Source organism: Bemisia tabaci, chromosome 10 (genome assembly GCF_918797505.1).
Source record: "Bemisia tabaci chromosome 10, PGI_BMITA_v3".
Taxonomy (NCBI): domain Eukaryota; kingdom Metazoa; phylum Arthropoda; class Insecta; order Hemiptera; family Aleyrodidae; genus Bemisia; species Bemisia tabaci.
Genome location: NC_092802.1, coordinates 36,201,348 through 36,773,350, shown reverse-complemented (window position 1 = coordinate 36,773,350; position 572,003 = coordinate 36,201,348). Strand labels below are relative to the sequence as shown.

General features: G+C 38.5%; 20 protein-coding genes and 1 pseudogene across 38 annotated transcripts; 7 read left to right on the top strand and 14 right to left on the bottom strand.

Annotated features, from left to right (window-relative positions):
- Window positions 1-22,517: 22,517 nt before the first annotated feature.
- LOC140225596 (uncharacterized) lies at window positions 22,518-29,407 on the bottom strand. Its single transcript, XM_072305009.1, has 2 exons — window positions 29,268-29,407; window positions 22,518-28,064 (listed from the first exon to the last, which is right to left on the bottom strand). Exon 2 carries the CDS (start codon window positions 28,012-28,014, stop codon window positions 26,722-26,724), a length of 1,293 nt encoding a protein of 430 aa, XP_072161110.1. The 5' UTR covers window positions 28,015-28,064; window positions 29,268-29,407; the 3' UTR covers window positions 22,518-26,721.
- A 15,070-nt stretch (window positions 29,408-44,477) lies between these two features.
- PAN3 (Poly(A) specific ribonuclease subunit PAN3) lies at window positions 44,478-63,687 on the bottom strand. 6 transcript variants are annotated; one of them, XM_072305627.1, is made up of 14 exons: window positions 63,366-63,687; window positions 62,915-63,125; window positions 61,881-61,975; window positions 61,001-61,111; window positions 59,908-60,063; window positions 58,861-59,125; window positions 57,056-57,208; window positions 56,518-56,634; window positions 55,402-55,567; window positions 54,779-54,995; window positions 53,897-54,036; window positions 53,171-53,359; window positions 51,331-51,493; window positions 44,478-50,543 (listed from the first exon to the last, which is right to left on the bottom strand). In XM_072305627.1, exons 3-14 carry the CDS (start codon window positions 61,971-61,973, stop codon window positions 50,415-50,417), a joined length of 1,899 nt encoding a protein of 632 aa, XP_072161728.1. In that variant the 5' UTR covers window positions 61,974-61,975; window positions 62,915-63,125; window positions 63,366-63,687; the 3' UTR covers window positions 44,478-50,414. The 6 variants fall into 6 exon arrangements, with proteins under 6 accessions (XP_072161728.1, XP_018909963.1, XP_018909964.1 ...); XM_019054418.2 differs by having other exon boundaries at window positions 62,915-62,994; XM_019054419.2 differs by having other exon boundaries at window positions 62,915-62,991.
- A 1,773-nt stretch (window positions 63,688-65,460) lies between these two features.
- On the bottom strand, window positions 65,461-71,129 carry Mvk (Mevalonate kinase). Its single transcript, XM_019054413.2, has 4 exons — window positions 70,500-71,129; window positions 69,609-69,801; window positions 68,227-68,423; window positions 65,461-67,518 (listed from the first exon to the last, which is right to left on the bottom strand). The coding sequence occupies exons 1-4, from the start codon at window positions 71,127-71,129 to the stop codon at window positions 67,252-67,254; spliced, it is 1,287 nt and encodes a 428-aa protein (XP_018909958.1). The 3' UTR covers window positions 65,461-67,251.
- Window positions 71,130-71,211: 82 nt separating this feature from the next.
- Window positions 71,212-80,902, bottom strand: LOC109039077 (uncharacterized). Its single transcript, XM_019054412.2, has 3 exons — window positions 80,692-80,902; window positions 72,767-72,861; window positions 71,212-71,457 (listed from the first exon to the last, which is right to left on the bottom strand). Exons 1-3 carry the CDS (start codon window positions 80,752-80,754, stop codon window positions 71,361-71,363), a joined length of 255 nt encoding a protein of 84 aa, XP_018909957.2. The 5' UTR covers window positions 80,755-80,902; the 3' UTR covers window positions 71,212-71,360.
- On the bottom strand, window positions 75,001-87,754 carry gny (ALG6 alpha-1,3-glucosyltransferase garnysstan). 3 transcript variants are annotated; one of them, XM_072305616.1, is made up of 2 exons: window positions 87,616-87,754; window positions 75,001-78,790 (listed from the first exon to the last, which is right to left on the bottom strand). In XM_072305616.1, exon 2 carries the CDS (start codon window positions 78,722-78,724, stop codon window positions 77,204-77,206), a length of 1,521 nt encoding a protein of 506 aa, XP_072161717.1. In that variant the 5' UTR covers window positions 78,725-78,790; window positions 87,616-87,754; the 3' UTR covers window positions 75,001-77,203. The 3 variants fall into 3 exon arrangements, with proteins under 3 accessions (XP_072161717.1, XP_018909956.2, XP_018909955.2); XM_019054411.2 differs by lacking the exon at window positions 87,616-87,754 and adding an exon at window positions 80,834-81,065; XM_019054410.2 differs by lacking the exon at window positions 87,616-87,754 and adding an exon at window positions 80,692-80,832.
- A 2,398-nt stretch (window positions 87,755-90,152) lies between these two features.
- LOC109039080 (uncharacterized) lies at window positions 90,153-110,894 on the bottom strand. 7 transcript variants are annotated; one of them, XM_072305620.1, is made up of 7 exons: window positions 99,311-99,669; window positions 98,442-98,550; window positions 97,113-97,223; window positions 95,218-95,361; window positions 92,527-92,702; window positions 91,469-91,558; window positions 90,153-90,313 (listed from the first exon to the last, which is right to left on the bottom strand). In XM_072305620.1, the coding sequence occupies exons 4-6, from the start codon at window positions 95,341-95,343 to the stop codon at window positions 91,504-91,506; spliced, it is 357 nt and encodes a 118-aa protein (XP_072161721.1). In that variant the 5' UTR covers window positions 95,344-95,361; window positions 97,113-97,223; window positions 98,442-98,550; window positions 99,311-99,669; the 3' UTR covers window positions 90,153-90,313; window positions 91,469-91,503. The 7 variants fall into 7 exon arrangements, with proteins under 7 accessions (XP_072161721.1, XP_072161722.1, XP_072161725.1 ...); XM_072305621.1 differs by having other exon boundaries at window positions 98,442-98,547; XM_072305624.1 differs by lacking the exons at window positions 97,113-97,223; window positions 98,442-98,550; window positions 99,311-99,669 and adding an exon at window positions 110,763-110,894.
- Window positions 106,212-134,323, top strand: LOC109033217 (cytoplasmic FMR1-interacting protein-like; annotated as a pseudogene).
- A 5,356-nt stretch (window positions 134,324-139,679) lies between these two features.
- LOC109033225 (protein C1orf43 homolog) lies at window positions 139,680-146,784 on the top strand. Its single transcript, XM_019045749.2, has 4 exons — window positions 139,680-140,142; window positions 141,502-141,664; window positions 143,299-143,518; window positions 144,477-146,784. Exons 1-4 carry the CDS (start codon window positions 139,966-139,968, stop codon window positions 144,658-144,660), a joined length of 744 nt encoding a protein of 247 aa, XP_018901294.1. The 5' UTR covers window positions 139,680-139,965; the 3' UTR covers window positions 144,661-146,784.
- A 1,072-nt stretch (window positions 146,785-147,856) lies between these two features.
- Window positions 147,857-165,177, bottom strand: LOC109033223 (tRNA pseudouridine(38/39) synthase). Of its 2 annotated transcripts, XM_019045747.2 has the most exons (10): window positions 164,780-165,174; window positions 163,982-164,118; window positions 162,691-162,892; window positions 161,444-161,650; window positions 160,653-160,806; window positions 159,491-159,638; window positions 158,594-158,737; window positions 156,586-156,725; window positions 155,946-156,123; window positions 147,857-148,075 (listed from the first exon to the last, which is right to left on the bottom strand). In XM_019045747.2, the coding sequence occupies exons 1-9, from the start codon at window positions 164,867-164,869 to the stop codon at window positions 155,993-155,995; spliced, it is 1,353 nt and encodes a 450-aa protein (XP_018901292.2). In that variant the 5' UTR covers window positions 164,870-165,174; the 3' UTR covers window positions 147,857-148,075; window positions 155,946-155,992. The 2 variants fall into 2 exon arrangements, with proteins under 2 accessions (XP_018901292.2, XP_072161718.1); XM_072305617.1 differs by lacking the exon at window positions 158,594-158,737 and having other exon boundaries at window positions 164,780-165,177.
- Window positions 149,180-155,092, top strand: Alg3 (Alg3, alpha-1,3- mannosyltransferase). The gene has a single exon (XM_019045748.2). The coding sequence runs from the start codon at window positions 149,628-149,630 to the stop codon at window positions 150,936-150,938; it is 1,311 nt and encodes a 436-aa protein (XP_018901293.2). The 5' UTR covers window positions 149,180-149,627; the 3' UTR covers window positions 150,939-155,092.
- Window positions 165,178-166,304: 1,127 nt separating the features above from the next.
- On the bottom strand, window positions 166,305-166,981 carry LOC109033228 (histone H1-like). Its single transcript, XM_019045750.2, has one exon. The coding sequence runs from the start codon at window positions 166,882-166,884 to the stop codon at window positions 166,345-166,347; it is 540 nt and encodes a 179-aa protein (XP_018901295.2). The 5' UTR covers window positions 166,885-166,981; the 3' UTR covers window positions 166,305-166,344.
- Window positions 166,982-167,763: 782 nt separating this feature from the next.
- Window positions 167,764-180,798, bottom strand: LOC109033218 (protein yellow-like). The gene is made up of 5 exons (XM_019045741.2): window positions 180,527-180,798; window positions 178,474-178,861; window positions 175,422-175,530; window positions 171,188-171,435; window positions 167,764-169,485 (listed from the first exon to the last, which is right to left on the bottom strand). The coding sequence occupies exons 1-5, from the start codon at window positions 180,666-180,668 to the stop codon at window positions 169,263-169,265; spliced, it is 1,110 nt and encodes a 369-aa protein (XP_018901286.2). The 5' UTR covers window positions 180,669-180,798; the 3' UTR covers window positions 167,764-169,262.
- Window positions 180,799-184,744: 3,946 nt separating this feature from the next.
- Window positions 184,745-410,042, top strand: Tk (Tachykinin). 2 transcript variants are annotated; one of them, XM_019045752.2, is made up of 7 exons: window positions 184,745-184,901; window positions 205,499-205,546; window positions 379,598-379,724; window positions 404,033-404,420; window positions 406,305-406,530; window positions 408,280-408,384; window positions 409,676-410,042. In XM_019045752.2, exons 4-6 carry the CDS (start codon window positions 404,034-404,036, stop codon window positions 408,300-408,302), a joined length of 636 nt encoding a protein of 211 aa, XP_018901297.2. In that variant the 5' UTR covers window positions 184,745-184,901; window positions 205,499-205,546; window positions 379,598-379,724; window position 404,033; the 3' UTR covers window positions 408,303-408,384; window positions 409,676-410,042. The 2 variants fall into 2 exon arrangements, with proteins under 2 accessions (XP_018901297.2, XP_018901298.2); XM_019045753.2 differs by lacking the exon at window positions 205,499-205,546 and having other exon boundaries at window positions 184,782-184,901.
- Window positions 199,590-199,979, top strand: LOC109033219 (uncharacterized). Its single transcript, XM_019045742.2, has one exon. The coding sequence runs from the start codon at window positions 199,590-199,592 to the stop codon at window positions 199,977-199,979; it is 390 nt and encodes a 129-aa protein (XP_018901287.2).
- On the bottom strand, window positions 228,173-244,856 carry LOC109033220 (uncharacterized). Of its 2 annotated transcripts, XM_072305298.1 has the most exons (8): window positions 244,700-244,856; window positions 239,547-239,856; window positions 236,416-236,659; window positions 234,036-234,290; window positions 232,503-232,602; window positions 230,861-230,962; window positions 229,409-229,558; window positions 228,173-228,374 (listed from the first exon to the last, which is right to left on the bottom strand). In XM_072305298.1, exons 1-8 carry the CDS (start codon window positions 244,775-244,777, stop codon window positions 228,324-228,326), a joined length of 1,290 nt encoding a protein of 429 aa, XP_072161399.1. In that variant the 5' UTR covers window positions 244,778-244,856; the 3' UTR covers window positions 228,173-228,323. The 2 variants fall into 2 exon arrangements, with proteins under 2 accessions (XP_072161399.1, XP_072161398.1); XM_072305297.1 differs by lacking the exon at window positions 228,173-228,374 and having other exon boundaries at window positions 228,628-229,558.
- LOC109033221 (histone H2B-like) lies at window positions 353,404-353,799 on the bottom strand. The gene has a single exon (XM_019045745.2). It carries the CDS (start codon window positions 353,797-353,799, stop codon window positions 353,404-353,406), a length of 396 nt encoding a protein of 131 aa, XP_018901290.2.
- A 544-nt stretch (window positions 410,043-410,586) lies between the features above and the next one.
- Window positions 410,587-446,606, bottom strand: GlcT (ceramide glucosyltransferase). Its single transcript, XM_019045751.2, has 8 exons — window positions 446,308-446,606; window positions 425,278-425,419; window positions 423,136-423,238; window positions 421,581-421,682; window positions 420,894-421,006; window positions 419,508-419,773; window positions 418,389-418,578; window positions 410,587-417,185 (listed from the first exon to the last, which is right to left on the bottom strand). The coding sequence occupies exons 1-8, from the start codon at window positions 446,394-446,396 to the stop codon at window positions 417,003-417,005; spliced, it is 1,188 nt and encodes a 395-aa protein (XP_018901296.1). The 5' UTR covers window positions 446,397-446,606; the 3' UTR covers window positions 410,587-417,002.
- Window positions 446,607-450,565: 3,959 nt separating this feature from the next.
- Window positions 450,566-463,656, bottom strand: EDTP (Egg-derived tyrosine phosphatase). Its single transcript, XM_019045776.2, has 11 exons — window positions 463,393-463,656; window positions 462,534-462,590; window positions 461,742-461,977; window positions 460,719-460,964; window positions 460,027-460,249; window positions 459,100-459,428; window positions 458,077-458,262; window positions 456,194-456,814; window positions 455,256-455,354; window positions 454,209-454,289; window positions 450,566-453,386 (listed from the first exon to the last, which is right to left on the bottom strand). The coding sequence occupies exons 1-11, from the start codon at window positions 463,477-463,479 to the stop codon at window positions 453,218-453,220; spliced, it is 2,334 nt and encodes a 777-aa protein (XP_018901321.2). The 5' UTR covers window positions 463,480-463,656; the 3' UTR covers window positions 450,566-453,217.
- A 1,987-nt stretch (window positions 463,657-465,643) lies between these two features.
- On the bottom strand, window positions 465,644-480,341 carry Patr-1 (Protein associated with topo II related - 1). The gene is made up of 9 exons (XM_019045774.2): window positions 479,998-480,341; window positions 478,121-478,208; window positions 477,357-477,439; window positions 476,536-476,674; window positions 475,858-475,946; window positions 474,241-474,366; window positions 473,186-473,669; window positions 471,486-472,432; window positions 465,644-470,473 (listed from the first exon to the last, which is right to left on the bottom strand). Exons 1-9 carry the CDS (start codon window positions 480,025-480,027, stop codon window positions 470,237-470,239), a joined length of 2,223 nt encoding a protein of 740 aa, XP_018901319.2. The 5' UTR covers window positions 480,028-480,341; the 3' UTR covers window positions 465,644-470,236.
- Window positions 480,342-480,494: 153 nt separating this feature from the next.
- Window positions 480,495-509,952, top strand: LOC109033245 (membrane-associated progesterone receptor component 1). Its single transcript, XM_019045773.2, has 3 exons — window positions 480,495-481,185; window positions 501,337-501,483; window positions 502,324-509,952. The coding sequence occupies exons 1-3, from the start codon at window positions 480,903-480,905 to the stop codon at window positions 502,428-502,430; spliced, it is 537 nt and encodes a 178-aa protein (XP_018901318.1). The 5' UTR covers window positions 480,495-480,902; the 3' UTR covers window positions 502,431-509,952.
- Window positions 509,953-512,151: 2,199 nt separating this feature from the next.
- nej (CREB binding protein nejire) lies at window positions 512,152-560,847 on the top strand. 3 transcript variants are annotated; one of them, XM_072305629.1, is made up of 28 exons: window positions 512,152-512,691; window positions 515,289-515,512; window positions 517,991-518,054; window positions 523,564-523,692; window positions 524,657-524,817; window positions 525,484-525,622; window positions 528,117-528,346; window positions 528,896-529,091; window positions 530,309-530,572; window positions 531,915-532,084; window positions 533,055-533,209; window positions 534,740-534,857; window positions 535,563-535,854; window positions 536,624-536,778; window positions 538,894-539,223; window positions 541,611-541,827; window positions 542,739-542,861; window positions 543,280-543,569; window positions 544,549-544,706; window positions 545,252-545,374; window positions 546,235-546,369; window positions 546,769-547,379; window positions 547,814-548,259; window positions 548,722-548,952; window positions 549,771-549,890; window positions 550,886-551,092; window positions 551,697-552,002; window positions 552,934-560,847. In XM_072305629.1, the coding sequence occupies exons 1-28, from the start codon at window positions 512,610-512,612 to the stop codon at window positions 554,128-554,130; spliced, it is 6,873 nt and encodes a 2,290-aa protein (XP_072161730.1). In that variant the 5' UTR covers window positions 512,152-512,609; the 3' UTR covers window positions 554,131-560,847. The 3 variants fall into 3 exon arrangements, with proteins under 3 accessions (XP_072161730.1, XP_018901302.2, XP_018901305.2); XM_019045757.2 differs by having other exon boundaries at window positions 530,306-530,572; XM_019045760.2 differs by lacking the exons at window positions 512,152-512,691; window positions 515,289-515,512; window positions 517,991-518,054 and adding an exon at window positions 518,061-518,210 and having other exon boundaries at window positions 530,306-530,572.
- The last annotated feature ends 11,156 nt before the right edge of the window (window positions 560,848-572,003 follow it).

Below are 572,003 nucleotides of genomic sequence, written 5' to 3'. Positions count from 1 at the left end.
TTCGTATGTTGCATGTGAATGAATAGTTGCGTCAAACGATATTGAAGGCGCTTGCTGAGTGTCGATGAACGATAGTGAAATTGCGTCGGAAGAAATTGAAGGCGTTTCATTTCGAGTCATCAAACCCGTGTCCCTTACTCTACTCTCGTACCAATTTTTCAATTAACTTTTTACAAGTTCAGGTCATATATACTGAGAGAGCCGGCCCGCCACAAGGAGGGGGGGGGGATACTGGGTCCCTGGTACTGGGGCCCGTGTTACCCGTGAAAAACCCCAACGAATTCACATGCAACCCTTGTTTCGTAAGAAAAAGTGAAAAATTTACCCTAAAAATGTCGCAAAAGGTGAATAGATTATCAGAAACACGCTGGGGCACAGTAGAATTCTTCTTAAATTTTCAAAGAAGTATACTTCTTGGAAAATTTCTATCTATTTTCAAGATTTTCAGTACAGAGGGATATTTTTAGTAACTGCGTTTCATTTTCTTCCGTCGTCAGATGCTAAGAGTCTCCAGTCTGGGCATCCTCGACTTCAATGGCTCATGGCTCAACTCCCTTGCCATAGACAAACGAAGGGGGAGTCCAGGGGGGCCTGGCCCTCATAGAACTGAAAATAGTATCATATGCCCCCCCCCCCAAATAAAAAAATAAAAATTTTCCAGATGTTTTGAATGCAACAATTCGCAAGTATTTTGTGCTGAAAGTATAAAAAAAAACATAATTATTCCGCAGAAATTGATGGAAAAATTCTTTATGGAAGCTTCAAAATGCGTCCGATTAGTCGTATAAATTCTAAAATTTCTCGGGGGATGCCCCTCGGACCCCCCCCCCTCCGTGCTTGGGGCCCGGACCTTAAAACTGGTACCAGGGCCCGAGATGGGATGTGGCGAGCCTGCATGAAGGCTATTTCCATTTAAATCTTCCGTCACATTCATACGGCGCAATGATACAACTATTTGAACTCTCCGGAATGCGTGAGGTATCACGCCGCATTTGAAGGCGTTTTCAAATCAGCCAAGTTCCGATACCCGGATTATCGTTTTGCATAGTTCATATTATTTTGTTTCCATTTCTAACCACTTGTTTATTCTTAATCCTCGTAGAAAAACCACCCATTTGTAAATACAATTACCGTGGAATCTGGAACTCGAAGCGCATCTGAAAATAGACGCCTTGTCTCTCAAGAATAATGTGAAAATAAGAAATTCACTATTTTTCTTATACGTTTGAGCACTGCGTAAGTTTTGGTTAGGAGCCGAGTCGATAAGTCTGAGACGATCAGTGGTGAACTGTGGGGGGGGGGGGGGGGGTTCTAGAGGGCTTTAGCCCCTCTTCTCAAAACTTTTCAGAGGGAAAATTCACGTTTTCCGTCAACCCGATTTTTAGGAATATTTTAACTTTCGACCCTTTCAAATGAGGAATATTTGGACTACATTTTGCAATTTGAAACTATAAATTCTGGCCCGGTTTAAAAACAACGTATGTGCCACTCGTTTTCCTATGCACATAAGTGTTTTTTCAGATGAGCCAGAATTTACAGTTCCGAATTGCAAAATGCAGTCCATTTGTCCGTTACCTCCCCCCTCCTATAAAACATCTCTAGCTGCACCACTGGAGACAATCTCGGTTCGAGTTTTACTTATTTTCTGTTGACGACTTGCCAACACTGCGATACCCTTTTCACTTTCCATTTGCAACTTTATTCACTGGCAAGGTCAGAAGATAATAGAGATTATCCCGGTGGCGTGGCGTGAATTGCGATATATCGATTGTTATGGCATTTACACCTATAGAAAAGGATCGATAGACAGATCGTTCGCAGTGAACGTCTTAATAATCGATTTTTGACCATAGGTTTAAATGGCATTACAATGGCTACATCGCAATTCACGTTTCGCCACTGGATTATCCGTGCGCCGAGCGGTCATTCGAAATTAACCTCTGGTTTAAAATACATTCTGATAGAAACTTTTTCCAACTCGACCAGTGAAGTCCACCTGATTTTTCGTGTGAGCTTGACGAATTGCGAACTCATCATGCTTTTCCGGAGTAATCTTTTCTTTCTCTTCTTGGCCGCTTTGATCGTGACAGCGGTAAGTGGTGTTCACATGTTCAGTCTTATTTAAATCTATATTCAGGTATTCTATTCAATTTTAGGATTTATTGGATCTCCATTACATGCACTGGAAAAAAAACACATTGGATCTAGAGTCCAGACTCTTGAAAACATTGACAAGAAAAAATACTCTTGATTCAATCGGATATATGCTTGAATCAAAAAGAAAATCCGCTTGAATTAAGAGGCTTGGTTCTTGATTTAAGCTAGATTCTGATGGAATCAAGAGTACTTTTTCTTGTCGATGTTTTTAAGAGTCTGGACTCTAGATCCAATGTGTTTTTTTTTTCCAGTTGGGTTGAATTGACGATTCAGCATTTCATTGATGATATTCCCATCCCTCCGGTTGACCTTTGCCGCATTTTGCAGACAAAAAGAAAAACTGCTGTTAATAACAGAATATTCTGTCTGCAGCGCTCTCCATCTTCCTTTGTCATTCTTACTGAAGTGGTTCTCTTGTGAGAGTGGAACTTTATTTTGTGAACTCAAAATATTCTGTGGGTACTTAAAACGGAAAAAATCTTTGACTGTGGTAATGAAACCTTGGGAGTCCTATAGCCCAAATAGCATAGATATACGTGGGTAATGGAAATACACTGCATTGGAGAGTTGTGTAAGTTGCCTGTCTACGAATTGAAGGGGCTCCTCCTGTTTGAATAGAGAATTTGAAGGTGTTTGAAATTTGATAAATTTCGTGTTTAAGTGGAAACCACGGGGTGAACTGAACACGAGGATAACTTTGGTTCATGATTTGAACAATTATTGGTGAAGATATGACAAAATGATCTAATCTGCTAAAATACGTGTGTTTAAATGGAAAATGCCGCCAGATGACGTCACTAGGCGGTGCATTTTCTCACTTTTAAATCTATTTTTATACTATTAACCATATTAGAAAAAAAAGTTTAAAAAATAATGTGAAATCAGCTCTTTAAGCACTTTCACATGAGGCAGTAAAAGATTTGTCTGCAAATTCTCCATTAATTGCAATGAAATTGGAATAAGTTGCGATTTTTCGTTTGAATTAAAAATGATCATTGTGATCATTTTAAATTGGCATTTATTCATCAAATCAGGTTTAAAAATATTCTTGGCAATCTGATTGGTAGAGAAAACTTAGGGCGCACGTTAGCTAATGGGCAACTTCGCAAAAAAAATGAGAGCCTTTCGGACTTTAACAGAAGTATTCATTTTCTTTTCCCTTTAATTCTAATCAAATCTGACCTATTTCGTTTTCTTTTTGGCATATTTTTTCATTTCATTAATTTTTTTAAGTTGCCAAGGCTCGATCATTATTCACTTCGTGATATAAAAGGAGATAGACCTTGGCAAGGGCTATTTTGGCCCAACCCATTGTGACTGACCGATGATTATTTTTCACCATTACTTATCCAAGTAGGATTGTGCAATGAAAATAATAAAATTAAATTGCAATTTAATGCACAAAAATTGCAATTTATATATCATGAAATTGCAATATTTTCAAATCATTCGATCAATGAATGCCGATTTTAAACACTCTACAAAATGAGTACCTAGCCTATTCCAAATGACAGTCAATACACAACGCAATGAAAAATTGAAACTTATTTCAATTGTATATCACACGCACACTTCCTTTCATACTCTTTTTTTTAACCGAAGAATTCGCCTTCTCCTGCGTCTGCGGCAATTGTTGTTACGAGTATGCGGTGCGTGCTGGTTTCAGGTAGTTACATACTCGACTCTTTGAAGGCGTTTTGTGTGCGAGAGCAATTCGCCAGTTCTCCAACAGGGTACGCCACTTGCGCACATAAAACGCCTTCAGAGATTCGAGTATGTAATGACCTGAAACCAGCACGCACAACATATTCGTAACAACAATTGCTGCAGACGCAGCTGAAGGCGAATTGCTCTCGCACATAAAACGCCTTCAGAGATTCGTGTATGTAATGACCTGAAACCAGCACGCACAACATATTCGTAACAACAATTGCCGCAGACGCAGCTGAAGACGAATTTTTCAGTTAAAAAAAAAGGGTATGAAAGGAAGTGTGCGTGTAACGAGAGGGTATGTATGATCGACATGAATCGAACGAAAAATGAAAACGTTAACCGATCAACACCGATTCAATGTACAAATAAATAAAAAATCGGATCAAAATCAGTGAAAAAGTTGCATTTACTATGAGAATCTCAAATCGCGTATTTCGAAAAGGGGATCAGTCAAGATTTTGATTTTTCGCAATTTTACGTGTACACGTACCATAGACTCGCCCCCTGCAAACCATTTTTGGATACATTTTTGTCGCTTTTTTTTTTATCTTTTAGATACAAAATCTCGGCAGATTTTGAATTTTCAGCAAAAAAAGGACGATAGCCCCTGCGCATGAGTCTAAAGAATCATTCTAAACCCAAAAATCGGCAAAATTAAGAGAAATGAAAGCAGAATAGTGTTTGGAAAAAAACCTCACATTCGATACAGAAATCGATCAAGGGTCAATTCCAAGCGAGCTTACTTGGTTCCGACCCTATCGGCGAAATTTCCATTTTGACCCGAAAAATTTAGTCCATGTTATCCGTGTCGATTTTTCTCGATTTGATAACATATTTCAATGAGAAGAGCTCCTTCAATCAGTGGACAGGCAACACACGCAACACTTCGATGAGGTGGCGATAATTTTACCATGTAATTACAATCTATTGAGCCCTGTGCTCCTTAAGTAATTGTTTTTCAACTTTTTTATGTTGATATCTTATGAATATTTTGCTTCACCAACGATTTATGGATTTGTATAGAGCCCTAGTAAGTTGATAAGGAGAGACCCAATATTAAATGGATTCTATTTTGTAATAAGGAACTACAATATCTGACTCGGATCAGGAACGACGTATGGACCAGTACTTTAATCATTCAGAAAAGTGTTTTAACGTATGAGCTAGAAATTGTAGTTCTCAATTGAATCGGAACGTGCGAAAACCGCTAGTGTCCATTTCTCCAGTCTTAAGTTTTTTGAGTTCATGATACTTTTAAAGAGTTGATACAACCATAAAAGTGATGAGAGGACTTGTTTTGGGGTCAAGAAAACCCGAAGACAAGTTTTAACGCATTTTTTGTGGTTGCAACCAACTCCGAAAAGTATTGTGTTGAACTCAAAAAAACTTAAGACTTGAAAAATGGACAATAGCGGTCTCGCACGTACCGATGCAATTGCAGAATGAAATCCAAAAAGCAACTTTAAGTCATTTTGTAACATATTTTTTCCTTTTGAAATTTTCAGGTGGTAGCGGATGCTAACTCCTCTGAAGAAAAGGATGATAGTTTAGAGAAGGATGGCAGGGAACTGATCAAAGAGATGACGGAATTGGAGACGAAACTCAAAAAAATCGATTATAAAACTATGAGTCCTGAGTTTCGATCGAAGATGGCTAGTCTCTCAGAAACTCTGAAAGAGAAAGCAAACGCCATTCATGAACTGACCAAAGAAACTAAGGAAAGCCAGTGATAAATTACGGACAGCATTAGCCGTCCAAAAACATATATGATTATCCCAAGTAGCAAAATAATTTTATGAAGGAAAAAAAAAAATTTATGAAGAGAAAATTAATGGAAAAAATTTAGAAAATAAAGAAAAAGTAGCTAATATTATGGTAAGTAGACAGAAAATTTGAAGTGGGTGTCACTATTCACCAAAGAAAATATAGGTCTATTTTCTGTCTAAAAAATGGATCCATTTTCCGTCTAGAAAATTGATAGGGCTATGTCCGTAAGAAAAAATATTCAAAAACCTGATGGAAAATAGAGAAAAATTGGATATTTTCTTTATCTATTTCTTAGAAATTTAAAATTCAGAAAACAGATAGAAAAAACACAGAATGTAGACAACAAAATTGTCCGTTTTTCTTGTATTTGGTGCCCGGAACATAGACAGAAAATAGAAGTTTTTAAATAATTTCTTACTTCTATTTGATACATCTATTTTCTTTCCATTTTCTTCCTATTTTATTTTTCTGTCTAGGAAATAGACAATTTCAAAATTAGTGCTAAACAGAAAATAGAACCCCATGCTACTTGGGAAAGTCAATATTGAATATACCATGCATGATCAATTCAACTTTTTCAATACAAAGGGTTCACTTTTTTAAATTCTGTGTTTCTCGCAGAAAGCTGAGTATGAAAAGAGTTAAAAGGGATTCACATGTTCTGAAAATAGGAAATTTTGAAAGTGAAGAACCATCAATTGCATTTTTGGAAATTAATATTTCGAAATCCATCAATTTAGTAGGATTAAGGTCATGAGTTGAGTAAACCTTCAATTAGAGTATACTTATCTAAATCGAAAAAGAAAATTAGAAAATTAATCCCACATCTTCTCAGTTTCATGCGTATAAAACCAATCAAATAAAATATTGTTCGTGAAAAACATTCATTGAAATCATTTTATTGAAATTCCTTCTTCTCGTCATTATCCATTACTCTCATTGTGAGATAAATTCAACTAACTTCATACAGGGTGTCCCAAAAGTACGGTGCACCCCCTCAAAAATTTTACCCAACTCATATTTTGATACCTAACTTTAGGGATGTTCATGGATCCATGTAAGCTACATTTTGGGGAGCCCTAAAAGTAGCTCACACTGATCCACGAAACCTCCCTTTCCTGAACAAAATACGGATTAGGGAGAATTGTGAAGAGGGTGGACCGGACTTTTGGGACACCCTGTATTAGAAGTCAATTATTTCTAGTCCACCCCACGATTCCCGCGAAATAAATTACACAGGTATAAATACAGAGCATTAAATGTTCATTGGTTCAACAAAAATTTTATTTTTCTACATAATTTCGTACTACGCCCTGAATATCAATTTCTCGAGGTTATAAACTGACTTGTCTAGCGCCGGTCTCAGCTTTGATCATGTAAAAAATAACTGGCCAAAGAGATATTTTTTCATACAGTTTCCTTCGTTTTGTCTTAATCCAGCATCGACTTCACTATATTGTGATGATACAATTCAGAGTGCCGAAAAAGTTTTTCAACGAGTAGACCTTTTCTTCTTCCATTGGTTCCTACCAGAGACAATATATTTCAGAGACCTATCACAAACAATTTGAGCTATGTAATCGCGTGGAACAAAACTAAGTTCAAAGGTCACCACTTTTTTGCCCTTAGTAATGGTTTAATGAGCTATGCATTAAACTATTTTAATTTTTTTTTTTGAAAACACTCACTTGCGCAGATTTTAATTAACTAGCAGACGCGTTTAGGGCATGCGATCCACCATCGGAGCGACTAATGTCCTGGCATGCTAAGGAAGAACGCCGTATGAACATTCGAGAGTTGCGAAATTTTCTCGGATAAAACATGTATTTTTGATGAAAGTCATGCGTATTTTCCCTCGAAATTTTCAGATATTCAAGATTCAATTGCGGACAAAATTGCCAGGAACAATTTTGAAGAAAAATATTCACAATGTTTCCAATACATTCGTTTTGTATCGGAGGAAATGTGGCAACGCCTGAAGGCTCATACGGCGTGCTTCTTAGCCGGCGTTTGATCTCTCTTAGTTGCGGAAAAGCTATTCACGAATTTTCGACTAGGGTACACCTCGACCAGTTACATATCTAGCTCCGATTGAAAAAAAAGCCGGAGTTTTTTTAACGAAACGCTGGAAACTTCATGAAAATGCCGGAGATTCGACAGAAAAAATTTGGCCGGAGATTTTTCGGAAATGGAGTTTCGAATAAGCCGGAGATGGCCGGAGATTTTTCGAAAATGCCGGAGATCTGGGAACACTGCCAAGTATGGAGATGTTGCATGTGTGAGGAATTTGCGATTTGACTGTTGATTCGTATGTAAAAGTTCGCGAGAAACACGATGGTGCTACTGGTTTTCTCCGAAATCATCTCCCAAGCTCAAAAAAAGCTCTCAAGTTGAGGGTGAAATGGAGGGGATATCCCATTCTATCCTGAGAGTCCACTTCAACACCAAAACAAACTCTCCAGGCAAAGATAGGGAGCAAATACATTAGCAGTGATGCCGTGTTTTCAGTTTTAGAGTCCCCAAATAAAGTGGCAGCCCTGTCGATGTATTCGCTCCCTATCTTTGCATGGAGAGTTTATTTTGATGTAGAAATGGACTGTCAGGATAGCGTGCGTTATCCCCTCCATTTTGGCCTCAACTTGAGAGCTTTTTTCGAGCTTGGGAGTTGATTTCAGAGAAAACCAGTGGCACCATCGTGTTTCTCGCCAACTTTTACATAAGAATCAACAGTCAAATCGCAAATTCCTCACACATGCAACATCTCCATTGTCCGCTCTACACCGGTAGACATGGCCGGATTTACCTTCTTGCCGCCCATGGGCCGCCTGTATTTTGCCGCCCGCTTCTCATTCATTTTGAAACATCAATAAAAACCATCAAGTGAACGTGGCGGAGGGAGAAGGGTGCATAAGACGCGTTCACTCGTGTTGGACACATTTTTTACGTAAGCCCTGTCAACACTATGAGTAAAAGTTCAAGGAACTTCAGTTCGAGTTCAGTTCCGTAAACCTATCTCTGTGGGGACAAGGCCTTTCATTTGTAAGAAATGAACTAAAAAATTAAGAAAGAACAAACATAAATGTGGTTTAATAATTTTAACTTCCGCCGCCGTGCCGCGCTGACCACACTGTGTTTGGCGCAATGCGTGAAGTATTCATGCAGTCTTGTAGGCACTGTGCGTTTCACGCCGCGCCGACCGCTGTTGACCGTACTGTGTTTGACGCAATGCGTGAAGTATTCATGCAGTCTCGTAGGCGCTAATAGGTGTTACATGCCGACCGCCGCGTCGAGGGCTTCTCCTTTTCATCTCAAGTCCTCGTCATCATATCTCTTTGCGCCGCGCCGCTCCAGGCCAAATTACGTGTTTGGTTTCTCTCTTAACTCGACTAATTAAAGGTGCGCAGTCTTTTGTATCACCGAAATACGACAAAATTATAAATTGATGAACTCTCAGGAAATTAGAGATTTTGTCACCTCTTCTTGTTTGTAATTTTTTTCTGAATCTGATTTTTTGTGTACCTGCATTTAAAAAAATTGCAAAATTTGCCGGCCCCTAATTTTGCCGCCATGGGCCGCGGCCCATGTGGCCACCCCCTTAATCCGGCCTTGCCGGTAGATCCCATCGGAGCTACATTATCTCCGGTCCCTCCCCGCTAAACACCACCTACAAACACCCTCTCGAGCGGCAGGTTTCCTACGCGGACTCCGACTCTTTAAAAAATAACTCTCCACTTTGCAGCGACAAAAAGGGCATTTGAGAAGTCCTTCCAATGCCTCGTCTCTCATCGCCCGTTGGCATGTCATGCAGGTCTTGTCGCCGCACTGCATCCTCGTGTTCTCCTCCCGTTCGTAACACAAGCAACAAGCTGCAAACAAACCAACCAGTGGGCCGATTATTGAAATTGATAGACAAAGCTATAGACAAAGGAAAAAAAGAGATATGGAGAGATCCTATTGGTGAAAGCGGGTGGTTGCAATGGACAAAGGAGGTAGTTAATAGACTAACTATAACAGCAACCCACCAGAGACCCGATAGTTAGTCCATCATTTTCTCCCTCAATCTATAGGAACCACCCATTTCAACCAATAGAATCGCTCCATACTCCCTATGTCTTCTTTGTCTATAGCTTTGTCTATGAATTTCAATAATCAGTCCGCAGATCACGCATTAGCGATATTTGAACGTTCGGTAATGTAACATCGCGTCCATGATATTGGACTCCATGCTCGGCTATATAATGTTTGGTTGCTCATCACGTCCAAGATCTTGGACTCCATGCTCATTTTAGTTAGGGATAATTTTTTCGAAAAATCGAAGTGAGCATAGCGTCCAAAATTGTGGGATGCAGGTATTCTGTGACAATACACGAGCATAGGGTCTAAAAATTTATTAAGACAATTTTTGTGAAATAAAGACGAAAATACAGGGTGTCTCACAAAAAACGAGCCACCTTGAATATCTGCCGAACGCGTCGGAATTTCGAAAAACGGTAAAAGACGTGTTCGTTTATATCGAGGGGGACACCTTTTGGCGTATTCGACATTTTCCCAAACCGCGGGAGGGGCGCGGGGCGGGGGGTGTCCCACCCGTAAGTCGAACTTTTCAAATGGCACCCCTACTTTTTTATTTCAGAAATCAATTCTACGCAAAAAAACAAGCCACTTTGTCCAAACCGAATGTAAATCGGACAATTTTTCAGTGATTGACAGAGTTTGAAACATTTGTTTTCATGCTCTTTTCAAAAATTTCCCACGCCCAATGGAATTGCTGTATCAAACCAAACTCTCCGCCAAAAAAAATCTTAAACATGGCACTTTCGATAAAAAAATCAAAAAAATCTGCTGCACTCGAAATCTGGAGCACGCGGAGCCCTTCTTTGCGACATTAAAATTCGTTATACCGAACGTTTCCGGGGGGCGCTCATCGGGAGGGAGTAGTAAGTTTTAGACAAGAATTATTAATCTTTTTTCTGAAGCATAAGAAACCGTGTCCATGAAGAAGCAGTTAAGTAGAAAAACAACGTACCGCGGAAAAAATAGCGTCCTCAGAAGTATCAAGATCCGGCTCAAGTCATTGACCCCCCCCCCCCCCCCCCCATGAAAACAAATGTTTCAAACTCTGTCAATCACTGAAAAATTGTCCGATTTACATTCGGTTTGGACAAAGTGGCTTGTTTTTTTTGCGTAGAATTGATTTCTGAAATAAAAAAGTAGGGGTGCCATTTGAAAGTTCGACTTACGGGTGGGACACCCCCCGCCCCGCGCCCCTCCCGCGGTTTTGGGAAAATGTCGAATACGCCAAAAGGTGTCCCCCTCGATATAAACGAACACGTCTTTTACCGTTTTTCGAAATTCCGACGCGTTCGGCAGATATTCAAGGTGGCTCGTTTTTCGTGAGACACCCTGTATGTGTTCTCGTAAAAAAAATAGTGCATTGGTTAGGTTAGGTTAGGTTAGGTTAGTTAGTTAAGTTAAGTTAAGTTAAGGTAGTTCAAGTTAGATTAGATAAGCGAAGTATACGATTTCCTATCATGATGAACTTTAAAAGTAAGGGAGGTCTACTTGCTATTGGACTCCATGCTCCAGCAAAGAAGTGAGAAGTTTAGCGATGAGCATGGAGTCCAAGATCTTGGACGAGATGAGCAGGCAAGTATATCAAGAGTGAGCATGAAGTCCAATATCTTGGACGCGATGCTACATAATCGAACGTTACATTACCAAAATATCATTCCATTTGCGAAAATATCAATGCCATTTGCGAAAATATCAATCTGAAAACGAAGAAAAAAGAATTTAAAAGAAATATCGTGACGTGCGATTCATACTGGCCGTGCTGAGGAAAAACATTAGCGAGTTGCCAAACTTCCTCCGATAAAATGTTTATTTTTACGGAGAGTTATGAATATATTTCATCGACGTTTCCAGAAACTTCCGGTGAAATTTCCAACAGAATTATCAGAACTATTGGAAGAAACATTTTCATAAGTTTACCGAGAAATTTGTGTTTTATCGCAGGCAATTTGGCAACGCCTAAAGGTTCATGTGGCGTTTACCCTTAGCACGGCAGTTTACGGCTGTGCTGCACGCAAATTGCCTTTCTACTTCCAAGAACCAAGGAAAAAAACCGAGAAACGTGGCCCGAACTGTACATAACGAGGTGGTAAAATTCTGCTGGGTCTGCATCATTTAACGTGGAAAACAGGGCCAAAAAGCTCAAAAATCTCAATCGGAGTCAAACAGTTTGAGCTCCAATCAGTATAAATAGAACACATTATGCTAAAATGAACTATAAGCAGAGGGTTTGCATGTGAGTGGTTTCTCGATAACTGGAATAGTTTTTTCGCCGTAACAGACAACACATTTTTTCGGTCATATTTTTAGTATTAATGTATTTTTTCGCATTAATCTTCAAAGGGTTACGTATTATAACGCTTTCTAATGACTTATTGCTCTACTTCTCAATTAATATTATGTAAATTCCGAAATGTGCTGTCTGTTGCGCGGTAAAACGTCAGCATAACAGACAGCACATTCCTGGTCGATTATATATTAAAATTGAAAAGAGATGGAGCTGGAACACCAGAGTAATCTCTGCTTCGATGTGCTTTGTTTTCAAGTTGCACTTGTTCGTTTATTTTGGTTGCACTATCAGTCTCACAATAACAACGGTGAGGCTCATAGTGTCTTTTCTTTTAATTTTTAGTTTTTGCCGGTTGAAAATGCAGGTGTGATCCCTGCGAAACGTCCCGGGTTTCTTATTTTATTTTATGCGTTTCTTTTTATTATTTGCGGCCTTAGTTCCGTTTTAAGTTGTTTCTCTAAAATTGAAAAGTAGAGCGGTAAATCGTTGAAAAGCGTTACAACGCGTAACCCTGTGTAGATGAATGCAAAAAAATTCGAGTGATTATCATTACTACAACTAAAAATATGACCAAAAAATGTATTGTCTGTTACGGCCACTAAACTGTTCCAGTTATCGTAAAACCACCCATGTAACAGTTCCTTTTGGTATAGATTCGTCCAATGCAAGATTGAGGGGTGAGAATGTTTAGGTACCTCAGGCACATGCATCGGAACAGTAGGCTGTGGTTTTGCGGGATGCTAAGCTGACTCATTGACGAATGTGGTGTACTATGAGGCTTAAGGAGACTTAAAACGTCATGGATCTCTTGGTGTGACCTCAGTTTAGTATTCCAATGCTCCTGCCTGAGCTGAGTACTATTCCCCTCGATGAACCTTAGCCTGAGCTGAGGAAAAACGCAGTATAAACCTTCAGGCGTCGCCAAATTTCCTTTCATAAAATCCGAATCTCCTAGTAAAATTTTGACTATTTTCCTCCCAATTTTTCAGATAATATCGTTCGCAATCTCACCTAAAGATTCTGAAAATTTAAAGAAAAATTATTCATAACTTTCCTCAAAAATAAGCATTTTATCGAGGTAAATTAGGCAACTCTCGAATGTTAATAAGGCGTTCTTCCTTAGCGCGGCAGTATAGTTCTTGCGTAAAATCGCTTAAGATGTCAGTGGCCAAGGTGCGAAACCACTTATCTCCGATTCAGGGCCGGATTTTCCTACTTGCCGCCCCCCTCTCATTCGTTTTGAAACATTAATAAAAACCATCAAGTGAACGTGCCAGCGGGGGAGGGGTGCATAAGACGCGTTTACTCGTGTTGAACACATTTTTTGGGAAAGCCCTGTCAACACTACTAGCAAAAGGTCACGGAACTTTGCGCGAAAGTCAAGTTTCGTAAACCTATCTCTAATGGACAAGGCCTTCCATTCATAAGAAATGAACGAAAAAATTATGAAAGAACAAACACAAAATTTGGTTTAATGATTTTAACTTCCGCCGCCGCGCCGCGCCGACCGCATCGTGTTTGGCGCAATGCGTGAAGTATTCACGCAGTCTTGTAGGCGCTATGCGTTCCACGCTGACCGCACTGTGTTTGGCGCAATGCTTGAGGTATTCATGCATTCTTGTAGGCGCTATCCGTTTCACGCTGACCACAATAACCGCACTGTGTTTGATGCAATGCGTGAAGTATTCGTGCAGTCTTGTAGGCGCTAATATGTGTTACATGCCGATTGCCGCGCCGAGGGCTTCTCCTTTTCATCTCAAGTCCTCGTCATCATTTCTCCCTAAGTCGCGCCGTTCCAGGCCAAATTGTGTGTTTGGTTTCTCTCTTAACTCGACTAAGTAAAGGTGCTGTCTCTTGTATCACTGAAAGACGACACAATTAGAAATTACTATACTCTCAGGAAATGAGAGATTTTGTAGCCTTTTCTCGTTTGTTAATTTTTTATTTCTAAATCCGATTTTTTTTATACCTACATTCAAAAAAATTGCAAAATTTTCCGCCTCCTAGATTTGCCGCCATGGGCCGCGGCCCATGTGGCCACCCCCTTAATCCGGCCCTGCTCCGATTGCGTGTTTAAAAATTTCCGTTCCAGAGATAAGTCAATTTCATGGCTTAAAATTTATACAGGATATTCTGCTAGTAAAGAGGAAAATTCAAGGGAGTTTTCAAGAAATTACGCTGGCTAGTTTTCCCAAGAAAAAATCAAATGTGACGGGAAGTCTGCAGCGGCGCGAACGGACATACGAGCGTTTCGCATTTTGGCCGTCAATTTGATGAATTTGAAATTTGAATACATGTTGATTACGAATGTTGTAACTTATCATAACGCCATTTTGCGACACTTCCGAACTTATATCGACATAGTTTTTATCGAAAATTTTACCCTCTTGTTATTTCTGATCTCCTAGTTGTTGTACTAGTTTGATTAAAACGCCCTCTAATGGACCACTAGACAAGGTATGAATTTAAGCAATCTGATACATGTTTCTTAACCAGAATTTCACGTAGAACACGATTAGCGCAACGAATATTACTGAAACTAACTCCTAACGAAGATTTCAACGTTTTTATTTCACATTGGTTACGAGGAATATGAACTGCCCGCTCACAAGAAACTCAAAGCTCTACTCGAGTCAAATCGCGCGCTACAACGGTTTCAGCAAGCTTCTCCATCGAGCAATGTTCATTTCCCATTATATGTTGCTCAAACCACAAGAAATTTGCTATAGCTGAGCCAAACCGTCAAGATTGAGGTTTCCAGATTTTTATATTGCAGAGACTATCATGATGAACGTTTAGCGCGCGATGTGAATCACGTGGAGCATTGAGTTTTCATGAGCGGGTGGTTTGAATTCACGTATCATGAATCATTGAATATCTTCGTGAGGAGTTGATTTCGGTAACTTTTGCTATGCGCATCGCATTTTACGTAAAATTTTGGTTCAGAAACATGTATCAGAATGCTGAAATTCGAACCTAGTCTAGTGGTCCATTTTGAGATTTACAGTACGAACGAACTCATTTTGAAACCATCCGTGAGGTATAACACAGCCGCCCCCCCCTTCCCCTCTCCAAAATGCATCATCATGGCTGATGGGCAACTTGCTCGGACGTCCGACTCAAAGGATGATTTTAAATCAGTCTCAGTCATTCTCACTTTTCTGTAGAAAAAGATTTCTTAAACACAACTTCATGAGACACGTAATCGACTTATCGTTCGGAGAAAATGTACCAAGGACAAAGAACTTACCCTGTGAGCCATCGGGCTTATCGGGATTATCGGAATTATCGGAATTAACCTCTTTATCGTTTGGATTTACCTTGCTTTCAGGATGTATGCAAGAGAGGTAACCTATGCCTGCTAGCTCTGCAAAAATAATGTAAAGGTCGTTTAACAAGATCATGGTATAATTTATTGTGCCCTCAAGCCATGTTTCAAGGGAGGGTGTGGATTCGATCGAAAAATAAAAACTTGAATCGATCGACAAATTATTAGAAAAAAACGGTGGCGATTTGATCGACATGAATCGAACGAATAATACAAACTTGAATCGATCGACGTGATTCGATCGTCAACGATTCGATCGACAAATCTGTGAATCGATTGATAACTTCGTGAATCGATCGACAAACCCGTATGAGTCTGTCGACAAATCCGCGAATCGATCGTTAAACCCGTGACGAATCGATCGAATCGGTGTCGATCGAATCCATTCCCTCCTGCGGGCTGATTATTGAGATTGATAGACAAAGCGATAGACAAAGAAGGCATAAGGAGTTTGGAGCTATCCTATCGGTTAAAATAGGTGAAATTTATAGACTACGGGAGAAAATGATGGACTAACTATCGGTTCCCTCGTGGGTTGCCGTTAGTTAGTCTATTGCCTACCTCCTTTGTCCATTGCAACCGCCCGCTTCCACCAATAGGATCGTTCCAAATCTCTTTTTGTCTTCTTTGTTTGTAGCTTTGTCAATCAATTTCAATAATCGGCCCGCTGTTTGTCAAGTAGACTGAATTTATATGTTAGGAACGCCCGCAGTAATATTTTTGGACACTTAGGCGTTCCTTTTCCAAAAATCATTTGACATTGAAGTATTGATTAATTTACCTACTAAACGGTTTCTTCTGAAAAACAAGACGGCAACCGCTCATGACGATCAGTCGTGTAGCGTACTTTGCGATTTATCGATTGGTTTCCCATTTAAACCTATGGGAAAGGATCTATAAACAGGGTGTTCATAACGAGCGAACCTTAATAATCGCGAGTCTTTATCATAGCCACAAATGGGGAAATGTCGATAATCGACCATTCTCGCCTCAGTGGAAAAAAAACACATTGGATCTAGAGTCCAGGCTCTTGAAAACATTGACAAGAAAAAATACTCTTGATTCAATCAGATTTAAGCTTAAATCAAAAGGAAATCAGCTCAAATTAAGAGGCTCGGTTCTTGATTTAAGCAAAAATCCGATTGAATCAAGAGTATTTTTTCTTGTCGATGTTTTTAAGAGTCTGGACACTAGATCCAATGTGTTTTTTTCCAGTGTTCGCTACTGGTGAATATCAGTCAGTGCAGAATTTACACACGTTTCAAATGGGCCTTGAAAATAAGTTTAGGCGGCCAAAAATGTATTACAAGCCTGATTTATTTTGCTTATTATTTTGCAAAAGCTCCTGCGACACTTTCAGAAACTATGTAAAGCGCTGAGCACACACGGAACCCACAAAGGCGCAAGCAATAGTGTGAACAAACATTCCGTTAGACGCGTGCAAAATTTCAATAAATCGTAGAATGCAACTATTCAAGCTGAACGAGTGCTCGTGCTGCATAGCAAAAAATTGAAGGCGCACTGGGTTCAATCACTCAAATCTTGCCCGTATCTGCAAGATTCGCCGTCCTGCCTTTGCGCCGTGTCAAATTGCCATCAAAGAATTAAGGATACCACTATTCGTGCTCGGCGCTTGCCCTAATTGCATACGCAAATAATTGAAGGCGCTTTTTTTCCTTTACGTCAATCTGTATGTGACCTAGCGGGCACGGCGAGTCCCTTCCACTGCGGACTGAAAGATGAAATGCGCAGACAAATCTAAATACAAGGAAGACGACGGGAAAATGGAGCGATCCTATTGGGTGAAGCGGATGGTTGCCACAGACAATGGGGCAAAATGATGGACTAAGTATTGGGTCCCACAAGGTTTAAGGTTATGCTCTATTGTTTTGAACACACAAGGTTTAAGGTTATGCTCTATTGTTTTGAACAAAACGATTCATCGAACCACTATCGAATACGGTCTACTGCCACCAGTGTACTAAAATTCTAGAGGGAGGTTAAGGTGATTCGTCAAGCTCAAGTGACGTGATCGAACCAGCAGCATGCGAAATATCGCATCGATTAGGTCAAAAATCGCGACAGATTTTGATTTTTAGCAAAAAAAGGGACGATAGCCTCAGCTACGCATGAGCCTAAGGAATCATTCTGAACCCAAAAATCGGCAAAATTCTGAGAAATAAAAGCAGGATAGTGTTTGGAAAAAAACCTCGCATTCGATTCAGATATCGATTTCTGTTTCGAATGCGAGATTTTTTTCCAAACACAATTCTGCTTTCATTACTCCGAATTTGTCGATTTTCGGGTTTAGAATGATTCTTCAGCCTCACGTGCAGGGGCCATCGTCCTTTTTTTTCCTAAAAAATCAAAATCTGCCGAGATTTTTGACCTAATCAATGCGAGTTATCACATGCCAGTTCGACCACGTCTCTTAAGCTTGACGAATCACCTTAAAATGAAACATCGTTCCCTATCGGCTGAGCGCGCTTAAAATAGTTGGTAGGATTTATAACTTACCGGGTCGTCTTTTTTCATTTAGCTTTTTATATACGTAATATCGTCTCCACCGTGCAAATTTAGACTCTGGCTTGAATGAAACACCCACTTGAACCCATACCATCGTCCGAGTTACTACACCTGCGCAGGGAAAAAAATATTTAAAATCTACTTGGAGTCCATAAACATTTTTTGGCCGGATATTATTCATGTATCCTCATGAAGATTTCCCAGCAAGATTCACTCGTAGCATTCTTAGAAGTACTTCCATGATTGTCGGGGTTCTATTGTTTAGAGGACCACGGGACAAGTCAAGGATTGGCCTGTTGCAAACTTCAGCCAGGGCAAAAAGAAGAGTTATTCCTGATAGAAAATGGCTCAAAAATCACCTTGAGCTCATCGGGAAAGTCTGAAATACACTCCTAACTTCACAATCTGCGTGGGAAATATGCGGTATTTTTAATCTTCTCGCTTTAAAAACGACACTACGACATAGATGAACACATTTCCTAGGTAGAGTCGTTCCACTCAACCTTTCCGCACTAGGATGTTACACAATATTCAACACTAGGGGGTTACGCCCCCTGGCCGTTAAGCGGCCCAACCCTCTGAAGGCGCTCCGCGCCATCAATGGGCCGCTTCGCAGCCCTATTTTTGCCCTCCTATCAATGTTGCTTTTATTTTCCCCTAAAAAATTATGATATGAGGTACACTTTAGTAAACACACTGAGTAAGCGTGAATTTCACGCCGGGATTTTGAACAGTGTACCCCCTGAAAATCACAAAATATTGCACAGCCTCGTGAAGTTTCATGAAATATTACACTGAAATTTCCAATCTTTCATCTCTGTCTTTACGTTTGCCACCGTGCCCTTGGTGCTGCAAGTTTAGTCCCAATATTTAAACACGGTGATCTCACCTGTATCTCGATTAACTTGAACATTTCGTTCTGTGGCACGGAATTCGGTTGTCCCCCGTTGATCATCATGACGATAAAATCCAATGAGGTTTGCGTGGGATTGATTTCCGTTGTCAAGATCCTTTCTTCCGTCTTCGTCTTTAACAAAAGTCACTTCCGTTCTGTACTTTTCCGGATTCCGCGCCGGACTCACTTCCGGATTCCGTGCCGGAGTTCCGTCTCCCGTTTTCTTTCCCACCACGCTAGCCAATTGTTGACGTGATAGTGGCATCCTCGATGGCCACCGTAGTAGCCTTCTCGATCTCCGTTCTTGAAAAATGTACGAGGGGAATCGTTAGGCGGTGTTTCTTAAAAGCGCTTTTAAGAATTTAGTGCGCGATTTGACTCACGCATACCATCGAGTTTTCATGAGCGGGAGGTTTGAATTCACGCGTCAAGAAACATGAAATGTCTTTGTTAGGTGTCAATTTCAGTAATTTTCGCTGCGCAAATCGTGCTCTACGTGAAATTTTAATTAGGTAACCTGTATCAGAATGTTTCACTTTGTACTTTTTCTAATGATCCAATATTGCTATTGCATTCTGGTTTTTCAAGAATGGGACACCGGGGCATCCTGCCGTGGTAAAAATTGGCGATAAGAGCTGCGTTTCAAAATACCATAGGAGTTCTTATAGCCGACTGAGGAAGGCGATAGAAAATCATATAGCTGGCTGTAGAAAGTGGAAAAACTTGTACGGCCGGGCTACACGAAGCGATAAAAAATTATACAGCCGGGCTATAGTCCCTATCGGCGGGCTTTACACTTTATCGCCTGGCTGTTGCTTTTTCGCCATCGATTATAAAAGGCTATAAGAAATTGTGTAGAAATTCGTGTGCTTTTTAAATCGTTAAGTTTGTACGGAATCACCTTAATATTAACAAAACGCACATTATATTTTCCTTTACTACATATATTTTTTTTCATCAATTAAAATGAGAATAATCCATACGGAGTGTGCAAACATTCCAAAGTCGTGAGTTGAAAAACGCTGACTCCACGAGAAAAAATATTAGAGCCTAACACAAAGCGGAGCGGCGGCACACTGGCGCCTACAAACCTAACAGGGATACTTCACGCATTGCGCAATGCGTGAAGTATCCCTGTTAGGTTTGAAGGCGCCAATGCGCGTTTCGCGCTGGCTACCCGCCCGCCGCGCGGCGCCGCAGCGTACCACGGCGCTTGAAGCAACTATTTCACACCAGAGGTATTGCACAGTATCATACGAAATTGCAGGCGCTCCAACATGTTAGGAATGGCAGGCATCCTTCAAAAGTACGGAGCTTTCCTCGCAGAATAAACCAAGATACTACTGCCCAAAAAGAGAGCGGTAGTCCAAAAACTCACTAAGTCCTAGCATCCGTAATTGGTAACATTTAGTATACACTTTATCGCCTGGCTGTTGCTTAGTCGCCATCGGCTATGAAAGGCTATAAGAAATTGTGTATCCGGCTATAGAAGCTATTGGAAATCTTTCAGCCGGCTGTAGGTCTATGGTGTTTTGGAACACAGATTCTACTGCCAATTTTTACAAGGGTCGTTAGGCGGTGTTTCTTAAAAGCACTTTTAAGAATTTAGTGCGCGATTTGGCTCACGCATTCCATCGAGTTCTCATAAGCGGGAGGTTTGAATTCACGCCTCAAGAAACATGAAATATCTTTGTTAGGTGTTAAGTTCAGTAATGTTTGCTGCGCAAATCGTGCTCTACGTGAAATTTCAATAAGGTAACATGTATCAGAATGCTTCACTTTGTACTTTATCTAGTGGTCAAATGTTGTTATTGCATTCTGGTTTTTCAAGAATGGGACACTGGGGCATCCTGTGCTATGGAACGCCGTTTGTACGAAAACCTATTTTCAGGGGGAGAAGTGATTTTTCTTGGGGAAGAGCAATTTTCGTCGGGAGAGAAACACTTTTTCAGGGTGGAGAAACTTTTTTAGGGGTGGAGACACTTTTTCTAGGGTGGAGAAGGAATTTCAAGGAGGCGTGAGAATTCTGTGCTCCACTCTCCCGATGAAAATCTTTCCGTCCCTGATCGTGAATATATCGAATATCTGGAGGAGAAATGAAAAAAATAAAAAATTCTTCCCTCCGCCGTGCGTTCGATATCGCGACTCCTCGGTGCGGAGAAGGATCTTGCTGCGCCGCGACTGCTTTCGATATATCGATTGAGCGCGGCGGAGAAAACGTTTCTACGCGTGGATCCACTTTTTTTCGCGGCGATCCACTTTTTCGCGGGAGGAGCCGATCGCGACTGCTCGGCGCACAATGGTCCACAGACTGGATTTAACGGATCTTTATTCGAAAATGCAATGCACCGTTTTGAAAGTTGAAGGAGCTAATCATTTTAGGGTCGCGGATTTTATTGTACATCTTAGTGAGTGAAACAAAATATTACTTAACATCCTGACCGAGAAACTTGACTTTAATTGTGATTTCTGACCCTTCTAAGACTCAAGAATTTTTTCTCCTATTACGACAATAAAGAACATGTATAAACAATTGTTTTTTTAAAAAAAAGTCTCCCGGTCGTGATCAGGTGATTTGAATGAATTTTTAGGCGCTGAATTCGAATATGACCTCCGTTTTTGTGCATCGCCCTTCAATCTTGGGCAGAAAATGGGCATTTTGGTGTTTTTGTGACTGCTGACCCCTGCAGCATGTAGGTAAAATTTTTCTCATGTACGAAATTATACTACTCTGATATGTTTTGAGCAGCTGAGTCCGAAAATGACCTTCGTTTTTCCTTTCATCTTTCACTTTTCCGAAATAGCGACTTTTGCCCGGGAAAATTAGGAAATTTGACGTCTTCTTGTGATGCCTGCAATTCATTTGGTACATTTTTCCTGGACCCACGTAGAGTTGTTCTTATGTATTTTGAAGCTGCTAAATCCGAATATGACCTCGGTTTTTTTTTTCACTCTCCACGCACTCCGATAACGCTAAATTTTCCGAGCCTCCCTTGTAAAACCCTTTGCGACCCCAAAGTCTATTAAAATATATTGTAAAAAATGTTTTCGATGTGTGATACATCGGATTCTTATGTATTTTGACTTGATGACCTTTGATTTCCACCATCACACCTGTTTTCCCGGCAAAGTCGATTTTCCTCGGAGAACCAGCTTTTTTAGTACTGTTGCGACGATTTTCCTGTTCTGAGGAGTTTTAGACATTTTCCGAGATCCTCTTTAGGTCTGCTCTGATGTCTTTAGAGCCATCGAACCCGAGATTGACCTCTACTTGCCTCTGACAAAGCCTCGCTATCCTTGGACCTTTATTCCTAAAAGGGTCAGAAATCACAAATAAAGTCAAGTTTCTCGGTCAGGATGTTAAGTAAATATTTTGTTTCACTCACTAAGATGTACAATAAAATCCGCGACCCTAAAATGATTAGCTCCTTCAACTTTCAAAACGGTGCATTGCATTTTCGAATAAAGATCCGTTAAATCCAGTCTGTGGACCATTGTGCGCCGAGCAGTCGCGATCGCTCCTCCCCGCGAAAAAGTGGATCGCCGCGAAAAAAAGTGGATCCACGCGTAGAAACGTTTTCTTCCGCCGCGCTCAATCGATATATCGAAAGCAGTCGCGGCGCAGCAAGATCCTTCTCCGCACCGAGGAGTTGCGATATCGAACGCACGGCGGAGGGAAGAATTTTTTATTTTTTTCATTTCTCCTCCAGATATTTCGATATATTCACGATCAGGGACGGTGTTACGCATTTCTCACAAAAAATAGAGGTTAGGCAAGACAAGAATAAAGGAAAAGTGAAGGAAACGAACCTTAGGAAGGAAGAATTTGGAAACCCAAATTAAGCTAAAAGAAGCATTTAATGAAACAAGAAGGCACACACTTTCTTACCTTATAATAAGGAGTAATTGTAATAAATAACAAGAATAACTAGGTTTTTACCAAAAAGAAGACAGATCATACAAACATAGATCAAGTTGTAAGACAATAAGAAAAAACATGGTAACCATGGATATATATATGGAACATACCGCGCCCCTTGAACCCTGCAAGGGATTCAACAGATTCTTTCAGGGACTAAATAAGGGAGCAAGTTTACAAATTGGTCTGGTTAAGTAACCGTTACTAGTGAAAAGTTCAGCAACTCTGGTATGTCCATCCTTGCCGTAAAATAATTTATTTACACGTCCAAAACTCCAGCTGGCCGGTAAAAAATTAGAACTAGAATTTTGAATTAACACAAGTGTACCTGGTTTTAAATCAGCTTGAGGAGACTTCCATTTGGAGCGTCGTTGCAATTCAACTAAATATTCCGATTTCCATCTAATCCAAAACTGCTTAACTCTATTTTGTAATAATACCCAACGATCATTTAATTTAACAGACTCAATGTTGGACTTCGAAGAGTGGAATGGAAGTGCGGTCAATTCTTGTCCGATTAAAAAATGAGCTGGAGTAAGAGGTGTTAAATCATTTGGATTATCACTCATAGCTGTTAGGGGACGAGAATTCAAACAAGCTTCTACTTGTGCAAGCAACGTTTGGAATTCTTCACAAGTGAAAACAAAATTTCCTGCAACTCTTTTTAGGTGGAATTTTAGTGATTTAATTGCAGCCTCGTATAATCCCCCGAAATGAGGAGCTCTAGGTGGAATAAAATGCCAATATATAGAGTTACTAGATAAAACATGCTGAAATTTTTCATTATTAGAAAGCGAGTACAACATATCGTGCAATTCCTTATTAGTGCGAATAAAGGTTTTGGAATTATCTGAGTAGATATCTGAGGGGAATCCTCTTCTGGAAATAAACCTTCTCAAAGCGGCAATAAAATCATTTGCAGATAAATTACTTACTAATTCACAATGAATTGCCTTCGTTGCAAAGCAAACGAATAATGAAACATATGATTTCACCCTTATTTTACTCTTACAGTATGGTTTTAAAAAAATAGGACCACAAAAATCGACTCCGCAAATTTTGAAAGGTCGTAGCTCAGTTACTCGGTGAGATGGCAATGGTGCCATTATTTGGGTTAGAAGTTTGGGGCGAGCAACTCTACAACCGAAACAATTGCGTACGGTGAAATAAGCTTCAGATCTTCCTTTTAAAGGCCAGAACCGTTGACGTATTGAAGCCAGCAAGGCTTGAGGGCCTGGATGAAATAGTCGAACAGAATGTTCGTGTCTAAAAATTAAGTTCGTCAATTTATGTCTATTTGGTAATATTATAGGAAATTTTTGTGCGTAAGGAATTCTTGCATTACGTAAACGACCATTGACCCTTAAAACTCCAGTTTCATCAAGGAAGGGATTTAATGCTAAAAGTTTGCTTTTTTTGTGTAAAGCACCGGAAGACAGATCTGAAATATCACGCGAAAGTGCTTCCGATTGGGCAATTTTAATCAATTTATTTAAAGAACTGTCGCATTCAGCTGCTGTTAATTCTCCAATCTTTCTACATGGCTTGTTTTTAGACTTAGAATTGAAAATAAACCGTTGAACATATGCAAAAACTCTTATCAGTTTAGAAAGGGAAGAGTATTTCTCAAATAAGTCAAAGGGCTTAATTGAAATTACGTGAGAAGTACAAGAAGACTGCATTTCAGTAGACAAATCATTATCAAACCTAATGTCTTGATGACAATGTTGGAAAATACCCGGGTTATGTAACATTTCTGGTCCATGCCACCATAAACTTGAGTTTATTAAAGTCGAAGACTGAACCCCACGAGAAATTAAATCAGCAGGATTTTGATCTGATGATACATGACACCAGTGAGCATTTTTAGTATTCAACTGAATTTCAGCCACTCTATTCGCTACAAAGGTTTTCCAACGATTTGGAGGTTCACGAATCCAGTCAAGAGTAATCGTCGAATCAGTCCACAAGAAAATCGCCGAAAAGGGCATCCGCATAGCATTTAAAACTTGAGACAATAATCGTGATAAAAGTAATGCCCCACATAGTTCTAATCTTGGTAAACTAGTAGAATGCAACGGAGCCACGCGGGATTTTGAAATTAATAATTGACAGTGAGAGGTTTCGTCTTTATCAATCGAACGAACGTAAATGCAAGCACCGTAAGCTCGGATAGACGCATCAGAAAAACCATGCAACTCTACATTAACAGCATAAGGAGAAACAACGTGTCTAGGAATTTCTAATTTTGAGATTAACAACATATCTGAACAAAAATTTGTCCATAGAGTAAAAATAGACTGAGGCACCGATTCATCCCAGAGAATCTTTAGCTTCCAAATGTCTTGCATTATCAGCTTGGCCCGTATTACTAACGGACTTAAGAAAGATAATGGGTCAAAAATCTTAGAAGTATCAGAGAGAATGCTACGTTTAGTAATTTTTGAATTTTTAGTGTGCTCAAATATCGATAAATTAGATATCAAAAAACAATCTTTAAAAGTATTATAAACAAGGCCAAGAGTTTTTACTATATCATTTGGCGCAATGAGGATGGAGGAATCATCACCTACATCTTTATTAGATTCTTTAATATATTTCAATATTTTGGGATCATTAGATGACATTTTTACTAATTTAAAACCTCCTTTCTTGAACATTTTACTCAATTGATCACATAATACAATGATAATCTGGAAATCATCATTTCCGGTTAAGAGATCATCGACATAAAAATCTGTAATTGTAATCTCCGAAGCGAGTGGAAACTCTGGATTTTCATCTAACGCAAGTTGATGTATAGATCGAATCGCTTGAAATGCAGAGGGTTTTAATCCAAAGGTAACTCGAGTCAAGCGGTAAGTCAAAATCTCCCCAGTTTGGCGGTCACGCCAAAGAATCCTCAACATATCCCGATCATTAGGATCTATTGAAACTTGTCGATACATTTTTTCAATATCTGCAATTAGTACGTATTTATGTTTTCGGAAACGTAGTAAAATTGAAATTAGATCTTCTTGGATTGTTGGACCTGACATTAGAACATCATTTAATGATACCCCTGAAGTAGTGGTAGCTGAGCCATCAAAAACTACACGCAATTTAGAAGTCAATTTTGACTCATTTATGACAGCATGATGGGGTAAATAAAATACACGTGAATTGTTTAACTCACTTTCGGGAACCAATTCTAAATGCCCCAATGACAAATATTCATTTATAACATCAGAGTATCTTACAAATAACTCTGGAGTGAGCCGCTTCTCAAGAGATAATAAACGACGTAGCGCTTGAGATCTAGACTCTCCCAAAAATGGCAGTTTATCATTAAAAGGTAACTTTAGTTCATACCTTCCGCAAGGTAGACGTTTATAGGTATTTAAAAAATGTTTCTCGCATTCAACTTCTTCGATAGATTTACCTTTAAATTTAGGGGTATAGGCTGAACTCTCTTCTAATTCCCAAAATTTGCCTAAATTATCAAATAATTCCGAAGTAGCCATGAGTGAATAAGCATGATTTGAACGTAATGAAAATAATCCAGAAATTAACCATCCAAATTGTGATTTCTGCATAATTGCATCGAAAGATGGACCTTTAATTGGAATTTGTCCAACACAGAGAATTCTGAAAAAGTTGTTGGCTCCAATTAACAAATCGATCGGTGAACACATATTAAAATCAGGGTCTGCTAATTTTATATTATCAGGAATTTCCCTCCGATCAAAATTTACCGGATAAAGTGGTAAATCTTCACTTATTTTGTTTGTAACTACACAAACGATGCTCATTTGAAAATTTTGGAACCGAGACTGAATTTTGAGTTTCACAACATGATTGGAGCGCGATGAAATGCCTTGGATTCCTAAAATATGTTGATTGGATCTTTTCAAGGGTAATTTTAATTTTTCATTCAACTTCATGCTTATAAAATTCGGCTGGCTAGCAGAATCTAACAAGGCTCGGCAAGGAATTATCTGTCCTTTATTAGTGATAACGTTAACCAATGCAGTAGCAAGAATAACATTAGAAAAATCACACTCAACGTCATTTAGTCATGCCTTTGCAGAAGTATCACTTGACTTATGGTAATCTGCCTGATGGAGAATTGAATTATGATTTTTATTACATGTTTTACATTTTTCTCGTGTACAGTTTTGCTTTTCATGATTTTTGTTGAAGCAAATTTCACAAACCTTTAATCCCTTAACCACCTTAATACGGTCAGGAACAGAGAGTTTTAAAAATTTGTAGCATTTGTAGACTGGATGAGAATCATTACAATAATGACACTTCAAGGATGATGTAACACCGTTGGATTTTTGAGCTTTAGATTGAAAGTTAGCCTTAACAGCAGCACTAACGAAAGATTGAGCCTTCCCATAACGCTTAGAAATTCTACCTTCTTGAACTCCTTTAAATTGTACTCTATCCTTATCAGTCTCTTTAGGACGTGTATGGAAATGATGATCTACCGACTGACTTAACTGACTTTGTGTGACAAGATACTTTAATAGATCGTTCCATTTCGGAGGAGCACGCGAATTATATTTTTTCTCCCAAGTCCGCAGTAACGGCTCATCAAATTTAGACAATATAAGATAAGATAAAAATGGATCCTTTTCAATAGGAGTTAAATCTTCTGACTTAAGTACATTAATCGCCTGTGAAAATTGGAATGAAAGATTTTGAATGGATTTTGAGTCCTTGAAAGAAACCTTGGGTAGTTCAAACAATGCTCGAACAATTTGATGAACACTCAGTTTTTCATTTTGGTAATGAGACTTAAGTGCCTCTAAAGCAATTGAATAATTTTCAGCTTTAAAACGAATAGTATCAACCAAAGTAGCTGCTTCTCCCGACAACGAGGAGCGTAAGTAATGAAATTTTTGAATAGAGGTTAATGAATCATTTGAATCAATCAAAGCTTCAAACATATCAATATAAGCCTTAAATTTATCAAATTTTCCATTGAAGATTGGCAAATCCGCAGGTTTCAGATTTAAAATTGATAGGAAGGGAGAAATTTGAGAACCGATGGAAACTGCAGCTGAGTTATTCTGAGTGCATGCCGCATCTTGAAGCATTTTTGTCTTCGCTAGCGCCTGAAAATACTGATTCTCGAAAGCTTGTAGATTAGGAGCTCTGGAAGGATCAATTTTTTTCCATTCATGAATCACCCGAGATTGCCTATCCAGAAGGGGTAAGACGCTCTTATACCTGACTTCCAGTTCATTTGGAGAGATATTACCGGATGCCAAATACGCGGTAAAGGAATCCAGCTGACTTTGGATCGATTCACTGGTTACCTCCAGAGCCAATGGTCTCACATCGGCATCAGAGTCCATCGTGCGAGAAGGATAAGGAAGGAGAAGGGAAGAGAAAAGGCCAGGAACAGCTAAAATAAAATGAATACTAACATTAATATTTGAAACACCGCGTTTAAAGTCATTGATTTTAGACTCACCATAGATGATCATATCAAAGATTGAATAGCAGCACAACCATAAAACAGAAAATCGATATTTCATCGAAAATTCTTACTCTGGAACTCAGTGGGTAGTCATACCGATACTCTGCCATATTCTGACTTACTATACTAGTAGTCAAGCTCTGGCCAGAATCACTGAAGTGAAGAAAGACATATCGAGATTCTAACAGAATCAAGCGCTCAGTCAGTGGGTAGTCATACCGATACTCTGCCATATTCTGACTTACTAAACTAGTAGTCAAGCTCTGGCCAGAGTCACTGTACTGAAGATAGCTGCGCAAACTATCAAGAATCGGTCAGATTCTGCGCCCAATCAGTGGGTAGTCATACCGATACTTTGCCATATTCTGACTTACTAAACTAGTAGTCAAGCTCTGGCCAAAGTCACTGTCGATTGATCGATAGTCAACTGAAGAATCTGGCAGATTCGATACTCATATCGAATCGTCTTGTCTAGATGGAGAAGGTACATGTTAGTAAATAAGTTCATCAATACAAAAAGGGCATACAACAACACACAAATGAAAGAGCAAATTCAATGAAGAGTAATTCAAGAAAAATTCATCAATGACATTCCATGATCCTCAAAGGGGAGTAAGGAAAACAATAATCTTCAACATTAGGTTAGTATTTTCTTCTTGACGAAAATAAAAATGAGAACCCATCAGCTGTTATCTAAACAGATATCGAACAACTGAACCGTTGCCAATTTTAACATATAAAATTATAACTCAGAAAGCATCAGCTGTTATCTGAAAGATATCGAAGTAGCAACTGAACTGCGTTGCCAAACTTCATAATAAAATGAAAAACCTTGAAAACGTCAGATTGAAACAATTTGAAAAGATTCCTTCAAACTTTCTGAAATATTGCCAAAACCTCAAAACAAAGACCACCAGAAATCAATACTGTAAATAAATTTCCTGCGTTGTGTATATCCTGGTCACGGCACCAAAAAATGTTACGCATTTTCTCACAAAAAATAGAGGTTAGGCAAGACAAGAATAAAGGAAAAGTGAAGGAAACGAACCTTAGGAAGGAAGAATTTGGAAACCCAAATTAAGCTAAAAGAAGCATTTAATGAAACAAGAAGGCACACAACTTTCTTACCTTATAATAAGGAGTAATTGTAATAAATAACAAGAATAACTAGGTTTTTACCAAAAAGAAGACAGATCATACAAACATAGATCAAGTTGTAAGACAATAAGAAAAAACATGGTAACCATGGATATATATATGGAACAGACGGAAAGATTTTCATCGGGAGAGTGGAGCACAGAATTCTCACGCCTCCTTGAAATTCCTTCTCCACCCATAGAAAAAGTGTCTCCCACCCCTAAAAAAGTTTCTCCACCCCTGAAAAGTGTTTCTCTCCCGACGAAAATTGCTCTTCCCCCAAGAAAAATCACTTCTCCCCCTGAAAATAGGTTTTCGTACAAACGGCGTTCCATCCTGTGCAAATCTAAACAGTTAGAGTCTGAAATACAGTTTTAGACTTTGGCTCACCTGAACTTCTGCCGTCAGCCGGGTTCGTTTGCTGCCCATTGGAACTTATGCTTGTTGCCATGGAGTTCTCCCTGCCTAGCGCAGCACTGACTGATCTCGAATTGTTCCCTCTAAAGCTCCTAGTCAACCTGCTCCTGCCAATTTTATTTTGATATAATTTCGATTCCTCCTCTATTAAGAGTGGAAAAATAGATAAATGGGATTCAGTGGCAATTTCGCAAGTTGGCAACACTGTTTTTCCTCCATTTAAATCCATTAAAAATATCGATTTTAAGTGAGTCAAGCTCAATGACGAGGGGTGAATTATCAAATATCGATAAATCCCCATTTGAAGCTATGGTGAAGAATCGATCATTAAGGTGCTCGTTGCGAACACCCTATCTATCGATCGTTTTCCGTAGGTTTAAATGGCAGATCAATCGATTTATCGCAAAGCACGCCACGCCACTGCACATGCTGCCTCACCAAGAATCGATTGTTTTACATAAATTTAAATGGAGTAATTAATTATTTTTATTAATAAATTTAACAGTGTTGCCAAATCTCAAGAATCACAACCGAGGGGAAGCAGTATGAGTTGTCCCACTGGATGATGCCTTTTAACGGATTCATCAGTGATGATACCTGAATTGCTGATGAAGAACTTCGTATGAGCCTTTAGACGCTACCAAACTTCCTTTAACAAATCTAGAATTTTCGGGAAAAATTACAAATATTTTTCCTCCGAATTTTCAGGGAGTTTTGTTCGTACTTTAATCTAAAGTATCTGAAAATATAAATGAAAAATATTTATAACTTTACTGAGAAAGAAAGTTTTTTCTGAGAACATCAATTTGGCAACATCCGATTGTTCATGCGGCGTTATTTTTTAGCGCGATGGATACGGTAATACATGCCGCCTTGGAAAAATATTATCTCCATGGTGGCATTGATTGTTGTCGACTTTGAAAAAACGAATTCAAAATTGTTGTAATGTGCCGGCTAGGGAACTTTTACTTTCTCCTCTTTTTTAAAAGTAGAATCGATGTAAACTTTATATACGTCAAAATGAGTTATGAAATAAAAAATTGGCACAAAATTTTGTTAATTTACAAAAATCACTCGTAATGATACTGAAACACCCCCTCCCAAATGCAGAATATGCAACATAAAACACTAGAATTTAGTTAAAATGTATGTAACTTAGCTATTAAGATTTGTCAAGACAAACAAGTGATAACAATCATGTAAATGAGGGATAATGACAATTTCCGTAAAAAAAGGTTTCCTTTAATTCGGATATTTTAACAGTTTTTTTTCAAGAGTTTTCTCAGTTACATAAACGCATTTTTTAACCCTTTTCTTAACAGCGGATGCTACTCAGGATGTATGTGGTTAGTAAATTTCTGATTGAGGCATGAAGAAATATCAGAGGCGAAATATTCAGCTAGAAAATGCCCAAGATTCTCCTAATAAAAATGCCATTTGCGGGCAACATTGGCAACAGTGAAATTTAGTTATCTTTTGTGAAGGAAACGACGAATTTTAGCCTTATTTCCAACACAAGAATTGGACGTATTTCTGCCAAACGGAGCTATGTGCATTATGACGTGAGCCCTGTTATGCATATATTCTTATGGGTCTCAGGGCTCATGTCTTAATCCACATAGTTCCGTTTGGCAGAAATACGTCCAATGGTTATTCATAAGCCACTGGATTCCCGTTCAATGAGAGGATGAGAAACAGTTGCACGCAATTTTAGCATAACACCTGATGGCGCCAGGCGCCTGGCCCACCAGGTTTCATAAATGAATCAGTGAGTTCGAAAACACACCTCCTCGGATTTTTTTCGATTTTCACTCAGTTATAGTAACACTTATGGATAGAAGCATCTGCAACCAAGAGGAAATTTCAAAATTGCAATCGGAAGTGCTCGAAACAACGACGGGAAAAGGGAAATTCGAAGTATTTCATTAGAAATACCAATTTTTGGCCATTTCAAGGGAAACGGGTGACCATCCGATCTTGCGGTTTTCTTTTTTCGGTTCAATATGCCTTATCCCAACAAGTTATAGAAATACTCAAGCGTTATTCAGGTCGAAAAATATAAATTTTTCTAGGCAGACTATGAAAAATCAGTATCTGAAAGTCGGTGAGAACGAAAACACACCAACTCGGAAATTTTTAAACGCTTAATTCTCTGTCATCAAACATGGTGTATCGATTTCAACTTGGTGCTTTACAAAGTCTGTAAGTACTTGTCCTTGGGCACCAAAAAGGTTTTTTTTAAACTAATTTCCTCGCCAGCTGCGCAGTTTTAGGTGTTTCCTGAACATTTTTTTTTTTCCGAGTTGGTGTGTTTTCGAACTCACTGATTCAAATCATCTCTTCATCTCAAGAGGGAAAATCTGGAACCATTTAAATTTCGGCATTGGCGTATGAAAAAATAATTACTTGCAACCACTTACAATGCATTCCCCAGACAATTTAGACACGCTCCAGATTGTCCACGTCTGATCTCTGTGCTTGCATTTTGACTAGTCGTCCGCTGAAATGTAAAAATACATTATCAAACCAAACCAAACATACAAAGTACACATACCTAAGTGCGAAACCACGTGTACACCTACCTCCATCGCGATAATTCAAAATTTCCGCTCCTATTTCATTTTTTCAAATAAAAACAAACCAACTTTATATAGCTTGAAATTCCTACGGAATATTCTGCTAATAAAGAGAAAAATCAAGGAAGTTTGTAAGAAATTAAGTCGACTATTTTACCCAAGGAAAAATAACGTGTCACGGGAAGTTTGCAATGTTGCAAGCGGAGATACTTGACTTCGCACTTTGGCCATCGACATGTCGCAGGAAATTAGCAATCGCCGTCAAAATACGATTTATTAGGGCTGATAGACAAATGCAATAAATTCATAAAAGAAAAATTCAATAAGACGTTTTTTCATCTTGAATGCCGAGTGCCAGTTAGTACACTTGCGATTGGTTGTAAGGAGTTCAGTAACCCTAGTTGGGTTCGGTTCGGATAGGCAACTAAACCAACTGTCTGGCAAAGCGTAAAGTATCACCGGATTTGAAGGCGCTCTTAGCCCAGCTCGAGCTTTAGAAGTTATTTACTGATGAAACATTTACTATAAAAATGAGAATTATTGCAATTTGACGCGAATCGACATGCATGCCGCTTTGCAATTTACCAGTGAACCAGTTTCTTTTTTTCATCCAATTTTTCTCCGACTCAGATGAATAAACAATTTTCTTATTTGAATGTAACGCAGTGAAAATGTTCATCCAATAAAGTTGGAAGAAAAGTTGGACAAAAAGTTGAGCGGGCGAATTGGGCTTGAGGGGAGAGAGTAAAGGCTCACCAAGCTGGAGACACTGAAAAGGATGGTCAGACACAGCAAAACCCGAAACCACATCTCACGCGGGCCAACCAACAAATGAACGCAATTATGGGAAGTTTTCACAAGTTTCTTTTTTATTTGTTCGGCTTTTTTCCTGAGTCCATCAATTTTTTTTCTGTCGAATAATTTTTTCCAAATTACCTATAAAACAGTTTTTTTACGTTACTGTTATTTTTTCTGATTTTTTTTTTTTTTACTTTATTGTGAGAAGTTGCCCGAACGTCGCACGGTTGGATCGAGTCAATAGGAGAGGTCGGACAAACTTTGGAAACTTTAAACGCCTATAACTCCGCTTATACAAGACTTCGAGGTTCCAAAAGTGGTTACATTCTTTTCCTCGTGAAATTTTCTTCTAGATACCACCCATTAAAATTTAAAATGTGAGGAAATAAACACCAAAATTCTCAGTTATGTTCAAAAATTTCATGTCAGACCTCTCTAGTTGACACGACTCGCTGTGCGGAGTGCCATGTGCTGTGTCGATGCGTGTCCTACAGTTTTTTTGGCTATTTTTCGGTAACAAAGGGAATCAATGACGCATATCGTGTTAAAGTGCGTGAGATTACCTTTGCAAGTCGCACTCTGAACCCGACACCACTTTGCCACCGCCCACTCTCTACAGGGTGGCCCAGACTTACCGTGCCAGTCCTTTTTTTAGGTTAGGTATGTTAGGTCAGATGACGTCAAGGACCGAGGGGTCAAGTGGGGGAGTGTTGGCACTACTGCCGTGCTAAGCAAGAACGCCGTAAATCTATCAAGATTTTCCCCCGTTTCTTGGAACTTTTAGAACACGGAGAAAAAAACTTCGTGCGTGGGACCCGAAGTTTAGGTCATATAGATCTCTGAAGTTTTCGGATTGAACATCTGAACATTTTAGGTCCAGCTGCTGAGGTTCGGATCACACATCTGAAACTTCAGTTCTTACACCTGAAGTACTTCGGTTCTCACATCCGAAAAACTTCGGTTCTCACATCTGAAGTACTTCAGATGTAAGAACTGAAGTTTCAGATTTGTGATCCGAACCTCGACAGCCAGATCTAAAGTGTTCAGATGCTCAATCCGAAAACTTCAGAGATCCATATGACCTAAACTTCGGGTCCCACGCACGAAGTTTTATTCTCCGTGCACTTCATGAAATAAAAACTGTTTTAACCATACACCTGAAATTTTCAGGTTGAGTTCTTGATAATATTTCCGAAAGAATTCTGTAAAAACATTGTTCCAAGGTACCTACCTACACATGTCTTTCTGCTATGATACCTCCGTTGTTTCCAAAAAATGTAAAATGGCGTTTACGCCGTTTTTGCGTTGCACGGCAAATTAGGGTAGATATCTTCAATGCAAAGGCGTTGTGAACAGTTAAATAAACAACACACACTTTCTGCGACATTAAAAATCCCTGAGGGGCTTTGGGAGGATAGGGGACTTTGGCAGCTGGGTGTCGCAGAGCTCGAAAGAGTGCTACCCTGGTAAAAATTGGCAGTAGAATCTGTGTTCCAAAATACCATAGACCTACAGCCGGCTGTAAGATTTCCAATAGCTTCTATAGCCGGATACACAATTTCTTATAGCCTTTTATAGCCGATGGCGATTAAGCAACAGCCAGGCAATAAAGTGTATGCTAAACGTTACTAATTACGGATGCTAGGACTTAGTGAGTTTTTGGAATACTGCTCTCTTTTTGGGCCGTAGATCTTGATTTATTTTTCGAGGAAAGTTCCGTACTTTTGATGGATGCCCGCACTAATATATTAGGGCGCCTTCAGTTTCGTATGATACTGTGCAATACCTATGGTGTGAAAAAGTTGCTTCAAGCGCCGTGGCAGGCGGGCTGCCAGCGCGAACCACGCATTCGCGCCTACAAACCTAACAGGGATACTTCACGCGTTGCGCAATGCGTGAAGTATCCCTGTTAGGTTTGTAGGCGCCAGTGCGTCGCCGAGCCGCTCCGCTTTGTGTTAGGCTCTAATATTTAATCTGGCGGAGTCAGCGTTATTCAGCTCATGATTTTGAAATGTTTGCACATCCTGTATGGATTATTCTCATTTTAATTGATGAAAAAAAAATATGTATTAAAGGAAAATATAATGTGTGTTTTGTAAATATTAAGGTGGTTCTGTATCAAACTTAATATTTCCAAAGCACAAGAATTTCTACACAATTTCTTATAGCCTTTTATAATTGATGGCGAAAAAGCAACAGCCAGGCGATAAAGTGTAAAGCCCGGCGATAGGAACTATAGCCCGCGGCTGCATAATTTTTTATCGCTTCGTATATCCCGGCCATATGATTTTCTCCGCATTCTACAGCCAGCTATATGATTTTCTGTAGCCTTCTTTAGCCGGCTATAAGAATTCCTATGGTATTTTGAAACGCAGCTCTCATCGCCAATTTTTACCAGGGTATGAAAGCGGCTTATACGTATGAATACAGTAAAATTATGTGAGGCAAGTGCCGATGCACACGAATACGACGCCATTGTACGGGTATAACGAAGCAACTTGACCAAGGGAGGGGAAGCTAAAAATGGGAGGAAGGACCCAAAAAATAGGGTTGCAAGTTTCTGAACCCAAAAATTACATCGGTGCCAACCAAAATACAAACTAATATTAGTTTGTATTTTCTAATATTAGTAATATTATTCGGTTGAAATGATGATATCATTTCAACCGATACTTCCGTTTTGACGAATATTAATGTCTAATTTATCGACTAAAAAATGTCGCACTTCCACTCACCAATAGGAATGGACCCAAAGGAATCCGAATTTCATGGTCCTAGAGCCCTCCTCCCTTCCCCCTTTGAAAATCCGTGCATCAAAAGTCGAGGTATGGCTGTAGGTTCCACATATGGAATATAAGCCAGTAAACCAACAGAAGAAGAAAGTCGAGGTTAACGTCAAAATTTTGGAATTATTTTACCAGAATGAGAAAATACGGAACATTTAAACCTAAACTGACACCAAGAAATCCAAAATCGGCCCGGCCGCGTCCAAAATATTGACCCCTAACAGCGAGGGACAGAGCCCCCCTCCAAAATTGCAAGTATGTTAAATTGAAGCGGAGGCTCGGAAAAAAGATTCGCTCATTGGAAATCGACCCCAAGGAATCCAAATTCGAGGGTCACCTCGTCTCCAGAGGTTTCTCTGATTGGACACAAGGGGGACCCGTACCCTATCAGAGAAGTCTCTGGAGATGACGTGACCTTCAAATTTGAAAGCACAGGGGTCGATTGCCCCTGAAAACACCGCTTTTCGAGCCTCAACGGCAATTTAGCGAACTCACATTTTTTGAGCGAAGGCTTTATCCCCCATTTTTAGGGGTCAGTATTTCGGACACGGATGAGCCGATTTTGGATTTCTTGGTGACGACTTCGATTAAAATTTTCGCGCTGTCTGATTTCGATGAAATAATTTAACAATTTTAACGTGAACTCCGACTTTTGAAGGAAATCCCCCCCCCCCCCTTGTAACATCCCAAGGGTAGCTGAAGGGGGGAGGGGCCTCCAGGACTATGAAATTCGGATTCCCTTTGATTGATTTCCTACTTGACCACGCGGTCCTGGACTTCGTCCGACCTAAAATGACGCGAATAATGGACTGATACGGTGAGTCTGGGCCACCCTGTATAGCTGAAAATCTGCAGAAAATTTGTTCCTCTGTTTCAATTCAGATGCCAATTCCAAAACAAATTGATTCGTGGAACAATTTTTTATAGTCACACAAGCCAGACAGATAGAGTATCATTCCTCGCATGGCCTCTCGTAAAAGGAATAATTTTCCGTTCCGATCATATCATGTTTAATCTCTGCGCCTCATTCTCGAACCACTACGGTCATTGAAAAACTACGAACAACGGCATTTTAACAAGCAAATCGTTCGGACATAAAGACAGAGTATTTTGAAAATGCCGACGGCGGAATCAAGATTGATCCATTTGACTTAAACGCATTGTACTTTTTTTTACATTGTTTCATAGCCTTTGTTTCTTTAGATTCTTTAATTTTTTCGTTTTTGACCGTTGATAATGACCGGGGGACCGGTCGAAACGTCCCATCTCTTGCAAATAATTATTTTTTTTTTCAGCCTCGTCGCCGCATTTTCCAGTCCTATTTTATATCAAAATTCAGAAATGTATAATATTGTTTCTCGTAGGAAATTTTTGATCATTTCGCGTGGAATTGATTATTTTTAAAATATAAGCGAAAAACCGGACGCAGGCGGGTTATTTTGACACCCCCCCCCCGCCCGTTTTTTTCAAGATGGTAGCCTTGGCGGAAAGCTGATTCCGATATACTTTTGATATGTTGTTCTGGTGGCCGATTGCAACATGTATCTTTTTCCGCAAAGAAACCTTCTAAATACATATTAATTTTCCCAGATTGCTTTTTTTTTAGAGCTAATCTGACTGCTTTAGTAGCTCGCTTTAAAATCGAGGTAATAAAACGAATGCATACAGTTGGAGGCATTATCACTTTCCTCTCTCAACTTATATTCGTCTGCAACGATAAACAATGGGACGCGATGGCTACGGCGCCTTGATACAACTATACAACCTCGACGGATGTCCGTATTGCGTTCAAAAAATTGAAGGCGTTTTGACTCCCTGCTCGTACTACCTGTAGTTTATTCCATCGACAGACGCGTTGGTCGGCGGTGACAAGGACTTGATGCAACCATTTAAACTTGATGGAGGTCCGTATCGAACCGACTGAAGTGCAAAACGACGTATCTCCATTGCAGTGTATCAAAATTTCCGTTCTTATTTCATCTCTTCCATGAGAAACAATCCAATTTTACGACTTTAAATTTTGAACCGAATCTCCTGCTATCGAATACGAAAAATCATGGAGAATTTAAGTTTTATGTTGACCAGCTTCTCGAAAGAAAAATAAACTTTCTAAGGAAGTCTGCAACGTCGCAAATGGTGAAACGTTGGCTCTCATTTTGCCCAAAAATAATTAATAGGACATCAAGTCGACGATTTTTTGTCCGCGCACCTGTTTTTCCAGAAGTTTACGTCCACGCGTTTTTTCGGCAGGGGAGTTTTGGGGCGGCGCGGCGCGGCGCGGCGCGGCGCACACTGTGGTATTTGACCGAAAAACCTGGCCAAAACCTCAATTTTAAATTTTTTTTTATCGGAAAACCAATATGATATTCGAAATCTACACTGTTTTTTACCCTGGTAGACATGTATGTACCATTTTTCGAGTGGCTCAATTTCCCGCGAAGAGACCACGAAGTTACCTAATTCTCAGCGATTATTTTGATATGTTTTGGCGCGCTACTCGTCGATCAGTTTACTTCAACTGTGCGGCCATAAAAGGGAACTTCGGCGATATGCAACACATTCTTAGGGGTATATTCTGCACAACTAACCACAGTATTTTCGAAATTTCCTTTTTTAGTGATTTTCACAGGAGGTTGAAAAGTGACGTAAAAGTAAACGTTTTTTTCGAAATTCAAGGTCCGATTTCTTTTTGCGCTCAACTGCGCTCAAGCAGTTTAAGGCGGAATGTTATAGTCCAAAGTGGGTATTTTCAGGATTCAGGGGTGACAGACTGAGGAAAACTGAGGAAATTGAAATTTTTGACCTTAAAGATGGACTTTTGAGCGATTTTCACAAACATGAATGGGAAAAATTATGTCAATACTAACGACTGAAACTGTATTTTTCCAACAACTCTGACCCATTTAGTACCAAATTGGGTGACATTTGGTCACGCAACCTGTTTCTCTGGCCCCTGCACCCTAGAAAGAGGGATAAAAAAAATAATTTGAAAGCGGATGGGAGGGTCACTTTAAAGTCTTTCAAAAGTGTTTAATCCGTTATCTAACAATCTCTTCGTGCATTATCCTTGAGTATAGACATATTTATGCCATGTTTTACTTTGACAGACAAATTTGAGTCCATGCGGCCGCGGGGTGGGGCTTTAAAAGTGGCCCTCTGGCACCATGAAATTACGCTGAGAGGCACATTTGAAGCCTCGTAAAAGTGAGATATGTGGTTTTGTTACGAATTTTGCAGTGAAGTGCCCTCACTTTGAGATGTGGACCATGGGTTAGGAAGGAACCCATCAAAATGAATCATTTTCACAGGTGCATTCTGCCCTTACAATGGTTTTTATTATGATAAAACTCATTTTCATCTTATAATTTAACCTCAAATCATCATAAGGAGGTCCCGGCACTTTCATACTAGCGCTAATTTTGATTCAAAACTGTCAAAAATCTAAAATCTAGAATGATTCATATTAATTTTTTTGAGAAATGTACAATTACTCCTCAATGTGAGAGATCGGCTGTTTCGTCAAAAATGTTGAAGTGACATACGCTGTTTTTTTAAAAAAAAACCATAACTGAGGTAATAGAAAGTCCTTATTTCGAAAAGTAGACCATAGGTGAAGGAGAAACTCGTCTAAATGCACCGCTTTAGTCAGATACTTTGCGTCCTTTTAAAGGCTTTTTGGAGGGCTTCTTGCACCCTCTTTAAACTCTCCGCAAATTGTCATATGATGTGTTAGGTGGTTAATTTGTGCATATTATCACTTAAGAAGAAGTACTGATTGTAAAATATTTTTAAAACTCGGCGATATCTGGTGATAAATAGTTTTGGCCAGCTTTTCAGGTCCAATACCACAGTGTGCGGCGGGCGGCCAGCGCGAGACTCGCATTGGCGCCTTCAAACCTAAGGGGATACTTCAAGCATTGCATAATGCGTGAAGTATCCCTATTAGGTTTGTAGGCGCCAATGCACGTGTCGCGCTAGCAGCACACCGCGTGTCGCTCCGCTCCGTTTGGTTCTAATATTTAAACTCTGTGTGTGTGTTCTCGCGGCGTCAGTGTTCTTCAACTCATGATTTTGAAATGTTCGCACACTCTGCATGAATTATTCTCATTTAAATTTATGGGAAAAAATAGGTATTAGAGGAAAATACAATGCGTGTTTCGTAAATATTAAGGTGGTTCCTTGTCAAATTTAATGATTTCCAAAGCACTTAAATTTTATCTTCTATTTTTTGTGCTTGTACAGTACTGCAGCGTGGTGTGCGTGCAACTAAACAATCAAAATTGGACTATTTGACTCTAAAAGATTGATATACAAATGGGTTAAAACCAAAGATTGCGTGCTTTTTGGTTTTTTTCTTCTCTTATTCATTTTTTTATAGATCCTGTCAACGCAACAACGGCTCATCGAGATTAAAATCGATGTCATCGCTTGAAAAAGGTTTTACAAATATTTACCACGTTTTAAAATTGTTAGCGTTTTTAAAATGAGATAATATTTTTATTGAAAGAAGAGAAAAGGAAAGTATATATAAGGCTTATTTTATAACGAAAATTCTAAGGATAGAAATATAACCAAATATTCACTAATGACATCTTGAAAAGATGAATCAAAAGAGGAACGTGACATTTCATTTCAAAAATGAGTTTCCAGAACAACACCTCCTTCTCTATCAATTTTCTCATTTCGATATTGTCAATATAATTTTACATATGGGAATAAAATATGACGCTTGGACCAAGTCACCGTTGCTTATTTTACGCGTGGACGCAAACTACTGGACAAAACAGGTGCGCGGACAAATAATCGTCGTTGAAATGTCCTGAAACGAAAATCGAGTAGGTAATGAAGTCTCGGTCTGCGCGAGAATCTTACCTATACGTAGAAGAATTCTTTTTATAATTGGATGTATTTCTACCAAACGGAACTATGTGCGTAAAGACATGAGCCCCGAGGCCCATTAGAATATGTGTATCACAGGGCTCACGTCATAATGCACATGTAGCTCCGTTTGACAGACCAATTCGTCCAAACCGAGGGCGTTTCGTAAATTAAAACTGCCCGATTGCCATTTTTCCGCTTTTCCGTTTTCTAGAATTTGGCAATCTCTCTAATAGCAAAGTACAATGTACAAAGTATTTTGTACAAAGTACGAAGTATCAATGACTTCTTAGCGAGGTTGTTTCAAACTTTGTGACTGTGTTGCTTTTAGAGGATTTTTCCATTTTTTGCGCTCGAACTTGAAAATGCTCATGATAAGCGAGTCTAGAATTTTTGAACGGACTTACTCAACAATAGAACATTTTGCTAAATGGACGTATTTATGCTAAATGAACGTATTTTTGCTAAATAGACGTATTTATGCTAAATGGACGTATTTACGCTGAATAGAACAATGTGCAAGTGAAAAGATGGGGTGTGCTCATTAGTTGAGGGCCATAAGAATGAATGGGAATTTTAAAGCGCCAGTGACGTCAGCGACGAGAGAAACGACGATCGAGAAGGCGGCCTTTAACTCATGAGCCCTGTCCACGGCTCAGGAGTTAGCGCTCAGTTCCTTTTGATTTAATTTAAAATCCCGATTTTCCATTTTCTCAAAAGGAACTATATCCACTTTTACATTGTTTCTTATCCAGCTCACCACGAGCACACCCCATCTTTCCACTTGCACATAGTTCCTTTTAGCATAAATACGTCCAAATTAACCTTTCTATCCCAAGTAGCAGAGGTTGCAACAACTTGGAACAAAATCGTTTGATTCTTGCAAGTAATAGATTGATGTGCAGATTGCCTACTCTCTCCCTCGAAGGAGCTATCATTGTTGGAACTAGTTGCAATGGACCACTAGACAAGGCACGAATTCAAGTATTCTGATACATGTCTCGTTACCAGAATTTCACGTAAAACACGATTCGCGCAACGAAAATTACTGAAAACCACTCCTAACGAAGATATTAGCCTTTTTATTTCACATTGGTTCCGCGGATTTTGAACTGCCCGCTCACAAGAAACTCAAAGGTCAACGTGGGTCAGATTTCCCACTACAACAGTTTCAGCAAGCCTCTCAATCGAGCACTGTTCATTTCCCACCATGTGTTGTTCAAATTATAAGCAATTTGCTATAGCTGAGCCAAAGCGTCAAGATTGAGGTTGCCAGATTTTTATATCGCAGAGATTGTCATGATAACATTTAGCGCTCGATGTGAATCACGTAGAGCTTGGAGTTTTCATGAGCGGATGGTTTGAATTCACGCATCAAGAATCATTAAATAGCTTCGTAAGGAGTTGATTTTTATAATTTCCGTTGTGCGCAGCGTGTTCTACGTAAAATTTTGGTTGAGACACATGTACCAGAATGCTGAAATGCGTACCTTGTCTAGTGGTCCATTAAGTTGAAACATGTTTCAACTTCAAAGTATTGCTGGTTGCCTATCTTTAGATTTTAAACAACTTTGGTTCAGCAATTTTGCAATCTCAGCAGGTTGCAACTTTGTCTTCCGATCAGATCGTCGAAAATCGGCACTTATCGACCAAAAGTTGACCGACAGTTGCAACTTTGTTGCAACAAATACCAATATTGTTCCAACTTGTTGCAACTTTTACATTGAAAAATGCTACTTGGGATGGGAGCGTTTCAACATGATACATTCAATTTGTTCAATTAAATAGCGCCTTTGCACCATCTCTGTTGGCTGGTGAAAGGAAAGAGGAGAAAGAAACAGAGGAGAGAGAAACAGAGGACTTTTGATTCGGTAATATACAATAAGACACTGTATTTGTTAAAGAGTTTACATCTTAGACATTACCGAAAATTTTCATGTCACCGACCACAACCAAAAAGATCAGTTGTGGCAGTTCCTTAATTAATCTTACGCTAGTTTTGAGAAAAAGAAACAATAGTTTTAGTCTTTTTTAAACTTTTTATCATGCCTATAATCCTTCATCGGTGAAACTTAAAGCTGAAAAAACTTAAAAATAGGGACAAGGAAGTTTCAATCTGTAGGTTTAATGCTTTTTTCTTTTGCAAATTTGATGTTTTCGACAAACCTACTACAAAATATGGAACCTGAATTTCCGCTCTTCATCGTGAGTAATGCAAAGAAAAAAACGTTGTATCTGAGGAAAATACACTAAATAAGATCATTTTAAAGAGGGAAAGCAATGAGGTAGAGTAGAGAGTATTTTGTGGGATAAAAGGTTCATTTTCCTGTTTTATGTTAGTAAGCAAGAGGCGGATGAAGAATGGATGGTAGGGAAATGCCACAGTATAAAACCTCTTAAATTTTATCATCAACAAAGCAAAACTTATTTCTCTACAGCCCAATATTTTAGTAGTAATTTATTTAAAAGTCTGGATACACGATTAAATTCCGAACCAATTCTGATCAAAGTAGAACTTTTGATGACTGATGGCCACCATGCAACTAAAACCATCTTGGTGCACCTTGGTCAGTCCTCTTTGATCAAAATTGGACGGGCCATCAAATTTTCATCAGAATGGAAAGCCACCATTCACCATTTCCTGCCACAGGAAACATTTCTGCCAAGTTTTCATTTTAAAATTAAGCAAATTAATGATTTTAAGACTGATGACTCCCGACACTTTGATGGTAATTGGTTCCGGAATTTGATCGTGTATTGAGACATTATGGGAGTTCTACCAGCCGGTGGTTCATTCCAAGTTTCTGCAATATTTCCTGATATTTGTGAAAGAACGTAAGGTATTTTAGCAGGGGGAGGATTGAAAGTTGTCGATGTTATGATGTAGTGTTGTTATGTTAAAACTGATTGTGAGCTGACCGAGGGGACTTCATGGGGTGGTATGATCATAAGATCCACTTCATTGGGGAAGATTATTATCAAAAGTATACCAGTAGTTCAACCTGGACCACAGAGATAATTTATTTTTAGATTTGATAAAAGAAATCACTTAAACCAACCAGCGGATGACGACACTCTTTCACTTCAAGGCTACCATACTATTTCTTTAATTGATGACATTTATTCTTGAATATCTACAACTTGAAAAGAAGGCAAAAATTGGAATGTAATGAGGACGTTTATCAAAATTTACAGCCAGGGAATTTAGTTAGAGGCAAACTCAAAACTTGTACTCAGAGCATAAGCATCAAGCAGCCATTACACGAGAAAAAGTAAGGATGTTCAAAGCATGGTGACCCATCGTTTATAGAATTGGGAAAACGAAAACTCGTCAGCAGATGGAGAATAACTATCCACTCACAGAAAAATTGAGTTCATGGAAAACTTGATGAGCGAATAAACAATTCTGTAAGTTCCAAAATTCCATTTTTAAAAAAAGTTGATGACCCTAACATTTCATTGACCACTTCAGGTAAATTTTTACTGAATTATTTGAAGAAGTTGGATGCTTTCTTAAGATAGTTTCACTACGTTACATTATGAGTGAGGACATTTCGACCTTCAAATTAAAAATGTATCACAAGCAAAAAAATAAAAATACTAACAAAATAAAATATAAAATAAAGCTTTGAGAATAACACCTAAATTGGATGAGCAGAATATTCCTGAATCTAAGAGAGAGAGAAAAAAATCAAATTTGCTGACGTGTTTTAAGGGGTGCAACTCATGAACTCACAAGATGGCAGTTCTCTTTTTTTTTCCTTGAATTTGGTTGCCAATTTCAGAGCACATGGGGACAGTTGCAGGCATAAATCTTTCTCATAAAATTAAAATAAAATTTTAAAAATGCATTGATTCTGAAAGAGGAAATAAAAATTGTAAAACAGAAAGCTGAAGGGAAGTAAGGTACCCGTAATTAAAATTCTGACACTTTAACGTTCGCACAATCATACAACCTTGAATAGAATCAACATTTGAGGAATGGCCGACAAAATTGACCTGGTGAAGCTGATGAACCGATGATTTTTAGCTTGATGGATTGATGAATAATACTGAGATAGGCAGAGCTTTATCCGTCGAGGTCATTCAACAAAAAAATTAACAAAAAAAAATGGATTGCATTCTGGGCCAAGTATTGAAGCTGCATTTAGGGAAAGTTAAAACAAATCGCTGAAGCTTCAGTGTTTAAACCTCCAATTGAGAGCACCACTTTTCCCATAAAGTTCTAAAGAAGAATGTAAGAGAGAGTGTTTCTATTTAGGCAGTTTCTGCTGACCCAATCATGACAAACTACTCCACTATTTATTCAATGGAGATTTATGTTAGGCCACTGATCAAGAACGCCTGAAAAAACTTAGGGATCCAAAAGTGCACAAAAAACCTATTTTTCCCGGAAACATTCCTAGTCCTTTCCTCAGCACATACAGTGTTTTCAATCCTGAGATACAGTTACTGATAAAAGCTTAACAGAAATTTATCCTTTCTAACTATTAGAAACTAAAATTGACAAGAAATGAGGAGGCCAGATGATTTAAAAAATTTAAAGGATTGAAAAGATTATTTGATGAAGAGGGTTCTCCTGAATGAAAACAGTAATATCATTCTGACTTAACGTTAATTTTGTACCATAAGTAACATCTTAGACTAGGAGAGCAATGGATTAAGTCTGTCAAATTTTGTCAGGGGCTTTGAACATTGCCAATGTCTTTCAAAATCTTTAATCCTATCAGTTGACTTCTGGAGTGTCAAAGAACGTACAAGTCTGATTGAATCTTGGTATCTCATTTTATTCTTTTCGCTTTGAAGTTTAAAGTATGGTATTTTTCAGTTCCAACTTTAGTTATTTCCTTCCAACAATAAAATCATTACTGGCACCTGACAATTGTCGACTAATACCTCATCTAAACCAAAATGTTGTCATGGTAAAAAAATTTGGCATAATTTTGATTTTGAATTAGTGTATCAAAAACATTTTATGGAGTAATAAAGACAGTTTTTAAGATTTTAGGATGATATAACCCCTATCAGCAGTGAACTGTAGGAACAGGTATCTCGTCTGCCATGTTTAAAAACTCCAATCCGATTTTATTGTATCAGAGGAGAAAAAACCAACAGTACTGCTTGAAATTTTCACAGAACATCCTAAAAACCGAAAGGAAAAATCTGGGACTTTTCAAGAAATACCATTAAAGCTTTTCCCACTTAGAAAATAAAGTTTGACGTCTGCAACATTGCAAAGTATACGTATTCCTACAGTTTCACTGTCAATATGCTTATTGAAAAAATTTGGGAAACTATTGAGGGGCATTTCCACACATCTGCTTGAATTCATTTATGCGAACCCTTCCTCATCAATGAATATAAGTGCCAATTGACTGACCATTGGATTTTGACGATTTGAGAACTGAGTGACCCCAAAAAGTTGAGGGTACAATGATTGACCCAATTTTCGAACAGAGAATAACAGTCATGACAAGAACTAATTGAAAGACTTAACATTACAAAACGTATTAAGAACTTAAATGGGTATGGACTTGCAAAAAAAAAAGGGGGGGGAGGCTTTTTTGTAAAGCTCGATTTAGAGTTTGCGTTTCTAGAATAATCATTAATTAACTTGGAAGCTACTCATTTTTTTGTATCTTCTTCTGCAGTTCAGACAAATCAACACATAGTAGTTATCTTACTATCAAAAAAAAATTTAGCGTATAACGCTGATCGTAAACTATTACTAACATACTTTAATAAAGCTGAAAAAAATATTTTCCTTTGAACTTCCATGATTCTGAAAGAACTACGCCTATTCAGTCCGATACAAGACTCAAATTTTGTCATTATTGGCACTTGATATTGGTGATTTGATAATACTTACTGATCACAAAATCAAACCCAACTAGTGGGCGAATAACAAATTATTAACAAACTTCAACAAGCTATGCACTTTCATAATATTTTTCCTGCACAGTTAGGCTTTCGAAATTGGAGTTTTCGAATTTTTCAGCGATATGCTTCAAAACAAAATATTGAAACACCTGATCTAAAAAATACCAGCGCAGCAATGAAAAACGGCAGGAGAGCAGTAGGAAAGATGAGCAGTGAATCTTCAACTGTGGTTTTAAATTCATCAGTTAAAACAGAACACTCTTTTCGGTTTTTAAATAAATTTAATGTATTCATTATGTTATCTCCAATAAACTATAAGCTACACAATCTTCCTTTATCTGTTTTAGTCAATTTGATGAATAAAATACACACAGCTTTTGATTGAGTTACTGAGCAGTCATTAAAAATAAGGCTCCTTCCTTTCTTTCTCTCTTCCCCCCCCCCCCCCCCCCCCAGATGGAGCTTCTTCACTTTTAGCAACTGTTCCAACCAAGTTCATGGCTTTTCACCAAATCCAAATTTTGGAGAAAGACTGCATCATTTTCCAATGAGATAAATTACTTCACAGCTACTGCTCTCCTGAGAAGAAGATAGATCCTGATGAAAAATTTCAAACCCAAAGAAACATTAATGAGATATGGATTAGTAATTTTTAAACTAAGCAAGCACACACCAAATACTAAAACACATTACTAAAATAGAGTTTGCAATTTTAATTTTTGGCGGAAAACATTTCCACTGCATCTGAATATGCTCTCAATTTTTCAATTCCAAAGAGTTTCTTTCAAAACTTAAAATTGAAACTGTGACTATCCAAAATCGGAATTCAATTTGATTAAAAAAATTGTGGTGCAATATTCCACATCCAGATAATTTCTTCTTCACTTGAGGTTTTTGAAAGAAACTTTTTGGAGATGAACAACCAGAATACATAAACCTACATGCCTTTCAGTGTAATAGATCTGTCTTCTGGCAAAAATTGAATGCAGAACTAAATTTCAGAAAAATGAAATATTGAATTAATGTTTGTAATGCTTTTATCTCTTTTCACGCCCGCAGACAGTGCACTTAAAAATTATTGCCAAAAGATTAAGTTTAATGAGGGACTGCGCATGTGTCAAAATTATTCACAAATGATTTAATGGATAGCTTCTGCTAAATGTAGATGTTTGATGACTCAAATTAAAGAAATGATCCGAAAGATAAAAATCAAACCATCAAATCTTCCTGAAATATGACTGATTAGAGATAAAAATCAATGAATGAAACACCTGCAAAATTCTAAAATAATTGAGACTCAGTTACTGAGAAATGAACACACTTTGTGAAGTTAAAATAAATAACAATTTCCTTCTGGCCTAAAATTTTAATCGCCTCTGTAGGAATTATCACCAAGCGTTCATGCTTTCGATTCTGATTCAAAGACTTAAAAACAGACTTACTTTAACGATCTAAACCAAAAAATAAATTAAAAACTGTCTAAAAATGATTAATGAAAAAGCAACGATGGTTAATCAAAAGCATTCTAATTATGTCCTCTCACACCCATATTGGCAACAAGATTAGGTTCACCGAGTTATCGAATTCAAAAAGACGGAATGAAGTTTAAAAGGAACAGCGATAATGCAAGACAGATGATTGGAAATAAATAGATTTCCTTTTCTCAACAGTTGAGGGCAGAAATACCAAATGCACTCAAAATAAATTGATCCGAGAATCTTTAAAACAATATTCTACGATCTGATAAAAAACAAATGATTGACTGCAATTTACTATTAGGCAACTATTTTTCACAACAAAAAAGAGTAACAACGATGATTAAAAATTAAAATGATTAAATTAAAATCTTGGGAGATTGACTTTTTATTTAAAACTTTAGAATTGGGCCTTATTCCACATATTGCCCTGGTGGAACTTTGACCATTAAATCACCAAAATAGAAAGCTCAACGATATGATTATTTTGAAAAACTGGGGTCTGAAAAATATTTAAAATTTTCCACCAATTTTGGACAATTGCTGAAAAATTCTGCGACCGATCAACACAAACAATAAAGTATAATTCCTTGCCTTCTTATACATACTTACATTGTTGTTGCACAAAAATAGATAGGAAATTGACCCTGAACAGAAGAGGGGGAACAAACAGATCAGGTTTTCTTTCACAACAGGAATTTCATTCTCAAAATTCAAATTAGAAAGTTTATGCATGTTTTTGTCCATTTTTGGTAGCAAATCACTATCATGAAAATAAATACAAATTTAAAAAAAAAGACTCAACTTCAGTAAATTAATAACTTGAGAATAATTGATGCAGAATTATTAAAATGCTCTGGAAATTATCACTTGTTTGGAGGGATGTCTTTTTCTTTTAACACAAGTGTAATACATAGATACAACACTTGACGCCTCTAAATCCTAAACCTGAAAAATCTACATTATGTCAGTTCAGGGTTTTTGGCTAAAGTTAAGTTCTTGTGAGGGAAACGAACAAATTTACGTAAAAATACCTTTGAATTTACTTCATGGTCGAAAAAACGCACATTTGCTTTTTGAAAAGTTATTTTCATTTTCATTTTCAATCGAATGAAAAACAATAGACTGTGAGACGACAACTGGAAGAATTATGATGGATTTTATTAGTTACGGAACTAAGGCTGTACGTCAAAACCGGAGTTAACTTTTAATTTTTATGGAAAAGCTCCTCTTACAAAAACAGCATATCTCTTTGAGAGAAATTTTACTAGCATAAGTTTTTTCCACCATATAGAGAATTTCAGTTTCAAACTGGATTCTAGCAAACACTGGCAAAAAAAAAAAAAAAATAATAACTGTATGAAAATAGATATCCTAAAATGGAAGAACCCAAACATGCAGATTTTGCTGAGGCCTGCGGAAAGACAATGACAGCCAAAAGAATGCTCCAACTTACACACTCTACCTTGCTGTGTGATTCCACACGAGTCTCAAGAACACAATACCTTCTCCTCGGATTTTGAGTTGCGATCAGCAGAGAAATTTAATCCAGATAAGTCCTGACATGATCTATGAATTTTGAGGTTAACTCGAGATGCCTCTACTTGGTTTAAAATAATTTCCTGACTATGGTACCTTTTGCAGGTTTAGTTTCATGCAGTCATGTTAACATAAATATTTATCATCATTAACACAGAGATCTTTCGGCAACTTATCATCGTTCAAAATCAAGTCAATCGTAACGAACAAGCAAGGAAGTTACATTGCAATCTATCAAACTGCATTGAATCTATGGAAATGTAAACTGATTTTTTTCTCTTGTTGATGAGAAATTTTGAAGTTCAATTTTTATGTTAGCAGATTTCCCTAAATTTATATAAATAAAAAAAGATGGCAAATTTTCAGCAAGCGCATTTCTCAGTTCTCAATGCAAAGAATAAAAATAATTTGACCCTGACAGATAATTAGTGGATACTTTGCTTGAAACACAAGTCATCTGAAAAGGAAGTCGCAATAACTTAATTCACATCCTGTCATTCAAACTCAAATGCGTTTGTGCTTGATTTGAAAACTGCTTAGGAACTACCACCCTGAAACAAGCCAGTATTTTATCCTAAACGTCCTGAGAATGATGCTCAAACAATAATAATAATTGGAAAAAGAAAACGATAATTCGAAGGGATCAAAGTTAATCTGGAGATGAGAGCAGCGATGATTGGATACAGTGACCTACGGATTTGAAGAGGGAGTGGATTGAACTCACGGTGACGTAAAGAACTACAGGAATGATATCAAGATTTAAACGGAGTTTGTCATACAGAGGAGCAGTTATTCGGCTTTGGCTGGCACAACTGATGCTGCGTTGACTAGCTCGGAGAAGGATTGCTCTACGCATTGCTTGAGTTCAGCATAGGATACAACTAAAATACTTTGTTCATCACGGGACATTAAACATATCTGAAACAGAGAATAAGATTCTGAAATTTGCAGAAGCAGGTAAAGAGAGAGGAATGGAGTTTTTACATGCGGAGGGGCTTTTCAGTTAACCGTCATTTTGGCGAAAAATTTCGCTAATATTCCACTGATTTTTTCTAAAATAAACCCCTGAGTCAAATTAAGCTCTTAGAGTTGGATCCTGATCAAGGGGAAACCCTGTTCTGCGAAAAAGGGGTCAAAAGGGCCATGGCGAATGGCCAAAGGAGGGCCGGTTAAATCTGTTTTAAGAACTCCATGCATATCAAAACTGTGTACATAAACTTGAAGGAATTGAGGATTCGATTATCAGACTGAAAAATGTTAGAAGATTACACATTTTTGTGAGATGAATTCTTTTTACTAAGTTTTGTTACAGCATTGCTTGACTCTTGGAGGACGTCACTTACATACCTGTAGAAATCGATTTTAGTTTGAGAGAAAAGTGCTGATCTTCTTTTTGGCCACTTTCATATTTCATGTTTTTTTATTTATTTTTTTCAGCCTAACAGTCAGTTTTCACAAAGATGATTGCAGTGAAAAAGCATACTGAATTTTCATACATTCTTCTTCAGAAAAAATTCTGTGAGGAGAGCATTTACAGTGTCATGGGTAAATTAATGATGAGTACAATAGAATTTCTTTGACCCAACAAGGAAATTATACTTTTTTTAAAATAACCAGGGGAAAAACGCGCTTATTGAAAGAAAGACTTAACGCCTCGGACGCATTGATCTGGACTTTAAATATGAATTAAACTGACAGTATTTACCCTTTCTTGAGTTCCAGCATCGAGCTTGTTTAAGCAGTGGACAATGTGAGCCATGTCCAGCCACGGTCTTCCGTCTTCCGTGACCTGGTGGAATAGATAGTCTCGCAACAACTTGACCATGTATCTATCACCTGTTTCGGACCATGCTGGGTCCATGTTCAGTCTGAAATAAATCATTGACGATTTTAAATGAAAATAAATGATAGGGCGGCATCATCCCCACCATCCAATCATCATTGCCTGTTGTTACAGAACACAACTATAAAAATGCTGCACTGTCTCTACGTCGCAGAAAAGATCGCCTATGCTGATGACCTTGCTATCATTATCGAAACCAAAACAAGGCGAGAACTCACAAAAAACACTAATCAAATAACGTCTGAAATCAACGACGAATTGGCAAAAGCTAAACTTGCTCTTGAACCCACCAAGACGGAAGCCCTCGAAATTGTGGGGAAAAAGAAGAAGAAAAAGAGGAAATACAAGCTCAAAGTGGTCAATCACCCTATAACACCGGCTCCGTTCATGAGATATTTAGGTGTATGGCTCGACGAAGACGGATCTCTAAACACGCACTTCAAGAAAATATCGGAGAAAGCCGCCAATGCTATCAAATCCTTCAGCTGCATTCTTCCGAACATAGACGGACCCTCGTTTATGAAGAGGAAGCTTATCGCTTCGGCTATTCTCTCGATCATTTTTTACGCTGTTAATGTCTGGGCCGCAGGAGGAGTGTCAAACAAAAACAAGAAGCTTCTTACAAAAACCATTCGTCCTCTCAAGCTGCGTATATGCATGGCATACAGGACAGCCTCGAACACAGCCATCGATATGATAAGTGGTATCCCTCATATAAACCATTTAATTAAGGAAAGACTCAGCCTCTACCATCGTGAAGCGGACAAACCCACCATCAAAGCTGCGATCAGAGAAGAATGGATCACGGAATGGCAACAGGACCCTTCTAAAGATACCTGGCTAAAGAAACTTATTGTGGACCCGGAAGAATGGCTTACCAGGAAATTTGGCGACTTAAATTTCTTCCTAACGCAGGTTCTAACTGGACATGGCGCTTTCAACAGCTACCTTCACCGTATGAAAATATCGCCATCCCCCTTCTGCCCGTACTGCCCTGATGCTCTCGATACTCCAGAGCACTCTATTTTCTTGTGTAATAAATTTAATTCAGAGAGAGATCTTCTTGAGACAGAAATTAAAAAGACATTCACCACCGTAAATTTTCAAAAATGTTTATTAGATTCCAAGGAAAATTGGTCCAAAATTTGTACATATATTAAAACCGTCCTCACAAACAAAAAAGAAATAATAGATAAACAGATATTTGCTGATGCATGCCAACTGGCGGATTCCGGCGTCGCTAACAATAACCCTTGCTGACTCCAGTACTTTTCATTACCACTTATTTCTTATTCTATTTTATTTATTCAGCAAAACTTTCCCCTTAATTTGTATTACAGTCCAAATCATTATTGTTTTCTTTAATATCTATATATTACGCACTTTTACTGTAAGTGTATTTCATAACTGTGTAATTTATTGCGACAATAAACAATAAAAAAAAAAAAAAAAACTGTCTCTAGGCTTCAGGGTTCCTACTTTATTTTAACTTTCGAATTCCCTCTGTAATAATATGACGTAAAATAAGCTCATTCAAAAATGAATGAATTTGAATTTTTACTTCCCACCTTCGCAACGCAGTAGGATCTTAAAAATCGTCCACAGGAATGACTGGTTAACCTGAGTGAATTTGTAGCGCTTTATACAAAAACATGAAATCAGGACAGCAAGAATTGAAGGAAAACACAAATGATAAACTTACTCTGGTCTTTCATTGATGGTTGATAACTTCACAAGGAGGCGGAACAGTCTTCCATTCTCGATCTCCTTGGCTAGCTCATTTTCAAGATAATCACAATGGATTTGGGTGGCATCCAACTGGGAGTAGAACCGAGCTCCGATCATGGGCATCAGATCAACCACAGTTCGCCTTTGCGATGATAATAAATACCTTCACAGAAAAAATAAACATATATTTTGTTTTTTACTTTGCAAACAAAGTGTTGAATAAAAATATTTTCATAAACTTGGACCAAGAATGAGGACCTGAGGTTGAAGATGTACAGTACGGGTTTATTACTGACTTCTGATAGAAAATAACTACTCCTGATCAGAACAACTTTTCATACGATGAATTGCCTCTCTGGTGTCGCTATATTGCAGTTGACTCCTCTAATAAATTTGTGGGTTTAAATCTAAAATTGAGAGCTCAGTAGGACATGCAACACATAGTCAAGATCACGGTCAGGACAAGAGGGGAAAAGAGGACACTGCACTGGTTTTTCTTTCAGTTAATTATACGAGTTTGAGTCTCTTAATTTCGGATTTCAATCTTTCTTCTTCTTCTTTTTCTTTTACGCGTCCATCTCATTCAGAAAGCACTTAAAAATTACCTTGAACGAATCATTTGCACCCCATGAGGTACTTCATTCCCTCAGTTTTTTTCCAGCAAATGCTCCAAAAATTTTAAAAATGCATATTCACTCACGTAACAAGGTGTCTTAAATCAGCAGAGTATGAGCGGGCCATCAAATCCAAAGAAGTCTGTAAGTTTTCGGCCTGCACGGCAAATAGAGACTTGTGCACCAAAGCCAAAATCAACTTGCCAAGTTGCGTCAAATCTTCTTGCTAAAAATTCAAATCATACAGTTAAGATAAGTCTACAAGATTAAACGACAAATGCTATTTGGTTTTCGATTCTAAAAGATTGATGGGAGTAAGCAACACTGTAAGAAGAGGGTATGCACAAATGCTAACTTGTACCTAGCTTTTTGTAAAAGGACTCTTGTACTTTTTTGATAAATAATAGAAAAACGCTAGGTTAGTTGACTACGATTAATAATTTTTGAATATTTTATGAATTTGGAATTAACAAAGTTAACTCACGTGATCGCTCCAAAACAATAAAGCAACTTATTTTCTATTCTACAAAAAATATTTATCACTAAAATAGAATCGCATTTTACAATTTTAGTCAATACATATGATCGAATGATTCTGTGATCAAAATTCCCTAAGTTAATTGTGTGTAATTTGCATCACCATTAATATAATTTACAGGTTTGCCTCTTCAGTGGTTTCCTGGTATTTTTAAGCGCTTGATGGTCTACCGAGTAGTTTTAACCTGGTATTTTTAAGCATTTGATAGCCTCTTGAGTCTAATCAGAGGCATTTCATTTTATTAGAACCCATCATATAAAAAGTTATTTTAATAAGTTTCACCATAAAAATTCACTTCATAAGATTTCATCATGAATGATGAGATTTCATCGTGAATGTTAAGATTTCATTGTGAAATTTTTTTCTATGAGATTTCATAAAATTTGAAATCTCTGGATAAGATATGAGAGAAAATCTGCTGAATACTTACTTGCAAATGTGGTATTAAAGCTAGAGGGTTGGAGGCATTCGGGTCGAAAGAGAGGACGTCCGTAATCGCACAAAAAGATAAGCGTATCCTAGAGCGACCATTCAAGATAACTTTGGTGGCGTCCAGTGTCCTAAATGCAAGGCCTGCTGAGTGGATGACCCGCAGTGCTCCGGTCAATTGTATCACATAGTTCCAAATTGTGCTCTCAGGAATCATACTGAAAAACGACAAGCAAAAGAGGTGTTAAATAAAATTTGAGCATGATTTTTTTGTTGCATCAAATAACTGATGACGTTTTTTCAGACTTTTGGTCCTTACCGTAGACCCGAACGAACGACAACTTAAATTCAAGAAAAATTTTTTTTAAATGTTCATAACCACTTCTCTCACTGGATCACATTATAATCATGATAAATTTAGAGAATATCGCCTTCAAAAGTTGAGTTCTCTTTGAATTTAGCACTTTTTGTATGGTGGTCTACAGTTCTTCTTCCCTATAGACAGTCACATATTACTCAGTGTAAAAAAGCACAGATACAATAAAAAACAGGAAACGATACGGGATTATATTCAGTTAATACAAAGAAAGAGGGACAGAACATGCTGAGTGGACGGGTATTTACCTCTGTTGCTGACGCAAAAGAGCATTTTTCATGTGGCTGTAGGGCCTAGGTTGGTGCGAATTGGACGAAAATAAATCATTAAACCCGTTCATGGGTTCAGCTTGAGAGAAGTAGCGAGTTTGGAAAGTCTCCGAGTCAGGGTGGTAGTCGTAAACGAACAAAATCGCTGAAATTATAACAGTAGACTCTGATTAAAATACTCGCTTACACTGGCAAAGATTTAAGTCTCCTGAAAATATTTAAGGTAGAAACTTAAAAGACACCTGAGTTTCCTGTAAAAAGATACTGCAAATAGTTTTCTGCCTAGTTTAAGTAGGATTTTAAACATGGCTCAAGAAGTTTTTCCAGCCTGGAAATTCAAAATTTGCCCAGAAATTGGATGAAATGCCTAAAAATCTTTCTTAAATCTGTTAAATCTTGTCATAATTCTTCGAATTTAAAAGAAAAAAGGGGAAAAAAAAGGATTTCTAAGTCTTTCACACCTTTTAAAACAAGACCTACGATTCAAGATACTATATTCTCTCATTTCATGCATTTCTTTTTTCGGTTCCAAAAAAATTTTGTATCAAAGATGCTGAAAAAAAAACCCCTGCTTTGGTGCAAGCCTGTTGGCAAAAAATTATCGAGTCCACGCCAAATAAGTTTACACACTTTTGGACTGCGGCAGAAGATCCACCATCTTGCTTCTTGCATTTACTTTGCATATGAAAACTTACATCGGACAATCTTCTGTCGCAGTTTAGTGCGTCAACTTATACAGCACAGCCTGCACAGGGATGAAATTAAAGTCTTCACTATGTAAACTGTCACAATTAGGTTTTGGCATTCAAGGTGAACTACCAGAACTTGCAAAAGCAAATTTTGCCTCCGGTCTTGCACACAATAATTAGATAAGAAGAAAGGTGTTTTTGCAATGCATATTTGAATGGATACATACTTCATTAAAAGACTGTCACTGTTATTCACCAGCTGAATTTTACAAAATTACCCAGATAAAATCACATTCACATGGAGGGTAATTTGAATAGGTTTCCTTCAACTGTACACAATTTGAAATTCTATCAGACCACAATTCCAATCATTTTCTGTCCAAAGATTTGATAGGTTTATGCTTACAATGATCTCCAAACGCTTTTGTCGTAAACACCTCCTTGAGCTGAACAATATTGGAATGTGATAGTTTCTTCCACATATCAACAAGAATTGTACATTTTGTGCTTGGCAAACGATAATCTGCAAAAAAAGAAAACACAAAGTTTCATCAATCAAACGGCAGGTATAAAAACTATTTTACATGCGCTTTGCAATATTAATACAGGGAGAAAAAATGTCCAATATGTTCTAGGGGAGGATTCCATTGAGTAAAAGAAATTACACTGTAGCAGAGTTAAAAGTTTCCAGCTCGCTCTGGCTTGCAATGAAGTTTTGGATGGTTTTTGTGATCTCGTTTTAGCACACTCCTCCATCTACACTGCAGCCTCGTTTTAAAATACATACGCATCTTCGTTTGATACAAGTTACCATAGCTGCAGCCTCCTTTCAAAATAAATGTGCATTATACATCTTCACTTGACACAAGGTAAGTCATTTTCCAAAATTACCAAAGTACATAGATCACATTTGCGTAAATATGTTCAATCATAAATTAACTTACCATGAATCCTCCTTAAGCAGTACCTAATTCCTGTTTTGATGTGGGTCGCTTTGTAGGAGGTTGCTTGATAACCTAACATTGATTGTTTGTGGAGGGGACGAGGAGGTTCTAGCGGTACCAATTCGTGATAGTTATCAACCTCAGATGGCAGATCTAGAAAAACAAACAAGTTTGTCATCTGACTGGTAGAAACTTGGGATCAAACAATACACAGTTATAAAATGATGAATAAAGAAAATCTACTAAACTTTCTCTTACACTTCACTTGTTCAAGAGCCACCTATTTAGACAGCTGTCACAAAAATCCGTTAAAACCAATTCACGGAGCCTTATTTCTTTAGCAAAAATCTGAGCAGAATTTTGTTTGAAATTTTAGGAAAGCGTTTTTAATAATCTAGAGGAAACACACAGAAAGTTCTAGGCACATTGCTGCTCAGTTTTTGGGTAAAAACTTTTAACAAGGAGAAAACCAAGCAACATGAATTGCAGTTAGACTGTCTTGGCAGTCAAATTAATTTGCTGGTTATTTAAGAACAGTGGATAAAAACGAGCAAATCAACAGAGAATTACGGATCTCTTCCACTGTTGCAAATCTGTAGACTTCCTGTTGTAAATAATTTTTAAACGAAAAAATACTCAATGTCATTTCTTGGAAATTTCCCTGATTTTTTTATGGCTGTGTGAACATCCTGTGAAAATTTTGAGTGATAGTATTGGTTCATTTTCCTTCGATAAAATATCATGGGACTAGAAATTTTGAAACAAGATACGCATTACTGCAGCTGTGCTGTCAAAATATACAATCAATCCTTGTTTCATGCACATTTTTAGTTCACGGATGAGACCAAGCCAAAATAAAAAATCTCTTCTGTTGAAGGAAAATTTTTCAAATCTGTTAATTTGTAGTTTTGAAACTAATATCGTTTCATGCTACACATGAATAATTTAAATCATTGAATTTCCCCAAGAGTTTAAACTCATCAAATTACAAACTGTGGATCTTCCTCCGTTTAAGCGAAAAAAAGCTTCATTGATAAGGATACTTGACACATGCAATAATGCTGAAAAAGTCAATTATTTGGATTTTTATTTCTCAAATGGAGAATTTGCATGTAAATTTTTCATTGCTTTATCTGAAAGTGCTTGAAGAGCTGATTTCACGGTGTTTTTTAATAATTTTTTTCTGATATGGGAAATAGTATAAAAATAGATTTAAAAGTGAGTCTAGTGACGTAATCTGGCGGCATTTCCCATTTAAACAAATGTATTTTAGCAGATTAGGTTATTTTGTCATATTTCCTCCAATAATTGTTCGATTTATGAACCAAGGGTATCCTCGGGTCCAGCTCATTTGGTGGCATCCACTTTGACACGGAATTTATCAAATTTCAGACACCTGCATATTCTCCATTGATGCTATTCCAATTAAAACGGAATTATCCTTCCAGTACCAGGCACATTTTCAGCCTACTCAATTGTCTACCTCCTTCTTCATCTCTTTAATCCTCCATGGTATTAATTAATTTTGGGTCAATGTATTCTAAGGGGCACAAAGCTATGCTGCAACTTTCGTGAGAACAGAGTTCCAAATTTACTCCTTAAAATTTCAAAATTTTGGTGATCATTTGTTAGAAGAAGATCATGCTGTACAGAAATGGTTCATTTTAAAAAACAAAAAAGTGCATTGTCACGAGAAGTAACATTATGCCATTGGGGGTCAAGTGTCAATTGACTGTTGGATGATTACCAAAGCAGTATCCAAATGTCCTTTTAAGAAAAAGGTAATGACTGAAAAAAGCACAAACCGGGGAACTGTTCAGGATCAGCTTGTGCTAGGACGAGTGAATTCTTGTACTGAATTTCCAGGCGAAGACTATTATTAACAAAGTAAGAGGCCGCAGGATCCGTTGGAGGGGGATTGTTCTTATTGCGCAAGTGCGACGGTGTTCCTGGATACACCGTAACTCCACTCGCGTTTGAGCTTGTCGACACTTCATCCACAACAGCGCTCGGAGGTTCTTCACTCGGCACTGTCTGCGGATAGAAATACGTTGTACCTCCAACATTTTCCTGTGAAAAACAAATTATCACCTCATTGAGTCAACATTTCAAACAGTAAAATATAAGGGACAGGTAGAATTAGTATGATTTTAAAAAGTTTGTAAAGCAGTTGACAGCCAAAGTGCGAAACGACGTACCTCCGTTTGCCATGATGTAGACTTCCTGTCATACTTTAATTTTTCTTTGGAGAACTACCAGATGTAATTTAGCGGAAACTTCCTTAATTTTTTGTTCTCTGTTCGCGGAATATTCTGTGAACATTCCAGGTTGTAAAGTTGGCTTGTATTTCTTCAAAAAAAATGAAATGGTAGTAGAAATTTTGAGACATTGGCAACAGAGTTACATGGTTTTACACTTTGGCTATCGAGTTATCAGGCACAGAAGAAGCCTGTTAAAAAAGTGCCCCCTTTTTGGGAACTCAAGGATTTATTTCAAATGCGTCCTAAAGAAACTCTTTTGATGAGACAATCCTCCGATGGAGGTCTAAGCTTGAGTTCAATGGGATGGAGTTCAATTGAGGATGGTAGAATAGTGCTGAGTCTACACTATTCTGCAGAAAATCAGGGCAATAAATTCCAAGATAGAAGGGTGAAAAATATTAGGGTATTAGGGTAAAAAATATGAGCTCCATTCAATTTCAGAGCAAGACTTATTAAATACTTAAATTTAGACCGTCTCTCATTTGCTTACAATGCAGCTTTGATACCTGTGCATCTTTTGGTCAAATTTTGCAACTCAAATTTGATTTTTACGGGTAAAATTAATTAAAAGCCAGGAGCAAAAAATATTACTTGATATGTTTGAAGGTTCTTTTCAAAAGCAGGAGCTTGTGTAACAAGCGAGGTAGGAGAAGGAGTCGAAGCTTGGCGATGCGTCGGTGAGACAGAATTGGAATACGTTGAACTTAAATTCGGCCGTGGAACGAACTCTGCAGACTGGACGCCCATCTGTGATAGCAAAAAGCACAAGTTGTAAATAAAAATATACATTTAATTAACAATGGCAAAAATTCCTCTCTCGGAAGTATAAAATCCAAAGATTTGGCCTCAAGAGCACTAAATGAAAGTTGGTACTGACATTCATTGTACACCTGAAGAATTCTAGAGCTATGGTTCATGTCAATTAGCAGACATCTGACAATGCGTGACTAGACTGGCTTGAATGAGAAGCAAACATCAAATGATTCCTCTTCAAAATCTTACTTACAGAACGATTCAAAAGACGGGAGGTTTGGAAATCAACCCTCGAACAAAATATTGACAAGTATTTTCAACACAGATCAAGTGGAAATCAGATCATACAAATGATGTCATTAATATGTATGCCATTTAACCAATGTTAATTATAAAAACCTACATCTTCTTCAGGAGTTGATTTTCAGACTTCCCATTGTGTGTTTCGTTTTCTGCATGAAATTTTGAATAGGGAACGTAATGCACAGCAGCATAACTCACACCTTGTCTAGTGACCCAATGCACTCTTCAAACCATTGTTTTATAGGTCAGTTTCCATTTTATTTGAAGCGCAGTTCTTGATTATGATCATCAACTGATTCAATCACAGTAAAGATTTTCTACAAAAAAAGTTACTGGTGGTGTTGCAAAATTCTATGATATTTTCATCAATGCTCCAAGATGTTACCTCCAAAAAATGTTTGGCAAAATATATGTTAATGCTGCTCCCTGCGATAAAATAAGTTGGTTTGGCAAAATCCATAGAGGCAAGAAAAGGAACAACTATAAAAATGTGATTCATTTCTAAAGAGGAGTCAGCAAGGAAATCACATACAAATATGGAAAATTCGATTGATGATCGTTTTAAGACGCCTGTAGCCACAAATGACACTCAAGGTGAAACTAAGATGAGTGTTGAGGAGGAGGTTACCTTGCGCAACGAGCTAGAGAGCTGGTCAACACCATTGATTGGGTTTATCCTTTTGGAGACAGGAGAGGTTACGGTGGTCAATTGAGGGACTCTCTCAGGCTGTCTCTGTTTCTGCAAAGTAAATAAGAGAAAATGGGTTGACTTCAGGAAACAAAATCGTCAGGCGAGAGATAAGACAGAAAAAAAAATTATTTGAGCTTTCATTTTGCTTAAAAATGTGTTCAATCTAAAGTTCTGAAGAAAGCCAATTGACTAACTAAAAGAAAAAGGACTCAATATACAACAAAATGAGAGCTTCTAAGTCAAAAATTCCTTGCAGAAAAAAACCAAGCCTGAATTGTATATTAAAATTTATTTCCGTTTTTATTTTTCTATCTCTAAAACCCAATTGAGTATTCAATGAGTTGACTCAGGATATTGAGCAAATGACATCAAAAGTAGACTTAACTGTGGGCTGATTATTGAGATTGATAGACAAAGCAATAGAGTGGGAAGAGAAAGGGAAAACTGGGCAATTCTATTGGCAGAAGTGGGTGGTTGCAATGCTTGATTTAAAAATTAACAGCAACCCTTAAGAGACCCTATAATTATTTCATCATTTTCTCCTTCAATCCATAAAGACTACTCGTTACAACCAATAGAATGGCTTCATTTATCCTTTGTCTATCAATGTTACTTGTTAATCAGCCTGCAGATTTGTACAGCCAAACCAACAGTTGAATCATATTCAACTTTTATCTTCACTTAGCGTCCGAACAGGGACAAATTGTTTTTGATTAATGTTAAGCAGAAAAAAAATTACTTTCCAGTGGAATAGTTAGCTAGCCCTAAACAAATAGCTGCATACATTAAAATTTGCAAAAATGCAGTGAATTCATACCATGTACGTTGCTAGCTTGGATTCCTGAGGAACGCCATTTGGCACAGAAAAAGAAAGGTACATCGGATCAATATCCATGATTGCTGTTTTCATTCCTGGAAAAAGATTTGAAAGTATGAATTAGTTTTGAATTAAACTTTGGTTATAGATACCTCCTCCTGACCTTTGTTAAAAAAAAATTGATAGAAAGCATTGCCTCACCAAAATATCACCCAGCACAATGGATTTTGCTGAGCCTCTATCACATTAGACCGATGACCATGTTTCATCTTTTTCTCTTTCAAGTAGGAAGGTGATCTGGAGTGCAAAATATTGGAAAGAAAAGACTTTTGATGTAGTTTTAAGCTCTAAGAGGTACGCATTAAATGGCCATTGTTCATTAAACAGAAAATCAATAATAATAATAAGTCATAAGAGATTTAGAGGCAAATAGAGAGCTCAAGTCTCCTTGGCTTGTTGAAAATATCTTATCAACCTTGAATACAAAACCTGAAGAAGAAATGGTTATTGTTAAAAGGTGAATTCTCGGTTATGCTAGGCCTGAAACTAAAGTTGTGGTAATGATGTTGGAGATGTAAGCTTTCAAGTAAGTTAAAATAAGAGACATATGGAGTTTCATGTCACAAAACCTTCATACTTCGTTACATTCTTAGCACTGAAACCTCTTCAAGTTCTAGATTGACGTAAAGTCCAGTTTGCATATCTTCCAGAATAAATTCTTGGACCCTTAATCATTGATTGGCAGGAATGATTCCATCAAGAGAGGTGGAAAATTTGCTATTAAATGCAAGGTATGCAATACAGAATAATAACTCTGAGTTACATTGCATTATTCGAGTTATCACATCGAAAGACTGAAAGATACTTGCCACATACTCATATCTATCAACTTGTAAAATTTATCTGTAAAGCGGCTTAATTTACTATGATTTACCTCGGTTTCATGGAAAATAATCAAAAGGTAATATGGAGAACTAAAAATCTTGATATTGGCACTTTGAAGTCCTTCACTTGAAAGCGAAAATAGTAAATACCTGAATTGCGATAAGATTGTTCGAATGTCGCAGACGGTAAACGGCTCCTTCATTCTACATGTGCTGGACAAATAGAACTACTGACAATGAACATTATTTCAGATTAAAAATTGGAACAACTTATTGACACATCAGATGTCACAGAACAGTGGCATATTTTTCAATATTGACAGGTAAGATCAATTCCAGAGCTACAATCGCTGCGAATAAACTAAATGGGAAATGTTATTAAGGATACCAGGAGCAAAATCGGAGATCATGCAAAGACCATCTCGAAATTAGAAAACTAAATCAAGGAAAACACAAGAATTATTCTTAGAAGTAACACTGGCAGAGGACTAGTAGCTGTAGCACTAAAGAGGTTAAGACCTTGAAACACAAAACAAACCTAAACTTTGACGCAATTGATGTGCGTGACGCCTCGGATATTCGAAAATACAGAAAAACTTACATCGAAACGACAGTTCAGGGAAACGATAGTTTTTTGTTCCTCCAAATGACTAAAAATTTCATTTTCAGTGACATGTTCTGAAAAATTATATTCATCCAGTTCTGATTGTAAACAACACTGAGAAGATTAAAATTAACACGAAAATTAGCGGCCAAATACTACGGTGGATAAAACATAAACTAGGAAACTATGTCAATTCGAAATAACACACAAATTCAGGAAAAATACGATGATTTAAAAAAATACATGATCAAAAACACTACCGCCGATAGGCAAGTTTACTTTACTTTCTCTCTCAATTCTCTCTCTTTCCGCTCATTCTCTTCATTTCTCTTCAAATCCTCTTTTCGGCCATTCGCGTCCTCTGAGGGACCTCCCCTCCGCCCCCTCCCGATTCTCTCAAAAACAGGTTTTTTGTCTCTTTTCCCTCGTCAGTGTGTACCTGCTTCAACGATAATTTCCCTAAATTAGCAGGTTCTCGTAAATTTCAAATTTTGATACCACAAAGAAATTTAAGTACAAACGCAATTTAATTTTCTTAGTAGGCAATAAGATTTAACGGCGGTGACAATTTGCGGAAGGATAGATTTAGAGTTTTGATCATCTCAAAGAAAATCTGTTTCCATAGGGAAATAAGTGTTTTGCTCCGTTTGTGCATCACTGATGAGGCGCGCTCAACTTGCTACTTTAAAATTTTAATTTTCAGACAGGGCACAAATAAAATTTTGATTTTCTTCAGAGTGTGCCTAAAAGACAAAAGAGAATTGCATCAATAGGTGTTTATCGTTTTAACTTTTTTGAGTTATCAAAAAAGTTCGAACAAATCATTGGGGGGGGGGGGGGGGGGTCAATTTGAAAATAAGAGTGGGGGGGGGGCATACATTTGTGAAGCAGTTCCACTGGAGTTTCATAATTGGATTGCATTTTGCAAAAAGGAATCACGAGTATTCCAATGTCGCTATGATTTTGCAACTTGTTTCGCCTTGCAAATATAAACTGATCATCTGAATAAGTTTTGTATATCCATTAAACTATAAATTCAATACGAAAATTACCATAGTAGATTTAACTTTTTGCAAGGTTTCAGCAATTTTATTGCAAGGAATGTATGCTGCACAATCTTAGCAACAATGGAATGCTCTTGGTTCCTATTGGCGAAATGCAATCCAATTCACAATGTAAAAACTTCTCTCGATTGCTTACACTTTTCAAACTGCATTTTAATTTCAAACCAGTATCTTAGCCAGAAAAACATTTTCGCCCCATTATTTCTATGATATTTTTTCATTGATGTAATCATGTGCGATGAAATAATAAAGAGAAAAATGCAAAGATATTCCCAAGATTTTCCTGACAGCTTTTCAAAGAAGCCTCGATAGGAATTTTGCATTTTACGTGATGGGTTAAAATTTCAGTTGCTTGGCGAAAAGAAAAGTATGATTACTTAATAAGGTGAAACCATGGAAACAGATACTTCGACTGAAGAGAGAAGGTGTCCAATGATGTGCCTACAGAAGAATTCATTCCTATGAGGAAGCTGTTTAATGAGTAATAGAGAAAATCTTTCAATCATTTTCAAGGGTAAAAGTCCCGCAAAGTTCAAGGAATTGCAGAGATTATCCTGCCTGAAATGATTGGTGGAAAATAGTGTGAATTTTGCAGCATTGCAAATTTAATGTTTTTCCTTTTGTCTCAGTGGAGAAAACTCTGATTGTGGTACCTTCTGGCTTAAAAAACCCTTGACACTTCTGAAAAAAGGAAATCAATACCTCAACTCCTTCTCATACAATACATGAAAATGATTGTGAAGAGGGTAAAAATCTATGCAGCATTGAATTCTATTTTTTTACTAATTGGCATTTTCCTCTAAAATTTTACATATAAGTACATTAATTCAAAAGAGGAGCACTAAATTATATGACTGAAAGAAAAATTAATGGACAATAAAAACCATGCACTGGAGACAGTTTCGTTCAAAAACTTGGATGCATGAAAGTGTAGAATATCCAGACAAAAAATTATGGTTCCACTACAAAATATTGGTTGTTAAAAACAAAAGGAATACTTTGGTGTGAAAAAAAGAACATTGTAGGCATCCTGAGTAGCTTTTTTTATTGAAAAATATTAAAGAAAAGAGAATCCTGAACCAGCATGCATACTTTGAGGAGTACAATTCGATTTTATAAAAAGATACAGGGAAAAGTTTGATTTACAGAGAATAAAAAATATTAGTATTCAACTGAATTTTCTGACCTGAAGTACAAAGGTAAAGGTACAGGTATAGGTATAGGTAAAGTACGAAGGTAAAATACATTTCTCCAAACACTGAAACTCACTTAACCCTCTTCATTTGAACTTACAGGAGGAATACTCTTGAGGCATACATTTGAGAATAAGATATCGGAGGCTAGAGTAGGAAAATGTGTATCTCTGATTGCATCCATGCACGTCACCCCTCATGTTTCATTTTTTTAAAGGGAAACAAAACAATTGTTTTTATTGAAATTATCTGTGAATTTTCTTCAGTTATTCTAAAAAAATTACAAGGAAAAATTTGTACTAGTTATCCTGAGAAGGAAAAAACATAATCAAGGATTATTGAATGCTGCAACTGAGATACATATATTTCGCATTAAGTCATCAAAATAATGGAGAATTCTTGATGATCCTCAATAATTGAGAGAAAACTTCACCAATATTCATCTACCAGTCATGGACAAGCGTATAAAAATGCAACAAAAAGTATTTCCTCGGTCAAAAATTTGTTACTCTGGAGATCTCATCCTGGTTTCACAACATCAGTTCAACGTTAAAATACAACACTAAGAGATAGTTTGAACTTCATGCAAAATATAATTCCACGAGTTTTATGCCTCGTTATTAGCTTTTCAAGGAATTGATTAATGAAGAGACTTTCTAAGAGTAACTTAAAATTAAAAAGGTAATTGACACAATTTATAGGGTTCAATTTCATTTTGATCGTAAGCTCGCTAACAAACGGATTGATTTTGGCCAACATGTAAAGATCTCACTATGAAAAACCTACGCAAAAGATAATCAGGAATGGTTTCAAGTTCTGACGAGATAAAACAAATTCAGACAATTGTAGTGACGCAAAAACTGGACATTTTTTTCTGAGCCTCTCCGGCAAACCAGACTTACTTCAAACTTTCAACGCCTGTATACCCTACATGAGCAACAGTTAATTCCATCTAACAGCAAATATTTTTCACAAAAATTTTTTGCAGAAGATTGCCTGCAGGGTTCAGCAAAATACGAAGATATTTGGTTGGGATGGCGAAAACTTCAGAAGCCAACAGTTTAAATGGACCACTGGACTAAGTGCAAATTTAAGCATTAGAATATACGATCTCTCATCAAAATCCACTTAGAACATGATTTGCACAACAAGAATTGCGGAAAGTAACTCTTGACCAAGATATTAGCGTTTTTCCATACAGAAATTCAAACTTCTTGTTCATAAAAAAACCACAATCTAGTTGAGTTAAATCGCACACTAAACGTTACCGAGACAGTCTTTGCAGTGTAAAAATATAACAACCTCAATCTCGGCACTTCGGCTCAGTTATTGCAAGTTGTTTACACTTTGAACCACACAAGGTGGGAAAAGAATACTGCCCAATTGAGGAGCCTACCAAAACTGTTGTAGTGCGCAATTTGATTGGAGTAGATTCTGATTTTTCATGTAAGCGGGAAATTCAAATTTTTCTTAACCAATGCTACATAAAAACACTCATATGTTGCTTGGGAGTTAATTCCAGCAATTTCAGTTTCCAAAATCGTAGCCTACGTGAAATGGATGAGGGAAAATATATCAGAATGCTTGAATTTGTACCTTGTCTCAGGGTCCATAGCATTCAATTTTCTAGCTCAATTGTTTCACGTTTACACCTTCTCCTCCTAAGTAAATTTGCCTAGTTTGGTAGTTGTTGGCTTCAAGCTGGTTGATGCACTCGGGTAGTACATTTACAGGATAATCCGGTGGGATGAGAGCAATGGCATAACCTCCACCTCCGGCGCCCGTTAGCTTTGTATGAAGACCAAACCCAGCGGTGATGGCTCGAATGTGTTCTAGTTTCTCATGAGAAACTTGTAAAGTTGATAGAAGTCCGTGATTTAGGTCAAACAGCTCCTGAAATATTAAGATAAAATAAAGATCAGTTTTGATTCTGAGTTGGCAGGATAGGTCATCTTGAAAGTTTTCTGCGGAGAAGTTGAAGTACTTTTCGTTCTTGTGATCTAAATGTCACAATTTCCTTTCTGTGGAACTGGAAAAAAACCAATGTCTCCAGATAAAACTATTTCCAGACCTTTTTTCCAGTTTTACAAGATTTTTCTTCATCAGTTTCATATACACTGAAAAATTACAAAATTTCTAGGTTCAAAAGTATGCAAAATTGCTTTTAAGGAAATCTTCTGCAAAAAATAAGAAGAAAAATATTTAAAAAAGGTATTTTCTAATGACTCAAGAAAAAACTGTTGCTCATTGTGTGAACAGGCGCAGAAAGTATGAAACAAGTCTGGTTTGCCTCAGAGGTTCAAAACTTTATGATTTATGAATAGTTTCCGCCGTATTGTGTTTGAAAATGCCATGTTTCAGGGGTGAAAAAGCCGTGTCAGATGACCGGATTAACGGATTATTGAGACATGAATATTCAATGATCTACTGCACATTCACTTCTTTTGAAAAATGCAAGAATTAAAAATGTCTGAACACATTTATTAGACAGACTTTTTTGAGCTCGAACAATAAATAGATTATCAAGAAAACAATCCAAGCGAGACAGAGAGTAAAAATGAGAACATCGATATTCCTTCACTGGAAATTATCTGAATTTACCTCGAGAACTGTGTATAAGCTACGGATGTCTTTATCAGAGGCTTTGGCTTTTTCGAGATCTGATAATTTCTGGAGAGTCAAAACACCCTTCTCCGCGATTCCTTCCATACTGTTTAGAATTAAATTTATCACACCTTCATGCCTTGCCTTCAGAGATCGCACTTTCGAGACCAATGACTTCGTATCCCTTGAAACACCTGGAAACAAATTTTCCAAAAATTCTTTAGGTTGATGTAATGACAGCTCCCACCACTTTAAAAGTTAGTGATAAGCATCTTAAGATACAGGGTGTTTAATGAACTTTCATTTCGGATTTTCTGGATTCTTTGCACAGATAAATTGACACTGGTTTGATTTCACAAACCAACGTGTATAATGAATTTGATTAAATGTTTCAATTTTCATGTGCTACACTGCATTTAGTTGAAAAATCTTTGACTTCGACAGAATTTCCTGATCCTTTAACAATTGAAGCACTGGGTACAAAAAGGGCATTTCTTGGTAGTGCCTCAAGATCTTGGCTAATGTTTCACCCATTATAATTGAAGCAAATGCATAAAATTTGTTGTAACTTTTACTCAAAATATTCTTTGTGATTTTGCAATGCTGAAAATGTGAAATTTCAGAAAATTGACCCAATGGTTTTCTCTCTCAAATAAGAATTAGCACTAGAGATTCTGAAACACCGCAACCAAGAAATGCCCTTTCAACACCCAACGCCTCAATTTTTCTGGTATAATTTCTTCCGATGACAAAGATGGAGCACTGAATTTTGCAGACTCTATAATATACTAATGAGGAATCCTAAAATGTATCAAAATCATATAGTTATGGAGGAGACAAAAATGATTGATCGAAAACAAACAAAAAAAGACTTACTCTGCCTCCTTAAATTTCGAGGCATATTCTCGATGAAACCCTGGGTACAGAAAGGGCATTTCTCAGTTGCATTGTTTCAGAATCTCTGCCGATATTTCATCCATCATGATCAAAGCAAATCTATGCGAATAATTGAAACTTTAACTGAATTTTCTTCATGATTTCACAATGCTTTAAACAAATAATTGAGAAAATCAAACTAATAGTTCCTACTCCAAAACTTAAGGTAGCACTGGAGGTTCTGAAACATCGTGACTAAGAAGTGCCCTTCATCACGTAACGCCTTCATTTTGTTGCAACTGCACAGTGCAGTTAATGAAAACAATTTAATGCTTATTCTGAAAAGGTGCCAACACCGATTTTTTTGAGATTGAGTTTTTGACAGAGAAGTGATGATTTTCTGCTTTCTTCATAGTCTATCTCGTCTCCTATAAATTTTTTTTTTCCAGAGTTAGCACCTTCTCAAGATAAGTTCTCCAATTAGAATCAATACCGATTCTTACCTGAGTTGATAAGAAGCACACTCAGCTTAATATTGAGGTCCATACACTGGAAACCACCCTCATGCTTCAAAAACCCTCGTACGTTCATCTGGAGTATAGCCCCATGAGTGCAGACAGAATTGTCCAGTCCTGATGGCTTTCCGTGATTTATTTTTTCACCATGAAGTGCCCAACAGCTTATAATGATTTTTTCCTGGAAAGAAAATGCAGAGTTGATCAAAAATTACAAACATCAGAATAAGGAGGGAAAAAAACGAAAAATAGGCCACTGGATAGGGTATGAAATAAAGCATCATGTTATGTGTTACCTCCTCAAAACTTTATGTAGAAATCAATTCACGGAATAAGAAATTTGAAAATCAACTCCTAGATAAGATAGTTGACACTTGATACTGATCAAATTGAGCACAGATAATACAAATGACATCATTTGTACATTTGTCATTTGATTAATGTTTGTTATACTTAAATATTTTCATAACTTCCTTCATCCTCTATAGCATGAATTAATTTTGTATCTCAGATTCCAGGGGACACTAATTTATTTTGTAGCTTGCATAAAAAACATAGAGTACCAAATTTCTTTTTCAAAATTTTAAATTTTAGGAATCAGTAATTCAAAGAAGAAAAAACTAATGAAAATTTGCAAAATCATGCCACAGAGGAAAGATTCAATTTTTAAAAATCCCAAAAATACCTTGTTACAAATTCGTAACGCTATTCCATAGAGGGTTAAGAGTTGTACCAAATTTCCAATTGTGTGAATCGTTTCCTCCTTCAAATTTAAAAGTTCTCCATTGAGTAATTTAACATTTTATAGAGTGACCAAACATGGCACTTAAAATGATTTCAACATAAAAATTTCATATAAATTGTACAATGAAAATGTACCTTTTCAGAAAAGCTCTCCAAGCTGCCATCGAATGTAAAATTCCGATATTCATGCTTCGAAACTCTATAACCAGGGGGAGTTCTCTGCTTCAAAAGCTGGATGAAAGCTGCGGCCAAAGTGACGCAAAACGATGCAGAGCTGCCGGTTCCTGCCCCGAGCTCCAACTCCGAGTCAATTTCTAGTGTGCTGGGAGGTACATTTACGAGCGTTGTTCCCAAGATGCCCCGAAATAAAAAGAAAAAGGCATGCAGTGCTTTCCTAATAGCATCAGATTGTTCAACTGAAGCATTGAAATTGACGTCTTTCCCTGAGAGCTCAAGAAGCGCATCAATGTCCACTAGACCTACTGTACCTAGATCGGTTTGCTGCTTGGATATTTTCTTTTTCAAAGGGATATTCTCATCAAGCTTACTTTGCAAATTAGCTAATTCAAAAGTTTCACAGTACCCTAATTTGGGCAGATTAAGAGTGAAAACATCACCCTCGACCTCTTTGAATGTTGCCGTTGTACGATTACTGATACTGGCAGCAACGGCTAGTTTACCATAAACAACGCTGTGTTCACCAAATAGGATTATTTTTCCTGGAGAAGACGTACAGAAATTGATCTTATTGTTAGAGTCTGCCATGATTTTCTACTTATTTTTTGTTCACCCCAATGAAAGACTTCGCTAGTATAGTGATTTAGAAGAAAAAAATTAAGATGAGATATATTTTTGGAATTTTTTTTTACATATATTTTTGAAGAATAAAGTTCATCTGCCTCATAAATTAGAGGGGAAAGAAAATGCTTTGAAAATTAACAGAGAAAAACTAAATGAACTTGAAAATTAATTAAAAATTATAGAACTGGTATGAGATCACTTTTTTTCTTTTTCCCATTCTTCTGGAGTTAAGGTTCGCTGGGAGAAAGCATGAATTTGTTTCATCTCATCAGCAATTATGGTGTATACAAGTCTGAAAAAAAAAAAAAAAAAAAATTCGTTAGGAAAATAAATTAATTTTTCAAAGAGGGAAATAAAATATTGAGTCAGAAACTAATAAATGGACTAAAAATTTGTAATAGCGAATATCTAGCATCTGGCTTAGGTTCCTCTCTGGAAGATGGTTCATCTCCGGTTCTGATTGTCAAATTATATCAATAAATATTGATAAAAATCATGTTAGTTATAATGGCAATTAATTACTGATTAAAACAGATGAGGTGCTAGGGTGACAATCGCCCTTGCTTTATATTAATGTCACAGCATGTACTTAAGTTTAGTTAAACAAACTAACTACACACTGCACTCATTCAGAAAAACTCAAAGCAACCTTTAATTTTCTCTCAAAGAAAAGGGGGGGGGGGGAAAGAAAAACAAAAAGAGCATGAGATCTTTTCGAGGTTTAAAAGAATTATTTTAAAAAAACCAAACAAAAATCAAATGTTCGGAAGAAATTTTCAACTGAGGTTGAATTGGATCGCATGTAGCAGAACGGAACCAATGCGATTAGTGTTGTAAAAATCTTGCAATAAAATTTTTACTTCATAAAAACTCTTGAATAGCACATATTTTCTTTCTGCCAAAAAATTTCTAATCTAATGAAAATTAATGAAATAAATTTTATTACTGTACATGTATTAAGTATTTTTTCAAAGTTAAATAAAAAATGCACCATTTTGGAAACAATCTTTGCATTGGTTCCCTTCTGCTACAAGGATCCAATTGTACTCTGATTACTTGGAGGAGATTAGGTACACAATTGGACTACATTTTGCAATTAGGAACTATAATTTTTGGCTCAGTTTAGAGAGAAGGTATGTGCCGTTAGTTTCCCTATGCACATAAGTGTTTTACGGATGATCCAGAAATTGTAGATTCTGATTGCAAAGTGCGTCCAACTGTGCAACTGAGTTTCATTATTGTAATTTTTATGTTTGCCACCAATGGATCACAAGAGAAAGGAGGGGGAATGATGCTAAGGATTGAAAGTTGGCCAGGAAACCATTGACACGACCACAGTATAATTGCACTTCAGAGTGCCCATTAACTCACGTCAAACAGTCCATTAAATGCTCTGATACCTACTTAAACAAAGTGTAAATCAAGGCAATAAAAATGAGTAGTTGACAAGCTCTGTTTAGATTTTCTTAAAACCGAGATACAGAAGAGGGAACTTGGTGAATGGACTTCTTCTGTCTCCGTTGATTACAGATATCAACTACAGTATATCATCTCAGAAAGTGCTGAAAGACAAATTTCCACGAAGGTATTTTGTCTCTTACCTCTGTCTATCTATTCTGCTTTTCCCTACAAATTTCTCGGAAACAATAACTGCTTGGAATTTGGAACCACATCCGTCAGAGATATCGTTAAGCTCCTGAAAGCAGCAAAACAGAAAAATTAGTCAACCGGAAAAGTAAAGAAAATTGGTTTATAAGTCAATTTTTAGGCAGATTTAACCAGAAACAGCATAACTACATCAGACATTACCTGATGATCTTTGATGTTCTATTTTTTAAACCAAAAACGAAGCAACACTCAAACTTGAAATTTTGTGCATTTTTCATGATCTGAGGTATATTTACAGAACGTTTCAAGGCGTTTAATAGTTGAACAGCTTAAAACTTTCTAAGAATTTACTTTGATGAAGATTTCAAGAAACACAGAATTTCAGTTACAGTGTTTCTTATTTCGGTTACAATTTCTAAAAAGATGACTTACTTTTCCAATTTTGAAATCTGACATGGGTACTGAGGTACACACAAAAATGTTCACTAATTAAGGATTCACAGCTCTTTCTTGTTACCCGAGGGTTCATTTTGCTAATTTCTATTTCAGTTCCAAAAACAGAATTTTATTTTTTTTTTAAAACTTCTAAGCAGTCACCACCAATGTCTGATTTGTACTGCTCACACACAATAAACATACTTATATCAGCCTTAAGCATAAATATTGTGAAACAGCAAAACTACATACGGACAGCGTAAGTCTGCAATCACACACCTATCTCGTTTTCGGTGTCTGAAAATCTCCGCCTCTATGATATTTTTTTTAAAGGGGAACAAATTGACATCATTCCTTGAAGTTTATGCAGAGTTTTCTTCGCACAGAGAAGAAAAATCACGGAAATTTTCAAGAATTGCCGTTGAGTAGTTTTCCGTTTAAAAAATAAAGTATGACAGGGAGTCTGCAACATCGCAAACCGAGTTATGTGATTGTTGACTTATAGCGTCAATACCTCTGTTTGTAACAGCTTTCCTCTGTCACATTTTCCTTTTATGATGAATACTTGGCTGATCATCATGGCAGAATAAAATTTTGTGTGATTTTGTTTTTTTTTTTGTCTTATCGAGAATAATTTCCGAAAATTATAGGCAGTAAGGCAAGTTTATTTTTTTGAAAGAAAATAAAACATGATCATAAATTCTAAAACATGTCAAGAAACGTTATTTCGTTGTTACATCTTTGATACCGATAGAAAAAGAGTTTGAAATCATGATCAACATCAGCATTATCTCAATCATTTCTAAATTTTCACTCTCATATTTTGCTGTAGGACAGACTAGCTTTATTGCATGAAATTTTCTCCATTTTGAGAGGAAAAATTATCAGGAGTTTTCCAGAAATGTAAAAAACCCTGACTTTCTCAGTTAGTTTCCTGTTAAAAAAAATGAATACAGTTTAACTTTGAAAAGCCGCACACTTGTTTTGCCGATTTCACCATTGAAACATAGTTAAGTACCTTTGAGACAGTTCGTAAAGTATGAAAATAACAAATTTGATTGGGGGAACAAGTGAGTCCTTGTAATTAGCATGCCAACTTCTGTGTCCTGAATGTGCAACTTAGCACACTTCTTGATACAAAAGTTGGGACTAAATTACACAAAAAGGAACGACTATTTCTGGCTTATTACGGAAACATCGTACATGCCATTGGTGCAAAGAAAAAAATCTGCTCAGCAAATAGATTATACGAGACTAGACAGATGGGTATTTTTAGGGATCAGCCAGAGAAATCGATGGCTAAAGTTGGAAAAAATGCACGTCAAATTGCGATATTGTAAGTCTCCACTAATGTTACATTTCTACAGGGATAATCAACTGACAGTTTCTATTGAAAGAAGTTTTTCACTCATCCTAAAAAAATCGCACAAAATTCCAAGGAAATACTCTATAGTTTTACTTAATAAAACATAATTAAAGATTTTTTAACGCTACAATTGAGATATAAATTTGTTGCATTTTTGCTTTTTTTGGTTGTGCGTGTGTTTAAAAGCAGAGAGACAATTGTATTATGGACACACAATTTAATTGAAAAAGTAATTGATCCTAAGTCAGAATTGGAAAGTTATTATTTGACCAATCAATGGGAAACTTTAATGAAAGTGATCATGAGTTAATTCATGTGGCTACTTTCGGTGAAATGCAAAAAAAAGGTTCATTGTCATCGACAACTTGACAGGTATTACTGTGGGCTTAGGTCTAGGTAAGTACCGTTCATGGAGAGAAAGACCAGTTCAAAAACAAAATTTATTACCCAACTCAAAATAAATTAATCAACAAAATAATTTCTCACCGTAAAAAGTATTTACACACATACACAGTACAAATGCTATTCCAATTATATAAAGTTCTACTACTAAAGTTCTTATTAATGAAATTAATGTTAATTGGAGGAACTAGCAACTTGAATTAGATTTTAAAAGTTTTAGTAAGAAGACTAGTTTGGAAGTTTTAGTAGTTTTAGTGGTGTAGATCGGCCGGAGTGTCAAGGAAAGTAGTAGTAGTAGTAGTAGTAGTAGTAGTAGTAGTAGTAGTAGTAGTAGTAGTAGTAGTAGTAGTAGTAGTAGTAGTAGTAGTAGTAGTAGTAGTAGTAGTAGTAGTAGTAGTAGTAGTAGTAGTAGTAGTAGTAGTAGTAGTAGTAGTAGTAGTACATGGAGAGAAATTAAATGTTGATTTAGCATTTATACTGTTAAAAAGATGTCCGACAAGTTTCAAATGCTGATTTTACATTTTAACAAATGCTAACGTAACTACGCCCACTGCAAAACGTACAAATTAAAATGTTATGTTAGCATTTTTGTATTGTAAAATCAGCATTTGAAACTTGTCTGACATCTTTTTAACAGTATAAATGCTAAATCAACATTTATTTTTTTTCCGTGTAGTAGTAGTAGTAGTAGTAAGAAGACGATTCAAATTACAGCATTTCAGTCAAAGGTGACTCGTCTCAACTGAAAAGAGAATTTCAAAAGACCACCAATTAATTATCACACAGGGCAAAATAGATAGAAAATGCAGGCATTCCATATTCAATTAGACATCCACGTTTTTTAGCAAAAATACGAGGCTCTACGAGAAATCTTGATTATTGTTTTAATTATTTTAAGAATTGTACTCGTCAAACTATACAAAATGCTTTTAATATTCTTGTTCCAACTTTTGTTTATATTCTGATTGTCTACCTAGCAGCTCTACAACATCTAGTAATATTTTTTTAAAATGTGCAGTCAATAATTGTTAAGGTCAATTTAACAGTCTATTTACAGAGTTAATAACAGTCAATTGTGAATCTCACAGTCAATTAACAGTCAATGTTGCTATTTTTAAGTCGGAAACTTGTACTTGCAAAAATTTTCTTCCTTCAAAGCTAAAAGGACAAAATTGAGGAAAAACGCTGAAGCTGACATTCAGTAAACTAAACAGAGGTAGAAATGGTGTTCAGTTTAAAATTCTTGTGCGAAACTGTTTTACCTTGATTGCGTAGCAATTGGACATTAATACCTAGATGTCAATGAAGACTATTCAATTAAATTAGGATGAACACATAAACATCTGGATGTATAAAATAATCATGTAAAAATTCTATGATTAAGAGATAAAAAAGATCAACGATTACCCTATGCCAAAAATAATAGTGATCAACAAAACATTGAAAAAAAAAATTGACTACCTACCAGAAAGAACAAAATATCTGTCTCTAAGAGCAAACAATCCTTTTCACACTTAAGTTATTCAGTCTTGGACGTAGCATTTTTTCTGCCATGTTGAGCAAAAACTCAGTAAAGGAATTACTGTCTTTCACCTTTTTTTTCTTCACAAAAAAATTCGGGCATTATTCCAGATTATTTTAATCAATATTGTGCCTTGCTCTGTTAACAACTTCCTACTCTTTTCCCGATGAAAAAACCTCCTTAAAAATTGGAATTACCACTGAAAACTGAGTTAGCGCTACTACTTTCTTAATGGTTTAAGCAGCCTCAAGAATACAAAATCAAGACCTTTTTTGTTGTTTCTTTTACACACAGTTCTTTCCTGGTGTTGTGAGTTTGAGTCGGCCATTTCTAATTCTTTATAGAGATGAATCATGATTTCCTCTGTAAATAGGATGTTTTTCAAGATGATCTTCTTGACATCAAATTGTTCGTTTTTTCTTCAAACCAAGTATTTACTACAGGTAATTAGTAAAGTGTATAATTCTACCACTTTTCGAGCACCTTTCAGAAATCAAGCATTTTCAAAATCAAGCGCTTTTCAAGGTCGCATGAACTATGTTCTTGCTCTGAATGGCAGTATTGTGCCCATGAGCATTGATAAATTACTCAAAGTAAAATTTATGCCTTAGAATTTTTGCTCCTTGACATCAAATCATTTTAAAATAATTTAAATTGAGGAAGTATCGAGATTGAAATGAAATCAGATTCAGGAACATAAAAGGATTACTGTTCCTTTTTTGCTTCAGCTGTAGAGAATTGTTGAGAGTAAAAATAAACAAAAAAAGAGGCAAAATGGACGAAAGAATAGACAGCAAGTAATAGCGGGAATATATCCGGATACCTTTGTGGGGGCTCTATTGAGACCAGTCCTACGAACAGGTAAAAGTATCCAACAACTGAGAGAAAAAACAAATGCGTTTTTTTTATAGAGCCCCGCAAAAAACCTGAGCTTTTTGATGAGCTTTTGGATGCTAAATTAATTGATGAAAATTTTCTCATCGACGATAAACTAATAAGTATGAAAAGGCCAGTCAACGCTACAAATGCAATGATTAAATTGTCTTTGACTACCAAATGGGAAAGACTTAGCGTCGAAACTGTCAAAAACCAAAAACAAGGAAACGGGTCTTTCAAAAAGTGTAGAATGACAGGCACTGAAACAAGTAAAATGCTTTTTTCATGGACATGATAGGAGAAGAGGAAAAACCCTAGAGATACAATAATCAGTGATAATTTAAATTTGTGCAGTGTTGGCTTGATGAATAAATTAAAACAAGACGGTAGGACTGCTGCTGCAGTTGTAACTAAGCAGATTTGTGCAATTGTTTCGTTGGAACAATGAGCACGTAGTTTATAGAATACATTGAAAAAGCACCAAAAGTTGGCCACTTTATCTTCGAAGACACCGCGGTAGATAGGGAAAACTCGATGCAAAATTTGAGACACTTGGCTTGCATCAAAGATGAAGGGGAACCAGACAATAAGGAAGGTTGAGAGAACCATGGCTGCAAATGTCATAAAGGACAAAGCCACACCGAAAATGCTTCTAGTTTTTTGATACTTTTTGAAAATCAGTCCGAGAAGATAAAAGAAAAAAGGCAAAGCATGATATAGTTCCATTTGCTTGTAATTCAACGCCAAGGCAAAAAGAACGCACGCAAACTTGTATGACCCTTTAAAGACTGCTGCAACAGCAGCTGTCATTAATCCTAAAGATACGCAGTTGTACTGAAAATGTCCGTAGTCAACGATGATCAACCCTGGAAAAGTAAGTGCTATCAATATACCTAACAGAGACTGGTTATGACCCCGGACATTATTTTTGGATGAATTGATTACAAGAAAATAGTAGTACATTGCCGGGAAGAATATAAGTAAGTCAGAGATCAAAACAGTTGACCTCATGAAGATTTTATGGCCGTAGCTTTCATAGCCGCGAGACGAGAAGAGCTCTACGGACTGGGGATAAAGGATACTAGAGATTACACCACACAGCCACATGTGGTATGCTGTCAGAGGAGGATAGTCCAGCCCCCAGTACAACAAGTCGTTTCGTGTGGTGTTGTGGTACCATTCCCCGACAGGCAAGTTAGTAGTGATTTCCATCCAGTGTCGTTGGGCTTCATAGTCACCAAAAAGAGGTGGTTTATTTTGGCCAGAGTGAGGGTGGAGAGATGTGCACCAGCGTAAAAGTATCCCAATCAATATTATCAAGTACTTGGCGCTACTGATGATGCTTTCCATCTTTTCTCTTTTTAAACTAGGCGTTGTGATCAGACAACTTTGAAAAAATCATTCAAGTCCTCTCGTCTGAAACAGCAACAAACGCACATCATCAGTATTTTTTTCAGATAAATCAATGCATGAAATTATTAATTTGCTTTTAATAGAAGTGACGTGAAAGGGAAGGACCAGCCTCAGCTTCAAATCTCACTTCCCAATGTAAATAATAGAATGTATTTTTATTTGACTTTGCTACGAAGCACGGAATGAATGTGCTGTAAGTTTATTTACAAGAATTTGTCAAAACCAAAAAAAATCATATTAAAATGGAGCATAATCAATGCTTGAGTGAATCATTTTTGGTGATGATAGCATAAATCGACAGTCACAAAGAATAAACGCACACATTGGCTTTTATTTTGACTTATTTTGATTTAGTTTTCATGGTTTTCCAATTTTTATTGGAGTTTCGTGCCATCTCTTCCACCTCTCTTGGGATATTTTGACTGATTAAAAATAAGGCTAATTAACACAATTCTGGTAAAATTCAACTTGAAGATATATAGCCTCTGAAATTAGGAGACACAGCGATAAAATTGTCAAGATGTAGTCAGGTCAGGGTCTAGTCAACTGCAACGGCACATGGATGATGTATACAGTTTTTGTGATCGTCGGTAAGTACGTTAGTATTTCGATTGAAATAATCGCTTGGACAATAGCAGCAAACCTCATGTCCAAGAAATCGACAGACAAAAGCCAAGCTGACTATCAAAATGCACTTCAATAGGAATACCTTGATTGATCGATGGGCTCATTCACACAAAGGAAGTCTATCTGCTATAAATATCAGGGGTGCAGAAGCTTCCCAACCACACGATCAGCCGTTCGCATGAAATGGGAGAACCCATGTGAGGACAAGAAAAATGGGGGAACCCATGTGAGGACGAAAAAATTGGGGGAACCTTGGGAGGGTTTTTTTTTTTTTTTTTAGGATTTAGGGGGAACTTGACTGTTGACCGTGCTGTTTTTAGGGAACCCAACTGTCAAATGCATTACTTTATGTGTCAGGCAAAATTCTGCGAAAACTTAAAATGGGGGAACCTAAATTTATTTTGGGGGAGCCCTTGGAAGTTTCTGCACCCCTGATGAATATTACAGATGTGAAGAGATTTCTTTTGAACAGATGCTTCCAAATTGAAGTGATAGTAAATCTTTGTCCATCGAGATCATTTAATAAAGAGATAATGAAATTTAGATGATGAACCTGCATAAATCAAAGACAACTCGCCTTATCGCTTTACGAGTAAAGGATGCTACATAGCTTGTAATTCGATTTGAGGCTCTTTTTTACCTTGGAGCAAGGAAAGTTTTGTGAATGCAAGATTCCCTTCAGTAGTAAGGTTGAGAAAAGAGAGCTGACCAAACTTCTTAAGAGAGGCTGCAAAATTGCCAGCTGCTTTGGGACCGCATTACTTGGCTTGTAGCCGAAGTCAATTTTAGAGGGCTTTTTCTTTATAGCGGATCGCCGGGAAAACACTGGAATGGAATCCTGAGCAATCCTAAGCATTTAAAGTGATAAAAAAATTCAACCTTGGTGGTTGGTTCGATTTGTTAAGGACAGAAACTTTCTCGGATTAGGTTAGGATCACATTGTAACGCGATCTCAACCCACCTCGTAAGAGCGACCCATCCATTCTATCCTGATCCACTGGAACGTGGCTGAGGAACGGAATGAAAAATACTGATGTTCATCATGATCCACCGTGTTCCGGATAAAAAAAAGCCTCAAGTTAAAGGTGCATCTTCCGCAAAGAAGAAGCCCTAACGTAACCTTAAAATTTTGATGATTGCAGAGCATGCTTACAGATTAATTTAAGGTTTGAAATATAGAGCAGCTATTGACTGCATTCTGTGCAAGAGCTGAAAATGAGAGAAATTAGGAGTCAAGGAGTGATTGAAACAAAACCTTAACAGCACGCAGCACTTACCAGGTAGGTGGGTTGCAGTTCTGCGTTTAGTTTGGTCCTAACTTTCTGTTCTATTTCGGTCATTATTGAGAATGGTCAAAAAGTAAATGCAGGAAAATGTAAGTTCAGTAGGAAAATTTACAAAGTTCAACGAGGTATCTACCTTCGTGGGCAGGAACTAAGCTTCATTTAAGAAAAACACCGGTCTTATCAGCAATGCCATCGGATTATCAGATGAACGGTGTGATCAATCAAACGCGCGATAATTAAAATGTAGCGTTGTTTCTGGGGAAAAAACTAATGAAGCGATTAGTGCCGAGTATAGTAACTGCGATTTACAAGTAATTACTTTGATTAGAGGTAGTAAAATGATTAAAACTTAGCACAAACTTCAAAATTCCAAGTTCCACGTCAGGAAGTGTAAAGAGTAAACAATCGGTTGATTCCGCGCCCCGCGCTCGCGGGGGAAAGCGGAGCCAGCGCTGAATGTGGATGAACTGTGAATTAAAAGCGACGGCAGCGCTGCATTTTGCTGTGATTGGCGCAACAGGTTTCGCGCGAAATAAAACTCATTTTGAATGAGCGCTCCTGTCGGTGCGACAGATAAATCACACACTAGGAAATTTTCAAGGAAGGGCTGTCCGTTAAAAGTAAGTATCGTCCGGCTGAAGTACCTATCACAAGCGCCATGCGACGTTTAAAAATTTCTGCCGCCATTTTATTTTTTTACAGAGACATTTTTCAACGAAGCTGTCCGAAAATCTGACTGAATTTTCTTCGTGCCGTTGATAAAATCCAGTGAAATTTTCCAACAGATTCAACCAATAATTTCTCTGTAAACAAATAAAACAGCGGCGGAAATTTGTAAAAGTCGCATGGCGCTTGTGACACTTTGGCCGGAAGGTGACGATACTGGGAAATTTTCAAGAGAGGGCTGTCCGTTAAAAGTAAGTACCTTCGTGCTTGCTATTAATTTTAGCACGATTCTGAAAACACATTCAGCGAAGGAAATTGCAAATTCATAAATCATTCTGGAAATGATAACTTAATTAACGGTAAATAAAAAGGTAGTAAAACAAGGCTGGGTCCACACTATTTTGCAGGGAGAGCAAGGCCAAAATGTTCACAAATTTCAAATAGAGTTGAAAATTTGAGATCTATTGAGTATCACATTTTCGAACATTTTAGCCTTGCTTTCTCCACAAAATAGTGTGGACCCAGCACTATTTTACCACCTTGTTACGCACAGTTCAAGCCACATCTTTCAGTGTTTTTCTTTTGGTCTCCTTTAGACTCTCTAATGCACGAGGACTCCCATATAGCAAATTAATCAACATCATTTTTGGAGAACCATTACTTTTCTTTTTTTTTCATTAGAATCTCTGGTGATGAGGATGTTCCGTGTCTCCTTGAAAAAGTGAAAAAAGTATGGAAACATTGAGATACTGCCATTGAGCTTTGAGTTGTCCGAGTTTTGCCGACTTACCAATTCTGAACTCTCTTATTTGTTATCACCTCTTCAATGCTTGGAAGCTTGCAAGATCACTTTAGATCAGGAATAATTTTAATTTTACGATCTCTAAAATAAACCAGATAAGCAATGATGAAACTGCAAGAACACACAAGTAAATATTTTGATTTCAGCGTTTAAAATTTCCGATTTTGATCAATTTTTTCCAAAGTATCCGACTGATATTCTTGCATGTAACGTTTTTCTAGAATTTCAGAGTAAGTTCTACCTAATCATTTTTTATTTAACTATTTGAAAGACATAAATTATTTTCTGGGGAGTATTTTTAGGTAAGTAAGAAAAATACAATCCTTTCTTTCACAAGTTAAATATGAGCAGTTCAATTTTTTGCTCTTAAAATAAAATATAGTGTCAGATGTTTACATCTTCACAAACTAAGCTACGTATTTATCTAGTTTCACCATCCAAATATGGCAACACCCATAGTATTACAGTAAAATTTGGCAACGCTGAAACCTCTGCCGGAATTTGGGTGTCTTCGGAGATCCTCCCCCCCCCCCCCCTCGGCTCGTTTTGTCATTCTTCTCCTTCACTGATTGTGAGTTTTGTAAGTTTTAAGTTGGTTTTAATTATCCAAAATTTATTACGGTATCGTTTGGTAGCGCGGTAACTTTATTTCAGTTTGATTTTGGTGTGTCATGGGAAGCCCCCCACTCCAGGAGAAATGCTTGGATCACTGAAGGGCAGAATACCGTGGAAAGCCAAAAAATACTTATGTTTGGTAGAAGAAAATTGTGAAGAGGCTTGGCAACGTTGAAGGAAGAACTCTTGCGCTCCCGAGCGCTGAGCTTTTCTAGAGCAGCCTCTTACAATATGCGGAACGAGAAATTAAGGTCCCTTTTCCCGGACCTATTTCCAAAAAGGGCCCAGTGACTCAAAATCGCCGACTCGGCAATACAGAGTTATAAGAGCAGCAAAGAAAATGATATGCACTTTAGTATGTGCTGCCAAAAAATTAGAGACCAGCTAATCATCTTTCAAAATCGGGGGATTTGGGGGGAGGCATCTTTAAACATTTTCAATATTTTATGGAGAAACGCACTTAATGCTAATTTTCCACCCACATTCTAGCGTATTCGTATTCTCCAAGTGTTTTTCCACTGAAATAAAGGGACTCAAGTTTTTTAAGGATCCTTGGATTCTAGTTATTGATCCTTAGATGTCAGAGTACAAAGAAACAGTTTTTAGTCGTTTGAGAAAAATGAGACTGAATTGCTAAATTTCATGGCACCGAATGGTCGAAATGAATTTTGACCATGAATTATGCAGCTTAAAAATGATGCTTTCATGTTCAACTGTAAAAAGTGTCACACTACGACTAGCTTCATTAGAGCATACAATACGACTATCTTTAAACCCTTTTTTTCTTTTCGTTTATTTATTTATTTTTTTTTTTCAAAATCTGAACTTACACCTAGCTCTCCAAGTATCTCGCATTTCAAAGAAAACAGATTTTAAAATTGTTTTCGTCTTCTCCTTTTCTTGTTTCAATCAAATAGTTACGACCTTTGAAAGTTAGAAGCTTGCAGTAAACCTAAAAACTTCACATACTATAGTTGTACAAAAATTCATTTATTATTAGGAGTACAAAGAAGAGCGTATGATTTAATTAACAGCCAGAAACAGTATCACAAGGCAGATTGCATTTTATGCAGCGAAAATTACAAATATGCAGGTACGAAAATCAAAAAATAAAAATTAACCCTCTCAGATTTAGAAAAAAAGATTTAACACAATAAGGAACTTAAGATAAAATTCACTATACGAAGTTAGTGTTACTGTATAATTGAGTTTCAGTTGTAGATAAAGTCAGAGATTTATAGTTTGAATAAAAAATTTTAGTTTATCATTAAATAACTTTACAAACAATTTTATAATACGCCCTTCCACAGGCTATCTCTTCAAATAATACCCTCAGACAGGAAGGTGAAATAAGTAAAATAATATCAGCCATTTTTAATGAATCAATCACAGGTACATTCGTCACCTTCCGGCCAAAGTATCACAAGCGCCACACGACATTTAAAAATTTTTGCCTCCATTTTATTTTTTTACAGTGAAATTTATGGTTGAATCTGTTTGCAAATTTCGCTGAATTTAATCGGTAGCACCAAGCAAAATTTTTGGACAGCTTCATTGAACAATTTCTCTGTAAGAAAATAAAATGGCAGCGGAAATTTTTAAACGTTGGATGGCGCTTGTGATACTTTCGCCGGAAGGTGACAAAATAAAACATTACAGGTAAGAAAAGATCAAAAGGTATCTATCAAAAAAGCGCTAACAGTTTTATAATACGACTTGCTACGGGCAATCACTTCAAATAATACCTTCCAGCAGAAAGGAGAAATACGTAACCAACCATTTTGAATGAATTGATCTCAGATAACAAATAGTTATGATTATTAAAACAACACAGAAAGGATCAATATATGGATCGCATTTAGCAAAAAAGAACAAGCGCTGTTACAGTGTTTTAAAAACCGTGCAACTCTTCCTTCTCTCTTAAAAATACTTAATGTAAGTACAGTATTGAAAAAGTCAGTGAGAAAAATAATAAAAACTCCGACAAAAGCATCATTTGTAATCAACCAAAATGGATTAAAAAACATAAAACTAATTATAAGCTCTGGAAACACGATCAAATTCGGAACCAATTCCGATCAAAGTAGACATGCTGATGACTGATGGTCACCATCTACCATCAAATTTTGACAGGCCGCACTATTTTGTTCAAAGTAAGGTTTCACCATCCATCGCTGTATTCGCATTTCCAATATGGCGAATTACTAAAACACGTTTCAGAGTATCAGAGTAGTTGTTGTCGCATGCTTTCATTATTAAATCTTATGTAATTAATATAATTTATTCTCCCAATTAAAATGGACCGAGAAGATTGTCCGCGATTAGCCTTTGTTCACAACAGTATTAAAAGTGCACCACCCACAACAGGAAAAGGAAAAGTAGTATTGAATGTTGTCAGGAAAAGTACCCAGCCAAATGCCACTAGTGCACTTATTCAACCCAAGAAAACTACCATTACTAATAAGAGGAACCGTGACGAAGATTCAACTGCTGCCCAAAAAAAGTGGCCTCCTGAACACATCCTAGAACTCATAATCGCCTACAAAGGGCACCCATGTCTGTATGACCTGAAGCACCCTCAATACAGTAACAATGGCAAGCGTATGATGACCCTAGCCGAAATAAGGCAACTTATGGATATTTTCCGCCCCGGCATGACAGGTAAATTATGTGTCACTTTTTTTTCACCATTCAGGTTTATACCTTAAGTGTCTACATCTATTTCTCAGTTCATGCATCACAGAATGTAAAAGTCGGTCATACTTTTCATTTCGCCCAACACATATTGTTGAACCTGTTTTCTTGAAAGAGAACAAATCAACATCATTTCTTGAAGTTTTTTCAGAATGTGTTTCGTATTGAGAAGAATAATCACGGTAGATTTTAGGAATCAAAGCTGAATATGATGTTCGATGGTCTCAGGCAATGGTCACCTGGGGCTGGGGTAATCAGCGTGGGATCAGCCAATAGGCTATTTAAAATTGGTAAAAAAAAAAATAAATAATCCTCCATTTATAAAACCAAGACTGACAGGAAGTCTGCAAAATTGCAATCCGAGGTACAAAGTTTGGGAATTTCACCATCCATTTGCTTTTGCTAGTCAATTTCTCATAAACCCCTGTCTACATCAGGTTTTTTGTGAGTTTTCCTTAGTGCAATGAATCATTGCGCACCAGTGTGAAACACTTGTCAGCTTGAATCTATTTAAATCAAATAATGGCTTTTTAGATAAATGGAATCCACCGGTGAGAGCCAGACAGACTTAATTGCATTGCAATATTACAAAGATTCATTTGACAATTTATTAATTTAATCAGGAATGGATGAAAATTCTTCTCTGAAATGTTCTTTTGAATCTTTGTTGAACCATCTAGGTGTAGTCTAATTTTTTTTTTCTTCTTCAGTTGCCATTTCTGAATAATTTAAAGTTACTGAGTTTTTTTTTCTTCTTCTTCTTATAGAAGAGGATATACTAAGACAATTGAATAGTGTGAGAACACAGTTTTGAACTGAATACGGAAAGATGAATGCAAAGGAGCAATTACCTACTGGCACTCAGGCTCCAGACACACCACCAGAGCCCTACGTACCTAACATGACTCATTTTGACGAATTGCTGTTTCTTGCGGAGCAAATTGGTGGACAGAAGTCCACCTGCAGCTTAGAACTGACTGATGAGAATGGAGGTGGAATTGATGAAGCAATTTTGCAAGATGAGGTTAGTATAACTTATTCTATTCATTAATTTTACGAACTTATGAGTGCAAGAACAACCTATCTCGGGACCAACTTCGAGGAAACTGAAGAAACCGACACAATCCGAGGATTTTAGATGAGCAGAAAACACTTTTGATGTATGTCATCAACTCACGCCTGTATCACATGATCAAAGTAGAGCTGTCAAAGATCGTCGATTGAACAATCTTTCAGGGTCATACGAAGTCCCTCTGGGGGCTCGTACCATGATTGTATGATACTGTCTTTACAAAAGAGACTTACAGCCAAAAGTATTTATGGTTTTGCTTTTTTGCCAGAAAAATTGTAGTAATTCAAAACATCCGAGTGAGTCATGGCGTTTTCCGCACTCATTGACTTTTCAATTAAAAAGTAGATTTTAAAAATTTTAAATGTGAATGATAAATTATTTGCAATAGTACTAGTCAGATATAGGAAGAAATGAAGCTGAAGAGAATCAAATAGAGTGGTGAATAATCAGTGTTCATAGGCAGTTCTACGGGGGTGCCAGTGGGTGCCAGGCACCCCCAAGCAAAAATTAAGTACGGTTATTGGAACCGTGAAAATACTGCTTTTAAAGATTCTGTATTCGCTCACACTGAGAAAAATTCCCAACAATTAATTGAAAATGTTACACAAATGAACAGAATTAAAATTGATAGCCGTGTTTTACAAAGATTCCACTGTTTTTTTATGGTAAGATTGTAGTTTTGAAGGAAAATCTTTGCTAAAAATTTCCTAAATTGAATTTACAAGTATTTAAGTGGAGAGAAAGGAGAGAAAAAGAGAAAGGAGGGTAGGGTAGGAAAGGGATAAAACTTGAGGGCAGAAACTTAGGCCTCCCCTGAGCGACTGTCCCCTTTGGAGCCCGTCTCCGACATTTTCCACCTCTGGGCACCTCCCAGAATGAAGGTCTAGAACCGCCTATGTCAGTGATCCTGATACTCGACATACCCTTTCAATGTCAATGTCCACTACGCCAACTTTATTTGACATTAAAATAGGTGCGTGGAACAGTTTTTAAGCAAGAGGAGATATGTAGATTGTTTTTATAATGATTGATTCGACAGTTCAAGGGATGAAAATGTATTTTGTACCTGTAAAACTTTGTTTGATGATTCTTTCAGGAAACACACACCGATCTTCAGGTTCATAATCTTCTTGAAGGTAACCGCTTTCCGTAATAGGCCAAAATAATCCGGGGAAAAAAGAGGTGGAGTATAATAAAATGAACTAGGTAATCGACCCTAAGGACAAACAATCACGGATTACTTAGGGTAATTTTAATGTGTCTGACTTGAGCGATAAAGTGAGACAATATTTGGAAAAATATTTGGAGCTGAAAGGTGAAAACTCATGAATGTGACTTTCTTAAAATCGCCGAAGTCTTTCAATGAACAGAATAATCTGGGAAAATTACTTTCTTCAAAAAATAAATAAAATGAGCTGGAGAAGAGTAGAAGATTTGTTAACATAGTTTAGGTGTCAATAAAAACATCGATAAACTCTCACAAAATTGTAGATTAAAAATCGAGGCTGAATGATTTTGCGGAAAGGGATCTCATAACTGCTTCATTTGCCTGACTTTTTTGGCTTTTTGCTGACTCCAGAATTTTGTGATTCCCTGTTTTTCCCTGATCTTTGGACAAAACTACATCTTAGATTTTTTCCCTTACAATTACGCTGACTGCTGGTAAATTTTGCATGAAATTTCCACTTAGATTTAAATTTTAGAAAAAGGCACTTGAAAGTTGTCCCTGCTCTCTAAAAATAATGCCGGCTGCAGTTGCTGAGCTGATGCGCTACTTGCCAAAGTCTTAGACTTTTCAGGTTTTCTTGAACGCCGAAAACCCTGAAGATTAATTAAAAAAATGTGTAATAAAAGAAGTATTTGGATGAAGTTTGACAATTTCCTGCAGATTTATCAGAAGATCAACATTTCGAAAACAATGTATCTGCTAAAATTACATTTTGGATTTTCCTGATTTTTTACCTCCCAAGTAGCATGAATTGCAATTTCATTGCAATGGATTGTGAGTTGATTGCAATTTTTGCTTGTTGCCTATACGTTCATTTGAAGGCGCTGAAAAAGTTGCAATTTTATTGGAATGAAGTAATGAACTTGCAGGAAATGTAGGTTATGCTTGTTGCCTAACCTTCTTTTTCAAGGCACTATAAAGACTGCAATTTCGGTGCGATCATGTTGAAACAAATTCACGCCATGTGCCTGGCATCCAATTTTCTAGTTGTTTTAAAGTTTTTTCGACTTAAATGTCTCACCTAACCCATATAGCCCTACATATTTTGAAAATTTTGTCACCTTTATCAAAATATTTTCATGGCAATATTGTAAATAAAATATTTTCAAAATATTTTGAAAATGTTTTTAAAACATTTTAAAGGAATATTTTGAAAATGTTTACAAAAAATATTTTTAAAATAATTCAAAAATATTGCCTGTAAACATGCATGTTAAAAATATTCCTTAAGAAAGTTTTGAAAATATTTTAAAAATATTTTTAAGTTCTCAAGTTAGTATGTGGTGTAATTTACACCGGTGTAAATTTAGTGTAAGTACCCATTACGTGATATCGAAAAAAAAAAATCAGACAAAAAAAATATGAAAAAAAAAATAACACGAAAAAAAATAAATAATAGGCAAAAGAAAGAAACCTGAGAAAAACGGCGTTAATCAAATCTATGATGAAAGTTGAGCCGCGCACTGACGCAATGCATGCTATAACAGCCTTAACAGGCGTGATTTCAACCCAGCTCACCATCAGCTCCCTGTGGCTCCGAAGAGTACTCCGCTATGACATTCGCGGGTCGGGTTCAAGCCCACTCAAGAGCGTTCGGTATTTTATGCTGCTAAACGTCGTAGGACATTAGGTAAGTATGGGTTCGAATTATTCTAATTTCCCCGGAAAATTTAGGGGTTGAAATTTAAAGGTCGTCAATATTGAAATTTCTTTGCAAAAAAAAATTGCAACTTTTTTACAATGAGGGGGTCAGATGTTGTAAAATAATTGCAATTTTCTTGCAAGAAAGTTGAAATCATCTGGAAATTTTATTTTATTTAAATTGCAACTTTTTCGTTGCAAAATGCTACTTGGGGAATGAATCGATAATCGTCTAATTACAAAAACCAACATATGTAATGAACTGAATAAAATGTTTCACTTTTCCATGTGCTAAACTGCAAATAGTTTTTTTTTTTTTTGTTTATTTGTCATTCAACAACGTTACAATAGAATTAAAAGATTTACATCAAAAGAGATAAAAAATAAAAACAGGTAAGAAAGGGGGGTACGAAAGATTGAATTAAATCATTAAATCATTAATCATTGTTGAGTGACTGCTGGAAACACCATCAGGCATAGCATCAGCATCAAGGGTCTTTTTTCTACTTTCTATCACGATCTTCACATAATTACACGTGGCCGTCCAATTGTCTTTTGAGCTTAAGATACTGCAAATAGTTGAAGAATGCTTGACACACTCGGAATTTTCTGATTCATGACCGATTTTCGAAATTTTTCCTGATATTTTTACTAACAGTGGCTGCTCTGAAATAGAAGACACATTTACTATTAATAATACAAGTTGGTATTGTAGGAAAAACAATAGTCTATACCTGAATTCATCCATTTTCCAGACTGCTTCTCCTTCAGAAGTGAAAATATCTCTCGATTTATTAACCACTTTTGGTGTGCAAGGAGGTGGGGAGGACAAGTTTATCTGATTGCTTTGCTAGTTTATCCTCTTTCTTGTCTAGTTTCATATCAATATTTTTATCTGAAAAATAAAACAACAAGGTAAATTGATTAGGATCGGAAGTTCCATATATTGATAGAAAATTTGACATATCGATCGAAAGAAGATTCAACTGATAGATCAAAAGAGGAGTTGAATGGTCCATAGACAAATGATTTGCCTCGTCAATTGAGAGACTTCTAGTCAATGAAACAGATGATCCAACTTATTGATTGACAGAGAATTTGATTGGTTGCTCAAAAAACAATTTGACTGGTTAATCTAACAGGTTAATGAATAGACAGTTTGACTGATGGAATGATAGAGAATTCGATCAGTTAATTGACAGGAAAGGACACTACAAAATTGTTTCCACTCTCTCGAGTGGCACTAACTGAAGTTGCTAAGCAGATGCGCTATTCGCAATATTCCGATACTTTCCAGGGGTTCCCTAAATTCCTGACTTTCCTGGATAACTGTATATTCTTTGACTTTCCAGGTTTTCTAGACTTTCGAAAAACAAGCAAGGGCTAAAAAGAGAGAAAAATAGGGGTCATCACTCCCGCAAGTAGCCCCTCAACCCAAGATTTGCCTTGTTTGTTGCGATTCGCAGATAAGGTATTTTTAACACCCTTACTTTATGTAACCCTGAAGACAGAGGCTAGAATTTGTGATACACCTTTAAATTTTCTTTGTTAGAGATCTTGAGTCAAGGGAGTTTCAAGAAGTATTTCCAAATTTTGGTTAAAGGATTACATGTCCTACAATCTCACACTCACAAGTATTGAGAAAAGGAAGGAGTTGAAAATCTTCAACATTAAATGTTCTCTTTTTCTTCTTCTTAGCTTTTTCTTTGTGCTTCGCACCTTCTTCACCAGATCCAACATCACAATCCTCATTGTCTTCATCATAGTTATTTTTTTTTCGGGTGAAAAGAATAAATATGAGGTTACCAAGTATCCTCGACAAATGTAACAAAAAATGACTTGGAATTATCTAAATTCTCAAAGAAAACCGTGTTTTTAATTTAACCCTTTCAATAGAACCATCGTGTCAACCTATCCACCATTTTGTGCATTGCGATCTCTCTTTAATGCAACAATTTAATGGAATCCATGAACCCTCAAGAGTTGGTGCCAAGTTTCAGACTTCTTGCATAATTTTCTATTAAGATATAAATATGAAACCATGTTATACCTAAAAAAAGCGGGCGTCGGAATTCACTGTTCATCTTAACAAAGCTCATTGATCTCCTTGATGATAGTGTAAATAAGCACATTAAAGTACCTAGTAATAAACATAAATAAGACTGTTGCATATAGGTATCTGTAGGATGGCACCCTCTCCAATTTTTTCCCTACTTTAGAAGATCAATAATATAATTTGACTCTAGTGTCCAATTTGAAAGTTACCAAACACTTAGTTCCTTAGAAAAATCATTGAAAAACTCAACAGTTATCATACGTTGATTCATTAAAAGCACTTTCCCTTTTTTACATTAGATAAGTAGTTAATTTTATGTCTTAAAAATAGTTTTGAGTAAGAACAGGAGATGTGGTCATTTTTTTAAAATCACTGCATCTCAATTGAGGGCTTTGGATGACAAGTGGGCTAAGAGCAGATTTTGCTATTTCAAGAGTAGGTTTTGAAAAGTTCAAAGTAGGATGGAGCCTTGTTGCAGAGAGAAAGTTCTAACTCAGTTTTTGACGCTTAAAAATTGGATTTTGGTAGTGGCTTCTTCGCAGAATATATTCTAGGACTAGTTTTAGTTTAAATCATTAATATCTAAAATTTTTCAAAAGCTGCTCTCAGCCCCCTTGTTTTTCAAGCCCTTCCACGGAATTTGCTTTAAATTTAAATTCCTGGAGCTCATTTTTTAGAAAAAGATTTGCTCTATTGTCTAAAATGATTTTCTTAACGAAACCCTTTTTGCTGTACAGACGCAAAGGTGCACAGCTATGAAAACTTCGAACGTCATTTTCCCAAAGCTTAAAAGCTTAACAACTTGACATCCGCTACCTATGCATATATGGCTTCATATACTTTCTGTTGGTGAAGATATGAACTGCAATTGCATCATATTAATGACAGACGGCGGACACATCTAGGCATGAGAGAGGGCCTTAAAGCGCCTCAGACTGCCATGTTTTGCCAATATATTTTTCCTGACTTGGTTTGTGGGATGTACATGGAGAATCTTCATCTAGCGCCTATTGAAAGAGTTAAGACCCTGAGAAAATACTTTGATCACTTACTTTATGTTAGCAGATAAAGCAAGCCTCATAGCTCTTGCCCAAATTGAGTCGACATTCTTGGCAAAGATAATCAGTGAATTCTGAATCACCATCGCAGCTTCAGCAAAATTAATTTCTTTTACTGCTGAGGAGTTATTGTAGAGATTTCTAATATTCCTCATGTATGCCTCCAGGTACTGAAAAATGTATTTGACAGGTGAGCGAAATAAGTAAGTATATATCATTTTTTCTCAGCTTTGTCATACCTAAATACCTACATTTTGCTTCTCTTGCAGACTTTTAAGGTGCACCTCTTAAGTGCCTTGATAAGCTTTTCCCTGATTCTGTAAAGCTTTTTTTTATCAAATTGTGGAAGACTGCAATAAATTTAAATATTCAGTTACCAACACACCAACCACTTTCTTATGGAACCATGAGGTAGAAAATGGAACACTGGACCACTCTTCTGAGGTGTCTTCAAAAATTAACATTAATAATTGTGCAGCCAGGTTGCAAATTCAAGAGATGGTGAGTTCCAGAAAAAATAAGTCACCATGAAGGCTTTTTCCTGAAATCTGACACCAAATTTTAACTTAATACCTTGAAAAATTTCTCTGCTTCAGTTTGGCAAACATTATAAAGCAAAAATCTGGAGCACAAGACGGACATAAATTCTGCATGAATGAAAGCTGGGCACTTTTTTTTCAACCTCCTTTGGATAATGGACATGAAGTTTGACAACAATGCATTAGAAGAATGTAAATCTTATCATTCAGAACTTAGGTATCAACCTCCAGTTTAAATCTGAATAGTACAAATGGTTGGACTGACAAAGATATGATTATGATTTCTCCTGGTGCAAAATTAGTTTTGAAATGATTTCCTTCATTTTAAATTAAATCCCAATATTCCTTTGAAGAGCATTCATCCACGAGGTTTGATTTTTTTTTTTGAAAAATGTACCAGTCAAATGGAAAATTTAATCTTGAAAATCAGGGTGAATATTTTTATTTTAGCTATTTAACATCAATTGATGATGAAATGTAATTCATATGTTGGAATATGGTGGTGAAAAGTTGTTGTATAAGAACTATGGCAATGACCTAAGAGCAAAACCAGGTATCCCTGTTTGCACGTTGAAGACTTCCTGACATACTGTGTGTTTTCTTCCGAAAATTCCTCATCATAACTTCTGGAGAGTTTTCTTAATTTTTCTTCACTCTTACAATTAGCAGAATACTCTACGCAAGTTTCATAGTCATAAAGTTAGTTGGCTTGCTCCGCTTCAAAAATAGGGGGGGGGGGGGGGGGGGGGAAGGAGCAGAAATTTTGAAACACAGCGATGGAGATACATGATTTCTCACTTTGGTGTACAGCTTCAACATAACTAGTTCAATCTAGAGAATCTCGAAAAAGACACCTATGTACTCATGAATTACTTACTTCAATGGTGCAAAATGAACTTCCTGAATTTTAATGAAGAAAAGACAGTATTTATGCTGATACATACTAGAATTAAATGTAATTGGAACTTCAATATATTCGTGGATGAAAGGCAATTAGAAGAAGTAAACGCACTAAAATATCTTGGACTCTACCTTGATGATAAATTAAACTTTGAAATGCATTGTGACAAAATAAGATCTAAAATAGCTTCGTCAATTTTTGTCCTGAGGATGTTAAGTAAATTCTGCGATAAAAAACTTCTTCTACTAGCCTATCACGCACTAGTCGAGTCTCATATAAATTACTGTATCAATACTTGGTCATGCGCGAGTAATAAACGGATAGAGAAAATCTTTATTCTCCAAAAAAAATCAATCAGAACCATTCTGAAACTGAAGCAAGACGATACATCATGCCGAGAACACTTCATAAAAAATGAGATATTAACATTACCGGCCAAAATAATTATGAGTCACTTAAAATTACTAGCTAAAAGGCTGAGGGGAGATAAGGCAGAGACACATGGGTATGGCACAAGATATCACCAATTTAGCAGTTTATCAAAGAACGACGCATACCTCACAAAGGTATGGAAATTCTTTGATAAATTGCCAAATATTATACAGGAAAGCATATATAGACCAACATTCGGTAAGCTGGCCACAAGGCATTTGATTGCAAAATGCCCGTACTCAATCAATGAATTTTTGAATGTCAATGAATGAATTTAAGACGATTTGTATGTAAATATGTTTATACCTATCAGTACCTTTATTTAGAAAATGACGTTTTTGTGAAGCCAAATGTGCAAAAAGCAAAAGAATAAATAAATAAATAAATAAACTTTGTTCACACTTTTAACTTAATTCTTTGTCCGTAAAAACAAAATGTTCTCATATCAAAGTTGTGCTAAGTAGATTACAGAATGTTGGTGAAAAAACGATGGACTAAAAAGGTAGGGGACATCTTCCCTTTAGGTACGATGCATCACTATGCATAATCTTAGTCATTATTACAAGCTGTAAGCTGTGTTTAAGCTGTAAGTGTTTGTTCAAAAGAACTTGTCAATACAAAATGCAATACTCCGAATTTGAAATTAATTTCTTGAGCCTGCGACATTTTAGGAGAGATCTTTGACAGGTTTTAAACTAAAATATAAGAAAAAAAGAACAGAAAAAATATGAGCTATTTTACCTAAAAAAGTATTCCAGTTCTCATTGAGTAACAAAATGATTTTACTTGATGAAAAATATTTATAACTCATACCTGAGACAAATCTATGGAGGCCAGTTTGGATAAATTGGTTGCTTTGAAGAGCAACTCATGATCAGAAATATCCGTTGCTTTGAAGAGCAACCCATGCTCAGAGATATCCAGTGGCTCTGGTGCCATTTTGATATGTGTTTAAATCTGTAAAAAGAAGGAATTGACATTAGGAAGAAGGCAACAAAATTCTTCGGGCTTCTTTTTTTCAAGTACCTGCAATATGATGAGCAGGTTTTTAATTGTTGCAAAAGCAACCTTCCGAAAATAATACCTCTCACTAAGAGACTAATTGATTTTTTGCTGACTACTTTTACTTGTGTAAACAGTCTATAGCAGATCATTTAGCCAGCCGTACAGTGCGGAGAGTGATACAGTAAGATTACCACTGAAGTTGTTACCTCAAACAGGAGTTTAACTCTTCTCAAATAAAGTTTACAAAGATACAAAGTATATGGCAAAATGCTTTAGTTCTTGTTGAATTAATTTAAGGTCTCTACATACCCACTCCTATCAATTAAAACGGAGAGTACACTGTGAACCAAGAATAAAGATTCATGAGTGTTGCACGAGTCAATACCAGAGAAGGTTGACAGTGGAGAGTAGAAGAAATTGGTCAAATAACTTTATGCCTTCAAGAGGTAGGATAAACTTGTGTAAAACTATCAGAAGTAATACTGCTAACTTGAGGTAGAGGTGTTGTCAGCTAAGTTGGCACTTGAATACACATCGTTTGCAAGCAACTATAATGTAGTCGTCCGACAGGAATCGAGTATGACTGTGCTGCCGTCAATCCCCTATTGATGTTGGACAATAGCGTCGCAATTGCTTGCAAGTGGAATGTAAACAAGTGCCAACTTAGCTGACAACACCTCTAGAGTGCAGAGTAAACAGGTACTTATTTAAGAAAAAATTAGAGTTGAAACAATGGAAACAAGACCAATCCACACAGGTCAGTCATTATGCATCTTCTTAAAAGCCACTTCCCCGCCTGGCCCTAACCCCGCGGAGAGTTGCTGTTGGGATGGATCTACTTATTTAGAGCTGATCTACTAGAACCAAGCATCAAAACATGATTCTGTTACCAACGCAACTGGCTCATTGAATAAAGAAAGAGAAACGATCAGGTGAAACAGTGGCTAACCTATCAATTCGCAGGAAGGTCTAGATGAGCTTTCAAAATGATGAAATTGGCCTCAATCACACCATGACTACATGCAGACAAACTAACTCTTTCCTTCAGAGATTAAACGACGTGAAAGTGAGAGAAAGAGAGAGTTACAGGACATATGGGGAATGAGGAAGTTACAATTCTTGAGGAGGAAATTCAGGCAGGAAATACCTGGCAATTAAGTCCGAACTAGGGTGATCATTAGATGTAGCGTTGTAGCAACAGTATTCACAGTTCTTGCTATTTGCAGGGGATTGGGAAACAAAACCTGTAAAACACTCTTCACTATGCTCAGAGGTTCCTTCTTTAATGTTAGCTTCAGTCTCACGCACAGGAATCGATCGTTGAAATTCTTGTCAGCATGCCCAGGCCAAGGGGATCAAGGTCTTCCAAGCGCAAAGCTCACACATTCCTCATCTTGTCCTGGCGTACCAACAGAGTTTCAAGAACCGGTTTGCATTCATTGATTGACTAGATAAGATAAGAGGAGATAAAGAGATACATCTAATCTTGGTCCATAGTAGAGTCTCAAAGACAAGTCCAGCGACAGACAAAAAGACATGTTCCGTCACTGGAGTCTTGTGACAATTCTGTTGTGTTGTAACATCGTAAGTTATGGGAACATCACTACAATCTCAAAGAGGAATCAGTAGTATAAGCTTCCTCGATTTAGTTGAAATAGAGGCGATTGAAAGCAATACCAGAAAAACGAATCATACACTGATACCTATACTTAAAGATCCACTCAGAATTTCGGTTTCTCCGCACTTCCCATGGCTTCTTCTTGATTTTCGTTGGCCCTCCGGTTCAATCTTCGTCTCGAATTGATGAAATACTTCTAAATGAGCAAAGAAGATGACAGTTTAAACGGCTAATAATTAAATAAATTAAAATTAATTGAGCGAACCGGAATTTGGGCACCGGCCGTGGATGCGCGGGTAAATTCATGCATGGCAGCCATTTTGAATCCCCCACTTCAGCTGGACGAATATCGAATATCGTATCGAATGCGATTGTTCGAGTATCGCACTATCGATTCTTTACCATAGCTTCTTACGGGGACACAGCTATAGTCGATCGTTCACGAAGTTTGGCAAGAAATCGGCCTCAACCACTGGACTCCGTTTTTCTCGCACCGGCTCACTGAGGAGAGAAGCCGCGGCTAGAATTCTTACGATCAGCGACCTTTCTCCTCATTTTACTTTTAAACTTTCAATCTTAGAGGAAAATGTCATAGGACCCGAAATAACGGCAGTAAAATTTCCTATCGGTTCATTACACAAAATTTTCGAAAAAATAATTTTCGGGACCAAAAATAAGGGTTTTAAAAAGGGCGCAGGCAAAAATTCTTATGATCAGCGACCTTTCTCCTCATTTTACTTTTAAACTTTCAATCTTAGAGGAAAATGTCATAGGACCCGAAATAACGGCCGTAAAATTTCCTATCGGTTCATTACACAAAATTTTCGAAAAAATAATTTTCGTGACCAAAAATAAGGGTTTTAAAAAGGGCGCAGGCAAAAATTCTTATGATCAGCGACCTTTCTCCTCATTTTACTTTTAAACTTTCAATCTTAGAGGAAAATGTCATAGGACCCGAAATAACGGCAGTAAAATTTCCTATCGGTTCATTACACAAAATTTTCGAAAAAATAATTTTCGTGACCAAAAATAAGGGTTTTAAAAAGGGCGCAGGCAAAAATTCTTATGATCAGCGACCTTTCTCCTCATTTTACTTTTAAACTTTCAATCTTAGAGGAAAATGTCATAGGACCCGAAATAACGGCCGTAAAATTTCCTATCGGTTCATTACACAAAATTTTCGAAAAAATAATATTCGAGACCAAAAATAAGGGTTTTAAAAAGGGCGCAGGCAAAAAATGTTATGATCAGCGACCTTTCTCCTCAGTTTACTTTTAAACTTTCAATCTTAGAGGAAAATATCATAGGACCCATAATAACGGCCGTACAATTTCCTATCGGTTCTTTACACAAAATTTTCGAAAAAATGGGAGAGGCGATGGAAAGGAATACATACAAGAAAAACGACTCGTACCTGTAAAAATCCACTCTGAATTTCGGTTCCTCCGCACTTCCCATATGGCTTCTTCTTGATTCTCGTTGGCCCTGGGGTTGAAGCTTCGTCTCGAATTGATGAAATACTTCTAAATGAGCAGAGAATATGACAGTTTTAACGGCTAATGATTCAATAAATTAAAATTAATTGAACGATCTGGGGACCGGTCGTGAATGCCTGGCCTGCTCATCGCCTTATACTAACTTGTTGCGTTGCGGCTATTCCACTCGTTTCTGGGGATTTCGTGTTAAAACAAGAAATTCCTGAGTTATTTTGACCGTAGAATTCATTTCTGACCTTACTTTTTTCAATAAAATGACGCAATTACCTACGCAATTTTACGCGTTCTTTCAAACTTTCCGGAGAAACATAAAAATGTATAAGTTACTCAAAGATAAATTTTACTCGTTCTTGTGGGCATTTCGTGTTGAAACTCGGTATCCTAGAGGACTTTTGATCGTAGAATTCATTATTGACCTTACTTTCATTGACACAAACAAAAAAAAAAAAATTGGCTGAGAAGTGAAAAGAAGGCTGTACGAATAAACATGGAAAATTTTCCCTCCAAAACTTTAGCAGTTATTTATGAGAGCCAGACCCAGTGTGCATTGAAGTACCATGTAGACCGTGAATTCATTAAATAACAAATATCTCATTCATTAGCAATGGCCATTTGATTAATAGTTGGAATAATACACAAAAATGGTGAACCGCGGCTCAGAATGAAACTCGGTCATTGCGCCTTTGAATGCTTTCGTTTACCTACTAGTAATCCCTGGTCGTATATGGCAGCATTCAAACTTAAAATTTTGAAGGAAACGATCAAAAATTAAAATTAAAGTACTCACACTTTACAATTAAGATTCCTAATCAGCTATTTCTTGCGTCCATCATTAAGAATTTTATCGATCGATTTAAGCACATGCAGGAACAAAAACACATGAAGACTCAGCGCGCCTCACATTATCAAACATGCAAGTGAACTTCCATCATTTAAAATTTGAAATAGTGACATTACTCAAGAGCTTACGTCCCAAAAAGCACTTTTACAATTAAACTTAAAATTGCTGAAGTAAATGATTACGATCGGAGAGGCATTTATGATAACTGAAGTTGATTTAGTTGAAAAGGCCGTAAACTATTATTACCGGTTACAGCAGCCATGTAGGCGTAGAACCATCTCGTCGGTGGCTCCGGCTCCCGTCCCCGTGGCTGATCCTATGAGCCGCAGGGAGTCCGATCCGCCGATCGCGACTGCTCGGCGCACTATGGTCCGCAGACTGGATTTAACGGAACTTTATTCGTTAATAATGCAATGCACCGTTTTAAAAGCTGATGTAACTATGATTTTTGGGTCGCTGATTTCATTGTACATCTTAGTTTAACAAAATATAAACATCCTGACCGAGACACTTGACTTAAAATGTGATTTCTGACGTTTTCAAGACTCTAGATTTTTCCCCCTATTCTAACGACGAAGAACATGTATAAACATTTTTTTTAAACAAATGTCTCTCGGTGAAACTTTGATATGTTGCTTAGCTAGTCATTCTGATTAAAAGCTCCTACAGCCCAAAGAGATCCCATGTGCGGTTTTCGAGGTATTCGCCGTTTTATATGCGTGAACGGAGGTCCCGCCGGCCGGACCATTGTGCGGCACTACTCGTACCCTTCCCTTCCAGCCCACTCCGGCCCCTCTCCGCTTCCCCGTCACCTCGAGACTCGGACACAACCAACTACGCTCACGTCAATCACGTCACTCATGTATTGGCATCAATGGCACCGGCTCCGGTAGTAGTCTTATGACCATTTCAATTTCATCCAGTTTTACTAGGGTGCTTTCCCATTAGGATGGTGCGGCGTTCTCTTCCTGGACCCACGGTAGAGTTGTTCAATTGTTCATCTGTATTTCAAGCTGCTAAATCCGAATATGACCTCGGTTTTTTTTATCACTCTCCAGTATACTCCGATAATGCCAATTTTTCCGAGCCTCTTGCGTTGAACCTTTTCCGGACTCAAAGTCTGCTAAAAATACATTTTAAAAATGTTTTAGATGTGTGATAAATCGATTCTTATGTATTTTGACTTGATAAACTCGAACATGACCTTTGATTTTCACTATCACCTCTCATTTAGCCGGAAAAATCGGTTTTCCTCGGAGAACGAGTTTTTTTAGTATTTTTGTGACGATTTTCCCATTCTGAGGAGTTTTAGAAATTTTCCGAGATCCTCTATAGGTCTGTTCTGATGTCTTTTAAGATCCATCGAACCCGAGTTTGACCTCTACTTGCCTCTGACAAAGCCTCGCTATCCTTACATTTAGTCCTAAAAGCTTCAGTAACAGTGGCCTGGCGTGACTATGCGGTAAGCGTTCGGTAGGAGTGCTAACTTTGGGGGAGGGGGGTCAGAAGGGTTCACCCTCCCCCCTTCCATCATAGTGTGATCGGGGGGACTCCCCTGGAAAATTTTCTAAAAATGAAGCCGCAAGAATACTATTTTAACCCTTTCTGATGAAAATTGTGCCAATAAATTGACGTTGTATTTTTTTTTTTTTTTTCTTTACTGGTCGTTTTCCTGTAATTTATTTAGTCAAGGGTGTTTTCACGATAATCGCTCACGGGAATAGCTAAAATGTCAAATATCTTAAAAAGAAAAGTGCACCAATTTTAAACAAATTTCATTACCTCATTTTAAAGGTATTAAACTTCCTTTTTCCAGCTTGATCGAATCACAGCTATCAGCTCCTTCTGCGGGACTGGAGGTTCAGGCAAACCAGGCGGCGCTGCCAAATTATGTCGGTTACGTAACCGACACAGCGTAATACCGACACTTGAAAATGCGAGATACAAAATTATACAAAAGATGAAACTTGGCAATTCTTGAGATATATGAGGTGGAATCTTATGTTCCCATAAAGGTTTTCTAAACTTTTAGGATTTCCTGTTAGTTTAATGATACAGATTAAGGATTTTGTGTAGTGTATAATTAGCGCTACCTACCTAAGAATCACTGGTTTACATAAAAATTAAAGTTTTCAGAATAAAAAAAGCCGACTTATTAGTAATGGTTTAATCAAGAGGACTTCATCAGCTTGATCAGCGAACAATTTGATGGCATGCAGTTTTTAAACTCCTGGTTTTCATCTGGCGCGATAAACACTGCACCTAATACAACTGCAAAAATACGTTGCCGAATGTGGCGACATTCTTTCTAGTGACTTTCCTACTTTCCTCGCTTAAAAATAAACATCTCAGTTCAACATGATAATTCTCTTGAACATTAGAGTCTCCTTTCAGCATATATTGCCAAAGAATCCATGATCAACAATGACTTACTAACGCAAATTGCTCTTTAGCTTCAAAGTCGGGGTTGGCGACGCGTAACCGACCGGACTTTTTCGGCCTTTAAAGTCTCGTATTATTATAAATACAATCATAATTTATCATATTGTTTAGCATGGATAATTCAGGGACATAATTCCTATTGATTTATCAGCTTGCTTTTCAACCGTTTGACTTTAAGTCGTTTATAACCCACGGCGACACGACTATTCCTTTTATTAAGAAATCACCCTGAAATGATTGCGTAATTTCGTAATACGCACCTGCAGGGAGAATGCGAAACTGGAAATGAGAGATGCGGCCCGCCCCGCGCGCTGCCGCAGGCGCAGGGGCGCAAGCGGAGGACGAATCGGCATGGCGGGCCGGAAATCCGGTTTGCAGGCACCTGTAGAAACAGCTCTGGACGGATGAGCGGCTCTCCTCTCCCGTTCTCTCCCTGCTTCCTCTTCTCTCTGCTACGTAGGGATGGCGATACTTATCCGATACTTGCAAAGTATCGATACTTTCGATCGATACTTAACGATACTCGGCATCGATACTCCACGATATCGATACCATGCAGTATCGATGCCAAGACCCCAGTATCGACGGTATCGATACTTAATCTGATTTGGCCATGAAGAAGGCCTCTTTTTCTTTTTTAAAAAATTCTCTCCCCACTATTTCACCTTCATGATGCACTGTGACAAACGACGGAGTAATCAAGTTTTAAAGGCTAAAGGTAAAAGCTAAAGGTGGTAAGGAAAGAAATAACACTCGGAGGACGCTTTTAGATCACCTTTATGGGCAAGGTATCATACCGAACTGAAACTGAGAAATGAAAAACTGGAGGAATCAAAACTTTACAAAACAGCTGACGCTTTTCGCCAACACGCCCCCTCAAAATTTAACTTGGGGATTAAATTTTGACATTGAAAAATGAAATGTAAATTTGAAATGTAAATTTGACTTTTTTTTTTTTTTTTTTTTTTTTTTTTTTGGGGGGGGGGGGTTTAAAACGTCAAAAAAATTTTTTTTTTTTTTTTTTTTTTTTTTTTAAAAAATTAACTTTATCTAATATCTGGGAAGAAAAGAAAATAGATTCAACATTTGTTGCAAGGATGAGGGAAACCCAGATGAAAACCTCATCAAATCTCTCACTCGGTACTGGCTGATTGGAGCCCAAATTCAGCTCTGAATTTCAAGAAGGTCGGAGTTGGTAGAGGCTTCGTGAGCAGATCTGCTGGCTGATCACCTGTGGACAAATGATGAAGGATAATAGTATTTTCTTCAACTTGCTCTCGGGAAAAGTGATATTTAATATCGATGTGTTTCGATCTTTTATGACTAGACGGGTTGTTAGCAATGCTAATACAACCGTTATTATCCTCATAGATAGGGATTGGCCGTTGTATTGCCAAATTTACGCTATGCAGTAATGACTTCAACCAGAGAGCTTCCCTAACCCCTTCAAATAGGGCCATGTATTCTGCCTCTGTAGACGAGGCAGCAACAGATTTCTGTTTCTTTGTATTCCAACTAACGGTGCACACACCAAACAGTTTGAAGAAAAACCCAGTGGTACTTTTCCTGTCCGTTGAATCTCCTGCCCAATCAGAATCAACAAATCCACTTAGAATATGCTCATGATCATTATTTCGTTTATACGTAAGTTTCAAAGCACGAGATCCTTTCAAATATCTCAGGACTCGTTTTAAACACTGCCATAGCTCCTTGTTATTTTTACTAGCGAATCGACTCAAAATATTTACTGCAGTGCTTAAATCGGGTCGAGTACTCAGCATTATATACATGAGACATCCAATAAGGCTTTGGCAAGGCGCGTCGCACCTTTCGTCTGAATTGAGAGCTTCGAAGTTTAATTTGCTCGGAAGAGGGTTGCATTTTTTAAGGACTGCGTCAATGTAAGCGCATTGACTCATGGTTATCTCTTCATTACCTCTTTCGAATTTAATTCCCAAGAATAATCGAATGCTGCCTAAATCTACCATGCTAAATTCACTCATTAAATAGCGTTTGAAACTCATCATTGTTTTAAGATCTTTGCAAATTATTACCACGTCATCGACGTAAAGAATAACGTAAATATTTTTGGAAATATCACCCCTATCCAAAAAGTAATAATGCAACGGTCCGCAGGTGAAGTTTTGAAATCTACCTTAAGGAGTTTTATTTCAAAAGTTTCAAACCAGCATCGTGCTCCTTGTTTAAGACCGTATAGTGCCTTATTTAGTTTGCAAACGTGATTTTCTTTACTCTCCATCCCTTCTGGTATTCTCATGTAAATTTCCTCTTTTAGAACTCCATTTAAGAATGCAGTTTTGACGTCCATTTGGTGAATTAACAGGTGCTGGGCCCATAACCTAAAGGCTAAAGGTAAAAGCTAAAGGTGGTAAGGAAAGAAATAACACTCGGAGGACGCTTTTAGATCACCTTTATGGGCAAGGTATCATACCGAACTGAAACTGAGAAATGAAAAACTGGAGGAATCAAAACTTTACAAAACAGCTGACGCTTTTCGCCAACAAGTTTCTCAAGATGATTATACTTCAATAAAAATGGTAAAAGCTCAGTTCGATAACTGTAGTTAAGGGCTCAAAATAGTTGACTAAGGACGCGAACAGGGCTTTTTCGAGAGAGGCGTAAATCTGGCGGAATTTAACGGCCGACAGATCGATACCTCATAAGTATCGAAACTTCAGCTCGATGATCGATACCGGTATCGATGCTTAGAGTCGATACCAGTATCGATACCGAGTATCGATACTTCCCTGAGTATCGACATCCCTACTGCTACGTTTACATCGCGAGCGCGATCCAAACCCCCTCAGCTCTGCCCCCCCTGCGCCGCGCCGGTGCCTCGCCACTCCTCTCTCTCTCTTAACCCTTCCCTTACCCCTTCATCATCGCCTCGCCCCGCCCGTTCCCCTCTCGCTCTCAGGTTTGGTACCCGGTGCGGTCCGCGTCGCAGGATTTTCTCTCTCGCCTCAAAGAAGAAGAAAGAAGAAAGAAGAAGAAGAAAGAAAGTCAATAGAAGTCGGTAGAAGTCAATTTTCTTACTTTTGCTCGTTTGACCGAAATGTATCATTCGTGGAGTTCATGAGTTGATAGACACGCAGTATTACGTAGTATTAACTAATACTACGTGTTCTATCAATACTTTTGAATGAAGTGTTCGTTATATTTGTCCGCCCTTTTGCATTGGTTTATGAGTTACCTTACCCACGAGTCTCCAAAACACTACTTCCTGGGATTGTGCTCCTCTCAGCCGACTCTCATATTGGGTCTAGTAGAATAGGGCTGAAAAAGAGTTGTTCTTGAAAAATGAAAGGCATCTACGGGTGGAAAAGGGTAAGAAGAGATGGTATCAAAATGACTCAAAAGGTGGTGGGAGGGGAAAAAGTGCAGTTTTAAGGGAGTGAGATGGGCTGAATAATCGCGTATTGATGTGAATCAATTAACATAAGTAAGGTCAAAAATGGGATTTTCGATGAACATACCATCAAGTATCAACAATAAAACGTGAATTTTCAACCGGAACTAGTAAAATCTATCTTTGAATAACTTCTTCTCACTCCGATACTAAAAGTTTGAATACCTCCCCCCCCCCCCCCCCGTGGCGTGTGGTGGGTTTAATGACAGGGCAAGCTCTAGCGTTCGTAATCCAGGGGGGGGGGGGTTGTTTAACGTAACCTAGCCCCCATTCCTCCCTCCTCAGGGAGCCTCCCTAGAAAATTGTTAAAATTTAGATCCTCGCGAACCTCAATTTACTCTATTTTTCGGTTGAAATCTGATGAACGTCCTGAAAAACAATGGTTATATTTCATTCTCTCTTACTTATATGATTTCCATTTGCCACTTATTTGGATCGCGTTAAACAGAAAGGAACCAAGCCACATCAGCTATTGCCAAATTTAATTGGGCAATTTAATTTTTTACTTGAAAACGGTTGTGCGGATTTTTGTGCAAATTTCAATGAAAATTCTCCATGAAACGAAACAAATTCCCTTAAAGTTTCCAAGAGATTCGAACAAACGTTCTCTCGTAAAAAATTTAATTGCCCAGTTAAACTTGGCAATAGCTGATGTGGCTTGGTTCCTTTCTGTTAAACTCGGTCCATTTGAGGTACATCACGTCTAGTCGTTACTCCACAGCGTTTAGAATTTTTTGAGTTATTATACTTCTCAAAAAAACAATCTCTCTGAGAATAAACATGCTTGAGAATTGTCTGATTCATCACCAAGTAGATCCAAGTGAGCGGCATATTATTGAAATAGAGGACACAATTGGCTCGGAGGGAGCAATCGCAACCGCGACGGGAAGATGGAAGATGCAACAGGATAGCGGACAGCGCATCGGAGGCAAGAGCAGCGAGGCGCTCGAACTAGGAGCGTACCGCTCTCCCCGCCCCGCCCGCCTTGATTCAGCTGCATTCCGCCGCCGAGCAGTCTGGCGCCCAGATAAGTCGCCTGGCGCTCCGCTCAGCCCTTCGCAAGCGATTCTTTAGAGCATGAGTTGGCCCATGTTCGCTGCGCCATGCGCCACCTCCGTCCGCTCTGCCGCCGCTTTCCTACTTTTGTGGCTGCTGCATACGTAACTCTACCTATCTCTTTCTGTTTTTAATGCAATTTACTTACTAATACATTTTGTACTTTTCCTCTTTCCTCTGAAATATTTGGGCAAGCGCAGTGCTTGCCTTGCTTATCCGGACCGCTTGCCGCCCCCCCCCCCCCCCCCCCAAATTATGTGTCATCATCGTTTGTGTCAACATATATATTGGCATAAGTTTGGTTATAAATGAATTTTTCGATCAATATATACCATTAGTTTGCGAAGTTTCAACACGAAATGTCTACCAGGACGAGTGCAATTTATCGGTGAGTACCTTTTCTTTGTACCCTCGAGATCATGTGTTATGTGTTTGTGTCAACAAATCAACAAAAGTAAGGTCAAGAATGAATTCTACGATCTAAAGTCCTCCAGGAAACCGAGTTTCAACACGAAATGCCCACAAGAACGAGTAAAATTTATCTTTGAGTAACTTCTACTTTTACGTTTCTACGGAAAATTAGTAAGAACGCGTGAAATCTGAAATTGTGTATTTGCGTCATTTCCTCGAGAAAAGTTAGGTCAATAATGAATTCTACGATCAAAATAACCGATGAACCCTTTCGTTTAGCACGAAATCCCCTCGAACGAGTGGAATACTAGCCGCAACAAGTTAGGAAGTAAGGCGATGACCGGGCCGGAGATTCTAAAATAGGATTTCGCTCCACCGTGATATGAGCCGGCAAAACGGAGTCCAGGTGCCGAGGATGGCCGAGGTGGATTTCTTGCCAAATTTCGTGAATGATCGAATATCGCTACGCCCCCGTTAGAAGCTATGGTAATGAATCGATAGTGTGATAATCGAACAATCGCATTCGAAACGAGTATTTCGATATTTTCCTCTAAGATTGAAAGTTTAAAAGTAAAATGAGGAGAATGGTCGCTGATCATAAGAATTTTTGCCTGCGCCCTTTTTAAAACCCTTATTTTTGGTCACGAAAATTATTTTTTCGAAAATTTTGTGTAATGAACCGATAGGAAATTTTACGGCCGTTATTATGAGTCCTATGATATTTTCCTCTAAGATTGAAAGTTTAAAAGTAAACTGAGGAGAAAGGTCGCTGATCATAACATTTTTTGCCTGCGCCCTTTTTAAAACCCTTATTTTTGGTCGCGAAAATTATTTTTTCGAAAATTTTGTGTAATGAACCGATAGGAAATTTTACGGCCGTTATTTCGGGTCCTATGACATTTTCCTCTAAGATTGATAGTTTAAAAGTAAAATGAGGAGAAAGGTCGCTGATCATAAGAATTTTTGCCTGCGCCCTTTTTAAAACCCTTATTTTTGGTCACGAAAATTATTTATTCGAAAATTTTGTGTAATGAACCGATAGGAAATTTTACGGCCGTTATTTCGGGTCCTATGACATTTTCCTCTAAGATTGAAAGTTTAAAAGTAAAATGAGGAGAAAGGTCGCTGATCGTAAGAATTCTAGCCGCGGCCTCTCTCCGCCGTGAGCCGATGCGAGAAAAACGGAGTTCAGTGGTTGAGGCGGATTTCTTGCCACACTTCGGGAACGATCGACTATAGCTGTGTCCCCGTAAGAAGCTATGGTAAAGAATCGATAGTGCGATACTCGAACAATCGCATTCGATACGATATTCGATATTCGTCCAGCTGTTTGAAATTCAACATGGCGGCCATGCCATGCATTTTTCATTTTTCCGCGCAATCTCGGCCGGTCTTCCGATCGCTCAAGCTCAATTAATTTTAACTTCTTTAATTACTAGCCGTTAAAACTGTCATCTTCTCTTCTCATTTAGAAGTATTCCATCAATTCGAGACGAAGATTTAACCCCAGGGTCAACGAAAATCAAGAAGAAGCCATGGGAATTGCGGAGAAACCGAAGTCCTGAGTGGATCTTTACAGAGGTAGGAGTCAGTCGTTTTTCTTGTATTCCTTTCATTTGCCTCTCTTTCAACTTAATCGCGGAAGCTTACAGTATGTAATGATTCTTCTATGAGAACGGAGTGAAGTTGCCATAACTTAAGATGGTACAACAGAATTGTCATCAGACTCCTGTGACGGAACATGTCTTGTCTGTTGCTGGATTTGTCTTGGAGACTGCTGTGGACCAAGATGTACACTCTTTATTTCCTCTTTTCTCATCTAGTCAATCAATGAATGCAGACCGGTTCTTGAAACTCTGTTGGCATGCCAGGACAAGATAAGGAATGTGTGAGCTTTGCGCCTGGAAAACCTTGTTCCCCTACGCCTGGGCATGCTTATAAGGATTTCAACAATCGATTCCTGTGTGTTTCATTCAATTCATTGCGGTAGGTATTGCAAAACATGATACGTCCTACCGCTGTTAATGACACCATAAATCGAGTTTTTCAAGGCGAGATACCTCGGTTAATATTCAACGTAGAAATTTGCTGTTTGGCCAGATCTTATCATTTTTAGTTGATCTGCAAGAATGAAGTATCATAACACAATTATTTTGAGACCAGCACAACTGGCCCATTCTCCCACCTATGTTGTATTTCCATTGTTTCAAGTCTAAATTTTTTGGAATTACCTGTTTACTCTGCTATCTAGAGGTGTCATTAGCTTAGTTGGCACTTGATTACGTTTCTTTTGTGAGCAATTGTGCTGCAATTGTCCAACAGTAATAGGCGATTGATGGCAGCCCGATCGCGAGCTTATTCAATCCTCGATTCCTGTTGGACGACTACACTACAGTTGCTTGCAAACGATACGTATTCAAGTGCCAACTTAGCTGATGACACCTCTACCTCAAGTTAGCAGTATTACTTCTGATAGTTTTATACAAGTTTGTCTTACCTCTTGAAGGCATAAAGTTATTTGAACAATTTTATCTACTCTCCACCGTCAACCTTCTCTGGTATTCAAAGACATTATGTCTTTGCTGGTATTGAATCGTGCAACACTCAAGAATATTTATTTTTGGTTTACAGTGTACTCTCAGTTTTTAAGTAATTAGAGTGGGTACGTTTTCAAAACCCTTCATTTCTCTTAGTTCCATGTACAACAATGCTTGCTTGCCAAGTCACATTTTTATGTCTTTGATGGTTTTTTGCACAAAGGAGGTCAACTTCTCAAAATGGTGGCAGATGAGGTTGAATTAACTGATGCCTTATGCAATGTTGACGCCTTAGATGAGCTTATGTTACATAATTAACAACTGTGTATCAAAGCTTAGCCATGCTCTGTCATTTATCAAGCTAACTTCGATACCAACTTCGAAGACCGAAATGGGTTCATCACTGGCATAGCAGAGCACATTGAAGAAGCCACCGTTCATGCCAGTTTGAGAAGCTTCACATTCCTGCTGCTTGACCACTGTTAATCCGTCTAATTGAATGGATGATGAATAATATTCAATGATTTTCAGAAAAATCTTGCTTTTCCAAGATAATTTTGAGAAAAATGAGAGGAAATCCTAAGTTTTTAGCAGGGAATGAATAATATCGACTACCGATAACATGCTTAAATCGGAAGACTCTTTCACTCTTACCTAAATCATTACAGAACTATGGCAGTATCAGAAACATCGTATTCAAAAAGCTAGTTCCATGCAAGTGTTTTCAACTTAAAGCAGACACTTTGAAAATTGGTAGAGGCATCTATTTTAGAATAAAATCAGAAATTTATGTTCTTTGTTGATGGAAGGTCATTTGAACCTTGATTTAAATTTAAAGATTTCAAACTATCCAAGGAATTCATTGCAGATTGACCTTTAAATGTAAATGTATCCATTTTTGAACCTTTATATTATATGCACTGAAAACAGTCAATAGGTTTTTTCATTGAAATTTAATCGACTCTGGTTTTGGTCGTTTTATAAATTCAGAGCTTTGCCATGTTGTGAATTTAAAGTTGTCAATCTACCAATCCTGTAAAATATCTATTTGTAATGCTCCAGAAGGAACTGTTGGAAGATGGCTTGGAACATACGGTCATGCTGTGCACGTGGCGATGTTGCTCTCGAGCCATCCCGCAACCGAAGTCCAATGAGCAGCCGAACTGGGTGGAAATCTATGAAAAGACTGCTGAAGTATTAGCCATTGAAGTGAAAAAGCTGCTTAATTTCATGTATTTTCTGGTGAGCATTCTAATTTTGTTCGTTTTCGACATTCGGTAGGTAATTGAAGTGGTGTATTTTAGGTGAAAACTTGCATCACGTTCTCTATCAATGTGTCTAAGATGTGTAACTGATCTTGCCGGCCCAGAGAAACATGCAAGAAAAAAGGGATATTTTAATGCTTCAAACCACAATTTCCACTAATTGCCACAATGCTAGAACATAGTTTAGATTACTTCTCTTGTTGACTTTATCGGCCATACTTTAATTATTGAAATTTTTTTGTAAAACTTTTTCTTACCGATTTTTCCTAAGACTTGTCGATTGTACACTACAGCTGTTTCGGGTTTTCACCCATCGTCAGGTGATTTAAAAATATAAAAACTAAAATTTTTCACGGTACGTTTTCGCGATCGCGGGTTGTCGATGTCCGCGTCCGCGTTCGCGTTCGAGGCGAGACTGATAACCCTGGCATTCTTCCTCACTCCCTGTTATCACGTAGTAGTCCATCAAGGTGGGAGGGGTAATCACTGTTGTTATGGTACTTTCTGTCTGAGAATTAAGGATGGCTTTGGTCTTAAATCTATCTATTTCGAGTTGTTCACAAACGTTCATTTTTTTGCCCTTTTTGCATTTTCTCATCACCTTTACTTCACATTTTTCAAGAGGATGTTTTGAATCAATTAGATGGTCAGACAGAGATGAGTAATCGAATCCAATCCAATCCAATCCAAATCGAAACAGCTGTAGTGTACAATCGACAAGTCTTAGGAAAAATCGGTAAGAAAAAGTTTTACAAAAAAATTTCAATAGTTTAGGTTACCCACCTGACACCTGTAGTCTTTAGTTATATAATTTAAAGACAAATAACTAAACGAAAGTATATCAATTACACTGATAAAACGATTAAATTAATTATCTTAGTCTTTAATGTTAAAAATTTTGATAAAAATATTTCCTTAATCAACTAAAATTACTTCCCTCTGCTTTTTAGTTCCGTGCAAAAACTGGTAATGGTGCCTTTATTGCACAACTGTATGATCTTTTATTTATATAGTATGATTTGGTACAATTGAAACAATAAAAATTGTTCTAGTACATGCAAAATGCCGGTCACTGTGCCTGAAATTACCTGGCGCATTTAGCAAGAAAACGTCTTGGCTGTGGACTTGTCAGAGGTCTTAGTCTATTTGATATTCATTCAGTTTTTCAGTCTATTGAACTTCCATCTTATTTTTGCTAATATTCATCGGAAAATGGGTTTTTTTCTAGGATATATATGCCTTAGGTTTAGATCTCAATTGGTTATACAATGATAAATTCTCGCTTGCCAAATGATAATTATTTTTTTGTACTATTGCCCTGAAAAAAGTTTCACGCTTTCAGAGAGGAAACTAGAACTTGAGAGGCGCATTTTTGCTGATTTTAGGAGAAACTTTGCTTCAAATCTCCAGCCACGATTATCTGAGAAAAAAACTGTTATGCTCATTGAAAAGAGCGTAAAATTTACTTCTCGAAAACTTATGTCAATAGTTCCTAAACTTGATTTAATTCTGTGAAACAGCACTTCATTAGCTCCGCCCTTAAATTGTGATTTTGTCAACCATTTCCTTGAAAATCAAGAAAAAAAGAAGATAAAAACCTAAAACCGTGGCTCAAACTGTGTAACAATGTGGTAAAATAGTGCTGGGCCCACACTATTTGGAGGGGGGGGGGGGGGAACCAAAATGTTCAAACATTGTCAATCAGAGCCAACAATTTTGAGCTCTAATGAGGATCAGTGCAAAACTGATGGGGGAGAGTGTTCAGCTCAGGCAGTTTGCATTGGAATATTTAGGTGAGGTCACGTCAAGAAATCTATAATTTTGGGTCTTTTTATACCTCATCAGTAGATCACACTCGTCAGTGAACCCAACTGAAAATCTTGCAAAATCCACGACGGCATCAAAGCACAAGTTCGAGGTACGAGGCTTGTACTGCAAGATGGTAAGATTCGTATTAGTACTCATTAGAGCTCAAAGTTTGGATTCTGATTGAAAATTTTTGAACTTTTGGGCTTTTGATCTCACTGACAAGTGTGATCTACTGATGAGGTATAAAAAGACCTAAAATTATAGATTTCTCGACGTGACCTCACCTAAATATTCCAATGCAAACTGCCTGAGCTGAACACTCTCTCCCATCAGTTTTGCACTGATCCTCATCAGAGCTCAAAATTGTTGGCTCTGATTGAAAATGTTTGAACATTTTGCTCCCCCCCCCCCCCTCCAAATAGTGTGGGCCCAGCACTGTTTTACCACATCGTTACACAGTTTGAGCCACGGTTTTAGGTTTTTTTTCTTCTTTTTTTCTTGATTTTCAAGGAGATGGTTGACAAAATCACAATTTAAGGGCGGAGCTAATGAACTGCTGTTTCACAGAATTAAATCAAGTTTAGGAGCTATTGACATGTGTTTTCTAGAGGTAAATTTTACGCTCTTTTCAATGAGCATAACAGTTTTTTTCTCAGATAATCGTGGCTGGAGATTTGAAGCAAAGTTTCTCCTAAAATCAGCAAAAATGCGCCTTTTTTAAGCTAATTTTTGAAGAAAACGTTAATTTTACAACCCGAAAAGCAAGCTAGAAAAAACAGGGGAGGGTGATTTTGGTAGGAAATTTTCTTTTCTTTCTGCTGATTTTTTTGTTTTCTTTGTGGGATGAACCGTTGAGGAGATATTTGCAAAAATCTAATCGTGGGTTTTCTCAATTTTGAAAAATTCAAAACGGCGGCGTCCTGAGCACCAGACAATTTTTTTGAAGTTTTTATGGGCATTTTCGGACTTCTTTAGCACCTAGGAAATGAAAAAAATTGGTTTGGTTTGAAGGGCAGAACCCATGTTAAGCGGTGTTGTTCCTCAATTTATTTACTTCTATTAAACTGTACATGACATCTAGAAAAGTCTTACTTTCTAATTACAAAATCATGTTTTACGCTCAATCCGCATTTCAGCAGTTTCTGCGGTCACAATCATCAGTTGATTGTCAACGTTGATGGTGGCCAGGAGGGTAGTTATTACAGCGCATACTGATCATGAAAAACGTAGGTGAAAAAGTTTTTAAGTTTGGTGCACATTTTAATCACATAACTTTTACTGTCATGGAATAAATCATTTTAATGAGATCATTAATCTCTAACTCCAATTATTTCTTTTACAGCGGAAAGCTATTGAAAGATTTTGTGCAGAGGTAAAAAGGCTGTGCCACGTGAAAAGAGGAAGGATTTTGTGTCGGAAGCCTACTTGCTCACCCTAGGAAAATTTATCAATATGTTTACGGGGCTAGATAAACTGAAAAACATGAAATCAAGTGTGAAAAATGATTACTCTCCCAATCGCCGGTAAGTTTATGTCTGTAAAGTATTAAAAGATTTCTCTATTTTGAAGTTTTCTCCTGTGTACCTGAATGAAGATTACTTTTAAAAAAATGTGTGAACAGAAGTAATATCGCAAAAGTCTCTATAAGAGCTGTCCGAAAATAAATATTTAAGTCTTTTACGTTTTAATTATAGTCTATTAGGACTGGAGAAAGAAAAGAAGAGACAAAAGTCACATCAGTCTGAGTGTAACAATCATCAGTTGGCCCATTGGTTAGCATGTAAATATCTGTTGAATGGTGCAATTTTTGGATGTGACATTTGTCTCTTCTTTTCTTTCCCTAGTTCTATGTCTTTCAGCCATCTGGCATATCTTCAATTGTCAAAGAATTTTACCCAAATGTGTCAGGAAAATTCCTTTTCTTAACTCTATGGCAACCCTGTGTGGCATTGTGGAGAGTTAAGTCCTTTGTCCTTGACATCGAACAGTTTTCTCCCTTCCCTCTGATTCATATCAAACCTCCGTTGTAGCTCAAAAGTATTGTGACAAGTCTCTACACCATTGCTTCTTTTTTCAGTGCCGCCCAGTTCTTGAAAGTTATGGCAGCTTCACACACCCTGCAGGAGTCGCAGAATTTATCCATATTTCTCGCTACACAGAACAAATTTTGAGACATGGTGAAAGAGAATTTGGAATAAATAATCGGTTACGAAGAGCTTCTGTCCGATCTTGTCAATCTGTGTGTGCACATGTTCGAAACAAAAATGTACCTAACACCCACCGAAAAGCACATGCTGGTCAAAGTGAGTATCATGTCATCCCCAGGGTGTCTGCAGGTCTGGAAAACCGGGAAAAATCAGGGAATTTGATCACTGTCTGGAAAACCGGGAAAAGTCAGGGAATTCGATCGAAAACCGGTGAAAGTCAGGGAATTTTTGCAATTCGAACATTTCGCGGCTATTTTTGCTCGTCACTGCCGAATTGGCCGAGTAGCGCGCTCGCGTGGCTGATAATGTAAACTGCTCTGTTCAACCAGTTTGCAACACGGCCGCTAGGTTCACTAATGTGTGTTCGCTAACTTTAAAGATCGAATCGATCTGCCCTATTTAATTTATCTACTTAATTCATGCCAAATGGCAAGATAGACTAAATAGACTTGAATGAAGTTAACTTGCTAACAGCAGAAAGTTACAGTAAATAATGATAGGAAACTAAGTGCCCCAGTTTTGAGCAGATGGTTAATCAATTTTTTCAATAAGTTAGGAAATTTAATGAAAGTGCTAGAATTTTAGTTTTTCTTTAATTGAGTAAAGAAATATTTAATGTCAACTGCATTTTGCATGAAATTTTTCTGGTTCTTAAATCAACATGTTCACAACTGGTGCATCCATCTTGTAGAAATATTATTGGTGGATTATATTCTAACAAGCCAACGCTTGTTGAGTATAAGACAAATTCAATACCAACAATAGGTTCTGGAATCCATTGAATTAAGTGACCTTAAAAAAAAAAAAAAAAAAAAAAAAAAAAAAATATCGAATTAAGCAAATTTATCTAAAATCGAGAAGAGACTTGTATTTCCCCTTGATTATAGCAAAATCTACCTGAGTTAGGCACATTTACAACTCTTGTTTTATATTTTAAGAAAAAGAGACTTGTATTTTCAGGGCACTAAGTAATATGCCAATATTTATGAAACCACCAGGGTGAACTATAGTTTGAATTTTCAAAAGTATACGGGGCAATATGTCACAAAGAGAGCGTAGTAGAGCTTAAAAATTAAATTTTGAAGGTGAATTTTAGTCTGAGTATACCATTTTGGAATTAGCTTTATTTTGAGTATTTAGGATCTCGTTCCTTTCAAAAGTATTACTCAACTCCTTCCAACGCCATGGTAATTCAGAATATGACTTTACGGGGTCATTCCTAAGGATAGTTTTTTTAATATTTTCTAACTAGTTCATCGTATGGCTAAACTCAAAAAGTCAGGGAATTTTGTCATTTTTTGTCATGGAAAACCTGGAATTGTCAGGGAATTTCATTTTGAAAATCTTGTAGACACCCTGATCCCATCTTCGTGATTCGTTCGACCTTCGAAAGTGATTGGTTTTGACATTTTTTTCTAGGCCTTGAAAGTGCTTGAATTCTTCTCTACTGATAAGAGTCAGCAGTTAATTTAAAGAAATAAAGAAACATTTTTTGATGTTTCGTTGATTGTAGGAAAACATCTTGTTCACAAACGAAATCGCTGTCTTTCTGAAACGAGAATCCAAAATTGCGGACTCAAGCTCTTATCACAAGGAAATTACTGTGTTTTGGAAAAAATTTGGGAAAAAAGTGAACTGTTGTTCCAGTCATAAGCCAGTTAAGACTCTGAAGATCTCAAAATTGAGATTTTAACACTACTCTCAGAAAAGTGTTTTTTAAAAATTCTGCCTGCCACTTAGATTTTAAATTTTCATTCTCTTAGATTTTAAACTAAACTTTTAAATTCAAGAAATGTAACTGAAGTTCAGGCGATTCGTGAACTTTTAATAAGATTTTGTATTTTGGCCATGTGTCTCATTGTCAGTCCTTCTTCGGCGCTGTTCTTGACTTCATAGCAAGACAGTTCTAAGTTACTCAGTATTTTTTTCTCAGGTTTCACAATATTTCGCCTTTGATAAAAAAAAAAAAAAAAAAAAAAAAAAAAAAATTAAGTTTGCGAATCATCCAAGTCTTCATTTGTGATCAGATCTACAAAAGGAACCTTGTCTTCTGGGAGAAAATTTTCCTTAACTTTTTTCTAACGTTTTAACCACGCTTTTCTACAACCCAAGAATTTTTTTATGGAACTTCTGGACTAACATCTCCTTCAATTCTTAAGATTTTAGGGTCAAACTTGCGTCAAAATGTCCAGATTTTCTTCCTCCTTGAATTAGCAAAAAGTTATGGGAAATTTTCTCTGCGGAAAAAAGGTCCCTTCCCACAGATTCGGTCACAATTACATGAAAACACTGTCCGTAAAAACTTTGTTTTGTCTTGGTTTGCAGGTCATGGGCTTCGGTTTGTTTTTGATGGACAATGAGCTCTGCAATATCAACAAACTTGACCAAAAGAAGAAACTAAATCTCAGTAAAGTCTACAGAATTTTCAAGGTAGGTATTATTTGTCAAATTTTATCAGTGTCTCATCTTCCTCCCTGACTTTGTACACTTTTCGACAAAGCAGTCAATAATTCCAAGTTGTTTATTGCTCCAGTGTTTTCCGTATTTCTTCCTCCAACTCCCAGTTCTTCCAGTATAATAGCTTAATCCTGTATGGCATTAATTAATTTTGGATCTTTGGTTCTATTATCTAGTTTTTCCAAAGTTTCTATTTTTGTTTTTTGTAATAATTACGAAAGGACGAATCCTGTGATGATTGTAAAAATGAAATAAATAAATAAAAATAAAAATTCGATAATGCAAGGTGACACCCTGCCATAGTACTGCACAAAAATCTGATAGATTAAAATCCATCAAATTTTAAGGATGTTCTCCATGTCCTCACAGGGATTTGGCAGGGACATGGAAAAAAAATTTGGTGAACTGCTAAAACTGGAAAATCAAGCTTTTACCACACCTACTTGAATTTTCGTTTTTCTATCCGTCAATAACTCCATTCATGGTGAATATTTTTTATCAATCTTTAATATTCTAATCTTTTTTTTTTTTTTAAATCATCATCTGAATCAATTTTCCATGTCTGATGTCTTTCTCCTTTTCCTTTTTCAGAATCTAGAGGTTGTCCCTCTCTTTGGTGACATGCAAATAGCGCCATTCAACTATATCAAGCGCTCGAAGAATTTCGACCCTGGGAAATGGCCCTTATCGAGCTCTACCACGATCAGTCCCCAAGCTGATTTGATGGTACACTTGCCGCAAATACGCAAAGACCACGTCAAGTACATCAGTGAGCTTGCTATCCATAGTAACGAGGTACCTCCTCTCCCTCTTACCAATTCCTCCTCCATTTTCATTGTTACTTTAATTTTTTACAACACTGTTTTAGAAATAACAAGTGTGAATGAACAGTATCCAGCAAATAAAGCGAGAAGTATTGTAATAAGTTTTTAACATGGAGCATTCTCATAAGAAATTGAATTTCCATTGAAATCTAGTGTATCGAGCCTGTTATCTTTTTTCCTTATTTGCCAGTATCAACCATTTATCGTGAAACATGTTTTCATCTGAAAATAACTGTTCAATTTTTTTTTTTCTCGATAATTTTAAGGTCAACATAACATTCAAAGAAATGAGAACGGATAAGGAAAACAAGGAAACAGCCAATTTAGCCTTGCGTGGTTTACAATTGCTGTCCGAATGGAGTAGTGTTGTTACAGAGCTTTACTCGTGGAAGTTGTTGCACCCGACAGATCATCATCAAAGTGAAGAATGCCCACAAGAAGCTGAAGAATATGACAGAGTAAGTACGTCACCATTCTTGAAATGTCCTCTCCAAGTCGTAGCATTTTTTTTAAGTTATACATTTAACTTTCCCCTCACTGAGAAAATTAAGTGAAGGCCTGCGCCTTTGTGCCGAACTTTGACTGTTAAGTGCCAGGTTTTCAGCCTTTAAAGCTAAGAAAAGTGGCACTGTGGATAATGTGTATTTTTCAAAATTCTCGATTCGTACTGTTGTCTCGTTAGTTTAATGTATTTCTTAATGCAGACAGCTCTTTAGATTCTATTTTTATTCAAGCATTTCCTTAAATCTTTGTAAATTTCTCTTCGTTGTTTTTAACCTTGACTTTCCTTTGCCAAGGCAACTTGTTACAACTACACGGAAGAGGACAAATTTGCGCTAATCAAGGTTATTGCTATGATCTAAGGCCTGCAAGTTTTAATGTCTCGATGGAAACCTTCTTTACCGAAGCCATCCGACGCAATATTTATGCGGAACTCCAGGACTTTGTGCAAGTAATTCTCAGAGAGCCTCTCTGAAAAGCCATAAAGAACAAGAGAGACCTAATCAGAAGGTACATTATCTATTCCTTTCTTTCCTTTAAATTTCTTCAATTCTTATCTTTAAAGTATTATTTTTTAGGGTGACGAGCTTTTAAAAAGTCAGGTGCAACGTGGAAATGGCGGAGCATTCTGTTGCAGAACTTTGAAATTCTTTCCGCAGGCCATAACATCTAATTGTTTTCGATTCCAAGAGATTTGACACCAAAAAAAAAAAAAAAAAAAAAAAAAAAAAAGTGAACATTTGAACTCAGAAGCATCAATCTACCTTTAAATGAAGTCCATGGTACTGTTTCTAATTAGTGACAAGATATATTCATTGAAATTGTTTGACAATTGAAAACAGCGATTCCGAGCTTATTTTAAAGCTAGATTCGTAGACTTTTTTCATGAACATTCCTCAAAGATTAGTTGCCTTCCGCATGACACGGACAGGAATGTATCCCGATTGCGTTTTTCAGTATTTTTCATTGACATCTTATTTTTTCACAGGAATACCATTGCAATAATTCGTCTGAAATTTCCAGTGACCTTTCTCACATCAGAGAGGAGACTCTAAAATTTTCAGACACATTTGTGCAAAATTCTCAGTTCATGGAAAACTAAAATGTTTGTAGAAGATACGTTTCCTAGGGCTGTAGATCTTCGATTGATCTAAAGACAACTTTTTGGTTTTGCCAACTTAATACTTGCAATGGCTTAAATTTGAAGTTAAATCTGCAAGGGTAGCAGTCAAAGAACCCTATTTTTTATGTTTGCAAGAACTTCGTAGGAAGTAGGGTCGATTCAAAATTATAATTCATTATTGCTTTGTGAATTAATTTTTGTATCTCTCCTTTTCAGGTATGTCTTATACCTGTCGGATCTCTACAATGACAGTGCTCATTATGCCGCGACTGTCTTTCGCAAACAATTTTCATATGATAAAGTTGAGGCAGAAGTCAATCTGTGCTTCGATCAGTTTGTATATAAACTTAGTGAGCAAATATTTGCTCATTATAAGCAACTCGCAGCAAGGTATTATTTGTTTATTAGCCGGTTTATATATACTTTTTTTTTTTTATTTCCTCGCTTCCGTATTTTACATTTTTCTTTTTCATTTTACTGATTGTTTTTTTTTTCGATAAAGTTTCCTAAGAAACTAATCCTCTGTTGATGCTTGGTAATTAGTTGGCTATGTATTGACAATGCATGGTTAATTTCTTGTTGTGAAACTTTTTTAAGTCAAATTTTCTTCTCCCAGAAAAATTTTAACCTGCTTAAATTAGCGAGTTTTAATTACAGAATATAATCAATTCTTTCTTTCCTTTCAATAATTTTTTTTATTCATCTACTTATCAATTTTTTTTATCACCATCTATTTATCACCATGTAACATCAGGGTGCGGCTTATTTCAGTGATGTAGGAAAATTGACTAGGTCCGGGTGGCAATCGGTTCTATCTATTGATATAATAGGCTGTATAAAATTTTAGCCAATTTGAAGCTTTTTAAATAATGCTCAAAGGGATCAAAACTACGAGCAAAATTACATTGGTTTGAATGGGTGGAAAAACGCCTGATCTGCGGAAATGCGTTTTTTTGGATCTAAAATGCGCTGAAATGAAGTGAACCTGACCAGCTTTTAGAGAGGCATCTAGGGGCCCATTCGAATCAAGAAAATCACACTTTTGACCTAAGGTGAGGGTAGGGGGGATCACTCGAGAGCAAGATGAAAAATATACACCAATTTTGTTCCAGGCTTGAGAAATAGTATGGGAGGCAACATTGTAAAGGGCCAAGTATAGTTCTCAAGGGCTAAAACAACTATTATACATTATTTTTCATCAAGTTGTGAGATACATTTGCCTCTTCAACTTCGGAACACTTATTTTGAGTTCGATCAGAAAGTCTCAAAAGCGATCACTTAACTGCAGGCGCAGCGCCTTAAAACCGGCTACACTGTGACCCCCCTGTCCCAACTCATGGGTCAAAAGTGTGATTTTCTCGTTTCGAATGGGCCTCTAGATGCCTCTCTGAGAGCTGGTCAGATCTTCTTGACTTAAGCGCATTTTAGATCCAAAAAACGCACTTTCAGGCGTTCTTCCGTCTATTCAAACTACTGTAATTTTGCTTTTGTTTGATTCCTTGGAGCATCATCGAAAAAAGCTTCGAATTGGCTAAAATTTTATACAGCCTATTATTTTCATAGATAGAACTGATTGCCATCCGGACCTCGTTGATTTTCCTACGTGATGGAAATAAGCCGCATCCAAATGTAACATTATGCAAGTGGTATTTTTGAAAAACAATTTTTACTGTTGTGAGCGCCAAATCAAGACTTTTTTTATTTATTTATTATTTTTACTCTGAGTGCCTGGCAAATTCTTATCCTAGAAGAAAAGAAAAATAAATTGTAGGTGCGATTGTTTTGTAAAATATAAAAATTTGCGTATACATTTCTTGGATCTTTCTTCTAATGTTGAATATGTGTATCTCCCTTTCAGTATTTTGCCAGATAAACGTATTCGTGTTGAGTGTGTGGCCATGGGAACCTATTTGCTGGCATATCCGAGCGCAAACCGGTACGAAAAACTGTTGAAGCAGCGCCACGTACCATTGTTGGGAAGATCGATCTATCTCAACAAACTAATCACGCAAAGCATCAACCCTGGCATGCAGAAATCTCTTGAGCTTGCCGTTTGTAAATTTGAAGGCGTTGTTGTAAGTGTTCAAAATTTTTAATTCTGTAAAGTGAGGGCGGGAAAAGCAAACCTTTATTAACAGCAGCCGATGTGTGATTATTTGTTTAATGTATTATCTGTCCTGCTCGACAAAATCTCTGCATTTCCAATCAAAGAATCGAGAAATGTGTCCCAGACAGCAGGCAAAAATGTAGTTTTCCAATCTTGAATCGGAATGAATCCATTCATGTTTTTATCAGCCTGTTAATTGAATCAATACATGCTACAGACTCTGAAGTTCAGGAATTCTTGGAAAATATTGAGTTCTTTGAGAAACAATTGGATTGCATTTTGCAAAAAGGAACCACTAGCATTGCAATGTTGCTAAGATTGTGCAACTTCTTTTGTCTTAGAGGAAAAACCCGATTATCCACTAATAGTTTCTATTTTACTCGCTAAAAACTGTAAATTTAAGACAAAAATTACCATCTACATTTCATAGTTTTTCACAATTTCCGCAATTTTATTGCAAAAGATGAAGTTGCACAATCTTAGCATCATCTCAATGCTACTGGTTCCTTTTTGCAAAATGCAATCCAATTGATTCCAGAGATTGTCAGCCTCAGAGGTGTAGCGGTCAAGGCAGTTCGCTGCCAACGCTGAGGTCCCGGGTTCAATCCCCGGAGGTGACCAAATATCAGTCATCGTGACTGTGGATGACTATGCCACTCCAATACCCTGACCCTTCGAGGTAACAGGATGCGGGAGAGACATAGTCACCCAGTATGTAATCTGTCTGCACTGTTCGACTGGGTTGTGAAAAAATCGGTGATCACTTGTAGTGTGCGCAACAGCCAGCGCTACCTAATCGTAGAGATTGCAACAACACAGTCTAACTCGGTGGAGGCATGGCCCTGCTCCGAATATTCGTGCTCTGCAGCGTCTGCCACAGTCTGTGATAAGGCCTATCGTTGTCTATCCGATGGTGTCTGAGCCTTGCGAAAATATAGAGGCTACACAATGCGTCAAGAGTACGAAGTTAAGGAGCACAGTCCAATTTCGGGGTGCTTGACGGCAGTAGCCAGTTGCCTTGGCTCCTTGAGGGCGTCTTGCCGGTAAGCCTGGCCTTACTTACTTACTTACTTACTTCGATTCCAGAGATAAGATTTGGCTTTTCCCCCCAAAGCTAAGATGATTTTAGAATCAGCAGCATAAAATCAATTAATATTTTGGTTTTTGAAGATTAAAAGAATATTAAAACTCAAAAATTAAGTCTTGGCTGGGGATGCCCTCAAAACCTGTACAAAAATTGGACGGTAATTGTTTGATTCTAATTGCTATCCTATTATAATCGTTCACCAGTTCGAAAAATCAGCCCTAATTTTGAATTGTCTTTATCTGACTGTGATTTTTAGTTAATCATGATTGAAAATGTATTTAAAAATTGAAATGTACTCTCTAATTTTTCATATCCGAGCTGAGTTTGAAAAATTGTGTGTTCATTTTGTTTCACATGAAATTTTTGATAGGGGAACAATGTCGCAAGATTTTAAACTTCTAATTGTGTGAAATCATCTTTTTCTGTTTTTTTTTTTTTTTTTTTTTTTTTTTTTTAAAAAAATATTTACCACATCGTTTAATTTACGTCCTTTTTTCTATTGCAGGAATTAGATGGTTTATTAACAAGTGAACAGGCTGTGTTATAAACTTTTGAGCAAGCATTTGAAGCTGGACGAATAAGACACCATGTTCCGAGAGGCTAATCACAGCGTTTTAGCCCCCTTTGGCAGGATTATCTTAAACTTTTTTTGGGAGCTTAATTACGACATTTTACCAAATTACTGTTACAATGCGGCAACTAACAGGTATGTGCTACGTCTGCCATGACAAAGCCTCTGATCTACAGGGTGACAAGTAAGGACAAAAGTCACTGAAAACTTGGAAAAGTCGGGAAATTTTGTGGCAGAACACTTAATCTTTTTCCTTTAACTGAAAAATGTCATTGGTTTCTCCTGCTTTCACATGTACCTTTGACGAAAGTCAGAAATTTTGCCTTTTAGTTCTGAAATTTTAGATTTTAGGGATTGTGATCAATCAAAGCTTTCTGTTGAAAAAAAAAAAAGAAAAAATACAAACAAACACCAGGGAGAAAATTGTCGTCGCCTTACTTCCTTCAGTAAAAAACGACTATACTGGAATAATTGAGAATATTTTTTAGACAATTTTGTTTGCAATTTAATCAAAATATCTTAAAATTTCTAGGAGAATAATGCATAACTTTCCTTCAAAATTTATGTTTTAGATAGGGAAATTTTGCAACTCTCAAATAATCTTATGGCAGAATACTTAATTTTTTTGTATTTTCTAACAACCCAGCTCCATCTTCTGTGTTAAATTTTCATAATATTTTAAAATGTATCTATTAGGTCAGCATTGAATAATTTTATTTTCACGGTGTATTAGGAGGGCCAAAGAGATATAGGGTCATTCCATGTCAAATCAAACCAAAATCTGACCCGACCTCTTCAGAATTTGATGAAAATTGGTACACTCATTCTACTTATCGAGCTGATTCCAAATAGTTGATTTTCTAATTACTTTGTCCATTTGTTGAACTTTTATTGAGCTTTAAAGTTCGAGTAAAATAACTGATGTCATTCCCTTCAATTGCCTGCATTTTTGGATCCGTTTATTCGATCTGAATCGTTCTGATGCCGATTAAAAGCTCCTGAAACGGTTTTTTTTTTTTTTTTTTTTTTTATTCAACTTTAAAAATTTTTCCAATAATTATTTTAAAGTCTAAAATTGAAGTATCTCAAAAAGTATCTCGATCACTCATTCCCAGCGCCTCAACAGATTCTCGGAACGCCGCAGCTCGGAGCAGCTTTCATCACCCGTCGCGCTAGCGCACCGGAAAAAATGCAGCTTTTTCGGCCATATCTTTTATCCAACGAAAACTCTCCCCTCAGTCTCCACTTTAATTTTTAGCAAGCGAGTAGATACAGGTATGACCGACCTCTGGATAAAAAATTTTAAGATTCTATCCACCCCTTTTTGAGATACTTCAATTTTAGACCTTAAAATGTTTATAAAAAAAATTTTGAAGTTCAATTCAAATTTGGTGTACATACATGGAAAAACCGTTTCAAGAGCTTTTAATCGGCATCAGAACGGTTCAGATCGAATAAATTCGGCAATTAAAGAGGATAACATCAGTTATTTTACTCGAACTTTATAGCTCAGTAAAAGTTCAACTAATGGACAAAAAAATAAAAAAATAAACTATTTGGAATCAGCTAAATAAGTAGAGTGAGTGTACCAATTTTATTGATTTATTTATCACATAACGAGCTAAAGCCCAAACAAAATAGAACAATATAAAGATAGCGCAAAAACAAAGCTTAAATGAAGACAAACAAAATAACAACAAGTAAGAAGTAAAGATAAAATAGAAAACAAAGTACCCTACATTTCATACATACATCACATACATTTTCACAGTATTTCAGCACCTCCCCTTTTAAAACATTTTTAAACTGAGAAAATACAAGAGAAGAGTTAGCGAGATGAGATGATAACTTGTACCAGGACCTTTTAATTCTGACCACTACAGAATTGAAGCGATATGACGTCCTGGAAGGATCATCATACAAAGGCCTGGAAACTCTTAAAGAATATTCTAACTCTCTCGAACTGTAAAAACTTAACAAAACAGGGGGCTTAACATAACCATTTAAAATTTTAAACACAAAAATTAAATCATGAAGGTGGTGCTGCTATTCAATTGAAGGAATGTTGAGCTCTACTGACAACCTGCTGTAGTTATGGTCCAGAATGCCCATAGACCTCTTAAGCTTAAAAGACAAAAAACGTTAGAACTGATGTTGGATGGACTCGAGCATCTGCCTCCCTTTCTGGGTAGATGGTGACTAAATGGGAGCTGCATAATTGATAATTGGTAATACGAGTGACTTATATAGATACAATATGGTATCTACGCTAAAGTCCATGGAGATCTTCCGAATAAAACCAAACATTTTTAATCTTTTCAGTGTGATTGACAAGATATGATTATCAAACGAAAAATCAAAAGAAAAAATAACACCAAGATCTCCAACCGAGGACACGCGATTTAAATTTGAGCCATTAATGGAGTGGTCAAAGTGAACAGGTGAATGATGTTTAGAAAAAGAAATGGCATTACATTTGGAGATGTTAAAGGGAAGGTCGTTACTGGTGGACCATTCTGAGAGAAAATCAAGATCCTGCTGAAACAAAATAGATTCGCGGACATCATGGACAATAGCGTGGACTTTGAGGTCATCAGCGAAGAGTAATGCTTTAGCGAATTTCAATTTAGAGACTAGATCATTAATAAAAATCAAAAAGAGAATTGGAGCCAAACGGGATCCCTGGGGTGCGCCTGACAGAACTTCGATAAGTTTGGACATGACCCCTTTGAATCCAACGATCTGAAGTCTACCTGTAAGGTACGATTCAAACCATTTCAGCAGGTGTTTATTGAGGTGGAAATTCTGAAGTTCGTTAATTAGCAGCTTATGGTTAACACTATCAAAAGCCTTGGAAAAGTCTGTATAAACTGCGTCCACCTGACAGGAAGCATCAGGAGCTGTAGAAATAAAATCACAATACACAGCTAAATTGGAGACAGTAGATCGACCTGCTACAAAGCCATGCTGTTCTTGACATATTTTATCCCCAACAGCATTGATAAGCATGTCAGCGATAATCTTATCAAATAATTTGGGAATAGAACTAATGATGGAAATTGGTCTATAGTTCTTAACATCATGCTTATTTCCGGACTTATGGATAGGAGTAATGAAGGAAATCTTCCAGGAGGATGGAAATATCCCTGATGACAAGGATTCGTTAAAGAGGGTAGTTAGAGGTTTTGCTAAAACGCTGCTACAATTTAATAAAAACAGTGGGTGGACACCATCTGGGCCCACACAACCATTCAGCTTAAGCGAGCAAATGGCATTGCGCACAATCTCCTCTGAGATCTCTGGAAAGTCGATTAGTTCCTCAATTTTAAAAAGAAAGTTTAATTTTCATCAAATTCTGAAGAGGTCGGGTCAAATTTTGGTTTGATTTGACATGGAATGACCCTATAAGGTGTTAAATATGGGTGGTGCCGTAAATGTGCAAATGGTACAGATGCCCCCTTCTTGAAAAATATAGAGAAACGCTTTATGATTTCAAATCATATGCAGTAGCTCCAGCTACTGTTGAAAATAGAAACTTATCTTCTGTGGCCCTCTCGTTCTAATTCCGAAAAATGTCTTGTCTTGTTCTTTTTCCGATTTCATTAACTTAAATTTAAATGTCTTTAGGTTTGTGAAATGCTGTGGAATCACGTTTACCAACCCTGTGCATAGAGACAAGCCTCCACAAATGGGTCACGCTTATCTCTGGGGCAGCAATCAACTGAATCTTGCTTACACAACAATTTATAGTCAATATACAGGTAAGGAGACAGTCATCTTTTTCCAAATAACCATCATTAATTCATTTTGGCCCACATTTACAGGTACTTTCAAAGGCCCCATTTGGCCCCAGACCAGTTCTTTTGGTAATAAAAAGAAAAATACTTGGGAGAAAGAACCTCCTTTTTACTATTCTTTAACTTGGCGTCAACTTCACATCAGCGGTGTTAATGTATAATAAGAGCTTCATTAAGTGCCTTTTGTGCTGGAAAATTAAGTCCTGAATTTGTGAAAACTTTGTGCAGTAATGTCTCGTTTACTTAGCTTTTAAAGAGATTTTGGTTGCCCAGCAAAAAGCAACAATATTTTGAAAGCTAATTATATTAATTTTTACAGGGTGGCCACAGTCGAAGAATATGGAGAAATGTCAGGGAATTCTTAAAAGTCCGGAAAATGACAAATGTGTAGGGATAAATGTCGAACCACATTTATTTGCTTTTTACAAAGGATTTGAAGTCTCGAACAACAAATTTTTTGTATTAACTATTTCAAATTAAGTCTATATAACCATTTTGCAGTTCTTCAATTGTTATGAAATGTATCAAGAAAACCAGGAAAATGTCAGGGCAAATAATTTTCTAAATTCTGTAGAAACCCTGTTTGTAGGATGTTTATTTAAAACAAAAGTAACAATAAATGTGTCTTGATCTGTGAGAAGGGACCTTATCTTCTGGGAGAATATTTTCTTTAATTTTTTGCAAACACTTAAACCGTGTTTTTCCTACAACCAAAAATTTTTTGTCTTGGGAATTCAGGACCAATATCTTTCAATTTTTTAGATTTCAGGGTCAAACCTGTGCTGAAATATCCATATTTTCTTCCTCGTGCATTTTTCAAATGTTAAGAAGAATTTGCTCGCGGGAAAGAAGGTCCCTAACTTAACCTCTGTTCGCACAGAGATTTTTCCTCTGTAGTTCTGACTTCTTTCTCTGAAACTGTGAAAAGAATGACGTAGTTAGGTTTGAAGAATCCACAAATAAAAGGGAAGAAAACTCAATCTAACATGTATTACAAATTGACGGAGCAATTCCGCAACCACGTATCTCGTTTGTGGTGTTTGGAAATCTCCCCTTCTATTTTATTCTTTTAAAGGAGAACGAATGGACAACATTCTTGAAGTTTTCGGAGAATTTTCTTGGCACTGAGAAGAAAAATCACGGCAGTTTTAAAGAATTGTCATTGAGTAGTTCCTCATTTAAATAATTAAGTATGTCAGGAAGTCTGCGGCATCGCTAACCGAGATATGTGGTTGCAGACTTTACACTGTCAAAATGTGTAAAATTAAGACCGAAATGTCTTTATCTTACTAGATAAATTCCCTGTTTATAAGCTTTATTTTATGTTTCAATGTCATTATCATCCTTGCACTCAACTCTTATCCGCCTCTGTTGTAGGTTTTGTCGGCCCTTGCCACATGCGCCATATGTGTAGATTATTAGGTTACCAAGGCATCGCAGTAGTGATGGAAGAGCTCCTCAAAATCGTCAAATTACTCATCCAAGGAAACCTCCTTCAGTTCACTAAGACTTTGATGGAAGCAATGCCCAAAACATGCAAGCTTCCACGATATGACTATGGATCTCCAGGTTTGTTCAAGTTATCATCCTATTTTTACTTTCTCGCTCTCCTAGGGTAGAGAGGAAGTATTGTCATCCTCCAAGAAAAAAAAAAGAAAAAAAAGTTGAAATTTTATCATTTCTAGACGTTTTAAGGTCCCAGGAGTCAAAATAACCATACTTGAAAAAATGTGTGTCCGTCCGTCCGACGTCCCCAAATCTGTCTACAGCGATATCTCAGAATCTATCTGTTCGATTTCATTCAAAATTCTCACAGAACACCATATTTATGGTCTCCTTATGCACGTCAAACGATTTTGGGGTACGCTAAAATTTGGGGGGGCTAGGGTCAAATTGGGTTAAAGGTCCATTTTTTTAATCTGCCGATAAATTCTTCTTCTTTTTTTGAATTTGTTTTGTTCCCTATGCAGCTGTGCTGAGGAAAAACGCTGAAATGCACAGAAATGACACTTAGTGAGGATCAGTTTCCTCCAAATTGAACTTAATAGAAGGAAAAAGATAGCAAAATCTGAAGGTAGATGTAACATTTTTGCTTTGCTCGGCAGGAGAAGCTCTAACGTAAAGAACTTAAGTCACATTTTTCTCCTCAAATTTCACTCACTAAATGATGGATGCACTTGCCAGTTTGGAAAGTAAATTCTTGAACCTAAAATGAATGTTCACCAGGAAATGAATCTAAAGATTTTTTTGTTTTTCGTTTGCAAATGTTTGGAAGATCAGTTTCTCTTTGTTTATTTAGTCAATTTAGTGTCGAATAGCGTCATCCGAGTGTCACACATGTACTTTCTTACGAATATGTAGCAGAGCAGAGAATGAAGAGGCAAGAAAAGTAATCTTTCTTAACTACGGCATTCTTTTAAGTGTTAAAAATATTTTTTGTTTATCCTTGAAAAATCCCTAACACTCCATAATTTTACTCATTTAAATTCCTTGAGTAGTCCTTGATTTTGGTTTTAATGAGCTGCCATGAGCTCTGGTCAGTTAATCATGGTCATGTTATGGTGAGTGAAAAGTAATTAATGATCTCTCTTCTAATTTCCAGGGGTCCTAGGTTATTATCGTGCTCAATTAAACGATATCGTGCAATACCCAGCTGCCAGGATGGAACTGTTTCACAACTTCCGTGAGTTCGTCAACACAATCCTATTTTGTCTGCTTATGGAGAATGCACTTTTAATTATGGAATGCACTCTCCCAAGAAGAAACGTGCGATCTAGTCCATGCTGCCGCATTCCAGAACATCTTGCCAAGGCCGTTTTGTAAAGGTAAAGATTCTCTCCATCTGAAGCTTGAAATTTCCGAAAAGTATTCGAAATACGCAACTTTCAACGAATAGTCCAAGATCCCCTCCAAAAAATTTCAAATTTTTAGAGGGGTCCTGAAAAGTTATAGAATTTTGTCCAACTCTGAAAAGCAAGTGGATTTTGCTGAGGAATCTTGACATTTTTTCCTTCAGCTAAGAATTATGTTTTTTTCAATTTCATAAGACTGCGTGCTTAAAATTTTTCTTGAAGAAAAATTTTATCTCTTTTCCCAAAAGAAAGACAAAGTCTTAACTCAGAAAAAATGCGGCATGTTTTCCGTTTAAAATCTTTCGCCGATAACAATTCACTCAATACAAAGTTCCGAAATCAAGTTCTGAATAAGATATGAACAAATATTTTAAATTAAATAAAACTGAAGTCTGATAAAACAAATGACATCACTTGTATTTTTGCCGTTTAACCAATGTTAATTGTAAACACTTCAATCTTGTTCAGGAGTTGATTTCTAGACGTCTCGTTGTGTAATTTGTTTTCCTCGTCAATATCAAAGAGTAAACATGCTGCACAGTACTTAATCTCATAGCCTTTGTAAAGGCTCATTATCGTATTTTGCTCTTGTGTTTGGAAAAGTGATTTTTTAATGGCAATTCTCTAATAATTTGCTTTATTTTTCAGAGGGTGAGAAACCAGAAGTTAAATTGCGGAAGCTAGAGGCCAAATTTAATTCTCTTCATGTGGTCGCGCATGTAGAAAAACTTGGATCTGCCAAGGTGAGTAATTTATAAGTTAGCATCCTATCGAAAAGAAAAAATTATGTTACGGCTTGCCTTTAGATACGATGAAAGTAACTGATATAATGATTCCCGTCGTTCTGTATGAAAATTGGACAACAGCAAATGTATTTAGGCTGGTTCCAATTTTAATCCGTCCAATTAATGTGATAATATCAATTGTATTTATCAAATGAGATCCTCAATACGATACATAGGGTGTCCCAAAAGTACTGCACGTTTTTTTTTTTGGGGGGGGGGGGGCAAACGGTAGCAGATATCAAAATGCGGTTTATGTAGAGTTAATGTTCTAGGAAATACCCATAAAACAAGACCAATCCGAGCTCACTAAGTAAAAAATGACTAAGTTACAGTGTTTTGAAAATGATAAGTCGAACTGACACCTCCAGGATTTTTAGTTTATTGCATTCTTTGATTTTCAAGGGATGGTGTAGCAACATTTTCTCCCTCTTGGGCAGACAATCACTAAGGAGTACTACAGCTCTGTACTAATGACACTATGTGAGCACATTGCCAAGAAGCGGCCAGAGATGAAGGAGACATGGCTCCTGCACCACGACAATGCCCGCCCCCACACGGCCCAGTACACTAAAGAGAATAGATAAACATAGGATTGTCTGTCTTCCGCATCCCCCTACAGCCCGGACCTTGCACCCTGCGACTTTTGGTTATTCCCTATGTTGAAGAAGGGCTTAAGAGGCAAGAGGTTTAACTCCGTCAACGAAATAAAAAGAGCTGTTGAAACTTTCTTGAACAACCTCAGGAAAGAAGATTTCGAAAAAACATGTTTGCTGAAGTGGGAAGAATGGTTGCAGCGCTGTGTGGAAAGTGAAGGAAGGTACTTTGTGAAGAAAACTCGTGTCCAGTCGTCTATTGAAGATGAGCATATGCTAGTAATCTTGGTAAGATTCTGTTAAATTAATTTATTAAAACCACTTGGATCTTTAATTCTTTGTTTATTTTTTTTCAGAAAAAAATGCTATAAATCCTGGAGGGGTTAGTTCGATATGTCATTTTTAAAACACTGTGACTTAATCATTTTTCGACTTAGAGAGCTCGGATTGGTCTTGTTTTATTGGTATTTACTAGAACATTAACTCTACACAAACCGTACTTTGATATCTGCTACGTTCGTCTGGGAAAAAAAAAGTGCAGTACTTTTGGGACACCCTATGTAGGAGCAATTCAGTCTCATCAGGTTGCTATTCAAGCGTGGTTCTGTATAATGTCAAGATCTTTTTCTCTTCGTTTCTCTGTGCTGTTTTTTCTTGTCTTTTGGTTTCGATCAATAATTTCTGCTTTTTGTCTTCTTCAAGCTAACTATGATTGCCAAAGAACGAGACCTTTTGACCCGCGAGAGATTGTGCTGCGGTTTGTCGATATTTGAAATCGTCTTGTCTCGCCTTCGTGGGTTCCTTGATGATCCCATCTGGGTAGGAGCACCACCCACCAACGGAGTCATGAATATCGATGAGCGCACGGAATTTCATAGGCTGTGGTCTGCTCTGCAGTTTGTTTATTCCATTCCTGTTGTAGAGCGATGGAATTCACTGTCGAGTGAGTACTCTTTCTTGATATTGTATTTATAACAGGGGACTGTCCAGCTGAATTCCAAACTACTCCCAACTCTTCCCCCCCCCCCCTTAATGTTACTTACTGCGTCTCTACTTAACTTTGGCCCTTTTCATTTCTTTTAAAGAAAAGTATAACATTGATTTTATTTAAAATATGGTGCAGTACTGATTATGATGTGTAAAAGATTTATAGAAAATGTTGAACGGTTGTGTTCTTTTCAAAACTCGAATCAGAAAGGCGTTGCTGTTGTGTTGTACTGCTCAAATGTGTCCAAATATGGATGTGTTGCAATATTTTTCATTCTTTGTTCCTTTTTTATTTTTCAAGTGTTATTGTTTGCCCTAGTATTTTTCTGCAATAATAACTCCCAATAATCTAGTGCAAGTAGATGCAAGAAAGTCTTCAGGGACTTCCCTCAAAAAATGGGTGTTCTACTTCACTCATCGCCCTTGCAGGATGAGACCCCTTTCCAAAGAGTGTTTAATTCAAGTAGACAATATTTATAAACATATTAATGTGATTTAATCTCTGGATGGTTTATTTTCTCTTTTACTATGATTCTTGTGTCGTCTTCCAGGGAACTTTTCGGTGAAGATCTCAACTGGGCTGGTTGGACGATGATTGTTCTTCTAGGACAGCAATGCAGATTCAAAGCCCTCGACTTCTGTCATCATATTTTAAGAGTCCAGAGGGTTGACGGGAAAGATGAAAACGTCAAAGGCATTGTAAGTCCATTTAATCATTTTTTAAAAAACATTTTTGTCATCGTCCCCCTCCCCCCCCCCCCAATCAGTTTTGAAGTAATAAGCAGTGGCTAAATATAAAAAATACTCGTGTAAAAATGAAGAGATCTTTTGTTTCTTTTCAATATTTGCCTATTCAATAACCCATGTTTATTATTTTTTTTTTTTTTTTTTTTGCCCATTAATTATTCTTCAGTTTTTTCTAAGAGGTTATTGAGTAATCACTAATCCTTTCTTGTATGGGAAGTAACAAGTTGACTTTATAGGGTGTCTCCAGCTCCTGAAAACCAGAAATTTTCAGAAAATTCCATAAGGTCAAGGAAATCTGGAAGAAGTCATGTAATTTTATGGTAGAAATCAGGAATTTGTAAAATCTTGAATGTTGAAATCTGAAAAAATATCACTGGTATCCACGCAATCAAAAAGGAGCTCATCAATTTGGTTAGGAGCTCATCAGTTTGGTTAGGAGCTACGTTTTCGTCATTTGTAGTGAAATTAACCTATGTCAAAAATTTTTCATTTTCAGTTCCATGTGTGAAAACAGTTGACATGGAAAGTCAGAAAATTTTAGTAGGGAAAACCTGCAAAAGTCAGGAAATTTTTTCCTGCTGAGGCTGTAGACACCCTGTTCAGCTCACAGAAATTTTCTTGGATTTTTTTTGAATGAAAACAACCTACAAAAATCGAGTTCAAAGTTGCGTAGTTTGAGCTTCCATTCCGATGGAAATTGCTGAGAAAACTAAGATAACACAGAAAAATATCTGTCCTGTTGCAGATACATTTATGAGGGACCCATTGTGATTCCTCTGCCGAGATTCATGGTCTGAACAGCATTGTTGCTAGATAGTGCTGAAATTCCAGTGCATTTCTACATTTAACTAATTGTCAATATCTTTTCTCACAATCTAACAACCTTGCTGAGCAGACATTCCAATACACAACTGCATGCAGTGGAAGCAATAAAAGAATCAGGATTTGCCCGAATAAAAGACAAATCTTGTCTAAGAAAGATTTATTGATCTGGAGTGAAAACACCTAAAATCCTTAATTATCTAAAGCATCCATCTGTTTTCTGAGTGTTGTTAATTTCTTGTTTCAGAACCTCAAACGGATGGTGGACCAAATCCGCACGTTTTAGGTGCTGAACTCTCAGATATTCCCAACGTTAAACAAGTACCTGAAAGCAAGCGAACATGATAGTGCCTCAGTCGAACATGTCTGCTGCTTCCTGCCACTGATTCACCCCTCCCTTGCAGCGACGCACACTACTATCGACCGGAGAATCTGCAGTCACAAACCGTCCATAACCTCTAAATTCCCATGCCAAAAGGAATTTGTGATTTATCAGATTAATGTAAACAGTAAAGTTTTGTCAATAATAATCTCATATGGAAAGCTGAACTCCTCTTCGGTGACTATATATTCTCCTGCTACAAAAATCACCATGCTGCAAAATGGAAGTACCTATCTTACCTACCTACACAACAACATTTAGACGGCTTAAATCCGCAATCACATATCTTGTTTGTGGTGTCTGAAAATCTCCGCCTCTATGTTATTTTCTTGCAGGAGAACAAATTGACACCATTCCTTGAAGTTTTTGCAGAATTTTCTTCGCACAGAGAAGAAAAATCACTGCAGTTTTAAAGAATTGCTGTTGAGTAGTTTTCCAGTTAAAAAATACAGTATGACAGGAAGTCTGCAACGTCCCAAATCGAGTTATGTGATTGCCGACTTACACGGTCGATTTGCACAATGAGCACTTGCTCTCAGTTAAAATTTTAAGTGTTTGTGCAGCTTTGCTTGCATTCTTCAACATTTTCTCCAAAATGTGGAGAACAAAACATTTAAATAATGCGATGGATCATTGTCATGGTTGTTCGTGCTGCAAAATTTTAGTTTAAATTTGATTCCTTTCTTATCTGATGCCGCAATCACATGCTGAATGTGGCTTGAATGTAGAAGTCTTAGTCCGATGCCTGAATTTTGCGCGTGTCGCGCTAAATTCAGCAACGATTCTCAGCGACCATCGGATAATGTCGGATTTGTCTGAACCACTCGAATAGATTTGATACACATCTGGATGAAAATAACTCGAATTTGCGAAATTTCAGCTGTTGAGCGATGACTGTTGACTTCCATATTCAGCTGCCAAATTCAGCGTGTGATTTTGGCTTATCTCAATTTACTTACACTGATATGCCTGCCTCACATGATGAATTTAGCAGCCAAATATGGGAGTCCACAGTTGACATTTTGTAAATTTGAGTTTTCTTAACAAAGATTTACATGGAATTTAGTCAAATAGTGCAGACAAACTGATTACTGCTGAGCTTGGATCTTCATTGGTACCCATAATTTTGAGCCTCAAATTCAGGCATCCATGACTTCCACATTCAGGAAATTCGGTAGGCGTTATATACAGAGGGATATTTTGAGAGATCACTGTGGTGCCAGACCGAATGTTCCACTACTGAACATTTCAAAAGAAATCGTACATGCCCTCACTAACTTTGAAAATGAGATCTGTCCCAGCAGATCAATTATTGCTATCTAGTGAATTGGATGGAATTAAAGACATAGTTAGTTTGTGCATTAAAAGATAGAACTTATGCTGTAGCATATTATGACTTATTCCCTTTTTCATAGTTTGAACGTTTGAATGGTTAAAGTCACACATGACTTTCAGGATAAATTTGAATGGTCATTGTCTACGGTTCATATGGACATGGAATGATATTCACAGCTGTGGGGAAACAAAACTGAGTGACAAAAGGCAAGATATGAGCAAGTTTTTTGAAGGCTTTAATTGATGAGATTTCATTTTCACTTTACAACACAATCAAATATTACTATGAAGGCAATGGTGACACACTCTTGATAAGTGATGTGACAGAAACTGATCATTAGATAAACAATGTTGAGTATCACTAGAGGTAGAAAAGTTTAACACACAACATTGAAGATTTAAATACACATATCATGATTGCAGGATCATCTACAGTTCGCCAACTATGCAGCTTCTGTGAACACATAAGATACTTTCCTTAGAAAAAAAATCATAGTATTTTCCAAGTGAAGACAGTTCTCTGCCTTCTACAGGCAAACCTTAAAATTACAGGACTGGGCCATTGTGGCAACTAAAAAAGTTGACATACCAATATTAAATGCGCCAAAATGCGTATGTAAAAAGTTAATTAGGATCCTAAAAAATGGGTTTTATTCTGCAAAGGTGTCGCCAACAATTGTAAGGGGAAGGCAGAATGCTGAATGCAGAGGTACATTCCAATAGTTATTTGACACCTGATATGGTGTTTGTTCAAAACTTCTATTGAGTCTTCAATTGACTTAATGAAGAATCATTAGAACTGTCAGTACGTGGAGTAATTAACAATAATTACAGTAACATTTATGAGTTGTTTCCTTGTTAGACTTGTACTTTTTGATCAGGAGAGTATTATGTAATTTTGTTTCTTGCAGTCTAGAAAATAGAGAAAAAGTCTGAGGAAATTAAAGAGGTTTTCTACTTACATGCTATTGAAACGCTGTGCTTGAAAAGATGGAGATATCTTACTGCAGGAACAGACAGATAATTGTGAACGTGGACGATTCAAAAAAATTTTACCATCTGCCGATTGTACAACCTCTGTGAACAAACAAGGAAATTTTTTGGGTAACAATTTTAATATTCTTCACATGAAAAGATTAATTTCATTGGGTATTTTCAGCAGACACCTGAAGTGTTGATTTTCCCCTGAGTCTTTAATTGACTTGATGAAGAATCTTTTAAACATCCAGTAGATAGGTGGAGTAATTGACAAAGATTACAGTAACATTTCGATGGTGCAAGTCGGCACATATCTTGTTTGCGGTGTCTGCAAATCTCCACCTCTATGTTATTTTTTTGAAGGAGAATAAATTGACATCATTCCCTGAAGTTTTTGCAGAATTTTCTTTGCACGGAGAAGAAAAATCACGGCAGTTTTAAAAATTTACCATTGAGTAGTTTTCCGTTTCAGAAATGAAGTATGACAGGAAGTCTGCAAGGTCGCAAACCGAGTTATGTGATTGCCGACTTACACAGACGATTTATGAATTGTTTCCTTGTTGGACTTGGTCTTTTTGAACAGGAGTGTATCCTGTAATTTTGTTTCTTGCAGTTTAGAAAACAAAGAAAAAGTCTGAGGAATGAAAAGAGGTTTTTTACTTACACAATAACGAAATGTAGTCCTGCAGTCCAAAGCTGGAGAGCGTTGGGATCAGAGTGGAAAAACAGCATTTTCCTGCACTAAACCTGAGAAATTTGAGGACCAGAATCGAACACATTTTAACTGTGAATGCGCACTAAAGAGCTGACGTTCAAGATTAGAACTGATACTCCGCATCAATGACATTTCTCCTTTGCATTTCTCACTTATTGCGATCACAAAAAAACTGATACAACTCTATACTACAGACCTAGTTTATTGCAAATCTAAGAATAAAACAGAGCTAATTATTTACGATATAGTGCTCTGTCTCATGCTCAACAATCTAATAGAACATTTTAAACACAAAGAAATCGAGGAAATGTAACCAACGCTGCTTACCCAAAAAGACCGTTGTTATTGACTAACTCGCCCCAACCTCCACCGGCAATATTTTTTCTCATCGCTGGATGGTATTTCATCCTCTGGTAAAATTATTTTCTACGGAGATATTATTTTCGCCATCTAAAATTCATCTCTCTCTCCCTAATTTTTTTCTCTCTATCTGCTATTTTTTCCTCTCCCAGCCCTCTCCTCTCACCCTCTCTCTCCGAAAAAAGTCTTTACTTTTTTTACAAACGGCCCTTTTATGCGAATTTTGAACGAAATCTAGGATGCAAGCAGGAAGGTCGGTAGCGTGCGTTGGTAGTCATCGATCCTCGCCAGTCAACAGTGTGTCAAGAGCGTGTTCTGTAACACAGGCTCAAGTCGGGAACTTATAATCTGTCTTAATGTCGGCGTCAAGCTGAAACGGGTGTTATACCACCGCAGTTATACTTAATTTGCAGGCGATGCAAATGCACAATGCTTCACAGCATTTTGCTGTGATTGGCGCAACAGGCTTCGCGCAAAATAAAACTCATTTTGAATGAGCGCTCCTCTCAGTGCAATAAATAAATCGCATACTAGGAAATTTCCAAGAAAGGGCTGTCCGTTAGAAGTAAGTATGTGCTTTGCTACTAATTTTAACCCGATTCTGAAAACACATTCAGTTAGTGAAATTGCAAATTCATTATTCATTCTTGAAATGATAACTTATTAACGATAAATGAAAAAGTATTAAAATAGGGCTAGGTCCACACTATTTTCCAAGGAGAGCAAGGCCAAAATGTTCACAAATTTCAAGTAGAGTTGAAAATTTGAGATCTATTGAGCATCACATTTTTTAACTTTTCAGCCTTGCTTCCTCCACAAAATAGTGTGGATCCAGTGCTATATTTTACCACCCTGAGATGGAAAATTTCATGAAAAATTAAGCTTTTGAAATTTCACTTGAAATTTCACTTGAAATTTCACTTGAAATTTCACTTGAAATTTCATGAAATTTCAGTGAGACCGTGAAAAATTAAAATCTAAGCTTGATTTTCAGTAATTTTTTGATTCTAGTAATTTTTTCTGCCCAACTGCTTGCCACAACAAGACGAATATGCATGGGGAGTATTAGGGAGTCGTATCTCGTGCCCTCTTGCCGTCACGCAACAAAATGGCGGCTAAAATCGAAATGATTCAACCGTCGTTGTTTGTTTTGTCCGCATTCGTGCCATAGATTTTTGGTACTGTAGATTTTTGCCGGGCAACTGAGACAAAATGATCATAAAATTCCTACCTTTACTTTTCGTTGTTCGTATTCTTTTGGCTCTAAACTTCATGTATTCACTGCGAAGAAAATGATTTTCAGTAAAAAAAAAAAATAAAAAAAATAAAAAAAAAACGGTAGAAAAAACCAAAAAAATAAAAAACAGCAGAAATATGTACTCCAACGTTACATACAATGCACTGAGTACTGGGCTCTTCATCTATAATTCTTGAAATTTATCATTTAAATGCAAATAAAGTTTAGAGCAATAGAAAAGAAAGGTACTTAGGTACATACTATTTATTCTAATCTTAGAGAAGAATTTTACCTACTGAAATGAATAGCACAATCATGACTATTTTTCGAGGGACACAATTGTTTTACGATGCCATATTATTTATAGGAGAGTAACAAGACTAGCTAATCGGAAAGAAAGAAAAAACAGGCGTGAGGAACAACAAGAAAATGTATTATTATTAAATTTAGGAGCATGAGTGAAAAAAAGGAATTAACGGGCAAATAAATCAATTTTTCAAAAAAATTGAAATTTATGAGGCCTTTTGAAATTTCACTGAAATTTCACATGAAATTTCAAGGGCGAACTCAGTTACCACCTAGTTATGCATATGCACAGTTCAAGCGACATCTTTCAGTGGTTGGTTTTTTTTTTCATCACTGAGAGGCGGAATATAATGGAACGCTATAGAAATGCAAAAGTTTGGTACAAGAAAATTTTGGTTTAAGAGACTTGGCAACGCTGGACGACGGATTCTTGCTTGCGCGCGCTATAAGCTTTTCCGGGCTTTTCCAAAGGAACAAGGACCAATAGACGCAGCCGGTTCAGTTTCACCAGTCCGACTGTCCAGTTCGCAGTTTCCTCGACGAACCACAGCAAATCCATGATTCCAACAGTCGAAGCTCTGAAATTGGAATTGAAATCAAAATAAACAAACATGTCGAGAACTAGAACAAAAACGAAAATCTTCTGAAGTTCTGACAGCTTCACGTTCGCGTAATTTGTTCTAAATTTTTTGATTCTGTTGTTCTATTTCTCACTTCTTACGTGTGCGCACGACCCAAGAATTTTTCCGTGAAATGTGAATCTTTATCGGAATGAAGCTGAGAACAACCCTCTTGTTCCTCTCTTAGAATGTGCACCTTTCATCATGATTCTCTCAAATGACTGTAACGGATTCAATTAGATAGTTCATCTTCACATCATGGCAAGTCCAAGCCCAAAGAAACCGGAATTAGAAGGGAAGGAGGTCGTGATTTGCATAGGTGGCGGTGTTCTTACGATTATTTTACTCTTCATCTTCGCCAAACGGCAGATAATGAGATTTGCTCTGCGCTCCAGGAGAGGTCCTCATGTACCCATCGGGCATGACTCCACCAAGGTAAAATCTATCCAAAAATCTGTATCCTCCAAACAGAGTACATATATTGACAATAGAATTATGGGAGCTAAAGCTACCTTAAGGTGATTCAATGGACGCCATATTTTCTGTCAGAACGCCATGCGATATATCGCATCGATTGGTTCCATTTTTTCAGCCACTCGTCTTTTTTCTCAAATTTTGAGATTGCAATTATGTTGCCCGGAGACTAAAAAATTTACTGACGAATTTTCACAAACAAATTCAACGTATTAAGGGCATGGTTTTTTTAGAGGAAAAATATCGCATGTGACACTGATATCGAAACTGCACTCGAATGCGATATTTTTCTTCCGAAAAAACCACGCCTTTGATACGTTGAATTTGGTTGTCAAAATTGATTTGTGAATTCTTTAGCCTCCTTGCAACAGAACTGCAATCTCATGAAATGAGAAAAATGACGATTAGCTGCAAAAATGAGACCAATCGATGCGATATATTGCATGTCGTTCTGACACAAAATGTGGCGTCCATCGAATCCACCTTAATGGCACTGGATCCCCCAGACCAGTACGGCAACATTCAGATGGTTGCACCTCATGAAGCCCGTTTCAGATAACTTTGCCTTTTTGCTGTATGCGCAGGAATGGAATTCTGCACTCGGCGTACTCTACAGAATTCCATTCCTGCGCATACAGAAAAAATGCAAAGTTGTTTAATAAGGGCTTTACCTTGAGCTGCATGACATCAGACCCATTTGAGTTACAAGGCAAAGTTTGTACACTCCCTCCATGCATTAGGAGTCTCTAAAATGGCAAATTAAACATAGATCCAAACACCATCGTGTATGTCTTCACCTGACACCTCTGCGCAGTGCCAAATGCATTCTAGATAAGCACAGTTGAACCTGATAGTTGAAATAGGTAAATCAAGACAAAATTGCAGCACTCTGATTCATATTGTCACACTACGTATGGCTCTATGCCGCAGGTGATTTTCTATATGCTAACTTCGGCTTCCAAATCAAATTTTTTCTCATGCTATACCTCACATCTCTCAATTCTGCAGAACTAACTGTAGTGTGATTTTTATCTAACAGCTATCGAACAAACGGAGAGAAGGCCAAATTTTTCGTAGACAATGGCTTTTAGGTATGTTCTAATTGGAGTCCACACCAAATAAGTTTGTGCACTTTTAGACTGCGATGAAAGATCCACTATCTTGCCTTTTGCATTTACTTTCCACGCAAAAGTGACTTCGGACGATCATCTGTTGCAGTCCAGGAGTGCATAAACTTTTAAGGTATGAAACCAAGTGATCCAGCCAACATGCAATTTAGGGGCTTTGACTTTAATTTTCGTTTTTCTTTGCAATTTTCAGTCTTTCAAGCGAGAAATAGAAAGACGCATTGAAGTAATCCCCAAAATATTGTACGAGCCAAAAATGATTCCTGACGATGATTCCTGTTACATTCTACCTCCGGATTCTCATCTGAAACCTTTTTATTGTAGACTGAAAGCTGTAGATGACATCAAGTTACTTGGTAATTCTTCCACCTGATAAACTCTGTGAACTTATTTAGAACTTATAGAGGCTAAACACAACTGGATATCACAGGAGAGGAATGAAATTCAACACTGCCATCTAAAGAAATCTCACCTCTATTGATTAGATTGTTGCAAAAGACTTCAAATTTTAGGGAAACCAAAAGCATCTAGTATTATTTGCAATATTACATGGACCATCACAAATTCCTACATCAAATCCTATTATTGGCGGAGGATTTGAAATCATTTGTTCAATGCCATCGAATAATTAGAAACGGGTCAGTAGCACTCATTTTCTAAAGGACAGAATAAACTGAGCCAGGCACCCTGCATGAATTTTACAGATTTTTCCTAACCCTAAATAGCAAAGACAATCCGTTTTGAAACTGCCAAAAATGGGACCTGTTTGAAACGAGAGTTAACCATTTAAAATCTATCTATCTATCATGCAGCAAGATTTGGTAATGTAAAGGTTTTTGAGCATTGGTTTGAAAGACCTTATTGTCATCAATTTTTTGGATTGATTCGGGCAGTTTATTATAGAGACTGACTGCTAGCAAACATATGGTTTTGCAAAATCTTAAGCATTTAACCAAAGGACAGTTGCACATCGCTACCACCTACACTTCTTTACGAATGAGAATCTTTCAGAATTTATTTAATTTTTAAATTGATAATACCTTATGCTCGCCATATCCAATTGCAAATTGCCTGGAAATCCTTCCCAATATCCTTACAGTATAGGGATGAACCGAAAAAGAGAAGGTTGACAGTAGCAATTTATTCAATCATAAATTTTAATTTTCATTGTAGAAATGCCCTAAGTCATAATACATTCTTACCATTTTAAAATTCCTGGGAATGCCGGTGCTCTTAAAAAATTCCCCAAGGGAGGGATTTCAAGAAGCTGAATGTATTTTCATCGAATTTTTTTGTTGTTGAATTAATGTATTTTAGTTGCAAAGCTCTATCTTGAGCCGTTTTCAGGTTACAAATTGTGTACAGTTAGTCAGAATCAATGTTTGATCAGCCTTTACTTAATTGATCAACTGCATGTATCAATTTTATTTGCCTCAATTATTAAATAGTAACATACGTGGCTGTTCAGTTTAAGAGGTATTTACTTCACTTGTCATCAAAAGTAGACAATAAAAAGACCAAGATACTTGATTATTCAAATTAAAAAGATTAAGATGAAGTGAGAGACAAAATGTTTTATACTGAAATCTAATGGGTTAATGAAAAATAATTGAAAAAAAGACCAATTTTGTAGATGTGGTATGCGATCAGTGTTCGAAACTCACCTTCGAGTTTCCGGAGCCATTTGGCCCATCAAGCTTCACGTTTAGGGTTTATTGAAGATTTTTTAGGGGCCAAATTGACTTTTTGCGTATATATCAGGGCGTATTTAGTGGAAAGTTAAAATCCGGTGCTGGGTTTCAAAATTTCAAAAAATCACAAAACAGAAAAATTGGGATTTTTTTTTTGGGAGGGGGGCACTTTTTAGGTGCCACATTGGCGCAGAGCCTTCACTTTTTAGACTGATTTCTTAGTCGCATTTGGCGCGTTGGCTCTTGTGAGTTTGGAACACTGATGCCAACTAATATTTGTTTATTTTTCTCTTGCACAGAGGCAGCAATAACAAAGCATGACCCCAGTCTAGTTCGGCATCCTGCTGAAAATCTTAGAGCTTATTTACTGAATACATTAGCTGCGCCCCTGAACGGTGCTGGGCAAAGAATTGTACATCAGTTCTGTGATCTGTACGAACATGCCCGCTACGACCCAGCAGAATTTGCTGATGAGGAATATCAAGCTTACTCTAGACTTCTTTTGAAATTAATTGATGCGTAAGTAGAAACTCTGTACTGCAGTAGTTTATATTCTGATAATTTGTAAGTAATCTGTGGGATTGGTTGCATTTTGACCTTTGTGATAAGACAAGGCTGTGAGAATTGTAAAAATTTAGATTTATTTCACAGGGTTGCCACAATCAAGGAATACCAGGAAATATTGAGTTGTATGTAAACATCGAGCAGGGGATCTTGGGCTTGGATATGCTTGGAGACCAATTTTGTTTTTTCATAAATTAAACCATGTGCAGTGGCCGGCTCCACTCACATATACAAACTTATTGGAGGGGGAATAAAAACACAAAAGGAAGTATACAAAATAATGGTGTAGGTAATCGAACAAGAAAATAACTAAAACATAAAGAAAACAAAATGAACCATAATGAAAACTTGACTGGAGTAGCCGACTCTACATTTTGTACCAAATAATGGAAAACACTCGAGGTTAGTTGACCCTAAAGGGCCAATTTAGATCTTTTGGAATTTACATGGTGACTCCTTGATGTACCGTGTTGTCTGAATGAGGGTCAGACTTTATACATGTACTGACACAAAAATGAATAAATTAAACATCAGGAACGCTCAAAACTCAATCAAGTTTACCGAAAATTGAAATTAACCAAAAATGAAAAGGAAAAAGACCTATCTTAACTATTTGTCTAAAAATTAATATGAAGCAATACCATTAACAGTACGATTTCTGGAGAGTTATAAAGTTTTTCCTAAGCAAATCCAGGGAAGTGAGAGAAAACGTCCATAATTCAGCAGGGAATGAGCTCCTGAAAATCTAGAAAAAATCAGGGAATGAGCCTGGTTGAGGGTTCTAGACACTGTGCGTAAAAAGAACATAGCTCTAAATGCTCCGCTCTGAAGGGAATTTCTAATATCTGCATGGTAAATCTGGCTTTGAGTTTAATGCTTTCCTAACATGTCGCCCCTGCTCTTCTCGTTTTAGGGCCAAGTTGTTGAAGTACAACGGCAGCAACCGCAAGGTCAGCCCGAGTCGAACTCTAATGAAGAAAACTAACCCTGAGAAGATGAGAAATATTTTAGAAGCAAAGTTCAAGGAGACCAAAGTCTGCGATGATGTCAATGCTGCAGATAAACCTTCCCTAGATAATCCTGAAACTCATGTGTGAAAAGGAACCTTTTCAGTCTAAGCCAGCCACTATTTTTGTCATTTTTTTAATCATGTCATTCTTAGAACACACTGCAAGAATATTCCTCTACTTTGCCCAAACTGTGCTTGAAGTTCAAGAAACTAAGAACGACTCTTTTCCAGTGGATAGTTTTGTTCGGAAATGAGGAGAACTCAGTGCGTCTAACACTTAAATTGAATCTCTTGATTGCACTTAATCCAGGCATACGCCTCTTTTACGGTCTTTTGCCAATAATTAAGACATGATGTGAACTAGTACACAAAAAGTTAAGTAATGAACATCATTTCATAGGATATTCATAGGAAGATTCTCTGTGGAAACTTGTGATACTTGTTGGTACTGCCACAGTCAATTTTTTAAACGATTGTAAAACTTTTTGAAAAGATCTCACGTGCCCAATAATTTTTTGTAATTGGACACATTTTGATCTCTTTGAGAACATATTCAGCTGCGACTAAAAGTTTTAATTTTCCATGTGTATCCCCCCCTAGTTCACCATTGTAACTCCAATGTTGTCGAAACTTTCAGTGAGATGGAGTAAAATTTTTGACTCGCCTGTAGTATCGAAGTTTTGGGAAAATATCCGCAGGCAGCTATGAGATTTTTTTCTTCCTTTTTTTCCCCTTCTGATGAATGAATTGAGTCTTGGCTTCCTCGAATGTGTTACATTTATAAGAGAAGTCTGCACTGAACTTAAAACACTGGTTATCAATATCGATTTCAATTTTAATGCAGCCTTTTAAGTTTGTAACTTGGCTAAGCAATCCTCTGCCTTTATTTCCTTTATTTCTATGTTTGTATCAGGCTTAGATTCCTGATCAGGAAAACATTTTGACAGTGGGACTTGCAACATCTTCTAACAGGGTCTCAAAGTGAATCAGTGAGAATGAAGACGCACCAATTCGGAAAAATGAAATTGTCTAAGAGACATAAAAACTGCGCAAAAGGTGAAAAAATTAACATAAGAAATAGTGTTTTGGTGCCAAAAGACATGTACCTAAGGACATTCCTAAGGCCCAAGTTGAAGTAAATACGGTATCTCTAATGACCTCCATGAAAATTGGGTTTTTTGAAGTCACAGAGTCTGTGTGTTTTCATTCTCACTGATTCGAATGTGGTCTGTCCAGAACCACTTCCAGGTCTCAAGTGGTTCATGTGAGATCATCAAATTATAATCCTAAAATTACGAAGAAATGACAACAAACTGACGAAAATTTTCTGTTGTAAGAAGAACTTTCTCGACACTTTTTTCTGTATTCTGTTGTCATGGAATGTTGGATATCGCATTTTTAGCTTTCTAACTGTTGAGCTACGAAATAATACATGTAAAAAATATTACATTTTTTTTTTTGTAGTCTGCAAGCTTTTCCCTCAGCGGGAAAGTGGTCTGCCACAATGTTTAAGAATCACTATTTTAAAAGATAGGTACTGGTATTATCAACTTCATGAAATGAGAAGATAAATGAAAAGAAAAGTTGGCAGGAAGCACCGTTGTATGTTGAGCTGTAGTGGGAAAAAGATCAGACAAAATACTGAAATCCATTTTAATGTGTATGACATTCCGATTAAATCTTCATTTTTGTTTTTATGTGATGGATTGAATTTAGCAGAATGGAATCAACGCAATAACTAAGTCGTTAGAATCTAGCAAAGTTTTTGTTTGCTATTTAAATAATTGAATGCTTGTTCTTTCGATTTATTTCAGAGAAGTTTTTTTTTTTTTTTTTTTTTTTTTTTATATGAGCAGTATTTTGGCAGAAAAACCTTGAGAATTTGAGCAATTACATGGATATTTTTTGACCTTAAGACCAAGTTGCAGGATTTTAGAACACCGTGACTGTATTGTTTCCCTTCTGCTAAACTTTATTCAACTATGTTTGACTTTTATAAAATGGAAGTTTTTTTTATTTTATAATTTGCAATAATCCACGCATAAAACATGTAACTTGCTGTTTTTGTTATCCATGTAAGTGGACTATCATTTTTGATGTATCATCAAATTATTTTGCTACTGTCGTTTTTGTTCTAGTCTAACTAATCATTGTACTACCTATATTTGTTGCTAATTCATAAGTTTCGTAAATACAATTTTTCATTCATGAATCTCGTTTTTATGTTCAAATATTTGATGAAAGGTTCTCCTGTATGCTTAGTAGCCTCTGCCTTTTCAACATCCTATGCGGACTGTGTTAATGCTGAGCAAGAATGATTAACTTACTTGGTAAAGAAAAGATCTACATATTGAAAGTGGTTTGCAAAATTTCATTCAAATGAATAATTTTTTTACTTTTTGTGGAGTAAGGTTCCATATCGATAACCGAAATGCAGCACTACGTATCTCTATTGCAATGTTTCCAAATTTCCTCCCCTAGTTTTTTTTTGCAAGAGGAACAGGCCAAATTTTTGGCTTAAAAATACAGAATTTTCTGCTTACAGCGAAGCAAAATAAAAGAAGTTTTCAAGGATACGTTTTGACTAGTTTTTCAAAGATAAAATATAATATGACAGGACGGCAGCAAGGTAGCAATCAGAGATGCATGGTTTTACTTTTCGGTCATCTCATGGATGGTCAGATAAACTGAATAACAGTGACTCCAACCCACAAAGTAGCGGAATGCCTCATTGAAAGCATTGTTCATTCACTAGTTGACACCGAAACAGCAACTTTGCAACGTTAAGGACCTTGAAGACCTTTGCTCATACTCAAAAAAGTATACGATTATTCATTTTAAAAAAACTCATATGTTCACTGCTATGTTGAGGAAAAACCCCATATGAGCCTTCTGATATCGCCAAATTTCCCTCAATTAAATATGAATTTTCAAGGAAATTCGTGACAATTTTTGTTCAAATTTTTCAGAGAAATGTATTTGTAATCAGATCTAAATTACAGGAAAATGTCATGAGAAAATATTCACAACACTCCTCAAGAATAAACTTTTTATCAGAGAGAATTTGGCAACTCTCAAATGCTTATACGGCGATTTTCCTCAGCACAACAGTATTCTGAAGGGAATTTTGTACGTTGCAAATGTCAAGAAAAGAGAGATAGAAATATTTACATTTATTTACACATCACAGTCTATAATAAATTGACAATTTAAGACTAATCACATTCCCATTCTGACTTTCACTTGAGGGATGGAGACAGATTCTTCTCAAAAACTGAGGAGGGCACAAATTTCTTCTCTTTCAAAGATTCAACATGAACCAAATCTTCTGGGTCCTTTGCTAAGCGTTCGAGTCGTTTCTCTTGGATGCTTTCTTGAAAAGGCGTATACTTGTCCGATATCAATGATTCAATATTGTAACCGATCACACCAATAACTGCTGCAGCTGGGACCGTTATCATGGGGACATATCGAGTGACGAACCTTACAAGCAGCGGTATCATCTATTAACAGAAGTAAGTTACTGATTAGAGCAAAAAACATTAAGAAAAAATAAAGATGCCAAATTGAGCCGTCCTTCAAAGAAACACCGTACCAGCTTTGCTGCGCGTTTCAGATTGTGCAACCTTGTGTAAGCAAATCTTCATGATTAAAAAGAATAGAGCCACATATTGCTGGCCTAGTGTTCAAGAATTTTCGCCCCTGTTCTGTTCTTTCGAAGAGAAACAAGCCGACTTTACAGTTTAAAATTTCCTCAGAATCTTCCGACAGAGAAAAATGTTGCGCAGGGTTCCTGCAAACGGGTCAACACAGTATGCTGATCAAAATTGTATTAAATTTTTTCATTATTTTTGGATGTGTGCCAAAGCCGCATTGTTCCACAAGATTTGAAAATTTGCAAACCCTCTAGGAAAACAGAAGGGAAAAAGCAGCCACCAGAATTGGATTGCGACAGCACGGTCGAGAACAATTTCCACCCCTAAGTGGGCCACTACCGACTATAGTCTGTGCTTGTGCGCACCTGGGTAGAACGTACAATCAGAATTGTAAGTGTGACAGCAGCCCTAAAGTATCGGTATCAAGACTCAGATTTGTACAACTGATAATCAGCATGACCTTACAGCTGATCGTTGAGTGCATTCAGCAGATCAATTCCTATGATGGAATAGGTCGAGTATTTCTCTTTCTTTCTTTTTTAATTTCAAGGGTTATGGGTTAACCCCATTCAATCCCTAGCAGCTTACCATCCCTATTTGTACTCTGATGACTCATTCATTAAAGTCCAAATTCCTTCCACCTATAACATTTGGGGAGCAGTTCTCTGTCTCCCCAATTATTCTCTGTGCAGGATGTAACTCCCTGCTCAGCATGCTTTAAGAAATTGATCCAGATAAATCTCAAACACATGTAACTCATACATGACTGAGTCATTTTGAAGGTAGCGCAACATTACTCAATCATGACATCGCCATCAACACAGGAGCCATGATATTTGACAACTTCCAGTGATGAAAATAAAGTCAAAAGCAGATGCATTATGAGAAGAGAGAAAGCATCCGATCAAACACATACTTTTATTGATAAAGCTGCTGCAAACGATTCTTTACCTTGAAGTGTAGTTGAACAGAGCAATGTCGCTGGTCGCAAAGATGTATTGAGTCAGTGTTGCAAAAGAAGTTTTTTCCACATAATCTTCCTTATCTCTAAATACTTGTAGATTTTAGGGGGAAGTGTTGGTGTAAAAATAAAAGCAACTTGATTTAAAATTAAAGAGATGAAGAAAACACAAATCTTTGACAATCAACACAATCTTACGATGATGGAATCAGTATCAGCAGTATCAGCTGACTTTGTTTATTATTAGAACCGGTAGTTTGAGGTTATGTTCGGTGTTTACGTTGATTTTCCGCGTGGAACCCGCGAGTAAATAGATAACAGAAACAGATAATGATAAGACTGCGTGTTCCATCAGTGAATTGCAGAGTGTTTTAGTGTTGAAAAATCATCCTATATCAAACTAACTGACTCTCAGGCAAAGCATCTGACACAGTGAGGATGAAGCCCAAGAAGAAACCAGCAAGCCAAAATCAATGGCTCAGCAAACTTCCAAATTTTTCACGTAATTACAAAAAATTATTCAGCTACAGATTCTATCTGTCACTCTTGTTTGATACCAAATATCTCATTTTGATGGCACTTGCGCTACTTATCGCCGAGGTGTTCGTCAATATCTTCATCATAAAATGGATCAAGTACACGGAAATAGACTGGATCGCCTACATGCAGGAGGTCGAGGGCGTCATCAACGGTACCATGGACTACTCCCAACTGCGAGGCGACACGGGACCTCTGGTTTATCCTGCTGGATTTGTCTACATCTTCACGCTATTTTATCATTTAACAGACCACGGTAAAGATATCAATTTTGCACAGCATATCTTTGCTGGCTTGTACATTTTGACCCTCATCCTAGTGTTCCAATTGTACGTCAAGAGTAAGAAAGTTCCTCCGTATGTGTTGATCATAACCTGCTGCACATCATACCGCATACACTCGATTTACGTTCTCCGAATGTTCAATGATCCTGTAGCCATGATTTTGCTTTATCTATCCCTCAATCTATTTTTAAATAACCGGTGGAGTTTGGGTAGCTCAATCTATAGTATGGCTGTCAGCATTAAAATGAACATTCTCCTTTTTTCACCCGTCTTGCTTTTAGCATACTGGACTTGTCTTGGTTTTATTGGAACATTAAAGCAATTAGCTATCTGTGCGGGAATACAATTATTCTTAGGAGCCCCTTTCCTTCTAACGAACCCTATCGCATACCTAAAAGGGTCTTTTGATTTGGGGAGAGTATTTTTGTACGAATGGACTGTCAATTGGAGATTCTTGCCTGAAGAGATATTTGTGAGCAAATATTTTCACATTTCTCTACTTGCAGTCCACTTAATATTATTGGCTATCTTTTACTCATCCTGGAAGGTATACTTTACCAGCTACGCGCGTCTTAAATACATGGAAACTCGTATTCAACCTGAATTGAAGAAGCATAAGAAAAGTTTAGATATGAGCACAGCCTCAAATCTCTTTCTCACACCCATGTTTACAGCCAATTTCATAGGCGTAGCCTGCAGCCGTTCATTGCACTACCAATTTTACGTTTGGTACTATCATTCCCTGCCGTATTTATTGTGGTCCACAAAATTTCCTGATAAATACCGTATAATGCTTTTGGGTGTGATCGAGCTTTGCTGGAATACTTTTCCATCTACAATGCTCAGCAGCGCTGCCCTACATGTTTGCCACATTGCAATCCTTTATGGACTGTATCAAAATCGGCATGTGAAGCAAAATGCTGCCTAAAAGAGGGAATGATTACTTAGGATGCATCTAGCAAGAGGAAACCAAGTTTTTGGGAGATGCCTAGGAGACCTGTTCATAATTGACTGATCGAAATCTTCGTAAGAGTCAATTTTAATCCATAAGCATTCGGTTCCTTTCTATGAATTGGTTCTACTTCTTAGCAACCACAAGGGATCTGATAATAGTTTAAGTTTTCCTCAGAATTTCATTTTTTTGCATCAGGAACATAATTTTGTGGCTCAATAAAATTTGAGTGTCAGACATACACATTTTCTTCCTTAGAATATATGCGAAATTCTGACGGCCAATTTCAGAACAATCAATTCAATGAGCAAATCCCTCCTCTCCCGTTAAAGTTCCCTCTTGTTAAACACTGGCAACTTCTGCGTAAAACACATTCTGAAGGTCATAAAGCACTAAACGTTTTTGAGATGCCCTCTTCATCATATTGATGGTTTTCCCCTTTTTTTCTTCCTTTTTTATGTCTTCTTATGTAATTAAGACTAAAATTCAAGGGCTAACAGAAAATACCACCTTACTGACAAAGGAGAATTCGCATGCCAAATTTTTATTGCTTCATCTGAGAGTGCTGAAAGGGCTGATTTCACAGTATTCTTTAAAAGTAGATTTAAAAGTGACAAAATGCCCCGCCTAGTGAGTTATCTGGCAGCATTTCCCATTTAAACACATATATTTTAGCAGATTAGATCATTCTGTCATATCTTCTCCAATAATTGTTCAAGTCATGAACCAAGGGTATCCTCGTGTTCAGTTCACTCAGTAGTTTCCACTCAAACACGAAATCCATCAAATTTCAAACACCTGCAAATTCTCTATTATGGCAAAAATGAGTTGGCGACTTTGCCGCATCTTACAGTATAAAATAAGCAAGCCGATGATTTCAGCTCTTTTCTAACTCTGTAGGGGAGCTCTTCAACGATGCTGTAATGTATGAAACAATTGTAAATCTATCCTTAAATTACGAGAATGGCAAAAATTCTTTCTGTAAAATCGTCAGTTTACAGATAGGCGGTATTGTTCGTTTGGTATCAATTTGTATTATTTTAACACAGAGATATCATTTTAGGACATCAAGATTCCTTCGTGAAAAATGTGGGTCTCCTTATATTAGTTTAGAAGTTGGCGCGGTCAATTCAAATGGTTTACTACGTTTTTGAGGTTGCCCTAAAAGAGAATTGTACCATCTCACATATCAGAGCTGAAAAGTGATTTTATGGCAGTCATTTCACTCTCTTTCCGGAGAAAACTGAGAAGGTACGACAGCGAAATGAAGAACAAATATTTTACAGTTGTTAAATTATTAAAAAGTCACCCACAGCTTTCATCCTGCTGTAGTTTTCAAAAATTATGTGAATTAGTCCATTTCTTTTTTTAAATCATAGACATATGAAAATGTAAAATGATAGAAAAAATTATTTGCGGCATGATGAGTTTGTTGAAATTTTTCTTCAGGCTCGACCGAAAACCGATACCGAAGCTCTCAGAAATTCGCAAAATAAAAAAAAACGCCTGAAGCTTTTCTCCCTAATCCCCAAAAATTCTCAGGTTGAAAAATTAAAACAATTTTGCTGCTGAGGCACTCATTTTTCTTCTAAAATACTTAGTTCCAAATTTCCTTGAGAGAAGGTGGGGTGGTAGTCATTTTGCCTCCAGGTCGTTTCTTTTTTCACTTAGAAGCAAATTCCTCTCGCTTGAAATTCTTTTTACTATGAAATACAAATTTACTGAAATGTCAAATGCAGCATGTTTGACACTGGATATGAAACTGGAAACTGACTGACATGAACAAAACATGAATTTTACATTTTTTATTTTTCAGTTTCAGTAGCAACCCTGCCATACTAAGTCAGTCAGCAGTGATTACAGGATTTTCGACTTACAGAGAAACAGAGTGTGAAAAATTGAGGAATGTAGTATGTATAATAAAAGGAGCCCGAAGGAGAGGTCACAAGTTTATTTCTAATCATTGGCGTGAATGTTTCCATCATGACTTTTACGTAAAGTGTATCTTATTCTTTGAAACAAGCCAAATTATATTTTGCTATTAGTGAAATTCCAGCAAAATATGGATTTACTGCTCTTTGACTTAACATGGCAGAATTGTGGAAGCACAATCATAGTCGAATAGTTAGAAATTATTTTTCTTAGATCTTGTAGAATATCTTCCTTGATTGAGATTATAATTTAAAAAATTGTTTGTAAAAATACAAGTTTCTAGTCATTAGTTTATTCGAATTCAGATTGAGTCATCTAATGTTTCTTGGTTTTCAATTAATGTGGTACTTCACTATCAATGCTTGTGCTTTACCTGTCAACTGATAATGCAAAATGAGGCAGAGTTTTTTCTCTTGTTTTTTTGTCATTCTGATACTTACATTAATAAAAAAGGACAAGTTACACGAAGAAACTATGGTCATTTTGGCGTTATTTTGGCAAGGTGCTAAATTAAATAGAAAAAAGAAGAAAAAAATCAAAACCAAAGCTAAAACTGTGTTTGCAGGTCGCATTACGTTCCAGAATGTTTAAGGTGGCCCAAAAGGAAGCATTTAACTCTGAGTGTATCATGAATAATTGGAGAGGACCTCACAGTATGACTAAAAATTATTATTACTTAAGATTTTTGAAAAGCTTCCTTTAGTTTCATATTTGGAACTTTTGGTTTCGACCCACTATGAAAACCGAAGAGTCAAACAAAACTATCAAAAAATCCAGCAAATTTTCAATTAAGTATTCCTAAGAACTTGCTATCATTTTTTCATAAGGTTGATGGAATACAGATTTCCCTCTCAGAGAAAATCTATGTGCGATTCATGTTGAGATTGTTTTCAATTCTTCATTTAGCGTGTCTAAGAGTTTACATCCCTATTAACCCTCCCTTTTGCCTATGCTTGGTTTTACTGATATGAGCTTATCCAAAAATCATTGCTCATACTTGAATTTTTGTGCACACTTTGAAAAATAATTTTTTGTTCATTTTCATTTTGAATTTTATTTATTGACAAAGCTTTATTGTTTTTAAACGGAATGTTATGATTAGAATAATTTGTTGAGTTAATAAAACATGAAGATGAAAGTATGATTTAAAAAATAATTTTTCTTATTTTAAGGGATTATTTTTTTTTTTTTTTTTTTTTTTTTTTTTTTTTTTTTTTTTTTAGTGATTAGTTGATTAATTGTATTTTATTTCTTTTTTTAAAAGACTTTTTGTGCCATCATTTTGATGGATCTATTTTTAGACCTGGTACCCTTGATGAAATTTTAAATGTCACAAAGTTCTGCTGCGTTAAGGAAAGGTAAGAAGGTATATCGATTATAGTGTTTTAGCTTCATTATGGTGAAGGATTTTTTTTTTTTCAATTTCCACAGAGAATTTGAGTAAATTTCTCGCTAAAAATTGTGGAAGTTTTCCTAGGCAAAAGCATAATATTAATAAGCAAAAACCACACCATAGAAGTATGAACAAAAATTTAAGACTATGATTGGTCTGTTGCTCGCTTCCTTAACACAGCAGTGTTGCTTTTGTATTTTAGATATCATACTTATTGTTAGTCTTAATTCAACCCTATACATATGTGATAGGAAAAGGGACCTCAGTCCAAAAAACATTCAAAATTGACTTATTGATACTAGAGCAAAGAGGAGGGTTCCACAAAAATTTTGTGAAAAAATAGCCCAAAAATATCAAACTCAATCAGATTAGTGGCCTTTAGAGGCTACCAATTCGAACGGTAATTTACAGGACGGCTCTTTAAACTTCAAATCTGCCATGCCCAAGGCACAAAACTGCCGCATTATTATACACTCTCTTTTGCAGAGGCAGATTAAATTTGACTCGGAGCAGTTTATTCTCTGGAAAAATGAACGGAATTTTTCCTATCAAACACTAGAAATTAGATTTTTCGACCTAAGCTGATACATGTCGCTCCATTGGAAATTTTACCGCAGCAGACTGAAGTTCCTTTTCCCATGGACGGTTAAACGTATTCATGTGTAAAACATGAAACTTAAGTATCTACTGATATAGGTTCTAGTTAGCTTGATGTTCATAAGGTTTTAATTTTGTTGTTGTTTTATTTTTAGCCATTCAATATTTTAGAAACTTAGCTAATAAACAAGTGATTGTTTGAGTATAACCTTCAATTTTATTATTTTTTCCAGCAACTAATTTGCTCGTCCTTGAGGTTTCCTTTACGGATAAAAGAGAGAAAAAAAATTGAATACTCTCTCTTCATGATGGGTTAAAAATGAAACAAAATATTTATACTAAACAATTGCGTAATTGGATTTTTTGCGAAATAGGTCAACTGCAATAGTAGAGAGATAGGAATAAAAAAACTAGGAAAGTATTTCAAGAAAATTCCATTTCTTAAGGAAAATGTAGATTCAGATACTCAACAGCCTAAAATTATTTGTTCGATGCTATTAAATTTCAAAATTTCTCAGAATTTTTGCCGTTGAAATAAGAACATGGTTTCACAGATTTAAACGTTTTCACTACCTCAGTAGAACTTGGGAGCCAAGCTTTTTCAAAGTGGCTTATTTTTTTGAGTTTTGAGCTACACCAATCAATTTCACTTTTGTTTATCTGTCAAGAATGACTTTCACAATGAAAACAACATGGAACAGTCGTCGAACTGCATGAAACTTCGAAATAAGATTTATAATTTATATTCGTTCGTAAATTAAATTCTGTGTAACTATAGAGAGATATTCACCCTAAATTATTCAAAACCTGAATGCAACATGAGATATCTTCTTAAGAATATAACCTAAAATCCATTGCGACAAAAAATTAATTAAATTAAACAATCAAATAAAATTATTCTGTTACATGCTGTTGATATGAGAATACCGAATGATACAAATTATGAAAATGGAAATAAATAGTTTTGAAAGAGCAAATCACAAAAGAATTTTAGAGGTAGATGAAGATATTCATCTGAAAATTAATATCTAAAAAATCCGAGCAAATTTCCTGGCACATACCTGAGAGATTTAGCTCGTATGATAGCTTTGGAGGTATGTCAAAAATATTAACTTTCAAAGGAAGTAATTTCTGATATCTGTGCTTCTTCCAATATCTCGCTATGATTTGAAGTTGTCTGTTCTTCCGCTACTATCCGTCGTTTTTTCACAAAATGCTCGATTCTATTCTCGAGACTTGCTAAGGAAAAGGAAAAAAACAGATAATTAAACAGAGTGTCTGCAGGATGGAATTCATCTTGAAAAAAAAGACATGTTGATGATGAAGCTGACAAACCTTGTATCTCAAAAAACCCGATTTTTGGGAAAGTACAAAATCTGCCTACGTTCCTCATTATTGCCAGCCATTTATGTGCTCTACAGTCACCTGGAAACATGTTTAAGGGGCGCGGAGGACAAGGCACATAAGTGCAGTTTTTGAAAAAATTGATATATTAATGAACTCAACTAATACTAGTTTGAAAGTACGATTCTACAAAAAATTCACAACTAAAAACTAACTTTGAAGCATCAAAAAGTGAGTTTAAACTTCTTTTCCGCCATAGGGCCCCATGTAATTTTCATATTTTAAACACGTATTTCTCGGAATAGCAAAAATTAAATTTAAAAAATGGGATGATTTTGGTAAGTAGAAAATCCTTACCACAAGTGGGTCTTGAGAGCAATGGCGTGTACTGCTTAGGAGGTTTTCCCTCGATCAACCAACAACTTTGACTTCTCACCGATTCTCCCTCCGTCTTCAGGGAAAGACATTCTTTGATCATTTCTCCTATCATCGAAGATCTGAATAAAAGAGTGAAGAAATTTTATTAGATCATTTTTGGAAGTCAAGACTCACAGCGTATTCATGTGAAGGCCTTGCACTGCAAATTGAATGAATATTTGAAGAGAAAAAACTTGATTAAATGACTTTATAAACATAATCTAAGCAAAAGAATAAGAAATAAAATAATAAAGAAGATATAAAACAAAATATACTCACTGATGAAACAAAACACAGGAATATGGGAAACCAAGGCATTCCTAGAACGTTTCAGGGGTGGTTTCAACCACCTCCTTGACGAGAAAACAAAAACATAAAAATAAACTTTTTTTAAACATACATTCTTGTTTCCTCGTCGAGGAGGGGGTTGAAATCGTCCCAAAACTTCTCAGACATTCTGTTTGTTTTTAGCCTTGGTTTCCCATTTTCTCACGGTTTGTTTCGTTAAATTATTTAGGCTATTTTTGTGCATCATTCTTATATTCACTGATTCTGCCGCCAAAATTTTCATTTAATTAAATCAAAATTTGTTACAATGAGAAAGAATCAGTATTATGATTTAATTTAAAAAAATGATTTCTGTTATGAGGGAGTGGTCTTAACTTTTCTCCATTATTTTGTGATATTGACAGTAAACCAGAATTTAGCGGATTGGCTTTAATTTTGTTCCGAACCCATAGATGGATCAAAGATAAGTTTCCTGACGCTCGAGTTTTGTTACTTAATGGCAGATTCTTTATCTCTTTAAATGAAAATAAAACTAAAATCCTTGTAAAACAAACATAGCTACAATTGAATGAAAGAGAATGAAAACATACCAACTCCAGAAAATGAAAATGTTCAGGAGATACAAAAAACTGTAGGTGAAAAAATGACTAAAAAAGGAGCTTCCTCTTGTGAAACTTTAAAGGTCTTGTCCTAAGGTACTTGTCCTTTTTGCCACAAAGCTGTACCTCACAGTAACTTCTTCACCTACTTAGAAGTTTTTGTGTCTCCTTAAAATTTTCATTTTTCCGGGTGGATGTGTTTTAATTCTCACTAATTCAATCAAAATCAAACCAAAATTGGCTCAGCTTCGTCAGTTTGAGAGGGATGACTCACAATGGGGCTGTTGCAAACTTTTGCTGGAGCAAAAATAAGAGTTGTTTCCTATAGATAATGCCTCAAAAATCACGATGAGCGCATCGGCAAATTTTGAAATGCACTCATAACTTTACAATCTGCGTAAGAAATTTGCATCTCTTAGAGCTTCCCGCTTCAAAAACGATACTACGGCACAGGTGAACATTTTGTTAGAGGAGTCTCACCATCATCGACACTATTCATCATGGCCGATGCTTCCGCAGTTCTGCACGTAATTCAAGGAGAGTTCAAGTCGATTGATCAAGGTGGGCGAGGAAAATATGAATGTGAACACACGGACAGTTATTTGGTCTTATCCTGGTCGGGTGTTATCTCGTCCCATCACACGTGTTTTGGCGGATTGCCGTCGGCCATGATGAATATTGCCAACAATGGAACGACTCCTCTGACAAAATGTTCACCTAGGCCATGGTATCATTTTTGAAGCGGGAAGCTCAAAAAACCCGAAATTTCTTACGCAGACTGTGAAGTTATGACTTTATTTCAGACTTTGCCGATGCGCTCATCGTGATTTTTGAGGCATTATCTATAAGAAACAACTTTCATTTTTGCTCTGGCAAAAGTTTGCAACCGGCCCATTAGAATATGGCTTTGTTCCTTGATTTATCTGACCCAGCTTGATAAATAATTCCTTCAAAGGCACATTTCCTTTTCTTGTCAGTCTAATAACCATCCGGATTATTCTCCAAAAAAACCGGAGCTGCTGTATATTTTCAGCGTGTGAAAACACAGCACTTATACTTACTTGATACTATAATCACTCCACTTTTCTTGTAGATTCGTTATCACCTCGGCTAGAGAACTTTGATCAACCTGCCAGTTTGAAACGTTGTATTCAGTGAAGAATAAATTCAGTGGAAAATCTCTACCGAGAGAATATTGTGGCTTCCTTTAAGGAAGAAAAGGATTAAGTTAGAGATTCCTTTGATAAAAATTTACCAAAATACCTAAAATAATGCGAAAGACTCTACAAAAATTTATGTCAATAAATATAAAAACATAGTGTCTATAATTCTTGACCATGTTCATGCTCGAATTTTCCCTGATTTTCAAGATTTCATTCTTGGATGAGAATCCGAAGTTTTCTCCTGCTTCCACAAGTATTTTTTTGGGGGAAAACTGGAAAATTCAATGGAGTTTTAGATAAGGATATCGAATTTTTTATATCTTTCAGCCGATTCTTTGGCGCGGATCCAAATTTTTCATTCCAAAAGCATTCCTGATCTGGTCAATGAAAGCTGCTTTATTTGTATGATGATTTGAAGTTTCAAATATGTAATTTAAGAAGTCAATAATGGTGGCTGAGGTGCAATGAACATAAAGTGTAATGGATGGATACTTGAAATTTCTTTAAAATTTGAAAACGAAATGGTCTCTAGGCATTGAAACAAGAGATTCCCAGTTTCTGCAACTTTTTCTCTGATTTTCTCTGAAATTTTTAAAAAATACCCGAAAACCAAAAAGCTAATGAAGCCCAGTTTTCCTGGTCCTAGGAAACACGAATAAAAGTCGAAACAGCTTAGCATTGTTGTTGTATTGGTAAACTTTTTGGAAAGTGAGTGAGTAAGGAAAAAATGGCACTCATTTTAACTATTTTCTTTTGCTTGACTGGTTGGTAAACTGCTAAACTCATTAAACTCACCTTGGTTGCGTCTTAACATCTAAGAGTTGTGTCACAACCTCAGGATTTTCTTTGCCTTCTCCGACCAAGAATAAAATGCCCATAATGCACCTAATTTGATGCCAAAGAAAAGCTTTTGCTTTGATTTCGATTTCGCAGATGTCATAGTCTAAATAAGAAAAATAAATAAATAAACCAATGGTTAGAGAAAATCTTTAAGTTAATTCACAGTCAATACAAGTCAACTTTATGTATAGGGAGCCAGTAGAAAGAGCAGCGTGCGCCATGCTTATTAGTTGCCCTTGAACTACAGTAAAAGCTCGTTAAGATGAAATACGGTTAAGACGAAAATCCGCTTAAAACGAAATTTTTTTCGATCCCTTGACACTTCCATAAGAGTCAATGTAAAAAAAATACGGATAAGACGAAATTTCGAAATTTTGACCTGTAACTAAAGCCGGTTAAGACGAAGAAAAATTTCGGATTTTATCCCCTGAAATTGGGTAAAAACGACAAAAAAGAGCCAATTCTCAGGGAAAATAGACTTAGTTTTACGTACCTTGAAATAAAAAGAGTAGGTTGAGAATAGATCGTGGGTATCCTCTGTTTTTCTGGATGACTGAGATGCAATCGACAGTTGACGATAAACCGATTAGCGTATTTTAAAAAAATTCAAAAATTGGATTTCGTATCGTATAAAATTTAAAAATTTAAAACTGATCGATAATTTAAAATCAGATTTTGAAAGCTGTCGGATATTAAAACTGCTTCCAAATTTTGGAGGCTGTTGAAAACTGTATCGTCCACGTCATTTTGACTGAAGAATGTCCTAAGTTTCAAGCGCAGTTGCCGCTTACGCCGAAAAATTTCGTCTTAAGCGGAGAAAGGTTGAGACGAAAAGCCACTTATGACAAACATTTTTTCGGTCCCTTCATTTTTCGTCTTAACGAGCTTTTATTGTATCTCAAAGACAAAAAAAATTGGACTGAAAATCTGGAAGACTCTTGGAGCTCTCTTCTTACAAGACCTTCGAATCACAAAATTAAAGTTAAATAAGAAAATGCTTCTACTTAATGTAAAAAAAACAATCAATGATGTACATGCAGTTTTAACGAAGACGCATTTACAGACCAATAAGACAAATGAACTTGATTCTTGAAGAATAAATTCTGTGGAGAGATACCTTCGTTTTGGAATTGTGTATCCTTTTTACATATTGAAATTTTCATACTATTGATTGCTCTGACAAATTCTACGACAGCATTACTGACATCCATTTTACAGAAATTTCGAAAATCATGGCAACCGGTGAGGAGATTAGCCGCCTCTTGCATTTTCTAAAAACAAACAACAAATAAATATATGTAAGTAAATTGATGAACGAATAAATTAATAAGATTGAAAACTCTAAAGGAAATTATATGCTCTGGAAAAATGTAGGCGGCTATATTCAGTCTGGTTAGTGCTTACTATGGTGCGAGGTCTCTGCAAAAAAGCAAGAATATTCAGCCTCTTTTACTTGTTCAATATTTTTTGCCTTTGGAAAGACCTGTTTAGGAAAATGACAAGAATTTATAATTTCTCTTTTCCCTCTAAGAAAAATTATCATCTTGAAAAATGAATTTTTTCTTATTGTGGAAGAAAATTTTTTAATGAAAGTAACATTATGTCAGAGGTTTAAATAATGTTGCTTTTTGCCTTGACAGCACACCGTAACATGCTTTTCCATAATATATTTTGACACACCTGCAGGTGGATGTTGCAGTCCAAAAGAAAATATCGAATCCGAAAGTAAATTTTGCTTGGCATTTTAACAACTCTCGAATGGCATGTGTCAGGTTTAGCTCCTAAGATTTTCCGTCTCCAGAACTGAAAAGGTGGTTTTTCCCGTTATTTCCCATCAAGCAGAACGTTTCCTCATGAATGCAAGTTTAAAAATTTCAGCAAGTAACAAGACTTAATTGAAAATTTTACCTCAATATCTAAATTTCCGCGAGGAAACCAATATTTGTACGTCCTGGAGTTGCAGTCAAATCTTGCACTAAAATTTTCTGGGACAGGACACCATGATATAAATCGAATATTGTCAGGCAATAAACGATTCAACATTTTACAATATGGTAATTCAGTGCTTTCATCTCCGTCCTCCGCTTTCTCACTCCTGATTGTTAATGAGATCACCTGAGGACAATAAGATCTTTAAGACATAGGAAAATAATACGCCTCAGTTATGAATTTCTTTACAAAGAGGAGAATGCATCAAGAATATACTGGTTTAAATTGAGTGTCCAGGATAATTCCATGCATTATTTTTAAAGGTGTCACAATACTTTAAATTTTTAATGGTCTAAAATTGCAGATGAAGTATTTTTGAAAAAAGTTCACGTTCATTAACTTTAATGGATATTTGACTTGAGAGTGCATCAGAAAAGAATAATGACTAGATTCTTGGCTACAAATTCTTTTTTTTTTATCTTCAACTCGACTTTTGGCGCTCTCTTATAGAGTTTTCTTCCTTTAGGATTAATTGTAAGCAGCTCTTCCCAAGTTTTCGTTGAATATTTCTTACCCCTCAGAGTGCTGACACAGCGAAGTACGTGCCTCTGTTTGCAACATTGCAGACTTACCATCATACTATATTCATCGATTAGAAAACTAATCAATATAATACTTCAAAAGCTTTTTTAAATTTGCTTCTCTGTTTAAGGAATATTCAGTAAAACTTTCAAGCCTTAAAGGTGTATTTATTCCATTAGAAAAATGAAATAAGGGTGAAAAGTTTTAAACACCGCAGTCAAGATGGTTTTTGATTGACGGTGGTTTTTGACTTTAACCATTAATGGATTTCATGCACATGATGTGCCTAGTGTCAAGACCTGCCATCTCTAGGGCAATGTCTAAAAGTTTGGCAGATGTTTTAAATTTTTTAAAAGGAGTAATCAATAAGACTCCTCGCATTATAAAATATTGTCATAATTTTTACGCAAACATGTACAAAGTTCTTGAGAAAATATGCAAAAAGAAACTCACCTGCTCTATTGATAATAAATAAAAATGATTGCCAAATTTTAGATCCCGCAATGGAGATTGCAAGTTTTGAAACTAGGCATTTATTCCAACATTATTCCGAAGCTGTAAGCCCCTTGAAGACCTTCAGTCACTGGAATGTTTCTTTAAACTAAATGCTCTAATATAAAAGAAGAAGAGAAAACAGTGGAGACCTGACTGAATGAGCTGACACCTTTATCGGTGCGACCACAGCGATGATAGTTACAAGTCTGCCGGCTCTCGATTAGACAACAAGTTTTTAGAGCCTCAAAAACATGGTGCTCGATAGTTTCATTACTGTTTTCTTGTTCTGCAAAACCAAGGTAATCCCATCCAAGGTACAAGAATTTCAATAGTATGTGTCTTTTCTTACATCTGGAAAAACAAAATAAGGCAAAAATTAAGGCTCTTCGTGAGGACAAAAATTCGTTAAAAAATTCAGTTTGAAGAAAAAGATCTTAAAACTCATGTCTTTTGCTGTTTGAAAAATCAGGTTACAGAGAAAAAAGGAGGCATTTATGTGATTCGATGGCCAAGGTGCGAAACAATGTATCGCCGTTTGGAATATTGCAGACTTCCTTTCACGCTTTATTTTTTTTACGGAAAACTGGTCAACGAATTTTCTTGAAAACTTCCTTGATTTATTTTCTTTGTCCGCAGAAAATTCTGATATGAATTTCAAACCGTCAAAGTGAAGTTGGCTTGTTTCTCATCAAAGGAATAAAATAGGAGGTAACATTTTTAAACACTGCAATGGAGATTCTGCAATTTGTCCATCCGTAACAAGTGTTGTCAAAATTGTGAAGGCTTTTAATCTTGTTGCATCCAATAACTGATGTCTGACGCATGAGTAATTGTTCCAGCAAATAGGTCGGAGTAGAGGAAAAATTTGGAAAAAAGAATTTCCTCGTTACACTTCTCTGAAAAGTCTGAGCCTGCAAAATTTTCATCATAAATACTTACCTCCTCTCGCACTAAAATAGGTTGAAAATAAATCAAGGTAAGAGTGAAACTGAACTGTGGTCATCCGCAAGGGAAGGGACCTAATCTAAATAGGCAAAATTTTCTGGAGAGCCATTTTTATTGAGTTTGATTGAGAAATCAGACTTTAAGATTTTAATAGAAAGTTTTTTCAAGTGTTTTAAAGAACAAAGTGCGAGCTGTTCGGTTCATTTATTTCAGTAAGTACAGGTTGTAAAGTTGCACAAACCAGAAATTTCCTGCAACGATCTCAAAAAATTAGATTTTAAAATAGCTTTTTAAAATAGGTCTTTTTTTTCCAGCTGAAAACTTCAAACCATCATTACTTCTGTTCCATTTGACACGTCCAAAAATCCCTCATAACACTATTATAAGCTAAGAGATTAACAACTCAATTTCGAATTTCCATGAACTTACAGCTAAGATCCTTTTACTTGAAGACCCTTACAATTTAAAGATAGTATTTATTGTTCGATAGCTTACTTTGAAAAGTCAAAATTTCTTTTCTCTTTCTTGTTGATGAAAATCTTCTTCTTAGCTTTTCCATCATTCTGCTTGGCGATAATATTCTTAAGCTGGAAAACATGTGCCTCAAGCTGCCTTATCTTAGTGAATAGTTCCTGAAAAATCGAAATGTCTTCCATTATGAAATAGACAACTAACATCTTGGCAGACATAGAAAATATATTTGAAATCAATCATTTAGCAAGGACGATTATTTGAGAAAAATTGATTATAAATTGTACAGCATGCACAATTTACATCATTCATTTTGACACCAGCTTCCTATATGAGAGATCTGCCTCCCCAATCTTGCAACATACCCTTTTGATCATATTATATAAGCAATGTACCTCGTCATACGCGCGTAGAAAATAAAATATTGATTAAGTTATAAGGTTGAGCTTTCACAAAAAAATAAAAGAAGAGAGTAACCACTTTGATTCACTGCTCTGTAAAATAATATGTTAAACTATGACTACTTTTCACTGAAAAAGGTTTCAAAATAATTACAGAATGCAATGTAATTAGTTGTCAGTGAAAAATATAGAGAAACATAAAATACTCGACAAGGTGGTTACGAAAGCAATCACAACATAATTTTAATTCAATGATAACTTGTCAGCACTCAAGCTTAAGTTATTATTAATGTGGTCAATGCATTGATCAGAAAATTCCCTTAAAAATGACCTTATCTTAACCCAAATGAGCGGGCGAGTGCGATCAAAAGACGACTAAAGAATACTGGGAAATGTGATCACCAGGACCGTAAAAACTTACCTCCTTTGAATAATTTTGTAGGTCTTCTTCATCTGTAAGCTTCATCCTCTTACTAAGTTTAAAGTTTAACTTCCTCTCCCCCTCATTCATGACTGGATTTTATTCAAATCGGAGGGTTGAGCCAAAAAGTCAATTGAGAAAGGGACTGCTTGTTTACATTGCAAAGGTTGGGCTAAGAGACCAAAAATGTGGATTTTCTGAGAACATGCAGGGATGAATTTCGACTTTCATGTCATGCTGATCCGTCATGCAGGAAAAGCAAGAGAAATTTAGCACAAATTTGACGAAAAAAATATTGAAAATGACACCAAAATCAACACGATCACGTTCTCGTCAAAAGTCAATTTCTAGGATCTGGAATGATCTGAAAGGAACCTAACCTCAAAGTCGTCGCGCTGCATCATCAACAGTTTCTCTGATGCTGGATGAGAGGATGAGATGCTCACAATCAGTCAAATTGTGCGCGCCCACCCACCTAGTCGCGCTGGCTGCTGGCTGACTCTTTTTGGGGCTTTTTTCACAAAAATTTGGAGAAAAATTGTAAGTAAATTTTTTACGTACATTTGAGTAAATTTTAAGTAAAATTTTCGTATTTTTTTGTTAACTTCCTGCGAGCAAAAACGAGGGAAAAAGTGGTGAACAGAAAAGTATAAATTATAGTTGCAGCCCATAAAAATTGAAAATATAGGTAAGTAGTTTATTGATTTTTACCTAAATTTTACGTTTTCTTTTAATTAAAATAACACCATTTTTCAACTTACAAGAATTCCCCAAAAGGGTTTCCTAAAACGAGTATTTTAAGAGTTGTTTTACTTAAAATTTACGAACTCTTAAAATTTACAAGTTTTTTTACATCTTTCTGGACAACTTTTTTTAGAACTTTTTTAAGAGCCATTGCTACTACAGGGTGAAAATCTCTGCCTCTATGTTATTTCTTAAAGGAGAACAAATTGACATCATTCCTTGAAGTTTATGCAGAATTTTCCTCGCACAGTGAAGAAAAATCACAGCAGTTTTAAAGAATTTCCGTTGAGTATAGTTTTCCGTTTGGAAAATAAAGTATGACAGGTTTCTGCGTCGCAAACCGAGTTATGTGATTGCCGACCTACACCGTCGATTTGCCTTTCATTTAATTTTGCATATAATCTCGAAAATCTTCTTTTCAGTTCTTTCACATTTTTCTGAAATTTCAAGTTATTATTATTCATGAAAAATTGCAACCCATGTTTCTCGTTGCCGTTGCCTACTAGTGGACCAAGGTAATGAAAGCGCCTGCTCAGCAAGCAACTCAACGTACACTCGTGATTGGTGTTGCATTATACGTCAAGGGAACCTAAAAAGAAATCACTACCTAGTCGATTTTTTTTTCGAGAATGAAAACATTTTAACTTCGAAGGGAACAAATTCTCGTGCATTCCGAGGTGATTCTCCAGACATTGCCTATTTCGATAAAAGTACAGGACATAGGTAATGTAGGATCGTGCGGTTGTAGCTCTTGGTTTGGTGGCCCTGAAAAGGGCCGTTTTAAAGGTTGTCGCATGGAGCTGACGAGAGTTGTAAGTAAATTACTTGGCCTTACGTCCAGCTTTCTTCGGAGTTGCCGCTGCAGATTTGCTCTTGGGGGCTTTCGGCTTAGTTGGCGGTTTGGTTGTTTTCTTTGCCTTAGGGGCCTTGGACGGCTTGACAGATTTCTTGGTCGCTGGTTTCTTCGGCTTCGGTGACTTCTTCGCTTGCTTTGAAGCAACTGCGGCTTTGGCTTTCGGGGCAGCTTTTGGCTTCTTCTCCTTCTCTTTAACTGCCAGCTTGAAACGACCATTCAACCCGGTACCAGATACAAGAGTCACAGTCTGGGCTTCGAGCGCGGCCTTGAGTGCTTTGCCGATGAAGTGCGAAGATCTGCCAGTAGCATCGACGTGGTGCGTTCCAGCTATATACTTCTTTATGGCGGCAAGCGAGGTACCCTTGCGATCTTTCAAGGTGCTGAGAGCTTCGTGAACCATTGCAGCTGTAGTCGGATGAGAACGAGTAGGAGCTGAGACCTTCTTCGCCTTGACCTTGTCTGGCGACGATTTCTTGGCTGCAGGAGATGATGTGGCTGGAGACATGATAATGGAGTATCACGGGCGGGATCGAAGAACTGAACGACGGCACAAGGCAGGGTGACAACGTGAAAGCTGCGAAATCAAAATTGAGAACGACATGTACGGTCGCGGAGTGTGTAGAGTATATATAGGAGCGTAGTAAGAGCCAAAAGGAGCAAGACAAGCAGCCTCATTCAGCCTTGCGCTGCCAAAATGATTCTCGCGTTTCATTCAAATCTTTTAATTCGAACTTTAATCATTTCCTCGACGAACTTTTCGTTAATTTTTAAAACTTTCAAAATTAAAGCGGTTCTACTGAGTATTTCATACAAAAGATGCTCCATCACTAAGGTTTTCACGTAGGTATAACGGTCTGCTTCTGCGTTATCTATTGAGCGCTCTCATGGAATCGGCTAAAAAAGTAATTTTAAGTAAGTCAGCGATTCCTATAGAACGTGATATGCTTTGAGACGGTTCTAAGCAGGTTCAGGGATCATCTAAAATCGTGAGATCGATGTTTCATGAATTTTTAGTTACCTAAATAGGTGTTTCAAAACTGCCATCCCTGCGTTTTGTTTCGCCTCCATGACTTCTCCTCGCTTCAACTCTGGATGCTGGATGAAATTAAACTTAAAATACTTAATTTAAGAAGATCTAGGCTAAGATTTAGCATAACAAATGAAGGAGAGAACCTGCCAAAAAAAAATTTTGTTTTAATTTTGGGGGAACTCAAGGATCTCGTTCAAATGTGGGCACAATGAAACCGTCCTATGAAATCGTTGTCAGGAAAAATTCCGTTGTGTGGGCGCCAATTAGGTATTTTTTTTTTTTTTTTTTTTTTTGGGGGGGGGGGGGGATCCGAATCCGATTATTTCAGAAATCTCGCATGAGGGTGATAAGCAGGGTTGGACTGGCTCGCAAGGGCGTAGACCCTTGGCTGGTTAAAGGGGCGTAATGTGATCTTTCCTGGTAGGGCATTCCCTACGTGAAGAGGGGTTTAGAAAATTTTGGCAAATCAGCACAAGTTTACACTATTTTCAGGTTCAAAGTTTATTGATCGCACGGAGTAAAAATTGCAAAATTGAAAGTAAAGCACTGCATTGAAAGCCGACGGTTCGCGTCATCGCGCCTTCTATTTTTCAGATGCAGCACGGACGTCCATCAAGTACGAATAGTTGTATCTCTGCGCCGTCGTAAACACGCATCCTTTCCCTCCCTTTTTTTCCATATTGTGTTTGTTTCCGTTTGTCTTATTCGTAATGGTGCTTCAAGCACTACGTGAGTTATACAGCCGAAGGTAGGAGAGATGTCTTCAGGCCTTTTATTAACTTGTCTTCCGAATCAGAGCGACGCTTCATTGACAGCATAAAGCAGAGCATTGAGAGCTCACGGTTCGCGTCATCGCGCCTTCAATTTTTCAGATGCAGCACGGACGTCCATCAAGTCAAGTACGAATAGTTGTATCTCTGCGCCGTCGTTAACGCGCATCCTTTCCCTCGCTTTATTACCATATTGTGTTTGTTTGCGTTTGTCTTATTTGTAATGTTGCTTCAAACTAGAACAGAGCATTGCGAGTTCATGACTCACGGCATCGCGTCTTACATTTTTCTTTATCTAGAGAATCTACTTAAAAAAGAAAAAAAAGAGAGAGAAAAAAACAGGAACATAATAATCTACAAGTAATAAAATCAGGGATTGAGAGACAAAACTTGATTTTTTATTGGTTTATTTTTCACAAACTAATTGCGGTGGACGCACGGATCGTAAGACAGTATTTTGAAGTTTTTTAGCCAGCATGAGTAAAAAAATCAGCATAAAACTGAAAATCTCAATGCAAAGGGAAAAAGCTCATATGAGCACAATTTTTTCTCAAAGACATATCGACGGTGAAACTACCAAACCACGTATCTCGTTTGCGGTGTTTAAAAATCTACGCTCGCATTTTATTTTTTTGAAGGAAACCAAATCAATATCATTCCTTGAAATTTTCACAGAATTTTCTCCGCACGAAGAGAAAAAATCACAGAAATTTTCAAGACTGGACGTTAATTAGTTTTTCATTTAAAAAATAAAGTATGACAGGAAGTCTGCGACGTCGCAAACCGAGATACGTGGTTTGGTAGTTTCACCGTCGATATGCTGTTTGGTGCAACACTAGTTACGAGTACGACCATTCAGGAAGGGTGCGCTGCACTGAGGATTGGCCCACCAAGGCCGAAATTAACGCGTCTGCAGTTGCCTTCCTGGTCGTAACTAGTGTTGCACCGAACAGCATAATTATCTCTTTGAGGGAAAATTGTGCTCATTTGAGCTTTTTCCCTCTGTATTGAGATTTTCAGCTTTATGCTGAATTTTTAACGCACGTTGGCTGAAAAACTCCGACACACTGGTTTATTTTTATTCTAAATGTCGCAGACAGTATCGGCGATTAGCTCTCTAACTTTTGCTGTGTAAATTTCGTAGGTGGTGACTTCCGGTAGTGTCATGTTGAGAAGTATATCCATGTAGTTGTTATTGAGTAACCAGATGGAGCCCCTCTTGTCAACCCTTACGTCGATCGGGTGTGCAAAATCGTGGACTCTGCCCTTCACTGACCATTGAGTCGAATCGATGAACTCGTCACCCCTGCAAAACAAGAGCCAAGAGAGAAATTTAAGCTTGGAGTTGGAGCTTGGAACGTGCAAGGTGGACATTTTTCATGTAAAAACCCTCGAAGATTCACGCGTAACTTTTCATTGAATAGGGAATTGGCAGCTGTGTCTGAAATTTGATGAATTTTGTGTTTAAGCGGAAACTAGGTAGGTACTGAGTGAACTGAACACGTGAGATACTACAGAACATGATACAACTATTTCAACTCCTGAGTAGGCCTGATTGCATAACCACTGATTTGAAGGATAACTGAGTTTTCTCACTTGGTTCTTTCAATCCAAGAGAATTTGCAGGTGTCTGAAATTTGATGAATTTCGTGTTTAAGTGGAAACCACTAAGTGGACTGAACACGAGGATACCCTTGGTTCATGGGTTGAACAATTATTTGAGAATATATGACAAAATTATCTAATCTGCTAAAATACATGTGTTTAAACGGGAAATGCCGCCAGATGACGTTACCAGGTGGGGCATTTTCTCACTTGTAATTGTACTTTTATGCTATTTCCTAATCAGAAAAAAATTATAAAAAATACTGTGTAATCAGCTCTTTAAGCACTTTCAGGTGAAGCAATAAAAATTTGCATGATTTCTCCATCTCAAAAATCTCAAAGGTATGAAAAATACGACGCCTAGCGACAGCGCAGGATACAACTATTCGCACTCGATGGATGTCCATGCTGCGTTTGCGAAATTGAAGGCGCTAAGGCTCGAGGCGTGAGCTCGTAGTGCTCCGCTCTATTCTGGCATTGAGGTTATAGCTCAGATTCGCGGGAAAATTTAAAAAACGAGGCCGGATTACGTGTCTCCCCTCTTCGGCTATCTCGCTCGCGTAGCCCTAGAGGCACCACTGGAAAAATAGGACGAACGGAACTAACACAACATGAAAATAGAGCAAGGGAAAGGGTGCGCGCTAATAAAGGCGCAGAGATACAACTATTCGTACTTGATGGATGTCCATGTTGCAGGAGCAAAATTGAAGGCGCGTCAAAGTACATCGCGTGAACTCGTAATGCTCTGCTCCATGCGGCTGAGTGCTGATGAGATGTCGGTCAGCGGGCTGATTATTGAAATTTAAACCAGGCCGATAAGACATCGAGTTGCGATATATTGCATGGTTGAGATATAGGGCTATGTCTTGTCGTGTCGGGCTGTCACAGTTTAAATAATCGGACCGCAGGTTCGAGAGTTAGTCCATCATTTTATCCCTTTGTCTGGAGGAACCACCCATTTCAACCAATAGGATCGCTCAATACTCCCTACGTCTTCTTTGTCTATTGCTTTCGCCATTACTTTGTCCATTGCTTTGTCTATCAGTCTCAATGCTGGAGAGGTCCCCTTGCTCAGGGTGGCAAAATTCATGAAAAATAAAATCTTGAAATTTCACGTGAGATATTTCATGAAATTTCAGAAATTTATGAAAGATTCTGAAAAATACCGGTTCCTCTTTATGTTCCGTGAATGTAAAAATTGTGACTTTCTTCTATTTTTGTGTGTTCGAGTGCGGATTGCATACTCTAGCCCCTGAGAAAGATGAAATATTTCATAGCCTCTTGAAATTTCATGAAATATTTCACTAAAATTTCCAATCTTTTATTTCGATCCTACGTTTCATGCCACCCTGCCCTTGCCCCCTCCTAGTTCTGCCCATGTCTATGGAGGAGTATGGACTCACTTTCTGTAGCTCCAGCAACCGAGGGCGTTCCTGGCGGTGAGGGTGTAGAAGAGCACCCCCGTTTCTTCGTCGAAGGTGGAGGCGGTGGTCTGACTGAAGGGCGAGCGGTTGCCCATCATCTTGAACTCGTAGATGGCCTCGCGTTCCACGTCGATCGTCTTGTTGCGGAGGACCCGGGTGCTCACGATGAACTGGACCCGACTCGCGAACGGGCTGAAGAACAGCCGACGGAACTCGTCCCTCTCAACCTGCAACACAGAGGAAACTCTTCTATTTTTGTAAAAAATAGATTCTTCGCGCCGAAAAATCGATTAAAACGGACCGGTTTTACGAGGTCGATCAAAAGTAGGAATCGATTTTTTTAAGCCGGAATCGAATTATTGAGAAAAAAAATCGACGTCTCCGACGTTAATGTGTCACACAAGACCTAGATTCTGTGAAACGGAGAAACCCGAGTTTCATTTCAAGTTCAGTTTTAGTTAATATTCATAAGCATTCAGATAATTATGTACCATCGTGATGGACCCGGGAGCGAAAGCTCCGAACTCGAGCCTCGCCGGGCGCCGGCGAGGCGACACACTGATTACCATTGGCTCCCAGCGGCGTTCCAGCCACAGTTAGCGCACCAATCCTGATCCGCGCTCGCGCGGGAAGTTCAAACTCTCTCTTTCCGCCGCCTGCCACTTTCGAACCAACACAGGAGGCTCTCCCGCCAACATTCGCCGCTCAGCCAATGGCCAATCACGGACGAGCTAGCGTTACCGTTTTTACTTTACACTTGAATGTGCATTTCGTATTCAGAACTCCTTTGGGAGAAACCGATTCATATAAATCTTAAATAAAAATAATAATAAGTATTAATAAATGCAACAGTTAAATTAAACATTTTCGAGACTTCGGAATAGAGAATTACCTGCTTCAGTTTATTCAATGCAGATTTGGCAGAGGTCCGTCGTCGTAAGCACGTGAAGTATGGTCAGCATGTCGTTTCTTTATGGGGGTGATTTCATCGTGTTTCGTAAAATTCGGATATATCCGAAGATATTAGACGATTTGATAGTGCTAGTATTTCATAAATATCGACGATGAAACTCAGCTCACGTATCTCGTTTGCGGTGTTTAAGAATCTCCGCTCCCATTTTATTTTTTTGAACGAGAAGTAATCGATTTCATTCCTTGGAGTTTTCACAGAGTTATCTTCGCACAATGAAGAAGAACCACGGAAGTTTTCGAGAATTGACATTGAGTAACTTTTCATTGAAAAAATAAAGTGAGACAGGAAGTCTACAATGTAGCAAACCGAGATACGTGGTCTGAGTTCCACCATCGATATTCTCTCATGTGGTAAGCATGTGGATTAGAGAAAAGTCAGAGATATTTCATGTCTTAGTAATATATCATGAATGTGGATGTGCCCTTGTTTTGGATTAAAGTAAAGTCAAAGGTATTTTGTGAATACTATCTTTCGCTTTGCACCGAAGAGGAGTGAGCTCATAAATGGTTTGATGGCCCTGAAAAGGGCCGTTTTAAAATGAAGTCGATGAACTGTGATAGATATAGATTACGAACTTCGTTCTCGTTTGACAGAGTTAGGGGAGGAGACTATGATAATCGACGGTAGTTTGATCAGAATGCGTGAGCTACAGTCTTCGAATGCAAATTTCACCTTCCCTCCAATTTGGGTAATGCGTGGTATGGTATTATTAATGCTTTTCACAATTTCTTCTGGAATTTGCGTCATGAGGGTGGCAACCATTTCAGCCGACTTGCATTCCAATTTTTCGCTGGGGGTTAAAACAAAGGTGAAGATGGATTTGGCTTTCGACGTATTTAGTTGTGAATTCAAAGTTGGGCAAGGGGGACTAGGTGAGTAAGTTCTACCCCCGTAGAAAGTGGCTGGCAGCTTGACAACAATAGTTGTTCGATCCGATGTGTAGTTGAGCGTTATGACTCCGCCAGCTTCTTCGATTTTGTCGTGGTATTTCATGACGCATTCTGACAGTTCGGCTGAGAGGCTACTTTTGAGGTTCATGAGCGACACGCCAGAGTGATTCAGCACTTTCGAGACGTTTTGAATATCAACGACCATTCGTCGAAAGCGTGAAGAAAATAGACGATCCAGGTGAGCGGCAGGAATCGGGTTCGTGTAATTGCACAAGGACACAATACGAACCGAATTGGAACTGGATGAAGCGGTGGTCATCTTGAGGTTTACAGGGATGAATCCGGATGATTTCACCTCGCCCATGGATGTAACTCTGACTACTTTCGTTCAATGTCGGGTTAAGGTCTTCTTCGTCACTTTCAAATCAAGTCTGGTCCTGTCCGGTTCAGATTGGGATAAGCAAGAAACACGCGCACGTCCACGCATTGGGGTAGGCCTCCGTAATTTGACACGTATTCGATAAAATTATCAGCTGCATTTATACATAATTCGCTACTGCGTCCAACAAATCAGATCTTACCTTTTTCCCTCCTTAAATTGGTCACAAAGAATCCAAGCGCGCTGAGAACGGGTGTTAGCCAATGAGAGCGGAGAGTCGCGTAAGTAGCGCTTCCTCGCCGCGCATTGCACCTCGAGTGCATCGTTCCGTGCCCGATCACCGAGGTTAAGCAACGTCGGGCCTAGTTAGTACTTAGATAGGAGACCGAATGGGTAATCTTACTTTTTACACGTAATTTTACTGTCTTTCGAATCAAGAAGCAAACCGACACACGTAACAAGCAAAAATAAATGTGAATGGTAATTGTATTACTTATGAATAAAACATTTTCGCTCAAAATTGGTAGAGTGCAATGACATTTTTGCGCTTCTTCATTTTGGCAAGGAAATGCACTGAACCGATCGAAAGTTGTACCCATGCTCACTTCCATCACCTTTGCGTGAGATTCATACTTAGACCGTGTTAGGCAGAAAGAAACTAAGTCCCACCAGTCATTGCCAAATTTGTATTGAATTGTTTAATTTTTTACAGGAGAATATTTTTTCGGATTATGATTTTTTTTTTTAATGTTTCGTAGAATTTGCTTGACGTTACTAGGAAATTCTCTGAAATTTTTTAGAGAAGCACACTACACTACACCGCTTTTCCGTAAAGTAAAATCTATCCGATTAAATTTGATTGGAAAACGTAACTTCAAAATCTATGCTCCTATATTTTATTTGTTCACAAGGAGAACAAAGCAACATCTTGGCCCGAAATCAATTCCCGGAATACGCTTCAGCCAGAGAGAAAAACGCAGAAGTTTAAAAAAAGAAAACAATGTCTGAATGGCAAAAAGGGGCATCTGAATTGTAACCCATAAAAATCATCAATAATTGTGTTTCATTATTTTCAAGAAAACCCAATCAAAATTTTTTATTGCGATTTTGAGTGATTACTATACAATGTAGAAAATAAACTTTAGCCCCTTTTTTCAATGACTAATTTTTTTTTTCGACTTTGAGTTTTTGGAGGGAAAAAATATTCTTCTAGTGGAACTCAAAAACATGCTTAACTCGATTTTTTCGAAAATATGAGTTGGTTCCTTTCTGATAAACTCGGTCCTAAGTTTTTCCTCTGAAATTTTCAGACAGGTACTTCAGTTGAATTGCGCATAAAATTCGTCGAAAAATGGAGGACAGATACTTACAGCAGAACTCAAAAACATTCTTAACTCGACATTTTCGAAAATATGAGTTGGTTCCTTTCTGATAAACTCCGTCCAAATTTTTTCCTCTGAAATTTTCAGACAGGTACTTTAGTTGAATCGCGCATAAAATTCGTCGAAAAATGGAGGAGAAATATATTCGTAAGTTTCCTTGAAAATTCACAGAGTATCAAATCTCGAGGCTCGTCCCAAGTAGCAGCGATCGCGATAAATAGCGATTATAACGGTTAGTTATCGCAATTATATCGGCGGCAATGTATCTAGATATTATCGCATTAAAAATTGCGATATATGGCAATTAAATCGCTACAAATCGCAATTTTTTGTTCGATAAAATCGTGATCAATTTTCGTCGACAAAATGACATTAAATCGCCATTTATCGCGATTTTTATTACGCAAATATCGCGACAAATTGTCGGGCAATAAGAGCGCGATTTTATCGCGATAAGATTGAGGATAATCGCTCATATGTTGATGTCCCTGGCGATTTTATCGCCGATAAAATCGCAATATATAGCGATTTTTCCGTTGAGAAATGCTACTTGGGGTGCGGCGTGCTCCCTAAGCATGGAAGTATTTACCTGAGACAAAGCGAGGCTGTATACGCCGAACCGCGCCTCCCTCGATCGCATTCCATCATCAACGAAGTCGACAAGAGTAGGATCCACGTGAAAAAATGAATGTGAAATCCTGCAAAAAAAGTCCCGTTTAGAAAAAAAAAAAAAAAACACACACAAAAAATGTAAAAAATGTTTCCGAAAATGATCAGTTGATGTTTAACCCTTAAATGTTCAAAAAATCAACGACTGGTTGTACTCATCGTTTTTTTAGATAATTGCTTTTTCCCTCTAACAAGACCTCTTGAGATTGAGTTGGTTTAATGGGGCCTTCGTTAGCTGTCCTGGTAAAAGATATAGGCACGACTCATTTGTCCTGCACCGCGCTGCAATACGCGGTCACCACAGCCAGCTTGAGTGGTAGGCGCTACAAGCAACTATTTTAACGTGACGGAGCGCATATTGCATACCGGAAACATTGAAGGCACTTTCGATGCAGCGCCTGACGCAGTCCCTTCTCAGTGGATCAAATGTCTTTAAACTATACAAGTTTTTCATTACGTGTGAGTTTCGTCTATCTATGTAAGTACCCTAATTGGACCGCGTTCAACAGAAAGGAACTAAGTCACATCAGGTATTGCCAAATTTAACTGGGCAGTTTAATTTTTTACAACAGAGCGTTTGTGCGGATTCCCTTGAAATTTTCAGGAATTTGCTTCGTACTGTAGAGGAAATTCACTGAAATTTGCTCGAAAATCCGCACAATAGTTTTCATGAGAAGCATTAAATTCCTCAATTAAATTTGGCAATAATTCGTCACCTTTCGGCCAAAGTATCACAAGCGCCATGCAACGTTTTAAAATTTCTGCCGCCATTTTACTTTTTTGTAGAGAAATTGTTGGTTGAATCTGTTTGAATATTTCCCTGTATTTTATACAGACAGCCCAAAAAAAATTCAGTGAAATTTTCGGAGAGTTTCTTTGAACAATTTTTCTGTAAAAAAACCAAATGGCGGCAGAAATTTTGAAACGTCGCATAGCGCTTGTGATACTTTGGCCGGAGGGTGACGAGCTGACGTGGCCTGGTTTTTTCCTTTTTCACGCGGTCCAATTTCAACCTTACGTTAAGTCTGGTACATCAAGTTCACCAAGTTTTATCAAACTTCTGCCAGACGGTTTAGTCAAATTCAGAAGCGGTTGGCAACATCGGATTTCCTCCATTTAACCCCATGCAAAATAATCGATTCTCGTCGGAGCACCTGCGGGCTAGAGTCCCTTTATACTGAGAGTCGAGACAATTCGGCTCATGGATGTCACAAACGGGAATAAAGATTACAGAAATTGAACGTTTTTCGTAATCTTTGATCGGCCCATTCTCAAATGCCTTTCTCCGTTCCTCCTCTCATTCCGTTTGTTCCTTGCCGAACCCGTAATTCCCTGGTCCATTCCAGATTATAATCTTTGCAATTGGTGAAAATGTAATCTTTATTCCCGTTTGTGACACTGTTGAGGCCTAAAATACGGGAACCAATCAGAAATGGATTCAAATTGTCTTGACTCTCAGTATAAAGGGACTCTACTGCGGGCTGATTATTTAAATTGATAGACAAAGAAGACAAAAAGTATATGGAAGGATCATATTGGTGGAAGCGAGTGGTTGCAATGAACAAAGGACGTAGGAAAACAGCACCTGGAAAAACGTCACCGAATATAAAATCACACTGGAAAAAAAACACATTGGATCTAGAGTCCAGACTCTTGAAAACATTGACAAGAAAAAATACTCTTGATTCAATCGGATTTTTGCTTGAATCAAAACGAAATCCGCTTAAATTAAGAAGCTTGGTTCTTAATTTAAGCTAGATTCTGATTGAATCAAGAGTACTTTTTCTTGTCGATGTTTTTAGATCCAATGTGTTTTTTTTCCCCCAGTGCAGTTTATTATAGTTTCTTACGCATACCTTGAATAAAATTCTTAACCCAGGTAGTTATTGATGCCATCTTTCAAATAATTAAAGGCATTTTTTTCAAAATTCACAGTCCTTCCAAGAATCGATAATTTTCCATATTTTTGAATGGAGGAAACGCTGCCAAATTGGACGTATTTCTGTCAAACGGAACTATGTGCATCGATACATTAGCTCTGATGCCCATAAGAATGTATGCATAACAGGGCACATTTTATAATGCACATAGTTCCATTTGACAGAAATAAGTCCAACTGCTGGATCCGCCAATGGTTAAATTAAGATGTTGCATGTGCATGTGTGAGGAATTTGCGATTTGACTACTGATCCTTCTGTAAAAGTTCGCGAGAAACACGATGGTGCTACTGGTTTTCTCTGAAATCAACCCCAAAGCTCAAAAAGAGCTCTCAAGTTGAGGCCAAAACGGAGGGGATATCCCACTCTATCCTGAGAGTCCACCTCTACATCAAGACAAACTCTCTATGCAAAGATAGGGAGCAAATGCATTGACAGTGCTGCCATTTTATTTGGGGACTCTAAAACTGAAAACACGGCAACACTGCTAATGTATTTGCTCCCTATCTTTGGCATGGAGAGTTCGTCTTGATGTAGAGGTGGACTCTCAGGGTAGCGTAGGACATCCCCTCCATTTTGGCCTCAACTTGAGAGCTTTTTTTGAGCTTGGGAGGTGATTTCAGAGAAAGCCAGTGGCAGCATCGTGTTTCTCGCAAACTTTTACATAAGAATCAACAGTCAAATCGCAAATTCCTCACACATGCAACATCTCCATTGCTGAATCCGCCAATGGTTAAATCGTCACCTTCCAGGCAAAGTATCACAAGCGCCATGCGACGTTTCAAAATTTCCGCCGCCATTTTATTTTTTCCCAGAGAAATTGTTCAACGAAGCTGTCCGAAAATTTCACTGAATTTTCTTCGTGCTGCCGATAAAATTTAGTGAAATTTCCAAACAGATTCAACCAACAATTTCTCAGTAAAGAAACAAAATGGCGGCGGAGATTTTTAAACGTCGCATGGCGCTTGTGATACTTTGCCTGGAAGGTGACGAAATCGTGAATTGTTTTCGTTGATTTGACATGGGGCGACTGACTTGTGCCAGAAATCGTTGCGCCAGCTGTAGACGAAGAGGAGGCAGTTGCGGTGGTCGGAGACGTAGGCGAAGGCGTTGTTGCAGTCGGCCGTCGTGACGTCCACGACGATCGTCGCGACCTGGGGCTCCTGGAATCCGTCGCCGAGCTCGAAGAACCGCGAGCGGAGGACGCGGTTCGTCTCGACGTCGAAGACGTGGACGCCGGTGGCGCCGCGACGCTCCTGCGCGTCGCCGCCCTTCACCGTCCCGGCGTCGAGCGCCCAGAGCCGGTTGCACCGGTCCAGCCGCACCGAGACCACCGACGTCATCACCCCGGACGTCAGGTTGTGCATCCGCAGGTTCGGGTACGGGATCAGGAGCGGCGACGTCAAGCCCTTCGCCGTCGCACCTGGAAAAAAACCCAAAATCGAATCAGTTCAATAGTTTCCCACGCATACCCTGTATAATATTAATGACCCAGCGGGCCGATTATTGAAACTGATAGACAAAGCTATAGACAAAGGAGACATCGGGAGTATGGAGCGATCCTATTGGTTGAAATGGGGGTTTCTTATAGACTAAGGGGGTAAATGATAGACTAACTATCAGGTTTTTCGTGGGTTGCCGTTTGTCAGTCTATTACCTACGTCCTTTGTCCATTGCAACCACCCGCTTCCACGAATAGGATTCCTCCATATCCTTTTTGTCTTGCATTTTTTCAAAATGCACAGTCCTCCAAAGTAAGCCTTCCGTGTGAATTTGATAAAAATTATGTTTTGACCCTAGCCTCCCCCTCCCCAAATTTTGGCACACCCCAAAATCACTTGGCGTGCATAAGGGGACCATATAGATATGGTCCTCAATGCAAATTTTGAATGAGATTGAACAGATGGATTTTGAGATATGGCAGTACACACATTTAAAGGACGGCGGCCGGACGGACACCCATTTTTTCAAGAATAATTATCTTGACTCCAGGCACCTTAAAACGCCTAGAAATGATGAAATTTCAACCCCCTTGACGATGACAATACTTCCTCTACTAGTTAGGGAAGCGAGAAAGTAAAAATCGTTATTGAGTACAATTATAAGTCGAATGAAAAAAGTCGGTCGATAATCATCGGATTAACCCAAGTCTGACAGACTCAGATCGTAGGACTTGAGGGCACTCGGAACACACGAAAAAAAAAAATCACCGAGCGCGAAGAGGTTATTTTAACGGCATGTAAGTTTGCCTTCAATTTCTAATATAGGCAACACTAGCTCTCAGGTGCTCGAATAGTGGTATCATCCCGCACATAATAGTCCGACGGTCGTTAGCGACGAATCCTTTGTAGGCATGGTACCAGAAGAGGGTGGAAAGAGGGAGGAGATGAAGAGGAAGAAGAGAAGAAGAAAGAAAATAGGAAAGAAGGGAAAAGGAGCCGAAGAAAGATAAGGAAAAAGATGCTTCTTTTTCCTTATCTTCAGAAGAAAGTAAAGGAAAAAGAAGCAGAGGGAAGATAAGGAAAACGCAGCAGGGGAGGAAGATGGAGGAGATGAGCGATGAAGAAGAATTAGGAAAGGCAGAGGAGGAAGGAGAAAAAGAAGAAGAATTAGAACGAGTAGATAAAGAAGAAGGAGAAGAAGAAAAGGAGACGGAAAAAGAGAATAAAGAGAAAGAGAAGAAGAAAAGGAGACGGAAAAAGAGAATAAAGAGAAAGAGAAGAAGAAAGAGAAAAATGAAGAGGAAAAGAAGAATCCCTTTTTCTTCGATTTTTCTACCTTTCTCATTTCCTGTCTTCTGCTTTCTCTTCTAGTTCCCACCGCCTCTACCGATGTCCTCATCTTCCAATGGTGGAGATAAACTCTCCGGTTGAAAATACTCGAGTCTGTCACATTAGGATTGTACATTATTTCCGACCAATGGCGAATTTTCTTCGAATTTTTGCTCAACAAGCTGCTCATCAAACATCATTAGGTGATTAGTAGCGTTAACCTCCGAACAGAACTTTTGCCTTAGCTCTCTTGATCAAGTACTTGCTCAGATAGTATAGTGCAGGGTTTTCTAAAATGTATTGTGTTTGGAACGCACTGGTGATATTGAAGTAGCTGAGGGTCGCCGGGACGCCCTCCATGATCCTGGGCGTGACAACGAACATCCTGTCCTCCCATACCTCGATGCTGAAAGGGATGGCTTGACCCTCGATGTAGTCCCCGCTGGAGGACCACTCCATCTCCCTCTCGGCGAGCCGAAGTCGAACTTGATGCCCTCCCAAGAGAACGCCAGGTCCAACTGCCGTCTATCTCCCGTGCAGATTCCCACCAACACCACCAGCAGCACTTCCAGCGCTCGCTCCGGGACCATAACCTGTTGACAAAATTGCCGAGCTCAGATCTACACTGAAAAAAATTCCCGGCGTTTTTACCAAGGTCCGTTGGTACCTTTACCATCTCACTTTTTTTACCAATTATTGGTAATTTTACCAAGACAGACTGGTAAGCCTACCTAAAAACCGGTGTTTTTACTGTTTTTTTCAGGTAAGAATACCACTTTTATTGGTAATCGATTCCCGGTAACTTTGCCATTTTATCTCGGTATGGACTAGAAGCCATGAGAGGTGCTCGAGGTGTGGTGGCCCTAAGAAGGGCCGTTGGAAAGGGCAAGCCGGCCGGCTGCATGTGCTCCGCTGGGTGTTGTGCGACGTGGTCAAGATCCATCCATATAGGTCAGTCATTGCGCAGATTTCCCCGCTCGGGGTAAGCCCCTTTCCATTGGCTCGTGACGTCAGCATTACTGCCGCGAAAACCAGAAAAGTCGGAAACAATGCTTTTCTTATGGGAGAGAGCAAATTTTTCTTAATGAATCATTTAAATTTCTTACTTTTAAATCCTTTGAAACTTTCTGTGTGTCGAAAAGAACGTTTAGACATTAGCATTCAGGGTTTCGATTTTGCCGAATTTGTGTTCTTTCATTTTTACAGTTTACTCTGCATCAGCCATTTTTACACGCGAATCTATACCACTAGATGGCTTGTTACATCGCTGACTTCAAAAATCATTTAAAAATATAAAAACGCAAATTCAGCTGAATTGAAACCCTTGACGCTAATTTCTAAACGTTCCTTTCGACACTCAGAAAGCTTCAAAGAATTTAAAAGTAAGAAATTTAAATGATTCATTAAGAAAAATTTGTTCTCTCCCATAAGAAAAGCATTGTTTCCGACATTTCTGGTTTTCGCGGCAGTAATGCTGACGTCATGCGCAGAAGATTCTCATTTGGGTTTCGGGAATGACTGACCTATATGAATGGATCTTGGACGTGGTGACCCGTGTTACTGACGGGCGCGGAGTCACAGGTGAGCGGAGCTCGCGGCTAGATGTAGCCGTGAGAGCGTCGAGCTGCAGCCAATGAGCTGCGCTGGTTGGCGGAGTGGTGGCTAGCCGCCACATCGGTAATTCTACCACGGTCGATAAAAAATATTGGCGTTTTTACCGGGGTCCTGTAAAATTACCGAGAAAGTCAATAATTTTACGGAGATTTCTCGGTGAAATTACCAATTCCATAAATGGTAATTTTACCAAGAAAAAACTGGGATCAAATAGAACCCTGAATTCTTTGTAATTTTACCCTTCTCTTAATAAATACACCGAGATTTTTTTTTCAGTGAATCGATGAGATGAACTGAGGAAGAATTTGAGATACAACAAGACGGATAAAGAATAATGGTAGCATTTCGTACCCTCCTGACGTCACACAGTATCGGGTACTCGGGCCGACCGAGGCTGGAGGGGGGGGGGGGGGGGCGTCGGTCTGGCCTCAGATTGCACGGCAAAACCCGTATCCTTCTGACGTCACGTATCTTCAAGATGGTAGCCATAATCGAAATGCGACTATCACTCTTTACCCGTCATGGAGATTCAGTTCATGAATAACTCCAGGGTCGTATTCATCTTGTGCCTCAAACACTCTTTCCCTCGGGGACCGTCCCTGAATTGGACGCATTTATGCTAAAAGGAACTATGTTCCACGCAAACCCTATGCACATAGCTCCTTTTAGCATAAATACGTTCAATTATGTAACGCTCTAGGAGGGAGGGCGGGGTCGAGGTGAGCGTTACATAATTTCGTTTTTATGTGTCAAAGGCTAAGGACCCACGTCAAAAATGCGTTACAAGGGGGGGGGGGGGGGGGTCAAAAATGCCAAATAATGCGTTACGTAATTTAGGCATAGGTCCTTAGAAGGCCCCATATGGTTTACACCGTAATTACGGTAAGTTTAAGGAGGCCATAAGCAATGCATCATACGGACATATTTCTATCAAACGGAACTAAGCGCCATAGGGGGAGGAAGAGAGACGGCGGGAGATTGGCGGGTATTGCGGAACGCGATGCTCGCTCCGTCCCATACTCGCAATGCTTTTCCATGGCGCTTAGTTCCGTTTAACAGAACGTGCTATCCGGGATTCTAAAATCCTCAAAAGGAACTTAAATTGGCGCTTAGTTATAGTTAGTGGCGCAGAAAATTTACTGAGATTTGCATAAATATCCGCACAAGCGTTTTCATGGAAAAAGCTAAATTGCCTTATTTTTGGCAATAGCTTTTGTGGCTTGGTTCCTTTCTGCTTAACGTGGTCCAAATTAAACTGGGCAATTTAACTAATTACGAGAGAAAGTTTTTGCGGATTCTTTTAAAATTTCAAGGAATTTGCTTCGTACAATGCAGAATATCCACTGAAATTTGTATAAAAATCCGCACAAACGTTTTCATGAAAAAAATTTGAATGTCCAGTTAAATTTGGCAGCAGCTGACGTGGCTTGGTTCGTTAATGTTTGACGCGGGTGAAAATTCACCGAGATTTGCATAAATACCCAAACAAGCAGTTTCATGTAAAAAATTAAATTGCCCAATGGACCACTAGACAAGGTACGAATTTAAGCATTCTAATAAATGTTTCTTGACTAGAATTTCACGTAGAACACGATTCGCGCAACGAAAATTACCGTAATCAACTCTTGACAAAGATATTAACGTTTTTATTTCGAGGAATTTGAACTGCCCGCTCACAAGAAACTCAAAGCTCTACGTGAGTCAAATCGTGCACCACAACGGTTTCAGCAAGCTTCTCAATCAAGCAATATTCATTCCCCACCATGTGCTGTTCAAACTATAAACAACTTGCTATAGCTGAGCCAAAGCGCCAAGATTAAGGTTGCCAGATTTTTATATCGCAAAGACTGTCATGATAACGTTTAGCGCGCGATGTGAGTCACGTAGAGCATTGAGTTTTCATGAGCGGGTGTTTTGAATTCACGCATCAAGAATCAATAAATATCTTCATAAGGAGTTGATTTTGGTAATTTTCGTTGTGCGCATCGTGTTCTCCGTGAAATTATGGTTATGAAACGTGTATCAGAATGCTGAAATTCGTGCCTTGTGTACTGGTCCATTAAAGTTGGAAAGCTCATGTGGCTTGGTGTCTTTCTGCTAAACGCGGTCTATATAGTTTATGAAACCCAGAATGCTTTTCTATCCCCCTTTCTGATTAACCGATTGCGGGGGAGGGGGGGTTGACAATTTACCCCCGGGACGACCCTGATCTTTTATTGCCTCTATTCCCGACACCAACTTTTCTCACCGTATCGGATACCCTATCACGGAACCTCTGAAATGTTTCGCCCCCCGAGGTCCCTATCACGTCGCACAGTGGAACGAGTCATTCGGTGAGGTCGCACAAAATTTGTAAACTTTAAACGCTTATAACTCCGTTTATACAAAACTTTGAGGTTCTAAAAGTGGTTGCATTGGTTTCCACATAAAATTTGCATCTAGGAACACCCCTTAAATTTAAAATGTGACGAATTCAACATCAAAATGTACAGTTTGAGTCAAAAATGTTATGTCCGACTCTCTCTACTGCCGTGCTAAGGAAGAAACGCCGTATGAACATTCGAGAGTTGCCAAATTTCCTTCACTAAAATGTCTATTTTTGAGGAAATTTATGAATATTTTTCTATAATATTTTCAGGAACTTTGGGTGAAATTGCGAGAAAAATTATCTGAAAAATTGGATGAAAAATATTCATAAGTTTACCGGGAAAGTCGTGTTTTATCTAAGGATATTTGGCAACGCCTGAAGGTTCATACGGCGTTTTTCCTTAGCACGGCAGTCTAGTTGACTCGATCCACTGTGCGTCGGTGGCGCCAAAACGTGCGAAACGCGGTTCGGCGGCGCGCGATACCGGGCCGCGATTGGTCGGCGAGTGCGGGGGCTGTGTTTCGGGGGTAGGAAGCGTGGGGGAGGGGCGTATGCAATCGGGGGCTGCGGCGCGTCCGAACCATACTCAACCCGCGTCGGCTCAATCCAACTGCCGCTCTCTCGCTACGCTTCCACACCTGTCAGGTGGTTGTCGCGACGCAACCCTCAACGACCGCAGTCTGACGTCATCGACGCTCACCGAGGTCCAGGTACGGAAACATCACTTGTCACCCTTGCGCTCTCAACCTCTTGGGGAGCATCCGTTAATTACGTAACGCACTTTTTCGACAATTTTGAACCTCGCACCTGCCCTCCTCCCCTTGTAACGCAGCTCCAGACCTCCCCCCAATTTATAATTACGTAAACACTCGGAAAAAAAAATCTCTTGAATTTACGTAATGTACTTTTTCGACATTTTTGAGGCCCCCCCCCCCCACCTCCCCTCCGCCCCTTGAAACGCTTCGTAACGCAGCTCCGGACCTCCTCCCCCCCCCCATTTATAATTACGTAAACACTAGAAAAAAAAGTCTCTTCAATTTTCGTAACGCACTTTTTCGACATTTTTGAACTCCCCTTCTCCCCTTGTAACGCTTCGTAAGGCAGCTGCGGCCCTCCCCCCCCCCCCATTTATAATTACGTAAACACCGGGGAAAAAAGTATCTCGGATCTAAAGTCCAGAATCCTAGACAATTTGACGAGGAAAAATACTCTTGATTCAATCGAATTTCCGCTTAAATCAAAAGAAATCCGTTTTAAAATGAAAGACTGAGGCTCGGCCCTCGATTCAAGCATAAATCCGATTAAATCAAGAGTATTTTTTCTTGTCAAATTTTTTCGGAGTATGGGCTCAGAGATCCAGGAGAATTTTTCCAGTGAAAGCTTTAAGGAGCCCCCTCCCCCCTTAAGATCACAAAAAATGTCGGAATTATCGGAAATGTCGAATGTTGAATAATGTGGCACAGTGCGACACCAGTGAACGGAAACATCACTTGTCACCCTTGTGCTCTCAACCCTCTGGGGAGCATTCGCTAATTACGTAACGCACTTTTTCGACAGTTTTGAACCCCGCACCTGCCCTCCTCCCCTTGTAACGCTTCGAAACGCAGCTCCAGACCTCCCCCCCCCCCCCAATTTATAATTACGTAAACACTAGAAAAAAATATCTCTTGAATTTTCGTAACGCACTTTTTCGACATTTTCGAACTCCCCTCCTCCCCTTGTAACGCTTCGTAAGGCAGCTGCGGACCCCCCATTTATAATTACGTAAACACCGGGAAAAAAAGTATCTCGGATCTAAAGTCCAGAATCCTAGAAAATTTGACAAGGAAAAATACTCTCACAATGGAACAGACCATCAGGAAAGTTCGCATATGCAATTTTTGACTAAAAGTGCAAATTTTGACGTTTATTTTGTCACGTTGTAAATTTTCAGTGCTGCTCCTCAGAGTAAATATCAAGAAAAACCCAATGAAACCACTTTTAAACTCCTACACATTAAAAACATGTCGAGTGGGACCTCATTCGTAACATTAATCTTCAATTTCGACGCTTCGCGAGATCGCGTGACGTTAAAAATATGGACGCTGACGAAATCACCAAAGAATAGACAAAGATACGTCGACCGTAGGAGGGAACAACGTCTATCTACCCCTTAAGTGAACGCATTTGCGTGTACTTGGTACATTTTGATTGCATTTTGCAAAAAGGAACCATTAGCATTGCAATGTTGCTAAGATTGTGCAACTTCTTTTGTCTTGAAGGAAAAACTCGATTACCCATTCATAGTTTCTATTTTACTCGCTAAAAACTGTAAATTTAAGACAAAAATTACCATCTAAATTTCATAGTTTTTAACGATTTCCGCAATTTTATTGCAAAATATGAAGTTGCACAATCTTAGCATCATTGCAATGCTAGTGGTTCCTTTTTGCAAAATGCAATCCATACGGCAGCATACAGTTTATTCGGTGTGATAAATCGAGTCTATTTTAGGTGGGCTCCGTTGCATCAAGCAACTAAACCAACTTCGCGGCAATGCGTAGAGTGTCACCAAAATTGAAGGCGTTTTCGATTGGAAAGCGCGCTAACTGTCTCTCACGGCACTTTAATTAAAAATTATCTCGCGCTTTTGAAACTTTTCTCAGTATCAAAGTAGTGTCAACAATTGTAGAGGGATCCCATGGAATTTAGTGCATATGTTTTGGGATATTTAAGCTTTTGAGGTTTTAACACAATGTCAGACGTCATCTACAGACTGACTCTTTCCACCGCGCGTATAAGATAGGATTTAAAGTCGGAACTGCGGGTTGATTGTTGAATTTGAATCGTTATCGAATGATCCTAATCGATAGATCCCTATCTTAGCAATGCTATTTGGACTACATTTTGCAATTTGGAACTATATTCTAGCCCGGTTTAAAAACAACGCATGTTCCATTAGTTTTCCTATGCGCATAAGTGTTTTTCCAGAAGCGCCAGAATTTATGGTTGCAAATTGCAAAATGCAGTCCATTTATCGATCAAAGTCATTCAATATCCATTTAACAATCGACCCGGTTCGATGGCCTGACAGCTTTTTTACCATCAAAGGTGTCTCAAGGTAAAATCGTCAGACCGAGGAAGGATATTCTCTGAGCCAGTGCGAGACGTTTTCTCTTACATGAAATGTTCAAATAAGAAAAAAAACCTTCGATTGAAGCTACTAACCCCCTAATTTTTTTTGAAAACTATCATTTTTCTCATTTATTTTCGTCAACGGTTATGGACCTAAGCTCATAAAAAATGGCAACCTCCCTTAATTTTTAGGCCTTGACTCATCGATGGCTTCAAAATTAAGCACTCTTAAGTTAAAGGAAGATTTCAGCGACTTATTCGGAGCTTCAGGCCCCCTCAATATTTTGAGAAAATAATGGATTTTTTCTGATTTTTGTCGACAGTTATAGACTAAAATTAATAACAAATGGCACTCCCGCACCCGGTTTCAGGACATTTTGTCAACGATTTTTTGTCCGCGCACCTTTTTTGTCCAGTAGTTTACGCCCACACGTAAAATAAGCAACAGTGACTTGGTCCAAGCGTTATATTTTAGTCGGTATGTAAAATTATATTGACAATATGGAAATGAGAAATTGAGAGAGAAGGAGGTGTTGTTATGGTTGCTCATTTTCTAAATGAAATGTTATTACTTTCTCCTTTTGAATCATCTTTTTAAATTGTCATTGGTGAATATTTGGTTTTATTTCTATCCTTAAAATATTCGATGTACAATATACCTTTTATATGTATAGGTACTTTCTTTTTAATTTTTTTATTTTTTCTTTACGAAATTATTACTTCATTTTGAAAACATTTATATTTTTAAAACGTGACAAATATTTGTAAAACCTTTTCCAAGCGACATTAATCTCAATGAGCCGCAGTTGTGCCGACAGAAACTGCAAAAATGAATAAAAGAGGGGAAAAAACCAAGAAGCACACAATCTTTAGTTTTAACCCATTTGTACATCGATCTTTTAGAGTCAAATACGTCAAATTTTGAGCGTTTCGTTGCGCGTACACCTCGCTGCAGCACAATAAAAGCACAAAATGTAAAAGAAAAAGTTAAAGTGCTTTGTAAATCATTAAATTTCACAGGGAACCACCAATATTTAAAAAAACACACATTATATTATTATTCTCCTTTGATAAATTGATACATATTTTTTTCCCATCAATTTAAATGAGAATAATCAATGCAGAGTGTGCAAAAATTTCAAAATCATGAGTTAAAAAACGCTGACTATGCGAGTATAAATACCTATTAAAGCCTAACAGAGCGGAGCAGCGTGCTGCCAGCGCGAGAGGCTCACTGGCGCCTACAAACCTAAGTGGATACTTCACGCATTGCACAAAAACGCGCATTGGCGCCTACAAACCTAAGTGGATACTTCAAGCATTGCGCCAATGCGCGTTTCGCGCCCGTCCCGTCGTGCGGCGGCGCCTGAAGCAACTATTTCACAACAGAGGTGTTGCACAGTATTATACGAAATTGAACGTATTAAGAATGACAGGCATCCTTTAAAAGTACAGATCTTTCCTCGCAAAATAAATCAGGATACTTATCGTACACAGGAAAAATCTAAGAGCCTTTAGCTGAGGCAAATATAGAGGTTCATCCGGTTCAGGTATAACAAGGTGGGAATTTCTTGAAAGATACTTAAGTCCTGTTACACCAAAGAGGCGTAGAGAGTTTTAGTGAATTTTGTCTCATGGAATTGACGTTCCTCCATTTTTACCAAAACTCTCGACTATATATTATTCTCCGTCGGACCAAACAGACAAAACAAAAAACCAAGCAAACCCTCGTTCTTCCAAGACATTATATATTTCCATCCAAAAACGTCGTGAGCAATTGTCGCTTGTATTTACATGTGGGCCAATTAACTTTGGGGTCTCAACTGGCACGTGGACCAAAACTCCCGTGCCGAAAAAACGCGTGGACGTAAAATACTGGAAAAAACAGGTGCGCGGACAAAAAATCGTTGACGGAATGTCCTATAACCCCGCACCCTAAGTTTTACCGCTAAATTCATCCATAAATTCAAAAGTATTGAAATCTCAAGTAAAAGGAGATTGCTGGGGATCTACGGGGGCCAAGTTTTTTAACTTGAAAGCTCCGAGAGCCCCTGAAATTTATCGTTAACGTAGAATTTAGATATTTTCTTGACTATGGATGAATTCAGCTCTGAAAATTATTGATGAGCTTTGGTTCGGTAAATGGACAGCTTTCAACAGAAAGGAACCAAGCCACATCAGCTGTTGCCAAATTTGATTAGGCAATTTAATTTTATACATGAAAACGGCTCTGCGGATTTTTGGGCAAATTTCTGTGAATTTTCTCCATAGCGCGAAACAAATACCTTAACATTTTCAAAGGAATCCGCACAAACGTTCTTCCGTAAAAAATTAAATTGCACAGTCAAATTTGACGATAGCTGATGTGGCTTGGTTCCTTTCTATTGAATGCGGTCCAAATGATGGTGATGAACGATATATCCTGTGAGTATTTTTCGGATGAGCGAAGCAAATTCACGGCAATTGTTTTATTGCGACTGTCCGATTGTATACATTTTAATTAGTAAAAAGTAAATAATTTACTGATATTAGTGACGTGGTGACCGGAGTAACTAATTCTGCAGCAAAGTTGCGCAAACCCAAGCGATTTCGGCGCGGTAAACCTACCAGACCACGTTTCTCGGTTTGCTACGTTGCTAAGTTCCTGTCATTCTTTATTTTTTAAATGGAACCCTACTCAACTTCAATTCTTGAAAACCTCCATGATTTCTCTCATCTGTGAGAAGAAAAATCTGTGAAAATCTTAACGAATGTTATGGATTTGTTCTCCTTCAAAAAAATAAAATTACAGCGGGGATATTTGGACCGCGTTAAGCAGAGAGGAGCCAAGCCACATCAGATGTCGCCAAATTTAACTGCGCATTTTGAATTTTTACTCGGAAACGGTTGTGCGGATTTTTTTGCGAATTTTAATGAATTTTCTGAATAGCGCGAAGCAAATTCCTCAAAATATTCTGGTTCTCTTGTGTCGTTCTCTTGTAAAAACTTTTAAAGTTGGCAATATAGCTGATGTGGCTTGGTTCCTTTCTGTTAAACGCGGTCCATTCAAACATCGCAAACGAGATACGTAATTTGGTAGTTTCACTGTCGATACTTTATCTTGAAAGACTTTCATCACTTTGCAGCACGAAATGAAAACGTTGTCCTTTTTGGAAATTTTTCACTGGGAAATTGCCACAACTACGAAAATTTGAAACCCACGCCGCAAATCGACCCAATTTTTATCGATAGCCTTTCTGCCGTACTAAGGAAGAACGCCGTATGAGCCTTCAGACGTTGCCAAGTTTCCTTCGATACAAACTGAATTTACTGGGAAAATTGTGAATATTTTCCCCCAAAATTTTCAGACAATTTTATACGCAATTCAAGCTATAACATCTGAAAATTTCAAAGAACAATGTGCATGAATGTCGTCAAAAATACACATTTTATCAAAGAAAATTGGCAACTCTCGAATGTTCATACGGCGTTCTTCCTTAGCACGACAGCTTTGGTCCAAGTCGAAAAGAGCTCAACATAATTTATGGATGCGCCCTTGCCGCGTGCCTGTGGCAGTTGTGGCAGCATTCGCCGCACCTCTGACGTAAGGGCGTATCACTAATTCCACATGAGCCCAGGAATGCATAGGATTATACGGAGAATAGGGCTCATGTTGTAATCGAGGTATGTCCTTACGTCAGAGGAGCGACGTACCGTGTAATCGAATCGGCCGCTATTGACCATAGAGTACACGAGAGGCTCGTGAAAGCCGCAGAAATGCATAAGTAAAGACCCAGAATGGTGCCGTGCTAAGGAAAAACGCCGTATAAACATTCGAGAGTTGCCACATTTCCTTCAGTAAAATGTTTATTTTTGAGGAAGGTTATGAATATATTTCCTTGAAATTTTCAGAAACTTTACATAAAATTGTAAACAGCATTAACTGAAAAATTGGAAGGAAAATATTCATAAGTTTACCGGGAAAGTCTTGTTTTATCTAAGGAAATTTGGCAACGCCTGAAGGTTCATACGGCGTTCTTCCTTAGCGCGGCAGCTTAAGTATAACGACGCAGAATGGTGCCGTGCTAAGGAAGAACGCCGTATCAGCATTCAAATGTTGCCAAATTTTCTCCGACAAAATATTTGTTTTTAAGGAAAGTTATGCATATTTTCCCTTGAATTTTTCACGTATATAAGAGTAAATTGTGAGAAAAATTTCCTGAAAAATTGGGAAACAACTATTCAGAATCTCCTCAGTAAGTCTATTTTTTTTCCTGTAGGAAAGAACGCCTGAGGGCCTGTGCGATGTTTTTCCTTAGCGAGGCAGAAATGCTCATTGGTATAACGCTTTTAACTTCCATGCTACGGAAGGACGCCGCACAGTGGATCGAGTCTTTGGGAGAAGGTGGACATGAAACTTTCCACGAAAATTGTAAAATTGTACGTTTATCTCGTCAGGATTTTAATTTTTAGGGGTGGTTTTCATAGAAAATTTTACAAGGAAACCAATGAAATTACTTTTATAACATCAACATTTCATATTAATGAAGATATACGCTTTTAAACTTATTTTTAAATCATGTCCGACCGCTCCCGCTGACTCGACCCACTGTGCGCCGTAATCCATCGTTTCCCGTACGAAGGAACGTAACTCCATTCCAAGGTTGCAAAATTGACTCAAACACTTTAATTGTTTACAAAACACTATGAAAAAAGTCTCCAGAGTCTCTAAAAAATCCAGAGTCCAAATTCTTAAAGAAAATTGACAGGAAATGATATTGAAGATGGATTCGCGATATATTTTCGCGAGTCCGACCTCAACATTTCAGTTGTTGTCAAATCAAAAAGACCATTGGCGGATCTAGCAAATTGGCAACACTGTCGTTTCTCCATTTAAACCTATGGAAATATATCGATCCTTGGAGGGGTCAGGTGCTCCGACAAGACTCGATTATTTAGCGTAGGTTTAAATGGAGGAAATCCGGTGTTGCCAAATTGCTAGATCCGCCACTAAAAAAGACTCCATTAAATAGACGGAAATTTTAAAAGCTCGCGGGAGGTTACTCGACATGAACTTCCGGGAAGTTTTTTCCATCATTGTTTCAAAGTTCCGGAGTTTAAACTCCCGCTCCTCCAATGAGCGCGCCGGAATAATTATATCGGACACCCAGGGTTATTTTTATGGCTCATAAAGTGACTTAGAGGCAAATTAATTTCCCTATCCGGATCGTAAGAGGCAAAAACGCGGATTCTCCGATAAAACTAGTCCGGACTCTCCAAAGGGACTATCAAGCGATACGTCAGATTCCCTTAAGTTTAAGAGTCGTTAGACCCCCGGCTAATGGGTCTCGTTTCAGGAGGCGTTGTGGGGTTTTTTCAGGAGGGGGGGGGGGTTCGGGGGGCGGAACGCCTTTTTGCACTTGATTCGCTTTTTTAAACCTCAACCTTTCAGGTCTCGGCTGACGTAGGTTAAGGATTATTTAACTCGCTGTCACGGAGCTTTTACGCGGAAGAAATGGTCTCTTTTAAGGACCGGACGTGTGGGGTATTGCATCCTCCGAGTGGACGCTGAAAGCAGTGTCTTATTCTATGAAACCAACTGTAAATCTTTTAATTTACATTTTCCACGCTTTAATATTCGATTGGTGGCACGGAAGGCCTACGCTGGCCCCACATAATTCAGTCAACTTTAGAGTACCTTTGCTCGGGATCTACAGGTCATTTTTTCAAAAAAATTGTTGATCACGTTTCATTTAGCCACAGCTCATTTAGTCACATGGCAAAATGCAACAAAAAATGTTGCATCTTGCCACAGATTTTAGGTGCTATGTGACTAAACGAAACAAGAACATAATTAGTGTGGCAAACGTGGCAAAGTGCAACAAATTATGTAGCAGTTAGCCACAAGGCCAAAGGATAAAACCAGGTATCTGCATTGCAGCGTTACTGGACCTAATCGAAACGAACTTGCCCTAACCTAACCTAACCTAACCTAACCTAACCTAACCTAACCTAACCTAATGACCTTATCTAAGGAAGGAGAGCTGGATGCAATAATTCCTTCGGATATTTTCCTATTAGTAGATTTTCATGTATTTCAGCGTAAGGAGGATGGTAAAATTATTTTTAAAAAAAAATTGTTTTCAATACATACGAATGGTTGTTTTTTCTTTTTAATCTATTTCAGATCTTCAATAAAATCACTTACACTGCAGTAAAATAAGAATGGGAGGATAAATAACAATTTTTTTTTTTTCTGAATTCGGTAGGCCATTCCAAAGGTTGTGGCTAACTGCAACAATTTTTGTTGAATTTAGCCACACTAATTTTTCTTGTTTCATTCAGCCACACAGCACCCAGAGTTTGTGGCAATTTACAACAATTTTTGTTGCAGTTCGCCACGTGGCTAAATGAGCCGTGGCTAAATAAACAGATACCAAATTGTTTTGTTATAATTCATGGAGTCTTAAGATCACTTTAATACTAACTTTATGTAAAATTGAAAAAAGTACCTTTTGACATTTTTGTTCAAATTTTCCAGAAAATTTTGATTTTAAATTGAGAATGAAGCGCTGGGTGGAGAAAGGGCATTCCTCGGTCGCGGTGTCCCAGGATCTCCGTTGTACCCTTACAGGGTTGATGTTCATCAATGTTGAGGTTCAGCGGGTTGCCTCTTACGAAATTGAAGGGTTTTTTTTCGATCGCCCACGCGAAGTTTCGCGTCACCTCCCATCCGTCGCGCGTCGCGGCCTCGTGGAGTCCGCGAGCCAACCAGTGGCGTGGCGTGCTTTGCGATATATCGATTGATCTGCCATTTAAACCTATGGAAAAAGATCGATTTACAGGGTGTTCGCAACGAACACCTTGATGATCGATTCTTCAGCATACCTTCAAATGGGAAAATATCGATAATCGATCATTCTCGCCACGCCACTGGAGCCAGTACGCTGATTGCCCAAATGTATTCGTTATAATTAAATGGTGATGTTTTCGAAAAAGTGCTTCCTCTGGAGTTTCAGGCAAAATGTGCCATTCATTGTGTCGAAATGTAATTATTTTTTCTATTCCGATGTTTATATCGACATTACGTCATCTCGGGAGGGAATATTTACTGGAAAAAACTATCATCTTTGACTCAATCAAAAGTTTTTTTTTTCAAGTAACAGTTGACTTTTTCTTTTTTATTTTATTATTATCGAATCATATATATAAGCTCCATAAGACCTCTTGAATTTGCGTATCTGGTAACGCTTAGTTCCAGTGTTCTACCGGGCCGATTTTCATGATTTTTGCGGTTATCGACAGGCAATTGTTTCTAAATGAGCCCGCTTTATTCAGATTTTGAAAATATGACTCAGGTTTTTTTATATTACGTGGTAAAGTTGCAAATTCTCCCATTTAAACAATGTAATTTTTTATTTTTTGTCATAGTTCGTTTGAGCTATCTACTTGACGGATTTCCATGATTTTTGCGGGTATCGACAGGTGACAGTCCCTAAATGAGCCCGCTGTAATTAGAATTTGAAAATAGGACCCAGGTTTTTTTATATTAGAGGAGATCGGAAAGCTTAGAAAGGGGGGCAAAATTTGAAGTTCCTGCCAATGAAAAATGGCGGGAATTTCAAATTTAGCGGAAAATTGAAGTAAGTAAGCGGGAAATATTGAGTCTTGGTCCGTTAGTTGGGTAAGTGAATCAAAGGTATGCTCCTTTGCTACAGAAAATCCAAAAGCGACGAGACACTCCTTCCCGTTTTGTTTCAGTCTTGGCGAGAAATTTGAAATAAATGCCGATTTTTTCATTTGATTTTTATTGGTCCAATCGCCCCTGGCCAGAAGGAGATTGGACAATTGAGAGTCGGGTATGACAATTTTTTCATTTTTTTTTTGTCGTTCTTTTATCGACGCGGGCCTACGAGAGCGCGAAGCGCGCACCCTCGTGGTTGGGCCGCGTAGCGGCCAGGGGACATAGCCCCCTCGTATTTCATAGAAGTAAAGCGAAGATGAGAAGTTACGAACATATTCTAGTCAATAACGGCTCATTATTTTAAATCTATAGTTTTATTTTACTTCATTGTCACTTGGAAAAACTTGTGCCCCAATTGACGTGAAGATTTATTCCCTGCTTAGATTGTGTGGTACCGAAAAAGAAGTCGGAAAAGAATAGGACAAAATCATTTCATCACAACGCATGGACTAAAATTACATCCCATTTTGTATTATTTTCCCTGGTTGAGCTACTTTGTGGCAACGCGTGTCATTGCTCTTCCTTGGTGCGCGCGTAAAATTTTTCAAAAGGGCTTAGCGCGTGAAATCGGTGAGTGATAAATGGAGCTCCTCTATCGATTTTAACTGAAGCTGCGTCTCGCAACGATGTGCAATTCGAAATGTAGACGGTTTTACTCGCGGAGAAGCACATTGGGGTTCGTGTGCATTTCTAGCCTCATCTGGCAACATCGGAGCGCGGTTTCAATACGTGCGGCAAAAGTAGGCGGGATTAAGAAATTAATTAGAATGTCAAGCCTTTTTCTCGCTTCCAGCCAGAACGAGCGAGGAACAGGCAGAAACAAATGTACCTGTAGCTGTAGTTGGGTCCGTAAGGGAAAGAATACTGGTGCTAGGGGGACGTTAGCTTATCGGCTGGGGAGTTCGCAACAAGAAGAAGGAATAGGTTTGAGATGTTTTTCGAGGATTATTGGTGGAGTTGAATCTCGATTATGCATGCAGATTGTTAAAAAATTACCGGTATATTCATTTTATTATTTTTCCTTTTTTGAAAAAAAAACACAGATTTTCCAAAAAGTTTCTCATATTTTAACAATAACCACCGCGACCCACAATGAAAATCGATGGTTGAAAAATTGGAGATTTTTAATTTGAATTAAGTTCTCTCAGGTTATCGGTTTTTTTATTATTATCTTTAAATCAATCAATCAAAGTTAAGTAATTTTTAACTGCCGAAAATATCACCCGAAAACTACACGGTCTATTATACGTACCGTTAAAAATGTGCTGTTTAGCGTGATACCACTATTCGACCCCCTAAATTCGCCGGCAAAAAACGCCTTCAATGAATTGAATAGGCACACCGAGCTCTTAGGAGGTCGAATAGTGGTATCACCCGAAAACTACACGGTCTATTATACGTACCGTTAAAAATGTGCTGTTTGGCGTGATACCACTATTCGACCTCCTAAGAGCTCGGTGTGCCTATTCAATGCATTGAAGGCGTTTTTTTGCCGGCGTCTCATTCTAAATTCCAACGAACTATCAAGGTAACGCGCAGATTCTCATTTAAAACTGTTTTTACTTCAATGACAATGACTATGAGATGTTTAAAATTCTCTGCTAAGGAAAAATGCCCTAAAAGCATTCGAATGTCGCCAAACTTCCTTTCAAAAGATATTTACTTCAGATGAAAGTTTTAACCATTTCCTTAAGATTTTTAGACTTAAACATCTTAAGACTCATCTCAAGACGCTTAAGCTCAAATCCCTCACCCATCTAGTTGTGAAGCTTCCACCATTGCCAAGCTAATGGAAGGACACCATTGACGTGGCGTGAATTTCGATATATCGATTGTTACACCATTTAAATCTATGGTAAAGAATCGATTATTAAGGTGTTCGCTGCGAACACCCTGTTTATCGATCCTTTTCCATTCGTTTAAACGGCATAACAATCGATATATCGCAATTCACGCCACGCCACTGAAGGACACCCTTTGTCAATGGAGAATTTGCATGCAATTTATTTTATTGCTTCATCTGAAAGTGCTTAAGGAGCTGATTTCACAGTGCTTTTTACACTTTTCTTCTGATAAGGGAAATAGTATGAAAATAGATAGATAGGAAGTGAGAAAATGCACCGCCTAGTGACGTCATCTGGCGGCATTTCCCATTTAAACACCTCGTGTTCGACAGGCACGTAGCGAGGGAGGGGGGGCTTGGGGGGCTAAAGCCCCATCCCCCCGAGAGCAAAAAAAAGGAGGAAAAGAGAGAAGAAAAAAGAAGACAGAAGATGAGAAAGTGCGAGAAAAGAAGAAGTTTGAGACCGTCGAAGATACTTATCTCCTTTAATGTAGAGTCTTAAATGTAAACACCCACCACCGTGTTCATTCCTAAAATTTTCGTCAGAAAAGCTTCAAAATGCGCCCAAATGGAGTTGAAATTTCAAAAAATTTCCAGCTTTGTTGAATGTAACAATTTAAAAAGATTTTGTGTAATAGTAAAAAAGCGTACCCTGGTAAAAATTGGCAGTAGAATCTGTGTTCTAAAATACCATGGACCTACGCCCAGCTGTAAGATTTCCAATAGCTTTTACAGCCGACTATACACAATTTCTTATAGCCTTTTATAGCCGATGGCGATTAAGCAACTCACAGCCAGGCGATAAAGTGTATGCTAAACGTCACTAATTACGGATGCTAGGACTTAGTAAGTTTTTGGACCACTGCTCTCTTTCTGGGCCGTAGTATCTTGATTTATTTTTCGAGGAGAGCTCCGTACTTTTGATGGATGCCTGCCATTCCTAATATATTAGAGCGCCTTCAGTTTCGTATGATACTGTGCAATACCTCTGGTGTGAAATAGTTGCTTCAAGCGCCGTGGCAAGCTGCGTTGCGGCAGGCGGGCAGCCAGCACGAAACGCGCATTGGCGCCTACAAACCTAACAGGGATACTTCACGCGTTGCGCAATGCGTGAAGTATCCCTGTTAGGTTTGCAGGCGCCAGTGCGTCGCAGCTCCGGTTTGTAGTAGGCTCTAATATTTAATCTGGCGGAGTCAGCGTTTTTCAACTCATGATTTTGAAATGTTTGCAACGCTCTGTATGGCTTATTCTCATTTTAATTGATTAAAAATAATATGTATTAAAGGAAAATATAATATGTGTGGTTTCTCTATTGGGCTCATATCGTTTGGTGGCCCTGAAAAGGGCCGTTTTAGTTGCTGGCTACGTTGATTCACTTCTGTTGATTTCATTTAATGTTGAGTGGATCTTCAGTGGAGATATTTTCGCTAATAATGGTCGCGCAGTGATCGACACAGTGTTGGAATAGAAGGAAAGTGAGCGTCCGATTAGAAGGAATAGAGAACGTGTCCTTCAGTTCGTCAGTCAATAAGGTGTATGCGACACTTCGGATAACGGCGGGTTTTTTGTGTCGGCCAAACTGCGCGTCCCATTCCGCAAGAAGTTGTACCTGCTCACAAACTCGAGGTATGAGCTGTGGCAAGACTATGTCCCGCATGGCGATTGTGAACAAGCGGAATTGCTGTTGTATGGGGTATTGAATTGGGTATGAATCTTGCGCTTTCTTGACAACGTGATCCCAGGCGTGACTCCGAGAAATTTCGACGGGTGCAGGCATATGTTCGACAAGACCTTTTAGAATAGAGATGTACGCTGGAACCGACGGATTTTCGGAATCAGGAAGATCTTCCAAGCTAGGCAGGTCAAATTCCTTGGTTAAAGCGTTGACGATGGACTGCCTCCCCGTAGGCGGAACTCCTGGGTCTCCAGATTGCGACTTTGAAGAGGAAGACTTATTTGGTGTACCCATGATGAAAGAGGAATTACAAGGCACTCTTGGGAGCGTAGAGAAATGATACTATACTATCTTGATGCTGAAAATGAAACTCGTTGTAATCCGAAGCAATTATGATTAGTCAGGAGGCACGTCAACTAGGGCCACCAAAATTCAAGGGTGTATAAATAGGATTCCCCTCGCTTCAGATAATTTTGAGCGAGCCAATAGCGGCATTTCCCGCCCGAGACTTGTTGCTAACGCGTGCTGATTCGTTGCGAATGTCGTTCATTTCACGGTATGTTGGAGCCTAGCTTTGAATCAGAGATAAGTTGTTGATAAGTTCTACTTACACAGGCAACAAATGTTCTTATAGTTATGAAAATTAACATGGAAGTCAAAGCATCCAGTGTATGAAATTCAAATAAGGCCCGAGAAAAAAAGAAAAGAACCTTAATAGTTCATAGTTGTGAAGGATTGAAGGTTGAAGGTGTTACGTCGCGACAAGCTTTAGTGGCATAGCAGCTAGCAGCACCGCGTCGAGAGCGCGGACCAATAGGATGGCAAGGATCAGTAGCGTCCTTTGTCCCTGGTATCTCGTGCCGCGCGCGGGACGGAGATCCGGAGATATGCGCAGCCCATTGGTCGCATGGTGATCGCGAATCATATAAATAGTGGACTTTGACCGCTGTAACTCAGATACAGTCCTAAACTCGTGCCGTGCGTTCCTTCAGATTCAAACACAGCCAAATCCATCTTCTCTGCTAGCAACATCTTCTATTCCAATGGCCCGTTCCAAGAAAGCAAAGAAGAATCAGCCGACGAAGGAGGAGAAACCAACTAAGGTTGCGGCTAAAGCTCCAAAATTGAACAAGGATGGAAAACGAAGGAAGAAGCCAGTTTACACGCTTAAACGCTCTATTCTGGCGGTGCTAAAACAAGTTCACCCTGATGTACGCATATCGAAAGCTTCCATGGAAATAATGCACAATTTCGTTATGGACATGTTCGAACGTCTTGCCATCGAAGCCGGTAAACTGACTAAAATATCATCAAGAACCTTGTCTTCCCGATGCATTCAAACCGCTGTCCGCCTTATCCTACCTGGCGAACTGGCCAAACATGCAGTGTCTGAAGGTACGAAAGCAGTGACCAAGTATAATAGCGGCAAGTAAACTGCTCATCAGTTATCTTGCCAACATCTATTCTTTTAAAACGGCCCTTTTCAGGGCCACCACATTCTGAGCCAACAGTTTACCAATTCCCTTCTCCATCTGTCTCTTACGCAATCTCAACCAAATAGTTTATATAATATATGATATCATTAGCTGATGTTGTGACCTATGGCAGTTACTACACTTTCTCAAATCTCCGCTATCGCCATACTAAGCGGAGCAGTTCTGCACCCCTCTTGCTTTAGGGAAGGGAGTTATAGGTTATAGGGTGAAAAAGTCTGTCATAAAAAGGTCTCGTGCTCCTAATGGTCGGATATCGAACAATCGAATGAACCGAGGTATTTTGTCTTATTCGTCATTAAGAATGTAGGACACTTTGGTTATGCTTGGCAGTGGTAGTCATCATTTAGATGAGTGTTCACCGAAAAGTAGAGGATCTCTTGGAATAAATATCTGATACATTACCGAATGTGGATATAAGTTGAAAATAACTAAATACGTTGGTTGTGAATTTAGGTCCACCGACTGATATTTCCAATTTTTGAAATTTTGGCTTTTTTGGGGGTTAAATATCAACGGTGAGGTAGGTAGGTAACCTAACCTGGTAACATCCCGTCGCAGGTAGGATTGTCCCCGAACCGATATTTCGCTCGTTGGTTCGTACGAAACGATCGAGCGATCATTTCGTAATCGTTCACTTCGAAAAAATCGTTTCGAAAGCCTGTTTCGATCGAAAATTGCACAAAAAAGCCCCCATGAAATCCGAGTCGTGCTGAACCCAGGGGAGGGAGGGATAGGGTCAAATTGGGGGTATTTTCGGGTTTTTCTTGACTTTAGCGCTTTAAAGTTGGCTTGAGCGCAAAAAAAGATGCGAAGTTTAATGGTCCATTTAATCTAAAAAAGCGAACACTAGAAAACTTTCCTAACTTTTCTCAGAAAAAATATTTTATCGGGAAAAATGAGGCAACGTTGGACTGCGCATGTGGCGTCGAAACACGATATGGGCCTTTTAAGCCCCATTGTTCGATGCCGTGGCCGTGACTATCCTAATGTGAGTTCGAGTAATCGCGCCGAACACGGTGCGGTCGGTTTCAAACTCATATTGGCGCCTGCAAGACTGCAGAAATACTTCACGCATTGCGCCAAACAGTGCGGTCGGCGTCAAACGCATATTAGCGCCTACAAGACTGCATGAATACTTCTCGCATTGCACCAAATGCAATGCGAGCGTTATTTGCGATAACTATTCGACTACCGGCGCCGCTAACTGGATTGAAGGCGCATCACACTATGAAGACGACTCCGACACTCTCGCAGGGTGGCAAATTTCATGTTAAATAAAATCTTGAAGTTCCACGTGAAATATTTCATGAAGTTTCAGAAATATATGGAAGATATTTAAGAATACCGGTTCCTTTTCAAGTTTCGCAAAATGTGTAGATTGTGACTTTTTCCTTTCTTGTGAATTTGAGTGTGGGTTGCATATAAGATCTTGAAGTTTCACGTGAAATATTTCATGAAACTTCAGAAATTTATGAAAGATATTTCAAAATATACCGGTTCCTTTTTAAATTTCGCAAAATGTGTAGATTGTGACTTTCTCCTATTTTTGTGAGTTTGAGTGCGGGTTGCATACGCAAGCCCCTGAAAAATATGAAATATTTCATAGCCTCGCAAAATTTCATGAAATACTTCACGGAAATTTCCAATTTTACTTATTTTTCATTTCACTTGTACAACCGTTGCTTTGCTGCATTGACAACGAACATCCTAGGGAGGAGGGGTGGGTATGGATTGACGTGAACCATTCGACAAAAGATTATAACTACCGATTCGAGCGACATCAATTTGAAAATATAAACATGAACAGATTGAGGAAATCCGAACAATTCACGGGCTTCCCGATCAACTGACTGGGGGTTATCCATTGATTCGCTGAGTTATCAATTGGCTCATGGGTTAACACGGGTTTGATTGTCCATCTATTCACTATCGATCAAATCGTGGTCATGACTCGCGCTTTTATTTTTCGATCTATTCATGTCTGTCGAATCGACACCGGTTTTTTCAATTATTTGTCGATCGATTCTCGTTTTTTTCCCGATCGAATCCATGGCGTCCACTAGAGAGAGCGAATAGTTATTTAATAATCGGAAAACACACCTTCATCTCGCTTCTATTTTCGGTTGAAGTCGAAGTGATTGAACCATTAAACAATGTTGATCACTTACTGACTTTTGGTAGCTGTTCCTGATCTAGAATCAGCCTAGTTGGCTGGTAATAGGTCAGGAGATGTAGATCAGACAGTGCTGCCACATTCATAGCTGATTCTAATTATGTAATTATGCATTATGATGTAGATCGAATTTAGTAAAAAGGAACCAGCGTGATTAATGTGTTGAAAAAATGTAATTTCTTCACAATGATCTAAAAAATCTCAGAGTAGCAATTTGTTATTTCTTCTCATCAGAAAATTGTTAATTTTAGAGGAAAATAATTGTGTGAATTTGAATTAAGTATTTTAAAAGAAAAGAGGAAGATGCACGAGTTTGAAAACACTGTAATCGCCCTGGTTCCTTTTTGCTAAATACAATCCATGTAGAGAACCTGTGAATTATGATGGCGAGGCGTATCGGTCAGGGTGGCAAAATTTCATGAAAAATAAAATCTTGAAATTTCACGTGAGATATTTCATGAAAGTTCAGAAATAAATGAAAGATATTAAAAAATACCGGCTCCTTTTCATGCTCCACAAAGTGTAAAAGTTACGACTTTCTTCCATTTTCGTGTGCTTGAGTACAGGTTGCACACTCTGGCCCTGAAAAATATGAAATATTTCATAGCCGCGTAAAATTTTAAGAAATATTTCACGGAAATTTCCAATCTCTCATTCTCAATCATTCAAATATTCATTCATTATAATAGTATTACAACTGGCTGGTGCGTTAAAACTGGCCCGGTTTGAGAGCGGTGCCACGAGCTCGTTCCTAAATTCGTGATTGGCCAGGCGCCAGGCGGCGAGGAATTGGCGGGAGCACCGTCTTTGCTGATTTGAAAGTGGCGGGAGCCGGGAAGAGTGAATTTGAACTTCCCGCGCAAAAGTGGCTCGGGATTGGTGCGCTGCGTGTGACCGATCGGACGCTGGGAGCCAATGGAAATCAGTGTGTTGTTGGCGAGGTTCGAGTGCGGAGCCTCGCTCCCGTGTTCAATACTCTGCTTGTTTAATGAGAATTATTTTGTAGGTGAAACCGTTTCTGTAGGAAATTAAAATAAGTCCGGAAATTTTAAAACACTGCAAATGAGAAGCGGGGATTGGGAGTTTCACCGTAGATTATGAGCAGAACTGAAGTTTTCTCTTTGCCACTGCAACATTCAAACTTTTTAAGTCGCATGACATGAACTGAACTGCCCCTCTATCGAGCTGAGGAAGAACGCCGTATGAGCCTTTGGACGTTGCCAAACCTCATCAGAAAAATATAGAATTTCCTGGGAAATTTTTCGATAATTTTCCTCCGAATATTCAGAGAATTTCGATTGTGATTTTATTTAAAGTGTTTGAAATTTTCGATGGAAAATATGCATAATTATTCTCAAAATTAAGTATTTTCTCGGAGTAAATTTGGCAACGTGTGTATGTTCATATGGTGTTTTCCCCTAAGACGACAGCCTTTTCCTCGGTAGTGGGAAGCACTTGTACATTTCAGGAGGAAACTTACCTCTCCTCGTAGCCTCATTAACTCCGCAAACAGGCATTATCCGTTCTAGCCGACCATGCACTCTCAGAGAGAGTGACAGATGTGCATAAGTAAATGTTGCATGGCGCCGAAAAAAGGAAAAAAAAAAACAAAGTTGTTGAGTCCTGGACCTCTTCATGCTACGGAATGGAGTATGGGATGCTTCCGGGGTTGCACGGGTGAAATGAAAAATATGAAATATTGAAAATTTCCGGGAAATATTTCATGAAATTTCGCAAAGTTGTGAAAAATATGAAACATATTTTCCGGGGCTGGGCATGCACCACGCACTAGAAAGCACCAAAAGGAAAACCCCGCCCCGTCCCCTTTCATATAATTTTGCATTAAATTTCTAAAAATATTTTTCAATATTTTTCTTATGTTTCTGAAATTAGATTTAATTTTTCATGAAATATTGCAACCCTGAACCACGAGACCCTCAGAATTCTGGCTGCCTCAGCGAAGCTGCTTTGCCTATCGACAGTGAAACTGCAACAACGCTTATCTTGCTTGTGGTGGTTCAGAATCTCCTTTAATAGATAGGTTCCAGTCCAACTTGTTTTTCTTATATTCTTGCCCTTGTGGCCCTATTCATTTTTGAAATCCATGTGGATATTTTTTATGTGAGTAAATTTTCCTTTTAAAAATTATTTTTATCTACCTTTTTTACTTTCCTAGCTCCTTTGTGCATTGAATAAAATTTCGTTTACATCTGCGGCTTAAAGTCAAAAGAATGTTGCTCAATGTAGATATGACCACTGACCAGGGATTATTTATAAGGAAATTTCCATTGCATGTTGCTAGCAGCATCTCTTCAGTGTCGTTTGGCGGAACCTTGCGATCGGCTTCGATTTTGGCTATTGGTCATTGGCTGCTCAAAGAATGCTACACGCAAAAATGCACACCTTACACATGCATTTTCCAAAATGGCAGGCCACTGACTTCATTGGTCGGCGGATTACGCCAATAAACACTTCGGGCGGCATTTGCCAAAATGGCCGGCCACTGACTTCATTGGTCGGCTGATTACGCCAATAAACACTTCGGCCGGCATTTGCCAAAATGGCCGGCCACTGACTTCATTGGTCGGCTGATTACGCCAATAAACACTTCGGCCGATCTAAGCCGTCATTGGCCCAATCGGCCGGCTAAAGTCGTCATTGACCAATCGGCCGGCTTAAGTCGTCACTACTGGCCGAATCAGTCAGCCAATGAAGACTTCGGCCAGCCTAGCTCGTCATTGGCTGAATTTAGAGTAACTTGATATTGCCACATTGGGGCGGGGCCGATTTTGATTGGCTCCTCCGACATCTTGAGTTTCATGGAGCTCTTAAGAATCAAAAATGGCGTACGTTGTGGGGTAATTTCACTAACATTGATGTCGGAAGATCAAACTTCCGGAATTTGTCAATGTCATATCTGTATGATTCTCTCTCAAGTACTTACAGATATTAGTTATCAGAAATTTTCGGGGAAAAAATAGTGGTGACTTTTTAATTGAAAAATAATCGGATTACATTTTTCAAGAAGGAACCACTATCTCTGGCTTTTCCACAAAAAAATATTTTTGCATAGGGAAACCAATATCATAAATGTTGTTTTTAAAATGAGTCGGTAATGGTGGTTCCTTCCTCCGAAAGGCGGTCCAATAATTGTATGAGTGAAATTTTTATTGGAACATTATGCGCCTTAATCGCACTGCTGTCTATTTTACCTGGAATTTCATATCAAAATTACTTTTTTCTTCACAAAAAAAAATGAACATTTTATTTCCTTTGATTACAGGTTCTGCGAAGCTATCAAGAAGATTATCGAATTCGCAAAATTTTCCAGGTAGGATGAAATGCCTTATAGTAATGACTCTCGCCTTAATGTTCTAAAACTAACTTTAACCCTAAGTAGTTATAGGGCTAAATTCGATAATTGACAAGACAAGCACACCACCATATTTCTTCTAAATATTGCTTTTTAGTTATGAAAATAAAAACAGTTCTAAAAACTGCCGCGCTAATAAAGAGAAACGCAGCATACCGAACGAGTCAGTAGTAGAAGTCGGACAAAATCTGGAAATGTTGAAAGCTTATATTTTAAAAAATATTCAACAAAAAACTTTGAAAATGGCTCTAATGGTTCTTTCGTGAAATTTCCTTTCAGAAATACCCATTGGAAATAAATTTGTGACGAAATAAACACAAAATTTTAAACTTTTAGCCAAATATTTTATGTCCAATCTCCCCTATTAGCGATCGTTTCACAATACGCCGCACCGTGAAAAAATTCGAGGGTTGCCAAAGTGTCTCCCATAAAATTCTTATTATTTAGGAAAAATATGAATATTTTCCTTAATGTTTTCAAAAACCTCAGGATAAATCGCGAACAAGATAATGTGAAGAATTGGTAGAAAACCATTCATACCTAAATTTACCAGGAAAGTCGTGTTTTATCAAAGGAAATTTTGCAACGCCTGAAGGCTCATACGGCGTTTTTCCTTAGCGAGGCAGAAAATAAAAAAGGTTTCTCAAACGGTAAAAAAAAAAAAAAAAAAAAAAAAAAAAAAAAAAAAAAAAAAAAAACCTTAATAAAAACACCACCGGGAAAACGTCTTTGTCCTTCTTTTCTTAGGCGACCCTCATTCTCATTTATTTTCCAAACCTCGACGAGAGGCGAAATTTTTAACCTGTCCGATAAAACTCAGGACGCCCGTCATCCATAACACCTTTCATTTCCGGGGCCCTGAAAAAATTGCCGAACCGTCGGGTATCGCGGGTTCGCTAACCAAATTAAAGCAAAAGTCTTCTTTCTTCAGAGGAACGACGCAAGTAGGCGAGAATATTGTACCGGCGCGTAATGCACCATCATTTAGCGAGTATATTGTAATCAGGATTCTCAATGGGGTCATCAGTTCAACCGTTGGTTTTGAGATAAAAACAGCTATGACGTCACCATGGGGCGGAACTATAGCGAAGTAGGGGGAGCCGTCCCCCCACCCTCCCCCACAATTTGAACACCCAATTAAGGCCCTTCGTGAATCAGTTCTACTTGATAACATCCAGTTAGGAAGATTTAACTATAACTTCAGAGGATTATATTTTGGCAACATAACTTTAAAACCTGAAGTACTTAACTATAAGTAACCTTCCTGTGTTGTTTAGAAGTCGATTTTCCAAGAATGTTCAAAAATAACAGCTCAGAATTACTTTCGAGGTATTTAAATTTCAGAATTTTCTGGGACATCCCCCCCTCCCGCCCGTCCAGGGCAGTAAATGTATCTAGGAAAACGATGCGATGTAGGTGAAAGCTGGAAAGATGCTAAGATTGCTCTTTGTGGAGTTCGCTTTCACCTGGCAGTGTAGGCAAAATCCCCTCCTGTGAGCTAAAATAGTGGTATCCAACGTGAAGACAAGTTAGATTTTCATCGATATTTCTTCTTTTACGGCAAAAGTTAGTTTATTTTTTCTTCTTCTTTTTTTGTAATTTAATGTTCATGTGCATCATTTAATTCCTACCTCATATTATGGATGTCCTTAATAAATTACACACACAAATTTTTCAAAACCTCCTAAGGAGGCTTATTTTGTTTCAATGCTTCCTTTTTAGTGTACCTAGAGTTAAGTCCTAAACGTCGGATACACTTTTTTTTTTTTTTTTTTTTTTTTTTTTTTTTTTTTTTTTTTTTTTTTTGTGAAATCCTTTTAACACCCAAAAACCAGGAGTGATATGAATGCGGACTGCGGAGTGGAATCTATACTCCTTACGGAGTGACTTTAAGTAACGTGACTTTTTTCACGTCACTTTGAGTCAAGTCAGATTACGCATTCACTCGCATAATTTAGTCTATGTCGCCTAGAATGTGGTTGTGAATAGAATCTTCAATAAAAATTAAAGGTTGAGAAATTAAAAAAATCCCTGAAGTCCGATTTCTATCGCTGTATGCGTGGTTGTGTGCTGCGTTACTAGTGCGCTCTGTCAGCACGGTGGCAAAGCTAGTTGCTGTTGGAGCGTAGTTTGGTTGCCCGCTACTAGAGTGCGCTATACCGCAAGCATATGAACGACTAATAAATAGCGTGTGCACGACGACTCAGTTCTTGTAAGTTTTCTGAGCGTCAGTTTTTTTATTTTTATTGAAGCTAAGTGTAATACTTTTTCTTACCTATAAATTCAGAAATTACTACGTTAACAATGTAAAAAGACTAATGGGAAAGAGATGTTGTAATTACAAATTTATTTTTCTACAAGTGATGCAAATGAGATTAAAAGCAACTCGCATAAAGGAAATGAAAGGAATTCGATTGGGGTCCAGCCGACACAGGTCTTACTTTTCCACATGCAACCATATCATCTCCCACACTTCTCTGATAATACCGCCTAGTCCCAGAAACCTATCAGAGTCTCTTCATGAGAAGCGAAGATTTTGGGTTCCTCCCCTTCACTCGAAGGATGGCTAGAGCATGGACGTAACGCGGGTGTTATCATATTCTCTATTTTCCCTGCATGTCGGATTTATCTGGGCGTCTCGCGTGTCTAATGGATTGGATTCGAGAATGGATTTATGTATCGTTTGTTTCTAAATAATAGAATACAATCGCGAACCATAATTTTAAGAAATTTGTCAGGAAAGCTGGTAATGAGAAATTTCGGGGCAATTTCACTGTACTTGGCCAATTAGTACTCGTGCGAGTCAAAAATCCTTCACAAAAGACCCGTTCTGTCAGATTACTCAATTGACTTTTGAGGCTTCCGTTTATGTTTTGGACCAATCGATATCAATACAATCTCCCCCGTTTGATGTATCAAATACGATCTATTCCATTTATATGTATCCAGATTTGACCCAGATCAATTCCCCTTCAGACCTTGTACATATCTTCCCGTATTAAAGATGATTTCGTTCTGAAATATAAATAGAAAATTTTATGTTACAATCGACCAGTGGACAAGGTGCGAATTTATCCATTCTGATGCATTAGTCCAGATGGGTATATGGACATTTCGTCAACGATTTTTGTCCGCGCACCTGTTTTTTCCAGTAATTTACGTCCACGCGTTTTTTCGGCACGGGAGTTTTGGTCCACGTGCCAGTTGAGACCCAAAGTTGTAGGCCCACATGTAAATACAAACGACCATTGCTCACGACGTTTTTGGATGGAAATGTATAATGTCTTGGAAGAATGAGGGTTTGCTTGTTTTTTTTTGTTTTGTCTGTTTGGTCCAACGGAGAATAATATAATAGTTGAGAGTTTTGGTAAAAATGGGGGAGCTGAGACAAAATTCACTAAAACTCTCAACACCTCTTTGGTGTAACAGGACTTAATTATCTTTCAAGAAATTCCCACCTTGTTATACCTGAACCGGATAAACCTCTATATTTGCCTCAGCTAAAGGCTCTTAGATTTTTCCTGTGTACGATAAGTATCCTGATTTATTTTGCGAGGAAAGATCTGTACTTTTAAAGGATGCCTGTCATTCTTAATACGTTCAATTTCGTATAATACTGTGCAACACCTCTGTTGTGAAATAGTTGCTTCAGGCGCCGCCGCACGGCGGGCGGGCGGCCAGCGCGGAGCGCGCATTGGCGCCTACAAACCTAAGTGGATACTTCAAGCATTGTGCAATGCGTGAAGTATCCACTTAGGTTTGTAGGCGCCAGTGAGCCTCTCGCGCTGGCAGCACGCCTGCTCCGCTCTGTTAGGCTTTAATGGATTTATACTCGCATAGTCAGCGTTTTTTAACTCATGATTTTGAAATGTTTGCACACTCTGCATTGATTATTCTCATTTAAATTGATGGGGAAAAATATGTATCAATTTATCAAAGGAGAATAATAATATAATGTGTGTTTTTTAAATATTGGTGGTTCCGTGTCAAATTTAATGAGCACGGTCGGTGTCAAACTCATAATGGCGCCTGCAAGACTGTAGGAATACTTCACGCATTGCGCCAAACAGTGCGGTCGACGTCAGGGCATATTAGCGCCTACAAGACTGCATGAATACTTCTCGCATTGCACCAAATGCAATGCGAGCGTTATTTGCGATAACTATTCGACTACCGGTTTATGCACATTGCAGCAAACTGGATTGAAGGCGCATCACATTGTGAAGACGACTCGACACTCGACCGCGCTCCCTTCCCTGGCTTGCGCAACACTGGAAAAAAAAACCCATTGGATCTAGAGTCCAGACTCTTGAAAACATCGAAAAGAAAAAATACTCTTGATTCAATCGGATTTTTGCTTAAATCAAGAACCAAGCCTCCTAATTTGAGCGGTTTTCGTTTTGATTTAAGCAAAAATCTGATTGAATCAAGAGTATTTTTTCTTGTCATGTTTTCAAGAGTCTGGACTCTAGATCCAATGTGTTTTTTTTTCCAGTGAATGCTGAAAATCGCCGGAAATCAGGACCACGCGTCATTTCTTTTGACGTTTCCTGAGAGGAAATTTGGCAACATTCGAATGCTCATAACGCGTTTTTCTAGCATTGACTTCTTGTCATGTTTTCACAGGCTGGATATAGATTGCGCTTTATTTTCCATTGAAGCTATGGAAAGAATCGATTTTAAGTTTCCTGTGACAATGTCTATCGATCTTCATAGGTTTATTGAAATCAATCGTCATCGAACCGCACGCTTTGTCTATAATTTCAATAATCAGCTCGCAAGAGGAAATCCAAGCACGCTCAACATTGGTCTAGGAATATCCTCATCTAGACTCGCAATTGGACCTATTTCTGTCAAACGGAACTATGTGCATTAAGACATGAGCCCTGAGACCCATAAGAATACATACATAATAGAGCTCACGTCAATATGCACATAGTTCCGTTTGACAGAAATGCGCGTCCAATTCTCGCCGAAACGCGCAAGATCGCAAAATAAAGGTACCTGCGGCTGACACTCGGCCAGCCTGCCTTAAGCCGAAGCTTTTGAACGGTGGCTTAAAAGTTTTAACCACTGTCTCGTGGGTGAACAGCTTTCGGGTTGAAGAACTTGGCCCGGTTCTATACTAAGGCGGTCCTGACCTAGTATCACACGCTACGCCGAAATCGAGATTGAGGCACTTGAAACTGAACTTCTTTACACGTTGAGATTGGTTCTTCGACTTCTTATTTGAACGATTTGTCGTCATTTTCATAGTCCTTCCTTAAACAGCTCCTTTCCTTAAGAGACTCTGAATCGTCACTCTCCGGCCAAAGTATCACAAGCGCCATGTGACGTTTGGCCTACCTCACAAAATGAAGGAGAAATATCATTCGACGGCGAAACTGCGAACATGCGCGTATCTCTAATTAAAATGTTAAAAGAAATTATTAACTCACTCGCGATGAATGATGTTGCACCGATGATGAGCGTTGCTCGAAACGCGTCTGCCGCCAAAGAAAAATTCGTCGCAAGTGAGGTATTAATTTGTTTTAAAATTTTAATTACGTGAGTTGTGCGGAAATAGCTCCCTGATTTTATATTTTATATGCGTATCTCTGTTTTTTTTTTGTTTTTTCTAAAGGAAAAATTATGCGTTATTCAACTCATAATCGTCATGAGACGATCAATCCATCATAAAACGCAAATTGGACTTATTTCTATCAAACGGAACTATGTGTATTATGACGTGAGCCCTGTCATGCATATATTCTTATGGGTCTCAGGGCTCATGTCTTAATGCACATAGTTCCTTTGGCAGAAATACGTCCAATTGTCTTGAGAATAATTGAGAACAGAAAGATCACACAGTTTTCACATTAATATCGCGGAAAATTCGCGATTTTTATGGACGACAATGACTTGATTCAGGCTAAAACCTATGATTTTCCTTCAATTTCGCGTGATACCACAAACCTACTCCGGAGTTCGAATAGTTGCTCGCTTGATTTCAGCTTGTGAACAAGTGAGAAGTCTCCGAATGTGTCGCCTATTTTTACTTTTTAAAATGAGACCGAAAAATCATCATGGCTTGAAATTTTCTTACGATTCTCTGCACATAGAGATAAAAATTGCCGAAGTTTTCAAGAAAAAACCGTCAGTAGTTTTCCATGTCACAAAATATGATATGAAATCATACGTGTTACCAATAACACATAACGCATTAGGCGCGAAGCGCTTTTTTTTTGGGGGGGGGGGGGGGGGGGTTTTGGACTGCGAAGCTGGTCAGAGAGTGTAACCCCCCCCCCCCCCCCCTGGGAAATAAAGTGCGGCAGTCTGCAACTCCCCAAAGCAAGATACGCATTCGTGTAATTTCACCATCGTGTTAAAGGTAACCTTCCCTTCGCGTCAGTTCTGAACTTTCCGCACCAAACGCCGTATCGTAAGCTTTGTGTTGTTTGAGCGGCCTCACAACCCCACATGGTGTGTGAGCCACGAGTTTGACACCGATTTGCAAACTATGAAAGAGCGCTACGAAGTTAAATGTGCGTATTTATGTTAAAAGGAACTATGCGCGAAGGATTTTCGTACAACATAGTTCCCCTTAACGTGAAAACGTCCTAACCTTCCGCAACGGGAGCCAAGTCGCTTGGTCGATCGCCACGGGGGTTGCATCCTCGTTTTCGCGGAAAAATGCAGTTTCAATGGCGCAGCGTGCTTGGCGATATATCGATTGATCTGCCATTTAAATCTATTGAAAAGGATCGATAAATAGGGTGTTCGCAGCGAACACCTTAACAATCGATTCTTTACCATAGCTTCAACTGGGGAAATATCGGTAATCGATCATTCACTCCACCACATTTCAAGTGGTGCTCACAATAGATGGACAATTTTACGAGGAAAACAATGGGACTTTCGGAACCTCGCATTTTTGTATAAACGGAGTAAGCGTTTAAAGTTTCGACATTTTGTCCGACCTCACCTATTGATATTCACTGAAAAAAAAATCTCTGTGTATTTATTAAGAAAAGGGTAAAATTACCAAGAATTCAGAGTTCTATTTGATCCCAGTTTTTTCCTGGTAAAATTACCATTTATGGAATTGGTAATTTTACCAAGAGATCTCGGTGAAATTATTGAACTTTCTCGGTAATTTTACTGAGCCTTGGTAAAAACGCCAATATTTTTTATCGACTGTGGTAGAATTACCGAGATAAAATGGCAAAGTTACCGGGAATTGATTACCAATAAAAGTGGTATTCTTACCTGAATAAAACAGTAAAAATACCGGTTTCTAGGTAAGCTTACCAGTCCGTCTTGGTAAAATTACCAATAATTGGAAAAAAATGAGATGGTAAAGGTACCAACGGACCTTGGTAAAAACGCCGAGAATTTTTTTTCAGTGTTGACTCGATCCACAGTGCGCCGCGCCACCGCGCCGATAAACTTATTCCGTTTAAAGGCGTTCAGATATTCCCCCTTTCTTTCACGATGCGATGGCATCCTGCTAATACAGGAATACTTATAGATAAAGCGGTCAATATCTCCGTGGCCTCAAACAATGAGACCCCGCTAGCAATAAGGAGGAATTGATAGTCGCAAACGATTAAAACGGAGACAAACAGGGTCCGGGATTAGAAGTTAAATCGGCAAGCTGCTCTAGAGATAAATAGCCCAACGTGTGCGAACACTCACCCACGCCCCAACCCCTCCTCCCACCCCCCCCCCTCCCCTTCCCTCCCCACCCCCCTTCCGCGGTATGTGAACTTGGACCTCAGCCGTGAATCACTCATTGTAATAAACACCCCAGCCCCCCAACCCCCGTCTCGCGATCGGTAAATCTAACATCCTCCTCTCATCCAGGGTGTGCATTTAAGACAATAAGGGTTGCAAGTTATTTAGGTCTCCGGTTAATCCTTCGCTTCTAGCCGCAGCTCCATCCATTCGGAAATGGTGGGGGGGGGGAGGTGCAGGGATTTTGAATCCTGCGAAAGTTGCGGGTGCAAGTTGCAACGCGCGTGATTGCGCTGTGCTGTTGAAAGCGTTCCTGTTGGATGTTTGAATTTTCCTCGGAAAAAAGAGGTTGAGGTTGTTGGATGACACGGGCATTTGCAACTAACTGTGGACGTATCTCAATTTAATGTGGTAGTAACCCAATAAATTAGGTATCAATGTAAAAGTCGCTTTTACGGCGCTCTGCGACGCTTAACCGCCACAGGAATCTGTAATGGTAGAGAAAAATTGAGGGGCTAGGAGGACAAGGGGCATAAGTGCAGTTTTTGAAAAAATACATTTATATATTTAATTTAGCTCTTTTTAAATTAAACTTAATTTAATTAGTCTTTTTTAATTGGACTTCATTCTGCAATTCGGAACTATAACTTCCAAACCATCTGTAAAAGCGCTTATCTGGATAGAGAAACTAATGGTACATACGATGGTTTTAGACTGAGGCACAATTTATAGTTCCTAATTGCAAAATGTAGTTCAATTATATAAATAAATTTATATTTTATTTATACATTTAATTTAGCTTACTTGTGCAGATTTATTTTAATCTTTGGATAGTAGTCAAGATAGGTATTTTCCATACATTTTGGTGTATTTCAATTTTGGAAAACTTGAGTGAATGAGGTTTTATTATTTTATCTATGTACTTTAATAAAACTAATTCAGTTGATTTAAAAAAAAAAACGGAAACGATCATTCCTAAACTAGAATAATCTGAAAGAAAGCACGCCTTAATTTGAAAATTGAATTTCAAGAACGACTGATAAGGATGACGAATGAATTGACATCTCCTATAGTCGACCCATACAAGTAATGTGCAAGTAATCAATATATGTGCAAGCAAGAAACTGGTCATAATAGGAATCGCACACATTAATGACTCAAAACGAGTCAGTTAGAAGTAAAATATCAAACCGTTGTAGGTATTTCACTCACCGCTTCTGTAATTTCAAGGATCAAAATTCCATAAGTGTGACCTAACTAGTGGCACTGGGCTTCAGAAAGAGTTATACTCGTTTAATGCTGGGAAAATCGCCGTGCTAACCGGAAGGGAAAACACAGAATTACTAATACCTGACTTTCCGTCGTGTTAGGTGAAATAAAAAGCAAACAGTCGACATGCGGTTGCCACATTTCAAGTGGAAGATATTGATTGGTATCCGATGAGATTCAAGAAATTTAAAACTTGTCGATCAATCAGGGACCGGCGCACTTTCTTTACAGTAAAACTAGGGAGATACCTCCCCTAATCGCTTCGCGGTCCAACAGTGGGGTGGCGTGAATTGCGATGTATCGATTGTTATGGCATTTAAACCTATGCTAAAGAATCGATTATTAAGGTGTTCGCTGCGAACACCCTGTTTATCGATCCTTTTCCATAGGTTTAAATGGTATAACAATCGATATATCGCAAAGCACGCCACGACACTGCAGTCCAACCCTCTAAAGCGCCTCACGCCTCAGACGTTATGCGTCAAGCGTTACTCCTATAATTTTATATTATGGAGTATGATGCAGGAGACAGCTATTGACCTCTAATCAGAGCATGGAATCAGATATGTTTCTCTTTCAAAATTCTACGAAATTGAAGCGCTGACTGCAGGAAGGGCATTTCTTGGTTGCAGTATCTCAGAATCTCCCCTAACATTTCATCATTCATAATTAAAGCAAAATCGACGGCGTAAGTCCGCAATCACATATCTCGTTTGCGGTGTCCGAAAATCTCCGCCCCTTCGTTATTTTTTTTAAACGGAGAACAAATTAACAACATCATTCCTTGAAGTTTATGCAGAATTTTCTTCACACGGAGAGGATAAATCACGGCAGTTTTAAAGCGTTGCCGTTTAGTATATAGTTTTCCGTTAACAAAAAAAGTATGACAGGAAGTCTGCGACGTCGCAAACCGAGTTAAGTCATTGCCGACTTACACCGTCGAAGTGTATGGGATTCGTTGAAACTATTACTAAATATTTCTTCATAATTTTACAATGCTGAAAACGAAAAATTTCAGAAAATTCACCGAATAGTTCCTCTCTTGAGTATCAACTAGCGGTGAAGATTTTGAGACACCGCAACCAAGAAATGTCTTTTCTACCCCCAACGCCTCAATCGAAAATGGACACGTTTAAAACTTTCCAAATTCAACTAAGAAGTTGGAAAATATTGGTTTTTGCTTGTCAATTCGCACTTTCTTTCACAAACGGACTGCATTTTGCAATTTGGAACAATAAATTCTAGCCCGGTTTAAAAACAACGTATGTGCCATTAGTTTCCCTACGCACATAAGTGTTTTTTCATATGAGCCAGAATTTATAGTTCCAAATTGCAAAATGCAGTCCAAATGTATTTTGTTTCATACCGCCTTGTATGAACCAATCAACAAAGCGGTATAAACATGCCAATACTGTCCGCGAATGTGTAAATGTTCTAGCAAAAACACGTTTTTCTATCGTATAAAAGTACACGGAAATCTGGCAGCCATGGAAAGTTTTAAGAGCACTATGAGCTCCAGGGAAAAGATCGCAAGGGGGGGAGGGTTGGGATGGGGGATGAGGGGGGAGAGGGAGGAAGGATGAGGGGGCGAGTCAGCTCTTTTTAACGCCGCGAAGTAACGACACTCTCACCTCAAAGGAATCGTTTCACACTGTCTCCAGTTGATGAGTCTGTTTTCGCTGGCGACTGTTTGCTTTTCACTACTCCGTGAGGACGAATGCACTCTGCTCTCGTGTCCGTCGTCTAAAATCGCGTAAGTGCAACGGAAACCCTCATGTAAATACGTTGTTTTTGCTGAGGAAGGTGGAGGGTTGTTAGAGACCCCTTTGGTGACTCGTTAGCAGCGCTTTTCGGATGAGGGGTTGAAACTGGAACAGAAACACGCGAAAAGTCGTTCCGAATGCATCTAGAGCGTTGAGAGGTACGCTAAGGAAGAACGCCATATGGGCCGTCATATGTTGCCAAATTTCTTTCGATGAAATGAGAGTATTCAGGTAAATTTGTAAGTGCGTAATTTTCTCTCTATTTTATAGAGAATTATGTTCGCACTTTATAACTGTGTTCAAAGTCGTTCCTTAAGGTGATTCGATGGACGCCATATTTTGTATCAGAAAGGCCTGCGATATATCGCATCCATTGGTTCCATTTTTTCAGCTACTCGTCATTTTTCTCCAATTTTGAGATCGCATTCCGTTGTCAGGAGACTAAAGCCCTCACTTACCAATTTTAACAAAGAAATTCAACGTAATAAAGGCGTGGTTTTTTTAGAGAGAAAATATCGCATTCGAGTGCAGTTTCGATATCAGTATCGAATGCGATGTTTTCTTTCTAAAAAAATCACGCCTTCAGTACGTTGAATTTCTTTGTTAAAATTGGTAAGTGAGTGCTTTAGTCTTCTGACAACAAAATTGCGATCTCAAAATTGGAGAAAAATGACGAGGATCTGAAAAAATGGAACCAATGGATGCGATATATCGCATACCGTTCTGACACAAAATATAGCGTCCATCGAATCACCTTAAGATGAAGGGAAATTCAAAGAGATACTTATCATGGCATCATGCAAAGGATACATCAAACGAATCTTGAATAAAAGTCAGCAGAGTAACTTTCGGCAGAGAATTATATTCGCTATTTAGGGCGTGAAGTCCCCCCCTCCCAAAAAGAAAAAATCCGAAAATTCCAAGAAGATATTGCAAAAAAATAAGAAAAGACTTACTTCCAAATCGATCCAAACTCCTCACCGCGGGGCAATAGAGCGTGAGACTTACTCTGAAAATAAAACATATATGCTATTCTGTACATCATCTGTTCCCTAAACCCGCCAAGTACAAACGATCACTGTAGCAGAACTGAATTATTGAATACCTCTCTTCCAAACAGATCTCTCAAAAGCCCCTTTTCTCAAGGAGCCCCCTTTTTCAAAAAGCCTCTTTCACTCAAAATGTCAAAAGCTCAACTATACGACCCCTGAATATTTCGTGAAAGCTGTGCAAAGGAGCAATGACTCCATCCTTTCTTGTCGGTCCTCTGACGTCAGGATCTATGTCATTTTCAACATGAGCCCCGCTTTACATATAACTCAATGCCTTTCAGGTCTCACGTGGAGATTGAGATTCACCCCTACGTCAGAGGAGCAACATTTCGAGCGGCAAGCCGATGTGGTAAGAAAAGGAAAGTGAAATCGAGTAACTGAAAGAGAAAGCAACTGCTCGGCTCATATTTCTCGATTTCAACAAACCCGAGCTATTCTCTGCCACAAAGAGAAGCCTTTTCATTGGGTCTCTTGAGGTATCGCCGTGGGGCATTTTCTTCAATTACCCTCGTTGAAATTGCGTTATGTAACGCTGGCGTGTAGTGGGTGGACCCCACTGAAGCCAAAATTCTTGCGAGGTGCTCACGGATTGAAAGTATCGGTTGAGGCTGAAACCGAAACTTGGAATTTTAAAATCGATTTTAATTGTCTTCGGCTTCAAATAATATTTCGCGAGTTTTCCCGTGGGTGTCGGTTTGTCTCCTCCTTCAGTAGGTCAAGTAACAGGCCAGCGCTGCGCTGCCGTGTTATGGAAAAACGCCGTGTGAGCCTTTAGACATTGCCAAATTTAAAAAGTAAAATCGTGTTGAGTGGAAGGGTGCACACTGAAAAAAAATTCTCGGCGTTTTTACCAAGGTTCCTTGACACCTTTATCATCTCACTTTCTTTACCAATCATTGGTAATTTTACCAAGACAGACTGGTAAGATTACCTAAAAACCGGTATTTTTACTGTTTTTTCAGGTAAGAATACCACTTTTATTGGTAATCAATGCCCGGTAACTTTGCCATTTTATCCCGGTAATTCTACCACAGTCGATAAAAAATATTGGCGTTTTTACCGAGGTCCAGTAAAATTACCGAGAAAGTTCAATAATTTTACCGAGATTTCTCGGTAAAATTACCAATTCCATAAATGGTAATTTTACCAAGAAAAAACTGGGATCAAATAGAACCCTGAATTCTTGGTAATTTTACCCTTTTCTTAGTAAATACACCGAGATTTTTTTTTCAGTGTCCTAACGTTGAAGATTCACCTAGCCGATCGCCCGTCCAAATCTCCCCCTCCCCCGGCCGGCATGATTACTTCCCCCTTTTTTAACTCGATTACATGCACGCAACCCCTCCTCATGAACCGGGCGGGGATGTATGTGGGTGGGGGCGGGGGGGGGGATGTTTTTCCGAGATGATTGGACTTATCGCCGGCGGATGTTTGTGGGCTCCTTGAAGATTCTATTTACCTGGGAAACGGCATTCATATTATCTGATGCGGTCTCCGGCGCGCTGTTCGCTGGATCGATCCGGTCGGTGCCTTGATTAAAATGTAAGGCGAGCGTCTTGTCTTGGACCGCACAGAACCACCACCACCGAACGGTCGGCTCATCGGATAGTCGCGTGATATATCTTTCAACCCCCACCCTCGACTTGAAGGGATGGTACACCGCCGGGCCGTGCTGAGGTAGAACGCCGTATGAGCATTCGAGGGTTGCTAAATTTACTCTCCCGGAGAAAAAACTTCGTGCGCGGGACCCGAAGTTGAGGTCATATGGATCCTTGAAGTTTTCGGATTACGTATCTAAAAACTTGAGGTCGAGCTGCCGAAGTTCGGGTCAGACAACTATGGAGTTTTTAGGGCCCGAAAGTAGTGGCGATTCTAACAAGGTTACACCACTGTTAATATATGTACTCCGCATCTATATCCAGTTAATACATCGATTATGAATGAGGCAGGCCGCCTCACCCAAAATTGATTGTTTAACATACATTTTAATTGAGAAGAAAACAGTGCTACCTTTTTGTATGAATCGCCACTACCCTAAAGAGCAGCCAACGCAAATTATCCAATGCAAATTATCCACAGTGATGATTTATTATCAAAATTGTTACGACCACTCGGTTGTAAAGCCCGTATTTGACTTAGTTTTTGCATAAATTTACTCTTTTTTGTCGGGAAACTCTCATTTATGAACATTCTTGACCATCTTGGTTTGATATTGGAATCTGAAGATTGGCTGTAACATTTTTTTGTGCCAGAAGATTGGCTGCCCTTTTGGGCCCCGAGGGTTCCATTTTGCGACATGTTCGTATTCTCTCTTTATGGGCATTTTCATAAAATCATAAGACTGAGTAACGCGTAGCGCATAACGCCTACGACGCGAGGCGCTTCGAAGGGTTGAACCGCGAGGCGGTCAGGGGGGTAGCGGCCACGGTATAATAGCCCCCTAGTTATTAAAATTCCTCCTTAAATTTTTTGGTTACTTAAAATCACATTGCGAAGAAAATTGTCTGAGAAATTGGAGGGAAAAAATTCACATGTTTCCTTTAAATTCGTATTTTATCGAAAGAAATGGCAACGCGCGAAACTTACGTACGGCGTTCTTCCCTAGCGCAGCACTACAGGATGAGGGGGTTAAGGAGAGACAGCTTTTCCGGGAGGGACGCGACTCGCCACTTTTTTGTTCGGCTTCGATATTTCCTTCTCCTCTTCTTTTTCCTGAATCGTTTGTTTCGAAAAAAAGGTCGTCTCGGTGATGATGAAAATTCGGTTTTTTCACAAATTTGGTTTCCAGTACCACGCCCATCTTCAATTTTTTATCCAGTATTTTGATAGCCAGAGCGCTAAACTGCGTACCTCCGTTGCAGACTTCCTGTCGTACTTTATTTTTTCTCTAGGATACTAGTCAATATGATTTCTTGAAAACTTCCTTGATTTTTCTTCTCTTTCAGCGAAATATTCTGTATAAATTCAAGCCATGAAGTTCTTCTAATTGAAGAAATAAAAAACAAGAGGGAAACGTTGAAAAGCCGCAAAGGAGATACGCGGTCTCGTCCATTAGCCATCGATATTCTTAGAAATCAGCTTAAATGGAACTCTGAGATACTTCACAACATGATACAACTATTTCAACTCCTAAGTAGGCCTGATTGCATAACCACTGATTTGAAGGATAACTGAGTTTTCTCACTTGGTTCTTTCAATCCAAGAGAATTTGCAGGTGTCTGAAATTTGATGTGTTTCAAGTGGAAACTACTGAGTGGACTGAACACGAGGATACCCTTGGTTCATGAATTGAACGATTATTGGAAAATATATGACAAAATGATCTAATCTGCTAAAATACGTGTGTTTAAATGGGAAATACCGCCAGATGACGCCACCAGGCTGCGCATTTCCTCACTTTCAAACCTATTTTTATATACTATTTCCAATATCAGAAAAAAATTATAAAAAATACTTTGAAATCAGCTCTTTAAGCATTTTTAGATGAAGTAGTAAAACATTTGCGTGCAAATTCTCCATCGTCGGCTGAATTCATTTTATTTTAGTTTTTTTTTTCATTTTATCGGGGGAAGGCCTGCTGTATATGGACACTTACTGGCATTGAGTGGTAACGCACGATTAAACAATTTCGAGGGGGGGGGGGGAGAGGGGACAGAGAGAACCATCACTAACAATCTAAGCAGTGTAATCGAGTGAGGCAAAAGTTAAGTTTGCGAATCAATGCTACTTTTCGCCCAATGATGATTGATGAGCAAAAAATTAAATAAAATTCGCCTAATGATGATTGATGAAGCTATTGAAAATACCAAGAACTCTCGACAAAATCTGGAGGGCCTTTAGGATTTGAAAGTTTTCCGTTTTTCCAGGTTGAATCCTGGTGAAAAAACTTATTTTCAATTTAATCAATTTTTTATACATTTTATTTTGATTTATTCCCTCCAGTGTCAGAATGATGAAACCACCTTCCTATTCAGGTGTCAACTGTTAAGAATGCAAATTTGTTCTAAAATTCAATGATATTTAGAATAAAGAGGTTGCTGGGTAAAGACACGATCAAAAGTCCTTTATTATTTCGGTACTTTTAATAAGTTGAGTATCGGGATTTTTTGAAATGATATTGTGAAAATCACGCAGAGAGGTCAAGTCATGTGTTCCCCGCAGCTCCAACGACGGCGCACCACGCTGCGGTGTGGGACCATCACGGCCAGTCTGCATGTAAGGCGAAACAAGCAACTATTCTAACGTGACGGAGCGCATATTGCATACCCGACGGAATTGAAGGCGTTTTCGATGCAGCGCTTCAAGGAGTTGCTTGTCAGTAATGTAATTCCCCTGCTGATGACTGATGAACGTGAGTGTTGAGCACATTTGCTAGACGAGTTTTTGCAAATTAAGTAAGGTCATGGTGTCTAGAATTCTGATCTTTTTCCTGATAGAGTTTTGCTCTGATTTTCCCGAATTTTCAGGAGCTCATTTCCTAATGAAAAACCAAGGTTTTCTTCCATTTCCCCGGAGATTTTGGGGGAAAACTGTATGATTCTCCGGAGACCAAGATGTATGAATATCGATTTTTCCCCATCTTTCAGCCGACTCTTCCTCACATCTCGCACATTAAAATGTATGATTTCATGAGCGTTCCTGATTTTTATAGTATATGTGGGCTGATTCTTGAAATTGATAGATAAAGCTATAGAAAAAGAAGACATGGGGAGTATGGAGCAATCCTATCGGTTGAAATGGGTGGTTCTCATAGACTAAGGGGGTAAATGATGGCTACCATGGGGTTTCTCGTGGGTAGCCGTTACTTACTAATAACTACCTCCTTTGTCCATTGGAACCACCCGCTTCCACCTATAGGATCCTGGACCCTCCATATCCCTTTTGTCATATTTTTCTGTAGCTTTGTCCTTCAATTTCAACAATCATCTTGCTAGTCAATGAAAGCCTCTAATTATTCTGATCATTTGAAGATTCAAATGCGTCTTTTAAATTTTTCATTTCCTGAAGGATCCTGGTTATTTCTGGGCCTAGACCCAGACACCATGGTGTTAGGTTCCTAAATCAGCTGCTCAACTACTTGGACCACGTTTAGCAGAAAGGAATCAAGCCACATCAGCTTTTGCCAAAAACTGGACAGTTTAATTACTTTACGAGGGAACGTTTGTGCAGATTTTTTTTAAAATGTTAAGGAATTTGCTCCGTACTATGTAGAAAATTCACTTAAATTTGCATAAAAATCTGGCGGCCGTTTTCATCTAAAAAATTAAATTGCCTGATTAAATTTGGCAAAAATTGATGTGGCTTGGTTCCTTTCTGCTTAACGCGGTCGAGTTTGTGATAATCAGTCAATAGGTGAATCTAACAAGATAAAGCGTTCATTTCCGAAAATAATTTTATAGTGTAGGGAAGATAGCAATCAGTGGTGCGGCGTGAATGATCGATTATCGATATTTTCCCATTTGAAGCTATGGTAAAGAATCTGTTAACAAGGTGTTCGCTGCGAACGCCCTGTTTATCGATCCTTTACCATAGGTTTCAATGAAAGATCAATCGATATATCGCAAAACACGCCACGCCGCCGATAGCAATTACTGAGTCTCTAAAATATATCGAGAGCCAAAGTGCGAAACCACGTATCTCCATTGCGATCTTTCAAAATCTTCGTTCCTATTTTATTTTTTTCGAAGAGAAATAAGCTGACTGTAATTGTAGCTTGAAATTTGCGCAGAATATTTAGCTAACTGAGCTAAGAAAAATCAGGGAAAGTTAAAAAAAAAAATACTTTGGCGAGCTTCCCAAAGAAAAAATGAAGTTTCTATGAAAGAAATTCTGCAACGCTGGAAACGGAGATACGTGATTTTGCTTTTTGGCCATCTATTTTGTCACCGTCGCTACGCTAAGTAAAAAAAGAGCCAGCGCGCCATTACAGTATTCATTACAGTGTTTTTAAATTCATGCAACTTCTTCTTCCCTTTTAAAAATACCCAATATATGCACAGTATCAACACGGAAAAAAAAATTGCTGATTCAACAATTCAATTGCTAAAAACAGTGAGTGCAATGTTTCAACGCAGATTTTACAACAAAAAAATGCTACTTTAACCACATTGTAAACTAATTTAACCACGGGGGTGGTTAAAGTAGCATTTTTAATGCTACTTTAACCACATTGTAAACTAATTTAACCACGGGGGTGGTTAAAGTAGCATTTTTTTGTTGTAAAATCTGCGTTGAAACATTGCACTCACTGTTTTTAGCAATTGAATTGTTGAATCAGCAATTTTTTTCCGTGAAAATTTACACAGTTATTTTTCTTCAAAATTAACAATTTTCTGTCGGAAAGCAAAACTATTTGCTATTCTGAGAAATTTTTTAGATAACCATGCAGAAGCAACATTTCTACAACACCGTAATCGCGCCGGTCCCTTTTTGCTAAATGCGATCCAACTATCATTTGGACTCATTTCTGTCAAACGGAACCATGTGCATTATGACGTGAGCCCTGTTATGCATATATTCTTATGGGTCTCAGGGCTCATGTCTCAATGCACATAGTTCCGTTTGACAGAAATACGTTCATTTTCATTTCCCGTCAAAATAACGTTCCTCGATTAACGTTATACGTGACGACGCGTTGGTATTCATAATCTGGGCATATTTTAAACGATGACCCAGCTTACTGCTTATATTGCTAATGACTGGACGGTTTGTTTGCTCGGCGTTTTACTCATTCACGAACTCACGCCTCATAATTACTTGACCGTTCATTCATGCATCTATTTATTTATTCATTTCCTGGATGTCGCGTTAATGCACACATCAAAAGATCCCAAGGGCCACTTCCAGTAATGTTTATCCCCGTTAACGAGGAACTCACCCGATCTCGATTAGTGACATTCAAACAAAATGATAGAACAAACTGGGATACCAACAATAATGCCGATCAATCCAAAAATGCCTAAATATCTTCAAAGGTTCAACGGGTTTGGATCTAGAGAGAGAAATTTTCCTCCGTCGCACAGTGGATCGAGTCTGTAGGAGAGGTCGGACTAAATTTGGAAACTTTAAAAACTTATAACTCCGTATATACGAAATTTTGAGGTTCTAAAAGTGATGTGATTGGTTTCCTCGTGAGATGTTCTTCCAGAAACACCCCTCAACATTTGGATTGCATTTTGCAAAAAGGAACCAGCAGGTCGATTGTTGAATCGTTATCGAATGATTTTGATCGATAACTCCCTATCTTCACAATGCTATATATCGATCAAGGTCATTCGATAACGATTCAACAATCGACCCGCAGGAGCATTCCAATGTCGCTAGGATTTTATTTAGGATTTATATTATTATTATTAGGATATTACGCTTGGAAATCATCATTTTTTCATCATTTCAGTAACTCTGTTGCAAAGAATGTATGTTGCACAATCTTAGCAACATTGGAATGCTTTAGGTTCCTTTTTGCAAAATGCAATATATCGACGGTGTAAGTCGGCAATCACACAACTCGTTTGCGGTGTCCGAAAATCTCCGCCGCAATGTTATTTTTTTAAGGGAGAACAAATTGATATCATTCCTTGAAGTTTTTGCAGAATTTTCTTCGCGTGGAGAAGGAAAATCAAGGCAGTTTTGAAGAATTTCCGTTGCCGTTATCGGTGTGAAAAATAAAGTATGGCAGGAAGTCTGCGACGTCGCAAACCGAGTTATGTGATTGCCGACTTACACCGTCGATATTTGTTTGGAATGTGTCGAAATAAACATTAAAAATTTGCAGTTTAATCAAAAACTTTATGGGTGATCTCTCTAGTTGATTCAATCCACTGTGTGTCGTTCAGACCACAATAATTAAACGGGTTATTTGAAGATGGGCTTAACCGCCAATTTTTCAGAAATTGCATGTTCTAGAGGGATTACTATTCTTTGAGTGCCGAGCGGTTCAATAAAGATACGTCCGCTACTTTTACCAAAGTCTACCTCGGGCAAAACAAATAAATGTACACCAACATGCCTTTTAAGTTTCCTATGCAAGATTTCAGAACATAATGTTTTTTTTGACATAATGAACATAATGTAACATAATGAATTTTGTTTACATTTGAGCCACCGCCATCTTGGTGCACTCTTTTGTGTCTCCATCAATCTGAATTGGATTCTTTTTTAGGCCACTTCCAGCTCGACTAGAATTGAGATGTGGTAACTCTGGGTATGAAGGGACTCAAGCGCCTATTCTGCCGTGCTAAGGCCAAACGCCGTATGAACATTCGAGAGTTGCCAAATTTCCTTCGATAAGATGTTTATTTTCGAGAAAAGTTGCGAATATTTTCCCGAGAAATTTTCGAGATCTGTAGATAAAATCGCGAACAAAATTTTCTAAAAAATTGGAAGAAAAATGTTTACAAATATTCTCGAAAATTCATGATTTACCAAAAGAAATTTGGCAACGCCCGAAGGTTCATACGGCGTTTTCCCTTGGCACGGCAGTATTGCATCGGCCAGCGAAAACTCGGGAATGCAACCGTCAGGGCGCCCTCGACTCCGAAAGATTATTATTCCAATGAAAATGGTAATTTACAACCCCGAGCAAAATTGGGATCCTCAGAGATGCTAACAGATGCGATGTGCGGATGAATTCCTTCCCCCCTTCCCGCTCCTTTTTCACCCTTTCCACCCCACGCGTCCTTCGGGCTCACCTTAAGCGCTGCACCGGAAGCCCGAGATGGTGAACTTTCATTTTTCCTGTTTTCATTTTTTTAATTAACGCCAAGAAATAACGAAGTTCACCGCAGGAGAGTGGCGGGGGGGGGGGGGTGATTTTGCGCTGCGGTGAACCCGTGCGATTGAGCTTACCAAAGTATCGATAATTTATCGAAGGAAGGGGAACAGGAATTGCGAGTATTCAAGGTGCGTGAAAAATACGAGGAAGTAATGGACCACAAGACCAAGTACGGATTTTGGCGTTCTGCAGCCTAATTGTTGTTTTGTGTTTAAGACAAACCTAAGGAGAATGTAGCCGTGTGATCGGTCGGTTTTGTGAATCATCCTCTTTGTCGTGCCTGCGGGCCGACTATTGAAAATAGACAAGGCGATAGACAAAGAAAACATAGGGAGTATGGAGCTAACAGATTGGTTGGAATGGGTGGTTCTTTTAGGCTAAGGGAGAAAATGATGGACTAACTATCGGGTCCCTCGTGGGTTGCCGTTACTTAGTCTATTACGTACCTCCTTTGTCCATTGCAACTACATGCTTCCACCAATAGGATCCCTCCATATGTCCTTTGTCTTCTTTGTCTATAGCTTTGTCTATCAATTTCAATAATCGGCCCGCAGAGCCGCTCGACTTCATCCTAGGAAAATTATGGTGCAAATAAAGTTTTTTCGAGTAAATTCTGAGTAAATTCGTGTTTTATGAAAGAAAATATGGCAACGCCTGCAGGCTCATACGGCGTTTTTCCTCACCACGGCAGAGTAGAAGTTAGCATGACTTATTTAATCTAATCCTGCATTTGTTTTTGATCACTAAGACAGGAGAGCCGCTCGACTCCAGCCTAGAAAAATTCTGGTAGGAATAAAGTTTTTCTCGAGTGGAGGGGGGCGATAAAGTTGTCATCCGAGCTGGAGTTGGATTCCCCTGGCTCGGCCTCGGGACGCTGCAAGAAGCGAGACAAAACCTTTTAAGGGCGAAGGTTAATCGGTGGCAACATAAATTTCCCCGCGCTTTTACGCGGCTCCTCCTCCGCTTTCCTTTTTTCTTCTCCGCGTTTAACTCCCGGAGTAAAGTCTCGAGTCATAGTTCTCGAATAACATTATTAATCAGCTTGCGTTTCCAGACACTCGAGTCCGACCTTGCGCCTTCATTTCGCGGCGCACTCAACCTTGTATGCATCTATTTCTCCCCGACCGTGACGCCGGCCGTACGGCAGGATTGCTCGCGTTAAATTAAAAATAAGAAAGATTGGAAATTTCCGTGAAATACTTCATGAAATTCCACGAGCCTGTGAGATATCTCATATTTTCCGGGGGCTAGAGTATGCATACATACATATACATTTGCCCGTGGCAATGTAAAATAAAAAGTTAATATCTCAGTTAGGAGTTGATTTCAGTAATTTTCAATGCAAGAATCGTGTTCTAAGTGAAATTTTGGTTGAGAAACGTGCATCAGAATGCTTAAGTTCGTACCTTGACTAGTGGTCCATTGGAGGGAAAATATTCGCAAGTTTCCCGGAAAATCCGTAGTTTATCAAAGTGAATTTGGCAACGTCTGAGGGCTCTCACGGCGCACAGTAGATCGAGTCAACTTGATAGGCTGGACAGTGGACATGACATTTTTAAATAAAACTGCAGATTTTGATGTTTAATTCATCACATTTTAAATTTTAAGGGGTGAAACTTGAAGAAAATTTAACTATAGGAAACCAATGGAGCCATATTTAGAACCTCAAAAATTTGTATGAGCGGAGTTATGAGCTTTTAAAGTTTCCGAATTTTGTCCGGCCTCCCCAATTTACTCGACCCATCGTGCGGCGTTTTTCCCTATAGCACGGCAGCACAGACGGAGCCCATTAACAGCTTCCTTTTGGTGTGAAAGTTTGGTTTCTGGAGATGATAAGCCGATTTAGTAACACGTTGTTATTCGATGGTTGAAAGGCCGCCTTTTTTACCATGGATCATCAATAATTTAGGTACACATTTCTGCTTCAAAACTTTACGTGAAACGCGGTTTGCGCAACGGAATATTACGGAAATTTATTCTTAACGAATTTTTTTTTATTTTGCATTTGCTATGGTGATATAAGTTCTCTTCTTGGTGACTCCTTCATTCATGCACTGAAAAAGCAGTCCCATTCTTAAGGCAACAGAGATGGGTTTTTGACGTGGATCAGCCGGAGTGCCAAGGAAAAATCACGCTCGGAATGAAAGGGTCGATTCTCACTCCTATAACTTTCTCCTGGCTACTGAAAGTATATCCCATGCGATGATCAACATCTGTAGAACATAAGACAAATTAATTCGAGACAGGTAGAACACAGAATACAGGCGTGTACACACATCGACGGTGAAACTACCAAACCACGTATCTCGTTTGCGGTGTTTAAAAATCTACGCTCACATTTTATTTTTTTGAGGCAGACCAAATCAATATCATTCCTTGAAATTTTCACAGAATTTTCTCCGCACGAGGAGGAAAAATCGCAGAAATTTTCAAGACTGGACGTTCAGTAGTTTTTCATTTAAAAAATAAAGCATGACAGGAAGTCTGCGACGTCGCAAACCGAGATACGTGGTTTGGTAGTTTCACCGTCGACATGCGTGTGTGGCTGGGTACATGCGTGTATACACGTGTACGGATAAAGATGCATCCAGTATCTTATAATTTTTGATGAGTAAAAATGACGGATGACTAAGGAAAAAAACTAATATGAGAAAATCACGACAGACATGATATTTGTGCCAAAGTTGTGTCGTTTCTTGATTTTTTTTTTGCCTCTGAAATGATTTTCTCAGTATGTGCTAATTGTTTGGCAACAGTCTAAAGCAAGTAAAATGAATCAAAGGAGCTAGGAGGGTTAGATTTTTTAGATCCGGAATTTTTCTGAGCATACAAGTTTGTTTGACATCTGACGTATACATATAAAAGTGGCGTTGGGCGCGAAAAGGACATTCCTTGGTTGCGGCGTTTGGAAATCTCCACCTCTAATTTACATTTCACAGAGGAAACTATTGGGTGAATTTGTTTCAGCATTGTAAAATCGTAAAGAAGATTCAGTGAATTTCACACATTTGTTTCAATTATAATGGATGAATCGTTGGTGAAGATTCTCGGAAACCGCAACCAAGAAATGCCCTTTCTGCACCCAGCACCTCAACTTTAGTCATTGTTGTCTGTCTATCTGAATTAGAGTTGATGAGATGATTCTCGTGTTTTCATCCATCCTTTTGCGGTTCCACGCATTGTTTGATTTGAAGGCAAGACACTTAAAAAAAAACCGAAAAGAAGAAGACATAAAAATCAGACCAACCCGAAAAAGAACAGGAAAGTCAAAAGAGGCTGTCAAAAAGCTGGGGAATTTTTCATCATATTGTGAACGTTTGATTATGAAAGCGAGGTCTTTGCTCGATATAGATGCGTGAGTCCCGATTGAAAATGCGGCGCAGCCCACCTCCCGACACTAAGTTCATCAAACAAATCAAGAAGAATAAAATTAATCATCGTTACAATAATACAGAATTTGGCAGCAATATTGAATAAGATCTTCTATGGGTCAGTTGCACTGGTCATATAATCGTATTTTGATGTTTGATCCTTGTGGACCAAGTAAAAATAAAAGTCTTCTTCAATATTAACCAAGATATTGCGATTTGAAAAGTTCGTTTAATGACGTCATCCACCGCGATAGTGACACCCTTGATTTTTTCCACCTTGCTTTCATTTGTCAGGAGGACACATATTTTCACTGGTTACTCAACTTGGAATTCGGATGAAAGCAATGTGGAAGAAACCAAGGGTGTCCCACCGCGGTGGATGTCGTCATGAAACAAATTTTTCAAAGTGCAGTAGCGCGGTCATTATTAAACGTAGAGAGTTGCTGTTTGAGCAGATCTTCTTATTTTTCGCTGGCTCACAAGGATCAAGCCTCAAAACACGATTCTGTGACCAGCGCAAGTGACTCATTGAATCCAGTAACACCTTTAGACTTTAGTGTCAAAAATACATGAGATTACCGCTTCAACCACGGAGACATGATTTAAAAGAATAAGAATTGATTGATAACAGATATATGCAAAGCAGACGATAAGAGCCACTGGCTCTTTGATGGAGTGCTTTGAGATCAAATAATATTTACTTGCACCATCATTGGAAGATATCCTCGACACCGAGCAACTATTTTAACTCTTCGGAGATCAAATTGCATAGCCGATGAATTGAAGGAGTTTTTATCAGCAATTATCAACTTAACTATCTTACTGCAAACGCCGCGCAGCCCACATTTCCACAGTTGTCGAAAGTTGACTCCAACACTGAGTAACTATTTTGACTCATCGGAGATCAAATTGCATAACCGATGAATTGAAGGAGTTTTCATTGGCGATGTTCGCGACAAAGCAATTAGATTGTAAGTGGCTTTCCAAGCGCTGTTGCAATGTTGCAGATAGTTTGCTCCAACCTCAAGGATCTATAATTAGCAATTCCCAAGACCAAAAAAAATCGAGCCATACCTTTGATCAAGGAAATATAGATCTGCGTATTTATAATCAAGGCTTCGGGTAGTTTTCAACTGAAATCGATGCTCACAAATGGGCGACACTACATTTCCGCCATTTAAATATATTATTAACAGTCGATTCAACTTTAGGCAGCCCTCCTCAACGCATATCGATTAGTTTGCATACATTTAAATAGATGAAACTGAATGATGCCAAATTTTCACAAATCGTTCTTCATTTGAACATGATAAACTCTTCATACTAACCGCTGCTTTTAGACTTGACAGGTGCCACGTCCAATAACATATTTGCGTTATCCAGTGGAGAGTTAGACTCCCATATACCAAACGACCGTAGACTGCATCTGTCTGAAGAATCCAGAAAAGTTGTTCGTTGTACTAACAGAAAATCCTGTCGAGTATGCCGTTATAGGAATATCTCGTTGAAATAACAGGAAATCGTGTTTAAAATAGTATTCATGCTTCGAAGAGTCGTCTTGTCGCCTCACAGCGAATGCCGATTGATTCAGCGAGAAATCTTGACGCGGCCCAATTCAACAGGAGAATTTTCCTTAAGGTTTTTCGTCAAGCTCAAAAGACGTGGTCGAAGTGGCATGCGATATATCGCATCTCTTAGGTCAAAAACCTCGGCAGATTTTGAATTTTTAGCAAAACAAAGGACGAAAGCCCCTTCGCATGAGCATAAAGAAGCATTCTAAACCCATAAATTGGCAAAATTCAAAGAAATGAAAGTAGATTAGTGTCAGGGAAAAAATATCGCATTCGATTCAGCTATCGATTTCTGTATCGAATGCGAAGATTTTTTCCTAACACTGTTCTGCTTTCATTTCTTTGGATTTTGCCGATTTTTGGGTTTAGAATGATTCTTCAGGCTTATGCGCAGGGGCTATTGTCCATTTTTCGATAAAAATTCGCATTTTGTAAAAACCGCACTTATATGCTCCTTGTCCTCCAAGGCCCCTCAATTGAAGACTGGAACATCTCGTTAGGAAAATATTAAAAAAGAATACAGAGGATTCCATTTTTTCGCCGCACTGAAGGTGTGAATTGGAAGTTTTTCATCGTAAAGTTGACAACAGATGTTCATGTAACAACAAGTTAGCGGTGGAATTATTTACTGTATGCCAATGAGTCTGTTTAGCACCTATTTCGGCATGAAAAACAAATGAACATTCTGTTTATTTCGTGCTCCATTCAGTGGCTTAACTAATAATGGAGATGTTGCATATGTGAGGAATTTGCGATTTGACCATTGATTCTTATGTAAAAGTTCGCGAGAAACACGATAGTGCTACTGGTTTTCTCTGAAATCATCTCCCGAGCTCAAAAAAAGCTCTCACAAAGTAAGGCCAAAATGGAGGGATATCCCACCCTACCCTCAGAGTCCACCTCTACATTAAAACAAACTCTCCATGCAAAGATAGGGAGCAAATACATTAGCAGGGTTGCCACTTTATTTGGGGACTCCAAAACTGAAAACACGGCATCACTGCTAATGTATTTGCTCCCTATCTTTGCATGGAGAGTTTGTCTTAATGTAGAGGTGGACTCTCAGGATAGCGTGGGGTATCCCTTCCATTTTGGCCTCAACTTGAGAGCTTTTTTTGAGCTTGGGAGATAATTTCAGAGAAAACCAGTGGCACCATCGTGTTTCTCGCGAACTTTTACGTATGAATCAATGGTGAAATCGCAAATTCCTCACACATGCAACATCTCCATTCTCCGCGAAATGCAACTCTCACTATGGGCAAAAAATACTCCGTACTCCGTATAATGTGATCAATGGAAGTGAGCAGATGAATTTTTTTTCGAAAGGTCTCAATGTAGACGAAATTTATGTGCAAATATACGTCCAGTTGTAACTGATTAGAGTAGAAAAGATTTTTACCCAGGTTTCAGCTGCGCCGACAAGGATGAAAAAGGCGCAGGAAAAATGAATATTTATAAAAATTTGAGGCCTCATTAGTACCTTAAGTTCCTTCAGAGCACTGTAACAGTAAGGAGTGGATTAAATGGTCATGTTTCAATCAAAACGTATGCAGTCCTGACGTAAGATTCCACAATTGGAGTTTTGAACAACCAAGCTGACAAATTTGAATAATTAAAAGAGTATGCCAAATATGGGCTGTATATTCCTCTAAAAAAATGTGATTCGGGATGTATGGATTTCTTAAGGTGAATCCAAGGTTCGATTAGGGATAATTCAAGATTAGAGATAGCGCCACCAGTCACCTCTGAGAATTTCACTTTCCTTCGACGATTACTGAAATAATATTGTTCATATTACAAAAAGCAGATCCACAAGATATAGATTATATTTTGCTCGATTTTTTGAGCCAAAAATATTGGTAATTAGAATTACAAACGCACGGCTTACGGCTGAAACTTACAGCTCAGCGGCAACGGCCGAGCGCGCAACCGAATCCCTCATGTTCTATCTCTCTCTCTCTCCCATTGCCGCAATGGGAATTACTTTTCGCTGTAGTTACGACTTTATTTTTGGGAATTTTGAGGAGATTTTTTACTGAGTGATCCTCAAGTATGTTGCTATATCCCCTGGATCCCCAAACTTGAATAAGTATCACGGTTTTTATAATTTTGGCAAATATGTACGGCTATTCTGAGCAGCGCGACGTGGTGGCCAAATCGCGAAGTTCCAAGCCTGGATTCACCTTAAAAAAAGAACAAGTTGCAAGGCTATTGCTGAATTATATCAACTCGCGCTAAAACCATGTAACCAATGTCCATTCGTCGTCCTGTGTTTTTTCTGTCTTTTTTTCTTTTATAATGTCATCTCTATTATTAGTGGCTTGGCGTGCTTTGCGATATATCGATTGATCTGCCATTTAAACCTATGGGAAAGGATCGATAAATTGTGCGTTCGTAACGAACACCTTAATAATCGATTCTTTATCGCAGTTACAATAGGGAAATGTCGATAATCGATCATTCACGCCTCGCCACTGCTATCGATATTCTTAACGCTAAATGGGACGCTGAGATACTTCACGACGTGATACAACTATTTCAACTCCTGAGTAGGCTTGGTTGCATAACCACTGAATTGAAGGATAACTGAGTTTTCCCACTTGGTTCTTTCAATCCGAGAGAATTTGCAGGTGTCTGAAATTTCACGTGTTTAAGTGGAAACTACTGAGTGGACTGAACACGAGGATACCCTTGGCTGGGAACCCCTGGGGAAACACTCATGTCCATTGTTCATCGCAACCACCCGCTTTCACCAATAGGATCTCTCCATTTGTCCCTCGTCTTCTTCGTCTATGAAAATCAATAACGAGCCCGCTGTTCTACGCACTTACAGTTAATTGTACTGATAAGTTGAGCCTAATTATTCTTTGCAAACCATTTTTTCTTACAATAGGTACATGAACATTGCTATGCGTAGATGACTCTGACTTACCGAAGGATCATCTGATGGTGCCTAATGCATTTCCTAAAATCGATGCTGTTCGCTGTTCGTTGATCGGGCTCGTTTTGAGCTGTTGCTGTCTTCGATGCTCTCGTCGACATTAGCAATGGGCCGAAAAGGCTGACCATCGGTTGGTAATCGTGACGAGGAACGTGTCGGGACGACCCGGTCGCCAATCGCATCGACTCCACCAAAATTGATAGTTGTCCCTTCAGAAGAGCGCACACACTGGTAAGAAGTCCGAAACTGAGAGAGTAAACCAGTATGTTAGGTGCGAGGGTAAGTGCTTGGATGAACCAAATCCACCTTTATAAAAACAAAGTGGCCGGTCAAGTGTTGCGTAACGAATCCCAATCTTTTGACCCTATCTCCTTCCCCCGAGCGCACCGAAGTTGCTCGCACTGAAAAAATGTTACTGGCTGTACAGACAAACCTCGAGTACCTTTTTAGGAACGCCGCAATCACACGCTGAATTTAGCAGCTGAATGTGGAAGTCAAGTCATCGCCCAACGGCTGAAATTTAGCAAATTCGAGTTATTTTCATCCAGATGTGTATCAAATCTACTCGAATAGTTCAGAAAAATTCAACATTAGTCCGATGGTTGCTGAGAATCGTTGCTGAATTTTGCGCGTGACGCGCAAAATTCAGACATGATGACTTCCTCATTCAAGCCACATTCAGCTCCCACATGCAGCGTGTGAGCAGTGGCGTGGCGTGAATTGCGATGTATCGATTGTTATGCCATTTAAACATATGGAAAAAGATCGATTATCATGGCGTTCGCAGCGAACACCTTAGTAATCGATTCTTTACCATAGCTTCAAATGGCGATATATCGATAATCGATCCTTCACGCCACGCCACTGCGTGTGAGCAGAAGAGTGCGGGCATGTCGAAATATGGAGTTCTTAGGACCTTGAATGGCAGCCAACCTCCAAAAATGTCAGTGCAAATCCTTAGATTCTAATATCAAACCAATTGATGGCCAAGAATGTTCATAAATGAGCGTCCTTCCCAAAAAATGAGTAAAATACAAAAACTAAGTCAAATAAGTGCTCACAAATGACGGGTCGAAAAAAGTGTAACAATAAATCACTCGGGATAATTTGAATTCATAGGTTAGTTTCTTTTTTGGGCGATAAGAGCTCATGATCTAACCTCAAAATTACCGACATGTCCGTACTCTCCATGCGTAGGTACTCTACACATACCGTCGGTTCCGGGCTCAGAGGCCGGTAGCTCCGGGTACTGGGGGCCTATTTTGACTGCTACGGGTCTGGTGGCCGAAGGAACGGGTCCTGCATCCGGAACTCTCGGCCTCTGAGCCCGGAACAGACGGTCTGTCTATATCGACCGTAATATAACTTTTGAGCATGGCAAGATACGGATGCCCGAGGTCAGAGGGTGGCAGGGCGGGGACACTGCCTAGCCCTGCCGTGATAGCGAAGAGAGCCGTAAGTGCAAAACTGAAGTTTTGAGAAAACGGGCTCTGAAGCTTCTGACCGGAAAATTTTATTGAAAGGAGCCTCCGCCCTTCGTCAAATTGCCACTAATCGTCCGAAAGATTCCTAGAAATCGTTTGGATGATTAAAAATCGACCGATTTTATTTCAATTACGTAAAAAGGGTATTTTTCATTTTCATGCTAGGTTATTGTTAGGCAAGACAGCCGTAAGTGCTATCTTCTGTGTGCTTTTGTGGTAGCGCGTTGGACACGCAACAAACCCATTTTCAGGTTAGAAATCCGCAGATGAGGGCGGCATTCCTCTTGAAAGCACTGTTTTCATTGGTTATCATGCACTTACGGCTGTCTTGAAGAAAACTGTGTCATTTTTTGTGCACTTACGGCTTTTTCATACGTCTCGTTTTCATTAAATTAGGATGAATTCTGCTGTTTTAGCAGTCTCAGTAATTTCATCTAAAAGAGTTTAGACGAATTTTGAAGAAAACTCGATTTCAAAAATTTTGCACTTACGGCTCTCTTAGCTATCACAACAGAGCAGCCGGCGCGGCGGGGAAGCGGGCGTTACGGCGCGGGGCAGGGGGTCGGCTGCCGCTGTGAGCGGTTGGTGGGCCCGCGCGGTGGGGTGGCGCGCGGGAGGGAATTTCTGGACTCAAATTTTTGGTGCGCGATCAGCTTTATAATAGAGATCTAATAGAGATACAGCCAATGAAACTGAATGGTTGACGAATGAACCTCTTCCACCATTGCTAAGATACCAATAAAGAGTCTCTCTCTGTCTCCGCTCCGCTCATAGCCGATAGCGCTGCTTTGGAGAGTGCAGACACACAATAATTTCATATACTACTACAGAATGACCTCGACCGCTCGTAATTTTAACTTATTTTCCTAGTAGGTTCCTATTCTTACCAGAAGTGAGTTTTTTTATCCATCCCAAAATATGAATGCGGGAATGGTAGTTCAATCTTTTCATAGTCCACGTTAGGATGAGCTCTGTAGACATCCAAGGCAGGCATCAGGAGGATCCACCACGTACTTATCGCTCCAAAATACAAATGATAGATTATCAACAGGCAATACGATTGTCGCCTACTTCTCTCGTGAATCGGTGCGGAAATTCCAGGCGAATAATAGAAGCCAAACTCGATTGTTTCTAAAAAGACAAAATTTCATCATAGATCTACGAATAAAATGAGAGGGCTCCACCAATAAGTGATAACATTTCGACGGTGTAAGTCGGCAATCGCATAACTCGGTTTGCGACGTCGTAGACTTCCTGGTATACTTTATTATTCAAACGGAACTACTACTCAAAGGCAATTCTTTAAAACTGCCATGATTTTTCTTCTCCGTGCGAAGAAAATTCTGCATAAATTTCAAGGAATGATGTCAATTTGTTCCCCTTTAAAAAAATAACATAGAGGCAGATATTTTCGGACACCGCAAACGAGATATGTAAATGCGGACTTACACCGTCGATTTGCTATGAATGGTCTGTGAAGCAATTGAAGCATCCATACGAATGATTATAGAGACTATTTTTTTTTTTTTTTTTAACAAAGTCATCCTACTGCTGGATTGCTCTCAGTTGACTTGGTCAATTATGTTCAGTGGGCCTGTTGCAAACTTTAGCTAGAACAAAATAACAGTTATTTCTTGAAGAGTATGTCTCAAAAATCACAATGAGCGCATCGAGAAAGTCTGAAATACACTCCTAATTTCACAATCTCCGTAAGAGATGAGAGTTTTTGTCAGCTTCCCCCTTTAAAAAATATACTCCGGCACTGATGAACATTTCGTTGGAGGAGTAGATCCATCCAACTCTTGCACAATAGGATGCTACGCAATATTCAACATGGCCGACGCCAACCCCCTAAAACACCCGTGAAGAAACTGTGTTTTATCAACCGGCGTGTTTGTATTTACATTTTCCTTCCGTTCATAAAATCAATGGTGGTTCCCTACGATTTCCGCGCGGAAGCGTAAGCCACATTGGGGCTCAGGTCGAAATGTGAGGTAGAGCTGCTAAAATCATGAATTCTTAGCTATTTCGCACTTGAGAGTTAGAATAATTCGATTTTGAACTCGGGCCCGAAGGTGAAAAGTGACCATGTCATCGTATGTTACGTCTCTGGGTGTCCCTCACAACACATCCGAAACTCTTGACATGTCACACAGTGGCGTGGCGTGAATTGCGATATATCGATTGTTATGCCATTTAAACCTATGGAAAAGGATCGATAAACAGGGTGTTCGCAGCGAACACCTTAATAATCGATTATTGACCATAGGTTTAAATGGCATAACAATCGATATATCGCAAAGCACGCCATGCCTTTGATGTCACATTGGGGCCCAGAGCAAAATCTGAGGTGGACTCTAGGGCCTTGTCTCCACGAGCCGTTTCGCGAGATTTGTCCCAGGGAAAAATCCCACTTACGAAGTTGGGAAAAATATTGAGTTAATCAATATTTTTCCCAGTACCAAGTATGGTACTTGTACCCCTAGGAAGGACCCATTGAGAGAAGAAGAAGAAGAAGTGAAAACGAATTGTGCGATATTTTATTCATTACTACATTGTTAATGTTTGTTTAGTTAAAATAATGTGTCTAATTGTCAATTGAGTGCAATTATCATTTAAATCCCGGTTAAATACTCGACTTTAACCAATTTATCTTCCCGCGAAAACTAGTCGCAGGACTGTATGAGCCCCGTCCCGTGGAGACGGTAACTGGGAAAAATCCCAGAAGTTTCATTCCTGCGATTCGAACTTGGGACAAATCCCGTGAAAACGTCCCGTGGAGACAAGGCCTAGGCCTGCCACATCCCATCTTGGGTCCTGATACCATTTCTAAGGCCCGGGCCCCATGAATGCACCCCCCACACCCCTTCCCGCTTCCCGCTTCCTTACCACTGGGAAAATAATTGGTAATATCATGGAAATCAATAATGTTAGAATAAAGATACAGTAAATAAAGGAAATGAATGCGGGTTAATTTTAAGGAGAGAAGTTTATTCACATTCAAAAAATAATATATACATTAAATATCTTGAAAATAGATAGAAATCTTCAAAGTAGTGAGAATAATTCTACAATGCTCCAGCGTGTTTTTGAAAATTGATTCATCGACCTTCTGCGAAATGGAGATGTTGCATCTGTGAGGAATTTGCGATTCGACTGTTGATTCTTATGTAAAAGTTCGCGAGAAACACGATGGTGCCACTGGTTTTTTCTGAAATTAACTCCCAAGCTCAAAAAAAGCTCTCAAGTTGAGGCCAAAATGGAGGGGATACCCCACGCTATCCTCAGAGTCCACCTCTACATCAAGACAAACTCTCCATGCAAAGATAGGGAACAAATACATTTACAGGGCTGCCACCGTATTCAGGGACTCTAAAAGTGAAATCACGGCAACTTTGTCAAAGTATTTACTATCTATCTTTGCATGGAGATTTTGTCTTGATGTAGAGGTGGACTCTCAGGATAGCGTGAGATATCCCCTCCATTTTGGCCTCAACTTGAGAGCTGTTTTTAAGCTTAGGAGACAATTTCAGAGAAAACCAGTGGCACCATCGTTTTTCTCGCGAACTTTTACATAAGAATCGACAGTCAAATCGCAAATTCCTCACCCATGCAACATCTCCATTATCAGGATAAATTTTTCACTTTTCCTTACGAGAATAAGGTTATATGTGAATTCGAAGTTGTGTGTCATGGGCCCCGGTACCAGGGACCCAGCATCCCCACCCTTAGGGCGGGCCTGGGTGGAACGGCAATGAAGCACGAATTTTCCGTGATTTTGGGCTCCGGAGGTATGTTTAGGACCCCTGGCCCTTGTTTCGGAGCCGAAATTGAGAATATCGGCAAAACCCAACTAATTCTGTAAAATATGCATCGTCAACTATCGAATATCCAAACATTTCCCGATTCCGTGGGGGGGGGGGGGGGGCGATTTCGGCCCGATCGCAACCCCTCCTCTATCACTGGATCTGATTTTTCTTCAAGGTAGTAATCAAAATTGAATTTAAAACTATCTCACCCTTCAACGTTTCGTTCATTCGGCGTATTTTGTTTGCGTCCATTATCAAAGCAAACATGATGAGTAGCCTCCTCACATCGCTCAGAACTGTGGTAAGCGTGATTAAAAACGTCTCCTGAGACTGAGCGTCACTGCCTTTGGATAAGCCCAAAATACCACCTGACATTACAGCTATCAATAGAGCGAAATTGCAAATCCCATAACAGAGGGTCCCCAGTTTCTTCCAACCATTCCATTCATGGTCCATCATCCATCCTTGATATTTCAATAAGGAGAGGAATAGGTCGATTCCGTTGGTTTGTATTTGACGCTAAAGAAAAAATAAGATGGAAATTGATAATCAAACTAAAAAAAAATTCGTTTTCATCAGACTTGTTTAATTTTTTTTTCATACCTATACTTTATTTAGAGCGTGCATTTCAGTCATTCTTATATAAATTGTTGAGTCATCGCTAGTTTTGAGATTTTAATATACTTGGGGGGGGGGGGGGGTACCCCGAGGTCTCAGGGGTTACGCGTTACTTTCAGTGGCGTGGCGTGCTTTGCGATATATCGGTTGTTATGCCATTTAAACCTATGGAATAGAATCGATAAACAGGGTGTCCGCTGCGAACACCTTAATAATCAATTCTTTACCATGACTTTAAATGGCAGAACAATCGATATATCGCAATTCACGCAACGCCACTGGTTACTTTAATGTATTTGTATTTGAGAGTACCTATGCAAAAATATACGTAGAACACGATTTGTATCACGAGATCACGAGAAATACTTAAAGTAACCCTTTACCAAGAATGGTTTCAGGACATTTTGTCAACGATTTTTTGTCCGCGCACCTTTACTGTCCAGTAGTTTACGCCCACACGTAAAATAAGTAACAGTGACTTCGTCCAAGCGCTATATTTTAGTCGGTATGTAAAATTATATTGACAATATGGAAAAATATGGAAATGAGAAATTGAGAGAGAAGTAGGTGTTGTTATGGTAGCTCATTTTCTAACTGAATTGTTATTACTTTCTCCTTTTGAATCATCTTTTTAAATTGTCATTGGTGAATATTTGGTTTTATTTCTATCCTTAAAATATTCGATGTACAATACACCTTATATGTATAGGTACTTTTTTTCTACTTTTTTTTACGAAATTATTACTTTATTTGAAAACATTTGTATTTTTAAAACGTGGCAAATGTTTTTAAAACCTTTTCCAAGCGACATTAATCTCAATGAGCCGCAGTTGTGCCAACAAAAACTGCAAAAATGAATAAAAGAGGAAAAAAAACCACGAAGCACGCAATCTTTAGTTTTAACCCATCTGTACATCGATATTTTAGAGTCAAATACGTCAAATTTTGAGCGTTTGGTTGCGCGTACACCTCGCTGCACCACAACAATAGCACAAAATGTACAAGAAAAAATTAAAGTGGTTTGGAAATCATTAAATTTGACACGGAACCACTCATATTTAAAAAAAACTCATTATATTATTCTCCTTTGATAAATTGATACATATTTTTCCCCCATCGACTTAAATGAGAATAATCAATGCAGAGAGTGCAAACATTTCAAAATCATGAGTTAAAAAACGCTGACTATGCGAGTATATATAATAAAGCCTAACAGAGCGGAGCGGCGTGCTGCCAGCGCGAAAGGCTCACTGGCGCCCACAAACCTAAGTGGATACTTCACGCAGTGCACAATGCTTGAAGTATCCACTTAGGTTTGTAGGCACCAATGCGCGTTTTGCGCTGGCCGCCCGCCCGCCGTGCGGCGGGGCCTGAAGCAACTATTTCACAACAGAGCAGAGGTGTTTTGCAGTATTATACAAAATTGAACTTATTAAGAATGACAGGCATCCTTTAAAAGTACAGATCTTTCCTCGCAATATAAATCAAGATACTTATCGTGCACAGGAAAAATCTAAGAGCCTTTACCTGAAATATAGAGGTTTATCCGGTTCAGGTATAACAAGGTGGGAATTTCTTGAAAGATAATTAAGTTCGGTTACACCATAGAGGTGTAGAGAGTTTCGGTGAATTTTGCCTCATGGAATTTGTGCGGTGGCGTTTGCGGACGTGGCGTTTGCGGATTCTAAGAATCCGGTGGCGTTTGCGGATTCTCATATTTTGATGGTGGCGATTGCGGAAAGGCGGAACAGGGCCGGTGGAGTTTGCGGACCAGAGAATTTCGGCGGTGGCGATTGCGGACGAAGGGGTAGGCACTTAATTATTCTGCCCCCCCCCCCCACCCCTGCGCTGTATATTAAAGAAAAAAGTTACCAGAGAGGCTCTGGGTTCCTTTCCGTGGATGAAAAAAAATATTAGTATTAAACATTAGTATTGTATTAGTATAAAAACATATGAACATGCAGTAAATTTTTAAAACACGCATATCAGAAATCAAGAACTTATGAATATTTTTCTTCCAATTTTTCTTAGAATTTTGTTCGCACTTCAATACACATTACCTGAAAATTTCGTAGAAAAATATTCATAACTTTTCTCAAAAATAAACATTGTATCGAAGGAAATTTGGCAACTCTCGAATGCTCATACGGCGTTTTTCCTTAGCACGGCAGTTTTTACCTATGTACCTACGTGTTTCCATTTTCCATATGTAATTTTTCTACTTTCAGTAATTTTGGACTAGAATTTACAAGATGTTTTGAATCCTAAAAATGGACTTAAACTGACGATTTTTTAGTTTATTGATTTCTGATATGCCTTATTTAAAATGTTACCGTATGTTCACTGCTCATATGTTTTTATACTAATATAATACTAATATTTAATACTAATATTTTTTTTTCATCCACGGGAAGGAATCCAGAGCCAAGAAAATACAACTTTTCAACGACTTGAGCGCGCACCGTGGTATACGCGCAATGTATGAAATATCCTGCGGACTTGTATGGCGCTATGCTATGTCGTCAGCGCACACCGTGCCGTACGCGCAATGCATGAAGTATCCTGCGGTCTTGTAAGGCGCTACTGTGCGCCGTGCGCGCCGGCCGCACTGTGTTTGATGTGATTATTCAAACTTGCGGCGTCAGCGGTTTTGAACTTATGATTTCGAAGTTGTTGTTGAGTTTGTTATTGTCATTTCAAATGACAAAATATTACATAAAACCCAGCTAATTCGCATCTTTTCAATTATATTTTGATAAATAATTTTGAAGCCTCTCCGGTAATTTTTTTCTTTAATATACAGCGCAGGGGCGGGGGGCAGCATAATTAAGTGCCTACCCCTTCGTCCGCAATCGCCACCGCCGAAATTCTCTGGTCCGCAAACTCCACCGGCCCTGTTCCACCTTTCCGCAATCGCCACCATCAAAATATGAGAATCCGCAAACGCCACCGCATCCATGGAATTGACGCTCCGGTTCGGTAGCCTCATGCGCAAGTGCTATCGACCTTTTTTTTGGCTAAAGATTCAAAATCTGCCAAGATTTATGACCTATCGATGCGATATATCGCATGCTGGGCTACTTCGACCACGTCACCTCAGCTTGACGAATCACCTTAAATCGCACAATTGACGTCACCGAGAACTTCTCTGCAGTAAGCGAATATGCACGCATTCAGCCGTGCTAAGGAAAAACGCCGTATGAACCTTCAGGCGTTGCCAAATTTACTTTGCTGAAACATGACTTTTCCGGTAAACTCATGAGCATTTTCCCTTCCAATTTTTCAGATAATTGTGTTCACAATGTCACCCAAAGTTCTTGAAAATTTTAGGGAAAAATATTTACAAATTTCCTCAAAAATAAACATTTTATTGAAGGAAATGTGGCAACTCTCGAATATTCATACGGCGTTTTTCCTTACCACGGCATCATTCATCTCGATCTCGGCGCTGTGGCTATTGGGAAAATTCACCGGATCCAGCAATTTGGCAACACCGGATTGCCTCTCTTTGAACCTATGCTAAATAATCGATTCTTGTCAGAGCACCTGCGGGCTGATTATTGAGATTGATGGACAAAGCTATGGACAAAGAAGGCATAGGGAGTTTGGAGCTATCCTATTGGTCGAAATGGGTGAGTCCTATAGATTAAGGGAGAAAATGATGGACTAATTATCGTTCTCTCGCGGGTTGCCGTTAGTTAGTCTAAAACCTACCTCCTTTGTCCTTTGCAACCACCCGCTTCCACCAATAATTCACTCCATATCTCTTTTGTCTTCATTGTCCACAGCTTTGTCCATCAATTTCAATAATCGACCCGCAGGCCCTCCCAAGAATCGATACATTTCCATAGGTTTAAACGGAGAAAAGACGATGTTTCCAGCAGCCTGATCGTTGAAATTTTCTGTTTGTCGACCGGTTAAGACAAGATTAAGAAAAATGTAGTCATGTGATTGGTCGGTTTTGTGAATTCTGACGCGCTAAGGAAGAACGCCGTATGAACATTCGAGAGTTGCCAAATTTCCTTCGATAAAATGTTTATTCTTTTGGGGGGAATTTATGAATATTTTTCCTTCAACTTTTCAGAATCTTTAAGTAGAGCTGTGAACTGAATTATATGAAAAATTGGGAGGAAAATATTCGTAAATATACCAGGAAATTCGCATTTTATGAGAGGAAAGTTGGCAACGACTGAGGGTACATACGGCGTTCTTCCTTAGCACGGCAGAATTATCCTCTCGCCGTGCCGATAAAGGACGGATTCCTCCGGAATTTGACGACTAAGTGTCGGCAACTCGAGAGTTGCCTTTAGCTTCTCGATGATTAAATCCTTTACAGGCACGACAAAGAGGATGATTCACAAAACAATGAAAAAAAAAACACATTGGATCTAGAGTCCAGACTCTTAAAAACATCGACAAGAAAAAGTACTCTTGATTCAATCAGGATCTAGCTTAAATCAAGAACCAAGCCTCTTACTTTAAGCGGATTTCGTTTTGATTCAAGCAAAAAACTGATTGAATCAAGAGTATTTTTTCTTGTCAAGAATTTTTTTTTGTTTTTTTTTTTACTATCAAGAGTCTGGACTCTGGATCTAATGTGTTTTTTTTCCAGTGAACCGACCAATCCCACGGCTACATTCTCCTTAATTTAGTCTTGACCGGTCGATAAACACAAAATTTCAACAATCAGGCTGCAGTTTGCTGGATTCGCCAATGTCTGTAATAATTTGCAAACGTTTCTCACCTTTACATTCCTCGGAAAATCATGAGGCCGATTCTCGGTGTATATTCTGCCGGGCAGCTCGTCGAGTTCGTGCTCCATCGTTGACGGTGGGGACGTGAATAGGGCTGCTTTCGGTGCATTGCTGACACCTCCATTCTGCCGCGTTAAGGAAGAACGCCGTATGAGCATTCGAGAGTTGCCAAATTTCCTACGATAAACTGTTTATTTTGGAGGAAAATAATGAATAGTTTTCTTTGAAATTTTCAGACACTTTAAATCAAATTACAAACAAAATTATCTGAGAAATCGGCAGAAAAATATTCAAAAATTTTCCTGGAAATTGATGATTTACCAGAGGAAGTTTGGCAACGCCTGAAGGTTCATACGGCGTTTTTCCTCAGCACGGCAGCATACGAACATATCTTGACCAAAACGAGTACGTAGATATTGACCTCCTTTAAGATTTCATGATGACACCTCACTTTAATTACTGTGAGAGAGGTGTTGACTAAGGAACTGAATATGGGAGGGGGAGGGGGGAGGCGGCTGGCAGTTCGTCGCCCCTCTGACGTAAGGGCGTATCTCGATTTCTACATGAGCCCCAGAACGCATGTATTCATATTCAATACAGGGCTCATGTGGCAATTGAGATGGGCCCTAACGTCAGAGAGGCGACGAGTTGAGAGGTGCCTAGTCTTGTTGAAAGTCTGTATTTTTTGATACGCGTAGTAAAAAACGTGAGTTTAATTATATGCCATATATTTAAGTTTAATCATATGTCATCTTATGTTATAAAAAAATAATAATTTAAGTTTAATCACATGTCATATTATGTTATAATATAGTAATATAAAGTTATATTTAAACAAAAATTGTCCATCCAACTTCGAAAAGTATTATCCACTCAAAAAAACTGAAAACTGGAAATATGGACATTGGCGGTTTTTGCACGTTTCGATTTGATTGCAAAACATAGCCCAAATTTATGTAAAACCAAACGAAAGATAAATCGTACCCCCTAAAAAAAAAACCCACATTCGTGCACTGATACCTCTGTCATCGACCGTGGACGATAACGACTAGCGCATCTCGGAAAAACTAAATATTTTACGATAATCCGGCAACGTTGTCACCCGATCAAACGGTGCTATCAACGAATCAAGGGCATATTCTGTGATTGGTCCAAAGCACGGTTTGATCGTCAGTGGCGTGGCGTGAATTGCGATGTATCGATTGTTATGCCATTTAAACCTATGGTAAAGAATCGATTATTTAGGTGCTCTCTGCGAACACCCTGTTTACCGATCCTTTTCCATGGGTTTAAATGGCATGACAATCGACTTATCGCAACTCACGCCACCCCACTGTTGATCGTGTGTTATTAGCGCAATCCCGACACCGGGAGGTGTTCAAACCAGAGTAATAGCTACTTGTTGAGGGGTGTAACCGACACGATGTTTACTCAAAATGGAGGTTCTCATTGATTCAACGCAGTGGCGTGGCGTGAATGGTCGATTATTATTATCGATATCTGCCCATTTGAGGTTGTGGTAAAGAATCGATTATGAAGGTGCTCGTTGCGAACACCCTGTTTGTCGATCCTTTTCCGTGGGTTCAAATGACAGATCAATCGATATATCGCAAAGTACGTCACGCCACTGCAACGACTTGTGAAGATCATCCATTCCAAAGTTCTCATGTTTTATTATCGTCTTTTGCTGACAATAACTGGACGTATTTCAGACGGAACTATGTGCATTGACCCATGAGCCCTGGGACTCATAAGAATATGTGCATAACATGGGCTCACGTCATAACGCACAAAGATCCGTTTGACAGAAATACGTCCAATTGTATGAACGAAAATTAGTCCTGTTTTGGACCCTCAAGGACGACATTTAAGTATGAATGAATACTTCGTCACCTCTGGCTAAAGTATCACATGCGTCATTGTTGACAAATTGGGAGGGGTTCCTTGACAGGGTATGAATTAGACGTGTTTCTGTCAAACGGAACTATGTGCATTATGACGTGAGCTCTGTTATGCATATATTCTCACGGGTCTCAGCGCTCATGTCTTAATACACATAGTTCCGTTTGTTAGAAATACGTCCAATTAAAGTGATGAGTAACATGTATTCTCTTCAAAATTTCACGAGGCAAACGAATCACACAACTGGAATTTTGGGAATGGACTCCAAAACAAGATATTTGTGTTTACTTTTAATATTGATGCAATGGAAAATAGACATATGACGGAGCGGCGTGCTGCCAGCGCGAGAGGCTCACTGGCGCCTACAAACCTAAGTGGATACTCCACGCATTGCACAATGCTTGAAGTATCCACTTAGGTTTGTAGGCGCCAATGCGCCCGCCGTGCGGCGGCGGCGCCTGAAGCAACTATTTCACAACAGAGGTGTTGCACAGTATTATACGAAATTGAACGTATCAAGAATGACAGGCATCCTTTAAAAGTACAGATCTTTCCTCGCAAAATAAATCAAGATACTTATCGTACACAGGAAAAATCTAAGAGCCTTTAGCGGAGGCAAATATATGTAGAGGTTTATCCGGTTTAGGTATAACAAGGTGGGAATTTCTTGAAAGATAATCAAGTCCTGTTATACCAAAGAGGTGTAGAGAGTTTTAGTGAATTTTGTCTCATGGAATTGACGCTCCCCCATTTTTACAAAAATACATCCATTTGAACTGTGTTAAAAATATTGTCAATTTCTCGAAATCCTTTGAAACTTTCTGAGTGTCGGAAGGAAAGTTTAGACATTAGCATTCAGGGTTTCGATTTTGCCGAATTAGTGTTCTTTCGTCTTTACAGTTACTCTGCATCAGCCATTTTTACGCGCGAATCTATACCTTTGAATGGCTTGTTACATCGCTGACTTCAAAAATCATTTAAAAATATAAAAACGCAATTTCAGCTGAATCAAAACCCTGGACGAAATTCGAATGTCTAAAGGTTCTTTTCGACCCTCAAAAAGTTTCAAACGGTTTAAAAGTAAGGAATTTAAATGATTCATTAATAAAACTTAGCCTTCTTCCAATAAGAATAGCATTGAATCCTAGTTTTATGGCTTTCGCGGCAGTCATATTGACGTCATGAGCAGAAGATTCTCATTTTGGATCTGGGAATGACTGACCTATATGGATAGATCTTGAGTACCACTAAAATAAATGACAAGACGTCTTGTGCGCTGGTTACACGCTCAAGTTTCCATCAATTTCCGATCAAATGGTGACTGGTGCGCACCATCTACCATCAAATTTCTGCGGCCTGCAAAAATTTGATGGTAGATGATGCAGCTGTGGGGCTCATCCTTCATCTGATTTCCACACAACCGTGCTTATTTCGTGTTTATTTCAATCAAAACGCTGTTTTAATTAATTTTACTCATCAATCTAGATAACCATCGACCGCCATCTTGGTCATCATTTTGATCGGAATTTGACGGAAATTTGAACGTGTAACCAGGCCACATGGGACTCAGGAGGCTTCTTTAGTTCATTTTTGTGCCGATTGAGGGAATATAGAGCTGCATTAAAACCCGGCGATGCCGTATCCTGAAGAGCCCTCCACATCCCTTCCCCCGAGCCTCCCTCCCGTGACCCTTTAATTACGGGAACCAAGGTTACAGGGCTTTCCTCCCAGCGGGTGCTCACTCTTGGGCCATCCTCCAAAATTTTAAGCGAGGGCGGCATATGCATATTTAATGCGTATTTATTGAGCGCGCATCGATATATCAACCGGGAGAGGCGCTGCGCTGCGCGGAGAACACTGCCATGCTAGGGAAGAACGCCGTATGGATATTCGAGAGTTGCCAAATCTCCTTTGATAAAACATGTATTTATGACGACATTCATGCACATTTTTCTCTGAGATCTTCAGATATTTTAGATTCACTTGCGTACGAAACTGTCTGAAAAGGGCGATGTGTCCCATCAAGGAGGGTATTTTGGCCTTAACTTTGGTCGAAAATTGAAACAGCTTAGAATAATGTCATGTATGGTCAAATCGACTCTTAATCATCTACCCTGTGAGAACTTGTCCTTATTTGAGGTGTTTTTGAAAGGTTTTTGCCTGATTTACCAGTGCAAAGTAGTAAAGTTTTGCAGTTTTCCCGAGTAATAGCTCATTTTCGGTCCTAAATTAGATTGTTCATGTATGAGCACAAGCGACTACCACTTTCTCCTTTAAATATGTTGTAATGGGTGTACTAAAGATTAACATATTCGAATATGAAAGTGGTAGTCTCTTGTGCTCATACACAGACAATCTAATTTAGGATCGAAAATAAGCAATTATTCGGGAAAACTGCAAAACTTCACTACTTTGCGCTGGTAAATCAGGAAAAAAACCATTCAAATACACCTCAAATAAGGACGAGTTCTCTCAGAGTAGATGATTAAGAGTCGATTTGACCATACATGACATTATTCTAAGCTGTTTCAATTTTCGACCAAAGTTAGGGCCAAAATACACTCCTTAATGGGACACAAATATTCACAATTGGACTACTTTTGCAATTAGGAACTAAAATTTCTGGCTCAGTTTAGAAACAACGTATGCACCGTTAGTTCCCCTATTCAAATCATTGTTTTTACGGATGAAACAGAAATTGTAGTTCCTAATTGCAAAATGAAGTCCAATTTTCCCTGAAAATCCGGTTTTTATCGAAGGAAACTTGGCATCGTCTGAGGGCTTATACGGCGTTCTGACGGCGGAACTTCTGCCCAAGTCGAGACTTTCCGGGGCCGTTTCCGAGGTGTTGCGTCTCCTCCGCAGCGCGCTTCCGGAGAGGAGACGGCCCGAGATTAAATTTTAATTAATTTCATTCAGCTCATAAAGTGAGAAATAACCTCCCAAGTGCAGTCGTTAATTTTTAGGATCTCTATCGCGGATAATGAAAAGTAAACATAACTCCCAGCTCATCGAGGTGTCGGTGCGTCGAGGTGATCGTAAAAATGTTACTATTGCGTAACTGATTGACGTCTGATGGAGAATTTGCAAGTGTCTAAAATCTGCTTAGTTTCGTGTTTATGCGGAAAGTACTGAGTGGAGAGCACCGAGAAAACTGAACACGAAGACATCCTTGGCTCGTAAATTGAACAATATTCAAGCCGTGAAGTTCTTCTGATGGAGATGTTGCATGTGTGAGGAATTTGCGATTTGACGGTTGATTCTTCTGTAAAAGTTCGCAAAAAACACAATGGTGCCACTGGTTTTCTCTGAAATCAACTCCCAAGCTCAAAACAAGCTCTCGAGTTGAGGCCAAAATGGAGGGGATATCCCACCCTACCCTGAGAGTCCACCTCCACATCAAAACAAACTCTCCATGCAAAGATAGGGAGCAAATACATTGACAGGGTTGCCACTTTATTTGGGGACTCCAAAACTGAAATCACGGCATCACTGCTAATGTATTTGCTCCCTATCTTTGCATGGAGAGTTTGTCTTGATGTAGAGGTGGACTCTCAGGGTAGGGTGGGATATCCCCTCCATTTTGGCCTCAACTTGAGACCTTTTTTTGAGCTTGGGAGTTGATTTCAGAGAAAACCAGTGGCACCATCGTGTTTCCCGCGAACTTTTACATTGAAATTAGTAGCCAAATCGCAAATTCCTCACACATGCAACATCTCCATTTTCATGTGTCTAAAATTTGCTGAATTTCGTGTTTATGTGGAAAGAACTGAGTGGAAAGCACCGAGTGAACTGAACACGAAGACATCCTTGGTTCGTGAATTGAACAATATTCAAGCCGCGAAGTTCTTCTAATTGAAGAAATAAAAAACAAGAGGAAAGTGTTGAAAAGCCGCAAAGGAGTTACGCGGTCTCGCCCATTGGCCATCGCTAACGCTAAATGGAACGCTGAGATACTTCACAACGTGATACACCATTTCAACTCCTGAGTAGGCCTGATTGCATAACCACTGATTTGAAGGATAACTGAGTTTTCTCACTTGGTCCTTTCAATCCATTCATTCAGAATAGAGAATTTGCTGGTGTCTGAAATTTTATGAATTTCGTGTTTAAGTGGAAACTTCTGAGTGAATTGAACACGAGGATACCCTTGGTTCATGAAGTGAACAATCATTGGAGAAGATATGACAAAATAATCTAATTTGCTGGAATACGAGTGTTTAAATGGGAAATGCCGCCAGATGACGTCACTAGGCGGTGCATTTTTTCACTTTTAAATCTATTTTCATACTATTTCCCATTTCAGAAGAAAAATTATGAACATACTGTGAAATCAGCTCTTTTAGCACTTTTAGATGAAGCAATAAGTTTGCATCCAAATTCTCCATTATTAGAGAAGATATGACAAAATAATCTAATCTGCTGAAGTACATGTCGATGGCTGAAAAGCGAAACCACGTATCTCTTGCGGTGCTTCAAAATCTCCGCTCCTATTTTATTTTTTATGGGAGTAACAACTCAACCATACTGCTCGAAATTTCTATGGAATATTCTGCTAACACAAAGGAAAAACTAAGAAAGTTTGCAAGACTTATGTTCACTGGTTTTCCAGAGTAAAATAAATTATGACAGGAAGTCTGCGCCGTTGTATACGAAGATACGTGGTTTTGCACTTTGGCCGTCGATATGTTGAGATAGGAAATGCCACCAGATGACGTCACTAGGCAGTGCATTTTCTCACTATCTACTATATTTCTCACATATAAATGCATTTTTATTACATTTCTCATATCAGTAGATTTTACAAAATACTGCGAAAACAGCTCCTAAAGCACTTTCAAATGAAGCACCATGAATTGTGCACAGGAATTTTCAATTGCGATAACTTCTATTACGCATACAACAGGTGATTTTTCATTTTTACCGTGGCAAAGAGACACGTCGACGGTTGTAACGCTGTACGCTGTAGCGCCGTAACGCTGGCATGACCCCCTCCCCCCTTTGTAACGCAGCCTTGAGTCGCGCAACCTTGCACCGTTGTCAAAAGTTCTCCGTGACACCGAGCAACTATTTGAACTCTCCGGAGATCAAATTGCATAGCCGATGAATTGAAGGAGTTTTCATTGGCGATGCTCAACTTAACAATCTTACTGCAAAAGCCTCCGACTGATGCATTTATGAACGCTCCCTGAAGGAACTCTGAGAGAAGATGAACGAAGAAGCATGCGAAATGCTTTCCTCGGGGTGGCAACAGCGGCGCAGTCCGCATGAGAATAGTGATTTGATTTATCGGGGCGGGAGAAAGCTATTATAAAATGGTCGCTCACGGGGATGCGAAGACTTTTGTATCACCCGCGAACGTACAATCCTCGTTTTGGGACTGACTCCCTCTCACCTGCGCGGATTTCTCGCTCCCCGAGCGAATTCTGGGCGCACCGCGCCACGCCACCACACTGACGTGACCATTTATATCGGCGAGAAGAGAAGGAGGCAACTACGATTTACGTTGATCCGTCGCCTAACCCGACATGAGAATAATTCACCCGGCACTCGAGGTGAATCTACCACCGTGAGGAAATTCAGGGGGTGCAGGGGGCGTACACTACACCCCCCCATTTTTTCCAAAAAAAAAGAGAAGGAAAGAAACAAGGTGAGGGAAAGGAAGAAGGTGGAGGAAAGAAAGAAGGTGAAGGAAAGGAAAAAGGTGAAGGACAGAAAGAAGGTGAAGGAAAGAAAGAAGCATGTGAAGGACAGAAAGAGGGTGAAGGACGGAAAGAAGGTGAAGGAAAGAACGAAGGGCGAAGGGGAAGGAAAGATAGAGGGTGAAGGAAAGAAAGAAGATGAAGGAAAGAAAGAAGGTGAAGGAAAGAGAGACAAAGGCGAATCCGGGCACCCTGAACGGTGGGAGCGCAAGAGGGGCCCGGGTCCGGGGGCCTCCCCCAGAAAATTCGTCGTCTCCCGCACGAAGGAACGTAACTCCAATCCAAGGTTGCCAAATTGACTCCAACGATTAATTTATTTTATAAAAATGTAAGTGTGCAATTTATATCCAAATTTGTCTGATTTTTGCATGAAATCGGAAGAAAAATCAGTGAAATTTTCAGTTAGAAATGCCCAATACTTTTCTGCTTAAAATGCAATTTACGAAAGGAAATTTGGCAACATTGAAATGTAGTTACGTTCTTTCGTGCGGAAAACGACGAATTGTCGAATTTTTGAAGCGTCTAATATGTAATTTAAGTCAATATCGACATGATCAATTACCAAACGAAAGCGTCTTTCCTTCTTCTTACCTATGTTCCTTCCTTCTTGTTTTGTTTTCTTCCTCCTTATCACAGGCTAACGGAGGGGGGGGGGGGTTACAATCCGTACCCCCCCCCCCCCCCCCAGTTTTTGAAGAAAGAGAGGAAAGGAGAGGGAAGATTGCTTATATTTGGTAATTATTCATGACAATAAAGACTCAAACTGCATTTTAGATGCTTTGAAATTTCGAAAATTGACTGAAGAAGCTCCGCTACCCGCCACCCCCTTCGGTAAGAAATGCGTGTACCCGCCTCTGTCGAGGGCAGTAAATCATCGAGCTAATTACAGAAATCGGTAGACAAAGAAGACAGAGGGTGAATGGAGCGATCCTCATTCCTCAGTGGCGATTCTTGCAACTTGGCAACACTGCTTGTTCTCCATTTGAACGTATGTTAAATAATCGATGAAGATCGATAAACCGGGTGTTCGCAACGGTAATAATAATTGACCTCAATAATTGATTCTTTACCACAGCTGAACGGGGTAATATCGATAAGCGATCATTCGCACCTCGCCCTTGGAATCAATACATTCAATGGATTTAAATGGAGTATTGACAGTGTTGCCAACTTGCTGGAATCGCCATTGGCAATCCCATAGACTAAAGAGAAAGTGATGGACTGGCTATTATAGGGTCTCTCGTGGGTTGCACTTATTCAACGTATTATTACTTACCTCATTTTTTCACCCGAACCACCCGCAATGAAGAACTGCAGTTTCTGGCTTCTTGTATAAACAGCACATGTAACATAAATCTCCCTAAGCAGGTAGGTGCTTGTATGGGCGATCCTGAAATTGTGGTTCCGAATTGCAAAATGTGGTCCTTTTTTCAACACGCCCTGCCCGGACGCAGTGTACTCGCCCAAACTCGAACGCAATCCCGAAAGATGCTCGAGGTATTAGCGACGTTTCCCGAGGCAACATATTGCATAATTCATAAGCTCCTTCTCGATCTCTTGTAAAAGTTCGATACTTGGATTAAATCCACGCCGGATCGGGCCCTTTACATAGGAATTATGAGCCCTCCCCCTCCCCCTGCCCCACACGCCCCTACCCGTCCCCTCCCCCCTTGGCCCTTCAGTTACGCAGGTAGTTGTAATTAAACCTACGGTTGTTGAAAGGGATCATATCTATTTATGCCAGGGTATCAAAACATAGGAGAAAAAACGAGAAACAGGGCTAAAAAAGTACACATACAAATCCGAGACGCGTTTCGGCTCAAAACTGTGCCATTTTCAGTCGGAAGAATGAAAATAAAATATAAAAAAGTAATGGTAATAAAGTAATGTAATTTTTATATTTTTTATTCGTATTCTTCCGACTGAAAGTGGCTCGGTTTTGAGCCGAAACGTCTGGGATTTTTATGTGTACATTTTAGCCTTGTTTTCCGTTTTTTCTCCTATGTCTTGATATCACCATTGCCACGGGCTGCTGCGTTAGAAATTTTAACCTATTTATGCCAGGACCCCACTGCAAGTAAGAGCACTAAGATTTTAGGGCTCTCTGAAACAACGTATGAGGGGTTTGGAGGACAAGGCGCATAAGTGCAGTTTTTGAAAAAATCGAGGTATTAATGGTTTCAAGTAAAATTAGTCTTAATGCATATTCCGTGAAAAATTTGCCTCCCAAATTCCAATTTTCAAGCATCAAAAATTAAGTTTAAACTTTCTTCCCGCCGCAAGGAACCGTGTAATTTCGAAACTTCTGACACGTATTTCTCGAAATAGCAATAACTACACTTATGTGCCTTATCCTCCAAGCCTCCATATTATAATAACACCATACTTAGAATGTAAGCAAATTGATAGAGTCAAGCCAAAGGTAAATTCGGGAATCAACGGTATTTTTTAACTAATGATGGTTAATGGGCAAATTTTTGCGCAAAAAATAAAATAAAATTCGTGTCATGATGACCGACGAATGTCGGGGATAGCACTTTCCTTGGCGAATTTGTACAAATGGCCTTACTTCTGCCAAACGGAACTATGCGCATTACGTGAGCCCTGCATATATCCTCATGGATCTTAGGGCTCATGTCTTTATGCACACAGTTCCGTTTAGCAGGAATACGTCCAAATGAGGTTAAGTTTATGCTAAAAGGGTCGCTCAAGGAAGAATTTTCAGAGAAAAAGTGTATCGCTTCAAGTGGGGGCACTTAATAAGATGAGTTTTCAGTATGTTTTAAAATTATTTTCTAATATGGGAAATTGTAGAAAATTAAATTTTAAAAGTCAGAAAATTTACCGTCTTGTGTGTGATCAGGCGCCATTTCGCATTTAAATTCATGTACTTGAATAGATTAGGCCCTTTTGCCATATTTGCTGTAATGATCCCTAATGCAGAAACCAACAACTCTGTTCTTTTAGTAGTTACCACCTAAATATGGATTTCACCAAATGAAGCCCTTGCATTTTTGGGGGATTTACGATTTAAGTACTTAACCTTGCGTAAAATTTCGCGAGCAACACGATGCGATGGTGCCACTGGTTTTCTTCCAACGAACTCCAAAGCTGTAAAATAGCTTTTCAAACCCTCCATGCAAAGATAGAGAGCAAATACATCGGCAAGGTTGGTTTCAGTTTTGGAATCCCCAATTAATGTGACAACACTTTTAATGTATTTGTCTCTATCTTTGCATGGAGAATTCGACATGATATAGAGGTGGACTTTCAGGATAGCGTGAGATATCTCCTCTGTTACGGCCTCAACTTTGAGAGCTTTTTCTGAGCTTTGGAGTTTGTTTCAGAGAAAACCAGTGGCACCATCGTGGTTTTCGCAAAATTTTACATATGAATCAGTACTTCAATCGTAAATTCCTGACACATGCACAGCCGTTCTAAGGAAGAACGCCGTATGAACTCTCGGGCGTTGCCAAATTTCCGTTGGTAAATCACGAATTTTCGGGAAAATCTGTAGATATTTTTCTTCCAATTTTTCAGATAATTTTGCTCGCAATTTTACCTGAAGTTCCTGAAAAATTCTCGGAAAAATATTCGTAACTCTCCTCAAATATAAACATTTTATCGAAGGAAATTTGGCAACGCTCGAATGTTCATACGGCGTTCTTACTTAGCATGACAGTGCAAGAGCTCCCTCTGGTCATCAGTCATCACTAAACGAATCTAAGCCAGTGGCGTGGCGTGCTTTGCGATTTATCGATTGATCGGCCATTTAAACCTATAGAAAAGTATCGATAAACAGGGTGTTCGTAGCGAACACCTTAATAATCGATTCTTTACCACAGCTTCAAATGGGGGAATATCGATAGATCGCAAAGCACGCCACGCCACTGATCTGAGCGTTAACCTCCTGAAGTAACTTTTATACCGTAGTGAGGAAATTGGCCTCTTTACGCCTAAGCAAAAGTTTACAGCAGACTTATTCAGAAATTTTCCAGAAAAGTATGTTATCAGCAGAAATTTGACAATATCCGAATGTTCATACGGCAATCTTGGGGTCAGGTGCTTTTCGGCGTAATTCGGTAAGTGTGGATATGAGCGCGCAATAAGACCCAAATCGGCATCACTTTCTCCCAATGTGAATATTTTATGCTTCCCCCGTCGACCCCCCGGTCTCGATTGACCTTTCATTATTCGAGCTCTATAATTCCAAACAGATTTTCGCGGCTCTGGAAATGACTATTCATAGAGCTCGGCGTGCTGAGGAAGAACGCCGTATGAGCCTTTAGACGTTGCCGAGTTTCCTTCGGTAAAAACGGGATTAATTGAGAAAATTGTGAATGTTTTTTTTTAAAAATGCTCGGAAAATTCGTCGTCTCCCGGACGAAAGAACGTAACTCCATTCCAAGGTTGCTAAATTGACTCAGACAATTCAATATTTAACAAGAATAGACCTGTGCTATTTTTGTCGAAAATTTGTATGATTTTTGCATGAAATCAGAAGAAAAATCAGTGCATTTTTCAGTCAGAAATGCCCAAAATTCTCCTGGTAAAAATGCGATCTGCGCAAGGAAATTTGGCAACATTGAAATGCAGTTACGTTCCTTCGTGCGGGAAACGACGAATTTTGTGCGCACTTTAATCTAAAACATCTGAAAATGTCAAAGGAAAATGTGCATGAATGTCGTAAAAAACACATGTTTTATCAAGGGAAATTTGGCAACTCTCGAATGTTCATACGGCATTTTTCCTAAGCACGTCAGAGCTCCTTTTCACCTCTCCTCCTACCACTAAAGGGGATTCCTTTTCCGTGTGAGTTTTCTATGTAGAAGTAGGGTGAGTCTGCTTTAGAAGTAAACAAACATCAAGCTGTCAACATCAAACCAATTTGACGGTTTTTTTCTTCTTTTTTTTCTTTTTTTTTTAACTGGTTTCACTGTAAATTTTGAGCAACAAATGGATCGATTATGGTGAGAGGCACATTCTAGTTGCTTCGTCCCGTAGGATCCATCTCTTAAACTGAAAAATAAAACTGAAAAAGTGCTAATCTACAAATGAGCCGTTTGATTCGACCAACAAATGCAATATTTCGTGTTCGCGTACGATCGGTTTTATTTCAGGGTTTATAAAATAGACTCTTTGGGAAGGAATAATTGGACGTATTTCTACCAAACAGACCTATGTGGAGGTGAGAAATATGGGGTGTGCTCGTTAGTTCTCTTTGCGTAAGAGTGAATGAGACTAATAAAGCGCCAGTGACGTCAGCGGTAACGAACGAGGGTCGGCGCGGTGGCGGGGCGCCGCGCCGCGGCGGGGACATCGTCGTCGGGGCACTTTAACTCATGAGCCCTGTCTACAACGCTCTCTTGCCATGCCCGCGGCTCATGAGTTCCGCATTCAGTTGCCACATAGGTCTGTTTGATAGAATGCAAAATCCCGCTTTTCCAATTCTTCAAAAGGAATCACGCCCACTTTAACATTGCTTCTTATGCAGCTTTCTAGAGCACACCCCATATTTCTCACCTGCACATAGGTCTGTTTGGTAGAAATACGTCCAATTGAAGCGTGCTCTAGGCTCAATCGATCCGTTTTTCACAAAAACCTTTTCATGAGGTAACATAAGTAATGCCGTTCATTATCTTATCCAGGACGAAAAAGAATGAATACGCATTTATTGCTATTATTAATATATCGTATTTATGCTTTTTAGTTTTGTTCATTATTACTGCTGCTCCAACAATGCTCACTTAAATTATATCCTTCCAATGGACCTTTTTGGCACCAATGTTCGGTCAATGAAGGATGGGTGGCATGAAGGAGGAAAGTACCATTTCATTCATAGCGCAAAATATATAACAAGAGGCTCTAAGCCTCAGCATTCAGAAAATACTGCCACAGATGAGCACACGCAGTGAACGTTTGTCACGGCGCTCACATACAACTATTCGTACTCAATGGATGTGCGTGTTGCATAGAAAATGAATTGAAGGCGCTCTGGTTTTCTTTCCTGTATGCGGACCCGTGCGACGCGACATGGCCGTTTTACTCACGGTTATCAAGGAGAATGAAAAGAAGGAGGGAAAAGTAAAAAAATAAGAGAGGAAGAGGAAAGAGATGAGGAAGGAAGAGTGGAAGAGAAAGAGGAAGAGAAATATGAGGAGAAATTAAACTGAAGAAAGGAGAGCAAGCGAAAGAAGAGCGAAAACAGAAGGTGGAAAAGTAGTAGGAATGAATGAGGGAAAGAAAAAGCGGAGGAAGAATAAAGGAAAAATAATGAAGAAGAAGAAAGGAATGCATATGAGGAGGAAGGAAGAAAATATTATGAGGAAGTAGAAGAAGGAGAAGAAAGAAAAAGATGAAATCTAAGATAATCAAGAGGAAGAAGAAGAAGAAGAGGAAGAAGAAAAAGGAGAAGGAGAAGAAGAAGAAGAAGGAGAAGGAGAAGGATAAGAAGGAGGAGGAGAAGAAAAAGAAGAAGAAGGAGCAGGAGAAGAAAGAGCAAATAGGAGGAGGAGGAGGAGGAGGAGGAGGAGGAGGAGGAGGAGGAGGAGAGGAGGAGGAGAGGAGGAGGAGGAAGGAGGAGGAGAGGAGGAGGAGAGAGGAGGAGGAGAGGAGAGGAGGAGAGGAGGAGGAGGAGAGGAGGAGGAGGAATAAGAATATTAGACTAGAATTAAGAGGAAGAGGATAAAGAAAAAAGAAGGAGGTCTGTTAAAACGGCCTTCTCCAAGGGAACACCTTACACACAGCATGTAAAGGCTCGTGTGACTTCATCGCACCGTGCGATGCGAGAAGTGGACTTTCCTTTCGTTATCTGTAATGTATGTCTGTGTTGGACAGTATATTGCGTCTTTACGCTATAAAACTTCGTTTTTGCTCCGGCCGAAATTGACTAGTTACGGGAGAAAGGCTCTATTCGGCCGAGAAAAAATCGCAAGAGCAATCTCTGAAGATCTGCGCATAAACCTGAGACGACGTGTGAAAGACGACACAGTTATATACTGACAAAGTTTCGGACCGCACACATCGCCGTCAGACATCCCTATAATTCAACACAAAAACACGCGAAGCGCGCACATACAGGGTGATCCAAAAGTTCGGCATCATCCATATAACACCTGAGCTCACATCCGTTTTTGAGACAGACTTCATGTACACCTTTCCCTTTCACATGTCTTTTTTTCTCTTTTTTTTCTTTATTTATTTTCATTTAATTTTCTGGTTTGTCTGCGTGAACCATATGAGATAAAACTCTGCTGTATAAAATGGGTGATTTTTCTTGATCTGGCAACTCTGCACTTACACAACTATCAATATTTGTAGAACCCCTAAATTTATGATTTTTGTCTAAAATTAAAAGAAGCTGACAAAGCGTAAAAAAAAAACGCGGGAAAAGAAAAATATAAGTTGATGGCAGTTGAGTGTTGGAGGTAACCTCATTTAATGATGATTGTTGAATGAAAACAGCTGATAAAAAGACAGCAAATAGTAAAGTAAGATGCGTAGCAACAAAACTTTTCCGAAAAACAAAAAAGAAAAACCCCTACTTCCCCTCATCCAATTTATGAGTTTTTAGGGATTTAAAAATCGGGGACAAACCCCAGAAAATAATTTATAATTTTCCCGAGGCATTGAGTACAACACCTTTCAAATGAACCAACGCCCCTCGCAATTAGTACAGAGGTTAATTCACAATGGACCACTAGACAAGGTACGAATTACAGCATTCTGATTCATGTTTCTCAACCAAAATTCCACGTAGAACACGATGCGTACAACGAAAATTACCGAAATCAACTCCTTACGAAGATATTTAATGATTCTTGATGCGTGAATTCAGACCATCCGCTCATGAAAACTCAATGCTCTACGTGATTCACATCGCGCGCTAAATGTTTATCATGACAGTCTCTGCGATATAAAAATCTGGCAACCTCGATCTTGACGCTTTGGCTCAGCTATAGCAAATTACTTATAGTTTGAACAACACATGGTGGGAAATGAACATTGCTCGATTGAGAAGCTTGTTGAAACCGTTGTAGTGCGCGATTTGACTCACGTAGAGCTTTGAGTTTCTTGTGAGCGGGCAGTTCAAATTCCTCGTGACCAATGTGTAATATAAACGTTAATATCTTCGTTAAGAGTAAGTTTTAGTAATTTTTGTTGTGTAAATCGTGTTTTACGTGAAATTCTGGTTAAGAAACATGTATCAGATTGCTTAAATTCGTACCTTGTCTAGTGATCCATTTCATTCTATTTTTCAATTTATATATTAAGATGCCCTTGAAATTTAAAGGGATCCTAAAAGTCGTTCTCTTTGACCTGGGAGCACTCACAAAATGTCAAGTCTCTACTTCACTTTGTTCAACAGTGACAAGGATCATGCCCAATACTGGCGGTGCGGGACTTTTGAATCACCCTGTATATAGAAGAGTCGACAACGGTGTCTTAGAGTATCGATACAGAAGTAATCTTCACAGCTGTTGCACAGCGAGCTAATTATTGCAATGATTGACAAAGCGACAGATAGAAGTGCGAACTTACCTTTTAATTTACCAAACTCGCAATTTATTCTATCAAATAATTATTAGTTTTACCCCAGCACACTGATTGTTGAAATTGATAGACGAAGCGGTAGACAAAGAAGATTTAGGGAGTATACAGCTATACTATTGGTTGAGTTGGTTGGTTCCTACAGAGTAAGGGAGAAAATTTTAAATAGAAGTTCTCACGTTGGTTGCCGTCAGTTAGTCTATTATCTACCTTCTTTGTCCGTCGCAACCGCCCGCTTCCACCGCAATAGGATGTCTCAATATCCCTTTTGTCTTCTTTGTCTATAGCTTTGTCTATCAATGTCAATAATCAGCAGAGGTTTGCGAAAATTGTCCGTTTCTATGACTCTATGTTGAGGATCTCCTCTAGCGGTCCTTAATCACAATGTAAACTATACTGGAATTTCTAAGGACAGGAGGGGTTAAAGAAACAAAGTATGAATACGACCTTAATTCTGATCTTGTCCTTTGGTCCATTTTATAACCCGAGCAACAGACTCATCACACTCTTTTCCGAGCTTTCGTTTCAGGAAGAAAACTTTTCAGCGAGAAGTGGCATGAGAAGTGGGATTTAAGCAAAAAAATCGGACGTTATGGTCCGTTTTTTATACTTCGAATTCCGGAATCGAATTACTTCGAATCGCGCAACAAGCTCATCACACTTAGAGTCCCTTCATACTGAGAGTCAAGACAATTCGGCTCATGGATGTCACAAACGGGAATAAAGATTACAGAAACTGAACGTTTTTCGTAATCTTTGATCGGCCCATTCTCAAATGCCTCTCTCCGTTCCTCCTCTCATTCCGTTTGTTCCTTGCCGAACCCGTAATTCCCTGGTCCATTCCAGATTATAATCTTTGCAATCGGTGAAAATGTAATCTTTATTCCCGTTCGTGACACTGTGGAGGCCTAAAATACGGGAACCAATCAGAAATGGATTCAAATTGTCTTGACTCTCAGTATGAAGGGACTCTAATCACACTCTTTTCCGAGCTTTCGTTTCAAGAAGAAAACTTTTCAACGCGAAGTGGCATCGGCCGACAGCGAGAACCGGCGCCCCTCCCTCCACTTAAAAACTAATTCCAAGTATACAGCTAGGATACACTAAGATCTTCTTACGGCAGCTTACACGGGGAGCAGTGTTGCCACGTTTCGCGGCTGTCCCGTTCAAAAATACGTAAAATATCCGAGTTCTCACACGCAATGGCAGCGTGGTGACTGAGTCGCCTTTAATGGACCCACTTTCGGGCGAGAATTATGAACAGGCCTGAATCACGGCAGTCTCGTCCGCCCCGCGTTTAATTTCCCGAAAAACGCACCCCTTCCGGCGATCTGTTGAATACTTTTCGCTGATTATGGAGGGGCGCTCTGACATAATACCGCTTGTTAAACGCGCTTGCTGTGGTATTGCATAATTTAAGATCGAAGGCGCTGATTTGCATCGTAGAAGTATGAAAAAGGATCATGTGTGCCCGTCTTCATGAGACCTTGAAAACTGTTCAGATCAATGCTTGAACTTGGAATAAATGGACCGCGTTAAACAGAACGGAACCAAGCCACATCAGCTATTGCCTAATTTAACAGGGGAATTTGATTTTTTACGAGAGAACGTTTGTGCGGATTCCTTTGAAAATTTTAAGGAATTTGCTTCGTACCATAGAGAAAATTCATAGAAATTTGCACAAAAATCTGGACAACCCTTTTCATACAAAAAATTAAATTGCCCGATTTTGGCAATAGCTGATGTGGCTTGATTCCTTTCTGTTTAACGCGGTTCAAATACGAGTGGAGTCTTACTATATTAAGGAAAAACGTCATGTGGGCCTTCATACGTTGCCAAGTTATGTTAGGTTTAGGCAGATTTTCAGAGTCAACTGTGAATATTGTTCCTATACTTTTTCGAAACATTTTATACGCAATTTAGTGTGAAGTATCTGGAAACTGCAAGAAAAAAACTCGATTAACTATTCTCCAAAGGTAACATTTTATTGGAAGAAATTTGGCAACTCTTGAATGTTTCTACGGAGTTTTTCCTCCGCATGACAGAATTAGAGCGGATCTCAAAATTTTGTAGCGGACCGTTTTTGGGAATCGTTGATTTTATTGTGTGGATATCTCAGTCAAAAATCTCATCTTGATTTTGAAGATGATTTGAAGCATCTGTCTGAAAGAAGATTTGAGAATGGAGAATTTGAGGAATTGGAATTCTTTGTTTCAGACTTTTACCTCAGACTTGAATACCTACATTTGATCTCTTTTTAATTTTGGCATGATAAATTTCAAACCAAACAGGAATCGTGACCGGTTTGAAGTTTGTAATTTTAAAAAAAAATGGTTTTGAAAATAAACGCTATCTGAAGTTTTAATCCGTCGTGTTGGTCTTCATTATTTTTGGATTAAATTGTAAAAGGATTGTTCTCTGCAGGCATAAGACAACAATAGTCCTCAAAATGGGATTGAGGCCGAGAAAAAAAGAAAAAAAAATTGGGACATGTTTCGTTGCCAATCACGAGTGTATGGTCAGGAAACAAAAAATAAGCGAGATTTTCCCTCATTTTGTCATTTCTTTCCAGTGTTTGTATTTCCTGGTTTAAGTTACACCCGTAATTGGTAGCGAAACTTCCTGGTTCTTTGTTTGGGTCTTTTTGCGGTCTTAGTCCCGTTTAAAGTTTTTTTTGTGTTATATTTTCGAACCGATCAAGTTGTTATTACCATAGGAATAGAAATAACAACGAGTAGCTGAACCATAGGAATAGAAATAACAACGAACAACTAAAAATGTTTATTATCGGATGGTTTGATCGAGCGTTCCAATCCCGATTATTTAATTTTACTGAAGAAAAATCACGACGTAGATAAATTTGTCTCTATGGACGAATGTCCTTCTTTCCGTTCATGTATATGTCAAAAATTGAAGCCTTTTGTCTCGCGAGAAAAAAATTTAATGAAAATCTGATGGTACAAATCAAGTAAGCCAACAATATGACTGAAGCTCGTGGTACAGCTGATGGTACACCTCTGATGGAATTCGGTCCCGTGGGTTCAGAATCTGGTGGATGGGTAGATATTTATCAGATATCAAAGGTCTATTACCTCTGTCTCACGTTTTGGTTGACTCGCCCGCTTCAAGTTCAGAGTAGGGAAACTCCGATTCAGCGTTGTCTGATTTTGCGCCGGGTTCGAATTTCAAAGCGCGCACATTTTAATGCATTTTAACACTGAAAAAAAATATAGGTGTTTTTACTAAGAATTCAGGGTTCTATTTGATCCCAGTTTTTTCTTGGTAAAATTACCATTAATGGAATTGGTGATTTTACCGAGAAATCTCGGTAAAATTATTGAACTTTCTCGGTAATTTTACTGGACCTTGGTAAAAACGCCAATTCTTGTTATCGACTGTGGTAGAATTACCGAGATGAAATGGCAAAGTTATCGGGAATTGATTACCAATAAAAGTGGTATTCTTACCTGAAAAAAACAGTAAAAATACCGGTCTTCAGGTAAGCTTACCTGTCTGTCTTGGTAAAATCACCAATAATTGGTAAAAAAAGTGAGATGATAAAGGTACCAACGGACCTTGGTAAAAACGCCAAGAATTTTTTTCAGTGCGTCGGGTTCGAATTTCAAAGCGCGCACATTCGAATGCATTTTAATAGCTCTCCCCCTTCCTACATCTGTGGTTTTTTAGACTCCACGCAAAATGAGTTTACGCCCTCATAGACCGTGGAAAAAAATATGACGACATTTTAGCAGGAAATGTATACGAAAAACAAGATGGCGGATCTTCTAAAAGTGCGTAAATTTAGTTTGCGCGGACTCTACATTAGTGAGGAAATTTTCCATTAGCCTTTTATTTTATTCTGCAGATTTCTTAAGATGCACACCATGAAAAATTTTGTAGTTATTAGGGAAATTCTTTAACCAAAGAGGGTATGAAAATGAGTAGATTAGTGAAAAATGAGAACTTCGTCTCCATAGTTATGAGCATTAAAAGTATTTATTTCGTAAAAGAAAACAATGAAGCAAAATATAAAAGTATATCTTACTCTATAAAGTCAAATCATAGGAGAAACACGTAGCGTGTAAAAGCTAAGGCGCGAAGAGCTTTGCGGAATTAGACCACAAGACCGTCAGGAATGGGAATCATAGCCCCCTTAGTTGCAAAAATTACTGAAATTCCTATTCAAACATATCTCTAGTCCCGTCACAGAGGTAGTACAAAATGCAAAAAATCAATTGTAAATTCAATTAAACGTGTAATCATATGCAGCCAATACATAACGTGTATCCTTTGAATACATCTGATTCATTGACAAGCAACTCTGTCAGATGCCGCATCGAAAGTGCCTTCAATTTTGCGAGTATGCAAAATGCGCTCCGTGACGTTGAAATAGTTGCTTGTTGCGCCTTCAAGTTGGCTGTAATGGTCCCGCGTCGCGGCGCAGCGTCGGATGTATGATCAGTCCTGTCTCTGCTTGCTTTTCACAATATCATTCTAAAGAGTTCTGGAGACTCGAATTATCAAAACCATCAGAAAAAAATAAATTTTTGGTTAAGTCTTAAGAGGTAAGAAATCTAAGCACGGGTATCTTCCCTTATGTAAACTTTACTTTCAGACGTCAATACTTAGATTCGCCTCATCACGACTGACCAGTGATGATCAAAGAGCAATCCTTACCTAATTTGTAAAAACTCGCCAGCCGAATGTTTATTCCGACATGCATCTGTCATCATTCATTTGATTTTTTGCTCAACAAGTCGCTCATCAATCATCACTGGGCGAAAAGTGACGTCGACCTCCGAATTTAACTTTCGCCTCACCCAATGAAATGGATTACATTTTGCAATAAGGAACCACTATCTCTGGCTCCTCTATAAAAGCACCTTTCTGCATACGGAAACCAATGGCATATATGTTGTTACTAAAATGAGCCAGAAATAGTGGCTCCTTATTGCAAAATGTGGTCCAAATTGCTTAGATTGTTAGTGCTGGGTCTCTAAAATGTATCGATGGCCGAAGTTCGAAACCACGTATCTCCGTTTGCGACATAGCAGACTTTCTGTCATACTTCATTGTTTCTATAGAGAACTAGCCAACGTAATTTCTTGAAACCCTCTTCTATTTTTCTTCTCTGTTAGCAGAACATATTGCATAAATTTCAAGCTATGAAGTTGGCTTGTTTCTCCTCGAGAGAATAGAATCTGAGAGGAAAATTTGGAAAATCGCAATGGAGATACGTGGTTTCGCATTTGGCTGTCGCTATGTCTTAGTCAGTCTCTATTTTAAATCCGAAAACAATGTTGCAAAAAGTGACAACGCGTAGTTTATCCGCCGATCTCATCGCGGTCGAATTGGATTGTTCCGCCGAATCGGTTTCCCTGGCTCCGGCCTTACCGACACCGAACACCGAAGCAAAGTTGCGAGATTGTGTGAAATAACCAGTATATTTCACTCTGCGTCAAATGGGGGAAATCTGCCGTGATAGCGAAGAGAGCAGTAAGTGCAAAAATGAAGCTTTTGAGAATACGGGCGTCTGACCGGGAAATTTTATCGAAAGAAGCCTTCGTTCTTCGTCAAATTGCCCGTAATCATCCGAAAGACTCCTAGAAATCGTTCGGATGATTAAAAATCGACTCATTTTATTTCAATCACATTAAAAGGGTATTTTACATTTTCATGTTTGGCTAGTGTTAGGCAAGACAGTCATAAGCGCAATCTTCTGCATACTTTCATGGTTGCGTTTTGGAAATACAACAAACACATATTCAGGTTGGAAATCGGCAGAGGAGGGCTGCACAAAGCACTGTTTTCATTGGCTCTCTTAAGGAATAATGTCACTTACTGCTGTTTTGTCTGATCCTACGTCATTTTTTGTGCACTTTTGGCTTTCACGTATGTCTCGTTTCGATGAAAATAAGAAATTTTGCTGTTTAAGTTATTTCAGTGATTTTGTCTGACGAGAAATACGACAAATTTTGAAGGTAACTCGATTTCGAAAATTTGACACTTACTCCTGCGTGCTTAGGAAGAACGCCGTATGAATATTCGAGAGTTGCCAAATTTCCCTCAATAAAAAACGTATTTTTGATGACATTCATGCACATTTTTCCTTGAAATTTTCAGATATTGTAGATTAAATTGCGTACAAAATTGTCCGAAAATGTTGAATAAAAATATTCACAATTTTCCCTGTAAATTCGGGTTTTATCGAAGGAAAATTGGGAACGTCTGAAGGCTCATGCGGCGGTTTTTCCTTACGCAAGGAAAATTCGGAACGCCTAAAGGCTTATACGGCGTTTTTCCTTAGCACGGCAGTATTGCTCTCTTGTCTATCACGGCAGAAATGTGGTGAATTTTGAGGACCATATGGCAACAATGAACCGGAGTCATACCCGAGCCCGTTCCAATCGGTGACCCGAACCGGGGAGTTCAATTGTCAGTCGAAATGGGTCACCCCGAATCGTACTTATCGGCCACCGGCTCATCTTTCCACTTTCAATTTCCAGCCCCGAAAAAGGAGGGCTCACTTACCCGCAAGGTCATCGCCGAAACCCTCTTTTAATTACCTACCCGCGTAATTATATTTTACGGCATGCCGGACAGCGGTCTCCGTAGGGCTCGCAAGAAGGCGCGAAACGAAACGAAGGCATGAATGGCTTACTTCGGAAGCTACGTCGTCACCTCCGGCCGAAGTGTCGCAAGCACCATGCGGCGTTTCAAAATTTCCGCCGCCGTTTTATCTGTTATGGAGAAATTGTTGGTTGAATCTGTTTGAAAATTTCACTGAATTTTATCGGCAGAAAATTCAGTGAAATTTTCGGCCAGCTATGTTGGAAAATTTCTCTTTAAAAAAATAAAATGGAGGCAGAAATTTTGAAACATCACATGACGCATGTGATACTTTGGCTGGGAGGTGAAGATACACCCAACTCTGTCGTGACGTTTCAGTTTTTATTTAAAAGTCTTAAATTGTGTAAATAAAATCGGGTTATTTTTTCGAAAGAAACGTTTCATAATTTCAGATTCACGTAAAAAAATTAATTTCATCCCAAAAATTGAGGCATTGGATGCAGAAAGGGTATTTCTTGGTTGCGATGTTTCAGAATCTCCGGTACTAATTTTTATTTTAGAGAGGAAACTATCGGGTGACTTTTCTGAAATGTTACGTTTTCAGCAATGTACAATCGTTAAGAATATTCAGTGAAAGCTACGACAAAAATACATACATTTGCTTCGAATCGTAATGGCTGAAACGTTAGCGAAGATTTTGAGACACTGCAGCCAAGAAGTGCCTTTTCTGCAACTGAAATACCCTTTCAAAAGTTGGTGTGGTATAGAGGAAATGTACAATGCGTAAAATAAATCGTACATTCAATTAAACTTATAATGAACGCATTGCGTGTATCATTCAAAGACATTTGATTCATTGAGAGGCGACTGCGACTCTGTGTGGCGCAGCACCGAAAATGCCTTCAATTTTTCGGGTATGCAATATGCGCTCCGTCGCGTTAAAATAGTTGCTTGTTGCGCCTTTCACACCCGCTAGCTGTGGTGGTCCCTCGGCGCGGGACAAATGATTTGTTGTACCTGTATCTTTACCGGGATCTCTCCGGGATTTGTTGTACCTGTATCTTTACCGGGATCTCTCCGGGATTTGTTGTACCTGTATCTTTACCGGGATCTCTCCGGGATTTGTTGTACCTGTATCTTTACCGGGATCTCTCCGGGATTTGTTGTACCTGTATCTTTACCGGGATCTCTCCGGGATTTGTTGTACCTGTATCTTTACCGGGATCTCTCCGGGATTTGTTGTACCTGTATCTTTATCATCTTTTACCGGGATACTGTTGAGCATTTTCAATTGAAGGTTTTCGTGATATTCTCCTGATAGCATGAATGAATCAGTAAAAATTTGAACTGAAACTGCATCGTTATATTCTTGTTACAACATTGAGCTGCTCAAGTCAATTTTATAACATTGGGATGGAGTCACGTTTGTTCGTCTAGAGACGTCGAATCGGACGTATTTCTGCCACACGGAACTATGCGCACTATGATGTGAGCCCTGTTATGCATATATTCTTATGGGTCTCAGGACTCATGTCTTAGTGCACATAGTGTCGTTTGGCAGTAAATACGTTCAATTAAGATTTTTCGATCCCGTTGGGGGCGACTCTTACAAGTTGACAATACTGTTTTTTCTTCCATCTGAATACATGTGCAACAATGTATTCTTGGTGGGGTAGCTCACCTAAAATCCATATTTTTAAAAAATTTAAATAAAGGAAAAACGTCGTTACAAACTTGCAAAATCAGCACTGGATCCCGTCTTAATCTATTCTTGGTGAGGTAGCTCACCTAAAATCCATATTTTTAATAAATTTAAAGAAAGGAAAAACGGCGTTACAAACTTGAAAAATCAGCACTGGATCCCGTCGTGGGAGATCGAAAAAGTGGAAATTACCGTCAGTGATAATGAGATCGGCAACCCAGCACCTAGGATCGATTGTTACAAGAGGAACATCTTATTTATGCATCGTGAAAAGTTTCATTTCAATTTCATTCAAAGTTTACCAAACTTAAGATGATACGTCGTATATTTCTGAAGAGGCATGGAATTAAATCTCCAACTTCAGGGTATACTGTTTGAAGTTGTAAGTAGAAAGGAAACAAAATTCAAATGAATATTAGACCGGGGCACCTCGTAAATTCATTTCATTCCTACCAGGTCGCGACGGCTAGCCTCTGATGAATCCTGGTTCTTTCAGCGGAATACAAGTTCTTTCATACGGACTGAAACCCACACGTTACAGCACTGAAATTCTGATTTCCAATTTACCTATGTGGGTCGCATCAATACATTTCCTTCACGTTCAGTCATAACTTACAATCAGACAGCGTGGAGATACATGATGCGTAATGAAAAATGGGAGATCCCAAGTTTAGACTAACTTTTTACAGGTCAACAGTGCTCATCTTTACATGTTGCTACATTCAGATCGACATTCATCGAATGAGTCAAATGCAAACTTTTTCGAGACCAAACAAATATTTGTTTCTCCTGGAAAATAGCATAGAATATTACGATAGGCGCATCAGGAATGTCTTTTAAATGCACTCCTAACTTCATAATCTGGGTGAAGTTTTTTTTTTTAATTTTTTTTTTAGCTTCCGAAATCATTAAGTAATGAGTCACCTTGGTTTCATAACTTCATGAGAAGCTATAAATGACGCCGTAGGAGCAGGGTTGAACAAGTAAGATACAAATATGGAAGATCGGAAATTCTTATGAAATATTTCATGAAACTTTACAAAGTTTTAAAAAATATAAAAAATTCGGAACATCTTTTCACGGGTTAGGAACTCAACACGCTCTAAAAACTCCAAAAAGCAAAAAGAGTTTATTTTTCATGAAAAATTGCATCCCTGCGCGAGAAAGTAGTATGACGGTGACGTGGTGTAATTGCAAGAACGTGTACTTCGTTTGCGTTGTTTCAAAATCTCCGCTTCCATTTTACTTTACCATAGCCGAACGAATCAACCCTACTGCTTGAAATTTTCACAGAATGTTCTTCACTTAGAGGGGATTAGAGTCCCTTTATTCTGAGAGTCAAGACAATTTGAATCCATTTCTGATTGGTTCCCGTATTTTAGGCCTCCACAGTGTCACAAACGGGAATAAAGATTACATTTTCACCAATTGCAAAGATTATAATCTGGAATGGACCAGGGAATTACGGGCTCGGCAAGGAACAAACGGAATGAGAGGAGGAACGGAGAAAGGCATTTGAGAATGGGCCGATCAAAGATTACGAAAAACGTTCAATTTCTGTAATCTTTATTCCCGTTTGTGACATCCATGAGCCGAATTGTCTTGACTCTCAGTATAAAGGGACTCTAGAGGGGATGAGTATGGGAAAATTCCTCAGAAATGACGATGAGTATTTTTTCGGTTAGAGAATGAATTACAACAGCGAAGGTCTGGAGCGTCATAGACCGATATACACGTTTCTGCAATTTCACTATCGCACGACAAAAATCCCTCAAAAATGCAAGTCTCAATTTTCCAAAAATGATGTGGTGAACGTTAAGTGGTATATCTGACAACACCAGTTTCAGCGATAATATCGATTTTTTTTCTTTGGAAGGCATCAAGCTGCAAGGGCCTTATCCGATTTCTTACCTCAACGGAGCCCTAAACCCCCTCAAAATGTTCTCCAAAAAAATGTCTGTCCGTCACAAGATAGTAGGTACCGAGAAGAGTAACTACCCAAATTTTCATGAAATTTTAACTATGTTTAATGAAGATATCGATGTTCGTCACTCTGTTCCCTAGTGATCGACGCACTGTGCGTGGGTATTTTTCATTCGCTCTCGATGTTAGAACGAATCAGGATTCTTTTGCATTCTTTCTTTTTAAAAAAAAAATCCAGCAGGTTTATGGAGACTAAACAAATGTCAACCCCCTACAGCTAGACTGCCGTGCTAAGGAAGAACGCCGCATGAACCTTCAGGCGTCGCCAAATTTCCGTTGATAAAACAGAGCTTTCTCCGTAAAAATATGAATGTTTTTCTTCCAATTTTTCAGATAAGTTTTGTTCGCAATTTCACCCAAAGTTCCTGAAAGTTCCAGGCAAAAATATTCATAGATTTCCTCAAAAATGAACATTTTAGTGACGGAAACTTGGCAACTCTCGATTGTTCATACGGCGTTTTCCCTTAGCACGGCAGTAGAGACGCAGAGACAGTTGCTCGTGGGCCTAGAATAAGCTCCTCCAGTGATTCGAGACGTAGGCGTATGGACATATCGTCCAAATCTAGAGGGCACCCCATCAATCGAGTCAAATCGCGAGCCTGGGAACTAACTAGGACTCAGGAGCACGTAACCAGACAGATCCAGATAAGGATCGCAATATCCAGGCGGCGTTGCAGACAGCCGAGGAAAAAACCCTTATACTTGTGCGTAAAAAATTGACTTGTACGGAAATAAATGGTCTATATTTTGCAATTTGGAACTATAAAATCTAGCGCGATTTAAAAACAACTTATATGCCATTAGTTTCCCTATGCACATAAGTGTTTTTCAGATGAGCCAGAATTTATAGTTCCGTATTGCAAAATGCAGTCCAAATAGGATAATCGTCACAGCCAGCGGTTGGTTAAAAATGCGCCAGCTACCGTAAAATAGTTACGATAACTGCCGTGGTAGAGGACATAACTGACTTGGTAGCGAGGTGGAGAAACAGTGCTGGGTCCACACCATTTCGCGGGGGAAACAAAGTCAAAAAGTTCCAAAAATTTCAATTAGAGTCAAAAAAATTTCTTTGAGCTCTAATGAGTACCATAGTGCAAGACTGTGGGAGGGGGGGATTTTTTGACTCCAATTGAAATTTTTTACGAAGACATACGTGTTGAATTTTGGTGATTTCAACAGAAGTTATTCTGTATGGCCTTGTCTCCACGGGACGTTTTCATGGGATTTGTCCCAAGTTCGAATCGCAGGAATGAAACTTCTGGGATTTTTCCCAGTTACCATCTCCACGGGACGGGGCTCATACAGTCCTGCGACTAGTTTTCGCGGGAAGATAAATTGGTTAAAGTCGAGTATTTAACCGGGATTTAAATGATAATTGCACTCAATTGACAATTAGACACATTATTTTAACTAAACAAACATTAACAATGTAGTAATGAATAAAATATCGCACAATTCGTTTTCACTTCTTCTTCTTCTTCTCTCAGTGGGTCCTAGGGGTACAAGTACCATACTTGGTACTGGGAAAAATATTGATTAACTCAATATTTTTCCCAACTTCGTAAGTGGGATTTTTCCCTGGGACAAATCTCGTGAAACGGCTCGTGGAGACAAGGCCTAGCGGTGAGTGACAAAACATAAAAGGAAGGAGAAGGAGGCCGAAAATAAAACTGCGAATTTCCTCGCTCAAGTTGGCAACCTGTTGGGCCTCGGAGGCGGCCCCCCAGATTAATCAACAGCGTTTGTTTAAGGCGGACAACACCCGAACACCAGCGTCTGAAGGGTACTGATGACTCAAACGGCGCGCAGCACTCTTTCCGTAATTTTAAAAAGTTCACGCAAAACGCGAGGCGCGCGAGCGGCCTCACCCCCCGCCCCCTTCCCAAAGGGGAGGCCGAGGGGGGGGGGGGGTGGGGCAGGGTCGTCCTTATCCACTTCCATTTCCCCAGACATTTATTTGTAAAGATGACACTTGACATCGTGTATTTTAATGCCCGATATTTGTCTCGCGAACCCTGCCCCTTCACCCCCTTCACCCCCCCCCCCCGATCGTGGGGCCTCGCGCGTGAAATTTTACCCCGGTTCGGAGTGTTTTGGGCCTTGAAATAAAACACGCACCCGGTCTGAAGCAATGCCCTGGGACCCCTTTAAAATGAAAGTTAAGGGTCATTCATAAAATAGGTTTTTTTTTTAAAATTTTAAAATAAAATAACAAAGGTAAATCACTATTCGTAGGTAGCGTCTCTCCGAAGAGATCACTCACGCGGGAGGTCACACATCTTGCGTTGGTTCCTACGAAAATAAATAACGAAATACTCAACACGAAGTTCAACATCCACCGAGTAGGTTGAGGGTTATTTCCGTGGGGGGGGGGGGGGGGGGAGTGTTATATCGATATACTGAGGGACCGTCTCTCAGTCAATGGTTACATGTTGAACTCAGCATACAGCCTATTGCACAGTGGTTCGTTGGTGTCGCTTTATTTTCCATTTTTAATCTCAGAGACATGATAACCACGCGGGCCATTCCGTCTCTACGTAAATTTTAGAATTATTCCGTCCCTATCCCTTTACGCACATTAAGGGTACCACCGTCAAATCAAGCACGCTGAGAAATGCAACCCTTCCAGCATTCCTACCTCCTGCCGAAATTCTCACTCTATTATTTTTCACCGAGTTTCCTCATACATTATAAACCATCTTCTACGTCTACACGCATTACTTTGCATTATGCACAAACGCAGATGTGGAATTGAAAAAGGAGGAAAAAAAAACTGTCTGGCTCATGCCTTTTTGATCACATTCTGAGGGAGGTTGGGAAATTGTGAACTGCTTCGAACATTGCTTGGAAGCTACATCGTCATAATGTCCTGTGCTAATTTTTAAAGATAGCAGCCGACCAAGATGCCTCGTTTTAGAGGATAACTGTACCCCGTTCAGTAGAAAGGAATTAGGCCACGCCAGCTGTTGAAAAATTTAACTGGGCAATTTAATTTTTTACGAAAGGGCGATTGTGCGGATTCCTTTAAGGAATTTGCTACGTATTATTATGCAGATAGTTCACTGAAATTTGTACAAAAATCCGCACGACCGTTTGTCCGTAAAAAATCAAATTGCCAAATTAAATTTGGCAATAGCTCATGTGGCTTGGCTCCTTTCTGCTTAACGTTGTCCAATTCATCAGAAAATATGCAGTTTTGACTCTGGATGGCGTTTAATAATGGCTGCAACATGCCTACCGAGAAAAGTACTTCAGCGGGTCGTTTCAATATGACACAAAAATATGCCGTGTCAAATTCCGATGGGCCAAGTCAGTTGTCAGCATTCGTTCATCACAATATACCGCGAGTCTAGGTGGTGGTATATATTTTTACTTTAAGAAATTCTATGATAAATTCTCTACCGGCATGTGAATTCCCTGGGAAAAATGGGGAAAGGTGTCGATTTCACGTGAGGCATTTTGGACTGGCGCGGCGCAGCGCCACGCACAGGGACACGGCTCAATCATACACCAGAATATATAAATCCACCCATGCGAGGGGTGTTATGGTGGTTTTAAAACTTATGAACGTTCTTATGATAATGAATTTATTGGCAGATATTGTCTACTTAAGGCTCGCCTTCAATTACGCAGCATAGACAACTATTCGCACTTACTGCATTTGTCGTAACTCACGTAGCCCTCGATGCATCACTACAAATAAGACAGACGGAACCAACACAAGTTGGATACAGGGAACGGGAGAGGATGCGTGTTTGTGACGGCGCAGAGATACAACTATTCGTGCTTGGTGGATGTCCGCGATGCATCTGCAAAATTGAAGGCGTGATGCCGCGCGGCGTGAATTCGTAATGCCTTGTATTATACTGAGAATGTGGTGTCGATCAGAACCGGGAGAAAAGTTGAAAAACCAAGCCTGATTTAGTCTCTTCTATCTTTGTGGTGCCACTCGATCTCTCCGGGTAACACTTGTATTTTTGAGCTAATTATGTCTATATTCCTTGAAATTTTCCGATATTTAGATTAAATTGCGAAGAACAATTTTCTAAAAATGTTGAGGAAAAATATTCGCAATTTTCTCAGTAAACTCGGTTTTTATTGAAGGAATATGGCCAGGCCACGTCTGATGGCTCATATGGCGTTCTTCCTTGGCACGGCAGCCTGAGTACAGGTTGTCGTTTTGAATATTCAACGTTTCAAGAAATTCACACTAATCAATTAATTCTATTCGGTTTGATTCGATTATTCATCGGTTACTGACTTTTCGATCAGCCGAATACTCGATTAATCGATGAAGTAACCGATTGGCAAACTCTAAACTGCCCAATCGCAACTAAATACTCGGTATAAGCGAGGGTGGCGTGTTTTGCGGTATATCGATTGATCTATCATTTAAACCCATGGAAAAAGATCGATAAACAGGGTGTTCTCAACGAGCACCTTAATAATCGATTCTTTACCATAGCTTCAAATGGGAAAATATCGATATTAATCGATCATTCATGCCTCGCCACTAATTACTGAATTTTCGATTAGCCGAATAAGCTATTAATCGATGAAGTAACCGATTGGCAAACTCTGAACTGCACCTTGCGCCAATGCGTGACCGCAATCGCAACGATATACTCGCGACGGCGACGACAAATTCGACTCGGGAGGCCCGGATACTTCGACTCTGGGCGTATTCAAAGAGCGCGGAAATTACACGGGACGCAATAAGCCTGGGAAAGTTTAGTAGTGCCTTTGGATGAAGGAAAAAGTTATTCCTGTGAAAAAAGGAGGAAGGCAGAGGAGACGCCACGCGAGGTAAACGGCGTTACATTTTTATGACGCGCTCGTATGCGCCTCGGTGGTCTCAACCCGCAGTTCCCGGGCTATAATCTAATATTTGAAAAGAGCCCGCCCCCCGCTTCCGCCCTCCCGCCCCGACCAAAGACGTCGCCGTTGCCAATTGTCATCGAAATTGCGTATTTCATTCATATTTTCGAATTAATTATACTAGAGTACCTGTACAGTGGACTCTCGATAATTCGAACCTCGATAATTCGAAAACCGCGTTAGTTCGAATGAAAGTCCGTTTCCCTTGGAAATCTCTCGATAATTCGAAGAAAATCAATGTATTTTTCTCCCCTCGTTATTTCGAAATTTTTAAGCTGGCGCGGCCCTCTATAGTTCGAAATCGCGACGAAAATTCTCTCTGTAATTCGAAGTGTGGGAAGTAAATATGGTCCTCCCTCTATAATTCGAAATAAGACGGTACATTCCCTCTACAATTCGAAGTAAACTGTTTATGTACCTGGGTGTCTGAAAAAGCTGATAGGATTGTCAAAATGTAAACACGTAATTAATAATTTTAAAATTAAATATAAATAATTAATACTAAATAATAACTTAGTGTAATTTTTACCTCCGTAAAGAAATAAACTGATGTTTTTGGTTCCTTTTGACGTAAATCCGTCCATTTGCCTCTCTACATTCGAACCTCTGTAATTCGAAATTTCTCCACATGAATCTCTTTAATTCGAACTCTCTTTATTTCGAAACCTCGCTAATTCGAAGAAAAAGCCGATACCCTTCAATTTCGAATTATCGAGAGTCCACTGTATACGGGAGAATATTGCCATCTCTGTGCCACTCTCTGATTGGTTCATCAGTTTTAGGCTATCATGGAGCTCTAAAGTTGGACTAATGTAAACAAACTCGACCCAGAGAACCACGTATCATCTGCTGAGAAATGGATGATAATCACACTCAAAGCTTAATTGTCAGCAAAAATATTCATCAAAGTTCGATCCGAAGACAAGTCAAAAGTTGGACATGAAAAAATTTCTATCACACCCAAATTCACATCTAGAACTTAGAAGAACTTTTCCGCCATCTTGTTTGTTTACATTGGGCCAAACTAGGAGCGGAGAGGCTGGGGTTTGTTTACCTTGGTCCAACTTTGGGGCTCCATGATAGCCGACCAATCAGAGAGCGGCACACTTTTTTGTAGTAAAATGATTGAGATGGCAATACTCTCCCGTATAGAGATACTCTGAATTACACTAGAGCGCAAGGCATCTTAAACGGTATATAGACCAATCAGGGAGCGGCACACTTTTTCTGTGGTACGAGGTCTGTTAGATTAGAAACCGGATTTTGGTCATAACTAGCCCACAATGCGTCCGAATTAGGTTTTCTTGAACTTTCCTGATAGCTGAAAATATACTTAAGAACGCTACGTTCACAGATTTTGTTTATTTTGATCAGTGTTTATTCTGTGTCATCTTGAATACGAGCAAGTCAGGTGCGTTTTGCGATTTTCATCATGCGATCACTGATAGAGCAAAGATTCAACGTTACATTTTGTTTTAAACTCGGTATACCTTATACCGAAACTATTAGTATATGCTAAGTAAAGTTTACCATGATCATTGTATGAGACGTTCCCACTGTTTTGAATGAGTTAAACGATTCAAAACTGGTCAGGAGTTCGTCAAAGATGAGGAGCATGGGAATCGACCCTCAACGGCAACTGACATTTGTCACGTGGAAGAAGTGCGGGCCAAAGTGGTCGAAAATGGTCGTTTCGAGCTTGTTGAACAGAGTAATATTTCTGAAGGCTCTGTACATACAATTTTAATAGAATATGTAGACACGCATCGAGTTTCAGGTACACTTGCCCCTTGATTGTTGTCCGTTGAACGAAAATCCAACCAAATGTCAATTTCCCGTTAGCTGCTTGAACGTTCTAACAATGATCCTACATTTTTAGATAGGATAATTTTCAGTGACAATACTTTAGTGCACGGGTACGATATGGAGACGAAACTCTAATCTTCCTTGTGGGTTGAACAACGTAGTGCAAGACCGAAAAAAGAGAGACAAGTTCGGTCAAACATAAAAATCGCAAAACACCCTTGAGGTTGCCTTACTTCAAGCCACATACCAACGAAGCTAATTGGGATTTTTCAAATTTGTGAACGTAGCGTTCTTAAATATATTTTCAGCTATCAGAAAAGCTCAAGAAAACGTAATTTGGACGCACTGTGGGCTAGTTATGACCAAAATCCGGTTTCTAATCTAACAGACCTCGTATAATGATTAAGGTGACAATTCTCTCCCTGTATAGGTAATCTTGTGTGCGATGGGTTTGGTGGTAGAACAAGGTGTAACGACTAAAGAATCTGGATAAGAAAGAAATGAGGAATTTGCACGCAAATTGTTTTGGTGTTTACTATTAAAGTGCTCAAAGAGCTGATTTCGCAGTATCTTTCATAATTTTTTCTGAAATGGGAAATTATAAGAATAGATTCGAAGGTGAGAAAATTCACCGCCCAGTGACGTTATCTGGCGGAATTTCCCATTTGAATACATGTATTTCAGCAGATCAAATTATTTTGTAATACCTCCTCTAATAATTGTTCAATTATGAACCAAGGATATCCTCGTCTTCAGTTCACTCAGTAGTTTCCACAGAAACATGAAATTCATCAAATTTCAGACACATGCACATTCTCCATTGAGAAATAGAAAATTACACCTCAGGCATAACGCCATGTACACGTAGAACGCTGTAAGGCCATTCAGACGTTGCCAAAGTTTATCTGATAAAATGCAACTTTTTCAAAAAATTGGCTGATTTTTTGTTATCTAATTAATTTCCAGAGATTTTTTTGTAGTATTCACCATGGCATGTGTGAAACTTTTAAGGAAAAATAGTCATGCATTTTCTCCAAATAAATATTGCATTGAAATAAATTTGACAACATTCGAATGCTCAAACGACATTTTTTGCAGTTGTGTGGCGTGCTTTGCGATATAAGTCGATTCATCTGGCATTTAAACCTATGGATAAGGATCGATAGATAGGGTGTTCGCAACGAACACTTTAATAATCGATTCTTTACCATAGCGTTAAATAGGGAAATATCGGTAGTCGACCATTCTCGCCTCGCCACTGACTTTTTGGCACGGCAGCGGACTGATTATTGAAATTGATGGACAAAGCTATAGACAAAGAAGACATAGGGAGTATGGAGCGATCCTATTGGTTGAAATGGGTGGTTCCTATCGACAAAGGGAGAAAATGATAGACTAACTGTCGGGTTTCTCGTGAGTTGCCGTTAGTTAGTCTATTACCTACCTCCTTTGTCCATTGCAACCACCCGCTTCCACCAATAAGATCTCTCCAAACCTCTTTTGTCTCCTTTGTCTATAGCTTTGTCGATCGATTTCAATAATCGGCCCGCAGGAGCCGTAATGAAATCCATGTCCGTTAAAAAGGAATTTAGTTTTAGTTCTTTAGAAATCAGTCCAATCTGTCGAAACTAAAATTCCCTATTCCAGCCGAAGAAATTCTCCCACCGAAGTTGAGATTGGGGGCTAGAAATACAAGTCGGAACATTTGATTCAAGTTAAAGATGCGATTTCCTATTCCCTGGAAACCCAGCGCCTGTAAAACCTCCAGAAAAAATCAGCACGCCTAGAAAGTAGAAGAAACGTTTCCATGTCAAAATTAGTTTATCTTGAAGCTGGAGAGAGAGTGTGTTGATGCGTCTGGTTATGAGATTACATATTTTTTTCTCATATAAGACTCACCTCACACAAATGCACACCCACACAAAACGTGAACGAACACACATGCACGAGTGACTTTTCCTGGAAAAATAAATTCTGCGTCTGAAGCACCGAAGTTGAGGTTCCTTTTAAACTGCAGACCTGAAGCTACTTTTCCTTGTTATCGATGTGCCAGATTTGCTGAAATCTCCTTTGTAAGGAGCGTCTCTTTTCGAGGATCTTAATTCGAATTTCAGTCAAATGTGACAGATTCAGGAACAATTTACCGTAGTAAATGCCATAAATGAACACTCAAATCGTTCAGTACAGCAAGGAAACTGGCATGTAGAATCGAAAACGTCCATTTTTAGTCTTCAGTGCTAAATAATTTTTAATCCGTATATTTTTGACCTGATAGAAAAAGAACAATTTTTTAAGTTTTTGGGTGCTCATTGCACCAAATAATCTAGAATTAACCCTCTGAATATAAATGATTGTATCTTTCTCCTCCCAACTTCCAGCAAATTTTGCCTGATCCAATTACAAATTACTGTTGTGAGTGTAAGAGGAAAATTTTGGGTCCATTGGGAAAAAAGTCTCTTGGGTGTCAAGTACAGACTCTACAAAAATTGACACAAAAAAAATTATCTTGATGCAGTCGGATTTTTGCTTGAATCAAAAGCAAATACGCTGAAATTAAGAGGTTCGACTCTGGATTCAAGCAAAAACCCGATTGAATCAAGAGTTATTTTTCTCGTCAATTTTTTCAGAGACTTGACTCTGGGCCCAAGAGAATTTTTCTCCAGTGTCATCTTTCCAAAAACTTGGTACAAAAATCAGCTTCGTAGAACGGTCGATCGGACTTTGACTAAAAATGAAAATTCAAGGGTTACGAGAGGTCATAACAGAGGCTGAAACAGCAATTTGGCAACACCGAATTTCCTCCATTCAAACCTATGCTAAATAATTGATTCTTTTCGGAGCACCTAGTCTCTCCAAGAATCGATACATTTCCATAGGTTTAAATGGAGAAAAGAAAATGCTGCCGATTCGCTGGATCCGCCAATGGGTTCTAATAATGACACAGAGTAGAATATTTTGTACATACCCTTCGCTTGTACGCATTGCACCACCCTCTGCATTTTCCCGTTGGCGTTCTGGGGGTGGATTTACGCATGAACTACCCCAACGAAAAAGTCGACGGGACGTGCGAGCGCATGTTATCTATCTCACTTAACGGACGTAATAAGAAAACGAGAGGTCAAGATGAGCGCTTGTGAAGGATGACCACCGGTTATTTTTCACCCGAGGTGGAAACTGTAACGTGACGGCGTTGTAAGATTTTACACCTCATTGTTGTCATGTCTCCGAGAAAACTGACATCGAATAGTACGCCTGAGTTAACGTCTTTTGGTCAGGCTCCATTCAGATTTTTCGAAAACAACATTCAATAATTAGATGACCAGACCTATTTCAGAGGGCAGGTCTGTTTATATTTATCGATAACTTTAGTGCGAAACCACGTATATCCGTTTGCAACGTCGCAATTTCTTGTCATACTTCATGGTTTCCTTCAAAAAACTAGTCAACGTAATTTATCGAAAACTTCCTTGAGGCAGAATATACCGTAAAATTTTAAGCTTTAAACTTGCTTTGTTTCTCTTCCAAAAAAAAAAAAAAAAAAAAAAAAAAAAAAAATTAGAAACGGACGTTTTGAAACACCGCAATGGAGATAAGTGGTTTTGCACTATAGCCATCGATATTTATAAACTCTCTATACTTTCCAAAAGTCAATTTTTTGCGGATTAGCAGGAAGATTTCCTTATGAATTAATAAAGAAAATAATGTTTTCTTAAAGAAGAACAGATGCTTTTATAAAAAGGAAAGTCACTTACATCAAGCAGAAACCCGCTTTTGTTCACCTATTTTATTCTTGATTCAAAATAAAATCTTCTTGACGGCATACTCAAGAATGTTCCTTTATCTCTCTTATCTCGACTTATTTTGCAAGGAAAGCTCCGTACTCTTAAAGGGTGCCTGACATTTTCATTGTTAGATTGTTGGAGTGCCTTCAATTTCGTATAATGTTGTACAAAACCTCTATTGTGAAATAGTGAAGCGCCGCCGTGGCACGTGGCACGCTGCGGCGCGCGCGGCCAGCCAGCCAGCACGGAACGCGCATTGGCGCCTACAAACCTAAGGGATGCCTCAAGCATTGCGCAATGCGTGAAGTATCTGCTTAGGTTTGTAGGCGCCAGTGCGCGTTTCGTGCTGGCAACACGTCGCATCACTCCGCTTTATGCTAGGGCCTATTATTTAAACTCGCGGAGTCAGCGTTTTTCAACTCATGATTTTTATATGTTTGCACACTCTGCATGGATAACTTCAATTTGAAATGATAAAAAAAATATATGTATGAAAGGAAAATTGAATGTGTGTTCTGTAAATATTAAGGTTTTTCCTTGTCGTATTTAATGATTTTCAAAGCACATTAATTTTTAGTGTATTTTCCGAAGGAAATACACTATTGCGTTCTCCCCTGATGTCAGACCTGGACCAAAGACCATGTAATGAGCATCGATCATGGGTCGTAGATTACGAATATGCATGCCGTTTGAATTCATGTTTATATATTTATATATATATATATATATCTGCTTATTTATGTATGTATTTCCGACTCATCGTGGTTTTTCCGATTTTCGCTGGGTTATATTTCCCTCATTTTAAAAAAGTTCCGGGTGAAACTTTTTGCGATGTAAAGTAGAGGAACAGGACTACCATTTTGCGAAAAAAAAACGGAGATCGAAGTATTACATTTCGAATGGTGGGGGCGAGAAGTGGGGGGAGGTTCAATTTTGTGGGCGCGATAACTCGCGCAAATTAAAAGCTTCCCCCCCGAAATTTTTATAGAAGGAAGATCTTACTTAGTTCTAGGCTGGTATTGACTTTGAGCGAAATCGGTCGAGCCGTTTAAAAATGGCGAGCTTTGAAAGTTTTAGGCGGGGGGTGTGCGGCAAAAGAGGAGGGAAGCCGCACAGTGGGTCACGAACTGAAAGTTGGTGGACTAGACGGCAATGTTGTCGCACAGTGGGTCAAGAACTGAAAGTTGGTGGACAAGACGGCAATGTTGTCGCACAGTGGGTCACGAACTGAAAATTGGTGGACAAGACGGCAATGTTGTCGCACAGTGGGTCACGAACTGAAAATTGGTGGACACGATGGCTTTATTGTCGCACGGTGGGTTACAGACTGATAATTGTTGGACAAGACGGCAATGTTGTCGCACGGTTATGGAGAATCATCCATCGTCATTGAAGCTTGCCACAGCGTTTGTTGACATCTTTTCATATCAGACATTACATGAGGATTGTTGTTGCAATCTGGCGACATGAAGTCCTTATTCGAATAATCAATGCCTCCAACAGTGTAAACGTAAATCCAACCTCCAAAGATTGATAACTCCCCGCCCCCGCCCCTCCCTTCGGAAAATACACTCTTCCCGCGGTGGACGCGCGGGTCACTTAAAAGACAGACCAACTGAGGCCGGACACTCAAACTAAAAAAAAAATACGCTAAAAACGCGCGCGAAGCGCGCGTCTTGGGGGGGCTTGGGGGGGCGAAGCCCCCCCAAAAACCGGCGCGGAGCGAAGCGGAGCGCCGGTTTTTCTTTTATATTTTGAGCTTTTACTGTGCTTCAGCGTGGTGTGAGCGCAACCAAACGCTCAAAATAGGACGTATTTGACTCTGAAAGATCGATGTACAAATGGGCTAAAACCGAAGATTGCGTGCTTCTCGGTTTTTTCCCTCTTTTATTCATTTGTGCATAGTTTCTTTCGACAAAACTACTGCTCATTGGCTTTAATATAGATGCCATCGCTTGGAAAAGGTTTTACGAATATTTGCCACGTTTATAAAATGTAAATGTTTTTAAAATAAAGTAATATTTTCATTGAACAAAAAAGTATTTATAAGGTTTATTTTTCATCGAAAATTTTAAGGATGGAAATAAAACCAAATATTCACCCATGACAATTTAAAAGACTGATCAAAGTAAGGAAATAACATTTCATTTAAAAAATGAGTTACCACAACAACTCTTCCGTCTCTCTTAATTTTCTCATTTCAGTGTTGTCAATATAATTTTACATACGGACTAAAATATGACACTTGGACCAAGTCACTGTTGCTTATTTCACGCGTGGACGTAACCTACTGGAAAAAACAGGTGCCCGGACAAAAAATCCTTGACGAAATGCCCTGAAACCCATTTGTCAAATGCAATCACCCCACTCCCACCAATAGGATCCCTCCACATACTTTTTTTCTTTTTTGTCTATAGCTTTGTCTATAGATCTCAATAATCGGCCCGCTGATCTAGCATTTTTGGAAAACTTGGAAGGTTATCGATCCCTGGGATCGCTCCATTTTCAGTTTTTCCTCCTTATCTATCACTTTGTCCATCAATATCAATAATCAGCCCGCTGCTCTTATTTGTGTCACACTGAAGAAAAAAATCTCGGTGTATTTACTAAGAAAAGGGTAAAAATACCAAGAATTCAGGGTTCTATTTGATCCCAGTTTTTTCTTGGTAAAATTACCATTCATGGAATTGGTAATTTTACCGAGAAATCTCGGTAAAATTATTGAACTTTATCGGTAATTTTACTAGACCTTGGTAAAAATGCCAATATTTTGTATCGACTGTCGTAGAATTACCGAGATAAAATGGCAAAGTTACCGGGAATTGATTACCAATAAAAGTGGTATTCTTACCTGGAAAAAACAGTAAAAATACCGGTTTTTAGGTAAGCTTACCAGCCTGTCTTGGTAAAATTACCAATAATTGGTAAAAAAGTGAGATGGTAAAGGTACCAACGGACCTCGGTATAAACGCCGAGAATTTTTTTGTTCAAGTGCTAGCATGATCTGTCGAATTTCTCTTTTTCGCGGTTTTTCTTCATACTCAGACAACGACCGTAGGTAACGATATCGTGCGCGCTGCAGCTTTCATTCCGTTGCAATAGATGAATTGATGGATGCGCTGACAATTTCGTCACTCGCAGACGGATGAACGATCCAGGAACTGATCTTCCACGGTGCCCGGCTCCCGGATCGGGGGCGTGCGAAATCGTTTCCATTTCAGCACTTACGATTTAATTAAAGTTCCACCATCGTTGCCGGTTCAAGAAAAAATGAATGTTTCTCAGCACGGATACAATACAATCGGGAGATTTAAGTGACCCATCTGGCAGAGTGGCGTTTGACCGATCGTTGAATTGGTGATGGTAGTTTTTCGGCGCTCGTTGGAAAAATGGAGGTCGGTCATTACTCCAGGAAAGTAGACGAGGGAAGACGGAAAGAACATGAAGACATAGATGCAAGAGGTCACGGTCACAAGTGATACAAACATCCTAAAGTAAAAATGAAAACCCATCACTGAATAATTCGTAATTGAACGGGTTATTTCATTGTTCCTCTGACGGAAGGGCGTATCTCTATTCTCTCTTGGGCCCCGAAAAGCATGGAGTTGTACAGAGGACAGGGCTCACGCGGAAAATTGAAATACCGTAAATGAATACCGTAAATACCGTAATGAATACCGTAATTGAAAGTCGTAGCCGCCAAATTTTAGAAATTGAATTTTCAACGGAATACTATTCTTTAAGGGTGGGCGCATGTCATAACCAAGCGATTTTACCAAAATTACTACTTAAACGCCTGTTTAAGGTATTTTCTAACGTTTGTTTCTCAACATTTAAATATTTACTTAAGAATGTAAGTTCCGTGTCACCTCTCCCATCACAGGGGGTTTTCTCTGATGAAAACTATGAGTAAGGGCACAAATTATGATTTTTAATACTTGCATCTGACAAACCACGCTATTTGACTGTCTTTATTCTGAAATGGCAGGGCGGAGCGGTTTTGTGGAAGAGAATTAGTATATCTACCAAAAATTGAAAATTCTTCCAGTTATTGCTCAGTTTCCCTGCTCCTGCGTAACCGCACTTCATACATACACGGAGAAAAAAACTTCGTACGAGGGACCCGAAGTTTAGGTCATATGGATCTCTGAAGTTTTCGGATTGAACATCTGAACACTTTAGGTCCAGCTGCTGAGGTTTGGATCACACATCTGTCGGCAGGACAAACCATTAATAATAATAAAATAAATAAAAATCGAAAAAAAAATAACTGAGAGGTGTGGACTGTATGAGTTTTTGTGTTAAAGGATACCAGGCTGCGCGGAGCCGGCTTCAGAACGAGTCTGGGTTCCCTAACTTTTTGAGGCGAGATCGTGATCGAAAAAAAATACTAAGAGATGAATGAGTTGATTGAAAAGAAGTTTTACATAAGAGGCGGAAGGCCAAGAAAATTAACTGACGAATGGCTGGAAGAGCCTTAATAAGAAACTAAACGAAATTATACGAATTTTAAAGTGACCTTTTAATGAGAGCAAAGAAAACCTAACTAAAACGCGGCACCTCTGGAAACCAGAGGGAAAAGTCTCTACTGGGAATCCAGTAGGAAAACCGAAACTAAAAAAAATCCTATTTAAGAGAAAATAAAACACTGCTGGGAACCAGCAGGAAAAACTTATAATGAGAAAATACTTACTTAGCTGCTGGAATCCAGCAGGAGAGAGAGAGCTTGAGCAGAGAGGTGATTGACTACTGGAAGCCAGTAGTTATGGCAAGAGATCGAATACTTACGAATTGGACATGGACCCAGAGGGGACCCTAGTTAGAGCCATGCCAATCCAATTAATGAGAGACGTGAAAATAAAGCAAAAAAAACCAACTAGAAAACAAATGATAAAAAAGCTGGGCAAAGCAAAGGCAAAAGTTACATACCCTAATCAGGGTGAGAACATAAAATTAAATTCTTCTTAAGATTTCTCCGGGAAAAACGGGAGCGGGAGAAAACAGGACAATCAAAGCGATACCCGCGGCATCTACCGGCGCGACGCGGTACCGCGGGATTTCAGTCGGTCCAGCGCGGGGAGAGATATGCGCTGGCCGTCGGTGACGGCGGCTCATTTCGACGTTGCCGCATAACGTTCCAACTGGTTGAACACATCTGAAACTTCAGTTCTTACATCTGAAGTACTTCGGTTTTCTTATCCGAAAAACTTCGGTTCTCACATCCGAAAAACTTCGACTTACATCTGAAGTACTTCCGATGTAAGAACTGAAGTTTCAGATGTGTGATCCGAACCTCGACAGCTAGACCTTAAGTGTTCAGATGCTCAATCCGAAAACTTCAGAGATCCATATGACCTAAACTTTGGGTCCCACGCACGAGGTTTTTTTCTACGTGTAGATATAGTTAATAGAATATTTAATAATTTTTTGAACATGATATCCAATCAAAAAATTTCTATGTAAAGGTGAACCGCCAAGCTAAAAAGTAAAAATTCGTCGCCTAAAATACAAAGAACTGTCGAAGGAATCAGGGCTTTTCATGTTTTTTCGAAACTTATCAGGTGCCGGTTGCACCATTCTGCAAATAACTCGTCCAATTATAATCCTGAGCTGTGTACCATGGAGATTAAAATAAACAGATCATATTATGTCGGTGGAACTATTCAACGATTTTTTCCTCCGAAAGAATTAAGACAAAAGTCGAGATAAACATTTCTCATAGCGCATTAATCTAATCCCGTTGGTCACCGTTCCTAAATAATAATTCGAAGCAGATTATATGGGAGCTCTTTTTCCTCAGAGCCGCTTAGGGTCTCATTTCCTTCGCTTATTTTCCTCAGACGCTCAAGCGGCTCATGCCGGAAACAAGGGATATTGTCAATACGGAGCGACAATAAAACTTTAACAAGTCGTAAGCTAAGACCAAACACTGTTGTCGCTTCGCTCAAAATATTTAGAATTTATACATACGGAAACATGGGGATATTGATTGCATGGCCAAGAAAACTGACAATAGTTTTATTTGCACGTAACGTTTTCCAGTAATTCGGAGAACTCCAAAAATAAAAAAGTTAGCACACGCTACGGTGAGAACTTAATTGACTTTTAACCCGGGAAATGAGAAGTTTCAATGCAAATGTACAGAATGCTCTTTTAAGACCCTCAGTTGTACACCCGGTAGAGGTGTAACTCTGTAACTTTTATATTGAATAAGTTGCAAAAAAGTTTTTTTTTTTTTAAAGCGATTTCGTTTTTTCCTTCAATCTCCTAAGCAGTTAAAATGTCCGTGTTTAGTGTTACTCTGTGTTAATTTTTCTTACGTCCGATCAACCCGATGGACTTGGTTGCTCAACATGGTGTTCTGTTGAATCGACCTAAGCTGCAGGTTACTTTGAAACATGGGGGATAAAGAATGTGTCCTACGTAACTATGCTGCCGTGCTAAGGAAGAGCACCGTATGAACATCCGAGAGTTGCCACATTTCCTTCGATAAAATGTTCATTTTCGAGGAAATTTATGAATATTTTCCTTTGAAATTTACAGGACTTTTCGGTCGAATTGCGGGAAAAATTATCTAAAAAAAAATTAAAAGAAAAATATTCACAAGTTGACTAGGAAATTCGTGTTTCATCAGGAGAAATTTGGCAACACCTGAAGGTTCATACGGCGTTCTTCCTTAGTACGGCAGTATGTGCTCTTGTTATCCTCATAACCCTCAGAAATTGTGACTTACTGGTGGCTAGCGCATTGAATGACCACCGAAACAATTCAACCCTGATGGCTGCCACGTAATTTTTAAAACGAGGTCTCAGATTTTCAGCACAAAGATTCGGTCCCTTCAACTCAAAGATTTGGTCGATTTGACACCGGGAAAACTAACACAGAAAAAATTAACCGACAGCTTGTGTTAATTCGTGCTTTACTTCCTATATTAGCACAACATTTTGGTTACTTTTTCTTACTGTATACATGAACATGCCTTCTGAATCGCTCACTGAAAGACTTCTCAACTGGAGTGAAAGGGATTCCTCCACCTCACCGCTGTGCGCAACAATCCTGGAGGGATAGTAGCCGGGGTTACCTGATGTCACCATGGAGACATTAAGATTTGAATATTAATTTTGCGGTTTGCACCGGTGCACGGGAAGATTCTCTCCTCTCGATGTTTCATGTTCGTCTTACTACACCCCCCCCCCCATTCCTACCCCTATTCCCACCCCTATTCTCAACCTTTCACCCCCTTCCCCCAGACTGAACGAAAGAGCATTAAACCGATGCGGCCCGACACTGCAAAAATGCACATCTCGTTCTCGGTGTTTCAAAATCTACGCTCTTATTTTATTTTTATTTTTTTGGGAAAGCGAACCAACACGCCTCGAAATTTTCGCGGAATATTTCTCAATGGAGAATTTGGACACAAACGTTTTATTGCGCTTCATCTGAGAGTGCCAAATGAGTTGAATTCGCAGTGTTTTTCATAATTTCTCTCTGAAATGGGAACTTATAGAAAAGTAGATTTAAAAATGAGAATCAGTGACGCCTTATGACGTCATCTCGCGGCATTTCTCGTTTTAAGACATGTATTTTAGCAGATTTTGTCATATTTCCTCCAATAATTATTCAATCTAGAAACCAAGGTTATCCTCGTGCTCAGTTCTCTTAGCAAGTAATTGGACCGCGTTAAACAGAAAGGAACCAAGCCACATCAGCTGTTGCCAAATTTAATTGGGCAATTTAATTTTATACATGAAAACGGTTGTGCGGATTTTCGTGCAAATTTCAGTGAAAATTCTCCATGGTGCGAAGCGAATTCCTTAAAATTTTCAAAGAAATCCGAACAAACGTTCTCTCGTAAAAAATTTAATTGTCCAGTTAAACTTGGCAATAGCTGATGTGGCTTGGTTCCTTCCTGTAAAACTCGGTCCAATTAAACTAAAAACTTTTATGTTTTATTTTTCTAAAAAAAGATACAGAAATTTATAATTTCTGTTTTTAGATGATGATTTTATTATCTAACGTTACTCTGTATTTAATAAAATTAGCTCAGTTTCAAATCATATAGATACATATGAGAAATAGTCTTGTAGTAGTTATGTCGTACTTAAATAAAATTTCTTCAAAAAAAAAAAAAAAAAAAAAAAAAAAAAAAAAAAACTCATCCTAAGTATCATTTTGAACGTGAAATTTACAACACACCTATAAATTCTTCATGGAGATTTTTTATGATGCGATGTTACGTTATTTTTTATGCAAAAAATGAAGTATGGTCAGAAGTTTGCGACGTCACAAACTAAGGCACCTACGTGTTTTTACAGTTTCAGCGTCGTCGTGAAGTTTGAAGGAAGCCCAAGCGATCGGTATAAGACGACAGGAGCGCAGGAAATCACGCGTGCATGAGCGTGGTGTGTCATGAGAGGAGCCTTATCACACGAAACCATGTTCTGGGACTTTTGGGACGTGGTTAGACCGCCTCGTTGTCAGTGATTTTGAGCACAGAAATCGGCCAGTGCCGTAACCTCTTCCACAGAGGAAGTGCCGAAGTGCGCAGGAGATTACGCTTTTAGCAATTTCGCCTTCAGTTTTCGATGTAGGCCAGGACTCATACATACATAATACGCGTCCATACTGCTGTGCTGAGGAAAAACGTCGTATAAGCATTCGAATGTTGCCGAATTTTCTCTCGGAAAATATCCATTTTTGAAGAAAGTTACGAATATTTTTCCTTGAAATTTGCAGACTTTTCAGATAAAATTTCGAACAAAATAATCGGAGGAGAAATATTCACAAATTTTCTTGGAACTTCGTCGTTTTTCTGAGGGAAGTTGGCAATGCCTGATGGCACATACGGCCAGCACGGCCTTTCCTTAGCATGGCAGCATATTCGAGGATGCACAAACACACTGTCCTGTCACCTTCCATTGCTTATTTTTATTATTTTGATTGAAGGTTTAAACCATCTGCTTCTTTCTCTTCTTCATCCTCTTCTTCCTCTTCTTCGACGTCTTCTTTTTCTTCCTCATAAGTGTCCTGCCTTCTTTGTTTTCTCCATTTTCTTCCTCCTTGGTGGATCGAGTCAATTAGAAAATGAGAAAGGTCGGCCATGAAATTGTTGACTAAAACCGCAAATTTTGATGTATATTTCGTCACATTTCTCATTTCAAGGGGTATATTTGGTGGAAAATTTCACGAGGAAACCAATGGAATCACTTTAAGAACTACAAAATTTTGTATAAACGGAGTTACAAGCGTTAAAAGTTTCCAAATTTTGCCCGGCCTCTTCCTATTGACTCGGCCCACTATGCGCCCTTCCCCCTTGGGCCCGCCTATGCACTGAAAAAAAATTCTCGGCGTTTTTACCAAGGTCCGTTGGTACCTTTACCATCTCACTTTTTTTACCAATTATTGGTAATTTTACCAAGACAGACTGGTAAGCTTACCTAAAAACCGGTATTTTTAATGTTTTTTTCAGGTAAGAATACCACTTTTATTGGTAATCAATTCCCGGTAACTTTGCCATTTTATCTTGGTAATTCTACCACAGTCAATAAAAAATATTGGCGTTTTTACCAAGGTCCAGTAAAATTACCGAGAAAGTTCAATAATTTTACCGAGATTTCTCAGTAAAATTGCCGATTCCATAAATGGTAATTTTACTGAAAAAACTGGGATCAAATAGAACCCTGAATTCTTGGTATTTTTATCCTTTTCTTAGTAAATACACCGAAATTTTTTTTTCAGTGTACGAGGAAACGAATGGAACCACTTTAAGAACCTCAAAATTTCGTATAAACGGAGTTACAAGCGTTAAAAGTTTCCAAATTTTGTCCGGCCTCTCCTATTGCCTCGATCCACTGCGCACCTCTTTTGGGTCCGCCTATGATAACTAAAAATCCGTTAAAAGGGATATGCGGTGTGTATTGGAAACTTACGAAGAAACTACTGATCCCGGTCTATACATAGTGAGGCTGAGAAACTTATCCAACGCAGCAGTAACAAGATGTTCACAGTGGGGAGGGGGTGGCGGGGGTGTTGGGGGTGGTTGGGGGGATTGTGGCGGAACTACCCTGACGCGTGGATTGAGTTGTCGAAGATAAATCCCTGTTGATCCCAGCGCCGCAGAACTTGAGGGCGTAACGACGGGGACCAGGCGCAGCCGTCGGTGGCGGGGTGACTGCGGTTTCAGGGGGCAATTTGAGCCGGCAAATTTATAATCTTGCGGGAATAATCTATCGCGATTGTGAACCAGTAATAGGCTATAAAGCTGTGCTGCGCCGGGGAGGTAGATGGCCCCGAGTGCAGCGCTTACTGCTCCGCTAAGTAAAAGAAGCGACCTCGCTCCCTCGGCCACCAGGGATGCAAAATTTCATGGAGCTTGATGAAAGGAAATTTTAAAATAAAATTTCACATGGAGGAAAACTGAATGAATTGAAATCAAGAATATAATTAAAAATGGAAAAATAAAGTGAAATGAAAAACAAACAGTGAACTCCAACACAATGTGTTGATAAGGCGCGTCATTAACTCGCACATATAAACCCCTTTAGTTTTCATTTACAGAAATTTCAAAATAGGCAAGCAGCACAACAAGAGAATTCACGATCCAACACTGCGAGGTCAACGACGCACCTTGACGAGACCGTGTATTGTGAATGTAGAAAGCTATTCGATCGAATTTAAGTTTTTTGATCCGCCAAATGAAAAAAACCGGTTAAGAGTAGCATTACTAACAGAAAACCCACCCCAAACTCAGAAAAAAAAGGTTTCACCCAATCTGGGGATAGAAGAAATCAGATTGGTGATAACTGTAGCTCCCCAAAAAGACATTTGACCTCAGGGTAAAATGTACCCCATAAAAGCGACCATTATTAGAAATAATAGAATGAAAATCCCCCTCAGCCAAACTATTGTTTTCTTAAAAGAGAAGTAGAAAATTCCACGCTGTCAAAAATCAAGGAGTGAAATTTGGTGTCGGAGTCTATACAACCATCCGTTTCAACCAATAGGATCCCCGCATTTTTCCTCTTTCCTTTCGAAGTCTACCGCTTGGTCTATCAATTTCAATAATCAGCCTGCAAGCTAAATCAGTGCGATTTATTCCTCTCTTGTGATTGGAAAAATGTGTTTTTATTAACATTTTTACACCCCCCAAAAATTGCATTAAATTCTCCGCCGCAATACGGTAAATTTCCCAAATGCACAGCTAAAAACCAAAGAGTGAAAGGTGCCGGAATCTACGCAGCGCCCAAAAACCTCGACTTATATGGATCGCATTCAGCAAAAGAGAAACCAGCGCGGTTATCGTGTTGTAAAAATGTTGATTATTCATAACTATCTGAAAAATCTCTCATAATAGCAGGTAGTTTTGGCTTCCCACTAAGAAATTGTTAATTCTAATGGGACACAATTGTGTAAATTGTGATACTGTACATATATTAAGTAGTTTCAAAGGAAAAGGAGAAGTCGCACGATTCTGAAAACGGTGCAATCGCGTTGCGGGCTGCGCTGCGAGAAATTTATGGACAAATCTTTAGACAAAGAGGACATAAGGAGTATAGAGCGATCCTATTGTTTGAAATGGGTGGTTCCCTGGTAAAAATTGGCGATAAGAGCTGCGTTTCAAAATACCATAGGAATTCTTATAGACGGCTAAAGAAGGCTACAGAAAATCATATAGCTGGCTGTAGAATGAGGAGGAGAAAATCATACGGCCGGGCTATACGAAGCGATAAAAAATCATGCAGCCGGGCTATAGTTCCATTCGCCGGGCTTTACACTTTATCGCCTGGCTGTTGCTTTTTTGCCATCGATTATAAAAGGCTATAAGAACTTGTGTAGAAATTCGTGTGCTTTGGAAATCATTAAGTTTGATACGGAACCACCTTAATATTTACAAAACACACATTATATTTTCCTTTAATACATATTTTTTTCATCAATTCAAATGAGAATAATCCATACAGGATGTGCAAACATTTCAAAATCGTGAGTTGAATAACGCTGGCTCCGCCAGATTAAATATTAGAGCCTAACACAAAGCGGAGCGGCCACGCACTGGCGCCTACAAACCTAACAGGGATACTTCACGCATTGCGCAACGCGTGAAGTATCCCTGTTAGGTTTGTAAGCGCCAATGCGTGTTTTGCGCTGGCTGCCGGTGCTTGAAGCAACTATTTCACACCAGAGGTATTGCACAGTATCATACGAAACTGAAGGCGCTCTAATATATTAGTAATGGCAGGCCAGGCATCCATCAAAAGTACGGAGCTTTCCTCGCAAAATAAATCAAGATACTACGGCCCAAAAAGAGAGCAGTATTCCAAAAACTCACTAAGTCCTAGCATCCGTAATTAGTAATGTTTAGCATACACTTTATCGCCTGGCTATCGTCATCGGCTATAAAAGGCTATAAGAAATTGTGTAGCCGGCTATAGAAGCTATTGGAAATCTTACAGCCGGCTGTAGGTCTATGGTATTTTGGAACACAGATTCTACTGCCAATTTTTACCAGGGTTCTCATAAACTGAGGGGGTAAATGATGGACTGACAATGGGGTCTTTCGTGGGTTGCCGTTAGTTATTCTATTCCTTACGTCCTTTGTCCATGGCAACCACCTGCTTCCACCAATAGGATCCCTCCATCTCCTTTTTGTCTCCTTCGCATATTACTTTGTCTATCAACTTCAATAATCAGCCCGCAAGTTCCTTTCTGCTAAATGCGATCCATATGAATGCGAAGTGATGTCAATATTAAAATGACGGCTGATGAATGTCGGATGAACACTTTTCCAGGCGAGTTTTTGCAAAGTAGATTAGGATCGCTAAACCAATTTCTTTTAAGGGGAGGAGGATGGGAGGGGGGATCTGTCTTGATGCAGCACTCACAGTCACTTACTCATCCTAAATAAACCAACCAATGCTTAACTCTTTGGCCATCAGTCATCATTATGCGAATCTGAGAGTAATTTTTACACTTCGGGGAGAATAGCGGTACTAAAATGTATTGTCTCTACTCAGACTGTGTTTCCGGTCCCACCTGCTCCTCCAGTCGTACTTAAAATTGGACATTTTTCTGCCGAACGGAACTATGTGCATTCTGGCGTGAACCCTGTTATGCATGTATATCTCAGGGCTCATGTCTCAATGCACATAGTTCCGTTTGGCAAAAATACGTTTAATTTTACCTTCGTAATTCTTTCCGTAACGGTAACTAACACTCGACGGTGAAACTACCAGACCACGTATTTTGTTTGCGGTGTTTAAAATCTTCGCTCCCATTTTATTTTTTTGAAGGAAAACAAATCAATATTATTTATTGAAATTTTCACAGAGCTTGGAGACGATAAAACACGGAAGTTTTCAAGGATTGAGTACTTTTCCATTCGGAAAATGAAGTATGACAGAAAGTCTACGAGGTCGCAATCCGAGATACGTGGTCTGGTAGTTTCACCTTCGATACATATCGTTTAAATACATTTGCTTCACCGACAAGCACTCCCGTTAGGCGCTGCATCGAAAGTGCCTTCAATCTTTGGGGTATGCAATATGCGTCCCGTTATGTTTAAATAGTTGCTTGTTTAGCCTTCCACTCTGGGTGGCAGCGATGGCCCTGACTTACAAATATATTTGTTGATTGTTACTGCAAAAGCAATTTTGCAACCACGGATCTGAAATCCACTATAATATTCTCTCTCCTCTTTCACGTGCACTGGAAAAAAAGTCGCTTGGATCTAGAGTCCAGACTCTTAAAAACATTGACAAGAAAAGATACTCTTGATTCAATCGGGTTTTCGTTTAAATCAAGGGGAAATCCGCTTAAATCAAGATGCTTGGCTCTTCAACTCAAGGTAAAATCCGATTGAATTAAGGATATTTTTTCTTGTCAATGTTATTAAGAGTCTGGATTCTAGATCCAAGCGACTTTTTGTTCCAGTGTTATTAAAATTATCCCAAAACCATCCGCTAAATAGACAGGCTTTTTTTTAAAAAAAGGCCTAATGTAGATACGACTTACTTTTACGTTTTAACGCTTACAATTGGATTGCATTTTGCAGAAAGGAACCACTAGCATTGCAATGATGCTAAGATTGTGCAACTTCATCTTTTGCAATAAAATTGCGGAAATCGTGAAAAACTATGAAATTTAGATGGTAATTTTTGTCTATTTACAGTTTTTAGCGAGTAAAATAGAAATTATTAATGGATAATCGGGCTTTTCCTCCAAGACAAAAGAAGTTGCACAATCTTAGCAACATTGGAGTGCTAGTGGTTCCTTTTTGCAAAATGCAATCCAATTAATACATACCTGTATCTTCATTAAGAATTGACTCTTGAACTTTTTGTGTGTGAATAATTTTCCACTTAAAATTTTGAGGAGAACCCGTGAGCTAGGTGGTGCCTCATAATAAAGAGTTTAGTGAGGTGAGAAGAACCCTCACCTGGAGGCTGAGGGTAGACAGGGATGAAAATCTGCGATGGGCCTCAAGCTTGGAGGAAGGGGGAGGGGTGGAAGACAGGCGGAGGCTTGGGATGGAGGAAGATGGATGCAAGCTGATATTTATTAAAATAATTTAGCGCCTAAATTAAGGAGCGAGGGATAATATCTAAGTGCATTTCACCAGGCGGGCATAATTGCATCACTAACGATAAGTCTATTTATCACGAGATTTCCCGGACGGCCGCCTCGGATTCCACTCAACGTTGCCGTACTGGATTGAAACAAGGGTGGCATGAAAAATGTGAAAGATTAGCAATTTTCCGTAAAATTGGTATTTCGTGATTTTTCACGAGAGTGAAATTTGTGAAAAATGTAAAATAATCGTCCCAAGAGCGAGACATCGATGGTTATTAAACTCCCAAACCATTTATCTCAGTTTACAACGTTGCAGAATTTCCTGCCTTCCGAGCTGAACACTTCCCAATAATGGAGATGTTGCATGTGTGAGGGATTTGCGATTTGACCATTGATTCTTATGTAAAAGTTCGCGAGAAACACGATGGTGCCACTGGTTTTCTCTGAAATCAACTCCCAAGCGCCAAAAAAAGCTCTCAAAGTGAGGTCAAAATGGAGGGGATATCCCACCCTACCCTGATAGTCCACCTCACATCAAAACAAACGCTCCATGCAAAGATAGGGAGCAAATACATTAGCAAGGTTGTCGTGTTTTCAGTCTTGGAGTCCCCTAATAAAGTGGCAACCCTGCTAATGTATTTGCTCCCTATCTTTGCATGGAGAGTTTGTCTTGATGTAGAGGTGGACTCTCAGGGTAGGGTGGGATATCCCCTCCATTTTGGCCTCACTTTGAGAGCTTTTTTTGAGCTTGGGAGATGATTTCAGAGAAAACCAGAGGCACCATCGTGTTTCTCGCGAACTTTTACATAAGAATCAATGGTCAAATCGCAAATCCCTCACACACGCAACATCTCCAATTGAAGAATGGTCCATTTTACCCAAAAGAAAATTGACACGATGATCGAATACAAAATTACTCATCATGTTGTCTACGCCTGCAATCGACATTTTTTTGCCTTTTTCTCACTATTATGTATTTTCTGTTCTAGGTAAGGAGAAAAAATCACTTCTGCTTGCCGTCACTGTGAGCTCTTTTTGACCCATATTTTCCACAAGTGAGTATTCTAAAATTTACTGAAGGACCGGTTAGGGACCATAGGGTACATTAGAGGCGCTTTGCACTAGAGCGCCGAAAAAATCATATTTGAGTTTGTTTTATCCAGTACTTTCAAGACCAGTTATGAGCTCGCTCTATTTACATGAACGAGGTCCCGCAAAGCGAGCCTTATAGTGGTCAGGCCGCCCTTAGAATGAAAAATTAATGCTCTGTTATTATAGGGGTAAACGATTTTCGATAATACCAACCTTCTTCGCGTTATTGGCGAGAAATCGCGGCGAAACGGTCATTTTCGCGGAAAATTGAGATATTTTGACATTTTAAGCCCCCCCATTTTGGGGGACCGCGGGTCCTGGTCAAAGTCACTTAAGACTCTTCTAGAGCAGAATTTCACGAGCTTTCAGAATGGTTAAGTGAAGTTTTGCCCTAAAATCAAGCCTTTTCGGGTAAAAGTGGGAAAATTCGCGGAAAAGTCGGAATTCTGAGCAATTTTGGGGGGTTTAGGGGGGGCCTACTCCCCCCCCCCACCACGATAAAATTCGCGTAGACAAGGAAAATCTTATTCTACTAGTTGAGAGCTTCAAGAAAATCACCATCTTCAAAATTCCCACGGGGGGGAGGGGAGGGTTACCCCTTGCTGGCCCACGGTCTAAGTGTGCGGCGACCGGCGATGCCGCCTGAGCGAGGTCCTAGCTTCTGGCTTGCCTCAAGGTGTTTAGGTAAACACTTCATTACTTAAAAACTGGGAGATCCAAAAATTTTTGAACTTATTACGACGTTGGGGGCAGACGTGAACATGAATTTAATTTGGAAGGTACCCCCCCCCCCCCCCCCCATATTGCCGTGCTAAGGAAAAACGCCGTATGAAAATTCGAGAGTTGCCAAATTTCTCCGAATGAAACACGCATTGTTGAGGAATTTTATGCATTTTCTCCCGTGGAATTGTCAAACATGTTCGATCAAATGCGAACAAGATGATCTGAATAATTCGAAAAAAAATTATTCCAATTTTTCCAGTAAATTCTGTTTTTAGTGAAGGAAATCTGGCAACGTCTAAAGATTCATACAGCGTCTTTCCTTAGCACGGCCGCATAGGTTTACGCATCGTCCATAGGCTCCAACAAAGTTTATGGACGAGATGAAGGTACGTTCTTCAAATTGGACGATTTTCTGCCAAACGGAACTATGTACATTATGATGTGAGACCTGACATGCAAATATTCTTATGGGTCTCAGGGCTCACATCTTAATACACATAGTTCCATTTGGCAGAAATAAATCCAATTGGTACCTATTCGTGTTCCTCGGTAGGTTTGCTGTTTATTATGTCTCTTAGTATCCATGTAAAAAAATAAAACATAAGAAGAGATTAGGCAACGTGGCATGCAGATAGGCTGATTTCTTGGGCTGATTATTGAAATTGATAGACAAAGCTATAGACAAAGAGGATGAAGGGAAATTGGAGCGATCTTATCGGAAAAAGCAGGTGTTAGAAAGGGATAAAGGAGGTAAATTATACTAACTAGAGGCAACTCGCGAGGGATCCTTTAGTTAGTCCATCATTTCCCCCTCATAGTCTATAACAACCACCCGTTTCAGCCAATAGGATCGCTTCATTTTTCCTCTTTTCTCTCGCAGTCCATCGCTCGGTGTATCAATTTTAATAATCAGCAAAAACAGTAGATTCCATTGAAGGAACAGCCTCTTGGATCCTGAGTCCAGCCTCTTAAAAAATTTGCCAAGAAAAAATACTCTGGATCCACTTAATTTTTTGCTTGAATCGAGAGCCGAGCCTCTTAATTTCAGAGGATTTCCTTTTAATTCAAGCAAAAATCCTACTGAATCAAGAGTATTTTTTCTTGTCAAACTTTTTAAGAGGCTGGGTTCTGCATCCAAGATATTTTTTTTTTTCAGTGTCCCACTTTGTAATGTAAAGTCATTCCGTGAGGAGCGTGCGCTGGAAAAAAAGACTCTTAGAAACATTGACAAGAAAAAATACTCTTGATTCAATCGGATTTTTGTTTAGATCGAGAACCGAGCCTCATAATTTAGGCGGATTTCCTGTCGATTCAAGCAAAAATCCGATTGAATCAAGAGTATTTTTTCTTGTCACTGTTTTCAAGAGTCTTGACTCCAGATCCAAGCTACTTTTTTCCAGTGAGATTTCGCTTCGCAGTTATATCACCCGGGGTTTGTGGGTTCGCTCCGTCACAGAATTTCACTTCCAAAATGTTAACAGTGTATTATACCAAAAACTACAGTCAAATTAATCGATCGAGGAGCCCTAAAGCGTTCTCGTGTCACACTATTTTGAAATACCATTTCTCCAATAGTAATAACAGCTTTAGAGTGGCGGCGACCGCTTATTCTAGAGCTTGAGGTTGAGTAGATAAGGTAGGTGTATTTTCCAAGCCATTCCACAACTCTTCCTGTTTTTCGAAACTGAGGACCCTGACAGATCCCTGATTTATTCGACTTATCGACTTTACGTCCTCGTTAAAATCGCACTTATCGACGGAAATCCGCGAGTGCACTAGCGGCTTCTCAAGCCCGGAAAAAAACAAGAAAATAATAAAAATAAAACGTAACAATAAATTCCGACAGGACTTAATCCAGTGCCTTTGCGGCGGCAATTCCAGGCCACAATCGGACGTATTCATGCCAAAAGGAACTGTGTCACACGCAATCCCTATGCACATAGTTCGTTTGGCAGGGATACGTCGAATCCTACTCCGCCACGCGTCGAAATCCCCGGTAACAACGGTAAAACGTCTGTCAGTGCACGCTGAAACTATACAAAAAAGGGGGAAAGGAATAAAATATAAACAAAATATGAATGAAAAGGGCTCGGGAACTAGTCACGAGCCGGGAAAAAATGGCTCGCACCTCGAGCTGGTGATTAATTGTGCTGAAGGGTGGGTCGCGCCGTTGCCGGCTTTCAAATTAAACCCGTCATTTTATGAACGACGAAAACTGCCGCATGCCGTGTTAGTACACGGAAAAAATTCAATTGCTGATTTAACAATTCAATGGACCACTAGATAAGATACGAATTTCAGCATTCTGATACATGTTTCTTGACCAAAATTTTACGTAAAACACGATGCACACAACGAAAATTACTGAAATTAACTCCTTACGAAGATATTTAATGATTCTTGATGCGTGAATTCAAACCACTCGCTCATGAAAACTCAATGCTCTACGTGATTCACATCGCGCGCTAAACGTTATCATGACAGTCTCTGCGATATAAAAATCTGGCAACCTCAATCTTGACGCTTTGGCTCAGTTATAGCAAATTGCTAATAGTTTGAACAACACATGATGGGAAATGAACATTGCTCGATCGAGAAAGCTTGCTGAAACCGTTGTAGTGGGCGATTTGACTCACGTAGAGCTTTGAGTTTCTTGTGAGCGGGCAGTTCAAATTCCTCGTAACCAATGTGAAATAAAAACGTTAATATCTTCGTTAGGAGTTGCTTTCAGTAATTTTCGTTGTGTGAATCGTTTTCTACGTGAAATTCTGGTTAAGAAACATGTATCAGATCGCTTCAATTCGTACCTTGTCTAGTGGTCCATTGCTTAAAAAAGTGACTGCAATGTTTCAACGTAGATTTTACAACAAAAAAATGCTACTTTAACCATTATTGTAAGCTAATTTAACCACGGGGGTGGTTAAAGTTACTTTTTTGTATTGTGAAATCTGCATTGAAACATTGCAGTCAATTTTTTCAACAAATTGTTAAATCAGTAATTTAATTTTTTCCGTGATAACTCCAGAGCTTTGAAGCTTTGAGAAAATTCCATGGATGTGAACAGTGGCAAGGCGTGAATGATCGATTATCGATATTTCCCCAATTAGAGGTATGGTAAAGAATCGATTATTAATGTGTTTTTTGCGAACACCCTGTCTATCGATCCTATTCCACAGGTTTAAATGGCAGATCAATCGATATATAGATGTAAAGAGAGTCAATACCTCTTCGTTTTGGTCGGTGAAAATACTGGACCACGTATCTCGGTTTGCGGCGTTGCAGACTTCCTGCCATACTTTCTTTTTAAGACGAAAAATTACTCTATTTCATTTCCTGAAATTTTCCGTGATTTTTCTACCCTCTCCGAAGGAAACTCTGCAAAAACTTCAAGGAAAGCTATTGATTTGTTCTCCTTCAAAAAAATAAAATGGGATCGGAGATTTTTAAACACCGCAAAGGAGATACGTTGTTTGGGAGTTTCACCGTTGATATGCAGCAAAGTCTTTGATCAGCAGTAGTTGCACCAGGGCGTTACCATCACTGTCGTCTTATCAAGGCGAGAAGGGCATAAAAGAAGTTTTAAGAAACAGAATTCAGCCGGCTGATTTTTAAAATTGATAGACAAAGCTATAGACAAAGGAGGCAAAGGAAGCAATCCCATTGGCACAAGCAGGTGGTTGTCATAGACTAAGAGGGAAAACCAGGGACTAACTATAGGGTCTCTTGTGAGTTGCAGTTAGTTACTCTATTACTTGCCTCTTTCCATTGCAACCACCCGCTTCTTCATCTATCGATTTATCTATCAATTTCAAGAATCAACCAGCTGCAGTAGCGCCCGAGCGAAAAATTTTATCGAACAAACCCTCCGTTCTTCGTGAAATTGTCAACTATCATCCAAAAAATCCTTCGAAATGTTGTGTTGATAAAGAATTAACGATTTTACCCACTACTCATAGAAACGCCTTATTAATGCATGTTCAAGATAACATCGAATCGAGTAAACTACCTCACGTATATCGATTCTGTTACATCATACCTCCTTTCTATTTTGAATGGCCGAGCATCATCGATAATCGATCATTTACTCCACGCCACTACGAGGATCCGAAATGCACGAACGAAATAGTTTGAATTCACGCATCAAGAATCATTAAATATCTAGTAGGAGTTGATATCAGTAATTTTTGTTGTGCGCATCGTGTTCTACGTGAAATTCTGATAAGAAACATGTATCAGAATGTTGAAATTTGTACCTTGTCTAGTGGTCCATTAACGAAGTTTACCCCTGACCTCATAGAAACGGCCTTATTTATTGCATGTTGGGCAAGGTAACAGTATGTGCTTCCTTATACGTCCTTGCGTGAGAACGTTTTAGACAAAAGATAAATACATTTGGACGTATTTCTATCAAACGGAACTATGTGCATTATGACGTGAGCCCTGCTATGCGTGTATTCTTATGGGTCTCAAGGCTCATGTCTTAATGTACATGGTTCCGTTTGATAGAAATACGTCCATTTTAATGTTAGAAATCGACAGAAAAGGTTGGTGGATTCTATTAGATAGCAGGAGATACTGCTCTCTTACAGATCTGAGCCTCAAAAAGCGTATAGATTTATATCGACGGTGAAACTACCAAACCACGTATCTCGTTTGCGGTGTTTAAAAATCTACGCTCGCATTTTATTTTTTTGAAGTAGACCAAATCAATATCATTCCTTGAAATTTTCACGGAATTTTCTCCGCACGAAGAGGAAAAATCACAGAAATGTTCAAGACTGGATGTTGAGTAGTTTTTCATTTAAAAAATAAAGTATGACAGGAAGTCTGCGACGTCGCAAACCGAGATACGTGGTTTGGTAGTTTCACCGTCGATATGTAACACGGGGCTCACGCGGAAATTGAAATACGCCCTCATGTCAGAGGAGCGATAAATAGTGCGAACTCACTGCTGTTTTGTCTGATGCGACGTCAATTTTTCCACGGTCACCGTCTCGTCTTAATTTTAGTTTTTCATAGATAAGACGAATTCTGCTGTTTAGTACGTGGCAATCCATTTAAAATAGATCAGTTAAATTTTAAAAGAAGCTCGACTTTGAAAATTCGGTCGTTACTGTTATATTCGGTAACACAGCTGAAGAACCAAACAACTTCCCCGTTTTTAACGGATGAAATCGAATGATATCCCAAATAAAATTTAAACGGGGACCGCTCATGATTGGTCCTTCATTGGACCCCGGAAGGGAGAACCGTTCAGGGTTCAGGGAAATTATGAATGAGAGGCCCCCATTTATTTGATTAAACTGTAAATCACCCCCTCCGGAAACAAATCAACCCTCTCTTTCCTCTGCTCAAACGCATTTTGTGTTCGAATGGGTGGGTTAGAAACCTTTATACGTTTCCTCCTTCTCAGAAGCCTTTGAGAAAAGGACCGTCAAAAAAACTCCTCACATTGATCAGTTGCAGCCGCCGTGGAAATGTTTTTTGGTTGTTAAATTTTACAGTTTAGGGAAAATGCAAGGAACAAAATTTGTGTAAACGAAAATTAAACTACATTTTGCAGTGAGGAAGCATTATTTACGGTCTATCCATAAATTCACCAATCTATAAATGATAACTAATGACAAATCGATGGCCACAGTGCGAAACCTGTGGCGTGGCGTGAATGGGCCTGTTGCAAACTTTTGCTAGAGCAAAAATAAGAGGTGTTTCTTATAGATAATGCCTCAAAAATCACGATGAGCGCATCGGCAAAGTCTGAAATGCACTCATAACTTCACAATCTGCGTGAGAAATTTGCGGTTTTTGAGTTTCCCGCTTCAAAAACGATACTACGGCACAGGTGAACATTTTGTTAGAGGAGTCGTTCCATTGGCGGCAATACTCATCATGGCTGACGCCAATCCGCCAAAACACGTGTGATGGGACGAAATAACACCTGAACAGGATTAGACCAGATAACAATCTGCGTGTTTACGTTCATATTTTCCTCGCCCGCCTTGATTGACCTTGAAGTCTCCTCGAATAACGCGCGGAACCGTGCAAGCGTCGTCCATGATAAATATTGCCGCCAATGGAACGACTCCTCTAACAAAATGTTCACCTGTGCCGTAGTATCGTTTTTGAAGCGGGAAGCTCAAAAAAACGCAAATTTCTTACGCAGATTGTGAAGTTATGAGTGCATTTCGGACTTTGCCAGTGCGCTCATCGTGATTTTTGAGGCATTATCTACAAGAAACAACTCTTATTTTTGCTCTAGCAAAAGTTTGCAACAGGCCCATTGCGATGTATCGATTGTTTTGCCATTTAAACCTATGATAAAGAATCGATTATTAAAGTGTTTGATGCAAACATCCTGTTTATCAATCCTCTTCCATAGGTTTAAATGTCATAACAATCGATATATCGCAAAGCACGCCACGACACTATGCAAAACCGCTTACCTCCATTGCGATGTTTCAAAATTTCCGCTTCTATATTATTTTTTCGAAGAGATACGAACTAACTTCACAGCTTGAAGTTGACACAGAATATTCTGCTAACAGAGACAAACAAGCGAGAAAACTCAGTTTTCCCTCAATTCAGTGGTTATGCAATCTGACCTACTTAGGAGTTAAAATAGTTGTATCATATTGTGTAGTATCCCCGCGTTCTATTTAGCGTTCAAAGTATCGATGATTTAAGTGCCAGACCACGTATGTGACGTATGTTCATTGCGGTGCCTTAAAATTCCTGTTCCTATATTTTATTTTTTCGAAGAGAAACAAGACAACTTCAAAGCTTGAAGTTGATACAGAATATTCTGCCAACAGAGAAGACAAATCAAGAGACAATCACAAACAAGCGAGAAAACTTAGTTTTCCTTCAATTCAGTGATTATGCAATCTAGCCTACCCAGGAGTTGAAATAGTTGTATCATATTGTGTAGTATCCCTGCGTTCTAGAACTTCTAAGTATACTTAGAGTTCAAAATATCGATAGCTTAAGTGCCAGACCACGAATGTCCATTGCGTTGTCTCAAAATCCCTGCCTCTGTAGTTCCTCGTTGGAGAATATAGTTGATGAACTCCGGCTTTCGTCTATCCGGGGTGACTTGGTGACTACTAAAACAGGCTGGTTGAAAATCAGAACTTTTACAGAACTTTTTCGGTACACTCCCAAGAAATTCAGTAGCCCCCTCAACAGAAAAATTCAATAATTTTTCAGTAGGTACCTTCAGTTGACGAAATCCGAAACATTTCAAAAATGTGAATTTCTGGCTCTAATTGCGACAAAAATGACAAAAAAATGAAAAAATTCCGGACCTTCTCACGGAATTTCCGCACTTTTTCAGTACTTCCGGACTGACCTTAAAAATCAGTACTATTTCCGGACTTTCCGAAAGTTCCGGACTTGTAGACACCCTGCTATCGGAGAATTGCGGCAACGTGGGAAAAAGCGGAATTGCAGGCGGATGCAGGCGTATGATTAAAGTGGCTTTACTACTTGTTAGAGTAATGAGGCCTCGCGCGTCCCTCGACCACTGCCGCCACCCTTCCCCCCCCCCTTCCGTCCCCAGGGATCAGACCGCCAAGTTGCCAGCCAAGCACTCGAAGATGGGTCGAGTTGGGACGGAAATAGTTCAAGGTCACCAATAGTCGCACCTTCAAAACACTAATGATTTCGGACCGTCCTTAAGTTACGTAACGCAATTTTTCGGCATTTTTGACCCTCCCCCCCCCTTGTAATGATTTTTTTGGTCCCTATCTTTTAACACATAAAATTAAAATGGCGTAACGCTGTCCCCGACCCTCTCCCCGGTAGACGGTCGTGGTAAGGAAGAACGCCGTATGAACATTCGAGAGTTGCCAAATTGCCTCGGATAAAACATGCATTTTTGAGAACTATTATGCGTATTTTGCTTTGAAATGTTCACACATATCATAAAAAATTTAAAACAAAATTGTCTGCAATACCTAATTGAAGAAAAAAGTTCTCGATCTTCCCAGTAAATTAAGGTTTTATTGATGGACATGTGGCAACGTCTGGAGGTTCATGAGGCGTTCTTCCTTAGCATGGCAGTGGATCATTACGTTATTTAGGGACAGTCTCTTTCTAAACGAAAAGTTTGATAAGTGCACCACATTTTGCGATTAGGAACGACTATTTTCGGCTCATCCCTTAAAGTGCCTATCTGCGTCTAGGGAAAGACAGTAATGGCACAGACTTTGTTTCTACATATGAAACGAGGCAGGGGCTGAAGGTGGGCAGAAATAGGTAGATATAGGTTCCTCGTCGCAAAGTGCAGTCCAAATCAGAATATGGGGTGTATCGATTGTTGAAAAATGTGAATCCCTATCGCAACGTTTCAAAAACTCCGATTATATTCAATTCTTTTGAAGATAACTAACCTACAGTTTTTTTTTAATGTTTAATAAATTTTTCTCATTTATTCAAACATGTTCACCGGCATTTTCAAGAGATTTGCTGTAAAGTTCTCTCTTGGGAAAATAAAATATAATCGGAGATTTTGCAATATTTTATTGGAGGTGTCCACTCTTTTACAAGCATTTGTGAATCCCAATGATAATACTGTAAAAAATTATTTTGAATTTTCTGAAGAGAATAATGAAAACTAAGCTTAACTTTTTTTCTTTGACTTTTAATTCTCTTTTATCATTTAATTTGGCAACGCCCTCACCTCAAAACCAAAAGTTTGTAAATTGAAATTAAAATCTTTAACGTAAAGATTAAAGCCGCTTAAATACATCAATCCCTTTAAAGAAGCCAACCGTAGACAAAGGGTTCAGAATCAGACAAGGTAAGACCATAGGGATCAAAAAGGATCAACATTTTGAACTCTGACTCGATATTTTCATCGCCGTTGAAATAAAGTAACTTATTTGGCATCTCCTACAGGTGCAGGTCGCGTTATAGTAACTGTATGGGGAGAAAATTTTCTTCTTAATCCCTTTAGTGCAGAAAAAATATGCCTCTGATAGTTCGGTGAGTTTTAGACTTTTATGGTTTACCCTTTTGATCAAAGTAATAAGCCAGCGGGATGACGATAGAGTTTAGACGTGATATGAATTTTCTAATTTCTTGCCTTTGACCTGAGCTCCGAACAAACTTTGACGCACATTGTTGCGGAGAGCAATATTTTTTTGTCAGTATCGTTTATTTTATCCCTCGATGATACAAATTTCTCTTGTTCGATGGTTTACTTACATTGCTCCTCAAGATCCTCAGAGAAAGCCTAGAACTGAAGAATCAAGCAGATAGCGCTATAAACATGGCAACACTCTTCCCACATAATCGCACATCTCGTCAGCCTTAGGCTTAAGTATCACATGCGTCAATGTTACCGTGCTAAGGAGGAACACCGTATGAACATTCAAGAGTTGCCAATTTTTTTTCAGTACAATGTTCATTTTTAGGCAAAGCTGTGAATATTTCCTCTTGAAATTTTCAGGAATTTTCAGTGGAATTGCGAAGCAAACTTATCCGAAAAATTCATAAGTTTACCAAGGAATTCGAGTTTTATCAAAGGAAATTTGACAACGCCTGATGGTTCATACGGCGTTCTTCCTTAGCACGGCAGAAATGACCATTGGTCTGAAGTAGAGGAAAACGCCACATGTTTTCTTTTCAAAATCTTACATAGGAAACTTATCACACAACAGGATGTATTGAAATCAACTCCTGAACGAGATATTATCAAGTCCTTCAAACACGGATCAAATAAAAGTTCGATTGTACAAATGACATCGTTTGTATTTTTGCCTTTTAACCGCAATGTTAATTTGGAACACTTATATCTCGTTCAGGAGTTGTTTTCGAAACTTCCTGTTGTGCGATTCGTTTTCCTTGTGGAGTTTGGAAGAGGAAACACGCGGTCTTGTGCTTTATTTGGATGTAGTTCTGCCGAACGGAACTATGTGCATTAAAACATGAGCCCTGAGACCCATACAAATACGTGCATAACGTGGCTCACGTCATAATGCACATAGTTCCGTTTGGCAGAAATACGTCGATTTTATACCTTGTCTAGAGGCCCATCAAGCGTCTCTCTGTAACTTCTATGTAAGATCAATGTAAAACGGAAATATTTCATCACGGTTAATATAAAAAAAGCCGACACTTGGAATTTTGAATACATATATACATGTTCAGACTCACTCTAATCATCTGGTCTAGGTAAAATTTGAGGAGAGAAGTTAAAGCAAGTGTCTATTTTGACGCTTGCTATGAACTTTTCCTTTTACTTCTGTAGAGTAATCTAAATATAGCAGCAGACAATAGATGTTAAAAGTAAAAATTTTAAAGTTTTACAGTTAAATTGTTATTTTTATAACCAGAAAAGTCCCGAGTCCTGGAAAGTCACTCGTTGTTCGAATTTGTCAACAATGACGCTTGCCGGAATGATACTTCGGCCACAAGGTGACGAAATCCGAACTCTAATATTAATGGCTAAAGTGCGACAGCAGGCATCTCCATTGCGGCGTTTCAAAATTTCCGCTCTTAGTTCATTTTTTCGAATGAGACGAAGTCAGCTTACAGCTTGAAATTTATATAGATCATTCTACTAACAGAGAAGAAAAATTAAGGAGGTCTGCAATAAGGTACGTCGACTAATTGGACGTATTTCTATCAAACGGAACTATGTGCATTAAGACATGAGCCCTGAGACCCATAAGAATACACGCATAACAGGGCTCACGTCATAATGCACACAGTTCCGTGGGGCAGAAATACGTCCGATTCGACGTCTCTAGACGAACGAACGTGACTCCATCTCAATGTTATAAAATTGACTTGAGCAGTTCAATGTCGTGACGAGAATATAACGACGCAGTTTCAGTTCTAAAATGTTTACTGATTTATTCATGTTATCAGAAAAATATCGGGAAAACCTTTAAATGGAAATGCTCAACAGTGTCCCGGTAAAAGATACAGGTACAACAAATCATTTGTCCCGCGCCTAGGGACCATCACAGCTAGCGGGTGTGAAAGGCGCAACAAGCAACTATTTTAACGCGACGGAGCGCATATTGCATACCCGAAAAATTGAAGGCATTTTCGGTGCTGCGCCACACAGAGTCACAGTCGCCTCTCAATGAATCAAATGTCTTTAATGATACACGCAATGCGTAAGGTACGTCGACTGATTGGACGTATTTCTATCAAGCGGAACTATGTGCATTAAGACATGAGCCCTGAGACCCATGAGAATACACGCATAACAGGGCTCACGTCATAATGCACATAGTTCCGCTTGATAGAAATATGTCCAATTTTCTAATGAAAAAATGAAGTATGACTGGAAATCTGCAACGTCGCAAATGGAAATACGTGGTCTTGCATTGGACGTATTTATGCTAAAAGGAACTATGTGCATAGGGTTTGTGTGAGACATAGTTCCTCACTGAAAAAAAAATCTCGGTGTATTTACTAAGAAAAGGGTAGAATTACCAAGAATTCAGGGTTCTATTTGATCCCAGTTTTTTTGGTAAAATTACCATTTATGAAATTGGAAATTTTACCGAAAAATCTCGGTAAAATTATATTGAACTTTCTCGGTAATTCTACTGGACCTTGGTAAAATCGCCAATATTTTTTATCGACTGTGGTAGAATTACCGAGATAAAATGGCAAAATTACCAGGAATCGATTACCAATAAAAGTGGTATTCTTACCTGAAAAAACAGTAAAAATACCGATTTTTAGGTAAGCTAACCAGTCTGTCTTGGTGAAATTACCAATAATCGGTTAAAAGAAAGTGAGATGGTAAAGGTACCAACGGGCCTTGGTAAAAACGCCGAGAATTTTTTTCAGTGCTTTTGGCATAAATACGTTCATTTTAGCCATCGATAGGATGAAAGCTGCGTAACTTGATCGAGTGCGGATTCCGGATTAACTTGAACTTTTGTGTATTGCGGATTGCATCACTTCACCGGGATGGAACGGGTAAATACCGCAATACAAGTTAAGTTACCTGAACGTGCGTGTTGCGTATTACGGAGTTCAAACTCCATCACACCTTTCCTTTGCAAAAGCTGATCTCTACTTCCTAGAACATCGTTGACAGTATCCCCAAGCGAAAGTTTAACCGCGGTCATGGCTGGGATTAGCTCCCACAGTGATGTCACAAAAATGTGTCCCTTCCATTCGATCCGACGCAGCGTGGGGCTGAGTCCTTTCTCGGCGCACTATTGTTGGGGTCCCGCGGCTTGATTCATTCGCCGCTCAGTCGAGGAGTTATACGCAGAGTAACTGTGAATCATAACAGATGTTCCTCAAACTAGCCGAGCTTTATGCAAACTTCGAAGGGATTGACTTTCAACCGCATTCTCGGAGAAATCCCGCTGTCGTGAGATGAACGGAGTTGCCAAATTGTTCGGTGAAATTCCGTCCGATTTCACCAGCGGGCTGATTGTTGACATTGATAGATAAAGCTAGAGTACCTCCTATATTGAGAGAGTATGGCCACGGGGTTACCACCTCTGATTGGCTCAGCCATCTTAGGCTGAATGGAGCCCTTAGGACCCAAAAAATGGCGGACGCCATAAATTAATGTAATGCAAAATGACTCAAAATTTAGTTTTCTTTACTTATCGTAACGAGGAATTTACTCAAATGCATTATTGCGACATCTTCACATATTTTTAAGGCTAATCGTGTGCAATTTTTGAGAAAAATTATCTTAGATGTAGTAAGGTTGGCAGCAGGTGCGGTCGGTGATAACCGTCAAAAGTTGGCAATGACCCCCCTCCCATCCACAAAAACCAAAACAAAGCACCGCCATTTTTGGGTCCTAAGCCTCTCTATGGGGTCCATTGGCCATACTCTCTCAATATAGGTACTCTAGATAAAGCTATAGACAAGGATGACAAAAGGGTTATGAAGGGATCCTGTTGGAGGTGAAGCGGGTCGTTGCAATGGACAAAGGAGGTAGGCAATAGACTAACTAACAGCAACCACGAAAGACGCTATAGTTAGTCCATGATTTTCGCCCTAGTCTATGGGAACCAACCATTTCAATCAATAGAATCCCTTCATATCAGTTTTGTCTCCTTTGTCCATGGCTTTGTCTATCAATTTCAATAATCGGCCCGCAGGGACAAAGAGAGACCCTCCACTAGTCTTTTGGTGACAGGTGGAAACTTTTCCTTTCGGGGAATTGAGGGAGCAACAGGCAACACACATCACGCCTTTTTGTGTTGACCCACCTACTGGGTGGATGATGAGCTTCGGGTGACGTAACGAGCCCAACAAGTTGAACAAACTTCGGTTTGTTTGCGAAACGAAAGCTCAACACGTTGTTCAACATCCACCCAGTAGGTAAGTCAATCTTTAAATGTTGGAGTCCCGGAAGTAAAAGCTTCCACTAATACTACCGTGCTAAAGCAAAACGTCGTATGAACATTCGAGAGTTGCTACATTTCCCCGAATAAAACATGTATTTTTGAGGAAAATTTTGCATATTTTCCCCTCAAATTTGCAGATATTTTAGATTAAATCGTGAACAAAATGAACTGAAAAATTTGAGGAAAAATATCCAAAATTTTCTCAGTAAATTCGGCTTTTCTTGAAGGAAATATGGCAACGTCTGAAGGCTCATGCGGCGCTCTTCCTTAGCACGGACGAATAGAACATCACAAATACTAAAGGAAGGTCTCTCTTTGGCTCCAGATTTCACATACATCTAAAGAGAACTCGAGAATCGATTATAATGATTGATCCTGCGTACCTCGTGATACCACTTATCGAGCTTCCACGTGTGCAAAGAAGTATCGTAGGGACTTGAAGGCGCACAAACATTCACGGCTCGGCTCATCAGAAATTAACGGAATGGGAGTAGGTGAAGAGGTTTCAAGTAGGAACAAGAATGAGCAGGAGGAAAAATTCATAGCTGTGGAAAAAACATTGCCGAACGAGGAAAAGGGAGGATTCACTCGATTATAAGTTGATAAGCGGTCAGATTCAAAACCCTCCAAGAAAAAATATTATAAGTGCAAATTGTTATGAAATGGCAACCGCTGAGGAGGAAAATATTTTTTGTTGTTTCCCAGCGAAAAAAACATGACTCCATTCCAACGTTGCAAAATTGCCTCATACAATTCATTTTTTTTTCAAGAGAATGACTGCAATTCCTGTACAAAATGGTTGCTGATTTCGTCACCTTCCGGCCAAAGTATCACAAGCGCCATGTGACGATTTAAAATTTCCGCCGCCATTTTATTTTTTTGCGGAAAAATTGGTCAACGAAGTTGTCCGAAAATTTCACTGAATTTTGTACATGCTAGCTATAAAATTCAGTGAAATTTTCAGACAGATTTAACCAACAATTTCTCTGTAAAAAAATAAAATGGCGACGGAAATTTTTAAACGTTGCATGACGCTTGCAATACTTTGGCCGGAAGGTGATAATTTGTGCCTGTAATCAAAAGGGAAATTAGTAAAATTTTCGATTAGAATAACGGACTAACAATAATTCAGTAAAAATACAAGTAACGAGCGGAAACGTTGCAAAGTTGAAATGTATTAGCGTTCCTCCGTTTAGGAAACGATAAACTGGTAAGGCTGCTCACAACATCGCTTCTCTAGCGTAAGGTCGTATCTCAATTTCCACGTGAGTTCTGTTCTACATATAAACTCATGCTATCTGGGACTCATAAGGAAATCGAGTTACGCCTTTACGCCATGCGGGAGCGACGACATATGGACTGCATTTTATAATTTCGAACTATAAAGTTTGGCTCTTCTGGAAAAACACTTATGTGCATAGGGAAACTATTGGCGCATACGTTGTTTTTAAACCGGGCTGGAATCTATAGGTCCAAATTGCGAAATGTAGTCCATATGACCTATATTGCTTACAGGAAAAACACCGCATGAACCCCCAGGCGATGCCACATTTCCTTTGATATAGTACGAATGTATTGAGAGAGTTGTCAATATTTTCTTCCAATTTTTCTTGTTCGTAATTTAATCTAAAATATCTCACAATTTCAAGATAAAATACGCACGCATAACTTACTTTCGAAATTATTTTCTCATCAGGGAAAAGGCAACATGCGAATGTTTATGCGGCGTTTTTCCTCAGCACGGCACACAGTGGATCGAGTTAATGGGAGAGGTCGGACAACATTTGGAAACTTTAAAAGCTCACAACTCCGTTTATACAAAACTATGAGGTTTTAAAAGTGGCTCCATTGGTTTCCTCGTGGAATTTTCTTCTGGAACCACTCTTCAAAATTTAAAATGTGAAGGAATAAACATCGAAATTTGCAATTTTTGTCAAAAATATCATGTCCGACCTTTCTAATTGACTCCATCCACTGTTTGGCGGTATGAACAAACAATTTTTTAGATTATTTTCCTGGAAAAATCTGTACTTTTAACAATAGACGGTGTAACTTTGTCGTGTTGCCTATTTTCATAAAAACATTCGCCCTGGGAATACGTAATAGTCGACAGAAAATATGCAAAACTACTTGCAGATCGCATCTCTGCGCAGATTTAGCGTTATTTCTGTGAAATAGCATTTCCGTGTTTAATTCCTCTTGTGTTCTTTGTCTCTAATGGGGATTCAAGTAAAGTAAAACTCCAGGAAACCGAGTCACTTAACCTGGATAGCACGTTGCTCGACAGGTCTGCTGCTACTGGTCTTTCAATCGATACGAGAGATATGCCTTTTCGGGGTGTCTTTAAAAGTTTTTCACTGGGAATTTTCAACCTTTTGAAATGTTTCTCAAGTTCTAATTATTCATTGCCTGTCTCGCAATTGCTTGGAGATTGCGGATAACATTGACAGATATTCTTAAAATTTTGCAACACTGTTTTTTCTCTCTCGCCAAAATTCAGAAGAAACAATGCATTTTACAAAAATTTGGTCAAAGAATCCTTATATCAAACTGAAGGGTTTTTGGGAAACAAATTAATGGAGGTAAAAGTCTTATTTTGATCCATTAACACGCTTTTGCAGTCCGACGCACGATGGTTCGAGTCAATGGGAGAGGTCGGACAAAATTTGGAAACTGTAAACGCTAATAACTCCGTTTATACAATACTTGGAGGTCCTAAAAGTATTTTTAATGGTTTCCTCGTAAAATATTCTTCAAAGAGCACCCCTGAAAGTTTAAAATGTGACGAAATAAACATCAAAATTTGCAGTTTTAGTCGAACATTTTATGTCCGACCTCTCTTATTGATTCGATCCAGTGTGCGACGGTCCACCCATGAGACATCCTGTGTAAAAAAAATTTGGACTGCATTGTAATTAAGTACTACAATCTCTGGCTCAGTTTGCAACACGACAACGTACGTACCATCAGTTCCCCTATGCTTAGTGTTATACGGATGAGCAAGAATTTATAGTTTCTAATGAGTCACTAAGTGAGGTCTGAATCAAAAGAAAACGTCACATGTTTTCTCTTAAAAATCTTACAAAGAAAACAAAGCTATGCACACAACAGGGAGTTTTGAGATCAACTCCGGAGCGAGATATCAACACGTCTTCTAAACAAGGTGGCGAAATTGTGCTGGGTCCGCACCATTTTGAGGGGAAAACAAAGCCAAAAAGTTCAAAAAAGTAATTTTTTTGGAGCTTTAATGAGTTCCGCTACAAGACTGAGAGGGCCATTTCTTAGTGTTTTTTCTCGCATGTCTTTAAAATATAGATCAAATGGCAGTTTAATTATAGAAATGACGTCATTTGTAGTTTTGCCATTCACCCAACGTTAATAGGAAACACTCATACAGGGTTATTCAAATGTCACGTACCAGTGGCCATAAGGGGGATGGCCATTTGAAATTTTTAGTTATCCCTCGTCCCCCCCCCCACCTCCTGAGGGGGTCGAAAACCGGAAAGTACCTAAGAAAGTCCCCCCCCCCCCGATATGAGGAAAAATGTCACAAACCGCGAGTCGATTTCTTAATTAGAGCTAAAATTATTGCCAGAGGTGCATGACTTTTGAATGGCCCTGTATCTCGTTCAGGAGTTGATTTTCAGCGCTTTTCGTTGTAAGATTCGGTTTTTTTTTTGTGTGTGGAATTTTGAAGAGGAAACACGCAGTCTTGTTCTTTATTTCATACCTTGTCTAGAGGCCCATTGCAAAATACAGTCCGTTTTTTTAATAGCTCGGTCTCCATTCTCTTCTTATCCCTGCTTCCATCAGCCTTGAGAAACGATGCACCATCAATTTGATCTTGACTACGAAAACTCTCCAAGTCGGCCCGTTGAGAGCGGATCAACGTCAGATCGGGGCAGGCTCCGGTTAATGAGTATTAAAAGTAGAGAAAATAGTCGAGGAAGTTGGTGAACTTTTTCACAGGGGAGTTCCTCATTTAAGGTCTTTTCAAGTTTCCGCCTGCCAAGTTTGAATGGGTAGTTAATGAGAGGGAGCATAAAACATGAAACATGAAACATGAAACAAGGCTCCGGGCGAGACGCCCCTTAACGGCCGGCGCGAGTCGAATTGTTCGGCGTTCGGCTGACATAAGGACGTAACTATACATTGAGATGAGCTCGGAAAATCATTGAATTGTATGGAAGACAGGGTTCATTGCAGAGTATAGTTACGCCCTTATTTTAGGTAGGCGACGAATTTTTCGGCGTTTGATCAAGTAGCCGCCACGTAAATAACGAAAATATTCGTCGAACTTGGGTGTCCGGGGGGAGGGGGGGGGGGGCTATAAAATTAGGCACTTTAACCAGAGACAAGAGACCCTCCACTGGCCTCTAGCGACAGGTGGAAGCTTTTACTCTCGGGGTTTCAACAATTCCTTATGGACAATTATTAGGGAGCAACAGTCATCACCCTAGTTTCGCTGTTGACTTACCTACATGGTCGATGATGAGCTTCGGATGACGTCATGAACCAAACAACTTTCCCAAACGTCGGCCATTTTCGGCTTGTTTGCAAAACGAAACTGCCAACACGTTGTTGAACATCAACCATGTAGGTAAGTCAACAGTAGAATGCTAAAGTCCCGAAAGTAAAAGCTTCCACCATGGCCAAGATACTAGTGGAGGGTCTCTTGTCTCTGACTTTAACCCTCAGTTGCCTGGGACTTTTTTTCTGCGCGGAGTCCCAAGTCGGGTCAATGGACCAGTATGTGGACCGTGTTTAGCAGAGAGGAGCCAAGCCAAGCTACATCAGCAATTGTCACAATTAACGAGGCATTTTAATATTTTAGAAGAGAACGTTGTTTGTGCGGATTCCTTTGAAATTTTTAAAGCATTTGCTTCGTAGTATGCAGAAAATACACCGAAATCCCCACAAAAGTCCGCGCAACCGTTTTCTCGTAAAAAATTAAATGCCCGATAAGGAGGGTATCGAAAGGCTTTTTTGGCCCCCTCCTAGAATCGGAAATTTATGCGGGTTTCCCAAGTTGACTCAATGTAGTTACGGAAATATCGGTGTTAAACGGTTGCCTAAACAAGGTCTGCAGGCGTATTTTAGCGAAAATTCGATAAGCTAAACGAGACGCCTTAAAGAGTTTCGATGGACAAGATCGAACAGATGGAGCATCCCACCTTTTCTCAAGGTTGATGGAAGGGATGAGAAGAGAATGGAAACCAGGGTACTCAAAAAAATGGACCACATTTTCACCGCGTTAAGCAGAGAGGAATCAAGCCACATCAGCTATTGCCAAATACTAAAAATTTACTTTTTCATAAGAGAACGTTGTTTGTGCGAGTTCCTTTGAAAATTTAAAGAAATTTGTTTCGTACCATGCAGAAAATTCACCGAAATTTGGACATAAATCCGCACAACCGTTTATGCAAAAAATTAAAGTGTCCAATTAAATTTGGCAATAGCTTATTTGGTTTGGTTCCATTCTGCTTAACGCGGTCCATTTAAATACATTGATTTTGATAGTTTTTAAAGTATTATCGATGTTAGTTCTACGTTTTTTAGGTAAAGAGAAAACGAGGCCTAATCACCTCTATTCTCGGTTGCGTTACTCACGCAGCCCTTGAAGCACCACTATAAATAAAACAAACGGAAACAAACGCTTTATGGGAAAAGAGGAAGGGAGAGGGCGCGCGTTGGAGACGGCGCAGAGATACAACTATTCGTGCTTGATGGATGTCCGTGTTGCGTCTGCAAAATTGAAGGCGCGATGGCGCGAGGCGTACACTCGCAATCGCTATGCTCCGCTTTATGCTGCCAATCAGGTTTTCGGCGAAAAGTCAAAAAAGGGTATCCGGATGAATTTCTCTGAATTTTCTTTGTGCCGCCGATAAAATTCAGTGAAATTTTCGAACAGATTCAGCCTACGATTTGTCCGTAAGAAAAATAAAATGGTGGCGGAAATTTTGAAACGTCGCATGGCGCTTGTGATACTTTGGGCGAAAGGTGGCGGCCTTGCTCATTGACACACTGTGCGTCGCTTGGTGGATGGAGTCAATAGGAGAGATCGGACAAAATTCGGAAACTTTAAAACGCATATAACTTCGTTCAGTGGCGTGGCGTGACTATAGCCGGTAGGCGTTCGGTAGGAGTGTTAACTTTGGGAGGGGGGGGGGGGGGGGGGTCAGAAAGGTTCACTCCCTTCTTTAGAGGGGGGTTTTGGGGGGCCTCCCTCGGAAACTTTAAAAAAAATGAAGCCGAAAGAACACGATTTTAACCCTTTCTGGTGAAAATTTTGCCGGTAAATTGTCATTGAAACTTTGTTCTTTTTACCGATCGTTTTCCTGTAATTTATTATGTTAAATGATAACGTATATTCGCAACACGCACCTGCAGAGAGAGGTGGGAGAGGGAGACTGGGAAACTGGGAGATAGCGGCCCGCAGGCGCAGGGGAGGAAGCGGAGGGCGAATCGCGGCATAGAGGAAATTTCGGCGGTTCGCAAACCCCTGCGGACCACTGCTATAGGAAACAGCTGGACTGATGAGCGGCTTTCCTCTCTCGTTCTTTTCCCCTCCTTTTTCTCTCTGCTGTGTTCCCTCCGCGAGCACGGTCCGCAATCGTCTCCGAACCCAATGCTCACGCTCCGCTCTGCGCCGCGCGCCAGTGCCTCTCTTCTCTCGTGTACCCCTTGCCCCTTCATCATTGCACCCAGATTCTCTCTCCTCACCGTACGCAGATCATCCAGGTTCGGTAGCCGGTGTGGACCACGCGTCACAGGATTTTCTCTCTCCGACGCGCCACATGCCGCTGTCGGAAGCCAAGCGCCCGATACTTATTAGCGATCTACTATTGTGTATTCTGTATTGCTTCCCACATTCTTAGCCATAATTTATTAATTGTTTCAAAATATTTTAGGGTGTTCGGCGAACACTGCGAACCTATGGACGCCACGCCACTGCTTCGTTTATACAAAATTTTGAGGTTCTTAAAGTAGTACCATTGAATTCCTCGAGAAATTTTCTGCCTGAATTACCCCTTGAAATGTAAAATGGGATGAAGTAAAGACCAAAATTTGCAGTTATAGTAGAAAAATTCATGTCCGACCTCTCTGATCGAGCCGGTAGGAGAGATCGGACAAAATTCGGAAACTTTAAACGCATTTTACTTCGTTTATACAGAATATCGAGGTTCTAAAAGCGACACCGATGATTTCCTCGGGAAATTTTCTTGCTGAATCACCAACCCTTGAAATGTAAAATGAGACGAAGTACACACCAAAATTTGCAGTTATTGTCAACAACTTCATGTGCGACCTCTCTGATTGGCTAGATATCCACTGTGCGGCGCTGCAAAAGTCACGAACGACGGAATGAAACGTCGAACGTCGGGCAAAAATCCATGCCGATCGGAACAACTACCCTCAGCAATGGTAGTAGAGAGAGCCGGGGGGGGGGGGGGGGGGTAGGAGGGGGTCGTCCCCCGGGAATTCGTGACGGTCGACCGTAAAAGCCGTAAAAGCCGGGCGCGACGAATTAATCTGCTTTTCGGAGGAAATCACTGGGCGGCTAATTACACTTCGCGCCGCGGTGGCGCTGCGGTCGTCGTTCACCGTTCGCGGTTCACTCGAGCGCGCCGCACAGTGGACAAACCTACCGTGATGGCGAAGAGAGCAGTAAGTACAAAAATGAGGTTTTGAGAAAACGGGTTCGGAAGAATATGACCGGAAAATTTTATTGAAAGGAGCCCCCTATTCCTAATGTATTTGCTCCCTATCTTTGTATGGAGAGTTTGTCGTGATGTAGAGGTGGACTCTCAGGATAGAGAGGGATATCCCCTCCATTTTAGCCTCAACTTGAGAGCTTTTTTTTGAGCTTGGGAGTTGATTTCAAAGAAAACCAGAGGCAACGCGTGTTTCTCGCGAACTTTTACACAAGAATCAGTAGTCAAATCGCAAATTTCTCACACATGCAACATCTCCATTGTGTTTTGATGGCCCAAGCTCATAAATTAAATAAGCTCTTAAAAATGTTCAAAAATCCGAGGAAAGTTTTCCCGCAAACTTCAAATTTTTACCCACTGCGTTTCACGTGGCTAACCAGGTTGACTCAACAAACATGACACCATGGGAAGAGGGTGAAGTATTCTGGGTGTGGGTGAGATTACCGATTTCAACAGGTGACCACGTAATATTGGGGTTTCTAACGTAATTTTTCGGTGGCTGACCTAGTTGGTCAGCTTCAATTCAGAAACGCCTGAAGGCTCATACGGCGTTCTTCCTTAGCACGGCAGAATAGGTCCCGAGTTCGAATCCCGGTGGTGGTGGCGACAAATTATCAATAAACTGACGACTGGATCAGCAGCCACTGACGACTGACTCTTTAGAAACAGACTCCTCTCGGCCCTTATCCCAGAGCGTGGATGTGTAATACCCTAATGAAAAACAACTTAATCAGCCAAAATACACATAATAAAAGAACAACTTAATTTGGGGAAAAGGCTGCAAAGAAAGAACAAAGGATAAACAAAACCCGGCAGGCGAGAATTCTACCATTGAACAACCGATGTCGATGCCGATGCATCGGTGTTCAATGGTAGAATGCTCGCATGCCATGGTGTTTATCCTTTGTTCTTTCTTTGCAGCCTTTTCCCCAAATTAAGTAGTGCCCTAACTCGATGCTCATTCCAGGTTGCAAAATCCTCAAATGGATTAAAAACCTCAAATAACTTTAAAAAAAAAAAAACTACAAAAAGCAGACCCCTCATTTTCCAAAATACTGTACAGGGTGTCCCAGGATTAAGTACGAATATTGAAGGCATCGATTCTTTGGGTCAAAAAAAAAAAAAGAAGTTTTTGTGGTATAAGTTTTTTTTTTCCAAAAACGCTTTCCCTCGGGGGGCCACGGCTCCCCAAAATTGGAGAAAAAAAATCGTCTCTCTAACACTGTGACAATGTTTATTCACCAATATTAATGAACATTGGTGAATGGAAGTAATTTTTAGCGCTTTTTTCATTTATGACCTCCAAAAAAGGGAGAACGCATTTTGAGGGGGGGGGGGGCGTTAGGGGGGTATCGAACCTAAAAGATGCCAAAATTAATGTTTCCAGGGATAAATATTGATTTTTGACGGCACCACTAGATTTAGCGTTGAAAAATATTGAGGAAATGTGTCTTGCGTTTTTTCGCTATGACTCATCGTTTTCGAGATAATAGGGACTGAATGGAGCGCGGGTGGACGCGAGGGGGGGGGGGTGGCCCCTCAGGATAGTGTTTTTGGGGAAAACATTCATACCACAAAAACGTCTTTTTTGATCCGAAGAATCAACTCCTTCAATATTCGTACTTAATCCTGGGACACCCTGTATATTCCTCTCCCCTAAGCTTGATACATTACTCGCTACCAGTAGCGTGGCGTGCTTTGCGATATATCTGTCGCAGGCAATTAGCAAGCCAGTGGTGAATAAATATAGAAAATTATAAAATTCTGAAATAAAAGAACCAGATTACAGTGCTGATTATGTTGCCTATGATGTGAATTGACCTTTTTCCATCCTTAAAAACATGGCAGAAATATTCACACTCAGGAGAGCGTGCAGTGAACTTCGTGACATTCGTCGGGTTGAGATCGGACAGGCAACTAAACCAACACAGTGACAAAGCGTAGAGTATCACAAAAAATGAAGGCGCTTCAAGCCGAGCTCATACTTTTGGAGACCATAACCTTAAAAATTGTATTATGCCGATGCGCATTATTGCGATTTATTGAAATAACGCGTGAACCGCTTGCAAATTGCCGGCGATTGCTAATTGCCTGCGACATATCGATTGATTGGCCATTTAAACGTATGGAAAAGTATCGATAAACAGGGCGTTCGCAGCGAACACCTTAACAATCGATTATTTACCACAGCTTCAAATGGGGAAATATCGATGGATCGCAAAGCACGCCACGCCACTGCTCGCTGTACTACCCCATGGAGATCTACCTAGAGTCCCTTTATACTGAGAGTCAAGACAATTTGAATCCATTTCTGATTGGTTCCCGTATTTTAGGCCTCCACAGTGTCACAAACGGGAATAAAGATTACATTTTCACCAATTGCAAAGATTATAATCTGGAATGGACCGGGGAATTACGGGTTCGGCAAGGAACAAACGGAATGAGAGGAGGAACGGAGAAAGGCATTTGAGAATGGGCCGATCAAAGATTACGAAAAACGTTCAATTTCTGTAATCTTTATTCCCGTTTGTGACATCCATGAGCCGAATTGTCTTGACTCTCAGTATAAAGGGACTCTAGATCTACCAAGCTTCATTTGTGAAAAACTCACGTTATCCGAAACCACCTCACCCGGATTTGGGATTCAGTGGCGGCAATATGCTAAACCGAAATTCCGAAGAGGGTCCGCTTCGGGGACGAGAGGATCCCACGCGAGAGGTTCGGAACTTCGTTAATGAGAGGGACCAGCCTAATTAGAAAGGTTTTCTAATCGAGTTTCGCCCGAAACACGACTGGCTCCTCGCCTCCCGCGAAGTAACCCCCATTCCGCCACTGTACGGAGGAAAAACGCCGTATGAACATTGGAAGGTTGCCAAATCTCTCGCTATAAAATAATCATTTGAGGAATATCATGAGTCTGTCTCTCCTTGAAATTTTCGGATGATTCTTACGGCAGGATTTGATAGTTTCAATTTCCGGAGACTTCGTGCCGAAGAAAAAATTAGAGAAATTCATGCCAAAATGGAAAGTCAGGGAATTTTGTGATCCTAGAAAAAACAGCCAGAAAGTATGCTTAATATTTCATGAATCTTTGCTGTCGGAAGATCTGAGGGGAGAGGAGGCTTCCCCTCCCCCCGTTCACCCGGAAAATAGGAGAAAGAAAAAGGGAACAAAGAAAGAGGGAAGGACGCTTAGATTTGGTAATTATTCATGACGAAATTGACTCAAAGAGCACATTGGTTGCTTTAAAATTTGAAAATTTTAAACGGAGGGGCTTAGGGGGTCTGGGGCCCCCCTACGCCCCCCCCCCCCCGTTCGAAGTGTTCAGATCATCCTATAATCTATTTTAAGAGTAGAGAGCCTGAATTTCTAAGATAACTAAGAAAAATAAAACGATAAGCGTAGGAATGACTTAAACGCGGTCGGCAGTATATTTTACATTTGAAAAAGCACATTCTTGTCTACAATTGACTGTATGCAACAACTCTAATTTTTTATTCAATACATCTGAAAATTTTACATTTACACAATTTGATCATAGATATACTTCTACCTAACAAATCGTATTGCATTGCGAATACAATTCTGTGAAAAACTGAAAGAAAAATATTCGCAAGTTCACATGAAAATTCGTATTTTTCAAGGGATATTTGACAGCGGCTGAAGTCTCATACGGCGTTCTTCCTTAGCATATGTCAGCCCGCACCCTTTCTCTAGTTTGCGAATCTACCCGGGTATTCATCTATACGCTTTATTGTTCCTTTCCCTTCGTTATCGGGCCACCTTGCAAGCAAGCACCATATGGAATGGGTCCGTTGTATAAATGAGATACAGATTTTGTTTCCCCCGCGCAATGGTGTTGACCCAGCACCATTTCTCCACCTTGTTACATACAGTTCGGGCCACTTTTTAGTGTTTTTCTCTCATTTGATACAGATAAATGAACTTACTTTTTAATTGGACGTATTTCTATCAAACAGAACTATGTGCATTTCGACATGAGCCTTGAGACCTATAAGCATACATGCATAATAGGGCTCACGTCATAATGCACATAGTTCGGTTTGATAGAAATACGTCCAATTAGGGCGCCAAAAACTCAGGACGAGTACGTCTGCACCATAGGCGGCTCTAGACCTTCATGCTTGGGGATGCCCAGAGGTGGAAAATGACGAGATCCCCCCTCCTCCCATCATCCCTTGCCCATATTCATTGAATACTGGACACTTGCAGATTTCAAAAATTCATAAAATAAAAATATTGCCAATTTTTTGCGCTTCATCATACGATTTTTTCTCGACGTTTTTACTTGCCCAAAAGCCTATTTCAAGGTTCCGGTAGGCGGTAACCATACTTTTGCTTGGGGGTGCCCGGCACCCACTGGCACCCCCGTAGAACCGCCTATGGTCTGCACGTTGAAAAAGTTGGAAAACTCCGTGACGCTGATTTGCATGGTTCGTCACCAGTGGCAATTCTTGAAAGTTGGCAACACTGTTTTTTCCTCCATTTAAATGAATGAAAAACAATCGATTCTTTGTGTGGCAGCTTTTTTCACCTGATGTCGATTATTTTAATGTATTTAAATGGAGTAACAGTGTTGCCAACCTGCAAAATCGCCACTGTCTGTGACGGTTTCAGGACATTTTGTCAAAGATTTTTTGTCCACGCACCTTTTTTGTCCAGTGGTTTACGTCCACACGTAAAATAAGCAAAAATGACTTGGTAAAAGTGTTATATTTTAGTCGGTATGTAAAATTATATTGATAATATGGAAATGAGAAATTGAGAGAAAAGGAGGTGTTGTTATGGTTGCTCATTTTCTAAATGAAATGTTACTTTCTCCTTTTGATTCATCTTTTTAAATTGTCATTGGTGAATATTTGGTTTTAGTTCTATTCTTAAAATTTTCGATGTACAATATACCTTATATATATAGGTACTTTTTTATTTTTTTAGTTTTTTTACGAAATTATTACTCCATTTTTAAAAACATTTATATTTTTAAAACGTGACAAATATTCGTAAAACCTTTTCCAAGCGATGGCATCGATATTAATCTCAATGAACCGCAGTTGTGCCGAAATACACTGCAAAAATGAATTAAAGAGAGGAAAAAAACCAAGAAGCGCGCAATCTTTAGTTTTAACTCATTTGTACATTGATCTTTTAAAGTAAAATACGTCAAATTGTGTGCGTTTGGTTGCGCGTACACCTCGCTGCAGCACAGTAAACGCACAAAATGTAAAAGAAAAAATTCAAGTGCTTTGGTAATCATTAAATTTGACACGTAACCACCAATATTTAAAAAAACACACATTCTAGTATTATTCTCCTTTGATAAATTGATACATATTTTTTTTTTTTTCATAAATTTAAATGAGAATAATCAATGCAGAGTGTGCAAACATTTCAAAATCATGAGTTAAAAAACGCTGACTATGAGAGTATAAATATTAGAGCTTAACAGAGCGGAGCGGCGTGCTGCCAGCGCGAGAGGCGCCTACAAACCTAAGTGGATACTTCTCGCATTGCACAATGCTTGAAGTATCCACTTAGGTTTGTAGGCGCCTGTGCGCGTTTTGCGCTGGCCGCACGCCCGCCGCGCCGCGCTGTGCGGCGGCCAGAGGCAACTATTTCACAACAAAGGTGTTGCACAGTATTATACGATATTGAACGTATCAAGAATGGCAGGCATCCTTTCAAAGTACAGATCTTTCCTCGAAAAATAAATCAAGATACTTATCTTACACAGGAAAAATCTAAGAGCCTTTAGCTGAGGCAAATATAGAAGTTTATCCGGTTCAGGTATAACAAGGTGGGAATTTCTTGAAAGATAATTAAGTCCTGTTGCACCAAAGAGGTGTAGAGAGTTTTAGTGAATTTTGTCTCATGGAATTGACGCTCCCCCATTTTTATCAAAACTCTCCACTATATATTACTCTCCGTTGGACCAAACAAAAAAACAAGCAAACTCTCATTCTTCCAAGACATTATACATTTTCATCCAAAAACGTCGTGAGCAATTATTTTCGTTTGTGTTTACATGTGGGCCAAATAACTTTGGGTCTCAACTGGCACGTGGACCAAAACTACCCTGCTGAAAAAACGCGTTGACGTAAATTACTGGAAAAAACAGGTGCGCGGGCAAAAAATCGTTGACGAAATGTCCTATAACCTCTGTAACACGCGGTTTCAAATTTGCCGCATTTGCGGGGAATACCTTTTTCTGCGCTGTTTGCAACTAGGTTTGCCCACAGATGGATGGGATCTTGACCTTAATAAAAAAATTATCCGTCAAACTTTCTCTAATCTTTTACACGTTTCATTTCAGTCGTTTGGAAGTGTTTTGTTTGCGCTTCCTCGTTCATGTGAAATGGGAAACCGAATGCTTTTAAATGCTCTATAGAGACATGCCACAAAAAAGCAAGGTTGATAAATGTTTGAGAAATTAATATTTTTTTACCATTTCTATACTGCAGTAAAAAAAGGCTGAAAATATCACTTCATCAAAATATGCATCTCTGAAAATGTTACTCGCACACTGAAAAAAAATTCTCGGCGTTTTTACCAAGGTCCGTAGGTACCTTTACCATCTCACTTTTTGTTACCAATTATTGGTAATTTTACCAAGACAGACTGGTAAGCTTACCTAAAAACCGGTATTTTTACTGTTTTTTCAGGTTAGAATGCCACTTTTTTTGATGATCAGTTCCCGGTAACTTTGCCATTTTATCTCGGTAACTCTACCACCGTCGATAAAAATATTCGCGTTTTTACCAAAGTCCAGCTAAATTACCGAGAGAGTTCAATAATTTTACCGAGATTTCTCGGTCAAATTACCGATTCCATAAATGGTAATTTTACCAAGAAAAAACTGGGATCAAATAGAACCCTGAATTCTTGGTAATTTTACCCTTTTCTTAGTAAACACACCGAGATATTTTTTCAGTGCATGTTCTTTCATTTTTATTAGGTGAGCGAAAGTCCTCGGATTCAATGCTCCTTGAACAGTGGCTTGTCGGAGCGTGGCGTGCTTTGTTATATATCGATTGATTCATCGTTTAAACCTATGGAAAAGGATCGAAAAACCGAGAGTTCGCAACAAACACCTTAATAATCGATTCTTCGCCATACTTTCAAACGGAGGAAATATCGATAATCGAACAATTACGCCTCGAAGTTTAAACTTCGAGTGCGGTGAGTATGAATCAAACCTCTTCCCGAGAGGGTGACATTATTTTTTTAGGCTCTCTGGACGGTGACCGAGAGACGCAGTACGCACTTATGACATCACTCAACAGGGTTCCAAGGTTGTCCCGGAAGATGAAAACATTTTACATGGGCTCAAAGCGGGGAAAGTGCTGATCCAGCATAATCCGACAACAATGTCACTCGATATATACTCCGTGATCAAATTCGAACGTAAATGGACAGCTGGCCGAAAGAAAATATCCGGGAACTTGTGCGTATTTTGGACCGTGACCCAGAATCTCTTTGCGGATTGTTTAAAAAGGAATAAATCCTACGGGTGTTGTGAGGCGTGCTTGTACGATGAATTTAGTGATAGACTACAATCAAGAAACCAAAAAAGGCTCTTCATTTCAGTTTCCAATGTAGATTGACTTATTCTAATGTTCATTCCATTGGAGCACATTGTATGCAAAAAACAGCACGGTCGGCGTATCCCTCGCTTCGCTGTAACACGAGAGAAATAAAAACGCCTTCACTTTTTTGCACGCAACCCGCACAGTCATGAAGTACGTTTAGTTGTATCCAGCTAGACGTTGTCGTGTAAGGCTCCGTTGGCTGGTTTCATCTCCATTCAAAACCTGTGTTAACAGACTTACAGACATGCTGTGTAAATGAGCCTGCAAAAGACTCGGTCTCAGTCGATGAACGTCTCTGGAAATCTTTCTTGTGTAATTTTTAAAGAAACAAAATTTATGGAGGGTAAAATCTGAGTGAAAAAACGGTTCAATATATAATGATATATTGCAGTTTCTTACAATCATTAAATGGTTGGAGTTTAGTTGTATCTAACCAGGCGTTGTCATGTAAGGATTGCGATGGTCGATTTTATCTCCGTTTAAAACCGTTGTCAATACACCTCTTGTTCATAAAAAAAAGTCCTAAAAGGACTTAATAGCAACGGCATGTAATAAATATTTTAAAAATCTTGGAACTTTAGAACGACAACTCATAAAAATATAAAAATGTATTTTTAGTAAACCTTTTACGGTATGCAGAGTGTAGCCAAGTGCTAGAAATAATGTAACATTTTCTTTTAAAAAACTTACATTTTATTAATGAACTTTGAGGTTAAATTTTATTGATAAAATGTAAGTGTTTTTAAAGGAAAATGTTACATTATTTCTAGCACTTGGCTACGCTCCACCTACCATTATATTCAGTGCTACTACCTATTAGACATTGTGTAATACAATGTTCGCTGAACTAAAAAAGCTGATGTCCAGTTGTGAATTTTTTATTTTTGTCCACAGAGAGCTGCACTGTGCGCCGGCTCGAAACGGGCACTAGCGCCTACAAACCTAAATAGATACTTCACGCATTGCGCAACGCTTGAAGTATCCCCTTAGGTTTGTAGGCGCCAGTTTCACGCTGATGCCGCCCGCCCACGGCGCAACGTGGCTCCTAAAAAATTACCCCTCCCCCATCCTAATTCTTCTGCTCGGTGATTTTTCGAAATTTCCCCCAAGTTACAGCTTCTAGTTTTGTAACTGAAACATCTTGCGTCTAACTTTTCAATAAATGCGCTGTGATATAAAGGCAAAAAGTGAATTTGGCCCAAAAAAAATCTCCAATGACCTCTAAAAATTAAGCTTGATACGCCACATGGCTCCTGAAACTCAGACACGAGTTTCGAACGCTGGTTTGAAGGCTCATACGGCGTTTTTCCTTGTGCGCTGGTTACACGCTCAAATTTCCATCAATTTCCGATCAAATGGTGACTGGTGCGCACCATCCACCATCAAATTTCTGCGGCCTGCAAAAATTTGATGGTAGATGATGGAGCTGTGGGGCTCATCCTTCATCTGATTTCCACACAACCGTGCTTATTTCGTGCTTATTTCAATCAACACGCTGTTTTAATTAATTTTACTCATCAATCTAGATAACTATCGACCGCCATCTTGGTCATCGTTTTGATCGGAATTTGACGGGAATTTGATCGTGTAACCAGGCCATTAGCACGGCAGAATGGTGCAACTGACCCATCGAGGACATCATGAGATTAAACGCTTGAGGCTGGGTCGCTTCGCACAGCATCGTATCTTTATCGCGTCCTTTCTCGGTACGCAAAGAGGCCGAGGTAGCAGTTCTGCCATGCTAAGGAAAAACGCCGTACGAAAATTCGAGAGTTGCCACATTTCCCCGAATAAAACATGTATTTTTGAGGAAAGTTTTGCATATGTTTCCCTGGAATTTTCAGATATTTTAGATTAAATTGCGAACAAAATTAACTGAAAAATTTGAGGAAAAATATTGAAAATTATCTCAGTAAATTCGGCATTTCTCGAAGGAAATATGGCAACATCTGAAGGCTCATACGGCGTTGTTCCTTAGCACGGCAGAATTGTGGGATTACGTACCTATCCACCCCTTGCACCGACGTCACAGCCTCCTCAGAGGAAAAAGCTGGGAGAGTAAGCGCTTACTTACAAGTGCGCCCTTCATTTATTATTGACGCACCCTCATTCGCTTTGCAATTCTGTCCTGGCTCTATTATTCATTTATTTCTTTTCACTTTTCGCGCTCCCTCGGTTTTACCCCGAATCGGGCCCTGTAGCCAGTATCAGCCGCACTGTCGCGTTAAGGAAAAACGTCGTTTCGTAATTCGAAAGTCACAAAATTTTTCCTGCTACGCATGTTTTGCCCTGAAATGTTCAAATATTTTGGATTAAATTGAGAACGAAATCGTCTGTAAAAATGGAAGGAAAATCTCCCCAAATCCCTCAATTAATTCGCAGTATCTCGTATTTTTAATTCCTATTATTATTCGTAAGGAGATTTGGCAACATCTAAAGTTTTATGGATTTTTTCCTTAGCACGGCAGAGTATCAGCCGCACTGTCGTGTTAAGATAAAATGACGTATCAATATTCGAAAGTTGCCAAATTTTTCCTGATAAAAACATTATTTCGAAAGTAAGCTATGCATATTTTGCCTTGAAATTTTCAGATATTTTAGATTAAATTGCGAACAAAATTGTCTGAAAAAATTGGGGAAAAGTCTTCCCAAATTTCCTAATTAGTTCGTATTTTATCAAAGGAGATTTGGCGTCGCCCAAGGTTTCATACGGCGTTTTTCCTTAGCACGGCAGAGTATCAGCCGTATTGTCGCGGTAAGGAGAAATGCCACATTAACATTCGAATGTTGCCAAATTTCTTTTCATAGAGGATTCATGTTTGAGGAAATTTTGTATAATTTCTCTTTTTATTCTCAAAGAATTGAAATTAATATGCAAGTATAATTCTTTGAAAAATGCAAGAAGAAATGGACCGCGTTAAACAGAAAGGAACCAAGCCACATCAGCTATTGCCAAATTTAATCGGGCAATTTAATTTCTTACATGAAAACGGTTGTGCGGATTCTTGTGCAAATTTCAGTGAATTAACTCCATGATACTAATTGTAAGCAAATTCCTTAAAAATTTCAAAGGAATCCGCGCAGACGTTCTCTCGTAAAAAATGAAATCTCCCTGTGAAATTTGGCAATAGCTGATGTGGCTTGGTTCCTTTCTGTTTAACGCGGTCCAAATGTTCACCTGCAGTTTCCTTAAGAATTCGGAATTATCGGAGGGAATTTGGCAACGTCTGAAGGCCTCCACAGTGTTCTTCCTTTTACCACGGCCTCGTAGATCGTCCGAGTTGAGCCTCTTATGGCAATACGAGTGTCGATCTGGTGGGAATTTTAGCCCTGCCGAGACGGAACACCTGACTGCATTTCCTCCAATACATCCCGCACAGGATTATACTGCAGGGTACGCCCCCGGCCGCTACTCCACCTAACCCCTGACCACAAAGGGCGCTTCACACCCTCGAGGGATCGCTCTCTGGTTCACATTTGGACGTATTTCTGCCAAACGGAATTATGTGCATTAAGACATGAGCCCTGAGACCCGTAAGAATATGTGCATAACAGGGCTCACGCCATAATGCACATAGTTCCGTTTGACAGAAATGCGTCCATTTAAATCATGTAAAGAGAGCGGCCTCACTCAAAGATTATTGCACGTTAGTAGCCACGAAACCCATGAAAATCGGCCGAGGAAAGATCTCTAGAAAGAATTAAGACGAAAATTGAAATTTTGGAGAGGCTAGGAGCTGCAAAAACGCATTGCATTTGAACGTATTTCTATCAAACGGACCTAAGCGCCATAGGGTGAGGAAGGTAGAGGGGGGCTTGGATTGGCGGCGGAATCGGGCGTCCGCCGTCCGGCTTATTCCGTCCTATACTCGCAATGCTTTTCCATGGCGCTTAGGTCCGTTCGACAGAACGCGCTATCCGGCATTCTAAATTCCTCAAAAATAACTCAAATTGGCGCTTAGTTCCGTTTGATGGAAATACGTCCATTTGAGGTACTTTCTGTGTTTGTACAACATTGTTGATATTTTATGGAAAAATAGGATCTCAGAAGAAAACACGAAAATTGTTGTGCCGAAATTTGCTAAATTATCATCGAAAATGTGCAGCTTACGTGATTTTTGATTCTCAAATTCAGCACAAACGATTATTCACTCCCGGTCTCCCTGTTGGGCATCCCAGGATTTTAGAAACTCATTAATTTTGGACATTTTCGAAAAAAAAATACGTAAAAATTCTTGTACAATCAATTTTATTAAAATGCAATACAATTCAATACAATTCTGGCACATTGTTGCTTTATCCTTTTTAATTGTACGAATTCTTATCTAGAAAATTTACCGATTCAAAATATGCACATTAATCGATTGATTTTGATTTAATTAGTAATCGGTCGCAGAATTTTCGATTATCCAAAAATTCGATTAATCGACCCATCAACTGATTAAAAAACTTCTGGTGGACATTCTACTTCTCCTTCTCTCCGAGCGGGGGCGATTCTTGAAAATTGACAACGCTGTTTTCCCTTCAATTGATGTAAAACAATCGATTCTTGGGGAGGCACCTAACCTATCATTCAGTGGCGTGGCGTGGCGTGCTTTGCGATAGGTTCGATAAATAGGGTGTTCGCTGCAAACACCTTAATAATCGATTCTTTACCATAGGTTCAAATGGCATAACAATCGATTTATCGCAATTCACGCCACGCCACTGCTATCATCGATCGTTTCAATGGACTTAAATGGCGGGAAAACAGTGTTGCCAACTTGCAAAATCGCCGCTATCTCCGAGTAAGGGTGGTTGCCGGGTAAGGTTTTTCTCCGAGGAGAAAAAGGTCATGCAGAAAAGGCAGAACTAGGAGTAACAAACGCAGAGGACGTTTCCAATTATCGGATCTGAGTTACTCTACGACTTCTACGAGATGACAGCGGAGTCCATTGACGCATCATCCCTCGAAACAGATCGCTGAGCTTCAACTCCTCGTAATCATCCCCTAAAGAGCAGTTGGCGGCTAAGCTCCGATCTTCATCCCTCCGCACAACAAACAATACTCACTAAGAGGCTTCGCTACCCGACAACCATAGCCGCCAGATGGCGCTTGAGGTCGCCTCAGTACCACGCAGAGTTGAAGTACGCGGAGGGTGTACGGATTCGATCGACATAAATCGATCGATAATTAATTAAAAAAACCGATGTCAATTCGATCGACATAAATCGATCGAAAAATAGACACGAGGACCGATCAATGTGATTCGATCGATAACCGTAAATCGATCGACAAACACTGGGGAAAAAAAAAAACACATTGGATCTAGAGTCCAGACTCTTGAAAACATCGACAAGGAAAAGGACTCTCGATTCAATCGGATTTAAGCTTGAATCAAAAGGAAATCCGCTCAAAATAAGAGGCTTGGTTCTTGATTTAAGCTAGATTCTGATTGAATCAAGAGTACTTTTTCTTGTCGATGTTTTCAAGAGTCTGGACTCTAGATCCAATAAGTTTTTTTTCCCGGTGAAGCCATGAAATGATCAACAAACCTCAGGCTGTCTGATTATTGAAATTAATAGACAAAGCTATAGACATAGGAGACAGGAAAAATGAAGCTATCTACTAGTTAAAATGGGTGGTTAGATTGGACAAAGGAGGTTAGTAATATACTAACTAACGGCAACCCACGAGAGACCCGAAAATTATCAGTCCGTCATTTCCCCTAAGTCTATGAGAAGCACCCGTCTCAACCAACAGGATCGCTCCATACTTTCTATGTCTTCTTTGTCTATAGCTTTGTCTATCAATTTCAATAATCAATTGGATTCGAATTGGAGTTCAATACAATTAGAGTCGATCATCAACCCCGCAAATCGATCGACAAACCCGTGAATCGATCGACAAACCCGTGAACACATCGAATTTGGTTGATCGAAGCGTTGTCGCTGGGTTCCAGTTTTAATTTTGCAGTCGATTCATGTCGATGTAATCGCGTATTTATTTGTCGATCGATTCATGTCGATCGATTCATGTCGATCGAATCCGTACCCTCCGAAGTACACTGGCGTATTAATTTGACAACAGCGTTGATAACGGACCCTTCCACCAGTAATCCGATAGTTATTGAGCCGCGCCAGTAATCGCATTATCCGATGTTGTTTCGCCTGCACACCTTGTAACAAGACCGAAAAGCCTGATTGGGAGGAGGCGAAAAGGGGAGCGAGAGGGTTGACGGTATGATCTGAGGCAAGCTAAACCTACCTGGAGCTTTTTGACTTTCAAGTTCAGAACTTCAGACTCGTGGGAGGAACCATGGACGGATATTGGCAGTCATCAGTGACGTCACGCACTCGGGAAGGGGCAGCAGGAGGTCTGGGTCCGCCCCCCCCCCCCCCCCACCACTCACCTTCCCACTTGGAGGGTTCGAATAAAAGATTCTGATTTTCTCTATCTAAATCGAAAATTCTGATCATCTCTCTCTAGATCGAAAATTCTGATTTTCTCTCTCTAAATTGAAAATTCTGATTTTCTCTCTCTAGATCGAAATTTCTGATTTTCTCTCTCTAAACCGAAAATTCTGATTTTCTCTCTCTAGATCGAAAATTCTGATTTTCTCTCTCTAGATCGAAAATTCTGATTTTCTCTCCCTACATCGAAAATTCTGATTTTCTCTCTCTAGATCGAAAATTCTGATTTTCTCTCTCTAGATCGAAAATTCTGATTTTCTCTCTCGAAATCGAAAATTCTGATTTTCCCATCCAAATGGAAAATTCTGAGTTTCCCCTCTAAATGGAAAATTCCGATTTTCTTCGCCCGAACGTACAAAATCGGGCAGGTGAGTCGATCTCTGGCTCTCTGGACTAACATTTTAACAAACCTCCCGGAAATTATCATTCTCTAACAGAATGCGAATTTTGAGCTTTTGTAATTTCCAGTTTTTTCAAATCGATTTTTCGAGAAATCGATTTATTTCGGCACAGTTTAAAACAATGAAATCGGATTCCCGAAGAAAATCGAATCGATTTGATTTCTCGATTTTTTCGGAAACTACCCTTACCCAAGGGAGCGAGAGATATTGGCCGCCGCCTCCCCACTTTGACGTGACCTTTTTCTCGTCACTTTAAGTTAAGTTAGATCGCGCACTTCTCGCCTGATTGAGTATATTTAACATAGTGTTCAATTTTGAAAAGTGTATTTAAAAAAAAAATTATTAATAGTTGAAGAATTAAATAAAATCAAATTACTTACCCGATAGGTTTATTTGCAATGCGTGGCAGAATGCTGCGCCGCTAGACTAGCGCATTCTGTAGGCACGGCGGCAAAGCGAGTCGCTGCGCCGCTACAGCGCTCTATCAGAGCAACCGCGAACTTGTTGATGACTAGCGTGCTGACTGGTTTTTGATTGTGCACGACGACTCACTCTGCTCAAGTTTCCTGACTCTCTGTTTTCTGATTTTTGTGGAACCTAAAATGTAAGAATCTCTCAAATTTACATTCAAAAATTGCTGTAATAAACACTTAAAAAGGCTGATAAGAAATAAAAATGTTATCTGAATTTTGTATTTTTTTATGTGTAATGCAAATGAAGTTAAAAAAAACTCGCTGAATCTTTTTAAAGTATAAATACTCATAGTGAGTGCATTCACTATTACGGTTTAGGGCTGTAATACTGGTGAATGTTCCTCAACCCCAGTTCTTGACTGTCTCAGAATTTGGATATGAAGAAAAATAAATAAAAGAAAGAGATACAATGATGGCTTCCCTCATTGTTACATACCTATTTAATTAGATTTCTCTTTTAATTTTGCTTTCTTTTTAAAGACTTTATACTTTCTAGCGACTATTAGTCTAAAGTTTGATTGTAGATAGCATGTACGTTCACTCTGGTAGAGAGTACATGCACATGTTGAATAATGTCGCATCTCGGGGAAATCTCCCATTTTATTCTAGAAATTCAAAGGAATGCATGATAAAATAAAGTGACCGCGCCAAAAAAAAAGGGAAAAACAATAATTCAGAAGTGTGTGGGGGTTCGAGGTGTGGTGTCCCTGAAAAAGGTCAATGAGGTATAGCGAATGCGCGAGGCGCTGATTGAGCGCAGCGTAAAAGGCGGAAAAGCTCAACAGGATTGTCACCACAAGCATATTGAGAAAATTGATGAGTGAAGAGTTGATTAGAGCAGTTTCATACGTCGTAACTTCCCGTGTCATATTAAGACTCATAATTAGTCGGTCGTACTATTCGGCTTTATTGGCACCTGTTCGTTCAGGATCACTTTCCGAGACATAATACATAACGAAACGAGACGATGCTTTGTCATTGTCATCTCATGCCGCTGTGGCGGCCAATCTTAGGCGAGTGCGGGATGCGCCGCTCTGGAGAGATGGTGATTGGCCGCGGCACGTCCCGCGCTCGCCTCTGATTGGTCTCACCGCCGATAAATCTTAGCGGTGAGTGATGCAATCTAATGAAGCAGAGGCACCCGAGATCATCCTCGAAATCTCGCCTTTTTCACTGAGTTTCCAATCAAATTCAATGTGCTTCATTAATTTCATGAAAAATAGCCTTGCATTTCAATTCTTCGCTGTTTTACTGAAATTTGACGGGCGAATATCATTAAATTTCACATAAAAATTAGAATATTTGTCTATTATAAAATTTTCAGTGAAGCACCAGACCCAAAAAATGCATTCGAAAAACCGCGCGCTGACAGAGGCTGTTGATTGACCAAAATTCCGCAGTATCTCCCCTCCCCGCCTAACGAAAAGGCGGGAGTGAATAGTATAAGAACGCAAGCGCTCTGGAAGCTCATGTAAGTCTGATACAAATTCAGAGTGGTGCTCAGGGAAGTTAGGCTGTGATTTCGCGCTCCGCCTAGTCGGATCTCCTTCGAATGCTGGAAGAGTTAGACAGTTCCTTATCATCACGAAACTTCGCTTGTGCCACAGAGTATAGATTCTTGTCTCGGACTTTATGCACCATGGCTGACTCGGGAATTCCTCGGACAGGGAACCCATCTGCATCGCACGCCCTCTTGAAGGTGTCCGGTACGGAAGTCAGCACGTGGCTGAGAACCAAACCTGTAAAAGAAGCAAAGATGTACCATATCACCATATATTCGAAAGATGATGCCCTACCTCGTCCTCATGTCGTGGACATTCGACGTCCACACATACTCCAAGCACGGAAAGAGCTGGAGGCAGAATTTCATGCGCACATCAAGCAGTTCGTCGAAAAGAACGTTCAAAAGTTTCTAAAAGCTGGTGCTCACGTTCAATTGCAACATGAAGGAGGAGAAACAGACGTTCTAATCATACTACCGACTTCTTGCCATTTGATGTTGAACACTCAGCACAACCGGCAGTGAAGGATTTTCCGCATCATTACCTACTGACATTAACTCTTAAAACGGCCCTTTTCAGGGCCACCAAATGCTCCTTGAGTTAACCTCATCACAACACGTTAGCGTATACTAATAGGTACTGGGTAAAGTATTATACCAGTAATTTATCAGTTGCCGGCGGTCTGGAATTAGAGAATTTCTGACACATTTATCGTTTATATAAATCGCTGATCTTTAATCAGATCTTTTAACTGGTTTATAACTGCTCACTTTTCTTAAGACGGTCGTCTTCTTACCTGCCCTTGAATGTATTTATATATCATTTGCAGGCCCGCCACATCCCATCTCGGGCCCAGGTACTTGTTTTAAGGTCCGGGCCCCAAGCACGGAGAGGAGGGGGGGGGGCCCAGGGGCATCCCCCGAGAAATTTTAGAATTTATACGACTAATCGGACGAATTTTGAAGCTTCCATAGAGAATTTTTCCGTCAATTTCTGCGAAATAATTATGTTTTTTTATTTCTACTTTCAGCACAAAATACTTGCGAATTGTTGCATGGAGTTTACATGCAATTTAAATGGAGATAGCCTCCATGCACGCTGGGCGTGTCGATTTCCTCTGAAATTTTTGCAGTGGTGAATGCATAGCTGAAGTGCGCTTCAGCTAGAATTGTATTTACAAATGGGTAATTTTTATAGGAGACTTATAAATAAACAAGTGGTTAGAAATGGAAACAAAATACTATGAAATATGCAAAACGATACTCTGGGTATCGGAACTTGGCTGATTTGAAAACGCCATCAAATGCGGCGTGATACCTCACGCATTCCGGAGAGTTCAAATAGTTGTATCATTGCGCCGTAAGAATGTGACGGAAGATTTAAATCGAAATAGCCTTCATGCACGCTGGCCTTTTCGATTTCCGTTGACATTTTTGCAGTCATGGATGCGCTTAAGTGCGCTTCAGCTAGAATTGTATTTAGCAAATGGGTGGTTTTTATAGGAGGATTATAATTAAACAAGTGGTTAGAAACGGAAACAAAATAATATGAACTACGCAAAACGATTATTCCGATAACGGAACTTGGCTGTTTTGAAAACGCCTTCAAATGGGCGTGATACCTCACGCATTCCGGAGAGTTCAAATAGTTGTATCATTGCGCCGTAAGAATTGACGGAAGATTTAAATGGAAATAGCCTCCATGCACGCTGGGCGTGTCTATTTCCTTTGACATTTTTGCATGGGTGAATACATAGCTAAAGGGCGCTCCAGCTAGAATTATATTTAGCAAATGGGTGGTTTTTCCACGAGGATTAAAAATAAACGAGTGGTACGGAATGTAACAAAAGAATATGAACTATGCAAAACGATAATCCGGGTATCGGAACTTGGCTGTTTTGAAAACACCTTCAAATGCGGCGTGATACCTCACGCATTCCGGAGAGTTCAAATAGTTGTATCATTGCGCCGTATGAATGTGACGGAAGATTTAAGTGGAAAAAGCCTTCATGATTCATTTGGACGTATTTCTGCCAAACGGAACTATGTGCATTAAGCATGAGCCCTCAGACCCAAAAGCATACATGCATAGCAAGGCTCCCGTCGTTATGCACGTATGTCCGTTTGCCAGAATACGTCTATTTCACTTCTGAATAAGAAAATTTCGTATTAAGTTTAGCAAAAGTCAGCGTGACTTAAGGGGGAAAATTTGGAAATTTGTTCTCGGGCCACGGAAAGTTTGGGAACAAGAAAATTGTGAAATCGAAGAAAAGCAAAAATAGTCTGGGAAAAATCAGGGTATTTAAAGACTGAAAAATTATGGCAACCCTGCACAAAGCACATATTAAGCTGCAGTGTGGGCAATGCTATTCAAACGGTGTCTACAGGTCCTGAAAGCCCCGGAACAGTCTGTATGCTGCAGTACGCTGCTTTTCATACAGTGTCTACAGGTCATGACAGTGCCGAACCAGTTCGGAAGTTTCGGAGGAATTCGTGACCGATCATATAACTAATTTTTAGTCCGTGAATTTCATTCGAGGTCCCGAAAAATTTGAAAATTCGTGTATTTCGGGCGTCATAATGAACGGATGAAACCGGCGCATCGCGACTGAGTGCGACATTTTGCCAAGAACCCGAACTTTCATTACGTAAGATTTTCCTTCATTTTCGAGTGATACCACACACCCACTCCGGAGTTCGAATAGTTGCGCGCTAGATTTCCGCTTTTACCTATGCACGCATTGATACCTACGTCCATGAAAGTCAATAATTTGATGATATAAAGAAAAAAAAGTTAATGTGTAATAATTGAAGTTTAATGCAAATGAGGCTCTTAACTAAATCTGCCTATAAATCTCAGGAATCTGATCTAATTTGTGTAAAATTAGAAAGCACTCTGGTGTGAAAAATACATCCCTCTTATAGCCGTAAGCTAGTCATAACTAGTTGTCAGGTGGAAAAAGTTCTCCTCGATACTACGTACATACCATGGATTGCTTCATTTAAAAGCAAAATTCACAAGGGTTGAATCGATCTAAATTAAAATTACCAATAAGCGTAGACCGTGACTTGGAAAAAATACGCTATGGGTGCTCCAAGGATCCTGCAAAAATTCTGATTTTTTCACATTTCTGTAAACACCCTGTATTTATATCTGTTGTAGAAAGAAATTGATAGATGAATCGTCGCAACGTTGCAGTGTAGTTAAGGCGTTTTACCACTTGATGGATCAGTCATTTATATTGGACGTATTAACGTTGACAGGAACAGAGGCGGATCTAGCAGTTTGGCAACATCGCATTTCCTCCATTTAAACCTATGCTAAATAATCGATTTTCGCCGGAGCCCATCCGATAATCGATACATTTCCATAGGTTTAAAGAAGGAAATCCGGTGTTGCCAAATTGCTGGATCCGCCAATGGACAGGAACTATGTGCATTAGGGTAGAGTGCCTGTATAGCGAGAGTATGGACAGATCGCTTCATGGAGGGCTTAGGGCCCAAAAGTGCAGCCACCCTTCTAACCAACTCCTAACGCACAAAATTTCACTGCCAGTCTGTAGATTCCAATTCTAACGAAGATGGCTAAGAAAGTACATAAATGAGCATTCTTCCACAAAAATGAGTATAAATTTATGCAAAAACTAAGTCAAATACGTGCTTTATAAACGATGGTTCGTAACAGTTGTATTAGTAAAGCGCTCTGGATAATTGAAATTCATAGGTTGGCTGCATTTCTGGGCCCTAACTTTATTCGCGGAGGCATCGGTGAAGGCCTGATGGATTTTCGGAGTTTCACATCAGTCTATACTCTCGCTATACAGGTACTCTACATTAGGGCTCAATGCATCCTAGTTCCTTTTTGCATAGATACGTCCAATTGGTCAATTTTTGTGGAATACTTACTGTGACTTTGGCACACATTCTAAAATTAACTAGAAATTCCACAAAAGTTTGATCAGCGCGTTGTGCTGACCTTCTTGCGAGAACCTAGCCCGAAGCTGAAAATTGCAGAGGCATGAAACAATGTTCACTTTGGTTTGTGAGATTTTCTTATAAACTTGGCATCCTCATATTTGTCCGACTTTTACCAAAATAATCTTGAAATTATCTCTCCCATCACCACATAGCAACAAAATTAGCATAAACATTCTTGATAAGAGGTGGCATAGTATCCAGAGACCCCTGAGAGTTTTGTATTAAATACTAATGATGCTCCTCTGGCAGAATTAAAAATTGACCATTCTAAACTACATACTCATATCAACAGCTCTTGCTGACAACAACCTGCTACCTTCATCAACTTAATCTAAAGTTTAGAATAATAGATAAGCCACCAACTAATGAACTATCATTTCCATGCAAACAGTCAACCTTGTATTTATTGAGGAATGATAAATACAGTTTTTACTATGCCTTAGAGTTCTTACCATAATTCTTACCATTTGGAGTCAGGAAATAAAAATAATTGCTTCATTGTTTGCATTTTTATTGGCCAACTAAGTTCACAGTGGAACTTTCGTCTACTTGGTGTTAATGAAGGTAAATATTTATTCTTCTCTTATTTGGATGAGAATTACCTAGGTACATCAAATAGGTATGACATACTGTGACACTGGGTGCCGCTACTAGGTACTCTACTTATATTTCAACGATACTGGAAAAATTCATAACTCAGGTAAGGGCGTTATCTTGCAAGCTACAGAGCTAGTAATTAGTCATATTTCGATCCTTTGAGATTCTTTCATCATTCAGAAATAAAAAACTAAATTCAGCTGGAACAGGCACATTTCTAGGAAGGAATGTGACGGATCATTTATATCTAATTTATATCTCATCGTCATCTCACTTATCAAACAATGCTTCTCGTCCTCATCTTGTTCTAATCTTGTTGAGAGCAGGCGAAGATTTGAAATGCGCGCTACAGATTCGGTAGTCGCCTGGCAAAAGTGGTACCCGCCTGAAGTCACAAAACTTCAAGATGGCAACAAAAATCAAACTGGGACAATAATCAAAGAAAAGGACTGTGGTGGTTACAAAGGAATACCTAAATGATCATTCATTTTTTCGAACCCTTATAATTTAAAAAAATTAATTTGAAGTGAAGTACGTATTTGGAGACTTTACACTTTACTGGGAGAACATCCAATGCCCAGCATGAGCATTGGAAACGTCATTCGTGAACTCAAAATGACCGACTTGTTAGGTTTGTAGGCGCCAGCGCACGTTTTGATGCCGCCCGCCCACGGCGCAACGTGGCCCCTAAAAAATTACCCTCCCCCCATCCTAATTCTTCTGTTCGGTGATTTTTCAACATTTCCCCCAAGGTGCAACTACTAGTTTTGTTACCAAAACATCTTGCGTCTAACTTTTCACTAAATGCGCTGTGATATGCAGGCAGAAAGTGAATTTGGCCCCAAAAAAATCTTCAATGGCCTCTAAAAATTAAGCTTGATGCGCCACACGGCACCTGAAACTCAGAGACGAGTTTCGAACACTGGTCTGAAGGCACATACGGCGTTTTTCCTTAGCGCGGCAGAATGGTGCAACTGACCCATCGAGGACATCATGAGATTAAACGCTTGAGGCTGGGTCGCTTCGCACAGCATCGTATCTTTATCGCGTCCTTTCTCGGTACGCAAAGAGGCCGAGGTAGCAGTTCTGCCATGCTAAGGAAAAACGCCGTACGAAAATTCGAGAGTTGCCACATTTCCCCGAATAAAACATGTATTTTTGAGGAAAGTTTTGCATATGTTTCCCTGGAATTTTCAGATATTTTAGATTAAATTGCGAACAAAATTAACTGAAAAATTTGAGGAAAAATATTGAAAATTATCTCAGTAAATTCGGCATTTCTCGAAGGAAATATGGCAACGTCTGAAGGCTCATACGGCGTTGTTCCTTAGCACGGCAGAATTGTGGGATTACGTACCTATCCACCCCTTGCACCGACGTCACAGCCTCCTCAGAGGAAAAAGCTGGGGAGAGTAAGCGCTTACTTACAAGTGCGCCCTTCATTTATTATTGACGCACCCTCATTCGCTTTGCAATTCTGTCCTGGCTCTATTATTCATTTATTTCTTTTCACTTTTCGCGCTCCCTCGGTTTTACCCCGAATCGGGCCCTGTAGCCAGTATCAGCCGCACTGTCGCGTTAAGGAAAAACGTCGTTTCGTAATTCGAAAGTCACAAAATTTTTCCTGCTACGCATGTTTTGCCCTGAAATGTTCAAATATTTTAGATTAAATTGAGAACGAAATCGTCTGTAAAAATGGAAGGAAAATCTCCCCAAATCCCTCAATTAATTCGCAGTATCTCGTATTTTTAATTCCTATTATTATTCGTAAGGAGATTTGGCAACATCTAAAGTTTTATGGAGTTTTTCCTTAGCACGGCAGAGTATCAGCCGCACTGTCGTGTTAAGAAAAAATGACGTATCAACATTCGAAAGTTGCCAAATTTTTCCTGATAAAAACATTATTACGAAAGTAAGCCATGCATATTTTGCCTTGAAATTTTCAAATATTTTAGATTAAACTGCGAACAAAATTGTCTGAAAAAATAGAGAAAAAATCTCCCCAAATTTCCCAATATGTTCATATTTTATCGAAGGAGATTTGGCAACACCCACAGTTATACGGAGTTTTTCCTTAGCTCGGCAGAGTATCAGCCGTATTGTCGCGGTAAGGAAAAATGCCACATTAACATTCCAATGTTGCCAAATTTCTTTTGATAAAAAATTCAAGTTTGAGGAAATTTTGTACAATTTCTCTTTATATTCTCAAGGAATTGACATTAATATGCGAGTATAATTCTTTGAAAAATGCGAGGAGAAAGATTCACCTGCAGTTTCCTTGAGAATTCGGATTTATCGGAGGGAATTTGGTAACGTCTGAAGGCCTCCACAGTGTTCTTCCTTACCACGGCCTCGTAGATCGTCCGAGTTGAGCCTCTTATGGCAATACGAGTGTCGATCTGGTGGGAATTTTAGCCCTGCCGAGACGGAACACCTGACTGCATTTCCTCCAATACATCCCGCACAGGATTATACTGAAGGGTACGCCCCCGGCCGCTACTCCGCCTAACCCCTGACCACAAAGGGCGCTTCATACCCTCGAGGGATCCCTTTCTGGTTCACATGTAAGAAATTTAAAGAGAGCGGCCTCACTCAAAGATTATTGCATGTTAGTAGCCGCGAAACTCATGAAAATCGGCAGAGTAAAGAACTCCAGAATGAATTATGGCAAAAAATGAAATGTTTGAGAGTCTCAAAGCTGCAACAACATGTTGCTTTTGAGGTATACTTCTAGTGGTAGCACAACATTATTGATATTTTATGGAAAAATAGGATCTAAGAAGAGAACACGAAAATTGTGGTGCCAAAATTTGCTAAATTATCGTCGAAAATGTGCAGCTTACGAGATTTTTTACTCTCAAATTCAGCGCACTAACGCTGATTTACTCCGGGGAGCCCTGGTGGGCATCCGAGGGTTTTGAAAACTCATTAATTTTGGATATTTTCGAAGAAATTTACATGAAATTCTTGTACAATCAATTATAATACAATGCTATACAGTTCTGGCACATTGTTGCACAATTCTTTTTAATTGTACGAATTCTTATCTAGAAAATTTACCGATTCAAAATATGCACATTAATCGATTGATTTTGATTTAATTAGTAATCGGTCGCAGAATTTTCGATTATCCAAAAATTCGATTAATTAACCCATCAACTGATTGAAACACTTCTGGTGGACATTCTAATTCTCCTTCTCTCCGAGCGGGGGCGATTCTTGAAAATTGACAACGCTGTTTTCCCTCCAATTGATCGTATGTAAAACAATCGATTCTTGGGGAGGCACCTAACCTATCATCGATCGTTTCAATGGACTTAAATGGCGGGAAAACAGTGTTGCCAACTTGCAAAATCGCCACTATCTCCGAGTAAGGGTGGTTGCCGAGTAAGGTTTTTCTCCGAGGAGAAAAAGATTAGAAAAGGCAGAACTAGGAGTAACAAACGTAGAGGACGTTTCCAATTATCGGAGCTGAGTTACTCTACGACTTCTACGAGATGACAGCGGAGTCCATTGACGCATCATCCCTCGAAACAGATCACTAAGCTTTGACTCCTCGTAATCATCCCCTAAAGAGCAGTTGGCGGCTAAGCTCCGATCTTCATCCCTCCGCACAACAAACAATTCTCACTAAGAGGCTCCGCTACCCGACAACCATAGCCGCCAGATGGCGCTTGAGGTCGCCTCTTTACCACGCAGAGTTGGACTGCATTTTGCAATTTGGAACTATGAATTCTGGCTCATCTGAAAAAACACTTATATGCATAGGGAAACTAATGGCACTTACGTTGATTTTGAACCGGGCTGTAATTTATAGTTCCAAATTGCAAAATGTAGTCCAGTTGAAGTACACGGAGGATTTATGGATTCAATCGACATAAATCGATCGATAATTTATTAAAAAACCGATGTCAATTCGATCGACATAAATCGATCGAAAAATAGAGACGGGAACCGATGAATGTGATTCGATCGATAACCGTTAAATTGTTCGACGAAGCCGTGAAATGATCAACAAACCTCAGGCGGGCTGATTATTGAAATTAATAGTCAAAGCGATAGACATAGGAGACAGAGGAAAAGTATAAAGCTATCCTATTGGTTTAAAATGGGTGGTTCGATTGGCCAAAGGAGGTAACAGACTAACTAACGGCAAACCACGAGAGATCCTACAATTATTAGTCCGCCATTTCCCCCTAAGTCTATGAGCCGCACCCGTCTCAACCGATAGGATCGCTCCATACTTTCTACGTCTTCTTTGCCTATCGCTTTGTCTATCAATTTCAATAGTCAATTGGATTTAAATTGGAGTTTAATAAAATTGGAGTCGATCATCAACTCCGCAAATCGGTCGACAAACCCGTGAATCGATTGACAAACCCGTGAGTCGGTCGAAAACCCGAAAATCGATCGACAACAACGAGAACAGATCGAATTTGGTCGATCGAAGCGTTGTCGCTCAGTTCCAGTTTTCATTTTGCAGTCGATCCATGTCGATGTAATCGCGTATTTATTTGTCGATCGATTCATGTCGATCGAATCCATACCCTCCGAAGTACACTGCCGTATTAATTTGGCAACAGCGATGATAACGGACCCTTCCACCAGTAATCCGATAGTTATTGAGCCGCGCCAGTAATCGCATTATCCGATGTTGTTTCGCCTGCACACCTTGTAACAAGACCGAAAAGCCTGATTGGGAAGAGGCGGAAAGGGGAGCGAGAGGGTTGACGGTATGATCTGAGGCAAGCTAAACCTACCTGGAGCTTTTTGACTTTCAAGTTCAGAACTTCAGACTCGTAGGAGGAATCCTGGACGGATATTGGCAGTCAGTGACGTCACGCACTCGGAAAGCGGCAGCAGGAGGTCTGGGTCCGCCCCCCCCCCCACCCTCACCTTCCCACCTGGAGGGTTCGAATAGAAGATTCTGATTTTCTGTATCTAAATCGAAAATTCTGATTTTCTCTCTCTAGATCGAAAATTCTGATTTTCTCTTTCTCTACATCGAAAATTCTGATTTTCTCTCTCTAGATCGAAAATTCTGATTTTCTCTCTCTAGATCGAAAATTCTGATTTTCTCTCTCTAGATCGAAAATTCTGATTTTCTCCCTTTAGATCGAAATTTCTGATTTTCTCTCTCGAAATCGAAAATTCTGATTTTCCCATCTAAATGGAAAATTCTGAAAATTTCCCCTCTAAATGGAAAATTCCGATTTTCTTCGCCCGAACGTACAAAATCGGGCCCGTGAGTTGATCTCTGGCTCTCTGGACTAACATTTTAACAAACCTCCCGGAAATTTTCATTTTCTAACAGAATGCGAATTTTGAGCCTTTGTAATTTCCAGTTTTCTCAAATCGATTTTTCGGTAAATCGATTTATTTTGGCACAGTTTAAAGCAATGAACTCGGATTCCCAAGGAAAATCGAATCGATTCGATTACTCGATTTTTTTCGAAAACTTCCCTTACACAAGGGAGCAAGTGATCTTGGTTGCCGCCTCCCCACTTTGACGTGACCTTTTTCTCGTCACTTTAAGTTAAGTTAGATCGCGCACTTCTCGCCTGATTGAGTATATTTAACTTAGAGTTCAATTTTGAAAAGAGTATTTAAAAAAAAAATTATTAATAGTTGAAGAATTCAATAATATCAAATTACTTACCCGATAGGTTTATTTGCAGCTGTATGCGTGGCAAAATGCTGCGATACTAGCGCATTCTGTAGTCACGGCGGCAAAGCGAGTCGCCGCGCCGCTACAGCGCTCTATCAGAGCAACCGCGAACTTGTTGATGACTAGTAGTGTGCTGACTGATTTTTGATTGTGCACGACGACTCACTCTGCGCAAGTTTTCTGACTATCTGTTTTCTGATTTTTGTGGAACCTAAAATGTAAAAATCTCTCAAATTTACATTCACAAATATCTGTAATAAACACTTAAAAAGACTAATTATACATAAAAATGTTATCTAAAATTGTATTTCTTTATGTGTAATGCAAATGAAGTTAAAAGAAACTCGCTGAACTTTTTCTACAGTATAAATACTGATAGTGAGTACCCAAGTGCAAAATACGCACACAAGTCTTCGCTGAGGGAAATCATGTAAAATGTTCTCCGAGTTTGACCTTTAATTCGCAGGAGACACCAATGATCCACAGGATGACTTACGCATTTAAAAAATATGTTGCTCTCAGAAAAGCCAGAGCATTGAAATGTCTCATCTTTAACCAAGCAATGAGGAATCGGGCGCTGTCGTGAGGTGGGAGAGGGCTCTAGTGCTTTTGTATAATGATTAGCTAGTGTTGGGGTTTTCCGAAAAAATTCATTAAATCGCATTATTGGTTCCACTAGCTCCGATTAATCGCGCAAGTCGATTTTTTCCCTCCAGATCGAAAAATCCGATTTCCTCCGCCTGAACGTATGAGAGCCGGTCTCTGGGCCAACATTTTAACAAACTTCTCGGAAATTTCCATTTTTTCATAGAGTGCGAATTCGGAGCCTTCGTAATCTCCAGTTTTTCTAAACCGATTCGTCGGGAAATCGATTTATTCGGCACAGTTTAAAACAATGAAATCGGATTCCCAAAGAAAATCGAATCGATTCGAATACTCGATTTCTTTTAGAAAAATTCCCTTACACTAGGGAGCAAAGCAAGATGTCTTAGCCACCGCCTCTCCACTGTGACGTGACTTCTTTCACGTCACTTTAAGCTGAGTCAGATTACGTATCTACTCGCTTAATTTAGTCTATTTTGCTTGAAATCTAATTGTGAGAAGGAGCTCTAATCAAATTTATTAATAGTTGAAAAATTAAATAATATTAAATTACCTATACCTGATGTCGTTTTTGTGGGTGTATGCGTGGCAAAATGCTGCGCCACTAGCGCATTCTGTAGTCACGGCGGCAAAGCGAGTCGCTGCGCTCTATCAGAGAAACCGCGAACCCGTCGACGACTAGTGTGCTAGCGCTAGGTAGTGCTGACTAGTTTTTGATTGTGCACGACGACTCACTCTGCGTGAGTTTTCTGACCGTCCGCTTTCTGATTGTACAGGAAGCTTGATTGTAATTTTTCTGAAATTGACATTCAGAAATTGCTGGAATGAACATTTGAAAGACTGATGCAAAGAAAATCCGTTTTTGAAATTTTATTTTTACATGTATTATGCGTATGAAGTGAAAAAAAAAACTCACTGATTTTTTTAAGCCGCGGCGCGTCCCGCGCTCGGCTCTTACTGCCCACATTGCCCATCTTTTTTAGCAGTGAACAATGCAATTTAATGAAGCCGAACCACCGGAGATCGCCCTTAAAATTTTCATAACATTTCACTTGAGATCTCAATTGCACTCAATGGATTTCAATTTTTCATAATAAACAGCTTTGCACTTCAATGGTCCACTGTTCTACAATAATTTTACGGGCGTATATCATGAAATTTCAAGGTATAATTTGAATTTGCATCCATCACGACATTTTCAGTGAAGCGCCAGACACAAAAACTGCATTCGAGAAAGCGCGCGCTGACTGAGGCCGTTGATTGACCAAAATTCTAAAGTCTCTTCCCGCCTCCGATTCCTAACGAAAAGGCGGGAATGACTGAGTATAAGAACGCAAGCGCACCACAGTCCTGGATTCAAGTTCAGTGTAACGTTCGGTGAAGACAGACTGTTCCTCCGCGCTCCGACCTAATTGCTACTTTCGGCCACCTTATGACAGGTTGTCAGCTCCCTGTTATCGTGAAGCTCCGCTTGTGCTACAAAATCTTGCTCCAGAATTCTCGCATCATGGCTGATATCAAAAGACCACGGAACGGACCCCCAACAGAATCGAACGTCCTCCTAATGGCGGCCGGCACGGAAGTCTGCACCTGGGTGAAAACGGACGCTGTAAGAAACGCAAAGTTGCACCGTATCATCATATGTCCGGTAGATAATGTCGCACCTCACATCGCGGACAACCAACGCGCGGCTGTTCAAGCACGGAAAGAGTTGGAGGCAGCATTTCATGCGCACATCAAGGGGTTTGTAGAGAGTAATGTAAATATGTTCCTCAACGCTGGGGCCCACGTATCAATGCAGCATGAAGGAGGTACCACTCACATAGAAATAAAATTACCTCTGTCATGCCAGCTGACGGTAAAGACGATCCATAACCGGCAATGAAAGATTTCCGCATCATTACTTGTAAAACGGCCCTTTTCAGGGCCACCAAAAGCTTCTTGAGTTATCCTCATTTCACCACGTTAGCATAAACGTAGGTACCAGGCAAAGTAACTTTATACCAGTTCCCGGCGGTTTGGAAAATTAGGGAATATCTGACACATCTATCATTCGCTGATTTTCTAACTGGGTATATTACTGGTCATTTTTAAGATTGTCATCTTTTTACATGCCCCTCAATGTCTTCTTCTATCATTTGGACGTATTTCTGCCGAACGGAACTGTGTGCATTAAGACACGAGCCCTCAGACCCCATAGCATCGTGCGCATAACAGGGCTCACGTCGTTATGCACGTATGTCCGTTTGCCAGAATACTTCTATTTCACTTCTGAATAAGAAAATTTCGTATTAAGTTTAGCAAAAGTCAGCGTGATTTAAGGGGTAAAAAGTGAAAGTTTGCTCTCAGGCCTCGGTAAGTTAAGGAACAAGAAAATCGTGAAATCGAAGAAAAGCAAAAATAGTCTGGGAAAAATCGGGGAATTTAAAGACTAAAAAATTATGGCAACCCTGCACAAAACACATGTCATGCTACAGTGTTGGCAATGCTATTCAAACGGTGTCTACAGGTCCTGAAAGCCCCGAAACAGTCTGTATGCTGCAGTACAATGCTTTTCATACAGTGTCTACAAGTCATGAAAGATCCGAACCAGTTCGGAAGTTTTGGAGGAATTCGTATCCGATCATACAACTAATTTTTAATCCGTGAATTTCATTCGAGGTCCCGAAAACTTTAAAAATTCGTGCATTTTGCGCGTCATCATGAACGGATGAAACCGGCGCATCGCGATTGAGTGCGACGTTCTGCCAAGAACCTGAACTTCAATTAGCTAAGATTTTCCTTCATTTTTGAGTGATACCACCTACCCACTCCGGAGTTCGAATAGTTGCGCGCTTGATTTCCGCTTTTACCGATGCACGCATTGATACCTACGTTCATGAAAGTCAATAATTGATTAAAACAAAATATGTTAATATGTAATGATTGAAGTTTAATGCAAATGAGGCTCTTAACTACATTAGCCTATAATATCAGGAATCTGCTCTAATTTTCGTAAAATTAGAAGTCACTCTCGTGTGAAAAATACGTTCCTCTTACAGCCGTAGTCTATAAGTCTGGTTGTCAGGTGGAATAAGCTTTCCTCGATATTACATACATAACATACATACCATACATACTGTGGATTTCTTCAGCTACAAGCAAATTTCACAGAGGTTGAGTCGACCTAAATTGAAAGTACCAATAATTGTAGACCGCGACTTGGAAAAAATATGCTATGGGTGCTCCAAGGATCCTGAATAAATCCTAATTTTTTCACATTTCTGTAAACACTATTATATTCGTATAAACAAATTGACAGGTAAAACTTCGCAACGTTGCAGTGTAGTTAAGCCGTCCTACCACTTGATGGATCAGTCGTTTCTATTGGACGTGTTAAATGCCGAAAGGAACTATGTGCATTTTCGTTCAATGCAACATGGTTCCTTTTTGCATAAATTCGTGCAATTGGTACCCAAGTGCAAAATACGCACGCAAGTCGGCAAGTCTCGCTGAGGGAAATCATGTGAAATGTTCTCCGAGTTTGACCTTTAATTCGCACGAGACACCAATGATCGCACAGAATGACTCATGCATTAGCAAAATATGACGCTCTCAGAAAGGCCAGAGCATTAAAATGTCTCATTTTTAACTAAGCTATGAGGAATCGGGCGATGTCGTGAGGTGGGAGAGGGCTCTAATTTAGTGCTTTTCAAGTAGATAGTGTTGGGGTTTTTCGACAAATTCGATCAATCGAATAGATTCAACTTTCTTCAAGAATTTGACTTCATCGATTTAAATCGTGACAAAAAAAATCAATTTCCCGAAAAATCGGTTTAAAAAAATAAAAATTAAAAAAATCGAAAGTAAGGAATGCTCAAAATTAAAATTTCCGGGAAGTTGCTAAAATTTTGGTTTAAAAAGGGCAGACGTGACGATTTAAAAAATTTCGATAGCAAAATCCGGAATTTTCGATTTTGCTCGAAAAAATAAAGTTACAGGATTAATCTGATTGCATAAAATCGATACGATTAAATAGAGTTTTCCAGTTAAAAAAATCGATTTTTCAAGAAAATTGATTTTAAATCCCCAACATTATGTTTAGCCGGATCAAAACTGCCACGCCACTGTCAGTGCATGGATTATTAAACCGTTTTCGAGTGACTTGACCACTATCGATAGATAGCATTGCAAAGGTATGGATCTATCGAACGAGTTCACTCAATATCGATAATAACGATGCGATATATCGATTGGTCTGCCATTTTAATGTATGGAAGAGGATCGATTATCAAGGTGTTCGCAGCGAACACCTTAATAGTCGATTCTTTATTACAGCTTCAAATGGAGAAATGTCAATAATCGATCATTCACGCCACGTTATTGGCAGTCGTAGGTGAATTCTGCTGTATAAGGAAGAACGCCGTATGAACATTCGAGAGTTGCCAAATTTCCCTCGCTGAAACATATATATTTGAAAACATTCATGCATATTTTTCCTCGAAATTTTCCGATATTTCAGATTAAATTACGTAAAAAATTGTCTGAAAGTTGTGGAAAATAATATTCACAAATTTTCCCAGGAAATTAGGTTTTTATCGGAGGAAACTTGGCAGCGTTTGAAGGCTCATACGGCGTTATCCCTTAGCACGATAGAACTGGAGGATGTGGAGAATGGGGAAGCTAGAGCGCACGTAGCGTTACCGCCTGCGAGAACAGAAGACGCAACCCGCAACGCCTGGCACCCTTGAAAAATTGACTTCTTGCAATTGTGACATCACTCAGGTGGCCCCACCGCTCCCCATTTGTCCAGGATTGCCGCGTAGAAGGGAAAATTCGCTCTTCTTCGACTTTTCCTTTCTTCCGAGCTGTACTCAGTAGTCCCGTTGACTGACTCGTGAAAAGCGAGGAGTTATACTGTCGTGCTAAGGAAGAACGCCGTATGAACATTCGAGAGTTGCCAAAATTCCCCGGATAAAACATGTAGTTTTGAGGAAAGTTAAGCATATTTGGACCGCGTTAAACAGAAAGGAACCAAGCCACACCAGCTATTGCCAAATTTAATAGGGCAATTTAATTTTTTGCAAGAAAACAGTTGTGCGGATTTTTGTGCAAATTTCAGTGGATTTTCTCCGTAGTTCAAAGCAAATTCCTCAAAATATTCAAAGGAATCCATACACACGTTTTCTCGTAAAACATTTAATTTCCCAGTTAAATTTGGCAATAGTTGATGTGGCTTGGTTCCTTTCTGTTAAACGCGGTCCATTTTTCTTTGAAATTTTCAGATGTTTTGGATCAAATTGCGTACAAAATGGTTTAAAAATTTTAGAAAATAAAATTCACAATTTTTCCAGTAAATTTTTTTTAATCGGAGGAAACTTGGCGACGTCTGAAGGCTCATACGGCGTTTTTTCCTAGCAAGGCAGTATAGTTTGGATTGTAGTAACCATGATAGGAGTCCAAAATGGCTGCGATAGGATTGCGCGAATGCCCTCATTTTTACCTTTTTTGAGATGCACAGGATTGCGCGAGTTTTTCTGGTACTGAAAACTCACATTTTTGCGCGAATATTCAATATTCAACGAGGAGGCGTTGTTCTGGCAACCTTGGTAGTTTGTGGTAGATAACTACATCGCGGAAGACTATTCATTCCGTCCTCATTTACGGGCATGTCTCTCTTCGATGGATATCCCTCGCAGCACAAATAGCCCAGAGAGCTTTCATAGACATTTAAAAAGTAAACTGGGGACCTGCGACCGCTACGCGGCCGCCAACTACTGAAAACAACGACTTGTAAAAAAACGTAGAACAACCATGTTCAAGTTTTTTAAGAGATGAATGGATTCAAACCCCGACGGGTGCACCCGAAAGAAAGCGTATATTTATCTCTGATTGCAGCGTTATGCACCACTTCTATGTTTTATTTTTAATAAATGTTTTTAAAAAGCTACACACAGTTTTTCTGAATAGTTTCCGCGCATTTACCTAAATGATCTCAAATAAAAGTATCGAAAATTTCGACGCGACATTTTCGTTCGTTCTATTTTCTATTAATGTGACCCAAAAAATTTAAATATCATCCGAGTTTCTGAATCGTTACAATGAGGATGCATATTTTCCTTTGAATAATGGTAAAAACTAAACCGAAAGTCAAAAATTATGTTGGCAGGCGCTAATATGCGTTTCACATCAACTGATCGACTGCAGTGAGTTTGGCGCAATGCGAGAAGTATTCATGCTGTCTCGTAGGCGCTAATATGGGCGGTGCGCGGCGGGTGCGCCGATCGCACGGTTTTGCGCAATACGTGAAGTATTCCTAAAGTCTTGCAGGCGCTGATATATGTTTAACGCCTGCCGCGCTGTATTTGGCGCGATTACTTGAACTCGCGTTAGAATAATCGTGGCATCGAATAATAGGGCTTTAAAGGCTTATGTTAAGCCAACGCCGTACGCGCATTCCAACGTTGCCTCGTTTCTTTCGATTAAATATTTTTCCGAGAAAAGTTAGAATAGTTCTTAAAACCCACGACCATTTTTAAATCTTTTCACTTCATTTATCACCTGATGGTGAGACATCGATGACTTGTCAAAATGCATTTATTTTCCAACTGTTTCCTGTTTTGCCAAACTTCTATTCGCGCAATATTTTCCTCGACCTTTCGCGCAATCCTGGATTACCGGTCCAAAATTACTCGAAGTCAAAACCTCAAAATATTCTAATGTAAGTCCCTGTTGTATTTTATAGGTCTCTATCTCGCTAATTTCCGCCTCTGTCTTCAACGTTCATCGATGAGAAACAGATCGAAAAATTACGTTTTGCCGAAAGTTTCATTAGCCTAAAGATGAATCTCATTCCTTCCCAATTCATAACTTTAACTCCGGGGTGCAAAACTGCGCCTCATATTATGTCAATAGTGCGAAGACTAGAGAAAGCGTTGTCATTGCAGTAGGTGCGAAGGTGAACTCTGACACGACCAGCTAACATCATAGTGCATTAATTGCAATTTGTTGGGTTTGGGTGAGGAGAAGTATTTAGATGTAAGCTCAGAAGTGTGGTGGCCCTGAAAAGGGCCGTTTTAAAAGATGAGGTCAAGGAAGCTGCTAGGCTAGACAGATTACTTGGTGGCGGTGGTGTACTTGGTCACTGCTTTCGTGCCTTCGGATACAGCATGTTTAGCCAGCTCGCCAGGTAGAATGAGGCGGACAGCAGTTTGAATGCACCGAGATGACAAAGTTCTTGATGACATTTTGGTCAATTTCGCGGCTTCGATGGCAATTCGTTCGAACATGTCCATAACAAAGTTGTGCATGATTTCCATGGAAGCTTTCGAGATACCTCGGTCGGGATGAACTTGCTTGAGCACGGCCCAAATTGAACGCTTCATAGTGAAAACTGGCTTCTTCCAACGTTTACCATCCTTCCTCAACCTTGGAAGTTTGGCTGCTAGAGCCTTGGCGGATTTCTCTTCCTTCACCGACTTGTCTTTAGTGACCTTCTTAGGACGAGCCATGGATGTTCAATGATGCACAAGTTGTTTGAGATGTGTAAACTTGGTGAACTTACGGTGCACGAAAGCTGCTGAGATACGAGCAAGGAAATGGCAAGACGACCACTGGCTTGACTGCCTGATACTAGGAATGGAACGTTAGGGGTCAAAGTCCACTATTTATATGATTCGCGATCACCATGCGACCAATGGGCTGCACATATCTCAGGGTCTCCGTCCCGCGCGCGGCACGCGATACCCGAGACAAAGCGCTGCACTCATCCTCGGCATCCTATTGGTCCGCGTTCCCGCCGCGGTGCTGCTATGCTATGCCACTAAAGCTTGACGCAAAGCAACACCTCCCCAATTTCTTCGCATGATTATTAAAGTTCTCTTTTCTCAAGGCCTCATTTGAATTACATACGTTGGGTGCTTCAGCTTTGATGTTTCTTTTTATATTATGTAACAATATTTGTCGCTTTACTGAATATTCTCTAGGGAGGGAAGAAAAAATTATCAATTAAATAGCGTTCACTAGTTTTCCACGTAGAAAATAAAATGTGACAGGAAATCTGCGACGCCGTAAACCGAAATAACGCATTTCTGCAGATTGGACCTGAAATAGCGCAATTTTGGATGAATATGGATTCAAACGAGAAAATTATGGACTCATTCAGATACAAATTTTATGAACATTAAGAATTTACAAACTTCTCGGTGCAATCCCATGATATTTTCCCGTGGTATATTGTTAAAACCTTGAAAAATTGAAGTATACGGCTATTTTCACGAAATTTACGAAACTTCTTGTAGTACCTATCAAATGCGATGAAGCATCTGGAACAAGATTTTTTTTTAAGGAAAGCCCCTCTGCCGTGTTGAGGAAAAACGCCGTATGAACATTCGAGAGTTGCCGAATTTCCTTCAATAAAATGCTTAATTTTGAGGAAAGTTATGAATATTTTTCCGATAAATTTGCGAGACATTTAGGTAAAATTACAAACAAAATTATCTGAAAAACTGGAAGAAAAATATTTACACATTTTCCCGAAAATTCATAATTTACCAAAGAAAATTTGGCAACTGCTAAAGGTTCTTACGGCGTTCTTCCTTAGTACGGTAACCCTGGCAACACGGATTTCCGCGTCTCTATGATTTTTGTTTACATGAGCTAACCCCGCTGCCTCCGCAAGTTAGCAACCAATATCAATCAAGTGTTGTACTTACTTCGAATTTCACGCTTCGAACTCGGTCCCCCGTCTCCCATTCCCCGCTGCGACTTCTCAAGAATGTAATCCGATTGTTCCCGCGAAGTCGCGAAGGGCAATAGCGGAAGTATGAGCGACTCTGATGAACGGAACTTTGATCTAATTTCCGCCAAAGATACCGCTAACGAAGGCTTGCTTGCGGGTGGTTAGGATGATCCTGTCTCCTGTTGAAGTTCCGTCAGAGTTTACACCTTTCAGCGTTTTGAAACCTACCACGAGGACTTGCGCATAGTGTAATGCCGTCCTACGACGTTAACTGACGTCCTTTTTCCAGTGCTTCTTGCCTGTAATGCCGTGCTAAGTACGCCGTATGAGCATTCAGGCGCTGCCAAAAATGACGAGGACTTGAGATGAAAAAGACAACCCCTCGGCGTGGCGATCGGCATGTAACACATATTAGCGCCTACAAGACTGCATGAATACTTCATCCATTGCGCCAAACACAGTGCGGTCAGGAGCGCGAGCGGTTGGCGTGAATCGCATAGCGCCTACAAGACTGCGTGAATACTTCACGCATTGCACCCAACACGGTGCGGTCGGCGCGGCGCGGCGGTGGAAGTTAAAATTATTAAACCACATTTGTGTTTGTTCTTTCATAGTTTTTTGGTTCATTTCTTATAAACGGAGGACCTTGTCCACACAGAGGTAGGTTTACGGAACTTAACTTTCGCGCGAAGTTCCGTGAAATTTTGCTAGTAGTGTTGACAGGGCTTCCGCAAAAAATGTATCCAACACGAGTAGGTAAACGTGTCTTGTGCACCCCTCCCCCTCCGGCACGTTCACTTGATGGTTTTTATTGATGTTTCAAAACGAATGAGAGGGGGGCGGCAAAATACAGGGGGCCCATGGGTGGCAAGTAGGTAAATCCGGCCCTGGACAAATCATGAATTTTCAGGAAAATTCATGGATATTTAAGGAGCTTGGAGGACAGAGCGCACACGTGCAGTTTTTGAAAAAAGTGAGATTTTAATGATTCCAAGTACAAGTAGTCTCAATAAATATTCTGTGAAAAATTCGCTCCAAAATTCCAATTTTTAAGCATCAAAAAGTCAGCTTTGACTTTCTTTCCGCCATAAGGATCCATGATCCATGTGATTTTGATACTTCAAACAGCCAAAACTGCACTGATGCCCCTTGTCCTCTAAGCCCGTCATTTCCCCTCCGACTGTCAGAGGATTTCGTTCGTAAATTGATTGAAGAAGTTGGAAAATGTCAAGGAAAAATATACGCGACTTTCTTCCAAGATAAACATTTACAAAAAAGAAAAATGGCGATATCCGAATGCTTATACGGCGTCTTTACTTAGCACAGCAGTATAAGATATCCGTCTTAGCTAAAAACGACCATGTCGGTATTAAAGAGTTGAGGTAATATTATGTCACTATTTTATCAGAAGTTTTGCAACATGGTCTCAACTTGTTCAAAGATACCACTTTGATACCAACATGTTACCCACTTGGTACCGATTTGCTTTTTCCCCAACCTGCTACTCACATCCTTCAAAAACCCTATACTTTTACAATATAACATGAAAAATGCTTGGGCCAGTATGATGATACGCTGAGATACCACACAACGTGATACAACTATTTCAACTCCTGGGCAGGCCAGATTGCATAATCACTGAATTGAAGGAAAACTGAGTTTCCTTACTTGTTCTCTCTGACCGTTAACTGATAACGATAAGGCGGATCATAAAGTCTAAAATCGGACCATTAAGCATACTTATTTCCATGTAATAGAACAGCACTTTGAAGGTAATTTGGAATACCTATTAAATAAAAAGATAAAGTAGAGAATATAGAGAGACGCATTGTTGTGAGAAGCAACGGAAAAAAACATTCATTTGTCATTCAGTTCTTCTACATGATGATCCAAAAGTCCTGCACCACCAGCACCTGGCATCACTCCTGTAAAATTTCTTCGTTTCCCGGGCATGGGAACGTAACTCCATTCCAAGGTTGTCAAATCGACTCAAAAAAGTGATTTATTTTACAGAAATGTACCTGCTCAATTTTATTCAAAATTCCTCTGATTTATGGCATGAGATCTGAGGAAAAATTAGTGACATTTTCAGTCCGTAATGCCGAAGATTCTCCTGGTTAATATGCGATTTTTGAGGGGAAATTTGGCAACATTGAAGGAGAGCTACAATTTTTCTCAAGGAAAACGACGATTTGAACTGATTGAGATAGAAACTTGAAATTTTGTGAGTGTTCCTATTAGGAACGACTTATGGATCCCCCAAAATTATGAGGGGACCACCCTGAAAACAGGTAAGAATCCTGGAAGTTACACTGCCGTGCTAAGGCAGAACTTTGAACTTTCGCACGTTGCCAAATTTTCCTGGATAAAACATGCATTTTTTAGGAAAGTCTTGCACATTTTCCCTTAAAATTTCCGAATATTTTAGATAAAATTACAAGTACAAATGTCTAAACAATTTGATGAAACATATTCACCATTCTCCCGCTGAATTTGTTTTTTATCATAGGAAATATGGCAACGTCTAAAGGCTCATACGGCGTTTCTCCCTAGCACGGCAGCATAGGGGTGGTGCCATAGGTAGATGTAGACACTTCGAGGGTATGGGGGGATCAAGGGGGGTCCAAGGGTCTCCCCTCCCCGACTAATTTCCGAAATTTTAAAGCATCTAATATGCAGTTTGGGTCAATTTTTTCATGAACTGCCGTGCTAAGGAACAACGCCGTTTGAACCTTCAGGCGTTGCCAAATTTCTTTGGATAAAACACGCATTTCCTGGTAAACATATGAATATTTTTCTTCCAATTTTTCATGTATTTTTGTTCGCAATTTCAGCTAAAGTTCCTAAAAATTTAAAAGGAAAATATTCATAACTTGCCTCAAAAATAAACATTTTATCGATGGAAATTTGGCAACTTCCGAATGTTCATACTGCGTTCTTCCTTAGCTCAGCAGTATAAGCGTCCTTCCCTCTTTTTTCTTTCTCCCCTTTTTCTTCCTCCCGTTTTTAAAGCAAAGTTGGATCCGCCTTTAGATGGTGCGGCAGTGGTGTGGCGTGCTTTGCGATATATCGATTGATCGACCATTTAAACCAATGGAAACGTATCGATTGACAGGGTGTTCGAACACCTTAATAATCGATTATTTACGACTGCTTCAAATGGGGAATTATCGATAGATCGCAAAGCACGCCACGCCACTGACAGCGCGGGACTTTTGAATCACCCTGTGTGCGCCCTGTGCAACTTTTTTCTCGCAGACTCCTGTCTCTTCTATCTCGCACCACTCCTGTTTTCTGCCGTGCTAAGGAAGAACGCCGTATGAACATTCGAGAGTTGCCAAATTTCCCTCGCTAAAACATAAATTTTTGACAACATTTATACTCATTTTCCTTTGAAATTTTCAGATATTTTAGGGTAAATTGCGTACAAAATTGTCTGAAAATGTTGGGAAAAAATATTCAAAATTTTCCCAGTAAATTCGGTTTTTATCGAATGAAACTTGGCAACGCCTGAAGGCTCATACGGCGTTCTTCCTGAGCACGGCAGTTTTGCAGTTCGGGAAGTGGCATCTGCCATCGGCTCCCTCTTTCATTTTCCGACAGGATGAGTTTCGGAGTGGAGCAGTCCTTTGAGAATCAGTCATCCGCATTTGTTTTTTCTTTGACTGCACCGATGAGCTTTGTTGGATTTCTGTGTTTTGAACCGCTCGAAGGCCTCGTGACTTGATTCCTGCAACAATCGGACAGAGACAATAATGCTTTCGAGACCCCGTTCTACACGGAAAAAACATAGAGTACATAGAGTCGTAATGTAAATGGGAGAGCTGGCGCCATGTTCTGCTCGACGAATTCCGAGCCCGGTGTGCGCCGAGTTCGGGTCGCTTTTTCGGTACATTTTCGATCCAAAATGGCGGTGTGGAATACGTGGTAATTCCTATCTCCTTTGTTGTTGTTGTTGTTGTCATCGGATGGCCGGGTACCCGTGTATCGCAAACAATCGATTATGTATCGAAAAAGTGACCCGGCGTCACACAGGAGTCTCGGAATTCGGGACACGGAAAATGCTTAAAAGTGGCGCCGGCTCTCCCACTTACATTACGACTCTATGTACTCTATGGGAAAAAAATTGCTGATTCAACAATTCAATTGCTAAAAACAGTGAGTGCAATGTTTCAACGCAGATTTTACAACAAAAAAATGCTACTTTAACCACCCCCGTGGTTAAATTAGTTTACAATGTGGTTAAAGTAGCATTTTTTTGTCGTAAAATCTGCGTTGAAACATTGCACTCACTGTTTTTAGCAATTGAATTGTTGGATCAGCAATTTTTTTTTCCGTGTAACAATCCAGGCAACGCGCATAATCCGTCGTTTTCCCCGCGAAAGAACGTAACTGCATTTTATGTTGACAAATTTCCCCTTGAAAATTGCAAATTCAACTGGAGATTCTTTGGGATTTCCAACTGCTTATTCCGCTGATTTTTCGTCCGATCCCATGTAAAAATCCAAAAAATTTTGGACGAAAATTGTACAGGTATATTCTTGTAAAAAATCTAATTGTTGGAGTCAATTATGCAACGTTGGACTAGAGTTACGTTACTTCGTTCGGGAAATAACGAATAGGGTAAGACAAACGCAAAATGCGGAGATCAACGCTATTTTTGGTTGGATGGTGATAGTGATTGATAAATGGACTACATTTTGCAATTTGGAACTATAAATTCTAGCCCGGTTTAAAAACAACGTATGCGCCATTAGTTTCCCTATGCACACAAGTGTTTTTTTCCAGATGAGCCAGAATTATAGTTCCAAATTGCAAAATGCAGTCCAAATGTGATTTGTGGAGCATACCGATAGCCAAAGTGCGTAACCACGCGCGGCGTTTCGAAATTTCCGCTCCTAGTTTAATTTTTAAGAAGAAACAAACCAACCGAATTGCTTCTTAACTTCCGCCGCTGCGCGATGCGCCGCGCTGATCGCACTGTGATGATTGGCGCAATGCGTGAAGTATTCCTGCAGTCTTGTAGGCGCTATACGTTTCACGCCAACCGCTCGCGCTCCTGAGCGCACTGTGTTTGACAGGCGCAATGGGTGAAGTATTCATGCAGTCTTGTAGGTGCTAATATGTGTTACATGTCGAACGCCGCGCCGTCCCGAGGGCTTGTCTTTTTCATCTCGTCCTCGTCATCATTCCTCTCAAGCAACATAAATACAAGCAACTAAGAAGACAATATGTAATGCGTGAGCGAGAGCTCCGCACTCGAACATCGTCAACGACACACTGATTTCCATTGGCTCCCAGCGGTGTCGCAGTCGCACTCAGTCCACCAATCCCGAGCCGCTTACGCGCGGGAAGTTCAAACTCGGTCTTCCCGGCTCGGCCTCTTTGAAACTAACGAAGGCGGCGCTCCCGCCAATTCCTCACCGCTCCTAGTCGGCCAATCATGGACGAGCTCGCCGTCTGAGCGCCTCGCCGCGCTGTCCCGTCAACATCCGTATTCCATAATTATACATACGGAAAATGTGGAGTAAAAATGGACTGGTGATTGTAATTTACAGACAAAGTCATTGACAAAGGAATCAAAAGGAAAGTAGACAGATCCCATTTTTTTAAAACGGGTGGTTCTTGTAGCCAAAGGGGAAAATGATTAACCAACTATCTCTGCGGTAAATCAGTCCGTTGCGTATCTTCTATGTCCAGCATGAACACTCGCTTCCATCAATGGAGTTGTTCCATTTTCCTTGACGTTTTGTCTATCAATTTCAATAATCAGCCTGCTTCCTGCTTGTGCCGCTGCGACTTTAGGCTTAAGGAGAAAAGCGTACAGAGGGTGGGAGAGGGGGGGTGGGAAAATCCAAAATTTAGCCTTACGTATAATTATCATAAATGGTCCCTAACGTAATATTCAAACCCGGTGGAGAGGAACGCCTAATTCTCGCGCAAAGTTACGAGAACCCCTCATTTCCACGACTCATTGCAGATAACGAAAGACGAGTTTGAGCGTAATGACGCCATCTTTTAAAAAATGAACGAAATAAAATTTATTCCTTAAAAAAAAAGAAAAGGAAAAATCTCGCGTACGCGTGAAAGTCAGGCTGATGAATAGCGAGCCGGCAACTAAAACGCAGGACTGAGCCTTCATCGGAAGGAGCGCTCGCAATTTCAGCGACCCCTCTTACGTTTAGTCACATTTATTCATTTCGCCATAGTTCTCACGTTGAGAATTTATAACGGGCGAAGCTTTGTCAGGGGGGCTTTAGCGTTTTTATTTATGGGGCACATTTTTCGCGCCGCGCCGAACGGCGCGCCCCGCGCCTGGGCACACAGCGCGCGGCTTTACCTGAGCGCGAGAGCTTAATTGTAAATATACTGGGATTTCAGCGACTGACCATCCCGCCGGACTGAAGCCTGAAGCCTGAAGTCGGACTCGGAAACTTTTGCGGATCCCTGACGGGCAGCCATGCCGCCGAGCTAAGGAAGAACGCCGTATGAGCCTTCAGACGTTGCCAAGTTTCCTTCGATAAAAACCAACTTTACTGAAAAAATTGTAAATATTTTCCTTCAAAATTTTCAGACGATTTTGTACGAAATTCAATCTGAAATATCTGAAAATTTCAAAGGAAAATGTGCATGAATGCCGCCAAAAATATACGTTTTATCATGGCAAATTTGGCAACTCTCGAAGGCAGCCATGCTGCCGTGCTAAGGAAGAACACCGTATGAGCCTTCAGACGTTGCCAAGTTTCCTTCGATAAAAACCAAATTTACTGAAAAATTGCGAATATTTTCCTCCGAAATTTTCAGACAATTTCGTACGAAATTTAATCTAAAATATCTGAAAATTTCAAAGAAAAATGTGCATGAATGCCGCCAAAAATATACGTTTTATCATGGCGAATTTGTTATCCTCATTCCCTAGTCGAGCTTTTAACACTAGACACTCGCTAAAGCATCCTTCGCTACAATGGTATGAAACAAGAGAAATGTAAACCTACAAAACTTTGTGTAAGATTAATAAGATGAATTGCGTCAATTATTGTGTGATGACAAAGCTCTTTGAGCTTCCCGCCTTCCACGCAGCGCCCAATGAGCGCCTCGTGCTACCGCGCTGTTCGCGCATTGGGCGTTGCATGAAAGGCGGGAAAGTTCAGTATGCTTTATCGCCCTGGCCGAGTGCTGCCGCACGGAATTTGGCGCGAAAGTACTCCAGCTCTCAAGGAATTTCTCATCATCGCGGGAATTTCTTCCTTATAAAAGCTGACCCCGTGTGCGCCCCCGATATAGTTGCCGTTTTACTTCCCAGTCCGCCTCCCGTTGAACTAAAGCTGATCTCCTCCCAAACCGTACTATTTGATCGAACCAATCACGAACAATGGGCAAATCTGCACAAGTTAATACCCATGCTGCTACCGGTAGAGGCCGGCCGAAAATGAATACTGTACCTAAGACCAAAATTCCCTAGTCGAGCTTTTAACACTAGACACTCGCTAAAGCATCCTTCGCTACAATGGTATGAAACAAGAGAAATGTAAACCTACAAAACTTTGTGTAAGATTAATAAGATGAATTGCGTCAATTATTGTGTGATGACAAAGCTCTTTGAGCTTCCCGCCTTCCACGCAGCGCCCAATGAGCGCCTCGTGCTACCGCGCTGTTCGCGCATTGGGCGTTGCATGAAAGGCGGGAAAGTTCAGTATGCTTTATCGCCCTGGCCGAGTGCTGCCGCACGGAATTTGGCGCGAAAGTACTCCAGCTCTCAAGGAATTTCTCATCATCGCGGGAATTTCTTCCTTATAAAAGCTGACCCCGTGTGCGCCCCCGATATAGTTGCCGTTTTACTTCCCAGTCCGCCTCCCGTTGAACTAAAGCTGATCTCCTCCCAAACCGTACTATTTGATCGAACCAATCACGAACAATGGGCAAATCTGCACAAGTTAATACCCATGCTGCTACCGGTAGAGGCCGGCCGAAAATGAATACTGTACCTAAGACCAAAGCCAAGGCCATCAAAACTCCATGGATTAAGAAACCCGCCAAGAAGAACATCGAGACAGCCTCAATTGAAACCCAAACTGATCCTCCCTTCACCGACATCGAGCAGCAGCCAGCACCCAATCGCCAGCGTGCCGATCGTCAGTATGACTTCCTAGTTACAGTTGGACAATATTCAGATCCTACGCGTGATGTTCAAGCACTTGGCTTCCTCAATTCAGTTACCACCACTTTCATTAATCGGTTGATGGGCGAAGGAGACTTGATTGCCCATTTGGGAGGACAAATAGTCATCAAGCCGATGGAACATTTCACTAGGATGGAGCTTATATTACCCGGCGACAACGACACTTCTTGAACTCTTCAGTTTTCCGCGAACTCAACGACACTTTAAAACGGCCCTTTTCAGGGCCACCAAATGATAGAGATATTTATTGACAGGATTGCACTTTTTGGAAACCTAGCATACTGTCATTTAATGGGAAGTATAAAATGATATTTCATTTCAGAAATATATCAAAACACTGCCGTTCGTTGCGAATATATATATTTGACTCTAGTACACGTGGGAATGGGATTCTCCCACGGGGACACCCCCCCCCCCCCCCACACACACACACACGCAATGGGAGAGGTCGGACACAATTTGGAAACTTCAAACGCTTTATAACTCTGCTAAATGAAAACTTTGAGATTTTTAAAGTGGTTCCATTGCCCCCGATTAGTTTCCTCGAGAATTTTTCTTCCAAAACCACCCCTAATACTTAAAATATGACGAATCAAACATCAAAAGTAGTTTTAGTCAAAAATTTAATGTCTGACCTCTTTAATTGACTCGATCCACTGTGCGACGCTGAGATTAAACTCTGGATGCAACTATTCGGGCTCCACGGATGTCCGTGTTGCTTACGCACGCAAGTGAAGGCGCTTTGGCACTCATAATTTTACCCGCGGCGTGGAGGGCTGTACTGCAGGGATTCAGAATGACAGCTTCTTCAATTCCTCGTTTGAATACTGCGTAGATATCTCGTAGGTGCGAATAGTTGCTCTGTAGATCGCCTGCAGCACACAGGCCCGCCACAAGGGGGGAGGGGATACTGGGTCCCTGGTACCGGGGCCCGGGCTCCGGAGGAGACCCGTGTTACCCGTGAAAAACCACTACGAATTCAGATGCAACCCTTGTTTCGTAAGAAAAAGTGAAAAATTTACCCTAAAAATTTCGCAAAAGGTGAATAGATTTTCAGAAACACGCTGGGACACTGTAGAATTCTTCTTAAATTTTCAAAGAAGTATACTTCTTGGAAAACTTCTATCTATTTTCAAGATTTTCAGTACAGAGGGATATTTTTAGTAACTGCGTTTCATTTTCTTCCGTTGTCAGATGCTAAGAGTCTCCAGTCTGGGCATCCTCGACTTCAATGGCTCATGGCTCAACTCCCTTGCCATAGACAATCGTAGGGGGAGTCCAGGGGGGCCTGGCCCTCTTAGAACTGAAAATAGTGTCATATGCCCCCCCCCCCCCAAAAAAAAAAAAAATAACAATTTTCCAGATGTTTTGAATGCAACAATGCGCAAGTATTTTGTGCTGAAAGTAGAAAAAAAACATAATTATTCCGCAGAAATTGATGGAAAAATTCTTTATGGAAGCTTCAAAATGCGTCCGATTAGTCGTATAAATTCTAGAATTTCTCGGGGGATGCCCCTCGGACCCCCCCCCCCCCTCCGTGCTTGGGGCCCGGAACTTAAAACTGGTGCCAGGGCTCGAGATGGGATGTGGCGAGCCTGCATGAAGGCTATTTCCATTTAAATCTTCCGTCACATTCATACGGCGCAATGATACAACTATTTGAACTCTCCGGAATGCGTGAGGTATCACGCCGCATTTGAAGGCGTTTTCAAAACAGCCAAGTTCCGTTATCGGAATAATCGTTTTGCATAGTTCATATTATTTTGTTTCCATTTCTAACCACTTGTTTAGTTATAATCCTCCTATAAAAACCACGCATTTGCTAAATACAATTCTAGCTGGAGCGAACTTCAGCTATGCATTCACCACTGCAAAATTGTCAAAGGAAATCGACAAGCCCAGCGTGCATGAAGGCAGCACCTCGTGAAGTCAAGACTGAAGCACGAAAGTTTAATGCTTACAAAGTTAATGCTTAGCTTATCTTATGAATATTCTATGTTTCGTCGGTAAAATCATGTTAGCATTATATCGGGATTTTTAATTTCATTATTATTTCTTTGCATTCTTGTAACAAGGAAATCACCAATTGGCATGAGAGGAACTGTAGGAAATGGTTTACCGTCGAGTTAGAATTAATCCCAACATCATCAAATACATCGTGCCGTGTGAGGTAACGTCAAAGGTCTTGAATCAATGTGAAAAAAAGGAAGGGGGAAAAAGATCGTAAAAGACAGGAGCGGCTGAGAAAAAAAGGCTTTCAGGCGGGGGAAAATGAGGAAAGACAACTAAAGTGGAGAAAGAATACCAGGAATAAACCAAAAGGAAGCACTTTTAAAGGAATAATAGATTTCTTCCTTTGCTATCCGTCACTGCCGTATCCTCTCCACAGTCATCGGGCTTTTGGAAATAGGAGACTCGCGCTCTCACGAGTTCGCGAGGTTGACAAAATGAGCACGTTATTCAGAATTTGCATCTTTTAACGATGCGGTGAGTTGCATAACCGTTCAAAATGAAGGCGAGAATCAATTTGCTGTTCAGTTCAGTGCACACAATCAGCTCGCTCTTGAAACTCTGTTCCGTGTTGCAGAGAAATGTTTGCCTTAATTTTGACTAGATAGGCAAATTCTGAATTTATGTCACATTATTTGCATAACCGTTCAAAATGAAGGCGAGAGAAGGCGTCAGAGTGAAAGATTTTTAAGGATTCGTAGCTTCGGGTGATTCCGTTATCGTATTCTGACACAGGGTAGCGTTAATCAAAAGAAACCTATGAGAGATTTGACATTTCCTCGAGATTTGCAAATTTTTTTAAAAAAAACCACGAAGTTATGAAATTTTTAAATAAATATGAAATATTTTACATACTTCACGAGCACGGCGTGCAACCCGCATTAAAGAATAACCCCAAACGCCAAAAAACACTGTCATTCATTTCATTACTTTCCCTCGTATGTGAAACACAAAAGATAAAAATGAGTAAAAAGAGCCTCGAAAAATATTGGCAGCTTTTCTCTAATTATTTAGCGTGGATTTAAAATCGACAAACTGAAATATATTTGCAATTATATCTCATACTTCGGAAACTTCCGGTAATATTTCACAAGTTTAACTGCCTGAAATTTGGCCTCGTTGTTCTGGCGGTCTCTGTCTCATTTTACAACTTCCTGATTTTATCCCACGCACGAAGCAAGTCTTTAATAACTGTTTGCAAACTTTAGGGCTTTAATATCGTATCGTATAAAATGACTTGTTTAGCTCTGGTGGAACCTAATAGGACTAAAAATCTTTATGAGCAGTTGGAACTTAATTGGTACTTGCTGTATGTAGTACACGTCAAATCACCCGAAGGTGTAACCGTATAACAAGAGGTGCAAAAAGAAGTGATAGAGAACCAGCGCAGCATGGCTGCAAAGATGCTGCCCCTTAACGATCTCAACTTTCAGAGTTTTTTTTTTTTTTTTTTTTTTTTTTTTTTTTTTTTTAAATCTGGAAATTTACTGACTTAAAATAAACATTGACACTGTAGTATTTTTCAGGGAATATTACTGAAATTACCGGAATTTCACAGGAACTTGTATTTCTCAAGCAGTACTTGATAAAGTCGATAGTCACATTCCGAATCGGAAAAAGAAAATGAAAAAAAATTAAGGGAGGGGAAGGAGAAAGGACAGAAGAAAAGCTTCAAGAAATTATCATTTTCTTTTTTTTTCTTTCATTTTGAGCAATTGTGTCCTTATCATGAATCATGCACGACGTTTTTTAACATTAAAAATGCAATATTGTGTCCGCTTTGGTTTCACCTACGAAATAGATTCCCCTACAAAATAATACTTCATAGAAAACAACCATCCATGGTGATGAACCCGAGAGCGAAAGATCCGCACCCGCACTCGATCGTCGCTAACAACACGCTGATTTTCATTGGTTCCTAGCGGTGTCGCAGTCTCGCATAGCGCACCAATCCCGAGCCGTGTACGCGCGGGAAATTCAATCTCACTCCTCCTGGCTCCCTCCACTTTCAAATCTACAAAGACGGCGCTGCCGCCAATTCCTTGCCGCTCCCGCTCGGCCAATGACGAAGAAGCTTGCGGAACTGTTCTCACTCGAGGCCGGCCGTCCGGTCAATATCCTTGAAATTAGCAATTTTTCACCATAACTACAACTAAATTTATTTCACAATAAGTTTATTTTGAACAAAACGTAAGTCTACTCGTCAGTTTCGAAGATAAGTACTGAACGCACCGCACCGCACTTTTCAACCCCCCGTTCACAGATTGACTGGTGAGGAGAGGGGGGGGGGGGGCACGTTTGCTGTTTGCGTGGGTGGTACTTACAATTAGATCGTTTAAAGCAAAAGGGAACCAGCGCGATTGTTTTCAAATACTCAGTGTATTTACAGTATTAAAATTTACACAATGATTTTCTTCATTTAAAGTTATCAATTTTTTGACGAAAGAAAAACTTTTTGCTACTCTGAGAGATTTTCAGATAATCATGAAGAAGCAACAGTTTTACAACACTATAATCACGCTGGTTCCTTTTTGCAGAATGCGATCCAAACTACCCTCCTTGGCAAAGGTCCGAATTCCGAAAGAGTCCACCCAACTAAGTTCACCGCCGGTTCTACCTACCCGGTAATTGAAACCCTGTACGGAGTTCTCTGCCGTGCTAAGGAACAACGCCGAATGAACATGTGAGAGTTGTCAAATTTCCCGCGGTAAAACGTTTGTTTTTAAGGAAATGTATGACTACTTTTCTCTGAAGCTTCCGGAACATAGGGTGAAATTGCGAACAAAATTATCTGAAAAATTGGAAGAGAAATATCCATTAGTTTACCGGGAAATTCGTGTTTTATCAAAGGAAACTTGGCACACTGAGAAAAAAAATCTCGGTGTATTTACTAAGAAAAGGATAAAATTACCAAGAATTCAGGGATCTATTTGATCCCAGTTTTTTCTTGGTAAAATTACCATTAATGGAATTGGAAATTTTACCGAGAAATCTCGGTAAAATTATTGACTTTCTTGGTAATTGTACTGGACCCCGGTAAAAACGCCATTATTTTTTATCGACTGCAGAAGAAGTACCGAGATAAAATGGTTAAGTTACCGGGAATCGATTACCAATAAAAGTGGTATTCTTACCAGAAAAATGCAGTAAAAATACCGGGTTTTAGGTAAGCTTACCAGTCTGTCTTGGTTTAAAATTACCAATAATTGGTAAAAAAAGTGAGATGGTAAAGGTACCAACGGACCTTGGTAAAAACGCCGAGAATTTTTTTTCAGTGCAGCGTCTGAAGGTTCATACGGCTTTCTTCCTTAGCACGGCAGTGCTCCTCCATCCAACGTAACGGGCGATGACTCCATTCCCGTTGTAATTCGATTTGTGGGATTCGCGGTGAGTTTATTCTCAGATGAATAACCAAAAGACAAACGATCTCCCTTCGATTTCCTCGGAGTCGCAGCTTTGATCGTTTGACTCCACGCTCTTACATCCTCTTTTTCTCAAACGCTCGTTTATTAAATGCAGTGGGTGTATCAAAGGGCCGGGACAACGGGGCAGTACAAAGAAAAAATTACGCGAGACATCTCAAAAGAATGTTCTTAAATGGACCGCGTTGAGCAGAAAGGAACCAGGCCACGTAAGCTTTTGCCACATTCAATGGAGATGTTGCATGTGTGAGGAATTTGCGATTTGATTGTTGGTCCTTATGCAAAAGTTCGCGAGAAATACGATGGTGCCACTGGTTTCCTCTGAAATTAACTCCCAAGCTCAAAAAAACTCTCAAGTTGAGGCCAAAATGGAGGAGATATCCCACGCTATCCTGAGAGTCCACCTCTACATCAAGACAAACTCTCCATGCGAAGATAGGGAGCAAATACATTGACAGGGCTGCCGCACTTTATTTGGGACTCCAAAACTGAAAACACGGCAACCCTGCTATTGTACTTGCTCCTTATCTTTGCATGGAGAGTTTCTCTTGATGTGGAGGTGGGACTTTCAGATAGCGTGGGCTGGGATATCCCCCTCCATTTTGGCCTCAACTTGAGAGCTTTTTTGAGCTTGGGAGTTGATTTCAGAGAAAACCAGTGGCACCATCGTGTTTCTCGCGAACTGTTGCATAAGGGTCATCAGTCAAATCGCAAATTCTCACACATGCAACATCTCCATTATGCCAATTTAATTTTTTTTTACAGAAGAACGTTTGGCGCAACAATTCCTTTGAAAATTTTAAGGAATTTTCTTCGTACTGTGCAGATAATTCACTGAAATGCACACAGAAATCCACAAAGGCCGTTTTCATGCAAAAAAATGAATTGCCCTGTCAAATTTGGCAATAGCTGATGTGTCTTGGTTCCTTTCTACTTAAACGCGGACCCAAATAAGGGAAACGCTTAACGCTATAATGGGGAGGAGGGACCCAGGATCGTGATACGTAAGCTTGGGTTGTGTAGAACGGTGCATACGAGCTTTAGATTTAGATCGTAAGAAATGAATCAGACATACAATTGAAAAAAGAGAACAAATCGAGTGAAGGGGAATTTTCTTCGACAACTACATCTAGAAATCCCAAATCAGGTCAAATTGACACGTTTATCTCTTCTGGCGCACAGTGATCGAGCCAATGGTAAAGGTCGGACATAGGCCCAAAAATGAAAGTGAAGGAACATAATGTTTCTTGGCATTTTCTTAAAGTAGACTCTTTAGCCGAACATAAAATACCAATATTACATCTGAAAAAAAATTTAAAGCGATGTAACGGACGTGTGATACACCGTGTCCACATTGAGGTGAATTTCGGGTACATTTTTAGCCTAGACGTTACTCCTATATTTTAATTATCCTGCATTTTTGTATCAAATTTTGGGGGTTGTCCTCTATCATTGATGCAATGGGGAGAGAGAAACACCCATTGCCATATTTTTCATCCTTTTTTTTAATACTAATATCAGTGCACAGACATGGTACCCTAAAAAACCCGGTTTTCCAAATTCAGTGAATGATTTCGACATTGTTTCAGAACATTTCAAAGAAAACCGACCTAGAGGAATGTTCCTTATATCCCTAGGAACCAATATCAATTGAGAAGTTTTGCCTTTTTTTGCCTTTTTAGAAGTTAGGCCTATAAATGTGATGACAACTCGCTCCTCGAAAAAACCAATATTTGAATTTTAAAGAAAAGTCCTAGTTTTTTGCATCTAGGAAGGCTGGAAGGCTCCCATTGGGTTGGTAACTTACCACCGTTTCGAATTGGCTTTCGGAATAAATTAGTCATGCCCTCCCCCCCTCTCCCTTCCAACGCCAATAATATCATCTTGCACCACAATCTTGTTCTTTCTATATCGAAAAAAGGAGGGGACACTAAGTCAATTGGACTACATTTTGCAATTTGGAACTATAAATTCTGGCCCGGTTTAAAAACAACGTATGTGCTATTAGTTTCCCTAAGCACATAAGTGTTTTTCCAGAAGAGCCAGACTTTATAGGTCCAAATTGCAAAATGCAGTGCAATTGATCGTAGCGCAATTTGATTTCTTTCTTGGTCAATATATGCATCAATTTTAGGGATTTGTGACTTTATAAAATTTTACTCTCTCCTCCCTTTCAGTAATTTTTATTCTTTTAAACAAATGTTCCTCTCAACCTCCTACAATTCTGCAGAAATGATGCCCCTGGTTTTCATGAAAAATCGTTCGACTTGATTGTTGGTCTGAGTTTTTTACAATTCGTCGCTCTTCTAACGTGAGGGCGTATCTCTATTTCCTCATGAGCCCCAGAAAGATGAACTTACGTGTAAAACGGGGTTCACGTTGAAATTGAGATACGCCTTTACGTCAGAGGAGCGACGATTTGAGCGGTCACCATATCCTCAGATTTGCGTTTGTTGCGAGCCTCCGACCCCAAATTACGGCGAAGAAAAAGCCAAAACTCCTTTTACCGGAAGCTCTGGATCTGCTCGTCAAGGAACAGTGCTTGGAGCACCCTGTATAAGTGGAATATTTCTGCCCCCTCAGTTTTCATTGTGAGTCATAAACTCTCTTTTTTATTTTAATTAAGTTTTGCTTTGTACCTGAACAGCTCACTTAACCGCATCGTATCCAGCTAGTAAATTTTGGAAGCGGGGGAAGGGGGGGGGGCATTGCTTGTTTAAAAATATTCACATTGAGTTTACAGCAAAATAAAAGAAGAAAACAAAATATTTGTAGCTCAGCAGAAACAAATAAAATAATAATTAATCGCAATAATTATTAGAGCATTTACTATTTTTTGAAGAGTTTCAAAGAGGAAAAAAAATCAATTTTTCCTACAAACCGCTGACTTTAACGCCTTTTCAATATGATATTCAGCTTTCTCGTGAAAAATTACCGTAGAAAACATATATTTGTGTATCATATGGCGGTTGACAGTCACACGATAACCCTATGTTCCGCGCCGCCCTAACCGTCGAGCCACAGTGTGGCGGTAAGCTATAGTGATAAGAGAAACATACGAGCTCTAGAGTTAGGTCTATAATACATCCTGATAAAGAATCAGGCATCTAATTGAAAACAAAATAATAAAATCAAGTGTTAACACAACCAAGGGTAGGAGAGACGTATTCAAGCCTCGTTTACCGCATTTTTGCGAATCTGAGCGACGCCTAATCGGCACAGCATAAAGCAGGGTGTTGCGAGTTCACGACACGCCTTGTGCCAGCGCGCCTTCAGTTTTGCAAACGCAACACGGATATCCACCAAGCACGAATAGTTGTATCTCTGCGCCGTCACCATCGCATCTCATTTCCTTTGCTCCATATCCTTGTTGGGTTGGTTCCGTTTGCGTTACATTTGTGTAGTGGTGCTTCAAAGGCTACGTGAACAACACAGCTGAAGATAGAAGAGACGTATCCGAGCCTCGTATACTGTATTATTGCGAATCTGAGCGACACCTAATCGGCACAGCATAAAGCAGGGTGTTGAGAGTTCACGGCACGCCTTGTGCCAACGCGCCTTCAATTTTGCAAACGCTACACGGATATCCATCAAGCACGAATAGTTGTATCTCTGCGCCGTCACCATCGCATCTCATTTCCTTTGCATCCTTGTTGGGTTAGTTCCGTTTGCGTTACATTTGTGTAGTGGTGCTTCAAGGGCTACGTGAACAACACAGCTGAAGATAGGAGAGACGTAATCGGCCCTAGTTTTTCAACATTTCTACCGAATCTGAAAGACATTTCACTAGCAGCGTAAAGGGAAGCATTGCAAGTTATGAATTTTGCAGATGCAACAGCAAAATGGGTATCCATCAAGCACGAATAGCTGTATCTCTGCGCTTTTTTCAACTTGCGTAGAGGTGTCTTTTATTTTTGAAATTCGAGAAAAGTTAAGGGTTTTGATCAAAATATTCTATGATTTGTCCAAATCAAGATTAATTTTGAAGGAGGAAAGAAAGAAAGAGAGAAAGAAAGAAAGTTGTAGTAGTAATAGTAGTAATATAATTTTATTTTAAAGCGGTGCTTTAGCATCTAAGGCCATTTACACCTCTAAAGAAGGCAGAAAGAAAGAAATATATTTTAAAGCGGTGCTTTAGCATCTAAGGCCATTTACACCTCTAAAGAAGGCAGTAATAAAGAATGAAATAAAGCAAGATGGAAAACTTTCTATAGGTCTCTTAAGCGCTGTACAGGGCGCACATCTAAAAATTGGTATTTTAGCGAGAATTGCGTCGCGGCATAGGATTTTTTTGAGGCTAACCCTAGAAATTCCAAAGCTAGGTAAAAAAGACGAAACATTTAACAGTAACGATGCGACGAATCATCGGCTATCGATCGGTGGCGTGGCGTGCTTTGCGATCTATCGATTTTTTCCATTTGAAGCTATGGTAAATAATCGATTATTAAGGTGTTCGGTGCGAACACCCTGCTTATCGATACTTTCCTATAGGTTTAAATGGCCGATCAATAAATAAATCTCAAAGCACGCCACGCAACTGCTATCGATTCACTCCCAGTTGAAGCTATGGTAAAAATCGATTATTAAGATTAGCCCTGACAATCGATCTTTCTTCATAGGTTTAAATGGCAGATAGATCGATGTATCGCAGGACATTCCCCATTGACATTTAGTATGCATGGCTGGTGGCTCGAATTATAGGGCCGGTGGATCCCTCCTCCCCACTGGCCCTAATCCCCCTCCCCCTCCTCCCCCTCTCCCCCCTCAATTTAGGGCTCCGTGCATATTTCACTCCTGATCGTGCTAAAATTTATGCCGATGAATAAGTTCAATGCGATGCAAATCCCTCCAAAGGAAGTTCTATGATTATTAAGCGTCAATGCTTAGAGCGGAGAGCCGTATATTGTTTCGAGAAACGAAAGGGGACGCGTATCTTCACAGTGGGTTGGTGCAGTGGCGACCCAGCAAATTGGCAACACTGTCGATACTCCATTTAAATCCATTAAATATATCGATTCTAGGTAAGACGGACTGCCTCGCCTAGAATCGATTGTTTGACATACATTTAAATAGAGAAAAAGCAGTGTTGCCAACTTGCGAGAGTCGCCACTTGGTAAGCGGGAGGGGGCACTGGGCCAGGGATGCCCACACTGCTCGTGCCTCGGACCCAGAGACATCAATCTGTTTAATGTCTCGCCACAGGAAAACATGAAATTGGTGATTTACACAATTTTGTTGGAAAAAAAAGTGTACGACGTGTTTCGATGTAGATTCTTGACAGTAGAGGAAAATGAGATTTAACCACATCGTGGATTAAATTAGCTTTCAACTATTCTAAGGGTACATTGGAAACACAGTCGGACATGATATTTTATGCAATTTGAATCGGTTCAATCAGCAATTGGCATTTTAGGTGCTTGCACCTCTGAAATCCTGATATGTGGCTCAGAGGGGCCTACCAGTACTTTTGGTTGGTTGGACGTATTTATGCTGAAGTGGAACTATGTGCAAGAGGGAAGATGGGGTGTGCTCGTTAGTTGAGGGTCATAAGAATGAATGGGAATGTTAAAGCGCCAGTGACGTCAGCGGCGAAGAAGCCGCCGTCGCCGAGCATTTTCTCATGAGCCCTGTCCACAAGGTTCTTGTCACATGTCCACGGCTCACGAGTTAGCCCTCAGTTCCTTTTGATTTGATGTCAAATACCGCTTTTCCATTTTCTCAAAAGGGAACTATATCCACTTTTACATTGTTTTTATCCAGTTCACCACGAGCACACCCCATCGTTCCACTTGCACATAGTTCCTTTTTGCATAAATACGTCCAGGTAAGGGGGCCCCACCCGCGAGGAAGGGCCTCGAAGACGTATCGACACCCCAAGGATTTTCGAGCCAGTCCGACACTAATAGCATCGCTATATTTGGATGCAGCATTAAAACCTGGTTAGGGGTGAGAGGGTTGCTAACGTAGAGTTCATTGTAACGTGTTCTACATAGTCTCTGAAAAGAGCAGGCGATATCTTTAATCTCGACGATTGCCGTATTCAGTTAGAGGGTAACCCGAATATTCCTTCATGGTACAGGGATGTGGCGAAATCAAGACCAATCCACACAGGTCAGTCATTCCCGTGGACGAGTTTCGGTACTCTACTGCGCAGAGACGTACTATTGAGTGCTTGCAATGTATTTCTTATGGGAGCACCCATTGTGACGTACTATTGAGTGCAGCCGAGTTACGGCCGGGCGGGGAAGTGGCTTTCAAAAAGATGCGCAATGATTAACCTGTGTGGATTGGTCTTGGGCGAAATTGACGAAAGAAACTCAGTGTAGGTGCTGGAATCGGTATATATATATTTCATCTAAATTCAGCGAGTGGGGATTGACTTCATTTGTATCAAATAAATTGAAAAAATCATTATATAAGCTTTTCTTTTATATTTTAGTATTTTTAATAAATAAACGTAATATATTTTGAACAGATCATGTAAATTTCTGCCCTTAACTTCCTGCAAAATTTGAAAAACTGACGCTCTTTTTTAAATGCCAAAGACTGAGTCGTCGTGCACAATATTTTACGAGTTCGAAGTCGCTCTAATGCAGCGCTACAGCGGCGCGCGGCCAGACTAGAAGTCACGACGGCGACTCGGTACTCCGCCGTGCCTACAGAATGCGCTAGCGTCGCAGACTTTTGCAACGCACACTGCACACAGCTGAGGCAATGGACATTGACGATAGAAAAAAAATGTGATACAATATTTAATTTCGGCACTATCAATAATTTGACTTTAGCATATCGACGGTGTAAGTCGGCAATCACACGATTCGGTTGGCGACGTCGCAGACTTCCTGTCATATTTTATTTTTTCTACGGAAAACTACTCAACGGAAATTCTTTGAAACTGCCGTGATTTTTCTTCTCTTTGCGAAGAAAATTCTGCCAAAACTTCAAGGAATGATGTCAATTTGTTTTCCTTAAAAAAATAGCATTGAGGTGGAGATTTTCAGACACCGCAAACGAGTTATGTGATTACCGTCTTACACCGTCGATATGTAAAATTTCATTGTGACCAAAAAAATATAAAATTATGTGAGTGAGTAAATTCACTCAACTTACAGTGACGTGAAAAAAGTCACGTCACACCTCCCTTGTAACGCTTTTGCGTCGTAGGTCGTAGGTTCCTATCCCTTAACGCGTAACAACACAATGGCGTAACGCTCTCCTCTACCCTCCTCACCCCAGAGCGTTACGTTATTTACGTTACGTAACCGGGCGGATCTGTCAACCCCGGAAGTTGCGGACCCCGGTTCATCGTCGCCAGTTAGTGCTGAAATATCACTTCTTATCCTCGTAATCGAACACAGTTGAAACATCCAGAATGTACTGCACAACTTGGCAACCTCGCCTCGGCCCCGGCCCGCGCATCCCCAAGACGGACTCAATAATTAAGGGCGACGATTAAATTTAGTGCCGCACGGTGAAATACAAAATTTCGCCAAGATTAATTCACCGAGTCTGAAAGCTCCCCTCTCGCTCCCCCCTCCCCATCCCCCTCCCCTCCCCCTCCCCCCTCCCGCACCTTACCCTTACGCGGCCTCGTACGAATAAAACCCTCGTTTGTCTTGACAATGCTTCAAATAGTCGCCTTTCTGACATAAGAGCGTAACTACACTCGACGATGAGCCCTGTTGTCCATATAACTCAATGATTTCTCAGGCTCATCTCAAATTGTAGTTAAGCCCTTTTGTCAGCCAAGTGACGAAATGTTCCTCTTTTGGGAGTTCATCTCTTCGGTTTGGGACTTGGCAAATGTCAATAGGGCTAAATTTAGAGGGAAAAAAACAGGGGTTTTTCCGGAGGGATGGAATCTGATCGTCGGAAGTGGATTGCAGAATGTCACGACGCAACGCTAGGAGAGCTCCCTAAGCACCATTTTGTAACTGAAATGTTGCATGATATGGTAACATTCGTACAATTTTTTGCAATTTTACTGTATTTTTTTAAAAATTTAACACTGTCTGGTTTTTATTTAAAATAATTTTCATCGCAGAAAACCGAATTTTCAATGGCTTAAAAACTGGACATCTTTCTGGAAAGAGGGTTACTCTTACTGAGCCAGCCCCCCCCCCCCCCCCAAAAAAAAAAAACCATCAGAAATTTTTTATGCCTGAGTCCCATTTCTGAAAAGTTTGACCGGATAAGAAGAAGGGAAAAAGCAAGATAACTCAAAATAACTTGAGTATTTTCTTTCTTTCAAGAAAAAGAACACGAAAAATGAAATAGAAAAATACACTTACAACACGATATTGCATTTTCTTCTGAAAATGAGCTAATAGTTCTTGATGATCTAAAAGGAGAAAAACAATTAAAAATTTTGCGATTTCATCACAATTCTTGAATAGCCAGAAGCTAATTAAAAATTGCAGTAATATTACAAATTTATTGGAGGTTTTTTTTGTGGAAAAATTGCAGTAATGTTGCGGTTATACTGTGACACAATAAATCATATAATTGATAATCGGCTCGAGTCAAATTTAATAGATTCATCGATTATCAAATCGATTAATGTGCATATTTTGAAACGATAAATTTTCAAAACGGGTAACAACCTGTACCCTGGGATACCCTCCAGGGTTTTCAGGTGTAAATCACCAACTGTGCAGCATTTGAGAGTCGAAAATCATAGTGCTGAACGTTTTCGATGTTAATTCAGCAATTTCGGCTCAATTATTACCGTATTTTCTCCTGAAATCTTGGTTTTCCGTTAAATTTCGGCACTTTCGGGGTTTGGGCTAAAATGTCAAGAGGTTTTGTGCTGGTGTTGAGAAATTGGACCAGATTTTAAAGTTTTATTAATAGCTAGTAAACGATCGATTAAACGTCCCCCGAAATTTTAACGGTAATCCAGGATTGCGCAAAAGGTCTGAGGAAATATACGAGGATTGCGAGAGTAAAAACATCTGCTACAGAAATGCGCAAATGAAGTTAATGTAAGGGAGAAGTTTGGCAGAACAGGAAACAGTTGGAAAATAAACGCATTTTTATGTTAACGCTAGTTTAGGTTAGTTCGTTGACAAGTCATCGATGTCTTACCTTCTGATGATAAATGAAGTGGAAAAATCGAATAATGGTCGTGGGTATAAAGAACTTTCCTAACTTTTCTTGGAAAATATATTTAATCGAGAGAAACGAGGCAACGTTGGAATGCTCATACGGCGCCGAAACACAACATGGGTCTTTCAAGCTCCATTATTCGATGCCGCAATTATTCCATCGCGAGTTCGAATAATCGTGTCAAACACAGTGCGGCCGGCGTTAAACGTATATTAGCGCCTGCAAGACTTTAGGAATACTTCATGCATTGCGCCAAACAGTGCGGTCGGCGCAAAGCCCATTTCAGCGCCTACAAGACTGCATGGATACTTCTCGCATTGCGCGAAACGCAGTGCGGTCGGCAGTTGGCGTGGAACGCATTAGCGCCTACAAGACTGATGGAATGCTGTAGGACTGCGTGTCATCATTCTTGACTTTTTGCTCCAGTTTTCACCATAAATAAAGGGAAAATATGTATCCTCATCGTAACAATTCAGAAACTCTGGTGATATTTATTTATTTATTTTTTTTTTTTTATTTTTCTTTGCATACATTAAAAGAAAATAGAACGAACGCGAAATCGCATCGAAAGTTCCGATACTTTTTTTGCGATCATTTAGGTAAATTCGCGGAAACTTTTCAGAGAAACTCTGTCTAGCTTTTTAAAAACATTTATTAATAAAACATTAAAGTGGAAAAACTCTTTTCTCACCTTGTCACACCTACCTCGCATGGCATACCCACCATTCCTCCCGCTTTCCTCAGCACTCGGGTCTTCAACCGTGGCGAGGCGTGATGATCGAGTATCGATATTTCCCCCATTCGAAGCTACGGTAAAGAATCGATTCTTAAGGTGTTCGAACGCCCTTTCTATCGATCCTTTTCCATAGGTTTAAATGAAAGATCAATCGATACATCGCAAAACACGCCACGCCCCTGTTCAGAGGGCATCGATTACGAGGACTTCAGCTCACCCAATGAAAATTGAAGAATATGCGTGGAACATTTTTAGAAATTTAGGTGAAAAGGACTGAAGTTAGGACACCTGCTCTTCAAATTACTGCAGAGGGCTGGAAGCTGAAAGCGTGTTCCGGAGAGTATTTATGGGTGTCGTTATTCTCGGTACAAAATCGCAAGCTGAGACAAACGCCGCTTGCCGTTCCGACAAATCAAATTTCACTGGAGCGAGGATGTGAGACAAAATTTAGTTTTTTATTTGAAAAAACAGAATCCTACCTCATCCCGTAGACAGAACTAATATGTTATCAACTCTCAATGACTAGAGTTAGACTGCAACCAGCATACTTTTTTATCGATTCGGCGTGGCAAATGCGCGCATAAAGTGTAGGGATTAAATTTTGAGGATATTATTCAGTTAGAATATTACGCCGAACACAAATTAATATCGTTTACAGCAATGGAGATAAGGAGAAGATCTGCCTCCTCATTCGTCGGCCCGCGTTTGCCGCTCCTCATTTCAAATTATTGCTCCAAATTTGTGGGATCATGGTGAATCTCGCAGCGCGCATCTCTTCAAATTTCGATGATAAAACGCTAAGTGTTGTGCTGTGCGTCCGTCAAATCTCCTCTCTTTTCAAACAACTGATAGACAAACAAAAGCAAAAAACCAACAGAAAAGCAACATTTTCCGACCATTAAGTGGACTATATTTTGCTACAAATAACTACTATTCTGCCGTGCTAAGGAAGAACGGCGTACGAGTGTCACATTTCCCTCAATAAAATCTAATTTACTGGGAATATTGCGAATGTTTTTCTTCAATTTTTTCAGAAAATTTTGTGCGATCACCCTTTGTCTATAGTGTCTGAAAATTTAAAAACTCCTAAGTAAAAAATGTTTTTTTGTTTCAGATCATCATACATATCAGAGATGGAGTGACATTGCTGTCAAACGAAATCACTAAGCCCTCCACCGGATCAACTTCCTCCATCTCAAAGCAGTTCTAAGCGGCTGTTCCGCGTCCTACAAAGTCATCAAGTGAGTAATTTTTTGGTTTATTACGTTTTTATACTCGTGGAATGGAGAGATCGCACATTCACTAGCATAGTCTCCAGGTATTTGGGCTTTGAGAATATTATTTGTAACCGGATCTGTGTAAAGGGACCTTATCTCTTTGGGGGAGTTTCCTTGAATATTTAGACCATATTTTGCAATAAGGAACCATAGGCCAGGCACCAAGGAATGAATATGAATTAAATGCTGGAAAGCTGGGAATTTTTGAAAGACGTATATTAGTCCTTAAATAAGGTTTGACTCATTTTAGAAACAGCATATATGCCATTGATTTCCCTATGCAGAAAGGTGCTTTTGTGGAGGAGCCGAAGATAGTAGTTCCTTATTGCAAAATGTAATCCATTTATAAATCGACGGTGAAACTACCAAACCACGTATCTCGTTCGCTGCGTTTAAAAATCTCTGCTCCTATTTGATTTTTTTGGAGGAGAACAAATCAATATCATTCCTTGAAGTTTTTACAGAATTTTCTTCGGACAGGGAAAAAAAATCACGGAAGTTTTAAAGAATTAAAGTTGAGTAATTTTCCGCTCAAAAAATAAAGCATATAGCAAGAAGTCTGAAACTTCGTAAACCGAGATACGTGGTCGTCACCAGTAACCACCGCCACCAGTCACCAGTTTCATCGCCGCACAGTGGATCAAGTCAAATGGAGTGGTCGGACATGAAATTTTTGACTTAAACTGCATATTTTGATGTTTATTTCGTCACATTTCAAATTTCAAGGTGTTTCTTCAGAGGAAAATTTTACGAGAAACCTAATGGAACCACTTTTAGAACCTCAAAGTTTTGTATAAACGAAGTTATAAGCTAGTATATGTAATTAAAGTTTCCAAATTTTGTGCGACCTCTCGTATTGACTCGATCCGCTGTGCGCCGAAAGGCAATCCAATGCACTGAATGCATCGGCCTGCGAGCTGCACACTCTTCCCCCTCAGTTTTGTGTTGATACTCCTTAAAGCTCAAAATCTTTGACTCTAATTGAAAAGCTTTGAACTTTTTGGCCTTGGCCTCCCCGCGATGTAGTGTGGACCCAGCACTATTTAACCACCTTGTCGCAATAACTTATATCGCCACCTTCCGACCAAAGTGTATTTTGTACTAATTTGCTGCCTGTACGAATAAAAAAAAAAAAAAAAAAAAAAAAAAAAAAAAAAAAAAAAAACAGCAAACCTGATTGCCGGCCACTAAGGGAAACTGGCCACAAACTACGCAGATTGCGAACTAGGGAGTGGATTTCAGACTTTTTATGTGATCGTGATTTTCTCGCGAGTTTACTTCCCATGAAGTCTATTCACTCGGCTGTATCCTGCCGTGCTAAGGAAAAACGCCGTATGAGCCTTCAGGCGTTGCCAAATTTCCCCTGGTAAATCACTAATTGTCAGGAAAATTTTCGAATATTTGTCTACCAGTTTCTCAGTTAATTTAGTTCGAAATTGGATCTAAAACGTCTGGAAAGTTCAAGGAAAAATAATCTTAATTTTTCTCGTAAATAAACATTTTATCGAAGGAAATTTGGCAACTCTGGACTGTTCATACGGCGTTTTTCCCTAGCACGGCAGGGATTTCTCGCGTGCAACAGATCCATTAAACGCCGAGTGAACGGCCCGTTTCTAACAGCGCCGAGAAAAAGGAGGGGGTGAGGGGGAATCATGGCTTTCATAAACAGATTTTAAGGGTTGCAGAAAATCCTCTGTCTCTCTATTCTCACTACAGTCGCGATGCGGTTAATTGCAACGGGCTTAAAGTTCAAGACCACGGCGTTGTTTAGGTAGCCGGGATTAAGTAATCCAACCACGTAGCAATTTGCGCTGTGCAAACGACGACGCTGGAATCCCTTCAAAATGCAAGCATTTTCAGCCATCCTTCGCGCCGACAACCTCCGCTACTTACACTGATTTTATACCACCGTAGCGCCGTGCTATGGAAAAACGCCGTATGAACCTCCAGGCATTGCCAAATTTCCTTTGATAAAACACGAATTTCCTGGTAAACTTGTGGCAAACCTAAGTGAGCTAAACACGAGAATACCCTTGGTTCATAAATTGAACAATTATTGGCGGAGATATGACAAAATGATCTAATCTGCTAAAATACGTGCGTTTAAATGGGAAATGCCGCCAGATGACGTCACTAGGCGGCGCATTTTCTCACTTTTAAATATATTTATATACTATTTCCCATAGCCGAAAAAAACTATAAAAAATACCGTAAAATCAGCTCTTTAGGCACTTTCAGATGAAGCAATAAAAAATTTGCGTGCTAATTCTCCATTTGATCTACAATATCTGACAATTTTGAGGAAAAATATCAAACACTCATCATTTCAAGTACGTTTCATTTTACAATTCATTGCGCATTTTTATAAAGGGACGTGTATTTTGCATCGAAATTTTAGAGAATTTTCAGGGACAGGGGCACTAACACGGCCAGGCTCTCGGTCACCCTTCCATCGTTGCCAGATTGTGCAGTAAAATCAGCACATTCCCCTCATAAACCAATGTTAAATATCCACATTTTATCGCATGACCTGACAACGTTTCTTAGATCACAGGGTACTCCGCCGCTAATTCTCCCGACATTCCGGGGAGGCTCTTTGCTCTTCCGCCATCCCTCCGATGACCGATCGACCTCGTGACTTCCAAACAAATCCCACCCCCTCCTCGTCCCCCGCCCTCGGTTTATCGGGGATGAACGGTCGCCGCACACTGGACCGAGTCAATAGGAGAAATCGGACAAAATCTTGTAACTTTGAAAGCTTGTATTTTCTTAAGAGTGGTTCCATTGGTTTTTTCGTGAACTTTCCTGTCAGAAAAATCCCTTGAAATTTAATTTGTGACGAAATAAACTTCAAAATTTGAAATTATAGCCAAAAATAATTTACACTGATATTTACAGCACCCACATCGTCAAAAACACTCACACATGGTCGCTCCTTTAACTTGAGGACATAGCTCAATTTCTGCATGAGCTCCAGAACGCATTGATTCACATGCAAACTTCAGGGCTCACGCGAAAATTGAGAAACTTTGAAAGCTTGTATTTTCGAAAATATGAAACAAAAAAGATCAAAAGTGGCTCCATTGGTTTTTTCGTGAACTTTCCTGTCAGAAACACCCCTTGAAATTTAATTTGTGATGAAATAAACTTCAAAATTTGAAGTTATAGCCAACAATTCCATGTCCGACCTCTTCTATTACTGCCGTGCGAAGAAAGAACGGCGTATGAACATTCGAGAGTTGCCAAATTTCCTTTGATAAAATGTTCATTTTTGAGGAAAATTATGAATATTCACTGAAAAAAAATTCTCGGCGTTTTTAACCACGGTCCGTTGGTACCATTACCACTCACTTTTTTTACCAATTATTGGTAATTTTACCAAGACAGGCTGGTAAGCTTGTACCTAAAAACCGGTATTAACACTGTTTTTTTCAGGTAAGAATACCACTTTTATTGGTATCAATTCCCGGTAACTTTGCCATTTTATCTCGGTAATTCTACCACAGTCGATAAAAAAATATGGCGTTTTTATTAAGGTCCAGTAAAATTACCGAGAAAGTTTGATAATTTTACCAGGATTTCTCGGTAAAATTACCGATTCCATAAATGGTAATTTTACCAAGAAAAAACTGGGATCAAATAGAACCCTGAATTCTTGGTAATTTTACCCTTTTCTTAGTAGATACACCGAGAATTTTTTTTCAGTGTGATTGGTTCATCAGTTTTTGGCTATCATGGAGCTCTAAAGTTGGACTAATGCAAACAAATTCGACCCAGAGGACCACGTATTATCCTCTGAGAAATGAACGATAATCACACTCAAAGCTTAATTTTCGGCAAGAATATTCATCCAAGTTCGATCCGAAGTCAATTCAGAAGTTGGATATGAAAAAAATTTCTATCACACACCCAAATGCACATACAGAACTTACTATTGTTTTTTTCTTACTACGAGATTTTTTTTCAGTGTTTTTCCTTGAAATTTCCAGGAACTTTAGATCAAAATACGAACAATAATTTTCTGAAAAATTGGAAGAAAAATATTCATAAGTTCACCAGGGAATTCGTGTTTTATCGAAGAAAACTTGGCAACGCCTGAAGGTTCATACGGCGTTTCTCCTTAGCACGGTAGATTGGCTCGTTCCACTGTGCGGCGACGGTAGTGACCAGTGAGGATCTGTCCCTTGAACTTGATTTTCCCCAGGGAGGGTGACCCTCTCGCCCTCTCGGTTTCGCCGCTGACCCCGATCCCTGCGGTATCAGCCCCGGCCGACAGAGATTTTCCGTGAAGCCTCGCGACCGTGTACAAGCTTCCAGGAAGGGCCTCAAAGCTCGCCTACGTGGTTAGGATTTCGGCGGGGAAACTGCCAAAACGCTTATCTTGGTTCGCGATCGGAGGTGCAAAATTTCGTGAAAGTTTATACAGTAAAAGCTCGTTAAGACGAAATACGGTTAAGACGAAAATCCGCTTAAGACGAAATTTTTTTCGGTCCCTTGACACTTCCATAAGAGTCAATGTAAAAAAAATACGGATAAGACGAAATTTCGAAATTTTGACCCGTAACCAAAGCCGGTTAAGACGAAGAAAAATTTCCGATTTTTTCCCCTGAAATTGGGTAAAAACGACAAAAAAGAGCCAATTCTTAGGGAAAATAGACTTAGTTTTACGTACCTTGACATAAAAAGAGTAGGTTGAGAGTAGATCGTGGGTATCCTCTGTTTTGCTGGATGACTGAGATGCAATCGACAGTTGACGATAAACCGATTTGCGTATTTTAAAAAAAATTCAAAATTTGAATTTCGTATTAGTATAAAATTTAAAAATTTAAAACTGATAAATAATAATCTTTCAAAAAGTCATTCACTTAAAATAATCTTTAATTTTACAAGGGGAGTCTACGAAGTGACATCCTGGGATTGGGTTCATTTTGCTTGTACATGAAGAAGAGACAAATCTAAGGTTGACGTATTTTTTTTTAGCCGCCACCTCCCAACCGTTCTCGAGATATCGATTTTTAAAGTTACGATTTTTGCACGTTTCCGCGCGGAGTTCCGGCGAGTCAACTGAGCGCCCGCAAGCTGCACGAAGCGCGTTTCCTATCAGCGCTGTAGACCGGCCCTCCTTATCAACTGGTCCGTGGCCGAGTGGTAGAGTGTACGCCTACCGTTCCATCGTTCGCGGGTTCGAGTCCCGCTTCGTGCCGTAGCTTTTAGGGTACGCCGCAGTGCATTTTTACAAGTTTTCTTTATTTTTATCACACACTAAGGGGTCCGCCCCCTGGCCGCTACGCGGCATAACCCCCGCGGCGAAAAGACCCGCTTCGCGGCAAGCGAAATCATCGAAATCGACCGTTGACGGTTGCAAAGAGTAAGGAAAAAGTCATCAAGAATATTGTGTAGTGGGAAATTTTTATTTGAAACATCATTTTATCATTCAATTAAAATTATTTACCTACCCAGTAACCGTCAACGGTCGATTTCGATGATTTCGCTTGCCGCGAAGCGGGTCTTTTCGCCGCGGGGGTTATGCCGCGTAGCGGCCAGGGGGCGGACCCCTTAGTGTGTGATAAAAATAAAGAAAACTTGTAAAAATGCATTGCGGCGTACCCTAAAAGCTACGGCACGAAGCGGGACTCGAACCCGCGATCGATGGAACGGTAGGCGAACACTCTACCACTCGGCCACGGACCAGTTGATAAGGAGGGCCGGTCTGCAGCGCTGATAGGAAACGCGCTTCGTGCAGCTTGCCGGCGCTCAGTTGACTCGCCGGAACTCCGCGCGGAAACGTGCAAAAATCGTAACTTTAAAAATCGATATCTCGAGAACGGTTGGGAGGTGGCGGCTAAAAAAAAATACGTCAACCTTAGATTTGTCTCTTCTTCATGTACAAGCAAAATGAACCCAATCCCAGGATGTCACTTCGTAGACTCCCCTTGTTAGTTTGTGTGGATTTTGAAAGCTGTCCGGATATTAAAACTGCTTCCAAATTTTGGAGGCTGTTGACAACCGTATCGTCCACGTCATTTTGACTGAAGAATGTCCTAAGTTTGGTTGCGCAGTTGCCGCTTATTGCCGAAAAATTTCGTCTTAAGCGGAGAGCGGTTAAGACGAAAAGCCGCTTACGACGAAATTTTTTTTCGATCCCTTCATTTTTCGTCTTAACGAGCTTTTACTGTAAAATGAAGTTTCATAATGAAATTTCATGAATATTTGGACGTATATTTCTGTTAAACGGTACTAAGGCGCCAATCTGAGTTCCTTTTGAGGATTTTAGAGTCCCGGATAGCGCGTCGTTCTGTCAAACGGAACTAAGCGCCATGGAAAAGCATTGCGAATATGGGACGGAACGAGCATCGCATTCCGCAACACCCGCCAATCCAAGCCCCCTACTCCCTTCCTCCCCCTATGGCGCTTAGTTCTGTTTGATAGAAATACGTTCATTTAAAACTCATCAGGCCCAGTATGCCCTGAAACGTCTGAAATAGAAAAAAACTTCGCATGTTCCCTCTTCAAAATCTAACGTCAGAAACAATTCACGTAACGAAAAGATCGGCATCCTGAACCAGACATTAACAAGTATTTTGTACACCGATCAAGTAAGAGTTAGATCACACAAATGACGTAATTTTTATTCTGTCCAGAGGGACTTTTTTGGGCCTAAAATTAGAAGTACTTTTTAAATGTCTACGCAGTCAATGTTCTATTGGATATAAATTTTTCAAGACCCTGGCTGATTTTGAAGTTGAATCGCGTGATGAGGGTAGTATATGGGGCCCAAAGTTGAGTCCTCTGGTGTTTTTTCGCAAAAATAGCCGGAATGGTCAATCGATTTTTAGATGTTCTCGCGGAGAAATCATGAAAAGATTCAATTCCGCATGTATCAAATGAGGGGCTTAGAGGACAAGGTGCATAAGTGCAGTTTTTGCTATTTCGAGAAATACGTGTTTGAAGTTTCGAAATTACGTGGACCCTTATGGCGGGGAGAAAGTTCAAACTGACTTAATGATGCATAAAAATTGGAAGTTTCATGCGATTTTCTCTCAGAATATGTATTGAGACTAGTTTTACTCGAAATCATGAATATCTCAATTTTTCGAAAACTGCACTTATGCGCATTGTCCTCCAAGCCCCTCAACTACTGTCCTGATTAATGAATACAACCAGTGGCGTGGCGTGAATGATCGAGTATCGATATTTCCTCATTTGTAGCTATGGTAAAGAATCGATTATTGTAGTGTTCGCTGCGAACACCCTGTTTATCGATCCTATTCCATAGGTTTAAATGACAGATCAATCGATATATCGCAAAGCACGCCACGCCATTGAATACAACATGGAATGGGGGCAAGAGCTTTGGGTAAACGGGTAATGGGAAACGGTAAAATTTGCCATGTACATATGGAATCTTTTTTTTTTTTTTTGCATCTAAAATGTTTAACTGGGGCTAAAAAGGTCCAAATGGGCACCAGTTCTATGTTTTCTGAACACAGTTAACCGCGGATCATCCGAACTAATGTGCAGTCGGCCAGTTCGGATTTATACACGTTTTTGCCATTTCACCGATTCGCAGCTCAACTTGACAACAACGCTCTCCTGGTTCAAGCTTCGAGCATGAGAAGTCGGGATGTCGAAGTTAATTAGGCGCGCCTTCAAACCCCTATGATGCAACACGTCGCAGCTTTCTAATCTGGGTAATTGATAAACTGAGAGCGCGTGAGGCTTGAGCCGTTTAGTGGGATACTTCCCTCCTCGAATACCTCCTTCGACAGCGTTGCAAAATATCCTGTAAAAATTGGTTGATTTCTACAGAGTATATTCCCGACGAGCACCGAACTGGCAACGTTGCTCCATTAAAAATTCATCGTTAATTGCTCGGCGGTGGGAGCAATGACAAAACAGGGTTTCAGTGGCGTGTCGTGCTGTGCGATATATCGATTGATCTGCCATTTAAATCTATGGAAAAGGATCGATTATCAAGGTGTTCAAAACGAACACCTTAATAATCGATTCTTTATTAGAGCTTCAAATGGCGAATTATCGATAATCGATCAGTCACGCCTCGCCACTGCAAGGTTTAATCATATTGCTTGCATGAAAATTTGGACGACCTCCTTGTATAAATTGATCACCAGTGGCTCATGTCCAATATTCAATTGTTAGATGGACCGCGATAAGCAGAAAGGAACCAAGCCACATCAGCTATTGCCAAAGTTAACTGGGCAATGCAATTTTTCACATGAAAACGGATGTGTGGATTTTTGTACCAATTTTAGTGAATTTTCTGCATAGTGCGAGGGAAATTCCTTTTGAAAATTTCAAAGGAGTCCTTACAAACGATCTCTTGTAAAAATTCAATTGCTCAGTTTTTAGCTTATGTGGCTTGGTTCCTTTCTCCTAAACGAGGTCCACTTATCCACGAGGCCTATGCTCTTAGGAAATATATAAACGACTTGGTATGGAAAAGAAAAAAATTCTCCTTAACAAGAAATTTAAAAAAGGGTCAAATGAAATCAAATGATACCTTCACAGGGTAATTTGATTACATTAAAATTTTGTTACTTTAATGATATAAATCACTCGGCCTAATGAGTCACTTTCTTGACCAAACGAATATTCTCCTTTGCAAGACGAGAGCCTGTCAAATAAATTATTTTCTAGGATTTTTTTAAATACTCTTAAAAATAAGAGCATTCTGTTCTTCTTCAAGATTAATATGTATGTGCCATTAGTTTCCCTATGTAGATGAGTGTTTTTGTGAATGAGTTTAGAATAGTAGTTCCTAATTGCAAAATTAAGCTCCATTGAAGGGCGTGGAGGACAAGGCGCATAAGTGAAGTTTTGCTCTTTCGACAAATCGTGTTTGAAGTTTCGAAATTACATGGATCGTTATGAATTTGGCGGCAAAAAAGTTCAAACTGACTTTTTGTCGCTTAAAAATTAGAATTTGGGAGCGAATTCTCACAGAATATGCATTAATCATTAATATCTCAATTTTTTTCAATAACTGCTTTTATGCGACTTGTCCTCCAAGCCCCTCAATTCTACTGGGTTACCGAGGAGGGCAATAAGTTCAAAAATGAAGCTCTGAGAGAAAAGACGTAGTTTTCTACGAGCAAAATTTTTCATTAGCAATTTTTTTGAGAGGAGAGAGGGGTCACTTGGGAATATAGGTGTATCGAAAGTCTTAGAGAATTGAAAAGTATCCAGTTGCTATTTAAGTTGCAAGACCATATTAAGGTGATTCGATGGACGCCATATTTTGTGTCAGAGCGGCATACGATATATCGCATCAATTGGTTCCATCTATTTCGGCTACTCGTCATTTTTCTCCAATTTTGAGATCGCAATTCTGTTGTCAGGAGACTAAAGCACTCACTTACCAATTTTAACAAAGAAATTCAACGTAATATAGGCGTGGTTTTTTTTAGAGAGAAAACATCGCATTCGATACTGATATCGAAACTGCACTTGAATGCGATGTTTTGTCTCTAATTAAAACCCACGCCTTTATTACGTTGAATTTCTTTGTTAAAATTGGTAAGTGAGTGCTTTAGTCTCCTAACAACAGTATTGCGATATCTAATTTGGAGAAAAATGACGAGTAGCTGAAAAAATGGAACCGATTGATGCGATACATCGCATGCCGTTCTGACACAAAATATGGCGTCCATCGAATCACCTTAATGGCTAGAGTGCGAGTAGGATATATTTCTGATTGTGAGATTTATGAGTTCATAAATACGCAGAAGAACTAATGAACATATATAAAATAAATTTAAGTCTGGGAGTGCGGATGTCTGATTACTGATGCAAACCACCCGAAAAGTGAATGTAAGAGCCTCGTGAAATTGAAAAGATGTATGCAACAGGTCGTTCTTCAAGTGTACAAGACAAACTACCTCGGGGAAATCATTAGTTTTAACGAGTTTTTGCACGTGCTACCACCAAGTTCTCTTTGCCACGGAGTCAGGTAGGCATTCATGAATGCAAGCAGAGTTCTCTTTTCTCGGTCGAAGTTTCCAGCGAGAAGGAGGATTCACCATCGCGATTCTTACATGCGAAAGGCTGAATTCATAGTCGTTCCATATTAAAACAGCTGCAGGCCTCATATTGATAGCTAAAGTGCGCAGGGGCGGATCCAGCAATTTGGCAACAACGGATTTCCTCCATTTAATCCTATGTTAAATGGAGAAAAACAGTGTTACCAATTTGCTGGATCCGCCAATAAAAGTGCGGAGCCATGTATATCCATTGCTGTGTTTCAAAATATCAGCTCCTATTTTATTTTTTCGGAGAGAAACAATTCAGCTATTTAGCTTGAAATTTCCACGGAACAGTCTGCTAATACAGAGGAAATAGCAAGGAATTTCTCGTGAAATTAAGTTGACAAGTTCTTCACAGAAAAAATATAAAACTATGACAGGGAGGCTGCATCGTCGCAAATGGAGACACGTGGTTTCGAAGTTTGGCCATTGATATGGTTTACATAGTGATCAAGGAAGATTTGAAGGGATCATCAATGAAGAAAAATCATAGAAAAAATAGTTTTAGCGAATCTTAAGTAAAATGAAACAGTATAACTGTGGAAATAGATCACTGCAAGGGATAGCAAAGATTCGTCAATTGTCGCGGCAAAAATGAAAAATTACAGAAGAAATGATTCTATGATTTTGAATAAGGTTGACTAAGATCCAAACTCACGTTAAAATTTTCAAGGCCTTCAAAAAAATTCATTTTGTATTCTTAATTTTTTGTACCGACAAAAAATTGTCGGAATTCATTTCAAGAGTTAAGTTTAAACATCACTGGAAAAAAACGCTTGGATCTAGAGTCTAGACTCTTGATAACATTGACAAGAAAAAATACTTGTGATTCATGCGGATTTCTCCTTGAATCGAAAAGCGAGGCCTCTTGATTTACGTGGATTTCCTTTGATTCAAGCAAAAGTCCGATTGAATCAAGATCATGTATTCTTGTCAAATGTTTTTAAGAGTGTGGACTCTAGATCCAAGCGACTTTTTTTTCCTAGTGATTATTTTGTTAAATTTTGTTTCCTTGCATAAATTTCTTGTTTGGACGCTATTTGCACTTCGAAACGACGCTGGACCTCGATATCAGCGAGAAGATCCGTAGTGCTGAGGCAGAGGCACGGGTCCCGGTCCCCCGCCGAACGAAAGAAAAAAATCATAGCGCCTTCATTTAATTTTTTATGCAACACGCTCATTTGCTGAGCTCGAATAGTTGTATGTAGACGCCGTGAAATACGTCCCTTGGCTGTGTTCCTTTGCAGCGGTTGTTTGAATGCTGGGAGTCTCTTCTGAAATTCTCATGCGTTGTGAATGAAAGTATCCTCTTCCTCTTCTTGGTATGCTTTTGTTTTCGTTTTTGTTTTTTGTTGTTGTTATTTTTGAGTGACAAAACAGCATCGGCGGATCCAGCAAATGGAGAATTTGCATGCAAATTTTTTATTGCTTCATCTGAAAGTGCTGTAAAAGCTGATTTCACAGTATTTTTTAAAAATGTCTGATTTAGGAAATAGTGTAAAAATAGATTTAAAAGTGAGAAAATGCACCGCCTAGTGACGTTATCTGGTGGGTTATAGGACATTTTGTCAACGATTTTTTGTCCGCGCCCCTGTTTTTCCAGTAATTTACGTCCACGCGTTTTTTCGGCACGGGAGTTTTGGTCCACGTGCCAGTTGAGACCCAAAGTTTATTGGCCCACATGTAAATACAAACGACCATTGCTCACGACGTTTTTGGATGGAAATGTATAATGTCTTGGAAGAATGAAGGTTTGCTTATTTTTTTGTTTTGTCTTTCTGGTCCAACGGAGAACAATATGGACTGAGTTAAGCAGAAAGGAACCCACCCACATTTTGGGAAAAATTGAGTTATGAGTGGTTTTGAACTCAACCACTGCTCTACTATCTATCGCCAAAAATTCAAAGTTTTTGTTGGAGCAAATTTTGCAGAAATTGAACTTGAGGTTTATCTTTTACATTGAGTCTTATGCAGGAGCCAAACTTTAAACCGCTTTTTCTCGGTTCGATCTCGATGTGGCTTGGTTCCTTTCTGTTTAACTCCGTCCATATATAGTTGAGAGTTTTGGTAAAAATGGGGGCTCGTCAATTCCATTTAACAAAATTCACTAAGACTCTCTACACCTCTTTGGTGTAACAGGACTTAATTATCTTTCAAGATTTTCCCACCTTGATATACCTGAATCGGATAAACCTCTATATTTGCCTCAGCTAAAGGCTCTTAGATTTTTCCAGTGTACGATAAGTATCTTGATTTATTTTGCGAGAAAGGATCTGTACTTTTAAAGGATGCCTGTCATTCCTAATACGTCCAATTTCGTATAATGCTGTGCAACACCTCTGTTGTGAAATAGTTGCTTCAGGCGCCGCCACACGGCGGGCGGGCGACCAGCGCGAAACGCGCATTGGCGCCTACAAACCTAAGTGGATACTTCAAGCATTGTGCAATGCGTGAAGAATCCATTTAGGTTTGTAGGCGCCGGTGCGCCTCTCGCGCTGGCAGCACGCCGCTCCGTTCTGTTAGGCTTTAATATATGTATATACTCGCATAGTCAGCGTTTTTTAACTCATGATTTTGAAATGTTACCACACTCTGCATTGATTATTCTCATTTAAATTGATGGGAAAAAAATATGTATCAATTTATCAAAGGAGAATAATAATATAATGTGCGTTTTTAAAATATTGGTGGTTCCGTGTCAAATTTAATGATTTCCAAAGCACTTTAATTTTTTCTTTTACATTTTTTGCTTTTATTGTTCTGCAGCGAGGTGTACGCGCAACCAAACGCTCGAAATTTGACGTATTTGATTATAGAAGATCGATGTTCAAATGGGTTAAAACTAAAAATTGCGTGCTTCTTGATTTTTTTTCCTCTTTTACTCATTTTTGCAGTTTCTGTCGGCACAACTGCGGCTTATTGAGATTAATGTTACATGGAAAAGGTTTTACAAATATTCGTCACGTTTTAAAAATATAAATGTTTTCAAAATGAAGTAATAATTTCGTAAAGAAAAAATTAAAAAAATAAAAAAAAAGTACCTAAACATATATAAGGTATATTGTACATCGAATATTTTAAGGATAGAAATAAAACCAAATATTCACCAATGACAATTTAAAAAGATGATTCAAAAGGAGAAAGTAATAACATTTCATTTCGAAAATGAGCAACCATAACAATACCTCCTTCTCTCTCAATTTCTCATTTCCATATTGTCAATACAATTTTACATACCGACTAAAATACAACGTTTGGATCAAGTTACCGTTGCTTATTTTACGAGTGGGTGTAATCTACTGGACAAAAAAAGGTGCGTGGATAAAAAAATCGTTGACAAAATGTCCTGAAACCTCTGGCGGCATTTCTCATTTAAACACACGTATTTTAGCAGATTAGATCGTTTTGTCATATATTCTCCAATAATTGTTCAATTCATGAACCAAGGGTGCCCTCGTGTTCAGTTCACTCAGTAGTTTCCACTTGAACACGAAATTCATCAAATTTCAGACACCTGCAAATTCTTTACTGGCAACATTGTTTTTCTCCGTTTAAACCTATGGAAATGTATCGATTCATCGAGGGGCCAGGTGCTCCGACAAGAATCGATTAATTAACATTGGTTTAACTTTAAATGGATGGAATCCGGTGTTGCCAAATTGCTGGATCCGCCTCTGCGAAACAGCACAAACTCTTTCAACAAATGGGTATCAGTTCTGAAAATGATCTGTGACGCGATCTGCTGATGCCCCTGAGTTTCTTGCTTGTTTTTAATCTAGCATATTGTTTTCGTGGAGGGGGTCAGGTATAATCATGTCACAGAATGGTTTTGGGAGGGTTATTTTTCCATCAAATTTCAGACACCTGCAAATTCTCCACTGGCAACATTGTTTTTCTCCGTTTAAACCTATGAAAATGTATCGATTCATCGAGGGGCCAGGTGCTCCGACAAGAATCGATTATTTAACATAGGTTTAAATGGATGGAATCCGGTGTTGCCAAATTGCTGCAGGATCCGCCTCTGCAAAACAGAGCACACACTCTTTCAAAAAATGAATGTCAGTTCTGAAAATGATCTGTGACGCGGTCTGCTTATGCCTCTGAGTTCCTTGCTTGTTTTTAATTTAGCATATTGTTTTTGTGGAGGGGGTCAGGTATATCAATGTCACAGAATGTTTTGGGATGATTATTTTTTCGGGTTAATAAAAAAATCATGAGATCTATTCAAACGCCTAGTTTTTGCGTAAGTCATTAGAGGATAACCTTTGGAAACGCTGACGTTGACGAAATCCTTCACGTCAATGAGTGTCGGTTTTTCCTATCTCGGTCTCATTAGAGATACAAGTGGAGTAATCAATGTAAAATCGACTGAAATACGGAAAAAGAGGCCCACATTTTTATCTCATTTCAGAAACGGCGTATTTGTTACGGATTTTCCTGAGAGTATAGATACTCTTAGAGACAAGTCAGTAATAAAGGCGGATTCTTTCTTGCGCAGTAGTCCATCCTATATTCATCATTTATCGATGAGAAAAATGTGTGAAAAATTATGGTAGCGTTCATTAGCTACGTGGTCATCTTCCGTGTTTTGAAGAGACACGAAAATCGTTAAATTAAACGTACACTGGAAAAAAAAACACTTTGGATCTAGAGTCCAGACTCTTGAAAACATTGACAAGAATAAGGAGTCTTGATTCAATCAAATTTAAGCTTAAATCAAAAGGAAATCCGCTCAAATTAAGAGGCTTGGTTCTTGATTTAAGCTTAAATCTGATTGAATCAAGAGTATTTTTTCTTGTCGATGTTTTTAAGAGTCTGGACTCTAGATCCAATATGTGTTTTTTTCCAGTGTAGGATCTTTGTGTTTGCACGAATCTCATTAACTTTTGTGATTCATGCGGTTCAGCCTTTAAGAAAAGAGTCTCTGACACGCACCACACTTACCATAACTTTCATGAACTGAAAAAAACCACAAACAAAATTGTCTTCATGGCACATTCTAAGACATAATTCTCAACTTTCAAGCGAAATTAGTATATTCTTTTGATATATTAAGGTTTATCTACAGCTGCGTGACGTAAGAAATTTCTCCGCGCAGGGGGCGCCACCGCTGTGTTTTAGAGTCCGTACAGCTCCACGTGAGTCCTTGAGCTTTTATAAAAGTTGAAGGAATTTCTGTTTAAATCGAAGAGTTATAAGTTCTAGCCATAACATTTTTCTTCCTATTGACCCTAAAAACAACGTGAAAAATCATTTCTGAAGCTCTGCAATTTGATCCCAGAAAAAAGTAGGGTTAAGCATGATGACCTTGATGCAACCAATTGCGCTTGATCGCTCTCAGCAGTTGCAGATATCTCTCTCCCACCGTGAGCTGTCTCTCTCGCACTTACAGATATCCCGTAAGAGAAACTGGGATCAATTTACAGCTTTTATTATTAGACTTTCAAAGCTCGCGTTTGTTTCTAAGGATTCCAGACGTATGCTGCTAGAACTTATGAGTCTTAGAATTTAAGATACCTATTGTGATATTTAAATAATCACTGATTTCGGAGTCGGATTTTAGCAGCGCGACGTGGTGGATTTTTTCGGAACTACAGCTGAAGATAAACCTTAATGGGTAGAGCTGAGGATGCATACCTTTATTCTCATCCACAGCGTTTCAGAATTTCCGATTTTTTTTAAAGAAAACTAATCAAAATACCTCCGTGAACTTTTCTACGAAACTAAATTAATAAATGTTGAAAATTCACGATAAAAATCAAAAATACAATTTTGGTTGGTTTTTTGTAACATATAAAACATGACCGGAGATCCGTACATCATAGAGATGCATTTTTTATTTTAGTCATCTAGGTATAAATTCCATAATTATCTCATAGACTACTATTCTGTAAAAAGACATTTACATGAAAATTGAATCCCTCAGTTCCAAAGCGATCCATCTCGGAGAAAACGACATTTTTCAGGAGACGATAAAAATTGCCAGTGGCGTGGCGTTTGCGATATATCGATTGATCTGCCATTTAAACCCAAGGAAAAGTATCGATGAACAGGGTGTTCGTAGCGAACACGGTAATAATCGATTATTTCCCACAGCTTTAAATAGGGAAATATCGATAGATCGCAAAGCACGCCACGCCACTGAAAATTGCGTATCAACCAGAAAAGAAGTGTCTCTACGAAAAAAATTGAACTTCGTAAAAACCCGAGTTGGGTCGTTTTCGAACCGAGAGACTCCATCGAAGGGAAAGGAATAATTCGTCGTCTCCCGCACGAAGGAACGTAACTCCAATCCAAGGTTGCCAAATTGACTCCAACACTTAATTTATTTTAAAAAAATGTAAGTGTGCAATTTTTATCCAAATTTGTCTGATTTTTGCATGAAATCTGAAGAAAAATCAGTGAAATTTTCAGTTAATATGCCCAAGATTTTTCTGGTTAAAAAGCAATTTACGAAGGGAAATTTGGCAACATTGATTTGTAGTTACGTTCCTTCGTCTAGGAAACGACGAATTATCAGATTAATGAGGAAGCATTTTGAAAATAATTTGGCAGCAAGAAGGTCACGATGACTTGCACTTGCGGAAGTTTAGCGGATAATCCCTTCTCCCCTCCCCTCCGCCGCGTCCTGTTCCTGGGTTCAGCTGTTGGCCTGAAACAGGATGCGCCGGCCTGGTCTCATAAAAAATTAAAAGCGACATTATCCTAAAGGAAAATTACGTCTTAGCTCAGAACTTCAAATCGTAATTCTGCGGATGTCCCAGGCTCCCCCCCCCCTTTCTCCCGCCGTTCCTTATTTTTGTTCTTTCCTTCGTCCTCTATCCCTGTGAATTTCTTAATTGAACGGGCTATTTGTGGAAAGGCGTAACCGCCAATTTTTCAGAAACTGAGTTTTTGTCGGGATAATACTCTTTGTACTGCGGGTGAACGTTTAGAGCATTTAACCTCCGAGCGATTCGGCCAAAATAGCTCTTTCACCCTTCGATGCTCAAGCCGCGTATAATCGACCCGAGGCTTGCAAAATCACATGCCCTTCGGGTTGTGTGGGACCGGTACATACGAGCTTTGGATAAAGGTCTGCAATGGAGATGTTGCATGTGTGAGGAATTTGCGATTTGACTGTTGATTCTTATGTAAGAGTTCGCGAGAAACACGATGGTGCCACTGGTTTTCTCTGAAATTAACTCCCAAGCTCAAAAAAGCTCTCAAGTTGAGGCCAAAATGGAGGTGATATCCCACCCTACCCTGAGTCCACCTCTACATCAAGACAAACTCTCCATGCAAAGATAGGGAGCAAATACATTAACAGTGGTGCCGTGTTATCAGTTTTAGAGTCCCCAAATAAAGTGGTAGCCCTGTCAATGTATTTGCTCCCTATCTTCTCATGGAGAGTTTGTCTTGATGTAGAGGTGGACTCAAGGTAGGGTGGGATATCCCCTCCATTTTGGCCTCAACTTGAGAGCTTTTTTGAGCTTGGGAGTTAATTTCAGAGAAAACCAGTGGCACCATCGTGTTTCTCGCGAACTTTTACACAAGATTCAACAGTCAAATCGCAAATTCGTCACACATGCAACATCTCCATTACATCCTTGAAAAAGATGAATTTATAATCATTATCATCGAAGTTTACCTCGTGAAATTTTTAATAACAGTGGTGTCAATTAAATTGGTTACGGTGAATTATCATAATTTAGGATTGAAAAATTCTTCATTCATTTTGTTTTTATAATTTGGCGTATGTAATTATGCTCCAATAATGACTAGCAAGTCGAGAAGCCTTTCACGGTAAAATAATTTATGAATTTACATAACTTTGATTCATTTATTCACTCCTTACAATATTACGATTTTCTATATCAATTCACAAAGAAAAGAATCAGACCTTAAATTGAATTAAAAGGAAAAAGGCGAAGCCTTAGTAGGAGAGACATGTTTCAGGCTTTGTTTTTTAATATTTCTGCCGAATCGCCAGGTAAGCATTGACCGCACGATTGATAGTTCACGCCTCGCGCCATCTCTCCTTCAATTTTGTAGACGCAACACGGACATCCATCAAGCACGAACAGTTGTATCTCTGCGCCGTCATCAACGAGTTTCCTTTCCTTCCCCTTTTTCTACTTTCACGATGTCTTTGTTTCCGTTTGTCTCATTTGTAGTGGTGTTCCAAGGGCTCAGAGGCGGATCCAGCAATTTGGCAACACCGAATTTTCTCCATTTAAACCTATGCTAAATAATTTATTCATGTCAGAGCACCTGGCCCCTTCAAGAATCGATATATTTTCATAGATTTCAATGGAAAAAATCAGTGGAGAAAATGCTGACTCCATCGACGATGGTCTCTTTTTCGAGGACGATCCCATTATGTATGTTTAAAGGCTCGCTCGCTTTTTCTTAAAAAAAAAAAAAAAAAAAAAAAAAAAAAAAAAAAAAAAAAATCTAGATTCATTATATAAAATAAACTGTATTTTGTAATTGGTAACTACGATTTCTGGCTCAGTTTAGGAACAACGTATGTACAATCCTGCCGTGCAATGGAAAAGCGTAGTATGAAAATTCGAGAATTGCCAAATTTCCACAAGTAAAATGTTAAATTTTGAGAAGGATCATGAAGATTTTCTCTTCAGATATTTTTCAGATATGTAGATCCGACGGTGAATAAAATTCTTTGAAAAATCGGAGGAAATGAATATTCACAGATTTTCTGAAAATTCAGTTTTATTAAAAGAAGTTCGGCAACGTCCAAAGGCTCATGCGGCGTTCTTCTTTAGCACGACAAAATTGGTCTCCCTAGGCAGGTAGATATTTTTACGGATGAGCCAGAAACTGTAGTTCCCGATTGCAAAATGTAGTCCAAATCATAATTTCTATAATTATTCGTACATCACTGGAAAAAAACACATTGGATCTAGAGTCCACACGCTTGAAAACATTGACAATAAAAAATACTCTTGATTCAATCAGATTTTAGCTTAAATCAAAAGGAAATCCGCTCAAATTAAGAGGCTTGGCTCTTAATTTAAGCAAAAATCCGATTGAATCAAGAGTATTTTTTCTTGTCGACGTTTTTAAGAGTCTGAACTCTAGATCCAATGTGTTTTTTTACTTTCTCGCTCCCCTAGGGTAGAGAGGAGGTATTGTCATCCTCCAAGAAAAAGAAAAAAAAGTTGAAATTTCATTATTTTTTTCCCCCAGTGGTTCTCTTTACACGTGGTTAAGGAAATACGAATATTATAGTTTTGCTTCTAGCGGTAATACGGCTATACGTGTTGCACCATCATCGATTCGCTAGAGCCTCGAGCTTCGTTCAAAAGCTCGCACAAATTGTGTTTATTGTTTCCGAGCACTAATACCGATGCCCCCTCCCCCTCCCCCACCCCCTTCCACCCTTACCATCCCCATACGAGTGGATTCCGCGTTTCCGGGGTTTGTTTCAAGGTGCCGTTACCATTCGTCATGTCCACCAAGGAAATAAATTTCCCAAACTCGTGTCAGTCGCAACACTCCAGCCTCCTACCATCATTCTCCACTTTTTTCCTCAACTCGCCGCGGTGCCGGTATAAAGCAGTGTATCGAATGGCGTGCGATATATTGATTCATCTGACATTTAAACCTATGAAAAAGGATCGATGAATAGGGCGTTCGCGACGAACACCTAAATAATCGATTCTTTACCATAGCCTCAAATGGGAAAATATCGGCAATCGATCATTCACGCCACGCCACAGAGTGTTTCCTCATATGAACTCACAGGATAACTGCCGTACTAGGGAAGAACACCGTATTAGCCCTTCGGACATTGCCAAGTTTCCTATGGTGAAACACGAATTTACGCGGGTATTTGTGAATATTTTGATTTTTCAGACAATTTTTAGCGCAATTTCATCTGGGGTACCTGAAAATTCAAAGCGCAAATTTACATAAGCTTCCTCAGAATTAAATATTTTATCGGGGTAAATTTGGCAACATTTGAATGGCCATCATAAAACCCGTTTTTCTCAGTAAGACAGATATACTGCCTTTTGTGCACCTTTACTGCAGCAAACTGGATCGTTGATGGGAAGTTTCATACAAAGATATACCGCACTGACCACAGAAAAAGAATGTTCAGTCGAATGCTGCCGAGCTGAGGAAGAACGGCGTATAAACATTCGGGAGTTGCCAAATTTCCTTCGATGAAATGTTTATACTTGAAGAAAGCTATGGATATTTTTCCCCGATATTTTCAGGAACTTTGGGTGAAATTGAGTACAAAATTATCTGAAAAATCGAAATGAAAGTATGTATTCACAAATTTTCCTGAAAATTAGTGATTTTTCCAAGGTTTGGCAACGTCTGAAGGCTCATACGGCGTTTTTCCTCAGCATGGCAGAATGGACGTTGTATACCATATCCTATATTGACGGTGAAACTACAAAACCACGTATCTCGGTTTGTGACATCGCAGACTTCCTGCCATACTTCATTTTGTGAATAAAATACTACTCCACGTCAATTCTTAAAATATTCCGTGATTTTTCTTCTCTTTACAAAGCAAAAATTCTGGAAAATCTTCAAGGAACAAAAAAATAGGATCGGATATTTTTAAACACGACAAACGAGATACGTGGTTTGGGATTTTCACCGTCGACGTAGGTCGTTTTATTCGCTTCTTCGAACTGACCCCTATGACTACTGAAAACCCTCAATAGGACTATGAGTTCACTCAGCAATCAAAACTATCCTGTGCAACGAATGTTATGTTTTCCGTGAATTGACTAGGGCCATTGAATAGTGGAAAACAAAGAGATGTAAAAGCAGCCCGAAACGGAAACGACAATCGAAAACACGCAGGAAAATGCGGAAACAAGGCTAAAATACAAAATACGAAGGCAGGTCATTGAATAATTGAACGTATTTATAATAAAAGGAACTATGTGCATAGGGTTAACGTGCAACATAGTTCCTTTTATCATAAATACGTCCAATTATTCAATCCTCACATCTACGGAGAGATCGAAGGTTGAAGAATGAACTTGAGTTCCAGGTTCTAAGTACTCCTGCGATTTACTAAAAGTAATTAACGCTATTGAGGAGTAGAGGAACGTACTTAAATCAAAAGGGGCTATCTCCGTTGTGACCTGGGCTCTGAAATTGACAAGAATACATGCGCAACAGGGCTCACGTATCAATAGAGATAGTTCCTTTTGATTTGAATACGTTCAGATGGGACCCGCGTTCAATGCTATCTTCTCCTGTCATCGCATCGTCTCGTCGCAAGTGTTAGTATCCTGTATCCTCTCCGGTGGCGTGGCGTGCTTTGCGATATATCGATTTATCTGCCATTTAAATCTATGAAAAAGGATCGATGAACAGGGTGTTCGTTCCGAACACCTTAATAATCGATTCTTTACCATGGCTACAAATGGGGAAATATCGATAATCGATCATTCACGCCTCGCCGCTGAGTATCCTCTCTCTTTGGGGGTACCTGGCCCATTCTGGCTAGTGCTCATTTCGGCATGGAGTCACGGAATATCATCCCTGGTGAGGAGCCATAGGAAATAACGATGCTGGAAATGTAGGGTGTTCTGAATTTAAAGGGCGCAGTTTCGTAGGACAATTCAAGCGGAGAATGAATGTTTGTGAACTCGAACGTACAAGGATTCAACGTTTGATGATTTTGACTACATACCTCATGTTGCAAGTGAGGCGTTGGGGGCAGAAAGAACACTTCTGGATTGCGATGTTACAGAATCTCCAGTGATAATTTATATTTTAGAGGTGAAACTACTAAGTGAATGTCCACAGCAATAAGCGTTCGAATGCTACTGTATTTCCTCTCAGATTTTTTTTAAGATAGTCATGTATATTGTTCCTTGAAATTTTTTAGATAAAATTACGAACGAAATCCTCTGAAACATTTGAAGGGAAATATTCAAAAATTCTCCTAAAAATTTGTGATTTGTCAAAGGAAATACAGGAACGCCTGATTGCTTTCACGGCGTTCTTCTATAGTACGGCAGAAATGTAGTTACGCTTTTTTGTAGGCCAATTGACGAAATGAAGCGGCCTGCCGTAGAATCGCACTACGCTTCATTCTGATACTAAAAGCATGATTCCGTGCCATACTGCCGTACTAAGGAAGAACGCCATATGAGCCTTCAGACGTTGCCAAGTTTCTTCCAATAAAAACCGAATTTACCGGGAAAATTGTGAATATTATTTTCCAAAATTTTCAGACCATTTCCTGCGCAATTTAATCTAAAATATATGAAAATTTCAAAGAAAAATGTGCATGAATGTCGTCAAAAATACATGTTTTATCGGAGGAAATTTGGCAACTCTCGAATATTCATACGGCGTTTTTCCTTAGAACGGCAGCATATCTCTTTGAAACGCGCGAGACTGCTAATTTCCGGACGGTATCCCTGTAACGACAACAAGTATGCGCATAAATTGCCTTCAAAATAATGAATATGCAATCCCGCGACAACCTTACCCTGGCGGCCTTCGCTTAAAATCTGGGTCCCTACTTCTATTGAAGTGACTAGATTTTGTCTCCAAATATGCACACGAGTGTTGCTAGAAAAATTTCTCGTGATAGGACCAAAGGCCAGGGCTCCAATTTTTCACGAAAAATAAAATCTCGAAATTTCACGAAATGTCAAAAAAATAATCAAAATTTTGAAAAATATTTTGTCGAAATTAAATGCAAAATTGAATGAAAGGCGATTGGTTTTTGTATTTTGGTGTTTTACAGTGCACGGTGCATACCCAGCCCCTGAAAATATGTTTCATATTTTTCACAACTTTGTGTAATTTCATGAAATATTTCACGGAAATTCTCGAAATGTTCCGGATCTTTTGCATTTTCCGGAAGTTTTGAAAAAATCTTAAAGGAATACCAGCACTGTTGACGGTCATGTTGTGGGAGAAATTGGAACAAAAAAGTTCCGAATCCCGGAACTTTCGACGAACGTGGAATGGGAGCATTGAATGTCATGTATGTATAATTCGACAGTAGTCATAACGCGTGAACTAACTGTTGCAGCCTGCAGCTCCTAACGGCGCATTTTGAGTCAAGTCCCACTGACCGGATTTTATTTTTACGCGGATGGTAATCAAAGCTTTTAACGCGCAGCGTATGAGCACACACATTAAAGCATTATAATTAGGATTTTCTAGCAATTATGCACATATTAGCTTAAAAATGGTCACTTCGTATACTGCCGTGGTATGGAAAAACACCGTAAGAACCCTCAGGCGTTGCCAAATTTCCTTTGATCAAACACACATCTCTTGGTAAAATCATGAATATTTTGCTTCCAATTTTTCAGATAATTTTATTCGCAATTTCACCTAAATTTCCTGAAAATTTCAACGAAAAATATTCTCCCTCAAGTCTATAAGAACGAACCGTTTCAACCAAGAGGATCACCATATTTTCCGTTCGTTTTCTTTCTTTATCGCTTTGTTTATACATCAATTCCAATGTTCAGCCTACGAATGAGAATTATTAATACCTCTGGCAGTGGCAATACTCCCCCGTATGCAGGTACTCTAATGAACCCTATGTTCCATGTCCGCTCACAAGGTACAGGTACACCCTCCTACAGGTATGGACAAATGGAAGTATATAGTCGTCGAAACGCGTAGATTTGACAGCGTCCAATGGTACGACTGCGACGCCACATTGAAAACTCATTTACTGTCTGTTCTGAGAGTGGGTCTCGTCAATTTCGTGTTATTTTTTCGTGTTCTTAGTCAAGTTTTTCGTTATTGTATGTTTAATCAATTTAATAAATTTATCTGATAGCTTATTGAAGCTACCAGATTTTCCAGAACCTCAGTTTGAACTGCGCGGCACAGACGGTACGACTTGCGACGTCACTCGACACGGAAAAAAATTAAATGCTGATTTAGCATTTAAATTGTTGAAAAAAGCCTGTCAAGTTTCATATGCTGATTTTACAATGCAAAAATGCTGACACAACATTTGAATTTGTTCGTTTTACAGTGGGCGTAGTTAAGTTAGCAGTTCTCCAAATGTAAAGTCAGCATTTGAAACTTGTCGGACATGCTTTTAACAATTTAAATGCTAAATCAACATTTAATTTTTTTCCGTGGATGGCCCATATTCTCAGCGTTGCCATTTCGGCACCCCGTTTGTTCATACCTGTGGTAGAGTGTATGTGCCTTGGTCCGCTCACAAACTCCTCTAATGACCGATCCTCCTGATTGTGTTGACAGGATGTACTCGCTGCTGCTTCTGAGCCTCTTCACGATCCTGGGTCTGGGCCCGGCGCCGAGCTGCGGGGCGATCGAGAAGCGGTCGTCGTTCGACTACGAGCTCCAGGACAAGAAGGAGACCTCCCTCGGCGGTGGCTCCGGGGAGCTGGTGCACGAGGGCGACGTCTACGACTACGCCGGCCTCGAGAAGCGGGCCCCGATGGGCTTCCACGGGATGCGCGGCAAGAAGAAGACCAACAACGGCCTCATGGGCTTCGTCGGGACCCGCGGCAAGAAGTTCGACTACTCCGACGCCGACTTCCAACTCCTCGACGCAGGGATCGCCCCCTATCTAGTCGGCGAGAAGCGGGGGCCGTCGCAGGCTTTCTTCGGAATGCGCGGCAAAAAGGTGAGAACACGTCGAAAAAACTGCAAGAGTACCTTGCGTCGAAAGCAGGGTGTTGCGAGTTCACGACACGCCTCGTGCCAGCGCGCCTTCAATTTTGCAAACGCAACACGGATATCCATCAAGCACGAATATTTGTATCTCTGCGCCGTCACCATCGCATCTCATTTCCTTTGCTCCATATCCTTGTTGGGTTGGTTCCGTTTGCGTTACATTTGTGTAGCGGTGCTTCAAGGGCTACGTGAACAACACAGCTGAAGATAGGAGAGACGTAATCGGCCCTAGTTTTTCAATATTTCTACCGAATCTGATAGACATTTCACTAGCAGCGTAAAGGGAAGCATTGCAAGTTATGCTTCGCACTTTGAATTTTGCAGATGCAACAGCAAAATGGATATCGACGGTGTAAGTCGGCAATCACATAACTCGATTTGCGACGTCGTAGACTTCCTGTCATACTTTCTTTTTTATACGGAAAACTACTCAACGGCAATTCCTTAAAACTACCGTGATTTTTCTTCTCTGTGCGAAGAAAATTCTGCATAAACCTCAAGGAATGATGTCAATTTGTTCTCCTTTAAAAAAATAACATAGCGGCGGAACTTTTCAGACACCGCACACGAGTTATGTGATTGCGGACTTACGCCGTCGATATACTGCCGTGCTAAGGACGAACTCCGTATGAACATTCGAAAGTTGCCAAATTTCCCCCTATAAAATGTTTATTTACGAGGAAAGTTATTAGAATTTTACATTGACATTTTCAGGAAATTTAGGCGGAATCGCAAACAAAATTTACCATAAGACTGGAAGATAAAAATGCGGAGGCTTACGAAGGAATTTGTATTATATTAAAGGAAATTTGGCAACGCCTGAAGGCTTATATGGCGTTCTTACTCAGCATGGCAGTATGGATCGCGTTTAGCATAAAGGAACCAAGCCACATCAGCTATTGCCAAGTTTAACTGGGCAATTTTATTGTTAACAAGTGAACGTTTGTGCGGATTCCTATGAAAATTTCGAGGAATTTGTTTCGTACTGTGCAGAAAATTCACTGAAATTTGCAAAACAATCCGCACGGCCGTTTTCATGAAGAAAATTAAAGTGCCCAATTAAAGTTGGTAATAGCTGATGTGGCTTGGTTCCTTTCTACTTAACGCGTAGAGAGTACGGACACGTCGAAATGTGGAGCTCTTAGAGTCCAAAAGAGCAGCCAACCTTCTAATGCAAAAAATATCACTTCCAATCTTCAGATTCCAATATCAAACCGAGATGGCCAAGAATGTTCGTAAGTGAGCAATTTTTCGCAAAAATGAGTAAACTAATGCAAAAACTGAGTCAAAAATAAAAATGATCACTGGATCTCACGACTGCAGGCTCGCGATGTACACTGGTCAAATATTGCGTACACTGGAAAAAAGAAACACATTGGATGTAGAGTCCAGACTCTTGAAAACATTGAAAAGAAAAAATACTCTTGATTCAATCGGATATTTGCTTGAATCAAAACGAAATCCGCTTAAATTAAGAGGCTTGGTTCTTCATTTAAAGCTAGATTTTGATTGAATCTAGAGCACTTTTTCTTGTCGATGTTTTTAAGAGTCTGGACTCTAGATCCAGTGTGTTTTTTTTTCAGTGTACGCCGAGGGCGGTACGTCTAACACCGAGAAATAACGAATATTAAAGCGCGAAGTGGTGTACGCGCAATGCGTGAAGTATTTCTACAGTCTTGTAGGCGCTAATACGTGTTCCAAGTTGGCCTGTCGCTGTCGGCACTGTTTGGCGCAATGCGTGAAGTATTTCATGAGTCTTGAAGGCGCTAATATGCGTTCACGCCAACTGCACTGTATTTAGAGCGGGTTTAACATTTTTGTTGTGGTCTTCCAGGTGCCCTCCGGATCGAACTTCTTCGGGGTGCGGGGAAAGAAAGCACCCTCTAATGCGAATTTCTTCGGGGTGAGGGGCAAGAAAGCTCCAAGCGGATTCATCGGCATGAGAGGCAAGAAGTACTCCGAGGATGACAGGCTTGAAGAACTCATCGACGCCCTCAAGGACTACACTCTCGACAGCTCCAGGGAAAAGAGGGATATCGACTCCGCGCTTAGTTTTCAAGGTGAGGATCATCCGAGCAATGACAAGGCGTGAGTGATCGATTATCGATTTTTCCCCATTTGAAGCTATGTTAAAGATTCGATTATTAAGGTGTTCGTTCCGAACATCCTGTTTTTCGATCCTTTTCCATACGTTTAAATGGCAGATCAATCGATATATCGTAAAGCACGTCAGAACTAAGAACTAACAGCCATGGGCATACGGTGTGTTTAATAATGTTAGAGCGAGTTTAGAAGAAAATTCAGTGCTGTTGCATTAAATTGCATTTTCACCAAAGGGATTCTGCTTCACATTTATTAGTCCATCTATTGTTGCGTTGGCATACCATGGAGTCGAGAAGTGGATGAAGGTTGAGGTACGCAGTGTTTTCCTAAAAAGAACCAAGGGATATCTGCTGTTGCCAAGTTTTACTGGATAATTTTGGTGCAAAAAGGGGTTTCAGGGCATTCCGTCAACGATTTTTTGTCCGCACACCTGTTTTGTCCAGTAGTTTACGTCCACGCGTGAAATAAGCAACAGTGACTTGGTCCAAGTGTCATATTTTAGTCCTTATGTGAAATTATATTGAAAATAATGAAATGAGAAAATTGAGAGAGACGGAAGAGTTGTTTTGGTAACTCATTTTTTAAATGAAATGTTATTTCCTTCCTTTGATCAATCTTTTTAAATTGTCATGGGTGAATATTTGGTTTTATACCCATCCATAAAATTTTCGATGAAAAATAAACCTTATGAATACTTTTTTTTAATGAAAATATTACTTTATTTTAAAAACATTTACATTTTTAAAACCTGGCAAATATTTTTAAAACCTTTTCCAAGCGATGGCATCGATATTAAAGTAAATGGGCAGTAGTTGTGTCGAAAAAAACTATGCACAAATGAATAAAAGAGGGAAAAAACCGAGAAGCACGCAATCTTCGGTTTTAGCCCATTTGTACATCGATCTTTCAGAGTCAAATACGTCCTATTTTGAGCGTTTGGTTGCGCTCACACCACGCTGTAGAACAGTAAAAGCTCAAAATATACAAGAAAAAATTAATTTGCTTTGAAAATCATTAAATACGACTAGGAAACACCTTAATATTTACAAAACACACATTAAATTTTCCTTTCATATAAATAATTTTTTATCAATTTAAATTAAAGTAATCTATGCAGAGTGTGCAAATATATAAAAATCATGAGTTGAAAAACGCTGACTCCGTGAGTTTAAATAATAGGCCCTAGCATAAAGCGGAGTGATGCGACGTGCTGCCGGCACGAAACGCGCACTAGCGCCTACAAACCTAAGCAGATACTTCACACATTGCGCAATGCTTGAGGTATCCCTTAGGTTTGTAGGAGCCAATACGCGTTCCGTGCTGGCTGGCTGGCTGGCCGCGCCGCAGCGTGCCAAGTGCCAGGGCGCTTCACTATTTTACAATAGAGGTGTTGTACAGTACTATACGAAATTGAAGCCACTCCAACATACCAACAATAAGGTTCAGTTACACGATCAAATTGAGCCATCAAACTGAAGCTCTGATTGAAAAATTCTTCTCGTTTGAGTTAAATTCTATTCATATAAGTTGAAATTCTATTCATATGACTTTGATTTTCTACTCATGTGTACTCACCATTTTTAGCAGGGTAGCACATAAGCGTTTTGGATATTTTCAGACTCGACACCTTCTTCTAACTTTGATATTTTCCATGTGAATCATTTTTTCATTTTTCTTATTCCGGACTTTCCTCGATTCTTTTCTAGATTTTGCCGCTGTGAGAACGTGAATATTAGTATAATGGCTCCGTACTTTTTTTCTGGTCACAAAACGAAATTCTCTTTGACGCAGTGACTTTCTCAAAATGACGTGTAAGTGCCTTAACAAATATTTTTACTCAAAGCATCACCTTGTATTTAACGTGCAATGTGAATCAATCGGAATTATTTTTTGGGTCCGAGGTGTTTATGATGTACTGAAATTTTATTCTACATATGTAACCTCTGCCCAAGTAGCATTTTTCAACGGAAAAATCGGGATATATTGAAATTTTATTGGCGATAAAATCGCTAGGATCATCAACATCTGAGCCATTATCCTCGATCTTATATAAATCGGATAAATTCGCGATTTTATCTCCCGGCAATTTATCGCGATATTTTCGAAATAAAAATCGCGATAAATGGCGATTTAATGTTGAATTTATCGAACCAAAAATTGCGATGCGTAGTGATTGAATCGCAATATATCGCAATTTTTTATGCGATTTATCTCGATGTATTGCCACCGATATAATCGATAAAATCGCTATATATCGCGATCACTGCTACTTGGGTCCATCGATTTTTCTCTATTTCGGACGGGAAAAAAGTCGAGATAATGGTCGAATCCTACGAGGCTCGAAGCGTAGAATCGATTGCGCTTGATCCGGAGACTCGTCGAAGCTCCCTGAGCCGAGAAACGAGTGTTTTTACCATTTCACATGCATCCGATTATCCGCCGCACAATGGATCGAGTCAATAGGAGGTCGGAAAAAAATTCGGAAACTTTAAGCGCTTATAACACCGTCCATATAACACTTAGAGGTTCTTAAAGTGGTTCCATTGGTTTTCTCGTGAAATTCTCTTCTATGGGCACCCCTTATTTATCATGTGACGGAATTAACATCAAAATTAGCAGTTTAAGTCCAAAATTTCCTGTCCGATCTTCCTGACTGACTCGATCCACTGTGCGCCGGTTGTATGAGCCTCTGAGAACTCGAGGAACAATTTCGACTGTAAAATCTGACTCAGTGGGTCATTTCTGAGAGGCTTAGCATCATTTCAGACCGATCAGAAAACTTTCGATTTTGACTCTATAAAGTTAATCCATGTCTCTGTCAAATTGTATGGATTTGGTCGGTACAAACGTAGACACCCTTATAAATTATCCTGCAGTAAGGGGATTTTTCAACTTCTAAAATTTCGCTAACTCGCAAAGAGCTTAAAGCAATGTATTAATCCGTAGAATAAAAATGTGTTGAAATGCATTTTGGAGAAAGATTGAAGAATGGGTCTCAACACTATTTTTTTAAATGCTCTTTGAGGTGCTTAGTTGGTTTTTGCTTACCCTCTATAACTTTCTTTCGTTCTTAAGTGATAGTGAACTTAATTTTTGTTTCAGGCATACATAATGAGGAGTTTTGCAAAACATCCAGCGGTATTTGAAGCGTGGAAAATAAACCCTAGGTTTCCCATTCAAAACTCATACCAAATCGCATTTCATATCATTGTTATCCTCCCCGTAATTTATTTTCAACCAACCACCTTGCGCTAAAACAGTTGCAATTTTATTTCAACTTATCTTCCTTACCTACTATTTTGCAGTTCTGAATTATTCATATACCTTTAGTGTGAGAAAATGAGAGGAATATACTACAGTTAGTTTCGTCTAAATAAAGAATAATATAATTGTTTTTATTTTTTATTGTTGTATTAAAATTTAGAGTTTAAGGAAGTTTATTCCGAATAAAAAAATTTAAAAATCATAATCTTGTTCCTCTTTTAACCTTCTCCTCCTTTTTTTACCTCTCTTCTACCACCCCTTCCCCCAAAAAAGTCTAATTTTAGTCTCTAGTCAAGTCCACCATGAGCATGAATACAAAAGAAACAAGAAAAATCAGACTGGTAATGCATTTCATTAAAATAAAATCCTCAATACTTTATTGCTATTTAAGCCTAATAAATTTGGATATGCATTTATGTTATAGGACAATTGGTGACTAACAATTTGACAAATCATTCAAATAATGTGGAAAAAACCCCTGAAAATAACATCCGAAGGGAACTAGGAGAGACATGAAATTAACTGTAATAATTTGAGAATTTTCTCCTCAGGCTAACATATAGGAAATATGTGGAATCGTTTTTGGAAGGCAACAGAAGTAATGGTCCTATTATGACTGCAAGAGGCATCAAAAAGAATCCTGTGTTTCATCGAAGATGCATTATAAATGGGAGACGAAGATCAAAAAGCGTAGAAAGCGCTTTTAGTTACTTAGAACTTAGAGGATTTGAAAATTACAAAATTTAATATTAAAGAAAAAAATCACTTTATTATTACCGTTTTACATATCTTGTTAAAAAAGTTTTTTTTTTTCCATTTTCAATTTTTTCATATTGTTTTTCATTAAAAAAATACAAATCATTATTCTATTTACAACCTATGCGTTTTGTCTGGCTCCTTTACATCAAGCCTACTTACAATATAAGACATGGTATGCCATAAGTTTCCTCGCAGGTTTTCAAAAAATTAAAACATACAAGTGCTCAGATGAAAAATTTGTGATAAAGCATGCAACATTTTGATTGACGACACTTCAATGGATGCAGGGTTCTTTGAAAAAATATAGGAGGAAAAAATTGGAAAACACTGAAATGTTGAGGGAGAGAGGACAAACATTTTTCTACGATGAGCTTCTTTGACATCTTGGAGACACTTGCTACAGAAACCTGGCACTCTCAAACAGTAAAACACGGCTCAGAGAAGAGTTGGTGGTGTTTACAACTGACACGTTAAACATATTTGCAGTAACTAGAGCCGTAACCATGGAAGCTGAGTTCCTAGTCTTAGAACTATTTTTCATCTGGTGCTAAGGTGCCACACCACTAAACCACTAAACACTTCACCTGTGAAAATATTTCTGCCTGTTCATTTCTGTCTCAGATCTACAGAAGAAAAAAAAAGCATCTGCTATGTTCTTAGACTGTAAATTTTATAAGATAAAAGACATATGAATTTTTGTTTTCTTCTGAATTTTTATGACATATATCATCTCATGCCACTAATAAAAACATACATTGATTGAAAATGTGAGAGATTTTAGCAACTGCTTTTAGAAGCTTCAAGTCTCATTATGATCCAAAAGACAAACTACAACATTACGAAAAGGCCTAGGTGAAGTCAGCTCATGCTGATTTTTCAAAAAAAAGATGGTTTATGAAAAAAGAGATGAAAATAAAGTTACCAAGTGTTCCATGAGCTTTCCCCACAAAAATTATAAGGGTGGCAGAATACTTGAAACTAATCATATAATTTAAAGCTAACTTTTCCACGGATTTTAATAGCTTGAATAAGAATATGGTAAACAAATTTAAAGCAACCGCAGTGATTTTTCGCATGATCAAGGGGTATATCCTGACAATTTCTCTTAGACAACTAACGCCAGGAAAAAAACTGGAAAAATTGGAACCTCTGATCGTACATCACAGTTACAACTTTAAAAAAATAATAATTAATTATTGATTAATCAATCAATTAAACAATTAACTATGTCAGAATTCATTATTAAGAAACTGATTTGAGCTTAAAATAAATCTGTATAAATAGCCGAAGAAACCGGTCCAAAAAAAAGTTGATGCTAATATCTGTTTCAATGATAAGATGTAGCACAAAGTGACCTTTATGAGTGATAACTTTCAATTAAAATCAGAGAACTTAAAGGAATAATAAGGATTATCAAAGACCAAATGATAAAAAAAAGAAGAAAAAACAATGCTTCATGATATCATTGAATACCATTCCCACGATGAAAAATTATTTTTTTTAGACAAAGTATTTACCATATGCCAGTACCTACTTCTTTAACAGAGAAAATAAACAAATCTGAAAAAATTTGGCTGTACATTAGTGAGTTTTGACACAAAAAAACCACGAAGACTTCTCATTTCCATGGCACATTGCTTCTGTGCCACAGTTTCACAATTTTTTGAATTTTTTTGGGATTCAAAAATATTTTCTTTTATTTTTTTTTTTCATGGAGTAAAAAATTTAAACATTACTGGCTTAACAGAATCAGTCTAACAGCAAAATTGTTTTCTTTCTCTCTCTTAAAAAGAAGTTTTTTTCAGGGGAAGAGGAAGGAGAGGGCAAGTTCAAAAGCCTCTTCAGTGCACAATGTGAGGTTATAAAATTAAGATCTGCACAAAGGAAAACTAGTTTTTGAAATGAGAAGCTCATGTGGATATCAACATACGTACGTTACACATCAAAGTACCAACAATTTGAAATACAATGCAAAAAGCGAGCCATTGAAAGTACAACATGCTTTTTTGGCACACTACAATGTTTGAGAAATTATCAACATTGAACTACAGGTGCGTTGTGTAAGTCATCCCGGTCATCCGAAGAGAGCAGCTACTGGCAATAATCGCGACTGAAGTTAATTCAGACCTTCAGAAGTTATTTTCTGGTTGGGATACGGTTAATTTAACCAGGTATGTCATTTTCAAGATATGATGTAAAAATTGAAGGTGGGCATTTGAAGCGTTCGCCTTGATAAAATTACAGTTAAACCTCAATCATGTTACTTCCATTATTTTTAGTTGCTAACTTCCAAAGACCGGATGTATCCCACAACTTACCTGTTAAAGGGGCTCATTATAAAACATTTTTGTCTAGCGGACTTCCTTGCAAGAAACTTTACGGTCAAGTCCAAGTCAAATAAGTGTACGCACTTTTAGACTGCAACAGAACATTGCCTAATATCAGTTTTGCATTGAAAGTAAATGCAAAAATCAAGATCTTCTGTCAATCTAAAAGTGCATAAACTTATTTGACATAGACTCTATGAACATAATTCTGAAAAATCCTTCTTTTTGTTTAAAATAAGGGCTTTTCATAAATGGTAGAGTAGAAAATGACAAATCTTAAAATATACCAGCAGAATGGTTTAGCCCCACAGTGTTTCTCTGAACTGTCACTCTACAAAAAAATGAAAAAAATGTTATGACAAGCCCTAAAGCTATGCCAGTCTGGATTACTGCTTTGCAAATTCTTTTGAGAGCAAGGAGTCAATAAATAACACTTGTGCAATCTATGTATTTTCCAATGGACTACTAAACAGGGTTGGCAATTAAGTACCACATTACATTTTTTTTGCATTTTTACAGTTGACAAAAACTCAATGGGGTTGTGGAATTGTACGGTGCAACACATTTCAGCCACAGAGTAGGGTTGATTTTGATCCTTTTGCAACTCGACACAGAAAAAACAGAAGGCATGAGAACCAGCAATACAGACTCGCAAAAAGTTGAGAGGAACAATTGAATCCTTACACTTAAAGACAAAAAAAAAGAAGCCAGCAAATCATGGTTACCAGATTGCACTAAAAATCTGCTTTTTCCCAGTTAAACTCAATGAAAAGTACGGAAATTTTATCGAACAATCTGGCAACCTTGCAGTAAATAAAATAAGTGAGGCGCTCACAGTTGGTGCAGACATAAAATGAAAATCTAAAAAAGCATTTACACAACAATAGATTGACATTCACAGGAGCAAAAAGGTAACTGATCCAAAATAAGTATATTCGAGTAAAATACACAGCTGCAATTTAAGGCTCAATAAATATTTACAAAAATTGTACACGTCGGATGTGAGGGGGGCAAACTTATTATTTTTAGTAACTCAGTAGCCACGCCAGCAGGATCAAAGAAAATTTCTTAGATGAATGATTAACAAAGACCAAAGAATAGAAAATTATCAACTTATCAAGAATTGCATCTGCTCATGTAAAACGCCCAAAGTCTAACTGGGTTTCAAAATTTAAGTCAGGCGACTTCATTTTACGTTAAAGTATAAAACTGGCCTGAGACCTTAGAAATGTAGAGTAATTGTATTTTCAGTCCCACTTGTAAAATAAAAAATTTACGATAGACACAGACCTTAATTTGTGTCATAAGGCAAAACAAACTACTGCAAATCTGAAAAAATGTCATGGATATTGAACATTTTTGCAAGAGTAGATTCAATTATTGATGATTTAAAGTTAATTAAGGGAGGTTTGGCTCATAGAAAGTTAGCCTCGTTTACTTGACCCATCAAATCGGTTGAACAAAAAATATACATCCATGAAACAGGAATGATTAAAGCAGAGAGAAATTAAGTGAGTATTGCTCTTTAAACAAATTTCCAATCTCAATATTTAATCTTTAAGACCTTAATTTTCAATTCTGTTGTGTTAAGGAAAATACGGAATAAAAATACAGGCATTCCAAATTTCCGCACATGAAAACCGAATTTTCTTGATAAATTAGGTTTATTTTTCTTCAGAACTATCATAGAATGGTAAATACAATGTGATCTGATTGATTGAAAAATTTTGAAGAAAAAAATTCATAACTGTTTTTAGAAATCAATATTTTATCAGAGAAAATTTGAGAATGTTAGAATATTCATACCGCGTTTTCCCATAATGGCAGAATAATTCATGAGCCAGGATAAGTTCATGATTGGAAACAGAATAAACACAAAATTATCATGTTTGTTACAAAGTGGGAGAATTTTATTTTTCTTCTTTTAGAACTAACTTTTAACTTTTACTGAGGATTGCAGTTAAAAATGTTGGTGTCTTTTACATTTTAAAGGGTCAAATATTAGTGTATTGCAAAAAGGATCAGCAAAGCCCTTGATTTAGAGGAAAAGTTTTCTAACATCCATACATTTTGAGAATCACTGCTAAGAATATATTAGTAAGTTCCTAGAGGACTTTTTCGTTATTGTATCCTTACATTGAGAAGTCTTTTTTAAAAAAACCAGTGAAAACGGTAATTTTTTACGAATGCTATCTTAAGCTGTCTCTGAAACATTCGGTGCTATTCACAAATAAAATTGATAAAAACATTAATCAAAAAGATAGCCTTGGTTTCTACGAGAGGTTTGATAACTAGCATTGGGTTACTGCTTACTTATCCCTGAGAGCAGCTTCATGGTCGTTTCAACACAAAAACTTCTTCAATATAATGGATGCCCCATTGTATTTTTCGGGTCATTTGCTGTTTTTTTGGTGCAGCTATCATAGGATATTTACAAAAAGTACAATAAAAGAAACATGCGGTTACAAAAGATAAACATTGATCATTACAATGAAAGACTTATTCAAAATGAGAAGGCAACTGTGGTTAAAAATGGACCACCACTTACCGCCTTCTCATCATCAAAATTTCAACCAGGAGGATTTGCCAACAGAGGAAATTTTTAAAACTCTCACCGACAGTGAAACTTCAAAAGAGGTCTACTTCATTTACTGTGTTCCAGTCTCCGATTTATTTTATCAACGGTGAACAAACCAACACAATTGCTTAAAAATTTCACAGAATAATTGGACTTCATTTTGCAAAAAGGAACTGCAATTTCTGGCTCATACATAAAAATACTTATCAGCATACGGAAATTAATGGCACATATCTTGTTTCTAACATGAGTCAGAGTTTGTAGGATCTAGTTGCAAAACGTGGTCCATTTTCCCCACAAAGAAAAAAAAAATCAGAGAAATTTTCAAGAAATGAAGTTAAGTATTTTTCCATTTATAAAATAAAGTATGACAGGAGATCTGCAGCGTCCCAAACCGGAGACGTGTATATGCAGTTTCACCGTCGTTTTGTCATGCCACAATCTTTTAAAATAGGTCAATGAGGCTGCTGCACAATTTTATTTCAATTAATTTCAGGAAAGTACATAGAAAATGAGAACACTCATGATTTGCCATATTTTATGTAATCAAATGTTAGCTGAGAAAACGACTTTCAGACTCCAAAAATCCAGTCTTATTTCAAACAGAAAAATAGAGTGCCAACATATTTCAGGATGTCACATGAAGAATTAACAGCCGGGTGTCTCCAAACTCACAGTGTTTACTGATCCAGTAAAAATCATGAAAGGTTATATATTGTAATCTTGCTCTTAATACCACCGAAGATTGTGAACACACCTGTTTAAACCATAAAAACAACTCATATGTTTAAAATCAGAAGAGTTCCTTTAAAAAAGAAAAAGTTTACTATTCTGACTCAAGGCCGTATTTTTCCTGTAAAAAAAAAACTGTTTTGATCTTTTAGAAGCTCAGAAACACGATTCTTAGTCAAATTTCCCGCGGAGACAGCACTTGAGAGGCAATTCATAGTCGTGCAACAGTCCCATTGCCTGTCATGGAACGAGTTTTATTGGCTTTGATTTAATTCACCAAACTTAAAAGAGGCGATGGAATATTAAACAAACCAATCGAGTTCTGATCTTTCAACAGCCAAGTATTCGATTATGTACCACCACTGACAAAATTTATTTTTTAGAGACAGAAAAAATAAAGGATGTACTTCAAAGGTGTCAGTAATTTGATATTTTTTTTACTTGTCAAAAGACCGCAACGGTAGTTTCTTTGGTAAAATTTCAGTCTGAAACCATTCCTTACAATTTTACTTGTAGTGATTGAATCAGATTCACCGGTTTCTATTTTTCTTGGTCTTTAGAGAGATAGTTGAACTCTGAATCAATAGTGACATCATGCTCTTTAAGTGAGTATTTTTCATTCATCATTAAAAATTATCTCGTTCATGAAGGATTTGGTGTGAAATTTGATGATAAGACAGCAGATGATTAGCTACCTGCATCAGAACTTTTGGATGAGGTAAACAACCAGAAAAAAATACTGAAAAAACAACAAAGTGAGTGCACACATTTAGATTTTGATTTTGGGGCGATACTCTTCTGCAACTCCTCCCCACTTCAGTTTGTAGGTTCTCGATCGCCATTTGATGGCTGGGTCATCCCATAAGGCATGCAGGAATAAGTATGGTCCACCGATCTCTCTGTAAAGCCAGCCGATGACAAAATCGAATTTCTTGAAAGGCAACGAACCGTTCTAGAAAGATAGAAAGAGAAAAGTTGTTATCTAAGTGCTGGAAAAATCAACGCTAAAGGCAAGGATTGACAGGGTGTAAGTATTTTAAAGTAACAACAGCAACCAAATCGGTTACTGTTAGATAGGTTTAAGTCCAAAAACTCATGAGCCCTAGCATTCTGCATGAGAATCGAAAGCCACGGCTCATGATTTTTTTACTTAGACTCGTCTAGCAGAAACCAATTCAACTATGGAACAAGCTAAAAAATTAAACACTAAAAGTGGCCCGAAACTGTATGTAACAAGGTGGAGAAATGGTGCTGGGTCCACACCATGTCGCGGGGAAACAAAGCCAAGAAATACCAAAATGGTATTTCTTGGCTTTGTTTCCCCGCGACATGGTGTGGACCCAGCACCATTTCTCCACTATGGAACAAGTTATCATACTTTATTGACCTTGCTTTAAATTAAAGAAGGGTTTCGTTCGTACATTTTCAATCTTATGTTTCCTTCATCATAAACGTAATGCTGACTCTTTCCTATTGCTGGGACATTGAAGCAATGCACAAGCGTTCAAAATTAATTTGGAAATATTTTGAGTTGGGCTTGCTGTGAGGATTTTTGTTTATTATGTATATATTCAGTCCTTAATTTAGTCAACATTTAAATTTTTTTTAAAGATTTTGTTAAAAGGAGGATGCAAATGGTTAGAAAAAAAATCTATCAAGTTTTCTGTTGTAAAACGTACCTGCAAAAATGTGCTCAGAAACTATCAAACACTGATATTTCAAATCAAAGCTTTCCAAAACTTGCCCTCCTTGCCCCAAAGGCATCAATGGGCCTGTTGCGACTTTTTGCTAGAGCAAAATTAAGAGTTGTTCCTTATGGATAATGTTTCAAAAATCACAATGAGCGCATTGGCAAACTCTGAAATGCACCTTTGTTTTGCAAACGCAAATTTGTTATGCAAATTGTGAAGTGAGGAGTGCATCTCAGACTTGGCCAATGCGCTCATTGTGATTTTTGAGACATTTTCTATGATTAACAACTCTTGTTTTTGCTCTAGGAAAAGTTTGCAACAGGCCCATTTTGACACACAGGAAAGGACAACAGCTTTCTTTTAAAAATCGATACACATACTTTCTCAGCCTCAATTTTTAAGAGAAAGAGGGAGGTAGAAAAAAGTGCAAAATTTGAGGGAACCATCTTAAAAACTGATCTTACCTGAACTACTGATAGAAGTACCCAGTCACAGAGAAACCAGACTAATATATGAACTAGATAAAATACAAGAGGGTCCCAGTACAAGAGATAGGAAACAGCCCACGCTGTGAAAGCTCCGATTATAAAGCACTCTGATAAAGGCTCCAAAATTATTGTGTGAGGTACCATTGCGATGCGCAATTTGGTCCATCTGCAAGTAAAAATGGGATGAGTATGTGATTATTAAGTCAAGTAAAGTAAAAGTAAGTAATTATTCATATCAATACAATCAAGAAATTTTACGAGAAAATTTGATTACTACACATAGAAGTTGACTGAGTAAACAGAGTGATTTTGGTGTCCAGGTGTCGCAAACTGCCAAGGAGCATTAAGAAAGCAGCTTTTATGTACGAACGTATGTATGTATGGTTAGTTGGTAGATACATTTATTTGGTGCTTTTAACATATGTATGTATGGTTGGTAGATACGTTTATTTGGTGCTTTTAACAATTTAGCCATTAACACCTTAAAGGAGAGATCGAAATATGGTATGTAAGGGTGTATGTATGTATGTATGTATGTAAGTTTTTATTTTAAGAGCTGAGTTCACAGTATTTTTTAAAAAAATTTCTGATGCCTGAAACTAAAGAAAATGCATTAAAAAAGGAGAGATTGTACCTTAGAGTAAAATGATAAAGAAATATTTCCTATTAAGACATGTGTATTTTGCCTTTATCATTTTTGTTGTATCATTCTTTTACACTCCCTTAGTATTTACTTATCTGATTCATCAGTCAATGACATCCTTGTTTTCAGCTCTCTCACTGGATTCATTTTTTAAATAGAGTGATAAACTTTCAGATATCTACAAATTTTCCCCTAGCATCAAACTATCCTCACAACCAAATCAATTGAGCATGATAAGCATAAACTTATGCTACTTGTTTGAAAATCCGTGTTCCCAGGAGAAATTTAAAATTTAGGAAATCACAGATGCATTGAATTTTAGGGGATTCTCAGTAAAATGCTGGCGCTCCTCTTAGTAAAAAAAACATACAGGAGAGATTGAAATGATTAAGGTTGCAGAGAGCAACTATAGGAACGACGATTAAAGCCCTGATTTGGGGATCCAAACTTACCTCATTAACCTATTTTGAAAACTAGTGATTTCACAGAAACCAGAATTTTGCCATGCAGGCTGACTACTAACACAGGTTTTGTACCCTCGATCAGTCAAAGATTTGGCGTAGAAAAAGTCCTCAGCCAGGTAGCATCCGAACGCTTGCAGCCCACCAACCTCTTCCATTGCGCTCTTTCGAATTAAAGCTGACATACCCGTATGACAATTAATTTGCAGCAGGTCAGCAATTAAGTATATCCTTGCTTGAAACGTCCCAAAAAAAATCTAAAAAGCAACACAAAATGGAATCACTACAAGATAACTGGAAACGTTCATCGAAATTAAATATTAAAGATTTTGAAGAAGGTTATGTAATTTGAGGGATCAAATATCTGACAACCAATACTGAAATTTTAAGATGGTTCTCTAAAACTTCTACTAACAGCTTTTAGTAAGAGGTGCAATAGACACTTTTTATTTATTCTTATTTCTTATGATCCTTCCTGAGATATTAAAATGTAAAAGTGAATAAGGCTACGCATAGATAATGGAAATGAGTCAAGGCAAGTGCTGTGCTAAGGAAAAAATCCATTAGAACATTCATAAGTTTCCAAATTTCCTCAAATGAAAAGTTTACTTTTAAAAGAAGTTATGAATATTTTATCTTGAAATTTTCAGACGATTTAGATCTAATTGCGAATAAAATTCTCTAAATAATCAAAGGAAAAATATTTACAAGTTTCCTAAAAAATTTGTATTATGTCATAGGAAATCTGGTGACATCCAAAGGCTCATACAGCGTTCTTCCTCAGCACGGCAGTGTTGCACTCTTGCACATAAAAGACACAGTAGAATGAGCAAACAATAGGTAAAATCACACAAAAATTACGTTACACATGTGAGAAATGTCTCAAATTCACTCTTAAATACACAATTTGTGCAGTCTGTACTAAGCAGATGTGGCTTAATGTCAAAATGTGTGTCATGGAGCGTAGAAACATACCAGGTTGTATAGAGGTTGAACCAAGGAAAAGAGCTTTGAACTTTTATTCTTATATAAGTCTCAGTGTTACAGACAAAGTTTAAAAATTAGGTATTTTCATGCTCAAAATAAGACTTGTTTTCGACTTTGGATTTTTGACAGAGGAAAATTTGTGAATATTGGTATTCAAATCAGATCCAGGCTCGCTTTTTTCCCCCCCAAGATGCGACTTGTTACAGAAACTTGGTCCATATGAAGTATGAAAATTGTGAGTTAACAGAGTGCATTTTAGACATTTCTCAGATGCTTCACATGATTTTTTTCTTATTTCATCTGTCAAAGGCTATTCAGTAGGCTGACATTCATATGCTGAACAAATGGTCTGTTACAGATCCATGACTGATAATACAAAAAGAGGGGTACCTTTTCTACAGTCGCTGCTAGACCCTCTCTATCACAGGTAAAAGGCATTTGATGGACCAAAGCTACACCTTCGGTCATATGATGAACCATATCCATCAGAGTATCTTCTTTCACTGAAATAAAAAAGTAAATTTTAAGTCAGAAAAAAAAAAAAATACTAAAGAAACAGATGTATAGATAAGATAGAATATCCTGAAGTTTGTAGCTTTACAATTCAAAAAAAGAGATGCCACACAATTTATCGGAGCACGGTTTCAAAGAGTTTTTGACGGAAGGAAAGACAGGTCTCTGGTCTGCTCATAGCTCAATTCTTACAAAACTAATACTGTTTCCAACTTATACTTTCCTACAAAATTGTTTAATTTGCCCGGAGTTAGATCTAGCAATGGTCGAAGTTGGATATTCTTAGACAAAAACTAAGTTGTTGAGAAAATTTCAGATTTGAACGAGGAACCTTATACCTAAACGTTTACTTTCTTACAAAATTGTTTGTTTGACCGGGACCAGATCTAGCAATGGTCAAAGGAGGACTTTCCCAGACAAAAACTAAGTTGTTGAGAAAATTTCAGATTTGAGCGAGGAACCTCTGACAAATCTGGATTTGAACATACAAACTGTAATCAGTCTAGATTACAGGCTTTGACTACAACTTAAATACGCAAGAAAATTTAGCTGACAATTACTTACTTCGTATGCTGCTATCAGAGATGAGAAAAAGCTCATGTTTGGCAGCTTGGTAACCTGTGATTATATTATTAATTTTTGGATTAACACCAACATTGGCTCCACCTGAAAAAGATTTGGTGATTTTAGAATTAAATTGAAGTTACATTCAGCTGAGCTTTTATATTATACTCATCTTTTTTCCTCCGATCGTATCTGCGTTATCCATTCCAATTCAATTTTAGTGGCCTTAGAGATGGCCACTGGCTACAGGAACCAGGGAACAAGACCTTGGAATAAAAAGTTACCTCACGGAAAAAATTAAATTGCTGATTTAACAATTCAATTGTTAAAAAAAGTGACTGCAATGTTTCGATGTAGATCTCACAACACATAAATGCTACTTTAACCACTCCAATGGTTAAATTAGCTTACAATAGTCGTTAAAGTAGCATTTTTTTGTTGTTAAATCAGCAATTTAATTTTTTCTGTGTTGCTCCAATCAATGTAGAGGTCTGTTGGTTAGGTCGTTTCTTTGTAGGTATCTATGGGTATGTTGCTCGCAAGAGATACAGGCAACTAAATAAATATTTTAGATGTAAATTCGCTCAAAAATCACGTTGGCCACATCAAAAAAGTCTGAAATTCGCTCTTTAGCACCCAATCTGCATAGTTTGTAACACACTTTATTAAGTTACCTGCGCCTGCGGGCAATTTGTCTCTATCACCGCCGATCAGGTTTGCACAGGCAGAAGAGTAAAAAAGAACTACTCATAGTAAACTAACGATTAAATTACTTTTTCTTATGTATGATTTCATTTGTTTTCAAGCGTTTGTTTCTTTTTTATTTCTTTACTTTGCAAAGACAAAAGCTTTCAATCAATTAAAACCTTCCCCAAGGAAAGTTTCGACAGTTTTGACGAAAGATAGTTCAAGAGATTGTTTGTTCATTTAGTTGGGTCTCTCTTCAGGCAAACCTGATTGCTTGCTACCAACAAAAACTGCCCACAGACGCAGGAAACTTGAAAAAGCGTGTTGCAAACTCCGCAGATTGCACGCTAAGGACTGGATTTCAGACTTTCTTGATGTGCCCGACGTGATTTTCGAGCGAATTTCCCCCTTAAAAGAATATTCGGTTGGCTGTATCTCTTGCTTACAACAGACCCATTAATTTCTTTATGAATACAAACTTTAGTTTGTTTTTATCGGTTTTCAAATTTTTGTTTTTTGGTTTTTCCGTATTCAACTTAATGTGTTTTTACTTTTAAAGGAAGTAAGAGTGTACTGCCTACTTTGGCCAGTGGCCCATCAGTAGTACTTATACCAGAAGTACTCCCTCTTCCGAGATCAAAGAAAAAATAAAAAAAAAAATATTTTCTCCTCTCCCGCTATAAATCTCCACACTTTGTGGACTTGGTTTGGGTCCATGTGTAAGGGGCCCCTCCAAAAACCCTTCTTTCCCCCAAGGGATTTTTAATCGCCAGTAAAACTCATCATAGTGATAAAACATTTATCAAGGATGTAGAAGGAAAATAATCATGTTTTAAATTTAAAATATAAATGTAAAATTTAAACTTACCTATAAATATTTTAGAATCTACATTTGGATATTTTTCAATTAGTTTTTTAACAATCATAATGGCAGGATCACTTTCTTCTTCTATACAAAACATTAATTCATACTGAAACATAAGAGAACACAGAGACATTAGATACAACTAATATAGACATCCTCTGCTAAGAAAATCAGCCAGAATTTAGAAAAATAAATCCAAAAACTTGATAAACACAGTCTTGCTCAGAACAACACAAAATTTGACTACTAGAGCTTGAATTCAGTGTATTTATACAACGGCTTTAGATGGAGGAAGATTTTTTTTATGATGATAAACAATTTGTAACTTACCATCAATTTACTTAAAATTTCTTACAATTAATAATGTTCTAACGTCAAACTTTTGGAACTTTTCCTTAGTTATGGTCAAAGATTTGCCAGATTCCCTGAATTTTATGTGCTTCAAAACATCTGGCTTCAAAATATCTTCATTCTGCTTCATTAAATCAGTGACAAAAATGATTTTTTCAATAAATTCAACAGGTTTCTTCAGGATTTTGAGAATTTAACTATCGATGAATATTTTTTTCTCTTTTCCTTAAAGGTTAAAATATAATGAATTATATGCCTGCATTACACAATTTCACCTAAGAGATTGAGCAGGGAGAAAAGGATTTTACAGGGCTGGATCTTTTATCGGAGGGAGAAAAACTCATTGTTCATTCCAATAGTTTTGAAATTCATTTACATATCTGTCTTTCTACCAATAAAATTTTAAAGAACATTTGCTGGAGGGTTTGCGATTTAGTGGGTGTAACTGGTATGATATAAGTAGATAGCTAATTAAAATTCATACTTGGCATGGAAATGAATTCTAAGCACATTTGACCTTGAGTTGAAGCTGCGATTGCTCAAATCAATATTAACATACTGAATTTTTTGCATGCCAGTGGATATAAGATTCACATTAGATGAATTTATCCAGAGAAGAGATGAAGGATTTACTGGGTCGAAACAATATGGAAGTGGTAGCAAAAGCTATAATCATAAAATTCTGTACGAACGAGTTAAATTACCATATTCAAATTATTCATGGTTTGAGGAGAGAAGTGCCCATTTCCAATTACGCTTTGAAAGTAAAGAATAGGAGTTTTTTGAGTTTAATGCCTTTACCATACTTTATCAGTTTCAAGAATTTTTGAAAATAGGTATGTACCTGCTCACCCATTTGAATTTTTTTTTAAAGCCTTTCCAAGTCTTTTTTCTTCCACTGAGATTAGGAGGATAATATTGGAAAATTATCAAGTCATAAGCAAAGCTACATCATAGAAGTGGTGAATATCTTTCAATTTTAACCCTCCAGTCTCGTACTGATCATGTTAAAATGTGACCCAGATTTGTGAAAAGGAACCTCATTTTCCGTGAGAGCATTTTTCTTAACTTTTTATAACACTTGAACCACGTTTTTCTACAACCTAGGGATGTTTGTCTCACTACTTCAGGACTAGTTTCTCCTTCAATTTTTAAGATTTTAGGGTCAAACTTGAGCAAAAATTTTCAGATTTCCTGTTCGCAAGCATTTCCAAAAAGTTGCTAGGAAAACTTTTTTCCCGGAGGAGGTCACAGATTTGGTCATAAATTAACATATTCAAGGAAAATTAATTTCATCATTTCTCAGTACTTCAGGACTAGTATCTCCTACAATTTTTAAGATTTTAGGGTCAAACTTGCGCCAAAATCTTCAGAATTCCTGTTTGCACGCATTTCCAAAAAGTTGCTAGGAAAATTTTTTTCCCGGAGGAGGTCACAGATTTGGTCATAAATTGGATTGCATTTTGTAAAAAGGAACCACTAGCATTGCAATGATGCTAAGATTGTGCAACTTCATCTTTTGCAATAAAATTGCGGAAATCGTGAAAAACTATGAAATTCACATGGTAATTTTTGTCTTAAATTCACAGTTTTTAGCGAGTAAAATAGAAACTATTAATGGATAATCGGGTTTTTCCTCCAAGACAAAAGAAGTTGCACAATCTTAGCAACATTGCAATGCTAGTGGTTCCTTTTTGCAAAATGCAATCCAATTAACATATTCAAGGAAAATTGATTTCATTTCAAGATTGCAGCTAAGTAACAAGGTACGTTTGAAGTGAATATTGAGCTTACTGTTGGATATTCCATGGTGAAAAATGATTCTAGGTTGCTGAATAGGTTGGGATCAACCCCCGTGAGCGGTTTTAAAATAGTCACTCCTGGATATGGAACGTCGCTGGCCAAAACGTTGACTTTTTTGTGAAACTTGCATTTTCTGAAACAAAAATAAATACAGGGTTGAATGGACCAATGAGTTATGTAAAAGACCCAGATATTTAATGAATAAAACACTTCCCCAACAGCTGGCTGTCAGTCTGGACTGATACGTACATCACCGAAAAGCAGGTAAAAAGTGATAAAACCTGAATTTGCCATTTTTTCCCGTGAAAATTAATTTGAGCGAGGAAAACGACTTTCAAAGTTGCTGAAAACGCGACCCCATTTCTAACGGAAAAATAACGCGCCGCCAGATTTCCTGACGTCACATGAGGAGGCCCCCGTGTGCTTTTTCTTCCCAACCATGCTCTCAGCGTCATTGCTGATGGAAGTGATTTCCTTTTTCTTCCTTTTTTTTAAAAAATAAAATCGTGTATTTGTGGAATTTCGGAATGAATCGCCAAAGGACCATGGTATACTTTCAGAGGCCGAGAGCTCGAGAGCGCGCAAATTGTAAAATTAGGAGTGAAGTTCAGATCTTCCCAAAGTGCTCATAGTGTTTTTTTAGCCGGTTAACTCCATGAGAGGAAACTGTGGGCAGCTAATTGAAATTACTGCATCTGGCTATGGAAATTGGGCGAATTTCAAAAATTTGAATTTCCCGCTGAAACTGCGACCAAAATGACACAAAAATATGAATAAATTCCGGACCTTCTTGCGGAATTCCGCTCTTTTTCAGTGCTTCCGGACTGCTCTGAAAAAATCGGTACTTTTTCCGGAAATTCCGGACTTGTAGGAACCCTGATTATACAGGAACAACGTATGTGACGTACGTTTCCCTACGCATACAAACGCTTTTATAAATAAACGAGAAATAGTAGTTCCTATTTCAAAACGAAGTCCATACTCATCTCGATGTGGCAAAAATTTGCAACGGACCGATTGTGCAATGCGCAAGAATTTAGGAAGCTCGCTTGTAAGCGAGTAGGTTGTGGCCACGGCTGCGTAGTCCGGTTATGACGGAACCTTGCCGGTCGGAGAGTAAATAGCCAGGAGGACGAGAAACGAGCTACGAAGACGGGGGCAACAAGCGGGTAATACACCTATTCAATTGATCACACGGTCAACCACTACTTGAGCAATTCGTCTAGCGTACCAATTTCAGGCCACCATCGCCTGCCCAGGACGTCCGATTCATAAATGGATGTATTTGCGCCAAAATGAACTATGTACGTAGAGATTGCGTGCTTGCGCCCCTTCAGTATAAATACGGGCATACCGCCGTCTACAACCAGAACGCCGAAACTCGATTCCAATTTTTGTATTTTTCCTCGACATATACACGTAGAATTTGTATTTTTGTATTTGTAGTTGTATTTTTTGTATTTGTATTTGTATTTGTATTTTTTTTGTGCTTGTACTTTTCTTGTATTTTCGCCGTCACTGGAAAAAAAAACACATTGGATCTAGAGTCCAGACTCTTGAAAACATTGACAAGAAAAAATACTCTTGATTCAATCGGATTTTTGCTTGAATCAATACGAAATCCGCTTAAATTAAGAGGCTTGGTTCTTGATTTGAGCTAGATTCTGATTGAATCAAGAGTACTTTTTCTTGTCGATGTTCTTAAGAGTCTGGATTCTAGATCCAATGTGTTTTTTTTTTCCAGTGTGATTTCATGAAAACCTAATTGTCATAATGCCGTGCTAAGGAAGAACGCCATGGGAACATTCGAATTTTGTCAAATTTCTCCGGATAAAATTTATATTCTTACGGGAAGCGATGACTATTTTTGAAGGAAATTTGGCGACGTGCAGATATTCATACGAGGATTTTCCTTGATATGGCAGCATAAAGCTTCACTCGTTCATTATGATGAGCCATAGTCGACTTGAAAAATTGAAAGATGAATATTTGCAAAGCATCCTTGAGAAACAACTTTGAGTCAGAAATCGATGTTCAGAAAACGGGGCGAAACGCATGATACAACTATTTCAACTTCCGCGTAGGTAAAAGTGCATATCCACGAAATGAAGGAGAATCTCTTTTCGGCTGACTTGGAGACTTTAACGCAAGAGTAGAAAAGTTGGAGGGGGCGAAGCGCGTGATACGACTATTTCGACTTCCAAGTAGGCAAAATTGCATATTCACGAGATGAAGGAGAGCGTGAACTCTTTTCTACTGACTCGGAGACTTTACCGCATGAGTAGAAAAGTTGGATGGGGCCTAACACGAGATTAAAATATTTCGACTTTCATGAAGCGAAAATAGCATATCTCAAAAATGAACAGGAATATTGTGATCTATATCAGATGGCTATTTGGTACATCAAACTCAACTTCCAGTATAAGTAACCGAACGTTCGATTCGTATAACCGAACTTAAGGGATTAAAGAACTGATGAGATAAGTTCGCATTGAATTCGCGAACGCGCAATGTCGTAGTGCGTAGACCTAGCCCCTTGTTGCTCGAAACTGCAGAGGCCAAAGAGGTTTTTACTCTCTCGCTACCCTAGGGTAGAGGAAGTTTTTTTTTTCTTCTTTTTTTTGGAGAGACAAAAAAATGTCTTGGGTTCCCCAAAAATTTAAGAAAATCTATAACACGGCTAACAAATATCCTTTGCGGATTCCAAAGCAGCGTTCTTCCAGGTTTGCCCTGGCGCAAAAAAATGTCCTGACAATTCCCGGATTTACCTTAAAATATCTTCGATTCACCTCAACAGGAACGCTTCATATGTTTAACAAAGTTTAAAACCTCGTAAAATTTCATGAAATACGATTCACTTCAACATGAACGCTTCATATTTGTAATGAAGTTTATAACCTCGTAAAACTTCATGAAATACGACACTGGAAAAAAAAAAAACACATTGGATCTAGAGTCCAGACTCTTGAAGACATTGACAAGAAAAAATACTCTTGATTCAATCAGATTTTTGCTTAGATCAAAAGAAATCCGCTCAAATTAGGAGGCTTGGTTCTTGATTTAAGCAAAAATCCGATTGAATCAACAGTATTTTTTCTTGTCGATGTTTTTAAGAGTCTGGACTCTAGATCCAATGTGTTTTTTTTTCCAGTGTTCATATTTTTAATAAAGTTTATAAACTCGTAAAATTTCATGAAATACTTGACGAAAATGTTCGATCTTCTGCACGTTTCCTTCGTTTCACGCAACCCTCCAATCCTCCATCCTGACATAGAAAACGCGAGACCTCAGTTCTATGAGAATAATTCCAGCTATATTCTGGAACGATCCGATCTGGGCACATACCTAGATTACGAGCTGAGACCCGCAATGATACCTACACTCTGGATTTGCATGTGGATTTGAATATTTTCACGACGGTCAGTCCGGACGACGGATTAAAATATCTCTGTCTGACTGACTCACTGACACTTTACGGAGTGACTCATTCTTTCCGGTAGTTCCAGTTTCAGCAGCACCGACGCGACGCACCGCACCGGGTATGACGTCATAATCGTCCTTACGCGTCACTCGATTCCGATGCAGATAACGGATGCATTCAAAATTGAGTGCATCCTGCGTTTTGAAGGTTTCACTCCCAAGCAGATCTCCGGTTATTTTACCGAGAGAATCATACTGCCGGTCATTGGCGGATCCAGAAAATTGGCAACATTGTCTTTACTCCAATTAAACCTATGAAAATGTATCGATTCTTGGAGGGGCCAGGTGCTCCGACAAGAATCGATTATTTAACATGGGTTTAAATGGAGACAATCCGGTGTTGCCAAATTGCTGGATCCGCCTCGGCCGTGCTAAGGAAGAAAGCCGTAAATCCATTAAGACTTTCCCGCGTTTTTGGAAACTTAACACTTTATAAAATAAATACTATTTTACCCATGCACATCAAATTTTCAGGTTAAGTTCTTGACAATATTTGCGAAAGGATTCTGTAAAAAAAATTGTCCCAAGGTACACAAGTTGTTATACTATAATACATTGTTTCCAAAAAAGTTAAAAATGGCGTGCTAAGGAAGAACGCCGTATGAACATTCGAGAGTTGCCAAATTTCTCTGAATAAATCATGCATTTTTGAAGAACTTTAGGAATTATTTGCCTTGAAACTTTCTGATATCATAGATTGAATTGCGGGAAAAATCGTCCCAATTTTGAAGAAAAATATTATCCGATATTTTCGAATAAATTGCGAAGAAAATCGTTCGAAAATTTGAAGAAAAAAAATCGCTCTTTCCCACTAAATTCATTTTTTCATTTCGGAAAATGTGGCAACATCTGAAGGTTCATACAACGTTTTTCTATAGCACAGCAGCATACGCCTGAGAAGCAATCCGCTATGCTGAAGAAGAAGGTCGTAAGAGCATTGAAAAGTTGCGAAATTTTTCCCGCGAATAATTTATTTTTGAGGAAGAAGTATGCATTCCTTGAAATATTCGGATATTTTAGATCATGGTATCTAGACCTCTTTACCATGCTCATTCCCTGTTGTAATTTGATCGGAGGATTTTCATCGCATTTTGGAATAAAATCGCGATTTTATCGACGGTGATTTATCGCAATATTATCTAACAAAATCGTGATAAAATGATTTCCCCTGATTTTTAGGAGCTCATTCCCTTATAAGAGACCAAAGTTTTCTCCCTCTTCCCGGGGATTTTCGTGGGAAAAACTATCGAATTTCTTCATCTTTCAGCCGACTTTTTGGCGCACATTTAAATTCATAATTTCATAAGTGTTCCTGATGTTTATTTATCTGGACAATGAAAGCTTCTCCATTATCATGATGACTTGAGGATTCAAATATTTCAAGCAAGGGGTCAATATGGCGGCCTTTGTGCGATAACAGACCTTAAAAACAACATGTGCTTCAAATATCCTCTAGGAAGGAGGTCTGAGCCAACGTTTTTTTAGTTACGGATTAAATTTTTAACAGACCCTTTTAGGCTTTCATGGGGCTCTCAAGGGCTCATGTAAACGAACCCAAACTAGAGGAATTCGTATTCATGAGACAGCAGTGAATGATACTAGATACAGACCAACAGGAAAAAAATGATTCTCAGCAAAAATATCCAAGCAAGTGTTGTTTACAGCTCATTTGAGAAGTTGGAACTTAGGTATTTCTCATAATGTCTTGAGCCCTATCCGATATCTTGTTTGTATACATTGAGCGCTTCGGGCTCTAGGGAGCATAAAATTTGCAGACCAACCAGAATGCGGCATAGCTTTCTGCACTAGAAGAATTGAGATGGTAATACTCTCTCTTTCATAGAGAACTTCATCCTTACTAGAACTTATATTGACCGGATTTGCCTTTCTCGGTGCAACTCCCTACAGGGTCTGTCTACTAAAATTTAATTTTGAATTTATGTTAGACGAGATTTTCTTATTTTATGCGCGATTTAATTGACGCTCGTTTGTTTTAAAAAATCAACATATTTAATGAAATGATTCAAAAGTTGAAAAAATGCTCGAAAGGTACTTGAGGCATTTAGAATTGGACCGCGTTTAGCAGAAAGGAACTAAGCCACGTTAGCTTAGTTAATTTTTGAGCGGAGTCCTTTGAAAATGTTAAGGAATTTGCTTCGTACTATGCAGAAAATTAATTGAAATTTGCAAAGGTGCAAATTTTTTATGTAAAAAATTAAAGTGTCCGATTGAATCTGGCGACAGCCCATGTGACTTGGTTCCTTTCTATTTAACGCTATCCAATTTCCTGATCCGGGAACGATTTTCCTGATATTTTCTTAATTTTCCCTGATACCATTGAATTTCCTGATATTTTCCGGTTTTTACTGACGGTAAGCACCGCAAATAGTGCAAAGTAGAATACCTGTATAGCGAGAGTATGGACAGATCGCTTCATGGAGGTCTCAGGGCCCAAAAGTGCAGCCATCCCTCTCATCAACTTCTACCACACAAAATTTCACCGCCAGTCTACAGATTCTAATTCTAACCAAGATGGTCAGGAATGTACCGAAATGAGCGTTCTTCCGCAAAAAAGAGTAAATTTATGCAAAAACTGAGTCAAATACGTGCTTTAAAAACGACGGTTCGTAACAATATTATTAGTAAATCGTTCTGGATAATTGAAATTCATAGGTTGGTTGCATTTCTGGGCCCTAGCATTATTCGCAGAAGCATCGGTGAAAGCCTGATGGATTTTCGGAGTTTCACATCTGTCCATACTCTCGCTATACAGGTACTCTAGTGCAAAGTGTTAAAAATCTGCACTTATGGATCCACGTGTACGAGTTGATTTCATTTTAATTCGGTAATAAGAGAGAGTTCGATAGAGATTATTGTACTATTTCCTGCTTCCGCATTTTCTTCAATAAAACGACTTTTCAAGTCTGAAAGTCCATAAGTACATTAATTGACCCGGCTGAACTGGCAACGAATCTGAATTCTCCGACACAGCGATCGATTAAGCGCTATCGTGGTTTGCTTTTTTTCCGTTATTTTGTTTTTGTGCACCCGGGTCTGACAGGCGAGCGGCATTTTTGCAGCATAATCAAAGGTCGCCATTTTCGCAAAGGTCGCACAAATTTAAATGTCAGGGGTATCGAACCGCACGAATAACGGGGAAGGCGCTTATCTGAGCTACTCTGCCGTGCTAAGGAAGAACGCCGCATGAACCTTCAAGCGTTGCCAAATTTTCCTTCGATATAACATAAATTTTCTGGTAAACTTGTGAATATTTTCCTTCCGATTTTTTGGATAATTTTGTTCGCAATCTTACCTAAAATTACTGAAATTTTCAAGAGAAAATATTCGTAACTTCCCTCAAAAATAAAGATTTTATCGACGGAAATTTGGCAACTCTCGAATGTTCATACGGTGTTTTTCCTTACGCGGCAGTGCAGTGGCTTCAATGCACGCCGGAAATGAATGACTTTCGATCATGATGGCCACGCTGAGAATATTGATGGATGTCAAATTAAGAGGATGATATAGCGAGGGCAAATAGTCATTGTATAATATTGGGTCAGCTTAGCTACAGTTAAAGGATCGTGTTCTGATGGCTAAATCACAATGATAGTCAAAAAATAATGAGATGTGTTCAAACTTTAAGTTTCTACGTCCGACATTAATAAAGCTATCGCTCATCGAAAAACACGGCGTACGTAGACTCTTAAACCACCGCGGGATGGATAGTGTGATTTCGACCTTCGACTATTCGAGAGCTGGTTTCAACTGAACTGATAATCGACCCTTTTCCGTAGGTCAGGGTTGCCACGGAATTTGGAAAATTCAATTCCCTGACATTTTCCTGATTTCTCTGTCACATTTTAGGAAAATTCCCGGGCAATTGAGGATATGCCAGATGCTTAAAAATACATGATTGGAACTAGTTTTTAGGCAAAATTTGTTGAACGAAACGTCTAACTCAAACAACGGAAATAAAGGTGACTTGAAAATTTTTTCCTGACATTTTCGTTAAAGTCCCTGACATTTCTAGGTTTCCCCTGATTTTTTTTTTTTTAAATTCCCTGACATTTACGGTTTTCTCCGACTGTGGCAACCCTGATGGGTTTAAAGGGCAGATCAATCAATGCATCCCAAAGCAACGTCCCATAGTAAGACGCTTCCGGAAGTGGTTCCAGCTCCTTCGGCAAAATCGATGGCCAACCATCATCAGAATCGGAATTTTCGCCTTTTCGGGCGCTATATAGACTCCGGCACCAAATTTCATTCCTCGACTTTTAACTGTGTGAAAGCAGAAACTTTGAAACACGGCGTGGTTTAGCACTTGGGCCGTCGAAATGCAGTCCATTCGCAGCGTTGCACCATGACAAATTCTTCATAGTTGGAGTTTCGATTGGCAATGACAGGACGGCGACGGACATGAATGACGTGACACTGTGACAAGCGAAGACGCAGGACGCAGCGTTACGCATTACGTAAGGCGGGATTCGCGGCCGCAGGGCTTGCATCAACTGTATCGTCTTTCATCCACGGGCGCGAAGCACATACATGGCGGGGTCACGCATTCCTCGCCTCGGCATGGGCGCCGCACGGTGGATCCAGTCAATCAAGGAGGTCGGACATGAAATTTTCGACTAAAACTGCAAATTTTGATGTTTAATTCGTTAAATTTAAGATTTCCAGGGGTACCTCTGAAGGAAAATTTCATGAGGAAACCAAGGGACCCTTTAAGAACCTCTAAGTTCTGGATCACTGGGAAAAAAAACACATTGGATCTAGAGTCCAGACTCTTGAAAACAGTGACAAGAAAAAATACTCTTGATTCAATTCGATTTTTGCTTGAATCAAAACGAAATCCGCTTAAATTAAGAGGCTTGGTTCTTGATTTAAGCTACATTCTGATTCAATCAAGAATACTTTTTCTTGTCGATGTTTTTAAGAGTCTAGACTCTAGATCCAATGTGTTTTTTTTTTTCTAGTGATGAACGAAGTTATGAGTGTTTAAAGTTCACGAATTTTGTCCGACCCAGGGTGGCAAAATTTCATTAAAAATAAAATCTTGAAATTTCAGAAATTTATGAAAGATACCGGTTCCTTTTCATATTCGCAAAATGTAAAAATTGTGACTCTTTCCTATTTTTAAGTGTTTGAGTGCGGGTTGCATACTCTAGCCCCTAAAAAATATGAAATATTTTACAGCATCACGAAATTTCATGAAATATTTCACTGAAATTTTGAATCTTTCATTTCTTTCTTACATTTCATGCCACCCTGGTTCGACCTCTCCTACTGACTATATTCACTGTGCGCCATTCCGCGCCATTCATAAACGTCTAAGACGTAGCGCAGGAAGAGGAATAGAGGATCCTTCTATCCTCGGTCACTGCCATCAGGAAGGAGAGAATTTGCATTCGCCGGATGAATGGATGACAGGCAGGGCACCCGGCACCCGCCGCCATGCCAGTGGCGCGGTGTGAATCGTCGATTATGTGTGGATATTTCTCCTTGGAAGCTGCGGTAAAGAATCGATAATGGAGTTGTTGCATGTGTGAGGAATTTGCGATTTGACTGTTGATTCTTTCGTAAAAGTTCGCGAGAAACACGATGGTGCCACTGGTTTTCTCTGAAATCAACTCCCAAGCTCAAAAAAAGCTCTCAAGTTGAGGCCAAAATGAAGGGGATATCCCACGCTATCCTGAGAGTCCACCTCTAGATCAAGACAAACTTTCCATGCAAAGATACGGAGCAAATACATGCATTGACAGGGCTGCCACTTTATTTGGGGACTCCAAAACTGAAAACACGGCAACCCTGTCGATGTACTTGCTCCCTCTCTTGGCATGGAGAGTTTGTCTTGATGTAGAGGTGGACTCTCAGGATAGCGTGGATATCCCCTCCATTTTGGCCTCAACTTGAGAGCTTTTTTTAGCTTGGGAGTTGATTTCAGAGAAAACCAGTGGCACCATAGTGTTTCTCGCCAATTTTTACACAAGACTCAACAGTCAAATCGCAAATTCCTCACACATGCAACATCTCCATTAAGGAGTTCGTTGCGAACACCTCGTTTATCGAGCCTTTTCCATAGGTTTAAATGGCAGGTTAATCGATAGATCGCAAAACACGCCACGCCACGACACCGCCGGCACCCGTTGCGATCGACACAAAGGCAAGGAGGAGACAAACAAGAGAAAGAGACAACCAAGTAGAAGACAAGGTCTCAAATGACAAGACAGTAGATAACATACGAATGAAAGTATTCTGGTTTAAGATTCTCGGCCAAAAGTTTACGTAGAGCACGATTTGCGCAACGAAAATTACTGAATTGGAATCCTAACCACAAGATATTTGATGTTTCTTCACGCACTGGAAAAGAAAAAAAAAAGAAAAAAAAAAAAAAACACATTGGATCTAGGTAGAGTCCAGACTCTTGAAAACATTGACAAGAAAAAATACTCTTGATTCCATCGAATTTTTGCTTGAATCAATACGAAATCCGCTTAAATCAAGAGGCTTGGTTCTTGATTTAACCTAGATTCTGATTGAATCAAGAGTACTTTCTCTTGTCGATGTTTTAAAGAGTCTAGACTCAAGATCCAATGTATTTTTTTTTTCTAGTATGCGTCAATTTAAATCTTCCGCTCATGGAAAAACAGAGATCTACGCGCGTCAAATCGCGTACGGAGAGGTACCGTGGCAGTCTGCAAATATGGCAACCTCAATCTCAGTCAAAATTGCCATAATTTCTTCATATTCGAATTCCCTGACTTTTCCTTGACTTTGATGCTTTTCCCTGACCTTCGTAAGAAACTTTCACACGGATTTTTGTGCTTTCAATCACACTGATTTCTGCTGAACGCATCTCGCGTAATTTTCCGTCTTTCCCTCAGAACTTCCTGACATTTCCAGGTTGGCGTGAATTCCTTGACTTTCCGCTGGAACACCCTCACTGAGAAAAGAAGTCTCTTGGATCCAGAGTCCAGGCCAGGGACAAGAGACCCTCCACTAGTATCTTGGCTATGGTGGAAGCTTTTACTCTCGGGACTTCAGCATTCTACTGTTGACTTATCTACATGAACATGGTTGATATTCAACAACGTGTTGGCAGTTCCGTTTTGCAAACAAGCCGAAAATGGCTGAAGTTTGGGAAACTTCTTTGGTTCATGACGTCACCCGAAGCTCCACCATGCAGGTAGGTCAACAGCCGAAATTAGGGTGATGACTGTTGCTCCCTTATGATTGTCCATGAGGCATTAGCTTCCACCTGTCGCCATGAGGCCAGTGGAAGGTCTCTTGTCTCTGGTCCAGACCCTTAAAAAGTTTGACAAGAAAAAAAAAATCTTGATTCAATCGGATTTTTGCTCGAATCGAGAGCCAAGCCTCTTAATTTCAGCGGATTTCCATTTGATTCTATCAAGAATCCAATTGAATCAAGAGTATTTTTTCTTGTCAATTTTTTTCAGTGTCTGGACTCTGGATCCAAGAGACTTCCTTTAGTAAGTTCCATTCTAAGTAAGTTCCTTTTTGCAAAATGTAGTCCGATTGAAGTTAACACGGAGAAAAAAACCTCGTGCGTGGGACCCGAAGTTTAGGTCATATGGATCTCTGAAGTTTTCAGATTGAGCATCTGAACACTTAAGGTCTAGCTGTCGACGTTCGGATCACACATCTGAAACTCCAGTTCTTGCATCTGAAGTACTTCAGATGTGAGAACAGAAGTTTTCGGATGTAAGAACCGAAGTTTTTCGTATGTGAAAACCGAAGTACATCAGATGTAAGAACTGAAGTTTCAGATGTGTGATCCAAACCTCAGCAGCTGGACCCTAAGTGTTCGGATGCTCAATCCGAAAACTTCAGAGATTCATATGACCTGAACTTCGGGCCCCACGCACGAAGTTTTTTTCTCCGTGAAGTATTTTTTGTGTTGCCTCAGACAGTGTCTGAGTGATACACCCATGCTGCCGTGCAAGGAAAAACACCGTATGAGCCTTTCGGCGTTGCCAAATTTTCTCCGATAAAAACCGAATTTACTGGGAAAATCGTGAATATTTCTTTCCAAAAATTTCAGACTATGTTGTACGCAATTTAATCGAAAACATCTGAAAATTGCAAAGAAAAATGTGCACGAATGTCGTCAAAAATACATGTTTTATCAAGGGAAATTTGGCAACTCTCGAATGTTCATACGGCGTTTTTCCTTAGCACGGCAGCACGGCCGTGAAATCTCAACAGGTGTTTCTGGAGTTTCCTAGTTTACCTACAGCGTCGCCGTTGTTGAAGCATAACCGAGGAAACCTGACATATAATGATGGCACGCTGCGTTGCAAGCGGCATCGCGGCGAAATTCGTGGAAAACAAGTTTCGGAAAATCACAGCCGCTGCGATGCATGCATTTGATTTTGAATTGAAACGAGTGTGAAAAACAGAATGCGAAAGTAATCGCCGAGTTGAATTTTATTCGACTGACGAGGAAAGTTAACCTTGCGGGGCCTCGCAATTTTGCAGAGGCAAGAACAGCACAGCATAATCTTTTTGAGGCTGGGATTGCAGCTTGGGCGTGCTGAATGCGGGCAATGAAACATAAAATTAAGAAAACTAATCCTATCGCACGATCCTAATGCACGGTCTTGAGCTGGAACTGGAATCTTCCACAATCATTAAAGTCGATAATTCCCTCCCTTCAAAATTTTCAAATTCCACGACGAATTTCCCGACTTTCCCTAATCCCGCGCGCAACAAAACTCCTACTACCTTTCTTTTCTTTCACCTGTTGTTTTAAAAAAAAAGAAGAAGAAAATACGCTGATCCGTACCCAATTTTGGACAAAATGTCCTTTTCTTCGGGTGCAAATAATGAGAAAAGGCATTCAGAGGTACATTGGAAAAAGAAGTTCCTTGAATCCAGAGTCCAGACTCTTGAAAACCTCGACAGGAAAAAATACTCTTTCTATTCAATCGTATTTTTACTTGAATCAAAAGGAAATCCGCTTAAATGGAGATGTTGCATGTGTGAAGAATTTGCGATTTGACAGCTGATTCTTGGGTAAAAGTTCGCGAGAAACACGATGGTCCCACTGGTTTTCTCTGAATAACTCCCAAGCTCAAAAAAAGCTCTCAAGTTGAGACCAAAATGGAGGGGATATCCCACGCTATCCTGAGAGTCCACTTCTACATCAAAACAAACTCTCCATGCAAAGATAGGGAGCAAGAACGATAGCAGGGTTGCCGTGTTTTCAGTTTTGGAGTCCCCAAATAAGGTGGCAGCCCTGTCAATGTATTTGCTCCCTATCTTTGCATGGAGAGTTTGTCTTGATGTAGAGGTGGACTCTCAGGATAGCGTGGGATATCCCCTCCTTTTTGACCAACTTTAGAGCTTTTTTTGAGCTTGGGAGTTGATTTCAGAGAAAACCAAAGGGATCATCGTGTTTCTCGCGAACTTTTACGTAAAGAATCAACAGTCAAATCGCAAATTCCTCACACATGCAACATCTCCATTGCCTCTCGATTCAAGAAAAATTCAAGAAATTAGCGTTGCCATCCTGCTGGATCCGCCTCTCGGTTCTGAGTGAAGTTACGCCTTTTCGTCAGCCAAACGACGAGATATTCCATCCTAGGGGTCCGGTCGCTCAACTTCCATCACAAATAATCGCACTTTTCTTAAATTATACAGCATCTCGACAAGCGACAAGAAAACTGCGTGGCAAGGCAGCGGCTAGTGGTGTTAAATTTAATTCATTCATCATCCTATCGATTAGGTAGTCATAGTTTAATAATTCAATGCCCGGGCAAAGGATAACAATTGCAACATTCGACGAAAGGCAGCGAGTAGGTAAACAACAAATAAAAGGTGATCAATAAAATTCTTATCTTTCCTCTCCGATAGTTTTTTCTTTATTTTTCATCGCTCACTTACTAAGTATTTTGTCTAAAAATTATCTACGAAATTGTAAAAACAAACGAACGACAGCGTAAGACGGAGCAATCGAACGATAGACCAGCCACATAATTATCGGGTACATTGTGAGTGGAGCCGAAGTAAGACGCGGATTAAATTATGTACTATTTTTAACGTGATAATAATTGTTTAATGCTGGATTGTCGGGGAAGGACAACAATCCGGGAGACCGTGAGTCATGGCTCATCGATTGGATAAATCGTCGTTTTCCGTACGAAAGGACGTAACCACTTTTCTACGTTGCCAAATTGCCCCTCGCAAAAGGGGTTTCGCGAGGGGAATCTCAGGTATTTCAAATTGAAAATTTTGCTGATTTTTCTTCAGGCCTTATACGAAAATCAGGAAAATTTTGGGCGTAAATTGCGCAAGTACTCTTCTGTAAAAAATTGAATTGTTTGAGTCAATATCCCAACCTTGGAATAGAGTTGCGTTCCTTTGTTCGGGAAACAACGGAATTCGAAGTAATTAGAATGAGTCAATTAAAAAACTAGACAATTTTCAGGGTTTGACGGAGTCTTGCTACCTACGCGAGCGTGCATTTTCTTATCTCAGACCATTCATTTGTCGCATGCAGAGGGATAAAACTATGGAAGTCAGGGCCGGATTTACCTATTTGCCGCCCATGGGTCGCCTGTATTTTGCCGCCCCCTTCTCATTCGTTTTGAAACATCAATAAAAACCATCAAGGAAACGTGCCGGAGGGAGAGGGGGTGCATAAGACACGTTTACCTACTCGTGTTGGATACATTTTTTGCGAAAGCCCTGTCAACACTACTAGCAAAATTTCACGGAACTTTGCGCGAAAGTTAAGTTCCGTAAACCTATCTCTATGTGGACAAGGTCCTCCATTTATGAGAAATGAACCAAAAAATTATGAAAGAACAAACATGAATGTGGTTTAATAATTTTAACTTCCGCTGCCGCGCCGCGCTGACCGCACTGTGTTCGACGCAATGCGTGAAGTATTCATGCAGTCCTGCAGGCGCTATGCGTTTCACGCTGCCCGCTGCTGACCGCACTGTCTTTGGCGCAATGCGTGAAGTATTAATGCAGTCTTGTAGGCGCTAATATGTGTTACACGCTGACCGCCGCGCCGAGGGTTTCTCCTTTTCATCTCACGTTCTCGTATCATTGCTCTCTGCGCCTGCCGCACCGTTCCAGACCAAATTCCGTGTCCGGTTTCTCTCTTAGTCTTAACTCCACTAATTAAAGGTGCTGTCTATTGTATCACAGAAGGACGACAAAATTCGAAATATATACTCTCAGGAAATGAGAGATTTTGTCACCTTTTCTCGTTCGTATTTTTTTTTTCTGAATCCGATTTTTCTTTATAGCTACATTTAAAAAAATTGCAAAATTTGCCGCCATGGGCAATAAAATAATTAACTGCACTGGAAAAAAACACATTGGATCTATAGTCCAGACTCTTGAGAACATTGACAAGAAAAAGGACTCTTGATTCAATCAGATTTAAGCTTAAATCAAAAGGAAATCCGCTCAAATTAAGAGGCTTGGTTCTTGATTTACGCTTAAATCTGATTGAATCATGAGTATTTCTTCTTGTCGATGTTTTTAAGAGTCTGGACTCTAGATCCAATGTGTTTTTTTCCAGTGTGCGCATGAAATATTACGCGTGAAATAATTCCTGTCAAAAAAACATACTTAATCGCGGGAAATTTTGCGGATTTCGAATGTTTATTCAGCGTTCTTCCTTTCAGCGTAACAGCGTTGGCAAGACGTTCCCCTCCGCTGGAGAAATTCTGACGCGCGATATAGGAGCCCTTCATCACAGAACACTCACTATTTTTAACACTTCCGTTTTCACTTACTTTCATCACATGGCCATGGCCGCAGATGGCACCCGGCGAATTCGCAATACTTCATCGGCTAAAAACTAAACGGCAATTCTACAGTGCTGCCATTTCCCGGAATGAATGCTAAATTTCAGAACTTTTCAAATAATCGGAATTTTTGGCTCTTTTCGGAATTTTGGTTTATTATGTCAATTTGTTAAGTTTGACCAAGTATTCAATAAATTTGATGATCCGCAGAACTACTTAATTTCGGGCGTATTGCGGAATTTTTTCCCGGAACTTTGGAAAAATCGGCATTTGTCTCGGAACATCGGAATCTTCGGTAAAATAAAATGGCAACACTGAAATTCAAATCGGCAACAGACTAGTCGAACATAAAGATTCTGCTCTGCCGTGCTAAAGAAGAACGCTGTTTAATTAATGAGGCGTTGCCATATTTCCTTCAATAAAAAACGTTTAGACTCGGAGAATTGTAAATATTTTCCTTCAAAATTTTCGTGTAATTTTGTTCCCACAATGGAAAAAAAACACATTGGATCTATAGTCCAGACTCTTGAGAACATTGACAAGAAAAAGGACTCTTGATTCAATCAGATTTAAGCTTAAATCAAAAGGAAATCCGCTCAAATTAAGAGGCTTGGTTCTTGATTTAAGCTTAAATCTGATTGAATCAAGGGTATTTTTTCTTGTCGATGTTTTTAAGAGTCTAGACTCTAGATGCAATTTGTTTTTTTCCAGTGCAATTTAATCTAAAATATCTGAAAATTTCAAGAAAAAATACGCATAACCTTCCTAAAAAAAAAAAAAAAAAAAAAAAAAAAAAAAAAAAAAAAAAAATGCGCGTTTTATTCGTGGAAATTTGGAAACTCTCGAATGCTTAAGCTTATACGGTAGTTTTTCTTAGCATGGCAGTGTTGCCGGATTGCTTGACCGTTCTACGCGGAAAAACTGCTAATTGTAGGTTCCCACAGCGTTTGGCAACATGCATAGAATATCAATGAGATTCAGAAATGAATGAATTTGACGATAAGCAGTGGCGACGCGTGAATCATCGATTTAAAGCTATCGTAAAGAATCGATTATTGAGGTGTGCTCTGATAGCCGATTCTTATCTAGGGTTAAATGGGATATCGATCGATCGATTCATCGCAAAGCACGAGAAGCCTCTAATGATTAGTGGCGCGAGTCGGGTGATGCGGTGATGATGAGGCGATATCAGCTGCCTTTGAACTTGTACACCGCGCCACACGCCACGAATAATTAGACAGAACCTTCTGGATTTGAATGGATATTTATAGGCACTACCGGTTGGCCGAAAAAAAAAGACTGCGAGAATAGATTAAAAAATCGAGGGTAAATAATGACGCAAGAGGAGGTAAGTTGAAGTAAACACTGAAGAAAGTTCAGGATGCATCCGCGATCAATGTTGCCAGCCTGTGCGGAAAAATCAGCATGATAGAGAATTTGCAGATGCCTGAAATTTGATAAATCTCGTGTTTAAGTGGAAACTTTTGAGTGCGCTGAACACGAAGATACCCTTGGTTCATGAATAAAACAATTATTGGAGAAGGTATGACAAAATGATCTAATCTGCTAAAATACATGAGTTTAAATAGGAAATACCGCTCTCACTTATAAATCTATTACTTTACTCTATATAAAGCTGCTGTTCCCACTCACTCTGCCCCCCCTAGATAAAAATTGGCCGAAGCGATTTCCTTTATTGGTACACGCTTAGCTATTGTAACGAGGAGTTGATTAAAATTATTCCCGTTCAAATCCGCTGCTTAGGACGCCCGCAAGAGCGAAAAGTTGTTTCTCCATATAGCATTACATTGGAGATACGCGGTTGTTTAAGCGCATCGCGCCGAACAGGTTCAATCCTGTTGCGTGACGTCACTGCCTTATAGACGAAATATAAGGTTTTAGGCGGTATTTTTCAACGGATTTTTGTGGAAATTGGTTAGCGGGGGTATTTTTCAACGGGGATCTCGAATTTTTCGTCGGATTTTCAAAATCTCAAAATCCAAGATGGCGGCCGTGGCCTAAAATGCTAAGTCGGCTCCTGTTTGATCGATTTTCGTGAAACTCGGTATCCACAGGTATTTTTCGACGAGAAACTCGAATTTTTGGTCGGATTTTCAAAATTTCCAAATCCAAGATGGCGGCCGTGGCCTAAAATGCTAAGTCGGCTCCTGTTATATCGATTTTCGTGAAACTCGGTATCCAGGGGTATTTTTCGACGAGAAACTCGAATTTTTGGTCGGATTTTCAAAATCTCAAAATCCAAGATGGCGGCCGTGGCCTAAAATGCTAAGTCGGCTTCGATCTGTTCTATCGATTTTCGTGAAACTCGGTATCCGCAGGTATTTTTCGACGAGAAACTCGGATTTTTGGTCAGATTTTCAAAATTTCCAAATCCAAGATGGCGGCAGTGGCCTAAAATGCTAAGTCGGCTCCTGATATATCGATTTTCGTGAAACTCGGTATCTACAGGTATTTTTCGACGAGAAACTCGAATTTTTGGTTAGATTTTCAAAATTTCCAAATCCAAGATGGCGGCCGTGGCCTAAATTGCTAAGTCGGCTCCTGTTTGATCGATTTTTGTGAAACTCGGAGATCTAGGGTACTTTTCGACGGGGAACTCGAATTTTTGGTTAGATTTTCAAAATTTCAAAATCCAAGATGGCGGTCGTGGCCTAAAATGCTATATAGCTTCCTAATATCGATCGATTTTTGTGAAATTCGGTATTAGGAGGTATATTTCGACGGGAAATTAGAATTTAAGGTCCGATTTTCAAAATTCAAAAATCCAAGATGACGAACGTGGTCTAAATTGCTATCTTGGCTTCCCGATCCATCGATTTTTGTGAAATTCGGTATTAGGAGGTGTATTTCGACGGGAAATTAGAATTTAGGGTCCGATTTTCAAAATTCAAAAATCTAAGATGACGAACGTGGTCTAAATTGCTATCTTCGCTTCCGATCCATCGAATTTTGTGAAATTCGGTATTAGGAGGTGTATTTCGACGGAAAACTCGCATTTTTGGTCGGATTTTCAACATTTCCAAATCCAAGATGGCGGCCCCGCACGAAAACGCGGTCCGGACTCCTAGAATATCAATTTCTGTAAAACTTGGTGAAAAAGAAGATTAAGACATAGATGTTGTCTCCTCAGCAATGTTAAAAACTGTGCGGGGCGGTGGCGGCTCGCGGAGCGAGTCGCAAGTTCGTCGCGAAGCGTAGAACTGGGGTCCAGGGGCACTCCCCGGCTAGACGTGTCAGCTCGCAAAGCGAGCTAATCACGACTAGTTTTTCATTATATTTCCCAAATCAGGAATAAAGTATAAAAAATACTGTGAAATTAGCTCTTTAAGCACTTTCAGGTGAAGCAATAAAAAAGTTTCATGCAAATTCTCCATTCCCCATTTAGACACATGAAAAACATTTCGATTCAATGGCACAACCTGGCGACCTTGATTGGCGTACGTGTGAGGGGCCGTCCATGAAATGACGTCATAATCCTTAAGGGGAGCAAAGAGGGGGTCAAGGGTGCCTGACGTGTACCTGATGACTGGCCAGAGACAAGACGAGGGGGGTGCGGGTTGTTAGACGGAATGTGACGTCAGGCTAGAATCGACACGAGTTGTCCCCTTTTAAGGAAATTCAAATCGAAAACTGCGCCGTTTAAGGTGGATTGGGGAAAAGGGGGGATTGACCCCAACCTGATGTAATTATGGGGAGGATTTAACAATGCTTGGGATGCTTCATGGTTCGTGCGGCCGGAAAAAGTGATTATGATGAAAAAAAAAAAAAACAAAAGAACAAGTACTTTTTGAAGAATCTTCAAGCACTTTTCGAACCATATCCATTACGTATATGTGTTATGTTTTCCCCAGTATGGTAATTTTGAATAAAATACGTAGCTAAAAATTTTTTTTTTCGAAGTTTACGAACACTGTAAGCTTCAAAGCTTAAAATTATGTGGGGATAACCTTCATACCTATTTGCAAAAAAAATTGAAAATATTTTCCAGTGGAGATTTTTGTTTGTTTTTCTTCCAAAAAATTGAAATAGGAAATGAGGATATTAAAATACTAAAATACTTAGGGTGATTCTATGTGATCTAGGGACAAGATCCGCCACCATGTTGTGCTGCTGTGCCGATTATGTCTTTGAGAGGTAATAATTATCGTTATGTACATATTAATGCAAGAAACTGAGCGTGAGCGTGAAACGTGTAGCAGAGTAGAGTGACATCAGATTTGTTCAGATTGATTGAAAATTTATATTTGAAACTACGATAACGGACGTCGCCCATTGACTCAATGTGTAAGAGAGTCTTTATAGCGCTATGTCTCTCTTACACATTGAGTCAACAAACAAGGTCCATTATCGTAGATTCAGGTATAAATTTAAAATGAATCTTAACAAATTTGATGTCATTCTACTCAGTATAGATGCTGCTACACATTATGGATCAGTTTCTTGCAGTATCTTGTACATTACAATAATTACAGCTTCTCAAAGATGTAAATTGTGAGGCAGCGCAGCGTGGTGGCGGATCTCATCCCTAGATCACACAGCATCACCTCAAGTGTTGCATTTTACCGTACACATTAATTTTAATTTGTAAGCCTTATTTTGTAGGCACCTACTTAGAAGACTTTAAAAAACCTTGCATTACTTGGAACTGGGGAAAGAAAAGAATTGACTCATGACAGTTGGAAAATGTTACCATTTAATAGAAATTTAAGTGCTAACGAATGGGTCGACTGATAACTGACGCAATTAACGTTGGTAAGATAGTTGTCCATTCTTCTCTTTCCCTAGTACTAAGGGGAACTACAGATCTAAGAGGAACTACATAACTATCATTAAATTACAGCTCTCCAGCTCAGAGCGGTAGTAGGGGAATGAGATTTCAAGGCCTTGGAAAGGCAGTTGTCTCTGCAATTTACTTAGTTATGCAACCATATTGTCAGGGGCAAAACACGTATATTGATGTGAATCTTGCATCGAACAGTTCATGAGTTATGAAGTTAGAGAGCCACTTAAAAGCATTCGGACAGGGATAAATGTAAAATTCACTGATGCCTTTTAACGACACTGTTTTCAAGGTTTAGGATATATCTACTTCCAGAAGTTACTTAGATCAGAACTCAAGAGGGAGGGTAAAATCTCTCAATACTTAAATATTCCTCTTAAAATTTGGGATGATGCCATAAGAAAAAGAGTAACACGGATAAAACCATAACTCCGATATTGCAATTTGGAAAAATCCGTAAGTAAACACCCAAATGGTTGCCAGCATTACTTTCCAGGGGTCAAATAGAAGAGAAATGGTGATAAAAGAATATAAAAATCAAAAACATTTCATTTTTGAGAACTGTGAACCTCACAGTGTTAAAATTCGGGATTCTGACTGAGTGTTTTGCGGTTATTTCAGAGCACAAGAAGGGGTGTTTTTACAGTGCTCAGTTGCGTGACCTCCTGCTGTTCAAAAGCAAGAGAATAATTAAAGAATTTCATTTGAAAAGAGAGCATGAAATTCTCTGTTCTATGACAGTGATCCAATGCAAAATAGTAAAATTATTGGAACCGAGCAGTTATGATGAAAAACTCCAGACGCTGCGCTTGGTACAGGGAGTGTTCAACACTGTAATGGCTCAATTTGTGAGGCTCCGCTGTGGTACAAGTAAACTCGAAAAGATACCTCCTATTGAGGTAGTAGTTGATAGAGAATTAACAAGGAGAATATTCAAAGAAAACATACCCGTAAATGATGGCAGTCAAGTGAAGTATCCATTGACCACACCAAAATATTATAAAAAACACAGCAAAACCGAACAAGGTTATGATCATTGGTGCAACATGAAACAGTTCTTAAATAACCATTTTCATAGATAGGAACCACATATATCACCGCATAGAAAGAAATTCGTGCATTTTCGTACAAAAAAAACAAAACTACAAACTGGAAAAAGAGCGTTCTATCGCACCGAAGGCCGTTTCTCCGTTTCACAACACACACAACACTCCGCGGTAGCACTGTGCACTGAAGTTTTTTACCGATTCACGTAATTATTTCACTGTGCTTTGTGCGGTTATACAGCGCGGTACGGTAATTCTGGCAACTAGTTGCTTATTGCGTACGGTATTTAGGGCGTACGAGAATACCGTACGCGGTAAAGTTCGAGGTTCACGGGGTTCAAGGGAGGGGAGGTAAGTAAAATGTGTAATCTAACCGTGTGTGTGCAGGGGTAGGGCGCGGTTGAGTAACTAGTAAGTAATTGAGAACTACTAGTCACTTGTGTAAAACTGGAATCGTACGGAAGTTGATGACTCACAAGAGGCGCGCGCAAAGCTTTTGATTGTGCGTTTAAACCTGGATTAAATTACCCCAAGGCCGCACACTACGAAAAAATTGAAATAATTTTACAATCATAAATGCGACGAAATTGCAATTATTTTACCATAGATTTGCAATATTTCTACTGTCTCACTACCCTCGCGGGTAATCCATAAAAATAAGAAATTAATGATCAAACAATATAAAGACAACCAGAAAAGTCAATAATTTCAATCAGTTAATTATTTAAAATAAAGTACTAATTTTGGAAATTAGAAATAATTGTATTTTTACTGATATTTTAAAGAAAGAAATAAAAAAACATGAAATTTCATCATTTTTAGGCGTTTAAGGTGCCTTGAGTAAAAAAACCATAGGTACTTGAAAATATGTATGTCCGTCCGTCAGGCGTACCTACTCTTTTTCTGTGCACAGCCATATCTCAAAATCTATTTGTTCATGGGCAGTTTAATTTTTTTACACGAAAACGGTTGTGCGGATTTTCGTGCAAATTTCAGTGAATTTTCTGCGTGGGACGAAGCAAATTCCTTGAAATGTTCAAAGGAATCCGCATAAAGGTCCTCTTGTAAGAAATTAATTTGCCCAATTTTACAATCGCTTATGTGGCGTGGTTCCTTTCTGCTGAACGCGGTCCAAACAAGTTCCATAATGTGTGAGAAAGGTGGGAAATAAGCAATGCACGATGTATTGTAACTCATTTCAATTTTATTTTACTGCGAGAAATTTCAACAAGAGCCCCTTCAATTTGTGAACTGGCAACTTACACAACACTCTCATCCCATACAACACCAATAATGTACCTAATCGCTGTTTGTGCTCCTCGGGGTGGCAAAATTTCATAAAAAATTGAATTTTGAAATTTCACGTGAAATATTTCATGAAATTTTAGAAATTTATGGAAGATCTTGAAAAATACCAGTCCCTTTTCATGTTTCGCAGAATGTAAAAATTGAGACTTTTTCCTCCAATTTTGTGTGTTTGAGTGAGGGTTGCATGCTCTAGCCCCTGTAAAATGGGAAATATTTCATAGCCTCGTGAAATTTCACTGGACATTTCCAATCTTTCGTTTCATGCCACCCTGCCCAAGTAGCATTTTTCAAAGGCAATTTATCACGATATTTTCGAAATAAAAATCGCGATATATGGCGAAGCGATTTAATTGCCATAAATCGCAATTTTTTATTCGATAATATCGCAATAAATTGCCACCGATATAATCGTGATGATCAACCGATAAAATCACTATTTATTGCGATCACTGCTAGTTGGGAGGTGCTACTTCTGGTGGAGCCATTGGAAACAGAATGTCAGGATGAAAACTCGGAGACATTGGCAGTAGCGTGGCGTTAATTGCGATATATCGATTGTTATGCCATTTAAACCTATGGTAAATAATCGATTATTAAGGTGTTCTCTGCGAACACCCTATTTATCGATCCTTTTCCATAGGTTTAAATGGCAGATCATTCGATGTATCGAAGCACGCCACTGGACATTGGTAATTATTAGGTAGGTACTCACGATCCACAAGTGAAAGAATAAGCAGGAGGGATAATCGGTTACAGACGCGTGATACATGAAAGTTCAGTGTTCCCGGAAGGTCGCGCCCGGTTTACCCCTCGCCCCTCCAGTCCACAATACACGCATTTAATATTCATCGCGTAAGAGGGGTTGAAGGAACGTTACAAAAGTGATTATCATAATTACTCGTTGCTATAACAAAATCATATATACGCCGGATAGGAATATGAAAAACCGTTACGTCGCCATAAGGCATAAGGCGCTTTTTTTCTGCTATGTGCAGACCTACCTGTCGATAGTCAAAGTGCGAAATCGCATATTTCCGTTTCCGACGATGTAGACTTCCTGTCAAATAGTGCTGTTGATTTTTTTTCGATTTGGAAGAAGTCGATTTAATGCACAAAATAATCGATACATTGAATAGATTTTCTGCACGTGATTTTGCCGCTGAATCGACTTTTTACGAACGGCACAATACTTTCCCTGAAAAGCGTTCTGTTCTCAGCGCAATTTTCTTCGAAATCATTTTTTTTCCAGCGCGATTTTCTTGAAAATCGTTTTTTGGCCTTGCTTTTTCTGCGAATAATCGTTTTTATTTGGGACAAAATCGATAGTTCCGATTTAATTGATTTTTGGGGAAAAACAACACTACTGTCATACCTAAGTACTTTTATTGTGTCTTTAGAAAATTAGGAAAAAAAAGAGAAAAAAAGATTGATCCATTTGAGAGCGAGAGCTTTAGAACGAGGGAGCTTGAAATAAAATTTTCGTTGGACAATTTAAAGGGCCCCGTTCGTAGGTACATGCATCATTCTGCGGGGAATCGATGGGAGAAATCCACACGGTTTCAGCTCACTTGCAATTAGAGCGACAGGAGTGTGGATATTAAGTTACCTCTCTTTTTCCCTCATTCATTTTAGACTTGTCCGGTTATCCCACCACACGAATTACGTAAGTGAAAGAGGACACTCAATTATGTCACCTCTTTGGTCGGTCGGACGGACTTACGAGTCATGTACAATTTAACTGGGACACGAGTGCGATGGCTTAGACAAAAAGAGAGGAACTCACAATCAGTAAATTACGAGGGTACATTAAGAAAAGATTTTAATCTTACTGGACGTCATAGTAGACGTCAGTGTCGTCGCGAGGGATTTTCGTACGTGGAGCATATACCGTCGCTAAGCGCCTTTTGTGCCGATGTCCACATGAGGTTGATTGGATTTTTAAAGGATGCAACTATTCGGCCTCGGAGGCCACGCTAGGAAGTATCTTTTCTCGATGAAGGCGCTTTTTACGCGTCGACACACTTCATCAAAGAATTGTCTGACCGGATCTCTCGAATCGCTCATATACGCTACTGCACCATTGATTAGGTTTTTAAATGATGCAACTATTCGACCTCCGAGGTCACGCTAGGAAGTATCTTTTCTCGATGAAGGCGTTTTTTTACGCGTCAACACGCTTCATCAAAGCATTATCTGACCGCATTACTCACTGATCTACACTGCTACACCATTGATTAGGTTTTTAAATGATGCAACTATTCGACCTTCGCGGCCACGCTGGGAAGTATTTTTTCATAATGAAGGCGTTTTTTTATGCGTCAACACACTTCATCAAAGCATTGTCTGAAATTTTCATTAGATGTTATCGTGTACTGAAAATAGATTTTTCTAGCCGTACGTCAGTTTTTTGTTGTACTGAACCATGTCAATTACCTCCTTAAGAGTTCTGTCTAACTTCATCGCAAATGATGCTGTCTCCTCCGAAATGCATGGTTTTTTTATTTTATATTTTTTAAATTATACCTCATGAGTCATTGATTCGATATACTATTTTATTTAAAGGACGGCAATGAAAGAATAAAAATAAAATATATTAATAATAATAACTCTCAGGCATTCAGGTAATGATGCAATAGGTATATTTTAGAACCTTACTGATGGGAAAAATATTTCCTTCTGAATTACACAAGATAAGAAAAAGGGATACGGTTTAAAAACTTCTTGTTTGTAGTTCTTTTTTTTTTTATAGCCGAATGACAGATGTCATAAACAATGACATAAAGTTTAATATTGAAATTGGGCTGTATAAAGGTATTAAAATTTTAAAGAAAAACAGCAGAGAAACAGGCAAATAGTTATCAATTGGAATTTATTTTTACAATTATTTACTGGTAAGATATACAAGTACAATAAAAATTATAGAGGAAAATACCTACACAAGTGGACTTGATTGACTCAAAATCAAATAGAAGTATGACAAATTCGAACCTCGTGAACAAACCTGGATTTGTTGGATTGTTAAAAAACTCCGATACTATCTTAAAATATTTTAAATCTTACCATTTTAACTATAAAAATATACAATGATTCTGAGCTATTCCAGTCAGAACGAAACTAAGTGGGTATTGAAACATCCGCCCCAGCTCAAGTTTCGTACGCCAAAAAAATAACCGATTTAAAAACAAGGCAAAAATGTAATGTATAAATAAATTAATTGGGTCACAGTAAAACAAATAAAATAGATAGATATGCACATGAATAATGAGTTTTGGAATAAACTGGGTAGTGGTAAAACAGGTAAATAAAACCGTAGCAGACAGAGAGTGGGGGAGGGGAACAAAGAACAATGATTTTTAAAATGTAAATGGACCACTAGACAAAATGCATATTTTAGAAAGATGATAAATGTTTTCTCTCCATTTAATGTAGAACGCACACAAAGCGTGCAACAAAAATGACTGAAAGTAACTCCCAACCAAGTTAATAAAGTTTATAGATGCATCGATTCAAACTTGCGACTCCTAAAAAAACATAATCTACTTGATCTAAATTGCAAACTAAACGTTCCTGTAAGTCTCAGCAGTATGAAAATATATATTTCTGAATCTCAGCGCTATACCTAAGCTGCTGCTTAGTTTTCACACTTTGAACAACACAAGGCAGGGATGGGACACTACCTGATTAAGAGGCCTGCCGAAACCATAGTGCGCAATTTGATTCATGTCGACGATGGTTATTCTTGTGAGCCGGAAATTCAAATTTTTCGTAACCTGCGCTGAATAAAAACGTTAATATCTTGGTTAAAAGTTAATTTCAGTAATTTTTATCTTGCAAATTGTATTCTACATGAAATTTTGATGCAGGTACACAGATTGCTTGAGTTTGCAGTCTGTGAAGTGGTCCATTCCAGCTTACTAGCTCTTGGTAAATGGTGTTTTCTTCTAGTTCAGGGAAACAGGCTCAAAAATAGATAATGTTACAGGAAGAAATCTGTCTTGTGAAAAAGAATAATTCAATTTTCTCAAGTTATCAACTTGATTTCTTAAAATTGTTGGGTTTGCCATGCAATTAGATCCCTGAACTTGACACTTATTTTTATGAGAATTCTTTTAAATAATTTCAATGACTTTGGCTTTGGTACATCAGCATTAATAAATTAATTTATTTATTTAAAATTGTAACTTTTGCTAAGATTCACTTGAATTGGAACACAATGATTCTTCTGGACACAATAACCGGTCAACAGTTCTGACGATGAAACTGCGAACAAAGTTACATTTTTGCACATCTATTTGTCCTCCAAAGAAATGACAGAGTAAAATTAAACTGAATAGTTTTTACACTTAATAACCAATAGAAAATTCAAGATCCTCAGAGGCCTGAAAGACTTCAAGAATTTTGAGCACGGACAAGTTCTTGCCGGAAAATAAACCAGACATTTGTTTGACTAACTAGAAAATAGTCCTTACTGATAATCTCAGCTGAACAAGAAGGCCGAGTATCAATACGAGCCGCTTTTTGGCCCACCCTAAATTTCCTCAACTCTACAGTTTTTTGCTCACTGAGGCTCTCCATTTTACAGAATGCATCGTGATTTGGTAATTTTCAGTCTTTTTTCAGGACTAGTATCAACCTAAGTTTGGGTCTGAGGGCCAATTTTGGCGAAAAATGCGGATGCTTCGGCACTTAATCAGAAACCTGCAAAACTCACATGTTTCGTCAAAACAGGCCTTTAGATCCATGTTTAGGCCAGTATTAGATCCAAAGAGAGACCAAAAATTACCAAATCATAATGCATTCTGTAAAATATAGATCTTCAATGAGCGAAGAATCATTGAACTGAGGAAATTCAGGGTGGGCCCATAAACGGCCTTTATCGATACATCTCCTTCGACTGGCAATCAAGAAAATAGTCCTTACTGATGATCTCCGCAAACGAGAAATTAAAAAAAAAAAAAAAAAAAAATTAGTCTAAATTTTGGACGACAGCAATTTTTGCGCACAAAATTAGTTTTGATAAAGTTGCTGTAATTCAAAGTCCCATTTTTAGTCAATCATTATGTAAATTTGTCACATTAACTGATTTTCCTTTGTTTAAATGTTTCAGAGCTTGTCAGAAAAGACCATTTTGACATTTAAGACATAATCTAGATGTGAAATTTGACAAAAAAAAAAAAAAAAAATTTGAACAGAGGCCTAAACTTGGAGCAAAATTTACAAATCTGACGAAAACGAAACACTTTCTCGACAAATTTTTTCTTCTTTTAAAAAAGACTAGGCCCATCATACTTTGTAACAGTTTTTCAAAAATCCTACATTTCAACAACTGTTGTTCAACATGAGAACTGGAAATTTGTGTGTAACAATCATGACAACATTTACAAAGCTACAAAGACAAAAAAGGATAACATCACGATGTATTCACAGGTCAGAATTTCGAAACACTCTGGTCGAGCAGATAACGAATTACAGATAGGGTTGGCTTTAGAGAACCTGAGGTTTGACTACACAGAGGAGTGCTGCGAATTCCTGATGCCTACTTTCTCAGCGAAATTCCCGATTATATTGCCGACTAGAGTTGAACTTTCTGTTCCATCTCTGCAACCGTAACCTATGGTTTTTGAGTGATAATGATAAAACATTACTCGAACTGCTTTTAAGCGTTCCTTTCTCCTGCAAACATACAAAAAGAAAAAACAGTTATGTAGAAAGAAGGCAAGTAGATAAAAAGCATTTTAAAACTCCATTATCAAAGGGTCCCATCATGTTTCTAAAATTAAGTTGAACTGCTAACATGGTGGACAAGAAATGCCATTTTGGAGTCATTGTAACAATTGATTAAAAATAAAATATTTTGAAAGGAACGACGTGCATCACACCAGTGGGTTAGCCAAAATGTTATCATCGGAGGGGCGAAGGCTTCAATCAAAAATTTTTCATAAGAAGGGTCATAGGGTAAAAAATTCCTGAAAATCACGAAAAATTATGTTGTTTTGGGAGAATTTTCTAGTCAAGGGCATTCAGAGTTTCTGAATCTCCCTGGCCATACCACGGCATTACACCTATTAGCAAAGTACTAAAATGGTTATAAGTGCTTTCTATTAGAATGAGACTCTTTATTAAAAATGTGTTGCTCTCAACAGGAAATCGGTTTAATCCTACTTCTTTTCAGGTCTTGCAAAACCCCTGAAGAGCCGCCAAAATCTCACTGATCGGTGACCAGAAGAACATTGCATATAGTCTACGATATTCTGATGAAACAGAGTTCAGTATGATCATGTTGGAATACAAAAATATTTTATAGCGGAGCGAAATGTCTTGGCTCATCATCAGCAAATAAATGCCTCCATCGAGTGAAAACATTTGTTTCAATGAAACTTGCTTCCTGAATACATGTGCTCAGGTGAAAGCTGATTGGAGATGCATCAATTCAAGTTTTAGTTAGGAAAAGAAGGGAGATAGCTTGTTAAATTCATCATGAAACTGATTACTCACTGTGTTGGAATATCGGAACCATATATAAAGCAGTCATCTTCAACAATAGTTGATGTTGATTCTGAGGTAATGCCCTCAAACCTTTAACAGAACGGACGAACAAATTAGAAAACTTATCAGAAGTCTTAAGAGTGCAAACGAAGTTGCTTAAATGGTTCGCATTCATCAGAAGGAAACCAAAGCAAATACGGTGTTATAAAAATCGTGCATCTTCATAGTCATCTTAAAAAATGCCTCAAAACATTTTAAATTTTAAAGGAAAACGATCCTGTGAATTTTAAACAATTCAATAAAATTTAAAATGAAAAGATTGATTAAGTCATTCCTTCAGGGCACATCAGAGTGTACCTCTCTAGATGTAAAACTATTCTAAAGAAAATCAATTAGTTGTTTCATACCTGCAAAATTATATGATCTCATTTCCTTTTTTCCTAAATTTGGGAAGATTTTTTTTTTAATTTGCCCAGTTTCGTTGCTAGAGGAAAGGACTCGCTTTTTTAAGGCCTAATCCAGTTACTTGAAAGAATTTCTAATCTGACAGTGTCCATTCTGAGCTAAATCTCACTCATCTTTAGGTCAAAAAGTGTGAGAGCAAGATAAATCCTAAAGCACACCTCTTTCCATTTCACAATCTTCATTTTTATCTCTGCAGGGTGTCTACTAAAACAGGCTGGCCAAAAACCAGTACTTTTGCAGTACTTTTTCAGTACATTCCCATGAAATTCAGTACCTTCTGAACAGAAAAATTCAGTACTTTTTCAGTACCTCCAATTGACAAAATTTGAAGAATTTCAAAGATTTGAATTTCTCGCTTAAAATGCGACAAAAATGACAAAAAAATGAAAAAATTCTGGACCTTCTTGCGGAATTGCCGCACTTTATCAGTACTTCTGGACCGCCCTTAAAACATCAATACTATTTCCAGACTTTCTGGAAATTCCGGACGTGTAGACACCCTGCTTTGCTACCTAACTTAGTGGTGGATATTCAAATAATTTTTGATCAAAAACGAAGAAACAAAACATTCGTTAAAGTGATAGAACTTACAGGTTTGATCGCGAGTTGTTTGAACTCAGTTGAGAACCGCATGTTGAGTTCGTGGATCCTGATCCTCGCAGACTTCCTGTGCCTGATATGAACTGCCAACTGAAAAAAGTATGTATATGGATTATTTTTACTAAACTTGGCTATTGAGGACGCACAAAATGAAATTTACGAGAAAGCAATGAGAATAGAATGACTAAATAATCGCGAGAAATCTGGGCAACACACATGGGTGCAGAAAGTACTTTGCCTTTACATTTTCATCCACATGAGACTGCGCGCTTCACTATTTTTTTCACGATAAGGAGCATGCTTCACTTTTATCTTCGTATTAAGAGCGTGTTACATAGTATTTTTCTCAAGAAAGATGCGCTTAGTAATTTTCTCCTGAAAAATAAGGAATATAGGTGGTTTCATTTTCAAAATTGTCTTCTACATTCACACTTTTACCCTTTTTTAGGTGCCTTCACATTTTTCCCACTACTATTTGTCACTAGGGACTTTTGAGTTAGTTACGGTCTTATTTTCAACAAAAAAAAAATTAAAAAAAAAATAAAGTAAAATTGACGTGTCTACTTGCAATCATTGCAAGACCAAGACAAATCGAAGACAATTTGTTTTCTTAGTTTCGGTCTCACGATGACAACAAATCGCCAACTTAATTTTGCTTTCTTTTTTCCAGTTGAAAATAAGGTTGTAATTTACTCAAAACGTCCTGGTTTTCAGTTGTGTCTGATTTTTAGTCTTGTGAGGTAGCCTGTTTCTGGATTAAGTTGTTATTTCACTGTGCTTTTTGGCTGATTAAGCTGTTTCTTCATTGTATATCAGAAATTCAGTAAAATTAATATTTGGGTACATGGTTAACCAATTTTTCACGTACGAGCTGAGAATCATTTGCTCATTGCTAAGATGTCAAAAAAGTGTACGGAAAGTAAAATTACCTGCCGACTCCCAAAGATCCACTCGACTCTGTTCTTTGCCTTCCATTGCTATTAAAAGCAGGCACCGCTACAGGACTCGTCCTTCGAGGCAGATCGTTCCTTGGACTACCAGGCTGCCTCAAGTTTGTCGTTAGAGCGCTTGAACCGTTCACATGCTGCGACAGCTCACATGATGGCAGTGACGAATAACTAGCGTTAAATAAATTAGGGTAGGTGATATTATTTACTGGGCCTATACTACTGGAGTTCATATTGCTAGAAGCAGGTACGTTACATAACGAGGGGTTGGGAGTTTTGGTTGCTGGGTTTGGAATACAAGCGGGTGAACACTCAATGGCATTGACTGGCAAATGCGAGGAACCGTTCCCGTTTAGGTAGCTCACTGGTATCGGGTAATTTTGAAGCGAGGTCAACGAGGAGGAGCTTAGACGGAAGGGGGACGATGGGACAATGACCAGACCTCCGTTGGATTCGGCGCTATTACTCGAGCCAGAGCTAGCGTTGGAGGTGCTAGTTGAAGGAGTATTTCCAAGCATCGAAAGAGAGGGACTAGAGCTGTCTGAGTTCTGAGATTCTAAACTGTTCAGCCATTTCCCAGTGGTCGCAGTCCCTGAGCCATTCCTGAAAAGTAGATTGAAAGCGTGTGAGAAAAGAACCAGTGCTCAGAAAGTCTAAATATTGACATTAATTTTTACTTTCTCATCCCACTTGCAGATAGAGGAAGTATTGTCATCCAAAAAAGAAGAAAAAGTTGAAATTCAATCATTTCTAGGCATTTTAAGGCGCCTTGAGTTAAAAAAAAACCCTAACTTGAAAAATATGTGTCTGTCTATCCGCCGTCCTTGATTTCTGTGTACGGGCATATTTTAGAAACTATTTGTGCAATTTCATTCAAAATGGGCATGGAGATCATATTTACTTATGGTCTCCTCGTAGACTTCAAGTGATTTTTTTTTTTTTTTTTTTGGTACATTTTTTGATAAGAAGGGAATGATTGTTCTGATAAAAATTTATGCTATAAGGCAAGGGTGGATAGAAGAATCCAAATCTATCCATGAAATTAGAGATGTCAGATTTTTTGAGTGATTATATATTAACTCTATGCTTTAAAAATATTTTCGATGTAGGATGTTTAAAGCCAACAAGTACAATCAGGGTTTCCATACTTTCTTCATCTTTGAATTTCCTGATATTATGTATGCTTTTCCCTGCCTCTAAAATTTTTGAATTTCCTAACTTTCCCTGACCTACGGATAAAACTTTGACTTGTTTCTTTTAAGGTGATTCGATGGACGCCATATTTTGTGTCAGAACGGCATGCGATATATCGCATCAATTGGTTCCATTTTTTCAGTTACTCGTCATTTTTCTCCAATTTTGAGATCGCAATTCTATTGTCAGGAGACTAAAGCACTCACTTACCAATTTTAACAAAGAAATTCAACGTAACTAAGGCGTGGTTTTTTTCAGAGAGAAAACATCGCATTCGATACTGATATCGAAACTGCACTCGAATGCGATATTTTCTCTATAAAAAAACGACGCCTTTATTACGTTGAATTTCTTTGTTAAAATTGGTAAGTGAGTGCTTTAGTCTCCTGACAACAGAATTAAGATCTCAAAATTGGAGAAAAATGACGAGTAGCTGAAAAAATGGAACCAATTGATGCGATATATCGCATGCCGTTCTGACACAAAATATGGCGTCCATCGAATCACCTTAATTATTCTGACTTCTGCAAAACGCTTTTCATAAAATTCCTCAACTTTTCCTGTGAATCCTGTCTTTGCCCGGCTGCTGTTAATTCCCCGACTTTTCTGGTTTTCTAGACCGCTGAAAACCCTGATAAGTGATCTACTAAAAACGTTGTTCACCCACTTACCGAACAGTGCAGTCTTCAGCATTTAATAAAATAGGGTTATCCTGACTACGGCTACTGATAGAGCTCCAAGAACTGTGTAAACTGATATTTGAGCCATGATGTATGGATCCATCTAAATCGAAAACAGTGCTTTCCAGCTGGGAGTCAGAATCATTCCGAGAAACACTACCGTGCTTGACTTTGTTCCTGAAACATGTATGATGGTTTCAATCCTCCATGTCCTTAAGGATGAACTTCTGATAACGAAAAAGATACGTGTAGAATTCGTAGAAAGGAATTCTGGCCGGGAATTATTACATTTATTGGCTCAAATGATATTGGACAATGCAAAACGCCTGTCAGATTGGAGAGGAATGCAGGGATACATTTAACAGAATAAACCCTCAGTTGTAAGTCTTCACTCATTTTTATTTTTTGAGGGAACGCTAATCAATAGTTTCTATTGTGATTTGCTGAGAATTTTCTTCCTTCATTCTTAGAAAAATAACACAAAATTGCAAGGCAACATTTTGATTTGTTTTTTTAGAAGAAAATAATACATGGTCGGAGATTTTTAAACATCGTTATTGAGATATGCGGTTATTCCATTTAGCCATCTATATAATGAGCAAAAAGAAGGGTGAGTGTGAGGAAGAGGCTTTATAATATATTACTCAAGGGTTCATAAAACATTATACATATTGACGGTGTAAGTCGGCAATCACATAACTTGATTTGCGATGTCGCAGACTTCCTGTCATACTTTATTTTTTAAATGGAAAACTACTCAACGGCTGTTCTTTATAACTGCCGTGATTTTTCTTCTCTGTGCAAAGAAAATTCTGCAAAAACTTTAAGGAATTATGTCAATTTGTTCTCCTTTAAAAAAAATAACACGGAGGCGGAGATTTTCAGACGCCGCAAACGAGTTATGTGGTTGCCGACTTACACTGTCGATATGCAAAAACATATGCATATTATCCTGAGCCATAAAGACAACCGCTGTTTCCTACTCAATTGAAAAAGTAAAAGAGAGTTATTTACCTGGGTAAAACACTAAACTCATCGGCTTGCAGATATTTAAGGAAATAGAAACAGAAAAAGAAGATGTCCTCTCCCTTGGATAATCGATCCTGGAGATTATGGCCAAAGAGAAACCAGTCGTAAGCAATGGTGAGATAAAGTATTTGTTTGGCATTCAGTGACTGATGGATAACGCCATCTGCCCACAGGGAGAGTCGTAAAAGAGAGATATAAAGTGGAGTACGATCCCAGCCGCTGATACAGTGAACCAGCGTTCCAGTATTGTTATCTGACACATACCGCAAAATTAGTCGCAAATAATTCTGCGTTAATTGCACAAGGTCCCATTCCTGAAATCAAGAGAGAGTGATTATTACATATTGTACTATTGAAAGAATTGCTAATAGAGTCAATAGTTGAACCCTTGGTTGCTCTTCCTCTGATATTTTCTAGATTTTTAAACGCACTTTTTTTTTTTTTTTTTTTTTTTGGATCTCTAGAGATTGATGGAATAAATGCAAAAGGTACTTACCTCAACTGCAACATTTGAAAATCTCTGATTATGATTTAATTTCCTTGAGGGAGACTAATTAAATTTTTCTTCATAAGTTTGTGTGGTTGATGTAGAATGAGTGAAGAAACTTTGAAGAGAATTTCGAGAGGAACTATTGGTTAGTTTTACATGAGCAGAAACTTGCAACGTCACAGTCCGAGATGCGCATTTTTCGACTTTAGCCATCAATATGTCAATTGCTTTATATTTTGGCGCTTGGAAACTTTCTAACGCTTTTTTTGAGCTCAGAGGGCACTGAGAGACTTATTTAAGGTCAACATCGCTTTTTTCATGAAAATTTCTATCAGCAACAACTATCATGCATGATCGTCCACAAAAAAGGAACCTTAGCCTCATCAGGCAAAAATTTCTGACGTACAAAAATGAAGAGATACCTTGTAGTCACTCCAACTGATCTTCAAGTTATTAGCTGTGCTGTCATCAGGAACATCAATATCTGCATCAACATGCGTTTGTGTCCAATCAAAAACAAGGCCTTTGGCCGAATAGTTTTTCGAACGAAATTCCTTGAAGAATTCACAACCCGGGTATGGAAGTGAAATAATGTTAAAATCACAGTACCTTTTTTCCTTATCTACTTTCTCAGAAGATGTCACACTGAAAAAATAGATGATAACAATAATATTAAAGCAGAAAAAATACATCCATCCACAGATTTACCACAATGCCATTGCAACCATCCAGTTGATGATTTTTGCAATATCCTAGGGAAATGAGACAACTACTCAATAATATGATACTGATATACGATTTGTTTTGAGTGCAACTTAGAGGTAGTTTCTAGTTCTGTCTCTAGTATTTGTCAACTAGATTTCTATCATGTTCTCAGGTGTTAATAGTAAAGGTGTAGGAATTTCGGCTCAGTGATTAGTTGCTATTAACTGTGAGAAATGACATTAATCTAATTTTGTTGTAAATAAGTAATGAGCTATAATGAGATTTTTTGCAAAGAACATTTTCTGCCATTCAGAATTGAAGCTTTAGCAAAAAACCCCTCCGTCTAATCCTGAAAGTTTAATAATAACTAAACGAATGATTGGAAAGTAAAAATGTTCCGAGTACTTACTTTAAGCCAAATTTGACTTTTTTCTTCTCAACCATCAAGTCTATAATAGTGCCTATATTCAATGTTTTCAACAGCTTGATATCCTGCTTCCGCACTTTGTCTAGAAGTTGCCATTCGCCAGCGTCAACCTCCACATCATTACTTTCAATGATATCATCATCGTCATCATTTGCTTCCTCTGCAGCAAAGAAATAATCTAAGCCAGATCGACCATAGATTTCAGGTCCTCTGGATAAAGTTGCAGACCTGTGGAAAAAAATTGACAGATTTAATTGTTGCCTACTTATCCAATTTTTCACAGAAAAACTAATTAACATAATCACTTGAAAATTTTACATGTAAAATGATAACATGACAAGATAATGTCATGACACTCCTTTCGTCAACAAGATTAATCCCTGAAATTTTGAAAGAAAAATGTTCAACATTTTTTGAGAAAAATTAAAACAATACTGAGATTTCCAGCAAGATAGCGGTTGAGCATGGACAGCGTTTGTGATACGTTGACCAAAATGTGACATAATAAGCAGTGCAGTATTTTTTTGTTGATGAGTAATTTAATTTCTTCTGCCAAAAATTCAACCTAAACTTTTGGGGTGGAATTTACCTCAACTTTTGATCAGATGAAAACTTCAAAAAAAATAAAGCATTTCATTAAAATTTAAGTATATTGGCATGAATTCCTGCAGTTAAGAAAAAAAACATTAAATTAAATTCAATGTTATCTATCATGTGTGAATGGTGAAATTCCTGAACCACAAGTCTTACTTGCGTTGTTTAAATATCTCCTCTCCTGTTCTATTTTTTAAAGAAGAATAAATCAACATCATTCCTTGAAGTTTTCTGAAAATTAGCTTCCCACAGAGGTGAAAAATCAAAGAAACTTTACAGAATTGATGTTGGGTAGCTCTCTATTTAAAAAATAGTATATGAAAGGAAGTCAGCACCATCGCAAATCGAGATATGTGATTTGGGAGTTTCACCATCAATGAGTTAAACGGCCAAAAGCTTAAAACTTCATACCTGCAAATATGCTTTCCTTTGTAGAATATGACAGGGCAAGGAAATCTTGCGCGACAACGGGCAAACCTTCCTTTCCCAAACAGATCACGGAGTTTTGCAGCATCATAAACATTTTCGTAAATGGTACTTCTGGACATACGCTCGTTCAAAATGGATTCATTTTGCCGTTCATACTCAATTACAATTAACTGACTTGGGTAGTGAGCACTCAATTCTCCTGCGTGGTTGTTTACAATCTAAAAGAAGAAAAGTGATTAGATCAATCTCTTTTTGTTCAATCTTCCAGTGATGAAAAGTGAAAAAAGGAATGATCATGTGGGTGGTAAGAATTGTGCAAGGAGAAAGAGAAACATTTTTTGGAAGAGGATATTGTCTCAAACACACAGAATTTGAAAATCAGTTTATTTTTCTTTGTAAAAATACTCATGGATTATTTTCTTACAAAAGTTTGCTCTGAGGGGTTTGCTGTCTTCATCGGCCTACTCCGTTCATTCCATCTCCTTCCCCACTCCTTTCAGCTATACTTTGATAATTAGTAACATAATTGAGGTGATTCTATAGATGGTTAACAAAGTAAAATGTTGTGGAAACCTTGGATTCCTGCCTTTTATAAAATAATATGATTCACTTTTGACTGGAAAGTATTTGAAGACAGAAATGGTATTTGCAATTCAGATTGAAAAATGGTGAGGTAAATAAAATACAATTTGATCCTCCACGTCAAAAGGGTTACTAATATTACTATCAAGTACTTAAGGTGAAAATGATTCAGAAGCAGTGAGGCATACTTACAACATAGCTATAATCACGTCCAATTAAGTCAACACATTTTTGCATGACATCTTGGCCCTGAAAACAGAATGAGAAAAAGTCATGAGATCACATGATGAGAATAAAAATTTTGGTTGTCACAATGATAGAATTGCAAGCTTCAAATCTCGGTGCTTACGTTCGACGTGAGAATGACAATTACTCTTAAGTTTTTGTGGAATTTATTAAAAAACATGATACATTTCAGTATTAGAGGAAAAATTTGAACTTTAAGAGAGAATTCATCGCTAAGTTGTAAAATAGGGATGCTTGACTGATTGGTCAACTTGCATAAAGACTTCAGATTGATATAGTTTGTTTATCAGTCTAAACAATGAGGAGCAGTTCCACATTTTTTCTTCTATCTGAATGAATTGCTCTCAAATTTGGCGGAGAATAAAGTATCTATTCAATTTTCAGGAATTTCAAAGGTGAGAGGTTGAAAGGTATAGGCATCTGATACATGGCAATCAGATGGGAGAGGGCTGGAAGTGAGCAAATCATAACCTTCGACGCAACCTATTGTTTAGCAACACTCAAGGTACATAGCTCACGCTAGGTACCAAGGAATGAGAGCAGATCTAACATGACCCATAATTCTGAGACATGGCGTTTAGAGGCTTGTTGAGCATGATTGAGCTCATATTCTCCATGCTGACATGGACAAAGTATGATAAGACTTAAGATGTTACTTGACGTCAAGAGATTAACTCTAGCACATGTTGCAGTAAAAAAACTGACATAGGATGACAGGATAACTTCAAGCAACACAAACCATAATCAGGAACAGTAGAATTGCTTAAAATGACCATTAAGAAACGAAATATGTGGAAAATATTACCATCTGAGTGGCGTCTCTGGCTCTGTAAGTATTCTTGGCGAAGTACCGAAGGAGTTTCTTGATATCAAACGGACAAACTTCTTCCATTTTGAGACACTAGTAAAATTAACTGGCATATTACGGAATGAAACATAAAAATACACGCTCTAAAATTTGAAAATAAGCTAAACATGACGGATAAGACGCAGATAAAGAGTACAGATTCGTGTTTTGACTAAATGCAAAACACTACCATAACCTAGAAATACTGCCATCACGACGTAAATAATTGTGACGTCATCAAAAAAACACGCGATCATCTTCACAACTTCAGATCCTGAACAAAAGACGTTGCGGCGAACAAAAGAATAACTCTAAATTGAGCTTTCAGCAAGTATATTGCTGCGTAATTCATGACTGGTTAGTTAAATTACGTCGAAAGAAAGCACTGATGAGTTAAAAAATAGATTACTTAGCGAGAAATCCAAGAGAATCAGAAGAGCATTAGGAGGTACCCCTCAACCCTCCTGCCTTTGAGAACTATTTCAAACCGAAGGGCTAATGAACAAAGCCGCTGCATGGAATTCGGTGTTTTTTAGCTGTCTACTGGGACTTTAAAAAACCATAATTTATGCTTTAGCCATAAAATTGTTTCAAGAAGTGACAAAGTTAAAACGAACACCCAAAAAGACCGCATGATGCCGGAGAAAATCTTCAGGCGAATTGGAGCCGTCAGATTCGTAAAAAGTGACGTGAAAGTTCAAACTTCGTAAAAAGGAATGTAAACAAAAAAAGTCCTTGATACGGGGCAAAGCTTCCCCTCTAACATAATATTACATTTAATACATGAATCAAGACGAAAAATAATTCATTATTCGCCCGAATTGCAGACGGATGATTCGTCCATAAGGACGAAAGGACGCTATTATTATAAAATAATAGCGCGAATATATATCAGGGCTATATTTGCTGAATTGCAAAGAAATTCTTCGAGATGTACCTTTAAAAACTGCTAAAAGAATAAAAAAGTAACATTCCTTATCAATCAATGCTCTTGGTCCATGAGTCTTGGAGCGAAATGAATGTGTATTTTCCGAAAAAGATACTATTAGCGCTCTCCGGTATGTTTGTTGGTATGCGGCGAAATTGAAGGCGAATCTTACGTGGACGATATTTGCCAGTAGGAATAGAGCTGCATTTTGCAATTTGGAACTATAAATTCTGGCTTTTCTGGAAAAACACTTATGTGCATAGGGAAACTAATGGCACATACGTTGTTTTTAAACCGGACTAGAATTTATAGTTCCAAATTGCAAAATGTAGCCCAATAGGTCCACGGGTTGTTCTTGGTTCTATCAATAGTGGTCATCTAACCTTGCGAATGCTTCTCAAAAACTCAACAATATTTTTGATCCCTCCCATCTAAAAATTACAATTAAAGGAGAGTAGCATTAAATAGTTCGAAATGCTTGCATGTAAGTAAATTTTAATAATCTGTGGCACTCGTTTTGAAACTTGGGTCTGTATCAATGGCAATAGTCCACAGGTGCATACTTTCACTATTTTAAAAATTTCCCAATATTTTTAGTTTTTCATATTGATCAGGAAACAAACCAAAAACGTCTACTTTAAACTTTTCTGTGAATACTTTACTACAAAAACAGAAAATTTATGGAAAATTAAAAAAAAATGTCGATTGGTTCCCTTTGAAAAACAAATAAAACCAAATGCAAGCCAAGATTTACAACATTGCAATACACATTTTTCAGCGTAAATCAACGATCTAGCATTTCAATGGCTGTACCATCTGATAGCAACATTGCAGGTTTCGGTTTGATAAGTTTTTTTTTGTTTTTTTTAAAAAAAAGAAGATGGATTAGGCTTTGTTTAAAATTTTCTTTACTCAAAGGTATTCAAGGGCATTTTCAAAGATATTAGATGTTATAGCAAGTTTCCTTCTGGAATATAAAACATTATGGGAGATTTTTACCATTGCAATGGAGATACGAATATTTCGACTTATTCTATTGATTGGAACTTGTTAATGTGAGGAGGTTTAAAGATCTCATTTTTGTTGAAAAAATGGTGGATCATGTGAAACTTCCAGACAATATTCATTCTCTTCAAGAGGACTCAAATTTTTGACAAAAATACACATCACTACATAAGAAATATTTTGCCTTTTGTATTAAGTTTCGGATGGCACAAACTTTTTCCCCACCCATACGTATGCGTCAGGTTTGATAGGTAAGAGTGAAAGAAAAAACTGAACTACAGGAAATAAAAATCAATGACTTTAATTAAAAATTGATGCAGATAAAACCATCAGAAAATTTAAAATCAGAAAATCAAATTTTTCTGCAGTCAATAATAAAACGTTCAGAGCTATCATTTACTTCAATAAGGTGGGAGAAAGGAAAACCAGGATTTTAGATCAAGAATTATTCAAAACAAAATAAGCGAAATTAAGGATATGAGCTAAGTGGTCGAATACAGCAAATTCGAATTTCAAATAATGGCTAAATTGTAGAGCTCTGCGTGGCAGGTTAAAAGAACTTTCCTTGTCACGTTTTCAAAGGGATTGCTGGAAAATACAGGAAACAATTCAGCTTTTTTACTTTATTACTTGTTCCAAACTGAATTTTTTTTTAAAATTTGAAACAATAGTTATAACTATGGAAGATCAAGTGTTCCTAGAAAACTCCGATAAAAGAGGCACCAAAAGACACCAACAGGCTGTAATGCTGGTCATTTAAAAAGAAAAAAAATGTAAAAAAGTTGATGCGGTTTTAAAAATAGCTTACATTACAAAGTAATAAAAATATAGAAAATACTTTGCATGGAGTCTTGGAGACCCCTACTGCAAAAAAATGCATCTGACCATTGGTTGACACGTGTCAAAATGAAGTTCACCTGGTTACCTTGAGAGAATTCAATAGATTTGCTTTCCTATAATTAGTTCTGAAATAATATTGGATAGGTTTTTCCTGATTTTTCAAAAAATTACAACTTCTTTGTCTTACAAAATTTTTCAGCAAGCTGAGTCCACAAAATCATAAGAAACGAATTTTTTGGAAAAGACTGCTTGAAAAGTACAATCTCATTCTCTAGGTCCGTTTACGATATAATACAATAAAAGAAAAAAAAAATTGGGAGGGACATAGAATAGAAAGGAGAAGGATGTAATTTTGATTGCAGCAGACAAGAGTGCATCTCATTAATAATTGGATGCCATTAGGCAAGACCAATTTAACTTCACTGATAAATTGAATCGGGACGTGCGAAAACCGCTAATGTCCATTTTTTCAGTCTTAAGTTTTTTTTGAGTTCATAATACTTTTCGGAGTTGGTTGCAACCACGGAAGTGGCGTTAAATCTCGTCTTTGGGTTTCCTCACACCCAAAACGAGTCCTCTCATCACTTTTATGGTTGTATCAACTCTTTAAAAGTATTATGAGCTCAAAAAAACATGGGACTGGAAAAATGGACATTAGTGGTTTTCGCACGTCCCGATTCAATTTTGATATCATTTATGAGCTATTTTTTCAAAATGAAAAGCATAATGATGGTGAAACTCCAAAACCACATACCTCCTTCGAGGAGTTTACAAATCTCTTTAGAGGAGTTTAAAAATCTCCTTCCATTTTTATTTTTTAAAAGTGAACAAATCAACATTAATCCTTGAACATTTTTCAAACTTTGCTTCATACAGAGAAGAAAAATCATGGAAATTTTAATGAGTTGACGTCCAGTAGTTTTTCATTTAAAAAAATACAGTAGGACAGGAAGTCTGCAACATTGCAAACCAAGGTGCGTGGTTAGTGAGTTTCACCGTCGATTGGCATAATATTTCTTGAAATTTTGAATGAGAGTTCTTGCGTGAACGATACTCAAAAGAACACATCGTTGATGGTGATGTGTTTTGTTTAGAGTCATTTTTGCTGAACAGTCCCATTGGACTGAATAATCTTTGCAAATCTTCATCCGCTCATTCCCAAGTTCAAATTGTAGAGCAGTGGGAAACAATAAGAAAAGCAAAGAAATTGAACTTTTCGGCAGTTTTGCTTACACGAATGGACAAAACAGAAATATTGTAAAATTAGCATGAATTAAGCAAAACAGGAGAGTTAGACAAAGAAAATTAACCAGCCTTACATTTTCGTTTTTTCTTCAACTCGCAGATAAAGTAAATAAAATAAAATGAGTAAATATGTGACTGCCTACTTATGAAAAGAATTCAGATAACATATCAAGGCGACAGAAGTTCTTCTAACAGTCTGTTGAGAGAAAAAAGCAAAAAACAAGACCACTACAGTACCATGAGCTGAAGCTGATATTTGCAGGTAAAGACTGGACTATTTTTCTCTCTTTTTGCCAATATTGAGATTAACAATATTACATTATTTATCTAATTTGGTGAAAGAGACCAATAGCTAGACTAAGACTGCACAAGCAATTAGAAAACACTGTTTTCCATATGTTAGGACACTAAAAAAATGATTTGACTTTACCCAGAGTTGTGACTAATTTTGACAAAAATTGCTCTTGAACAGTTTTCTAAGGTGATACCCTTCAACCTCAACGAGAGGGAAAGACGCTCCTGATAGATCAGAGATTCCCAAAGAAAATTTAACCGATAAAATTGATCGTACTTAAAAGCTAATTATTAATCCTGCTACTCCCTTTTCTTCTTTAAGAATAGATGAGTTGCCAATTATTAGCGAACAGTCTGTGGCGAGTTACAGATTTACAATTTATCCTACATGCATTGCAGGCTAGTACTATAAAAACTGAACACTGAGAATTTCTGAACTTCTCCTGATAAAGCATTGGTGATTATCAGAAAAAAAGCATGAGAACTTATAATAAGAAATAAATAATGAACTAAAAAATAACAAAACACAATAAGCACCTGTGTCTCCGATACAATTACTATATTCACAAGATAAAACTGCTTTCTGTGCTGGCATAAACATAATAATTACATTCCTGCTTTGAAAGAAAAACCTACTTACAATCTTAGAGTTGGAAAGTTTTTACTGATTCTTCTGCATAAGTACAAAAATAAAAATCACGATAAGTCATGAAACATCAAAGAGTTTCAATTATTATTAACAGTGAAAATTAAGTAATCGTTAATGTGTAACAGAGACTTGCGCAACTGAGCAAGCTCGAGAAAATTTTTAAATGTGATCTCACACACATAAAACTCGAATCAGCCTGACTACAAATTGATAGACAAAGCTATAGACAAAGAAGACAAAAGGAATAAGGAGGAATCCTATTGGTGGAAGCAGGTGGCTGCAAGGAACAATAGAGGTAAAAAATAGAGTAAATAACAACAACCAACGAGAGACCTTATGGTTACTTCATCATTTTCCCCTTTAGTTCATGACAACCACCTGTTTCAACCAATAGGCTCACTCCATTATCCCATCATCTTCTTTGCTTACGGCTTTGTCTATCAAATTCAATCATAAGCCTGCAGCCATTGCCTTATTTTTTTCTCATGTTTTCTTTTTGTTGGTGCCAAAATGCTAGCAAAAAACAGCATAAGCGAGGATGATCAAGCTATTACTGTTATTTTTTGCCTGAATACGAAATGAGGCGAGGCATCGTGAGCGTAGAATTTGTTTTGATAGACTAAACTAGATGATAGATATATTCTTCCAAGAAACAGGCCCTTGAGGCATTCATTTGTCCAAGAATAATGGGGGTTTGAAGTTTCTACTCCGAAAAAAATTCAGAACTTGATCCTTGTTTTTTGACTTTACTCCTGAAGGGGACAACTATAGCTAAATTTAACAAGTTAACAGGGATACTAATTCAAGTTGTCCCCCTTCATCTCTTCCAATTCTCATATCACAGCTTAAGATTATCTACAGAGAATTGTTTTTTACAGTATTTTTTTCAGTTAAACATTTAAACAAATACCTTAGGTAGGTATTTTAGTACAAATATATGTTTCCAACTGATCTGATGAATGCTGAAAAGTTTGCCACAAAGAGCCTATCTGTCAAATTTGTTTTTGTGACCTTCTGGCCCTCTTAGATGTCTGACATGTTCAGCGAGTGAGAAAAAAAAGTGATGAAGAGAATAAACCTCATAAATGATGCACCAAGGATCAAAAGCTGCGATCTCCATTCCGCTGTCGAAAAACTTGGCAGGTGTTTAAATTTTTAGAAAAGAGGAATCAATAAGAATTTTTGGGTAAAATATGTCATAATTTTTTTGCTAACTTGTAGGAAATTGTTGAGAAATTATGCAAATTAAAACTCGCCGGTCCTTTATATTAGAATTTGAGAAAATTGACAGATTTTTAAACAGCCAAACGGAGATTACAGGTTTTGATCCTGAATGCCTCAAATAAAAATACAAGTGAAATACTTCATGTTCCATACTTACACAGGACAAAAAGGAGATGAAAAATTAAAACAAGCATTTGCTAGGGCTATGTTTGGAGCCATGTAAAAAATAGAAACTTGAAAATAATTTTTAGGGCTTTTGTGATTTTTTTTTTCTGGCCTTATGATGCTTTTCAGACTGAAATTCTCAGTCGATATTTTTTTAATACTACAGTGGACTCAGCTCTGAAAAATTTTTTGAGCACGAAGAAGACAAAAATTTTGTTGGCGGCTTTGGTTTTTCCTTCCCTTTCTCTGTTCATTAGATGATACTTCAATCAGCTGACTTATCAACTCAACTTGATGAAATCACTAAGAGAAGAAAATATAATTGTAATAATAGAAATGTTTCTAAATTAATAATCAAAAATTCTGAAGATAATCTTCTACAGTCCACATTCTTTTCTTCGATTAAACCAAAAGCATCTTACAAGAGCTAAAAAAATTATAATTTGGTTCTCTCATAGAGCTGTTAGTAAAATGTCTTTCTTATCTTTCGCTAGTTTCGTCTCTGCTAAATGTAAAGAGAAAGTTTCCTTCACCACAGCCACAACAGGTCTTTCCTTGATGTCACGGGTGAGTAAAGCTTCTGCTAGACTCAACAAAAACGATTTCCATGTTGTTTTTTCTTCAACCATTGCTTGTCCGTAGAGAGTAGCTCCCCTGTTCACTAAACTTGCTAAAATTGAGATGCCAACCTGTAATCAATGAGATTTTGTTCAACTGAAAATAATTAAACTGGATGAAAATCATAAGAACGATGGTTAAATGCAAAAAATGTTTCAATGCAAATGTTACGCAATGTTAAAAAATGCAACGTTTAAAATCTTTGATTCTGTCTCTTTAAGGAAAATTAACCATGATGTTTCTGAGGAATTTTACAATACTCTCAGAATGAGTAATGGAAATTCAAAAAAATATTTCAATGAACACTTAATTTTCTTTTGAAGAAAACAATACATGAATGGAGACTTACAACATTGCAATCTTAGTTATGCATTTTTGGACTTCAGCTTTCGATAAGCTGAAAGCTTGAAAAGGCACTTGCCAAAAGAAGACTTACATTTTCAGCAAATACCTTATGGATCTCTTTAACCATTCAAACACTTATCTATAAATTGAAATCATAGCAGATAAACCTGTTTGTCATATACAAGTCTGATTTTTCTACTGTAAATTAATTGATAAAAATTTGAAAAAAGCATTAGTAAAGGAAACAGAGAAAATGGACCAGCAAAATAAAAGGTGAGTAAACCTAGATACTTCATTTACTAATCAAAGGAAATGAATGTGGGTGAAAATACTGTCACTGAAACGAGTAGTACCTCGGAAAATTCATAAGGATACTCTTAGGGCCCCATTGCTACCGACCAATAGCAGCTACTGGCTGGGACACGTGCTTGTCTTGGTTGTGGCCCGTTCTGAGAACTGATGTAAGTTCTAGGTTCTTCTGATAATGTTTACACAGCAAAAATTGTAGAGGATTTTTTTTCTTATTTAGGTCTTTAGGTCCTAGGTTTCTTGATGATCCTCTAATTTTCATAAACATTTTCCTTACTGTAGAAGAAATTATCTCTTTTGAACATTTTCTCTCATCACTGGCTATGATGTATGATGTTACTTTCAGATACTGGAATTGAGCATTTTTTATACCCAAAAAGATAAAACCTCAAAACAAAAAAGACAGAAAAATAAGAATCGTTGACTTACTTTATTTACAACTAGGAACGCTAAAACTGGCAGAGCACTTTCCACTAAGCTGATGATTTCGTCCATGGAAGTCGTCTGGAGATCTCTCCGGAAGAACGGTAAAAACTGAAGGAAAATATCGTCATCTGTTTTCATCAAGGTTTCTAGAGATGATGTGAAAGTTTTCCAAAAATTGATATTATCACTGATAAATGGCAGCAATCGGAGAGCAAGGATTCTCCCTTTCCTGACAGACATGATATGAGATATCCGTTCTGTGTCGGCATTAAGATGGTTTGATAAAGTCCTAATTAACTCATCTCGATCGTTCAACTTCTTCCCCTCGAACAAGGGACTTGAGTCTTCTTCTAAAAGTAGAACTTGTTGGAACATTTGTTCAATCGTAATAAGCGTCTGACAGGATTTTTTCTGCACTAAAGGAGTCGGCAAGTCTTGGAGCCCTTTACGACTAGGCGAAACACCACCGCTTCTAACTTCCGTCGAAACCTTGAGACCTTCACCAAGACCTGATGTTTCTTCTGCTGGTGTTTTGTTATGTATTGATGAGGCATCGATTAGCTTCCTTGGAGCCACAACGCTGCCAGCTTGAATTTTTCCCAGTGAATTTTCGAACTGCAGGGGAGTATAATTACTGTTTCTAACGATCGTTACTTCAGGCATTTTAGTTGCTGCTATGACTGATTTCTTTGCTGTGCGAAGAGAGTAGGATCCGGCCAGCTTGTGCTGATGCATTGTGAAATAGTAATCGTCCTCAAAAGGCTTCGTTGTGTTGAGCGGCATGAGTTGAATTTGGGCAATCCAATGTCTTTCCTGCGGCGTCATCAGACCTGCGTAAGGATCTCTGTCATCATGGTCAGATTCAGCGTCCATATGTCGTTGGTATTCTCGTTTTCTTGAATTAGGATGAGATCCGTCTCCAATCATGTTATTCTCCCCATGCCCAATGTCTGAAACATTTAACACAATTAAATCAAATTCAACTGTGGAGAAAGTGCAGAAACAAGTTACCTTTTTTTTTTTTTTAAAAAAAAAAAAGATTAATCAAAATGACAACTGATAGAGAAAATTAAAACATATACAAAAACGTGTATGCAAATTATATGCAACCATAACACAGATGAATTTCAGAAACGTACTCCAGGCCATCCAAGGAAAAAGGGACCTTGAAGAAGGAATGGAATTTTATAGCGGAAAGACTTGGTCAAGATGGCAAAATCAGAACTTGCAAGAGTTTTTGATGAGAGTTGATTTTGTGAGAGTTAGGAAAAGTTTATTTCATTTTGGCAGCAACAGAGCTTGTCGAGTTGCATTTGAGTCTAATAATTAATAAAAAATGCCATAAAAAAATTAATAATAAAGTTATTTATCTAAGAACTCAGCATGTGCTATTAGCTGTGGATAGCAATTCAAACTTGAAACAAGAAAACAGGCAGCTTCCCGTTTTAAACTCTTTTTCCAAGTAACTCTTATCACTGAACTGTTTTTCTCTTGAAATCTAGAAATGATTCTGACGCCAAATTCTTTGGGTTTTCTCAGCATTTTCCCTTCAAATTGACTTCCCTGGGTTTTCCTGCTATTAAAAACCCTGAAAATAAATAGGATTGCTCCTTTTCTGTTTCTTTTAAAATTCATATGTAATCATAGCTTGGATGACTCTGTTTTTTTGTGCGGAAAATAAATATTATGGACGGATGACTCACTCATAGGTTCTGGATTCTGGAGTTTCATCATCATTGGCGAGGATAAACCCGAGACGTGCGGCGAAGGTGCCGACGGTAGTGGCATTCTGAAGAGATGAGAGAGCTTCTGCCCTTGTAGAGAAGGCTTCGGTGGTGTGATAGAAGACGGTGTGATAGGCCTGAGAATTGCTGGTTCGAACCGTGTTGGTGTCCTAGGGATGGACCCTGGGGCCGCTAAAATTGGAAAACTAGGATTTTGGTTGGTTCCTAAATGAACTGGGCGAATGGGAGAATGGAAAATATGAGGGGTGACAACCATGGGAACGGGTATTGGAGTTGCTATAGAGACTTGACCGGGGAGGGCATTTCTCATGATCGGTGTTAAAGGCGCCTGAATGGGTTGGATCGGGATGATATTCCTGACTGGAGTTCCATTCGTCTTTACTTGCTGCTGCTGCAGTTGTGTAAGCCATGAATTTAAAACTGGAGGTCCTGTTGCTGGTTTCTGGAAGAAAATAGAAGAGGACTCGTGAACTCAAGGGATGGAGAGAATAAAAGGAATTATGATACAGTTTTCTTTCAGGGTACCTAGCGATTTTCAAAAAAAATTTACTGATAAATCCCTGACGAAAACGGCCAAAAAACCGGGGAAAATTTAAAATTCCCTAACAGACGGAAAAATAATTCTATGACATTTCTGTGACAAAAAGGAAAAATTTTCCAAGTTTTTCGAAACGATTGAACTGATTACTTGTAAGTTAGAATTTAGGAATATAATGTAATAAATACAGCAAAATATATGGTGCCTGAACTTATGCAAGATATTTTTGCCTAATTTTTAAAACTGAAAAGACATTAGCAGAAATTCTGATAGAAAGTTTGGTATAATCTCCGTGAGCGTAAAATTTGCGAAAAATTTTCAGAAAAATTCATGTTTTCCGATTTCCTTGATGATGTTTCCCCGACAAGAAAATCGCTTGCAAAGTGAAAGTCCCTGACATGCCGAATTATTGCGGATTCCCTAACACAAAAATAAAAATAACCATAATTCTGGAGAAAAGAAGGGGCAGACTTACATTTGCACTTAAACTCAATCGCCTAATCGCTGCTGCCACCTCTGGTGAGGTGCTTCGGTCTGCTCTGACGTCTTTTACAGCAGCCTGGTCTTGCAATTCCTTTTCAAGTTGTTCTACAGTTTTAATCTGAAAACCAATACAGATCTTAGAAAGATAATTCAGGAAATGGAAGATAACACAGAGAAATCGTTTTCCAGGATTGCAAAGAATGTGGGATTATAAGATGAGATATTTTGGATTTAACAAGAACAGCTTTTCTCAGCTAAAAAGGTTAATAGGAATCCAACGCCAGTTAAAATGGCATGTTCAATAGAAAGAATGACTGATGTAAGTATGTAAGTGAAAATTGATGAGAGTAGCTTTATATATTCACTGAGGCATCACTCTATGTATATAAATGTTGGCAAGGCAATTCTTGCATACTTTACATAAGCATTATTTAAAAAGTACTTGCAATCCCACAGCAACGAGGATAGCCTTTGAAAAAAAAAAAAAAAAAAAAATAAAGAAAAATATGGAACGCTTGATAGCAATTAAGGGAAAAGAATGCTTTCACACGACTTAGTTTCACTGCCCCATTCTCTATAATTGGACTGGCTTGGTTAAGCCACGATAAGAACATCGACTGGTGACATTTGGTCTTCGGACTTCCAAATCCTTAATTGCCACTTCATTCAGATATTTTAGGTCAAACAATACAGACATGCTAATATGGACATGACCAATATGTGTATTAAAAAAAAATCTTAAGAGACCAGAACTTGGGACATTATTTAATGCAAACTTAAGTTACCTTAAAGCCTTTCTGGCCCATTAGCCATCAAATGTGATAGCATATGCATAAACAAGATGAATTATAAAGCACCACAAGATGTGGTCAACAATTTCTACAGAATTACATTTTCACATCAGCGAAGGACACTAACAAACAGTATCAGTGACAGTTTGGAAGTAGAGTCCCTTTATACCCAGAGTTAAGACAACTCACTTTTGGCTACCTTTCGGTTTGGCTGAAAGTGGCCTAAAAAAAAATCCAATTCTGATTGGTTCTCGCTCATGGAAGCCGAAACGAGTGCACCAAGATGGCGGTACCTTGAATGTAAACAATAATAATGAAAATATTACCTAATTGTGGTTTATCAAGAGTAAATTGTTATTTCCATCGGTCCAAAATGAAAATAGATTAAGAAATTATTCACAAACCAATCTCCTTTTCTTTTTAATTGATCAATTTGTTGATGTTGTTGTTTTTGTGTGACAGACATCGCAGGATTCCTGATCCTTATCCCTCAATATCGTTCGTTCGGGTGCACTCGTTTCGGCCTCCATGGCCAGCCAAGGCCGGCTGCCAGTCAGCTGATAATCAAGTTGTCTTAACTCTGGGTATAAAGGGACTCTATTTGGAAGCAACTCAACAGATAACTCAGCTGTCCACAAGGGAGCACTGGTACCATTTTGGATTGTAATTTACTGTTGTAAAAACAGAATCTCGAAGTAGTTTCTGACCAAATCTTGTGATATTTGGAGATTGATGCTTTGGGATATTATTTTGTAATAATGGAATTCATAATACTGTGCAGTTGAGTCCAGAAGAAAAGTAAAACTTAAGATACTTACAGCAGGAGACTTGGGGGTGTTGGCTCTTGCTAATTTGAAGAGGCTGTCAAGATTTGGGCCCCCTGATAGAGGTGGCAGTTGATATGAATCTAGAATGAAGAAATGAAAGTAATTCAATGAGGGAATCGAGGAAGACGTACTATTGACGTAGAAAGTGAAAGAGAAGAAACGGAGCCTTACTGATACTTTCAGGAATGGATTTAAGAGACTCGATAATACTAAATTACACTGGGAAAAATTTTCTGCTGGATTAATAGAAATTCCAATTTATGATTCTCAGACAAGAACAACATTGCTTTTGTTGAGTTAACAGAAAATATCGTTTTGAATGGTATTTCACACTAAAGAGATTTCCCACTGGCTCACCGATAATGCTTAACCCGGCATTAATAATCGGAAATTTTTTTTCCATCTGAGAATTACTGTTTGCTAAAACCCTATTTTTGCAAGGAGGTTATTTAAGATTAATTGAAAATGAAACACATTAGATATCAAACGAAGAGTTGTAGATCTCTTGAGGTGTTGATTGGTGCAGGGAAGAATATTATTATGAAAAATGGCCTATTAATAAAAGTCGCATTTTGCTGAGACTGCTAGTATTCACTCGGTAACTCAAAACCAGTTCGCTGGAGATCCAAAAGTACTCATTAAATGTTCATTCATGAAAAAATTACTGACCATTTAGAGAGCGAGGACTGCCGATCTGACCCTTGTTAATATTGGAGACTCTGACAAAGCCGGAGTGCTCGATGACAGAGGGGCTTCCTGGGATTCCGACATCTTGTAAAGTCTTCGATTTCGGTGACTCTTGCGAATCCTGTCCAGGAAAATATATTAAAAATAAATTTTGATTCTAACTTAAGAATGGAATATTAAAATAAAAATAACATAAGGGGAACAGCTCTATACGTTATCCACAAAAAAGAAAAAAACAAGAAATTACTGTTGTAGGAGTTGAAAATTAGCACTTAAACTCTTGACAATTTGACATTGGTTTTCTTTCAAAACATGCCAAAACTAGAAATACAATGGAACATGGTTAAGTACAGAATTAAAATACTCACCAGGGTATCCGGAATTTTTTCATTTTCCTGTTCCCCGACTTTTATTGTTTTCTCCTGACGTCAAAATTTCCGAATCCCCTGGTTTCAAAACTTCCACTCAAATTTTTCTCTTCTTGTAATTAATTTTCTTTCACTTCGAACGTTTTCACCATAGGAGATTCACATTTAGGAAAAAGTCATTCTGAAAAATACTCGTGCTCTCTCGAATAGCACTGGCTGAGGTTGACCTTTTTCCAGGTCACGGTGAATTCCCCAACTTTTCTGAACTTTCCAGGTTTTTCATTTCATCTGAAACTCTGTAATGCTGACTGAGCACAGTCAATCGGCTAAAATAAGATGATAGGTAACCAAGAGAAAAGTTGTAATTTACAATAGAAAAACTTTCGGTCGACATTGTTTGATGTGCAAATCTCAAAGAACAAAGTAAGCACAAACCTGCCCATGGAAGCTGTTCCCATTGAATTTATGAGATTCTTCCATTTCAGCCAATTTCTCGTGAACCTCTTCCCAGTCATCCTCTGAAAAAAGAAATTAATTTGCAGGATTACAATTTTAGAAAGTTACACACATTCACACAAATTTTCATACAAAATGTACATTTCATACAAATGATATGAGAAGTTGAAGGTCTAAAATCAAGGCGCATTGAAGTGTGATCCTTCCTGTTGTTTCAGCAAATACAATCTAAGTAGACACTATAATAAAATAATAATTAAAATGAACAAAAGTTGGGGGAACAAGCACCGCTGAGTTCGGAGATAAGGCGGGTCTAATTGAAACTATAATCAGTGTAGCATAGCATGATTGATTATGGCTGGTGTTACTCTGGATAGAGTACTCCTAGAGGGGAAATTTGGCTGAGTTTTTCCCTTCAACAAGAGTAATTCCTTACTTACAGAATAAGCACCATGGCTGTGATGTTGTGTCAAAATCTTTTCTCTAAATAATAAGTTCATTTATGTGGAATAATCTTATTAAAGGATCTGAATTTCAGGTTGTATGAATTTAAAAGACATGGAACAAGCCCTTTTTGGATCTTATGATGGTGTTCATTGTATACGTTGCTTGATTCTCCTCATGCCCTTTTTGATTTTGTAGCTATCCTGTTCTCAATGCTGTAGAAAAAGAGTGTGGCCCATGCAGGGCTAACCAGCACTCTTTGTCACACTATCAAAACTGGCGATCTAGAGGACACTCACCCATAACACAGTCATCTCCGAAGGTTTCATCGTTATGCAAGTCATACTCCTCCGTTTCCGAGGAGTCAGACAAGAGGTCTCCATCCGCCTGAAAAGAAAGAAGATCAAACAATCAGAAATATTCAATACCGCTTTGAGAACACCTTGATATTAAAATAATTCCTTTGTCATTCAAGATTTTAATTAACAATCTGAAACCAGGCCTAAAAACATATGTGCATTAAGCCAGAAGACTAATTGGACGTATTTCTACCAAACAGACCTATGTGCGGGTGAGAAATATGGGGTGTGCTTGCTAGTTCTCTGGCCGTAAGAGTGAATGAGAATAATAAAGCGCCAGTGAAGTCAGCGGCAATGAAGGGGTCATAGCGCAACAGGGAGATTGCCGTCAGGGCGCTTTAACTCATGAGCCCTGTCCACAACGGCTCATGAATCCCGCATTCCGTTGGCGCTTAGTTCCGTTTGACAGAATGTAAAATCGTGCTTTTCCGATTCTTCAAAAGGAATCATGCGCACTTTTACATTGCTTCTTATGCAGCTTTCTAGAGCACACCCCATATTTCTCACCTGCACATAGATCTGTTTGGTGGAAATCTGTCCAATTGTAAGTAGGCAAATGACAGAAGAGAATGGAATTCGTGAAATCTTTATAAGTTGCCTCAATTCTGACCAAAGAGAAAATGAAAGTCTGTGTTGTATGGGAAAAGTGCGTCACCACCAGATCTTCCCGTGCTTTTTCATCACTCAATCAGACACTCGACGACCAGTTCTTCATTCTTTCGGGAAAATAATATGGACGTATTTATGCTAAATGGAACAATGTGCACAGGCTAGGTGCTATGCGCTAACATACAACATAGTTCCTTTTAGCTTAAATACATTCATAGGGAAGGCGAAACCATACATTTCTTTCGAATTTAGTCAATTTTTCTGGAAAAATATGTCCACAACTGACTTAACGAGGATTTGGCGTTTTTATACAAGTGTAGTATTTTCAACTTATACAAAAAAAACACCATGGATCTTGATTTTTGAAAGTTCAATCCCCTTCACTTAGAAAGATGTTTTGGACCAGAGAGCTATTGGGATAGTCAAAAACATCCATCCGAGTGGCAGAAAATCAAAATTTAAAAAATCAAGGTCTTTGGTGTTCGTTAGAGTAAGTGGAACATATCATACATCAATAGAAATGCTAAATCCTCGAGAAGTCAGTCGTGTACATATTTTTCCCAATAAATTGACTGAGTTCGGAAAAATGTATGGTTTCGAATTCCCGTGTTATTTTCCATAAGGAATGAAAAGCTAGTTGTCGGGTGTTTGATTGGCTTAGAAAAAGCACAGGAGGTTCTGGTGGTCTTGCACTTTCCCTATGTAATACGGACCTCTTTAGAATCTCTTTGATTCCTACCAATTTGCTCCAGTATACGTGCTCTGCTCTTATAACAGAGGAGTCCTATAATCTTAATGCTTCAAAATCCAAGATGTGATGTCACTCAAAGCTAAGTCCGGTTTCGGTCATAAGTAGAATTAAGCTCGAACGTTACAAGATGACATAATATTGGAGTGTGACCACTAAAGGAAAAGTGGATGACAGCTGTAAGACACAAGTCACCTAACCTCATTAAAGGCGTTTGCCATTAGTGTAACAAAATATGCATCGTCCATTCTTTTTAAACGCAGAGTACACATTTTACGGACAAAGATTGCATCATCTTCAAAGAGAATCTTTAGGCAATTTTACAGTGACAATTAAAATCTCCACCTTCAAACATTAATTTCTGTCTAGATTAAACTGTATAAACATACGCTGAGATGTTACAGCACGATTTACGGTACCAATTGAAGCTTTGATATAATTGCCAAAATGAAATGCTTACCAGATTTGAATCAAGCAGACTTTCATCCATTCTTCTGGCAGATATGGAACGAGTTTTTATCACAGTTTAATGGAAAATTAGAGAAATTAAACAAGATCTTGGCTGCAAAAAGGAACATACTAAAGAGAACCTTTGATTTTTCAAAACTGAAAAATGAGGCTGCTAAGACTCATTGTACGCAATACTGCTGCTCAGGAACGTTCAAAACTTAGTTCATTCGAGGAAATGATTAGTAATTAAAAACGGTAATAAGTAAGTGATCACTGATTACGGAAAATATTTATTAGCGATTGGAATTGAATTCTTTTGCACGTACTAATCTATCGTGGAGTAAGGATTTTGACAGAGGCATCCACATACATGGGTTCCGGCCGGTGCCGTATGAAGTACATCGATATGCTACTAGAGTGCGTTTTTTCATGACTAACAGGTACAGAATTTGCCTATATTGTCATTTTGAAGGGAGTTGCGTGGTTTTTCTCTCCTGAACGCGCCAAAAAATACTTTTAGAGTAACGAAACTATTCGGGTGGATTCGCAGGGACAATATATTCAGCGTTTTTGTGAGAAATAAGATATTTCTACGGATTTGCAACTATTCGCGAACTTCTGAAAGCTCCTCACAATCTAGGGAGGCCAAAAAGTAGGCAGCCAGAAATAACGGTTTGTTTGCTCTCTTTCGTTCCGTTTATTCTAATGTAGTGATCAAAACAACATGAATCATCCTGATTCAAGAATGAAGTAAACTGTGATCTGCGTTCAAATTGAGAAAGTTTTCCGCTACATACTTAAACCTGCTGTGCGAATTTTTTTAAAGATCTAGTTTTTCAATAATCAGTCTGCATTCTGTTCCCCTTTTGTGTTTACTAAACTTAGTTGTCTGTGTCAGTAACCAAAACTCGTACAATGGCAGAAGAGGAAGCTGGTATTCTTAGTGAGATTTTTAGTAATCCTTTAAACCTAATCCTCGTCGGTATAATTACCTTTTTGCTGTATAAAATTTTCAAAAAAAGCACCGAAGAACCAGCTCCTGTTGCTGTTCGACCCTCCTTGCCGAAACTCAAGAAACGAGACTTCACAGTTGAGGAGTTGTTGCCATATGACGGAAACGGACCAGAGGGACGAATCCTAGTTGCTGTCAATGGAAAAGTTTTTGATGTTACCGCTGGAAAACAATACTACGGCCCAGGTAAGATTAAGTGTCCTCCTCGGTCAGTTTTTTATGATGGCCAGTAATCTCGGACGCATTTCCTGCCTCCAAACTACCGTCAATGGGGCAGTGACAATAATTTTCCACAACTCGGAAGAATAATGGGCGAACTCCATTTGATAAGCTCGTTTCCACACCACCTTAGGAGAGTCCGATCAGGTTGACGATACGGTGCTGCTCCCGGAGGTAGAGCTATTGGCGCGTTTTTTTTAACGTGGTATCGCCATGAGCCCTAATCCACGGGGGAGAGAGGGGGTAGGGAAACAAATTAAAACACTTACGACGCTGATGCAGCTCCATCCATCATTGCTCCGTACAGTCCTTGATACTGCTGAGAAGCAGCTGTGCCCGCTGAAGACGAGAGTAGTGCCCTCCGCCATAGATTAACAAGGAGAAATAAAACGGTATCTCACCTTCAGGTGCGAGAACCACCAGCAGCAGCAGCAGCACCTGAAACAGAGAATAAAAAAAGAAAAAAAAAAGAAAAGAAAGGGGAAAAAAACCGACGATCCCGGTACGACGATCCCGGTACGACGATCCCGGCACGACAATCCCGGTACGACGATCCTGGTACGATGGCAGCGGCCTCCCCCAACCCCGGCTTCCAGGTTCCTTTCCCACCTCCTCCCTTTTTTTTTTTTTTTTTTTTTTCCACTCGTGGCTTGCTGAGATCCTCCAGGGCGCAACGCCCCGGAGCCGCCGTCGCCGGCAGGGGCGCCCGCCGGGACCCCATAAGGGTCCGTTGGGCGCCCCCACCCCCGACCCCCCGCGAGGGGGGTCAAAAAGCCCCCCCTTGCGGGGGGGCAAAGTGACCCCCCTCGCGGGGGGTCGGGGGCAGGGGCACCCAACGGACCCACGGGGTCCCAACGGGCGCCCCTGCCGGCGACGGCGGACCCCGGGACGTAACGCCCCGGAGGATCTCAGCAAGCCAGTCGCGGAAGAAAAAAAAAAAAAAAAACCCTATACCTCCCCCCGTGCTCCTACCTCGCGGCCCCTCCCCCCTTGAAAACCCTACTCCGCGATCCTATCAAAACCCCAACGAATCCCCCCTCTCCCCGGGAACCCCCTTGGGAAACCCTACTCCGCGATGCCGCAACCAACCCCACGGACCCCCTTTTCCCCGGGAACACCCTCTGGGAATCCTAACTTCGCGATCCTTCCCAACCCTACGAACCCCCGTTTCCCCGGGAACCTCCCTCCTCAGCGAGCCCTCCCCCCTAAGCCCCTGCTTCTTCATCCCGCACCTTCTGAAACAAACAAGAAAAATCAAGAGTTACTAGTATGATTTGCAACAGGTGACAAAACTGACTTCTGAACTTCTGTCTCGTCCCTACACTTTAAAGTTCTCTTTAATCAGCATCCATTAACTAGTTAGACGTATTTATGCTAAAAGGAAGTATATGCATGGTGTTTTCATGCAACATAGTTTCTTTTAGCTTAAATACGTCCAGTTCTCTTGTCAAAATTTTAGGCAAAGCACCACTTCCAAAATTAATGAAATCTAATTACCTATTATTTTTTCGAAATTTTATTTGAATTTCGTCATTCAACATCAATCACAAGTTTTCATTTAGTTGTAGTAACTGAACTGCTTAACGCAAAAAGAACTATTTTTTCTGGCTCTTAAAAAAGTTATTTACTTATGTATGAAAATTTATGGTACTCATGTTCTTTTTTATGAACCGCAAAAGATAATTTCCTTTTGCGCAATGCAGTTTAATTACTTCTAGCTGAATGCAATATTGTCCGATAATATTATAAGATATCTTTATGCAGAACTGGCAGGAATTGCAATACTTCTCATATATCTCTCTTGACAGCCGAGGGCATTCAAGTTAAGGATGCAATAAGTTTGAAATATAATTATTTTAATGTGGATTTTTCTAAATAATTAAAAATGGATCAGATAAATTTTATTGAACTATTGAATTTTACTGTTAATAATTTCCCCTGTTCAAATTTTACACAACCATGAACTAATACACATTTTGGAGGGCACTACTTCCGTCTTCAATGGCTCATCATCTGGAGATTTTTTTTTCGTTTTTTGCAGACCTGAAACAAACTAAGAAATAAAAAAAAAAATAATTAGTTGATTAGTTGGAGCTTATCCTATCCTGAAAATTAAAACCTCAGTGGAGAATATTTTTGTCTACGATAAATGAACTCGTCGTAACAGATTGAACTTGTCGTAACAGATACTTTCTAATACTTTTTTCTGAAATTCATCATTATTACATGAAATTTAATGGAATTTTTCCCTATTTTTGTCATTTTTTTATCCGCAATGTATCAGTAGGTAATTTTAATTTGCTTTTCAAATGTAGAATAATTAAAGCTGTCCTGGTACTTCCTGGTAAATTGTGCAGTACTCTCTGTTAATTTTTGGAAAATTAAAAATTATTAAAAATCTAGAAAGATTCAACCACTAGATTTTTACATCCTATCATGAAACACTTTTAGAAAGAAAAGAGTGACATCACTATCCACATTAATGTACACCGTGATTTAAACTATTTTGGCACCGTAAATCACTAATACATTATCTCAGTGGTTGTTACACATGCATCATGTATGATATGATGGTTCCTAGATCCACCACGTGTATTACGATGATTTGATGGACAATGGTTAAAACATGAAGTAAAACAGCTTTCACCATGCTCTTTTCTTGCCGATCTGAAAAGAGATGAACAAAAGAAAATTAGTTTTGATATACCTTCATGCAGAAGGTAAATAGCAAAATGAAATCAAGTAGAACAGTTTTCTAAGTGCCCATTTCACATAATCTGACAAAATGCAATAGAGGAAAATCAGTATGAGGTTTAAAACAAAAACAAAAACAAAAAAACAAAAACTAGAATAGGTAAAACTGCTTTCCTTGCGTTCGTTTCTTGACAATCTGAAAACAAACATAAAAAGATAAAAAAATAGGAAAGAATAAATGTGATATTTAACAGAAAAATTAGCATGATATAAATTGAGAGAAAAATAAAAACGAACTTACTTAATTAATATTTGCCTATCTGGGGATTCAATAATCAAAATGCGAATGTTTGATACTTACAGTTAATCTACAGCTTGCCATGCGGAACTGTTAATTCTGTCTCTTTTTCATTTGTGGTTTTTTTTCACAATTTTTCAATTCGGGAAACAACGTTTGAATCACTTCTGTCTCTTTTTCATTTGTGATTTTTTTTCACAAGTTTTCGATTCGTGAAACAACGTATGAAATACCGCATCACAAGTAAAACTGCTCTCGTTCCCTGACAATCTGAAAAAAGAAAATAAAGAAAGATGAAAAAATAAACACTAAAAGAACAATAAGTATCATATATGACAGAAAAATTAGAATGATATTTAAGAGAAAATTTAGTATGATAATTGAGAGAAAAATATAAAATTGGACCTACCTAACTAAAATTTGCGAATATCTGAGCGATTCAATAATCAAAATAAGACTTTTTGATACTCACAATTGGACTTCATTTTGCAATTCGTAACTAAAACGTCCGACCCATCTGGAAAAGCACTTATCTGCACTTAAATGACGAAAAAACGGGAAAATAATGAAGTTTGTCAGGAGAGATTTACCTAAAATAAAAAATAAAAAAAATTGAAAAATCAAAATTTCAAAAAATTTGAAAGGAAATATTTTCTACTTTAAAAGTGAAAATGTTAAAATTTAAATGATAATATGTTCTAACTTTTAAATAATAACATTAGAGGGTATGAATAAGATATTACATGGTGTACTCGCGCATCAGAACCTTAAATCATAAATCATGTTGATGCTCTGCAAATGTTGCAATTCCAGACGCTGACTGCACCCCTAAACCACTGACCCACTGTTGCTGGCTGCGACCCTAAACCACTGACCCGCTGACCTTCCACCCACTGAACCACTTAACTCACTGAACCCACACTGACACTGACTAAACTTTAGGGGTGGGTCTCTCTTTTATAAGCTCATGATGTGTTGGTCTTTAGACACCGCTAACCACCCCCCACCCCCCCTGTTGACCCTTCTCGCAACTAGGATGTATTTTAGAAATCATTAGCCAGGTGCACGGAAGGGTCCATTGTTTTATTGAGGTTGAGGGACCTTACGTCCTCACGTGTCTAAAACAATAAAAGGGTGCCCTTTACTTTTAACAGGACAGGGAAATTACCTGTTTTGTCCCTTTGGCGGTCCGGTCAAGAAACTTTGGGACTGCAAAACAATGAAAAAGTTTAAAATTCTGTGAACAAGGAAAAGAACACGGAAAGGAAATATTTGGGGGAAATCCGCAACAGTTTTCAACAAAAGAAAAATACCGAACTAAAAAAAGGGGGGGGGGGGACTAGAAGAGAGAAAATTTCTAAACGAACAGCTTTGTTCTGCAAACAAGAGCTGTGCATCTCACAACAATAGCATTATTATTTCCTGGTTATAATATGAATATTTTTTCTCGAAATATTCAGAAAGTTCTGATAAAATCACGATCACAATGGTCTGGAAAATTGGGAGAATTGCCTCTTTTGCTGTATACGCAGGATACGGAATTCCCTATTCCACGCGACGCACAGTGGAACCAACTAATAGAAGAGGTCGGACATGAAATTTGTAGCTAAAATTTCAAAATGTTATGTTTATTTTGTCACAAACTCAATTTCAAAAGGTGCCTCTGACAGTACTTAAATTTCACGGAAAAAACAACGGAACTTGTGTCATAATTTTGAAAATATAAGCTTTTAAAGTTTCCAGATTTTGTCTGACTCCTGCTGTGGACTCGGTCCAGCGTGCGACGCATACAGCGTAAAGGGCAAATATATCTAAAACGGGCTCTAGTATTCATTTACCGAAATTAAAAATAATCAAAGATTCTCTCATCTCTTCCCTGTAATTTCGGTGCTTAATCGACGATAATTGGACGTATTTCTGCCAAACGGAACTATGTGGATTAAGACATGAGCCCTGAGACCCATAAGAATACATATCGACGGTGCAAGTCGGCAATCACATAACTCGGTTTGCGACGTCGCAGACTTCCGGTCATACTTTATTTTTTAAATGGAAAACTACTCAACGGCAATTCTTTAAAACTGTCATGATTTTTCTTCTCAATGCGAAGAAAATTCTGCAAAAACTTCAAGAAATAATGTCAATTTGCTCTCCTTTAAAAAAATGACGTAGAGGCGGAGATTTTCAGACACCGCAAACGAGTTATGTGATTGCCGACTTTCACCGTCGATATGCATAACAAAGCTCATGTCTTAACGCACATAGTTCCGTTTTGCAGAAATACGTCTAATTTTGCGAAGGCAACGGGTGTAGAGCGTTTGTTCAACAATGGGAAATTGAATAATTTCACTACGTATGTTTAACGACGGTATCTAATCAGGCTCTTGACCAACTTTACCTCTCCAACTCATCTCCAAACACGACGAACTACCGAGTCCAAAATATTACGCAGGAATTGAAGGACGCAAGGGAACAACAAAATTACCTCAAGTTCAAAAATTTAAGTGAGGCCCTTGCTTTTATTATAATGAAAAAATACTGAAGTCCAGAAAGTGTCGATGGACTATGTCTTTCGTTCAAGCTAAACTATTAGTTGGACGTATTCTGCCAAACGGAACTATGTGCATTTGAAAATGAGCCTTGAGACCCATAAGAATGTATGCATAACAGGGCTCAAGTCATAATGCACATAGTTCCATATGACAGAAATGCGTCCAGTTCAAGATGAAGCGATTTTAACGTCTGGATGCAACTATTCGTGCTCCATGGATGTCTGTGTTGCATATCCTCGCAAATGAAGGCGTTTTGAATCTCCAGACACTCACTGCTTCACCCGCGGCGGTTGGCTTTGCCACAAGGATACGAGGTGACAGAACACCTTCAGTGGGTCAGTTGCGCCAGTCACAGAATGTAGATGTTGCATGTGTGAGGAATTTGCGATTTGACTACTGATTCTTATGTAAAAGCTCAGGAAAAACAAGATGGTGTCACTGATTTTCTCTGAAATCAACTCCCAAGCTCAAAAAAAGCTCTCAAGTTGAGGCCAAAATGGAGAGGATATCCCACGCTATCCTGAGAGTCCACCTCCACATTAAAACAAACTCTCTATGCAAAGATAGGGAGCAAATACATTGACAGGGCTGCCACTTTATTTGGGGACTCTAAAACTGAAAACACGGCATCACCGCTAATGTATTTGCTCCCTAACTTTGCATGGAGAGTTTGTTTTGATGTAGAGGGGGACTCTTAAGGTAGGGTGGGATATCCCCTCCATTTTGGCCTCAACTAGAGAGCTTTTTTTGAGCTTGGGGGTTGATTTCAGAGAAAACCAGTGGCACCATCGTGTTTCTCGCGAACTTTTACATGAGAATCATCAGTCAAATCGCAAATTCCTCACACATGCAACATCTCCATTCGACTGGCGGCAACCTCGCGCCAGACGTCATGCACCCGTGCACTCCCAGTCCAGAATTCCTCGCGCAAGATTAAAAGAAGCAGCCGAAAAAATTAAAACATCACGCTACACTTTTATTGCCCGAGTCGCCGGCAAGCTTAGCGCGACGACCAACATCGCAGGTACGGAAAAACGCTGTATGATCACTCGAGCGTTGCCAAATTTCCTCCGATAAAATGTTTATTTTTGAAGAAAGTTACGAATAGTTTTCCTCGAAATCCTTAGGAACTACAGGTGGAATTGCAAACGAAATTATCTGAAAAATCGGAAGGAAAATATGCGATAGTTAACCAGAAAATTCGTGTTTTATCAAAGGACATTTGGCAATGTCTGAAGGTTCATACGACGTTCTTCCTTAGCACGGTGGAACACTGCCGTGTCAAAAAAAAAAAAAAAAAAAAAAAAAACGCTGTATGGACATTCGAGGGTTGCCAAATTTCTTCCGATAAAATATTTCTTTTTGAAGAAAGCTACGAATAGTTCCCCATGAAATTTTCAGATATCATAGATCAAAGTCCCCAAAATATCGTCTGGAAAATTGGAAGAAAAATATTTACAACTCCCCCGGCAAATTCGTATTTTATCGAAGGAAATTTGGCAGCGCCTGGAGGTTCTTACGGCGTTTTTCCTCAGCACGGCTGGACAGAACAGCGCTCTCGGTAGCGTCAAGGCCGCCTTTTTCCTCATCTGCCCCCCCCTCCCTCCTCCCCCCTTCCCCCTCCCCCCTGTCGCTGCCGTGGGTCGGGTAATCCGCAGTTATATTTCAATTCAAGCTCATTATTCCTCTCGGAAGGAGGCGAACTCAAACAAGAGAAGCGAGAAGGCGAACTGCCCATGTGCTCGAATGCGACTATCGATATTTTACCCATTTACAGCTATGGTTTAGAATCGATTATAAGGTGTTCGTTGTGAACACCCCGTTTATCGATCCTTTTCCATAGGTTTAAATGGCGGATCAATCGATTTATCGCTGCTGCTGCTCGGATGCCGCATGCCGCCGAACCGAACGGGGGATAATCACATGGTTGTTGTAAGTGCTCAACAAGTCCGCCGCACTGTGGATCGAGTCAGTAGGAGAGGTCGGACAACATTTGGAACTTTAAAAGCTAAGGCCTTGTCCACACGAGCGCGGTTCACGGAACTTATTCCGAGAAACTTGTTCCCGGACCAAGTTTTAGCTGAGCTAAAAACTTATTCCTCCAAAACCCGGAACTTCCCCCGAACTCCGAGCTTCTATATATGTTTCTTTTGATGTGAATTTGTTTTTTTTGTTTGTTTTTTACGTCCTTTACATGTCTTGTGACATTTATTTTTGTTACTTTGGCGGCCGTAATAATCTGCCTCGTTTTAAGTACTAAGTTCCGGGAACTGAGCAGTTCGTCGAATAAGTTCCTCGAACCGCGTTCGTGTGGACAAGGCCTTATAACTCCGTTTATAAAGAAAATATGAGGCTCCAGAAGTGGTTCCATTGATTTTCTCGTGCAATTTTCTTCTCATTAGGCCGTGCTACGGAAGAATGTCGTATGAACATTCGAGAGTTGCCGAATTCCCTTCGGTAAAATGTTTATTTTGGAGGAAAATTATGAATATTTTTCCTTGAAATTCTCAGAAGTTTTAGATCCTATTACAAACAAAATTATCTGAAAAATTGGTAGACGAATATTCAACAGTTTCCCCCAAAATTAGTGATTTTTCAGGGGAAATTTGGGAACGCCTACAGGCTCTTACGGCGTTTTTCCTTAGCACGGCACCAAAGCACCCCTTGAAATTTAAAATTTGACGAAATATACATCAAAACTTGCAGTTTTAGTGGCAAATTTCATGTCCGACCTTTCTGATGGACTCGATCCACCGTGCGCCGTGTTATGTCCAGCGATTCTCGCGGTGATGTTTGAGGTTTGACAGCGTCGAGACGGTATCGACGCGCGGCACGAGCCGCCAATCCTCTCTTGCAGTTTGCATCTCCTTCGTTAGGTTTTCCTCCTCGCAGTTCCATCGGATGCACCGATCGACAAAATTCACAACTCAATTCATAGTACTGTCGATCGGTTCTCGTTTTTATTTTTTGATCAAATCGACACCGGTTTTCCTAGGAGGGTATGGATTCGATCAACATGAATTGAACGAAAAATAAAAACGTGAATCTGCCGACGTGAACCCATCGACAGACCCGTGAATCGATCGTCAAATCCGTGAATCGATCGTCAAATCCGTGAATCGGTCGTCAAATTCCGTGAATCGATCCTCAAATCCCGCGAATTGATCGACAAATTCTGTGAATCGATCTTCAAGTCCCGTGAATCGATCGACCACTCCGTATAACTCTATCGACAGACCTGCGAATCGATCGTCAAGTTGGTGAATTGATCGACGCACCCGAGAATCAATCGAACTTTGGCGGTTGAATCAGGTCGATTGGTTCTCGCTTCATTTTTCGATCGATTCATGTCGATTGAGTCCGTATTCTCCAGATACAGTCCCCCTGAAGTTTGCCTTCTGTTTTGCTGCGCAAACTTTGCTGATCCATTAGACCATGCGCGAACACTTTGACAGGTAACGTCCACTATAGGCCGATTATTGAAATTGATAGACAAAGCTATAGACTAAGAAGACGAAAGAGATATGGAGGGATCCTATTGGTGGAAGCGGGTGGTTGTAATGGACAAACAAGGTTCATAATAGACTAACTAACGGCAACCCATGAGGGACCCGATAGTTAGTCCATCATTTTCTCCCTTAGTCTATTGGAACCACCCATTTCAACCGATAGGATCGTTTAAAAAGCCCTATGTCTTCGTTGTCTATCGCTTCGTCTATCAATTTCAATAATCAGCCCGCTGGAGGTTCGCCTTCAATTTCGCCGCTTAGGCAACCATCCTACCGGGGAGCACGAATAGATATTCGAAAAACGGACAATTAAATAGCTTCATAAACTTTGATCGCACCGATATACAAGTTGTCAACCTAGTGGTATAATGGTAGATATTTTTCATTAGAAATTCGCCTTCAATTTCGCGTAGGCAACAAAAATTCAAATACAAGTCGTTCAATTTTTGGTAGTGTGGATCATTTCCCTCGTGCTGGTCAGTACTAATCTGAAAATTATTTAATTTCCGTCGTATTACTCAAACATTCTTAAGGATTTTAGTTGCTCTCCCTGTTCATTTGGAAAGTAATTTATTTTTTTCTGATTTAGTCAAGTGATCGATTTTTTCCAACTCAGATCAGAGAAGGAGGCTCTCAGGGCCGTATTCATAGAGTAGACATTATTTAAACAGCTTTTTTTCGTAGGAAGGCTCCACACGTGGTTTATATTAGGATAAAGGAAAGCTCTCAAAATAGCATCATAAAAAGGAATATTTTTAAGAATTTCCAGTAGAATTCCACATCAAAACTCTGAAAAAAGACCATTGATTGCTAGTAATTACTGTGATTTGCCTCTGCAAAAAATTTAATTTAAGGAAGAAAGAATTCCATGATCTTGAAAAGTTTCATAGTACGTACAGACCTACCATGGAATTTCTAAAACTGGAGTGTAGAGGCAAAAAAATGTAGTCCCTTACAAGGATCTCTCTCCAAAGTTAAAATTTATTGTCCCTGTCATGATGCAATTTCAAGGATCTCCTAAAACCTCCCCTAACCACAATGTGAACCATAGGGGCTTCCTAAGAAAATGAGCTGTCTATAAGAAAAAGAAACGACTGAATACGACCCTTATGTGTTTTCATTTGGACGATTGGACCAAACGGAACTATGTGCATTGTGACGTGAGGCCTGTAATGCATATATTCTCATGGGTATCGGGGCTAATGTCTTAATGCACATAGTTCCGTTTGATAGAAATACGTCCATTTCTTTCATGGAGTCTTCGAAAATTTTCATTAAGTTTATCCAACGCGTAAAAAAGCTCTGAGCGAAAGGTTACCACGACAGTCAACTTCGCGTTCCACGAAAACTTGCGCCCACGAGCACCACCCACCAGCGACACCCCCGCCCCCTCCCCTGTAGGGTCGACCCTCGCCCTGTTTCTATTAATTTTCGACTTCGCTTTTCACTTCATCATTGTGTGGGAGGAAAAGTCTTATCGACGTACAATGGAATACGATACAGGATAAGACTTTATCGCCTTCCTGGCATATTTCAAATCAAAATGTCACCCGGAACACGTTGAACGCATCAAAATCTTCGCCATTTTCTTAAATGGGTTGCCACAGTCAGGGAATACCGAGAAAACAGGGAAATGTCAGGGAATTTTAAAAATTCAGGGAAAATGACGAAAATGTCAGGGAAAAATTGTTGAATCACTTTTATTTGCTTTATAGAACGGGTTGGAGGTTTCGAACAACAAATGTTGCCTAAAAACTATTTTCAATTATGTCTTCTTAACCGCCTGTCATATCTTCAATTGTCAGGGAATTTCCCCAAAATGTGTCAGTGAAAACCGGGAAATGTCAGGGAAGTTCAAAAAGTCTGAGAAAACCGGGAAATGTCTGAGAAAATGACGAAAATATCAGGGGAAACTTGTTAAATCACTTTTATTTGCTTTCTAGAATGGATATGAGGTTTCGAACAACAAATTTTGCCTGTAAACTATTTTCTATTATGTTTCTGAACCACCTGCCATTTCCTCAATTGTCAGGGAATTTCCCCAAAATGTGTCAGGGAAATCAGGGAATTTCATTTTCCAAATTCTGTGGCAACCCTGTTTTAAGACTGAGTTCAATTTTGAAAGTTTTTAAACGTTCATCGTGCTGGACGTTAAATTTGAATACGGAGATAAGCATTGTGTTGCTTAATTTTGTATTCTGCCAAGTGGCCCATTTCTAGGAAATAGCAAAAATTGATCCCGATTTTAACTATAAATCGATCGATTCGGAGTCCGGCAGCCAAAATCCCAGCCACTGGTATAGAAGTGGATCCACCTCCAAGCTGTTCGAGTATGATTCAGCGAGTAAAAATATATGTATGACAACAAGCTCTTGTATTACGCCAACGAAATATGTTCCAATCGAACAACGAACAAGAGCACTCGAGCGTATCTCTGCACTGCCGCGTAAAAAAAACGCCCTATGAATATCCTATGTTGCCAAATTTCCTCCGGATAAAATATGCATTTTTGAGGAAAGTTATTTTTAACTTTCCTTGACATTTTCTGATCTTGGATCTCGTTTAGTAAACCAGTCACAGCATGAAGTACGTACCGCTCTGTCGAGACAGGGTTGTCACAGTCAGGGAAAACCGGGAAATATCAGGGAAAACTGGGAAATGTCAGGGAATTTTAAAAAGTCCGAGAAAACCGAGGAATGTCACAGAAAATGACGAAAATGTCAGGGAACATCTGTTAATTGTTGGACAGGTTTGCCACAGTCAGGGGAAACCGGGAAATGTCAGGGAATTTTAAAAAGTCAGGGAAAACCGGGAAATGTCAGGGAAAATGATGAAAATGTCAGGGAAAATTTGTTAAATCTCCTTCATTTGCTTTCTGAAATGGGTTTGAGGTTTCGAGCTACAAATTTTGCCTGAAAACGATTTTCTAGTATGTCTTCTTAACCGTTTGCCATTTCTCCAATTGTCAGGGAATTTCACCAAAAACTGTCAGGGAAATCAGGGAATTTCATTTTCCAAATTCTGTGGCAACCATGTCGGGAGGGAATCCGAGTAGTAACACGCGTGTTGGGTGAAAGTATTAAAAATCACAGTTTGTGACCTTATTTACTGTTCTTCATCATGAGGAAGCACCCTTTGCTGGGAAAGGAGGCTCGGAAATTTCGTCCTATCTCTACTGAAAAAATACGTTCAAATTGCAATTTTGGTAGAATTCGTCGTTTCCCTCACGGAGGAACGTAACTAAATTTCACTATTTCCAAATTTCCTCGTGTAAATTGTTTTTTTTTACCAGGAGAATCTTGGGAATTTCGAACTGAAAATTATCATGATTTTTCCACTGAGCTCCAGGGCCGGATTTATTTACTTGCCGCCCATGGGCCGCCTGTATTTTTCCGCCCTCTTCTCATTCGTTTTGAAACATCAATAAAAGCCATCAAATGAACGTGCCAGCGGAGGAGGGGTGCATAAGACGCGTTTACTCGTGTTGGACACATTTTTTGCGAGAGCCCTGTCAACACTATACTAGCAAAAGCTCACGGAACTTGGCGCGAAAGTTAAGTTCCGTAAAACTATCTCTGTGTGGACAAGGCCTTCCTTTCATAAGAAATGAACGAAAATGATTATATAATTTTAACTTCCGCCGCCGCGCCACGCAGACCGCACCGAGTTTGGCGCAATGCGTGAAGTATTCAGACAGTCTTGTAGACGCTATGAGTTTCACGCCGACCGCTGCTGAACGCACTGTGTTTGACGCAATGCGTGAAGTATTCATGAATTCTTGTAGGCGCTATCCGTTTCACGCTGACCACAATGACCGCTCTGTATTTGACGCAATGCGTGAAGTATTCATGCAGTCTTGTAGGCGCTAATATGTGTTACATGCCGACCGCCACACCGAGGGCTTCTCCTTTTCATCCCACGTCCTCGTCATCATTGCTCTCTGCGCCGCTCCGCTCAAGGTCAAAGTGTGTGTTTGGTTTCTCTCTTAACTCGATTAATGAAAGGTGTTGTCTCTTGTATCACCGAAAGACGACAAAATTGGAAATTACTATACTCTCAGGAAATGAGAGACTATTTTGTTTGTATTTTTTTTTTCTGAATCCGTTTTTTTTTTATACTTACATTTAAAAAAATCGCGAAATTTGCCGTCTCCTATAGATTTGCCGGCATGGGCCGTGGCCCATGTGGCCACCCCCTTAATCCGACCCTGCTGAGCTCGTACAAAAATTATACAAATTTCCAACGAAGATTGCGCAGGTCTATCATTGTAAAAAATTGAATTGTTTGTGTCGATTTTGTAACTTTGTATGAAGTTACGTTCCTTCATCCAGGAACCGACAAATTGGCCGGCAATACGATGTGTCTCCACCCTCGAAGAGAAGTATTTCCTCGAAAACTAAATTTTTGAAAATTTGGTGGCTACGCTCTTCTTCAAATAACTCGTCCAATCGCGCATAGATCATTTTTTCTAAAATATCAATGTAAATAGGTCTGGTTTACGCGACGTCGATCATTTTAGATTCAATGGCGATTACTAAAAAATTTTAAGAAAAATATGCACTTATTTCCTTAGGAGTTTAATTCTGTCTCAGGAAATATGGCCGCGTCTGAAAACTCATACGGCGTTCATTCTCATATGGCACTGCAGTACCACTTGAGTTACTAATCGTGCATTATCTTCGAAAGCAACTAACTGTCGATTGTCAATATTCAGCCCGCCCGTGAATCCTCGCTAAAACGTCACCGCCTTATATAAATCCTCGTTTTTCCGATACAAGAGCCTATGTGAGCCTTGGAGAGCATAGATTTTTTGTCGAACAATGGGGTTCAACTAAAAAAGTAGTTATGCCTTTTTGTCAGAAAAGTATAAATTGCGTTTCTCCACCCATCTCTCTCTTTCTTTCCGCGAAGTTCCAACGCGTAGCTTTCATGAATGAATGACCATGAGCATAAGAAAATTGCACAGGGTGTCCCAAATCGAGATGCAGATAGTTCAAAGATCAGTTCTTTAGGCTGAAGTAGGATGTCTCTAACCCCCGAGTAACATCAACCGATTAAATTGGACCCCAGAGAATTAAAAAAGAAGATTGATTGAAATTTGTTTTCAACCGAACATCTTGAAAATATCAGCATTCTGGATAGAAAAAAATGGAAAATTTGCAATGCTGCATTGCCAAAGCGAAAACTCTTCCAAAAAAGTGGGGACTTTTTGACAGGTTTATTTTTTTAAAATTTCCTTACACTGAAAATGCTTGGAAAAAAAAGGTTTGAAAATTAATTACCTCAACAAGATATCCTCTCTTTCCCCGCCCCTCAGTTTTGTGTTTTTCACTTTTTGTAGCGAGAATTTTTCCGAAGAATATAATCCTAATAATCAGTTTTTATTTTGTTTTGAAATCTGTCGTTGAAAGCGTGTTTTATAGTAGATCCTAAAGGGGTATTTTCAATCGATATATCGTCACCTTCCAGCCAAAGTATCATAAGCACCATACGACGTTTGAAAATTTCCGCCACCACTTTATTTTTTTACAGAAAAATTGTTGGTTGAATCTGTTTGAAAATTTCACTGAATTTTAATGGCAGCACAAAGAAAATTCAGTGAAATTTTCGGACAGATTCAACCAACAATTTCTCTGTAAAAAAATAAAATGACGGTGGAAATGTATAAACGTCGCATGGCGCTTGTGACACTTTGGCCGGAAGGTAACTAGAGTACCTATATTGAGAGAGAATGGCCACTGGGCCCCATGGAGAGGCTTAGGACCCAAAAATGGCGGTGCTTTGTTTTGGTTTTTGTGGATGGGAGGGGGGGTCATTGCCAACTTTTGACGGTTATCACCAACCGCACTTGCTGCCAACCTTACTACATCTAAGATGATTTTTCTCAAAAATTGCACACGATTAGCCTTAAAAATATGTAAAGAAGTTCCAATAGTGCATTTGGGTAAATTTCTCGCCACGATAAGCAAAGAAAACTACATTTTGAGTCATTTTGCATTACATTAATTTATGGCGTCCGCCATTTTTGGGTCCTAAGGGCTCCATTCAGCCTAAGATGGCTGAGCCAATCAGAGGTGGTAACACCAGTGGCCATACTCTCTCCATATCGACGGTGAAACTACCAAACCACGTATCTCGTTTGCGGTGTTTAAAAATCTACGCTCACATTTTATTTTTTTGAAGTAGACCAAATCAACATCATTCCTTGAAATTTTCATAGAATTTTCTCCGCACAAAGAGGAAAAATCACAGAAATTTTCAAGACTGGATGTTAAGTAGTTTTTCATTTAAAAAATAAAGTATGACAGGAAGTCTGCGACGTCGCAAACCGAGATACGTGGTTTGGTAGTTTCACCGTCGATATAAAGGTACTCTGAAGGTAATGATATCGCAAAGTACGCCACGCCACTGTTAAAAATGTTTCCTATTTTTCTGATTTACCGCTGAGTTTTATGTTACGGGTGACAGTGCAAGGATGTGCTTCTTTGCTCCACGCTCCTGGCAACGTTACTGGTTTTCGTGAACGCACAAGCAGAGAAAACCAAGGAACTTATGTAAATGCCTTTGAGGCGACTCGGTAGATTGATACGCTGGTCGGTGTTCGATCATTCTGTGTCATGGATGATCCTGGCAGAACAGAGAGGCATGTTAAATAACCCAAGAGTGAATACCGATTACACCTTGCGGTCCGATCATCAGCTTGACCTTGAACTCGAGCCGTATGAGTTCCGTCTTTGGAAATCATTTCCTAAGCGTCAGAAAATGTTGTATGTACTAGCCCAAGCAGGGTGCCTGAAAGAAATGAAAGATTGGAAATTTCAGGAGGCTGTGAAATATTTAATATTTTTCCGGGGCCAGAGTATGCAATTCGTACTCAAACACACAAAAATAGAAGATAGTCACAATTTTTACATTTTGCGAAACATGAAAAGAAACCGGTGTTTTTCAATAGCTTTCATAAATGTCTGAAATTTCTTGAAATATTTCACGTGAAATTTCAAGATTTCATTTTTCATAAAATTTTGCCACCGTGTCTACAAGTTCGGAATTTCGGAAAGTCCGGAAATAGCACTGATTTTGTAAAGGCGGTCCAGAAGCCCTGAAGAAGTGTGGAATTTCCGCAAAAAGGCCCGGAATTTTTTCATTTTTTTGCCATTTTTGTTGCAATTTGAGCGAGAAATTCAAATTTCAAAATTTTTCGAATTTTGTCAAGTACGGGTACTGAAAAAGTACTGAAATTTTCTGTTGAGGTGGCACTGAATTTCTTGGGAACGTAATGAAAAAGTACTGAGTTTTTCTGTTGAGGTGGCACTGAATTTCTTGGGAACGTAATGAAAAAGTACTGATTTCTGGCCAGCCTGTTTTAGTAGACACCCTGTTTCAAGACTTCTTTTTTATCTTTGAAAAATTGGTCGAAATCACAAATCACTCGTCTGTGAGAACACAGGGAGAGAGATCGGTTGAAAATGAATCGGAAACCAAAAAGTATTTTCAAAATTTATGAATTTATTTTTTTTCAAGAAGTTATTACAAGGGGTGGAAAAAGTTTCAAAACGCCTACCGTTCGCTGCGAACTAGGGTTTGTAGTAGCCGAACCACTGATTCCCATCACGGAAAGAGAGCGATTTTATGGCTGGTAAAATAACACATTCTCTACTCGATTTTACGGCAAAATCGTCGTTTTCCGCACGAAGAAACGTAACTGCATTTCAATGTTGCCAAATTTCCTTGCGCAGATTGCATTTTTCCCAGGAGAATTTTTGGCATTTCTGACCGAAAAATTCCCTGGTTATTCTTCTGATCTTATGCGAAAATCAGACCAATTTTCGACAAAAATTGCACAGGTCTATTCTTGTTAAATATTGAATTGTTTGAGTCAATTTTGCAACCTTGGAATGGAGTTACGTTCTTTCGTCCGGGTGACGACGAAATATGCGATTTGCGTCACTTTCAGGGTTGCCGGCGCACAGAGGATCGAGCCAATGGGAGAGGTCGGACAAAATTTTGACATTTTAGAAGCTTATAACCACGTTCATACAAAATGTTGAGGTTATAAAAGTGGTCCCTGCGGTTTCCTCGTGAGATTTTCTTTTAGAATCATCCCTTAAAATTTAGAATGTGACGATTCAGACATCAAAATTGGCAGTTTTTGTCAAGAATTTCATGTCCGACCTTTCTGATTGACTCGATCCAATGTGCGACGCATCGACCACTCACAAATGTTTTGATTCCAATGAATCGCACTTCCCCGTGATAAAATACTACTTCTGAACTATGACCGATTTTTATCTCAATCGAATTACGTTCAGTTACATCGAGTTCAAATCAAAACATTACTTTTTTTCTCGTCGCGTACTTAAAAGGCCGGTCGTCTATCGTTTACCTTATCATTGTCTGGAGTCAGGAAAAAGCAGAATCAGAATCCGCGGTCTCTTTTGGTCGACCCAGAAAGAGTTTGAAAATTTTCACGCGAAGAGCCTGTCATCTCTTGGACGTATTTCTGCTAAACGGAACTATGTGCATTAAGACATGAGCCCTGAGACCCATAGGAATACATGCACAACAGGGTTCACGTCATAATGCACGTAGTTCCGTTTGACAGAAATACGTCTTTTTAATGTTAGCATAAATCGGGAGGGAATGACGTCATGGTGATAAAATTTTTCAATTCGTCGTCTCCCTTACGAAAAAACGTAACTAAATTTCAATGTTGCCGAATTTCCCCTCGCATATTGTATTTTTATAAGGAAAATTTGGGCATTTTTAACTGAAAATTTCTCTGATTTTTCTTCTGATCTCGTGCAAAATTCAGACAAATTTGGACAAACATTGCATAGGTACATCATTGTAAAAAATTGATAAATTTTAGTCACTTTTGCTTACAAAAAAAAAAAAAAATAAAAAAAAATAAAAAAAAAAAAAAAAAAAAAAATAAAAAAAAAAAAATAATTGAAACCAAAAAAAGGATGGTAAAAAACAGACTCAACATTCTAGATTCAGCAATATTTTATTAACAATCTCGTACCTCCACAACAAGGGTCTATGACTGCAACACAACACTTCTCCACAAAGAGATTCAAGAGACTAAGCTTATCGGAGAAGAATCAAATGAATCGAGAAGCGAACCTATAGCGAAAGTCAAAAAGTGCGTTTATTTCCATCACAACATTTAAACATCTCCATGTGTCTATTTTTTAAAAAAATAAAACGAACCTGAAATGGATCACATTTTACATGCAGGAACTGTAATTTCTGGCGCAGTTAAAAAACTATGTATGTACCATCAGTTTCCCTCAGAACATATGTGTTTTTATGGATTATAGTTTCTCATTGCAAAATGCGGTCCAAATGTTTCCTCGATGTTTTCTGTGAATATTTTTGAATAAGTGAGAAAATTCACGAAAAAGTTGAAAAAACGCGTTGGTTAGTTTACTTTGAAGGCTTAAACCATCGATATGAAAGCCCCATCCGTGCAGAGAGCGGATGGCAAGTTTTTCGCTTTTGACGTTAGCCAAAAATAGGTCATATTCCATCACGTGCCGTTTGTATGTTAATGTGATGATCTAATCGCCAAAATTATTTTTCACCCGAATAAACGAATAGCACGAGGAAAGAAATGAGTTTTAGTCAGTTAATTTGGCTAACTTATTTTATTTCTTTAAACGTATTGAGATTCTCAAAGTGGAAAGGTGGTCACAAAATTCAATGGTATTTATGGTCACAGCCAAAGAACATCGACATAGAAGTTAGCTTAAAATATTGACGCATAAGAGTATCAGGATGAATTATGAAGACATTGACCTACTAATCAAGTCTGCAAAAAAAAGTCTCATGGAAGATAATGTAAGGTCCGTTACCCATGCGATCTCTTAGCAAAGCCTACGTCGACTTTAACGTATTCACTCTTTAACCGTGATTTTATGCCGTCAATTCCTCGCCTGACCTTCTAATTTTAAACGGAAATAGTTGATAGATTTTTTTCCCCCATTCGGCTCTAGGACTTTTATTGTCTCTCGTCTCGCCTCGCGTGCAATCCTGAGGCGACGTCGAATGATTGTAAAACGCCCACAAGAACGCAGTTATGCATCACTGCATATCCATCGTGCTGGTATTGTTGCATATCTCTAGGCGTTTTCGATACTCAGGAGTCTGTTCTGGACCTCTCTGCCGCCGGATGCACGTGACGTTTAGACAGAGACGCGACTCGCGAGTCTGAAAACTTATGGGCTTTTTTTTCTATTTTAATTTTTCTGTTGATTGTTTTTACGTACCATGAAAATTGGGAGTGAGTCTGTTGTAGACAATATCAGTAGGGGCACAATTATTTTTCCAATTGAAAACTTTGAAGCGTCAAGTTGCTATTTTGATGAACCTATCAAGAGACAAAATTGTGTCTGTCATATTGGAAAAATAGATGATCTATGATAATTTTTTTATCTTTAAATTGAGTCTTGATATGCATTTTGTTCGTGAGTAAAAATTAAAATGAATTTCCCTGACAACAATTTGAATCAATTAAGGGGGGGGGGGGGGGGTGCATAAAAAATTGAATGTTTGGAGGTAGAGCATGGTCCAAGAATAGGTCCATCAATTCGCAAATCGGTAGTTATACAGGTAGAACATTCATCCTCATTATCGCGTTTCATAATTTTTTCGGATACCTATTCTACTTTTTACCAAGAGATTATATCATCAGACATATTTGTATGCGATTTTTGGAGGATACGCATTTTGAGGACGGGATGTTTTTCCAGTTTTATCGTGTCCAATATTCTGACTGACATAGCCCTCCGAGTACAAACGTTTTGACGCTTAGAAATTTCACAAGGAAGAGTTTATGTCAACGTAGGGGGTGACCCTCTTTTAGCACTTTTCTTCCGAAGGCAGAATAAGTTGAAGGATTTTTTATGGTCTTACGCAGCTAACTGGAGAGTTCACTGCAGAAGACCAAAAGAAAATCGCGCCTCTTAAATTCAATTGAAGGGAGTTTTTGTTCCATGGTATGTCATTTTTAAATTCTAATCCATCCTAAATACTAAACATAAGATATGTCATTTGTTTCCAGGAGGACCATATGCTGTTTTGGGTGGAAGAGATGCATCCAGAAGTCTTGGAACGTTCTCAATGGTAGTGAAAGATGTCTATGATGATTTGAGTGATTTATCCAGTGACGAAATGAACTCAATAAAAGAATGGGAGGTTCAGTTCAATGGTATGTTGTATTCAAATTTTTATTTTTGAGTAAAACTTCCAGAGTTTCAATCCACACCTTTTTTTTTTTTTTTTTTTTTTTTTTTTTTACAAGGACTTTGTGCTACCAAAGAACCTTTCAACCTCTGCGATATTATTTGGCACTGCACCCTTAGCTTGATGAAAGTCGAGTAGTAGGGCGCTTGATTTCCTGATTTCACGATGCGAGCATTATGCCTACATTTATTAGAGTCAGCAATTTGAGACACAAAAAAAGCCTAGATTTGCCTTCATTTCCGATTGATACCACATATCCACCCCAGATTTAGAATAGTTGCGCGCTTGATCTCTGCATTTAATGATGCGAGCATATTACTTACATTCCCAAGAATTCATCATTACATTCATCTCGCCAGTAGTATAAGACATGAAAAATAGTCAGATTTGCCTTCATTCGCGGTGCATTCGCACTACTACCATGGATATAATACGGGCCAGAACCTGTATTTCTGCGACTGTGTGGGCGGTAGGCGTCCCTTCGACGAGCAGCAGAATGCCTCATGTGATTAATGAGTACAAAAGAGATGGACGACTAAACAGCAAGCGGGCCAAGTAAGGTTGAGCCTTCCTCACCTTTTACCGCCCTGCTTGCCGGGGTTCTCATTAAGAAGCACTTGAGTGCTTCTTGATGTCACGAATTCACATTACCACCGCAGATGTAATTCTGTGGCCAGAAGCCACCTACTTCGCCAACCAGTGCAGCTTATTGGCTGTAGCTCGCTACAGTAGTGGTTACCTGAGCCGCGAGCTCACCACCTCAGCTCACTCACTTTTTTATAATTTTTTCTTTTATATTTCACAGAAAAGTACGAGTACGTCGGAAGGCTCCTGAAACCCGGAGAACAGCACACCAATTACTCCGACGAAGATGAAGACACCAGCACCACAACAGAACCACAACAAAAATGATGAACGATTCTGATTTCATTGTTAACCTGACTGTTGAAGACTCTTCTAGTAGCTTGTAGAGGTGAAGGTATATTCCTGGGTGGATGAGTTGAAAATCATCATTTTTTCCCCTTTCTTTTTTATATTTTTACGATTTTTCATTTTAAAATTTGTTTTACACCCCCAATCATCTTTCCAATTTTCTCCCAGTGAATTTTTGCTATTTTATTTACAGTTAGGATCTTGTTTTCCCCTCTATTCCCATCTCTCTCCACGGTGGATTTTGTGTGTACTTTATAGACTTTGAAGTTCCATAAGCTGATATGACGGTCTTGATACTGCTTGAGAAGAGAACAAGCTCAAGATTAGACAATGTTTAGCGGGTCTATGTAATTTCATCCTAGTTGCTAGTTAGCATTACCTTACACTTCTCCATGAGTAATTAGATTATACAAAATCGTGTCTTTGCAGCTAGCGATAATTGAATTAGAAGGGTTAATAACAGATGTAATATTATGCAGGAACACTTTGATGGTTTTAGTAGGTTTGGAGGAGATGGGCGGAAGGCTGAAGCCCATGTTTATATGCATTTATTTTCAGTCTTAAGGACAAAAATTAATTTTCACCTATAAATTCAGGTACAATTGCCTCTCGGATGTGCTGTCTATTTTTCTGCTTTATTCTTAATTCTTTCCTCTTGCTGAAGCTTTTTTCAAACAGTGTGTTTTTCAATCAAATGAACACTTTACATACTGGTCATATGAAGTGAGGTTATTGATTGACATCACATCTATTTTTTACTAAAATTTGTGTTCGATATACGATAAAATTCTATCAAATCATGCTACGGAAACTTCAATAAGTTTTAGATACCATAAAATACAGTCAGGCATTTTGTTTATCAAATATTTGTAGTGATTCCTACTTCGCTGCAAGTCTTTGCTGCCTTGTCTGTATCAAGGGAAGTGTTCTTTACGAGGGAACTGAAGCCAGTCGTTAGGAAATGAATGCTGAATTTTAAGGTTCCTCTGTCAAAAAATCCATATCTGTGATAAACCGCAGCTCCTCTGGCTTTTATCTTTACTTTTTTTGCTTTTAAATTCAGAGATTAATCCCAGTTCTGCTTCAAACTACTTCTGAAAGATTTGGCAAATCAGCTCTAATTACAAGTTGGTCAAGAAATTAATTTCCTTTAATTCTAAGTATTAACCTAACTAGGCCTAATATTAAAATAACTCTCACCTTTCACCTACACTTATGAAAGTATCTGAAAAGAAGAGCAAGCCCTTGGGTGCTTTAATGCAGATAAGCAATTGGCCCATCAGAAAACGTTTTGTGGCTGTAAGATGGTTGAGTCTTGAGTAGCTGCATTATCTTAACGAAAGCATGTAGAAGTTTGCCCCTAAGAATGTTTCTGCTTCCTGATGCTAGAAAATTGATGTCTTAATGTAATCAATTCAAAATAGCCACTCAAGTAAAGGCCCTACTCATGAACCAATTAGAATTGAAATAATGATGTACACTTGGATTATTTTGTCATTTGTGGACCTAATTTTCAACCCGTACATTCAAACATAAAATTTGTGGAACATCGTTCATCCATCTATTTTTTGCATCTCATCATCAGCATAATCTTTGCTAGTCTCGGAACAAGGGAAACTAGCAGTTTGGTAGAGCTCCTTGCAAATACGCTGTTACGAAGGGAATGCGTGCTATAGTTTTTTTAAAGAAACTCTTGTCAGCCCTTGTCTTTTTGTTTTTCCGGCAGATTGTGTCCCTCATAAAAATTCCAAAAATCAGCAATTTTCAAGACGCATTTGGAACACCTGGTCTACACCTGAAGTGTTAAAAATAAAGTCTCCTTCAATGAAAAGGCAATAAATTATGTTGACTTGATGTGTCATGAGAAACTCGATGAGAGATGATTGAGAAACATGTGCAACCCCATGAGAAACATGTCAACTCGCTTTCACCGGCAGTAAGGAACATATCTTGTTCACGCTGTTTTTGTATTTCCAGGAACTTTAAATTTTCCATCAAAGGACCATCTCATGAATTTGTCTGGATAATAGAGTCCTTTCTAACGTGTGTATAGGAAATCACTGGAAATTTCAGGCAATTCATGAAATGGTTCTCCTGTAAAAAATAATGTGCTGGTAAGAAATACTGAAACAGTGCAATCGAGATACGTTCCTTCGTTCCGGTGATGACCTATTGCTCAAAACAAGGGGAAAAAAGCTCAAACCAAAATCAGTAAAAATTCTGTATGTTGCCCTTTTTCCGTGCAGATTTTTCTCAGGAAATTATATTACACTACTGAACAGTAAAATATAATCAAATATTGTCAGCTGTTGGACCACCGGTATGTTTTTGATCCGGCAGTGAATTTATCAATCATAAAAATGAAACAAAAATTATTTCCAAAACATCTTTTCTGATTGTAAATCTCTGCAGTTTTGCAAATCTGTTTTATGATCATCAAAGTAAAAATCTGTAGTGCCGAAATGTTTTACTTTGTTCCTTAAAATGTTTCAAGTCTTTGTTGTGAAGGCTGAGGTGTATTCGTTCTGTTCGTAGTTGAGTAAGATAATCATAAAATCTGATGAAATATTAGCTTGAATTTAATTTTATAGGTTAACCTTTTATATTCTTAGAAAAATAGAAAAAAAGAGAAACAAAAAAATCGAATAATTTCTGTAAGAATTGCCCTGAGCAAATTATATGGACCACTATTCAGGGCATAAAATCAAGCACCACACAGTGGTGATTCTTAAAAATCGGCAATATTGATTTCTTCCATTCAAATGAATGTATAAAATCGATTCTTGGCGAGGCAGCTTGCTTCACCTAATATCGATATTTTTAATGGGATTTAAATGGGGCAAAAACAATGTTGCCAATTTGCAAAATCGCCACTCGCATCACAATACATGTTTCTTCATCTAAATTTTCCTTGAATTACGGTGAGCACATTAATAATTTCAAAGTCCAGCTCATAAGTTAGAAAATGGCATTTTTCCTGAATGCCTATTCAAAATTCTCGCATAAAAAAACTGTTATCTATTTGAGTCAAATTGAACACTAAATAAATTTCAGCTGGCAAACATTCGATTTAAATCATTAAATGTGTTGGTTTGTAAAGTCAAACAAGTGACAATTTAACCGTCCAAAAATCGGGAACTTTTATTTAAAATATTAGGAAGTAGGAAATTATCAGGAAAATCCAAGATAAAATTTTCGTAGACACCCTGTTCTTGTCCTGTCTAGTGGCTCTTTAGGCCACAATGAACATTAACAGTGATAGATTGAATTATGTTATCTTTGGTTGAAGTGATTATGTAAGTAACTTAAATTTTTTAATTTGTAACATTCTGTTTAAGTCTGGTTTACGGGATTTAGAGAATAATGGCCATAAGTGTATTTTATAAAGAAGATTGGTTTCAAAAGAATTTATTCGAATCATGGTGAAATTTTCTTCAGTTTTGTATTTACTCCTGAAGTGTCAGAAAATCTTTCATAAACATATTATCTGAAGTGTTATTCTAGAATATCCAACCAAGCAGAGGTATAGGATGTATGATGAATATTTCAAGAATTTCAGAAAAACTCTAATCAACATTCTTTGTCATCTCAACAAGAATCATCAATTGGACGAATTAAGCCAGATCTAGCCGAACTACACCAGACGTCCCCTACTTTTCTCCCATGTTTTATGTTTAAAACAGAAAACCAAGCGGCACTAAAACTTGAAATTCTGTGATTATACTCTTCATAAACTGGGGTAAATTGACAGAAAATTTAAAGGCGTTAATTAATTTAGTTCTCCGTTTAAAAAAAATACAACATGAGGTAAAAGAAGGCTTCGAGAAATGCATTTAAAATAGGCTGATTCTGGTTTAATTTGCCCAGTTGCCCGCCAAATCTCCTTTGTTTTATTATCTTAGTTAAATTTTGAATACCCTGCTTATTCAAGATTGTTGATTAATTTTTACCTCTTTCATTTTTAATTATCTCCCTGTGCTGTAATTATTTTTTACTTAATTAGAAATACCATTGTTTGTGATCGTAAAAATGAATATGTCATTCTTTCATCATTTCTGGGGATCAACCCTTCTCCCAATTTCAAAATATCAATAGAAAAATTGAATTTCTTGTATAAACTGATACTAAAATCAAGGAAGAAACCAAAGACTGATGTAAATGACCTCCCCCTCCTCATTCTAGTTTTTTAAAGTTTGTTTTCAAGGTCATAAACATTTGCAGTTTTGAAAACTGAGCTAAATTAGCAGGTGGTGCAGCACACAAATGGCCATTATCTTCAAAAGGATAGAAATTTAGTTTTTAATGTATTAAAATAGGAGTTTTAGATAAAGGCATGCTACAGCAAGAGTGAGAAAGTGCCAGGAATTTGCTCACTGAGAGCAAAAAAAAAAATTCACTCTGCTCTAGTTGCAAAATAAGATGTACGCAGGTGATGAATCCTTGAATTAGATTTCTTTGATAACATTGATTAGATTAGGATTAATAGACTGTTTCGATCGGAGCCATTTTTGAATGCGGTGTTTTGAAAATATCTCTTATTAAGATTAACAACTTGTTCGTTATCTGCCTCATGACAGTCTGTAGGAGTCTAACTATTTTCCTGATCGATGTTGCAGTAGGGTTGGAATTTTTTCAGAAGAAAAACAATCCAATTCTTCAGCAGATAAATTACAAGATTTGAATGCTCGTATCAGCCTTTATGAGTTATCATTAATTGAGGAGTTGTTGGTTCCCAACATCTTGGGCTCTATTTTTGTTTAAATATATCATTCTGCCCAAGAGGTGGTAGTAGTTATGACTGGTTATCGTTTCAACGTCATCTTACATATTCATGAGTTTGGAAATTGTCTTTTAAATCCATGTGAGGAATGATTGTTTTATCACATTATTAACATGTTACCTGCCTTGGTATATCATACATCCTTTTTGATTAATACCTCCTGTTACTTACCATTTTTACGTCGACAATACGACTTGAAGAAATGAATTTTTTCCTTAAGTGTGATGTTTTATATTTTGTCGCGTTACACACCACACTAGTTGCAAGCAGTGAAATTGTGAGCAGTTTCTTAACTTTGTAGCCCAAGGCAAATCTTTTTAATCGGCCACTTCAAAATATCATCCATTGTTGACAAAGTGGTGCTGGCACTAGTTGAAGCATTCGTGTTTAATCATAATGACTGGTGTATCAAGCAACATGTTAATTATTGACGGTAAATTTTCAAACCATGTATCTTAGTCGGTGACGTTGCAGACTTCCTGTTATACTTTATTTTTTAAATGGAAAACTACTATACATCAATTTTTAAAACTTCCGTGATATTTCTTCTCTTTACAAAGAAAATCCTGTGAAAAACTGGATGAATCATATTGATTTGTTCTCCTTTAAAAGAACAAAATGGGAGCGGAGATTTTAAGACACCCCATACAAGATACAAGGCTTGGAAGTTTCACTGTCGTTATGCTTCCTCTTTAAATGTTTAAGCATCTTTTAGTGATTTCATCTCAAAAACTATTTCTATCTGAAGCAGGCTCTTACAGCAAGCCTTTCTGTGAAATGGTTGGAAGAAAGAATTTTCAGACCTGAGCTACCAGTGAACCTACCAAATCGCCATCATAATTCACAGCACTCTCATGGGTTAGGTTTCGATGAGTTACTTTGTATTAATCATTAGGTTGAAATGGTTTCTTTTGCGTGATCGGTCACATCTTAACCTAATCCCTACGATGTGATGAAAAATGAACAAAAAATGATGACTCCAGTCTAGAAAACATGTAGTTATCAACATCTATTATTACATTTTGAAAAACTCTGAACTTTTGTCTCCATATTTTCTATAATAAGATCAATATTATCTCTGAAAATCACCTTGTCACTGTAAATCACCTTTGATGGGATATTCTTGACAAATGTCTAACGTATCACTTGGTATTTCTTCAAATGGACGTACTCAAATCAAAAGGAACTATCGAAATTGTGACAAGAACTCTGTCATATGTTCTCATATGGGTCTCAGAGTCCAAGTCACAATGGACATAGTTCCTTTTGATTTAAACAAATCTAAATGATTAATCAATTAAAATCCTGAATTATTGAAGATGGAAATTTTCAGTGGTAAAGTTTGTTCTCTCCCTTTGCAAAAGAAGGTAGATGTTTGAAGACTTTTATCTCATCCAAAAATCTTCTACTTTTGTCTGATAATGAATTTTTTAAGTATATACTACGAGCAAAATATTCATCTAGGATGAAACGATCCTAAACTGCAATTCCCCCTCATATTTTACCATTTGAGATGCTTACATTTTATAGAAGAATTCTCCATGTGATTTTATAACAGACGTGTAGATTCTTGCTTTGGAATTTCCCGCCATTTCATAAAAAACATTCGCCATCATAAATATTTCTCCCTGTCGCCAAATAGTTTTGCTACTCTCCTTGTCACTAAATTTTAAAGTTGACACACAAAAGTAGAAATTTATTTACTTGGGAAGGTCAGCCTAAGTGAATTTGTATAACTTAAGTCCGAATTAAATGAGTGTTGAAGCAATCAAAAATCTACTTTCTCCTATTCAAACCTGTTGAGTCTCTTTAAATAGCCAAAATTAATAATGAAACTCTTAATTATCCGGCTTAATCAATCTTAATTATATGCGCACATTTAAACTTTTGTACTGCACACTTGCACGAAATTATGCATACCTTCCAGGCACAGATCAGCTGGACGTTTTACTTAGTTATATGATGTTCATTCATGCATAAACTTCTTATTTTTTTAAGATACTTTTTTTTGGAGCGTCTCTGGTCCCATTCAAATTTTGAGATATGCTTTTAGGTAAAATCTTATATTATGTGTCATTTGCCGATTAGAAGATCAAGAGTCAAGTTTTATTATTTATATCAGGAGATTATTTTTTTACAATCATTAATTTAGTTTGATAAAATTATGTTTGATAATTTAAGTTGCGGTTTTGATACTACATACTAGCTTGTAAGCTTAGTTGTATGAAAATATAAAGGAATCAGTTTTTGGCGTGCGTTCAGATTCTCATGAATTTTGGAGAATCATGAACTAACCGCCTTTTATGAAAGCACATCATTTCACTACAATCTCTTAAAAGAAGAGTAATTTTTCATAATATCTGTTTTGTTTTGCTGGGTTATAAATACATTTTTAATTTTCTACCTATCTCCCATAAACACATTGGAGAAATGCCGTGAGTCATCTTAACTTGGTAGCATTCTCTAATTTTTCAAAAACAGAAAGGAAGTAATTTATTTTGAAAATATAGAATGAATCATGTTCATCCAGTTTTTATTTATTCTTTTATTTTCAATGAGCTTAAAGTTTATTTGTCTCAAAGATTTATCCATTGTACAAATAACGTTACAAGCCACTGATTTCTAAACACTTGCAGATTTTTTGGAAACAGTTGATAATTTCAAATTTTGTTGGGAAGGTTGTGTGCTGTATCTACTTGTAATAAAGTTTTCATTCCTCAATTAATGTTCACTATTTATTCTACACTTTCCTCATGGAGGAGTATCCATAAATCCCCCTGGCTGAAGTCAGGGACATGAGTGCTAGTTACTTCTTTTTCTTCCTTCTAAATGACCAAGTATTTCTCACTTAAGAACAATTCCAACTTTCAGAAACAGTATCTGAAATTTTATTAAGAATAGGTCTAAAAATAACTCCTAAGTGAGAAAGGTGGTTGAGAGGCACTTTTCGAAAGGAAAAAAAAAAAAAAAAAACTTAAAAATCTTGTTTTTAAGCCTTTTCTTGATCCTTTTTAGTAAAGTTTATGGTAAAGTCCTTTTTTTAAAATAAAAAATAAAATCATTCTGTTTTAAGAGTTATTTGATAGTTTTTTCAAAGATTCTAAGTGATGGAAAAACTACAGCAGACCTTTTAAGGAATTTTTTAACATTTTTATATGTCAATTTTACATATTGTAAATGGATTGTACCTAAGAAAATGCCCTCAAAGGTTTCCTGAAACACACATTTTTACAGTGTGCTTATGAGTTGTCTCTTAAGTCTGCAAATGTTTTGAGAGTCATTTTTTAACATGCCTTGGTTTTGGTACCTTCATGTTTCCCCCCAAAAAATAGAAGGAACTTAACCAACTGAGAGGTTGTTAAAAAAATTTGTGGTGACTCTCAATGTTGAAGTAACTCTACATGCGGTCACCGTTACATCAATGGATGTTTGATTTACATGCTGCAATAGCAGGTGGAGTAAAATAAGCATTGGAGAGCATTGTGCATTTTTTTAGGAACTCTAATGTTAAAGTAGCGCCAGGATAATAAATCAGAATTTTTACTTCATTCGGAGCTGCTTTTTATTTAATTTCGAGTAAAATGAACTTGATGGTCGTTTACCTCTAGGTACTTAAACAGCTTTCATTTTAGGTTCATCAACTTCTTGGATGAGACTAAAGCAGTTATCTAACTTTTAAATCAATGATTTTTGAAGATTGAAAAATTTATATAGGCTCGAAGGAGATTACATTTTGCAATAAGAAACCACCATCTCTGGCTCTCCCATAAAAGCACATATCTGTGCAGGGAAACCGTTGGCATGTATGTTGTTTCTGAAATGGGCCAGAAATAGTGGTTCCTTATTGCATAATTTGATCAAAATCTTAGTTCCTCAGCAAAAGAGTCTATGTGCCATGGCAATTATCCGAGGAAGTATATCAGAAAAGAGTAAAAATATAAGGCTACCAGCTTGACTGTAAAGCTTTGCGTCTTCTCAACACTAAGTAGGTATATTGTGTATTTGCAAAAACATTTTTGTGGCCCTACAATTTTTCTCTATAAAATAATACCTTTCAAAGGACTCAAACTTTTCAGATGCTTTGAATTCTATGAAGGAAAACAGAAGACCAAGAAGTCTGGGAATTTTGACCAGACAGGCTGTTATTTTTTTTCCTATAGATATTTAGGTATACATAGGTACAAATTAGATTAAAAAACATTGGTCGAATAATAACTGTGTCAACTTCAAGGTTGATAAGCAGCAGGGAAAATTTCAAAAGGGTAAAGCATTAACATAGGTGGATCCGTCTTGGATATCCGTCTGTATTGCTTCTTATTTTATTGGAATGGTCTCTTCTGTTTCTGATTTATTCAGGAAATTGACTGCAAGAGGACCTCCAACTTAGCAGAGGGCACAAACCAGCAGTTGCAATTAAGTTCAGTCTCAGGGGATGGGGTAACTTTTTGCAAAATTTGATCTTAATTTTTTTCTGTCATGCACTAATTGTAAAATTTACAGGAAAATTTAAGTTTTCACCAGAAATATTTCTGACAAATTATTAAGCCGGGCTATGAGGCCTTTAGCGAGTTTAGGCAAGGGGGGGCTACCATGGACTGGGGGGATACCCGAACCTCTAGCGGTTCTGAGCTCATTTCCTCCCCTAAAATTTTTAACGAGGCCTTGTTGCAATATTTTCTCAACGGCGAATTATATAGGTGGAAGGAAACAGATTTATTTTTGAATGAAATCCGATTTTCAGATTTTAAAAAAATCTAAAATCGAACTGGGGAATAATTACACATCGTGCATCTTCGGGCTCCGACTTGACGTCATGATTTCGTTCGGCTTTCAAGCGGACCAATCAGAGCCGCGTCTGTGGCCATGTGATCGATACCGGCCAATCAGCGCCCAGAACACTCATTACTTTTCTGACAAGCGTAGAAAACTTTTCATTTGCAGCCGCCATTTTGATGGATTTTGCGTGAGTGATATTAACTAAATTTCTTATTAGCCGTAATTCATTATGTAAAATTTACCGGAGTCCCAATCCATGAAATCCACAAAATATCGCGATCTAGGCTTCAATCGTAGCGTGCAAACTGTGATTAAAAAATTGTGTGCGAGTGGCTATTTGTTTTCGTTGTGTACGTTTCCCGTGAATATGGGGAGTCTCATTGTAGGCTCAGCTTCGATCGTTTGTTGTGCTCAATCACTAATTTCTGATTTTTTAACATGTGCCTTCACAGGTGTTTTAATAAAAGCGTCAGAGGCACGGGCTGTTGTTTAACCGAATCATGGCTAAAGCTAAATATTTTTATAAAATGAAAGAGGAACCCAAATCTAGATACTCTTCATTCTTCTAAAAGTCAGGCTCGATTTTTGTAAACACAAGAGTTATGGCTGATCATCTCGTCGATGGGCCGCCTAATAAGCGGCAAAAACTCACGGATCCTTTCCAAGGACCCTCAGATTCATCCGGTGAGTAAATTTTATTACTTTAGTTCTGTAAGTCTTAGTACGTAAACATGGGGAAACATTGGTTAGTCTTGCTGTCTGGTCTCTTTTATCCCTTGAGAATTTCTCTATTTTCCTCTCTACCCGCTCTTTTTCTCTGTCTATCTCTTCTTAGCAAGCATGAAATTCCTCCAAGTCAACTAAAGTTCGGATTGAAGAAGCAATACAACCACAACATTAGCATCAGGTCTGCCTTCAGTGCCCGTACGCACAGAGAACATGTCAAGCGAACATTTGGGTTAAACTAAGAGAAGGCTTCCTAAACTGAAGTTAAACCCTACTTATCACCTAAACCTAACCTTGCTCTCACTCTTTTGCAAGATTAAATCCCTAAGTTCACTCTACGTGAATTTTATTTTCACTTTTCTTGTCATATCACCAGGCTGCGAATGTTTGTGATCCAGTGTAGGTTATGCTCACTTCAAATTGTTGAGAATCTCTGGTTAGCATTTTTCGATCCCTTCACATCCGCATCTGTAGTTTCTCTATTCAAGTACTCTTCAATTATCTTTGAATTATTCTGAACTTCTTCGAACTTAATTAAATGTGTGGTTTCTGGTACTTCCTTCTTCATCCCTCCATTGAAGGAATCAATGTCTTCCCTTTTGGGGTCGATCACTTATTATTGACAGTTACCAAAATATCCCTTTTCTAAGGACCTTTAGTCACAACTTATTAGCTTAAAACAACTTAGAGCTGGACAGTTTCAGCATTGAATGCTCCTACAGTTTTAATAACCTCTTTTTTGTGGTTGGTTTGTTAGCATCACTATTAACTTGTCTCCTGAGACCCATGGAAGCTCTCTAGTAGCATAGCCTGTGAGAATGTAAAGTAGCTGATTACCAATTTCACTTGTCATTTTTTTCTCTGCAATATTCAACTGTCAACAAATATTAAATTTATGCTACAGAGCTGAAAACATGCCTAAAGCTTATATGTTATCAGCATCTTTGCTGATGACTGAATCTTTCAAACATTCAATGCTTCATCATGTATTTTTACGCTAAAAAGTATAATGCTCAGCGGAAATATTCCTAACAAGAATCTCTAGTCTCTTTTTGTTAATTTTAGCCTGTATAATGATGAAGTTCTCACTAAGAAATCTAATTAAAACTGTTAAAAACTGAGAGTTGAGGTAGAATTTTGATCTCGGAAGCTGATCCAAACTATTTCCAAGGAAAATTTACCATAATTTCTCCCAAGTTTGATGCCACTGTATTTTTACATTTAAAGTATAAGTAAGGGAGCTTCATAAATTCCTCTGGGGTTATACCATCATGAAATGAAGTAGCATTTCGATTGGATCTTTCAGTTCTGCAGGTATCTCTGACTGCAAAGCTATGGTGAGAATAAATGCTTCAAAACATTTTAAGGATATTTCTATGTAGAATAAGCAGAGAGGGATGGAAAGTCTACCAAAATTCATGGCATTTGTTGATTCTCAGCTAATAATGCAGTTTGTAACCAAAACCTGCATAAGCTTTGAGTTTATAATTTAATAGGAATAAGAGATCCAAGCATAGTTGAGAATACTTCCTTGTAAGTGAACTGACATATTTAGAAACTTAGGTTATTTGGAACAGTTTTAACAGTGAAAAATTCAGCTGTTTTATCGTCATACCTTACTTTCATAGGACCTTAAGCTGTTTTTTATTGATGAGCATCAGCCATTTTTTAAATTTTCTATTTCCCTCCATTTCCTCTCTTTTATCCCATGAACCTGTTAAATTATTTAATTAAAACTTGATTTTTGATTTTTGCTATTATTTGTATAGAGTTTAAACTTTTACCCAATATTCCCCACTGGAAGTAGGAAGAAAGAGGATGAATATTTTACTCAACCACCAGGGATGCAAAAACTTCTCGACATCGCAACGGAGTGGGTCGCGAATGGTTGCGTGTGAAAATGGGAAGGTCTCAAAAACGGATTTTTGAAATGGGGAAGCCGACAAAATCGTGATTATTTTGGCAAAACTGCGATCCTAATTTACTAGCCTGGCTTAGCAGATGTAGACTAAATCCAAAACATCCCTAAAAAAAATAGAAAGACATTTGCTAGGTGAATCTTATCACGAATTAGTGATTTTAGTAGAATTTATACTTTAAAAATTAGAAAAGAAATTCTCATTATGGCTTTGCAGAGTAGAAAAACTAAACTGAGCAAGAACTGAAGTCTGATTCTGTAATTTACCTCTATTAGAGCAATCCTGTCAGTGGGTAGCCAATTCAAACTGAAAGTTAACCTAAAAACTATGGGAAACTATTGTAATCCTGTCGGCTATCCCCTGAAAACCTGTAAAAATAACAGTGCTTTTAAGATTAAGTGCTGGACTAAATTAGTGGCCCATCAATCAGGTTTCCTTTTGCGATATTTCACAGAATCAGACTGCTAAGTAAGGAGTACGTATCACAGATTTTCTACGAATCGGCTGATCATCGAATTAAATTTGATCGGCATCTTTTAAAGATTTCTCTTGTCTCCTGAAATTTGTTTGATGAATTTGAAATTTTTATCTCTCTTGATTTTTTTATAATTTATTTTGGTTTGTTTTCCCGTGCAGAGTTTCTGACAAACACTGACATGTTTGACCTGGAAAATGATCTTCCGGATGAGCTGATGACCTCCAGTTCTTGGGGTGCGACAGCAAGTGACGCTAGCGGTAAACCACCCGCCACAGGTCCTGGACCGGGGATGCAGAACGGTGGCCTCAATCCCCAGGATGCAGCAGCAATCCAGCGTCAACACGTAGTACCCCAACAGCAACTATCTCATCATATCATGCCGGTAAGTTGCTCAAATCCGAAATAACAAATGCCTTCTAGCAGCAAGGGTGCAGTAATTTTCTTCCTCCTAAATTCTCTGAATTTGGGATCTTGAAGAATATTTCCATCTTTTCTAGACGGATGATTATAATGTACCTAATCATTGATAGAAAAGAAATTTTATGGTTTCAAGTTTTCCTTCTGCTTGTTTTGTTCCATCGTGGGAACCTGAAGATTTCACACTTTCTGCACCCCTGCAAGCTCAAAGGCTATCAATAGCTGAAATTTCCTCACTTTTGTCTTCTATCAGTGTCATTTTTTGCATGTTCGTTTCTTTACAAGTCTGTTAGCTCAACGGAAAATTTCCATGATTCCTGAATGTATGAAAATGCCAACATTGGTGATAGAAAGGGGGAGTCAGATAATCAAAAACATGTAAAAGAAGATGGTGTCATGCGGTTTTATATTCCACTTTTGGAGCTCTCAATTAATAATGGCTGCATCGCTATAGTAAAGTATAGAGATAGAACAATATTATATATTGGGAGAAAGTCTGAAGTTTAACCGTTAATGGTAGTCAATTTTAATTGGGTTTTTGTGTTCTTCTCTTGGCCCTTCTTACCCTCCTTATGAAATTCTGTCCAAAATGTTGTGCTCCTAAAAACTTATTCTGAAGCCTGGTCAACGAAAATAAAAATGAATAACTTTTTCGTTTTTGGAGGCCGCACAAGAAATGATCAAAAACTTAAAAAAAGCCTGGTGTTTGCCATGAAAACAGTCACTTCAAATTTCATGCTAATAAAATAATGCTGAGACAGTGTCGATTAGAAACAAAATTCTTTCTTAAAGTCAAACTTTAGCCAATGCTCTTTGAAATGTCAGGTTCAATTGTTAGTATGTACCAAGCTTAGATCTGCTACTTTATTTTCCCTTACTCCTCTACCAAATGATCAGGATTCCGGTTCTTTATCTGGAATCTTAGTAACTTTAATCTACTTTTTCCATCCCTCTTTCTAAGTTGCAGCTTACCCCCACAAGACTTAGAGCGAGATGGTTACTGTCTCTATTTTAGTTTGTCCCTTTTCTGTAGAAAATTCTAAATCCGTCATTTTTACTTAAAAATTCAACTGTACCAATCAAATTCGTTTTAGATTGAAGCAAAAATCTTTTAAATTATGCAAGTCAAAAACTGTGTTGATTATAAGTTCGAAAGTCATTATCATTTTTATAAATACAGGTGTACCTTAGTATATTTTGGAAATAATGACAGCATAGAAACAGGTGAACTGTCCCTAATTTTTGGTCTAGAAACACTGAAGTTAATACACCTCTTCTCAATATGTAGGTAACATATTACTCGTATCAAGTTTCACAGCTAGGTAAATGATCCACTCTATGAAGCGGGGCGTTTTCTCAGTATAAAGCTTTTTAACTCATTAAAAGAAAAAAAAAATATTTCCAAGATCAACTTTTGTTTTAAGAAACAATTGCATTGTTCATCATCTAACTTTCAAGTCAAAGTACTTACTGAACAGTAAAGTCTTATGTACAGCAGAGCATCCTTAATGATTCCGTAGCACCATTGGAGCATCGAAATTTGTAGCTGCTATACTTTATGTCTTATTTCCACGCACTTAAACCTCAAAATTTTGAGATGCATTTTTGTGCCAAGCAGAGGTGCTGAAAGTCGCCAGCCTCCCTATTTTTTAAATTGGCCTCCTCATTTTTAATACTCTCTTCTCCTTCAAAATTTTTTAAATGATGAAAGCCCCTTTTTTTGTTCACTTTATTTACCAAGTGCCATGATTTTGGATAAACATGCAATGTTTATGATGTCGTTATTTGGTCTACTCATTCTCAAGCCCCCTATTTGTAGCGCTCCTATTTTTGACCGATGCTGATTGTATTGTCGAGAAATTGTTGCACCCTTCATGACAAATATCCACCACCTGTGGGTCCAAGTTTCTATGAAAAACCTAAGTATAACTCCAAATTAGTCGTAAGTCTAAGAAAAATCTTAAACTCATTGGACGAAGGGTCCTGCACGGAAACCCAACCGCATGGTTGATATTTTGGTCATGAGTTTTTCCAATAATATTTGTTGCAATATTGTTCTACATGAATTTTTGATGAGAATACATAATATCATAATGCTTACATTCTCACCTTATTTATTGGTCAATTTGCCTAATTTTTCAAAGTATTAAGGAAAAAAAGAAGTAAAGAAAAATGTCATAATTTTCAAGATTTGCCTGAAGTTTACCATGATCCTAGGATTGTCAGATTGGACATTTCAGCACTTTGCTGATGCTGAATCCTTCGGTTTTCTGTGCAAGATTCTTCTGGCCTTACCTGCCAAATATTTTTGATCATGTTTCATCGCAAATTTTTGAACTCGATAATCAAGATATTTTTAAATTTATTTCTCAAATTGTATAAGTTAATCGTCTTGTTTTGCTATCCCTTCTCTAAAACATTGTTTTCTTTTTTTCTGTTTCAGGGTAATAAAGGACTTGTTAACAATTCATTAGCATTAGGTGGAGGGGCATTGAATAAAGCCAGTGGTAATACCTTACAATCTCCTCCAAACGTAGCTGTTAGTAAAACTGGCGATCCCATGGTTGTGAACCATGGCTCTCTTCAGCCATCGCCAGTAACGCCCAACAGTAACCCTTCGTCTGTTGCGGTCATGGTTGGCATTAATAATAATATAGCAGGAGGTATGTCATTCGTTTCACCAGTTGTCTCCAATTAGTCCCTCCCGTCAAGTTTGTTTACAGCTCTTATTTAGTTGGCGTCTTCTTTATTCTTTCTTTCCTCATTTTGTAGCTTGGTTTTTTGCATCTGTTAAGTTTTCCGATCCATTCTTGTCGTTGATAGATCCTACCATTTAATTGTTCGTTTGCCGATTTCAGAATGAGTAGTTTAAATTGTGTGAAATCTTCCTTTCATTTCCCGGCCTTGAGGGCACTGTAAAGGTGTCCAGCTAGTCAAAAATATTTATAAGAAGACCGAGAAGTTGCAGAGGTGTGAGAAGATAAAACGTTCTCCAACACTGGCTTTGTGCAAGGTTATGGTGCTTTCATGTCATTGGTTTGAAATTTCTATTTTTAAGTTGTTTTCCCTCAAAACTTCCAGACAGTGGCCTGCTTCCTGGAAAAAATGCCATGTAAGCGCCCTCTATACTTCAAGTTTATTACGTAAATGATGTCAAATTTTTCTATATCCTCGGTGAAGCTTCATTTTTGTCAACTGGATATATTTTTTATGACTTTCCTGAAAAAAACCTCTCGATGACTGACACCTCCCCTGTGAAAGTCATCGTTCTCTCTTTCTTGCCGGTAAAATCATGAATGTTTAACTCCTGTTAAACTCCTAGCAGTAAAAATTATATCAGATTTGCTCGGTTTATTTTGTTAGAACCGTTCTTCACTGTTTCTTCTTGTTTTTAAAAGTAAACCCTGAATTTATTTTTCATTCATTGCTAGACTGGAAAACTCAAGTTGTAATAATTGATCTAAAACAGCTGAGAATTGACCTCCTCTCTGCCAGGTAGAAGCAAGTGCTTTTTTAGTTTTTATGTATGGACTCTTTATGCTCTTCATGAATTCTATTTGATTGGAATTTTTACTGACGAATCATGAAGGTGATCTTGGAGCACATTTTATATTATTGGTTTGAATATCTTGTCCTCCTTTGATTTTTGGACTTTAAAAAGGTACAATTTTGATGAAATCCTCCTCATCATTCTGTTCTCCATGAAAATAATTTAACTTTGGTTAAGTTTGTTTTTTGCTGTATTCTATTGTTTTTGTTGTTGTTTTTGCAACGACATCTGTCGAAGCCTGTAGTTATCCTGGACAAGCTTTCCTCTAAGGATAAGGAACTTTTTCTGTGATGTTTTTTCCGTTTTGATTTTCCAATTTTGAGGAAAACTTCCTCGATCATGTCATGTTTTTTTCTTCTTCAAAGTTTTCTCGGTTGAAAGTGATTTAAATTTTTTCCTCTTTGCTTCAACTGGTACAGTGTCCAACATGGCACCTAGTGTCTTATTCGTCATTACATTATTTCATTCAAAGCGTTTATTTTATCATTTCCCAAGTCTTAGTTCTCACAAGATTGATCAAATTTAGTAGTTCTTCAAGCTGTGCTAAACGAATTCCATTAAAATTGTAATTTTCTTTCATCAAGTCGTCAAATTATCGAGTGCTTGAATGGACAGGTGTGTGTTTCTTTCTTGATTTCATCACTGCTCACCTTAGAGATCCAGTCCTCTCTGGCAGATCTTCTGGATCTAAATTAGTAGATGCTTGGTTAAGGTATTTGAGTAATTAGCCTTCCCTTCTTTACCGTTATTGCTTTTTATTTTTATTTTTTATCTTTGTGAGAGTTTGTATTATTCATCAATGTTAGAATGGAGGTAGACAGAATACCACCCCTTTTGTTTTTGGAGTTTATAGCGCGTATTACCCTTAAGCCCCCTTGCAATTCCTTCCTGAACCGAAAACTAGATCTGTTTTTGAAATTCCGGCCATTTATCTTTTGAACTATCTTTTGCTGTGCAAGTATTATTATTAATGTCAACCTCCCTTGAATTGTTTGTTAGATAATATTAAGCCTTACTCTGCTTATCTGTGGTAGAGCAGTCTCTTGAAGCCTCTAAAAGCGAACTTCAAAGTACGCTGCTTTATAATCTCCCTGCTTTCAAAACCAAGAACTGACTCATTTTGCCTTTCCTGCGTTTCAACAGGGGAAAGGAAAAAATGGAAAGGTTTTAATTTTTTTCCTCTTTTGTCTTGTTGCATGTCACAGTTGATTTTTCCTTTAATTTATTTGCTCAAATACCAATTAATTTTATTGAGCCTCTATTTGAACTTCCATTATTATGCTACTTTTGTGAAAATTAGAATCAAGCCAAGAAAGCACTAGATGAGGAAAAGCTACACTGATAGATTTTCAGAATTATTTTATGAAGTACATAAAAGTTTAGAGATAAAAGAGTGTAAATATTATGAAGTACAAATAAGTCAGGAAACAATTTCATTACCAAATTTTTCTTGTAATCATTGATAATTTGGAGTTAGATCTCAGAAAGCACTTCTTAAATTTTCCTACGCAGGATTGAAATAATGTATATTTGTCATACCTTTAAAGTGATTATGCATTTACTTGCATTTCTTTCATCCTTTTAGTTCATAAATGATCATGTCACACATTTTTGTTGAAAAATGAGAAAGAGAAGTGTGAAAGACCAATAAATTGCTCGAGGTATTTCACTTTTTCTTGGGTTTGATAAGAAAAAGAGGATGCAAACCTCCTATTTCGAGTCCTCTGTTTTAATCTGATGAATTTTGGACATGTTGCTGTCCTCATCATTCGTAAGAATCGAGTAGAAAGAATCCCTATATCCAGTATCTTTGCCTTCAAGCCTTTGATGAAGCAATTTAGAAACTTCAGTGCCACTTGTCTCTGCTCCCGGAGATGGATCTGCGGCGTTCGGAGGTTGTCTCAGTAAAACTGAATTTTCTTGCAAACTCTCGGCTGATTCTAAAAAACTTGAGCTTGTAAGGCTGAAAGTGTTAAACCAGTATCATTTTACCAATTGATCTACTTTTTATGTGGAAGATGTAAAACAGGGTTCCTAACTCCATAGATGACCATAATTCAACAATTTTGCCTCGATTGAACAGCCTTTATACCACATTCACACAGTGCATGGTACTGATTTTTTTTCTTGATATTTTTATGTGAAAATCTAAAAAATAGCCTGTGGTATATTGACACATCCAGCGAAGTTCCTCTTGAGAATGACATGGAGGGAAACATTTAGACTGCGTTAAGGAGGAAATAATCAAGCCACATCAGCTATTCCCAAAATTCAATTGGGCAATTCAATTTTTTACTTGAAAATGGTTGTGCGGATTTTTGTGCAAATTTCAGTGAATTTTCTGCATAGTACGATGCAAATTCCTTAATATTCTTAAAGGAATCCCCACAAACGTTCTCTTGTAAAAAATTAAATTGCCCAGTTAAATTTGTTAATTGCTGATTTGGCTTGGTTCCTTTCTGCTAAACGTGGTTCTTATAAGTGTTATCAAATTTTACTGTCAAGCTCTTCTCTGGAAAGGTTTATGATCTTCTCTAGTGAAAATTTCCAATTGATGTCTAAAATTTGCCAATATTTTTGTTTTCAAACTCTTGGGGGTCCTGTTAAGTCTCCTAAGATTCCAAAGAAGTTGATTTGTAGGCTTCATGAACATTTTTAGCAGAAGAGATCCTTATTGAAAAAATCCATTGATAAAAGGGATTACAGAGTTTTAGGTTGTCTGGGCTATGGAAAGCCAGGGGATTTTTGGGGGTTACGAAAAGTCGGGGAATTTTGTGAGTATGACGACGGCTTGACAACTTTGGCCTGTGTCATAGGAGAGAGTACGAATAACTTCTGTGTGCTCTTCTCTATAATTTGAATCTCTAGAAGTGGAAACTTGTTCCTTAGTTTGATAAAAGTCAGCACTCCTACTTTTTTTTTTGTTTCTTGAAAGGAAAGGTTAGAGTGAATATGATAATGTGTTGACTCACAGCTCCTGAGTTGTGACGGTGCTCATACCAATACTTAAAAATGAATATTGCGATGCCTGGCTGGGCACACCAGTCTATATTTACTCTGCGAAAAAATGTATCAAACCTCCCTGTGCTTTCAGATCTGTGGCCCCCTTTTTTTAGTTTCTGTTATTATTGATACGTCTACCCCCTGTTTTTTAATGTTCGATTCAACCTCGGTCCCCTTTGGACATTCCTAGTTCCAAAAGCCACTGCCCTTTTTTGTAGTTCAAGTCTACGAGTGCATTTTTCTCCATGATTGTTTTGGTTGTTTAACTGGTCGTACTCTCATATTATCTTTTTGAGGATCAGGGAGTCAACCTGATGCCGTAACCCCCAACTCGGAGGACCAGAGTTTGATTTTGGAGTTACCTCTCCTCGACAGGCTTCTTTCACTGCATCTCTGAGCCTTGTCTGCCCTATCTTCTGCTCTGCGGTTTTAATTCTACCCTCTCTATTTTCTGAGCACTCCTCAACTTTCCACCCTGGGGATCCAATATCACAGAATCCTCCAAGAAAGTTTTCTAAATTCATGAGTATAAAAAATGAACTTAAAGTAGATGAACATGATTTTTTCTGAGTTCTGGAGGTGAACATGGGCAATTCATTAATGGATTTACGGTGAGAGTGATGAAGAATGTTTTGATTTACAGTGAAGCAATCAAGACATCTGTCTTGGAAGAGAGGGACACATTTTGGGAATAGGACAGGGGAAAAAGGAGGGAAAAAAAAAAAAAATACCATGCACAAGTGTTGGAAATGAGACCAAAGCTAGAAATTTTTAACCAATGAAAAAAAAAATTGTTCCTGATTTATTGATTGGCCTCACTATTATTTGCTATCAAGATAATTTAAACGAACAGTGTGAACGAAAACGATGTTGCAACCATTTTTAAGAAATATTTCTATCTCTTGTCACACTACTAAGACCTGTGTGAATATAATTTTTTCCCTCTTGTCCTGTTCCCAAAATTTGGCCTCTCTTCCAAGACTGCAGTCTTAACCGATTCACTGTAAATCCACTTATGAATTGCCAATCTTCAACCCCCGGAGCTCAGAAAGAATTATGTCGAACTATTTTAAGTCAGTTCAGTTAAGTCAGATACTCGTGAATTTTGAAAATGATATTAATCACGGTTTTTTCTACTAACGACACAAAAATTTTGTCATAGCATTAGTTGACCCTATGGCATCCTGATTCTAGGAGGTATTATATGATCTTCATGAACCTATTCAGTTTGCATCTCAAGAACTGTGGCTTGACCCCCCCCCCCCCCCCCATGACTTCTAATTAGCCCCTGTAACTTGAACGGTTACCAGCTAAACAATTTAAGTAGCTTCCTGAGAACAAAGTGACCCAAATTTTTTGTGTACCTCCTAGACTAGTAATCTTCCATGAAATACCATTCATCAAAAATGGGCCAAGCCTGGTTTCAGAATTTTTATTTGATTTTTTGAATGTGTGTGTTTCAGGTATGGTTATGTCGAGCAGCGGAATGGCAGGCGGCATGCCAGGCGGTAATGTAGTTGTCACTAGCACTGTTAATAAGCAACCCCTGTCAGCTGCAGTTGTCTCGATGATGGGTACAAATCCAACTGCTGGTAAGTCTCCAGGAAAAATTATAGCAGTACAATTACTTAACACTTTCTGTGAATTTTTTTTTTTTTCTCAAACTAGTACATTTTAGGAAAACTTAGTGTGAACTTTTTTTTTTAAAAGTTATTTGAGGTTTTTAATTCATTTGAGGATTCTGCCATTTTGAATGAGCATCGGGTTAGGGTTAGTACACCTCCATGTTCCAGGCTTTCAACTTTTCAGGGATTGTATCAGGACCACATTTTTAGTATTTTTTCTTATCTACAACAACACTTACTAATCGAATTTAAATGTAAGAACATTGAGTGACAGGTTAAATTCATGGTGTCTAGGATCTAGAAAAATCTAAAATCACCCTGGTTCAGCAGGGAATAAAACTATCTGGAAAAATCAGGAAATTTGTTGGGAAATTTATGCCAAGAATTGGAAATTTCTCCTCTCTTTACTCTGAAATTAGATTATTCTTATATTTGGTAATTTTCGTTACTGTGGCGCCCAAGAATCAGACATTTTCTTTCCAGAGTCTCTGAAGGAAAATCCTTTTTTTAAGAAGAAAATTTACAGGAAAACCAGTGGAAATCCAGAGTTTTCTCAGGGAATTTTTCCCTGAAAATCAGGAAAAATTAGGAGATTGTCAGGGAATAGGGAAAACCAAGAATTCAAGGCACCATGGTTCAATTTTGCTTTTGTGAGCATACAGTTTAGAGCATGTATCAATACTCGCGCATGTATCGTCATAGTTAGCATTACAGTAAGACCTCAATTTATCGGATCGTGTTTTAACAGATTCCGCAATTTAATGGAGTGATCCTCTGGTCCCTTTAAGGGCTTCAAGCTAATTCAAATAAATAAATTCTGTGTTTTAACGGATCAATTCGTCAGTCCCTTGATATCCGATAAATCGTGGACTTCCTATCTTTTAATAAAAAATCGTGTACAAGTATATTTTGATGTGTTTTTTATTTTTAGGTTTACATCACCATGGGGTCGCTGGTCCTGGCCAGGGTCTTCAAAACGGTCCGATGTTGAATCAACGGGCTGTGGCTGCCATGCAGCAACAACAACTAGCTAATAGGGGTCAATCCCCGCACCAAGTTCATCAATTAAACGCCAACCAGCCTCGAATACAAGTACGTTCCATTGTTTCTTTAAAACTCAGGAGGTATAGAGGGGATTTGGTAGTTAAGTGTAAATTCAAAACAGCCACTCAGTAGAACACCAAAGTAATGGAGAACTTTATATGAGTCTCGGGCATCAGCCCATCATCAGCACCACTGATTACTGCTGATTCTTCGATGGTCCATCGTTCCAATTCTATAAGGAGGTTTGGTGTTACAAAATAGGTTCAATACTATCGTCTCAGTATCGGAAATTTTACAGATGTCATTGAGCGGTTAACGTAATCCTCATTTTAGGAACTTCGCCTTAAGTATCATCTAGTGCAGACTGTTAGGGTTTTCTCTCTAATGGATAAAGCTGTTTTGAAGGTTGAAAAATTAAAAAATTAATCCGTTTACTGCCAAAATACGTTTTTACCAAATCTCTAGTCGTTAGATCGAGAATTGTAGAATCTTTTTATTCATTGCAAGGTTGGTATTAGATGGAATAAGCATTCTATCAGAAAGCAGGACACAAATATGAATCAAGTTTCAGTTTTCAAAATCATTATCTGTATGTTTCTTATCTTATGAAGTCAGGTCAGTATATCGTCATGTATAATTTGTCTCATCAATAATAACTAATTTCAATAATTTAAGGGTTCTTATTGACCTTATTTTTCCCTAAATTTCTTCCAGGTTGCCAATCTAGGCGTTGGAGGCATTCCTAGTTCATATTTTGGCAATATGCCGCCCTCGTCACAAGTGGGTGTTGTGCGCCAAGTTAATTCGCTTCAGCCTGCTCGTTTTCCTGCTGCTCCCAATCCCTCACCACTAAGTAAGTTTCTTTCCTCTTCATTTTTTGACGATCTTTTTATGGTGGAAAAACATTATGTTCATAGTAATAGCGGTTACTCACCCACATGTTTTTGTGAATTTTTCCATTTTCCTAATTAAAAGTGGAGGTGTTATCTCTTTGTTGAGTTTCAGCTTTTATTTATGTTTTTCTGCCTGATGTCTAGTTAAAATTATCTTTTCAATCTAAAACATTAAGTCAATTACTCATATTATCTTTTCAATCTGAAATATTAAGCCAATTGCTCAAGTCATGTCCTTTCCGTGTGTTCATAATTTTCTCTCTCCGGAGAGATCTAATGGTCATTAAGTTGGTTTACCGCGGGACTATTAGCTTTATATCTAGTCCTTGGATAGTGTGTTTTTCTTAAACGTTTGCATTAGCTTTCAATTGCAAACATCCCAACAATCTCCTGAAACTGATCAGCTGTCAGGTAAACGTTAGGCCAATTTTCATGGTCAGGTCCCCGTAAAATGACAAAAATCGTCCTCAACAGTGGCATTTTCAAATTTTCCCGCCAGCCACGGCAGCGCGGTATAACCAGGAATTAGAAACTGAAGTGTTGCTTGGTTTTTGGTATGTTTTCATCTGTTCAACATGAATGCATAAAATACGCCTTTTAACGCTCTAACTAGCTCTCTTTCGCTTACTACTTCGGGAAAAAAAGTCTCCAATTTTCTTGAAAAATCTCTCCTTAAGTCCCCAATTTTGGTTTTTCATAACTGTTTGACACCCCGAAGAAGAATCGACAATTTGCAAGAGGCAGCTCCAATTTATTTTCTACCCTAACTTACTAATTTTGCTCTAATTCTGTGTAATATAATTATTTTTGGAAACACAAGTTACCTCCTAAAATGTACCCATATCCCACTGGTTTCGAAGCAATTGAGACCAGTGTGCTCAGTGGTACTACATAAATTTCCGACTGGGTTTTTTTGAAAAAGTGCAAGAATTTCTGCAACTTTTCGAGCATTCCAGGTACATTTCACTCGTTTCCCTCAGGAAATTTTCTGTGTCACTCCTTAAAATTTTTTCCCCTCTTTTGTTAATTTAAATTTGAACCAATTCATATAGAAATGGAGAATTCGCAAGTAAATTTTTTATTGCCTCATCTGAAATGGCATAAAGAGCTTATTTCACAGTATTTTTTATACTTTTTTTCCGATGTGGGAAATAGTATATAAATAGAATTCAAAAGTGAGAAAATGCACTGCCTAGTGACGTCATCTGGTGGCATTTCCCATTTAACACATGTATTTTAGCAGATTAGATCATTTTGTCGTATCTTTTCCAATAATTGTTCAATTCATGAACCAAGGGTATCCTTGTGTTCAGCTCACTTGGTAGCATTCATTCAAAAACGGAATCCATCAAATTTCAGACACCTGCAAAGTCTCTATTGTGTGTAATATAATTATTTTGGGAGGCATAAGTTACCCCCTAAAATGTACCCGTATCCCACTGGTTTCGAATCGATTGAGACCAGTGTGCCCAGTGGTACTATATAAATTTTTGACTGGGTTTTTTTGAAAAAGTGCAAGAATTTCTGCAACTTTTCGAGCATCCCAGATACATTTCACTCGTTTCCCTCAGGAAACTTTCCATGACACTCCTTAAAATTTTTTTTTCTCTATTGTAAATTAATATTTGAACCAATTTATATAGAAATTCATGAGTTGTTCTAGCCTTTATAATTTGTTTTTATTATGAAATAATCAGATAATAGTATTGGTTCCAATAAGATTGTAAAACGCCGAAAGATTTTACAGTAAAACTTGCTTCTATTGGATCGCGTCCGAATTGGCCGAAATTTCCAAAGTAAGCAGGTTCTGGTGTACGCGAGTTTCAATGTTTTTCGCCCGAAATTGCGTAAATAATTGGTTTTTACCCAGCCAACCGTTAATTTTGTATCAGGCGCAAATGACTATGCCCCAACCCCTCTGCTCACGAGGGAACAGAGTATATCTGGGGGTTTTTTTTATTCATTGTTCTTATGGGCGAAAAATCGGGACCGCGCGCAACTTCCAATATAAGCATAGGACGATTTAAGGGAGTTTTACTGCACATTATTTTACTAGCTTTAATGGAGATTGTGAAGAGTAATTGGTTTACATTTTGCAATTCTGAACTACAATCTTCGGCTCAGCTGTAAAAGCACGTATCTGCACGGGTAAACTAATAGCACATATGCTGTTTCTCTAATGAGCTGAAAATTTTAGTTCCTTATTGCAAAATGCAGCCCAATTAAATAGTTTTTTCACAAGTGAAATCGAGGAAATCTAAAGAATACTAATGAATTTGAGAAAATCTTTAAGAATGAAAAATCAGGTTTGAAAAGAGAAATTTTAATGAAGGTACAGAGACCCTGAAAAATTGACTAAAATTACTTCATCAAGTTCCTGAAGAATCAAATGTGGTTGGATTAAAAGAAATTCAAGTTGCAAGATTTAATATTCTCTATTCGCTCTATTTTCAGGAGGAGTTGTTCCTGGCGGCGGCGGTGCTAATGTTGTAGCAGGGGAAGCGCCACCCCCTCAAGCAGCACAGCAGCCTCCCGGAGGGCAGCAACCCCAAGTGTCTGGTCCCCCGCCAACATCACTAGCAGATCCTGAAAAAAGGAAATTAGTTCAACAACAATTAGTTCTTTTGCTCCATGCTCATCAATGTCAGAGACGAGAAAGTCAGGCCAACGGTGAAGTGAAGCAGGTGAGTGTTTTGACAAAGTGAACCTAGAGCTGTAGGGTATTTTTTTTCCCCCAGAATTTAAATGTTTTTCTTTTCTCGACGCCGGAAATAGTCAATTATGACCTGTCAAACATTTGCCATTGTTTTACTGCAATGGTTCATTGATGGTTCAATCATATCTAAATGCGCCCTTTTGATTTCAGACTTTTTTTTCTTTATTTAACACAAACAAAAATCATTTCTTCTAAAAAGCCATATAGACCTCATATCGTAATTTTTTAGAGAAAAAGAACCAACATCAATAAGAAGCTCAAAAAGCAGCCCCTCGATGGCGCGGAGCGCCCTCAGGGGGTTGGGCCGAGTCGCGTCCTGGGGACGTAGCCCCCTAGTATCTCTATATTGTTTCTTAACCCTCTAGTGAAGCTGAAGAAGCCTAGGTAACCAGTACACCAGTAGAGGTCAACTCCACTTCTAGCTCATAGTGAGTGTTGCTTTCTTCCCGTGTGATTTGGCCCATTTGCTTACCTAAGAAATTTTTTATTATTTTTCTTTCATTTCTTTCTATTCCAGTGTATGCTCCCTCATTGTACAACAATGAAGAATGTTCTGAATCATATGACAACGTGTCAACAAGGCAAACAGTGCGCGATGCCGCATTGTTCCTCTTCTAGGCAGATAATTACCCATTGGAAGAATTGTACGCGGAGTGATTGCCCCGTTTGTCTCCCCTTGAAGGCGCAAGATAAAAATAGAGCTAATCCTAATGGTAAGTATCCTATTAATCAGTTTTTCTGTCAAATTTTCCTACAATTTTAACCTGTTTTTGAACTAGATAGCGTTAATTCAGGAGACTTCAGGGATTGAAAATCCAGTCGCTGCAAGAATGCTTATTTATTTAATTATTATTTTTGTGAGCAAAGGTGTAGTCTATGTAGTTCTACAGTTTGTTTCTGGTGGTTTTTAATCGTTTTTCATTCATCTCAATTCTGTTTGATACTGCTTATGTTTTACGCTCATGAGCAGAGCTTGCAATTGAGAAATATTAATCATGACACTGTTGGAAAATCTCCATACTTCTTTTTGATGTAGATTTGTAGAAAGTGTCAAACATAGGAATTCTTTCAGGGACACATTTTGTTTCAAACTCCAAAGTTAATCGTTGAAAGATAATTTTGTAAATGGTCTACTTTATTGTGCGAGGGTTGTTTGAAAAATTCTGCATCCTTCATCCTCGGAAATGTTAAGTATTAGGTACCGTCATGAAATAAAGTAGGGAAAGATTTCGAAGGGTCGCAACTTGTCTTAAATTACCAGCTTCTCTTCATTTTCATACCGGAAATTAACTCTTTGAGTCAAAGTCTTTAAAGTTTTTCCTTCCTCATAGTCTGAATTCCTTTCCATTTTGATTCCATACATAATTTATACTTGCTGCGGCATATTTGCCATCAGAGCCAGAGGTGAACTCCTAAAATAATTGATGTCTGAACATTGTCTCCAATTTTTTTTCCATTTGCGACTGACAGTGAGAAAAGGGACCTTAGTGCCTGCAAGTAAATTTTTCAGGAGTGCACTTTTTGCCAAGTTGGGTTTAAAAATTTGAAAGAAAGTTTTTCAATAGGAATCATTCTGTAGTTTTCCAATTATTAAGTCACGAATGATTTAGTTCATTTTTGTGTTGCTTGCAAGTGTTAAGTTATATTTTGATTTAAAAATTTTGAGTCTCAAACTTGACGAATCAAAACTTTGAACAACTTTTTATCACAACTAAGTAAGTTTCCTTTAACCAACTGTGAATTTTAGTTCCGCAAGATATACATGAGTCTCTTAGTTTGAAAATTTCTGTAAAGCTCTCTTGAAAATAGTAGTGCCCATCTCTAAATTTTAAGTTATTTTGGCAGCAAGGTTTCCTTTTTTGTGAACAGTCACATCTCTTTATCCTCTCTCTGGTTCATTTCCTATATTTCCATGTCATTTTTACAGCAGCAGCAAATCAGGCAGCCGCAGTTGCAGCAACTGCAGCGACCGGCCCACCAAACCGATCTCCATCAGACATGCAGAGAGCGTACGCTGCTCTCGGAATGCCATGTCCAACAACTAGTGGGACCCCTCAACTTCTAGCCTCTTCCGGACCTGCGGTCGGAGTCAGGCCAAGGCTCCCGGTTCCTGGGCAGCCCGGTCCAGCCCTCGCCGCCAATGCTCCGGTCAATAATGCTTCCATTCGAGGCCTTGCCACAGCGCAATCTCAAGGTACTCTTTCAATCCTTCTTTTCTTCAGCAGGGTTGCCATAGTCAGGGAATTTTAAAGTCAGGGAAAACCTGGGAATGTCAGGGAAAATGATGAAAATGTCAGGGAAAAATGGATAAGCATCTTTATTTGTTTTCTAGAATGGATTTGACATATACAACAAATAGTGTTGCCCAAAAACTATTTCTATTACTATATCTATTTCTATTATTTCTATTTATATTTATTATTTCTAATTTTCTATTATTTCTTATTATTTTTGACCATTGGCATATCTTTAATTGTTAGCAAAATCCGCCAAAATGTGTCCAGGAAATCATGGAAATGTTAGGGAATTTCATTTTCTAGATTTGGTGGCAATCCTGCTTCAGATGTTAGACCAATATCTTTCTGTCAAATCTGCTCGCAACAAATTATGCTGTGTTAAATTAATACCTTTGTTTTTGATATTCTCCAAAAAAAAAAATCAATAAGTAACTCGGTCAATTACTATGTGATTAGTTTAAGTCTTGATCTCTGCAAAATCGGGTACGGGAAATTTCAGAGTAAAATGTAGAAAAACGAAGGAGAAAGTAAAAAAGTTCATTCTGTTAAAACACTGACAGGGTATCTACTGTATAGAAAAAGTATGGATACACTGATAAAGCACGAATTTCGGAAGGTCGGTACGGAAGTACAGAAATAGCATGGATTTTCCGTCAAAAGGTACGGAAATTCGAGATTTTTGTGATAAACTCTAAAAGTAGCCTTGGGGGTGTGCGATTTCCATTTATTAAGTTCTTGGTTTGATTCCTCGTGTTTTTTGGTTTATTCCTCTGTCATTCCATCATTCCACTTTCCCAATAAAGTTAAAAATGCATGTGAGGCAAGGAAAAAAATAAGGAAAAAGTAAGAATAAAGCAAGGAAAAGGTACCAAATTAAGAAGGAATTTTATTGACAGGGTACCAATAGACACCCTGAACCAACTTAATTGGATAAATCTACCATTCCTCATAAAAAGGAGGTATAACTGTATTATTAATAGTATTGGTTTGGTCATTCCTTCGTCAGTTTCGATTTCTTTGTCCGTCAAATTAACTTCCCTAAACCTAGAAAATCTAGTGATCGTCACTGATGTTGTCGGGTTTTTCACATCAAGCTTTAATCTTGCCATCTTTCTTAAATGTTATCACTGATTTGTTGTAAATGAGAAATTTTCAAAGGATTTTCATTTGAAAGTTGTTGGTAAAGCGTAAAATCAATCAAGTCATCCGTCCTGTCATCGTCCTAATTTTTTAAATTTCCATCGTAAATATTAAGTCATTTACACATCTCTAACTTTTCAACTTTTTTTTTCATTGCAGTTGGTGTTGCCCCCAATGTAAGTTTGGAGCCAAATTCAAATAGTGGAACTGCCCAGCCTCCGTCAGCCCAGCAACCTCCTAACTCAGCATCAAATCTTCAGCAGCAAATCTCAAGCCTTCCGAATAATCTGTTTGGACTAACATCTAATTCCAATGATCCAAATGCACCTGTAAGTACCCATTGTTTTCATTGATTCTCTGTAACTCTTCTAGTATGATGATGTAAAAGGATATTAGCCAAGGTGTTGTGGGTTTTCACTGATTTATTTATTTAATAAACATTGTAAACGTGCTAAAGCTTTTCGGCTCGCGGCCATCATCAGAGCATATAAAGAAAGGTCAAAACACAAAACTAAAACAACTTTAAAAAACATCATGCTGGTCACAATTCTCAACAAATTACCGCTGTGTGAATATCGGCATAAAGTTTGGTGTGCTGAAGTCTACAGTAACTCTTCTGTTCGATAGACTAGGAATGCAGGAAATAACTAAGTTAAAGGAAACCGTAAAAAAACTCTAAAGTCTGCATTTCAACTATATTTCAAGCAGTAAAATACATTCATAAAAAAGAAAAAAGACGATAAAGAGAAGTTCCGAGTCTGATTGACTTTCCGTCATTTTCATAAAATTCATGATTATGTTCTCAGGGTTCACTGCGGTCTGGGAAACCTGAAATTGTCAAGGGAAATATAGCGACTTGAGAATCTTGAAAAGTCAGGGAATTTTTTTGTAGACTTTAAAAAGCAAGATCTCTACTGTTCACTCTTTAAATTTTTGTATTTTTTAATTTTCTGCCTCTGAGTGTGGAATCAAGAACGTTGAAATAGTCTTCACTACACAATACTCTCCTGGTCATAAATCTAAACTATCATGAGTCCTTTCCTCCATCATTGATTTTTTGCACAATCTTTTGTCCTAACCAATCTAGCTGTTAGCTTTTGGTCAACATTAATCAAACCTACCTTTCTTTTGAAACAGAAATAAATAAATAAATCAATAGATTCGACTAACAGCGAAGCAAGTGTTAAAAATCTTCATCGGTCCCTCTTGAGATGGCTTTGCGACAAGATGTCTACTTTTCTAACTGTAAATGAGAGTATTAAATTTGGACCGTCCAACTAATTTTAACTGTGTTTTCAGGGGCCGTTGGGTGGATCTGATAATCGGTTGGCTAATCTTCAGTTAACTGGAAACCTGCAAACGGGACAAGTTACCACCTCTACCCTATATCAGGGAACCAAAGAATGGCATCAAACTATTACTCCTGATCTCAGAAATCATTTGGTGCACAAATTGTAAGTCAATGTTCACCCGTTTTTGCTACCTAAGTGTTTTTTTCGTTTGTCTGTTCATCTGTTTATTTTATTTGAGTGTTCTTTGTCCTTACGTCATCTTAATTGGTTAGCATCATTTTTCATGCCTAAGTGATAAAAAATTTGAAGTGAGGAACCATGAATAGAATGCATTTCAATCAGTTTTTTTTTTTTTTTTTTTTTTTTTTTTTTTTTTTATATATATATTGGAACTGAAGAGGAAAGTAATGAGGAATTGGAGAATTTTTTTACAAAAAAATTAAACAAAGAAAAAAAAATTTGCCAACAGTTTCTGTTGAGTACAGCATCTAAGGTTCTATTGATTCAAGTGACGAAACAGCTATGTAAACCTCAAAACAGTAAAATAGAACTTTTTAGCAAATCTCACAAGCTGTACATCTCAGCTCGCCTATCCATTATTCATTTTCTTTTCATGAATAATTATTCGGTCTGAGATACATTAAGTTCAACACCGTTGGAAAGTTCTCAATATTTTAAATTGATGAGGACTTGTAGAAGGTGTCAAACATTCACAAAAGCTTTTTAGGAGTCTAAATCAAAAGCGATTTGTATTTTACAGAGTTCTGTTTATTTTAGTTCAATGATTTTCAATTCATTTCAGGCTGTAAGGCTCGCTTAAATTCAGTCAATGAACCAGATCAGTGAATTTTCTAACGATAATAGGCTTATTTAAATCAAAAGGAACTATCCCCATTGTGTCATGAACCTATCACCTATGTATCCTAATGGATCTCAAGGCCCAAGTTACAATGAAGATTATAGTACTTTCTGATTTAAATACTCCAAGTAAAAGTTTTTAGCAAATCTTACATGCTACAATGCCTAACAATCTCAGCTCAATTATCAATTGTTCATATTCCCTTTATGAATAGTTATTCAGACTGAGATATATCAAGTTTGATACCGTTGGAAAGTTCTCATTCTCTTACATTGACGAGGACTTGTAGAAGGTGTCAAATATTCATGAAAGCGTTTCAGCAGTCTAAAACCAAAGCGAATTGTATTTTCGAAAGTCTCGTTCATTCCACTTCATTACAGTTTAGCTCCTCTAAATTCTATGATCACAGTAAATAATTCTAACCTATAATACACATCGTATCCTCTTATATCAAGTGTTGTCTCTCTCAGAAGATTTAATGAAGTGTTCATTTATTTTTGTGAACAGTTCCCTAATCTGAGAAATATTACTTTTGATTCTGTTGGAAAGTCCTCTTTTCACATGACAGATGAGGACTTGTAGAAAGAATCAGACAGCTCACAAGGAAGCTCTATGTAGTACGGAAAATTTCAATCAAAACTGGAGGGTAATGAAGAGGAGAAACCATGAGAACTGAAGCTTCTGCCATTGGTTTCTGGCTGTGGTGTTGTCGCCTCAATGTTTTCATTTAGCTCTTTACAGTAACTAAGTAGTTTTTTTTTTATGTAATTTTTTACTCAACGAAAATTGTTCATGATGCCTCATATTTACGATTGATGTTTTTATTTTTACAGAGTTCAGGCGATTTTCCCATCCCCCGATCCTCGTACTTTATTAGACAAGAAAATGTGCAATTTAGTAGCTTATGCAACAAAGGTAGAGGGTGATATGTATGAAATGGCTAATACAAGGGTAAGTTTGCTGAACTCAAATTTATTTTGTAGGTATTATCTATAGTTTCTAACAATCTTAACTCTTTGATTTCCCAAATCATTCATTTTTCTTATGTACAATTCGAATCATGAGTCCATTATATAAAGACAAGTATTTAGATTTAAAATCTCCTCGAAATGTTTCGAAGAAGTTATTCATGGATCTTAGTTGATATGTTTTGTTCCTAGATGCGTTTTATTTGTTTGAGGAGTCCATAGGTCTGAAAAACTGGGAATTGTCAAGGGCATGTTGGAGAGATCTGGAAAAAGTTGTAGAATTTGACATAAAGACAGGAAATTTGATAAATCTTGAAATTTCAATAAAAATTCATGCTTTTGACTCCGTCGAGTTGCGTCTCAGTCTAGTTCAGGATTCAATGCTCTGAGTTACACTCTATTAGATACTGGATACCAGATAGAGGAACAATTTTCAATGAGGAATTGAAATTTCAATCAATATTGAATGATAAATACCTTGAACAAGGAAATAGGTCCTTAAGTTTCTGTCCTTTGCTGTGAAATTAATGCCACAAATAACTGTTCATTTTCAGTTCTATTGCAAGTAAATTGCCCATGTGAAAACCAGAGAATCAGAGAAAACCTGAAATGGTCAGGGAATATTTTTCTTTTGAGTGTGTAGGCACCCTATTGTTGTACTAATAGATCTTATGATCTCTCGTTTCAGTCTGAATACTATCATCTACTAGCGGAAAAAATTTATAAAATTCAAAAGGAATTAGAAGAGAAAGTGCAGAAACGGAAAGAACAGCAACAGCTGCAACAACAACAGCAGCAGCAGCAACAACAACAGCAACAACAGCCGTTGCAAGTCCAACAACAGCAGTTGCAGCAGCAACAACAGCAGGTTCTGTCGCAACAGCAACAGCAGCAGCAGATGCGACCTGGTCTCATGAACAGTGGTGTCCGCCCACCAGTCAATTCACAATCATTGCTCACCTCCTCTGGCTTAGCCACAGGTTCGTAGATAGTTATCTTATCCATGATAATAATGTACACAATTTTATCTTGTGCACAAATCAAAAAAAAAAAAAGAAAAAGTGATAATAATGTAATAGGAGACATATTAAGTGACTGAAGGAGCCCTCGTAAAAGCCACCCTTTTTTCCCGGAGATAGAAAGATGTTACAGGCATGTGGTTTATATGAAATCTCGTTATTAAGAAAGTCTCAAAAATCCATTATCAGATATAAAATTGATGATATGTAAAAAATTTAGCAATAGATCAATCAGTAGTATTGTACTCTAGTTGGATTTTATTTACTTACCCTTTGTGCCGACCAATACAGTTTATTACAAAATTAGTAACCTCAACTGGCTCCTATTATTTTTAAATCCTGCACAGTCACTGAAATTTCAAAAGGTCTTTATACAAGTTTGTAAAAGATCTCAGTGGTTATAAAACCATCTTGCCACCTGTTGAAAACTCTGCTCGAGTATGGCGCACATCGAAGACTTTCGTCTGTTTTAGTAGAAACCTAACCAATTTTCATCCAATGAATTTTATCCATGGAATTTCATCTGACGTTCAGTCTCAAATCTTTAGAATGGAAACCTGCGGTATTAAGACAATTAAATTGGCTCTGAGGTTTGGTCTGTAGCTTATTTACTATCAGTAAAATTCTCTGTCACAGTTGGCTCGTTGTTTTCGCGAATTTTTCATGTTGCCAAATTTTAGATCTAAAAATCATCCATGTTGCTAACTGAAGATAATTATTTTTTTTGCAGGACTAGTCAGCGGAACAGTACAGCAACAAGCTGGAGCCAACAAAATGCCCTTCCCGGGCAGTACCTCGCAGAGCCCTAGTACAACAATTCCCCCTCCTTCTATAACTACTTCCGCTAGTCAGTTCCCAGCTTTAACATCAGCTTCCAATCATCAGGTAAACCACCAGTTGCATTATACTAGTTTTCAATGTTCAATGAAAGTTTGAATCATTCACTCTCCAAAAATGTCGATTATCAAGGGAAAGAATCTTCACCAGGGTGTCTACCGGTCCCCAAAAGTCCCTAAAGTACCCGCTTGTCCCCTTATGTCCTCAATTTTCATGTTCAAGTCCCCAAAAACGGACAAGAATCATCCGCCGAAAATTTCAAATAATTACGGCGGCAGAAATTTGAACCCTCGCTGGCGTCTTTCGGCGGAAACGGTCCGAAACTTCGGGAGCTCAGTGTCGAGTTTATCTATTTTTAATTTTATGTTGCTTTCTCTCGCGGATTTTCTCTCATCTGTTGTAGTAAAAGTGTCCCCAATTTTCATGAAAAAAGTCCCCAAATGTCCCCAATTCTGGTTTTTTCCCGCTGGTAGACACCCTGTCCACCAATCGATAGCATTGAAACAAAATTTTGTTCGTTAGGATTAGGTGCAGTACGCACCACTCTTATCTTCAAGAATCTTTGTCAGAACCAAAATTTGGTTTTAGAGCAAAACTGGAATTGAAAGATTTAAGGAGAATTTGAGAGATCCAGTTTATTTATTTATTTATTTACAAAATACAGGAACAAAATTAATGCGGACAGTTTGAACAAAATTAAAAGCTCTTTGACTCGCCAATCATCTATCCTGTTTCCTTTATTTTCTCCCTATCCCTGTTTGAACAAAAAAATTAAACAGATAGGCCATCCTTATCAAAAGTTAAAATTTTTCACCACATATTCTTTGTAAAACATTATGTTTTATATTATTTTGACCTATAATGCTTTGCCAATCCGTTAATTTTTTCACCATGTCTGCTATTTTCCAGTACCTCCCATGTTGAATTTTACCATTTAGAATCCTAGTTTTCCTCATCCTGTATCCGACCCTTTCAAGAATTCTTCAAACCCAATTGAAACATGAGAATTATAATTTCCTAAGGTATTTCCAACTTTCCTAACTCGTAGTTTAAACCTGATGTTCGTTATTTCTGAATGAAATCTTCCAATTTGAAAGATTCCATGTAAATTTCGGAGAGATCCCGAAAATCCAATTATCTTTTTTCTGCAGTATAATATCTGTGAGATCTATCAATATCGCACTGTCTTTTTACCAGAAGTTGGACTCGAGTGATTGTTTGAGTTCTAATTTCTACACTTTATGCTAATCCTCAATTTCGTCACTAGCTCCTTATGCTTGTTTAAATTGTGCTACAAAAATGACTCTATGACCATTTTATTGGAAACAAATATGGTCAGAATAATTTAACTTGCAAATTTTTTTGAGTTCATTTATCAAATGCCTAAATTTTTCTAAAAGTGGAAAAAGCATGATCTCTTGAGAAAATCAGCGGATTTTTCCTTCCTTTTCCTCTCTCTCTCTCCAACTTTTCCAGCAAAACCATTTTGATACAGTTTTTACGTACCCCTCCATTCAGCTGAAGTACCTTTTTTTCCCATATAGTGTTGAAGATTCAAGTTTTGTTCCCTCTTGTTATAACAGTTTTCTTTTTAAGCGTAGAATTTGCACATGATTTCCTTGTCTTTTCATTCATACCCAGCTTTTTTAAATATTTTTGCAAGAGAAAAGTCACTTCAGCTCTTTCCTGCAGAACAATTCAAACTAACTAACAGGAAAAATAAATTGTCAATATCAAGGTTGATCTTCAATGCTGGATGGGACACATTATTTTCAACTCGGCAGTTGATCCCTTAATTTTTTTTTTTTAAATCTTCCATGTTTTTGTTTAAATAGTAAAACATTAACCATCTCTTACCTGAGTATAGGTACGTCCTCATGAAATCTACCTTTTGATTCTTCGCGTTGTCAGTCATTCAAGAGTCAAGAGGGATAACACAGAACTAACATTAGTATGTTTTTTAGCGATGTGCTTTGTGGAACCTTAACTATTCCTTCGATCATTTGTGGTTTCATTTTCGGGTAATTGAGTAATTGACTTTCCTTGGAACACGTAAGAGGACCCCTGCAATGGAAAAGAAACCAGGTTTCATTTCTTACCCAATCCATATTTTGCTGTTCTGTTAGCTTTACTGATGTCCAACATGTTTTTTCTCTTGTTTAGTTCCAGGCACAGAATAGGGTAGGAACCAATGCTCAATCTTCGCCAGCGTTTGCACTTCCTCAGTATCCCTCACCGTCTCCCAACAGTCAGACGCAAGCGCCACCACCAAGGCCGGTATCCGTCGAAGCCGCTCCTCCCTCTACCGGATCTCCGACCATTGTTCAAAACGGTGTTCCACCCCCCGCCGCAAGCCCCATTTCTCCGTCGACCAATCACCAGCAGTTAGCTGCCAGCCTCGGCAAAGGGGGCGGTTTCAATTCAACGCCTCAGCAAAGGCCGTCCAATTCTATGTCAAGTCAAATGGCTGCCATCACAGCTGCCCTCTCTAGGGTAAGTTATCAAGATTTCTACACTCTAAAGCTGAGATACATGCATGACTGGTGAGAATGTGAGTGAATGTGAACGAATGTGAGTGTGTGTGTGGTGTGGTGGGTTGCTCACAGGGGGAGGGGTCTCAGCAGTCCATTTTGTCAGGCATTTCTCAGCAATTTTGTGCTAGAAGTATTTGAAACGTTCTTTCATTACTGTCAATACTTATCAACTACTCAACTAGCTAGCTAATAAGCTACATCATCAGTAACTTGGCTCAGACTTTTTTGGTTCTCCAACTTCATGTACCCGTGGAGTCATGTATACTTTGAAGGATTTGAAGCTGTGAATGGGTTTTTTCTTTCAAAATTCAGTTTCCTGCGATCTAAAAAATCTGGAAAGTTAGGGAAGTTTGTAGAAAATTCAGGGAATTCTACAAGCAAGGTTTAGCAAAAATCAGCATCTTTTCAAGGAAAAAATCTAAGTGGAAGTTTTATTTGAAGGTCAGGGGGAGCCAGGGAACTCAATAATTTTGGAGACAAGGAAAAGCGAAAAAAGTCTTTGGAAAGTCAGAGAATCGGAAAATTAAGAAACTATAGAAACGTTGAAAATGTTCCTAAAATCTGATTGTTACTTTGAAATCACTTTTAACATAAAGTCTTTTTCTTAAATGGAAAGTTTATCTTCTTTTTAAGAAATTTTGTATCTTTTGGATTCCTGGTTAGCTGTTGGTAAAGTTGTTCAATCGCAAAATAGCTTGCCTGATTTTTGCTCTAAATTTTCATTTTGTGCATACGTTACATTCTCTTTATTCCACATACTTGATCTAGACTTCCTTCTTCATTCTCAAAAGTGTTGTCAAGTCTGTTTCATATTATCCTTTTTTTTTGTATGAATATATGAATTTATGTCTCTTTTGTTGGTGACAAAGAACCGTATTATTTATCTTTGAAGTACAATGAAATTTACACGAGTATAATATGTGAAAAGTAAATTTCGTCTATTAAACCACAAAGGAAGAGCCGCTTCATCCGACAAAGCATTTCAATTTCTATTCAGATCTAGTCCCAGCTAACAAGAATTTGCTGAGCTGGAAACAAGAAAAGTCTGAGAATGCTGTTATCTTTCTTACAAGTTTAATTTTTTTCTTATTGAGGTTCATGGTCTTATAGAACAGGATCGACCTCTCTGAAATGATAATTCATACACTGTAAATCACTGCCAAATCCATGCTGTTTTCTGGAAGGTTTAGAAGGAGTGACTGAATTAAGACAAGTTTATTAAGTAGTGAATATGAAATGTGGTGAGAGATTGAATTGATTAGGCTTGAGCTGTGACCTTGGAAAGGATTTAAACAGGATTCAAGTTGAACTGACAGTTGATCTGTGCTGTGTCTCTTTGCACAATTAACTTCATCTTTTTGCTGTACAAAGGAGCTTGATGACTTTCTTTCAAGCATACATTTCTCTATCAACCATTTCTTTTCGGTGAAAAAAACCTCAACTTTCTGCACTGTTCTTCCCCCTATGATGTTTAGGACTTTGAAGAACTAGGAATTACAGGGATTCATAATGGAATGAAAATATTTGATAAAATAAGAGAATTTGTTGGGAAATTAATGCTAAGAACTGAACATTGCCTCTCTCTCTCCGCTCTGAGATCAGATCTAGTTGTCCTCGTTGACTTGCCTTTAAAAGGTTGGACGAAAGAGGGTAAATTGGAAGAAAGTGTAACTTTGATGATATAAAAACTGGGGAGTCATCAGTACAATTGTTCTTTTTTTTTTTTGCTCATAAAAACCTGTTGAGATTGTTAATACAATCTTGGATTGCATGAAATTGTTCTGCAGCGTTTTTTTATGTTCTTGCAAAATATAAATTTTTTCCATGCCAATTTCGTCAATTTTTTCCTCAAGTCACTCTGTAGAGAAGCTCTTTTTTTATTAGCATTTAAAAATTTGTACTGTTTCTGACAATATTGTAATCAAATAGGAAGCTTGGAGCTATAGATCATTTTCGATACATCAAATAGGTGAGATTGTATGGATATCGATTGGTTCAACATGTAAACATAGCCTCAAAAGTCAATCGAGTAATCTGAGGAAACGGGGTTTTTCTGATAGATTTTTGATTCTCAGGAGTACTAAATGGCATCGCAAGGTGAAATAGTTAGGAATATTTTCATTTTCAGCTTTTCCGACTGAACTCCTGAAAGTTTTGTTTGAGGTTATGTTCTATTGTTTGGAACCAAACGATACATTGAACCACTATCGAAAACGATCTATATTGTAGAAATCCGTAACTAACAAAATCGCCAACGAAACTCTTGTTGCTAATGCTAGTTTTTAACTCATGCTCTTATGCTGTTCTTTACTCATTCTAGAATTTGTTTATTTTCTGTTCCTGCAGGATGAAGATTCACCACCCTCGAATAATAATAAAGGTAAATTGGATAATATCAAGAGCGAGCCACCCGACGAAGAGAACCAAGATGAGAAGGCCCCAGGTGATATGGAGGGCAAAGGTGGTTTTGGGAAGCTCAAGCAAGACATGTCGGAATTCAAGTCCGAATTTAAGTCTGAGTTTAAGACTGAATTCAAGAGTGAGCCATCAGATGAAGTCAAAGGTAAGTTGTTTTCTCGAGTTTTTTGTTCTAAATGGACGTATTTCTATCAAACGGACCTAAGCGCCATAGGGTGAGGAAAATAGAGGGGGGCTTGGATTGGCGGCGGAATCAGGCGTCCGGCTTATTCCGTCCTATACTCGCAATGCTTTTCCGTGGCGCTTAGGTCGTTTGACAGAACGCGCTATCTGGGATTCTAAATTCCTCGAAAGGAACTCAAATTGGAGCTTGGTTCCGTTTGATAGAAATACGTCCAAATAAGTTTTCTGCTCCAGCAATGAATGGTTCAGACAATTGACAGGGTTGCCACAGTCAGGGAAAACCGGGAAATGTCAGGACTTTTCAAAGTGTCAGGGGAAACCCGGAAATGTCACAGAAAATAGAGAAAGTGTCAGGAGAATGTCGTTATTTTACCTTAATTTGCTTTTTAGAATAGGTTTGATGTTTCGAACAACAAATTTTGCATGAGAACTATTTCAAATTATGTCTTTTAAACCACCTGGCATATCTTCAATTGTTGGGGACCCAAAATGTGTCTAGAAAATTAGGGATGTGTCAGGCAATTTCATTTTCTAAATTCTATGGCAACCCTGATAAGAGGAGATAGAAGATAAATATATGTACTTTTCAATTTTGAACATGGCAATCAAAAAGTACAAAGGGTACAATCTCCTTCTTCAGGAAAACTATAAACTAATTTTTGCAGATTTTCATGCTTGAAATAACAATACCTTGATCACTTTTAATCGGTAGCACCTTTGTTGAAATTTTTAGTAGTCGCCACGACACTTTGAATTAAACATTGGTCTCTCTATTCAATGCGTGGCAAATCTAGCAAGAACAGCCAATGTCTATGTTTATTTGCAGCTTATGATGATAGCTCACAACTAATGTTTTATCGTTTTGCATTGTAGAAGAACCTGCCATTAAAAGTGAACCTAGATCGCCTTCTAATGATTCAAGCGAAACGAAACCTCCTGTTACTGTGCCAGAACCAATCCAACAAGCCGCAACAGCCGACAAGAAGAAAAAATGCCGTAAGTTTTCGACTTGAAATTTGAAACTTAAGAAACATAATTTAAAATGACTCATTTCATCATGAACTCTCAAGAATCTTGGCAACTAATAAGATTTTTCCTCAAGGCTATTAAAGTAATTCAGTCGTAAAATACTTTATTTATAATACGACATCAATGTTGTCTTTAGTCACAAGCCCTTTTGAAATTGCTGGTTTTAAGTTGTTGTATTAGCCCAGAAATCATCATTACCAGTTTTTCTAACAATTATTCAAAGAAGTGATGTATTTATCATACTAAATCTCTTGGTTTTAGACAGTTTTTGTCATAAATTATCCTATGATTGAAGACAGCGACAGTCATTGCATGAAAACGGTTTTTTTAATACTAGATCTGCCCTTGAAAAATGGTCACTAGAAATATATTTTATTTTTTTCAGTTTTCAAGCCTGACGAACTTAGACAAGCTCTGATGCCAACACTGGAAAAGTTGTACAGGCAAGATCCCGAGTCAATACCCTTCAGAACTCCCGTAGATCCTCAAACACTAGGTATTCCTGATTATCTAGATATCGTCAAAGAACCTATGGACCTATCGACAGTAAAAAGGAAGCTGGATACGGGACAGTACTCCGATCCGTGGAAATACGTCGACGATGTCTGGCTCATGTTTGACAATGCTTGGTTGTATAATCGCAAGACTTCCCGTGTTTATAAATATTGTACAAAGGTGAGCTTTTCTTTTGATGAGTTTGTTCCATAGTAGATTCAGCCTAGCTCTAACCGCTTACAAAGCCCAGTCAAACTAGTTCTGTCTTAAGATTTTATAATTTTGTTTAGATTACTAAGTAGATTGTAGGCTCTTACTGACTTTTTTTTTATTTACATTTTTTTGGGTTAAAGAAGAGATCTTTTGAATTTAAGTAAATTTAAAAGAATATACAAGGCAGCCTCCTTATTTTACTTATTATTGTTGAACAGGAAATTATTTTAATTAAAATGTTACAGTTTATTTTGTAATGGTGGTCATGCTCCGTTTCCTGCTAATATTTCTTAGTATAGCAAAATTATTTCAATGATTTTTTGTTTCTGCTAGTATACGATTTTCTCTGCTAATGAATTTCTGAGCATGACCTATAATCAGTATACACTTAACTTCGATTTTTTTTTATCTAATATGTATAAGAGTCCAAGTCGTAAATTCTAGCAGCAGTTAACAAAATTATGTATCAGGAATGAAAAAGGTTTACAATAACTTGAAATATAGCTGGCTGTTGGTGGATCCTTCCTCACACCTGATTTTTCAATTAAAAACTACTACTTCTACCGTTAATTGCATTAGTATTTTGAAAAACCACTAGTGTCAATGTTTCATCCTTAAAGGTTTTTTTTTATTTTAAGACTCCTTAAGATATGGAGATTTGGGTCTGTAGGTTTGATTAAGGTAGGTTTGGAGAGATCAGAAGTCAGCTCTAAAGCATCATTTCATCCTGCGATTGAAAGTCACTTAAAGTTTTTTGCAGTTTTCTCAGAATCAGAAAAAATGGACATCAGCGGTTTTCGCATGAGCTGATTTAATCATATATAAAATGCATTTTAGGTGTTGGAGTTATAACAGGACTGTCCTTAATTGTTTGCTTTTTCTGCTTTGTAAAACTTGTGGCATAACTGGGTCATTAATTACTCATTTGTTTGGTCTTATTTTTCAGTTATCGGAAGTTTTTGAACAAGAAATAGATCCTGTGATGCAAGCTTTAGGGTATTGTTGCGGTCGTAAGCACACTTTCAACCCTCAAGTGCTCTGCTGTTATGGCAAGCAGCTCTGCACGATACCTCGTGATGCAATTTACTATAGTTATCAAAACAGGTAACTATTTTGTCCTAAATTCCGCTCCTCTCTACGCAGTTCTCTACCCATGTACATTAACCTCTTCGCTTCATTTACTGTCACTCAACAATTCCAATATTCCTGGAACTGAGATGAATGGCCTACTTTTATTTTTGCAGCCATCTCTCGGAAAGTAGTTCCATGTAAAGCGAAAAGTGTTAAATCGTGAATAAATCAAGTCAATAGTCGGCCATGCTAAAGCGTCAGTTGAGTCTATACTTTCTTTCAATCAGACTGATAGTTCTGAAAGCTTGAACTGTTTTCCAGTGAGATGAAGGTATCGCTCTCATATTTTTCAATCACATTGTTTTCTTTTGATTGAATAAATATGAACTGACAGAAACTTTTCACTTCTCAAGTTAAAGTCCACAGTTGCAACAAGTACTTTGCATTTATTGCTACATTTTTAAAATTTACATCTATGAGTGCTTTTTTTTTTCATAAAAATGATTTTAGGAACAAATACTATATTTTTTTTTGGTTCTTTTTGCACTATTTTACTGATGTACCTTTCTCTTTTTTAGCAGTCAAAGAAGTTTTGAAGGTGTTGGGGTTCTCTCCGATAGGTACACGTTTTGTCAAAAGTGTTTTCAAGATATCCCTGGAGATTCTGTCACGCTGGGAGATGATCCAACACAACCTCAAACGTAAGTTTTTCCTATTTCAGCTTTATCTCTCTCACACTTATCTCTAATTAGCAACCCGTGTCAACATTTCCTAGTTATAGTAGTCAAGGATTTTCGGTGGTTTCGAAAACCAGGGAATTTTCCAAGCAACAAAGTCAGCTCGGCAACTTTAGCTGTGTTCCTAGAGAGAGCGCAAAAATATCTGAATGCCTTTTCCAATAATTTGAATATCTAAAAGTAGCTAGATATTTCGTTCAAAGTATAGGGAAAATCGGTGTTTAAAAAAAAAAAAAAAAAAAATAATTCAAGTGGAAGTTCTCAGGACAGATATAAGTCAGACATTTTGGAAATTTTGTAGTCTTGAAATAGCATCAGAAGTCTGGAAAAAGTCAGGGAATAGAATAATAAAAAAAATTATGAGATGAAGGCCAATATCAGCTGTTACTGTGGTTAAAAACCTGTATTGTTTTCATCATTTGAATTTTGCTCCTGGGAAGATATGAAATCTTAGTGGTTTATGAAATTTTTTTAGGAGGATTCTATCAGACCTGACCCAAGCACTGTCAGTTTTTTCCGTATTTGAAATCTTGTGCGGCTCAGAATTGAAGATCCATTGCCTCCTTTCTGTCGAAACCCAACTCATTTGAGCTAAATGTCCCCTAACACAACCTATAATAGTTTACCAAACTTTTTTTTGTCTTTCCCTAAGTTATTCTGTACTTTTCGATGATTTTACGAATCAAATATTTTTTCATTATCCTTCAGAAAAAAGGGTCCAACATGTTTAATCCCCTTGATTTTTCATTTATATTCAATTGAGGATTCAAAACCCTTTACTCGCAGCAGACTTTACTAATGTTTTGATCTCGATTTTATTGCAGGTCAATTAAAAAGGAACTATTTAAGAAAATGAAAAATGATCATTTAGAATTAGAACCATTTGTTGAATGTGTCGACTGTGGAAGGAAACTCCATCAAATATGTGTTCTTTACATGGAAGCCATATGGCCCCAAGGGTAAGTCTTTATATTCAATTTGTCACTTAGATTCATGCCAGTAATCTTGTTTCTCGTCAACTTCACATGGCGGATTTGCTCCCAGTAATCTAAAAATGAGGAAGTTTCCAAATGTCTGTGTGTTTTTTAAATATAAAATTTTGAAGAACACACAAACATGCACAAAGCTTTCAACTTACATTGAAAGAGCTATCTATTTTAATTCAGAAAACAGAATCATTGAATTAGGTCTTGAGGAAAGTATTCAAAAGTAGGAAGAGTAGTAGAGAGTTCAGATAAAATAAGGAATGGAGTCATCTTTTGCGGATTCAAATTGTCAAGCATTTATTGCAAAGCCTGCCGTCTATTATCATGAAATCATACAATTTTTCACAACTTGTTTCTTTTTGTCTTTTCCAGGTTTACCTGTGATAACTGTCTTAAGAAGAAAGGATTGAAGAGAAAAGAAAACAAATTCAATTCCAAACGATTACCAATAACAAAATTAGGAACTTACATTGAAACTAGGGTAAACAATTATCTTAAAAAGAAAGAAGCTGGTGCTGGCGATGTAACGATACGAGTTGTCGCTAGTTCGGACAAGATCGTAGAAGTCAAGCCTGGGATGAGGATGAAGTTTGTTGAAAACGGAGACCTGCCAGATCAGTTCCCATACAGAGCAAAGGCCCTTTTCGCCTTCGAGGAAATCGATGGAGTAGACGTCTGTTTCTTCGGCATGCATGTCCAGGAGTACGGTTCTGAGTGTCCATGCCCTAACACAAGGCGGGTTTACATCGCGTACTTAGATTCTGTCCACTTTTTCAAGCCTAGGCAATTTAGGACAGCCGTTTATCATGAAATTCTCCTTGGATATTTGGACTATGTCAAGCAGCTGGGCTACACAATGGCGCACATCTGGGCGTGTCCTCCATCGGAAGGAGACGACTACATCTTCCATTACCATCCTGTCGAACAAAAAATCCCAAAACCAAAGAGACTCCAAGAGTGGTACAAGAAGATGCTAGATAAAGGTATGTTTCCCTCTTATTCAATTAAATATCTTTCTGTTTACCCTGAGCAATGAGAATTATGAGCTTTGAATTTGAAGTAAATTTTCTGAATGGTTTTCTCATACTTTTGTTGTAGGTAGATGCTTTTAAACTGCACAGATTTTCCCCAAATTTGATTATTTTATATTCACAATTTAATTCATTCTAACTTTTCACACTCTGATCCCCTACAAAGTCAAGTAATTTATGAACATGAACTACTTTTATGTAAAATGGTTCATTTGCAAATGTTCATTGTTGTTCGTTGTGTTTGTTAAGTTGTTTAGCTTAAAACACGTTCTTAAAACATCTAAGCCCCTTCCCCCCCTCTTCATATCCTTGTATCCGTTTTTGAATATTAATTCATTCACTCTGTAAGTATTTAATTTTAATTTGATATTGTGTTTGTCATACAGGTATTATCGAAAGGGTTGTTTTAGACTACAAAGATATTTTAAAGCAAGCTATGGAGGACAAGTTGATCTCAGCCGCAGAGCTTCCCTACTTTGAAGGCGACTTCTGGCCGAACGTGCTCGAGGAGAGCATCAAAGAACTGGACCAAGAAGAAGAAGAAAAAAGGAAGCAAGCCGAAGCGGCAGAAGCAGCGGCGGCGGCCGCTAACGCTATCTACTCGATGAACGAGGATAGCGAGGAAGGTGCTGACGGGAAGAAGAAAGGCCAGAAGAAAGCAAAGAAATCAAACAAATCCAAAGCGAACCAGCGCAAGAGTAACAGTAAAAAGTCCAACACTCCGCAGACTGGGAACGATCTCTCGGCTAAAATATTTGCCACCATGGAAAAGCACAAAGAAGTCTTCTTCGTCATCAAACTTCACTCTGCACAATCTGCAGCTAGTCTAGCGGTAAGTTGCTCGTCCTGTCATCTGCAGTCTTTATTAAAATGAGAAACGTAGCAAGGGAAATAAAACAAAAATAGCTAACACCTAAAATAAAGTTGTCAGTTACTTTTTTAAATTTAAGTAAATCTGCAATATATTGTTTTAAATGCATGAAACATAAATATGTAACCATAATCTGTTGGATGTCAACATCGGTGAAAAATGCTCACTCTAGCTGCGTCTCCTCAGGGTTGCAAAAATGCTGAAACATAGAGTTCTAGCTGGCAAGGGGCAGGACCAAACCATTGAGCTTGTGAGGAAATTTTTTATGGAAAGGTTTTTTCAACGCAGAAAATAAGTAAAAGTTAAAGTTGAATAATTAATTTTAAAAATTTTTTGTTCCGCTATATTATCGTCAAGTTTGCTGTTTGTGTTCGCAACATCCAAATATACATTTAAGCATGTGTTTTTTGTTTGATTTCACAGCCTATTCAAGATCCGGATCCGTTCATCAATTGTGAACTCATGGATGGTCGGGACGCTTTCCTAACGATGGCCAGGGAAAGGCACTACGAATTCTCTTCACTTAGGAGAGCAAAATTCTCAACAATGGCCATGTTGTACGAATTGCATAATCAAGGACAAGATAGGTTCTACTACAACTGTAATAATTGTAAAGCACATGTTGAAACGCGGTATCATTGTACAGTTTGTGATGTAAGTATCCATTGCTGGATTTTGATACTTATTAGGTTCAATGCATGAGCACAGAATTATTCCGTCGTTCAGAGAATTCAAAAGTTAAAGTGACATTAAGGGTTTCCAGGGGTCTGGTAAGTTAGGAAATTAATGACAACCTGAAAATGTCAGGGAATTTGTAGGAAAAATCAGGGAACTTTGCAAGCAGCATTTAGGAAAAGAGAGTGTGATTGAAAGGTTAGAAGTCTCAGTAAAAGTCTTTTTCAAATATTAGGGAAATTCGGAGAACTTGATTATTTTAGAATCAGGAAAAAGGAAACATAGTTAGAGAAAGTAAGGGAGTCAAAAAATGAAAAAAAACCATGAAAACCTTTTTGCACCTGTTTTGATGAGAAGAAATATGTTGGAGTTTGTATTTTCTTTCTGCTGCTTAGAAGGAAAGTAATAGGTTCATTTTGCATATTATCTCAAGTCCAAAATATGCATTAATTGACGAACAAAATTTGAAGTCCGAATTCGAAAAATTATGAATCATTTCTAAGTCCCTAATCTATCAAAATCCATTTATTTATTGAAAATAAAGGAATATTATGCATAATTCAATGTTCAATATGCTCATTTCGATAGCTTGTCACTTTTTTGCTGAACAAAACCAATTGACAAATGTCTGGGGTCCATACATCAAAGACAAGGTGACTATTAAAAAGTATCAATTAATAGCTTACTCTGCTAAATCTACTCCTTCTACTATCACCAAACATAATTTTGAAATCTTATTGGATTGATTATCATGGTATTTATGTGCGTGTTTTAATGTATTTGGTTTATTTGTGCAGGATTTCGATCTGTGTGTTAATTGTTATGATAAAGATGGTCATCCTCACAAAATGGAAAAACTTGGCCTTGATCTGGACGATGGATCGTCTCCTGTTGATCAGAAGCAAGGCAATCCTCAGGTAATGAAACTCTTCTCTTTCTGTTTACACCAATTCAAACACCTGCGAATCTTTATCCTTTTCTATGTTGTCTTATTTACTCATAGTTTTGATTTCATCACATTTCTTAAAAATTTTTGCAATTATTTTGGTACCCTCTGGACAAAAGATCACAAGTGCCTTAATGATAAATTGTAATATTGAATTACTTTTTGGGTGGGGGATTTTTCTGATTTAAAATAGCGATTCCGCTCTCAAAATTTAATTTTGAACTTTTCGGATAACATCCACGCCCTTCCTTCATTTGAATTAACTAAATTAGTAAATAAACAAGAAAAAAAAAACAGTTTATCACAAGGGCTATTAGGCCTCAAAAGAGTTTCACAAGTGCATAAATGGATACTTCATTTGACTTTCTCTTCAAATTCTATTCAAATTAGATGCTGAGAAGGATTCTGAACATGTGAACAAAATGTCAAGTCTCTGTTGTGTCATTAACATATGTGATTAACTTTGTTCGTTTAACATTAGTCTTATGTAGATTTGCGCACAATTGACGCTTGTGAAGAAAGTAGAACCAAATAAGACACAAAAAATAAAAATCTTGATACCCCAAATTTGATAAAATTATTGGTATTCCATTTCATCCACCTACCAACAATTATAATAACAAATAACAAAAAAAAACTATTTGCATATAAAAATGAACTGATAGTACTTCTGGAAGGTGATGATTTGTCCTCTGGCGAAGCTCTTTTAATTTTTAAACTTCGTTTCTTAGGGATATTTTTAATTTGTCTTACATGAAAATTTGATGAAATATTATTGGCTCCTGGTTTTATGAAGATTATGTCAAACCGTGCTGAGTTTCATCTCAATGCACGTTTTAATTAATTTATTATTCCAAAGTAAATCATTTATTTTAATCAAAGTGAATCGTACCTTTTATGCGGTTTTTTATTTTGTCAGCTGTTTTTATCACAGTAATGCTAATATTTTGGTGTCATTCTTTTTAGGAGGCTCTTAAATTGTCGATACAAAGGTGTATCAGCTCTCTGGTGCACGCCTGTCAGTGCCGTGATGCTAACTGTAGGTTACATAGTTGCCTGCGTATGAAGCGAGTTGTCCAACATACTCGGCTTTGTAAGCGCAAAGCTAATGGAAACTGCCCTATCTGTAAACAGCACTTTGCGCTTTGTTATTATCATGCGAGATACTGTAAGGTATGTTTATCCATCTCAATTTGTCAAACTGTATTCTCCCAGGTAACAAGCTCTGAAGAAAACCATGATTTTTGTAAAACATTTTTAATGAAATGAAACTCCAAATTGTAAACAATGGAATTGTCGAGTTGGTAGAGAGAAAACCCAAGTTCTACCCAAATTTAGCTGTCTGCAATCAGCCATTATAAGGATTAGAAAAAGTCTCTTGCCTCTGAATTTTTCGAATCAATTTTTCTGTTTTCTCTGTGGTTTAAACCATTTGTTCATAAACGATCGTGATGTCATAATTCTGTATTTTATTTCTCAAAATTTCAAAAGAAATATGTGTTCAGGAGCTAAAAATTGTTTTAAATACAATTGCATCTTGCAAATTTTTTCAGAGAATCCTTCCTTCAGGAGCAATGAATTATTTGGTCCATAGTTAAGGATAAAATCAGAATTTAAATTTAAGTAAGAACAATTAACTGATTGCCGAGACATTCATTATAATGATGCCTTATTTTACTATTTAAGTGAGACAAATTCATGGTCCAATTGTCAACTCATTGCCTCTACAATTTTCGAGAAGTTTTATCACTATCATTAAGCTCTTTTTCTTTTTCAGGAAACGAAATGCTTGGTACCTTTCTGCCTGAACATCAAGCATAAGATGAAGAGACAGCAGTTACAGCAGAGAATGCAACAAGCGCAGCTACTACGTCGTCGAGTGGCCGTCATGACAGCACCACTACCATCGGGTGTCGGCGGAATCCCCTCGTTACCAGGACAGAGTCCTGGCGCGTCCCTGTCTCCGGCTAGCGCTGCAGTCTCTCAACCGTCCCAGCAGCCGCTCCAACACCAAGCACCTAGTATCGGCATGAAGCCTGGAACGCAGACACCGCCCGCCAATGTCCTCCAAGTTGTAAAACAGGTAAGTTTTCCCTCCGTCTCTTGTTTGGTGTGATTTGAGCTTGATTGGAAAGATGTCCATTCCTAATCTCACATGAGCCTTGCTATCATTAGAATCTCGTAACAGAGTAACTAGTTCTTGAAAAGTTAGGTAAAACCTAAGAAAGTCAGGGAATTTTTCTCATCTCTGAAAAGTCAGAAAATTTTGCTGCTGAACTTAGAAATTCATTTTTTCAGCTCAAGCATTGCATTTTTCAATCTCAAGAGTCTTAGTGCTCAAAATTTGTCATGGAATTTTCCTCATCTTCCATGTTACATGAGGAATATCTAATTTAAAAGTTGCAGTCTTCAGAGAACATAGGAAGAATTGAAGAAGTTATTTTTTATTTATTCATTCAAACTTAAAATTTTGACAGGTAGAACCTCAAGTACAAGAAAAAAGAATACATACAATAGCTATGAATGAAAATAAAAAAAATAAGTTCCTATCATAATGAAGAAATAGATAAAATATTAAGTTGAGGAAAATTAACCAAATTCCTTACAACACAAATTTAAGAATAACAACGCTTCAGCCACCTGTTGAAGAGGAAACAAGATATTCAAGAAGTTCTGCCAAGGTCAGCATAATTTATTAGGGAAAGTCCCGTCCTAAAGTTATTTACATCACTCAGCGATAAATGGTGTCTTAGGTCCTTTAGTTTTTGTAATCTCAATGTCAAGTCAATGTCTGAGGACAACAAACTTATATATTTTTAAATGGAGGGCTCCTCTTACAGGCGAATGAAATGAAAGGAAATCAGACTTCCTGTTAATCCTCAAGTTACTTGAAGCGTTCTTTCTGTCGAAAAATGGCAAGGCTCTAAATATATTTGTCTGTGTTCTTCAAGGAATTTTTCTTGTGTAAGAGTGCTCTTTGCATGTTTGGCTAATTCTTGTCTTACTTGGACCAGGTTCAGGAAGAAGCAGCTAGGCAACAGGCGCCTCACGTCGGTTACGGCAAAGTAAATCCCTCAGTCGGACCACAACCCATGGCCCCACCTCCAATGCAGCGGCAAATGGGGCAAAATATGCCAGGTCTGCCTCTAATTTCGATGGAACAGTGGCAACCTCGCTATCCACAGCCTCCGGGGGTAGCACTCCAGCAGCAGAACCAAGGTTTGAAGGTAGGCAATCCTCAACTGCTTCAACAGCAACAGCAGCAAGCTCAACAACAGCAACCTCAACCACAGCCTGGGCAGCAACCACTCATGCAACCGCAACCAGGCCAGCCTAACGTTGGGCTCAGGCAAGCTCAGCCCACAGCCAATGCAGGGAACAAGCAAGTCCTCCAACAACTGTTGCACGTCCTTCGATCGCCCACCTCACCCGAGCAGCAAGCCCAAGTTCTTCAAATCCTGAAGAGCAATCCGCAACTCATGGCAGCGTACATCAATCAAAGGAAAGTTTACCAACAGCAAGGCGCTGGAGGCGCTGTCGGTCCGGCCCCGCAGCAAGGCCCTAATCCGCAGCAAGCACAGCATGCACTTTTAGGTCAACAACAACAGCAGCTGCAACCACAGCAAAACCGAATGTTAGTGCAGGCCGTGCAGCAACAGCAAACACAGCAGTTGCATCCTCAACAGCAGCCACAACAGCAACCGCAGCCGCAGCAGCAGAACCCTCAGTGGTACAAGCCGCCTACGATGATGCGTGGTTACGGGCAACAACAGGTTGTGGGCCAAGCGCCAGGGCCAGCTGCTTACGGCATGGCTCAGCAAAGGCTCCCAGGGATGCGAGGCTACAGTCAAGGATTCACCGCTCCACCTGATGCTCAGTATTCAGCCAAGCCGACACCTCCTCCAACTCCCTCTCCTCAAGGTGTAATGGGTCCACCGGGGAATCTGGTTTCCCAGCAGCAATTGATGCAATCGCCGCCGCCTATCAGGTCGCCACAACCAAATCCTTCTCCGAGGCCTGTAGTGTCTCCACGGAACCAGCCTGTACAGTCGCCGAGAGGGGGGCCTTCTCCTCTTCACCACCAGGATATGGGGACTCCAAACGACTTGATGTTGTCGCAACTAGGCTCCGCGTCACAGCAGCCACCCACCAGTGATACCGGCGAGCTAACGCCTCAGGACCAGTTATCGAAATTCGTCGAGCAGTTGTAGTATAGAGAAATGACGTGAAAAATCCTTGTTTACAGCTTGTACATTAACAACGATCCTGTCGGTACTATGTATCCGGTTAAATTTATATTTATTGACTCAGTTAACTTTACTAAAGTGATTTGTTATTTAAATTTTTTATCAATCTTTTTGTCTGTACATAGACCTGTATCAATTTTTAGCCGTCTAAGTTTTGTTACGTAGTTGTTAAACAAATTTTGTGAAAAGAGCTTTTGTGACATAAAAATATTATGTATATATTAGTAAATAGTTTTGTAAATTTTGTAAGGCTGACGTCGGAATGAATTCTCATAATCTGCCTGGTATTTTTCTCTTAATATGTTACATTTTATATAACAATTTTGAAAATGTTTTAGTTTTTACGTGTAAATTGAACGTTTCTGAGTTTCGCCAGGGAAATGTATTCATGATTCCCTCTCTAGTTAATTTATTTTATCCTCTAAGTTCGCTCTTGACTCTCCTTTCTCTTTTCATTCTTACCCCTCTATCTCTATTCCACGGATCGGATCGATCATCCTAAATTTGTATTAATTATTGATTATTGATGGTGCAGTGTATATATAGTTATACAAATATATACATTCTAAGCGGTATATTTATATTTTTTAAAAAAAACATATGTATGCAAAGTATTGTTAGCGTAGATCCAATCTTTTAAAGCTTTTTATAAGGCTGTGTTTGCTAATTTTCTCAACCATTTTTACGCGATCATAACTGTGGTGAGATCATTTCACTTCCTATTTCTGTCTTTCCCCTTGCTCTGGGTGAATGAAAAAAGAATCAAATTTGACAAAATCAGTCCCTCTTTAGTACGTAAAATACGTAACTTAATCTTCACAACATCAGTCAGCTTGAATGCTCTTGTTCAAGAAATCAAAGGCAGATCATCAAATCCTTTTTATTAGCATTTAAATCCTGATTCTGCCAACCTATTTTTAAACTTGAGATACTTAACGCACTGTGAATCCAACGTTCCCTTGATCATCTTCCTGTTTCTTATCGGCAAAGACTGACTCTAATCCAAGCGTCATTGAGAACTTAGTGAATGGAAAAACCAGCATCAAATCCATTCGCCCGCGTTTTGCCTTAGTTGTGTCACCAAACTTCTCATTGTCAGGTTTTTATTTATTTTTAATGTCTAATTTGAAATGACTCCAAATATCCTGATGAAGCAATCCTTACTTATAAGTCCATGTAATGTCATTGTGATGATGGTTGACCTTGATGTGTCAATGACAGGTCTATCTTTTCGATGTTATGTTTTCTGATGCAGCTGCTAGATAGAGATGGCTCAGTATTTTCCATCATCGAAGAGAAAGTTCTATCTTTCGGTTATCTTATTACACAGCGAGAAATATATGCAATCAGTTTGTCTTTCCTTCCCAAGTTTCTGGGCGCTGAGATCCTTAGTGTAATAACTTGCGACTCTGTCAGAGAAACTACTTAGTGGTTCACATACTTCTTTTAGCGAGGGAAGAGTCAAATTGCTGGAGTGAAATTCTTTGTAAGTGTGAGTTTGTCCAAGGCATGTTTCACATCTTTTGTTAAAGATTCGCCGTAGTGAATTTCATATCCAATAATTTTTTAGTCTTTATCTAATGTGACCATTCTCTCAGACAGGATTTTGAGTGGTAAAACCATTTAAAGCGCGGGTATTTAGAAAAACACATCTTGAGTACCCTGAAACCATAGCATTTGATTCATTAAGCTTGTGGCTCGTATTTCATCTTTTTGATCCATCAATGTGATTATTTCTCGTTGAGTAATATTTTTCCCACAGATTTTAAGTGACATCTGCAAACACTGATAGCCATTACTGATCTAAAATGTTGAGATCAGAATGATAATGTAGTTTTGCCAGTGAGGTGATCGACTCTTCGTTAACCTCTGAGCAATTATTTGTTGAAGTTTCTTACTTTTTTGACCGTCCTACATGCAGCTGTTTTAATTTGGAGTTACTCCTCCTAATGAGTTTTGTTTTTAGTTTTTATTACTTTTTTATTATATCCTAATTATCATCATTGTCAACGCTATCAATTTATCAGAAGACTCGACCAGAAATAATCTGCTCCTTGTTGAGATGAGCGCAACAAGTCAACACCGTGTCAATATTAGTCAACTAATCAAACAAGGACATTTGTAATATATATACATAATTATGAATAAATCTAATTTTCAAAGATGAACACTGTATTTTTTCACGTGGCGCATAATTTACATTTAAGATAGAGCGGAAAAAATTAGTGTTCTAGTCATCGTACATTGATGCTAGCTTCATTTCTGATTCTTGTCGGTGCGAGTTTTTTATTATTTTCAAACTAGCCTGAGTAGTGAGCATAAGACTTCTTATATTTTTTTAACCAATTTCTTTTGAAGGAGCCAAAAATTTTGATGGAATGTGCAATTGTACAAAACTGCTCATCTCTTCATGGTAGCATTTCCACTGTATCTTAAGTTTTTTCTTCAGCTCTTTTGAAAAATTGAAGTGGAGGACCTGAAAGTAAAAGGGCAAGAGCGGTTTCCATTATTTCTTGTTTTCATAAATTGCCTTTTCAGACAAGTTCCCACCCTAATTTCATTTTTAACAGAAATAATTTAAATTGTAAACTTCATTTTTTCCCATAAATTTTGTGCTTGGATAAGAAACTGCTCCTTTTTATGTACCCACTGTTTTAATAATTTTACAACTAGTTTATGCAAGTGCCAAGTAGGACAGAACGTGTTGTATTCGTCGAGTTATTACTGAGGATTTTTATTCACTAAGTCAACAATTTCAATAACTTCGAGGAAGCTTGTAATTTTATCCTTTCTTGAAAGATTTGTCTTGGGATTCCGATCCCTGCTAAATGAATTCTTAGCCCATCTAGTAAGGTGTCTCAAATTTAGTTAGCCTACAAAGAACTCAACTTAGTCAGTTTAAATTGAAACTCTTCAACCATTGTCCATCCATACACATAAGAGGAGGAGAACTTTGCAAAAATTCCCAAAGAGAGTATTTTCCCATCTTCCAGAGTAATTTAATTTCCTTCGAGCCTTTTATAGTTTTAGTGATAAAATTCCTCAGCAATACCTTGGAAGTAAATTAATCCCTCAAGCAACAATGGATGTATTTGAATCAAAAAGAGCTATCTCTTGTGACTTGAGCCCTGTCGTGCATATTTTCTTATGGGTCTCAGGGCCTGGTCACGATGTACATAGTGTCTTTTTTATCTAAATGTATCTGAATATCCTTCACTGGTGCATTATCTCTGGGTTTACGCAAAGCCAAAAATGGGTTTTAGAATAGGCTTTTGCTTCGATCAAGTCATCTCTTGGATAGTGTGCAAGTGATCATAAGCATCACTAAAATTTTTGTATGAATCTTACGACTAAATAGATTTGTGACTTGATCAGGTGCAGTTATTAAAGGTCATCGGGACTTGGGGTGTAGTGCTAGTGTTTAAGTATTTGTTTGTGTTCTCTAGTTTTATTAGAAGAGAATTAATGTGAGCTAAGACTTTCGCGAGATGGTTTTTCACTAGGTAAATAGGTTTTTTCTCGTGAAGACAACTTCTCAACTTACAATGCTGGTAAACTGTAAGTTTTAGGCATCGACTAAGTACTTAAAAGTAATCTTTAACCACTGATCTATCGACTGCTTCTACCTTGTACAATTTTGTTTAATCTGTAAGCCTTAAAGTATCAAATCTCATCTTTACATAAATTAAGTGCAAATTTTTTACTTTTATCGCTGAGTAGCATAATGAAAATTTCTTCCTTTGATTTTCACCAGAGATACCTTTCATTTTGTATAGGTGCTAAAGTGACTGGAACGTTGTTCAAAACCTCTTCCGCTGATTTGAACTATCCCTTTGAATAAGTAAGGCTGAAAAGTTAATTTGCTGCTTCAGCAACCTAAACATTACTAAAGATTTCTGGAAACTTAAAGCTGACTTGTATTAATGAGAAAATATCTCTTTGACAGGTTTAATAGTCCTGTTGTCTTTTAATGTTCAAGATTTTTTTTTTCATTTTTGAATAGTAAAAGTTTGACTGACTACATTATTAGGGAAAAACATTTTCAGCTACTCAAAGTGTCAGGATTTTTATTCGTCAAGTATGAAGAGGAAAACATTTAGGGTTTGTATTCCTGTGCCAGTAATTTTTCCCCTTTTATCGGGCTATGCTGTAAAAGTCAAGATGAAAAAGTTAGCAATCAATGTTTTTTAAAAATTGTTCAGCCATGTTTTAGCATGAGTATTAGCCTTTCATTTATGAATAATATGAATGGAAAATTAGCTCTAACTTTTCAGTGCTTAATGGTATCGGTCCGTTTGATATTTTGTCTTTGAGAAATTTGTTTGTAATATTTAATCACTGACTTTTTTACCTTCTGTGTATTATTCCTGCTCTAAGGATAATGACGTAGTTAGTTTCTTATCACCCAGCAAAAACGAGGGTTTCTCTTTAAATCTGAAATTTTTGGCAGTCCTAAAATGAGTTGAATTGAGGACATTTTTTTATTTGCTTCTTTCCTCCTTAATCTTTTTGACTGTCTTCATTGACCTTCTTTAGTTCGTTTCTTCTGCCCGAGTTGTGTGGAGTTGTTTTAGAGTGGAATTTGGAAAATTTTAAATTATTTTACATTACAGATTATGGATAAATTCATATCTTATTTTTACTCCAAGTTGAATTCTTGGCCAGTCCCTTAGTATTGTTCTAGACTTCAAAAAGCAAAGGAAGCCTCATCAAATTTTTTAATTCAAGATTTTATTCATTGGTACCTAACAATTTGTACGAACTGCACCAAAAAATCAATGAGAAGTCTACCGTTACTGAGCTCGACAATAGTAATCATGTTCGTCAATGGTTCAACATAATTTTAGACTCCCAACCTAAGGATTGTAAATTTGGACCAAATTCAATCCCCCCCCCCCCCCAATCTCAAGGAAAACGGTTTTTTTTCAAGTCAATAAAACTGTTTTGGAGTGTCAGAGTCATAGGAGTTATGAGCTGAGAACCAAAAGGAAAATGGGAAACGAACCACTTGATGCTAGATTTAGGCTTTCTTTTGATCCCAGGAAATAACTAAAAATATAAATGATTTTAAAAATATGTTGTTTGGAATTCCATGTGCAATGAGCAGTTGAAGTCAGAAAAACATCACACAGTCAAATCTTAAACAAATTTTTCCCATTTTGTCACTTGGAATTTTTAGTAGCTCGTGTTTCGTTTTGAGGAAGGTGCAAATTTCTTCTCAGTCTGTTTAACTCTCCACTCAACGGCCTGATCCCCCCTCAAGACTTGATCAATTATTCTGAGGGTGATTCGCTGAATGTGAATAATAAGAAGGATTCTGCTCAGAAAGAAATTTAACCTCGGAAACTATTTCTCAAGGGGGAAAATTTTGGCAATTTGTAATTTGTCCTATTCGTAAAATTTTGTATACGAGGTGTGGTGTACCAAGTATGGTACTTTAGATCGTAAGATGCTGTAAACCAATCCTGTGACGATGTGTATGGAAATTGTGAAAATGAAATAACTTAAATTTATCAGTGCTTGTGTTAGTCAACTCATGAGTAAGAATCCATTTGCAATCAGAACGACTTATCAGGGGTAGAATGGAAAGGAAAGGATGAGAATTCATTCAAAGCTGCTGATGTAGGTGTGTTTATTTATGAGTTGTATCCTGATCAATAGGATAAATTTTCTGAAATTAATTAAATATTAGCAAAGCTCCTTTATCTTGTTTGAGCTCTTGTGGAAAAGTGCTCTTGTTCCTGAAAGTAAAGGCAGAATTTTGATGGTTTTAGAAACAAGTAATTTTAATGGAAACAAACGTTTGTTTTGTTTCGACCACTAGGTCAATAATGCTTCATGCTTAGCCAAAGCTAAATGACTGAATAGGACAAAAATTTAAAGAAGGAAAGGAATCATAAAAGTGATCACGTAATCTTTGACTCAACTACTTGCATTGCTTTTAAGTAGGAATCGTTCGTTGTTCTTTTTATTTATACTTCATTTTTCTCCCTGTAAATTTCTGGTTTGCATACTGATTAATGATAATAAATTTTAATCTATGAATGCCAGCGTATGTTAATAAAATTCATTTTGCTAAATCGTGTAAAGTATGTTTTTGTTGATTAATTTTTACGATGCACTTAATTATTCATTTTTTTAAATGCGATTAAGATTTTTAAAATTGTAATTTACTTTAGTCTCCTGTACATTAAATCATTTATCAACAAAGTTTTGAAGGTAGGGATAGTGTTTTGTTTATTTTTAATTTTATTTTACATTCCTCTCAGAATCAACAGATTTTTACAATTGTATTTATAGCATGAATTACAATTCAAATAAGAAAAAATTTACAAAAAAATGAAAAAAAGAAAAATAAGAGTGCAAAAAAATTGCATTCGAAAAAAAAATACAAAAAAAAAAGTTAAAAAATGAAGTTATAAGAAAGTGAAGAAATGTTCGTCCCTTGATGTATAAAAAGCCTTTAACTAATTATTTAAGTTAAGTCTTTTTGATGATGAATCAACTTTCTGTAATTTTTTCCTCTTCTGTTTTGCTCTTTCTGTTTTATTTATTACTTCAAATAGATTTGATTGAATTTGAAAATATTTGTGAGAATTCTTAAATTGTATATTTTAAATACTCATCAAAACTATTTTGTAAATATTGTAAAGTTGAATAAATGAATTTTCAAACTATAAACTGCCAGTCAATATAAAATCATAATTTCGCCCACAAGAACCGTAAATTCCTACATTTTGGTCCTAAGAATAATACAGCGTGATCTAAAAGTCCAGCACTATTATCAGTAGGCATTACCTTGTAACTTTTGAAACAATTGACACTTGAAATTTTTTGAGTCCTCCGAGGTCAAAGAAAACTACTTTTAGGACCCAAAATTTTGAAGGGTTTCTCTGGGAAAGGGCCAAGAACCCTGATTTTCATCGGGGTGAGGCAGGAGTTTTGGATCACCCTGTTCACTTAGGCTTAACATCAAAGTAAAAAATTCCAATCTTGCCATTTTGTTAACATCTTTTCCTTTAGAAGAACACGCATTTGATTGATTTTGATCAAATTTTTAAACGATCAGTAAGCGGAACATGCAGATAAGATTCATTGTCAGTCGAAATTATGTGATTGCCATTAAAGCTTAGGCAAGTTTATACTGTTTAAAATGCACTATGCTCTATCTGCACTGCCAAATTTTTTTAATGACTTCAACTATTACTGGCAAGCAGAAGGTGCCTCCATTAACCCCATGCAAGATGGAATGAAACCTAAGAAAGAAATGAAAAATTGGAAATCTCAGTGAAATATTTCATAAAACTTCAAGAGGTTGTGAAATATTTCCTATTTTTCAGGGGCTAGAGTATGCAACCCGCACTTAAACACACAAACATAGAAGGAAGGCACACTATTTTTACATTTTGCGAAACATGAAAAGGAACCGATATTTTTTTAATATCTTTCACGTATTTTTGAAATTTTATGAATTATTTCACATGAAATTTCAAGATTAATTTTTTCATGAAATTTTGCCACACTGACCCTATGTCGGTTCTTTTTAAATCAAGAAAATACGGAAGCTTTCATTGTAGCATTTATAGACTTTTCAAAATATCTCCAAAAATGGATTATCTTACAAAAGTTTTAATAACAGTTCTAGAATCTACATCGTTAGACAGGAGGAGGGGGCATCTCTATAATATAAGCTCTCAATTCTACTGAAAGTTCATTTCTGGTAACGATTAGTTCTAGCGTTCTACCGGGCCGATTTTCATGATTTTTGCGCATATTGACGCACTGTGGATCGAGTCGATGAGAGAGGTCGAACAAAATGTGGAAACTTTAAAAGCTTATAACTCCGTTTATACACATTTTTGAGGCCTTAAAAGTAGTTACATTGGTTTCCTCTTGAAATTTTCTTTCAGAAACACCCCTTAAAGTTGAAAATGTGACGAAATAAACATCAAAATTTGCAATTTTTGCCTAAAATTTCATGTCTGATTTCTTCCAAAGACTCGTTCTACTGTGTGACGGGTGAATGTAACTGGATGAGTCCGCTCTGCACCAGAGGCGGATCCAGCAATTTGGCAACACCGGATTTTCTCCATTTAAAGCTATGCCAAATAATCGATTCTTGTCGGAGCACTTGCCCCCTCTAAGAATCGATACATTTCCATAGGTTTAAACGGAGAAAAGCAACGTTGCCAATTTGCTGGATCCGCCAATGCTCTGCACTTAAACCATACTTACTTTCTCATACCAACCGTATGACAATTTTTTGCAGTTTCACAATGCCTATGAAACAGATCCAAATTCAGAAATCCCCAGGACAGGGTCGGACTGACGCACCTCTGAGGGCGCACACCCTTAGCCGGCGAAGGGGGCGCAATGTGTTATTTTGCTCAGAAGTATTCGGGAACACCCCCTCCCTCTCTCTCTCTCGGAAAAGCCGAAATTTTTTAAAAATCAAACTCTTCTAAGTAGAATTTTGACGATATTTTCAGGTTCAAAATCGATTAATCTTACAAAGGAGATTTCTGAAATTGAACATAATAATAAAAGTATCGGAAGAATTGTGAGATGAAAAATGTAAAATCGATCAATCAAAGAAAAGCTATCCGAGGCATCCAAGCACCATTATCTCTGGAAAAAACAAGCCAGAGCTCAAGAGATCCAAAATCATGCTTTTGAAAACTGAAAGTCGGAGAATGAGGGTCACAAGAAAACAAGAAATACTTCAGACCCGGTATATTGTATAAATAACTAATACAATACATTTTAAATTTAAATTTTTAAATGTTTAAACAAAGTGGGAACAATGAATATCAGGGCAAGATTAAGGGGGTGGCCACATGGGCCGCGGCCCATGGCGGCAAATTTTGCAATTTTTTTAAATGTAGGTATAAAAATAGTGTATTTACTTCGAAAAAATACACTAAAAATGGGATTCAAAAAAAAAATTATCAATGAGAAGAGGGAACAAAATCTCCCTTTCCTGAGAGTATAGTAATTTCTAATTTTGTTGTTTTTCGGTGATACAAGAGACAGCATCTTTAATTAGTCGAATTGAGAGAGGGACTAAACACGCAATTTGGCCTGGTGCTCAGCGCAGAGAGGAATGATGACGAGGACTTGAGATGAAAAGAAGAAGCCCTCGGCGCGGCGGTCGGCATGTAACACATATTAGCGCCTACAAGAATGCATGAATACTTCACGCATTGCGTCAGACACAGTGCGGTCAGCAGCGGTCGGCGTGAAACGCATAGCGCCTACAAGACTGTAGGAGTACTTCCCGCATTGCGCCAAATACAGTGCGGTCAGCGCGGAGCGGCGGCGGAAGTTAAAATTATTAAACCACATATATGTTTGTTCTTTCATAATTTTTTCGTCCATTTCTTATGAATGGAAGGCCTTGTCCACACAGATATAGTTTTACGAAACTAACTTTCGCGCAAAGTTCCGTGAACTTTCGCTAGTAGTGTTGACAGGGCTTTCGCAAAAAATGTGTCTAACACGAGTAAACGCGTTTTATGCACCCCGCTACCTCCGGCACGTTCACTTGACGGTTTTATTGATGTTTTAAAACGAATGAGAAGGGGGCGGCAAAATGCAGGCGGCCCATGGGCGGCCAGTAGGTTAATCCGGCCCTGATGAATATACATACTACATAGCTAAAGAAAAGAAAAATGAGACAAGGGGACAGAATACAGATTACACTTTCCTCTATAACTCCTTTTAAATCTTCTCCCGTTTACTTATAATTTTTAGGCATTTTTTTATTTACTTATTTTCTTTTCTCCTTGCTTTTTATTTATTATTCTTTTCTTTTTTCTCTTCTTCCTCTCTTAAAAAACTTCTGAATACTCATCCTGTGAAACTTTTTGAATTTATGCGCTCCACTAATCTCAAAATTTAACCTTTCCCCTCAACCCTATTGTATTTTTACTGATATTTCCATGTAAATTTATTACTGTTACTGCCCTCTTTAGAGGTGTAAATGGCCGTAGATGCTAAAGCACCGCTTTAAAATAAAATTATTTTACTACTACTACTACTACTTTTTTCTTTTTTTTCTTTTTTTCTTTTTTTCTTTTTTTCTTTTTTTCTTTTCTTTTTTTCTTTTTTTTTCTTTTTTTCTTTTTTTCTTTTTTTCTTTTTTTTCTTTTTTTTTCTTTTTTTTCTTTTTTTCTCTTTTTTTTCTTTTTTTTCTTTTTTTCTTTTTTTTCTTTTTTTTTTTTCTTTTTTCTCTTTTTTTTTTTCTTTTTCTTTTTTTTCTTTTTTTTCTTTTTTTCTCTTTTTTTCTTTTTTTTCTTTTTTTCTCTTTTTTCTCTTTTTTCTCTTTTTTTCTTTTTTTCTTTTTTTTTTTTTCTTTTCTTTTTTTCTCTTTTTTCTCTTTTTTTTTTTCTTTTTTTTCTCTTTTTTCTTTTTTCTTTTTTCTCTTTTTTGCTTTTTTCTTTTTTTCTTTTTTTTGCTTTTTTCTTTTTTTCTTTTTTTTTTCTTTTTTTCTCTTTTTTCTCTTTTTTCTCTTTTTCTCTTTTTCTCTTTTTTCTCTTTTTTCTCTTTTTTCTCTTTTTCTCTTTTTTCTCTTTTTTCTCTTTTTTCTCTTTTTTCTCTTTTTTCTCTTTTTTCTCTTTTTTCTCTTTTTTCTCTTTTTTCTCTTTTTTCTCTTTTTTCTCTTTTTTCTCTTTTTTCTCTTTTTTCTCTTTTTTCTCTTTTTTCTCTTTTTTCTCTTTTTTCTCTTTTTTCTTTTTTTCTCTTTTTTCTCTTTTTTCTCTTTTTTTCTTTTTTCTTTTTTCTCTTTTTTTTCTTTTTTTTCTCTTCTTCTTTTTTCCTTTTTTTCTTTTCTTTCTTTTTTTTCTTTTCTTCTTTCCTTCATTCTCTTCATTACCATTCTAGCAGCCGGAAGAGGGACGCGCCTTCGGCGCGCTGAGGGGGCGCATCTGCCAATGGCAGATTCGCCTTATGGTCAGTCCGACCCTGCCAGGAAGAGACAAAGACAATCATTTCTTGCGACAGGGAGCCCTAGGAACTTTGGGATCTTGCCCAATGGATTTCACACCTCGACTTCTTTGGTGGCATTTTTCGATAGAAAAATCGCGATATTTTGAAATCAAGTTTCAATTTTGTCACGATTTTTCGGCGATAAATCGCTAAGATCATCTACATCTGAGCGACTATTCTCATTTTTGTCGCAATTTTATCTCTATACGCGGCCGCAACCTCTGAAAAAAACTACACGTTAACAATATTGCAGAACAACCATGTTCAAGTTATATCATAGATGAATGGATTCAAAAGCTGACGAATGTATACCCGAATTTATCTTTGATTGCTACGTTATGCATCACTTTTTATGTCTCATTTTTGAACACCGTTTTTCAAAAGCTACAAACAGTTTTTAAGAAAGTTTCCGAGAAATTTACGGAATGATTCAAAATAAAATCACACAAAATTTCGACGCGGTATTTCCGCTCGCTCTGTTTTCACTTTATTATAAACCAAAATTAATTTAATGCGATTCAAGTTTCAGAATCGCTGCATCGTTTAAACATCGTCTGAGTTTTTGAATCGTTGCAATTGAGATACATATTTACACTGGAAAAAAAAACACATTGGATCTAGAGTCCAGACTTTTAAAAACATCGTCAAGAAAAATACTCTTGATTCAATCGGATTTTTGCTTAAATCAAGAACCAAGCCTCTTAATTTGAGCGGATTTCCTTTTGATTGAAGCTTAAATCTGATTGAATCAAGGGTATTTTTTCTTGTCAATGTTTTCAAGAGTCTGTACTCTAGATCCAATGTGTTTTTTTTTTTTTTTTTTTTTTCCAGTGTACCCTTTAATTGGGGTAAAAACCGGACAGGGACCGTCAAAAGAAATGACGCGCGGACCGAGTTTTGCACTGATTTTTGCGACGCGCAAGCCAGGGAAGGGAGCGCGGTCGAATGTCGAGTCATATCTTCACGGTGTGATGCGCCTTCAATCCAGCTAGCAGTCGTGTGCCTCTACCCGTGCCGTAGTCGAATATTTAGCGCAAACTCTCGCATTGCGTTTGGTGCAGTGCGAGAAGTATTCATGCGGTCTTGTAGGCGCTGACGCCGACCGCACTGTTTGGCGCAATGCATGAAGTATTCCTGCAGTCTTGCAGGCGCTGATATGAGTTCGACGCCGACCGCACCGTGTTTGGCCTTTGGCGTGATTATTCGAACTCGCGTTAGGATAATCGCGGCATCGAACAAGGGGCTTTAAAGACCCATTTTGTGTTTCGACGCCGTATGAGCACTCCAACGTTGCCTCGTTTCTCCCGATAAAATATTTCCTCTGAGAAAAGTTATCACCGAAAAAAATAATATCGACGGTGAAACTACCAAACCACGTATCTCGTTTGCGGTGTTTAAAAATCTACGCTCACATTTTATTTTTTTGAAGCAGACCAAATCAATATCATTCTTGAAATTTTCACTGAATTTTCTTCGCACAAGAGGAAAAATCACAGAAATTTTCAAGACTGGATGTTAAGTAGTTTTTCATTTAAAAAATAAAGTATGACAAGAAGTCTGCGAACGTCGCAAACCGAGATACGTGGTTTGGTAGTTTCACCGTCGATATGCTGTTTTAGCATCTAGGATGTCAAAAATGTGTCTGGTGATCCCAAGATGCTGCCTTTACTGCCCCCGCAGTTAATTTTACATCCTGTGAATGCAAATTCAACTGCGGGGGCAGTAAAGGCAGCATCTTGGGATCACCGGACACATTTTTGACATCCAAGATGCTAAAACAGCATATTATTTTTTTCGGGGTGTAGGAAAGTTCTGTATGTTCGCTTTTTTAGATTGAATGGACCATTAAACAAAGTACGAATTTAAGCAATCTGTTACATGATTCTTCACCAGAATTTCACGTAGAACACGATTCGTGCAACGAAAACTACTGAAATCAACTTCCAGCTAAGATATTAACGTTTTTATTGCCCATCAGTTAGGGGAACTCTGAATTACCCCGTCACAAGAAAAATAAAACCATACGTGAGTCAAATCGCGCACTATAATGGCTTTAGCAGACTACTTAATCGAGCATTGTTTCTTCCCCACACTGTGTCGTCCAAAGTGTGTATACAGCTTGAGCTGAGCGTCAAGATTGAGCTTGCCATATTTTCATTTCACTGAGACTGTCATAGAGAATTTTGACGTCAATTTAACCCAAGCATATTATTCTTTCTGCCATGAATGGAAAGGTTGAATTTATTCATGAAAAACGTTATTACCACGGTTAGGAGCAGTGGCGTGGCGTGAATGATCGATTATCGATATCTCGCCATTTGAAGCTATGGAAAAGAATCGATTACTAAGGTGTTCGCTGCGAACACCCTAATAATCGATCTTTTTTCATAGGTTTAAGTGGCGTATCAATCGATATATCGCAAAGCACGCCACGCCACTGGTTAGGAGTTGATCTAGGCTTAGGATTTCGATCCTTCGAGCTCGACGTCGAGAGATCGATATCCTCGTCGCCTATTGGTGTTCACACCGCGAGCCTGCAATCCTGGGATCGAATCAATTAGAGAGGTCAGACATGAAATGTTTGACTAAAACTGGAAATTTTGATGTTTTTTTCGTCACATTTTAAATTTTAGGGGGTGTTTCTGAACAAAAATTTCATGAAAAAACCAAAGAAGCCATTCTCAAACTTTCTTGCTTCATATTTTCGATAATATAAGCTTTCAAAGCTGTCACATTTTGTCCGACTTTTCCTATTAACTCGGTCCAGTGTGCATCGGATCGGATTTTCACAAAGTTACGGTGCCCAGGGGACCGATTATTGAAATTGATAGACAAAGCCATAGACAAAGAAGACAAAACAGATATGAAGGGATCCTATTAGTTGAAATGGATGGTTCCCATTGACTAAGGGAGAAAATTATGGACTAACTACAGGTTCCCTCATGGGTTGGTGTTAGTTAGTCCATTACCTACCTCCTTTGTCCATTGCAGCTTGCAGCCACCAGCTTTCACCAATAGGATCCCTTCAAATCCCTTTTGTCTTCTTTGTCTATAGCTTTGTCTATCAATTTCAATAATCGGCTCCCAAGGGAATATTACGAGGACAACAACCAATTCAATAAAAGTCACACCGAACTCATCGATATCACCTGTTATCGACAACGCAACTGTTTCAAGATAACTAAGAAGACTCAGAGACTTGAACGCCGAGGTAGAGAGAACATCGAATTCAATAACTAACACCCAAAACTCATAAAACTCACTTCTTGGCTTAGGATTTTGATCTTTCGAGCTCCACGTCGAGAAATCGATATACTCGTCGCCTATATAGTGGTGTTCACACCGCGAGCCTGCAATCCTGGGATCGAATCAATTAGAGAAGTCAGACATGGAATGTTTGACTAAAACTGGAAATGTTGATGTTTTTTTTGTCACATTTTAAATTCTAAGGGGTGTTTCTGAACGAAAATTTTACGAGGAAACCAATGAAACCACTTTTAGAACCTTAAAGTTTCGTATGTACGGAGGTATGAGCGTTTAAAGTTTACAAATTTTGTCCGACCTCTCCTATTGACTCGGCCCATTGTGCGTTGTGAAGACGTAAATGAATCCAGGAAAATGCTCGAAACAGTGGCGTGGCGTGCTTTGCGATATATCGATTGACCTGCCATTTAAATCTATGGAAAAAAATCGATTATCAAGGTGTTCGCTGCGAATACCTTGATAATCGATTCTTTACTACAGCTTCAAATGGAGAAATATCGATAATCGGCTTCTCGGCTCAAGGGGCTCCGGAGAGTCTCGGGACTTGGCGCAATCGGTTCTACGCCTCAAACTATGTTGGATTCGACCCTCATCTCGAAATTTTTCTCCCGACCAAAATCGAGAAAAATCGCCAGGGTCAAGAGTTTGAAGGCATGTTGAGTTTTAGTAAAAGTAGGCGAAGAGAGTTTTGACGCTGAAGAATTGCTTCAAAGGGAGTAAGAATGAAAAAATACCAGAAAAAAGAATGAGGAGAAAAAAAAACCTCGGCTGAGGAATACTCGGAACATTATTTTATTGGTGAGATTGAAAGTCACACCTCCAAAACATCGATGGTTTAAGTCGAAAATACGTGTCGTGATTTAGACGTCGCAAACCCTCGCTCATGCGTTATTTTCTCTTCTTCTCTTTTCTTTCTCTCTCTTTATTTCTCTTCTTTGCAGAGCATTTTCTGTAAATTTTCTCCATTCGTTAAACAAACAATATATTCATTGAAAAATTGGACCGCGTTCAGCAGAAAGGGACCAAGCCACATCAGCTACCTAATGCCAAACTTAGCCCGGCAATTTAACTTTTTACAAGAGAACGCTTGTCCGGATTCCTTTGAAAATTCTAAGGAAATTACCGTGTACCATGCAGAAAATTCACCGAAATTTGCACAAAAATCCGCACAACTGTTTTCATGTCAAAAATTGAATTGCCGAGTTAAATGTCAATAGCTAATGCTGCTCGGTTCCTCTCTGCTAAACGCGATCCAATTCAAGGACAAATTTTCGACAGTTTTCCTTTAAACCAAGAAGTAAAGAAACGAAACTTAATCCAAGATTTCGAAACGTTTCAATGGATAGACACGTATTTCCCGACTGTAACAATGGATTCAAACAAATAAGAAGTGCCTAAAAATTAACATGAAAAAAAAAAAAAAAACATTTCATCGCTCTCGGCGGGGCTTTCGACGACACGTTGCGCGGGATCGATAATATGCAAAGCATTCGAGATGGCGACAGCATTTTCTACCATTTTCGCAGTATTCGCCCAGTTTGGCACATTTGCTTAGTTCTTGTGTCACGAACGGATTTCCACTGCCGACTAGTTCCAACGGCGTTTCATTAAGATGGCCTGCAAGTGGCGCCGAGGGTGCTTCGTCTTCGAATGTCTCCTCTTGTGTTTTATCAAGAGCAACATCGGATAGAAGTGGTGGTTTTGCAGCCGCGAAATGAACGAGATTGACCATGGAAACGAGGGCAAAGATCAGCTGAAACAGAAAAAAATAACAAAATTATTCCAAAAAAAGAAAAAAAAAATGTTGAAGTACTCCCCTGCTAAAAATGATGAGTAGGCTATTTAGAATTCGTCGACTCATATGAGTAGAATGTCCTAGAGTACATGACGTCGTAATCTAAATGGAGATCTCGGCCGCCACTTTTAAGCTATTTTCTTCACAATGAGAACTCCTGTTAACGCCGGTCTTGAAAATTTCTATGACATTTTCTATTGTGCGCGATAAAATTCCGTGAAAATTTCAACAACAACAAGGAGATTGGTCTACATTCAAAGCAATAAAATGTGAGCGAAATTTTTAAACCGACTGGCGCACACGGCTGGAATGTCGAGCGAACATGCGCAGTCTATTACATTCGTCTGTACTCTATGGTAGAATTTCCTACTTATATGAGTAGAAATCCTACTCATATCACTAGAATATTCTACTCATAAGAGTAGAAAAGTTCAACTCGTATGAATTCAATTTTTTTCATTTTTCAGAAGTGGTGTTTTTGACCAAGAGACACCGACATACATTGTAAATTTGAAAAATGAGAACATTTTGTCCTTATAATTTTTTTGATGCGGTGACTAGTTTCTGAGATATCGGACACGGTAGATTCAACGCCGAACTCATGTGAGTTGAAATCTCTAGTCATATGAGTCGGCGAAAAGTGAATAGAGAAATTCTGCTCATATGAGTTAAATTCTATTCATATAATTTGAAATTCTATTCATATGAGTCGAAATTCGATTCATATGAATTGAAATTCTATTCATATGACTTTGATTTTCTACTCATTTGTACTTATCATTTTTAGCAGGGGATCAACACTGCACTGAACCCTTTTTGTGTCGCAATATACCCCAATAGCGCAGATTGCAATAATCCGCAGCAATTGAATCAGTAAGAACGAAAACACACCAACTCGAAAAAATGAAAATAATCAGGACACAAACAAAACTGCTCAGTAGGTGAAGAAGTTAGTCCGAGAAAAGATTTTTGGTGCCGAGAGACACGTACTTAAGGACGCTTGAAAGCAGTGGCGTGGCGTGAATTGCGATATATCGATTGTTATGCCATTTAAACCTATGGTAAAGAATCGATTATTAAGGTGTTCGCTGCGAACACCCTATCTATCGATTCTTTTCCGTAGGTTTAAATGGCATAACAATCGATATATCGTAATTCACGCCACGCCACTGCTTGAAAGGTCCAAGTTGGAACATATGCGCCAAGTTCAATGACCTTCATGGAAGTTGACTGTCTTTAATGAAAATTGACCATTTTCGAGTTACCGAGTTGGTGTGTTTTCGTTCTCACTGATTCAATTACACTGTAAAAATATTCCAATTCCACTGGGAGTTGTGTATGTTGCCTAGCTCCTATTTGAAGGGGCTCTATTCATTGAAACTTATTGCAATAAAATTGAAATAAGTTGCAATTTTTCATTGCATTGCGTATTGCCTATCTCTCTGACACATGAAGCTCATTCTGTTGATTGTTCAAAATCGGCATAAATCGACTAAATGTCGTAACATTATTGCAATTTAATGGTTTAAAAATTAAAATTTCATAATTGCAAATTGCAAATTAATTTCAATATTTTCGTTGCACTGTGTCACTGTTCGGACACGACCAAAATTCAGAAAAATAAATGGACTGCGTTTAGCAGAAAGGAACCAAGCCACATCAGGTATTGCCAAATTTAACAGGGCAATTTGAGTTTTTACAAGAGAGCTTTTTGTGCAGATTCTTTGAATATTTTGAGGAATTTGCTTCTTAATATGCAGGAAATTCACTGAAATTTGCACAAAAATCCGCT

Bases quoted from the DNA above. Each gene is read 5' to 3' on its own strand.
- LOC140225596 (XM_072305009.1), bottom strand. From the start codon at position 28,014: ATGGACTCTGATGCCGATGTGAGACCATTGGCTCTGGAGGTAACCAGT.
- LOC109033221 (XM_019045745.2), bottom strand. From the start codon at position 353,799: ATGGCTCGTCCTAAGAAGGTCACTAAAGACAAGTCGGTGAAGGAAGAG.
- Patr-1 (XM_019045774.2), bottom strand. From the start codon at position 480,027: ATGGATGAAAGTCTGCTTGATTCAAATCTG. The intron at 475,947-476,535 runs GTCAGTAATTTT...TCTTCATTCTAG, and splicing joins CAGTCCTCGCTCTCTAAATG to ATTCATATCAACTGCCACCT. The intron at 473,670-474,240 runs GTAAGTCTGCCC...ATTTTCTTCCAG, and splicing joins GATTGAGTTTAAGTGCAAAT to AAACCAGCAACAGGACCTCC.
- LOC109033220 (XM_072305297.1), bottom strand. From the start codon at position 244,777: ATGGAGCACGAACTCGACGAGCTGCCCGGCAGAATATACACCGAGAAT. The intron at 236,660-239,546 runs GTGAGATAGTTT...TTGTCTTTTTAG, and splicing joins AATGAACGAAACGTTGAAGG to AAACAATCGAGTTTGGCTTC. The intron at 232,603-234,035 runs GTAAGTCAGAGT...TTACTGTTACAG, and splicing joins CACCATCAGATGATCCTTCG to TGCTCTGAAGGAACTTAAGG.
- GlcT (XM_019045751.2), bottom strand. From the start codon at position 446,396: ATGATCATAACCTTGTTCGGTTTTGCTGTGTTTTTTATAATATTTTGG. The intron at 425,420-446,307 runs GTATGTTTTCTT...TTTTTGTTTCAG, and splicing joins TTGACTGCCATCATTTACGG to AAAATGCAAGTTTCACAAAA. The intron at 418,579-419,507 runs GTAAGTTTGGAT...TTTTACTTGCAG, and splicing joins TTTCAAAATAGGTTAATGAG to ATGGACCAAATTGCGCATCG.
- LOC109033245 (XM_019045773.2), top strand. From the start codon at position 480,903: ATGGCAGAAGAGGAAGCTGGTATTCTTAGTGAGATTTTTAGTAATCCT. The intron at 481,186-501,336 runs GTAAGATTAAGT...ATTTGTTTCCAG, and splicing joins AAAACAATACTACGGCCCAG to GAGGACCATATGCTGTTTTG. The intron at 501,484-502,323 runs GTATGTTGTATT...TATATTTCACAG, and splicing joins ATGGGAGGTTCAGTTCAATG to AAAAGTACGAGTACGTCGGA.
- Mvk (XM_019054413.2), bottom strand. From the start codon at position 71,129: ATGGCAGACTCTAACAATAAGATCAATTTCTGTACGTCTTCTCCAGGA. The intron at 68,424-69,608 runs GTAAGAATCGGT...ATTTGTTTCCAG, and splicing joins TGTGCTTCTTATCAACTCAG to GTGTTTCAAGGGATACGAAG. The intron at 67,519-68,226 runs GTAAATTCAGAT...TTAATATTTCAG, and splicing joins GCTTATACACAGTTCTCGAG to GAGCTGTTTGACCTAAATCA.
- LOC109039077 (XM_019054412.2), bottom strand. From the start codon at position 80,754: ATGACCGAAATAGAACAGAAAGTTAGGACCAAACTAAACGCAGAACTG. The intron at 72,862-80,691 runs GTAAGTGCTGCG...TGCTGCTTTCAG, and splicing joins AACTGCAACCCACCTACCTG to GAGCTTAACGATATCTCTGA. The intron at 71,458-72,766 runs GTAAGAGACAAA...TTTTTTTTTCAG, and splicing joins AGCAGAATAGATAGACAGAG to ACTTGTATACACCATAATTG.
- nej (XM_019045757.2), top strand. From the start codon at position 512,610: ATGGCTGATCATCTCGTCGATGGGCCGCCTAATAAGCGGCAAAAACTC. The intron at 530,573-531,914 runs GTACTCTTTCAA...TTTTCATTGCAG, and splicing joins TGCCACAGCGCAATCTCAAG to TTGGTGTTGCCCCCAATGTA. The intron at 544,707-545,251 runs GTAACTATTTTG...TCTCTTTTTTAG, and splicing joins TACTATAGTTATCAAAACAG to CAGTCAAAGAAGTTTTGAAG.
- PAN3 (XM_019054422.2), bottom strand. From the start codon at position 61,973: ATGAAAACAGCAATCATGGATATTGATCCGATGTACCTTTCTTTTTCT. The intron at 61,112-61,880 runs GTATGAATTCAC...TTTACTTTGCAG, and splicing joins CCAAGCTAGCAACGTACATG to AAACAGAGACAGCCTGAGAG. The intron at 53,360-53,896 runs GTGAGTGAATAT...TTTTCTGTGAAG, and splicing joins GATTTAAGACACCTTGTTAC to GTATTTATTATCATCGCAAA.
- LOC109033228 (XM_019045750.2), bottom strand. From the start codon at position 166,884: ATGTCTCCAGCCACATCATCTCCTGCAGCCAAGAAATCGTCGCCAGAC.
- LOC109033218 (XM_019045741.2), bottom strand. From the start codon at position 180,668: ATGGAGTGGTCCTCCAGCGGGGACTACATCGAGGGTCAAGCCATCCCT. The intron at 175,531-178,473 runs GTCAGTCGCCCC...CTTTTTTTGCAG, and splicing joins CGCAACGATTTCTGGCACAA to GATTTCACATTCATTTTTTC. The intron at 169,486-171,187 runs GTGAGTCCATAC...CTTGTTTTGCAG, and splicing joins GGTTGCTGGAGCTACAGAAA to GGGTGACGAGTTCATCGATT.
- LOC109033223 (XM_019045747.2), bottom strand. From the start codon at position 164,869: ATGAATGAGGGGGAGAGGAAGTTAAACTTTAAACTTAGTAAGAGGATG. The intron at 162,893-163,981 runs GTAAGCTATCGA...TTGTTTTTCCAG, and splicing joins AGAAATTTTGACTTTTCAAA to ATGTAAGAAAAGACACATAC. The intron at 156,726-158,593 runs GTAAGTATAAGT...TCTTTTATTCAG, and splicing joins TGGAGTGATTATAGTATCAA to ATCTTCGATGATAGGAGAAA.
- LOC109033225 (XM_019045749.2), top strand. From the start codon at position 139,966: ATGGCAAGTCCAAGCCCAAAGAAACCGGAATTAGAAGGGAAGGAGGTC. The intron at 140,143-141,501 runs GTAAAATCTATC...TGCAATTTTCAG, and splicing joins TCGGGCATGACTCCACCAAG to TCTTTCAAGCGAGAAATAGA. The intron at 143,519-144,476 runs GTAAGTAGAAAC...TTCTCGTTTTAG, and splicing joins CTTTTGAAATTAATTGATGC to GGCCAAGTTGTTGAAGTACA.
- Tk (XM_019045752.2), top strand. From the start codon at position 404,034: ATGTACTCGCTGCTGCTTCTGAGCCTCTTCACGATCCTGGGTCTGGGC. The intron at 404,421-406,304 runs GTGAGAACACGT...GTGGTCTTCCAG, and splicing joins TCGGAATGCGCGGCAAAAAG to GTGCCCTCCGGATCGAACTT. The intron at 406,531-408,279 runs GTGAGGATCATC...ATTCTTTTCTAG, and splicing joins CTCCGCGCTTAGTTTTCAAG to ATTTTGCCGCTGTGAGAACG.
- EDTP (XM_019045776.2), bottom strand. From the start codon at position 463,479: ATGGAAGAAGTTTGTCCGTTTGATATCAAGAAACTCCTTCGGTACTTC. The intron at 461,978-462,533 runs GTAAGTATGCCT...TTCTTCTTTTAG, and splicing joins GACGTGATTATAGCTATGTT to ATTGTAAACAACCACGCAGG. The intron at 455,355-456,193 runs GTAATTTTACTT...TACTTTTTTCAG, and splicing joins GGATCTTTGGGAGTCGGCAG to TTGGCAGTTCATATCAGGCA.
- LOC109039080 (XM_072305624.1), bottom strand. From the start codon at position 95,343: ATGGCACCAGAGCCACTGGATATCTCTGAGCATGGGTTGCTCTTCAAA. The intron at 92,703-95,217 runs GTATGAGTTATA...TACATTTTTCAG, and splicing joins CCTCCATAGATTTGTCTCAG to TACCTGGAGGCATACATGAG. The intron at 91,559-92,526 runs GTAAGTGATCAA...GTTTATTACTAG, and splicing joins GCTTTATCTGCTAACATAAA to GTACTTTAATGTGCTTATTT.
- LOC109033219 (XM_019045742.2), top strand. From the start codon at position 199,590: ATGGCCCGTTCCAAGAAAGCAAAGAAGAATCAGCCGACGAAGGAGGAG.
- Alg3 (XM_019045748.2), top strand. From the start codon at position 149,628: ATGAAGCCCAAGAAGAAACCAGCAAGCCAAAATCAATGGCTCAGCAAA.
- gny (XM_072305616.1), bottom strand. From the start codon at position 78,724: ATGGAAAGCATCATCAGTAGCGCCAAGTACTTGATAATATTGATTGGG.